The sequence below is a fragment of the Aquila chrysaetos genome, chromosome 5, assembly GCF_900496995.4.
Source record: "Aquila chrysaetos chrysaetos chromosome 5, bAquChr1.4, whole genome shotgun sequence".
NCBI classification, from domain to species: Eukaryota; Metazoa; Chordata; class Aves; order Accipitriformes; family Accipitridae; genus Aquila; species Aquila chrysaetos.
Window position 1 is genome coordinate 14,914,896 of NC_044008.1, and position 488,380 is coordinate 15,403,275.

The following is a 488,380-nucleotide window of genomic DNA, read 5'->3' on the forward strand; positions in this document are numbered from 1 at the left end:
TTGGAAAACATACATTTTTTCACTTCCGCCCCATCAGTATATTGAAATAAAAAAAATCCAGAAAGAGTATTTGCCAAGCTTCCGAGCCTACCCAGACCTGTGTGACAAGTTCATTTCCCTACAAACCTCAGAAAGACATGGGGCATCTTCACAGTATTTGCATACCATAGTTTTCATTTGCACCAAGTGTATGCTCAAGTCCCCGTGTTAAAGATGCAGGCCATCCATGGCCTAACTTTGTAATACATGCCACATTACCCCACAGAAAAGCTGCTCAACTCCTACAACAGGATCCGACAACATACAAATTAAAGAATATTGATCCGTTTTTCCATAACGAAGTTCTGTTCAAATAAAATAAAGTCATTAATACCTTGCAGATTTTTCCTGAGGCCCCCCACCCTGTACCCCCGGCAAAGCAACACTGGAAATGAGACGACCTCCTCGTCAGATGGACAACTCCGCATAGCCTGTACATTTTCCTCAGCTCTTTTAATGAGGTCATTTAAACATCGCTTAAACCAACTCTTTCAGTAAGTTACTCAGCAAGTACCATTCTATGATTCCGGGGAACCTAACTTACAGATACAAGTGCTCTCGTACACGAGAAGGGGAAGCCGAGCGAGAGCGGGCGGCATTTACGTGAGTACACCCGGCGGCTGGAAGGCCCAGTGCAGCAGCCGCTCACCGCCTGCCCCCACACTCGGGCGGAGCGAGTAGGCGCCGAGGGGTAACTTTCCCTTGCGGTGGGTAAAGCCTTACGCAGAGAGGGGGCGAAAAGGAAAGCTTCCCCCGAGAGCAGTTACACCCTGGAGATGGGTGGAGAGTACGGAGAAAAGCGAGAACCTTCCTCGGCGGCAGCTACACCCTCGTGCATAAGGTTAATGGGGGAAGGGAAATGGGAACCAACGCGGCACCGACGGCATTGTGCGGGGCGGGGGAGGGAAGCACGGACTCTCCCGGGCAGCCGCCGCCGCCTCAGCCAGCTTGGTCTGCAGCCAAACCCCACAAGAATGCAACGCGGTCACATGACCTCCGGCGGACGTGCAACTCCCTTCCCTCTCCAGGGAGACCCTGCGCCATCTTGTACTGACGCAGTTACAAAAGCAGGCACGAACTGCTCCTCTCCCGCTCTTCCCCCGCTCCTCTCCTCACAGCCCCGGCACTGTTTGGGAACGAGAAGCCAAGGCCTGGTCCTGCTTTCCTTTTCACCAGCTCTTCGGGTATCCCCCGCCCGTGAAGTCCTCCCTCGCGCTGGGATCATGGCGCCCGTTTTCTCCCTTTGCACCAGCCTCCCCCGGCAGCTCCCCAACCCTGCCCAGCTGCGGCTACCCCTGCTGCAGGATGATGTCAGCGCCAGCCAATCGAGGCGCGCCGGGCTAGCCCAGCCAGCCTCGTTATTGGCTCCCGCGCAGCTCCCTCCCCCCTCCTGACTCAGTCTCCGCCGCGGTTCGCTGCGGAGCCGCAGCCAAGGCACAAGTGGGGGGAGGGGAATAGGAGGGGAAGGGAAGAAAAAAAAAAAAACCCCTACACAAAAAACCGAGAACCAAACCCACCAAGACGCCAGCCGCCATTTCGCGCAACAACAGGCAGAACCCGAGCGAGCAGCCCCAGCCAAGCGCCCTAAGGAGAGAGAGAAAGAGAGAAACAAGAGACACACGCACAGAAGAGTTAGACAGGAAAAAATACCCATAGACTCCGCCGTGATCACAAGACGTTTAATCGCCCCCCTCCTCCCTCAGGCTCAATGCCCCATTACAGCCGCCTCCTCTGCGTCCAACCAGCTAGCAGATCCCTTCACCTCGGCTCCCTCCTGCCGCAGCAGCAGCTGTTTAGAGCCCCAAACTCTCTCTGCCCAAGGTGTGGGGGGACGCTAGTCTATGGCGCTGCTGCTAACTGCTTCTCCAGTCACCCGATTGTGGCGGCTCCATCGAGGCAGGGTAAGAGCTGCCAGCCCAGCTTTTATCTGGTGCCCCGAGTTTGCGCACTGAAGGAGGCTCGCTCAGCCCCTGGTGGGCGTCGAATGAAACCCCAGCCACCGCCTCCCCTCCCTCAATCAGCCGTATCGCTGGAGGGGCTGAAGCCGGGCAGGGGAGGCAGGGCGGTGTGCGGGCAGAACAGGAGCTGGGAGGGGATGTGGTGGAAGGGAGAGGAGTTCCGTGCAAACGGCAGAAGCTGCGTCTTCCCTGAGAGGCTGGTGACCCTCTCGCTTTGCCAGCTCCCGCTGGTCCGGATAAAAGCAGACCGTACCTGCTCCCCAAGTGCCGTTCCCTAAAGGGGAAACGAGGCTCGTTCACTGCTCGTCTCGTTCCCTGCAGAAAAGAAACGCCTTCAGCTAGTGCTGTCCCACTCCCTTTAAGAACCGAAGCTCTCTCCCACTTGCCTTATATATGAGCCTTAAAACGCTTCGGGGAAGACTCTCAGCCTCAACTGTCTTCTTGACAGGAGAGATTCGGTCAAAACCTCCACATCGCCCTGAACGGGTCTCGGTCAAAGCTCCCGCTCCTTCCCCTTTCTCGCCCCCCTCTTCCCCGCCCCTCAAGTAAGTTCCTCTGCGTGTGTGAGATCCGGCGGGTCTGCCCGGCTTTTCGCGTACTTTGTGGCGAAAATTTACTCCTCAGGTTGAGATTCATAAAGAATAGGTACGCTGAGAGTAACGACGTTCGTGAGGAGGAAGCCGGACGCGGGGGGGAGAGCAGCTGAGGAGGGAGTTTTGGCGTTTCTGCCTCAGAGGATGCAGTTGTGAGTCAGACATCCTCCCGCCCGCGTTCGGTCCCACAACAGCTTGGGACGGAGCCCCTGCCCCTCCCCCGCGGTCTGCGCCTCCGGGGCTGCGGATCGCCCCCGGCACCAGCCCCAGCTGCCGCGCCGCCCCTCCTCCGCTGCCCTACTTCCCTCCACACCCCCTCACAGCCCCCCTGCCCAGCCCCTGCCGCAGTCTGGTGTCTCGGCCGCGCCCAGACCCGAGCCGTTCAGCGTAACGTGCAAAGCGCTGTTGTAAAATGGACACTGAGGGCTCGGCGGGCGCAGACTGCACTCCCAGCCCATAAGCAAAATGGCGGCTGTTTGGCTTCGCCTTGGTAACCCTGCCCCTGCCAGGCGGGGCGGGTAAGCCCCGTGCAGTGGGAGGGAGGGGAGAGCGGACGCCATTTTCCCAGAGAGAGGCAGTGACATAGAAGGGAGCGTAGGAGGCTGAAAGGAGGGAGACACGGGAGCAGCGGCGGCAGCGGGGTTTGTACACAGGTCCCAAGGCAAAGGCGCTTCCGAGCTCGTCCCTGTAGGGTTCTGCGCACTGAGCTAGGTTTGGGGGGAGGGGGGGTCTCCTCTTTCCTTTCTTTCTCTTTTCTTTCTTTTACCAGAGCCTGCTGAGGGTTCCTGCCTAGGGTAGGGATATCCGCAGTGGGGCTGTTGCATTGTTTTGGTTGGGATAGAGAAGGGGCTCAGCTGAGGGGTCCTGCTGCCTGGCCTGTGACCATTACAGGTGAGTCTTCGGTTATTACCAGGGTATTCTGCTGTGGGTGCTTTGGGGAGGGGGGGTGGCAAAAAGGGAGTGAAATGCGATGGGAACGTCTCATTACCCTCGGTGCGGGTATAACTCCTTCCCACCCTGAAACGCGTTTAAATTCTGTTTAAGTTGCCTTGAATTTGTTTTTGCTTTTGTGGGGTTTGGTTAAAAAATGGCAGGCTGTCGCTATATCTTGTGAATATGGCGGGTTACTGTAACTGGAGGAGCTGAGGAGAATTTTTTGGCAGTTACGCCAGATTTATGCATTAGGCTTGGAAAAAGAGCCAGAAGGGGCTATTATGTGACAACATACACTTCCTTAGACTGGTGGTTTTCAGAACGGGTTTGTGTGTTATTGGGACTGCGTATTGAGTTTTATGAAGCTTGGGAAAACCTATTCTCTTCCTCCATCCTGTATATTTTTGCTTTGTGGTACTAAAATGGCTCGTTATAGGCCTAATCTCTCTGCCTTCCACACCCCCGCCTCTTTTCCTCCCTCCCTGCTAATATCTCCGCTTCGTGGTGTAACCTGGACAAACGGAAAGCAGTCCTCAAGAGTTTCTGTGCCAATTTAAAAGGGGATCATTCTCTCCACCCCCTTTCTTGAGGGTGTAAGTAGTTATATTGGTGCATACCTTTCTTGCTTTAGTTTCTGCAGCCAGTGTTGGTGTTCCTTGGATGGCATATTTCAGTCTCTTTCTTAAATAAGTATTGGTGGGGTAGACCCCATTGCTGCAGACATAGGGGAGGAGAAACAAACGGTTCACTGTGTAGTACTAAACAGGGTAGAGAAACATAATATAGCCTGATTATAAAGGTCCTGTATTCCCCCATACTCAGCCATTAGGGAATGTGCAGTGGCTAAAAGCCCTGAGGTCCCTAAAATGGTACATACTACGTGTCGTTAAAAGCAGAAGTTTAGTGCTGCATCTAGATTTAGGAATGTTTTAGTCTGTTTATTTACAGTACCTTAAAGGAATAATAACGAAACGTTTTTGTTATCCAGGGCTCAGGTCAGAGAAGAGAAAGAGATATCCATGCCTGTACTTACAATGCATGATTAATTGATTATAATCACTATACTTTCAAAGTTACTTTTCAAAAAATGTGGAGCAAATTTTTTAATTTCCCTCTTTTGTCCTTTAGAGATTCTAAAAATGGCGGCCTCAGGCTGATGTTGTGGTAATCTAATCAGCTCGGGTCCTCCACACCCCATGCAGTGCATTTGTCTGCAGCATATTAGAGTCTTACTATGTTTAAATGAAAAGACTGTTCCCTTCAAATAACGTACAAAACATCTCTTGACTTTACTGCGATTTAAAAATGCTGTGTTCCAGCTGATTAATTTTATTGGTTATGTGTGTGAAAGGCAAGTGAACGAGACCACTCTTGTCGGGGAAAAGGGGGGTGGAAAGAGGCAACAGACTCAAGCAGCTTTTTTGAGGGGTGTGTATAGGTTACTATAAGGTAATATGTCTGTCGGTTTAATAATTTGGAAAAGCTTCTGCGTTTGTGATGGATACTGTACATCTGTCCATCCTATTAACGACATAAAAGCAGTGATACTTACCAAAATAAGTAGTGGATTAAGATCACTAAAACAGTCAGCCAAATTCTTTGTGGAATCGCGTTTGTGAACGTCATGTTCACCTTCCAGGAAATACCTTTGCTGGACATTAGGGTAGTAATTCAATGTATTCATAGTTTGAGAATACTAAAAGAACTTAATACTTACGGAAATAATACATGTGAGATTATAATCTGTTACTTTATTAAGATGTGGAATTTCTTCTGCTAGCATGTAATCTTGGTGTTACATTTCTTTCTTAAATCTATTTTGTATATCGCTGTATAAATTTTATGTGTGGTAATACACATACAAATACTGAGGCAAAGTCTAGTTCCTAACCTCTAAATTTCTTCCTAAATGAAATATGAACCTTTTAGTATCACCACTATAAATATGTTTGGGTGGGGGGAAGGGAGGTCACAAGGATTTATTATTTGGTAGTTGGTGTAGTGTACTCTGATACAAACTATGGAGGCTGCGAACTGTACGTTTTAAGCAACAAAAAAAGAAATTTTTCACTTTTTTCTTTTTGTATGCCTGTCTTTAATCTTGTTCTTGGTTTAATGAGGTATGAATTCCTATTCTAGTATAGCTTTGGAACCTTCTGGATTTAAACAATCAAAAGTGAGGTATTGAAATGGCAAAATCATCTTCAATCTCTGAAGAATTTTAATTTAGATACTGTTTAGAAGCACTGATGTGTGGTTTAAGGTATATCTGAAGTTGAACAATAAGATAATAAGACTTTTAGAGTGTTGTTAATGCATGTCTTTCATGTGTTTTGAGGCCAAAGGCTGAGTGATTTCAACCACCAAGTGGTGTGTTAATAGTCCGGTAATGCATACTCCCATTATACCTTCCTTATTTATATAGATTTGATTTTTTTTAATAAACCATGCCTTACTCTGTTTATTTAAAAGTACATGAATAAGATTCTAAGCAGTGTATGTATGGGCCTTTTTGGAAACCTTCTTCTTTCCTCTCCCTAGGATTAAAGCTACTGTTCTTGTGAATAATTTTTTTAGCATTATGACTTAGAGGGCTACACGGCTCTGTGGTCTAACTTCATGGCCTCAGTCATGTTCTCGAGCAGACATCTGATTCAAGATTAAAATGAAAAGAAAATAATTTTGTACACTTTACAAAAAGTGTTCAAGGGGGGAGATGAAATAAACCCAAAGATTGGAATAATCATACTCAAATTTTACAGCTTATCTTATAGACTGCAAATTTCATGCACTAAGAACCTCTTGGGAATTTTCAGATCTTCCAGAGTTTCCCTGCATGAGTTTTAGTGAGTCAGTTTGCCTTTGTGACTCAGTTTCTCCATTTGTAAAAAGAGATCTGTGTTTTGTTTTAAGAAGACAATATTACAAAGGAAGTTCTACTTTTATTTTTTAACTCCATTGATGTTGATATGTTGAAGTATATTCATAAAAAATTAAATACACCCCACCCCCAACGCAACTAATAAAAACGTCTTGAAAGAAGGAAGGTTTGAAATCTAAACTACTTTTTTTTCAGGAGACAGTTCTGATTTACAAACATGGTGTTAAAAATGCAATAATACGGACTGTAGTTCTAAAACCGTTTATGTATCTTCAAGCTTTTCATATCTGAAGGAAAAATCTGCTTAACTGTCACTTAGCCTTTTGGGTGAGTTTTTTTGCCATCTGGGAAATTCCAGAGGGGAAATAATACTGGCTTTTTACGCTATATCTAGGAAAAGTTTCTCTTAGCACTAAAATTCAGATTACTTTTAGGAGTTGCATTACCTCATATCTTTGGTACAGTTTCAGCACACACAACTGTTAATATTCTGTTGGAAAGCAACAGAAATACAGAAATCGGTGTCACACTGAAGGCTGTAGTGTCTCACTAGTCCTGATCTCAGTTTGATTTAAGGACAGTCTTAATTTTGCTTGCATGTTAATACTAATTTTAGTAAGGACTATTTGTGGGACTTAGTTAAGGAGTTGTGTACGTAATTGTAGAATCGTGGCATTGTTTTAAATAGATTAATGTAAATGAAGGTTTAATGAAGGTATTTTGCTGTGTTCATGTAACATTCTAACAAAATTGGGGTTTTGGGGGTGGTGTAGATTGGTGAAGATATAAAATAAAACTCAATTCAGACTTCTGGAGAGATCCCAAAGAAGTCCATCTATGTTACTGGCCTTGTGACTTCCATACAAATGAGCATTTGTGAATCTCTCAAAAGCAAATTTTGTTGGACAGTGTTTTTGGAACAGGTACAGTGTTTGAATGTTTCCACTGTGCAAATACTAGTTTTGATTTATTACTAAGAATGAAACTTAAGGCATCTCTGAATAAAAAAAAAGTTTCGGCTTAGTAGAATGTTAAGGAAGAAAAAAACCCTTTTTATTCTTCTGAATTCTGGATTATTTAAAATATTCGTTGTAGTGGGCTTTCGAATGGTGCAAGATGAGTATTTCTAACTACATCAGTGTTCACATTTTCTTACTAACCAAGAATCGTACCCACAAAAGTTGAGGATCCAAAGTTCTGCTGGTGACCTTCAAAACTATAGCAGGGTTGTTTTTTTTGGGTTTTTTTTTTTTGTAGTATGTTCAAAGACAAAAACTGTTGTTTGTTATGCCTTAAAGGTAACAAGTTATTTAAAAGAAACGTTGTCAAGGTTTCATATACTTACTTGCTAGGAGATACTGAGATTGTTTTTGCTCCCTCTTACAAATCTGAATGTGGTATTAATGAAACAGGCAAGATTTTAAGCTCTGCTGGTTATTAGAAAAATTTAATAATTAAATCTGTAAGATTCTGAAGACAGTTTTGTTGTACAAAGTATATTTTTTTAACATGCCTGGCTTAAGTCCTTTCTTATCTTTATTTTTCTAAATTAAAATATTTGTCAAGAATACGGTAAATCACAGTGTCCATTCAAGTTATGTGTTTCAAAAGTACAAATGAAGAATATATTGAAGTAGCACAGATGTTGAATCCTGTGCAGGTAAAATGAGTTTGTTAGTTTTGCATATTTTATTGAAAGAGTGTTGTCTCTCCTTTTATGTGATAATTCATACATTGCTTAGATGGAGATGCAGTGTTGTAAAACTTAGCTGAGCCTTGGAAGGGACCTGCAGTTTTGCAAATCAGACAAGGTATGGGAAAGCCAAAATAGTATTGATCTCATTTTAGAATTTAGTTTAAAGTTAACATTTTCAATATGTGTAGATATTAAAATGTCGTAGTGCGGGCTCAGGTTTAGACAAGTTATTCTTATTTGTAGTTGTGTTTTGTGTATTTTGTGCCATCATGGTATAGGTAATCATTCACTTTTATATCTTTATCTCAAAACTAAATTACCGTCAAGTTCAAAGACAAGATGATAAAACTAGATTTTAATGACATTATTGTACTTTACATTACAACCTTAGAAGGAGGACCTGTAATCTATTGTCGGTTATTTCATCAGTCATAGAAAGTGATGAAATTAATAGCCTGTATTTACAAAGTGAGAATTTAAAATGTATACAGGAAGGTAGGTTTGGATCTTTTACCCTGAGGAGCTCTGTATATTTAAATTGGTTCAGTGTTCATTACTCTTTAACTCTTCTAACTTGACTAGGTCTAAAGATACTTTTTTCTTTAACAGTGAGTGATGCACTTGCCTTGAGTAGACAAAAGGAGCTAACTCCTAATTAGTATGGTTATAATGGGGCTGTGTTTAAAACCGTATCACAAGACAGATGATATTCGAAGTCTAGACAGTTAATCCTGTCTTAACTGTTGGTTTAAAGAAACTTTTCTAATGAGGAATGTTTTTAGTACGTTCTACTTAAACTGAAGGTGAAGACCTGAGAATTACAGCAACTTATAGCTTCTGGAGAAGGTATAGAGAGATTACACCTCTCATTTGGTAGAAACGTGAATATTTTTACATATAACTGATAAACAATACAGTAGTTATTTTACTGGTTATAAGGATAAGGTTCCTTCCTCAGATGCTTTACTAAGCAATACAGCCAATTGCTCTTTTTTAGGGTAGAAATACTTGATGAGAATCTTACTCTTTAATATCATTATGCAGGATTTTTATGAATGACTGTAGTGATTTTTTTTTTTTAATAATGTTCATTCTCTACTGTCTCTTTGCAATCACATCTTCTGTACTGGAAGACAAATAAAAGACAAACTCTGCATCTTTTTTCCCCTCCTGTGTGGCAGTAATACTGACAGTTAAAAGCTGTGTTTTGTGCTTCCTTTGCTGGGCAGAATTTCTTTGTTGTGTTTTTTCTAAGATGACATATTTCATATCTTTGTTACTACAATTAAAAATACACACTGAAACCTTTGAAAACACAAAGGTATAAAGTTACAAATGCAGGGAATCTAAGTTTCTTAACCAAATCAGTCAATATAGTTTTGCAAGGTAATTGCAATTGAAAATGAAATGGTTTTTGTTGTCTTGAAAGTAGGAAAGATCTTTAGATCTTAAACTTCTGTATTTTTTTGGCTGTCCTTGAACATGATAGTCTCCTTCATCTGTTCCCTCACCCTTTCTTGCCCTCTTTCTCCCAAAATCTGGGATTGAAATATTGAGCATTGAAATATTGCCAAGTTGTTACCAAGAAATATAGTCCAGGTTGGAACTGTGGTTAAAATTACATAAAAGAGTTCTTTTAACTGCTAGAAAGAATTAAGGTTTTTATTTGAAAGAGTGCAGCTTTCTGACTTGCTTGTGTTTAGATTCCTAGGCATAAGCGTAACAATTAAGTGAATGTCTACAAACTGCTTCCACAAGTAAAAGTAGAAGCACTGTTGTGTTATTCATGTAAGTCAAATGCCACTGATGAAGCAGGGGAACTAGTTTTTGGAATCTTAGTGAAAACATGTCAAAATAGAAATTTGCTTAGCTGAAATGTCAGACTTCAAATAAGTCAAAAAAATACTTCTTGTGTAGTAGATATCTAATAGTTACAGTAGACTCCAAAGTCTTAACTAAGCAGCAGAGAAAAAGATAACTTAAACGAATTGTTTTATTTGATGTCATGAAGCCAGCAAAATACTTAAGATTGTTGAAGGCAATACCAATATGTGTTTGTAGCCACATGTTTTCTCCCCCCAAAAGCCTTGCTTTTTGGGGGGAGGAATATTGGGCCTTTAGCATTTAGACCTTCCAGTGAGTGAATCACCATACCATAAGGTATACTGTTACATTTAATAAAAAAGAAATATACTTAGCCCTTACAGTTGTAGACATGATTTACAGAGTATTCTTCCAGAATGTGGACTGTATATACTTGCAGAAACCCTTTATATTTTGAAATGTTTGTCAAGAATAATAACTTAAGGTGACAGGTGTAAATAACATTTGTTTGGAGAATAATTGGTAAGTCACAGGCATTTTGTGTAAGTTTAATCAACAGTTATTTAGCATTTTGTGGTAGGTGGAGAAGAATGCAGTAAAACAGTTGATAGAAAGAATGACTTAAAGCCAAGATCTTTTTACTGGAAAACTATTTGTTTTCTTAACCTTTGAATTTCTATTTAAAAGGAATTTCACATCTCGCAATGATACAGTATAACGCACTAATGTTAGGTAGCTAGTATATATTTCTCTAAGCAATAAGCAATATTGTTATCAAAAAGTAATTTTTTCTCTTACTCTTCTTCATTTGCTGTACTTGTCTTGTATTTTACAATTCCTTGACTCTCCAGCTCAATTGATAGTTTTTGAATGGCTAGGCCTTTTTGTGTGTGGTTTATTTTATTAAGTATGGCAGGTGTTTAGTAAACTTAGAGACATCAAGTGATTGGCAGTTAATTTTCAATTCTGGGGGTTGATTTCTGTAAATACAAAACCTAAAATCTGTAAGCATTGTATTTTTCTGTATAGCTCTGCTTACTGCTTCTTGGATAGATTTCTGTTCAATAAACTAATTCTTACTCTTTCTGTAACTGCATTTACCTTTATTTCCCCTCTACCACTCATTCTTTTTCTCTTCCTAGTCCCATATTTTGTCTAACTTCCACTGAGAGAAGAAAAGGAGGAGTGAAGAGAGAGAAGAGGTAAGGGGAAGTCTTCCATGTTTTAATGGACTGGCATAAATATTTGAGAAAGAGAGATCTCTTTCCATCACTTTTTCAGGAATACACGAGAAAAGCACTCTTGAACCAGATAGTAAAGGGAAGATAGCCTATGGCCAGTGGAAACTAGCTCTTCTGTATGGCAGAAATTTTGCTAACTGACAGACTGATTCTAGGTTTATTCTTAAAAGGGCAGCTTGCTTTCCACTCACTAGAGTTGGTGTAATGCATGTAATGACCTGTATACTGAAGAATTGATACTTACATGATGGAAACTCAAGTTTTTTATGCATGAATCTTGGATGCCATGGAGGAGGCAGGGTTTTTTTTCTTCTTTGTTCAAGATCACCAGCTCAAGACCAATTCATGAAGTTTGGCTGTCATTCCAAACATGACTGAGGTCTTGGTTGAATGTGAAGTCCTATATTTATTGTATCAGGATGTTCATAAGTATGCTAATGAACTCTTTACTTTGCCATGCTTGTTCTTACTCTGTATTGGCACTGGATTAAAAGCAAAGTAGGAGGAGCCTTACCCTGTAGTAGTGTGGCTGTAATAGCCATGTTTATTAAATAAGTTGGTCTAATGATCACTAGATCTCTGTCAGTACAGCAAATAACTTAAAAAAACAAAATTTGATAGTTAGGAACATAGTACCCTTGAGAGCTCTGAAGCTTAATGAAAATGCAAAAAGGGATGGAAAGGGGCAGCTATGAGCAATGTCCTGGAAGAAGCAGGGAGAGGAAGCATAATGGTTTTAGCCATTATCTGTCATGTGTGTAACTCCAAACCAGCCATAGCAGGTACTTCCCCCCCCCCCCCCCCCCCCCCCCCCCTTTTTTTGGCTGGCTGACAGGGCACATGAGAAGGAGGTGAGGTGGACCGGACTACTGACAATGTGTGGGTCAGTGTGGATGGCAGGGAGGTTATTGAGGGGCTTGTGTGTCAGGCCAGGACCAGTTAATACTGTGATGAGGAAGATGGGGAGGAAGATACAGCTATGAGAGGGATATAGAGACTATTAGGTCAGTGGGAATGTTTGGGCACAAGCTATAAATACATAGGAAACCAGATTTCTTTTAGAACAAGTTTTTTCTTCCATGTGATTTGCAGAAATTGGTCATTAATGGGTCCTAATTTGTATATTGTATTTGAGCGTGCCTACTGTGTCTTATTTTTATCTACTACTCTTTTTTTGTCTCAGCACAAATTTGAAGTAGACTGCTAACTTATCTGTTAGGTTACCATAGAGAGCAGCAAACAGTAGCAAAGGTCTGAATTTGGACTTGTAGCTGTTTCTAAGCCTGCATACTTCATACTGCAACTGCAGTGGTGTAATATTTGGAAGTTGGATATCCCTCCTAATCTCTTAGCAAAATCTGTACCATGGTGGAGTATGTCGGGGGAAACAGAGAAGGAACTTCCTTGTGGGTAAGATTAGTCATTTATTCATGTATTCTGCTTCTAGGTCTGATTAAAGATGTGTTATCTCCTTAGAAACAGCCAGCAATAAATAAATGTTCAGATTACCTTGATATATGTATTTATGCTGAGCATATATATGCTGCATGTATTTTTTCCAGATTTGTGTGTAGATACATAGGTACACTTATATATACACACATGCACACAGAGTAGTTCACTATTTGAAGGATATCTAGAGTATACCATTAAAATGTCAGTTTCTATCACTAGTTTTCCAAATAACCTAACTATTGTATAGAGAAAATGCAAGTGTTCAGAGCAGTGGTAGAAAGCAGAAGTTTAAAAAAAACATACAATTTTTTTTAGTAAAATCTTAATGTTTTATTCTCTGTAAACCCCCCCAATTGGAGAAAAAAAAAAAAAATCTAAAAAGTTGGGGGAAAAAAAAAAAAAAAGATTGTAGGCAGGGAAGCCAAATAGGAAAGCTCAGTTTGTTGGCTCTGTGACAGTTCAGGGTAGTAGTTTTCACCCTGGATTTGTGGACTGTATGACACATTGTATTGATAGGTGCATTTTTACTTAGAAATTTCTCCTGTATAGGTTGTGCTAGGGTATAGGTGTATCACCTTTTCTTAGTTCTGTTCTTGTGGATTTCTTTGTGGGAAGGGTGGTTCCCATGACCACAGGTTAAAACTGTTGGCCTGTAAATCTCAAGGAAGGAATGACAAGAATTGCTTTTGCTAATGATTGCAAAACATGTGTACACATATGATGTAATCGGGGGGAGGGAAGAGGAAAAAGTTTAGATTGCATGCTCAATAAAAGGCAACTTATGCATAGAAGATGTTTAAGTGTTTGTCCTCTAAATTCTGTTTTTGCCTTTTTCCAGGGTATGTAGTAGGCTTGATTTGGTGTGTCTCAATTTTAAGGTACATAACTGTGTTCCTGTGTGCTATATTGAGTACCAGGGCTTCAAATATTTTTTTTATCCATCTCCCCTTATAAAGAAAGCATTTTTAAGGGGAAGGAGGGCACCAGCACACCTTGTGGACTATTTTTCCTGGCGTGCTAAGAAAAACAAACAGAATACTACCTTTTGGTCATCTATATCTATTACCTGAGATGACTTGTATAAACAATTAATACCAAGATCAGCAGGAGTCAGCAGAGGTCTGAAAGCAGTAGTACAATTTTGGAAGTCTGTGGATCTTGCCCAAAAGACCCTGTTGAGATGGGAAACTGTAGTTAGTTTCAGAGTGATCCTGTGTGATTCTGGAGCCAACCTGGACCCCCAGTAACATGAATTTTCTACTGGGAGCAAATGGAAGTTGGAGTTTTGGTTTGGGCTTAGTGCTGTATTAGTACAGGTAGATTGCTTTTACATTCAAATAGACTTGAAGTTACAACCAAGTTAGCATCATGTGCTGGTTGAACTGAAAGGTCTTGCTTGACTCGAGACTCCTGCAACGAGTTCGTGTATTTTACATCTGAATTGTTTTTATCTGTAAATCTGATAACTCTTCTATACCCTTCCTCTTCTTCCTTGGCCCATGCATGAGTGGTAAATTGACTGTACAGATCACTTTGTTTCAACGATTTGATCTGTTTGTTCCAGTAAGCCTCAAGTTAATTCCCTTAGATTTGTACACATCTCTTAAAAATGAATCTTTATGTATACTGTGTGTATTCTGATACTTAAATACTGCTCCAGGAAATTGTTACTAATATTTTGCCTGTATTTAAAGGGTATGAGGCAATGGATTTACCAGTACTCTTAGTTTAGAAAAAGAGAGCCTCTTCTGTACTTGTGATCAGGAAATAAGCTCTGCTTAAACATGGGGTGAACTGCCCATTTCCCCGTAGGTTGGTGAACACAGGCTATAACTTTTCATATGTTCAGGAGTGATAATTATTCTCAGACATTTCAGTTATTCAATTCACTAAATATGGGTAAATTATCACTTTCACCGTCTACATATTTTGTAATATGTATTTAAAGTTACATAATTTTGCTTCTAAGGAAAGACAGTTGGCATATGTAGATAGGTTAGAAGGTTTTGATTAAATTTTTTTTCCCTCTAGTTATGTATGTTCTGTATATAGACCTTGTGGAGATGCAGAGCAGACGCAGTATAGAGATGGGAATTTGGTTGGTATACTAATCTTTCTGCACTGACATTAGTTAAGGACTTTGAGGTAAAGGTGCATGCATCAGTATATGTATTGGGTTTGTGTGGCAAGGTTTTGGTAGTGGGGGAGTTACAGGGGCGGCTTCTGTGAGAAGTTGCTAGAAGCTTCCCCTGTGTCCCATGGAGCCAAGGCCAGCCAGCTCCAAGATGGACCCGCTGCTGGCCGAGGCTGAGCCCATCAGTGATGGTGATAGCGCCTCTGGGATAATGTATTTAAGAAGGGAAAAAAGTTGCGGCAAGCACGGAAACTGCAGCTGGAGAGAGGAGTAAGGCCATGTAAGAGAAACAGCCCTGTAGTCACCAAGGTTGGTGAAGAAGGAGGGGGAGGAGGTGCTCCAGGCACTGGAGCAGAGATTCCCCTGCAGCCCATGGGGAACACCATGATGAGGCAGGCTGTCCCCCTGCAGCCCATGGAGGACCCATGCTGGAGCAGGTGGATGCCCGAAGGAGGCTGTGACCCCGTGGGAAGCCCGTGCTGGAGCAGGCTCCTGGCAGGACCTGTAGCCCCGTGGAAAGAGGAGCCCATGCTGGGGCAGGTTTGCTGGCAGGACTTGGGACCCCATGAGGGACCCACGCTGGAGCAGTCTGTGCTTGAAGGACTGCAGCCCATGGAAGGGACCCATACTGGAGCAGTTCGTGAAGAACTGCAGCCCGTGGGAAGGACTCATGCTGGAGAAATTCATGGAGGACTGTTCCATGTGGGAAGGACCCCACGCTGGAGCAGGGAAAGAGCGTGATGAGTCCTGCCCCTGAAGAGGATGAAGCGGCAGAAACAATGTGTGATGATCTTAACCTCCGTTCCCCATCCCCCTGCGCCACTGAGGGGGGGTAGGTAGAGAATCTGGGAGTGAAGCTGTGCCTGGGAAGAAGGGAGGGGTGGGGGGAAGGTGTTCTGAGATTTGGTTTTATTTCTCATTACCCTACTGTGGTTGATAGGGAAAATTAACTTAATTTGTTGTCAAAGTTGAGTCTGTTTTGCCTGTGATGGTAATTGGTTGGGTGATCTCTCCCTGTCCTTACCTTGACCCATGAGCCCTTTGTTATATTTTCTCTCCCCTGTCCAGCTGAGGAGGGGAGTGATAGAACGGCTTTGGTGGGCACCTGGCCTCCAGCAAGGGTCAACCCACCACAGTATAAAATCTAAATAATTACTTATCTAAAACCAGCACTGATTCATCTCATGAAATACTCCGCCTAATTATAGGCTAATCTAATCATAGTTAGATTTTTCTCCCTTAAACTTCTGCTCTGCATTTAGGGAAGCCCTAGTAATTTTCTGCGGAGGCATTCTGTGATGAAATCCCCAAGTCTTGAAACATCTAAACTGTGTAACTACTTTTTTTTTTTTTTTTTTAATCTTGTAATTGTGGAGGGGTGTTGACTGATAGAGGCAATTGCTAGAAAAAATTACTGAAGAACTTCAGGTGTATATTGAAGTCATAAAAACAGGAACAAAAGACTCTATTTTTGTAGTGCCTAGTGATGTGAGAAACTTGAACTGATGTAGCGATCAACTTGCTAAAATTAGTGTAGTGTTTTGTGTACATGGAAGATTCTTAGATTTGACCTAAGAAATAATTTATTTGTAAGATTAATTCATGATTTCACTGATGTCCCTTTATAAATTAGGAAACAAATGTTGTATTGCGCCTTGCTTTGAATTCTATTCCTAACTTTTATAGTGCATTTTTTTTTTTTCACTTTTAAATGCTTTTTGTCTTTAGTATCTATCATGTGACAATAAAAACTGGAAATTGATTTATGGGGAAAGAAAGGCAAGGAACAGTGACATTGTCTGTGTAAAAAGCTGTCAGATGTACTAAGAAGAATAACAAAACCAGATTTCATTAATTTTTTTTCTTTTTTGGTTTTTGTAGTGTTAGGGTAAATGTGGATTAAAAATAAACCCAAACCAAAAGAAAAAAAACACATTGTTACGATAAGTGTGGGATATTAACTTGATATATTAATTTCTCTTCAGGATTTTTTATCATAAAGGCAAAAAAGTTGTTACTGGTGCTGCCACTACCTCTTGCCTTTGATTTTTATGAAAAGTTTTGCATCTGTGAACCCAGATGGGAGCTTTAGTATTCTTACACATACAGCGTATGTTCTAGCAGGCTTCTTAGTCCTATCCCTCTTCCCTCTCCCTTCTTAAAAAAGGTTAAATGTCTTGCAGAGGTGAGCTACCAATGTAGCATATAACCATGTGAGTTATACCCTTCCCAGTACAGCAAGTACTGTTTGGTTTCTTCTGGCTTGAAGAATATGCTTCATGATTAGCAAAAGTAAAGGTAAAACAGAGTTTTCTGATCAGATTTTTATTGTTACTTTCTGTTTGAATGTAAGTACTGGGAACTCAGTTTCTGAATTTATAAAAGAACATGCAAGTAAAAGTAGTTAAATGTTTTTAAAAAAATACTTTTCCTACCTTCTTAGGAAAAAAAACAGAGAAAAGAAACAAAAGGAAACTTATATGGAAAATGCCATGGAAGAATTTTTCTGGACTCTTGACACTTAGAGGATGATTGATAGCTGGGATTATGAAACCTTGTTGGAGTCATCTGGACAGTTTGGCTAGACTTCAAGTTCTTATTTTTCAAGTGTACTTTCTGTCTAGGTGATCTATCATCTGCTTGTTTCCTGAAACTGTTCTATAGAGCTTTTGATGGTCCTACAAGAAGCAAGTGCAAGGAGGGAAAAAAGACATGCTGATAAAGTGGGCCTGGAGTTCCTTTCTGCCAACATCTGATCATAGCAACTGGATTTTGTTTTGAATGTTTGGACCCTGTAGGATTAGGTTTAAAAATACTGATGTAATGTCAAGAGATTACCCATTTACCTTCTGATTCAAGAGTTGAGCCCTCTATATTTGTGGTTTTTTCCTCCTTTGTGTACCAGTGGAAAAGCTAAGTTTTTTCTTCTGCTGTCACATGCTTGATCTTAGAAGGACATGGCAGAAAGGAAACATGTGGTCTTCGTTAGACCACAGAATAATGTTGTGTAAGTGGAATACCTCAGGGATAATATGTAAGTTATTTTCTGTTGTTTAATGCATAAATGATGTTCTCTGTACAAAGCCACACAGATTAATAATTTGGGATGTATTGTGCTGTTATACTTATGTTGTTAGAGCACAATTCATTTAAAAAAAAATAGTTCTGGTATCATAAACAAAGTGGATCATGAGAAGTATGGTGAGGCCTCAAATATTTTAGACTTGATATGGCTGTTAAGTCAAAAAGCTCCTGTGTATTCTCTAGAGAGAAAAAGAACTGCCATAGAAAATGTAAACCAATGTGGTCGAATGGTAAAGTGTGAGAAGTTTCTTGCAGGAGGTTGATCTTGTGCAAGATAAATATTTTAACCAGATTGAACAAAAAGTTTTTTGTTTTTTTAAGATGAAAATTGTATTATTAGGGCAAGGTAAACTTCTTAACTGCAATTAAATTAAAGCAAAATTTCTTCAAATAAGGAATGTGTTTTCATATAATAAAGCTGTGGTGGTGGGGTGATAATGAAGAAAATCCGATGAATCTAAGAAATGGCCAAAACTCTTTCAAAGCTTTTACAGTGTGTTATCACTAGAAGAATAGAGTGGGCCCTAACAAAATTGCAGGTCTTCTGCTGTTGAGATGTAGGTATGGTAGATGAGCTACTTTGCCAATAAAGAGCTGATCATTGAACTTTAGACCAGCAGTTTTTATATAGTGCCTTTTAACTATAAGACCCTGAAATTAACTGGACAATTAACAGTGTGGTCTTTCTAACTTTCAAATTCATGTACTGCTTGAAGAAAGATTTTTCTTAAACAGTAAGTTGTGTATAATCTGCTTGGATTGTAGGAAGGCTTCTTCTCTAGCACCCTTCTTTCCACTTTTCCTGGCCAGTTATTTAAATGAAATGCACCTATGAAAACAGTTTCTTTAGAAGGCCGTGGGTGACAGATTGTCAGAGTTCTGAAAGAATAATGATTTGAAATAGATGGGTACTTGAAGAAATTGGAAGGTTCCATGTTATGATAGCAGATAGTATTTTATGACTCATCTAAAATATCAAGCTTCAAAGGATAAGCAATCACTTTTAAGATGGATAGGGAAGAAAGTTCCCCAGTGGTTACATTATTTTCTGTTCTGAACTTTCCAATTTTTGTAGTATAATCCAATAAAAATACTGGAAATATTTTAGTGTGTCATGACAATACTTCTGATTATGACATGACAGAAAATACTTGCCTTCATCCCAAATCTGACATCACTGTAATGTTCATCACTGGATGGCCTGTAAGGTCACAGTTCTGTTAATAAGTGGGCACATAGTGAATTTATCCTCGGTCTCCCCCAGCCCCTGTCACAGGAATTTATTGAGGATGGCTACTCATAAATAATGAGCTATGTTTGTTTGAATTAACTTGGCTGTGTAGGTATTGTGAGCCAGTGACTGCCTCCATTCTTCCATGCTTAACTATAGGCAGAGGAAAAGCATTGGAGGGTTCTGTGCGTGTGTGCGTGGTGAAGACCTGAAATCTTAAGGTGGTAAAAAAATAATGAGGTAGTATTACAATCATATTCTGCTTCCTTTTAGATGAAACAACTTCTGTTTAATGCTGTTTGGCAAAATAAATATGAGTTCCTCAAGTCTGTGATTTTATTCAGTATAGATTAATCTCTTTTTGAGTGAATTCTGACTAAGGCTTAAAGACGTATTTCAATAGCTTGCAGTAGGGTAAGAAGTTCTATCTTGGCTCTGTTTCCTCCCCACCTTTTTTTTTTTTCTTACAAGAGTCATGATGTATTTGCTTGGTCAGAGATGATGGCATTAATTGGGCCATGCGTTAGCAAATCAGTTTTCTCTATATACATAGCTCTAAAAACATATACATAGCTCCCTTCTTTTTCTGCATTGTTTTAAAAAAAAAAAAAGGCCCAAATTTCACTTGATTCTCAGATTTGGTAACCACATCTTTTCTTCCTGTGTTCACAATGAAGGTCACTTGAATATATGATAATTGGTTAACCTCAGTTCTATGTAAGTTTGCAGATGTTATAGCCTGTGAGGCTGCTAAGGCAGGTTCTTCACTTCCATTAGTGTCCCGCCCATTTTTTCTACCTGGTCAGAAGTGTTTAAAGAAAATTCAGTTAAGAAAAACCATACCACCACCAAAAGCAATTTTAAGTGCGAGAAACTTCTGTCTAAGTGAGGACCTTGTTCCCAGGCAGTTGTGTCCAGTATGTCTTTTAGACCTACTTTGAAACACAGTAAAACTGTTCTTTAGAATTATCTAGTAACAAGCATAAAATAAAATCTCTATTATGCTAATGATTTGTTAGCATAGGTGGTGGTTGCTAGTGGAAGAACCCTTTAACCTGTGATAGCTGATTTACTTGGACTAAAAAAGTTGATGGTTTCTTTTCAGTTATTGGGTAGAAATTAATACAAATTTTTTACTTTTTCAGAAGAGGAGAACTAAATGGTAAGCTGATGTTTCCTGTAAGTTGTAGATGAGGCCATTCAAGGTTCTACCCTATGAGTAAACTATATGGTGGCAGAATGAGTGCTCACTTAAACTGTAAGAGGGGCTTGGGGTTTCTCCTGTGCCATCTACTAAAAATATTCTATACCTGCTTTTGGTTTAACAGGTTTTTCTTGCTGTTTATTCTTGAAAACATTGTGTTTTCCTTAATTTTATGCACAGCTAGTGATACAGTTTGACGTTTGTGGTATGTGATAAGAAAATGCTCAGTGTTTAAATGAGGAAAACAAGATATCCCAACAGCTAGTTGGCCTGATTGCTTTCCAGTGCATTGTATTTTGTGCCTCGTGTAATGTGACCAAAACACAACTTCTGCTGTCTAGTGGGAAAATGAACTGTAGAAGGTTTAGGCGCTTAAGAGCATGCCAAGATGTTTGATGTTAATTGCCAGACTTCAGTAGTGAGAGAAAATTGAAGAAGTTAGATGAAGACTTGGTGCCAGTTCATACCTTAGAGAAGCCCCATAGATGCCACTTCCTCATCCTGAAGATACCAACTTTATCAATAAAAGGAGCAAATTCAGATTTAAGTCCACAATGCTTTTTCTGAAGTCCTTTTTATAAGTACACCATTTTTCACTGGAGGCTTTTTAGTTGTTTCTTGGCAATCTAGTGTTTGGCAAGGATGAGCGTGTTTAAAATACGTTGATCTCAAAACTGTTGGGCTTTTGTAGACTTCAAGTAAGATACTACATTTTGTCAGATGGGAGAAGTGTATTTATTTGGCACTGTATGTGCTTCATTGCAAAGTGGTCTATGTCCTTGCAATTTTGACATTTTGGAAGGAGTTTGCAATTACTGATTATGCAAGCATTGAAGATGGGGGCATTTTGCTTCAATTACCTAGTCACTTGTGGAAAACCTTGTCTATATCAGGCTATAAAAATGCATTAGTTTACTAATCTGTGAATAGAGATAGCTGAGGTGCTATGTACATCTCCTCTCATGTACTTGGTTGGGTGTTCTGCCCTACTTGGTAAGAGGAGTGGGAGACTAGTAGTAACTGGCATACAGATAGGATTGTTGTATTCACTTGTGCGAGTCAAGCAGATTGTAGCTTTTCTCTACAATTAAAAACTACTACTGACTCTTTTTAGTTTACTACTTTAAAAAAATCACTTCGGAAAGTGACACCTGATGGGTATAATATCTTCTGATGGTGATCTATTACAATGAGATGGAAATTGTTTCATATCATTATTGTGAATCATTAGAATGATTTTGGTTTAAAAAAAATACTGAATGGAAGTTATGACATTGTTTCTTTTGACATCCTTAGTTTGTATAGTGGACATTGAAAGTTGGTTGTTTTTTTTTTTTTAAAGTGCAAAGCAGAAGTGAACAATGCTCTCTAAGAAATACTTGAAAAATTCTGTAACCAGGTTTCTATTGAAAGATACAGCAGCTGGGCTCTGACAACGCAGAGCAGTAAGCAGATGTACTTCACATTCAGTAAGTTTGCCATAAAGTGATTCTTTGTCACTTCACTGAATGTGATGAGTTTTTTTTTTTTAATCATCAATTTCAATGGTAATATTTTTGTGGGTTTGTAATATTTTTAAGTTCAGGCCTTAAGATCATCACAGTCTTAAAATAAGTGTATTTGAAGTTAACAACTTCTTTAAAGAAGATTGTTTTCCTTTTGCTTGTGTAAAATAAAAAAATGAAATCATTGTGACAGATAAAAGTGGTTTGGTGTTTTGTTTTTTTTTAAATACATGATGTAAAATTGCCTGGTTTTAAAATGAATTGACTCTGTCTTCTGCTTTTTCTTGTTTTGTTTGTTGTTTTTTTTTTTTAACAGGGTTTGTGGATGCACTTAGATGTTTGCAATGAGCACTGTGGCTGGCATGCCCCAGTGTTTTGGATACCAATGCATAGGACTCCGTAGTAATCGAATTTATCAGAAACGAACGTCATGAGCATAGTGATCCCATTGGGGGTTGACACAGCAGATACTTCTTATTTGGAAATGGCTGCAGGCTCAGAGTAAGTATGTGAACATAATTTGTAAGTTTTCTTATCTTTTTGTTTTTATTATTTTTTCCCTAGTGAGTACTTTTTGAATTCAGTTGGAGAGGACTTGGGAGTCTCCTTAGTTTTATTGAATTTTTAATTAATATTAATTTAATTGAAATTAATAACTGTCACTTTATTCTTAAGTGAGTTTTTTCATCTTCAGGGAGAGCAAAGGAGAGAAGCTAAACTGTTCTACAGATGCATATTTTTCTTGCTTATCAGACTGAGAAATACAGATGCTGCCTGGTTTGCTTTTCATGCTTAAAATATTTTGTCATTTCTGTTTCCTTTTAACTATATGTAAAAAAATAGTTTTGATTTCCCATTTTAGGTAAATTCATTTGGTGTGGTAAATTGCAAGAAAGTGGCACTAATTAGATAAGGGTGTGCCTTTATGAAAGTTGAAGGCCTGTCTTAATTGTCTCATACCATGTCTTCACAAAGTTATTTTGTATTGAAAAGCTAGTAGAAATTCACTTGTTAATTATTCATTTCAGTTAGTAACTGTGTATAAAGGATTACAAAGAGCCAGTGAAATCCTGAATTCAAGAAACTCTTCCTTTGCATGAAATAAGCATAGTGAATTTCTGGGGTTTGGGGCAGGGGCTTGCTTTGGGGTTTTTTGGGGGGGGGGGGGTGTGTGTTTGTGGGGTTTTGGGGGGGCCGTGGGCGTGTTTTGGTGTGTGGTTTTGTGTTTGGTGTTTTGTTTGGTGCCTTTTTTTTTTTTTTTTTTTTTTTTTTTTCCCTTTAGTGGTGTCTGAATCTGTAGAGTATCAATAGGCTAGAGTACAGGTCTTGTTGATCTCTGACTGGAGATTTTTGCTGTCAAACTAACATCTTTCCATGTGTGTAGTATCGACCTGGCTATTGAATGTTATGAGAGGAGAAATAGCGTTTTGGACAACTTGGTTCTTTGAGAGGTGAAAGACCAAGGTGGTCTTTCAACTTTTACCAGTGTACATAGGTATATCATCCTGTTGAGCTCTGTATATTTCAGAATAGTATCTGGATTTTTTTTTTTCCTCTGGTTTTTTTCTGTTGCTTTTGCATTAGTAGAATACATGACGGGTGAGTTTTTTGGGAAGAGATGGGTGTCAAAAGGTACTAAACTTTAAAGATCAAGAGAGTTTGTATAAGCCACAGTGAATCTTGTATACTTCTTTGCATATACATATGGAAAAAAACCCCAGTTAATTTCTTAGATCTAACAAAAAATGTTAAATTCATCATTTATATCAAATTGGGTTTTGGTTTGTTTTTTTAACCACTTGAGGTGCTGTTACTCTTTGCCTTCCTCTGAGCCTTTCTGTAGCAACGTTAAAGACTTTCCCTATCTTTGGTTACCACAAAAATCCATTTGCTTGTTTTAGATATTGAAACAATGGATTAGACTTACTTTACATATATGCTTGAAATCTTTCATAAATCAAAAATAAATTTCATAAAGTGGTCCTTCATTTAACAGGTGCATTGAATAAATAACATGAATTTAAATAGCTTACACGCAGTCTTTGCTTGAGAGTGTGTGCTAAGTAATGTTACTCTGTTTAAGAAGCAAGTGGCTTTCCTTCCAAACATTGAAAATGTTACACACTGTGAGCAGAACTCTTGAACAGCTTTTTAAAGGGAAGTTTATTTTCTGTGCTTTCAGTTATATATGAGGGTATTCTAACTCTGCACCATTTATCTGAAGAAAACCAAGAATTTGCAATTTGAAGCTTTTTGTCACATTAAATTTTTAAAGTTGTTTTGTTAAACTCTCATATCATGAACACTAGTTTCCTTGGTGCAGAAAATTTTTTAACTTGAGTGACCCACTCACAGCTCTTTTCATTATATTTTCCTGTGGTTTTCTTTTATGTTTAGAGATGGTCATGGTTCCCAAGGTTGCTGACATTCCTTGCAGATGCAGCATGCCATGCTGAAATTAAAATAAATATATACAGTTGTCAATATAAACAAGATAGAGTTCACAGTGTGTTATTTGCTTGATACTGTGGCACAGCGACCCAGTTAGGAACTGCTTTTCTTCGGATGTTAAGTGACTGTTACCAATTAGATTAATTCTTGTCATCCCTGCCATACTTAGGCTGAAAAACGTGTAGCTACATGATTGGCTTAAGCTTATTTAAAAGCCATGCCACTGTCAAAAGAAGTGTGACACAAAGGTGTGTCCCTAACCTACCTGCTTATACAGTTGTAAACCTTTTCTGTCACCATCTATGTGATTTACATGGGTTTTGTACATTTTCTTCCAGAGAATAGCGTGTTGGATATAGATTGTATTGATAGCGGTCATAGATTGTCTTTGACCAAGTTCTGGGGTTTTCCTGAAAGGGAGGAGTTGGAATTTCTTCACTGTGACTGACAGGTCTGGTATTGCTTCATCAGTTGCTGAAGTGTGAACAAACACAAGAATGGGGGAATGGCAAACTTAATTACGTAGAAGGAGCCCAGGAAAAAACTTCTAGCTTAGTGCAATCTCTTAGTTCTGAGAGATTTTTCCCTATGTGTCAAACTAAGGGATAAGCCTATCAAAAAGATGGATAGTTCACGTGATTACATAGTTTCACATAGTATTTTAGTAATTGTAGCGAATAGCTATGTGGAGAATAACTCTTACTAAAAGGTTTGAACGTCTTAAAAATTGGGTGAAATAGTCTGTCTCTTATCTTACTTGTACCTAAGTGGGCTCTCCAGTGGTGGATTGATCTTCATAGTGCCATAGTAGTCAGAACACATATAGTTTGCCTTTGTTTGTAAAAGGCTTACTAAAGATGAGTATGTATGACTTCTTACTGTTAAAGACCTTGTAATAGTAAGCAGAGCCAGCCGCTTTTGAAGGTTTAGAATGCGCTTCCTGACTTAAGGGACCATTAGTCTAGGTTAGAGCATGAGCATAAGCTACACATTGGGAAATGCCATGGATGGTACTGCTCACCTGTTTTTTTTTTTAATACCTGTCTGTGTTTTTTAGAGTGAAGGCCTATATAATGAACCTAACAACCACAGTATATGGATCATTGTATTGAGTTCAATACCCAGGAGAAAAGATTATGAACATTGTTGTAGTCTTAAATAAATGAAAACCTACCCTTCTATAACTGTTGTTGAAATAGGGATTTTTTAAATTTTTTTTTTTTTTTTCTTAAAGTATTTTAGGACAATGGGAAGCTTGCTGTTTCCCTACAGATGGTATCGGGCCAGCCTATACTTGTAGGGCCTGCTATGAGATGCTTACGTAGCAGAACCTACCCTGTGGTAGGGAAGTAGTACTCAGTTCTTTGTTGTCTAGGTAGTGAAGCCCATCAGATGTGTTTGGTTAGATGAAGTGTTTTGAAATAGAAAATACTGTTTTTCATAAAAAATATTTTACGTTTCTTTGTCTGAGCTGACGTTCAGCCAGATACTGCTGAGGTGTGCTGGTGCAAAGGGAAGACAGACCTGAACTCTTGAAAATTAGACCTATCAAACTGGTATATGGCAGATTGATGCTGCTGAAGCATGCTTGGAAGCAAGAGGTTTCATTTGGAGTTTTGACAAATGTTTTCAGGAAGGTACTATTAGCTAGAGTTTTCATAGCCTAAAGCTTGGATACCCACCTGCCTTTGAAAATTTTATTTTTAGTGAGATTTTCTTTCCCATTCGAATAGCTACATTTTTATAGAAGTGATTGGTAGCCCTAAATTCTGAGACTGATTGTATATTGGGTGTTAGTCAAAAAACACTCCCCCCCTTTTCTTAATTACAGGGTCAGAAACAAAACAGTATTTAAAAGGGTTGGGGTGGGGGAGGTGGGATTTCTTAAAGATGAATTGGCTATTGCTTAGAATGGTTGATAATTGATTCCCTTAATACAGGTTAACTATAAGCTTGTAGGGATTGAGTTTTTGTGATCTGATCTTGTGTGTTGCTTATTTAATTTCTCACTAATGCCATCTGCTGGCAACATGCAGAATTTTTCAGTTTGCATTGTACTTTTGAATATGAATAGTAGGAAATGACCCAGAATATGAGAGTTGTTTCACTTGCAGAATGAAAAATATTTGACGGGTTTTAAAAATATGGGTATCTTTGCTTTTTTTATTCATTTGAGAAAAAACTATGTTCTTGTTTTCAAGTTACAGGAGTGTCTTAAATCATTGCAGACCAAGAGCATGGGGGAAGCTTTTTTTGTGGTGCTTTTTATTTTGTTCCTTGTGAATATTTTGCACAGTTTTGAATTGCTAACTGCAACACTTAACAAATATATATGACAATTTAGCAAAATGTCATGGTCAGTTTATTGTGGTAATATTTGTTTATTTTAGGGCATAATATCAGGATTTTGGTCTAACTTCAAATATACTATATTGTAATACAAGCATTTCAGTTTTGATGAAAACTAAAAATACCATGAATACCTCCCTTAGACACTAAGGCTGTAATAGTTTGAGGTGAAGCTGGAAAATATGGTATGCTTACAAGACTGACAAGTTTAGTACCTCAATCTGTTACAGAACTGGCTTATGTTCAAAAACACAAGCAAGGAAAACCTCACAGTGTTCTTTCAGATCTGAATGCTTACCCCTTTTCTTCCTGAAAACTTGATTTTTGGGATGCCCATAAGAATGCCAATGGTGAGATAAGGGTGGGTGTCTGTAATACAGTAGTTAGTGCCTTGCTACTTGAGCAAAAAAAAATTTTTTTAAATTGATTTTTAAATTAAGTGGTACCGCATGCTTTAGTTGGCTGTACAACTACATATTTTACCAAGAGGCATTCCTTCACAAAACTCTCAAATTCCAAGATGCCTATTTGAGAAGAAGGCCTTGACCTTTGGACAAATGATAGTATAGAGGGTGTGTTTTCTGTTTAAGGTCAGGGTCATGCACGTGGTGGACAGAATAGTGGCAACAAGGAATTTGGTGAAGGGCATATTAAAGTGTTGGTAGACCTGTCTGCCAAAGTTAGAAGGTAGTATGTAGTTCTGTGGAGAGATGATACTCATTCTGTACTGTTTATGGGGTGAATATCACTTTTCTATTGACTGTAAAGGAAACCTATGATGATTAATTTCTAGCTTCAGTTGAGTGCTCCACCACTTCCTTTCCATATTTCCTAGTCTCCTCCACACTGTTGCCCACCCCAGTCTATTTGAATGGATAAATGGAACAGTAAGAGTTACATTCAAAGTTCTGGTGAGCATCTGTTATAATTTAAAGAAATATCTGTGGCCCCCCTGATGGATAAGCATTTGAAAAAAGCTTTGCTGAAAGCTGATTCTGCTCTAACTTTGCATTAAAACTTTTTTAATACGGAGATTTAATTGCTTTTGTGTCTCACTGAATTTTCTCCCACCCTTTTTCTGGCTTTCCTTGCTCACGTAAAGCTGTGCTTTTTCCTTTTTAAGCCTGTACTCTGAATCTGTTTTGAGTATTAAAACAGTTGGGGATAAATGCATTTGTTTTCTGTATTTTGTTTTTGGAAACTTAGTGCTTTTGCTTCCCACAACTGTTACACCTCTAAATATTAAACTTGGTTCTCTTAAGTGGTTTATAAATTGCTAGAGTAGGTAGAAATGGATTTAGGGAGTAGCCTGTATTGTCTTGCCTCGTACTTTGCAAGAGATTTAGAATACCTTTTTAATTCTTGTAGTCAGTTGATTAAATACGCATGACCGCTCTTTTTAGGACATTGCCATTCTGGTATCTTTCACTGAATGCTCCCATGTTGAAGTAGCTGGTATTTAGGTCATGGTAATATTTATTTTTAATGAAGGAAACTTTCCTAAATTAATTGTGGCATTGCTGAAGGATGGGTTGTACCTGAATTTCCCACCCCCCATATCAGTGAGTCTTCCGGCTCTGAAAACTTGAGTATTTTCCATATACTGAAGCAAACAAGACCTAGGTTGAGCATTGAACGCATAGTGGCTAAGAGTAACTGTGCTACTGCTTGTCCCATTCAGTAAGTCTTGCAGAATAGCAGTAGAAGCAATACAGTTGTCAAGGCCCTCTTGAACTGGAGAAAGGTAAGTTAATTTCTGTCCTAGCCATGATGGATGGATAGTGAATGCCTCATTCATTGACATTTTGATTGGCTAGATCATTAGAAGAGTTAACTGGATGACATTAATGGTATATGATTACTGCACAAATGCATTATGTCAGTAAATAGGTAAAGGCAAATCTGTTGAAAAGGCACAGCTTTTCCAAGTTTTGTCTGATTTTTTCATGGCTTTGATGAACCTGGCAAATTCTGAGCTGCTTCTAGAAGATGATTCCAAGAAACTCTGAACAACGTTTTCAAGTTCAGAAGTGGTGTAAGAGAGTAAATGAGGTTTTTTCTGGGTTTATGCGGTAATGAAGGGCAAGTGTTGTCAGAATTGTTTTTTGTCTCATGCTAGTCAGAAGTTGTATTTCTGATGTTAGTACTTCCAATGATTTGTGCACACATATGTTTGCTCACCCTAAAAAAATGCAGCTGGTGACTGTTACAGACATAAATGTTTAAAAAAGGATGTGTTCGTCTTTGGACTCTAGAAGCTAAAGTCTTCACCCAGTAGTGTTTTTAACTAATGTTCCTTTTTAAACAATTTCATTGTGTAGTAACCTCACATGGGGAAAAGCTAATAAGAAGAAATGGGCCACCAAAAACATTAGTAGGACACTTTCAAGTAGACTTAAAAATACTGCATGTTGTTTTCAGAAAGCTAATGATTAATTATGTTCTTAGAAAAATGTTGCCAACAAATCTAAGTTGCTGGTGTCCTTTTAAATCAAACTAGTATCACTTCATGGTATAACAAAAGAGCCTCTATTTAATATCTTACTGTCTAAGAAAAAACACTGATACCTTTTAACTTAAGATTCAGAAATACCAACTTTATTTAAAAAAATCAGTTCAAGGAATTAAGATACTTGTGATGGGAAATAGACTTCACACATAATAAAACTGAAGTTAGAAAAGTGAACGAGGCTTGATTTGTGATGCAAGTCAAAAGCCACTTCAGTTTTAGATACTGATATTTTGCCTGTCCTTTCAATGCAAAAAAAACCCCAACAAAACAAAAAACCTTAAAACTTCAGGTAACTCTGGGTTTGTTTGAAGTTTGTCCTAGTGTGATTGAATCATGGTGCAACAAAAAAGCTACATGAGAGTGTATATATAATACTTGCGTGCACACATGAATGTAAATTCTGAGGAAAGGTAAAGAAGGTATTTCTCGTGCTCAAAAAGATCTTCCTATTTTAGTATTCCTTTATCTATCTTTCTCCTTCATGTTGTGGTTTAGTGTGTATAAACCATAGTTTGTATATTAAAGAAGGCACTGCCTTTCACTACAGAACCTTCTCTCGCAAATTTCTGTAATTTTTTTTTCTATTTAAAGATAAATCGATAAACTGCCTTTTTTAGATAGATTTGCCCTACTTAGAATTCCTGTTTGTAGAAACAGTGCTCTGCTGCCTTGAGTACCGGTTCGTATGGATGGTTGCAGGTGGTGCACTAATGCCACCACTAGATGTCATTGCAGAATTGAGTAGGATTGGTGGTAGTGCAGGGCTTTATCGGTTTGCAACTCTCTGAATTACTGCTTCTGTCTTCTGCCATAATTAAGCGGAAGTCCTTTCTGAAGCTTCTATTACAGCTCTATGGACTTGGGCATACAGACTGATGCCTCCCTGACAAAGTCTGTAACATGCTTTTCTGTCCCAGATTTGCAGGTTATGTCATGTGATTCAGCATGCACTTTTTTGGGGAAAAATTTTGTAACCCTACAGTAGAGGCATAAATTCTCTGCCACTCTGGAAGCTTCATTTTAAATGAAAGACGGTTGGGTTTCCTTTTGGTTTTTTTCGGGGGGGGGTGGGGGGGATTTGTCCCCCGTCCGTCCCCCCCACTTCTTTAAACAGGATCAGCAGACAGTTAATTAGAAGGTGTGCAACAAGTACCTGTAACTTATTAATATAAATTACATATTAATTGCCTTTATTCTTCTTCTGTCTTTTGCCTTGCAGACCAGAATCTGTAGAAGCTAGCCCTGTGGTAGTTGAAAAATCGAACAGTTATCCGCACCAGTTGTATACCAGCAGCTCGCATTCACACAGTTACATTGGTTTGCCCTATGCAGTAAGTTTCATGCTAAGTATTCTGTATAAAATAGATTTTATATCATCTGCTGTTCTTAACTGGAAAAACTCTTGATTCATGCTTACGTTTTTATATCTTACTGGGAGTTGGGTAAGTTGACTAAAGATGGTTGATTAGAAGCAGAATACTGAACATAGTGCACTTATATGTAAAACATATTTGAGAAGGGAGAAAAGAATGTGCAGTGACAGAAACAAAATTTTAAACTATTACTAAAAAATATGAAGTTTCTGAAGTTCTTTACAAAGTGAATTCTTTGGCTTAAATAACCATCAGTGTATGAATATTTAAGAGCTATAACTTGTCTTTCAACAAAAATCTAGGACCATAACTATGGTGCTCGGCCTCCTCCAACACCTCCAGCTTCTCCTCCTCCATCAGTGCTTATAAGCAAGAATGAAGTAGGCATATTTACCACTCCCAACTTCGATGAAACCTCCAGTGCTACTACCATCAGTACGTCAGAGGATGGAAGCTATGGAACTGATATTACCAGATGCATTTGTGGCTTTACACATGATGATGGATATATGATCTGTTGTGACAAATGCAGGTAATGAATATTAAAATAATTAAAAAGGTAAAAATTGCTTAAAGTGGCACTGAAAGTAAGTGTAACTAAATGGTGTTTTAATTAGGTTGTGTCATAGGAAATTTCCTTCCATGAAAACAGTGTTTGAAGGTTGTATGGCTTTCTAATAGGCAAGGTGGTTGGTTAAGGCCAGTGAGAATTTTATACTTTATTCCAGTCTGTCTTGACTACTTATATTATTTTGTTCATGCCTTTACTTGTGCGTTGTTGCTTAATTAGGGTATATCTTTTTCCCTTCTAAAAAGGTATTTTGGTATTTTGTCCAAGTTATTTGTTAGTATGGTGAAATAAAGACCTAGGGATTGGTTCTTAATCTGCATGTACTGAGTAATAAAGCATCTTGGTAAATTATGTATATGTAAATCAGGTAGCTTGCAGGATGCCAAATAATCTGAAAGAAACTTCTTGAATATTGGTTTCTTTGTGCATGATCTTTCTGAAAAGAACTCTTACTGGAGTAACTTACTTAATGGAGAAGCTGAAGTTAAATGTTTAAACTTCTGTGTTCATGCTTAAGCCACCTACTTGACCATAGTAAGATCAGCGGGTGCTATTAAATACTTGGGCTTGGAAAAACAAGCTTAGAAATTTTTAGAGGTGATACACTTAACAAGAGAAGACAAATCTCATGTTTCTGGATTTACTCAGTATTGGCCTGTATTTTTTACATTCAGTACACTTAATGAACGGTGCTGAATTTATTAGATCATTTTGTATTTCTAAAATGATTGTTATGGCTAATTAAAACATTGAGTTGAGCTCCACTCTTCTGTCTGCTTATGTAACAAGCTTGTTGTTAATTTTTTATGATCCTTGATTCTGACAACCTTTTCCCTTACTTTGAAATGTATTTAGATGTTCTTTCAGCAGTGGAGCTGTAGGCAGTCACCAGTTAGGTAGAGTCTGCTTCTTTTGAAGAAGAGATTCTCTGTGAGAAGTTGGAGAGACTTGTGATAGATCTATAAGTGGGAAGATGATAATGATTTTTGTGTCCCAGTTCCTTATAGCAATGTGTATGTGAGCATAAACTACTGTCCTAGGTTAGCCTTCAGTCTAGCAAGCTGCCTCTCTTCCCTGACTGGGAAGCAGTTGAAGCTCTTCCTATGCTGCACAACAGTGCTACCAGTCGTGGGGTGTGTGTATAAAAACATGTATTTATATGTTCTATTAAAACATATAAGTAAATGAAAACATATATACATATATATTTATATAGAAAAATAAAAATATTATATATATTTCTAAAAGGAAATTGAATCCTTTTGTTTAAAAACAAAACTCTTGTTACTACGTAAACCATAAGTCTTATTGCTGAGGGTATTTGTCTCTATCTTGTTCTCTGTTGTGATAATTTACCATTTTTTATTTCCAGTGTTAGAGAAAAATTTCCAAGAGGGAAAATGAGTCTAAAGAAGCAGAGAGACACCGGGAGACAGCCACAAGATTGGAATTACAGTGATCAGTGGAATAGAAAATCAGCTAGCAGAGTGGTGGCGAAGACAGTGATTGAGCTCTAGTTTTAGGCAGTATTCAATCTGAGTAAAGATCATGATGGAAAAAAAAAAAGGCTCTGTCTCTCTCTCTGTGTACATATTATGCACACAATTTTAAGAATTGTACTTTAAAAGGTGTTTTTTTGTTGTTTTTTTTTTTTTTTAAGTGTCTGGCAGCACATTGACTGCATGGGGATTGATAGGCAGCATATTCCTGACATATACCTGTGTGAACGTTGTCAACCAAGGTGAGTAGTTCAATTTGAACTCTAAATAACTAGAATGAGTAGAGAATATAAAATGAGGAGGTACTGGCACAGCCAACAGATAAAACACAGACTATGTAGCATAATCTTGACTATTCTAGTTAAAGGAGCTACATTTCTGATGCAGATGATCTTAGCAGTCTCCATTCCCTTATTCACAGTAGTCACTGTTTCACCTCACTAGGCGGCAGGGATAAACCCTTGAAACACTTATCAAAATAGCAGTTATTCCTGGATCCTTTCTCAGGCTGTCTGATACATAGACAGTCCATTCCATATTTCATTTCATGGCTGTCCTATGTTGAGAACCCTTAACAGCAGTGTTTTCAGGTCAATTGCCCCACCAGTATTTCTCAGTGGCTTTTGTTTTTATGGCCCCATTCCAATACGCTGCAGTGCTCACTTTGAGGATTTAATGCTCTGGAATGAGTATTTGTATGCCCCTCCTCAAACTCGGAAGTCATATGACATGACAAGGAGGGCGTTTTGTTCTGACTGTGTGGTAGGTACATTATACCTGACTGTCATCAGAGTTGTCTGTGATGTAGAGTATAAAATGCTACCTGTTACTTAACGTTGCAGATTTGTTAATTAAGCAGTGAATAAAAGACATGCGTGTTCAGAACATTTTAATTACCAATAAATGATTCTTTTATTTCTGAGAAATATTTGGACCTTCTTGTCGCAGAATATTTTGTTTTGTATTGTATTGTGACAATTGTTTTGAAGAATCTGCAGAAAAATTGTTTAATGCCTGCTTACCTGTAATCCGTGGACGAGCTGTCAATCTTCTGAGCTATCAAGTTTCATTATGTTTTCAAGTGATTTGGATACTTAAATGTGCTTTGCCTTTCAGTGGAATGGAACAGTGCACAACTGATGCTTTTCTAAGTACCCAAACATTCAGCTAGTCTACTGTTTGTTCTGTAATAGTGAATGGAAGATGGTAACTGTGAAAAGGTCTGTTTTAATACTTCGATGTATTGATGCATAAGTGTGAAGAATGGAATAAAATTTATTTTTTAATTTCAGGAGTTTAGATAAAGAAAGGGCAGTGCTGTTGCAACGAAGGAAAAGGGAAAATATGTCAGGTGAGTAAAGCTTAAAAGATTTTTTCTTTACTAAAGGTTGTAAAACAAGTATATATCAACTGTATAGACTTAAGAGTGTATACATAGTTCCTGCAATTTTGATAGCTACCCTTCAGCATCTGAGGTTTGATAAATCAATGCCTTTTACTTGACTTTATCGTTACTAAGATAACATTATATCAGAAGTGTTGTGGTTCCGCATGTTTTATTAAAGGTTGTCACCTCTGTCTTTTTTCTTATCGTGGAGTAATTCAGTCTGTTTTGAACATTGTTAAAGTTTTATAATAATGAATGTAGCTTTTATAGTAACTAGACTACTTTGAGTAAGCTCCTGAAGACAAGATGGAAAAGGTTCAGGTTTCTTCTGTGATGAGAGGGTTACTAAGTCGACTTTCTTTTTGGAAATATTATTTCACAGCTCTGTCTTTTTTTCCTTCATAGTATAGACCACTCGCATCCTCATACTAATCTCTTAAAACTGTTCTGTTGCAGGTGATATTCCTGTCTCTAAGAATTACATAATTGAGATTTAAAACAGTGTGGCATGGTTTTGAGAGGGAGACCTTATTCTGATTTGTTGGCTGTAGATTTGGATTTGTGTATTGGTATGTTATTGGGTTTGTTTTGACAACAAGAAAAACTGCTAAACTTAGGTAATGCAATTATACGGTGTTTTGGGTTGGTTTTTTTTTTTGGTTTTTGTTTTTTTTTTTTTACTTTGATAACTAAATGAGGATTGTAGTGCAAGTACCTATTTCAGTCTCTGTATTTTATAAAATGAGGTGTCCTACCACTTACAGAATTGCAAAACGCAGCTGGCCTAACTTGTCAGGAGTTTTGTCTAGCCATTACCAAAATGTGTCGTGGGTTTCTTGATTGACAGGTGATACTTCCAAGCTCTATTACAAAAGTCATAATTTGGGAGGAAGTCATCCTCCTAAACATAACATGTTTTACTTTCAAATCATGTCTCTGAAGTACTGGGGTTATGTGGAAGTGTGTGTGTGTGTGAAGATTTCTTCAGAAAATACCATGTAGATAAGGTCCTGCTGCCTATTTCATATGCCTTCAGAAAATTCTGGAGTGTGGCTTAACAGTGCTTCTTGGTGCGGTTGATACTTCCTGCTGTCCAGTGCTAAGCTGCCTTAAGTCCCTTAAAGGCATTAATGACTTAAAAAAAATACAATCATTTTTTGTTTTGTCTGTTTTCATTTTAACAGAACCAAACTTACTTTGTAAAGTTTCAGTTGATCTGCTAGATAGTACAATTTTTTTTTTTAGAATTTAAAATTAATTTTTGCTGATTCTATTAAAATAATAGAACAAGTATGTTTATAATTCATTTGGAGTTGAGTTCACTAAACGTTATGATGATACTGTGAGGATGAATTTGAATTTACATACAGGATAGGGGATGTTGATGGTCTGAGCTATTTACGTCATCTCTTAGGATTTGTAGCCACACTATCTCATCATTTATAGTAAACTTAAGGGAGGAGAGAGTCAAAATCTTAGCAGAAGCTGAAGCAATTTTTGCCTTTGAAGTTGGTGTTCAGCCCTCCTTAATCCTGATGATCAGTCTTTTAAAATCTGTTCTATGCATTCAGTAGGAAAAGATACTAAATGGTAAATCTTAAGTATCAAAACAGAGTAAAAAGATGAATTCCAATTCACCAAAGATGAATTCTAATCCTGTTTAGTCCAAGACTCAGTTGAAGTGCAATATTAATTACTGCAATTTATAATACATAACTTGAAATGAATGTATGCTTTCATCTCTAGTTAATTTTCATTTAGCCAATACATTTGCTTGGCTAAATGCACTTTTTGTATGTTGACTGATATTACATGGTTCAGTCAGACTCAAAGTAATTCTGGGTATGAACTGTCTACCATGAGACATTAGTAAAAATAGCCAATTTTCATAGATGTTTCCAAGTAGGAAAAGCAAAAGTGGCATCAATTTGAATGTATCCATTCAATGTTTTAAGTCTTCAACAGCAGCAGAATGTTACTTCTGACTTACTTATTACTAAGTCACGGGTGTTTGATTAAAGGTAAAATTGCATTATTTGGATGTTCTTTGATGACTACACATATATATAGGGCTTTTTTCTTTAGGCTTATGTATAATAGGGCTTTTCATTTAGATATGAGAATACAGTATAATGGGATTTATTGTGAAGATTTCTAAAGAGTTGCTGGTTTAGCCATGTTGCATCCAAAGCTAAAGAGTGGGGAGCAAGTAGTAGATCAGTTGGTTTGCCTCAAGGAAAGAGCTTTTAAGTGAACATTTCACATGATAAGAAATTTGGTGAGAGTCTTAAACTTTTATGCATAACAACATCACCTTTTTCCTGGCAACATTTATAGCCCATTTTTCTGGGGCCTGTGGTTGTATGTGGTGGTGTTGGTTTTGTTGTTCTGGTATAAAAGTGTAGTTCTGGTGCGGCCTACCATGCGTTGGATTGCTTACTATGATTCGGTGGAGCGAGAACCTTTGTTAAGCCCCTACTCAGTTGTATCCTGGATGTTTGGGTTTGGTTTTTTGTTGTTGGGGTGTGGGGTGTGTGTGTTTTGGTTTGGTTTTTGGTTGGTTTGTTTGTTTTTAGAGATACAGTATCTAGATGTGTAGCTTGTTCAAGGATATTGCTTCAAGCTGTCTGGTCTTGAAACTGGTGCTGGTGAAATCACTTGCTGCTTACGGGGAAATGAGTCTGGGCCCCTGACTTCTTGTGAAATTTGGAGAGTTTGTATCTTGCCTTCCAAGATGCAAAATCTTCCCTTAGTATGCTTTACTAAGGCTCTTCAAAGTGAAAGCAGGTTATGTAGGTTAGGAAGGAGTGTCTCGAAACAACTTGGTGTAATTATATGTTCTGTTGAGGTAATTATTCTTTACAGTAAGTTAGGGCACAGTGTAGACAACAATGCTGAAATGTTACTTCCCTAAGGAAGACGGTGTTATGTGGGGGTTTGGGGGGATGAGGAGAGGTGTTTGACTGTGATATAATGATTCTGTAGGCACTAGTGTATGGACTACAAACATTGACAATTTCAAGAGGGCCTTGGGTTTTAATTTCTCAACCATTGGTTATTCTGCTATTCATTCTTTGATTAGACATTTCTATGTGGTTTTTTTAATGCTAGTTCAGAAAATAGTCCCAGCAGAGATGTAAACAAATTCAGAAAACATCATCAGTTCCTAATATATAAAGTATAATTATGTGCCTAATAAATTGTTCAAAAGGAAACTCAGATGGTAAAATTGGATTGCTTACTATACACAGAAGAATCCTGTTAAGGAATGTTGTGAGCAAGAAAAATCCGGAGTAACCACTAGCTGGAGTTCTTTATTTAGTAAAGAAGGTTTCAAGAATTAGGACTGCTGAGTGCACTGATGAAGGCAACGTCCTTCTGAGCTCAGAAGGAATGTTTTCTTTGCTCTCATATTAAGTATTTCTAAAGCCTGCTTCTATGCAGTTTCAGAAAAAGTCTTGCTTAGTGTGAAGTTTATTTACTGAAGGCAGAGTATTTGGAAAAGCTGCTAAGATCTGAGAAGTCCGTACTGGAGTGCATGTGAACAGCAGTCTCCTATCTATATGCATCATCTCTCTTCCCAGTTCTCCCCATACTTCACAGCCTTTCATCTTGACAGAACTAGGGTAATCCTGTTTCAGGTCAGGAAATTTATTTGTCTGACATAAATGCTGATGTATGCTAAATTTCAGGCTTTGGCTTTTAGGTCTGTGGGTACACAGCACAGAGAAAAAATATCTGTCAGTTTGTGTGTGATCTTGTTTTAATGAGTAAAATAGACTTCACTTTTCCCTGAGTAGCAGAATGTTATTGTTAGGCGATTTTGTGGAGAGAAGGCTTTTGGCTAAATTGACATATTTAGCCGAAAAAGGTACTTGACACTGCAAATTGCAGCTGAAATAGTTGATTATGACTTACACGTGACTGATTAATAGGGCTTCACAAGAAATGCTGAGCAGTCATTAATTTTAATCCCCTCTAGAATACAGTCATCTGAGAGAATCCTAAAGCCATATTACAAGTAAAAGATACATATAAGTAAATGAGTTAACAAATTTTTTTACCATTTTTGTTCTGATTCTAATTTTGCTTATAGTGGAATATGATAATACAATTCCATTCTCTGAATGGAATTAATCTGGTATCTTTTTCTTAGCTGGCATTACAAACATCTGTTAATTACCATCTTCTCATTGGTCATTCATTCTCATGCTGTTGCAACTGTTCGTGAATTTTACATTTGAGTGCTTGAAGCATTTGTCAGTATGTATTTTTGTTTTTTAAAAGCAGGTGTAAAGTAACTAGTGAATGTTCTTTCTACGGTATTTGATTGTTTATGGGGTGTTCTTTGTTTTAAAGATGGGGATACCAGCGCAACAGAGAGTGGTGATGAGGTTCCTGTGGAACTGTATACTGCTTTTCAACATGCACCAACTGCAATTACTGTAAATCCTACAAGAGTTACAAAAGTCAATGATAAGAAAAGGAAAAAAAGTGGAGAGAAAGAACAGAACATAGCAAAATGTAAAAAAGTAAGTTAATGTAATTTCTCTTTTTATAACTGTGTTGTCACATAGCTGTAATTTATATCTCTTACAAAGAGATACTGGTTTTAATCAGGCTACTGTTACTAATAATATTTTACTAGCTGGGTTTAGCTTGAAATGTAGTACTCTGTAGTAAATGGTACAGTCCTCCCTGCTTCTCCCCGCCCCCTTGAAGTTAATATGTACTAGCCATGAAAGTTCAATTTTACAATTGAGGCAGAATTTGTAAGGAGGAATTGCATTTACTGGACCACTTGATACAATTAGCAGTGGGGCAGAGCAAGCTTTGGATACCCAAAGAAGAATTCTGTGTCTGAAAGTCTTCAGTTGTGGTTGTTTAAAGTTCAGAAATGTTTGCTGTCAGTTGTCCTGGTGTGACTTCATGTCCATTTATTTGAGTTGAAATTGTGTGGAAGTATGCTGTCAAAGTTAGCCACTAAACTACTTTGGTAAACAGGAAATTGACATTATACTGTTTTGCTACAGGTGTAAACAATATAATACATGTGAAGATAAATAAAATATATGGGAAGAAGTAAAGTACATGGAATTTCCTAAACTAATGAGTTCCTTTCTGCAGTTCAGTTTCACTGGCTTGGATGAGAATTTTGTCCTTTAAAACTTGAAGTCAGAATTAGTTATCAGTATCTCTTAGGAAATCTTGAATAAAATGTTTCCTTTGAATGAATGGTTCTGAATATAAATTTACTACCAGAAATTCGTCTGTTACTTCCCAACGTTGTGTGAGAAGATTTAAAGAATGAGATCTTTTTGTAGAATGGCAAACTTCTTTCAAAAGTTAACGTTATAGGACATCTGTGACACCTGCTTCTCCCTCCCCTCCTTCCACAAATAGTGTAGTGAAGGATGTGGGCAATTTACAAGTTTACCTGATAAGCATGGAGTGTTCTATAAGTAACTTTTCAGTTACTTTGTCTTGAATTCTGAAATTCTGGAGTTGTCATGTAATATAGGAAAAAGGTAGGGGTACCCGGACTACTAGGTCTGACATCCAGTTTGCACTTCGCTTAGAATGCTGAATTGGTTTTTAAAATAAGTTTTGTGAGATGTAACCTGTTGCCTTCTTGATATTTCAGTGTAGTTTGTTCTGTTGTCATCATGTTGCATGTTTTACTGAGAATGGCCCACATTGAAAAGCTGTTAATTTATTAATAGATTTTGAATTCCTTAGGAGATTTTGTATTTCCTCCAAAGAATATAAATACCTAATTTTATTTCAGGCATTTCGAGAAGGATCCAGGAAATCTTCACGAGTAAAGGTAATGTGATTTTGTTTGGGTTTTGTTTTAAACCTTAACTGTGCATTACTTAAATAACATGAAGCATTAAGAATGCAATAGGGCCTATACATTAAGCACTAAAATACTCTTGATAACTAATGTACTACGTACGCATCATAGTAATTTTAAATTAAGGTATGAGCCCTACATCTTTATGTCCTGCAAAGTTAACTGAAATAATATAGTGTAAATTTTTATTCTGAGAATACTTGGCTTTCAAGAGCCAGTGGAGGAATTAAGGCCCGTTTGTGCTATGCACGGGAGTGAAGTTGAGTGCGCGCCTCATTTGAAGTTAGTAGCTCCAGCTTTTCATAGCTCTAAGCAGCAAAAGAATGAAATGGCTATATTGCATTTGAAAGCTAAACTAGTGGTTCTGCTCTGTCATACCTCCATGTATTTATCTGGTGGGACTCTACTCACTAGTGCTGGCATAGTTTAAGGAATTGTGTTGGTATGTCTGCTTTGTAAGATTTAAGTGTTACAGCAGTCTAAATTTTCTGTGAGATAAAAATATGCATGGTGTGAAAATTAGGTATTTCCTGTAGTTTATTCATCCTTGGGATATATAAAAACAAGTGGGACACAATTTACATTTCAAATGTATAAGATGTGACTTGTGATTAGTGAAGACAGATTTGGGGAAGAGAATGTGTGTTTTGTGCTTTTTGAATATGGTGTTTGTTAGGTTCTGTTGTGTTTTTTCATGGTTTTCTTAGCATCAAACCTTTTTTAATGCTGTTTGTGTGTATGGTTCTCTTGAGGCACAAAAGAAATGTAAACAGGTAAATTGAATTGCTGAACTACTTGCTGTTTTATTAATGTTTAATAGAGTCTCTGCTCAGGTGGATAGAAAAGGGAGCGTTGGTTGGCTGCTGCTGTCCTTAAGGAGTATTGGTTGGCTGCAGCCTGGCTGCTGCTTCTGAGGTCTGGAGGTACAATGGCACTTTTAAAGAAAGTGAAAGGATCTGAAGCACCACAAAAGAAAATTGTTTAGTAAGGAACAGATGAGGGGAGGAAAACTATCTGTGCAAAGCCTGTAATGTTAAAGTTACAACCTTAATGTAGTAGGTGTAGGATTAATAAAGTTTAGTAAAAGATACAGCATGACCCTTGAACTTGAAAGGGGAAAATCAAATCTGTGTGTTATAGGATGGAAGCTGGAGTTCTTCATCTTTGCGTATGTTCACAAAAGTTGAATAGGCAGGGAGATCTGACCCTCCAACTCCTGCATTTGTAGATTTCTGATGCAATGCAGTTGTGGGAGGAAACAATGTCAATCTCCATTCTTGTCCCACTAAAACCTAGCATCCCTGTTGAAGGGGGAATGTATTCCTGAATTTGGGTGATATTTATGAAATTATACAATTCCTAAAAGGACAAATGTAATGCTACTGAATTCAACACAATGCTTTTAAGTAATACAGAATTTTATACCGGACTTCCTAAAAAAACAAACTGTAAATCAATGGCATACCTTTGCCCTTCAATTTGTGTCTTGTTGTAGGCTTATTTTTTTTATTTTATTATCTTTTTCTTACCTTGTAATGTCTGGTCACTTACTTCAATTTTTAGGGCTCAGCTCCAGAGATTGATCCTACTGACAGTTCGAACTTTGGATGGGAAACTAAAATCAAGGCATGGATGGATCGTTATGAAGAGGCAAACAACAACCAGTACAGTGAGGGTGTCCAGAGGGAGGCACAAAAAATAGCTCTGAGATTAGGCAATGGAAATGACAAAAAGGAAGTCAGCACCAGCAATCTGATTTTCAAACCTCCAGTAGAGGTAATGAACTGTGCCACGTTGTGTTACTGCATGCTGGGTTTGTGCCATAACAAAGATATCCATTTAGATGCCTTTAAAAAAGGTGGTGGGGGGCGAACTTCGCATTCATTTTCTGTATCTTGTCTCACCAGATCTAAGCATCAGAGCTTTTTCGGAATTTGTAATTGATTTTTATACATCCTGTATCACCCCTGGTTATGTTTACACTTGCATATCATAAAAATGGCTAAGGTGTTAGTCTGAGCCTGAACGTTGGATTGTCCTTAGACTGTCTTTTGTGGTGGACACAGTAAACCTTGCTGCTGTTTCTCTGCTCTGTGAGGAATATCAGGAGTGGTTAGAGTAGATAGAAGCATTGAAGTTGGAATCTTTTTTTTCTGCTGTGTGTATCAACATGTTAATTGTCCACATTTTTCTTAAGGTATGATAAGTGTTCTGGATGTTTAGGTACTCAGAATAGAAATTAATTTACTAAGTCATGAAGGATGTTTCTGATGGTAGGTAATACTCTGATACTGATTTTCTTTTTTTTTTTTTTTTTTTTTTTACTCTTGTGATCCTGTAATTTCTAGTTTATGCAGAAATTGTGCGATGTCTTTTTCTATCCTTAACATCAGTTACTTACCAGCTTAAAATGAGAGCCATGTAACAGACCTTAGCATTTTGTAGCAGAAATCTCCAGAAGTAGTTACTGTAGCAGAGTAATAGAAGCATCTTTGCTTCTTTTCCTCAAAGACCATCATGGCATATGGGACACCCTCCTTAGAGGAATATCCCTGCTTACAGAGCCTTTTGCCTACATAGAGGCTACTTCCTTTTTGATTGGCGATGACAGTTACGAAAGGTGTGAGTTCACTAATTGTCAGGGTATGTATTGGTTTTTAATTAAAAGCCATCCTTCCATCTAAAGATATGAAAATAAATTTGGAAACTCTCTCAGGATTCTCTTTTTTTATTATTATTTTGTTATTTTCCTGTTCTGTTTTTCCTTGAATGAATCATGAACGTCCTTTTATGTCTGCATGTTTTGTTTTGTTTGAAGGAATAGAAGCCTTTTGAAAGTGTTATGCAAAACAATGCAGCAATTCATCCTAGTAGCGGTGAGAGTTAAGTGCACTAAGGGATATAGTACTTGAATCGTGAGAACATGAATATGTTGGTTTTCAGGCATGTACTGGAGAACTAGGGCTAAAGCATTCCTTAAATCTAAATTCATAACTAGTTGCATTGGTAGGGGAACAGGACAGTTTGATCAAATCAGTCCGGAGGTTTATTTACAAAAAGGAGGGGTTTTTAGGTCATACAGAATTGTTTAGTAGTTGTGAAAGTATAATCTGCTGTTAATAATAATGGAAAAATGGTAGAAAATGATACTTCATAGACTAACTTATGTCTTTATAGAGCTACGTGCAAAAAAACAAGAAAATTTTAAAAGCTGCCAAAGACTTGCCTCCTGATGCACTTATTATTGAATACAGAGGAAAGTTCATGCTGAGAGAACAATTTGAAGCTAATGGATATTTCTTTAAAAGGTTTGTTTATTCCATATGTTTTAATAAGGTAACTGTTAAAATGCTGTTTTGCCAAACTCTTGCCTCAAGTACAAGTGGGTCTTAGTTACCAGCAATGTCCTGCATTTTACTGTTGTCTGATTAAAAATAATTGTAGCTGGAATCCGGTCTCCCCCTTCTTTTCCAGATATCCTTACAGATCTGTTCAGGAGTTAGTTTCCTCTTCTTTGTTCTTGCCTGGTTACAGGATTCCTGCATTCTCAGTTAGGTAGTTGTGCACCTTAAACCAAAGATTGGCAGGTTCTACCATCCTAAACTAATTCAGAAGGTAGTGGCAAAGATGTTCTCTTTTGTGAGAGAAATAGATTTTAAGTCCATCAGGCTGAGAATGGAATTGGTCACAGGTTAACTTGGGACTATTTTGCTGCCAGAGTTCTGTAGTTGGGTTAAGTTACTGAACAATGTGTGGCTGCTTCCTTCCTCCTGTGGATCATTTTCAGTGCTGCCATTAACTGCACAGACAGAACTACCTGGGAAGTTGCAAGAGGCCTGTTGGAGGAGAGAGAACATAGAGCTTTTGCTCAGTAAAGGTGGAATGGTTCCCTGGCAATTGTAATAGCAGAACTTAAATACTTTGCCAAGACGAGCTTTAGATGCCCCCTTTCTTCAGGAGGGTTGGGTGCTAGTGATACTGCAGGTGTTAGGCAGAGATGAGGAGGTGTTATTTTATTCTATTTTTTCAGATGATTCTACAAGGCACCCAGATTTCTACCTGAGTTTCATTTTAGGATCTGCCATAAGAAAAGTTTAAGATGAAGAATCTTAACCTCGTGTCGTCCGTGTCTAGAGCTTGCCCTGTTACTGTTCCTCCCTTTAGATCCTGTGCAGTAGAATTACATTCAGAGCTGTATCTCAGACTTTTGGTTTTCTGAGAATACATTTGGAGAATGTACCAGTTAGAATCATGAAGCTTAAATACAAACGTGTTATTCTCAGATTAACCCACAAATTTGGTGTATCGTGCCAAACATCATGTTACAAAGCTAACTAATGTGAAGAATAAGTGGTATTTAGCATCTTTAAATATGATAAAACTCTGGTTTTCTGATATCTTTTTCAGGCCATACCCATTTGTTTTGTTTTATTCCAAATTCCATGGGCTAGAAATGTGTGTTGATGCAAGGACTTTTGGAAATGAAGCTCGATTCATCAGGCGGTCATGTACACCAAATGCGGAGGTAAGCATATACATAAAGTTAAATTAGGTTTTATTTACTAAGAAGTCCCCTTTTCCTTGAGTTTCCCAACTGATAATTTGAGCGATCCCTACAATTTCTTTATAGGTAATTTAAAAATTAAAAAAGGGAAACCAAAGTAATTAATGATAATATAATAATGTTCTCTTGAATATAGGTGAGGCATGTCATTGAAGATGGAACAATTCATCTTTATATTTACTCCATCCATAACATTCCAAAGGGAGCAGAGATTACTATAGCATTTGATTTTGATTATGGAAATTGGTAAGTATTTGAGCATGCTGTTCTAAAATACATCTGATGCTTTTTAAGTTATGTTGCAATTCAGAGTGCCTTTGTTTTTATATCACTTACTTTCTTGCATGCTTTAATAGCACCAGGGCTCTTTAAGCACACTGTATTTACGATGAACAGTGTGTGTGTGGGCGGGGTTTCCTCTGTATTTTTATTACTGCATATCTGTTCCTAATTTCAGCAATGTTGCAGTTACTTATAAATGATGTGGAAAAGATACAAACTTACATGAATATGAATAAAGATGTACTTTGAAAATTTATTGTATACAGGTGTCCCGTAGTGTGAGGAGGGTAGAGGGAAGAAAATCTAGAAATAGGTAATGCCCTATTTATTTCAGAGTGCCTCTGTAGCATAATTTCAGGAAGATGGTGTCTGTGGAATTTAGTTATAAATGGCATTTGTTTAATGCGTGATTAAGAGTGTTCAAATACACTGAATGCTTAGTGCCTCAGATTCTATAACCTGTTACAGATTTTCCTGAATATAATTGCTGTTCCTTTGATGAATTGGGGAAAGCTCTAATAAACTGTTGCCATTATCTGTAAGCATTGTTTTGAAATGGTAAAGGAAGTAATTGGTTAAGTTCCATTCACACACGTAGGAATTGTTATTCAAACACCTCTTTGAAATCTGATGGCAAAATAAGGCCTTTGAGTGATATAATCTAGTAATGATTTCTCTTGGCTAGTAGGAAATGTTCTAGGGTATAGGTACACTGTGCAGGAACACCTAGGCTAATACTAACCTTGGAAACTGAAGTATTGAAGAGCCTATTTATGTGCACTTGATGGGATCCAGAAACAGTCCAACTGTTTCATGTTTTGCTACACCAAGGTAATAACACTTTTCAGTGGTCGACTCGTAAGTCAGCTTGGGTGTGGTGTGGTGCAGACATGCCTTCACTACTTCTGGACCTGAGCTAGTTACGTCCATAGAGTACTACCTGTATTAATCAACTTGGGTTCAGACTAGCTGTCACGGTTTAAGCTCAGCCAGCAGCTAGGCACTACACAGCCACTCACTCACTCCCCACACTCCCAGTGGGATGGGGAGGAGAATCTGGGAAAGAAGTAAACCTTGGGGTTGAGGTAAGAACAATTTGATAACTAAAGTAAAATAAAATATACTAACAATAATAAAATACAATAATAATAATAGGAATTAAAAGGAATAAAACTAATAATAATTTTAAAAAATCCCAAACCCAAGAAAAGACAAGTGATGCACAATGCAATTGCTTATCACCCACTGACTGATGCCTGAGCAGCGATCCACCCCACCCAGCCAACTCCCCCCAGTTCATATACTGAGCATGACGTCCTATGGTATGGACTGTCCCTTTGGGTAGTTCAGGTCAGCTGTCCTGGCCATGCTTCCTCCCAGCTTCTTGTGGACCTGTTTGCTGGCAGAGCATGGGAAACTGAAAAATCCTTAACTTAAAATTACCAACAACTAAAACATAAGTTTATCAACATAATTCTCCCTAAAGCCAAAACACACTGTACCAGTTACTAAGAAGAAAATTAACTCTATCCCAACCAAAACCAGGACACTAGCTAAAGATACTTTGCACTGTTAAGTGTTGTAGACATATTCTTATGTCCCTCACATTAAGACAACCTGAGAAATTGCCTGGTTGATGGGGTTTTTGGGTTTTGTTATTTATCCTTTTAGAAGTATGTAGTAGTTGTGTTCAGTACCTACAGCTGACAGCCTGTGCAAGTTGAATGTGTTTCAGTAACAGTTCCTGTACATCCAAGTGGAACTTAAAATTGTACGAAGTGACTCCGAGTTCTTTCCAGTGTGCTTGTTCTGTAAATTGTGTCTACTGTCTTTGTATAAAGCAAGAACTCTCTGCATTCCATGCATCTGTTAATTTCCTTAATGTTGTGGTTATATTTCTACCCGGGATATACTTGTCTTCCACCTTTTAAGCAAATTCTAACCTTGACTTTAAGGGAATTCCATGTGGCAAAAAGCCACAAATTGTTAACAGGTAGATGAGATTTGAATTACAGCAATATTGTATATCTTGGTGAAAACTTGAGTCAACTGCTTTTAATATGGTTGGTGTGCGTCATAGCAGATGTTTATTGTGAAATATATTAGCTTGTGTAATTCAGTATTGAAAAGTCTTATTGCTGTACAGCCTAATCAAAATATGCCTTCATGCATTTAATTTTAGTAAATACAAAGTGGATTGTGCTTGCCTCAAAGAAAATCCTGAATGTCCAGTTCTCAGACGTTCTGAGCCTACAGAAAACATCAATACTGGATATGAAACCAGAAGGAAAAAGGGAAAGAAAGAGAAAGATGTTTCAAGAGAAAAGGAGACTCAAAATCAGAACATCACATTGGACTGTGAAGGAGCAGCCACCAAAATGAAAATTGCAGATAATAAACAGAGGAAGCTCTCTCCCCTCAGGCTGTCCATTTCTAATAATCAGGTATTGACATAAAGTTGATAAGAAAGAAAAGCTTTTAAACCAAATATTCTCTTCTTGTAGTTACTAAAGGAATTTTAACAAGTCACTGAAAAGAGGTAGGGAGATTTATCAAAAATCATAATGATGGATAAGCTGTTTAGAATTTTTTATACTATTCTCAGTTTTCCTTAATATTTGATTGTATTTAAAGATATGTTGGTTCCCATACCAGTTTTAACTATACATTTTTCCTCTGAATTTTTTTATGGATCTCTAATGTGAAAGCCTCATGTCATGCTTTCAGGAGCTCCCAGTCCTTCCTGAAGTGTCGTTCAGTTAGTTGGATGTGTTACTCAGGAGCATAGTATTTTAAACATACAATGACTAGCCGGGCTTCTATAACAAATAAACCTTCAACCCAGAATACTAAGTGTTGACTGCAGCTCTGTGTTTAATAGAGCTCTGCAGCCCTTTTCTATAGAGTTTGGGGACTCAGGAGGAGGAAGGAATGTTTTGAAGCTAAATACTGGATAATAGGTGGATAGTATGGCAAAGCTACCTGGTAATATACCACGGTAGTCAATTTTAAATTAGTCTTTCTTTTAATATGTCAGTTTAAAGAACTAGTGGGAATGATCTGTGAGACTAGTTATTAACTTAATTTTGCAGAGTAGCTCTTAAAGGTAAATATTTAACATGAGCAGGTGGTTACCTTAGTAACTGTCCATCTTTTCTTTCTTTGGGGAGTTGGGGTTTGTTTTTGTTTGTTTGTTGTTTTTCTTTTTTTCCTGATACGATGGTGTTGTGGTTTAACCCCAGCTGGCAACTTAAGCACTGCACAGCTGCTTGCTCACTCCCTGCCCCGGTGGGATGGGTGAGAGAATCAGAAGGGTAGAAGTGAGAAAAACTCGTGGGTTGAGATAAAGACAGTTTAGTAGGTAAAGCAAAAGCCACGCACACAAGCAAAGCAAAACAAGGAATTCATTCCCCACTTTTGTTTGGCAGGCAGGTGTTCAGCCATCTCCAGGAAAGCAGGGCTCCATCCCATGTAATGGTTACTTGGGAAGACAAATGCCATTACTCTGAATGTCCCCTGTTTCCTCCTTCTTCCCCCAGCTTTATATGCTGAGCATGGCGTCATATGGTCTGGAATACCCCTTTGGCCAGTTTGGGTCAGCTGTCCTGGCTGTGTCCCCTCCCAACTTCTTATATTATGCTGCTGCCGCCCCCCCCCCCCCCCCCACTGGTGGGGGGGGGTGAGAAGCAGAAAAGCCCTTGGCTCTGGGTAAGCACTGCTCAGCACTAAGGGAAACATCCCTGTGTTATCAATGCTGTTTTCAACACAAATTCAAAATATAGTCCCATACTAGCTACTATGAAGAAAATTAACTCTATCCCAGCCAAAACCAGTACAGATGGTTTTTGATGATGATTTAGGGGCAGAGAAAAAGGAGTTAGTCTGGGAGGGAGCCATTTCCTAGTTCTTTTAACATCACTTAGGAGTGAAGGAATAAGGTAAAAATGAGCGTACTGACCCCAGTTTTCATAAAATGATCAAATTGTTCTGGGGCTTTAGTAGCTAAATAGCTTAAAACTGCTTGGAAGTCCAGAAGGCGTGACATGTGACTGTTACAAATTATGATCTCCAGAGAGGCAACATTTAGACTTTCTCATCTTAAGTGATTTTTTTTGTTTTGTTTTGTGTTTTGTTTTTTTTTTGTTTTGGTTTTGTATTTTGGTTTTAACAAGTGATAACTGGTATTTGGAACCTTCTCCTGACCTTTTAATGTAATATACAGTGCTTATATAGAACAGTCACAGGAGAACTAGTATTGTTTTTCAAAACTGAACTTAAAACAGTAGGAGTTGTGAGAATAAAGCTGTTAAAACATGTATATAAACATAGAAGCCAGTCAATTAATAGCTTTTTTTCCTGGGGTGAGATATATAATGCTAAGGTAAAGAAAACATACGGGAAAATGTAAATGTACTTTTAAGACAAATGTTAAAAACCCCTTTGTCTAGTCCTTTATGTAAAAGTGAAATTGCATATAGGACTACTGAACACTTAACTCTTTTCAAGGTTACTGTTTCATGGTTGGGGGTTTTTGTTTGGCAGGGGGGTGTTGTGTGGTGGGGGTTCTTTTTGTTTGTTTGTTTTCTCAAAACAGAAAACCATTACTAGTTAGCTAACTCTAGTGTTTCCTTATGGGATGGCACTGTCATTAGATTCTATAGTGAGAGTTTAAATGGAAAATGTGACTTTAATAGAATACACTTTTGAGCTGAGAAGAACATCTATGTAACTGTTAACATCTCCTTTGACACTAATTCTATTTCACTAAAACTAATGCTTTTTTGTTGTTGTTGTTTGGGTTTTTTTTAATGGGTGTGTAATATAAAGCTGCTAATTCTTTAACTGATTATAAAGAGTGGCTAGATCAGTGGTCAGTGTTAGTGCCTAAAAGTTTCTGGTGGTTTGGAGGTTTAATTCTGAATTTTTTTTTTTTTTTTTTTTTTTTTTTTTTGGTTGGTGGGGTGGGGGAGTGTGGATGGAACCCCAGAATTTCAATAAGAATAGAAAAGATCTAGTCCATTGATTATATTTACAGGTTTGTACAAAGGTACAAGTGGATATTAGGATTTTTGTCTTGATTTATTGGCTTGGTTACTTTTGGTGTAGTGATCTGAGGATTCTTAGTTCTGTGTAACTTTTCCCTAGTTTGGAAGAGTAGTAGAGTTTCTGTAAAGCAGTCGTTTCCATCTTTCAGGAGCCAGATTTTATTGATGATATAGAAGAAAAAACTCCCATTAGCAATGAAGTAGAAATGGAATCAGAGGAGCAGATTGCAGAAAGGAAAAGGAAGATGGTAAGTTGTGAAGCAAGTAGCTGCCTGAAGTTGTCACTAAGGCTTAGTGATGTCTGTTCTTCACATGCTAATTGCTGCCTTTTTGTAGACTTGTAGACTCTAAGTACATGTGATGTCAGATCCTTACATGAGCTTCAACTTAAAATGCAAGGCTTGCTATTTGAGAGCATTTCATCTAGCTTGATCATTGCTTTCTCACAAAAACCTGCTTTTATCTTCAAATGTATATAATTTTTTATTGTCTTCAAAAACAGACATTGTAGAAATCATCAGGATTTTACTTTCTTCACTCTTTATTATTGCTTGTTATTTGTAATGGCCATTTTTATAGATAGTGTTAGGAGTCAGGATTTTTGCCTGACTAATTATTTTTTTGAGTTCCCAACTTGTAAAGGCTCAGAAATCCTAATTTTTAGAGGTTGGTAGAACAGTGTTACGAAAACTGGCATTTTAAAATGTGCTTTTTTTGTTAGGCATTCAAAATGTGAGATACTTGAAATTACTAGTTAAATCAAAATCTTGTCCAAGTTGTATAATGAAATACTAATATTTGGAACTTTCATTTTATTGTTTGTGCTCACAGAACTTCTGATAAGTGGAGTTCAAGGTGGGACCAAAACTGTCTGCATTTGCCCAGACCTTTAAAAAAAAACAAAACCAAAACCAAACAAACAAAAAAACCCCAAGGGGGATGGGGTATACATTCCTTTTGGTCAGTGTTTCCTACAACTCTGTCAGTAGCGAAATTGATGAAACTTGTGTTTATTGGACATCAGAAAGCAAAATCTGCTCAAGTAAAATGTATATTTTAATATGAAATCTGAAGAATGACAGCGTGAGTTCTAATATTAACATACAACAGTGTCTTGTGATGCTTTTGAGGAATGATTCTCATCAAACACTGTTAGATGTACTGGTAGAGGATGTACTGGCTTTTGGGGGGGGGGGGGCATTTTAGATTTATATTCTTCCTAAAGCAATGCTCTCTGTGAAACTTAGTTACAGCAGAGTTGCTATGGTAGTTAAAGATGTAATTATTACTCTAGCTCCATTCTGAGGATTGCAAATAACTGCAAGTTGGTCTGTATTTTACCAAGCAGGGGCAAGTTAAGTGGCAAAACAGAATTGGGTTCCTCATTCGCTCATATGAGCAATATATTTGCAGGTATTCTTTCTTTGATATAAACACATCGTTGCTATCAATGCGCTGTTGAGCTGCAGGCATTTATTTAAAAAAAAAAAAAAAGTAATAGAAGCCCTCAATTCTGCCACCTCTATATTGTCTTAAGCAGAGTTCTGTCCAGATGAAGGGATCTGCCTCTGTACAGTACTAGGACCTGAATTATGGATAGACAGAAAATTTAGCTTCTGTGTGACCTAATGTTACCTTATTTTGAAATAGTGATTCTTTGATGTTGATTGTATGTTTTGATATAGTTTGTGACACTTGGAAAATTGGGTCAGAGGCTAATGGAGCTTTCTGGTTTTGTTTCATACATGTATTAGTTTTTTATATCTTTCTGGTCATTAGTGTTTCATTGGTTTTAAATACTATGCAAGTAAGTGGGTCAGAGCTATGTATTCTTTTTATGCTTATAGGCCAGTGATTTACTAGTAAATCACTATTTTTAGCAAGTTCTTAAATCCAAAGCAGGACTCTCTTCTTGTTTGTCAGGGTTGGTATGAATGCAAGCCTTTCTTCAGAAGTCTGTAATAATTGCAGTCATTGTAAAATCCCCCTTTCCTGTGAGCTTCTGCTGAAATTGATCTCCATGTCAACATACACTGAACATGTTCTGAAGTACTTGGGAAAAAAAAAAGTATTTACTTAAGTATTTACATATGCGAAAGATTGTGACTGAAACTTGATCATGATTATTATTAAATCCATCAGACAAGAGAAGAACGGAAAATGGAAGCTATCCTGCAAGCTTTTGCCAGACTAGAAAAAAGAGAAAAAAGAAGAGAACAGGCTTTGGAAAGGATCAGCACAGCAAAAACTGAGGTTAAATCAGAATGCAAGGAAGCACAGATTCTCAATGACGCTGAATTTATTCAGGTAGTTAACCTGGAACTTTATTTTAAAGCTGGCTTTTAACATGGCATATTTTATCGATTTGGATGTCAAGCTGCACTTTAAGATGTATGAACATTTTTTTTTTTTCTCTGAACTGAAATATATTTGACCAAAATCCTTATTGTTCTTTGACATTATATTATGTTAGTTCCTGATTTTTTTTTCTCAAGAAAATATGTATAGAATTTGTTTATGAGGAATTTCAGTTACATTAGTTTATGCAAATGTGCGAACACACACCAGCTGTATTTTTCAGTCTCTCTTCAAAGTTCAGGATAGGAGGTGTTTACCAATGCTGACTTCAGCCACAGGAGGTGGCTTTTCTTAGGCAGCCTCTATAACAAGTGGAGAACAACTTGCTGCTTCAGTGGGTTATTCAGGAAAAGATTATAATGCCTTCTTTTCTTTTAAAGTAAAGGAATTATTAAGGCATAGTTTGTTCTGAGTTCTTGCAGATGATACTTAATATTTCATAAACAATTTTTTACTCTATTGTTGCTGGATGCTAATATGCTTCTTGCCTTGCAAATACTCCTACAGATTCTCAGTTCAGGTTGTTTCCCTGGATAATTTTTGTTAGCACGCTGTTAAGTACCTTTTGTGACAATGCTAAACACTTAGTAAACTATACATTATAAAAAGAATATTGGACTGAAAGGCATCATGATGTAAGCAGCTGATTTCTAGCTTATGTATGAATGAATGTAGCATGGCAGTTCTTACACAAATCTGTGGTGATCTGACCAGTGACTGGTGTGTGTAAATACTCTGCCAATGATATAGCAGGTGCTTGGGAGGAGAATACAGGAAATCTTGTAGTTTGCCTTGACGAAGGATAGAAATATTATCTCTGAAGTATTTTAGTTTTAACAACAAAAATGAGATAGAGGCTTTTTGAAACTGTAAAGGAAGGGGGAACTGACATTTTGTTCTAAGAAAGATACGTGTGTGGGGGATCTGTTTACTAGACTTTTCTTTTGTACCAGGAACCAGCAAAAGAAGAAACTGCCACCAAGCCTACCCCAGCCAAAGTTAATAGAGCTAAACAGAGAAAAAGCTTCTCACGGAGTAGAACTCACATTGGACAGCAACGTAGACGACACAGAACTGTCAGCATGTGTTCAGACATCCAGCCATCTTCTCCTGACGTGGAAGTAACTTCACAGCATAATGAAACTGAGAATGCTGCACTGGTAGCTGAGCCAGAAACAGAAACTGTTGTTACAGAAATGGTTACTGAAACAGAAGCTCCAGCACTTAATAAATGCCCTACTAAGTATCCTAAAACAAAGAAGGTATGTCTGTTAAGGGATGGGGAGAAGAGTATGGCCTTTAACTGAGTCTAAAAAAAAAAAAAAAAAAAAAACAAAACAAACATAGACTGCTGCATCAGTATACAACTATATAGAGAGTTTAAAGAAATGAGTCAACATTTTTTAAAAAAATCACCATTATATAGCCACTCGTTGGTAATAAATTAAGAGATTAAAAAAGGTGCGTATAATATTCATTGGTAGAAGTTATTTTGGATTTTAAGAGACTATCTTTCAGAACAATTTTGGAACAAATGTTTTCTCAGGAAAGTACTTTCTAAGTAGGCTGAAATAATAACCAAAACATAAAGCTGTTAATTTAAAAGGAAAAAAGGAAATAAAAGTTGCCTTTCCTTCCTTTGTTCATCATATGCTTTAGAAGGTATTTTGATGGTAGCAAACAGAATACCTGAAAGGAAATCATTAACTTCTAGTATTTTTGAGATGTCTGTTCTGAAGTGAGTGGATTTAAGACTCAAACTTTATGTGTGTGTTTGGAGGGGAGATGCTTTACTTCCTTTAGTACTTTGTTTTTAAATTTTTTATTGGACTCCATTGGAAAAGGCTTGAAGAAATGCCACAATATTTAAAGACACTTGAAAAAAATCTTAAATCTGCAAGTGTGAGTAAATCAGTAAAATTTTCTGCTTTAAAATTCTACAGATTGCGTTAAAAAGTGACTTTTTTCAGCATGCTTTACAAGTTCTGAAAATTTTATGTAGTGGAGGGGAAGGGGGAGGAAGTTACAGGTTGAAACTTTTGTCAAATTGAACAATAACAATTTCAAGGTGGTTTTATCTTAAACCCCCTATCATGGTTTAACCCCAGCCACCAACTAAGCACCATGTAGCTGCTCGCTCACTCCCCTGCCCCTCAGTGGGGTGGGAGAGAGAATCGGGGCAGGGGGAAGTAAAACTCGTGGCTTGAGATAAGAACAGTTTAATAGGACAGAAAGGAAGAAAATAGTGATAATAATAACAATAATAAAATGACAATAATAATAAAAGAATTGGAATGTACAAAACAAGTGATGCACAGTGCAGTTGCTCACCACTCGCTGACAGATGCCCACTTAGTTCCCAAGCAGTGATCTGCCCCAGCCTAAGTCCCCCCCAGTTTATATACTGGACATGACATCACATGGTATGGAGTACCCTTTTGGCCAGTTTGGGTCAGCTGTCCTAGCTGTGTCCCCTCCCAACTTATTGTGCCCCTTGTTGTGGTTTAACCCCAGCCAGCAACTAAGCACCGTGCAGGCGCTCACTAACTTCACCCCCCCACCCAGTGGGATGGCAGACAAAATTGGGAAAAGTAAAACTTGTAGGTTGAGATAAGAATGGTTTAATAGAACAGAAAAAAAGAACCTAATGATAACACTAATAAAATGACAGGAGTAATAATAAAAGGATTGGATTTTACAAATGATGTATGATGCAGTTGCTCACCACCTGCAGACCGATGCCCAGTTAGTCCCTGAGAGGCGATCCCCCCTGCACCTGCTCTCCCCAGTTTATATACTAGATGTGATGTCACATGGTATGGAATATCCCTTCGGCCAGTTTGGGTCAGCTGTCCTGGCTGTGTCCCCTCCTAACTGCTTGTGCCCCTCCAGCCTTGTTGGCTGGGCATCAGAAGCTGAAAAATCCTTGACTTTAGTCTAAACATTACTTAGCAACAACTGACAACATCAGTGTTATCAACATTCTTCACATACCTAACTCAAAAACATAGCACTATAGCAGCTACTAAGAAGACAATTAACTCTTATCCCCGCTGAAACCAGGACACCCATCCAGCCTTCATGCTGGCTGGACATGAGAAGCTGAAAAATCCTTGACTTAGTATAAACACTGCTTAGCAATAACTGAAAATATAAGTGTGTTATCAACATTCTTCTCATACTAAATCCAAAACATAACACTATACCAGCTACTTGTCATGGTTTAACCCCAGTCGGCAACTAAGCATCATGTAGCCGCTCACTCACTTCCCCCCCACGCAGTGGGATGGGGGAGGGAATCGGAGAAAAAAAGTAAAACTCATGGGTTGAGATAAGAACAATTTAATAGAACAGAAAAGAAGAAACTAATAATGATAATAGTAACACTAATAAAATGACAATAGTAATAATAAAAGGATTGGAATATGCTAGTGATGCACAGTGCAATTGCTCACCACCTGCTGACTGACACCCAGTTAGTCCCCGAGCGGTGATCCCCCCCACACTCACTCCCCCCAGTTTATATATACTAGATGTGAAGTCACGTGGTATGGAATACCCTGTTGGCCAGTTTGGGTCAGCTGCCCTGGCTGTGTCTCCTCCCAACTGCTTGTGCCCCTCCAGCTTTCTTGGTGGCTGGGCATGAGAAGCTGAAAAAATCCTTGACTTTAGACTAAACATTACTTAGCAACAACTGAAAACATCAGTGTATTATCAACACTCTTGTCATATCAAACTCAAAGACATAGCACTGTACCAGCTATTAGGAATACAATTAACTCTATCCAGCTGAAACCAGGGCAGTACTAGAAAGAAAATTAACTCTATCCCAGCCAAAACAAGGACACCCCCAAACATACTTAACTTTTTTTTCCCCCAAAAGGCACCCGAGTCATCCTGAAAAACTGCTTATTGCATCATTATTAAATTCTTATCAGAGGGTAGACTAGAATCTGTCTTCCTTTTTTGCATGTTGTATAGCAAAAAGAAGGAAGATGTCTGAGAAGTCTGAATTTTACTGCACTTTTTTGCTGTTTCATAGTCTTAAGGATAAATATCTGTGAAATGTCTCACTGTGTTGTACCCAGTGTACCCTACATGAGGAGAAGGTCCTGCTTTAAAAATGAATTGATAAATATAAATAGGTTTGTAAAAAAACAAGCAGTTTAAAAGTAAATCTGTTATTATAATCTATGTTAAAGCCTTAATATCATATTAATAATATTTAATGTGTTAATTTGGATGTCCTTAACTTTGTTGAACCATTGTAAAATTTAGGAGGTTAGTTTATTTGTTAATAGAAACTAAAATCTCCTGGCACGTTTTTCAAAAACACTGAACTAGCTCGGAAAGAATACCCTTTTTTGACAAGTGTGCCTCAGTAAAGGTGTTGTAATTTAATAAACTACAATAGTGAAGAATTTTCAAGACGTCTGCCTGACACATTGACAGAAGTGCAGTCCTGACAGTATGGAAATCTGATGAGGAATTTACTTAATTTTGTTCTATTAATGTTATACTGTTTCCCCTCAGTTTAGGCGCTCAGGCACAAGTTTAAAATTTGTCTTGAAATTCTGTTTGTAAATTCACATAATAAGTACAGGTTATCTGGGCACTTTTATAGCATGTTCAGTGAGAATTAAATAAAAAAGAACTAAATGTTAGTTACAAAAGAAAACCCAACCCCAAAAAGCAAAACCCCCAAAACTTTCTTATATATAGAGCAAATCTATACTGATTGATTCTGCTGTCCCCATTATTTCACTAAAACTGTCCTCATTCTTGCCCTGTGTATTCTTAAACTTGCAGCCTGGAAACTAGCTGTTTTCTGGTTTGTGTAACAGTTGACTAGGTGGATAATTAGACTAAAAAAATTCTAAAAGCCACTGATAAAAACACTCATAAAACACTAATTTTTTTCTCTCTCTCTGTTTAGCACTTGGTCAGTGAATGGTTAAGTGAAAAGAGTGATAAAACAGGGAAGCCTACAGACAGTCTGTCAGAAAGGCCTCTACGCATAACTACCGACCCTGAAGTTCTGGCTACTCAACTGAATTCTTTACCAGGTCTCACTTACAGTCCACATGTATATTCAACTCCAAAGCACTATATTCGTTTTACTTCACCATTCCTTTCAGAAAAGAGGAGGAAAAAAGAACCTGTGGAAAACATTACTGGCTCTTGTAAGAAGGTAATGCTTCCCTTCATTATGGTTCCCCATCCTGTATTAATTAAAAATAAGTCTTTATTTGCTAGCACGAATTCAGGCAGAAAAAAGCTGGTTGGCAAACTAGTTCTGTCATGTGTAACATGTTTTGAAATGTTTATCATTAAACTGTGAAGTCACTGATTTGAACTTGGTTTATTACAGCGATGGCTGAAGCAGGCTTTGGAAGAAGAAAATTCAACAATGATTGATAGATTTAATTCACCATCGCAAGAAAGATCTAGAAGTCCAGCCATCAATGGTGAAAATAAAAGTCCTTTATTACTGAATGACAGCTGTTCCTTAACAGGTGAAGCTTTTACTAATAACAGTACAGAAGAGCTATGTCAAAGTAGTTTAAATGTGGAGGACCGTGTTTTTTGAAGTGATCAGTTAATGAAAATTCCAGGGGTATTTCCACTGTTTCCTGGTACTTTCTTCGAAAGAAATGCTTAGTTGCATAGTGGTTGGGATTTTTTTCCCCCTTTAATGTATAATTGATACTAGATAAGTAACCACTATATCTCATAGAGTTTAACAGTCAACAAAGGACTAATGTTTTTGACTATTAGTATTAAGAGGTTAGATTATAAATTCATTTTCTATGCTATTCTATATATTCAGAACTCCTTTTAAATTCAGTGGGCCTCTGTTGCACACAGGGGAAAAGCTCTGTAATCTTGTAGGCATAATACAGAATGGGAACATGCTAAAAACTAAACACACTTCCGTAAGGATATGTTGCGTATCAGATGATTCGTGTGTACAGTCCTGAACTTGGAATTTCCACTTTAGCTGAACAGTTTTAAAAATGCATAGAAGTTGACTTTCCCTTTTCTGGAAACACAGACAGTTCTTCCCATCATGGGAGCACACAAATTTCAGTTACTGATGCATCTGTAGGCTGTTAAGAGTTCATTTTTCGGAAAGCCTGGCCTTAAGAGATTTTTGTAATCTTACTGATTTTTTTTAATGTGGAGTTCATAATTTCAATACATCAAGTACTTAAACAACTGTAAGTGATTACTATATCTAGATCTCTTATAGCTTTTTTCTAATTTTAACACATAGATCTAACCACACCACTAAAAAAACGAAGACTGTATCAGCTGTTGGAGTCTGCATTCTCAGAAACCTCTACACCTACTCCTTCTCCATATGCCACACCAACTCATGCTGACATCACTGCCTCCGAGCCATCATTGTTTGCTACTCCTCCTAGGGTAAAAACAGAAGATGAAGCTTGTAGAAATGGTTACAAACCCATATATTCGCCAGTTACTCCTGTAACTCCATGTATACATGGAAGTACCATGCACTTTGAGGTGAGATTTACAGTGAATTTCAGTGTGTTCAGAGAATGTGTTTAGACATTCTGGTGTAAATCGGTATTTGTACTCCTGCTACAAGGGGGTGTTTTATATTTCTCCAGGCTAAAAAAGAAATTGACTTGCAATTTCTTCTTCTTTATTTAGAATATTTCCTCACCTGACAGTTCCCCAGAAGTCAAAAGGCGAGCTTACAGTCAAGAGGTAAGGATATTTGCCAAAAACTGTAAATGGTATCTTGATTTCACCTGTATGGCTGCATGGTTCTTAGTAAAGGCTTTTCACCTGCCATTGCAAGTTTCCTGGAATGTAAAGGGTAACTTCCCTACAGGTTTTATTTGCTTATTACTGTATATTTCTACTTTACCTATTTCCTTTTCCACTTTAAACTGGTTTCTTTCTCTTCTTTTTCTGTATCACTTAAAAATCCTTCCTGATGGCTGTCATGGAAAGGAGTAACTACTGCAATTTATAGATAAGAACAGAAAAACAACGCTTGTGCTTTTCAGGCTGTAGTTAGATTTAAATTAACATTTCTCCTTGTTACTAGCATCTCTTAATTGTTCTTGTTGAGCCTAATTATGCTCAGAGTGAGAGAGCAGAGCAGAAGGGCAATAAATGGGTTTGGGTGGATTAGGTTGGGAGCAGCAGGTGCCATTGGATCATGCCGGCTGCTCCCTGCCGGGGGGATGAAGTGTCCGGCTGCGGGGCTGAGGCAGCAGTTGGGCTGCTGGCGGGCAGCCCGGCTCTGAAACGCGAGAACTTCCGCAGGGACCCTCTGCCCTGCACTGGGCAGTGAGGAAATGTTCCACAGTGAGGCGGGGCTCGAATTCCACTGGTAACTACAAGGTTTGTGCGAAGGTGTTGAACTGTAGACTTACTGGCACCTAAAAGGATCAGTAGAAATAAGTAACAATAAAAAGACTTACCGGGTTGTACTTACTAATGGAGACTTTCACTTCTGGCGAGTCATGCAAATGAATGATCCAAATACTCTCCCCTGGGAGTTGAACACATACATGTGTATGTTTTCAGGTCAACATCTTAACAAATGTTGAAACACACAAAATTTTTCATACAATCATAGCTGTGAACTGAATTTAACAGTTACTTCTAAACTATTGTAATTTAATAATTTAATGTTTACCTGACTCGAAAAGAGGGGTTTACTTGGGAACTTTAGCTTTTTAATACAAATAATTTTTAAAAGGATTCATGAAAACGTTAAAACACATTGGTTTAGAAAAGCTACTTCCAGCCATGTATACATGCTAGGTTTTTCATGGTTAATACGGTTTTAAGACATACAAAAGAAGTTTATATAACTTACGAATTTTTTTTCCCCCCTCTACAGAATACTGGTTTTAATACTGTTTCAAAATTCGAAAGTGTCTCAGAAAAGCTTCTCCCCCCCCCCCACCCCCCGCCTCCTTGAAATAAATATTTTGACACTGAGGATCCCTTTTATGTTGAATTGAAGCAAGTGCTTTGTAACTTCCTGGGCAGGGACTTGCTCTCATTGAAGCTCCTCCCCTTCCTCTGCCAGTCATAAATAAAAATGGGTATTTAAAGTTTATTTTTACTTTCGTTAATGTGCATTTTATTAAAATGCTTTTACCTAACACATAGCAATAGTAGAAATCAGTGTCTGGCTGTAGAACTGGTTCTTAAAAATAGATAAATTCATCATAGTGGAAGGCCTTTAATGCCACTTAAAGGCACAACTGAATGTCAGAACAGCTGCAGTTTTGTTGGAGTGTGGAAAAAGAGTTGACATGCTTTTTCTTCATGCAGGGATATGACAGAGCATCGATTCTAGCACTGAATTCTTTCAGAAATTCCAACCTGACAGAAATGGGCCTGCAAGAAATAAAGACTATTGGATATTCCAGTCCAAGGAATAGGACTGATGTCACACGGCAGTGCACTGGAGAAATGGAATCTGTGTCAGACCTCCAGCTGGGACTCGAAGTAATTGAGCAAAGTGCACTGCATAAAAACCTGGAAGCCCCCACACATGATAGGACTGATTCAAACAGCCAATTAGAAACTGCTCATTGTGGACGGGGCACAATTTATTCTTCCTGGGTAAAAAGTCCCGACAGGACAGGTGTAAATTTCTCAATGAATTCTAATTTGAGGGACTTGACCCCTTCACATCAGTTGGAGGTAGGAGGTGGATTCAGAATAAGCGAGTCAAAGTGCCTGATTCAAGACGATGCTAGAGGCATGTTCATGGAAGCATCTGTTTTTTGTACTTCAGAAGATGGAATTGCATCTGGCTTTGGAAGGACTGTCAATAACGACAACTTGATGGATGGAAATTGCACACCCCAGAATCCTCCACAAAAGAAAAAGGTTATAATTTTAAGAATCATTTGGTCTGTCTTACATAGTCTGCTAATGATATTTCTATAACAGAAAGAACCATAATATAATAAAAAACAACTGATGGCTCATCTTCAGATACTACAATGTAGTAGAGATTATTCAGGGGAAATAATGAAGACCAAAGAGTAAAGCTGCATACACCCATTAGTGAATTTATTTTTTTCGAAGTAATAGATACAAATTCACTTGTATTTCATATGAGTCTTAAATTAATTGCTCTATAAATAATTGTTTTTCAGGTTTGAAAATGGTTGCTTATGCCACCAATTATTACAATATTCTGTTACATTACTAGCATAGAGATAATATACTGTGAACATTTGTTATGAATTACTGTAAGAAGTTGCACTTACAGATTTATGATACTGAGACTTTAAAATTCAGATTTTTATATACTTAAGGTATCTTGGTTTCACTGTTAGAACTACACAGAAATCCTTAGTTCCAAGAAATCTTTTTCTTGGCTTAATTTCTTTCTTTATAAAACACTGTGTTTGAAAAACAAGCACAATCTAAATTTGCTACTCTCATGAAACAGTTCTTGTAGGTAAGTTGTGTGGTCATGGGCAACTTGAACCAGAATTGGAAGTTCTTCTGCATAACTATCTTTGCACTTTACTGTCAGGTTAGACTCCATTTGCTCCTTGCAGAAAGGCTGACAAACATGGAAGGCAGTAGTCTCCAATGCAACAGCTTGTCAGTTCTGTCTCATAACAGACTAGTAATCTTTCTTGTTTGAAAGATGTGATTTATTTTCTTTATGGAAGTAACGATCGGGGGGGGGGGGGGGATATTCTGTGTATGTACATGCATGCACAATGGGGTTTTGGTTTTTTGGTCCCATTACACCCCCCTGTATGTGCCTCCTCCCCTGTGTTCTTGGGGCATGCTGCTAGGGAGCACTCATGATTTTTCCTTCAGAAGTTCTCCATCAGAACTGGATTTTTGTTTACTTTGCTTCAAACAGAGGCATAACTGAAGCAAGTTGGTAGGATCTCTGTTCTTATCTGGTCCTGACCCTGAAAATTTTGTGGATCCCATGTGTGTTGCTGTAGCCCTGCTGTTTTGGCAAAGCCAAAAAAACGTAAAAGAAGCCAAAATTTCTGTAGCTTCACATTCTTTGAAGGTTAAATTAATTTCTTTTCAAATCCCAGCAACACTTAGTGCTTCAGTAACCCTCCCCCTTTCTGTTGTTGACAAGGATTCTTCAAGGTTGTTACTGCTGAGGGCTTATGCCTCATTAATCCCCAAATGAAAAAAGGTGTGGCTTCCTCCTGACCTCCTGCCCAGGATTCCTGTCTAAAAGTCTCAGTTTGAAGAAACAGCCAAAGAAAATTGTATCTGTACCCCTGCAAGAATGGGGTTTAGGCTTTCTAAATGCAACTTTTTACAGTGTAAAAAGGGGAGGGGGGCAGGGAAATCTCACCTAAGGAGAACGTGAGAATTCAGGAACTTTGTAGGAGAATAATAGAAGCCTTTCCCTAGGATCACATAAGACATGGATGTCCTTATGCAGTTGTTAAGGAGGTTTTTCCATATTTCCACATTTCTGTAGGCATTTGCTCCTCTACTTTTTGTCACCATTGTACAAGTTCATCCCATTTCAATACAGTCCTGTACATAGTGGCCACACTGCATAGATTTCATCCATTCTTAACATTTAAGATTTCTTTAAAGCAATATTCTTGAAGGGATCCCAGTCATGTGATGTGGAAATAATACAAATTCTTTTGAAGGCAAGTTCTTAACCTAAACTTTCTTTTATGAAAAATATTTTTAATTGTTCTTACCCTGACACACAGATGAGTCTTTAATGGATAGATCTGTTCGAAAGCAAACAAAAAAAACCCCAACCCCAGGACTGCAAACAAAGCAAGCTGCCTTGGTTTTTCACTCTGTGTAGAAATGGATGTCTGCTTTTATTGAGGACTAAGCCAGTTAAATGTGAATTTTTTTTCACTATTGCACTTTAGTTTCTTATTTTGGATACTGTATGGTTCAGAGTAGGTTGTTGATAACTAGAATAAAAAAGATTTAAAGATATTAAATGTTATTTCCACCAAACTATTGTCATTACTGAATAAAGTAGGTCTGAAGATCAATACTTCAGCTTTCTGCTCCAAATCCTGAAGATACATAGTAGAACATGTGAAAATTTATTTTTCCTCACTGATGGTAACTTACTAAACATTTAAACTGTTTTCTATTCTATGGAAGCTTCTGTGTAGTGATTATATTGAGTATATATATATAAAGTAGCAAACCACGTTTCCCTTCATGTGTAATTGGTTTTGGTGATAAACTTTACTTGAAATTTAGCTTTAAAATATGTTCTTAATCAGTCAGAGTGCAGTAAAGACAAAAATTCAAAATAAACTGGGAAAAGAATGAAAGTTGAAGTTGGAAATTCTGTATGTTAAGAAAAATGTATGAAGAGCTTAGAGAATCCTTCGATATATGCAGTAGAGTTGAAGCAGAAGCATGGTGGGTTTTTCATGTGAGTCTGAGAGCAGGATGTGACAACTCTTAAAATTAGCTTTACTGTATCAGTATAGTCTTACTAATGCTGCAGTTCCAGGAGAAACTGTGAAGTCCCTTGCAGCTTCAACCAACAGTATGACTTGAGCAGCGAACCTTTTGCTGACCTGCATCATATTCTGCTTCTTCCCTGAGGAAGAAAGCATACTTCCTTCTCTTGGCAGAAGCTTTTTTTTTTTTTAACATAATCATCCTCACAGTCATTAGTAGCTCAGTACTCTCTAAATTCACTGCAGATATGGTGAAACATCTTCAATTAATCTACCCCAATTTTCTTTTAGAACCAAGTAAATGGTATGTTGTACTGAAAGAATACTTTTAATTGAAACTGTGAGAAAGGAAACAAGTAAACTTCCCTTCTAATGTTTTGTGTGGGTTTTTTGTTTCTTTTTTTGTTCCATAGGTATCCTTACTAGAATACCGTAAGAGACAACGAGAAGCTAGAAAAAGTGGCTCAAAGACAGAAAACTTCCCCCTGGTTACTGTATCTCCTCACGCTGCTGGTGGAGGAAATACAAGTAGTAACAATGGTGCTAATGATGGGTATAACAACAGTGGTGAAAATGGGGAGCAAACTGATAACGCTGCAAGCCTGCCTTTACCACTGCCAACTACTGTTTATAATGCAGCTCCAGAAGACGTTGGCAACAACTGTGCAATTAAGGAATCTTCTTCCAGTGAGAAGAATGAACCTGAAGTTCAGTGGTAAGCCACAAAACTAGAGGACTAAAGTGCTGAAGAATTATTTACTTAATTCTAAGTCTTTTCTATTTGAAATCTAGTTTTCATTGATAAGGGTGCAGTTGCAGATTACTGATTGGAAGCCATTCTTTCACAATAGTGAAGAGCTGTTTTACCACTTTCCTCAGAAATATAGCAGATACCTCATAAAGATTAGAATATTTATCTGTAAGATACTGGTTAATTTATTTTCATTCTGCTTTGCTTTGTTATTTTCTAAGAGCAAACCAGGTATTGGTTTGAGCAGAACAAGTTGCCTAGTTCTGTAGATTATAAAAGTGTGTAGCTAAAGCACAGTTGTAAGTCTGTAGAAAATGGCATTTGCTCCCTCCACCATTGCACAGGTTGGGCTGTGTGTGTTTGCCAAGGTGTGTGGAGGAGAGAGCAGCAGTACAAGGGAGAGGATGCTGTAATGGCTGTGAGAGATTTGAGTCTGATTCTCAGCATGGCCTTGACTCTGCACTCATGTCCTTGTAGCAGCCCACTGCTTCATCTGTGGGTGCAAGAGAGTATTTTCCATCTTAAATCTCAAAACCTTTTCAAAAGTACCGTAGGGAAGAAGTGTGGAACAGAATAATCTGTATTGATCAACAGAAGCTTCTAGAAGGCTTTAGGAAAGTCTGTTTTTCAGTGATCTGGCTGCAATGTGTGGTGTTTGCTGTTGCTTAAGTGCAGTTTGCAGGGCTGCATGCAGTCTCCCTTAACAGTTCCTTCTGCTCAGGTAGAGAGCATGTGGTGATACTCACATCGTTGTTTATGATCATTAAATGGTTCCCCTGTGTGCAGACCATATGCTCTGTTAGATGCCATGCCAGATAATCCCAACAACCAAAAATCCTGGGGGTGGATGAGATAGAATGACTTCAGTCTATATAAATGTTGCACAACATTTTCCACTGCAGTTTTGGTAGCCTTCGGGTAGATGGTCAACTGTGGTGACGCTGTCTCCAAAACATTACTAGCACAAAATAAACCCGGCAGCTGTGTTTTATGCTGTAGTGAAGGCCTAACAGTGTTGGGGATGAACATGGGCTGAGGAGTTGAACATCCTTCTGCTCAGATGCCCCAGCTGTTCCAGAATAGTAGGATTTTGTAGAGCCAATTGAAGGGAGAATGTAAGTGCAGTCTTCAGAGTTTCACTGAAAAGGGGCTGTAAGTTCACTATACAGAAACCAGTTATTGTATTGTAAGCCAAGAATGTGGAAACAGGCTAAACAGGGAAGAATTTATTAGTTGGTTTTTGCAGTAATCCTGGAGACAGTACCAAAATTTCTTTTAATACAACGGTACTGTAGAATAATACTGTATATTCTTGCCTGAATGAAAAATTGAGTTTTGTACAGTGCTGTCATTTACGTTGTTCTTGATCAGGTTGTGATTATCAGATGTAATTGATTATAAGAGAGAAGATATGACTGTGGCTTCATACCCACTATCTGGCAAGTTAAATGTAGAAGCTTAAACAGAGATAGAGTTGTAGTTGTGCAGTACTTAAAACTATGGATCCACTATGAAAGAGCAAATTCTTTAAAAAAAAAAAAGGCTATTTCCAGCTTTGGAAGAAAACAGTTTTCTACAGATGGAGAATATGAAGCAGCACCTGCAACCTTTATTTTTTGAAGTGTAGTTTTTGACTTTTCAACTGTTTAGAAAAAGAAAAAAAACCCCACAGAACTACAGATGTTTCCACATTAAGAGGAATTGTTAGTTCTTGTAATATAACAAGGTTGCAGGAAATTGGTATATTTAAAGTGAGAGAAAATAGATACAAAATACTTAACAAGTCCCATTCTTTATGTGCAACCAGTTATTTGGCTCTTGCACGCAGTCAACACGGTAAAAGTTCTGTGACCCAGTATTTGCATATACATTGTCCTAAATTTGGGGGAGTACATCCTCTTAAATTTAAATTGTGCTTCTCTCATGCAGGACTGCATCAACTTCTGTGGAACAAGTGAGAGAACGAAGTTATCAGAGAGCTTTACTTCTCAGTGATCATAGGAAAGACAAGGACAGTGGTGAGTTGATCTATCGTGTTGAAGGTAGATAAATCTAACCAGTTCCCCCATGGTAGTCCGTAATTATTCTAATATTATGTTTGGGTCTGCTTCATCTGTAGGGGGAGAATCACCTTGTAGCCCATGCTCACCGTCTCATGTTCAGTCTCCACCTTCATCTCATTCAAATCTCATTTCCCAGTTGCAGCTTAAGGTCCCTTTCACTGAATTTATGGAAGGTCAGTAAGCAGATGACCTTGTATGACACTTGACGTAGTCTCTTACAACAACTTTAATAGCTCTTTTAAAGTCAAATATAAAGTGCTTAGCAATCTTTGCAAAAGACTTGATTTTCCCACTTTTATATTTGTTTCTGCTTTATGTTTGTAGAACCTGATCCTGAAAATCCAGAGCCTACTTCTGAATGTCCGTCCCCAGATCCTTCACAAAAGACTTGCAAGAGTCCGTCAAAAGCAAGCAAGGTAATGCACAGTGTATGCAGGTGCATATGTTTGCACGCGTGTGTGTTGTATAATATGCATATGAACATGTACATATATCTCTGATTCATCTTAAAAAAATGTTAATCTCATGATTTACTACTTAGGTTACATACATACATGTTCATCTATCTGTGTAATAATTCAACATAGGTAAACATTTGTAAGAATATTTGTGGTAGTCCATACAGACTAAAAAGTTGGTTTATGTTCTGTTCTCTCAGTAGCTGTACCTATTTATATATTATCTCACATTCTCTAGACACAGAAGAGATTGTATCAGTGGATTCAGTATCACCGCAGTTCTGCAGGGTGAATGCTGAAGAACTGGCATGCCAGGGTTTGGCACTGTTTGTCAGTAGAGGCACTGATAGGGAGAAGGACGTTGAACAGCTGCCTGTACAGTATTAAATGAAGTAATTTAGGGTGTAATGTTCAGTCTGCTGGCACTATGCCAGTTTTAAAACGTTAAATCACTCTGAAAACTGCTTTGTTTTTGTAAATGGTCTTGTCTGAAATTATTTCTTTCAGACTCAGAAATCTAAAACTTCAACGAATAACAGATTCTGACCAACCTGATGGATCATATTTCTGTTACTACTTTAAAATACACTTGCTCATCTTTGACTTTGAAGAGTGAGTGATAAATACTTGCTAAAAATAGTGTCTTCCTAAGTTTAAGCTTTCTGTTGTCGCTGTTTTTCTTATACCAAATATATATCCTGTGACTCAACACTTTTTTTCACCGTCGGGGGAGAGAACAATATTCTGAGGAGTTCTTTTCATTCTAATGCACGCGTAGTCGAGTATTTCGAAAGTTTTGCACTGACTGACTACCTTTTCATTCTAGCCCTCTTCACCGAGTCCTGTAGCTTCAACGCAGTTGCTTGGGAAAACACCCACAAAACCAGATTCGCACTGGGAAACTGCAGCTAGTGCACCTGAGGCCGAATGCACGAATCATCCAAAATCTGAGCTGCAACAAAAACAGCTGACAAACAACATCCAAGCACTTTCAAAAAATCATCCATCTCAATCACATCTGCGCAGTTCTGCTGAGCAACTTTCACAGAAGTTGCCTTCCGCACCTTTGAAGCTGCATTGCCCCCCTTCGCCTCACGTAGAAAATCCTCCCAAGTCCTCCACGCCTCACGCGCCTGTGCAGCACGGTTACCTTTCACCAAAGCCTCACTCGCAGCAGCTGGGATCTCCATACAGACCTCATCATCCACAGTCACCTCAAGTTGGAACGCCCCAGAGGGAAACGCACCGAAACTTCTATCCGGCAGCACCGACCCTTCAGCCTGGTAATCAGCAGCAGGCCAGCGGACCCCTGTTCACTCAGACAACTTCAGGACAATCTTCAGCTTCTTACAGCCAGTTTAACCAACAAAATTTGAACAGCAATGCACCACCTCCCCCGCCCCCCCCCCCCACCCCCTTCTTCTACTTACTATCAAAGCCAGCAGCCCTCTGGAAACTTTCAGAGTTACAGTCAGCTGAAGGGCAGCATACCCCAACAGACTGTGTTTTCATCTGGACCAAACCAAGCACTTCCTGGCACCGCGGGTCAGCCAACGGTGCCGGGACACCACGTAACTGCAGGGCATTTTTTGCCGTCTCAGAACCCCAGTATTCATCACCAGGCGTCGGCGTCTGCTGCTCCACCTCCTCCTCCCCCACCACCTGCTCCGGGACCTCACCTTGTACAGCAGCAAAGTACTCATCAGCAGCACTCTGTAGCACACGTCGTCGGTCCGGTTCACGCCGTGGCGGTAGCTCCTGGATCGCACATTCATTCTCAAGCTGCTGGTCACCATTTGCCACCGCCGCCTCCGCCACCGGGTCCTCTACCGCACCACCAACCTCCCCATCCTTCAACCGGACACCAAGGTTTGCAAGCACAACACCAGCACGTTGTAAACTCGGCACCTCCCCCGCCTCCACCCCCACCCGCCAATGTTATCGGCTCGGGCCATCACCCAGCATCAGCACAAGGGTTACACCACCCCTCTCATCAAGGACCTCCCCATTTTCCTTCGAACGCTCACACGAGCGTGTCCTCCTATTCCCCGCAAGCCCCGCATCACACGACGCTAGGACCTGGACCTCAACATCAGCCTGCTGGAACAGGACCTCATTGCCCACTCCCTGGTCAGGGTCCTCACATCCAACCTCAAGGACCAAACAGTATCGCAACACCCACCGCGTCAGGGTTCTGCCCTCACCCTGGCTCTGTCACCCTTCCCCACGGAGTGCAAGGGCCGCAGCAGGCGTCACCGGTGCCTGGACAGATCCCCATTCACAGAGCACAGGTGCCACCCACTTTTCAGAACAATTACCATGGTTCAGGGTGGCATTAAAATGGATCCCTTTAATTCTAAACATTTTTAAAATGTTCTGTAATATAAACTGTGTATATTTCATATGTACCTGTTCAAGGTACTTTTTAAAGCTTGTACATGATACTTTGTATAAAAGCGAACACCAGTGCTCTTTCATTGTATTCTTTCCATTTTTTTGCTTTTTAAAATTCCTGAAAATGTGCTGTTAAGCCAGTATTAGGTATTTCTTTTTATTTGTAAGTGAACATTCCAACTGTTTTTTCTGGCAGTAGGTTTGATGCTGCATAATCTTTAAAATTTTATTGTTGCAGTTAAATTCATTTAGTGAATGTTTTCTATATTACTTTTATACATATGTAATTAAGTAAGTACACAGGCTAAGTGATGGCACTAACAATTTTTTTTTTTCATTTTCTTCTGTCAACAGTTCTTTGTGTGCATAGAGATAGAAAACAATGCAATACAAATTTTTATAGTTTTGGTGTGGACATGGCATTTTGTTTCATCAGTTATTTGCAGAAATTGTAATTTAATGTATAGACTGTTTCTAATGTCTCTGACAAGTGCTGTAAATACTGTATTTCTTTTGCTTGTAAAATTGCTTAAAGCTTCTTTCATTTGATATAGTATTGTATATAATAAGTCTCTTTTGCAAAAAAAAAAAGTGTGATCTTTGTGAAAGTAGTACAGTATATGATCTTTAATTTTTTTTTTTTAATATACTGTCACATTGCAGCACTGGTTGGGCATTTTAATTCATGTTAATAAATCACAATTATGTCAGTTTTAACTACTTGTCCTGAAACGGTGGTATGTCATCAGGGAAATGGCCTCAAGCATGTACACCGAACACCCTGCCCCCGTCAGCGTGAGGCTGTTCACATCCCCGCAGGTTCCAGCTGCGGGTCCACTGCTGTAGCACAGAGAAGTGGAACTGGCTGTAGGAGGGGGGGTGTTTCCCCTGCTGGGTCTAGAGGTGAGGAAAGCTCGCTCCAAGCACAGCAGGATCTGGCGTCAGTTTACGGATAGGTTAAGGGGGTAGTGATGCATTACGCAGTACTAGCATACCAGCAACGCTGTGTGCCAAAGCTGTTACCAGACCCATTATTCTGACCTTGGTTACAGACCACCTACCCACCTGCACACTGTAGCAAATTCCCCTTTTCCCCCTCTAGCAGATCTGCAGGGCCTGGGGACCAAAGCCTTGTCACGCTTGAAAATAAGCTAAACTACTTCTAATGCAGCCTTTCTCATCACTGCCGACCCTGCCCTGCAGCACTTCCTGTTCGTCAGAGGTGACCCAAGTGAGTGGTGCTACAACAGGGTATGGAACATTACCAATTGTGTAGCTTCTTTTTTTTTAAAGGAGGTCGTTTATTCCTGCTGCTGAACAGCAGCAGCTGTAACAGTGCTGTGTTGCACTTGCCAGGGGCAGAGTTACTCCATAACTTACACCTCAGCAGTGACTGCTCTAAATTCTGCTCCCGAGCAGGCCTGTGCCCCATGGCTCCACCTCAGAACCAGAGAAGAAAAGCAGTGTGCAAGGAAACCTGACATGGAATAGGATGGGAAGCAGCTGTTCCTACTCACTGAGAAAAGGCTATAACTCTTTTTAACATGTAGAGAAAAACTGGCACTACTTAAAAGTCTAATTTGCCTCTAATTATTGAAAGATTTTATTAGTAAGAATAGTACTTTCCTGAACAGCTGCTGGCTATGGAAAACACACCTTGTATGGAGTACACTAGGTTTTGCACTAGCATGAAGTAGAACCATGGGATTAGGCCATCAACAACAGCAAGAAAACCCAACCCACGCTATGTGGCTGCTCAGACACTGATTTTGAAAAAATCTGCATCACCCTCTACAGCCCAAAGTTCAAATCTGGTTGTCCTGACCCCCTTCCATCCCTCCATGAAGTAGGTCATTACATCATCTCAAGTACAAGAGAGCATAAAATACACACTGTAGGGGGTGAGGTCTCGGAGCAGCCTAAGGAGCTGAGACGCTGGGTTGCACAACAGGACCGGGACCGTGCGAGGCTCCCCCTGTTCCCTTGTATCGCCACGGCCAAGCAACAGGTGCTGTACAGTTACTCACCTCCCTAGGTCTGCACTTGAACCAGAGTTTCGTTCAAGTGCTAGTCTCCTCTATGTACTCAAGAACAAGCTTCCAATTAGTTGAAGCAATTAGGCTCTACGACTGGTTAGGCCAGGTGTGAAGCCGAACATAATTTTTACCTCTAGCTCTGGAGTCCATTGTGGCATCGTCCTTCTCACCAGCCTCGTCCATGGGGCCGTGAAAAGCTGTTCCCGCGTGAGGTGCTCGGGGCCTGGAGGGTGAAGGCTGACACCCACAGCAGGGGGTGAGTGTGTGTCACGCTCTGGTGGCTTTGCAGTTTCTTTTTGGAGGAATGGCTGCACCAGCCTATTGGGGACGGGGTAATCACTTGCTTGTTCATAGTAGTTAAACACCTTGCACAAAATCCTCTTTTTTTTTTTGTTTTGTCATGTTTCACCTAGCAACCACTTACACACAGCCTCCCATGCCACATTACCCTTCAGGATGCTCTGATTTACACCAGCTGACAATACTTTATAAATTAACACAGAAAGCTGCCTGTCCCTTTGGCCAGGCTAAACCAGCCCCCCCGCCCACCACCATGGCACGGACCTCTAGCAAACAAACAGTTAGAGTCATGGCTAGCAAAGATTCCAATGACCAGCACACTGTCTGAAAAAACAAAACACTTTAATTAGACAACTGCAAGCACCTCAAACAACTGGTTATTGTTACAGCATGGGGCTATCTTCTCACAATCTAGTTATTGCAAAGGCATGTGAATAAATTTCATATGGACAAAGTCAAGAAAAAAGTGGCACCGTAGTTACATGAAGATCAGAAGTAAGCTTACATTCATCCCACTGACTTCTAAAAGAGGCCAAAACACACCTCTGTACTGTACATTCTAAAATCTGTATTGCCTATAAGCTTCAGCCTATGCAGCTTTTTTTTTTTCCTAGGAAACACGTAATTGTTGCGTGCAACTTACAACAGGTAATCGTATGTCTAGTTATGGGAAAGAATAAAGCTAGTGCAATTTGTTTTAGAAACATGTAAAGCTATGAATGGAATGAGCATGATCTTGCTTCTTGGATTATTTGACCCACTGCACTGTAAATATCTGCAGCTATATCCTTCCTTAACTGATGCCAAGCACACACTTTTATTATAAAAGATCAGTAATGCTACACAGAGAGTGGTTCTCATGCTCGACTTTTAATTTTTTTTTTTTTCTTAAGGTATAGTACAACTTACAGTGCTTATAAAAAGGCAACACCATATGGTACCATGTCTTCACTATCACATTGTAAGGGAAATTGCTATTTTTCTTCTCTTAAAAGCACTTAAAATAGGCAAAAGTTCTAAAAGGGAGTGCTAAATGATAATGCATACTTTATTAGAAAGAAGTCTAGCCTTCCTTTAAAGTGCCGTTTGGGGAATGAAATCCTGTAAACCAGAGCCACTTTGTTTAAAATCCAATGAACGGGAACTGCTACAGAATAGAAAGTTTACACAATTCCTTAAAGCAGTTTAAAGTCCACTACATGCAATTGGTTTGCTATAAAGCTCTCTAAAACTTAGTCGCTTTACTCTGAAGTTGAGTCCCCAGTCCCATATTTAAATGGCAATAAACATTTACAGGGTGCATTTACATACACTATAATACAAGAATGACGTCCCTTTGCCGGAAGATAAAATTGTACAATTCCTCGCCGTAACTCAGTTCTGACTTGATAGATTTCTTACGCTTGTAAATTATATAATATGCATCAGCTAAAATATTTTTTTTTTTCATAAATAGTTACAAAACTTGCCAAAACACATGGGGGGAAGTTTCCTTTGTTCAAAAATCTGACATCTGAATGCCACACAACACAAGAAACAATGCTTAAAGACACGTTAAGTGTTTTCTGAAGAAAGTGGGTGAGTAAACTACTAGCCGAAGACAAAAAGACTACCCTTCCCCAAGAACACAGTGCACAAAAAGCAAAATGTCAAACAGTACCTCAAGCAAAATAAAGGTCTGAGGATTGAAGCCAGCTCACGTGTGATCCTGCTAAAGAATTTGTGACAGTCACCATTTAGGTCCAATGCATTGGAAAGTGGTTGCTGGCTTTTTTTACAGCTGGGAGATTCTGCTAAGAATTCAGCCACGGATGCCTAAGGCATTCTCCAGCTGAAGCACGTTTCTCTGGGACCATTTCTAGCATGGGGATCAGGAAATCTGTAAACTGTGCAGCATCTTCATGAGGCCAACCATACTTCTCCACAAGCACATCAAAAAGACTCCAAGGTTTCAGCTTGGTAATGTGTCGGAGTTCTCCTGCAAACAGAAATATTACTAGCATTAGAAAAATACCTCGTTACCCCTGTTAGCGACTAATCCCTGTTTCGTTTTTCTCCCACTCTGCATTCACAGCACCTTGACCAGGCTGAGAATCACTATTTAGGAAGGGCAGCACATTGCAAGCTTGCTTGAGGTCCTCAAAGGAGACGAGTATGTCCGATGTCAAAACCAAGAAATCATACCTACAGCAAACTGTATGTCACACCTGGACTCCACTGTATGCATAATTTCTGATTTTTCCTGCTGCCTTCATTCTGCCTCCTCCACACCAAGGCACTCATTCACACGCATGCTCATGCCGTGGGCAAAGAACACCACAGGCCTTTCCTTCTTATCAGCCAACGAACCCAAATTTTACAAAAACTGCTCCAATCCTAAGATGGAGGTCTCGGCAACACAGGTCAGTGCCTCACTGTGGCATTTGCGACAACGCAGCAGAGCAGTGATTCATTCCCACCCAAGCCAAGCACAGAGGTTTGGCACTCGGAGATTCTGCTCCATCTCCCAACACCCCCAAGAGGCTTGGTCTGAATCCTTCCTGAGAAGGCAGCACCTGCTGCAGCCAACATCTCCTTCAACCAACCACCAACACAAACGGTAGCAGCAGCTGCAAGATTTGAGTTCCATCAAAGAAGGGGCATACGGCCAACCTGGCAACGCGTTTCAGACCAAAACAAACGAAGGAGGCGAGAGCCCTTCTGCCATTCAAACCAGCAATATTATCCAGATCTATCCACAGGTCATCAGGCATGATAGGGAAGAAAAGACTTTTCTGGCTGTTCCCTCCCTCCTCCGTTGCCATCTCCCTTCTTCCCAGGCAAGTATCTGAGCCAGACAGTCTCCATGTGACACTACAAAAAGCACTTGAGAGGCCCCTGTGGTGATTCTGCGATGACCCCAAGCTGCTGAGGAAGATGATGGGTTCTCACCCAACACTGGAAGCTGAACATGACTCACCCATAGCTTCACAAGCACACTACACCCACCCTCCAGTATGGCAGCATACAGGCCACACTATTTTTAAGCAAAGTAGCTTGGCACCTTGATTATCGTCCCTGGCTGTAATCTACTGCTGATAAAATGCCATCAGACATCAGCGTGCAGGTCTGAGTTTCTGTACACCCCTGTGGCTACAGAGTTCCAGGGCAGAAGAAACCCGTGTCTTCAGAGTGCCCTGAGAGTCTGAGCATCTGAATGCAACAGATTAGAACCGCCACAGGCCCAGCAGGACACGCTCCTGCTGCCTGAGGCAGCAGAAGGTTCTAGGCAGGGTGCAACACTTGAAAAAGCAGCTCTCCAAGTGCTACCAGAAAGACCCCAAAAGAGCAAGTCTGCAAATGGTCGATCACTTGCAAAAGAAAGAGAAGAGACCTGCTGGTAATAGGAAGTCAAGATGTACTGCCCACAGGTGGCCCACTGTCCTCCTTCCATCTCACAGGGTAGGAGGAGTACTGAGACAGAGACGAATGAAAGCAGAGGGTGTATCCTGCCGGCTTATGTCTGCACATTTACAGTACAAGCATGTCTCATCAGTACCGACAAATCAAACAAAAAAGGGCTCTGCTTTGGGCCCATACTGTCTGTATGAATGTACAGAAAGGACAGCACATCTTGGAGAAGTGTATTCATTTCCAGGCTTACTCTCAGCCCTTTAAAATCTTTGTGCAACTCTGAAATTTAACTGCTGAAACATCTTACCCTTTTGAAGGTTTCCAAAAGTGTGTATTGGTGACTACTAATAAGAACAGGTAGCAAACTATCTAATAGGAACACATAAACTCAAATATTGCCAAACAGTGATAGAAAATAGTGACTTGTTATTGACTGCAAGCAAAAAAAGGCTAAAAAAAAAAAAAAAAAAAAAAAAAAAAAAAGCAGGCCATGTCCTTAGCTTCTCCAGCTTATAGCATTCACTGTAAGAACTGCCACAATAATTTGACCAAACTAGACTAGCTTTGGGAGAGTCTGTGTTTCCATACAGCACTGTCTTCACCTTTGTATTCAAATTAAATCGTTTTAGGCATCTTTTCTCCCTCAAATTGTATAAAGTAACATTGTAAGATGAGTCTCCTGGTGCCACTGTGGAAGGCGAGTTCATACTGTTTGAATACTCCTTATTTTGTAAAGTGGAGGCTAAACTTGAAATACCCAAGCGAAGACCAGCACACCCTGTGCAGCACAATATTTTGTGGTGTTTTTCTGCTAAGGAACAAACTCTTTTAGCACTAAGGGCTTAAGTTTTCCACAAGAAATTCCGTGAAGATTGTAAAAGCATTTAAGAAGATGGGATACAGTAAAAATTATCGGGCGGGGGGGGCCCAAGAATTAAACTAGGGCTTCGGTTTTCAATAAAGATCATAACGCTGACCATGGTATCGAAGTAGGTTAAGTAAAAGGCAACTGAGGTGGACAAAAAACTCAAAGAATTTATTTTAATGTGGTGGGTCCATCTCATTTCCATCCTAAAGCACTGGAGAGCAGCACAGGAAACCGAGGTGTCCAGCAACATGTATTTTCATCTAGTTCATGAGGTTTGTACCATGTAGTTGGAGGACAGGAAGGCAGTACCTGTAAGTTAGGGAGAAATGAAAAGCACAGGCCCACCGGTTTGACAGCATCAGTACTCAGGGCGTTAACATGAATTTTCAAAGAAATGCTAAAAATGTAATAGTAAGTGAAAACTTCCTAACAGCAGCTCTTTATTTAGATTTTTGATAGTGAAGCACACAGGAAATATCCAGAGAGGACAACAGAGTTGTCAGAACTGCAAAACCCCTGTGGCCAAAGCGGAGGCAGTAACAGACCCTTTGAAAAATGGAATGTTGAGTCAGAAGGAAGAAATTTCTGAAGGACCTGTGGCGGGGGGAAGATGCTATTTAAAGCTTTCTCTGCTGACCGTAATACAAAAAAACAGAGCTAGTCTATGAAATTTGTCAGAGACAAATTTAAGATGTGTCACCAGGGAAGAGGAGGATGGATTATTGAACAGTAAGAAACAGATGACGTGAAGGACTGGGGAAGCAGCAGTGGGATATAATCTGCTACTACGTATTTTGAGGACATGCTCCCGAGAACTAATACAAGAACTGCTGGTGAGGCCCCATGGTACAGCACATGGAAGCGAGGGAGGTGGAGGAGAGCCCTCTGCTTTCTTCCAGGATGGTAAACAAGCAGCAGTGCTTTTCCTTGTTACAACTTCCAACAGGCAAAGCCAGTACCTAGCCAGCATCTTGCACAGGTTTAGCTCACAAGTAAAGGGGGCTAGCAAATACCAGAAGAAAAATAAAAGGGACCACGGTCTAGAAAAAAAAAACAAAAGGGTTTTAAGTTTTAGTGCTAAAACATATTAATCATTTTTACAGGCAAAATAGCTTCCATGAAGGCACTGGAGAAAAGGACTCAGTGGAGTTATTACTGGGCTCAATCAAGATGAGACCGTATAAAAAAGTATGTGAGCATTTGTGTTATAGTGACTAAGAAGTAACTTATAAATTCTTTCCCTTTTTTAAAATGCACCCTCCTATTTGAATGTCACAAACTGCTTCAGGCAATTACTAAGAAGGAACACATACCTGTAAACTCGTTAGTTGACAACACCTTTCTTTTTGTGCCTGTGACTTCAGTGGAACAATTCAAATGTTTAAAGCTTCTCTCTGAGGTTGAACTTGCTTATGGACATGAGCAACACCCAAATAGTGATTTCCTGATTTTCACCCAAGGCTGATGTTTTCAAAATAGAAGCCTACAGTCAGACTTCTAAGCCCACCTTTACACCACAGCGTGAAATTTTCAGAAGAGCCTCAGGCCTGTACTACATGGCCTCTGATCTCAGGTGCTCAGGCCACACACAAGCAGATGAGTACAAAATGCAGCAGCTTGCTGGCCAACTATTTAGCCTATCCATTTCCTGCCAGCCCATCAAATGCAAATACCTCCTGGGGGCTCCAGAGAGGATGGCAGTACTGGGGTGGCCAGGAAAAAGGTATCTGGTGCCCAATACAATGAAAAAAAAAATCTCAAATAAGTGAGCAGGAAACTCACCACCTCCATTTTTCCTCCACAAAGCAATCCAGTTTTCCTGACTTGCATACCAGAGTAACTGGTATGATCTGAAAACACAGCTTGGGCTATTACTCCCTCATCTTGCACTTGAGATTTTCTGTTTTGAGTAGAACAGGTGGGATCCAGTCTACTTAAGCTTCCACAGCAAATGTGCGCTTACATTTTGTGTGGTGGGTGAACCAAGTCTTTTAAAGTGCTTAAATCCCACCCAGAGCCACAGCAGATGGTGCCTCTGAGGAATGTCACTGAAGTTCAGGCCCTAGAGCACAACAGTGACACTTTGCAGTGGAAGATGCTCATGGAAGCACGTGAAACTCTCACTTTGTGGGAATTTTACAAACTGCCCTCTTCTCTGCGCCACAAACGCTGTGGTTATTGTAAAACTGTTAGGTCATCTTAAGGTTCTATGACATCACTAGAAAATGCCATCCCATCTGGTGTAAAGTGAAAATTAGGAACATGAGATATGCTTTAAGGGGGGTCTGGCTGAGGGGTCTTTCTAATTCACTACCTGCCTCTCACAGTGGCCACAGGAAGGGGTACAGGAGGCGGGCAGAGGAGCCCTTCTGCAGGCCCTGCGCTCACTCCAGAGCTGCAATCCCTGTTGGGGGGTGCCGGAGGGCCCCCTTTCACTGCTTTATACATTTACAACATGTCAGCCCTCAGTTTGTTCATCTCAGTTAACACAAGATTGTTTTTGAGCCTGCTGATACAGCCTCTCTCTATGAGCCCCGTGGCAGCAGGCTCCTGAAGCTCACTGCCTGCTGTGTAGGAAAGCACTTGTTTTAAAGCCACCCCCTGCAAGTTTCACTGGGTGTCCCCCAGCTCTCATATGGCGGGTGCTGGCAAACAGCAGCTCTGTTTTCAGCTTATCCACTCACTTCCCAATTTTGTAAACCTTTATTATTCCTCCAGCACCCTTCTCCCCTCCACACCAAAAAGCCCCAGGCGTTTTAGACTCCCCGAAATGGCATTTGCTCTATCTCCTTGATCATCACTGTTGCCCTTCTTCGCACCGCGTTGGACGCCATTACATCCTCCTTGAGGCAACGAAGGCATGCAGAGGTCCCTGCCGTACCAGAAATATCCACGCACAGAACAGGCGGCTCTCATGCAAGGGGGGATGAATCACTGGATTGTCTCCTGCCTCATGACCCCAACCTCTGACAGCACAGCGCCGCCGCCTCAGCCCCCCCGGCACCCCACGTGCCCGATGCAGCTGGTCGGCTGGCCGGCGCTGGCCCTGCCGACAAGCTGTGCGCTCAGGCATGTGGAGTCACGGGCAAGAGGGAAGCCGCGGCGCTGTTCAGCAGGGAAGCGCGCTTGCCAGCTGCGGTCGATGGCCCCAGATGTTCCCCCACCATGTAACGGGACGCTCCTGACATACCCTGTCCCTCGATACAACACAGTGCTGTCTCATACACTGAGGGGACAAAAGACACTTCAAGCATGACCGCATTCCCTCACGTGTCAAAAGCCTGTCTTAAAGAGCAGCCTCAGCAAAGACAAAGTACAAAAAGATAAAAGAACTGTAAGGCCCAGTGCGTTTGCTCAGATTAATTACTTTCTTACAGCAATTGACAAGGGTTTTATTTTTAGAGGGGTTGCACTTCTGAACAACGCCAAACACAGCTAAGTCATCGCCTATGGCTGTGGCACTCAGGCATTACGGTAATTCAGAGCGTTTGAAGTGAGACAGCACAGTGCACGGCAGAGCGGCTTTCTCCACCGCTCTGTCACAGAGCGATGTTTCCTGCACGCTCTCTCTTCAGTGAGGTTACGAGTGTGAGGACTGACTGCACGCAGCTGTGTATCTATTGCCCAGGTATTCCCTTCCCACTCCAGTTATTCCTTATCAGTAGCATTTGCTGGACCACTATACATGATCAAAAGCAGCTAACAGATGATTTTCCATCACGTTACAAGCTATGCATCACTTGATTCCATACATTTACATGAACATTGGACAACAGATTCACACAGACATTTGTTAACATCCACACTTTGTTGAGTACATCCCAAAATGAATTTTAAATGAAATATTGAAATGAATACTGCAAATTGTGGCTTTTCTCAGAAAGTCAAGTTTACACCAAAATTCTTCTTTAGTAAGAACTCTCCATTTAAATGGATGTATTTCTTCAGTACCCATAAATGAACATATTCTCCTTTTGGATAGCATTATGCTTTAAATTAGTGTTGCATAAATACCGTTACCTTTTTTGGTGAAAAACTCCTTGGAATATTTCCCCAACATAGCGTATTTTCGAGGGATTTTTCCCAGCAGTTCAATGATCAATGCTATGTGGTCTGCATTGGAGAACATTGCCAGCAAAACAGAAACATACAACAGTTTAATCAGTACATTGCATGCACACACTAACACTGGCCCGGTACAGACAGAAATAGATCGATCCTGGCAAAAAAGACACGTGCACACTGCTCAGTGGCTAATTTGGAAAGATACTTTCAGCAAAACTTCCTTCTCAAAACATTTGAGTATCAGCTGCTACAAACAAGTTTTGCTATGTAATTTAAAATGTATCAATAGTTATTTTTCAGAACATTTAGCTTAAAAAAAAAAATTGCCACAGATTCCTGTGTATTTTGTTTTTCAAAAAGAAATCTGTTGTGCGATTTCAGTAAATGCTCCTCAGTGGGACATGCTACAACCAGCAACAGCAATTCCACTTCTGTCTGCATCACGGCACCTTTCAAAAAGAAGAGGTACTACCTCTGCGATTGAAGAATTCCCGAGAATATTTTCCAGATAGAGCAAAGTGCCTTGGGATATTGCCTAGCAGCTCTATGATGTGTGCTATGTGGTCTATGAGGGAGAGAAAAAAAGGATACGGGAGTGGAAGGGGCAGGGAAAGGATGGGATAAAAAAGAAGAGGAAAGAAACTGGAATTAGTAAAAAATCAGAAATAGTTTCAAATCAACAATGTTTGCAGCAAATCCATGCAGAGGTTTCCAGGATCAGGAGAGCTCTGGCATCATTAGTAGCATTTAGGAACAATGAATGATGCCCACATTACCACTGCAAAGAGCATTTACAAGCAAACAAGCATGAAAATGGACAGGTATACAGATGGAAGCAGGAGTTAATTCTGATTTAAAAAAAAATTAGTAATTGCCTAATTCAAATAAAAATACATAATGTAAACATTATTCCAGTGTCACTCTTATAAAGAGAAAATACTATAAAGTTCAAATCTGTCATTTCTCTTCTAAACTAAAATGTTGTTATTCTCAACCAGGTTTCCACACATATGCAATCTTACAAGAAGGGCAGTTTAATTCCTTCAGGCAGTTGTTAAGTGGATGAGTATCTGCAGAAGGGAGTTTTTGCCCACCCATTGCTAGTGATGGAACTTAAAACTAAAAAGAAAAAAATCATATTTATATTCTGAAAACAATGTGTACGAACAGTTCACTCAAATACAAAACTTAACCCCACTGTGCGCTCACTAGAAATTTAAAAGGAGTGCGAAAATATAAAAAACCTCATATATCTCAAAAGATTCATACCTTCATCCCTGGAATAGTCTTCACCAGAGTGTGGTTCAAACAAATAATCTCCAGTCGCAAGCTCAAAAGCCTATAACATAACAGACATATTTATAGGTATTTCAGAAATAATGTTTTTAATCTTAAGATGTCAGCAAAACATCACAACTGTCTCAGAACCAAGAGCAAATTACCATTCAAAGCTCAAGGCCTACAACTGGATCCGAGACTGAGGAGAGGCCACTTACCTGGGGACCATCATTCCTGCACCGCAACGATAGCATAAACCCAGGCTCTGGAGAGAGCCCCACGTTCAGCCCCCAGCACACCCCGTCAGTACGAGAGGCCGGAGGTTTGGCAACAGGCAGCACGCCCAAAACCCAGGAATTTCTGCCTGCTCAACCAGGACGAACAAAGGAGATGGACAAGGACTGTGGAACTGCGGTCCCTCCCCAGCAACCCCTAGGGCTCCACCCGCTGACCAGGGAATATTTCGGTCATGCTGTGAAGGAAGCGATTCTGAACAGACTGGCTGCACGGGGGCGTGAAGGGAACATCAGTGTAAGCTGACGTTAAACATGTTTTTACATACTAATGTGTTGTCTCTTGATCACGTTAAATATGTGTAAGTTAATGAAGCTGAGAAAGAGGTATTTCTAAATATGTAATAAAGAGCTACGCTTGTATCTGAAGGCCAATTATGTCAGAGTGCATGATGGGGACCAAAATAAAGAAGTCTGAATCAGAAATAAAATCCATTTGTAACTATAATTAATCACTTGAAATCAGCAAACAGGTAGAGCTTCCTTGATGACTCTAAATCTAGAACAGTTTTTAAAAAGGTATTTTTGTTGAATCAGAAGTCAAGAAAGTAAATACTGCAATCACGGGGTAAAATACTGAGACTGACATTGATGAAGGAATCCAGAACAGACACCACGATGACTGATCCTTTCAGGCCATCGCAAGGCTTCAATGGGATGCTAACCCTGTGTTAGGTCAGGACAAAGCTGAGTGTCTCTTTATGGGTGTAATGCATATTAAAAGCCGCAAAGCGCTGAAATAACTAGGAGAGCCCATACGTGTGTACAAACATGGATTCATCTAGCCTAATTTGTTAAACTATTCTCTTTCTGCTCTGGATCACCAATTACCCCAGCAGCCGCAGGAATCTCATTCTTTCCAGGTAGTTTAAGCATCAAACTATTTTCTATCTCCAAGACCATGGAAAACATCTGATCCACGAAATCATTCCAAAAATCAGGCAGACTTCCTGGCATAGTTCTAGGATGGGATTTCACTCCACTAGAACACTTACTACAAAATATTTATCTCCTGAAAATAGACACTTTTCTGTTCCAATTCATAACCTGGAGTTGTTAAATCACCTGTAAATTTAGCCTATTTATGGACACTTGGCTTTTTCAAGCTGTGAACTGCAGTGTCATCCAAGTGGGCTACAGCCAAAATAATTCATTGCAATCACAAACAACAGCCAAGAAAGCAAGAATGCCCCTTGTTGACGTTTCTGTTGATCCTATGAACGGGCCTTTAATTTCTAAAGTCACTAGCACTAATAAACAGTCATTCACTTTTTTCTTATTCTACTCTTAGCTCAAGATTGAGGGTTTTCATTTTACAGCTTGAAAAAAATCTGAAGGACTTCATAAATTACCAGGTATTTAAACTGAAGAAATTTTTAGACCAGCTAGAAGAGATCACTGGTAGAGATCTCTAAACACAACATTGAGAATATTGTTATTCTCTTGAGATGAGACTGAGAAGCCCCAAGTGTCCCCTCTATCTCATGGGAATACACTTACTAGAACAGCTGGACCAGCCTTCCTAGGAGAACACACACTGATGGGGCTGATTTCTGAGGACATCAAGAAACTCATTGCTATTTAACACAGATTTCTGGAGAACAATGAAAATGTAGTTGAATTTAGCCACAAAGATAGACTCCAAAAGAATACAGCTTCTGTCCCAAAAAATGAAGTATTAATAGCTCAATATGTCTGCGTGGGACTAAGAAGATTAAATTTGAAAAACCGTAAAACTGTTCATAGAGAAGCACAAGAAGTAAGCATACCACTGTGATACAGTGAATTTTAGATCAGTTTGTATAAAAAAAGAGCTGCAAGCTCTCACAGATTTGGGTGCTTACACCACCCTTTTGCTGAAGAGAAACCAAGCTTTTCAAAATTGTGCTGCTGCTTCTTTTTTCCTTTTTGTATAGCTTTGACTCCACACCCAGCATGGGCTGGAGGCGCAGCATCTTGGACATTTGATTTCCTGACTCTCCTTAAAGGACTCTGCACCAAGAACAAAGAAACTTCTGACTCAGATGCACACAGGGACAGCCCAGAGACAGCCTTGCCTTTTGGGTGCTGCGATAAATATGTGTAATAATACTTCTTAGCGTTCATGCAGGACAATGTCTCACAGGTTCATCTGTAGCAACCTGGTAATAGGTTCCTAGACATCTGTAGGATGGACTGGCTACATAGTGCAAGATAAATGAGATTAATTAGGCCTTATTTATAAAAGAATAAATCCTTGACCTAGGTTTTTACCATAAAGTAAAAGAATCAGCGTTAAAAATACAGTAATAAGCACATAAATAGCCATAAGAAGGACAATGACACCTCTGGATTGTATCAGAGTTCTTCTGCTCCTTCAACTGATGTCCAAAGTTGTGGTGCACCAGAACGCACCTGCAGTCCTGTCACTGAGTCAGTGCCACCAAAAGAGGAGGTCTCTGCTGCTAGTACTCAGAACTAGTTTTGGCAATGCACTGCTGCTTTGGACTTCCTGAGCACTTTTCGGTTACTTATCGACACTTTGCACCCAACTGTAGGTACACAAAACCACCCAGTGTCCAATTCCTACGTTGCTGACACTGTCATAAAATCAGGAGGTGGAGACCCTGACGGACAGCAAGTTGAACACAGGTCAGCAGTGCACTCTCGTGGTAATGCAGGCTAACCACGTACTGGGCTGTACATAACAAGCATGTTACCAGCCCTCGGTGGAACGTGACTTCCCCTCTCCTCAGCAACCACATTGCATCTGCAGACCTGTGACCAGTTTGGGGCCACCAGTATGAGAGACACCCTGCCAAACTGGAGAAAGACCAGGAAAGACCTCTAAGAAACTAGGGGGCTGAGCAGAGGACGCAGGAGGAGAGGCTGGTGGGGCTGTGTTTGTTCAGGTTGGAGAAGGGGAAGAGATGGGGGGATTTAATTGCTGTGCTCCACTGCCTGAAAGGCAGTAACAAAGAACGCCGAGATACACTCTTCTCAATAAAAGGACAACAGAGAACAGACAAGAGCAGCAAGATGGGAAATTCCAGATACAAGGAAAAAAATTCTTCAGCAAGATTGGCTGAGCACTGGGACAGGCTGCTCAGAAAGGCTGTGGAAATGCCATCTTGATAGATATGTACACCTCAGTTGGATGAGGCTCTGAGTAACTTCATCTAACCTTGACATTAACCCTGGTTCAAGCAGGAGGAGGACTACTAGAGATCTCTTTCAACCTAAACTTGGCTATTATTTCTATGATGCTACAAATACAGATTAATCATACTTACTTTTCCTTTTAAAGTATTCATTTATAAAAACTAGTTTCTTGACAGAAACTCCCGACCTTGAAATACCATGATCTTTTTTACTTAATGTTGACATTTACCTCATCAGAAATCAGCATTTTGATTATTATATGGAGATAACAAATGAGATGCAGCACACTCAACATATGGCACAAAAGCCCAAGGCAATCATCCCTCCTTACTGACTGTACTGGCAATTGCTACTTATCGCTTTCCTAAGGTTATCACAGAAAAACACTCCAGACTGCTTTTCTCCATCTGCAGATTGAGAACCTTTCATATAAATGGTCACACTGCTGCTTTTGTAGGCTCTGGAGAAGCTATGATTCCTTTTCTGCCATGCAACTCTATATGAACCTACCACGCAATTGCATACAAACCTACCACAATACTGAACTGTTGGAATCTCTATCGTGTATTATGGATCCATGTCTAATCACACAATTGGAAACAGCTCCATTTTCACTGTGTGACAGCTGTGTACTCAATCTGGTGACTGAAAATGGATGCATGCCTAGGGAAAGCTGTCTGGGAGAGGACTGGAAGAACAATTCAGTTGGACTGCATCAGCCTCCCTGAATTCCTCTTATGAAGCCCCAGCTGAAAAAGGACAACAAGCTATAGGCCAGAATTATTATTCTGACAGACGAGATCCGGCTCTTGGCCAGAATTTCTCCGCCCCAGCTGAAATTAAGAGCTGTGAATGAGAAGATTGTAACTGCTTTAAAAATAGACTTAGTTTTAAGAACACTGTTCCACAGGTAAGTGGGAGCATGGAAAGAAGAGCAAAAACCTTTTTGAGATACACACACCAGCTGACAGTTTGTTCTCCCATGGACATTTCCCTCTGAAGAGCCAGGCAATGGAAAGACTGTAAAAGGCATTTTGCATGGTTAGTGCTTGGTAAGAAGGGCCAGATATACAAAACACTGACATGCATGGGATGCCTGAAAAGGAAACAGGTTTCTACTATTTGCTGTACTCCAATCTCGGAATCACGCACATGCTGAGCGGTTGCTTTGGAAAGTAATTTTCTTTGGAAAATAATTTTCTTTTGAATGTTTCAGGTTGTCCACCCACCACCTTCAAAAAGGGTGTACAGTGATTAATAACAGCATTTTGTACTGTATCTGCCTACTGAAAAATATGTGCATAGTGACTTGAAGTTTTTCTCTTCTCTCAATCAGGTTTTTAATTTTCCATTTTTCCTCAAAATACTGCTTCTGTGCAGACTAAGGCTTGTCACCACACCTTTGGTGTTTGCCACTCGCACATACTAGCATAATGATACCCATGATCCCATGGAGACATGATCATTTCTTCCCTGCTTACAACACAGGAAGAGTAGTTAAGGACAGTTACCTCTCCACCCCATGTTAGAGAACTTCATACAAAGAAGTAAACTGGGGGCTGAACTACAAGCACTTACATGTAAGCTTAATTTTAACACCATAAGTTACTATATTCTGCTTATTCTTCATTCTGTCCCTCAGAGTTCTCTCACATGAATAGAAATGTTCATAATAAAAAGCACCCCTGTAAGCTCGCTTGCCTTGTAGTAGCATCTCCCTCATTTTGAAAGCTGTTTGCCTGCCCGCTTTCCCTGTCACCCTGGTAGTACTTCGTTTCATCATTTGTATTCTCTTTGGGTAGATAAACCACCAACTGCAATTTTCTTCTTCTCTGACTTCCTGCTGATCTACAGCTATGATCTATTTGCTAGTTCTTATTATAAAAAGAAGATATTTCAGGAATCACAACTCGCCACAAAAGTCACCTCGGATAAGTGTTAGAAACATAGTCTTGTCAATGTCCTAGCTTGTGACATAGCCATCTCCTCCCTGCAGCTCAAACAAGACTGTACATAATGAACAACACAAGTCAGATGATGAGACTCATCATTTCAGGTGCTTTTCCTGCCTCCAATCCAAAGAGCATAAACAAGGAAAAGCAGTGGAATCATGATGCTTGCAGTCATTTCCAGGAGCAATACAAAGGGATGCCCTCTGCCAGTACTAACGCCCTTATCTTGCCAGGATTTCTTGGCAGCAGCAGAGTACTGTGTTCCATGCTTTTTGAGATTTAGTAAATGCTAAACCATGCAGTGCCTGTTCAGTTTCTGCTCCACAGAAAGCAACCCTCTCAATACTGCAAATGTTGAAATTCAGCCTGATAAAACTGATTGATCAAGGGTGGTTTCAATCCTGTCAGAAGCACTGCTGGCTCCAAATCTGTTTCTTTTTTGGGGGTGAAAAGGAGAGATGCACCTCCCTGTTGGTAGAATTAAAATAGGTTAGTACTGCAAGGGAACATAGAATTTTCTAGAATTTAATAAATGTGGAGAGAGATTCCCAGTGTCTAACTTTCCATGAGAGCAGCTGAGTATCCCACTTAAATAGGTCACACTGTTAAAAGAAAAATAAAGGGTGCTGTGCAATTTCCTTAGCAAAACTTATAAATGTCCAGCAAATGATAGCAACAACCACTCAGACCTAGGTCACCAAAGTCTGGGGAAAAAAAATTTAAGTTACACTTTGTTGCATTCTTTGCTGAGCACGGAACAAGCAAACAACTTTGTCATAGTCTGGAAAAGCCCACTGACATGTAACTTCTTTCATGAGCTTCACAGCACATTGTGCGTGCACCGATTATAAGCCTCCAAAGATATGCATCATCTTCTTTTCCCCCCGACTTTTTCTTTTTTCTTTTTCTTAAAGACTCTGAGACTCACGTCACCTGAGCAGAGGACTGGTACTGGCCTGAGGATACTCACTCTCATCCTTTAAATCTGATTCAAAGAGGTTTGGGGCACAAGAACTGGGCCATGCCAAATCATCTAAAATTAGAAGATTCAACTCACAGGCTGCTGGCTTACAATGCTACTTATTCACTGACATAACATCAAAAGAAACAGAATTGTAAGGTTATTAGCACTGAGATATTTCTCCTCCTTTTGCTATTTGGGTAGAGTCCTTACATGGCTCTGTTTATGTACACTTCCAGCACAAGTAACCCTGACCAGAATTTCTGGCTACTCCCATAGTAAAGACAATACAAATAAAACAGGACTATTATTTACTGGAAGCTGCATCAAAGCCATGGAGTTTATGGCTAGATGAAGCCAACCCATACTAGCAGAGCCCAGGTGAGGAGAGCACTCCATGTAGACACAACATACCATGTCCTAAAAGCCAGATTCGTAACGGGTATTCTGAAAGTTGCTGTGCACACATGAACACAGATGCTTTGCACGCTCAGGGCACCGTTATCAGAGACTTTTGTTTAAAAACGTCACCATCATCTCCTCCACCCTCATTACCAAAGACTAATTAAAATTGATGAGCAAATGGTATGATGAAAAAAGACAGTCTGCTGCTGTTATGATAAAACACAACCTCTGTGCTTGACAACACTTTATGCCATAAATGCAAGCCAATACAAGAACTAGCAGCTCTGCTACTCTCACAGGCAATGCTGTTCCCAGTGAGCAAGATTATTTCACTAGCAAGCAAAAGGCAGTGAAAAACCTTAGGCTCAAATGGAGATCCGTAAAGCACAAGACCAAGATCCCAGGTGAATCCTGGTCCCAAATATTCCAAGTGGTCCTTCATAAAATCCAAGAGATGTGAAAAGGTTGATACATTTTATGTACACACAAACCTCGGACATGGAAACCCTATGGACCCTAAATTAATTCAAAGAAAGGCCTGTTTTTATTGTCATTTTTTTAGTGGAGACATGATCTAGAATACCTGACACAGTAGTGGATACATAACACATGAAGAATCTCTTCTACTATGCAAGCTAAGCAGTCTTCATGTGTGCTGTTTACTACCAAGCAGAGTGTTCTGGACTACTTGTGAGCAAGCCGTTTTAGGAGAGTTTGGCAGCCATGTTGTGTAACTTAATGCCCATTGAGATGAAGAACGTGACCATGACTTTGAAGCAGCAGGTCTTCTGTCAGCAAGAGCTACACAGAGGAGTGAAAAGCACATCTGCATCAGTCTCTGTGAGAATACTGGTCAGAAATCTCTGATTTGAAAGTCATGAGTACCCACAGATCTACAAGATGTATTTGCATACAATTCCATCCAAATGAGGTCAAAATATTTTTTACCCTCCTTCAGTGCCAGTTCAGAGAACTAGCTCAGTGACGCAGTTGTGAGCAAGGGTTTTAAAAGTGTAACATCTCATCTTTGCTTTGATACTACCTTACCATACTTTGCATTCACATTAATTCACATCATTCATATTAGGCACACACTTTTGCAATATGTGCTTTATCATTCAGTAGAGAAAGTGAGACAAGAAAGCTCACCCAAAGTCAAAATCATGATCGGATAATCAGAATGAAGGACAGGATCTGTAATTGTGTAACACGGCTCCCGCTGCAAAGCAGTGGCACCTCACCCATTTACAAATGTAGTATTTCTGGCAGGTGAATATGATCAGAGCAATTACTTACCTAACCTGAACACAACCTCAAATTTAGGTCACTTAACATATAGCTACCCCTTAACTGACAAACTTCTTCAGTTTTAAAAAAGGAGGAAATGAGAAATACTGTATGCAGTCAAAACAGAGTCAGCTGGTAGGATACCACTTCACATGTGCTTGGTACTGTCACACTGGGCCAAGTATGGAAGGATGGAAACTTGCCAAGAAAAAAAGTCATGGCAATACTGCTGGACCATTCATTTTGCACAGTACTACTTCCAAAAATGTACTTAATGACTTTGGACTTGTACAAGCAAAGCAACATGACAAAGAAGTCGCCTTGCTCTCCTTTGAAAGCCTTGGACAACATGGCTAACGGGGTATCTGAGCTGTATTTTGGCTGAAAGTAAACAACACCTCCACCTCCTGCTCCAGCAGACAACCCTTTTCAAAACACAAGCACCAGGAAACATTACAGAATAAAGTGAATTAAATGAGAAACAAGAGCAAGGTAACCTAGAAGGCCATTTTCTGAACCACACCTAGGTACAACAAGGAATCCAAACCTGAGAAAGCAAGTGGGACTACAATGGCCTTAAAACACTTTGGTACTTTACAGTTCATGGCTGCTTTAGAGATTGGAGAGAATCAAATAATAATTTCCAAAGACAGCCTAAGTAAGTTAATTGGGAGTTTGCAGTTCCACATCAGCAACATTGCCCTGGCAGTTAATCTTTGTTACAGGTCCTCTGCAGAAAGAGCTGTTAAGGTCTTCAAGTCAATCCCTACCTCAGAGCTGTTTTCCATACAATAGAGGATCAGCACTCACAGTGCTCTGACCCATTTTTCTCAACCACACTGGAATGAAAGCAGATCCTGAGGGGTTTTGAAACTATTAATTTTTGGGGTGAGCTTCAGAGACTGATCTCTATTTTTTACATGACTATACAAAGATGACAGTGACATACAATTGTTGAATTCAGTTGTTGTAGGAGTATAAAATCTCTACAGCATTTTTTAAGGGCAAAAAACCAAAGTCTGTGGCAAAGACAGAATTCCAGTGTTTCTGCCTCAAATGCTTTAATACCTTTAAAGCTTACACAACAAAAAAAGCAGAAGTATAATTTTCCTCATTAAAATACTGAAATTTCATAACTAATTGTGAATCTGAATTAAGACAGCCCTAGTGGCAGAGCTGCTTCAGGCCTTTTTTTTTTTCCTCTTGAGTTTGAGAAAGGTCTCACATGAAGAAAGCAGTAACACTTATATAACATGGAAAAGAATTAAAGTGTAAGGGGCTGGACGACCCCAATTATTCTAAGAATATTATATTCCCTAGCTGTTGATATTGCTATTAAGTACCCCACTTTCTTTAAACCCAATCATAGACAGACTTCAGCATTTTTTATGTGGCTTTAGCTACGCGACTGTATTTAAAATTAGTAGGGCGTACGTACACCCTTAAAGGAAGGTGAATATAGGGTATTCAATACCATAAAAAGATATCAAGCTCAACTGAGGTTTACAAAATATCAGGTGAAAGGAACGAGAAGTCTCTATAGTAATTTTGTAGTTAGTTAAGAGAAGAATCATTCAATGAATTGGGGATCAAAACTGTGGAATATTTTCTACACTTTGTTTTCAATGTAATATAAAAATTCTACATTTTGCCCCCAAATGGAAAAGAAATTTGGAAATAGATGTTCTTTTCTGTGTACTAAAGCAAAAGCTAGTATTAAACTTTAGAGAAAACATACTTGCAATTTTACTTATGGGTTAGTTACTTCCAACACATGGCTTGCTGAGCTTATAATATCTGCAGGATTTTATGTTCCTTTCAATCCTCCTCCTCTCCCTCTGAGCTCTGCAATTCTTCTCATCACCCACGCCTCCAAACTGTGTCTAGTATTTGAGTCTTCTCCTCCTCCTCACACACTTATTCTTTTCAGACGTTTATTTGTAAAATATAAAGATTTGAATAGGTTTTCACTTTTAAAATAGACAGATATTTCTAAATGTATTTCCAAAACTATCTTTAATGAGATCATTGTAGCTTATTTGTCCTCAAAGAGTTATTACAGAATAAGTGTTTCAGAAAGCTGAATGATTAAGTTTTTACTTTTTCTATTCTTTAAAGATTTTTAAAAATCTATAATTTCAATTTTACTGTGTTAAAACTAATTCAACAGAATGTTACCACAGATTTTACTAATAAACTAACTCCTCCTCTTCAAAGTTTAGAACCTAAAGCTGTGATTTGGAAGCCTAATCTGATGTTTTCACTGCACTTGGCAAGAATTTGAAGTATTTCACTTTTTTGCTACTTTATGCAAGAAAAAGGAATGGAAACATAGCAAACAGTTGCATAGATTCTAAGATGAGAAGGAAACATGCAGTTGTACTATTTCAGTTAGACTTTGTAATTTAAAATATACATATATTTCCCTCCAAACTTGCATGTTTTTGACTGCAAGTTTAAAATGCATCAAATGAAAATTAGAAAAGTTCTCCAAAGTACTTCCTTTTGATTAAGAATGCTTGAGAAATTGAAATAAAGGGAAAAAATGATCAGTAGTTATCTGATATGACATAATTCATGATAATGTATTTGTGTCAAAATGTCAGAACCATCCTCATCAGGTTTCCTCACTAAACAAACAATTGGTTTTAGGAGGCTTATTCTTGTAAAATACACATTGTATTGTTCTTACCATACATGCTGTACTCCAGATATCAGCAGGTGTACTGTAACCTGCTCCTATTAAAACCTCTATGGATCTATATTGTCTTGTCTGGATGTCTTCTGTGAAGTGTTTATGCTAAAATAGAAAGAACCACATTAATAGAAAAAATAAACAACAAAAAGGCCTGCTTTAAATAGTGAAGGCTAAATAGCTAAAATGATGTAGTTCTACTTACCACCCAACAGGCATTCCCCAGGTCAGCAATTTTAACTCTAATTTTATCTGCATTTCTTGGATCCAGTGGATTCACCAGTAAGTCAGCAGCACGAGTTTTTGCTAACACAAGCAAAATACAGAATAGTTAGTATTTTGAGCGTACTGTTCATTATCTCTAAGCAGTTTTGACTTGACACTTTGTCTAGTTTTGTACTACATTGAAGACATCAAAATCATTTGCTGAATGTTACGAGAAATTAAAGCAACATAAATAGGATTTCTTACCTTGATTTCTAAGTATCCTTACACATTTCAAGTGCAAATTTTTTGTGTTCTTTAACTGCCAAATAACTATTATTAGAATATCCAGAGGAGCTTCTAAGCAAAAACAGTGCATATGTTTCCAAGAACAGATTCAGAAAGAAAATGTTAAAACTCAAACTCCAAGAACTCCACATGAAAGACATGTTCTTGGAACAGTTTCGTTGAGAAAATAAATTCTGCACTTCCATTCTTGGCTAAGGTAAATAAGATTTGGCTGGATTTTTTTCCTTTCTTTCTTTCTTTTTTTTTTTTTTTTTTTGTACCTGTCCGAAGGGGAAAAAGAGTCACCAAAACCTGGCTAATTTGAGAGCCTAGGGGACTGTCACCCATTTCACAGATAATTCAGTGTTGAATCAAAGTTCACTGAAGGTCCTATTTGCATTGAGTATGATCTGGACTAAAAAGGCAGAACTTTAATCTAATTAATCCTGCAATCTTTAGAGGCTTTTGGGACACTGATAACCCTAACATATGACAGTGGAGGACTGCTGCTTTTCTTTGTTTGGACATACCACCTGCTAGCTCCTAAACTGCATTGGAAAGAAAGCAGATTGACTTGAACATGGAAGACAGAACCCGGTATCACAAATCACATAGCAGCAGAGGATTGATCTCAGTCCTTGTCCCAAAGCTAAGAAGACTAAATTGGAAACTGGTGGTAAGAAAGAGGTACTAGATCCAAAAGCCACCTGGGACTCCAATGGGGATATAATGATCTGTTAAACTGGTGTAAGAATTGGAAGAGGAAAATACACCAGACATGGGACAAGGAGAAAAAATACAGGATGTCTAATGGTGAGTTAGGAGTGACTGAAATCAGATGAAGATCTTCAACTGCTGGTACAGCAAGCCTGAAGAGACCATCAAGGCACTGAAATACTGGCTAACCAGAAAAGAAAGTAGCAAGATCCACCAGGGGAGAGAAGGAAAGAAAAGACAGGACTGAACAGCAGAAGACAGGAAGGGCAGTGACCTCAACAAAACAGTCCTCTAAAAAAGCTGGAATGGAGTCCAAGACTCAAGTTTTTAAAAAGCACCAATATAATAGGCAAGTGCCTAAACTTTTGTGTTTTTCTCAGGAACTCATGAAGTTTATGTCCCGTATTTTCCGAGAGATGAATATAAGACCTTGGATTCTGAATTTGAGAAACACGGATCATTCACAACTGAAAGTGAAGTCCAAAGGAGATTACTTTTTAGTAAGTACTCTCAAATAAGTATCCAAAGGAGCTCAACCTCAGCATAAAATTAGTAAGCATTTCTGATTTTCACTTTTGTGTGTCCTAGTTCCATAAAACTGAGAAATATCACCTCCTCTTCTCACAGTCTCAGCACGATAGTATACTTAGTAAACATTCAAACACTAGAATGAGGAGGAGAGTCATGAGGAAATTAATAGATCTATCTTAAGGGCATTTGGTCATGCAGTTAAAACTTTTTAAGACAAAACTTAATAGCTGCTCATCCACTGAACACAAACTGGTCTGTGCACTGAATGAGGCAAGTATCCTGAAAAAATAAGATGAGACCATGTTACTTAATGATGTATAGCAATGCCTAGACAGAAGGGAACAAATAAAGCCTATTTCTACAGAAAAGGGCACTAAAGTTATACTGAGAAAGTAGCACCATTTAAAAATATTGACTAGCCTGCATCTGTTGTATCTTTCTTCTTTCTAAATACCTTAATCTGTTTTATTACTGCTTAACCCAACATTATTATTGATGCCATTAATATTAATAATGTTCAGCTTCTCCTCTTTCTGCAGAAGGGAGCTGTGACTGAATTTACTATCTGGCTTTACTCTCTGGAGGCATGAGGATTTTACACATCACCCCAGGAAACCAGAGGCTTCCTGCCTATATACTGCCAGCAGCACAAAGGAAGAGGCTACCAGGCATCTAGGAACCTCCTACACATTGTTTCAGGGACTACAGAGTGCAAGGAGATGGACTGGAAGACTTACTTGCCTGGATCTTGACATCTTCCAGAAATACAGCTCTGCTCTGCTGTATTTTATTTCACATTTCTTGCCTACCTGCAGATTACCTTACCTGTCAGACTCTGTAACTGTGTGAATTGCTCTTCTAAAGTCTTAAACCAAGAAATACACTCGATCATATTTTTCGATACATCTCTATTTAAATTTAGTAACTTTATCTGCGACAATGTTGATGTAGGTTTGGTGATCTTCTCCATAAGCTATCTCATTTTCTTCTATCCGCTTACAGATTTAGTCTCTCAGTATTTTCTTTATTAAAGCTGAAACCCATATATTTATCATTTAGCCACTGGCACTATAAATAAAACCTATGTGTACTACCCTGGAGCTATTTAATTCAATGGCAAAAATCCAGCTCTTTGCAATGACACCAAGATTTCACTTTCCATGTCTTCAAAAATCACGATTTACAGGCTAAAGTTTGGGATCTGAGCAGTTCTAGTGGCCAGAATTTAAATGTCCAAAACCATGCTGAATACAGAAAAAACATAATGAGTTGAGGGTTGGCAACATGCCTTACAAAGACGTCGTCTTGTTTAGTTTTAATAAAAGGTTGAGGGGAACTGTTTGAAACAGAAAAGAACCATTAATGAATGAAAACACAGCATATTACAGAATTTTTTAAGGACTGAGAAAAGATATAACAAGAAGTAATAGCTAGAAGCTGCAGCCAGACAAATCCAAAACTGCGACATTCTTCTGGAACAATTCTGAGTACTGACCAGTGGAACACACTTCAACCACACTAGATTTTTTATCATTTCATTTGTCCAAATCAAGAGCAGGTATCTTTTTGGAAAATATGTTTTAAGCCAAACAAAGGTTACTGGGCTTAATAGATGGTGTATTACTGGCTTGTTATAAAAGGAAGTCAGGTTACATGATCTCATGATCACCTTCTGCTCTTAAACTATGGGAATAATGCTTACTTGCAACTACAACCTTCCTTTTCTCTTTCCTGTATAGACTGACCTGTCAATGACAATATTGCATCTACAATAACTTATCCAATACCCTTAAAAACAAAGTTCTACAGCAGAAAAAAAAAAAAAACATAGCTCTGCTTTCCTCTTAAAATTTAAGATGGTAGATTTGAATTTAACAAGAATACCTTTGCATTGTGTTCCAAGCTGCATCTATCACACAGTTTTGAATGCAAGAAAAATCACCCAATTTACTTAAAGTAAGCTCAGCTAAGCTACTGCCTTTGACTACCACAATTTTTTCTTAACCTAACTACTGCCTTTCTATTCCACTTACTTGCCTCTTTTTTTTTTTACTGTAATACACAATCATGCTACAAGACAAAAGTCTTCCATCAACTCAAATCAAAAGTGGTTTCCCCCCCTCCCATTTCTAAAAGCCATTCAAAACTAATACATTTGCTTTTCCTTGAAACCTGGTCCTAGGAGGTCAAAATTCACCACGATGCTTTGGGACCAAACTAACTTAAAGGCCTCCCCTTCATTTCTAGATATCTGTTCTGCCTTTTTGCCAAAAGTCTTCTAACATGAAATACTAAATTTAAAATAATCATAATCGAGATTTTTGCATTCACACGATGTATGATTCAATGAGCAAAATGTTCAGTGTAGATGAAACCAAGAAGATGAAATCAGCCAGCAATGGAAAAAGGGTTCCCTAGTGGGCTGCAGCTGTAACCCAACCCTAGCTATGGTTAATCTGACCCCATATCCCACTTCCCTCCCCAAGTTTGGGCGGTACCTAGGGAAGAGAGCATTTGGGGACAGTCTGCACAAATTTCTCTGACTGCAGAGGCTGGCACATAGGCACCATCTTTTCAGTGGGCACTCTTCAGACTCAAGCATGAAGGAGGCCAGGACATTAGTAGGTTTGGCACCAACCCAGAAACTAAACACATTTAAAACACTTCACTTGTAGGTAGAGAGACGTCAACATCACTAAGAAGTGCTAGACTTCATGTTCAAAGTCAGGGAAATGGTGTGATACAGTTCTTTTCTGTTATAGAAAAGTCCTTTTATGTTACTGAAATAATTGTGTGACAGCCTACCCATAAGGCTTTATACTGAATTTTCACCAAAAATACCCAAAACAAGTTAAAAGTAGTATCTGCATACATGTGTCACTGAACACAGATAAAACATATACATAAGGTTTATCCCCACTATTCATTCTACATAAGACATCCCCTACAGCTCCAAGAGACTTCAAGCATGGCATATGCCACTAGGAGGAATACTTACTTTTTGGCAAATCCCCAGTGCTTGAAGCTGAAACTGTTCTGCTCCTGTCATGAGATGGGCTGCTCTCCTCTCTTTCGGTTACAGTTGATCCTTCAGAAACAGCAGAACCACAAGCTACAGACTCTAGAGCCCCAGAGAACACTGAAGCTGAAAATTCAGAGAACTGTGACTCAGGAATTTTATGACGTCCATTTGGCAATTCACCATTAAACTGTTCATAGGAGCTGCTATAAGAGTAATCGCTTTTTGCATTTGGCTCATCAAGATTATACTCCTCTTGATTTGGACATTCTTCCTCTTCCTCGTCTTCATCTTCAATCTGTTGTTCCAATAGGAATGGCCCGTTCACAATATGGCCATTTGTTTTGGGGGATTCTATCCACTTAGGGTCTGTAGGGTCAGTGTTGACAAGTTCCTGCTCAACATCGTCATCTTTTTCAGTGTTTTCTTTCTCTGTGTCTTCTTTTTCGTCCTGATCTTCTGCTTCACCTGAAAAATTTCAATGAGCAACACATTAGATCATAAATCAATATAGCATTTTGAAATTAGGCATTAATAATTTTTAACTCTTCAGTAACTACTTGACTTCCAACATAGCACACACTGAGATCACTGCAAAAGACCTTAAAATCTAAATTAAAGGCAAAAGAAAGAACTAATAAGGCTGCTGGAAAAAAATAAACAACGGGAAGTGGTTCAGGAGGGAACAATTCAGAAGAGAAGAACGTTATGAAGGGACGATACATGAGGTCTTGAAAGCAAGCTTTACAGATCTGTAACTCAATCTGTGTCAAACAGTGAGTCATCATAGAAGTAGGAAAATTCAGAGTAAGAGCAGAACAAAACTAAACCAAATCAAAAGACAGTTACATTTTTATCAGAATTGGAAACAGTTGACAAGAAAACCAGGGAAGCCAGAATGGAGATGGACCATAACAATTATGCTCCAAATCACCAGGACTAAACAAGAATTTTAACAAGACATCTTAAAAATTTTAGTGAGGAAGCTGCAATCATTATTACCTGATAGACCATTACAACAAATACTGTAAGAAAAGGGGAAAGCAATGATGCTTAACTACATTAATATTACAGAATAGGAATTAATCTTATTTTTCTTCTATTTCACCAAGATACTCAGTTACGCCACATAATGTGGTATGACAACTGACTGTTCTGTTGAATTTTCTGTGTGCTCTTTTACGGGATTTGATAGCTAGATTGCTATTGATGTTCTTCACTTCTATAGTAGGTCTGACTTTACTTTTCCTTTTTAGACTTTATAGTTATGATTTTACCTACAGGAGAAAATGAAACTTAATGATCTAGGACAGTTTGGAGATTTTGTTCATTGCACGAGATGCAATGCTGCAATTACTTTCTCCTCTGAAACAGTAAATTCAGGGTCAATAAAAGCAGGTAATACTAACCATCATCATTTCCAGGTTCTTCATCTACTACCTCTTCTATATCAGCTGTTTTTAGTTTCACCTCTGGGTGGTACTCATCTTCTTGTTCATTTGATGGTACAGCTGAGGTTACATTTTCTTCTATTTTTTTCCTTTCAGCTTCTCGCTCTAGTTCTTCTATTTCCTGCAGGCGTTTTTCTAACAGCTCAGCTTGTCTCTTCTGTTTTTTCTTCAGTTTCTTCTTTTTGTTTTTGGATATTTTTCCAACCTGAAATATTAATACAAACAAAAGGAAACAAAAAACCCTTAAACAATTATTCTCAAGGCATCTCACAGCAAATTCACTTACAGTATGTTTACTTTTTATTTGAAAATACTGAATGACAATTAAAACAGCAAATACATTGCTTTTTCCATTTTACTTCACATCAAGAATGGTGTAGGGTTATATGAAGCAAAAAAGTAATCAAAATTTTATATAGTTATACATGTTTTTACATGGTTGTTCATTAGATACAAGAGCAAAACACGTCTAAGATGCCACAGTAAAATTCCTATGATCCTATAATCTCGACTAGCCAAAATAAACTTCAATCTAGATTAACAGATTATATTGTATGTGGAAGATAGTCTGCTATCATATCTAGTTATTTACATATAAATTTTATACATTATTTCTCTCTCTGTACAATGCAGGTAATGACCTGCAAAAGAATGCTGAGAAAAATGCTACAAGAAAGCCAAAAGAGATAGAAAACAGTAAAGAATTTTAAATAAATCCTGTGTTGTTCAGCTATTTCCCAGTGAAAGGAAGGCATTTTTATTATTCACTTCTGGCCCAAAACATATGAATCACAAACAACAGATGGCCATTACAGAAAGTTTCACTTTTTATATAACATAAGGATTGAAAAACTCAGGTACAATAACAAGGAAAAGAAAAATTGACACATCTGAGCTAGGATTGAAACACGTTCTTATATTTTAACTGAATTCTGACTTCTATTTTTACTATCTGATAAATGAAATCTATCCAGTTTTCATTCATTGTTTAGCTATCCCAGTAAGAAATCCTCATATAATTCAAAAATAAAGTACAAGGAACAAAAGTAAATGTTATTTTCTCAAAGGCTTATCTGTAAATCCTGTTATCTTCAAAAGAAGCTATGGTACAGTCAAAACAAGACAGTTAATTTGACAATCCTATTGATTTTCATCCATGTTGTATGCCCATTGAAATTATATACGTTCTGTACACACAGACATAGAAAGCAGGTTTGACCTTAGATATTTCTAAGCAGCGGTATTATCAGTGGTTATTTGTTGTATGTATACGGCAAAAAGATCTTCCAAACCTCCTAAAAAAACCCTCTCCTTTAAGGCCTTGATGATTAAGGCCTTAAAGTCCTTAAGCTATCTGCAATGCGTGATATTTAGTGCAGGCACCCATTTTTGTCAGGATTTGAACAGAATGGATTATTCCTCAAGAGATGAAAATAGCAATACTTAACTTTCTTTGACATCGCTATAGAATTGTAAGTCTATGAGAGTTTCCATCAGAGAAATACTGTGCTTAAAACTGGTAAGGCCAAAGACATTAAAAGTGTTCTTTGAAAGATAAAAGCTTTATTCAACGGAAGCTTTTGAAAAGGGTAGAGACTACCAACAGTCTGATAGCTACTAATACCTACAGAAACACAGAAAATAAGATAGTTAACTTGAATTATATAACAATACTTACAGGCTTTTGTTGTGGAGCTGTACTCACTAAAAAGAAAAAAATAAAATTTTAAAGATATATTTTTACAAAAACAACTCCATAAAAGCAGAAAATAGTAGAAATCATGTAAAAATATTCTTAACTAAATATAAGGCAGTGAATTTTTTTTTAGCTGGATTTTTTTACTCTTTACAAGTACCTGCTGCTGTCTCCATTATAGCATCTAGAATTGGAAGGAGCTAGCATCAATATCTGTTCACTCTACTGTGGTTGGTGGAGAGTTAATGAAAGTCAGAAAGGAAGGTCTGAATCAGTGAAGAGTGAAGTTGTCACAGATTAAACGTATGTAGTTAGCTGACTGAGCAGATACAGACATATTCTAAATAGTTCAGGGAATATCAACAAAGAAAACTACTGTGTTGCACTCAACAGAAAAGTCAAACGTGGTTTGATTGCTAGGACTGGAGGCATGAAGAAGTGCCTATGGCAAAAAGCACATCGCCACAAAAAAAGCATCTCCAGCATGGACCTCTTCCTAAGCATCTCTCAGAAGGATACCGTCAATGACTAGGTCTGATGAGATTACAAACTAACTGTGATAATGCACAGAACAGCAATACAAGCCACACACCCACCCCACCTCCCAAAATAATCAAAACCAATAGAAATAACCAAATATGGGAGACAGAGGCAAAGTGGAAGTGAGAAAGAGGAACTGAACGGGGGAAGAGAACCTCTCATGACCTTCTTCAGACATACAGGCATATGGCAATTAACAAATGCAAAATAAAAAACAGAACAGAGACAGTTGAGAATTCAAAGCTCTTTTATAGCTTCAGCTCCTGCTGGTAAGGTCAGGGTTGAAACTGCTTGTATGCCACTGAAAGGGCAAGGTTTTCAAAAAGATTCTTAAACTTGAGTACCATTGCTGCTCTAAAAAGGGTAATTATGCAGAACCTGTTCTTGAAATGCTGTAAAGAAAACACATCTTCAGCTTCTGTGTGGAAAGCCATGGATTTAATTACAATTTGCTAAGAACAAAGTGTGATAAGAACTCCATCAATATATTCCTTAAAGTAGTATTTATTTTAATGTCAGGAAGCAATATGAAGGCTGCATGAACAAAATCAAGTTACTTCCCACACAAATAACATACAGTCTTTAGCTATGTGATTACATATTACGTAAAGTTCAATACAATATATTCACAGTTTATAAGATTTTGCATCTTAACTTATACAATACTGTGAAATATTTATGGATTTTGACCACAGTATTTGTCCCTGATATAGCAGGTATTTTTACTATACTTCAGAGATTTTAATCTGTGATATATTTTCTGACAATATTACAAAGGTATTTAAACATTATTTCTCTACTGCCTGTAGCTGATGAGCTCAACTGGCAAATAAATAGCAACCATAGTACTAAAGATCACTGGAAAAGCCACACTTCCTCTTTGCTTGTCTTTACTGATTGCTGTGAATATCCTTTACCTTGCTTTCTCCTAGCTGAACATAATGTACAGTTCCTATCTAAACTCTTGGCAAGTTTAACATAAAACATTTCACATACAGTGCTAGGTAGAAGGGCTTATCACGAATTCAGTTAGGTACATAAGTTCCATTTTCAAGCGTGAAAAAACTATGGATTCTAAGACTTTTCATTGCATTCTGAGAATAAGTTATGACTGACGAGAAAGCAGATAATTTCACAAGGATGCTGAATAACTTGTAATAGAACTAGACATATAATTTAGGTAAGTTTATTAATTATTGTCAATTCTAGAGATGCAAGGCCCCAGTGCAGCTAAAACCCAGCTATTAAAGCTTGTGGGGTGGGGGAAGAGTAAGTTTATACCATGAATCTTTTTCTGTCTCTGGGGACCCCAAAAATTTGAATGTGCAAAACTGAGAAGAAAGCATTTCCCTGATAGTTTCCAGAGCATAAGAATTAACTAGAACATGCATTTTTCACACACAGTTATTTAAAATGATCATTTTCATTAAACAAAATATTGTTAGCATTAATACACTGATGGAACTTTACTACATTGCATTTAAATATACTATCATACCTGCTGAGCCAGAGGGGGGAGGAGCACCAGCTTTCTGCCACTCAGTAGCTTCAGCAGCCATTCTACGAACATAGGCATCATCCACACACATCAATATGTTTTCTGGCTTTATATCCGTATGAATGATCTTGCACTTGCTGTGTAGATAATCTAGACCTTGAAGTACCTAATTACAAAAGGATTTTTTAAGAGTTTATTTTAATTACCCAGACCAAGATAAAAGTATTTATTAGTAGTACAGAAATGTTCAACCGACTGCCTGCAGTCCATATGTGGCCTGACAGGGTAATTTAATTAGCTCATAAATCCAGTTATTGAGACTTTCATGAGTAAGACGATGGCTGGCTGAACTGTCTTGATGACAGCACCCTACTCTCTAGAATTCCATTTCCCAAGTGCTCTTCAGCTGATGTGCACATGTGTAAAAAACCTTGATACAACTTCCTTTGAAAAAGGAATTTGGCTGCTCAGTCAGAAAGACTAATCCTTACTGGTTGATTGTTTAAAAGACAGTTATTTGAAAAAACCCACTGCAAGTACTACATACTGTAACTGAAGTTTTGTGGTTTGTGAATAACCATCTTACAACTGAGTAGAAAAAAAGCAAAAAGGGGAATGCGTTGTTGAGAATGCTAACTACAGTTTTCCTTAGAATACCAATAGTAATTCAGCTTTTAATGTGACCAAGATGTCACATAAGGATTTGTCTACCTTTGTCACATATATTTTTCCACTAGTCTTTCACACTCTCTGCAGGCTAAATTCTGCTAGCTCCTATCAAACCTGCATATCCTAAATCTTAAAAATGCATTCTGGAATAAAAATTAAACCATGATTTTTACACAATGAAAAAATTTCTCAAATTCTGACTGGAACAGAAATACAATAGTTTGTGTGATTTTACAAGTATTTCAGGTAAGACCTAGGTATGAGAAAGTGTGGGAGTCAATTATTGCAATTATTCAATACAGAATAATGTAACAGTGTAAATCAAGTTATTGCTATGATAATCTACAAAAAAGCAGAAACCTCACTGACCCCACTTAAAAAAACTTCTTTCACTTTTTTTCTACAGCAGCAAACAGACCTCCAGACGCATGAGCTCCAGCTACAAGAACATCCTGCCATTCTAGGTACTTTATAAATTAATTAGCAAGCTCCTTGCTCTCAGGATCATTTAAGACATAACTAGCTAGGGTGAACTTTAAAAACAAAACATGTTGGTTCAAAAAACCAGTAATAGACTACAAAGACATTAGTCTACCACCCAGTCCTTAGCTAGTACCAGAGCTGGTACATCCATCCAGCACACAAGGCAGCTCAAGAGAAGAAAAGCAGCAGCATGCATATGATATTTACGCTCAGGCTAATGTATCCTAGAAATATCTCAAGTGCAGGGCTCTTCTTTCTCCAGTTCGGGAGCTAGACTAGAACAGCAACCACCTGAAAAGCTTTCTTTATATGCCTATATAAAAACTGTATGTTCACTTGAGCAGGACTCAGTGTCAGTGCCAATGGTACACCTAAAAACTGATGCGTTCTTGATAATCTGGATTTTTTCCCCTGCAGATCCAAAATATGCTTGACTACTTGCCAGAGCAACTGAAAGAACATACAGTATGTCTCAAAGTAAGAAATGTTGAAGAAAGATTGGTTTATACTGGGAAGGTAGTTAGTGGTTAAGTGACTTCAAATTTGAAGAGAGGCATTAAAAGCAATAGCAACATGAAGATGGATTATAAAAGTCTCTTCCCTCCCCCACTACACTACAGACTATCTTAAAAATCACCACTGAATGTCTGTGAGACCAAGAAAAAAAAGATTCCAGAGTACAATGAAAGCCATAAACATTCAGAAGAAAAAATATCTGTTCCACTGTGATATGTAGAAGTGGAATTCATGTGAAACTAGACTTGATTATCTCCCACTTTTAAAAGGACAGCCTTTCCCCCTCTTAAGTAACAGTGTTAGGGTGACAGCTCTATCTTTAATTTGGCTGAAGTGTCTTTTTTGGGGGAAGGAAAAAAAAAAGAAAACAGAATATTTTTTAGAATCCCCATCAGTTCCATGACTTACCATGAGGATCATTCTGCTAGAATTTTATAGTTAGAAAGAATGTTCTTAGCTCTCTTAAAATGTGGATCAGACTTCTTCACCCTAAAAACTGGAAGTACATTTGTACCACTAAACCAGTACGGAAACATGTACTACATGGACATGCTTTGCACTGTGCTCCGAGACAATGGAGAACAGGGAAAACACTCCCAGTTTTTATTTATTTGTCTACTGGAAAAGGAAAAAAGATGAAATGGGTAATGTCTTGTGAGTCTGAAAAATTACGACAGACCCTGTTACTACGATAAAAAAATGTAAATTAGAAGGCTGTATTTTTTCCCTTGTAAAGGTCACAAGGTTAGGTTCACATTAAGTAAGCTCATAATTTGCAGTTTCCAATTAATATTAACTTATTTTTCTTTCTTTTTCATACAAGGAGCCACACCATATTAACCCATTAAACAGATTATTTACTATACTGTCCATCAAGGCAAAAGTGAAAATTTTCATTGATGAAACACACAATGCTCGTTTCAGCATCAGTTTCAGAACATGATCCTCTCAAAAGGGACTGATGCTATACATTTTACAACCCAAAGTAAGGATTCCAGAAGTAAATAAATGGGACAGTCCGAATTATCTCCACTGCAAAAAAGGAACTACAGCAACTGGCCTTTTTTTCAGTTCTGCAAGGTCTTCTCTTGCATGACAGTTCATCTAACTCTACCCCAGTGGAAAAAACCTGCTTGAAACTGAACTGAAATTTCTTATTAAGAAACTCAACTCTCAGCTGCATTTTAAAATAAACCTAATTTTGTCCCAATGTCCAAAAGTACTCAAAAATGGAAATAATAGTCCAAATCATAGCATTAAAAATTCCTTTTCAATTGTAGCATGGAATTATAGTACTTTCTGAAACAAAATGGTTTGCTGTACAGTAACAGCAGTGCAATAATTGAATTTTCATATTCAAGTTTTATAAATAAGTTTTTAGAGCATGTGTAGCACAAGTTTTGTCTGAGTAGAAAAAAGAATAAGGATCTGCGTTATCTTTAATGAGATGAACCACCTGGAAGTCTTAACAGTCAATGCCACTCTCCCTAGTCCAAACAGTTCATTCCAACCTCACAAAAATTAAACGTTTTTAATCTTTCAGGATTAACCCACTCCTCTTTTTTCAGGTATCAAGTGTTTGAATTACTTGGAATTTTTACCTTTGCTTACATGCAAAGAGTAATTTAGGTTGGAAGATTCTGTGATGCAAACCCTCCCTGCCTAAGTCACACCAGCTTCAAAGTTGTATCTTGCCTCAAAATCAGAGCAGCCTGCTCAGAGCCTTTATCCAGTTCATTTCTGACTATTTCCTAAGATGCAGACTGCATAACACTGTGTAACACTGTAGATAAACTGTTCCAGTGCCTGACCACCCTCATTACAAAGAATTTCTTCCTAATATGTAACTAGAATGTCTCTTTTTGTAACTCTGCTTCTTGTCCTATCTCTGTGTATTGACAAGAGAAGTCTGGCTCCATTTTCTGTATCTGTCCTGAAGAGATCAAAAGTTTCTTTATTAGCCTTTTCTTCTTAAAACTGAACAAACCAGTTCTTCCAAGACCTCTCATACATCATATGCTGCAGCTCCCCGATACTCTTCGTGGCCTTTCACTGGACTCAATTCAGTAAGCCAATGTCTTGCACTTGGAGCCCAAAACTGTAGTGTCCTGAAGTACTAAAACAGAGCCCTCATTCTGCTGCCTACACTCTTGCTAATGTGGCCTACTACACGGTTAGCTTTCATTATCACAGGAGCCCACCACTGACTCACATTCAGCTTGTCTACCAGGACCCCTCATGCAAAGCCTGCCATCAGTCTTCCCATTTTCAACTAGTTCTTCCTTATTCATAACCAGTCCAGCAAGGTGCATCTCCAACTTGTCTCCTTGCTGAGACACAGCTCACCCCATGCTGAGAAATTGTCCTCAATACACTCCAGAAATTTCCTTGACTGCATGTGCCCCACCAGAGTAGGTATTAAGGCGGTTAAAAGCCCCTGTAAGAACCAGGTTATTCCAGCTTTCTAAAGAAGGTGCTTCTCATCTACTTCTGAAATTGGCAGCCTGTAGCAGATACATACCATGATGTCACCCTTGTTGGTCTTCCCTCTCACCCTGACCCATTCTATGGCAAAGATTCACATATTTAAGCTCAACTCCTCTTCCCTGGCCATCCTTCCTAAAGTGCCTTTATCAGGCTACTGCTACTCTCCAGGGATCTAAGCTATCACACCGCACCTTTGTGCTCACAATGAGGTCATAGCTCTGCAACCGCATATGGATTTCTAACCCTTGCCCTTTGTTCCCCATGCTGTATGCATTTGTATATGCCACTTGAGTCAGATCCCCCAGTCATGATGATCAGAGAAAGCACTGAGAGCCTCCACCATAATTCTGTCCCTCAGGCTCCTGTCCTTGCTGACCCCACTTCTCACTGGGTTGTGGTCACCATCCCTGAAGATCCCACCTGAAAGTCCTCCTCTGCTAGGTTACAGGAGCCTGTTGGCAAAGATGCTGTGAAGATGGGTTCAGAAGTTCTCACCTTCCTTCCAAAACAGGGTTGTTTTCAGCTTGGATCCATTCAGCGGTCTGGCTTACAGCCCGTTTCTACAAACAGGCAGTGTAACTGAGGTAAGAGTAAACTGCAGCAGGGAGCTCCTAAACCTGGCTTTGCTGCTAAACCCAATGTATCAAGAAATTACATAGTAATTTCTCAGGTTTTGGCCAAACTCCAGGACAATGGTGCAACCAAAGTGAAAATGTTCCAAACAACAACAAAAAAGAATGTTTACTGAAAACAGTGGGTATTTACATGCACATATAACACAAACTCACATATTCCCATTTCTTAGCAGACAGCTCAGTTCAGCTGGAGCACTGCATTACTACAGCTCCTTATTTCTAGTATCTGAGCCTCTTAGTTGTACAGAAATTCATGGACCTAAAATTTCAACGGTGTACTAACAACTGCATTGATCAGGTTATTTAGCTAATTCTGATTAAAGAGCTGATAGGTTGATATTCGCCAGTTGACATACAATAATAATTACAAAGAAAGTAACTACTTTAACAGATCACTTAAAATACAGGTAATGTTGATGAAAGGCAATACAAGTTACGTAAGTGCCAAAATACTTCATTTGTCATTTGTAGGTATTAACTGCACATAGATTCATAGTATATACAAAATCACAGAGAAAGAACATATTTTGAAAAAACATGTCCCAGTGAAACGTTCAACTGTTTCATGTAGTTAACCCTCTGACTTTACAAAAACTTTAATACAGATAGACAACAATTTTTCGAAGAACAGTTTTTTCCTTTAGAACCTGCTTTTCAGAGAGATACAATTTTTGTTCAGTTTTGTCATGGTTCAACCCCAGCCAGCAACTAAGCACCATGCAGCCACTCACTCACTTCCCCCCCACCCAGTGGGATGGGGGAGAAAATCAGGAAAAAAAGTAGAACTCGTGGATTGAGATAAGAACAGTTTAATAGAACAGAAAGGAAGAAAATAATAATGATGATAATAATAATAAAAGAATTGGAATATACAGAACAAGTGATGCAAATGCAATTGACTGATGCCCAGTTAGTTCCCAAGCAGCGATCCATACCCCCAGGCCAACTCCCCCCAGTTTATATACTGGGCATGACATCACATGGTATGGAATACCCCTTTGGCCAGTTTGGGTCAGCTGTCCTGGCTGTGTCCCCTCCCAGCTTCTTGTGCCCCTCCAGCTTTCTCGCTGCCTGGGCATGAGAAGCTGAAAAATCCTTGACTTTAGACTGAACACTACTTAGCAACAACTCAAAACATCAATGTGTTATCAACATTCTTCTCACACCAAATCCAAAACGTAACACTATACCAGCTCCTAGAATGAAAATTCACTCTATCCCAGATGAAACCAGGACAACAATAATAATAATAGTAATTATTATTATTATTCCCACTGTTCTGCTGTGCTGATGTTTTATCTTCCAGAAGATCTTATATTAAGAAGCATGACATGTCAACCAAAACTGCAACTGAATATTAATATCCTTACATCTATAAAAAAGACTCATTGCTTCAACTTTTTATTTTCTAAAGCAGCTCAGGAAACTCCCTTATCAGGGCAAAACCTTGATTAAAAAAAACAAACAAAAAAAACAAACAAAAAAAAACAAAAACAAAAACCAAACAACCAAAAAACAAAAACCAACCAACCCCACTCCAGCATGCAGAAATGCAGGCTATCCAAAAAGAAGCTTTTGCAAATCCCCCTGGAATTACCAATAACATTGTCTTAAATATTCATTAGTAAGAGTTCAGTTGAAATATCATCATTCTAATTTTCAAACTGTTAACAATGGTGGAAAAACCTTATTAAAACATTAACAAATCTTACCTGTCGAATTATACTTTTTACACAACGAATGGGAAGGCCTTGATAATTGGACTTGATAATCCATTTTAGGAGATGATGTCCAAGTACTTCGAAGACCATACAGACATCTGGGATTTAATTAAGGATAATTTCCAAATAAACTTGTTGATGACATCAACACAAATGTTTGTTTGCATACTGGCTAAAGCAATCATCACCCTGTTTAGAGGAAAAACAGTTCCCCCTAAAATGAGCAGAATGTGGTATATGCTTTGGTACTACATTTCAATTATATATAAACATATACAAGAACAGTGCCCAAACATAGAACAATTTAAAATAAAACATGTTAATTATGCAAATCTTGTCAGTTATTTCTACATGTTAACAACAGCATTAGGGTGAACAATGAAATAGGTATTTGTAAAGAAAAAAAAACAACCCAAAAAAAACCCCAACAAACCAAAAACCTAATTCATTTTTGTTTTCTTTGAAACAGTTAAAAGTACTGACTTGGCTTATTATCTCTAGTTTCTAATAAATTTTAAATGATATGAATAGAAGGTTTTAACAACAAAAGCCTGCAGGAACAGTGTTTTAGAAAGAGAACCGTACTAAACATCTTTTTGATTAGGCTCAATTAAGAATCACTTGACAACAAAGACTAAAGTAGTAAGAGAATGGATCTCTTACCACCTACAGTTTTAACTGCAGAGAATAATGGCAATCACCAAAGAACTCAGGAACAAAGAAAATGTGGAACTTGGAAGGAACATGCAAGAAACACAATGCCAAAAAGTTTAATTTGACCCAGCATCTACTATTGGCCACCAACAGAGGCCAACAGTAGATGATCAGGGAGGAGTATTAGGAAAAAACAAGATGTAGAACTTCCAGTGATTTGTGGTTCAAGGGCTTCCTAAATTAGAGATTCTACACTTAATACACCTGGGTAGGTTACCTTTCTATTGAAAAAATATTCAGATATTCAAGCTAATTGTAATTTTTATCAGCTACAACATTCCAGCAAGAAATTATACAATCTGACTATACTGTGTTAATCCTCAGACATGACCTGGGAATGACTTTTATGTCCCTGGAAATTGGAAAGAATGTTAAAACCTGAACTACATGATACAATAACCTTGCAAAGTTTAATGTAATACAAATAACAGAAAATGTATTAATTGATGGATACTGAAAGAAAATATCAATGGATTAAGTTAGACTGTATCTCAGACACCATTCATAGGGAACTGCACTGTTCGGGGAGAAGTCTTACCTAACTTCTCCAAGTTCTTTTAACTAGAGTCTTGGCAATGACCTTAGAGTAACTGTCTTAACTTGTGTCAAAATGAGACTTACCTTGTCTATCAGTCTGTCATTTACATTCTTCTCCAGTACCTACCTATATGCATAAAGCTAACTGAAGTTTTAAAATCTACATCACCTATGCTGGAAGAGTTAGGTCAAAGCTAAGAGGTCTCAAGGCTGGTCAAAGCTAAGAGGTCTCAAGGCTGGTCAAAGCTAAGAGGTCTCAAGGCTGGTCAAAGCATATTGTGACATTTTGTAACATTTTGCTTGCTACTACTTGTTCATCTCACTTCATGTTCCTTAATTCCTGTATTAGAGGAGACAGTGAACAGTCATTTCCCAATTGTATCAATCTACTCAGAATATCATAAAACTCTGTTACATTCAGAAGAAGAAACAGTCCTGGTTACTAGTCACTAGTAAAGCACACAGCCATCAAAAAGGATGAGTAGAGCACATTAGCTCTGCAGGGCTTATTAACTTAGCCCACGCAGTGAAGTTGCAATGCTACAGCAACACAGATTTCAGAAAGGCAAGACACTGCAGCATTCAGAAACGAAATTTAGGGCACCCGCCCACAGTCCTTCAGACCACTGCTGCTGCAGACTCTCCAATGCACATTCCTGCCATTCCTTGCACTTACAGAAGTGCTAAGCCTTCCCAGTAACCAGAAGAGAAAGGGGTGTAGGGAAGTGAATAGCTGAGAGGCAAGGGGAGGGCACTAAGAAGGAAGATCCAAGGAGGAATGGCAGAGGCAGACAAGGAGAGGGAGGGCCATAAGAAAGAGAAGTGAAGCCTACCTGAAAAAAAAATTACAATGTTTTGCTGGGAGGACTCTGACAAACTCAAGGCATGCTCAGTACTGGGGAGGCAACTGGGATGGGGAGAAGACATATAGGAGGCTCAGTGTTTGGAGCAGGTATGCAAAAATGTGACTGTTACCTGATTTACTATCCTGACCTGAAAAACATTAACTGTAGGCCAGACTGCCCACAACAAAGAGTTTGAGAAAAGCTGTGCATTAACTATTAAGAAACCAGCCTTGCAAGCCCCAGGATCTTCCTACAGCACTAACATCCTGACAGAAGGGTACATCCAAAAAGTCCTCCAGCAAAAATAAACCCGAAGCCCAGCCAACAGACACGCCTTTTATGAAATGCTCTTTGAAGCAGTTTGGGGAACGTCTGAATGGGGGAAACTGAGCAGAGCAGCAGAAGTGACAGCAAACATAACATTAATCAGCTGACAGGCTTAAGTACTTAAAACTGTTCTTTCTTGACTAAAATCCTACCTGTAACTATCTATCTATCTACAGACACACATTACAGGAGCATTTAGAAATCTGATGAGGGTTAAAGACTAGTTAAGCTAAATGAAATAAGGCTCTGGTACCAACACAGAACACTTCTGGATATGTCACAGTTGCTTCTGGATTGGCAGCATTTAGGCTCTATGGCATTTAATTAATGCTGTATATTCTTTGGAGAACAATTTATTACAATTGTTATAACGTCTGATTGTGTCAGGAATGTTTCCTTCTTTCTTTTTTCACTTGTCTCTCCAAGCACTTGTTTCATTATGTAATTAACTGACTCTTTTATTAAAAAAATGCTACACTGAAATAAAGTGCCATTTATTAAGGCTCTAATAAATATCCAGTGCAGACAAACATAATAATTTACACTTACTGAAAACACCAACATGCCCAAGTTCAAGAATTGTTATCTCCTGAAAAAAATCCTAATTTCAATCTTTTTAAAATGTAAAAGTAGTTAAAAAATTACCAGTCTAGTATAGCATAACACACATTATTAAAACTCCTCTGTATATAAACACTTATTACAGCTCCTAGGAGAAAGATGACTGTTTTTACAGACACAGTGCAGGCCAATGGCTCTGCACGTTCCCAGCTCTGTGCTACACCGTTCTTAACAAGCTTCCCTGTTTGGAAGCTCCACAACATTTTGTGATATTAGCCGTCCAAAGGATTCACCCACTTCTCTTCTGTCTTGCTTTAACTTTTCAATGTATTCCATAACGAATAATCAAGCCCCTATGAAGCGTATGTTGTTTTAATTTACAGTCAAGGCGTAGATATTTAGTGACTTGCCCAAAGGAAGCTGGAAACAGCAGAGCATGGAGAAACTCTCAAATTACTGTATTTCTCTCAACCTGTTCAACTCGGTAACACTAACATAGCACTAATATAGCATTTTTAAAACTGAAACAAGTAGCAGCAAAACTTTAAAATCAGTTACCTGCTCCCTCCCAAAAGAACCTGCACCAAAGATTACTTTCCCTAGAAGACAAAAAGGAGTTATCAAATAATCAATGCAACCAACTGCTGCTCAAATAAGCAATGCAACTCAGAATGCACAAGCTGTTCACCAGAAAACTCAAAGTATAAGATACTTGATATCATATTTTCACTGGTGGTTAGGGCTGACAGACTTCCAGTTGTAACTTAAATTTTAGTCCAGTATTAGCCCATCTTGTCCACTGTACCTTTCTGAAAAACGTACTTCTCAGTAAGGCAGTAATTTGCCTTCCACATAAAACAACTTCTGTACTGCCAGAGTTTTCAACAGGAGGGTAAAACTGAAACAGAATAAATCAGTATCAGCTGTCCAGTTTTCACCTGCTAACGCAAAGCTATCTGAACCCTTATTTTTCCCTAGTACATGGTCTCTTTTGGCTTTGTCAACTTAAGTGCTATATTTCAAGAAGATAAAGTTTGGGTATGCTTTCAAAATATTATCACTAGCAAAATTTACTCTTCACACTTAGAAATGGCTCTCACCTTTAATACAGATGTATACATACATGTGAATCTTAGCAATAATTTAAGAACGTTATTGGGAAGCTGCTCTGTTAAGCTGATAAGAATTATTTCTATGTATAGTTACGAATGCATTTTCTTATTCCCCATTTCATATTAGTGTTTTACAGTGAAAACAGTAAGTCAAAATTTCTGATTTCTAAAAATAACTTTAATTATTCTTCAATTGTACAGCTGTCAGCTGAAGACCTGAAATGCTTTGGTCGCATTATTTTTTTTTGAACATAGTTAGACGATAGAGGTATTTATAAAATACATCTTAATAAGCATCTCAAATTAAAACGTATTTTTTGTAGCATAATAGCAGCACCAAGAAACCCTAACCAGGGTTCTTTGCCTCACTGTGTTATGCAATTTCCTTGATCACAAACCACTTACATTCAGGTTGAAACTACTACTGGCAACTGTATTGTTTATTTTAATTCATTTTAATTTGATTATAAAACCTAGGAAAAAAACAGACTATACTAACTTCACCTACATGTAAGCAGCTTTCTACCATGGTAGATGACCACTGAAGCAACCAGGAAACAAATCAAAATGGGACAAAGGGAAAACAGTTAAGACACCATTCTGTAACTGAGAATACTTGTCCCTGCACTCTCATTCTCACTTATCACAAACCCAAAGGCTTCATAACTAATGTCAAGAGACAGATGGATGGGATGACAACTGCTTGCACACTTCTCCCTGAAAGGACGCTTTCTAGTGGGCATTCAGATTTACTGACAGTCACCTCCTAGATTCCTCTCCTAGAGGATGAGAGTTGGTGAAGAGCATCTTAACCTGATCTGCTGAAAACTGAAGGCACATCACCAAAATAAACTTAGTGTTAAGCTCTCTAGAGCAGGAACTGTCTCTTTGTCTGGTAGTACAACACCACGAACAATGAGGTCTGTTATTAGGGCTCCAAGACACAACAAGCATACACATAAATACCAGCTATAACAATAAATGAAAGCACAATAATATAATAAGCTGCTAAAATATCTAATATAATTAGCATGGATAACTCACTTTAGCTCAACTCTAAAATCAAATATATTCATAGACCCAAAATTTTCCCCAAGAACAATATTGTCATATTTTACTGTCTCTCTCATCTTTTTTTTTTCTTTTTTTTTTTTTCTTAAAGGAAGCATTTGAAGGTAAAGCTTTTTAAAACCTTGGCCAAAAAAGAGATTAACACCTGGCCAAAAGAGGATCACATAAACAAGAGAAGAATCTCCATGCCCTCACACTTCACACATGAAAACAGAAACCAGCTTCTTCATGACACTGACACCTTCTTTCTCTTTATTCATCTAGAGCAAAACATATTTCCTATAAGCCTCAGTGATTACAAATCTTTTCGGTAGAACTCCAGTTTTTAAGTGAATTAACTACCTCTAGTTCTAGCAGACCTTAACAGGATTCATGGGAATTTTTTTTATTTTGCATTGTATTTAGAAAAGCTAAGCTACTTTCACTCCAGTAAGTGCATTACACACTGGTCTACCCTTTGTATCTCCATATATTTCAGTGTTTCTACGTTACATGTTCAAAGTAAGACTAAATAGAAAAAAGCCAGAACTAAATGCTTACTTATCTCAGTAGATAATTTTAAATGAAGATGCCATGTTTTCAAAAGGATACGAATTCCATTCATTCCAGAAATTTTGAAGTCATCAATTAGCTGTACAACCATATCCTTGTTAGGATCATTAGGGTCACTTTCACGAACCTAAACCAAGATGTAAACACTGACATTTTAGCAAAAAATTCACTTTAAAATACAAATTAGTTAGCTTTCCACATGATGTTAATATTTCAGAGCTTCAAAAATCATGGTAACACGTAATAAGCCGGCTATTTAGAAAAAAAATCTATGCAAAAAAAATTTAAAAAACAATATTCTGCTACATTTTTAAAACTCATTATTACTATTATTTTTTGTATTGAAAACTGTATTACATGAGTCATACTTACACATTTGAGCAACTTTATTTCATCCAAGGCTGTCTCTGTATAATGCTGGGCACTTTTTACAACTTTCATTGCAACAAACCTTTTCCCCCTTGAAAAGAACAAAAACATTTTCAACACATGCTCTGAGCTGAAGGTTGGGAAATTTTAAATAGAATATACCTAATGTATTCTGACAGAAAACACTGAAATTGCACTTAAAAACAACTTTTAACAATACTCTGTTAACAGTCTGATTTATTGAACATTTTGTCCCCTTGATGCTAATGTTTTTAGAAGAGGAATTTGGTTACAAGTTTTATCATTCAGTCAAGGTATAATTGTATTTTTTCATTAAAGATACAACAGAAATAAAAACATTAGCTTACTCTTGCATGTTCAAGACAACATGCAAATTCAATATAACCAAAGCTAATTTGTCAAAGAAAACAGAATTGTACTTATTTCTGAGAGCTTTTATAAACTACACCCTTAACCAAGAGCAAAATAAGACTGCAGACATCTTTCTGCATAAAAAGATAGCAAACATTTACTTAACTTTATCATGCATGTAAAATGAAAGTTACTGCAAACAAAATTAAGTAACATATTAAGAAAAAAGTGAATGGAAATAAATAGTTTTCTTACTGCATATCCCAGCATAGCCAGACTGTAGAGAAGTGTCCCCATCCTAACTTTCTAATAACATGATACCGGCCATTGAAAAGATCACCAATTTTCACTGGATGATAGCCTCCTTTCATGAAAAAACGAGTAAAGAAAAAATATTCAGAAAACAAACAATAATTCCCATGTTTTTAAGTAATTCTTGTAGTATAAATTTTCCTCTTCAAATTGTCCTGTACTAGAAATAGGAAATCTAAAGAAAATTTTAATCTAATGTTAAAAAATCTGCCTTACTAGGCCTGGAGGGGAAAAACTCATGTCCTGTAACTACTGTAGAGTTTATTTACCCTCCTCTCTTATGGCTTTTATTTGTGGTAATATTACCATCTGTTCTCTATTTCCCTAGGCTTATCTTCCACTTCACAGAGTACAGAAAAGATCTACATTATTTCTTTATCATATTTGAAGCTTCTCCAGTCAAGATATTTTGCATGATTGCAGAAACAGTGACTTGTTTTAATTCCCATTTGCTTTCTACTAATAAAGGCAGCAATAAAATAATTCCTGAGAAAATGTTAAGAACAACGCAGACTTTATTGATGCTCTTCTGCTTGGCTCCTGACCCATAGCAGCAATGCATTTTTCTTATGTCTGGGGTTTTTACAGTGAGGAAGAAGAGAGAGCAGGCAGCTACGGGCTTTGTCTGAACTGCTTTTTAATTACCAAAGTCTGCAGTCCTAACTTACACCACTACACAGCTCCTCAAAAGCCCCTTTAGGCAGAAAGGCGAAGAGGACAAAGCAGGCTGGAGCTCAGCTTTCTAGGCAGTGTGAAGAGGTGTAATGAAGCTTTTTATTTCCTTCATATTTAAAGAGGCATTCTTCCTCCCGGTCAAAGACAGGGAAGACAGTGATCACACAAGATTATTATTCAGACCTTAACACACTAATAACAACATCCACTAACTGGATTGACTAAATTGCAAACAAATAATGCAGCTGCACCGTGCAACCCTCTAGGACATCACCAGCATCAGACTCAGAGCAGCTGTCAAGTAATCAATTCTTCGGCTCTTTCTGGTCCTTCACAATGTCATGCCCAACTGTCCTTTGGCAGGATCATCAGTTACTGACTATTCCACTTAAAATTAGGAAAACCTCAGACTACTTTCTCTAAGTTTCTATATTTGTTTTGAAATCCCCTGAAAATCTTGTTAGAACTGGTGCCCAGGTGAGACAACAACGTGAATTTATCACTTAATTCCTTGGATTTACAACAGGGACTTCTCTCTTACCTCCTTTTTATCTGTGGAACAGCAACATCCAATCTGGCTATATTTATATCCTTTCTTTGCCAATAACATCATTTGCCTTACAAGAAGTTCAAGAGTTTATTTGTGAATTTTTCTCAAAAGCTTCCAGAGCAGATTAATAAATTTAACACAACTGTACAATAGCACTATAAAGATTATATATTCAACAGAATGAAAAAGCCTAAATAATGTATTGCTTTAGATGTTGGTATGTCTAAACTGAAACTCTAAAACACACACAGCTTTGATATTCGTATCGTGAGGTGTAACTTCAAACTTAGCAGACAGTCGGTGGTTTGCTCACAGCCTCAACCAAAAGCTGACCCATCCGACACGGCTGCAGCTGCCCAGGCTCCCGCACGTCATACCGCTGGCAGAGACTCAAACAGCTCAGGCCAGAGCATCAGGGAAGCAGCACTCACAAGTATCCGTCTCAGCAGGGGCCGGTCTGAACCAAGTGACAGCAACAAACAACTTCAGATGGGCAGAGCAAGTCTCGGCTATATACAGCACTGACTTCATGCACCTCCCTGCCCACCTGCCTGGCAGTTTATACCACCGCAGAGGGTCAAGCATGTTCACAGGCACAGAAATGAGTCTGATGTGCATAGGTAGCACGGACAGACACAGAGAGTGCAGTCTCAGCAACCCCAGCCTAGCAGTAAGGTGTTGAAGTTTCATCTTTTCCATGAAAATTTTGCACAAATCTATGAAGACCCAGATATGAGAACAACCTTTAGACTTTTAACCTGTGAGAATTATATACTTACTATCACACACAGTATTGCACTTCACAACTTTAGGTATACAGACACCAACATTTTCAGTTAAAAAAGGGCAAAGGAAAACAAAGGCCCTAGTTCAGGAGCAGTACAGGGCATTGCAGGAGGACCAAGACATATGGACCCAGACTAGGACTAAGTCCCAGGACTCCCCCTTGCGGGAAGACCTACCCTCCCCTCCATCACTGGGGAGAAAATGTTCATGAAAAGCTGCCAGAACAACTCACCTAGCAACCTAAAAAGCTACCTTCATTTCTACTGCAGAATTGTGTCAACCTCAGTAAGAATGCACAGCTCTGCCAACCAGGAACTTCTTACTTTCCAACAAAAAAGAATTAACTTTTGGAACACCAGACTAGATTTACACTCCAGAAAAGGATGGGGGACACAGACCTACTAAGTGTTGACTATTATGCTGTCCACTTTATTTGCAAAAAGAAACAGTATCAGCCACATATGAAGCCCAAGTCTATTGAAGCTTCATTATTATATAAATTTTGCTGAATAAACTAACATATACAAATCCATACTGATAAAAACATTAAAAACAAAACTAAACTTTAATTGGATTGTCTATTTAACCATCCTTGCAGTAACAGCTGATGAAAATATTTTAAAATCTGAATAATATTATCATATTTTAAGACAGCTATTGACTGGTTTAAAAAATAAAATTATTACTCTTTGGTCAGTTCTTTCCATAAAACTCTATCCAGGATGATGAAGTGATAGATGTGAGTGGAAGATTAAAAGAACATACAGCAATTCTACCTTTCCATTACTGAAAGGGTTTGCATTTGTGAAGTGAATCAAGTCTGCTGACCTGACAGCAAGAATTACATAAAACATACATTACATAAAACATTTTACAACTTTCCTAAATATCTAGTCCTATTAAATCATTCCTTAACAGTTATATGGCTTCAGATGTATATGAAAACACTCACAATTTATGCAGCTTTTTGTACTGCCAGAAGGGTGTTAGTGAGCCTTCAGATATATAAAACAATGTCCAGAAGTAATTTTTTTGCACTAAACAAAATATTTGTTTTTTTTAACATGTTAACAGCATAACACTCAGTGATGAAGGATTTAAATACAGGTAAACATGTTTCTAAGAATAGTTCAGGTAAACAAGTGCCTTGTAAGTCTGCCTCTCTGCAGATAGCTTTTGGCGTACTTCTGCTTCAAAGGGTCCAAAGGGTCAAAAACAATCAAAAACTTGGGATAGTTTCTTCCCATCACAGACAGGAGAGAGAACACCCTACACAGGAAATCAGTCAAAGACACTGAAGTCAAGTTAATAAACTGGGGGTTGGTAAGTTGTTTTAGTAAAATCTACATATTGCAAGAATAACAATACTATATATGTAAAAGCCGCGTTATTTTGGTCCCTACAGCACTGTCATAACTAATTATAGCAATACACCAGCATATGCTACAGATACCAATAGCGGTAGCATATTCTCTGAGTATATATACTTCACAAGATACTTTCTACTGTCCTAAGCCAGAACAGGAGCAGTTTTGGAAATAATCGATCACCGTTCCTGTACATGTTACTCCCTGATTATTCATGTCAGCAACATACCCATTTACAGGTTGTGGACAACCAGGTAACAACACGCTTAGTTAAATGCATTTTAAAAACTTGTGTCATCCTATGATGAATGTAATTATTTAAGTTCTTCATGATACAGAAAATATTTCTATATAGTAGTAACAAGAAAGCATCTATGCAAAATTAATGGGTTGAAAATAATGATGTACTTTTGGAAAAACAATATTGGTCTTTGAAAATATACAATGTATAAGTGGCACTGCTGATAATGTAATAACAACAAAAAAAAATTGTTGTGCTATTCACTGCAGCACAAAAAAAAAAGTCTCTCTCACAGATAGATAGCTAGCTACATGCACTCAAGAAAGAGGGTCAGAAAAATGAGATCATTATTCCTAAACGTCTCCTGAATGTATTGGTAATTGTAGTTGGCTAGTTCTATGCTTGTATAGGGAATTATTCCCTTTGTGAACTGGATGAATGGGAGACATCTCCAGGGGGCAAAGCAGATGATCAGAGAAGCAAAGAATTCCAATTACATCCATGACACAACAGGCTCTTGAAAAAAGTCTCCAAGTGTTTCAAGGCTTTTCAGAAATTTCGAAAAACTAGCTTCAGTGTCTAAGTACCCCTTGAAAATACACATAGTTGGACTTTTGATATTTCCATTCCTTAAAGATTTGAAAAGCATTTAATGTAAATTCAGTGACACCAACAGAAGTCATTTCACAGATTTAAACAGGCCCTGGAGGAAGCCCCTGGGGAAGAGAGGTTAGTCTGCTTTACACCTATGGCTGTTAGTTGTCTCTTTCACATCAGGTGCTAATTCAAACTAATGCAATTTCCTGATTAAAAACACTATTATGACTACTTACTAACCACCATGTAATGTGGCTAAGATGTGAGCCCAGAATATACTAACATATCCTTAAAAAAAAATAAAAATCAGTAACAAAAATAACTGTACTTCCCATTGCCAGGGTAACAGGTGAAAAGTTGAACTCATTTAAAAAATTAATGATATACACCCTCATGAAAATTGCCCTCCTGTGAAACTTCAGACTGGGGTGGAGAACAGATGAAGTATGCTCTGTGCCTCACTCAAGAATCCTGGGAGATTGCCATTTTGCATATAAAATTAGGAAGAAGAGAGACAATCCAGTAATAAATGATAATTTCCAAATATTTATCTTCCACTCTGTAAATACAGGTAAGATTACCCAAACCAGAAAAACATATTCAAACTAATGAAACACCTCTCAAAAAAAATGGAAATAATGTTTCTAAGAGCTATCCCTGGAATTCTTTCCCAAATAACTTATTCATTCCCCATACTGAATATAAAATAAACAAACAGAAAGTCTGTATGGCCCCAGATCATCCCAATCCGGCCATTCAGTTCAGATTCTTATGGTGACCTTCCCTTTACTTCAACTCCAGCAGACTAAAAGAAGGAAACGTACCCATCAGTCTTACAGGAAATTACGGTCAGAAAATGGGTAAATCATCTACTGGAGCAACAAAAGCACTGTTCTCGCAGAAACAAATAATGATTATGACATCCAAATTAACCAAAGCTTGAACCATCTTTAATATACTTCCATTAATTCAGAACTTCAAGACCAGAAGAATTCAGAAGAACCTTTAAGTGTACAGAAGTTCCCTTTAATTTTTCAGGAAAGCTGCAAGTATTCTTAGTGTAACATGTAGTTCATTTTAAAAGCATACAAATCTCACTACTGACCTGCTATAGTCACAGAGACTTTAGTTAAACAGGTAACTCATAAGGAGGCTGGTAAACTTATTTTTCGACCATTTTTGTTTGTTTGTTTTGTGATCTAGCTTCTCCAGATGGTGACATTTTGCAAGAGATACTGGAACACAGACAACAATGGATTGTTTGAAATTAAATGCAGCCCTTACTTCAGGGAAGAATTAAGTGGGGGCCTTGAAACACTTAATCTCAAGGAAATACAGATGTTTATAAGTAAACAGATGTTTAAACAACAAATCCTTACTCACTGATGGAAGATGTTACAGATACCAAAAGAGTTATCTTAAGGAACAAAAGTGCTGCAACAGAAATAATTTTTTAAAAAATACAAACATGCTTTAGCAATATGTTTTTCTTTTCCCTGTTGCAGACTTCAACATTTAGTTTGAGTTTACTGTTTGGTTTTCACTATTGGTATCTGTAAGCCACTTAAACATTTGAAGTATCACATATTAATAAAACTTCTTACACCAAAATGAAATAGTGACTTTCACTTGTTAAATATGAAAATACAAACCAACTTGTTCCAGGCTGGGAGAGGGGATTCTTAAAATGGCGCATCTCTAGGCTTACATAGAAACTTCTGATTAAGAAGACATCATCATATTTGACACAAAAAGTGTTTCTTGATATGAGGAATACAGAATATCAGACATAGTCAATGTGTATACAGTGCTTTTTGGCTGTTCAAAAACATTAATCTGAAGTGATAAAACTTTGATGTTTCCTAAAGTACACTTATATCCTTGAAATCTACTATGATAGATAACCCAAAGTTGACAGACCTGTTATTTATGATTTTTCATATAAGAACACTATACATTTTACCCTAATGGGAACAGACTTGCAACTGTAGCAGTGACATTAAAACAAACTTGAGTATTGACGCTGTTGTACTGACGCTGTTGTACTGCAGTCACATGTTTTTATGCATTTAACGCTACTTAAAAAATTAATATAAGCAACTACAAATATTAAGGAAATCAAGAGCTAAAATGAAGATGTAGAGAGCCTCAGACAATGCTGAGGGCTCTAAAAGACAACATGCGAAAAAGCAGCATGTAACTTCTTGGGCTGGTGCAGGTGAGAGAAGAACAGGAAAAAAAAGATCTAGATTAAAAACTAAATGTAGTTAATGTTGTTAAAGGCATTAAGGCATTTTAGAACCTTTCGGAGTGTGTAAGGGGTTGCTTATTTTGGTGTGGGTAGTTTTGTTTCTCCTACAACTAACATCAATCAAGAAAAGTTTCTTCTCCATTCTTATAACTAGGACATCAGGAAGAAAACAAGGAGGCAATATTCATATTTTATTGCAAAATGTATAAATAAGCTAAGTGAAAAAGTAAAGCTGAAGACAGTTGTGCATCTGGACCTGTAATGAGCAGTTGTTTGTAATTCTTGTATAAGCAAATTCTGTAATTAAAGATCAGGTCTTTAAAAACCTCTGTAGAACCAGTGTTAAGACTTGCATGACAAAGTTTACCCTCATCGACACTGCTGAATGCACACACCTTTACAGTAATCTGCAGGATCCTCTTGCTCCTCATCATCGGACCCTAAAATCTCCTCCTCTGGCTCTGGCGGGGTGGGCTCTGGCAGGGGCGGAGGTGGGGGGGGGGGTGGAGGTGGAGGTGCAGAGGGAGCTTTCTGTTGAGGCTCTGGCCTGGAAATGAAAGAGAGAGCACACTTAGTAAAGAGCTTCCTCACAGGGGTAACCCAACCCTTCAGAGGGGAGGAAAAAAATGCCTTGGGAAATACCAGTGAAGCTTGTCTCACTTATGTTCTCACTGTGATCTTTCGTATCACCTGTGGGACCCTAGGGAGGCATGGACAGAGATGCACCTGACCAGACCAAAAGCAGGTCTCGAGTCAATTTGGACTTACTCGCTGGAACAGTTTGCAAAAAGATATATAAAGAATATAACCAGATACAGACAAGCTTTTAGGATTCCTAATGAGCAAACGAGATGTTAGACCTATCTTCTTGAGCATGATTGAGAAGAAGTATTTTTTAGAGAATATCAGGTTACTCAAAAGCTCCTGCCTGCTAGTTAAAGGAAGAAAGATCTCATTAATACACAGCAAGAAACAATCTTCTAGTGACACTGACCCAAACCAGATGACTTAATGCACTTCTCATCTGTAGCTGCTGCCAAGACTATGGAAAGCTGTATCAGTATACAGAATACTGAAAACAGCTATCAGGAAGTAAGAGAGAAAAATTAATCTTCCTAGGTAGCCTACGATGCACTCCCAGAACACACAGAGCATGCTTTAATATGCATTAATTGGGGAAAAAAAAAAAAAGAAACAACCCAAAACAAAACAAAAATACACCCAAAACAACCAAAACCCAACACCACCAACCAAGAAACGTTTTTCTGACTGTCTTGCATCTCCAGTTTGGGGGGGGGGGAGAAATAAGTTTTATATCATATTCGGAGAAAGGCTGTACTTGGTATTTCTGAACACCTACAAATTACTCACATTTCAAAATTCTGAGTATTTTCAACACACATAAAAAATGAAATCCAGGGTTGAGGCACACCTGTTGGACAAATAGTTAAGAAAGTGTTCTCCAAACAGGTTGACGCTGTTATTTTTTTGTATTCGTACTTCATACAAATTAAAAAAAAAATATATATATTTGCCAAATAACATACTTGCAAAATACATTTGCAAAGTAACTTAAAGCATTTGTTCCATCAAAAGCTGCTATAATTTGCATTTATATCTACTTCAAATGTAAGCCATCTGAAAAACACCATATTAACAGTACTTTGGCATTCATACAATTAAGAAAACAGAAATCTGTAATTTACTAGTTTTTCAGCTCCTAAAATTTAGATTCTAATACTTGCTAGATCATTAGTAAAAACTGTATTTATGTTTATCCTACTCCTATAGTCCTCCTCCTTATAATTCCCCCAACACTTTTTCTTTTTACACACTGCAATTCTTCAATACAGACAGAGCATTTAGAGTCAAAGAGTACACAGTTAGTCAGAAATAAATTCCACTGGCAACATGCACTGCCTGCACAACAGCTGCTATTACGCCTTTGCTTTAAAGGACATCACTGGAAGTTGCATGCATACCAAATTTCTCTGCCTGCTACTCCTTTCAGATAACAACATTCTTCTATTCGTTCAGTAAATGGTCAGATTTAAAAAGGAATAATGGTTCAAGCTATGATAAGAAATCTACCCAAATAAATACATTTATGTAATTTTTAACCACATAAAGCTTAGCACAGAATGGAAGAGAGAGAAGGGATCCATTTGTAGGATAAACATTAAATACGTTTGCATGTGCTCCTACTTACATAAATTATGCGCTTTTTGCCTTTATCTTTCCTCTTTTGTTCTCAACAGATGTCTCTATATTGTACACTGCGAGGAAAGTAAATTGATACAGCAAATGGAAGGTACAGTACATTCTCTGACCAGTTAATCTTACTACACGTTTAGATTAATGGCCCTCCAACAGCCAGGTTTCCTGGTGTTGTTGCAAATATTCTGGTAAAGAAATCAAAATTTAATCACATAAAAGAGTTTGGTTTGATTAAGAAGTAGAAAATTGTGAAGCATAGGTATGGGAGTGTTAAGTTTGAAATGTAGTCATAGGAACTTAGGAACTTTAGAAAATGTACTATGTGTAACCATAAGAATTCAAGTATTGTCTAAAATCAGTTAACCACAGAAACTTTGACAAAGATTTGTTGATTTGTAGCATCTTCTTTTAGGAAACTAAGGAAACCTTTATGGACAGCAGTTTGCTGCTTGGAAACCCCTTACCCTTCCCACCTCGATCTAATTATCGAGGATTCTAATCAGTAGAGTTAAGTGATATTAACCAATGATTGTTTTAACATAAGAATATTAATAAGATGGTGTGACTGAAGGACCAATTATTAGAAAAGTTACATTTAAGAATAGACATAGTACGCATTTTTATGTAAACTAATATAGATGATGGTGAGAATCGTACTGCACAGAATCACCTGAGAGGTCAAGAAGCGGACAAGTGAGGAAGACTATGGAAGACCACCAGAGACCTTCACTGCGCCTGCGTGAAGAGACATTTACATATGCTAATGATTTATCAGAAAGTTAATGATTATGTATAACATTTTCCAGAAATTCAGTGAATATGTATAACAGGTGTGTATTTAACCTGCACAGATAGACTAGACAGGTGCACACAGGTGGAGCGATCCCCCGTGTGCCCAGCGCTGCAATAAAGGAGTGCCTGCTTCTTAACTTCTCATTGCTGTTAAGGAGTTTTATTCTGGATTTCGGTAACAGTGTCAGCAAGCTGACGGCCCCCATGCCCACTCTGTTGTTGGCAGAAAGCTTTAATCAAACAAATCATAGTATAAGGATCTGCATTAAAAACCTTGTAACCTCATCTGCTGGGCACAAGACCATTCTGGATACACAGATCAAAAATCATAGAATGGTTTGGCTTGGAAGGGACCTTAAAGGTCATCGAGTTCCAACCCCCCTGCCATGGGCAGGGACACCTTCCACTAGACCAGGTTGCTCAAAGCCCCATCCAACCTGGCCTTGAACACTTCCAGGGATGGGGCATCCACAGCCTCTCTGGGCAACCTCTGCCAGTGCCTCAACACCCTCACAGTGAAGAACTTCTTCCTTACATCTAATCTAAATTCACCCTCTTTCACTTTAAAGCCATTACCCCTTGTCCTATCACTACAGGCCCTGATAAAGAGTCCCTCCTCATCTTTCTTGTAGGCCCCCTTTAAGTACTGGAAGGCTGCTAGAAGGTCTCCCTGGAACCTTCTCTTCTCCAGGCTGAACAACCTCAACTCTCTCAGCCTGTCTTCATAGGGGAGGTGCTCCTGCCCTCGGATCATCTTTGTGGCCCTCCTCTGCACCCGCTCCAACTGGTCCATGTCCTTCTGATGTTGGGGGCCCCAGAGCTGAATGCAGTACTCCAGGTGGGGTCTCACCAGAGTGGAGTAGGGGGGAAGAATCATCTCCCTTGACCTGCTGGTTATGCTTCTTTTGATGCAGCCCAGGATACGGTTGGCTTTCTGGGCTGCAAAGGCACATTGGTGGGTCATGTTGAGCTTCTCGTCAACCAACAGCCCCAAGTCCTTCTCTGCAGGGCTGCTCTCAATCCATTGATTGCCCAGCCTGTATTTGTGCTTGGGATTGGCCTGACCAATGTGCAGGACCTTGTGCTTGGCCTTGTTGAACTTCAGGAGGTTCACATGAGCCCACCTCTCAAGCCTGTCAAGGTCCCTCTGGATGGCATCCCTTCCCCCCAGCGTGTCGACCGCACCACACAGCTTGGTGTTCTCAGCAAACTTGCTGAGGGTGCACGCAATCCCACTGTGAACACTTAAAAACTAATAATGCTAATGATGAGCACGAAAAATAAAAGCATAGTAAAACAGCCTGCACTTCATCAATGTATCTGAAAGCAGCGTGCCAGGTAACACAGTGACTACCAGTGACTGAAGTCCTTATTTTGGACGGTACTATCATTTTACTTTGTTCTGACCACAAGTTTCCATGTTACTATTTTGGTCATGTAAGACAGTACAAATATATCAAAACCTAGGGTAGGCTAGGGCAATACAAGGGTCGTAAGTTCAAAAACCCACTGAAGTTGTGCCAATTTTGTCTTTTAAGATAACAACTACTTGCTGTATTTCTTTACATGATAAAGATAATACTTTAAAGAGAATTGAAAGCATTTCTGGCATTGAATTTCACACATTTTGTCGCTCATTTTGAAATAAACATCAAGGTAAACCAAGAATCTCCCTCCAAGAGAGTGAGGAAGTGTACAACCCAAGATTTCAAAAAAGCCAGTATTTGAATTTATTCCTAGGGAAACAGATTAAGAAAATAGAGCTGCTTCTGAGTCTCTCTCAAGCTACTATATTTGATTTTGTTTTGAAAAGGGTTATTTTTTTCCTGTTTCCAATCCTAGTTGTATTTGGTATTCAGGAGTGTTTTCTTACTGTCCTTTGTGGACATCAGGAAGGAAGGAAAGATACTACTTTATTTCCTTCTGGAGTTATTTATGATTTTATCTGCAAATAACAAAACACTGATTTAAACTGAGGAAGATCTTTGATTTGTCCTTTTAGCTTTGCTTGCACCTTTTGAAGCAATCAAATAATAGTACATGAAGAAGGGTGAAGGAAAGAAATGCTGCTGAGTTACATCAGTCTGACTGCTAATTCTGCATTATTGGCTTATTTTGCCATTTTTTGCTTCAGTTTAGGATTCTTGGCAAGGGATTCTTAGCATTGTTCTTTGGTTTTGTTCACTTTTACATTTCTGGGACATACATAAAGATCAAGTCTTCATCACTTGACTTGGCGGCTTAAATTCTGCCTAGAACTTGAATAACTCATCCTGGCATCACCAATGCTTGCTCGTCTGCCAATACACAATTTCAGTGTTAGGTAGGACATCAGTCAATGAGAGAACTCCAGTTTTGCTATTTCTTAGTAGTTCTTTTATTGAATTGGAAAGATAAGCTATGATGAATGTTTCAACAATACCTTCCTTTGCAATGTATGGCATGAATATATACTTTATTCAACTTATATTTCATTTTTCCAGTATTGAGTTTGTTAAACTGTGAATTATTTTTTCTTCAAAGTGGACTTTAAAACATCTTTGGCATTAAAAATTCAGCCATTAAGCAAGCTATGAGTAATAAATATGTATGCTAACCTCCATTTCCTTTTCAGAAACATAATTGTCAAAAACTATCATAACATAACAAGCTATTCAACAGCTGCATTATATCAAGTTGTTACTCTTATTTCCTAAAATGTTGTATGTAGTGACATTCATTAGGTAACACATGCATGCAGAGGCGTACAGTAAACCTCTTTTTCTTTTTTCTGAAGTAATCACTTCGTACCCTGTGGTCTACCACTACTATGTTATTCATCACCATCCAAGCATGAACACTTAATTAATAGAGGAAGATGACACACCATTTCTAGACTGACATTATTCTGTCAGTAGGTATGCAGAGAACTGACCATCTCCACAGGCTACAATGACAAACCTTGTAATTGTATTGAAAGAAGCATTACAAACAATTAACAAACACTAGCCAGGATGTTTTAATTACTCTCTCTTAAATGGGCAAAAATAAATTTACAGCAGAGTCCAGTCAAAATACAATTACATCCTATTTTCAACCTGCTCTTAGAGGGAATACTTTAGCAAAAGACAAAAGAAAAGCTGAAGCATTTCTCTTCTACAGTGAACCTGAAGCAAAGTATGCCAAAACCCTGTATGGAGTCTTACAGAAAATAAATTGCCCACTTTTAAGAAATGTAAAATTACTGACAAATTTACTGTTCTCCATCATAGACACGTCGCTCCACATTCCAGCTGGGGAGAAGCCAACAGTAAAAGCAATCTCCATAACATTAAAACCTGAAAATGCTTGGAAAATTATACCATGAGAAATTCAGCAAGAACCATTTAGGTTTTTGGCTGTTGATGTTGTTGGGTTGTGGTTGTTTCCTATTCTTCTGTTCTAGAAAGGGTAAAACAAGACCAGCGAGGGTAATTAAAAACACAAAATGCCTTCCATATGGGAAGCATCTGAACATACCAGAACTCTTCAGCCAGGAAAACAGACAGCGGAGATCTATAAAATCTTGAGAGGCACAGAGAAAAAGAATAGGAAATGACTGTTCACTGCCTCTCCCCACACAAATTGAGCCAAGTTGACAAAAAATCTAAAGAAAAAGAAATTACTCATGCAACATGATGTTAAAAACTAAACCCACCTTTTTTCCTCGGATATCATGGATAGGAGAAATTATCTAAGTTCAAACAGGGCTCAGAAAAACTCATGGAAGGAAAATCAACCGATAGAGAATACAAAACTGCCTTTGACTCATGAAGCCCAGCAGCCTGAGATCGGTGGAGTTGGGAAAGTACTCAGCACATCGGGGTGCAACCCAGCGCTCTTCCCGAGGCAATTGCTCCTGGCCAGAGGAAACATAGCTGCACCTTGGGTCTGACCTCATGCTGTCACTTCATTGTCAGACATTCCTTCCTCTTCCTCAACAAATTAATGACTTCCATTACTAAAAAACAAAACCCTCATAGACAAAAAAGTGGTTTTATTGTTATTATCAAGTAACGGACAATAATGCATTGCAAGCAAGACTGCTATACAACAAGATTACTCGAAGAAAGCCTCATGCTGTTTTCCATGGGTAACAGGCATATAACAGGAGTCCTTGTTCTCTATGAACACTGTACTGTAGGCATGGTGAACTACTGAATTTATTAACTTAAAGACTACTTTTAGGTAAACAGAACTTTACCTTGAATGCGGCTAAAACCTGCACTCGATTCTCCTACTTTTAGGAGAGCATTATCTCAGAAGGAAAACAGAGTGAATCAAATGAAAAAAAATTCGGGAGGGAGGCAGAAATTGGTGTGGTTAAGCTAAGAACTGCCTCAATCTGAGGGGAAAACAAAATTCTTAAAATTTTCAGATTAACACACCCATAGAAGTTTTTTGCTAATAGAAAATGCTATTAAAAGGAAGTTGAATGACTCCATATATTTAATAAAATGAAATTTTGAATAAACTGTATTCCAACAATGTTACAAACCTCCTGACATGTTCACAAAGGCTCTTTGGGGAAATTTCAAATTGAAGAGAAAGAAAAAAAAGGAGGCAGGGGGAGGGTAAACATCAGAAGAAGTGTGCTGTAAACCTCCTAAGAGATGTGAGCTTTAAGAAATCTATGAGTAGGTGTGGGTCCATCTGGAATGAGCTCCAGCTATGCTCCCCTCCAGCTTCAGAAGGCAAAATCTTTCATGCTCCCAGGCAAGGCTCTCAGGTGCTGTAGAGCTTAAAGTCTGAAATCTCTTACAGCTGTTATTAACTGCTTAAGGACTCAGTTATTTGGATCTCTTTCTCATTTGCTCAAATGGTGTCTGCTTTAGTAGTGGAACTCTTGCTTGTTCTTTCTCCCAAATGCAGATTTAGCTTAATTAGACAGGTACCTTCTAACAGTGAGCTCTTTGAACCAAAGGCAGCCTTAAATGAAGGCTTTCTAAATAAATCCACACACATACAACAAGCAACAAAAACACAAGAAAGATCAAAACAACCCCAAAGTTCTTGCTCAAGGAACAAAATGATATTGCATATTTCACGTAAGACTTTAAATTGGTTATAATTCCAAATAATTTTACATTTTAATAGTTATGATAAATTATTTGTAATTTAATATTATAATTATTTTAATTATGCCAGAGGTCATCTTACTGTTTTTAGGAACAAAGTCTACAAATCCAGAAGGAAACAGAGCATAAGGAGACATGTTTTTAACTAACTACAAAAAATTGTTAATGCTTTACATGAAAAGCGCTATTTGTATTCTTATACAAGTGCAAAACTACACTACAATTTCCGATTCTAGAAAATCCATGCATAAAAAGAGAGACTGCTGGCATGTCACAAGCATGAAACAGTTTCTACATCTGGTCATTATCAAACAAAATTATCATTCCTCCTGGTACTGCTAGCATTCCTTTGAAAAATACCGTCATACTGTCAAACATCAATCAAAGCACCAGTGGAAAACCCTCCTGGAACAGAGCAGGCTGAGACACAGTAACTTCTGTAACCTCAAACAAACAACAAGACAGAGAATGCATTTTTCATTGCCATCTTGCTTACTAGCCTTTTGGAGGCAACCTTGGGTTTCAATGTATGCCCAAAGTCAAGGTAAAATGCCAAGGAACTCTGCCTTCTTCCATTCAAAATAACGGGTACTACAAATAAATACCATTTCAAGCAGCTAGTACTGCAGCCTTATCATGCCACCACCCCAGCCTAGCAGCAGAGTGCTGGTGCAAAGAGAGATCCTTCTTGTTTTCCACTCACCATAGAGCCTCTCCCTTGCCTCAGTGCTGGATCTAGCGATTACACAGCCACGATGGATAACGAACCCATGAAGTGGGCTCCCTCCTCTGCAGCCACATCGGAGGCAAGGCGAGCAGGAGGAGCACCTCGCCAAGGATAGAGCTGAGGGGAACCAGCAGCAGCCTACCATTATATCAAATCACACTAACATGAAGCAGTAAGGTCTGCCATGTTTGTAGACATTACAGGAGGTAGCTCTTTGGGGCTTTCTCTGACACAGAGTTACACCAAGTTCCCAGAAGTAACTGATTTCAAGCTCTGAAAGTCAGTCCCAAAGGAAATTTTGTTCTCAAACACATGCAGTTCCGTTAAAATGTTCTTAAGATGGCAAAGCAGAAGCCAAATCTACCCAGGAAGCCTCAATCTTAACTGAACTTGCCAAGGTATTATGTTTTCTTCCTCAAATACTGTTTTTCTTGCACAGTTCTACTTTCTAGACCAGTCATCCATTACAGACTTGCAGAGGAAAAGTCAACAGTTAAAAAAGAAAAAACAGACCCAGCTGGTGACACAGAAAGAAGATACCTAGAGGTACTCTCAGCAGCTTGCACTTTACCCATATTTGTAGTCACCGGTAAAGTGTTGTAAAGACTGACAAAGTTATTAAAAAAAATAAAATTAAAAATGCACAAATTCCTAAAAGTCAAAGAGGAGAAACACAGCTGTCATAACTCTGTGGAATATGTACTGATCAATGGAGAATACAGAGTTTCTTATATATGCATCCTAACATGCCAAAATGAAGTCTCTACCTGAAGTCACATAAGGAATATCACTTCAATGCAATGATAAAAACCTAGTTAAAAACCAAGCCAGTCTCATAAACCACATATGAATCTTCACCTTTTCCAAATCCTCTTGGAACAAGAGCCCTTTCTCACACTGCACAGCTCCTTCCTCCATCTCCCTGCATATGCACCTCCACTTCTGAACAATCAGAAGACGTGACAGGAAACACTGGCACGTGGTAACAGAAGTAGCCACTATTTGCCTTGACTTCTTTTTCCTCTTACTATGGTTAAGCTGTGTGACTGATCCCTTTTAACAGAATGACTCACAAGTGTATAAATGGAAATTAATTATTTACTTTCTTTTTGGCATGTTACGTTGTAGTATTAATTTCTGACTTTCTCTTTGGCATGTTAAATTATAGTGTTTCTAGTCTTTCTATTAATAAGATAATCAGAAAACATGCTTTGTTGCTTCAGTATCTTACAGTTGCCACTACCAACAAATTTGCAAGTTTTGAAGGGGAGGGGGAAGAAGTACCCTCTGCTCTCCAATGGCCCTAGCCGCCCCTGGAAAAGTTAGTAGATTTAACTTAATTTGGGATCAAAACTCCTTAAGTCAACAACCCTTTGAAGTCAAAGATGGACTCAAATATGAATTCATAACTAAATTATGAAACATGGGATTTAGTCTTTGCTTATCAGTACAAGCCAACAACTTCGTTAGAGTTAATATAAACATACATACAGTACAAGGAACTATATATTCCATTTATATGTGTTAGAAACCAGAGGAAGACAACTGTGATACTCTTAAGCAAAATGAGGAGGAGTAAATCAACAAATGCAGTGTTTCACACCCCTTTTTACCTATTTAACAGCCTAGTAGAAAAGATTTCATAGGAACAGTGGAATTCTAACCCTTCACTTAGTATCAAACGCAGTCAGCAGCAGAGTACCTCTTGCTCCCAAACTTCCAAATGCTAGTAACATCTCCTCCAGGTAACTTTACAAGAATTTTAACAAATCCCTTCACAATTCCTACTAGCATTTTATGAAGGTACCTATGCTTGCACTGCAGTATTAGTAAATAACAAAAACAAGCTAAACCAGAGCAATTTAGAACTTTTTACCTTAAATATTAGACTTAAGTTGCAAATATGCCTATCATTCAAAAACTTTTTGCCAGTGTTCAAAAGTTACTAAAATTCTTCCATTTTGGGTATATATGGCCGTAAGTACAATATATGAAATGCCTTCTTTGAGTTTCTCTCTATATATTGCTTGTTCATGTTAATTTAAGCATCCGTTTTCATAACAGAAATACATAAAAGCAGCAAAGAAACTGCAAAGTCCAGCAGCAGTCAAAAGCAAGAAAATGGCAAAATTACAGACTCGTTTTTCACAAAAACCCATTCTCACCCAAATACAGATAAATAATGAGCAGCTGGTTTTAAATATGCCATATTTTAAAATATGGCCTCAAATACTTTGAGGGCTGCACCTATACCTGGAGGCAAACAAAATTTGAGCATCCATTCTTCTATATCTAGTATTATCATAAGCAAGAACATAATTCTGAAACCTGGACACTGACCATGGCTAAGCCAGGACCAAGAAATGAGCTGCCAGTAAGCACAAACATGGCACATTTTTGCTGGTCTGCTTAGATCTGCACAGTGGCTTTGCTGAGCTTTCCTGCCTCTGGGAGACAGTTTTTGGAGCAGCAGTTTCATAGAGATTAAAAGAAAAGGAATCAAGAACATGGTCACTCTTTAGCTCCGAATTACAGTCCAGAAGAGACTGGCTTTTCATCTCCAGTATGAGGACTTTCACATGGTAATAAGGCTGACTCAATGAGGCCTTCTTCATTTTCTTCTCAGGTAATACACTATGCAATTCATGACCCTTGATCCTTCTGTCTTCTTGTTTTCATAGAAGCGGTAGCAATTATTACTGTTCAGACACATGGAAACACTTTTTGTTTGGATAACTGTTTGATAAATTGATCTAGAAGAAAACATTAACTTCAGTTCCTGAGGAAAAAAAAAAGTATCTTTCTTAAAGTGCCTAGACCTGAATATTTTTTTCGCTTTACTTTGCATACTCTTTAATGCAAAATTTACAGCTGATCTCTTACCCAACCACCTTATGGAACATGGCATCTTTTATTTATTTTATGCAAATTTCACAACATAGGTTTCCAAAAGCCACCGCATTCAGTGTCCTCTCCTGTCACATGTTACCTCAGTGCAGAGGTCATTATCCCTCAGTCCGTAAGATTCCTCCATGTGCCTTGTTGCCTATTCAACATTCCCAGGCAAATGCCTTTCAATCCCTTATTCCCATCAACCATTTGTCTTGTGGGTTGTAAAGCCCATTTTAGAGCTCTCCATTTTTTTTTGAAGCTTGCAAGTGAAAGTCCTTTCATTTGACTGGATCTTCAACAAGCAGCAGCCATTTCAGGAGAGTTAGCGAACACACTTCAGTATTTTAGAGTCCTGTCCAGCTGGTTCAGCTGGCTTGGATGAGGCAGTTTTGGATAACAAATACTGTTACAATTCCTGATGAGGTTTTCAGAATCTCTTTTGTGTCAGCAAGTCTGAGAATAAGGGTTATCAGACCATCTGACTCATCCCAGCCTTGGCACGCTTTACCTCACAGCATGGATGCTGGATGACTCACTTACTGGAATATTCCTATTTCTAACAGCAAGAGTCTCATCCATGGTGGAAAAAGCACTCAAGGAATCCCAGCTGTCATGGTATCCCAGATGAACGTTCTCACTTGTAGAGAAGATGAAACTGCAAAGATGCATCTGCCTCCTAGAGTGAGATCTTTCCATATCCTACGCCCTGATACCAGAACGCTGTGACTGAAGTTTCCCCTACCAGGTAAGTAAACTGTACGCCTCAGGAAAGGAAGCTCCTCTTGTAAAGGTAAATTCTGAACCCAGTTTACAACAGGAAGTGGATAGCAACTATTACTACTGGGAGGCTATCACCTCCAGTTCACCTCTTACCCATGAGTAACCCCATCTCAGGGTTTCTCAGGGAAGGAAAGTGGTGTCTGCACGTGATCACTACACAGAGCTGTTTGCAAAACTGAAGAACTTTGCAATTCCAGGTTTCAAAAGTCAAATGCCCAGGATTATTGGCATGGCACAGTAAACATCAGAAACACTCTGGTGCTAAGTCCTAATGACAGTAAAGGATGGTGACATCATGACTTCAAACCCATGACATACTACAAGCAGAGACTGAGGTCCAAGAAACACTAAGTTTACTGCTGCTCAAAATGGAAACATTAAGGTGTTATGGTGGTGGCAAAGCTTCTGATCTGACTGGTGCTAAAACTAAGACACACTACGTATGTTTGCAATGTATTGCCTTGACTTCACTAAGCTGAGTCAGTGCCAAAGCCAGCTAAACTCTACTCCAACATTGGCTCAGTTATCTGACACGCCTCAGAGAAGTCTTCAAGAAGCTACATAGACTATCGGCAATGATGGATGGAAAAGAGCTGAAGGAAACTCAGAGCTGAACCACTGTGTTTCAAGAGATGAAGCTAAGAGGAACTAAAAGCCTACCAGGCTCATCTCACCTTATGTAACTATAGTTACTGCAGAGGCAAAGTTGTTTTTCTACTCAGTGAAAATATGTACATGCAGTCAGTGCCACTGCACACACAGGCTATCGCTTAGAGCTTTGATTTGCTAAACCTCTGAAAAAATGATAGCTGAAACACATGCTGATTGCAGGATGGGATGGAGACATTCCACTATAAAGTGAGACATCTTTAAATCATCAGCATGACAAGGCAGCCAAGCCTTGGACAGCTGTAAAATGCCTTTGAGCTTAATCCTGATTGATAGTGTGGGTGCCAGACATAGGGAAGAGGCTAATATTCCTCTGTGAACATTTTATCTACTTGGATTTCTACAAGAGTCCCAGTTAGGATAAATCAGTTCCCCTTAGACATTTGATGAATTCCTGCTAGGCAACACCAGATACAGACTAACTGTATAGTGCTAGGGTTGGTAAAGAGAGATGATGATTCATTGAGATGAACAGAGCCCTTCACACTTCTGAAGAATACTGGTCCCATCTGGGTTCATCTTCTCAGAAGGTTCTGACTTCTCAGAAGATCCTACTTCACCGAGGTGGAGAAAGTACTTTGCAGTGTTGGACACATAGAGAAACGCAGAGAGATAAGCAAAGCTTCACGCTAGTCCCATCAAAGATAAAAGAGAAACTACAGGCTTTAGAAATCCTTTCCCTTAGTGACTTCCAGTACCCAAAAGAAAACATAGCATTTCTAGAAAGCTCCCCTGTACCTTTAAATCATGCCTTCCTCACTCCTAACTTTTTCATTAATAAAAAAGGAAAATAACTACGTGAAGATCTCAATGTAGATTTAATTCTCCAGAAATATAACTTCTAGGGGAAGTATAAGAAGCAGCCTTTTGTTTATCTTAAACACAACCTTCACTTTCTTCACCTCACCATGCATCATCTGATGTCCCAGTCTATCCCTACCAGCAATCTTCACAAACACATGGAAGAGTTTGTAAAACAATGTCCATAATTCTTCCAATTTCATCTGAATTCCCCTTAGGTACAACCATTTCTTGAAGAAATAATGATGACACCTAATAACACAAATGGCAAGCAAAAATACACAGGGAGAAGCAATTGTGCAGAACTACTGGACAGTCTTCAGCAAGTAAGGGGCATGGCTTCCTCACCATTCTCAGTGACAGAGAGGGGGAAAATAAAAATACAGGAGTCAGTGTCAGAGCTCTCCCCTTCCCTGTGATCATGCAAAAAGTAGAAAAAGGTATACTAAGTACCACTGAAAGATAACAGAGGGTTGAAAGAACAAACAAGCGAGGATGATCTTTTGAAAACCCAGAGAAAACAAAGAAAATCAGAGGGATAAAATTGCCATTAAAAAAAATAAATTTCTGGAAGTCCTCAAAGACCTTTGGAAAATGATTCTAAGAGTTCAGAAGGTGAAAACTAGACTGAAAAGGCTAGGAGACTAAGCCAAAACTCAGTCTATTTTGTCTCTGTTTTGCCCCAGTACAAAACTTCCTTTGTCATCAGCACAGAAGACTCCTTGCTATTTCCATGCAAATATAGCAGCAATAATTGTGTATATATTTAATAGTGCTGTTCTGTAATGTTAGATAAAAATAAAAATTAATTTTCTATTGCAAACAGCAAACAATAGGTTTCAATTTCCATTGTTATACAGATCTACTTTTTCAACGTATTTATAAAAAATATTAAATATTTTTGTGCCTTGAAATACATTTCCTATCTAAAAATGTAGGTCTGCATCTCTTCCCTTGCATAAAAATACCAACCACAGCACAGCATCAGCCTTTCTCCCAGTGCCGCTGTGCTGCCATGGAAACTGGCCCTGATTCCTACTGCCAATATAGGTTCCATGTAAGCAGGAAAAGACCTTAAGTAATATTTATATAATATGCAACAGAGAACATATATACAACATTTATGATTTCATTGAAGGCCTGCAGACTGGCTGAAGTGGCTTAAAGAATTCTCAGACTGTTTCCATCAGACATTCAAAGTATATTTATATTACTAGCCTCAAAATCATAGCATAGGAAACACATACATATGTGGAATTCAGCATATTCTTTTCCCCCTGTTGTTTTCAATCAAAAAGACAGACAAGCTCCATACTTCGTAAGTAAATAAAATCATGTGCTCTTGAATTGTACTGTGAAAGAACTAGAATTTAATTTATTCTTTTAAGAGTGAGACAACCCCTTTGCCTTATTCTCAAAAAGCCATGATAGAGGACTATAAAGGCTTTTTTGTAACAGGTTTTGAAACAAAGGAAAGCCAACCTAACTTCAGTATTCCCATTCTTTTAAAAGGATGGCATGTCTGTCTTCTCTTCCCCCCCGCCCTCTTCAAACAAATTTCCTGTAAAAATATTGCTGTAAAAAGACTGCCCCACAATTCTGGTGGTTTTGGTTGTTGGGGTTTTTTGTGAATACAAGCTGTCTACGCCTGCACAGTTAGCCTTCACTGAATCGCAGAAGGGTTGAGGTTGGAAGGGACCTATGGAGGTCATCTGGTCCAACCTCCTCACTGCTCCAGCAGGGCCAGTTAGAGCCAGTTGCCCAGGACCGTGTCCACATGGCTTATTCTGAGTATCTCCAAGAATGGAGACTCCACCACCTCTCTTGCTCAGCTTTCAACACCAGACATGAGATCAGGAGACACATTCAAACTTCTAAAGGGCCAACAACCCACTGGTTAATGCTCCCAAAATGTTTTCAGTACAAAACCAACTTTATTAGACAGCTTACTGTAAAATGACAGAATGGAAAATACCTTTTGAGTCTACTTAAAGGGTTGGTCAATGCTGCAGAGACTCTTACACATAGAAGAAAAAAAATGAAGTCTAATTTCCCTCACCTCTGTTAAGACTTTCTCAGAACACTTTTTCAAAGGTAACATGTTTTGAAAAGAACTACTGGTCTTAAGGTTGTTTTTTTTTGGTCTGGAAGAATTTCTGACTAGAAATATGAGAGTGGGAGAACACACACACACACACACTCTCTACATGTAAACAGCCTGAGAAAGACTCTCAAAGCCAGGTTCAAATCCCTGATCTCCATGATCTGAGACGTAATTTTTACTTCAAGTATCTGTAGTTCTTTCCTATGCCATAAGCCAATAACCAAGATGTATTACTGAAGTATTACTCTCTCACCTATACAGCCTTTCTTCCAATGTTTTAAGTTACAAACATTAGAACAAATTATCTTTCTTGAGACAGAAATCCCATGGAAAAGGAGCAGACCCAAGAATTTGAGTGCAATGATATTAGAAGGGCTCTTCTGGGACAGATCAAAGATCCACACAGGCCAGTAGCCTATATTTAGAAAAACAGCCATGTGCAGATGTCCAAGTAAACCCATAAGAGCAAGCTAAGCACACAGGGATCCTTCCTCCCCCAAGCAGTCCCTTGTCTCCAACAAATGGCAGCTCAGAGGCTACCAGATGGGATTCCTGTGTATTTAGTAACTCCCACCTGATATTTATTCCACAGATCTATGCAGTTCCCCCTTGAGCATATGGAAACTTCCAACATCCACATACTATGGCATGAAATTCCAGAATATACTGACACCTTTTCCAAAGGATCATCTTCTTGTGTTTGTTCTGCATCTGCCATCTCATCACTTCAACTGACATCCTTTGATTCTTGTACTGGAAGTGCCTGCGAACAGTCATTCTGCAGTCACCCTCTCCCTGGCATACAATTTAATAGACATCTACTGTATCCCCCTCTGCCATCTGTTTTTCAGCCTTGAAGAGCCCTACTCAATTTTGTCTTTCCTCACAGGAAAGCGGCTCCATAATTCAAGAGCTTCCCCTTCACTCTTCCCCGAACCCTGTCATGCTGTACCCTTTGTACCTCACATTCCATAGATCACACGTGACGGGCTTATATTTTGGCATAATGATATTTTCTGCTGTGTTGTCCCCTTCTTTGTTCCTAATCATGTATTTGCCTTTTTTAATCACTACTGAACACAAAGCTGATGCTTTTATGAAACACCTATTTCAATGGTAGTTCCCTAAATAATGATTCTCACCTCAGAATCCATTATTTTTGTCGTGGTTTAACCCCAGCCAGCAACTAAGCACCACGCAGCCGCTCACTCACTCCCCCCCCACCCAGTGGGATGGGGGAGAAAATTGGGAAAAGAAGCAAATCCACGGGTTGAGATAAGAACAGTTTAATAGAACAGAAAAGAAGAAACGAATAATGATAATGATAACACTAATAAAATGACAACAGCAATAATGAAAGGATTGGAATGTACAAATGATGCGCAGTGTAATTGCTCACCACCCACCGACCGGCACCCAGCTAGTCCCCGAGCGGCGATTCCCCGCCCCCACTTCCCAGTTCCTATACTGGATGGGACGTCACATGGTATGGAATACCCTGTTGGCCAGTTTGGGTCAGGTGCTCTGGCTGTGTCCTGTGCCAACTTCTTGTGCCCCTCCAGCTTTCTCGCTGGCTGGGCATGAGAAGCTGAAAAATCCTTGACATTAGTCTAAACACTACTAGCAGCAACTGAAAACATCGGTGTTATCAACATTCTTCTCATACTGAACTCAAAACATAGCACCGTACCAGCTACTAGGAAGACAGTTAACTCTATTCCAGCTGAAACTAGGACATTTTATATGAAAAGTTATGATTATTTTTCAATGTGTATCACTAACATTTATCTAGGCTGAATCTCATTTGCCGTTTTGACATCCAAAGTGCCGGTATGAACATAGTGAACTAGGCTTGATGTAGTTTTTTGACCAAGAACCACCAAGACAAAAAGGAAAAGAAATGCATACACTTCCACCAGACAATATAACCAAAATAAGCTTCTTAGTATCTTCTGGAAAACAAAGAACTAGTTTTGATTGCAGGTTTTTTCTTGTTTTTTTTTACATCCTAGGTCTATGACTAGCTCATATAACTGCAACTCCCCAGAACTGCCTAATTATTTTCTAATGAGAGTGTGATTATGGTATGAGTTATTACATCTTTGAATAGAAGTAGATTAATCAGTAGCTCTAAAAGGAAATGACATTTCCTTTTAAAATATCATTTTACATAAAAATAATTATCTATCTCATGAAATTTAAGCAAATGAGATTTTAGAATTGTAAAGAGATCTGAAATTAAAAATATTTACCAAAGTCATACACAAAGACTCTTGCTCTGCTTTAGTTAACATCAGACAGCCCCATAAAACATATACTTTACAAAATAATGCAGAGAAGACATGTTCTTTAAGATAATTTTATCTTTGGCTCAAAGATACTACCCAGGTGTCATCTCTCGAAAAGAACATACACAATTTATCAATACAACCTGTGACTTTAAAACAGTTACCACATCCATAAAAATTCAAGTTTAAAGTAGTAGTAATTGTCATTGACAGGAAGAAAGTATCAACATGAAAATACTAGACACTACAGACTAAACTAAAAGACAAGAATACTGTTCATCACTACAATTCTGAAGCCATATGCCAGGACCATAAAATGTACCTACCTAATTTAGAAAGGTGAGGAGACTATTAGAAACCTAGTTGACTTCAACTCCCTCTACAACAACAGCAGAAAAAAAAAAGGGCAATTTACGCATTAGGTAAGTAGCAAAAACAGGTATTTAATTTCAAATGAATGATGAGTGCTATATTAATAAATGAACAAACTTTATTAAAGTAATTTTGCTTTTTATCAGTAGGGGAGAAGATTGCAATTGAGAGATGGGGCTATTTAAATTTCAGTAATAACTAAATGTTTACACTCCCAGAACATGAATAAAATGAACTGAACATGTTACAAAATTAAGTCCTGATCAGAAAAACAATGCTTCTCTGGAAAGAGCTGCACTAAAAATATCGTAGTGACAATAGGTAAAGGTAAATGAGAATAATTATAAAATCAATCGCAGGGGCTTCATTGTTATCTATTTGCAAAAGCCTAGAATCAGCTCAGCCAGTACAGACCAGACAGCTCCAAGCTTAAAGCAGATTTTGTCCAAGCAGCCTAGAGAAGATAGTAGTTGCTTCAGGCAATTTATAAATTGGTAGAAATCTTCCATATGTTTGTAGCAGGACAATATATTGAAACGTTTATTAAATTTTATAGTGTAGTACGTTTCATTTTCATTTCATTATGATGATTGCATAGGAGACCTAGCCTTTGTAATGTTATTTATTTATTTATTATTTTTCAACTGTTAAGAATATATTCAAATAAAGACCCCTACGAAATAGTAGCAGGCTGCAACTTAATCCAGTAATATTAAAAAAAAAAAAAAAAAAAAATCATTTTCCCTTCAGCTATTTCTATACAGACAAATTGCTATTCTCAGAGATGCCTGTTATTTACCTATGTCTGTCATTAAATAAAAAGTAGAATATCTTTATGAATCATTAAGATCTATAAAAATGAATAATAAAACAATTCTAGTTTGAAAGCAGCTGCTCATTTGAGCAAATGAGAACTCTAGTGCTAGCATGATCTTTGTTCAGATAGTCTGACATTCAGCAGGATTCTCAACTGTATCTTCTACAAAAGGCGGATCTTCCACTGCACATGGACAACGCATACATTTTTCAACAGTATTAAGAATTTTAAGATCAACTGGGCAAAAGACTGTAATAAATACATAAATACGACAAAATGAACAGGAATGAATCCATAAGTGAAAACTGCTTTTTAAATATAAAATATTAGTTTGCCATAAAATTTCATGGTAAACCTCAGGCAGTTTGCTCTGACTTTGCTTTAAAGTTATTTTTCTTATTGTCAGGTCCCACTGGCAATAGCGCCACACTATCTTATATGCTAACATACGCTCAATTACGTGTAGTTGAAATGGTTTCCAAAGATATTGCCTAATAATCAGATCTTCAATGACCAGAAACAAAATTATTATTATAAAGTGGGTTTTAAGCTCTTGTAGGTTTTTTGTTTGGTGTTTTGGTTGGTTTGTTCATTTTTTTAAAATCAATCTGCAGAGTAAAATACAAATCTAAGCTAGGAGAAAGATAGTTGAGGAGAAAACTTCCCTGTTCATCTTCAGGGCTTTGCTTACTGACAACTCCAGCCTCTCTGCACACAGCCTTCAGTTGACCTATCCCAGTAAGAGCAGAAAACAGTCATAAAATATAAACAGGAAGATAAATGAATGTATTTCCTGTATATTTTCTGACTCTGCTAAGAAAAGTATTTAGATCAATTAAAGGAAAACAGAGACGTCAGAAATGTGACTTAGCTCATGTTTTCTTGCCAAGTTTTGAACTGTGACTGAGAACTGCAGCTACCACAGCCTCCGCCCAAAGAAAGGCTTTTGGTTCAAGAGTAGAGATCACAGCAAAAGGAGTAAGTCATCCAAAGATTTTTGCCTCAGTTGAGGCAAAAAACCCCTTCCATCGTCTTGCCCCTTCAGCCTCTGCCCCTCCTTTTTTGCCATTTATTTCAGGCATTTATCTATGGCAAGCGTTTAATACTCAGTTATGCAATACATTATCCCTATGAAAGTAAACCACAATCTTCCTAGCAAAGGAAGTGTCAGGAGTAAACAAAAATTAAGCACTCCCTCCCGCTTTGCAAGGTATAGGCTGGTTAAGTTACATAAATATTTGGTTTGCTGAATGGTGTTATATTACATAAAAAATTATTCTTACAGAATTAAATGCAACTGTGAATTTGACATTAAATCATCCACGTCGTAGTTACTCCAAGTGCAGACAGTGAAACAACAGAAGCGAGAGAGCAAGGGCTGGGCTGTGACTAGGACCACATGAGAGCACCCAATGCCACTGTCACCAGAAGCTGAGGTTCTCCTTTGGCATCCTCTACAGCACTATGGATTCTCTAAGTACCTTTTACTGTGAAGCTGCCATTTAATAGCTGAGAACAGACTTACTGGTTCCCAAGACAGCCAAGGCACCTTCCCCTTGCAGTATTCCATCTCCTACTTCTCTTTTTGCTCAGGTTAATGCTTGTGTCTGCCTATGTGACCTTACCAGAGACACTCCTAGCATTTGCATCAAAGCATGCGACTCAAAAAGAAATCAAAGTAGTAAGTGGAACATACTAGGTTCAACATTCTTCAAATTAGAAGTTAGTAAACTCTAAACAGGGATAAAATATTTCAGGAAACATTTCCTGAACTTTTCCAATATTCATTGCATTCAACACAATGACTGCATAGGAGACCTGGCCTTTATTGTTTTATTTATTTATTATTTCTCAACAATGGCCTATGGAAGAGTAATTTGCAAAACATGATTCTTAAAAGCTTCATCAACAATGTATAAAGGAAGGATCAGAATACAGTATCACTCTGGGTACTGTAATGAAACGAAAATGTCAGAATACACACATACACAAGCAATGGAGCATGCACACACACGACACCAACACAGATGCTTCAAAAGATACATAATGTGGAGTGGGTTTTTTTCCTTTTCAAAAAACAGATTTGATACACAGCCACCACACAATTTCTAGGCTCAAGATGAGTTTTAGCACAGTTCTGTCAGATATAATGAAAGCAAAAGATAATCACACTCATTTTGTAGATGACATGAGCACCCTTAAATTTTGCAACAGAATTTTATTCAGGTTAAGGGAATTCTCAGGAACCAGAAACACATGAGCAAAACTGCTGCTACAATTTTAAAGAAATATGGCAGTAATTTGCATTGCAATTAATGCACAATGCAAAAGATACGTGGACAGACTCCACATTGAAATAAAAAAAATATTATTTGCTCCTTACAAAACAAATCTAGGATTTTAGGGCCACACAAATGCTGGAGAAGAGGGCTTTAAGAATTGTAGTTTGAGACTATTCCAGATGCCCTCTAAGAAACACAGAAAAACACCTGAAAACAGGTCTGAGGGAAATGCGAAGCTTTCAATTTTCTTCAGCTTACTTGTTATTTGTATATACATATCTAGCTTAGGAAGGATTTTTTTTAAATTTAAAACACAAATGCAGCAGTCAGGCTGCATATTTGTACAGGAATGGTTCTTTTGGAAAAACTCGAAATACTGGAAAACATAACTTGCTTTTACACTGTATTACTTCCCATGCTCTACTTACTGTAGTTTTATTAATCCTTTTAGAGTGTTTTTTTTATTAATTCTTTAGAGAAAATCTGAACTTGGCTGCATGTACAGTGCTACATTTGACTACACCCCAGAGCGAACTCAAACTATAGCATTCTCCTACTCATGCATGCATTGTAAACTGAGTTATGACCTGAACGGCAGGTGCAGACTGCCCCCTGTCTCCATTCCCAAGGGTGGAGGAGCCACGACAGACACAAGGGAAGGGTTAAGGCCTGCAAAGCCATACTTGTTTTTAATGCAGAAGAGAATATTGCCATAGCAACATACATGAAATGAGTTTCTAAATTTTTTTATTTTTTTCTCAGCTTGTGACAATTCTGCAAGGTTAAATAATTGAGCATATGAGTCCATGCCTAAAAAACGTTTAGGGATATAGACTTAAGAGAAATCCCTACAATGCCTGCAATGCTCTGACATTTTGGTTTTGGTTGGTTTGGGTTTTTGCAGGTTTGGGGTTTTTTTTAACTTAAATTACTCTGCTCCTCGAAAGAGACTGGAAGAAATTCACTCACGGGAAGTAATTCACTCATGGGAAGGAACAATTCTAAAAATGAACAGACTGCCTAAACTGTTAATACCCTTGCTAAAAATCCCCAGATTTACCAAGCAACCTACCTAAAAAGCGCAGGTACTAGAAACACAGTAGTTTTATTTAGCCTATGGCTGAATATAAAATAACAGTTCTTCTGTCTGCTTCCTCCTTCTACCTAGGATCAAATAATGATTAGGAACTACACCTAAATAACCCACATAAATTTGCTAAATTTAAAACTTCACAGAATTTTTATTGCGTTTTTTTCTTTACTGTACACTTGCATGAGCTTAAGTAAAACTAATAATTTCATCTTCTACAAGCTAAAAATCATTCTAATGGAAATGAAAAGGACACTTGATTGTGTCATTAAGTACACTGCTGCATAACTGACTACAAAAACTGGACAAACTCCTCTGCAAGAACTTAAATACTTAAGGTCAAAAAGAGAGAATGTGGCTATGAACAAAGTGTTCTTCCATATTTCCCTCTAAATCAAAATACTGAAAATAGATCTGGAATGTAGGTCTTTGGAGGAATATAAAAAAATAAAATAAAATTGAAAATAGCAACTTACTTAAAAAAAAAAAATCTTTTCTTAAAAATACACTCTGCAGATCCCATTTTTACAGCTCAATAACCAGTCCAAACCAAAGGAGGTCATGATTTGCAGAACTAGACTCCTAAAATAAGCATGCAAAAAGGACAGCAAATTTTAAAAACTACTGCTGCACGAGTGTATGAATAGAACAGCAAGTGACAGTTTTGCAAGTCTGCTTTCAAATCAGTAGAATGTGCCCTCAATCCTTCCAGGATAGGGACTGTAGTTAAATCAAAACATGTCTGAGTACAGGATCTAATCCACACCAAAAGCTTATAGATGTGGACACACTCTTCTGCCAACTTAACTTCAAAGGCCATGGTAGGCCATGCTTCAAAAAGACTTAAATCTAAATTGTAATACAAACAGCTCTTAACCTTTTATCTCCTTAACTTTTTCCACCTGATCTACAACTACAACATTGCAAATAATTAGATAGCTAAAACAGGACAAGTTATCCTGAGTGGCAGGATGAAGAATCATTTTATGAAAACTTTAAATGAATACTCAAAATGCAAAATGCAAAACAAAGTCACACGGCATTTATTAGAGGACTCAGCCTTCACTGGCAAGTGCTCCATGGTGGTGTTAAAGCTGTAAAGGCCTAAAGATATAAGGAAATAAGGCTTACCAAAACCAGCAACAATCTGTTAATAAACAGTTCTTGATATTAGGAATGAAAAGCAGACAAGACTTGGAGTTTTTCATCAAGATTGACAGTAAGTTGGTTCCTGTTAGAGCCGAGAAAAAAAGTTCTGAGCTCAAACACACGTTCACTTTTTCTAACTAATTTGGTCTAATAAAAGCATAAGGTATTCAGTAATGTGGTTTGCATAGCAAAGTTGATTCAGAAAATCACCCTCTTGATAACACTCTATCCACCCAGATGATGGACTGAGCAGTTAGGTGTAGCTCTACCAATGATCCTTCTGCACACACACAATGCAGAAATCTTCAGATAAAGGCTCACAGGTTTGACTTCATCTCTGTTTCTCCATTAGGTGCCCTGCAGCACTTCCTTGGGGACAACCACCCCAGAACAATACCACCATGTTCACTACAGGAAGCAGGCTGGCTGCCACGCTTCTGTCGCTGCCCTTGGGCTCAGCTCCATTCCCTGCTCATCAGTACATCCACCAGCTTTCTGCAGGGTGAGACCTCCACACTCCTCTCCAGCACTGGGTCCCAGGAATTTTGGAGGAGCATGGTATGTGTGAAAGTGCCTGAGCAGGTACACGCTTATGAGTACAGCCAGCTCTAGGCACAGCTATCCCCAGGTACAATGGCACAGCTGCCAGGGCTACACACCGAAAGCGCAGTAAGGGGTGCTCACCTCACGGCACTCTCAAGTCCCCCTAAAGTCTTGTGATTGTACCTCTCTACCCATGCAGTAAGGTCAAACCATTACAGATATCGGCAGCCTTGTCAGCTCAACGAGGGAGGCTTTAGCAGAGAAGCAGAGATGCTACCTTTGAACATAAAAAGCTGAGGGCTTTTGAAGGACCTTCTGCTTGTATTGTGGATTCTTTCCCTTCTTAAATTAAGAAATGAGAGGAAAGAAACTACTGTAGCAAAGAAAATGACTCAAATATAATGTGAAGCCATCCAATTTAGACTCTCATTTTGTACTTAGATAAAAAAAAGCGTTCTCGTAAGAAAGAGGACCATTGCATCTTCTGGACATGCATAGGGTTACTGAATGTCTGTATGCTAATATCCAACAAAGCCTGGAGCTTAAGTCACTTGCCAATATACTGTACTCTCTCCAAAATCAAAAGAGTTCTTGTTAAAATAGAGCATCACTTGCAAGGGCCTGACAGTCAACGGGCTGACTTAGAGAGGAAGCTCTTTGTAACAACACTGTAGAACACTCTGTGTAAAAACCGAGCTAAAAATAACCTTGAATTTTGTGAGAAAGAGAGTCTAATGAAACACAATTAATTAAACTGTACTTTTATGAGCATTTTTTTTCTGCCTTCTGGCAGCAGGAAGAAACTGCAGTCCAGAGTTACACAACTTCTACAGCACCCTAAATCCAAGGTTACACCACCTACCTTCAAAATTGCAAATTGGTCTGGCTGAGTACAATCTTACTCCTAAGAACTGCTCATGAACTGTCATTCAGATTTTAAAAAATTTTAAAAAATAGACTGACAAGCGGGTGTAATATTCAAGCAGCATGTGCTGCACATACCTAATGGTGAAAGGGAACTCTAATTCTTAACAGACTATAAGGAACTATTAACACCTATAACAAAACAGACTTGAGAAAAATGGAAGTGACATGCAAGGCAAAGATCTGCTTAATATTTCTTTCTAATTTCCAATTAAAACTGATTTTTACACTTTTACTATACTTCGACTTCCCTTTCCAAGAGAGAAGGAAAAAAAGGAAGCACATAATCTATGTATCTATTAAGCATGGAGAAAAAGTGCAAGAGGCACAGCTGGCATTCACACAATTCCCAAAGTCAGGGACATGCCAAATAGCGAAGCTTTGCATGGTAGTTTCTACACAGTCTCACAGATGCCTTCTTTTAGTTAGCTATGCTACATCTCATTTATACATCTTTTAAACCCAGAATCCCAAACAAGCCTGGGTTCAAGGAAGCATTAATAAAGTTACAACTTCATAATTTTTTGAGATGCTGGTTTTGCCTTTACAGACCCTAAAATGGGTTGCATTAATACCATATTTTTTTAAGAAAGGAAATATCAAGAGTATTAAAAACTTGTGAAGAAGATTTTAAGGAATGTTTTATTTCCTTCAGTTTACAGCAATCATGTCTGTTGTTTTTTTTTTTAAAGAAACTTTTTGAGGAGTTCCAAAAAAGATGAGCAAGTAGAACAAACCAGCATTTTCCATGGAAAATATAATTAGATTGTCACTAATCTGAACAATGTCAAAATTTCATGACTAACCTTATAAAAATGCCTTCTCATTTTGCTACAAAAAAGGGAGAGGTGTAACTTATTTTTATGCAAGAGTGATTTTCAGCATTTTAAAATATTGCTAAAGCTCTGGATAAACACAGTATCACTGAACATAGCTCGTAGCTTTCAGTAAATAAATTAGTGTGTGGGTGCAACCAAAGATTTATGGCAGTACTATGGCAAATGAAGACTGAAGTTAACTTGCAAGACTCTAGTCAAATTGCTGTGAGAGAGGTGGAAACTAAGCTAGGAAATCATCAGAGAGATCTGAAGCACACACAAATGACAAGGTGGGTGCGATGCCAGCTACCATATGTAAGCACCGGAGAACGGAATTTACACACCACTTAAGAAAACAGGAAAGCAACAGCTGAATCTGTTTAAATTAAAAATGGAGCCCATTTATCTGTAGGAACAGGCTATATGGTAGCTTGTAACTTCTCCACTGTAACAGAAGCAAGACTGAATAAAGACAAGAAGAGAACTGCTAAACTTTTAAAGTTTTTAATTTTTAAAACAACTCAAAATCTGGATTGCAACCTAAAGCCATTAACATTAAGCCCTGAGGTTAATTCAGTAACTGTTCAAATTAGGAAGACAACAGAAATGAAATTTTCCAAGAACTAATATTCTTCTCACAACAAAAAGTTCTGGCTTTTGTTCTCTACACATTAAAGGAGGACTTAAAAACACTGTCATACTTCCAGTCCTTCTATGTCTATAAAAATACATATGAAATGTATACCACACATACATAAAGCAACCACAAAAGCAGTTAAGTACCAAAAAGGTTTGTCCAGTTTTGTGTGAAGCCCATGACCTTGCATCTATTTCATGTATACTGTAATTACCTCGCTACCATCACCAAAAATTGTCTTGCACCTGCTTACCAGTCTATTGCCTAAAAAACAAACAAAACAAAACAACATCAAAAAAGCAAAAAGCCCCCTTTAAAAACAGGAAGATGTAGAATTACATGCCCTCCTTTTACAAGTTCTTTACGAAGTTTGAAAACTTGTAAATTTTCATTTTGGAATTTAAATATTTTTCTTGCTAGTTCTTACTATAGACATTACCACCTATGTTAGAAGATTCTGTAGGTGGTTAAAAATTACGTGATGATGACTTTAGAGACACTCTGGATGATTAAACTAAGAATCAAGATGAGATGTGAGGTTTTATTCTGTTTTGTCCCCTCCACCCCAGTCTGCCTTGATAGGGATTCAACAACTCTGCCATTTTAATTAAAACAGTGAGAACTACTAGTGCACATCTGACTCATGCAAAAAAAAAACCTCCAGCAAAACAAGAAGATACCAGACTAGAAATTCTATTTAAAAGCTGTAAAAAGCTAGATCAGAGTATCAAAAACATTTTGGAGAGTAGGAGGGTAACAGTCCAGAACACCTTCATAACTTCTGTATACATTTCAAAAATAAGGTACAAGTTCACTTCTTTATTCTGTACATGGCATGTTCAAAATAGTAATAATTAGGGAGAAAATAGTTACGGCCTTTTGCTTAGCTTCAACAACTTCCTATTCACCATTTCAAAACGGTCTTCACAATAAAGGACTGTTACAGAACTGTTTTCTAGAAAAAGAACACTGAGTTTGTGATTTTTACTATATACTACTGATGACTTCCAAACCCACACACATTCATTTTTTCTTCTCTACAGACCTGAGACTTTATTCAGATCTACATTGACCAAGTTCTTTGAAAACTTCCCATGAAATTGCAACATTCAGTACTTTTATATGTGATTTAACCAAAGTTCTACAATTTCAATATAAAACAGCACAACTGTTATTCTACCTGTAGAGAAACAATAATCAATAGCTGCATATTTTTATCTTCAAAAAAATATTTTTCTTACCTGAACAGTTCAAAAATATTCAGATCAGTGCCAAATATGGTCCACTAGCGCTCAGTAAGAAAAAGTCTAGATGTACTTGGGCCATTTTCACATTACAACTCAATCTTCTCAAAAATAAAACTTATCTTGACAATACATGTAGCTACTTTGAGTTCTGCTCGCAGAAGAACGGCCATACCGAGTCAGATCAAAGTTGCATCTAGTCCATTATCCTATTCCTGATAGTGGCTGAAAGTGGACATCTTGGGAAAAGTACAGGAACGATCAAACATGGGACAACAGCCAAACACTGGCCCAGTCTGCAACAATTTGCCATAGGGACTTCTTGGGCCACAAATGGGATCTTTGTATTTAACAGTCTTCAGTGAAATATTTTTCTATAAACTTGTTCAGTCACCTCTTGAGCTGATGAAAATTTAACATTAACATCCTGTGACAAGTACTTCCACACACTTAACTACCCACATCTGAAGAATAATTTCCTTTTGTTTGTTCAGAAACTGCCTGCAAGCTTCCTGTATTGGAAGAAACAGTGAAAAAATATTTCTTATTTACTCTTTTCATGTCACTCACAATTTTATAAATTCCATGTCACTTCTCTCAAACATTTATTATATTCTTTCTGAGATGGCAAGCAGGCACTGAGTGCCATATTTAAGGCACTAGACACTGCTTATTTATCCACTGATCACGATTCCTTTCCTGATAGTCCCTAACCTCCTACTTACAATCCTACTACAGCACTGAGCTGTGACTTCCGTGGATCCAGTACTCCTCCAATACTGATGATAACTGCACTAGATCCCATCACTAGATGTAAAGGTTTTTCCCCCATGAGCTTCATTTTACATTTATTACACTTCTATGTATATTATCTCCGTCTTGTAGAGTTTTATCTTTTTTTTTTTTCAGGAATCTCTCAATTTTACTATCCAGAACAAATCCATATTATCAGTACTAACATTACAACAGCAGAAGGTCACGCTTCCTGCTCCAGTTTTTTTCACCTGCCTGCCGCTGTACACTCCTCTCCTGCTAAATCTGGGGAAAAAAAAAACCCAAAGCAAATCAAAGTGATACAGCTCATGCAAGATAGGGCACAAAATAAACAGCAGCAGAAGAATACGCACAGCAGAAGGAGGAATAAATCACCTTCCCTTCCTTACTTTTTTGTGGTGGCAGGAAGCTACCCTGCTTCTTCCTTTCCTGGGGCTGAGTGGATCTGTGGTTCAGTCATATGTACAGAGTCAACCTGATAGCCCGCTGTGGCTGTGGAAAGACTATCTTGCTCCTCTCTCTCATAGTCATGGTCATGCAGTCCTGCCCTCTCCTTTCCACCAGCTCTAGCACTTGTTTATTCACTTCTTTTGTAGGTTGCTCTAACAAGCTGAAGCATAACGGGCAAGTTGCTAAGTGAGTGCAAATGCAGGGATAAGATGATGTGGACAAGACTGCACAGAAGATGGATTGGTTATTTCAATGGTAATGAGGTCTTGGATTTGCTGTTATTTGATGTATCTTCTGAGTGGTATTTATTAGAATTATCTCTTTAAAAACTATCAGAGTGAAGCTTCACAATTCACTTAGACTGATCCAAGATGATGCTTCCAGTGAGAGGAACTGTCCTGCCTTCTGTTTATTTCCAGGCATTTATTCTGCCTGCATTGGTGCTCAAGCCGCTACGCTATGTGGCTCCCTAATCTAGATGAAAACTTCCTCCCACCCCCTGTGGCAATTTTCAGGCTGATCAAACCTTGATCCAACTGACTGCATCAAAAGCACCAGTGCCAGCACCAGAGAAGAACGGAAGGAGAAAGTGCTGGGGATAAGGTAAGACTTTAAATGTAGGCCTAAGCCAACTGCAAAACAGTGCTGTTCATGTGTATTTTCAATATGAAGTATCTCCTCCATGAAATTTTACACAGAACCTTAAAAACTACGCAGTAACACATACAGTACACATGGCTTAAAGGGTAAATACACGGGGTTCTTTATGGACTTCTTACAAAGAACAAAACTCTGAGGTGACAATAAGCCTGGGTGATTCACCCCAACATTTCTCCTGTAACAACACTGAAACAAATATATATATATATGCACACACGTACACACACCACACAAACCTTCTTACACTCTCAGTCTGTGCAGTATGGATGGCCTTGTATTGAAAAACCATCAGCATTCTGTCTAGGTTTCAGCATCATCTTAACTAAGCCTTACTGACTTGATTAATTTGACATTCTGTACTGTAAATTATGATAAAGAAGAAACAAAGCATTTAATAATGTAGAGAATCTATAAATGAGTGAAAATTTTATAAGGATGGGTATTATCTCCATTTTGAGCTGAGATAGTTTGCCAGAGGTAAAAAGCTCTTACGTTTTACTGTATTAACAGGGTTCCTTTGCCAGGTGTTGCCTTTCTTCTCAGAATGAAACTGAATCGTGCAATATTTTTAGTCACTGATATTTGAACTATAATTTCTCTGGTCCCTCCTTCTTCTAAACTGTTCCAGAGAGAGCAAATGCCATCACCCTCCCTAAGTCACCTTGTCAAAGGCTCGGTGAATTGCAAATATTCTTTTCCTACCTCCAAACAGGACTATCAACAAGGCAGCCCTGTCTCCTGGTGTTACTAAGCCTTAGATCAAATGTCTTTTCATACTAGCATGATCTAGCTATGCACTGTTCTAACTTTAAAGCTTAAATAGCTTTCCTGCAAGAAAAACTTAACACGTTTTGGGCACAGTGAACTTGAAACAGTTGTTATGGTCTATAATGGGTGCTTTCATGTTTCAAATGAGTCTTTGATGGCATTTAAATCTCCAGCTCCTGGCTGATGTACCCAGATGACAGATATGGGCAAACACAGACATAAGATAATTTTATAGCTTTTATAGCTTTTTTCTTTGGGGGTGGTGGTGGGGGTGGTGGTGTGGTGTGTCCCTTTCAATTCAGAAAACTTTTCTTAAAGTGTTACTGTTGAACTAGGGTTAGTATTTAGAAGAATGTTCCGCTCCAAGACTCGTCTAAAAAAGCTATAGTATTGATTACAGATGAGAACACCTTTTCTCATTCCACAAATAACTATTTGTGCCATGCATGATACACACTAAGGAGGATGTTATACTGTGAACACACCATTACCTGATATGAATTCTAATAGGACTGCCAATGCCTTGCCTTAGCAATATTTTCATTTTTAGAAATACAGAGGCAATGCATCACAGAAGGTATGCTGTACATGCAGTCTTCATAGGTGAAAATGCTATGCTAGTAACTAACCTACAGCTAAACTAAACTACCAATGGAAATCTCACTTGACTTCCACAGACAACATGGGACCATAGATGTTAACATCAGCCTTCCTCCCCACTTCCCTTTTCAATAGTGAAGTCCCTGTTCTGGAGGATTATAATTTTTGTTCCCCAAATATGTCATGTGTCCCTGAACTGCGATGGCACTGTTGCACCTTATACAGTTTTTTAAAGTATCAACGCCTATATTCTCAAAACTTTGTCAAACAGAACCAGAATACTTTAAAAGCCTAACAGTTCCACTGCTGTTAGTAAAAACTCCTGAGACAAGAAATTAAATGCCTTATACCACACACATTAATTGTTGCTGTTGATTTGTGAGATAGAAGATAAGATAGATGCTGGATTAATTAATGCTGAAGAGAGATGGTAAAAATAGAAACTGTTAAAATGCAAGGATAGCCAGCTATCCTAGCCACTTTTGGAGAGAGATGATAAAATGTCATGCTCATGATGTTCCTATCAGACACCTAGGATCCAGCAAAAAAAACCCAAATGTCTCAACTTTCATCCCCCCAAACTGGAAGGAGTTGGGTGCTAAGGCTCTACAAGAGCAAATGAGCCTGTGCTTTGTAGGTGAGCTCTTTTTCCACATCAACCTTCAAGTAGTGGCTGACTGTAATTTCTGAGTGGGAACCACATACCCAAGAATACTTGATGATTTCTCTTACTATTGTTTCATTTTAATATACATAAAGCCCAAAATACCCAAGCAATATGCTAGTCTGAAAATCTCACTATCTGATCATTAAGATGAAAGAAATGTCTCCCTACATAGCAGGTAGACAGTAGAAGGATTACTAAACTCAGTTATGTGGAATTATGCACAAACTCTATTAGGCATTTAATTACAAAATACACTGAAAGACATGCCATATTCTTACTGTATAAAACAAATATGCATTCATCTAGATCAACATATTCTTTTTTGTCAGAATTTCTGTTAAATCCTAAAATTTTAATTGCAACATTTTCTTTTAGCTAATGCTTTAATGTTTGCAAACTGCAACTACAATAGTGGGGACTACAATAAAAAAAAGTCCACAAAACAATGCTTAAGTGTTAAGGCTGACTTAGAACAAGCACAAGAGAATCCTAGGTGAAGTTTTAAAACCTGAACTTTAGTGTTACGCTAAGAAAAAAAGAAAAAAAACCACCTTGATAGCTCGTGGTACATGCAATTACTGTCCTGCCCACATGTTCTCTGCTCCCATCCAGCACACACGCTCTGGCACTTACCTGATGCGCCAGTGAACTAACTCAGCTCACTGAAGTGGAAAACTTGTCCGGGGGGGGGGAGGAGCAGAGGGAAGAGGAAGACTGGCACAAGTGGAAAAGCTGTGGCAGGACCACTCATTTCAGTTGCAAAACTGTTAGGCTGAGGTGAGCCTTTCACACGGAACCATACACAGGAAGTATATATCCCTTGTAGTTCGCTGCGAAGCATAAGGAATCTGGGTAAGCTTGTCATGTCACCAATAGCAAAATCCTGTTACAGAATTTGCCAACCAGAAATCCAGGAAATATCCACCTAGGAGACAGCTGGGACAGTGTAAGATATCACTAGCTCTCTAGATACTTGTTTCTGTGCCAGAAATCAGCCTTCCTGTAGGAAAGTGAACAGAAAAGGAATGTCCTCAACTAATACTATAACCAGAATTAATCCATCTTTAATCCAGGTACTACCAGAGACTGATTCCCTAATAAGCCTACGTAGACCCAAGCAGGGCAGCAGCACTGCCACATTAACTGAGCAGTCCACACACTCACCTGCTCAGCTCATTATGGGCGTGCAGACACACACAGCAAGCACCAGCTAAAAGCTTGAGAACAACTGCTATTTCCCATTGTAACATCAAAAAACTCCAAGAAAGCACAAGCTACATCAAAAGGTAAATCAAAGCACGTTAAAAATAGTAAAGAATCATCACAACCATGCCTTAGTTCCTCTCTGATCTGTAACCTCATACACAACATGGAGAAACAAAAATGAAACTGGTTGCAAGAATGAACAAAATGGCCTAGAAGTTAAAGCAGTATGAATACAACAGCGTTCGATAATCAAACACAGGCCTTTTGCTTTGACTGTCACAGGCTGGCATCATTTCAGACACAGCACAACAGATCCTGAGGGAGAGTAATGACTTCTGGTGCTCTGCCTAAAACCCTAAGGACAATTCAAATACAGTTATTGATGAGTCCTGGAGGGAGATATATCAAGGTTTCCTCAGGCAAAGATGTTATAAACATCAACCAAGGTAAAAGTAAGCTAGAAACAGGAATGCAAGATGGAGATATGTACTTACAGGCAATGTGGGTACAAATTAATACAGCTGATTGAAATCAGAGTTTTACCAGCCTCAGTCAGTATCTGTTTCTTTTAGCTAATGCTTTAATGTTTGCAAACTGCAGGAATAACAGTGGGGACTACGATAAAAAAAGTCAACAGAACAACGCTGAAGTGTTAAGACTGACTTAAAACAAGTGCAAGAGAAGCCCAGGTGAATTTTTAAATTCAGCACCTTTTGTTAAAAAAAGGCAAGAAATACTCAAGTAAGTTAAATATGTAACAAATTTTTAAAGATATATTGCATTTATACGTGCCTTTATACTTATGCTTTACAGGAAACCATTAAACACAATTTCTCAAAACTGAAGTTTCATTCCTTCTAAAAAGCAAAAAACTGAGAAAACAAATCCTTCTCTTCAGAGCGTGTACATATCATGTCTTTCCACTAGTCATCTTTGTTTGGAAGAAACACATATATGCATTTTTCACACTAAGAATCCCTGTCTTTAAGAAAAATCAAATTATTTGAAAGAAAACTTTTAAATAGACAAATCACAATCATACAATCAAAGAGATGTTAGCATCTCCTGTGAAAAAAAAATTTCACTTTTGTGTTTATGTCTTTAACAAACCTAATCACATCTTAACACCACCATCACCTTAATTATGTTTACAGATTCCAGTTCAACATGAGCTTGGACTGTTCTGAAATATGCCAATACAACAGTGTACAATCGACTAAAACTGGTTTTTTTAAAAAAAAAAAAAAAAAAAAAAAAGAAACCCTTAAGCAAAACACAGTATATTCAACAGATTTTGGAAAAATTAAACTAGTCATGTCAGCAACACTGGAACAGTAATTAGCAGTATCTGGACATATTTGCCAAACTTAACTAGCATGAAGTCCATAAAACTAAGAAGAAAGATATTGACAAAGAACTCTTCCCTATATTTCATAATATTTTTGCCCCCCAAGTTTAATACAAATACTGCATTTCATGATTTCTAGTAACTGCCTCTTCTCAAGATTCGAATTTTGAAGTCAAATCAATATACAAAATAAAGGCTGACTTACAAACTCTCAAGTTTTCACCCTCGTATCAAGTTAGTGATTCACTCAGAACGAATCACCTCCACTGACACTGTCAGCATCACCCACACCTCTACACAACAGCAATTTACATCCTCCAATCTGGCACAAGGAAACCAGTCTGTATTTCACTGAAGTTCTAGCAATTTCTATTGCATGAAGTGAAATTACATTGTAATTGAAAGCAGACTTTTGCATTACTATGAAATTACAGATTGAATGCTAACAGCAGCAACAAACCTGCAAAAAAAAAAAAAAAAAAAAAAAAAAGAAAAGAAAACCTAGAAAGAAACTTTAAGACTTTCAATCTTCACTTACATTTTAAATTACAAAACTTTGATTTCCAACTCAGGAAGACTTGGTTAAAAAAGGACTAGATTATTTGTGGAAAAAAATTTTTTTAATTAGATATATCCATACCTTCCCTCCTCTAATCAATTAAACCACTCACCGTGATCCATTTACATATGGCTTTAAAAAAAAACCTTAGTGCAAAGCCACGCTACAGAACATAATTTTTAGTTTATCATCAATGCTATCTTTAAACAATATAATTTTATTACAGTCAAAATAAGAAATACTTTTCATAATCCCCCAAAGCAGCCTATGACTGAACTTTGCAGACAGACTGAATATGAAAATCCTGTCATTATCTTTCTCTAAGTATTCCGCATAATCCTGCTTCCCCCCACCCCAAAAAAAAAAAAAAAAAAAAAAAAAAAAAAATCAGTTTTACCTAGCAAGAATTATTTTCTTTCTTGATTGCCTACTGATTCTTCAATACCTAGGTCATACAGCAGGCTACCAGCACTACCTGAAAAGCTACAACATAAGTTGATTAACTGTAGCCTGTGATCCTCCTATCCAATCAAGGCAAGAAACAAATCAACAGCAGACATAAAATACATGCAGGTGGGGCTAAAAAGGAAGGATGCAACATTCCAGTTGATAGTACCAAATGCTTGCAGTATGCAAAATATAAATCACTGAGGTTTACATTTGTATAAAAATAGCTGTAGCCCACTAATTATCATAATGTGCCTATCCTAACAAAAAAGCAATGCAATGTATTTTACAAGTAAATCTTTGTGCACCAATATCCATGCTGACATTTAACTGCATTACACTCAGAATTAGTTTCTACCCATCTCTATTTACATTAAAAGTTCTCATTTCATTTAAAGATAGAACACTTCAAGTATTTATTCCATATCCTCCTCTGTTTTTATTAAAAAGTTTCATTGCCAAACTCCTATCAATGAGCTACTCAATGAGCTGAGTGTTCCATTTTTTCCTGTAATTTTGAGTATCTGCAGTTTCCATTCTATTACTTAGAATGGGTTGGTACCAACTTAAAAGATACAAGTCACAGCTAAAAATAATTTTCTAGGTGTTTAATTATGAAGAAATTGTTACAGTTTACCCAGTTATTACCTCACAGCAGTTTCCACAGAAACCAAAATGATGGTTTTGTTACCAGTGAATAAAGATGAGATTGCCCAAGAAAAGGGAAAGTTTCTGTATTACTTGGCATATGGCAAGTATATTAGTCGCGTGTGTTGAAGGAGTTAAATTATCAGTTCATTAATATAATTTGGTAAAAAGCTTTCTCCGCCACAATCAAGGCTATGAATTTATCATAAATAAATAAGTAAACCCCCCTCCCAACCCAAATCTTATCTTAGAATCTGCTGAATGTTTAATAGGTGAAAAGCATAATTAACTATGAATAACTCAGAGCATCAGAAATTAAGATGCAGGAATAGCATATGCTTCTGAAATATCCAGGACAGATGATAAACAACAATCAAATACCCCCCTTATTGATTACCTTTAAGTCCACTGTAAAACATCTGCCTATAGATCTGAGACCCAATCCCTTCCCCAGATGCAAAACAGCTAAATACCCAATTCCAAAGTGAATTTTAGAAAGAGCTAGAGAAAAAAGACAAAGAATTAGTATTGTAAAGCTAGTGAGGCCCCAGTTACTGTAGAAGGGGAAACAAATAGCCAGAGAGATAGAACTGGACCAGAGAGATGTCTTTTGGACAGGCTTTTTTTTTTTTTTTTTTTACAGGGTTTGACTTTATGACAAATAAACAAGAATATATAGAACAATATCAAAGAAAAGCTATGTGCCTTCATGTGAATTATTTGACTACAGAAAAAGGCGCTTTCATCAGAAAAAGATGACCAACTAAAAAAGCAACTAGTCTTAGGATTATAGTTGAAGTATGGAAGTCAGAACAAATTCCTGATGTAAGAAGGCTTTATTTAAAAAAAAAAAAAAAAAAAAAAAGTAATAGCTTTTAAGAACTCTAGTATGTGTCTTTCCTGTTATAGTTTTAGCTGAATTTCAGAAAGCAAGCTTTGTCCAAATACTCTGTTTCCACACAGTCACAGAACAGTTGAGGCTGGAAGGGACCTCTGGAGGTCACCTGGTTCCACCTGACTGCTCAAAGCAGGGTCACCTTGAGCAGGTTGCTCAGGGTCATGTCCAGTTTGGTTTTGAGTATCTCCAAAGATGGAGATTCCACAACCCCTTTGGGCAACTGGTGCCAGTGTTCAACTACCCTCACAATAAAAAGTTTTTCTTACGTCTGAATGGAGTTTACTGTATTTCAGTCTGTGCCTTCTGCCTCTTCTCTGGTCACTGGGCACCACCGAGAAGTCTGTCTTCTTTACATGCATCCTCAGGTATTTGCTTAGGCACACTGGTGAGATCCCCCAGAACGTTCTCTTCTCGAGGCTGAACAACCCCAGCTCTGTCAGCCTCTCCTTGTATGATACAGGCTCCAAGGCCTTCACCATCTTTGTGGCCCTTCAGTGGACCTGCTCCAGCATGTGCCTCTAGAGCTCTCTTGTACTGGGGAGCCCAGCACTGGACACAGCATTCCAGTGTGTCTCATCAGGGCTGAGGGGAAGGATCACCTCCCTTGACTTGCTGGCAATGCTCTGCCTCATGCTTTGCTGGCATATGTTCAACCTACTGTCTACCAGATCCTTTCCTGCAAAGCCGCTTTCCAGCTGGTTGGCACCCAGCCTGCACTGGTGCATGGGTTATTCCCATCCCGGTGCAGGACTTGGCATTTCCCTGTGCTTCAGGGAAAACTTCAGGAGGTTTGTGTCAGCCCATTTCTCCAGCCAGTATTGGCCCCAGTAAAGGATGACTGCTGGAGTACGCCACTAGTGACTGGCCTCCTGCTGGACTTTGTGCCACTGACCACAGCCCTTTAGGTCCAACAGTTCAGCCAGATTTCAATCCACTTCACTGTCTACTTATCTAGCCCAGAATTCCTCAGTTTGCCAACTGAGATGTTATGGCAGACAGTGCCAAAAGTCTTGCTAAAGTCAAGATAAACAACAGACACTGCTATTGTTTAATCAGCGTTAAATGTATCTTAAGCCTCTACCATTTTTGTCCTTCGGTATATACTTGGATTATTTTTTGCTACATCACAAAGTTCTGTTATTTCTCTTGCGAACTCTAGCCATTACAAACTGATAACTGAATTATTATAAAACCTTCATCAAACACATACATACACGCAGAAGCAAGTGAAGTACTACCATGTTTTCATATCTCTAACTTTCACGTCACATAATCCGTATCTCTTTCAATGCACCAGTACTTTAAAATAAATTTTCACATAGCCAGCATAAAATCAAAGGCTGGGCATAACAAAGCAAACAGATGACAGAGGACTGTTAGCAGATGGTACCTAAACGCAAAGAGGGACAAGAATGAGGATTGGGGTGGGGAGTAAAGGGAAAGCTCTGGGATAAACCTCCAGTTGTATTATTAGCATATAAAACTCCACTGCAATTGAATGATGGATTACTTTTTGCAGGCAACAGTACACACATGAACTGCTAGTTGTGGACAAAACAACGAGGTCTTAGAAGAATTTTAGAGAGCCAAGAAGCTGTGAGTCTCGGAAGCTTTCAGGAGTTAAGGAAGACAATGTGTATGTCAGTTCCAGCTGACTCATACAGGCTTAGACCAATAGAGCAGGGTGATGAAGCATCATGTGATTAACCTAGAGACAGGCTTTCTAGAGAAAAGCAATCATTTAGAAGGAAAAAAAGACACCAAAACCCAACACCCAGAATAGACTAAATCTAAACACTCTTGCCCTAGAGAAGTCCAGTGAAGACCTGGCAGAAACCTGGGAAGACAGATCCTAAAGCAGCTCACACCTGTCCATGGGAAAGGCCCGACTAGAGCTACTTGCAGTAAAGGGCAGGAGTCTTCAGATGCCATGCAATGTGACTTGGGAACAAACTGTAGAGTCCAGAAAGTGAATAAAAGTATTACAGCACGCATAAAGACTTTTTTTGAAAGTTATATTTTAGGTATGTCATTGTTATCCTAAAAAAAAAAAAGTCTGTGATCAAGCAGAAAGAAAGATTTTCTAAAGAAAATTGTTATTTGGCTGCAATCAAGGCTGATGGTTGGGCTGAATACCCTCCTTTTAGCCTAAATAAAAAAGGAACATTAGGTCTTTTACAAAACGGGGGGGGGGGGGGGGGGGGGGGGGGGGGGAGAAAATCACTGTCCAAAGCACTTACACATCAAATCCAGTCTGACTGTAAGGTATGTGAAGAATTAAGAATTTTATAAATAATAATTATGAAATTAAAGGAGCTGGGGGAAACTTGCAGTTATATATGCCTCTGTGCTTTAAGCAGAAAAAAAACAGTAAAACATGCTGTGCCTGTAAGCCCAGGAGAGAGTTGTGTGGGGGTTTTTGGGTGGTGTTTGTTGGAGTTTGGGGGGTGGGTTAGTACAGTACTTGCTAGACAGGTAGACTTGAAAACATCAGCAAAATAGCTGCATGTTGCACTTTATTTACAAAGCATGTACACAGAGCTCTGTTTGCTTGAGCAGAGTAGAAACAAACAGGACTACACATACACACACACAAAAAAATCTCACAACCCTCAAATCACAATCTATTTCTCTTCCTGAGAGAAGCAACTTGGCAAAGCCTCAAGTGTTAGCTAGCTCTTGGGCTCTTATAATAGAAACACTACATGCCAGGTTCTCTGAATACAGATGTCAGATAGCCAAATATTGGCTTATACACATTATGGGTCTGTGTTTTTCGCCTGCTCAGCTACCTTGCAAAGGAATTGAGCAATCTCTTGATGCTTGCAAGGTCAAATTAATGACTGGCCTTCCTGTTCACCTTGGAGACATTACTCCCCTTCTAAACAAGGATATATGATTGCTTTTCGCCCTTTTTAAACTAACCCAAGAAATACTTTTTGACTGCTATTATCAGACAGCTCTTTTCTGGACCAGACCACATAGAAGCAGGATGTCTAGTCTGAGTTGGTTTATGCTTCAGAACTCCTTACTATTACTATGCATCGCTGTGCTATCTTATCTCGCATGGGTTTTGCAATAAGCACAGAAGACAAGTTCAGCACAGTAAGCAGCACTAGTTGGCTGCAGTCATTGCTGAGTTTTGCCTTCGTTAGATGTATGAGCCTAACATCTCCAGCAGGCCTAAGTCTGAGGCATAGAGTATATATTCAAGACATTGAAAGAAGATACCTCACTTTTCCTTTGTAGAAATACACGTGTGTAAACTGAATAGGAGTTAAGTAGCAGACAAAACTCTGCAACAGTAAATTTCCATGAGACTGAGAAGTAGTAGCAAAGGAATGGTGCATTTTTTTAGCCTCAGCTGATCTCAGTCTTTTGGATGCCCATGTCAGATGGCCAAAAATCCAAACAGACCTAGATCCAGTTTTGACAGGTGCTACTAGGGCCCTGGGAGACCAGTGTTAGGTTATCTGATTAAAGGCTAATCGTAATAGAAACAGATCCAGCAAGCATAGGTAGAGAAACCCTAACAACCTAATCAGTGAAAATGGAGCACCTGAATCAGCTACTCCCAAGACCATCAATTAGACCATATTCCCCCAGTGTGAAACCCACCAAGATGAGTCAAGGAGGAAACTCTCCCCAGAAACACCTTGAAAGCTAAAGGTTATTGCCTAAAGGGGTACAGAACTTATTATGGGATGCAGGGAGGAAAAACATTTTGAGATTGTATAAAACTTACCGTGGGACTGTGAGAACATGCAAAACACTATGCAATGTTTAGGGGAAGGCACCAGAGGCAGAAAAAGACAGGGATAAAGGTAGACAAGGGAGAAGGTATGGGAAAACAGCAGGGAAAACACATAAATAGGGCACCCAGTGCAAATGGGTGGCTGGCCAGTGCACTTGCCTGACTGACCCCTGCCCTTGATCACAACTGTCTATCCTATATCGCCATTAAACGCTATTTCTGTCGTCTTTGTGGATGCACTTTCTGTTATGAGTGTGTATGTGTGAACTCAAGCCAACTTCAAGCCAGACTGGCCAGCAAGTAGAGGTGCTCATGCATCTAGGTGCCAACAACTGGGGGACACCAATGGGTCAAGACTTCAGCAACTACACAGACCATTTAAAACAGGCTACTCGGGGGACCCGTATAGCATGTGTGTGAGTTTCCATGAAAATTCCACTAGTGGGCTTCCATTCTGAGGATCTGGAAAGGAGGAACAGGACTGGGCTGTCCGTGCAGTTCTTGCTTGAGTGCTCTGTGTATGTTTACGTGGGTGCCAATAAAAGCACTGGTTTGAGTATCTGTTGATCTGTGTGGCCAGCTGCATACACATTTTCTGTATGTGAGTGTGGGTGCATGCACACACACCTATTGGGAATAAGCACTCAGTCTCATTACTGGCTGGCCCTGGGGACACAGAAGTGCAGCAGTCTTGCACTTACCTATTTAGCTGGGGCAGGAGGTATGCCCCTGGGACCCAAAGCCCTCCACATTTGGCTACCTCTAACAACTGGCATGGCTAAAAAGGACACACACCTTTAGCTAGTTTCTTAGCAAAGCTATCCATAACCTTTGAAGGTGAAGTGTATAAATCTGCCTAAGATTCGAGTTCGGGGTAGTCTATACCTGCTAAAGCAGTCCTCGCATCTACTGGACACACTCCATGGAGTTTTGCTAAGGCATTTTGTAAATTACTGAGTATTTAAATAATAGTAAAAAAAAAATGTATTAACATTCTCAGGCACCATTATACTTCAACTGGATGTCCTCTGGTTCTTTTAATAGCCCTTGAAATTCCTATGTGCTAAACATGTCTGAAAGGAATCTTGACCAGGTCTTTCCTATGTGTTTTTTTCCCAAGGCAGGACTCTATTGTACACCATTGTAACAGAAGAGCAACACAAATAACGCAAAAATACAGATGAAACAAAGTAGATATAAATTAAATTACCGGAACATATTTAATAAGTTTGCCTTGGAGAAACTTGTAAACAGATCTCCATAAAGAGAAACAGCACCTTTAAATAATAGTGGTCTGCACAAAAAATCACGCTTCTCCAGCAGCATACTACAGCTGAGGTACCCAAGGAATAGGGTCTATGCTAATCTGTCATCTCAGTAATCCACCTACAGATATCAAGAGTACTTGTGAGAAAGGACTTTTTTCCTTGATCACCAATAATTTCTTTTTAGGTTCTGCATTCTTTCACTTCTGTTGTGAAACATAAGCATTCTGAGGAAGGCAGTATCTTTTTTTATTTGGCTTGCTCGACTAATACTCTGAAACATTAATTACCTGGGAAGGAGCCAAGTGAGACTTCAGACTAAGTATATAAAGACTGTTTGTACTCTATTTATATTATATTAGAATGAAACATTTTATTTGATAAAAATGTACTTCAGAATCACTATGGTTGATCACCCTTTTCATATCTCTTAGGGAAGTCTTGGTCCAAAGCTCTATTACAGTCTTCTCATCGCTAAGACACCAAGCAGCAGTGGAAATTCCTGATTCTTGTCACATACGCAACAAGAGCTGTCAGAAGGCTTTACGCTGTCGTACTGAGGATGACAAAGCACCACTCTGAGGAAACCACCGCACGTGGTCTCCTATGCGTAAGGTAATCCTTTTATAGGAGGATTCATAAAGAGCAGAGCTAATTCCAAACATCTTCCATTCTAGTTCATGGCATGGAATAAACAGAGATTGATACATCTGTTTGGTATGTGGGCATGGCAGGAACTGAATGGTTCTGCGGACAGTGGCCACAGCAGCTGAAAATGACAGACAACGAGAATCTGCGGGTCCTGGTGTTGGATTCAGAAAAACAAAAGAGCTGTTCACTGAAACCTGTAGGAATTTCAGACCCCTTTTCCAACTACACAGAAAAATCACTGCTGGATACTCTGATATAGTGGTTACAAAAGAAAATAATACTCTTTATAGTAGTATTAATGACAGAAACAGTTCTCCCAGTTTCTGCCAGAACTACTGCTAATATTTAAGCTTTGACAACACAGAACAAACACATAGCTTAACAGTTTCTGTACTAATATGGCCTTCCTTGCCCCCAAAAAAGATATACACTACTCTAACCCCATGCATAGTAGTACTGAGCAACAGAAGAGAGGACAAGTCCTTGCCGCCTTAGGAAGGCTGTGAACATCCCAGTAGATTTGGGGCATAGGAAGTTGTTTCATGAAAACAAAGCACTGAATTCTTAAAACGTTTCATGTTACTCCAATGACACTTTGCCAAATAAGAAGTAGCTTTAAGAAATTCTCCTCCCTTCCACAGAATTACGCTGCTCCAGGTTTTGGAAAAAAAGTCTTCAAGATTCACTAGCACAACATTAAAATGCAGATGTTTCACAAGCTTTCAAGAGAAGAAAATGCTATCTTTCAGTAAATGAGGGTATCACCAATTTACAGTCATTTGTTGTTTTAGCAGACAACAAGATAAAGTTAGAATTAGGACACATCAGTACAGAGGGGTTATTTAAAGTGCCTTCTGAATATCTTATTAAACAGAATAGCCAAAATTTCATACAAACAGAACATCTATGTGGGATGTGGTTCTGGTCTGGAACATTGTCCAGTCATGGAAGAAAAGCAATCAACCAGCCTGACTGACCTAAAGCTATAATCAGATGAGGAAAGCTGTGTAGACAGCCTTGGTAAAGAACTGGCGCTCCTTCATTTGTAGCATATATAACAGGCAGAGCTTGGACCTTTAAAGAATAAAAAAAAGAGAAGAGTGAAGCAAAAGAAAGGGAAATAGCAATTCACTATCTGTCTAGTCACAATCAGCAGCATGAGTTTGGTAGGCGTCCTAGGTGAGATGACTTTAATACTTGTTTTTAAGGCAACAGTGACTGGATTTTGTCAGAGAGTTTACCCAAGCCTAAGGGTGAGTCTTGAAGAAAATACAGAAGCACCTGGGGCAGATACTTGCTCAGGAGCGTGAAACTCCTGAAGACAGAACTAGTAAAAGACCTTCTGGTCACAACATCCTTTGGAGAGAAAAGGTATTTTTCAATCAAACTGAAAGACTGGTGCATATCGTCTGAACTGTATGGCAGGATTCACAGCAACTCACAAGCTGAGAGATGCCACAGTTTCCTGATAATATGCTTATAATACACGAAATATGCAACAAAATGGAATGCTTAAATTGGCATACATTCCCTTAATCTGTTGCTTAGCATCTCTTGGTAACTACATCAATTGCGGATCAATGAAAATACACATATCACATCACAGTAAATTTACTGAATTGTATTAACATTTAAGTATTTTATTATTCATTTGTAAGTATATAATGTGAAGATGCAGAAAACCACAATTTATCTTGTAACACAGCACAGTGACAACAGAAATGCAGTCATCTGGCATAGGTACACATTGTTTTATGCAATCTATCAGGTAACGTTCCCTCACCATCTGTCTATGGGCCTGGCATGGACATTTTAGTGAAGTCATGATTAAGACTGTGATTAGGCAAAAAGTTTCAAATCCTGAAACAAACTGAATTTGTAATAAAAAGCTTTGCTTAAAATGACCTGTTACTTTTTTGCCGACATTCTACCCTGAAGTGGAACTGGAGTACCTATGTTTACCTTAGAAAGTATATTGTTCAAGTCATAGTTTTACAATTTTTTTTACATACATGGTTTTTAAGCCATTAACTAACTGTGTTCTAATCATCACTGGATTGCTTGAATTAGTTTCCAGTGAAAGTTCTCTTAAAGGAAAATCTCATACAACCCCCCAGCACCTTCAATCTCTCCCTTTCCCAAAGTTGTCTCATTTTAGTTCCAACAGTAAGTGCCAAAACCTGAGATCTGTGTTTTCAGAAGGTATATTAGAAACCTCCCTGTAGTAAGTATCTCACAAATAACTGCATGATGAAAAGCTCTTAAAGATAAAAAAGAAAAAAATAAATAATAAAAAAATAAAGTAGTGCACAGAAGATCACCTGAATAGTAGGGATACTAATGATACATCTCAGTAATGATTAAACATCAAAGTACATGATTTTCTTACATATAGCAGAAATTCCAGACAGACACAGGAATAAACAAAGTCTACCACTAAAAAATAAAACACACTTCAAATTCTAAGTATTTTCAAAACCTACTGATGAACTGATACAGGTGCTATCAGCTCTAAAAAGAGTGCAGTGTCCCCTAAAAATACCACCTTGAGTGAAAAAGCTGCTCCACAAGCGGCTGCTTCTACATAGGCTATTTCCAGCTATTTCTTTCCTACACAAGCACAACAGCATGTTGCAGCATTCCTTGTCTCTACACCTCTTTCAAACTTCACTTAAAAGCCTTGCATGCTAAAACAATGAGTCTGTGAAACCTTTAATATGAAAAATACACAAAACACAGGATTTATTTTGGTCCATTTTAGTAATCTATAATTATCTAGTCTGAGAGATCTATACAGGCACACTGTCACCAGAGTTTGGTGGTGGAATGAAGTGCCTCCCTGGACAAATGGCTTAGGGCCCACATTAAGATAGGATGATTTCCTCCTTATTTCTGAGATAAAATACAACAAATAGCAGTATTAGCTTGCAATTTTGAAAAAAGGGGAAAAAAATATACACTGTTCATTGTTATCATATATTATTTAAAGAAAACTGAAAAATTGAAGTTGTATGACTACTAAAATAAATCTGAACTGTCCTGAAATGAAAGTTAGGCAAAATTTCTTTTACACTCTAAAAAAAAAAAAAAAAAAAAAAAAGTAAATTGGGAAGACAGCTAAAGAAAAGATGGTATTTTAAAAACGTGTTTAAAAGTTAGTGGAACTGATGAAATAGTTGCATTATTCTGATAATTATTTTTTGTTTCAATGTTACTTACATAAATAACAATAATTATCTTATAATGCCCTATTATCTAATAATTACTCCAAAACATTCATGTGACACAGCAACGTCAGCTCACACTGAATGTTGAGCTGATGGTTCTTCTACTTTTAAACATGTGTTTTATTCCTGTACTTCATTACAAGTGACACTTCTGCCTTAGGAGAAGTAGTGCATCCATGATTAAATTAAATTAAAAAAAAGAAAAAAGACACAACAACAACAAAAAAACCCAGAACAAAAAATTTCCACATGTTCCTAAACCTGCAGGAATCCTTCAGGATCATAAATTGTTTCACAATGCCTCTTATATCAACATTAGGTCTCTTAGAAAAGGAAGCAGACAGTACTCAGCCTCCCTCTTTTTTCTTCCTCCTCATTAATTTAAGATTTCTTCCTCCTTCACTTTATCCCTGACTGCATTCTTGGCATGACCTGATGAACAAACCACGTAAAAGCATTGAGAAATACATTAACTTGCTCTGCAAAGATAAATTACAAAGAGTGAGGGGTATACAGAGCACAAGGCTAAAAAAAAAAAAATTCCAACAAAAAAAACCCTAACCAGAACAAAACTAAAACCAGTTGTCCTTAAACCTTGCCTGCACCACCCCAGTGTAAATACTTCTACACATTGAACAACACAAACTTTGCTGTCCTACTGTCATTTGGAAGTATCTTCCCTTTACTGCTATTTATAAAACCCCTCAAAATCATTAAAATTGAATTATATACACACCTGTTATCTACTTTAAGACTGCTCATGAGTGGCTGCTATTAAATTTTTTTTTAAAAACACTGAAGCAGAAATTCATTTCAAAGAAACATGCATATGCAGAAAGACGGGAAAAGAGTAGGTCAAATACTTCAGACTTACCAGCCTTGGTAATAACCTTTACCAGTAAATACCCTGTGGTCAAACTGCATTGCTAAGATGACATAAATTTAGAATCCAAAATCAGAGCTAAAAAAACACCCAATTCTTTGTCCTAGAGTATGAAAAATACTATATACATTAAGTTTGCAGTCTAAAGAGCAGAAAGTGATCCAGGTGGAAGAAATTACTTTTCTCAAAATGAAACAGAAACTTACAAGGAATTCCACAAAGCCCTTAAAAAGGCAAAAAAGAAAATCTGTACAGCTCAAAAGGGTTGAGTATACTGTACAGGAGAAGAGTCCTTAACTCATACAACAGAAATGAAAGTTTTTGCTTTCTTGGAGGGTTCTTGAAAGACCATCCTCCTCTGTTTGGCTGCTGCTACTTGCTTTCTAATGACATTTGCAAGGCTTGGACAAGTAACCTCATGCAGCCTCCACTGAAACATAAAGAACATGGGGGTACATGGTAGTTAAATTACTACTTATTAGATAAAGAAACCAGGAGTGTGTCACATGGTAAGCATGCTGTGAGAAAACATTTCCATGCTATACTTAAAGCTCAGACATCCAAACAAATCAATTCAGTGTGACAAGCTACAGTAGGTTACCTGATCCACTGTAACTGTCCATGTGCACAAACACATCTGTAGTTACCCGGGTTACCTTATCAACAAGGAAGGAGGACTTTGTCACAGGCTGCTAACACATACATGGGCAGCATTAACTACTCAGAAATTTAGGACTTGAAGATGCTGTCTGATTGTGTCTGCTTAATGAAATATCCCGTAACACACCAAAAGACAGATATCTTATCCCCCCCATCTGCAATTACATTTTTTTGGGGGGGGGGGGGGGGAAGAAAAGATGAATTTCACTGTGAAAAATGTGTCAGGTTTGTATTAATTTACTTTCAAGACTGCAATGTCTTTAACATCTCAGAGGATCCTCAATAAAAGGGTTCATCTCACTCTCTTGCTAATGTCTCCTAAAAGCTTCTTAAAAACAAAACAACGAACTATCCTAAGAGAATGCTGCAGGATTTTCTAACATGTTGAGCTTCCACGACAGCCAAACCATCCATTATATTCCAGCTTCCTTCTCATCATTTTTTTTCTCTAGGAGAGGATAACATGTTCAACTTGCCAAGCGAGCAGGAAAACCTACAAACACTAAACTGCCTTGTAAAAATAAAGACCAACCAAAGAAAGAGGCAAGTAAAGGGCTTCTCTCTCATTCCTTCCCTATTCCCATTTCATCATTTCTGTAAATGCACAGAGCACCTCCTCTCCCCTCCCCTCCTGCTATGCAAGCACTGTCTAGCAGCCTCTGCTAGTGTGGAAAACAAGAAACAAGCCATGGACTCTTTCAGATCTTCCACCCAGCATTTCCACCCGGAGAACTCAAGCTTCTCAAAAAGTCCAACCACTAGGAGCAAGGGTAAAAACTGATAATAAAAAAACATGCAAGTATGAATTACCTTTCTGTGTTTGTCAAAAAAAACAACTCCGCATATTTTCATGTCTGTATGGTATGAACACACACTGCAATTTTGTTATACAGCAGACTGAGGACAGTTTAGCAGTTCAGACACTCAATGCTATAAATTTTTTTTTCCTTAAAAACATACAGTAATTTTGAAAAGGCCTTGAAAGGAACTGGCAGCTAATAGGATAGACAGCACTGTTTCATAACAGCTTGCAAAAAAATTCAGTCTATTTTTAGATAGGTGAAAAGAATGTGGTTATTAAAAAAACAAAACCTCAGATATAGTAAGTTGTTTTCATTTATAATTGACTACATAAATTGTGCAGCTGATGTGTCAAATCAATCTCCAGGTGAACAGTACCAAATATTTAAATCCTCAAAAGAAATCTATGTGCATATACAACATTCACATTTTAATCTTATTGCAAGACAATGCATCATGCTGTTACAAAATCTTACTTTTTAATGAATGGCATTTAAATGGATCTCAGACAAATGCATCTTTTTCTAATTATGTGTTATAATCCTTTACAGGGACCTATTCATCTAGGAACACCATTAGTTCAACTATGAGCATGTTTGCTCAAAAACAGACAGATGACTTTTAGGGTGCTGCATAACATTCATATTAATAAATATCTACATTATATACCGAATTCCCCCCCCCCCAGCAATGCCAACAAAAGCCTTTCCAAAAAATCAAGTTAACACCTGTTTCCTTTACTATTTTCACCCCATCATCCCCTCTGTTATCACCACCATTTTATTAGTCTTGTATTTAAAAATTTTAGGCATCAGGTTGGGATAGAGGTAAACAAACAAAAATTAACATTTTCTTTCATGAGCCTTAATTTTGAATAAATAAATAAATAAAATACCTCTCAAAGCTCCTCTTATATTTCTCCATTTTGGAAAGGTGACTTAACAACCCATTCCCCCCCACCATTTTCTGTATCTCTCATTGCTGATATTTTGTTACACTACAGCTAGTGAAAGGCAATGCAGTTTGCTTCTACGTATCTTACACAAATATACTCACAAATTAAATTAAACTGCTCATTTTGTTTTTTAAAACCATGCATGCCACACAGCACTTGAGCATTTTGAAAGATGGTCTTTTAGCCTGTTTCCTTAAGATAGCTTTCAGTGCATTATGTCCTTCTATGCTAAGCCATTCAATAAAATGTACTTTAGATAATAATTTCAGCTAAACATACAGTCTGAGTCCTTAAAATTAATAATTTTTTTTTGCCAACGTCCAATATTAAAACAGCAAACCAGAACATTTGGATGGTCTTCTGCATACAGCCAAAATGATTACTGTAAATAATCTGGGGGAAAAAAAAAATGTTGCTCTGTATTTAAGCAATTTTGAAAATAAAAATATCTCCTAAAATTCAGTCACAAGCAAAATAGAAGTGAGCAGGGCTGGATCATTTAAAATCAACAAAATAATCACCAGGAGGTTATTTCACATCAGAAAACTTAATGTGCATTTAGTACCTCGAAATATTTCTTTAAAATGAAACAGCTACTTGAAATTGTAATAATCTGATTGACAGATAAAATAATTGCTTTAAAAACACTTCTGAGTCATTTTGTCCTTACCTGCAGGCATGAACCATTACTGCATGCAGCGACTGCTCCATTTCCTAGCACAGACTTGAACAAGGATCACATCTATCTTACAGAATGTGACTAATTGGAGGATTTGCGATTCCTGAGCTACTTTGCAAAGGACACTCCCTTTCCACATAACAGGACATGAAACGCTTCACCAAGTTACATTTCCTACGCATCTAAATTGAAAGGAACCCTTTGGAACCGTGGAACGGTTTCCTGCAACACAACAAAAACGCGAGGTCTTTGAAAACGAATTTAGAAATCGAGATGCTGCTTGCATGACAGTGAAAAGGAGCAAGGTCTGCAACACCAGCACACACAAACCAGCAGCCTGCTGTAGTATGATTTGCATGCTGCAGCCCAGTAGGCTTCATTAAAAAAATAAATCAATAAATCTCTGCAAGAACGCACAAAGCTTAACCAAAAAGAGGCTCAACGGATACGGTACAATAACCAGCATGCAATACGTAAACAATGCTAGCAAACTTGCCGAGGAAAAGAAAAAAGCCCTGCGCCGCTGCTTGGCAATGCTACACCATGAATCGTTCATGCAAGAGATGCAGCTGTACCTTTCTGAAGAGGACGACTTCTCAGAGTTAACTGACATCAGCAGCTCAATCTTCTGCTTGATTTCTGGAAAAATCAGAAAATATTCACAACCGAGACCGCCTGCCCTCGCTTTCCAAAGTCTTATTAACCAAACAATTTTATTTCCCTAAGCCCTTTTGTTCGGAAGGAGGCCGCAGGAGCCACGGTGCTTGTGCGAGGGCCGGCCCAGCCGCGCTCTGAGGGGACGAGGCGGGAGGCGGCGGGCCGGGTCGGCCCGCGCACATGACTGGGCACGGCGGCGGGCGGAACCATTCCGCGGGCGGGGGGGGGGGGGGGGTCGCCTCTGCTGCGCGGGAGCCGGCACGGTTACCGGGCCAGGCTTACCGCCACCGCTGCCAGCGGGTGCGCGGAGGCGAGTTTCTGAGGGAGAAAAGACGAAACAAAGGATTTACGGCACGGATTATCTTCCCGGTTAGTTGTCTAAGCTGTATTGGCCACCCTCGAAAACCTTCAGATCAAAAGCCCTGAAAAATATGGCTCTTTGAATCATTTTTGTCACAAAGAATGAAGTATTAAATCACTACTTTCATGCACGGGTTCGAAGTCAGACATGGAAAATGCTACGCATACCTGGATTTTATTTTTTAGTGCCCTGTCCCTAAGTATATATACGATAAATTACAAAAGAGACTCCAAATATACTTTGAAAAGTAGTATTCCATTTTCCTTCGGTTTAGGAATATCTATTAATTTCTAAGCGGAAACACCCACCCGGCTAACCTGGGCTGACACCTCATTGCTGCCGCAAGAGAAGGCGCCTGGCAGCGCAGCCCCGCGCGGACACCCGGACCAACTGTCACTCGGGGAGATGCACCCTTGTGCCGTCTGTCACTTGTTTCACAAGAGCCTGTCGAAGCACGACAGAGACAGCCGAAAAATGAATTCACCAGGAGCTCTGGCGTCAGGAGGCCTGTGACCCAAAAAAAACCCAAAGAATAATGTCACGGATGCCAGCATCGTTTTAAGATCCTGTCCTCACCGGAGACCGTAGTGCCACCTATGGAAATACTGGTAAGACCTGTGCAACATTAAGACTATGTCCACTTGTCTACAACCCAAGTAAACTTCAGCAATTAGGGATTAACCGTTCTATGACAGGAGAGCTTCAACCTGACTTTTTTTTTCTTTCTTTACATATATTTCACATACAAAGCCTCAGAAATTTCTGAAAACAGGAGAAAGAAGATAAACTAGATTTTTTTCTTCCTTTTTTTACCAAAGTTAAAGAATTGTTACTGCTACTTGAACGAGTTTATCACCCTCGTGCTCTGGTGGAGGCGTGCGAGTCAGCAGCGATCATCACCTGGTTAAGTGTATGCCACTTGTTCTCCCCAAAACATACAGACTGGAGAAGCTTCCAAGAAGAATCTCAGTTCTTGCACCCAAAGTAGTTGTTTCTCAGAGCTTTCAAGACACGTCTATGAAACGTCCATGTGTCCACAACCGGCTCCGCTGCGTGACTGCAAGGACCGTGCAAAACTTCCTTTACCATTGCCCATCCCAGGCAGCTGGTGCTTCCCCGGTCACAGCTACCAGATGACTTCTCTGCCCACCCAGACTCATGTCCCAACACAGGCAAAAGTTCAGCTGCCGCAGGAATGTCCAGGCTGGTGGCTGGGAAATTTGTGTTTAAACTGTATGAGAGCAGCACAAAAGATCAAACAGACCAAAGAACAGTGGCATGGTGTGATCAAAAACATCTACTGCAGGACTCAACCAGGTATTCAGAACACTGCAAAAATATTTCTGTGAAAGAGACTGCCTTTAAGAAAATTCAGGGGAAAAAATTACTTTGACAGGTCTCTGAATAGAGACTACTTGATATTACACAGGTTAAAAGAAAGTATGTACTTTTTTTTCCCTTAAAGACCAGCACACCTGCATTTCCTTACGGATTCTCTCTTCATACTCTGACCCAATATGGTTCAATATGAACAGGATGCTTTGTTACACATTGTGATAACACATTTGTGCTGTCAGTACTAAAAGCGAAAAGCTACACCACAGAAATTTTTGTGGTATGGAGGAGACTAAAGCTCTGGACAGCTTTGTAGAGAAAGCTTATCCCTTTAGTACTCCACTTCTTCCCCCCACCCCTCCTCTGTATGAAAGAATGTTAGAAGGCAGCTCTCTCAGTTGCTTACCCTCACTTTTGGACAGAGATAAAATTGACAATTTGGAGGTGCAAACTAAAGATAATTTCCCCTACCACAGATCCTTGACACTGACTGACTAAATATGGTCCTCAATCTCCTAATCCAACAATTTTTTTAATTACTTCTGAAAATGCTTAACCCTGTTAAAACTTAAAATGGATTACATAAACAGGTATTGACAAGGCAGGATTTTATGGCAAAACGAAATCCACAGAGCTTGGAATAAAGTGATCAACTGACCCATTCCATAAGCAAGCCTCCAGACAGGCTTCTCAATGGATGACTAGAGATTATTACACTTATACTTTATTGCTAACAACACACTACAAGATATTAAAAATAAAATCCAAGATATAAGTTACTTCACTGCAAACTTTAAGTCCCTGGATGCTCTAAGATATGCACAAAGGCATTTTCTTCTGATGGTATTCCACCACATAATTTAGTTTTACTATTTGCAACAAAGTGGCAACAAAGATTTTTTTAATATAGCAAAAAGAATTTAAATAAAATGAGACTTCACAGAAAAAAAAAAAATCTAGCATCATTAATGAGTGTTCCATTCCACAAGTTGATAAACCTTCCATCACAAGGTTTTGGGGTTTTTCTTTCTTTCTCCTCTCTGCTTCTCTCCTGTCAATTTGAAATATTTTATTTGGGATTTACCTATCTTTGTCTCCGCTATCTGAGATTTTTGCAAGTGGACCCATTTCGTTCATTTTTAAAAGCAAATCTGTACCTTTACACGTCCATACTGCACCCCCAAGGTCAGGCTGATACCACCATTATCACTCCTCATACAAAACTTATCATGGAAATAATATCACAAAAATAAGACAGATGAGTTTTACACTAAGAGCCTTTTAGGCCAGAAGAGAAAAATGGCTGCAGAAACAGCAATGTTATCCCTTATTTATTTTGATTATTTATAAATTACATATCCAGAAATGTGGGCTCATTTACAGAATTTATTAGAACATTCGAGTTGCATCCCAAGTCCAAATAAAAAAAGAAAAACCCTCCAAATTGTGGTTACCCTACCACCCACTCAGCCAGCCTTCGCAGCCCTGAAGAATGCAAATTACAGTAATATTTGTTAAAGTCCAAGTTAAAAAAAAAAAAGGAGGGGGGGGGGGGGGGGAGAAGAAAAAGAAAAGTTTTACAACCAAGCAGCTCTTCCTGAAGGTCTCTTGGTTCAAGCCCCTCCAACCTGACACAGAGAGCTAACAATTCAACTTTTCGTTGACCTCAAGTGCTGCAGCACAGAGGTAAACGCTTGGCTGTTCAGGACCAACACCCATTACAGATTCAAAGAAAACCACCTTTAATGGCTTTTATGAGTTAATTAGATAACTATATTGATCAGCGCACAGACATACAGTGAACCTCTACTTAGCAAGCAAGCACTTATGTTCTCACTGAAGATTTTTGGACTGTCCTAATTTCAGAAGCAACAAAAAGATGGCACTGTAAGTAGAACCACATCCCGAAGAATAGATCATAACACTGTGGCTGAAAAAAGATGAAAATGAATGAAAATTAGTGCCTGCAAATCCCAAAGCAGCAGGTAATACAATATATTTACCAAGCTACAAAATAACAATAAATTCAGTTATGGGCAGCAGTATCGTCACCAGCCCCCCAGTTGTTCCATGCACTTTATCAGCCCACTTTGAATAATTTTACGTTGTGTACAGATCAAGTGGCAGACAATTGGCTCTCATCCAAGACCTGAGTGAAGCAGATACACTAAGTCTCTAAAGCCATACTATTCAAGCTGTGATTGAATGAAAACAAAAAACAAGCTCAGAAAGGCTCTGCACTGCCCAAAATGGCTTCATAATCACATAATCATCATGATTTTTTTTTTTTTTTAAACAAAGCAGAGACTAACCATTTAGAGGAATCTGTGCTCAGACTATTTTTTTTAGCTCAGTTGTTTGCCTCCTCTGAGATGTTCAGGTGTAGGTTGTGGGTTATATTAGAGAAAAAGGCATCTGATAAAGTTAAAACAGGAAGGGATCTCCATTTAGAGAGAGATCACTTGTACCACCAAAAAAAGGGGAGACCAGAGGCTTGGAAAAAATGGAGAGGAGAGCCCTACAAAGAGATGCTGGCAGTTTCTAAACTCAAAGGGGATTTGTAGGAGAGCATCATGCCAAAGGCTCCAAGAAATGTAAAGTTTCCACAACAAATCTAGAACAAACTACCTCAGAAAGGATAAAGGAAGAAACTCTCCAGACAAACCAAAGAGAAGCTATTTTATTTCAGTAATATGAAAGAAGAAGAAAAATAATGTGATATGGGAATTGGGAACCTCTGACGAATATATACATCATCTGGAAAAAAGAACAGGGGAGCAGGTCTAGTCTGAAGTTTTGTTTATTTGTTTTTACCAATAAGAAAAAAACCCAAGAGTTCTCCACAACAAAAGAAAAAAAGAACCCTAGTTGCTGCTTAAGCACAGATGGAAAAGCGTGGACAAGGTATACAACACTGCACAAACTGTTCCTTATGACATATGGGTAGATATCAAAGTCACCACTATTTCAAAGTCAACTGACAGAAGTCACTGTTTCACTAAAAACTTAATCATGTCTATTGCAAACAGATTATCTTGATGGCCTACAACATGTTCATCAGTCAAGATTAAAATATCTTACTGACAGTGCACGTATTAAATTTATCCAGGGCAGAGAACCACTGTTGCAGAACTCAACTAGTACAGCTTTTATTTTTTCCTTTCGGGAGCAAGGGAAGAGACAGAGTGGCAAGCTAAACACACTACCTTCGATTTGTTGTGATGTAAAGCCCTGCCATGCAAAATTCCATACATCCCTTTTAAAATAAACATTATACTAAACAGATGCAAGAAAAATATACTTAATTTTTAATTAGTAAGTAGGCTTATCCACATGTTTTGTTAATCTAACCTGATCATAAACTAGCAGATTCAGTGCTTTTCTTCCATTTTCTGTGCAGCTTATACATTAGCACATGAGCTCAAGATGCTTTTAGCCTTTGTTCTACAACATCTTTAAACATCTCCTTCCCTATCAATATCCATCCTAGTCTATTCCCCATTGTCTTTTCCTTCTTTACGTCACATTAGTGGTACAGCTGCTTGGATCTTACATTTTACCTATTAAAACTCTCATCTTGCGGTAAGTTGACTGTACTTCCAGTGTTACTGTTAAAATAAATAATTCTGCTTCCCAAATCCTATAAAAACAGACCTGAGAATAGTATGCAAAACAAATTAACCAAACAACCCATTCCAAGTAAATTTTCAGCCTTGAAACCATGAAATGCATTAGGAACTTCAGTATTACTAACGTGATTTTATGTGGACAGATCTATGTTTTAAGCTGTGAATAGTTGTTGCACAAGTGACATACTACACAGCACAAAAGAACGCAATAAATTAAAATTCTCCTGATGAGGTACAGGGTATCACAGGACAAAATTAGGCAGATTTACACAAAACTTGAGAGGTTCGCTCCTTGATCTCTTTTAGATAATGTACTTTTAAAATAAGAAATAGTTCTACAAAGTGAACTGCTGAAACCGCAGGCCCTGGCACCAAGGGTTTCAAAATGGCACAAACACAAAGCCTAAATTCGATCAACATGTGAGTATTAAATGGGGTAGTATGGAAGCACAAAGAGTATAATTACCCTAAAATAAATAATTCTTCCACATGTTACTAAGCTTTTGAAGTAAGAAAAAAAAAAAATAGTAGCTTTATGGACTTCTTCAGGTCTCTTATGCACATCAACAGCAATGCTGATACACAAGCCAGTGACTGGCTCACTGAAGAATGAGGGACAGAAAAACAGCTGTTTGCAATCTCCTGTTGCAGAGATTACATTAATATTTTTAGTATTATTCTTCTTCAGTATCCTAAATAATATTTCTGCTCAGGGCATGAGGAAATTACAATAGAACTTTTAAGGTCATGCAATACTTGAAATACTAAAATCACCATTTTAAAAAACTGTTTACTTCAAATTGATAAAACTACCCCCTCTCCTTTCCTTAAGGGGTGTATAAAAAAGTTAGTAGTATCAAAATGCACAGCATTTTAAACATTTACGTAAGAGCCATGTTTTAGTGACTGCTCCGAATATAAAAGTATATTTTATATATACTTTTATATATAATATATATGTATATATATTATATATACATATATATTTTTATATATAATATATATGTATATTATATATACATGCAAGTAATAGGGACTAGATGAAAGACACAAAGGGGAAGCACAGATCCTTTATTTGTATACACTGCACAAGTCCACATCATAAGCACCAACTAAAGCTGGGTCCCACTCATGCTCAGCTCAGCAGGCATACATAATAGGAGTCCATATTTGCCCAGAAAACAAACAAAAAAAAAAACCACAAAACAAAACCTTACAGAAATCAAGAGAAAAATCTGATTAAAAGTAGTATTTCATCTTCCCTTGCATAAAGGGGGAGATGGATTTACTCAGTATTTACAGGAAAACATTAAGTGGACTTAATGTTAACAATACTGAGTCTTTTTTTTTTTTTAAGAAACTATAGGTTGCATCTGATCATCTCCTAGTGATCTCAGAGATACAGAAACACTGATTTTTCACATTTCTGCTATACTTAAAACTCTGCTGGAATCATCTGCTTAGGTACTTTTAAAAAAATATATTCATAGTAATATCACTGTTATCCTTCCAAACTGAATTTTTCATACCTGAGCTGAGGTTGAAAAATAATACTTTTACAAAATATTCTGAGGAAAATCTGCCTTCCTTCAAAATGGTTGCCACCCCCATTAGTACCCAAGAGATAAGTCTACCTTAAAGACAGGTATCTTTCATGCAGATGACACAGCCAGCTGTTCAGCGCTGTTCTCATTAACACAAGTGGGGGCCAAAGCCAATATGAAAGACAGTATATACCTTTAATGGTAGCCGTTGCCTTGTTTTTGCAGAGGAAAATGGAAGACCATCCATTGAGAACTTACTGAACAACGGTATTTTAATCAAGAAAAATAGCAACACTAGTACTATTGTTTTAAAACAACTCCATTTCACTGAATCTTCACCATAAGGAGTACATGGAAAAGCACGGGATTCAGAGAGGAATGAAACATGGTAGGAAGAAAACATGCACTGCAGGAAATCTCAGGGTGGAAACCAGAAGCTTGAGAATATCCACCATACAGTCAAGTTTGTTTCTGCTTCTCCAAAAGGGAAAAAAGCATACAAAATACACAGATGAGTTTGCCTTTTACTTGTTTAAATATTTAGTTTCCAAATATATAAATATACAGCCTAAGTCACCTACTTAACACCTCTGAAGAATTTTTAATACAGTCAAATTCTTGAGTTTCTTGTTTATGTTTATATATGGACATTTTTAAAGGAAGTTTGTAGATAAACTTGAGGAAGCATTAGGTATTTAAGAAGAAAAGCATTAAGGTATGCTACAATTACTCTAAAAATGGTCCATTATAAACCCAGGGAAACAGAATTACAGTTAAACCTAACTATCCATTTGAATTTCTTTTAAGTCACCCACGTAAATTTAACTAAGCCTTGTTGACATAATCTGGCATTTGATCTTTTGCCAGGCTGTAGTATTCATTAATAAAGTGCTTACTGAAACACAAAGATGACATTAAGAGGAATTCTTCATTTTGGTAGTTCTCCTGGGTCTGGCAGCATTTGCTGTACCAGATGCATGCCCAGCACCAAGTTGCTGCTTTTCCCTCCCTCCTCCCATCTCAGCCCAATTGTTAGTTTGAAAATCTGTGGTTGTACAAAAAGCCATTCTTCAAAGAAAAACAAAATTCAAAGAAAAAAATATAAGATTTAAACTTCTTTTTCCATAACTACTTGTCAGATTAAATACCAATAAAGCACACCAAAGAAAGCATTATTAAACCCAAATATGACTGTGCTTGTTATTTTCTAATTATTTGCCTTTAACTTTATTATTGATATGTATTAACATAATTTATACTATAGTTTATATTATTTGCAATAATGTATTAGCTTTATTATTTATATGTATTTAACCTTCATGAGAAAGGTTTTGTTTGGAGGGGACAAGGGCAGAGTTGAGAACATTTCTTAGAGTTGCTGGAAAACAGAAAGCTTATTCCTACAAGTTTATCCATTCTGGGAAGAAAAAACCAAAACAACAAAATATTCACTAAGTATTTTAAAATGTATTCTCCTGTCCTTTAAAATCAGCTGCCAACTGCTTCCTATTACTAGGCAAAAAAAATCTTCATATGAGAACAGTTGTATACAAGGTAGCTAGAGACAGAGTGATTTAAGAAATTATTACTCTGTTAGTTAAAACAATAAATTATTAGCTTTATTTTCCAAACCTTGTCTAGAGTGAGGCAAATGGTTTGCTGAGCATACATGGTCAGCTTTTCTGCCAAAGCTCAAAGAAATTGAACCTCTGGCATAATAACAGAGTGTTAGTATTTTCACACCCTCAAACTACATCACTTCTAGCATCTTCACTGTCTTAACTCACTAGACAGAATGGATAATTTCTGATTTCTAGTCTGAAGTATTTCTAACTTATTCCTTTTACAATCTAGTGTACAATTGTTACTGTGTTAGGATCCTTTCGATAATAGCATTTTCTTTCAGGTCTACAATTTGCCTAAATGCCTGAAGTGCTATTCAAATTTTCAAATACTATTATTTTTCCACTCATTTGTTATGTGCTTTTTCTTCGAAATTCAAGAAAAAAATAAATTGCTCTAATGTTGCAGAATGACAAATTAAATTCCAGTCTTAAGAAAAAACAGGTTTCTATTCATCCAAACTGAGTCAAGCATATGTTACCTTCTAAAGTCTAAAGCAATGACTCATAAAATCTTGCACACACTCTGATTCCTGCCTCTCCTAGGAGATGAAGCTACATGATTTACCCAGAAGGATTAAACTGGGTCACAATTATTGAATACATGCTATAACCTTAAACTCCAGGTTAGAATTTCTCCTCAGCCTTACTTTTTATTATCATTCACTGTTCTAAAAAGCTTTACGTTTTTACTTTTTGTTACAAATCCTACAGTTAGAAATCCTTATAGTAGAAATATTTTTAAATTGAGGTATTTTGACAGGATATTCACAGGATGTTTTTCAGTATGTTCTGTCACAATTTTTATATTGTGATCACCACCACAGTATCTACATAACTGGCTTTTCCAAATAGTCTTGCAAGGTTTTCAACATTCCTTATCCAGCAGATCATCAGGTTCTTATACTCCTTGAATTCTCAGCTGTAAAGAGGACATTGTCAGCTCTGTTCCTCTAGAACAACTGACAGGACTTGTTTCACTTTTCCCAGCCTTGTAAGAGGACAAACAGTTCTCAGAAAAAGCTCCATCAAAAAAGTGCGTGTCATCCTGAGCACAAAGCAAGCCAAAAACCTCTCCACTTTAGCAGTGAGTTGTGCCGCACTGGGACGTGGGTCCACCTGGTGATCATCTTACGCAAAGCATAACTCTTCACGAACACTGGGGAGGTTACAGAATTGTCTCTGTCAAACTTCAATTAAGATGTTCCTTGTTGTTTACAAGGAAGGAGATAAGGGGAAGAGAGAAACAAAAAAGTGTTTTTACATGAAGAAGGAAAGAGAGCGTCTGTCAAAGACAGCAGGAGGAGCATCCTCAGCAGACATTAAAATTGCCAAAACCAAGATACCAATGTCAGCTGTACTATGCCACACTTGCCAAATAACATCCAATACTCCTTTTGGTTTTACCTATCGTTCCTTCATTTGGACACTGTACAACTGCTGTGTAAATAAGCCTGTCCATGTCCACTGTATAGTCTACGCTCTGGAAATCACTGGCACCAATGAATGAAATATTAAGGCTTTGTCTCACAGCAACCTTCCCCATATTATAACAAGCCTCGAAATTCCATACCCGATCAGTTAGCCATCCTTCAGCATGCTCTTTGCAGCTTGTTTCTTGTTGAAAAGACAACTGAAGGGCCAATACAAACTCTTGAAGGACACTGAAATCCTCTGTTAGAGCCTCTCAGACCAACATAAATTACTGCAAGAAAAAGGCTTTGGATCATAGCACCTGCACACACCACCTTTGCTATCTCTGAGGTGAAGCACACAGCTGGCAGAAAAAAATTAAGGTGAAACCATCACCACTTTCCAGTCATCCAAAATGCACATGCGCTGTGATCATACCTGCTTCTCACATGTGGATGTGCCTTCCCACTACCGTTACTATTGCCAACAAAAGCAGAGAAGGAAATCATTGTCTGTTGTAACAGACAACTAGTAGCAACAATGAAGCCATAACAATTGTACCTGAGCACAAATATGATTCTCCTGTAATATAGCATCTTTTTATTATTTTAAAATATTATTTTAGCTAACTAAATAGATCTACCTATTCTTAAATTACATCTTGATAAAGTTTAAGCTTTTAGAAACAGTATTTTTAGTAAAGCTATAATACAGAAAAATTAAATTTGAAAATTATTACTGGAGATAAAATTGTACTGATGACAAATTTTAAACATGCATGCAGTGCCCACGAAAGGAGGAACCTTCTAATTATATTTCAAGTGTGTTTCTCATGTATACCATTTTCACTCTTTAATTGCCAGTGCCCTGGATTTACATAGCAATATGAAAAGACACTGGGGATTTTTTCATAGGGCTTCTCCCTAGGCTAAGAGTGGACATAGTGGTAATACAGGAAAGTATTTATTTAAACTGATACAGATGTTAAAACACTGCAACACTGACAACTTGGCAAAATCTTCAAGTAAAGGACATTCTTTTATTTACACTTTCTTTTTTGCAAGGAACAGAAATACCTTTAATTCTTCAGATGCCTGTCTTTGTAAAGTCTGAATGTAATTACCATATAATACATAGGTGTATTGAATATCTATCATTGAATATATAGGAAAAGAATATATTATACTCACAAAAGCAGAAAGAAAAAATATGAGGTGCTTCCAGATAAGGGAGTGCTATGAAAGCCTTTTAATCCTGAAGAACTTCCATCAGGAGTATTTTTAATTTTATAGATAAAACATACAACACACACATGCAAATACATGTCAAAATATCCCCTTGCTTTGCTTTTGCACTATTCTTCGAAGAAATGGGATGTTGATTTTTCATTTTTCTTTTAAAAGCAACATTATACATATGTAACAACAATAAATGACTGGAAAGGAGTCTACAGAAACATCTACAAACTTTTACTGCAAGATTTAAGAAAAAGGAATAAGTATAAGAAACTTAAAAAAATCTTATCAGAAAAAAATTCTGGCTGCTAGAGACAAAATATTTCCATAGGAAAGAAGGAAGTTAGAAGTAACCACAATCATGGAGGTATTTATATAAAGCAGAGGTCTGTCCAGACATGAGATCTGATCTTGCAATCGGTAAAGCTACTTATATCTCCGCTGCTTTTTTTTTTCCTCATTGATGTCTCATCTAAATTATATCATCATCAGCTATTGCTGATGATGAATTCAGAGTGTGCTTTGCTGGTCTGCAAGCCCACCTCTTGAACATTAAGACTTTCAAGATATTTTTTTTTTTTAGCTCTACCTTTTTTCTTTTCACACCCTCGGCCCTTCTCCATCTGACTTCCCTGTCACTTATTCAGCAATCACATGAGAAACCTGGTATTGCGTTATCTAAAAGCTGGCTACAAATAGTTTCTTCTGCGATGAAGACACAGTGATGTAGGTGGCAAGTCATCACCATCCACTCTGCAAATGTGTGGTGACATCATTCAGTAGCTAGTCACCGTCCTTCATTACCTCCCATCTCCTCCTACATTGTATGAAGCAGATTTTGTTGAGCAATGCTGCTAAAAGTGTAGAAGTACGTCACTCAGCCTTCTCCTCCCCTGCAACCCTACCAGCTCCTCTCCAGGTCTCAGCCCTGGTGGCTAGCATCTAACGAGTCAGCAAACGATGTCATTTACACATGTCCACATGTCTTCTTCAAACCGTAAAGTTAGAACTCCTATACATTTCAGTCTTTTTCTGCATACATGAGCAGAGCAAAACACCTTGACTTCACTGTTGGCAAGAAGCATCTATAAATTTAGGTTTTCAACAACACGGTCCTAATTTTGGCAGCTGTTAGAACAACACTGAAACAATATACAATGTTGAACAGAGCGCCAACAGTGTCAGTTATGTCTTTCATAAAAATAAAACCCTACTGAAACTACAAGAAACTTTGTTTTAAAAATAGACCAAAGTCATAAAGACATCAAAAGGAAAAAGAAAATGGGAAGAAAAAACAGATTGGCAAGTAATATTCTACCTACTACTTTAGGTTTCACTGAGGGCTCAGAGAAAGGGTCCATCCTTAGAGCACTTCCCTTTTTATAAACACGGGGAAAAATGGAAACCTATGTTAAATAAAATAAAAAGCCTCATGAAAGAGCACTGGAAGTTAAGTTATCTGAATTCTCTTCCAGTTTCACTATCCTATTCACCATTCCCTAAAGTATCTAAGTTTACAGTCATAGAAGATACGTGCTTGAAAATCAGATCATTCAAGTTTCAACAGGACAGGCAAGTCTAGCCCAGACAAAGCCTACCAATGATCATCCTGGCTCCCTTACAGTGAAGGAAACACGCTTCAAAGACTGTATTTTTAAATGCCACTACTACTTCACCCTACTTATAGGAAACCTAGAATATAAATAGATTTACATAATCTTTATTTGCTCCTCATATTTAATACCCGTAATGAGATCATTTTTCCTTTCCTTTTTATGCATATATAAAAAGTAAGCAATAAGCCAACCTTACAAGTCGATTCTAAACAATATCATTTTGTTAAGTCATAAGAATCACCAATTTACCTTCAAATGTTAACTAAGAACTAGATGAAGGAAAAGAGATGAGAAACAGTACAGAGACTGTTGAGAGACACAGGGAGCAAAATAAAATCAGCAGAAATCACTGAGAGCAGAGAAAAATTGAGGAGAAAAATAAAGCAAAAATTCTGGGAGAAGGAGAAGGGAAGAACATTGAGAGGGAGAAAAGGTATGTTGCCACACCGAAAACAGATAGCTGAAGACAGTAGACAAAGAAGGATGAGAAAGCTCAGGAGAGTGTAGGAAGAAAAGCAAACTAAAAAAAGACGAGGACTAAATCTTGCAAGGGAAAACATTGAATGTAGCAAATGTACTCAAATGAGCTGATGTGTGGTTGTTTAGGAGATGGAAGGCAAGAGCACTTTGAATATATTAAGGAAGGTCAACTTGTGCTCTTCTATGCACTGTCTACATGATACACCAGAATATGTACTGGAAAATAACACATCCTTCCTTCCCCCCCCAAAAAGGGAAATGACAGTAACCAGGTTACTACTCCCTCCACCCCTGCACTGCTCCTTCTACTCCAACAAGCAACTAAGCAATGACAAGAGCAGCTGAGGAAGTGGCAGGTCCATGAGTTGTACCCAGCACCTTACATTTAAACCATGTTTTGGAGGTCCCTATATACTGGAAAATATATTAAGTACAATTTAGACCTATTTTAGGAGAGTCCAAGTATATTTAGAGAACCTGTAGCATTTGCTTTTTTACATTTGAAATACAGCTTTTGCCCATAAAAAACTTGTGAATAAGGCAGTAGACTGACATCATGGACACAAAGTAAAAAGTGCATTTAAAAATAGGATCTTTTCCAGACTTTTATTTTTGCTGTTGTTTTTCATCCTTATTTTACTAGAAGACTGAGGAGAAGAGCTTGCTTTTTTTATTTTTTTTTTAAATATGCAACAACCTCAATTGCTGTGTTAAAATTGGAAGAACTCCCAATCAACATGAGTCATCAAACCACTCCTCCAACAAGAATAAAAAGACAGCAAGACATTGCCCTGATTTATTTTCACTTAGAAATATCAACAGGAAAAGTGACTGAAAGTGATAAAATATTCAGACTTGCTTTATTCCCCAAGGACAATTACTGCAATTATTTTGTTCCTTTGTTAATCTGCTTGAGAAAGCACGTAAGGTGACTAGATAAAGGCGATCCAGAAGTATGTAAGAAAGTGTAAATTAAATTATTTTACATTACACTTGGCTATGTCCAAACGTCCTCTTAAAAATCTAGCTGGAACAGTTTCAAAAGCTACCAAACCCAGCATTTGTAGTGTATAAATCCCTAGTGTACTATGGACATCATTGAGGATATCAGCATTATTTTTAAAGAAAGAAGGAACTGCCTTCCTACAGTAACTTGTTCCACTGACTGAAGAGGCATGATGACAATTTTCAACCACTAACTTTTAGACAGCTACCTGTTAGTGTCTACCTCTGAGTTATAGCAGGCTCCTTTTGCTGTAGACGGGGAAATGGGAAGTTCAGGATAGAGTCATCTCATTAGTTGGTTTATCTAATCCCAAACAAGATGAATCACCCCAAGTGCCAGTGTCTCTCCACCAATAATAAAGAAGTCTGGGTAACCAGATAGGATGTAGATGCCTACACTGCAGACATCCACATGAGGTCAGGTAAATCCCATCCTTGCTGTATGGATTCAGGTAGCTTTATCAATTGCATATAATCTTCACCTATTTAGTTACCAATTCCTGTTGTGATTTAACATGGGATTAAGGTATCATTTAACATCACCCTTCTTTCTGTATTAATTACACCAACTCACTTTCCTTCCATAAGGTATAAACAGGGAAGGAAGGCTAAGGCTTTGATGTTTTTTTTTGTTTTACAGTGGAGTCACTCAGATGTCCAAAAATGTTTTTTAAATTGCAATTATTCATTGCAATCCACATATGATAAAGTCCAGGAACAGGTGCTAATATAGCTACATTAGCACATAAATTCCCCCATATTGATGGCTTACCTCTGTCATAATAGTAACATTTATTCTTCCTTGAAAAAGAAAAGAACAAGGATATGACAAAGTTTGAAGACAGGAAAGGCACAACAAATCAGGGATAGTACCAGTGGAGAAAAAGTGAAGCACTTGTAAAACAAAAAAAATATTGAAAGAAGAGTGCACAGGCATGTTAGCTGAGAAAAAGAATTTTAAAAAGACTAGACAGGGAAAAAAAACCAGAAATTTCTGCTGTATTTCCTTCACACGTTCTCATTCTTATACTCGTATTTGTGTAAAGTAACACAGAGGCTGAAAAAAAATTTTTTTAAAGTATTATGGCAAGGTAAACAATGAAGTACACAGCAGCACAGGGAAATTTGAGTAGTGATGTAACTCCACTCAGGCTGATAAATTTACATGGGATAAGTCTGAGTGGATATATTTGTGGATTGAGATACATACAAGACTGTACAAACACTTTCAGCCTTATATTGCTTCAAATCTCTATACATATGAAAGTTCTGGTTATCAAACCAAACTCTTAAAAACTGGAATAAATACACACACTAAAGGCCATTGCAGAATCAGTATTTTTATTTACTGCCCTAGAGAATTTAAAATTTCAGTGGGGATAAATACATCGTTATTGTCATCAGCACAAAAAAAGAGCTATCAATGTAGGCACTATATTGTTCCTGGAGTGCAAGTCTGCGCGGGATCTGTGTTCTGCATCCAGGGCCAGGCTCTGAAAGAATCTGGATATTGCCACAGTTACAGCAACCATTATTGACCCTTTTCAACTCAGCTGTGCATTTTATATTCTTTTTTTTAAACTTTGAAGCTAATACCATATTATGAGTTAACGTATGAATGGGTGAACTAATGTCAGAAGACAAGATTTTAGACACACAGCTGGTTCAAGAAACAGAATCCTCAAATTGCTACTCATAGCAAAGACTTAAGTATCTTATAGTAGGGCACATTTTAGCAAAGAGCAATTGAAAAGTGACTGAACAGAACAGTTAAACAATAGAAGACTTAGTCCTGTAACCATTCATTGAACCAAGGTTTTAACTGAAGTCTACTATGAGGTGGCTGAATGATAGAATAAAAATGAATCTTCCAAAATCCAAGCAACAGGCAAAACCGAAATAGGCCAATGAACAAAGATAGCACCTTTTGCTGTGTAGCAAAATCTATCCCAGAGTGCTGACATACAGTGTCTTTCAGTTCAGACTTATCACTTTTATTATAAACATTTATATTAAAATCAAGTATGCAGACAGTTTAAAATATAGATAATATACAGTTAAAATTTAAGCCAAAAATATGATCATTAAAGTGAAAATACTATCTAAATTGTAGCTAGCTTTTATTATTAAATCATGTCACAAAGTATCAATTATTTTATTCTGCCAGTTAACCTCCAGTGCCAGAACACCTTAATATCTTTAAAGCAGCTAAGCAGAGGCCATCTAGTGATGGCACCAGGGAGGGCAGGCTCATGTCTTGCATACTGCCATGCATACAGTTTGGTACCAAAGCAAGCTTAAATATCTCTACGTTACACTCCTGACAACAGTATATGCATATTGAGTGTCCAAGCAAGTATAGTTGTATGAGATACTGTTAATCAGATTTTAAAAACAAATAAATACATGAAATACAACCATACTCCAACTACTTTCCGTGCATTTCTGGCACAGCACCCACAAAAACCAGTCAGCTGGAGGATGATTTGTTTCCCTCCACTTTTTTTTTTTTTTTCTTTTTTTTTCTTTTAACTTCTCCTCTGAGATGGGGACATCAGTGTTTTGCAAAACAGCCTGAAATAGCAGAGGGCTCACACAGGTTTGGGATTCTTAGTCATTACAAGGTTACAAAATACCAGAAGTACCTAACTATTAGGTATTAGCGTTGACCATTTCGCCCTACTTGCACAATCTCGGTGTACAAGCAACTAGAGCAGAGCCCATTTTTGCCTCTGTTAGGAAGGTTTCCTTTATTGATTACTTTGTTTGAAAGCCAGGACAATAATGGTATGTTTTCTGTAACTGCTTAGTTGTATTTCTTTGTTCTTAAAGTCTCTCCTCGAGCAAGAGCTTTTGGCTTAAACTGGTTTTTCAATACTGCTTGTCACACAAAGCTCTTGCTTTCATTGGTATGCTTTGAAGAGGACCTTCCTTCACCCTCTTGTCCTTGGAACACCCATCACAAACATTCCAGATTGCCACTAATTTCACAAATTTTGCCTTAAACGGTTGAAAGTTTACAGCCAAGATTTGGCACTCCTTGCCAGTTAAAGGGTTTTTGGTGAGGCTGAAACTGACACAAGTACGAGACTATAAAATGTAACCACACGTAGGCCATACGAGGACAGATAAAACCCTGTGTGTGCATCCTTAGCTGCTAACATATCCCAAAAGCAAACCTGTGATCTGTATGTATTACTCACATGTGGTGTTATTAGCCAGAATCCCCATTTAAGCCCTCTGGCAGGCCTTTACTCATCTTTCCTTACTCAATTGTGAGTACATGTTCTTAAATCATGTCAAGGATTCCTTTTTTCTTTTTGCCTTGTCCTTAGACTATTTTTATACACCAGATAGACTATCTATACATTTTAAGCTGCATGTTAACCTTTTGAGATCCACTCAGAAAGAACATGCTTGGAGAAAACATCTTTTAGACTACTAGTCTCCTTTATGTTGTGTGGGAACATTAATAAGAGAATTTTTTTAAAGGATGTTTTCTTTCCTCAAAGACGGTACAGACTACAAAGCAACAGCAGTATAAAATTAGAGATACACTTCTGCCAAACTTTGAATATGAACACTGGAGATGAAGATCAACCCTTTAGTAAAGTCTGGAGAAAAATCATAAATATGGATTAAGAACAAAGCAATTTTTTTTTTTTTTCAGATGGCAGCTTCTATCAGGCTGAGTTAATTTTCTCAAACAGCTTTGTTACACTGTGAACCATTTCAGCCTTGCTACACCAATAGAGCTAGACCTCCGCTCTGAAAGAGGACATGTTTATCACTGACCCAAGTTCTTCCCTGTAAGACTCACTTTGACAAAGTACACGTTAACTCTTCATGAAAACTTTCAGTAGTATGGTGGAGTAGAAAAAGAGTTGAAATCAATATTCTATTGCAGTCCATGTTTAACACTAAATCCCTCTAGTAATCCCTGTTACTTAACAGTTTGCTTTACTATTTAAAAAAAAAAAAAATCATTAGTCATCTTTCTCATTCGGCATTCCTCAAGGCAGACTGATTATAATACTGCCTTCTCTCTCTTTGTAAGCAAAATGCTGTAGAGGTCACTTGGCACTGATGACGCAGTTGAAGCACTGCTTTTCTCTCAGCTCACAGACGGCTGTACTGTATGCGGTTCCTCAAAAAACTATGACCATGGCCAATAAGTACCAGGATACATTTGTGTTTCATTGACATAGCATTGTAGCAAAAGTCCATTCAAAATACAAAATGTGGAGAGCACCAACTGTCAGGGAGATACCCAGGAGACAAGTCTCCCTTTTGAGGACTGTTACATTGCCTTCCAATTAAAATCACGTAGGTTTTTTCCTTTGCACATTTGTAAGTATTTTTTTGTACATTTACAAAGAAAGGCTAGGATAAGTGTGCTCCAAATACATACCCACGTTATGGTACTAAAGCTGTTTTAATATACACTTTCATGCTAAGCCCTTATTTTTATCTCTTCCAGCATTATAGCCATGGAGCACTTCTGACAGATGTCAAAACCTCCTAAGACTCCAGTTTTCCATATTCTAGCTCCAACACTGCCATCAGACACAGAGTTCACAGCAAACGCTGAGGCTCCTGTTAACACCAGCCAGAATATCTTACATAATAACAATGTATTCTTATACAGTGTTTACATTATATTAGCCTCAGTTACGGTTAGAACATACTCTTCCATATAAAAACACACAGACAAGACTGCTTCCCTGAATGAAGAGTTTACAGACTAAGAACACAAGGAGTATACTGTGGGGGAAGAGAAGGCAGGCATGGAGAGATAAAAGCATTTATAAATGCATCTGCACAGACAATGTTTAATAATTAGAGTAATGCAATTGCCAACCATATCCATCATCCCCTCAACTCCTTATTGCGTATAATGGTAGAAATGGCTAAGGAGGTTGAAAAAGAAGAGTGCAGCAGCTACAAATGTTGGTGATGAAGGGTATTTATAGGAAAAGGAACACCACGGGAGGAAGAACGGAGCATTTACAGGAGATAAGGAATGAGTGGGCAAGGCTTACAATGTTGACATATGAAGAGACAGACGATGCAATCAGATTTGCACACGAGGGAGGAACACAGTGGGCAAGTGCAGATAATAAGAAAAAAAAAAAGTTGCATCAGCTTAACAGCGAATGTTGATGAAGAAATTTTAAAAGGATACTTTGGTCAAAATAAGAAATAGAATACATTTCACATGCTTCTTGGAAGGACTCGAAGGGATGAGCCTGCAGTAATCAAGTTGGTGGATACAGCATACACATTTTCTTTCTTGCATAAATTGGTTCCACCCACTTGAGAAGCTGCCTTTTAGCATACAAATATATTTTATTGCTTCCAGCCTCAATTAAGATGCTCTTCTGCATTTTGCATCTTAAGTGATAGCAAAACATTGAGCACTCTAGCCTTTTTTTCTTTTAAAAGAGCTTTCATGATTCCATATTAAACTTCACATGAAACGAACTAGTAGTCTAACACAATTTCATCTGCAAGATGGTATCTTTAGCAGCACAGTATTCTTTAATATATGGGCTTAATATTATGCAAAATACAGAATCTTGAAGGAGAAGGGATTGGTAATCTCCTTGCTGCAATGCCTCAGAGTAGGAATAAGACAATATTATGAATTATGTGTTTGTGTTTTCTAGAACTATATACTTTAAAAGTACCTTTGTCTTAGTTGTTGTATGATGTCATTAGGATGACAAAACTACATCAATCTCAAATAAATGTATATTTCTTCTAAATCCCAACTGAATTCTGTATTTACTGAGTTATATGCCTGAATGGTAGGTTACTAGTGATATCTCAGTAATACTGTTCAACCTTTAAAACACTGGTGCATACATTTAACACTACCTGTATCTGCTTTTTGCTGCTAAGTATGCAGCAATACGGAGAAACTGCTACAGTATGTTTATATACTAATGTCTTTCTTGATTCACACATTTCTGTTTCACAAAATGGGTAACTGCATAGTGTCACTGACTGCTAGTAATTATCAACATCACACAACCAGCCAACATTTCCTTTCTACAGTTGACCCCAAACCGCAAAAGATACTAAATTACTCAACTAGCTCTCCAAAAGATGGTCACAGGTCCCTTCTCTCATTTCTTTGATGACACTAGAGAAATCAAAGTAGGCTTTGCCCACTACAGCTTTCACTCTGAATCTACTCTCAACATCCAATATTACAATAAACTTCTCCACCTAAGAGAAGAGGGCTCTACGCACCACTTCAAGGACAAACTTAGCTTGCAGAATTTCTAACTGCATGTGGCTTGCCAATTCATGCAACAGAAAGGTTAAACAGCTTTACGTATATAAAAAAAAAAATAAAAAAATCAAAGAGCATACACCTAATGATTTTCTATAAACAAATACCAGCTAATAAACAACAAAGATCAAAACCTTTTTTGTCTATCAATTGCATCTCTTCTCATTCTTGAGCAGAAAGCCCTATTTAAGTCAAATTACATTAATTGAGTGTCATGATCTTGTAGTATTATCACTGTCATAAGCACTACCTGCTCACTAAGAAGGGTCTCTGAAGACTTCAAATTGTAATAGTCATCAACACACAGATGAGACAGCTCCAACTCTCCTTATCATGAGGACGTTACAGTTCAAGTTCCTTGCTTTTCTAGCATCAAGGCAATCAATTAAAAGAAGTTCCATGAAACTAAATCTAGAAGCGAGAAAAATAATGTGGAATGAAATTACTCAAACCACTGAGTTCTAAGTCTTGCTGTCAGAGATACCCAAGTTTTTAGGGACATCTGCAATATTTATTTCAAAATGTTTATGTAGATTCTGCTGGCTTTATATTCACGTGTAGTCTGCATACAAGCCTGACTCTTAGAATGTCTTACCTCTTCAATGAGCTCTTTAAGAGAACTATGTATTTAATCTATATTGCATTAAAAATAAAGAAGGTATCTAAAAAGGCAGAAATATAACTTCTGAAACCTAATGGGACAGGTTTTCACAGAATAATGCTTTAATATTTGTAGATCACTAATCAAAACATGCAGGGCCACACTTAAGAGCGTTCATTTTCAAAGCAATACCTATTACAATTACTTAAAAATAAGTAGACTATTCTACATTTAATCATTAAAATCAAAGAATACAATAATGTAAAATAATAATTCTATCTGAAGACAGACATCACAAGCAATCCCAAGACTTGGGTTTGTGCTTGAGGTATTTTTCCAAATGGGAAAGACACATCTCAAAATTCAGAGCCGCTGTTAACTGATGAGGGAGTTCAAGAGTTAGCCTGAGTAAGGAATGTCCAACAGGGCCTCCAGAGCCCTCAGCTTGAAATTGCTTTCTAGGAGGCGGCAAATGAAAGAATATAGAACATACTACAAGGCTAATTTAAGAGAATGCAAAGTACTTTTCTCTGTTGGAGAGCTGACAGATGGTGAGCTATGACAATGTTCAGTATTATTTACAGAAAACAATTACAAAGCTTATCATGATCTAAAAGATAAGTCACTACACCAGGTTTAAACAGCAAAATGAAATACATGTATAGGAAGAAAAATGAAACAAAAAAAAGACATCATCCTCAAAGCTAAAACAAAGAACATATATACAATATACACTAAAATAGCTTAATGCATCTCAACTGGCAACATGCTTTTTTTTTTTTCTTCTTGTTTTTTTTAAGATGACAATATAGATTTTTGACAAAGCTATAAAAAAGCCAGGATTGAAGCAGAAAGAAAGGTCCCTGGACAAGACACTGAGTCTCAAATGTTCCCTGGCCAAATCACTAGAACTGTGCTTAGGAAGTACCCAGTCAATACTGATCTGCAGATGCCATTCAGTAGTGTCACAATGTGAACAATTTATAATTCAGCCACAAATAGGATGAAGAATTTCTAACAGTGCACGTGACTTTGCATTGCTAACTGCTGATTCAGTTAAGAGTTTCTTTTGGTTTTGGTTTTCGTATTTTTTTGCCTTTGCAGAGTAATAATAAGGGGCAGGAGGAAGCTAAGAGCAGATAGAAGTGCAGCTGCTCTAAAACATATCATAACCGTTTGCCAAAGGAATTTCAGATGCACATGTAACACCACACAATCCTTGCACAACTGAGTCTTCCTTACACTAGTGGCCTGTGTTCTGAAAGCTGAAATCAATGCCAACAGGGAAATCTTCCAGATAAAAACTTGGAAGTAATGAGGCTCAAGACGAATTTTTTTCTCTTGGAAGGCAGACTAAGAATCAAATACTCCTCCTAATTTAAAGATTTTGAGAACATTTATAGGAATTTATCTTTTCCCTTTATTTATAGGTTATTAGTTAGCTAATTATTTTCTTACCAAAGCACTGGAAAAGCTTGCTTTCACCCATGATGTATTAGGGCTCCAGGTTTATAACTATACAGTTAAGATAAAGATACTGCTATGTAGAAGAACTTCTAACATCTTCAGTGATCTCTAACACAAATATCAAGAGTACGCAAAAATCAGCAAATAATTTCTAAAACACATATAGTAAAAGATACAAAAAAGATTTGTCAGTCCACAAATGAGTCTGACAATTCTACTTTTGGAAATTCTGTAGTACATAGATATGTCATTTGAAGGGATTAAAAAAAAAAAAGTATTTGTCCTGTTTAAAACATCAAAAGTGTTAAACCCAGCTCTTAATTTTGATCTGCTTTAGATCCGACAATTCCTACTCTGATGGAGAATCTGACTGTACAATAAGTGACCTCTGACATGTCACTTAAATTGAAAGTAGAAGCCTAAAGCTTTCGTGAATCTGAGGTTATATTCCTATGTGGCCTTTGCTAAAGGCTTTGAATTTACCTAGCACAAGTTATTACAAAAAAACAGTTTGTTCAATTTAAAGTATCAATGTGCTAAAAGTAACATCAAAAATGAGCAGCATGAAGTGTCCAAAACAAAATTAAATGTAGGTCTCACGCAAAAGAAAACACTCTCATTTACTGATGTCTTTAAAATATTGATTCAAGAACACTTGATTCAAATATATGCATTGCTGCAAGTACCTAAAAATCAGTACAACAACACTGAGATTATAAATCTAATCATACTCATCTCCTTATACTGGATTTATTAAATTACCAAACGTCTTGATTTCAGTTCATCACCAGCAGCCTCACAATCAAATAATGAAGCAAATTGAGAAGTAGGCTCATTCTGGAATAATCCACCGTGACTTAATATTTTAATTATGCATGTTTCAGCCCGCTATAAGCTACTGTAAGGTTTTCCTTTACAAGTCAGATTCACCCCCCCCCCCCCCATCATTGCCTAAATAAGTAGCTAACATTCCTAGTTGCTTCAGTTTTTTATCTCCATGGAAGTCTTCACAAATAATATGAATAAATGCCCTAATGCCGGGTTTAAAACTTCATTCCCCAAATCTGACCCAGAAAAATTTAATATGCCAATTTCTATTATTACTTTTTTAAAATAATTCCCAAGCAGCCTCCTCAGTGATCTAATTTATTTAAAGTAAAATTAGCTTTCTCTCCCTGTTCTTCTGGTATTAAAATTACGCTGTCCCCCATTATATTTTTTGGTATTTTAATTTGATATAGTAAGACTAGCACTTTGATCGCTCTTCTCACACCACTGAATATGAGCCTTTCAACCACTCCTGCCTACTCCATCCTTTTCACCTCAGTGCAAGCAATGACACCATCCTGGTATTCAAAAATTTAAATAACACAATATTAGCTTCACTCACACTAGTCATTTCTCTATGTATTATTAAATAATACTGCAAAAGCTAAAGAACAGTATAAAATTGATACCTATGTTTCTCTCTTTGAAATTATAAGCCCAGCAGACCAAAACGTACATATTGCAGTCCTGAAACACCACGTCTATAAAGCCAAATCCACACTCCTGATCATTGCCGTTAAGATATTCAGATAGATTCATATTCTAAAGCCAAAAATAAAGCAGTATAGGAATAACTAATACTTGCTTTAAGTTTTGGTTTTAAAAACACAGTGATGAGAAAGTTTACAGAAGCTTTGCTTTCTACAGCCATCCCACCACAGCCCAGCAGTGAGTCACAAATGCAGCCAGAAGTCACAAATCCGTGTTAGACAGAAGTTCCAGGCTTGCAGAACACAAAAGCACATTTTCCAAAGCAGCACATCTGAAGTACAGCATATGAATAACCTTCACAGCAGCACAGCTCCCTCTCAAGCACAAGGCAAATCTACAGCACAGTTGGGTCAAAGCTGTACTGCAACCAGACAGCAAAACTCTAGGTCAAAAATTCACGAAGTGGGCACTGCAACAAACAGATCCACTGGTATTGATCAAAATTAGCTCTTTTCCAGGGTTTTGCAGGAGTTAAATTAAAATTCTCCATTAAAAAACTGAATATTAGCATACATGTATTACTAAAAAATGCTTCCATTTATGAAATGGCAAACGCAAATGCAAACCAAATGGTGACATCTCAAGTCTGACAAGTCAGCCCTAATTTTGGCACAAGTCTTGCAGCCTAATGGAGCCACCACCTAAATTCCCTTTAGATTGAAAACTGAAGGAAAAAAGCCTGAGAATTTCTCCAAACAAAATTAACTGAAGCTAAGCACAAAGCAGTTCTCAAGCGAAAACCAGGCACAACTGCCTTCATGCTTAGAGAAACATGTAAACCATAAAAATCCCATATTCCAAGAAAACTCAGTCAAATACTCGAGCTACATATTTATATTATGCAACAGCTTCCACACCTCCCCACTGAGATGTAAAAATTCAACACCAGGACTATAAAGAGCATTGTAATACAGGGAACTTACTCTTGCTATGAAACATAATTCCACAATTTTCCTCATTCCTTTGGAAGTACAAGAAAGCACAACACGTTATGCACAAAGCGCACTTTCAGCAGGAAAAGTGATGGCAAGGTCATCCAGGAGTACTTTTTTCTTAATGACAATTCTGGTTAGTATTTATGCTGATTTTAGGAAAAATTTTTATTTAACCATGTCCACAATTTAAATAAGGAGACAGAAGTACCCTTTTCCCTTTCCTTCCCACACTATTTTTCACAGTTAATAGTATTTATTAAGATAATGTAATTGGTACCAATTAAATTTTAAAATTATTCTGTATTAAGATTTCAAGTATGTTCACAAAATAAATTATATTGAAATGGGTAGAAATGCTTGCAAAAATAAGTAATCACAAAACAGTTGTCATAAGTGAATTGCATAATTAACAGATCCTGATTTCCTATGATTTGAACCTTTTTTCCCCCCACCGCTTTCTTACTCCAGTACTGCAAGCTTCTCCAATACTCCTCTGATACCCCTTCCTGACACAGGAGGGCAAAACTCGGCCACCTGCCCAAAGGAGGGGTGTGCAGTCCAACACTCCCTGCCCAGCAGGCAATCCCCACGCATTTTCATGAAGGTTTGTCTTTGAGACCCCTTTCTCTTTCTTATTCAGTTCAAGGACTAGCCTAAAAAAGGTAGCTGCTTGCAAAGCCTGTTAGGTCCCTGGAAGAGCTTGAAGCTCTCTTGACTTCTCTAGAATACTACCTGTATTTAGTAGTTAGAAAAATATATATTTTAGTGCTCACTACTATTTTTAGTCTATGCCTGATTCATATGCACATCAAGGGATTTATTAACACGTAAAGCTCATCTTAGCCCCTCAACATGCTAACATGGAGATTAGTTTCATTAGCTGATACAGTTTTAGCAAATTAGAACAGAATTTTAAACATACCACAGCATGAAGAAAGGAGACCTCTTCTACTTGACAATTTTAGACAAAAACATAAGCCAGTGTGCTCTCAGCTCTTAAATCTACCAAAACAAAATATAATTCCTATACTGCAGAATAAAAAGTTTTGTTCAAAGAAAACCTCACTGTAGAAGAGGACAGCAGTCACAGAAAATCTGAACAGGACAATAGTTGGGATCCTTCACCCAACTCACAGTAGGATATTACTTAAGTTTCTCATTCTTCAAGTGAGAAAAATCACACTGGGTACAATATCATGACAGTTACAAGGACAGCTGCATTTTTTTTACATACTCCCCATGATCCTAATAACAAACATCTACTTCTGTGAAGCATTTTAAATACTGCATTTTTGACTGATTTTATTGATCATGCAATACAAACAGAAGTAGGGGAAAAAAGTCAACCCAAGCATGCAGCTGAGTTGTAATACTGACTGATGAGCAATGTGCCACTTGCTCCCACGGGACTCCCAAACCTTTGTGGAAATATTAAACAGCAAAAAAAAATTATAATTTAAAAAGTGTACTGAAGACTACTAAAAAAAGAAGCTTTCTTTTTGGTAGTGAAACTGAGTCCCCTTTACTACTTGAGTTTGTCTTTATGTTCAAATTATTCATAGCACACAGATAACTGGCTGTTTTGCCAGCTAAAATTTCAATTTTAACCCTGTAGACATTGCCTATCAAGCTCTTTATATTTCAAACTTCAGTCACATTTGACAGAGTAGTTGCCTTTTATTGCAGTAGAAATGACATAAAATTCAACGTGTACCCTGCAAACAAACAAATACTTGAACAGAAATTGAAAGAAATTTTAATTTAATGGGATCACCTACATTTTGTAGCATATAACTTAGTTATCTTTCAGAACACCATCCTGGGTCTAGGCCACTTGTATAATTTCCCTATTAAAATCTGAGACAACAGAAACATACAGCAGAAAACTGCAATACAATAGAAACACTATTTCTCTTTGTATTCACTATTTACTAAATGAGTCATATAATTCCCTGCAGCCAAACTGCATTGCATTTACTCTTCTTTTTCAAAGAAAAAAGTAGTAAGGAAAATAGCTCTACTACACACAAAGGAATATTTTTGTATTGCAGCTACCAAAAATAGATCCGGGCTTTGCTGATCCCGTTTCTCAAAGGCATGCAGTACTGAAGAAGAATGAAAATCCACACAAGCAGCAGATGGACTCAGGAGATTTTGGAGCCAGGACCACCGCCATCCCTCAAATTTTCTCAGACCACCATCAACACTTACTGCCAACTTTGTGTTTCTTGTAGTTCTGCAAAGTCACTGCAAATTGTTTTTCCCTGCCTGTCAGGTCACACTTAAGGAGCCACTGGAACACAGATGAACCACAGAGACTTTTTATTTACAAGGGTCTACAAATACACACATACTGGTAGCACCTCCTGAGCACAAATAAAAAGGTACAGGAAGCAGCAGGAAACTATTTTAAGCACTTCTGGTGATTTTAAAGGAACAATGGATCAATTAGCTTGGATACTGAGTGTTCAACCTCTACTGCTTTAGAGGATCTTCTCCATAAGGTCTTCTCTTCAGAAGCCCCCATCTCCCTTACCATAGAAGTAGCCTGCAGTCCCTGCTCCCCAGGGCTGCATTGCTGCTAGACACGAAACGAGGTACTGTTTTGCAGGATCACTGGGAGACATAAACCAAGTGCATACCAACAGAATTTACTCTACCTTCAAGAAGCAAAAGGGAAAAGAACAAAATTGTTATTTGCATGGAAAAAAAAATATTGAAAGCCTGTAAACTGGAAAGCACTGGGGGAAAAAAAAAAAAAAAAGAAAATCAGATTAAATGGAAGGAGTTAACAGAGCCAACATTTGCAGCATGTGAGGCAGACAAAAAAAACCCAGACATCCCACGAAACCTCCCACTTTCTGATGTGCTTTGGACAAAAATGCAGGGCTATCTACAGAGCACCAATCCTGATAGGATACTTGCTGAGGCAGGTAGTTCACGCAGTCCATCTGTTGGTTTCTTGTTGTGGGTTTTTTTTTTTAACCTATTCAAGGATTCTTGTCTCCAAAGAAAAAAATGCTCTCCCAGACATGAATGTGATCAGGGACCTGCTTAGTGACTAACCCAGCTGAATTCAGTAACAGAAGACCCAGCTTTTACAGGAACAATGGCATTCAGGACTCATTCTTAATGGGATCCCTCTGAAGAAAAAAAAAAAAATTCTAATGAAGGACCATTCAAACATTAGAAAAAAGTCAGAACACGCAAAGTACAATAGACACTGAATCACAAGGTATGTTCAGTTTGTGTCACGTCTGTCCTGGTCCCCATAGAACCAGAAGCTGCCTGAAGAGGCAAGGGAGCAACAGCAAGGTGGAAATTACAGAAAAGTGTTAAAGGAGAAATATTTGGAAAGGCTCAGACACAGTAAGCCCGTGGTAACACAGACACCATGCTATCACAGAAAGCAAAGCATTCAGAACTAGAATGCCACGAGGGCATGGACACCCACTGTGCAAAGTACATGCCACACCTGGAAGAAAAGCTGTTAAGCAGAAATGACACAGTATTACTTCTGGCTACAATACACCCTGAGAAAAAAGGATGGCTAAGAGAATTGCAGGTGTTTCTTTATAATAGAAGAAGAAATACCACCAGGATTCAAAATTGACACAATGACAGAAAATATATCTTAATATATAACACAGGCAAGTTTCTGCCTTGCACTAACATAGACCACCTCAAACATGAGCAGGATACCTCACCTACAGGAACATGCAACAATGAATACCAGTAAGAGGAAAAACATAGCAAGAAAGTCAGCACTGGACTCTCGATCAGAGTCTAAAAACCTTTAACAGCATTTCCCAACTCATTTCACCTCATGTCCCCCTCCTAAGTGAATTTTAGTGTTTATATTCCCTGCTCAATTATCCCAGATACAGTATTGATGTGGCTCTATTGCTCCTTATGCCTAAGATAGCCCATACTTGTGAAGCACTTTCTACACATCCTCTGATGGTATAGTACATAAACTATGAATTATTTAACTTAATAAAAATCTTGATAGCAGCAGACTCTACAGACATAGGTCTCACCATAGAATAAAGTTTTGGAAATTTTTTCCTTTTGTCCCAGTGGTGTTTAAATGTCTACTGTAATATGGCAAGATTAAACTATCTACACTTACAAAGGAAGTGCATGCACAGAATCAAGTTACAGTGACAATACCACCATGTATGATGTACTTATCTTTAAAAAAACATGGAGAAGGAGTTGAAGTTAAATCAAACCTGTAAAAAAACAAACAAAAAAAACCAAAACAAGCATGATCCTTATTTGCCTAGACCTCACGTACGGAGACATAGCAACTTACAGGAACTTTACCACTTATTTTAAGAAGGACCACTCACAACCTCTCTAACGAGCAGTCCAGTCTCGTCTGTGACAGAGTCAACTGGGCACAAAGACCATCACATTGAACATTTTCAACTCCACTTGAAAAATAATACTTCAAGGGAATGCTTCTGCTGTGTCATCCACACCAGAAATAGTTTAGGAGAAATTGTGTGACACAAGGACTGAGAAGCAAAGTCACTGCAACACCCTAATACACAGCAGACAAAAAGAACAGAGAAAGGCAAAATATAAATCACTCCAAGATAAATTAGGTCCTCTAGCCACTGCCTGATAAAATTATTATAAAACCTGACAAAGTAAAGACCAAGAGTTAAAGCAAGAGAAAGCACTACCTTCTCAAAAATATCCAAGAACCATAGCAGGGTTAGCGACTTACCCATTAGTGACAGCACAAAGCACTGGGAATAAACCGCAAAGAACTAAAGCTCCCAGGAAGAGGGATAGGCTATCACACTCCAATTACATCTAACGAGAGAACAGCATACTACATAGATGTTTCAAAAATGCATGTGAAGTGGTGGAGCAGGCAGACAGGAGCTCCAGTAAAACCACACTCAAGTAGAAACGCCACTGTTACTGCATGCCAGCAATTTCATTATATGTATCCCCAAAGTAAAAACCCAAACAGGACTGTGATATAAACTTAAACAGTTCCTCAGCAGGAACATTAGCAACAGCATCTTCAATAAATGTGCTGAAAAAGAAAAAGGATGTACATATCTAAATAAAAGGACAAGATACCTCTGGATAAGACAAGTCCTGTGACGTAAGGATATGCTAAGCTGTGCAGGAAGCAGACTGCGTTCACAAGCTATTTTATGACAAGTCTCTTCAGTCTTCTACCTCACGTACAAATCCAGCCTGTGTGCTGTGCAGCAGCACCGACACCGAAGCAGGTATAATTAGCACACCCATTAACAAGTGTCTGTTTGTAACAGACACATTCGATGTTTCAAAAATTCATCCACAGCCATAAGTAAATTCATACTGATTTTACATTAACTAGTTTAAAATGTTTTACATTCACACCAGTGAGGATTTGTTTCTCAAGTAGCGCTGACTGATACAACCCCAATTAATTCTTTCTAATGGGCAGGCTAAAACAAGTTTCATCATGAAGTAGTATGACAATACTTCACCTTTTCAAATATATATATATATATATATATTGCAATATATATTACACATGAAAGTGAAAATGTTTCCTCTCTATCCAAGCAAATACACCTAGCTGGACTCAGTCACCAATCACCCACACCAAGTGCTTTTGCAGAACACCTCCTCTCTAGATCAGAACAATTTTACATACAGAAAGTTTAATGTTTTCACTTTAATCAAACCTACTGTTTAGTGTCCCATTTTAGATGACAACTTTAATTGCACTTCTTGAAATCTTTTTAATTGATATTGCCACCTAGTGGTTTGTTTCAACAATATTAAATAATTGTAAAAGCCAGCATGAGAACATCAACATCTACAGTAAGTTTGAGAAAACCCATCGCTATTTTTTTCACCAATATAGAAAAATCTAATACTGCTTTCCACCCAAAACAAAGGAAATGGCCAAGGACCACTTAGAGAATTAAGCCCAAGGTAGTACATCCTCTTCAAAATAAAACTATTTCTATGGCAGAATAAAACAGTATCATCAAAAAATTTGGTTTACGTTATGTAATAACCCAATATTGAATAATTCTCCAAACACATAATTTCAGAGAAAAAGTACCATTACTAAAAATCTATTTTTAAAGCTTATTTCTTTCACTTTCTTGAATACAAAATAAAGAGGAACACATTTCCCATCTGTCTGGTCTTTGGTTTACTGTAGGTTTGCTGTTACATGCTTAATGGCAAGATGATCTAAGTACCCTAAATACAGGAAATAAAATGCAGAACAAGTCCTAGTTTACCTAATATAAGAGAAAACAACTTTCAAAACATTTCTCCTAGCAAGTTCAGCATAGTTATACAAGAAGAGAAAAACTAGACAAGAAGTTCTTAGTATTTACACAGCTTTTCCATTGCTATTTCATTCTGATCCAAACCAACATACACACAAGAGAGTCCTACAGTTACAGATAGTCCTGTTCTTTGTTCAGATTACAGCCATCTTCAGTATCTTGTGGAAACCCAGATGCTTATTATGCAGCACTAGTAATAGCTGATTGACAAGAGTGTATGTCACTTTAATCCTTTCTGCTTCTATGTCCCTATTTCTAATAGACAAAAAACCATATCAATTACATTTTAATGAAAAAATAAAATTTTCAAACAGTTGGCAATATTGTTTCCAAACAGTTCAGCGGTAGTGGTTTTAGTATTCTTGGAAATAAAACATGCATGCAAAAAACTGATCAAATTTGAACAAACACAATTATTTTCAACCAGTAATTTGCTTTTAAATCCATTTTTCTTCTAGTAAACAAATATAACTCACATCTTTCTTTTTACCTTGCTGCTTGAAAAATGGAGCTTATGTAACTTTGTGTCTATCCAACTTTTTTTTTTAAATCATATTTGCTAGTTCTAACATTTGAAAAAGTGGATGGAGACCTCTGAGCCATTAAGTTTCTACAAGTTTTGTGGCAGCTGGGAAGAAAAAAAACCAACCCTATTAGTACCTCACAGAGGGAAAGTCAGGGTATTCCACCTCTCACATTTTCCACCTGGATTGTCTAGCTGTTGACGGTCTGTTGCTAGCTGATCAACCAGTCCAGACTGAACTCCACACCAGTCACCACAAGCACTACACTTCTTGCCCAGCTAGCCCATCACACAAAGATGGGTAGTAGCTACAGGAGAAGCTCAGATCCTCGTGCAGGTGGCCGTTGATCACAGCAAGGGAGGTTCAGTACAGCACTAGGTAGACTTAAGAGGCAAGGAACAGCTATGTCTATTGAAGAGGGCCCACTGAAGAGTGGGAGAGAACAAAGGCACTGAGACTCCGCTTGTTGGGCATGGGAAGGGAAGTGAACACATTTGGGACTTGTGGTGGAGAGCAGAGAGGAGTATCCACAGCACACGCAAAAGAGAGCCAAGGCTATTGTGGTGGTGAGATACAGTTGATGTTCAATATAAATGCACATGGAACCAAAATTTTTAATACAGTTTCTCTAACTTATGCAGCACACTGAAATATGTAACAGCACTGAATTAGCCACTTTACATTCACTTTCCTTTATCTGTATTACCTGCTTTAACCTTTACCTAATTGGTATTATTATAGCACATCTCAAATATATATATATATACACACACATATATATAACATAGAGATTGGTTATTATTACTGCACTTTTTTTTTTTTTTTTACACATTTCATATAAAAATGCTACTGATGTCATAGTCAGAAAAAAACAATTATTTTTTCTCAACCTTGAAGAGATGTATAGTCTAGAAGGGCTTTTGCTTATAACATCATTCTCTGAAACACTCAAAAGATCTCTCCATTATCTCCTGGCACATTTTTAATCTACTTTAGAACACAGACGCTATTTGTATAATGAAGGAAGATCATACCTTGAAAATGCATTCAGGCCCTTTCAACTATTTAGCTAAAATGTCTGTTCAACACACAATGCTACATAGCTTTGTCCACTTACATGTAAAAAGCCCCTAGAGCTTCTTTCATGATGGCAGGTGCAAAGGTTCTTCTGAGAGAAGAATTAACAGTTTTCTAACGACGTGTTGAATAACTACATGTTAAATGTAAATAAAACCAAAAGCTACTCTGCAAACCACCAGTATTTAAGACACTACTTTAACAAGTTCAAACTTCAGAGGTCTTTTCAAAGCCAATTTGCAAATGAGAACTTTCCCACTAGCCAGGATTGCCCCACTGTCTACTACTGCAGTTCCCAGCAAGGACATAATTTTTAAATGTTAATAAAATAGTTAAAGACCATATAGACTTTCCGTAAAAACAAAGCAGATTGTATTTGAATTTTAACTCAGAGCTAATCCCCTTAATTTTTTTCAAATATACAGAAAGAGCCCCTTTCTCTGATACGGTTTCTGCTTATAGTAGGAGAGCTACTTGCAAATATTCCCTCAGATGTGCTGATCTAAATACCATCTTTTGAATTCCAAGGTAATCTATTTTCCTGGAAAACAGTCCAGAATGCCACTTCACTTAGGCATCACCAGATCAGCACTAAATTTATGCCCTGTCACTTCCTAGCTGCCTCTTGCAAGCTTTGAAATCACCTGAGCAGCAGCAGCAAGGTTCAGAGCATAGCAGCAATTTTACAAATTCAGCGTATTTGCATCCAGGTTGCCTGAACGAAGAGCAGTGACTGCTCCTCACCACAGATCATGCAAAGCAAGACCGTGTAGCCCATAAATATGGTGCTGCCATTGTTTGTAATGGGCCACAGGGTTTGTGATAAGCCTTGGGACTTACCAGGCTCTGTCTGAACATGCCTTGGCCTGCCTGGAGATTTGTTTTAGCATTGAACAGCAACAGTCTACTGATCAAATGACTATTACCTACTTTGTTTTAGCTATCACTTAGCTTTGTTCAGTTGTGAGGTGTAGCACCTATTGTTAAACATATATCTGGAACTGACATAGCAATAATAATTATTCTGTCTAAAGTGAACTATTTAATATGCTGGAATAAAAAGCAGCATAAGGGGGTAAAGACACGGAACAACTGTAGAGGACTAGAAAGTCATAGGATGATACAGAGGCCCAGGGCTACAAACACCTCACCAATGGTTGCTGGCCACAGGACTGCAACCTGGGAGCTGGCCAAAGCCACTCACAGAGGGAACGAAGAACAAGTATCAAACATGTTTAAAATACACCATTATATAGTAAATCTGGATGGACTGACATGGATCGTAACATGAATTTACAAGGCAGCACAAAAAGAACAACTTGTAGAAACATTTAAGAGCGACCCAAGTGGATTTCACAAAGAGGAGGAAGAAGTTACCAACATCAACCTCATAGACCTCCCCGTGGGGGTTCAAGAGGCTGATGACTGGCCATATCCCTCCCTCCTCCCAAATGAAACCATCCACCTTTGATGCTATGCCCACCCTTCCAACAAAGAGCAGATACTACAAAGTCTGTGCATTTATCATTTTGACTGTATGCAATTTGAAACAAATACTAGTACCACCGTAACTCAACTATCAATAATTCTTCGATTGGACCATTAAGACTTTCACTAGACTAACTGCAAATTCTGGACTCTGCGAACAGTGATCATTCCTTTTGCTGATAACAAAATTTTGAGCGTAACAAATTCGAGCAACCTATCTGAAACCTGGATGCAACAAAGCAGGGAGAAGAGACTCTAAGATCTGGAAGGAGAGCAGGTACAGGTGGATCCATTAGTAGCTATTTAGCCTGAGGAGAAACACACAGATCCAAGCTGCATTAGTACAATACCTCAGCAGCTGATGGGTGAGGATCATGCTGCAAACAGGGGAGATAAGCAGTGCAGAACTTCAGGCTGACAAAGCATACAGCCAGAATAGTCACTGGATTCCCTCCCTCCCAGCCTCCATAAAGAAAACAGTGAGTTCAGAATGAAGGTAATTTATCATCCTCTAAATAAGACAAACAATGTGTTACTAGGAAGGGAAATAGCAAGCAATTTTATTTATATATACATACACACACACAGAGACATGCTTGCTTCACCTCACTAAGTAAGTCCCAGTTTCCAACTTTCACAGGCTTATTTGAGCATTTTCGGTGTTTGCTCACACCAACTGGAGTGCATACACATTTTTTTTCCCCATCAGTGAAATTCTACATTGTAAATCAGACTTTCACTTTTCTGCTAAAGTAATGGTCCCCTTACTCAGCCTCTGCCCTGTCTTCTTTTTCCTTCCTCCAAATACCCCCCACCATATTAACGTATATCTCCTTAGATAAGGAAATGTCATTATACACTCACTCACTTTTCATTCTGATATTCTAGGTATACATTTATTGGCAGCAAATCTGGGCTTTGCTGCTTTCCATTGCTGTTGATAAAAGCAAAAATTAAATTCTATGCTGGGAAATGGGGTGAAGATGCTTTTAATTTCACATTATCTATGGTAATTCAGCTTGAAGGAAACCATATCATCTTAAAACAGAAACAAGGCAGCTTGCTCCTTTTTATTTCACTTGCTTATAACATTGTCATGCTTTGATAAGAACACCACAAAAGCAAATCCATGAAGAAAGGTGGTATTACTAGGCAAAGAAGTGAGAGGGGACCAATTTTTCTACTTTGCTGTTTTCAGCCTCTTCTGAAACACTAAGAGATTACACACTTCATCCCTGCTATTAGACTATTACCTTTGTAGAGTGTTAAGAAACTTTATGTACTGAGTTTAAATGCCATTTAAAGACTCCCAAATTAAGTTTCTTATGTAAAGGTGGTATTTTATCTACATACACCTACATAACCATTATTTATTACCTATACCAATGCACTGGTTTTGGCTGGGATGGAGTTAATTTTCTTCACAGTAGCTAGTACGGGGCTATGTTTTGGATTTGTGCTGAAAACAGTGTTGATAACACAGGGATGTTTTCGTTACTGCTGAGCAGTGCTTACCCAGAGCCAAGGGCTTTTCCGCTTCTCACCCCACCCCACCAGCAAGGAGGCTGGGGGGGCACAAGCAGTTGGGAGGGGACACAGCCGGGACAGCTGACCCCAACCAACCCAAGGGATATTCCAGACCATAGGACGTCATGCTCAGCGTATAAAGCTGGGGGAAGAAGAAGGAAGGGGGGGACGTTTAGAGTGATGGCGTTTGTCTTCCCAAGTCACCGTTACTTAACGTGATGGAACCCTGCTTTCCTGGAGATGGCTGAACACCTGCCTGCCCATGGGAAGCGGCAAATGAATTCCTTGCTTTGCTTTGTTTGCATGCGCGGCTTTTGCTTTACCCATTAAACTATCTCAGCCCATGAGTTTTTCTCACTTTTACCCTTCTGATTCTCACCCCCATCCCACCGTGAGGGAGGTGAGTGAGCGGCTCCATGGTGCTTAGTTGCTAGCTGGGGTTAAACCATGACAACCAATCAACTACAAAATATCAAGTATAGGATATGCATTTTCTCAAAAATAAGTCAGCAACATCTGGGGATTGTGACACTGAAAAAGTAGCAGAAGAGAAGCGGCAAAGCCCACAAGTCAGATGTGCAACTGCTGGTCAAACCTTCCAACAGACTAGCAGGGAAAGAGAACATCTAATTTACCAGAATGAATGAAGGATCAAATTACCAACCAAAATTTCTCTATCAAATTCACCTAGTAGTTTCAAACCATACTGAGTTTACAGCTTGTCACATTCAGCCATAATGGTCAGCAATGTGTGTGTTAAAACTAGACTTACCATTGATCTGATTAGTCTTAGATTCTCACGTTCTCTCCCATGAATCCTCCTGAGATAGATGAAGCTTTCCATAAAAGGGTGTTTATTTCAAATAACAAATGGAAATTAAAACAAAGCATTTGGTTGAATGAAATATTATCCCCAAAATAAATTTAATCCATTGATCTTTCCCAATTCTACTATCTAAACTACATTCTCAGATAATCACCAGTGATCTATAATATGAATTCTGGACATCAGGCACTGACGTATGGGAAAAACTGTAATGAAAACAGCGGAAGTCTCAGAATAAATCTGTAAGCGTTTTTGCTCCAATATACATATTCAGTTGTGGTTTATTTTAACGTTCCTTTTAGTTGCAGCTATTAAAACTACTGTTTTCACCAGCCTGGCAAAGCACAGAGCAAGGGTTAAGACCAGTAGCTATCACAGAGAAGGTACAAGTGGAGGAGAAAGGAGTCTGGTCTACTTACACTGTATGTTAAGTTTTCATAATGCTACAATCAGGGCAAGATATGGCACCCTGTGAGACACAAGCTAGTGAAAGTCATTTTGGAAACACAAAATTAGATCCAAATGATCACTTTAAAAGAGTAACATCTTTATTCCCAAGACAAATATTCTCATTACACAAAACTGATTTTTCTGGCTTCAGAAATAAACATTAGAGAATACAGTTATTCTATTACTCAATAATAAGAACAGGAGAAATAAGTTGATTTTCTGCACCATGTTTCCTATAGAATATGCAGAAAGTTTGCCAGCTTTGTTGCAACATTTTTCGATAAACTAATCAATTCTCAACAATACTTGTTTTAGACAACTGGGGAAAAATAGGTATTGTCTATTGAATAAATAGTTTTAACCTAGTTTCTAGATGCTGGATTTACTAAACAACTTGGATTAGCAGTGAGAATGCAATACTTAAAAGTAACTGGTCCATACTAAAGATCAAAGTAGTTACCTAACAGGTATCTGGTGAGCTGAAATACAGTGGTAGCCTCAGCCTAGCTCTTTATAGCTCTGTCTCACATTTTAAGTCAACTTGAGATTCACACATTGTGTTTTCACATCCAGCTTCTCCAAGAGCCTTGAGTGGCAGGCGTGCCCAGATTATGTCTGCCCACAACAACAATACAGAGTTCATCACAAAGCTCCCAGTTCCTAGGACTGCTTGTCCCTCCCTGATTAAAGAGCGACTCTGTAAAATGCATAGTGCTGGAAGCAACTACAAAAATTGCTGTGGGTCATCTTTTCAACATTGTTGACACAGTCCGAGACTTAAAAGTTGCTATATAGCAAACATTTCTGGGAAACAAACAAAAAAAATTAAAATCTCAAATTGACATTAAAAAAATAGAGGCAATGCTCTAATAGCATTTGAGTAGAATTTGATTAAATGTCTAGGACCAGTATCATGGACTTGGACACCAACATGTGCTGGAACACTGTGTTACTAATATACAAAACAGGTCACCCCAAGCAACAGACTACCAAAAAAAAAAAAAAAAAAAAAAAGAAAACAAAACAAAAGTAAAATTTGTTTTTCAGATACTATTATCTGTAAAGATGATTCCTATTCTTTTGAGCTAGAACTCATAACAGTATCATGAAGCTCCTGGCCTTTTCCAAGTTTCCCTGACACTGCTAAAACTTTAAAACATTCACCTGGGAACAGATTCTGGCAACAAGGATCTGTCATACTGTGCTTTGTGACACCAGGAAAGGGAACTTGAAAGAAAGTTTAAGCCTTTGATCTCCTCAGGGCCCCCTCTTTCATAAAAATGCTGAATTGTGACTGCTATGCTAAAAAGCAAAATCATTTAGTAACCCAAATAGCCTCATTCTGACCAAATCACCACGTGTTTGCTTTGTAACTCAGAGTTACTTGGCCACAGTCAACCAGCATGCTGATACCTGTGTATTAGTGAAACTTGATAGCAACACTTCCCTTTTGATCACCTGTCTTCCAACACCATCAGTCTGTTGCTCTTGATTATTCCGCAGAAGAGATGTAAGGCTACTGGCTGTCCCTTACACACCAAAGCCTGGCACGGCCTATAATCCTGTGATTGACACTTGTACATGGCAGGTTGAAATAATAAGCTTGAAATTCCTCAGGCATCTAACTCTTATTTCACAGGTGAGTGAATTATTGAGCTACTACATAAGCATGAGAACTAAAACTTTGAAACAAAGCTAGTTGTTCACATGAACAGAGAAAATGACCCAAATTCTTAGATTCACGACTTTAAATCCCAGGCTCATTTTGGCATCAAACTCAGACCTGCAGATGGCATCAAAGTCTACAGGAAAAGTAGCATTTCAGGCATGCCCATTCCTTCAGTATTTTGCACTCCTGGCATGCCTCCTCACCCCTTCGTCATTACCTTACTGTTCTTGGGTTTATGAAAGCTCTTCTCAAACACACACCTCTGCTGATTCACTGTAGAGTTTCACAGCTCCTTCCTGAGCCAGGTATAGGAGTGCCACACATTACATCACTCAAGCCCCATTTGGATCTAGCCTCACAGATACTGTCAGGCTTACGCATACTATCAGATGTTGCAAGTGATCTACTGAGGTGGCCTTAAAAATTTAAGAGCTGCCACACTAATTTAGATCAAATACATACCTAGGCCAGTATTATACCACTAGGTGCCAGAAACACACATTTAAAGATGAGTATACAAGTGGATCACTCTATATGAGGACAAACTTACATGACAGGGCTTCAGCAGATACTGGCTTGGTAAGTCAAATTGCACTGACAGTAGTATACTTAAAAACTACTGATGGTTCTAGTGTCCAGTCTTATCCTTCTTAAACCCATCTATAATTTGGCCTCTACAACTTATTGCAAAGCCACATTCTGCCGTTTGTACTGTACAAAAAAAAGTATCCTCTTTTGCATTAAAGTCACTCTTTTCAACCATTGTTTTGTAATGAAAAAAGGTTGCTATTCATTCTTCCCTTTCAATACCAGTAATGATTTTTCAGGCATGCCAAAATGCTCCTTAACCACCTTTACATATCTGAAAAGGACTAGTCATAAATGAAGCTGTCCAATATCCTCAATCACCTTTACCACCTCCTTCTTTGAGAAATTTCTAGTTCTACATCATCTTTTTTGAGATGGTAAGATGTGAACCATGTAATGTGAGCACGAATATAAACCACAATTTATACAGAAGCACAATTTATTTTAAAATATTTTTAATTAGCTTTCAAACATTAAAATAGCCATTTAAAAGATCTGGTTTAAATAAAGTTATCTTGCTATGTACCTTACTTAACTACAGCCTTAGCTGCACTTAACTGGGATTCTTTTAATTACTTTCTACTTGGATTTTAATAACTTATGCCTTATTTTCTTCTAGGATTCATTGTTTTACTGTTTTGTTTCTACAGCATACATGATCTCAAACCGCCCAACTGTCCCTCACCAAAGGTGATAAGTGACCACTGGGTACTCAGACTCTGGCAGGAGAAAGGAATAAAACCAGCTGCCTTAACGCCTTCTGCAGTCAGTCCCACATAGCACAACAGAGCGGGCCCAGCCCGCCTAACTGCCCACCGCTCAGCAGAACAAGCCCCAACCAAAGCCTAACCTTCTGAAGGTCCTGGAAAGGAATTCGGAGTTGTTTCTTTCCTAAGCACTCTGGAAGAGGGAGGAGTCACTCTGCTCTACTGACTGTACCTTCTCTCCTGAAAATACAGCTCAGTCATGCGTTTGCTCCCCTCACAGCAACCTTTCAGGCAACCTGTCACAGAAACAGCACTTCCATCATACCCATCTCCAGGCTCCATGCAACTACCTGAGAACCTCTTCTATAATGGTTTTATACAGACATATATGTCTCAGTCTATGAAGGAGTAACATCACATATAGGTGAGCAACAGCAGGAGGGTAGCCAGTGGGAGACAAGTACAACTATTAAACAGAGAAATCACTGGGGTGAGAGGGGAGACTAGAAGAAACAGATCAATGCAAAGAAAAAAAGAGATGTCCCAAGAGAGAATTTTCTTTAGAACCATGAATATAAGAACAATATAATTTTAGTACAGTTTGAAAATTAGTAAATAATTGATTTTAATATCAGAATTTAAGATACAGATATTGTACCTAGACAGCTCTGACCTTTATTGCTGCAACAAGAACAATACAGATACTAAATTTTTTCCTCAGGGATAGGAAAATATAATTGACCTCTAACTACAGAATTCTCCCTTCCATTTTAGAAAACTGCAAACTAAGCATTGACAATAGCTCAAGGCAACTGAAGCCCTGGACTCTTTTACTCTCCTACATTCAAATTATTGACTTTTAATTGACTTGTGTCTGCTCCTCAACAGGACCAGCAGTCATCCTCCAAATGAGGAAATAGAGAGAGTTTAATCTGATACAATGTTCTGATATAATGTTCTCATTGTCTGACATTTCTATTTCTTTAATGGAATTTCTAGCTTAGCTAGACACATTTACTTCTACAACTCCTACTGCTCCAGAAAATGCTTGAGACTGATCACAAATTTTACCTGAGAAGATTCATGCTGTAAGGCAGGAATCAAAAAGTTGAGTATTTAGCATAGCCATGAGAACAGGCTTCTCTCCAGGTTTTACTTTTGCCCTAAGTCTAGATAACCTGTGGCCATCAAGAAGGATTGTGTGCATAACTTCCAATCTTTTTTTCACACACACTAAATCATTGAAATGGTCACCAAGCATATTTAGGACACCATCAAGAAGCCAAGTAATAAAGGAATTCTTTCCTTCATGTTAACATATGCAAATTCAATGAAGTTGTCCAAAACTAAAAATAATTTTATTTGGTCCAGTCTTTATCAAACTGGAAAAATATCAAAACTATTTATGCAGTAAAGATTGTCATATACACCTTCAAATTATAGTTTAAAAAAAAAAAGTCGATAGCTTCTACAGTCTGTCATCTTCTTGAGAACAAAAGGAAGAGATGTGTATATTTCAAAACCCATGTCCAAGCCTTGTCCACAAAATTTATTACCATCCTACCCTGTAGTTACAGTAAATAAAAGAGTTAAAAAAATAAAAACGCACTGCAGAACAAGGGCCCCATCATCATGAACATTACACCCCAACAGCTCATCTCACTATGATCTGAAACACGAAATGCAGTCATTTTCCCTCCCCCACTAACGCACTCTTGTTTAATGTAACTGTGCCAAACCAGGGTATTTTCCTTAATAAAACCACCATTATACTAAACCCAATGTTATTTCATAAAATAAAATTATTACAAATGAAATTAAGGTCCCAGGACGGCATCTCTATTCATTGCCTGTTCAAAACCTGACATAACCAAGGAGACCAGTACAGGCGAGGATGTGCATGGCTGGGGACCAGCCTTGCTGACAGGGACCTGGAGGATCCTGGTGGACAACAAAGCTGAACACAAGTCAGCACTACACCACAGCAATGAAGGCAAATCAAATCCTGGGCTGCATCCACAGGGGCATTACTCGCAGAGGTAGAGATGTAATCATCCCACTCTACTTGGCACTTCTCAGGTCACACCTGGAGTACTGTGTCCAGTTCTGGTCCCCACAGTTCAAAAAATACATGGACAGACTGGAGAGGGTCCAAAGGAGGGCCATGAAGATGATCAAAGGGCTGGAGACCACCCCCCTCGGGGGGACCTTATCACAGTATTCCAGTACTTAAGTGGTGGCTATAAAGAAGATGAGTCTCTTTTCACAAGGAGCCACACAGAAAGGACAAGGGGCAACGGGTACAAGTTGCACTGGGAAAGGTTTCATCTTGATACAAGAAAGTAATTTTTTACAGTGAGAACAATCAATCACAAGAACAACATCCCCAGGGACATGGTGGAGTCCCCACAGTAGAGGTTTTCAAGACACGGCTGGACAAGGTGCTAGACAATCTCATCTAGGCTCCCTTTCCCACAAAAGGTTGGACCAGATGATCTTTCAAGGTCACTTCCAACCTGGGCCGTTCTATGATTCTGTTCTATGAAAAAGACATGAACCTTGGCAAATTTGTATGAGCGGATAATTCTTTGATAATAGATGTCCTGACACTTACATGACAATAACTACTTTCATTATACAAATCTGCAAGTAGACCTCTACAGAGTATTAGAAATTCTGGAGCCATTCCCATTTCAGAAATTAAGTTTTTTAGAGCTGCAGGATGTTTTCTTACTACATGACACAGGGTACTAAACAGAAAGATGAACACACTTTGTAATACATGTGCTACTTTACACTGAAATTTACTCTAGATTCCACTGGATCCCTCAAAAAGTCTTTGATGTGTGTTTTATTATCACATTACAAAGGTGAACACTGGACTGAGTCAGGCATTCAAGATCAAACATGTCACAACACCTTCTTTAAATTTCTGTAATCTCAATACATGCAATTATTTACTTCTTTACAAAAGAATTATTAGTATTATACCGAGACAACTAAAATCAACTTTGTTTTCTTTCAGTTGAATCTTTCAGTATATTGTACTCTTAAAGGCGGCACAATGTTAAGCACCTGAAGTCTACACACACTAAGTGGGCAAATAACCAAGATAGGAAGTTACAGCCCTGTAGTATAGGTAGCTTAATGAAATCTTAAAATTTGACAGGAACAGGAAGATAGAGCTCCAACTAAAATATTCTTAGCAATAAGATGAAAGGCTATTAAGAAAGAAGGCAAGAGTAGCAATTCCCATCAACATCACAGTTTGAGTAAATACCCGAAACAACACTGAGTGGACTTCCTAAGCTGATCCACCCTAGGATATATATCCACCCTAGGATTTATATCCACTCTGGGATATCCATCCCATTGTGGCCTCAGATCACTGGTGGTCAAAAAAAAGCCCATTTCACATATACACACTTCTACCCTTACCCTCTCACCCTTGCAAAAAAACTAATGAAAAAGCTTGGGGAGGGTTTGCAAAACTTTTGCAAGCAAAAAAATAAATTAAGCTAATGAAAGCCACTGTAACACTGTGCAAGATGGGTATTTTTATTCTCCTCAAAGAGTTACTGAAAGAGGCTGAAAAACACTGTGGTAGAAAAACAGTGACAAACAAAACCAGTGAATGATTTTCAGACATTTAAGATTCCATAGTAATGTCATATATTCAGAACCTTGATAGCTGTACAATACCTGTGGGTCCAAGAAGTTAGTCATCTGGAAGTGCACAGTATAGAAATCTGGCACTTCCCCTGTTATCTAACATACATACTCTTCACCACTATAAAGCAGTACCGCATGGTCTCTATCACCTGTTCTAAAGTATTGCTTAAAGATAAAACCAAAAAACCTATGCTACAAGAGAACTTAATTTTGAAAAGTCAATCTTGATATCTGGATTTATGCATTTGTATTGAAGTATTCAACACACAATCCTCTCTCCATACATCCACACATCATCATCTGGATGTTTTAACATACAAAACTCTTATCCTTCAACTTTGGATGAAGATGACATATCTCTGATTGGGTATTCGCTTGTTTTTTGTCATATTCACTTAGAAATACAGTCAAGATAGGATTTCCATAGAATCATTTAGGTTGGAAAAGACCTTCAAGATCATCGAGTCCAACCATCCATTTTGTTCCAGTTGAAGCCAGTACTAGTCTGAATATGAAGAAGAGCCTACCATTCTGCTGAATGCAAGAGGTAGACATACCTGAGGCTCTCTTACATAACTGGGTTCTGTTAGCGCTAAGTAAAGGACAGCAAACAGGCTTGTCTATCTGTAAGCAAGTTGATCTCAGAACACAGACTTGGGCATCTGTTGAAAACGCTATTTCACAGACTTCTCTCAAAATGCAGATCTCCATTCTAAGACAAAATAATTCACAGAGGAGCTGAATTAACCATTTTGATTAATCTTTTGCCCAACTCAAAAAATACATAAGCAGTTTGTACACACTGCATGCAGGTCCAACTATTATAACCAAAATCAAGTGCTGTTATCTTAAAATAGTGAGATATTATTCTTTTTCAGTAGCCTGGATGACTGAATTCAAAGTAAGGCCCCACCAAGCAGATTTTACTATTACATGCAATTTTAGATATAGTCTTGATTCAAGACAAAGTGCTTTCTCTTCAGAACATGAGCCACTTAACTTCTACTTTCTTATCTTTCCACCCTATTACACAAAAAATATGGATTCACCTCCACCAGTTCTCATCATTGACTTAAGGGGTCAACACTGAGCAGTTACAGAACCAACCTCACAGACTCCTACAGCAATTAAGGTCTTAACAGACAAAAAGCTATTCAGCGTTAAAGAGCACTGTAATTTTTATTTCTTCTTGTGTCATCATCTTAATACTCTTCAAACAAAAGCCTGCAAGTAAGCTACAATGCGATATAACTCTCCTAGCCAATTCTAGAAGAGGAATCCTGCAGTTCCTTTGAAGCACATTGTTACCAGCAACAATGCAAGTTGCTCCATAAAGCTATGAACCAGCAGAGAAGAGTCTTCCTAAGAACCACAGTTTAAAAAAACAAACAAATAATAAAAAAAAAAAAAACCAAACCACCAAACAGCTTTGGATTCAAAACCAAGCCATGGTTTTCATGTAGTGAAAAAGTTCACTACAGGGAACTTATGGTATAGAATTTCCACCCCTCAAATCAACATTTTCATTTGCAGCTACTGCGCATTTGATGTGCATCACAGACACTGTATGACTCTAATACACTAGTACATGCTGTAGCAGTTTAATTTAAACCAAGGCTAGGAACAGGACAAAACAGATACTTTTGTTGAGATTGTCTTCTGAAATAATGTCCAATGCTGGTTTTACTTTGGCGGCCTAAACTATTTAGCCATTTGCAAGGAGACCCAAAAACTTGAAAGGAGTTTCCCTTTCACAAAGAAGCATAAAACAGACTAGGAGGTCTCCATAGCATAACAGTGCTTTGAAAAGAAAAGAAAACATAAATAGAAAAGAAATGATGGCTCTGTTGTCTACCACAGCAAAACCACTGTTTCCTGAGGCAAGTGAACAGATTCTGCCATTGCATCTGGAAATGCCAACTCAGTATGGCAAATGGCCAGCTACTGACTGTGCACCCTGACTTAACAGTAGCCAGTTTCTTCAGCAACCATAAGTACCAGTTCTGCACTTACCGAGTGTCTGTGAAAGCAAACTTTTGACAAACTCATTCAGCAAGACATCCCAAGGCAGCCCCGCTAAGAAGTGTATTAAACGCTGTATCATCTAAGTAGAACAGAAGTTTATTAATAACCTTGTGGTTAACAGACTTAACTGAAAGCTACAAAAACAATTCTGAACCTAGAGTGACAATAAAACGTAACCTATTTCTGTTTTCAAAGTGGCACAACAAATCCATGTAATTTTACAAACTGACTTCCAAAAGGATTTTGGAAACAAGGGAACAAATCCAATCAGACCACATACCTTGCACATAAAATTTGTTTCCATTGCAATAACTCCAAATTCACACAACTGAAAGCACAATGCAGCTTTCATACAATGCTGGAGGAAACAGCAGTACCAGAACAGGTTGTGAACAAAAGTTAACCGTTAAAACCTGATGACCAATACACCAGCATTTCATCCTACATTATTTTTATGCATCTCAAAGGGGAAAAAAAGCCCATTTGTTGTGAAGCCTGAGCCTGATGGAAAACCACCTGACTACTGAGTTCTGATTTTGGCTTTTCACGGCATCATTTGTAACTAAAAAAACCCAAAACTCCAGGGTCAGGGATATATTATTTCTTTCTATAGAAATCAGAAAGGAAAAGACCTTGCCTCTTGAATCATTTGCCATAGCACATAGCAATATCTTTACCCCATCACATATATATCCATCCATCCAACATACCCTGCTTTCCAGTTCTAAAGACTGGCCAACTAGAAGAAGAAGGGGATGAGGAACATCAGGACATATGCTTCCCCGTCTCAAAGCAGGTAGACTGGATCCCCAAGCAACAAAAACAAAGACAAGAGTCTATTGGTGACATAATGAGTCACCAATAAAGTCTCACTGAACAAAATACAGTAAAAGTTAGTGAGAGAACCACATAATCCTACGAGGAGAAAAAATAAAATAGGGACGAGTCCAAAGCCGCGTTATCCTAGGAAAGAGAAAGTGGGAACACTATAGAGATGGCAGAATGTTCCTACATGGTTCAGTGAAAACAGGTACTGTGAGAATGAGAAAATATGAACTGGACAGCGACAAGAACGTGAAGGGTTAGCAGAAGACAGGGGGGGAAACACCAGACCATGACTTCTGTCCATTTCTGCAAGATCAACAGAGATTTAAACAACAACAACAACAAAAAATACTGGTATCTGCGTTGCTGACAATTAGACACATCTGGGAACGGGAATTAGTCTGACACTACCGAGCAGGAAGCAGAGAGCAGGATGAGAGTACCAGGCTGTTAGCAGGACAAGAAAAGGACTGCCTACAGATAGGACAATGCTGCCAGAAAGAAATCTCAGAACAGAAAGCACAAGGACAGAAGGAAGACCGTGAAGATGAGAGAGAACTGGAGGGTGATTCGAAACGGACACGGGGGCTGTGCAGATCCCCGACAAACAGGGATTTCTCAGAGACGAGTGCCGCAGCGATCCCCAGGGCGAGGCCGGAGTGCCCGGCGCGGGTTTCCACAGAGGAGGAAGGCCAGCCCGGGCGGCACGGGGAGGGCCTGCCCGAAGGAGGCTGAGCCCGGGGCCAGGGCTAGGGACACCCCCCGTGGGAGGGACCGACCCCGGCGCGGTGGGAGCGGAGTGGGGAGGGCGGGGGGGGGGGGACGACGACGTGCTCTGCGGGGGGGAGCTGCCGTCTGTCCCGGCGGCGGGAGCGGGGGAGCAGCTGCCCCGTGAAAGCAAGCAGCGGGGCCGGGACTGCGCGGGAGCAGAGGGGCCGGACCGCGGGACTGTCCCGACAGACATTACGGGCCGGCGGGGGCACAGCGTGAGGGAAGGACGGACAACGAAGCTGTCCCGGGGGGGGAGAGGCTCCGTCCCGGCGGGTCGGGGGTCCCCGTACTTACTTTTTGTGGGGCGGCGGGTGCTTGTCCCTCCTGCCGGCCGCCGCGGACTGCTTGGGCCGCCGCCTGCGGGCCTGCAGGGCCAGCACTGCCGGGGAGAAGAGAACAGCCGGGAGCCGGCGTGAGCGGCGGCGGCCGCGCAGCCCCCCCCGCCCCCGCTCCCACCCCACCGCCCGGCACAGTACGGTACGGTACGGTACCTTTGCGCGAGTTCATCGCCCCGCGCCGCACGCTCCTGGGCGGCCGCGCCGCTCCCCGGCTCTCCCGGCCCCGGCCCCGGCCCCGCCGCCGCCCGCCAGTCGCGACCGCGCGCCGGGCACCGGCCGGCAGCAGCGGCACCCCCGCCCCGCGCCGCCGCCAACTGCGCAGGCGCGGCCCTGCCGGCGGGGCCGCGGCCGGAAAGGCGGGGGCGGGGCGGCGGCAGGTGGCGGCGCGGGCCCGGCGGGAGCGCACCTGAGGCGGGGAGCGGGCCCTCGGCGCCCGGCCCGGCCCGGGCCCTGAGCGCCGGGCCGTACAGCTGGCAGAGGGGGCAGCTTCGCTCTCTGACCAGCCGCTGCCTCTTTCACGGGTCCGTATGTGTTACGGGGCTGCCGCCGAGGTGGGCTTTGTCGGGTCGTTGAGCCAACTGGAAATTAGTTTTGCTGAACACCACTTCCCTCCCCAGACGTCTCGGTTTGTGGTCAGAGTAGCGAAGCGATCCGCCCTGTTGCCGCGAAGTGCTGGGAGCTGTGAGAAGAAAAGGAGAGCAAACGGGAGGGGGTGGAGGTGGCGATCTGCCTCCTTGGCAGCAGCCAGGGCGAGATCAGCTTTAGCTTGTCCCAAGACCTGTGTGGGGTTAGATGCCAGGACCAATTAACCTCATGACACAAATCCAGGGAAATCAGATTTCCTTAATTCTGATTCACACAAAGTTTTTGATTGTCATGATGGACAACTCTTGGCAATTGTTTTTCTCCTCCCGACGACATCTTGTTGCCCATGATACCGGGCTCTATTCAAATTTGGCCTAGCAGTGACCTGTTGAAAACTGTCTCTTCTTACTTGTGCTGTGCATAGCATGGCTCACTTTTTGACAGCATTATGACTGAAATTTTGTGTCGTCTATAACTTAGGCCTGGTGCAGAAGATGATCTGTGTCATATCAAAAACTTCAGTATGAGTGTGAGGCTTGTCTGGCTCATCTCCGCGTGGGACTGGAGTTCAAAAGCATAGTAACTGAAAGATAACGGGACACTAATTCAATTTTGAGGCAGAACTGCCTCCCTAAATGGCAAGACAAAAGAATTCATAACGATGAAGATCTAAAAGCAGCTGCGGTCAAGGTATTACGAGAGTGAAGGGAGCTAGCAGTAATCACTGGTCTTAAGTAATTGGATCATGGAGATTTCAAATAGAGAGAAAATTGAATCCCTAGTTACGGTTAGTTCAGCCTAGGAGCTGGACAGGAACAGAAAGATAAAGCTAGACAACTCAAAAGAGGAGGTACCACAATGTATAGTACTTTCTTGTCTGACTATAGAGCCTGATGAACAGAAAAGAATAGGACCATGAAGTTCCTAAACTACAGCTCTTGTGAGGCACCGCAGCTGCATTTCTAAATCAAAACATTTTCTGTGTCCCATCCTCCATCATAAAAGAACACAGGAAAAAAACATTTCCAGTGTAAGCTACTACTTGGGTAACGTGCAATGTTGGTATGTTACATGTCTCCCTTGTGGTTAGTCTTTTAGTGATAGTTCAGTGTGATAGGTCAGGCAACAGAAAACTGTACTGAAATTTTGAAGGCTTTCTGCTGAGAAAGTTTAGATGCATGAAAATTAATAATAGTTGAATGTTAAAAAGCAGATTACTTATTTACCCTTTGTTTCCAGGCTAATTTTAACTTCATTGGTTAAATTGTGCTGCTGGATGAATTCTTCTACCTGTACAGAGAACTGTAGAGACAAGCAGCTGATGATGGAGAAAACGGTGAGACTGCTTTTTTCTTTGTCAGGGCAGTGCTGGCATAAGTTACCTTATAGCTATGGCTATAGAGCAGAAACCATATCAGGGTCCCAGTCATCTTTTTGGCTACTCATGTGCAATTCTATTTACTTCAACAGGAGGTTTATATGTAGAATTGATTGGACAATTGGGTCTTATCTAAGTACAGTGAGCCTTGTTTACATCAACAGGATTATAAATTCACCAAATCTGGAGTCAGGAAGGAATTTCATTCACAAGCATAATGTCAGCAACATAATCAGGGCAAGGGAACAATCTGCTAGCGCACAGAGAAGGAATTATGTTAAGACCAGGTGGGTGTATACTACACAGTCAATTTCTTTCAGTTCTAATGGACACATATTTGGGGACTATATTCTTCCTGGTTTTTGTTGTTTTATTCCTCGCCCTGCCATGCCCCTAAGAGCCACTCAGAGGGTGCTTATGCAGAACTGCAAAAAAATCACTGAGCCTCTATATGTATGTATAGAGGATTAACATGTACAATTAACTAACTGGAGAGTAAATTAAGGTCAGTAGAGGCTAGATGTATTTCAGAAACAAAAAAAACAAAAAAAAAAAAACCACCTTATTTCTCAGATTCTTGCGAGTGTAACTCCCTTCCTGAGAACACAAACAGAAAGTGAAAATTCAAAAAATTACAGAAATATGTGAAGGTATGTGGTTGTTAAGAATGGATCTACCCTGTATTATGTTTATTTGAATCCACTCATTTCAGTGAAATTCTCCATCCTTATTTCAATATATGTCTTACTGTGTGTAACTTTGCTTTTTCAAAAACAAATGATGAGTCAAGAGAGAAGACAGACTAAATAGCAAAAGAAGGCATTTGTAAAATCAGTATACAACATAAATAAAGAACAGTGAACTGGGTCAGAATGTATCTATTTCCGGCTGTCTCTCTTTGAACATAATATGGGAACAGGTGTCTGTTTTATTACAAGGATTACCATAGAGCTCATTTGCGCTGGGGAAGGGCACTATGAGATTTAGGTGATATGACCTGTGCAGAAAGGAGGGACAACAGCAGATTTAGGTGATCTTAGGTGCAAACATCAGGGGAGAAGAAGGAGAAAATATCAATTTATGGAATGATATTTTTACCTGTTTATAATATAGTTTGGACCGGTCACCTGACACCACACAGATGTTTGATTTGTTTGCTTTTCACCTGGCTTTGAAATATCCCACTTACACAAGAAGACATTAACTTTTCAGATGTGAATGGAATACGTTTGTACAGAATAAAAAGTTACCTAGCAGCAATCCTGTAAACATGATATTTTCATCTTTCTGAGAATAATTCAAAATTCTTCCTTCAGCAGAGGGACGTTAGAAGCTTTTGCCCTGATTGCTGTACCAGTTCCTTTCAGCACTGCTTTTCCCACTGTGTGGTAGCATGCTCTCTGAACTGCACTTTCTCAGAAATCAGGATATGAGCCAACTTCATGCTGCTCTTGCACAGAGTGAAGAAACGAGAAATAACACGTAAGGCAGAGGAAGAAAAAAAAAAGATGGGTGGTGGAAAAAAGGAAAAAGAACAACGTAGTGAAAGGAAATTCCCAATTAAAGGAGAGTTCTTATTAATATGCAAGTCCACCCTTCTCATCCTCTCGCCTTTCATGGTTGTCTCTTGTTCCTTCAGTTCCCACACCCATTTCGCATTTTGTTAAGTATGATACACTTGTATAGGCATACAAACAATGAGTCTGTCCTTCTCTTGTTCACTTAAAGAATTTTCTGGCTACCAACGTGCTTCCCCCCTCCCCCCCCCCCAGTATGTAAACAAAGCAGAGAGGACAATTCTCAGCTTGGTTTTGAGCCACACAGACAACAAACTTACCAATGGGAAGTGTTAAGCAACAGCAAGTAATAAGCTGGGTTCGTTTTTAAAGTCAGGAGGACTGTTGGTGCATTACTGCTTGAGTATAAACAGTTAACATTAATAGGAGCAATGCACGCGTTAAACAAGAAAAGTAGGATTGTTATGTCCATAGTGTAATGAGAAAAAATAGCAGGAACCATGAGTTGGGATTTCCAGAAAAAAACAGGAGGTCAGAAATACCCGAATTTAGATTCCTGGCTCATTCACTGATTCATTGTGCTCTTCCTAAAGCAAATTACATGACTCACCTGACTCATTTTCTTCATCTTTAAAATGGTATAGTGTATGCCGGTTGCACAGTTAACATTGGTGGAGAATTCTTGTTTATCAAGTTAATTGGGAGTACTAATAAAAGAAGAAATAAATAAGGGCAAAGCAGACCAGTTTAATACCAATTTTACATGAAATTAAGGACTTACCTATGCCCAGAAATAGCTGCATCAACCCAGATATGTATTGTACGTAGTCTAAAATAGGGCATGAACTGGCATGACTTAACTCAGATCTGAAATAGGATTAAAACAGAATGTGGCAATATTTTTATGATAATACTTCTTCTAGTGTTGAATTACCCAGATTTCCAGAATGACTCATTCTAGCTTCCCCTATTACTTCCAGCAGGCTCCCAAACACTGCTTCAGTTAAACTTCCTCCACTTTCCTGGGTCCTTGTCTTAAATGTCTTCATTAGCCCCCTCTACTACTGTTTCCCAGCTCTTTACCCAGCTTGCCCTTCTCATCTCAAGCTCCCTTATACCCTTGTTCCAATCTATTGCCTTTTTTTCCTCTATTTAAGTTGGTTGATTTCTTCCTTCATGCTGATTAAAGGTCAGCAAGAGAAGAGAGGATCACTGAAAGATTAGTGACTGCTCTCAGTTTCCTACTCAAATACAACACAAGCAATTATAGGGAAAGGTCTTCAGTAGTGATGCAGCAGTTGTTTGGACTCATGCCTACTATTTCTCTCTGAATGGCAGCTATGCAGTCTGGTCATGTGCTTGAGAGATTTATCTCCTAAGTGAGCATGGAATATTTTGAGACTTAAGTATTAAACTCTCACATGTCTCTGTGCAACATGTGCACAATGCTGTTTTACAAAGTCTCATAATTTGGCCAAACTTGAGAAGATTTTCATAGGGATTGCAAAGGCACATCTTTGATACTAAGGCCTCTTTCTATGAAATCTCGGCTTCCTACTCAAAAGTAGGGATTGCCAACCAATTATGAGAATCCATTAGAAATCAGATGCAGGGCTTACCCAGTTTCCTTTTCTCTAGGCTTGGACTACACAAACAATAGTCACAATGAAAACAACAAGGGACAAACTGTAAGCTCAAGCTTAATGTAAGAGGAAGCAATTGACTCATTTTCTCTTGAAGAATAAAGCCTCTTTCTTCTCCACAGCCTCCCCTGTACTTTTACTTGATACAAGATGTTTTCACAGCCTTCAGAAAAATCAGACACCAGCTGACTAGTAGGATGATGCCATGTTATGTCAGTAGTGCCCCACATGTCCTTTCTTCACACATCCTCCAGTGCGATATTGCTATAACGCCCTCACCAATACCTTTCTGGGAAATTAACAGCCATTACCTTAACCGCATCTCAGCAAGGACCAGTGTTCCTTTACAAACCTACTGGTTACAATGCATTCTGAAATAAACTTCTGTTAGTGGAATGGCCAGTAAAGAAGCACTGGTCAAACTGGTTTGTCTGGGTACAGTTCCAGAACTTAATCTTGAGAGCAAAGTAAGCTGTCCTGTTTTGTAGGAAGTAACTGTTTGGTAAAGGATGGCTCAGTTACACAGGCAACATGCATTAGCAGCTGCAGTTATCAGTACACTATTGTTTACCATTAAGGCACAGAACAGTGCCACTTTTGCTCTACTTAGTCTTGACTACATACTGGATCCAAAGAACTACTGTGCTAGAGGGGCATTTCCAAGAAGTATCTATCTCAGGATTCTTTTAATATGATCAACATTCTTTAAAAAGTATGAATATTTCATTACTCAGCATGGGATATTTCATCCCATATGATTAAAATTTTACAAATTTAACAGTAACTGGATCTTAGAAAGTGAAATATCAACCAGCTTCAATAGTCATAGGCATTACCAGCCTGGTTCATAACATGTGTGAACTAGCCATTCAGTTTCATTCTATCTGGTTATGTCTTTACCATATCTACACCATGTAAAACAGCAAAATGAATTTTTTAAAAGCAGAAATTGTTATAGGTAATTGTTAAAAACAAAAGCAGAACTGGCTTGGCTTGTTAGCCAACTAGTATTTCTTTCCAGCTTTCACAAAGAACACTCATAAATGAACTTTGTTACTTTCAGAGAACTGAATAAAGACTGATTATCCACCTCTAGGCACGTGAAATTCCCTGTGCTCCTACTATAAAATGCGTGACATCAAATAACTGTGAAAATATTATAAACAGTCAGCTATGTTCATTCAAAGCACAAAGAATTAATCCACTGCAATTTGGCCTTGTGCATTGTTTCTTAGAAATGAATTCAGTGGGCTTGATTTTTCGGGTTTGATTTATTCATGTTTTACACCCACTTTGCCATTCATTGTAGTAACACAAATGACTGTGGTAGGAAATATTCACATGCTTTTGCCTTCAGAGCTGCAAAATATAATAAACATTAAGAATGTAAATATTGTCACCAAAAACTATGTCTTCATTGCAGTATTTACTGAAGCCAGGCCTTCAAAATCTCTACACTGTAAAACTGCATTCACACAATATGCCCATCTCACCTCTGTGCCTGGCAAGGTCATGGAGCAGATCCTCCTGGAAACTATGCTAAGACACATGGAAAATAAGGAGGTGATTGGTGACAGTCAGCATGGCTTCACTAAGGGCAAATCGTGCCTGACTAATTTGGTGGCCTTCTATGACAGGGTTACAGTGTTGGTGGATAGGGGAAGAGAAACTCACATCATCTACCTGGACTAGTGCAAAGCATTTGACGCTGTCACGCATGATATCCTTGGCTCTAAATTGGAGTGAGATGGATTTGATGGATGGACCTCTCGGTGGATAAGGAATTGGCTGGATGGTCGCACTCAAACAGTTGCGGACAATGGCTCGATGTCCAAGTGGAGACCAGTGATGAGTGGCATTCCTCAGGGGTTTGTATTGGGACTGGTGCTGTTTAACATCTTTGTCGGTGACATGGACAGTGGGATTGAGTACACGCTCAGCAAGTTTGCTGATGACACCAAGCTGTGTGGTGCAGTCGACACACTGGGGGGAAGGGATGCCATCCAGAGGGACCTTGACAGGCTTGAGAGGTGGGCCCATGTGAACCTCCTGAAGTTCAACAAGGCCAAGCGCAAGGTCCTGCACATGGGTCAGGCCAATCCCAAGCACAAATACAGGCTGGGCGATCAGTGGATTGAGAGCAGCCCTGCAGAGAAGGACTTGGGGCTGTTTGTTGACAAGAAGCTCAACATGACCCACCAATGTGCCTTTGCAGCCCAGAAAGCCAACCATATCCTGGGCTGCATCAAAAGAAGCATAACTAGCAGGTCAAGGGAGATGATTCTTCCCCCCTACTCCACTCTGGTGAGACCCCACCTGGAGTACTGCATTCAGCTCTGGGGCCCCCAACATCAGAAGGACGTGGACCAGTTGGAGTGGGTCCAGAGGAGGGCCACAAAGATGATCCGAGGGCAGGAGCACCTCCCCTATGAAGACAGGCTGAGAGAGTTGAGGTTGTTTAGCCTGGAGAAGAGAAGGTTCCAGGGAGACCTTCTAGCAGCCTTCCAGTACTTAAAGGGGGCCTACAGGAAAGATGGGGAAGGACTTTTTACAAGGGCCTGTAGTGATAGGACAAGGGGTAATGGCTTTAAAGTGAAAGAGGGTAGATTTAGATTAGATGTAAGGAAGAAGTTCTTCACTGTGAGGGTGTTGAGGCACTGGCAGAGGTTGCCCAGAGAGGCTGTGGATGCCCCATCCCTGGAAGTGTTCAAGGCCAGGTTGGATGGGGCTTTGAGCAACCTGGTCTAGTGGAAGGTGTCCCTGCCCATGGCAGGGGGGTTGGAACTAGATGACCTTTAAGGTCCCTTCCAATCCAAACCATTCTATGATTCTATGACTATGATCTATTTACAGTAACTTCTAAGTATCAAGACTTTTACCCACCTTCCAGAGCACTCAGTACTTGACTAGCTGGGCTGCCCTGATACAGAGAGGTATAAAGCACAAAATTAAAAGATTATGGCTATTTCAATTCCTAGTGAGGAAGAAATCCATTGTAGGACGATTTATTCTTTGTCCAGATACCTGACTTTAACCTGTTGTGAAAATAACAGCTTTTATTCCCTTCAAACACTAGTTACAGTAGGCATATAAGTCCATTTCCTAAAATCTCCTCCTCCGTCCTACGTTATGCGTTATTCTTAAAGTAAGAACACAGTTGCAGAAAACAGTCGTAAAAGCAGAATGGCAAGAATCAATTGCAAAATAGTAACAGAATGCACATCTGATTAGTTGATGGTAGAGTACATCCAAATCTATTTGTTTACCAATATGCTCGGTGCTATTTGCATTCAGTGGAACAATGCACTGTACCATTTCTGAATGCACTGTACCATTTTTATGGGGACAGAAGCAAGAAATGATACTGTGAACTCAATACACTGCTAAATCCAGTGGTTACACTCACAGCATGCCTCTTATCACTGACAATCCAGGAGAACAGAGTGTGCCTTTTCTCTCTCTTCCTTTGAATTGTAGTTGAAATCCATGTGGAAATGTGATCTTGTCAACAGTTTTGTCCACATCCCAATTCATCTAATACTGTTCTGGTTATAGCATCTTTGTCTGCCCTGTTCAAAACTTTGAAAAAGGCTCTCTGTCTCTTCTTTCCTTCCCCAAATTAATACATAGTTCAAGATCAAGAATTCTGTTACAAACTAAAGTACCGAATGAAATAGTACTGGAAATCTAACTGCAAATAAGAAAAATATGCAAAAATCTTATTTGCGGTGAAATTAACAATAATCTCAATTGTAATGGAAATCTGCACTGCCAGCATACTGTTCTCCTTTTCTCTAGAGCCAGCCTGGTCCTCACATAAAAGAAGTATGTCTGCCCAGGTGGTCTTCCATTTCAGGAGTTTATGGTTGGCTATTACCCTTTAAGATGTGGAATTGCTTAGACAGCTGAAGGAAGAACCTGATGATGTGAAGTATGTGTCCCCTGTATATCACATACAGCCTGGTAAAGATGTGGGGACTGAAGCTTATTGGACATGAGGGGAAAGAGCAACTCAGGAAACTATACTTGATTTTGTAACTTGTGTATTCTAACCTTCCAGTTGTTCTCTAAACTATTGTCAACCACTTTTTCATTCTTCCCAGCTCCTTTTTCAGTAGAACTCAAGATGCACATTAGGCCTGTGTCCAAGGCTTATTTGCAGCAGGTTATCCTTGAATCTTTGTTGGTTTTGTTTTGGTTTTGTTGGGTTTTTTTAATCTTTGCTGGATCAGGGTCCTTTTCACGAAATACGATTTTGCCCACAGAGAGAAAAGAAAGAAAGTAGCACCCCTGTAACACTTTGTATCATACTAAGCCTTAAATTAATATTTTATGTGCTTACTATGCTTTCATTTCATCTCTCTCTTCTGTTTAGAAACAGTTATATCCCATGCTGCCAGTCTACAGAGCCTATAGTATTTCATATTAATGCATTCTTACACAGAAATTTTGATGGTTAGGAGGCCCTTGCTGAGGGACGGGGACTGTCAGATAAAAGGGATGTTTACCAGTTAAGGTTTCAAACAGCAGTGCCATGAGGATATATTAATCAGTTGGAGGTCCCAGATTGCAAGAAGAAAACAATTTTTCCTGGCAACTGATAGAAGACTATTATAATCTGGTGACCAATTAGCAAACCACTGAATGGAGAGAGCCAATAATCTGTAGAACAGATACAGGAAGTTAGGTCTCTCCAGCAATTTCACTGACCACTGTGATTTTCTCATATTTCAATCACTTATAAGACTCATCAAGCAGGAACAGAGAAAATATACAGCTGAACATTAAAAGGACACTGAATTAGGATGCCAAGGCTAGCTACAAATAAATCTGATTCTTATTTTTTTGGCTGGAAAGCATAGTGTGAACTAAAAGTCACAGAAGGCCAAACACTGCAAGCACAAAATTATTTCTTCACTTAATACAAGTGGGACTTACCATGGACACTCCCCGAACAGCACTTTAATGCTAGTACCTGTATGACACTCACAGAATTCAGCAGGTATAGATAAAAGGATAGGCACTTGATTCTCGCTAAGCATCTAATCCCAGCTTTGAATAAGTTTGATAGTTACCAGTTAAACCATGGCTAGAGTAAATCATTAATTGCATAGGTAAATTTTCCCCAGCTGGAATTTATGTGCACATACCCACATCCCACATGGATCATATATGCACATACATACTAGAATAAGGGGTGTAAGGGGGAAAAGGAGACAGGGGAGTGATACAACTCCTGTCCTTGACCAAAGGAAGGGACATACTATGCCGTCTGCTGTCCCCCACCTGCATAGGTTATACTGCAGTGATGCTGTAATTCTATCCATAACAAAGAACAGACCTTTTACCTGGTGGCTCTGTTATCAGTTCTGTTCCTGCGTGAGTCTGTCCTTTGATAAATCCATGGTCTCTGTCCATTTGGTTGTTTTTGAGGTCTGCTCCATATCTAGGTTACCACTTCACTACCTTTGCTGCAGGAATTTCCTACAGTACAGCCCTTTTTGCCCCAGTTTAAGATCTGAGACAAACTGTTCTGCCTCAGAAGCTGTCCAGTGTGAATGTGCCAGTAGATGCATTTTATTTTCTTTTTCTGGCATTGAATTACTCCCTGCTTGATCCTTTCCTCCTCAAACTTACAAAAAATAATTGTTGTGGTTTAACCCCAGCCAGCAACTAAGCACCACGCAGCCACTCACTCACTCCCCCACACCCAGTGGGATGGGAGAGAGAATTGGGAAAAAAAGTAAAACTCATGGATTGAGATAAGAACAGTTTAATAGAACAGAAAGGAAGAAAATAATAACAATAATAATAACAATAATAAAATGACAATAAAAATAATAAAAGAATTGGAATATACAAAACAAGGGATGCAAAATGCAATTGCTCACCACTCACCAACCGATGCCCAGTTAGTTCCCGAGCAGTGATCCACCTCCCCTGGCCAACTCCCCCAATTTATATACTAGGCATGACATCACATGGTATGGAATATCCCTTCGGCCAGTTTGGGTCAGCTGTCCTGGCTGTGTCCCCTCCCAACTTCTTGTGCCCCTCCAGCCTTCTCGCTGCCTGGGCATGAGAAGCTGAAAAATCCTTGACTTAGTATAAACACTACTTAGCAACAACTGACAACATCAGTGTATTACCAACATTATTCTCATACCAAATCCAAAACATAACACTGTACCAGCTACTAAAAAGAAAATTAACTCTATCCCAGCCAAAACCAGGGCAATAATAATCTGTAGGAGTGTGCCCTCCAGAATTATCTTTTGGCTGTGCTCACCCTAGAGGAACACTTGTTCCTTGCACAACTGCAAGTCTCCAGCTAGCTCACAGCGTGCTGGAACACAGCTGTCCCAGAGGTCTCTTTTTGCATTGCTTGAATGAAATAGCTGTACAGAAATGGAAAAAGTCATGTGAAAACAGGGGCTTAAACTGCTGTATGGTCCCTCATACTCAGGAGGTAAATGGAAAATTAATAAATAGACGAAAATAGAAGTTGTACTGACTTGTGCAGAATAGCATCACAGTGCACATGCTGTGATTCATGTTCACACTGCAAAATAGGTGGGATGGATACCAAGTAAACAAAACATGACTAATTTATCCCCTTAGCTATGCAGATAAGACTAGACTCAGAGGACTTCAAGAACATTTCCTAATATGACTTTCAGGAAGAGATCGCAAGGTGTAAAAGTATAAGCTATGTTTCCTCTCCCATCCTGTTTTTGGACATCAGTGGCCTTGTGTAACTCCTAAGTTTTCCTCTCTCTGAGAAGAAATGGCTCAGCTTTTCATCATAGCCTAATAATTTTACTTTTTTATTGTCAGGATGAAACATCCCTTCCTGAAATTTTTTTAAACCCCCACTGCAGACAAAGATACAGGTGTAACTTGCATATGCAGGTCTGCATTATCTTTAAATGAGCCAGCTTGGGTACTATAGCAGCAGCCTGCTATTGGTGACCTGTGGTTACTCTGTGCTAAATTACTGAATTAATGAATTAGTAACCTAGAAAATTAGCAGGCTACACTGCTGGATAAACGCAAGCTAACTAGTTAAAGTTAGCTTAAATTTTTTAATACAAGCTGTAGTTATACAGGATCTGCAAAGCTGAGAACTATTTCTGTGATCCTAGACCCTAAATTACATTCTGTCATGTAGCAACACATTTCAGTCTCATTGGCCAGTAGATCACTGAGTTGATTTGAAATTCAGGACCCAGAAGCCCCAGCTATTTCTCAGCCTTACATTTAAATGAAATCCAGCCACACTTGACCTTCTCCACCACCTGGTTTTGATGGGTGGAATAAGAATTGGGCATGAGGCAAGAAAGCAGCTGTACTGTGCTCTGGTCTGGTCTCCAGTCTGGAGGAACTAAGGAACCAGAGTTAGGGTATATTGTGCAGCACAACACTTCTGGAGTTTAGGCGGGACTTGAGAAAGTTTAGACCATTTTAGATTAATAATGAGTTTCTTGAATACTGTGTGGATGAGAATTCTTTTTTTCTGAATTTAATCACTGCTTAATCATGCCTTCCCAGCAGACAGTAAAAGAGAACAGATATTTCAGATTCTTTCCCTGTTTTTCTGAAAGTAGCATTATCATTAACTTCCTGTTTCTTAAGAGTTACTTATGTGGGGGCTTTCTAGGCTTGACCTCTGGCTAAAGGAATAATCCCTATTTGTATATAGCAACAATTCACCCAGTATATTTAAGCACTTGGAATTTAAAAACATCTCTATTTTTACTACTTCCATCCTTTAAGGAGGGTTTAATTTAATTAATGAGGTCATGGTACCCTACCTCTCACCTTCTGTTTGCAATGTCTGAAAACTTTGCAGAACAGCTATATCTCAAAAGTTTCATGTTTGTTATCATGCTGCATTTCTGTTTGTTTTCTTAGCAATAAAACAAAGACATCTATTAATGAAGAGCAGACACTTAGTTAACCACAGAGTTTTTTATTGAAGCAGTATTTAATTAAATTGGAAAATCATCCTTTTGTAGGGCCAAAAGTGTTGAATCTGAAGACTATCTATAGAAAAACTATATCTATATATTTCTATTTATAGAAATGTATGTCAAATTTCTATCCCTTGCATAAGTATTACAGCTCGCAACACAGTCATTTTAAAATGCCAAGAAATGCTAGCACCAGCACATTTGCAAATGTCAGAAATTTTTAGTCAGGTTCTTAAAGTTTTAACTCCAAATATTATTAATCTCATAACTCATTTAACCTCTTTCTAAATTATAATCTTAAGTTTATTTTTATGAAGTGGAAAATTATTTATTTGTACTGAGTGCAAGCAATCTAATACTCTAAACTAATTAAAATATCTAAGTGAATAATCCCTAAAGCTACTTTAATTGCTATTTTACTCATGTTTTAATTTTTTATAGTATTTGTATTAATATTTTCTTTGCAAATTTTCTAAGAAAACAGGTTTTGTATAAAGGGTTGGTCCCCATCTGATATTTTTTTCATTCATTGTCCAATTTCAAATGAAGCTGGCAGAAGGTTAGAAGTGTCAAAGTTACTATGAGGACACTAAGGATAGACACTATTAATGTCTCCATTGACAGCAAGGGAAGGAGAACTCAGGAGCCTTCTACTCTATTTTGCTGCATCCTAACCAGTGAGTCAACCCATTCTCCTACTGTAGTCCAGGCAATAAGCTGGAAAAGGGCAAGCAGAGGGCAAAGGTGGCATCTAGAACAATGTACAAATGAACTAGAAATATCACAAGGTGGGGGAAGGCATTTGAGATATAGAAGGGAGCTGAGGGCATTGGAAGGAAGTGCAGGAGACAAAGAGAAATACTGGGAGAATATTTTGATGGCATCATTGTGGGAAGATGTAGGGAACACATGATACAAATTTGTAAAAAAATGACCTTCAGTGGTTTTACTACTCATGAAACAAAGTAGTGGTTTCATAGGCCAGCATCTTAGTACTTTTTAATGGAACCTATCTGCATCTTAATTGCCAAAGTTGTTTGAAAATGGAACTTCTGGCTGGGGTTTCTACATCTTTTCTTTAAAATTTACCTGTTGAACTTAGAATCATAGAATATCTCAAGTTGGAAGAGACCCTTAAGGATCATTGAGTCCAACTCCCTGCTCCTCGCAGGACTACCTAAAACTAAACCATATGACTAAGAGCATCGTCCAGACTCTCCTTGAACTCTGACAGGCTTGGTGCCGTGACCATTTCCCTGGGGACCCTATTCCAGTGACTGACCACCCTCTCAGTGAAGAACCTTTTCCAGTCTGAATTTGAATCAGTGTTTAAAATTAGAAGAAATTGGTACAAATGATTGTGTAATTTGGACGCTGTCTTGGGATTTTCAAACTTGAGAAAACATGGCTTGAAAATCAGAGAGTTCTGGCTTTACAAATTTGATAAGTTGAGTGATCAGAAATTGGTTCAATTGTTGTCACATTTATTTTAAGCTAATGAACATATTGTGATTTATAAGTAAGAAAGGTTTTAAAATGGGCATTGAACCCTATTACACCTTGATTCTGATTGAGGGATGCAAGAGAAATTGCAGGGTTGTGATTCTAGAATAATACTTTCTTGTTTGCACCAAGTTCAAATCTTCTCATTTATTCTTTTGTGGACTAGTTGAACTGCATTCTTCCCAATGTCTGAATTCTGTTCACATTTTTACCAGTGTGTCTCAAATATATTTGAAGTCAAATAAATACAGATCTTTTGTGGGTATTCTTAGCTCAGAAAGTACAACCGTCTCTATGTCAGTTGTGTGAACTGTCTAGCGTTACAATAGAAAATCAGAATTTGGCATCTTGTTCTTTAAAGCAAATCAAGGATTTGTTAGTCTGAGCTGCAACTTTGCTTAAGGCGCATTGTTTCAATTGCAGCCGTGCAGTCAGTCAAGCTGCCTGCTTGTTGACTGTGTATTTATATGGCAAGTCTTGCTGAGAAAAACTGAGCATGCCTTTATCAATAAGCAGTTATTGAGCAGGGTGGTATTAATGAGACTTGCCCTTGTCATGTCTGCAGTTTTTGTAAAAGTTATGAAAAATCCTGAACCTAAATTTTTTTAACTTGGGTACAGAACTGTGAGCTGGTTACCTTGAACTACCTGGAGCCAATTCAGTTTTCCTCAACCTACCTGGAGCAGAACCCTTCTAAAAATCTGTCTGCAGTGTGTTGTAGGGCATTTTTTCTCAGTATCGTATCATTGGCAAATACTGTACACTGCTAGAGGATGCAGCTGCTGCCCACACACTACATAAATGCATTTCGTAGAAATACACACTTACTATGGATTTTTTTTGAAGGGATCTCTTCTGATTGTATCCTAAGTGAGTATGTGATTGAGCAGCTGTGTAGAGGGCTGCTTCAAGATGCAGGAAGAAGCTTTGGTGGTTTATTAGGCTATGTGGTTGGTCAGCAAGAGAGAAAGCATTGGAAATACGGTGCATTTGTACAAGATAATCCATGTTGTAATTGCCACTCTATCCACAACTGTATTTCTGTAGCAGGAAAATGAACACCAAGAAGATGAGTGGAATTATTATTTGTAGACCAGCGATGACTAACAGTGGCATGAAAACTTAATGGACCTATGCAAAGAATAGTCTATCCACAGAGGAGTGTGTTGTGCCCAGGAAAGTTGCTGTATAGAAATTGGCCACCTATGGCTGCTGTGTGATGTTGCAGTGCAGCAGTGAGCCACAGTGTTTCTGTGAAGGTTGTTTACTTAGCATGGCTGTCATGATTTTCAAATGGGACTTTCATACTGCACTGGAGAGAGCTTTTCACACTTTCTCAGTTTCTAAAGGGCAGTTCCAGACCCTATTGTAGGGAGGAGTGTAGAGCCAAATAACTGCTGATTAATGGCTTCTGTTTTGCGCCTGATGAATTTTATGGATTACAGTGAATAAAAGGCTAATTTGTCTCCTGAAGTATATATTGATATAAATGTGATCACTTTTCTGCACTACCTAACTTGGGTTAATGGAGTGTTGCTTCAATGTATTTTCTGGCATGTTCTGACTGTATCAATAATGTCTTTGTGTGGGCTGAACTTCCTATTCAGTACAAATGGGTGAACAGCAATAAGCACTTCAACAAACAGGTATTTCTTAAGCTGTCAAACTTACAGCCTGAATAACCTAAAGAGCAATGCAATCAGATCTGCCAACTGTGAACAATGAACACTTTTCTAAAATGTAGAATGGCTTACAATTCAAATAAAACTCAAAAGTTAGGTTGAACTGCAACTCAGTTGTAGTTTATGAAAACATTAATACACAAAAGAATGAAGGCAGCACCAGTGTCTGATACCAACTGCCTGCTTTGCTTTTTTCTCTTTTCCCTTCCTGCTTCTTTCATGCACAGCACAACACACTACAGGCATACAAGGGGAAAGGGCTGCAGGATTCCCTGAATTGTTCCAGTTAACTCTCTTCATGTTTGACTGCTAACTCCCGTGCATAGAGATTAGAGAGAGACTTGAAGAGATTTTAGTGTCTTACTAAGAACCTGTAGAAGCAGCAGAGCAAGAAGTAGGTGTTCATTGCTCCATGCAGAGGCCTGACCATGCACAGCTACTGTCCCTGTGAGTTTGGCCCTTCCCTTTAGCTTCTACCTGTAAGAAATTCTTCCAAAATTCTTGGGTCTGTGCACACTTATGCCTGAATTTGAAAAGATAATGTCATTTCCTTAGTTACATTTTCCCTGTAATCTCCATTCTTGCAAGCTGCTTTTTCTGTTCCTTCCTCTTTTCCTGCAGTAATTCAGAATTTCTCTACTGAACTTTGGACATAATGTTACACGCAGCACATTTCCATTTGGTCTTCTGTGACAGTATGTGCATACTGAGGCTAGAGAGGAAAATGCACAGGCTCTCCAACCTGGAGCCTCAGACTGCAATGACAGTCCGGTCATTTTCTGTGTGTGTGTGTGATAGAAACAGACCCACACACACACCTTCTACAGAATAAGGCCATCAATCACAACTGTTATCATGTTAGAATTTTCACCCTGACCCACACCGACAGGTAACAGGCAAATATTGATTAAAAACAGAAAAAATTCACAATATATTCTTTTGTTAATTTAGATATTATTTTAAGAAAGTTGTCTTACTCTAGGAGAAAGCAATATGACTGTCAGTGAAACAGTATCAGGGAACAGAAAATAAACAGCTGAGTTTATTAGTCAAGACTGTCCTGTCTTTCATAGCAATTTGTCAAAAACATGCATATTTTGGAAGCCCCAGAATGATAAAAAGGTGTCTTTTCAGTCTTGGAGGAGGAGAGTGTCCTTTCAAGGATACAATGGTGCTTTTCAGAGGACCAGTGAGTGTGCAACATGTCTGTCAATGGAAGGCTCATTTCAGAGCAAACCTTGCTCTACCACTTTAGGTAGCTATTGACTAACATTACTGATTGACTAAAATTCTCGTTGCATTAAAAAATCTCTAAGTATCACCTCTTTAATATGAGTAAAAATCAGGGAAAAACCCAGATAAATTGCTTGAGCAACCACTTTCTGAATGGTTTCTGCTGAACCAGACTCCTCCCTCGCTGCAAGTTAAGGGGAGGAGGGAAGAAAACTGTCTGGACTTCAAGCATTGACAGCTTGCTTGTCTGAGTTACCCCAGCTGAAACTGTGACTGGCCAACTGGACTTCAGCCAAAACCACTTCACCTCTCCTTCTCTCCTCCCCGTTTTTCCTATTCCACTCCAACAGACAGTTTCCACAGAAACAGAGTAGCACGAATAGTACAGGTTTTGGGTGCCTTTCTGCAGAAGTAAATGGTTTTTTAACAAAAGAGTCTGCATATAGTGTTGACTAATTAACATGTCATTTTGGTGAAAAGCTTTATTAGAGTTTAGATTCAGAGGTTATCTGGATACTAAAAATCATATTTGGAATTTCTCTCTCAACATTTTAAACCCTGTGTACTAACTCCATGGATTGCCTGACTATCTGGCAGCAGAAACATGAAACTAATATTCTATTTTATCACTCAGTTTAGGGTTTTTTCAGATTTCTTTTCCCCCTACTATTCATTAGCAACATTGGCAAGTGTCTGACACAAGAAACAGACTCAAGCCAACCACTGTATCAGCCCACTATACGACTTCCACTGTGCCCCACAGCCAAGCTTAGTCTCAGAGCAGAATCCTCCCTAATAGTGAACTTATTTCATAATTAAAAGGTAATTTTGTACACTGAAAAATACAGTGAAGGTGGTTTCTCTAACAACATACTCCATCTTCCCAACTGACCACCAAGCAGGTACCTGAGAGACCAGGTTCACTGAAAGGCATACTCTAAGTTTCCCACTGAGACAGCCTCCTGACCTCCTTACAGACCTTCCAAGTGCCTGTAAATAATTTCCTTGACAAAAAAATGATGTCATGCCAGTCACTAAGCTCAATGATTAAAAACTGGCAAGTACCTCTCGCTCCATATAACAGGCAAACTTTGCTGGGATATTTCAGGATTCTGGTCCTCATCCTCAACTGCATAGGAGAGCTTATTTGTGTGGTCCCAATACTGATGCACTGGCCCAGTGTAAATGCCCAGCTAAACAAGCTGTTGTGAAATGACACTGTGGTGGAATATGTTCCTGTTACCTATTTCCTATTTGAAATCATGAGCGTTTACTGTACTCCTCCTAGACAGTAACATAAAGTCAGCTGTGCTCCTTTTGTCAAGTAGCCAGGCGGACCCAGGGATTACTTTTGCCAATGCTAATCAGTTTGGACAACTCCGTAAGTGAATGAAGTATCAATAGTATCTCCAGGCAGCAGGAAAGAGAAGGGTGATAGAAAAGTGGAGGATTGCTTGTGTTCTGGATTTTATCATCCACAAACTATGTGAAGAATTAGGCATGTAAAGAGGGAATACTACTACGTGGCTACAGCCTAGAAGTTAACCAAACGCGGGTATCAGGATTTTCTGTATGGATGATGGGGAATGAGATTTTTAAAGTCATTCACCGTTATGAGTAAAAAATACCACAGGTATTGCCATAATCCATTTTAGTTTCACGTCTGTCAATCTTTGACATGAATGCTGTGACTTCTCAAGTGCTTTTAGTGACCAGATCCAGTCGTCCTGAGGACAACAGCATTTTACCAGGAGCTTAATAGGGGACGAAATTTCACACCAGTAACAGTGATCCAAGGCAGCCAAAAAAAAATCCTGGAAAACGCAGTGTGACAGCAAGCACAGGCAAGGCAGGCAGGCACACAGAGAGCAGCACACTCTGCTACCCTGCAGGCCGGCGCTTGAGCAGCATGAGCTGCCGGGATAGCTCGTTTTCTCCCTCCACCTTCGCAGCCTTCCCTTCTCCCTCCTACGTGCGCAGCAGCAGCTTGGCGGCAGGAGGCGGGGGGTCCGGCGGGTCCGGGGCGTCCCCGCCCGCCCGCTCGGCAGCCGGGCTCCGCCGCGGGAGCAGCCGGCCCTGCTGGCCGGTCGCTCGTCAGGCTCTGCGTCCTGTCTCCGCTGCTGGCCTCCTCCCAAATACATGGAAAGGTCTTTCAGCCCGTGGAGGTGAAAGGCCTTCCCGGGGAACTGCGGGTGGGGGCAGAAATACATAATTATTCCCCCCAGCTCAGATTCCTGTTTCTTGTAATACTTGCTCTTTACTGCCTGTCCTTGCAAAAAATTGAACGCTGCCACTCAAAGATACTCGATCTGGGGGGGATAACATCCTGTTTTGCCTACACTGCTGCAAAGCTTTACAACATCCCTGAATCAAACTTCTAACAGTGAAACAAAGGTACAAAAAGCAAATACCTTTCACGGTTACCTCCCAATCCTATGGTTAAGGTTTTACTTGATCTTCTATAGTCACATACACTCTTAATTTAAAATTACCATGTACAGCACAGTACCTGATGACTTATTTACAGCTACCTTTATATCATTCATTTTTTAGAGAGGAACAAACTTGGTCAAAAAAATCCCAGTCCTCTCTGCCTAAAATTCTCATTGTCTGTCTAGATAAGATGCTTTTCCACCTTTCTCCTATTGCAGACTAATTGACCAAGGGATTTGGAGAGATGAATTTGAAAAATAAGCAGCTTTTCATTTAAAAAAAAGAATGGGGGAAGGGAAAAGTCGAAGAATCAACTTAGAGGTGATAGCCTATTAAAGCACTATAGACCTTGATAATTTGTGTTCTCTGAAAACCATTTTTTGTCATTATTTTGGAAATTTGTATGATTCTTTTTGGACTGTTTTCAACATTCTTCAAAGAACCTCCTCACTGAAATTACTTACCTTGTGCATTAAGTTCTCTATCTCCAAAAAACCCCTGTTTTTTTTCATAATATTGTACTTTCAGATTTTGCATGGTAATGAATTATCACCTCCACTTTTCACTTCATGCAAGGCTTCAAAATAAGCATTAGAAATGCAAACAACCTACATATGAAAAATACATTAGGCTTTTAATAGTTCTTTCATTTGAATTCTCTGTGGTGCTATTAGTGACAGGTAAAAATGAGACCAGTTAAGTGCAGCTGGTGCAAAGAGGTGTAAAATTACAACTTATCTTCCTGATTGTCTGTGCCCCTGAGAGGCATAAAACTGAAGAAGAGTAAGTGCAGTTATTGCTGCTCTGTTTTACTATTTTTTCATTCTATGGAGTGGGAACAGCTCAACTTTGTACTTTGGGTTTTTGAGGAGCATCTTCGGGGGAGACTGACTCAACATGCTTCTCACTTGTGTTCTCTTCCTAGCCAGATTTATGCTCCCATCTGCCAGTATGTGCTATCCTGACTGCCCCTCCTGGGGAGCCTAAGACTGGGAAGACATTATAAGCTTATTACAGCCATAACTATGGTCGCTCATAGTTTTTTTCCACAAAACAAACTTCCTTTAGGTTGCATTAAATGAAGTTTCTATGGGAACATACTGATACTCACATTTTAATTGAGATGAAAAAAATGTTTTAATGATACCACCTGACGGGTATGTTAGACCATTTATCACAGAGTATTTTTAATTGTTAAACCAACCAGAGGAAAAAAATCAAGCTGAAGTTGCAGCCATATCATTATTTTCTTACATTTTACACTATACTTCTGTATGTAAAAGGAGCACTTGACTAATGGAAAGAGAAAGCGGTGATCCAACTGCGTGCCCTTTGCCAGCCTGCACTTGGAAACCATGTTAGGGGTAGACCATAACAGAGGATGACTGAGCATGCCATCTTTTAAGTACTGATGGTCTCTACGTGCCAGAATGGCTCAGTTTTATCTCAGAAGCAGAACTAGAGAGTCCCTCCTTCCAAACCCTGAATCATAGGAAGGATGGTCTCAAAGATTTTGTTTGTACATTCTCAGACATAGGCAAATAGTCACTTAATATGTCAGAGATTGCTTACTGGTATTGAGAAAGGAGTAATAAACTTTGCTGAATATATTAGAAAACTTGAGAAATGCATAGTAATGATATTATTAGCTATTTTCCTTGTGGTAGCACCTGCAGGTCCTTCAAAATGCTGGTTCTTCACTGCATGAGGCACTTCATACCACTCCAAATTCTATTCAATCCAAGCTAATCATAATGGATGATAGATGAACATAGTCAACAGGGAGACCTAACTGTAGGGTAATTATCATACCAAGCACAGGTTGTAACATACAAGCTACTTAATGACTGACAAGGATGTTGTAGACAGGGATGTACTTAATGTAGGAATTTGGAGGAGGAAAAATAAGTATTTTAGGGAAATTCTCCCACGCAAGATGAAAGAAGCAAAAAGTTACATGAGAAAAAAAGTCGGACCGATGCGTAGAAGTCTTGCTGAAGGATCCCCCAGCCAGATAATATGTGTTTGCCTGGGAGAGGTGGAGGAACTAGTTTTCAACATCTACATACCGCGGCTATAGTAATTGGTCAGATGACAGCAATGTTCAAAGGACGCATAGGTCTTTTTGTATTTCTCCTACCACCGAGACAGGTGGGAGTTGGACAACAGTAGTCCTAGCTCTGGATTCCTCAGTGATGCTACAGTCTTCAGAGGTACCATACTCTGCCTTGTGGATCGCTAATGTCTATTGCTGTTTCCAGTCCACTGTTGACCTGTTCACAGGAGCACATGAAACCCATTCCTGATACCCCTACTGGTTTCTAGTAGGTTATTTAAATTCCAAGTGTGAAGGGTGGATGGGGGTAAACTAAAGCTCTGTGATAAAGACAAAGCTTTGATCCCCTAGTACTTGATAAAATAAATCTCTGTGGATCCATCTCCACTCAGAACTAAGGATAGCCACAAATCGGTGCTCCTTCCTTTCTAACTGCAACATGCATTTCCTTGATGTGGTCTTTTATAAGCCAGCCATAGAGCAATCCACGCGTACCTGGGATTTTTAAAATCCAAACCAAAGTACTCCATTGTGTTACCTCCCCTCTTGGAGTAGAACAAGAAAGTAAGTACAAGGGATGAGAAAATAAGTCACCCATATATGCATAGCAGTTGTAAGTGTCATCATATACGAGTGTGATGAATAGAATACAACTAGAGAATGAGAAGTATGAGAAGTTAAAGAGCTGTGTTAATAGCTTGGCAAAGAGAAAGTCTGAGGCTGGCTAGGATTAAGATATGACACAAAGGGTCTTAAAAGTAACGACAAATAATACGTGTTGAAGTTAACAAAAAGATCTTCTTTGCACCACTGCTTAAAATAGAAAGGAGGGTAGAAGATGACATTCTGACAATGTCAGGAACGACTCATAGTACAGATCCGTCCTGGTTTTATTTAGTTTTAAAAAGGTAGTATGATTTGCACAGATAGGGTGTAGGTTTTGAAATGGTACTCAAACATCCCAGTGTCCTGGGACTAATGTACAATTAGCGCAATCCGTTTCGTACGTTAGGGGAGCTCAGGAAGGCCACCTTCTCAGGCACATGACTCCCTGCTTTGGCTATGGCTGTATTTTGGAAATTCAACTTTTTCTGTAAAGTTGCCGCTCTTTTGTAAATTCTTGTCTGCTTCCCCTAGATGTCTCAAACTGGTTTTTACTGTCAAAGGAAGCCTCAGCAGGCCAGAGCTGACAGAAGCGTGGGCAAGAGCAGCCCCTCGGTGGGTACCACCTCCACCCCCCCCGCACCCACCTCGCCCTCGCTGGAAGCAGCCGGGGCCGCCGCTCCCCGACAGCCACCCGTGCGGGTGGCCCCGCCTGGAAACCCTTTAATTAAACACGATTAAGCTGTGGCAAGGCGTCCTGCTAATGGCACCTCGCCGCGAGGCCACCTGCCTCCTTCCGCGTTAGCACCCGGACCGGCGGCCAGCGCCGGGGCTTTTCTCTCCGGGAGGCGCGGCCGAGCCCCGTACCGCAAAGCGGCGGCTCTGCGGGAGTCGGCCGGGGCGCGGAGGCGCCGCCGGCGGCAAATGGCCGCGGCGGGTGGGAGCGCTCCCCGCCGGCTGGGCCGGGCCGGGCCGGGCCGGGCCGGGCCGCTGCGGCGGCGGGGCCGGCCGGGGGCGGGCGCAGGCAGGAGGCCGCCTCCGCACACGCGGAGCTGGGGCGGGCCCGCGCCGCTCGCTCTCGCCGCCGCCGCCGCCTCCTTCCCCGCGGCGCTGGCGCCTGGCCCGTCCTCCCGTGCCGGCGTGCGGGTAAGTGGCACCCCCTCCCCGGCTCCTGCCTGGCGGCGGGCGGAGGCGCGCCCTCCCCCGGCAGCCGCGGCCGCACGGGGCTCCGCGGCAGGCGGCAGCCGCGGCCTCCGCGACGGGGCCGGCTCCTAGCCCCCGCTCCCGGCCCCCCGCTCCCAGCCTGGGCGCGGGGCCGAGGCGGCGGGCGGGGGAGTCCAGCCTCGGGGCAACTTCCCCCCCCCCCGGCTTGCGGCGGGCTTTCCCCGGCCCGCGCCGGGGCTCCCGCGGCGGGAGGGCGGGCGGGCGAGCGAGCGAGCGAGCGGGCGGCTGCCGCGTGGTGCCGTGACCCCAGCGGCTGCCGCCCTTTGCTGCCGCCCTTCGCTCCCGCCTCCTCGCCGTCCTCCCGCCTGCCCCAGCCCCTTCGCTCGTTCTCGCCCTGCCCCGGCAGCCTCGGGGCTGGCAGCGGCGGCGCCGAGCCGCGGGACCTGCCGCCGCTCTTCCGGCCCGTCCCTCTGCCTGCTGCGGCTGCCCGACCCGCTCCCCCTGCACGACGTCTCCGCGTAGGTGCCGAGCCTCTGCTGGCTTCCCAGCCCCCACGGCTGCGAGACGCTTCTTGCACCCGGGCGGGTTCCCCGCTGCCCCCTGCGCCCGCCTGAAGGGGTTGCTTTCGGGCGCTGCTGTATCATCGCGCCCTCCTCCCTCATCGGTCGCCTTTTCATCCGATCTGCCTCGTCTCGTGAGAAACCAGCTTCGCACCCAGCGCTGGCGTGCTCCTGCTCTTTTATTTATTAAGTGGGAGGTACCCCGTAGCCCCCCCCCCCGCTCCCCCAGCGTGTGTGTCTGCCTGACAGGTACCGCACCAGAAGTAATCGCTCAGCGTTTCTTGCTGGGGAGAATCAAGCCCTTTATTTGTAGTAGTAAATTCAGTCTCAGCTGAAACATGGTCTCTGTTGAAATTGCTGCGGAGTTGCTGTTAATGCAAATTCTGGCTTTTATGGAAACACCTGTTTGCTAGGAAAAGGACCGAGATGGTTGAGCAGCTGTCAAAAAATGATAGGTGCCTCTCACTAGCAATCTGCACAAGTGACAGAGTGTGTGCCCCGCTCACTTCAACTTGCTCCTTCAAGTAATTATCCTGCAGAAATTTTCCCAGATGATGGCCACCATTTGGCGCAGGATAGTACTTTGTTGTATGTGAGTCATTCCTCTGCTGTGAGCATAGGCCGTATCTGATAGCTTTGGGGTATTAGTGGCCAATGTTGAATTCTTCAAACAGTTTGTATTGTTCAATAACTAGGTATAATTTTATTTTAGAAACGTGAGATTTGTCTTGTTACCTCCTTTGGCAGGTGTCTCAGAGGATTTCAGTGTGCCAAGTGGTGTTTTATTTGCCATGCAAAGACATAAGCCATTTAGAAGCCTTTTCCACATCAGTGCTTTATAACCGAGGCTCCATAAATTTGGGAACATAGGAGAAGAATCTGGAAATGCTGGTGAATCGCTTCTCTTGGGTACAATTTTTTTCTTATTTTTAAAGAAGGATATTATGTACCTTGTTTTTATTAACAAGGTATTTCACAAACTGAAATTGGTGCTTCCTGCTTAGAAGGTACATTGATTTGCTAATTGTTCCGCTTTCTTCTGCGTGTGTTTTGTCACTCCTCTCTTCAGGCATCATATACACTTTTTTATAAGTTTCTCCTTATTTCCCTTTTGTCCATTCTTTTTTCTAGTATCCATTTTCAGTTCTTCATTTGAGCAGAACATTTCAGGTGTTTCTAAAACAGTTGTTCCTGCCTCTTCACCCTAAGTTTGTGACCTACAATGGAATGTCCAGACAATGAAATCAGCAGTGGCTAACAGCTAACTAGTAACAGTTAGTTAACAACCCAGCAAGTGATGATTATCAAGTTAGTAATGAGTCTTCCTTTAAAAACATACCCTTTAAAATTAAATAGAATATGCTGTCCAGTGACTGGAGAGCTAATACAGGATGATGTGTGTAGCTCTCAAATACTGCTCTGTGCCTAAATTCATTTCTTAGTAGCAGTTGAATCCTATTAATTCAGAAACTTGCCTGTTGTTGTGGGCAAAACTGTCTTGACTCGGGGAATTTAATTTGATTTATTGCCAGTTAACATAAACTTTTAATTACTGATTTGGCTAGTGAGATACAAAGAAGACAACCAGTTAAACAAACTCTTGGGGAAGACTCCTTTCCTCTCCCTTCCCTTCACTCCAGATACCTCCCCTCCCCTGCTTTCCTCCCCTCCCCTCCCCTGGTTGTCCCCACAGGTTCCACTCTGTCCCTGGGGTGAGGCAGCACTGGTGCAGGAGCTTGGGGTTGGTGCATGGAGGTTTCTTTCTGCTGCTCCTTCTTCCTCATTTCTTCTGCTCCCACGTGGGCCCCTCAAGGGTGCGCCTGCCCTGGCGTGAGCACCTCCGCAGGCCGCAGTCACCTGAGGGGTGTCCCTGCCCCAGTGTGGGCACCTTCAGAGGCTGCAGTCCTCTCAGGGGTGTCCCTGCTCTGGTGTGGAGAGCCTCCTTCCACGAGTGCATCTCCAGCCGCGTCCCCAGCAATGCCCCCTTCCTCGTGCCTCCCGCTGTGTCTTTTTTAGCGTGCTGTCACACGCCTCCTCTTGTGCTTCCCGTTGTGCTTTCTGCCACCGGCAGCTCCCCCCTTTCTTAAATAAGTGGGAGCAGAGGCACTGTGTGCTCATCTGATGAGTTGGAGTTTTGGCAGGCGGTGGGTTTTGTCCATTACAGAGCCAGCTGGAACTGGCCATGACCATCACAGGGCAGTTGATGACCTCCTCCCATGCAGTCACCCACTACCAAAACCTACGGTTTATCCCCAACACACCTGTGTGCCAGTTGGGTGATGCTGGGAGAAAGGTCCTGTCGTTGCCTAATTATAGGAACTCTGGTCTCCTTTCACAAATGTAGAAATAAACCCAAACTTCTCTGCTGTAGGGGGCTAAATAGCAATATTGTGTTATGTCACTAGGTTGGTAACACTTTTACAATTCTATTTCTTAGTAACTTGTCTGTCTGAGTAGTGTCTGCTCCTGTGTAACTACTGATACCTGGGTTCAGAGGCGGCTGGTTTCTGTAATGATCACATTCATACATGTTTTCATCGTTGGGGTTTTTTGCCTAAAATTTCCTCAAAGAGTTAGTTTTCCTCTGTTTTTCAGATCTGAAGGTACTAGTTCTGCTGATGCAAAGGTGGCAGCTCAAGTTGCCAGGGAAGAGTCCAGAGCTCTGCTCCACCAGCGTGAGTAGTCATGTTCTTCTCGGAGATCATTTCACTTTGTTGTTTTGTTTGCCCCACTCATTCAATGATTTTGTTATCTCATCCCTCTTACCTTTTGGTCTGAAATGCTGCCACCTTGACTTCCGTGTGGGATTGTGTGTGTTAGAAGAGATGAGATTTCAAGTTTGGGGGAACTGAGCCATCCTCTCTCAATCCTTGCAAGGTGGAATCTTGGTAGAACAAGGAATAATCGAGAGTAGTGATGTTTAACAGAAGGCTTGGGAACAAAAAGTTTCTTAGGCACTAAATTGCTGTTGACAGCAGAGCCTGTGTGCACAGGGCTGGATGCAGCTGTGGTAAGAGTTGGCAAGAGTGACAATGGTGGTAAATGGTCAGTGTAGTATTGAATCCTGCTCTTCCGTAGCCTAACGTGCATGCTGCCTTGGGTGGGTATAAGTCCCTGTAACATCTCCCTTCTCTCTTCCCAAGTACATATTGTTTCTAGCTGTACAAAATCTTTACTTGATGTTTAACTTAAAAATGCAGAAAGTTATGTGGTTTTCCTGAACTGTTGCAGGGTGCAGAGTCCTTGGAGTGAAGAGACTGTGTATTGATAATTGCTCTTAAACAGACAGGAAATAAGCCATTCTTCTTGCTCCTCAGGGCTTTCTATCCTACACTGTGCCTTAAACATGGAAACTGTAGAAATGAATAGTGTATCCTTGAAACGTCCTCACTCTGAGGATGATGTGACTAATGCAGATGAAATTAAAAGACAGAAGATCTCAGAGAAGTCTGAGACAGGGAACGACTCTGGGCAGAGCGTTGAGACTGTAACAGGACAACCTGACAAATCTCTGCTTGAGGACACGAAAAATGAAATAATCCCCAATGAGGAAAGTGAGGAGCAGGAAGATGAGGAACTAGAGGACAGTGATGAAGATGGAGATCCAGAGAGCTTTGCAGACATGATGAAGCATGGCCTGACAGAAAGTGACGTTGGCATAACTAAATTTGTTAGCTCTCATAAAGGGTTTTCTGGAATCTTAAAAGAGAGGTAACTCTTTGTCTTGTTATGTATGTTAATTCCTTGTGTTAAGCAGCTGTTCTCCATTTTCCTTTTATGAGTCACAGGATCCAACTGGATTATGTGCAGCCTCTTGGGAGGTTCATCACTTTCTTCTCCTAGTGCTGAGACTGAAAGAAAGGTTTAATTTGAGACTTTTCTAAATTTTTTTTTTTCCTTCTTTCCTGTCAAATGGAGCTCTGAAAAAGGAAACTGTGTATGGATAGAAACACATGATTACACTGACCTTTGCTATTTCTCTTGCTCTCTGGCAGTAGCATACAGCATAAAACCTTATGCAGTACGCCCACCTTTTGTACCACCGTTCAGTGCTGATACAAGATGCACTGCAGAACGGTGTTGCAACCATCGCTCTTTGGTTTTTCTCTGCCTTTTTTTGTGCTAATGTCTTTAAACACGTGTATTGTCAGATGGTCCGTTAGGCTTTAAATTATAGTCTGGTCAGTTGTAATGTCATTTACAAAACATAAGAAGGAATTTTATAACTCAGGGTGTGGAATTTTACATTATATACTTAATAAGGTATTTGGGTTTTAGTAGCTTTTTTTAATGAAACTTCCAGTTTTTTTTAAATTAAATAACCTCTTTGAATAAAACAGAATGCAAATACAAAAACTCACTGAAGTGAGAATCATTGTTGCCCTGACTTAGCAAAGCAGTTAAGGATGCTTTGTTTACACACCAAGAAGTCCCTGTTTTTAAATACTGGCTTCATATATAGATCATTTTACATAATAAAGTGATATGTACATATATAATATGTACTTAATCTTTATATGCAGCATTAAGCAGCTAGCATAATCCTTCACTGGGGAACACAGTCTGTGCTGAACCTCCTTCTGGGAAATCTGCCAGTTTTGAACCAAGGAGGCCAAAGGTAGCTGGATGGTAGAAACGTTCGTTGGCTCATGGTTTTTCTTTGATACTAGTTTATAATATCTATCATTAATTTAGTTCTGGCGTTTTTATGGTACCAGTCACTAGCATGTCTAGACAGCTACAGATAATAGGAGAGAGGACATATAACACTCCTGAGGAAGGAATTCTACCAATATGATGTATGGCTGCACCAAGGTATGGCAAACGGGGCTTGGGGGAGATACAGTAGAAACATTCCCATGGTGAAGTTTTATTCGTCTTTCAACATTCATAGACTAAGAATTTTTTCTTTTTCTTTTTTTTTTCCTTTACAAGCAAATGCTACTTAAAAATCATTTAGCCATTGCAACATAAACTCTCTGTGCTCTGTTAAAGTCAGGGTGTTTTTGTTATTGGACATAGTGACTTGATTGAAAATGTCACAGTCAAATTCTCTGTTGTTGTCATAGAGTATGCAGAGCAACTGTTTATTTGAAAGATGTTCTTTATAATTGAATGCATGTAACAGAGCTGAATTTGTCCTGCTTTCCTTAGGTTGGCTAACATGCACTTTATTCTATAGCTTATTTGAAGTGACAGAATTAATGCATGTGTGTTCACATTGTAGCAGTGCGGTAGAGTCTTAATTGCTAGTAATGACTGGTATTAAGGATATGCATTACTGATCTCTGCAAGCTAGTGAGAAAATGACTCAGAATAACTACAGCAGGTGTTTGGTTATCTGCAAAGAAGTCTGCTGTGTTTAGATATGCCAGACCTTCTGTGCTCTCATGGTATCCTTCTGAGGGATGGGAATAGGTACAGCCTTCTCACGGTTGAATTTTCTTTTATGTGAATTGAATTATGTGAATTTGGAATTCTTGAGTGAATTCTGCCAACAAAAAGCTTCTTGGGAAAGGACTTTATGTGATGTGGGATTTTTATTTTTTTTTATTACAAATTTAATGCATGTTTCTTCCTATCAGATATTCGGACTTTGTTGTCCATGAAATAGGCAAAGATGGACGTGTGAGCCATTTAGATGACTTTTCTGTTCCAGTGGATGATGAGGTAAATTTTGAGGTAAAGATTTGGTAATGGCTATGCTCCTTAAGCAAAAACATTAAAAGGCTGAAAGATGTTCTGTGAGGGTTATCGAATGTTTGTTTTTCCACCCCCAAATATGTATTAGGACCCATCAGAAGAAACATTTACAGTTTTGTCAGATGAAGACAAGCAGCGTTTAGAGGAGCTCCAGCTTCTTAAGAATAAGGAAACTAGTGTGGCCATAGAGGTAAAATTAATAAATTATATGAAGGGGTGGGGTGGGATGAGAGAGTGAGTGAGTGGAAGGTACGTGACGTACTTTCTAATGCATCTAAGGTATAAAAGCAGTTTGAACATGATGCAACAGGTAATAACTGAATGTTTCCAGTTTAGGGTTTAATTCTGTGAAGCCTTACAGATACACTCAAATTCATACACGAGTTGTCGTTTTGATTTCAGTGGGACTGTACATGTGAACTCAAATACATGTCTTAATTTCTGTGGCGTTAAAATTTTCTTGCAGTATTTTTGTTTTTTGTCTAGTAGTATTTTATAGAATAATTATGCAAGAAGGATTAAATAAAACATCTGTCCTGATGAAAGACTATTTCAAGGTCAGTGTTTAGTGATTTAATAGAAAAGAAGATAAATATGCTCTTCTGTAACAAGCAAAATAAGAAGGTACAAAAGGAAATGAAAACTTTGTATTTTTAAACATCCAAATATTCCATATACTTGAAGAATAACTGTTGAGCTAAACTTGGGACACAGAGATGAGTGGGATTAAATTTGGTATTTTCAAATATGCATTCACACATTAAATAATCTTATCTAGCCATTTTTTTTTTCTTTATTGTATATAGAAAAACTTTGTTTTGCCAGAGTTTTTATTAGAAGAGGGATTTTTATTAAGCACAGAAGAAGGGAATAAATCTTGAGAATTTTCTTTTGTGAATATTGAGGCTGGGGTTTGTAGCAGAGTTGTTCATTATTTTTCAGACTAATTTTAATAAGTAGGCCAGACTTTTGAAAGTATACCTATTCAGTACTTTAGTGTGATTTGGTAGGTTTTCTTTAAGCATGCAAATTTAACTCTTAAGAGAATCCCTCCCATTTTGTATTACTTTATGTGGTTTCTGCATGTGTGTGTATTAACACAGGTAATTGAAGACACCAAAGAAAAAAGAACAGTTATCCATCAGGCTGTGAAGTCCTTGTTTCCTGGACTGGAGACTAAAACTGAAGATCGAGATGGAAAAAAATACATTATTGCTTATCATGCTGCTGGGAAAAAAGCACTGGCAAGTGAGTTTCAGTATCACAGCAGTTGGGTAAAGTAAATGCTAAAATTATCCCCAAACCAAAAATCGTTAGTAAATACTTCAAGTGGGTGGAGTGTACTTTGTAATGTAGTCTGCCTTTGCCTTTTCCTCTTTGAAACTGATGCTGTGCATCTAAAATGACTAGGAACAGAAGGAGTGTCTCAAGTTTAAATTTCTACTTGTTTTTCTTTCCAAATCATTTGTCAAATAAAACCATGTTAGAAGCGAGAGGATTTTTTGCTATTTCAGTGGGAATAGGCAAAATAGGGGCTTTATTTTCAGTATTGGAACTTAGCTTTCATGAACTTAGCTGGACATGTAAGAGTGCATTGTGGAAGTAAGAGGTTGTAGTTGAAATGCATACATTACACTGTCAGTCAGTGTAATCTTGACTGTCTTGAAAATCCATTACAAAATTCTCAATGACGTGAATAGAGACAAGCACCTATTTGTTTTCTCAGAGTTATATTTTTTTATGAACATAATATATTTACCATGATCTTTAAGGCTACTTCTGCTTCCAGGGCTAATTACATTTGCAGAAAATTGTCTTTATTCATTATAAATCACAGTTACTATTTTGGAATAATCAAAGTAATGAAGGATTTTCAAAATGAAGTGTTATCCACCTTAACCTTGCCAAATACTGTTTTGGTTACTGGGGATAAATTCATGTGTTCTATGTCTTTTAATGTTACTACAAATTTGTTGCTACTAAGTGAGAGGATTGTCTACATGCAGAAGGTTGCACGTTTAACGCAAGGTATTAATGTTTTATTTAAACTGATTGCATTCCTATGTCATTTCAACCTACTACAAGTGACAGTATGTAAACCTAGCCCTTTCATTTTGAAGATGAAGGAGATGGAGAAAGGATAAGGAGATAATTTAAAATTGGAAATAACACCATCTCCACATTCAATTTAGTTACTATTTTTTAAGGCTTGTTCTAAGCAAATATGGCAATGTTGTACTTTAATTGGTACAATTATAATATGTTTATGTATCTTGTTTAACCATGTTTAGAAAATTTGTATGTTTGCATGCTTTTTGCATGGAGTATGTATACTTAACACCACAAAATTCTCCTCAGACAGTTTTGTTCTCTGTTGGTTCGTACTGGTTTTACCTCCACCTTTTCCTTCTGCTGCTTCTATTCTTTAACCATTGTTACAGTGAAGTGATTGTTATTGAGCTGACCAATCTGATTTAAGAGATACTGTATAAAAGAATTTAAGTATTGGAAATATGCTGAAAAGAATTTAGTGATGTGTCTCTAGGATTAAAACATTATCTGGAGCACCATCTTGTGATGCAGAGAAGCATCATCCATTCAAACTTGGATTCCTAAGCTGTGATGGTACAAACACCTGTGCATGTTGGTGGAGATGTGTGCAGTTTCAGTGAGTGTGTGTAAATGCTTATGAATGTAGGATTTAAGAGTGCAAGTTCTTTTTAGTCAGGATTATATTTATCTTTTGTGTTTATATAGCCACTAATGCATCTTAGTCCTGAGTGGGTTCCCCAGGCAAGAAACATTTCAGAAGTGTAGAATATTCGAAGATTAGCTGAAATACCTGATTACTTTTGTTGATAATGTAAAAGGCTACCAAACATCCTTTGCCTAAAATTTAAAATTAGAAGCTGCTTTGTGTCTATAGTAAGTTTACACCCAAAATACTTAAAATACTGCCTTACTAAATTGTCAGTAAACTGTTTCATCATTGTCCACAAATGAAGTTTGTTGCATCTCCAATTGAAGCTTTCCATATGTTCACTGTTTGCCTCTGCACGATTCCATTGCATAACTGTCTAAATTGCTGTCATCCACCACCTAACTGTTGGATGCTCCCTAAAGCATAAACAATCCCATAACCATAAACCTGCATGTTCACCTCTAAAAACCCTTTGACAGTCTAAAAATTAAATGCTACTCTCTTGTGCTCTTTATGCTATGCATTGGGACAGAGGTCAGAACTGCAACAGGTAAGAGATGTTGACATTTCATGCTAACAAAATGAAATGCCAACCATTATGACCTCCTAAATAGCAACAAGACTGGCCAAACTAGTAACAATTAATTCATCAACATACACACACACCCCCACACACCCCCAATAAGTTATGCTTAAAATTCCCTGCAACAGCCAAAAATTGGGCTTGTGCTACCTCTTTTTCCTAGTGCAGTACAGGCAGTAGTCATTCAGTGCAGAGAACGTCTGCCAGTAATAAGTGACGTGAATTACCAGTTTTGACAATACTGTTTGACATCCATGGTAAATTTTCTATTGACTTCATTAAGCTGAGCCTTTGCCCTTCAGCCTTGTATTTCAGACACTACTATCTGTATTTATACAACCTTAAAAGTATATATCATACATTCCAATATTACAAAAAGAGCTTCCAGCCCTCGAGTTGCAGCAAAAGGTTTGGAAAAAGGGCTTAGAAATATGATTTTACTCTCAAAAATGTAACGACTCTGAAACGTAGCAATAGGGAGTGCAAACTGTCCTTCTGGTCCGTCTACCCAGTTGAATACTTTGAAGTAGTGGTTGAGGAATGGTTAAATATCAGGACTGTAACTGCAGCCTCCCAGTACACAGCATGACGGGCAGTGTGGTGGATAGGCACGTGGCTGTGACGCCGAAAGTATGAGGAGCCCATTGGTAGGTATAGTATCTATAGAGTCCTTTTAGTCTAGCCCAGATTATGGCTCACTTTTTGAAGGGTGTTGAAATGACCGCGTGTAAGATGGATTAAATTTAAAGAATGATTCCAGCTGGAGAAGACTTTCCTTGTGAATCACGCTCTGTCTTCCTCTCTTCCCTTCTAATTACCAAGTTCTTCATGGAGAACCTTGCTCTTCAAGCTGAATGCAGTGTTTCATTGACTGTGTTTAAGAGCAGTGGTGGCTAAGAAGGGAGACCAGCAGGAGCGTGAGGTCTCTTAACAGGCTTTGGACCATGCTGCTCAGTTTAGGCCCTAGGAAACTCCATTGGGGGGGCTTTGCTTAGAAACTGATGGTACAAGGCAAGTGTTGCAATAATTTTTAAGTGATTAAAAACTATGTGTATAGTATTTTATACTGTAGCATCCAAAACTGTTTTTGCAGAAGTGTGTGTATGGATGGCAGCTTCTCAAAAAAGCAAGAATTATCTTTTACCAGAAAGTTTCCTGAAAATTAAACATATTCACTGGCTGTGTGGGATATCTGGCTTTATTAAACTAACAGGAGCAAAAAGAGCAAAATTTCCCAAGAACTTCTTTCCTGCATTGGTGTTTATATACTGGAACAGGACTGGCTTTTTTCAGTTAGCTTTTGCTGTTAACGAAATACACTTAAGCCCTTTTTGTACAAAACCAGGAATGTCTGCTTGGTGGCTATCAAGAGATAACGGACTTCTGATTTAAAACAAAACCAAATCCTTAGTTTTCTTCTTACAAAACAAGAATTGGTAAACAAAGCACCTCAAAATTGATTGCTAAACTTGTGTAGAATCAGTCCGCCTTCCCAGTAATGTCATCAACAGTGGATGATTGTAAAAGGAAAGTTTTATCTCTGGAGGCTTTTATGTGCAACAAAAGCTTGACAAATACATTGACAGTTTTCTTCCCTCTCCAGAAAACGCCTAATTGTACAGAATTGTAAATCAGTTGTAAGTCTGCCGGAGCTGAAGTTATTTCGCCCTCTGGCCTTCCCTAAACACTGCACAGTATCTGGCTTGAATTATTTGTTAATGTCTCTATTATGCCAGATATCTCTCTTCCACAGGATTTAAAAAAAAATTCACCTTAAAATAATTTCTTATATTTTTTTTTTAGTCTTTTGTAGAGATACAACCCATGCTTTTGCATGACACACAAAAAATCCTACAGAAGTAAAGAATATGTTAGTACTATAAGTAATAATTGTAGTCTTCCCACAAACAGGCCTCCAGTGGTCCTCATCTGTTAATTATAGAAGGTCCTAGATGAAATGTGGAGTGGCTTTTATTGTTGAAAGTCAGTGTAATTATAATGTTTTTGAGAAATTCAATCAGGCAATATGGCAGTTAAATGATTAGGGTATATTTTTAATAATTTCGTGATGAAGGAACTGTCACCATTTCGTTCAAGATTTTCTAGGTGACAGAATTGATTAAAGAAAAGCATACAGCCCAGTGGAAGGGGAGAAGGTCTTTTTCAAGGGGAGAAGGTCTTTTTCAATGTGCTTTGCAGCTTTTTTTTTTTTCTTTTTTTTTTTTTTAAAGCAGATGGAAATTAGCAGAAATCGACTCTTGCACATTTGTTTTAAATGTAGCTGCAATGGCAAAGATTCTAATTAAATTTAAAAAAATTGACACTTTACAAATTTTCACCTTTCTTTTTTAAAGATCCAAGAAAACACTCTTGGCCAAAATCTAGGGGAAGCTACTGCCACTTTGTACTGTACAAGGAGAACAAGGATACTATGGATGCCATTAATGTCCTATCCAAATTTTTAAGGTAAGGCTGTTGTTTCTGCCAGCCTGGATAGCATGCAGTCCTCCCCCTTGTCCTGGTTTCGGCTAGGATAGAGTTAATTTTCTTCCTAGTAGCTTGTATAGTGTTGTGTTTTGGATTTAGTATGAGAAGAATGTTGATAACACACTGATGTTTTCAGTTGTTGCTAAGTAGTGTTTAGTCTAAAGTCAAGGATTTTTCAGCTTCTCATGCCCAGGCAGCGAGAAAGCTGGAGGGGCACAAGAAGCTGGGAGGGGACACAGCCAGGACAGCTGACCCAAACTGGCCAAAGGGGTATTCCACACCATGTGACATCATGCCCAGTGTATAAACTGGGGGGAGTGGGGGCTGGGGGGGCAGGGACAGATTGCTGCTTGGGAACTAACTGGGCATCAGTCAGTGAGTGGTGAGCAGTTGCATTGTGCATCACTTGTTTTGTATATTCCAATTCTTTTATTTATATTGTCATTTTATTATTAATATTATCATTATTATTTTCTTCCTTTCTATCCTATTAAACTGTCTTTATCTCAACCCACAAGTTTTACTTTTTTTTTTTTTTTTCTCTCCCAATTCTCTCCCCCATCCCACTGGGTGGGGGGGAGTGAGTGAGCGGCTGCGTGGTGCTTAGTTGTTGGCTGGGGTTAAACCCCTGTATATTTCATGTTACTGTGAATGTTATGCTTCAGAATTGTGTAAGAGCAACACAAGTGATTACTATTGCCTAATTTGTAGCCAGTGTTTAAAAAAAAAAAGTTATTTTAGAATATCAAATTTGAAACTTGTAAGTTTTGGAAGGAGGTGAGAATGGAACAGAATGATCCCAAGAAATTTAAAAGACTGTACTCTACTACTTCAACGGAAAAAGGTCCACAATTGAAGTTGGCTGATGTGAGAAAGGCTTGGCAGCTCAAAGCCTTAATGTGCGTAACCTGAATTAAAAGCCATTTTTTTCCCCAGTGTGTGAATATATGCAAGTATGTTATGAACCTGTCGGATATTGTTGTGATAATATGCTGATCAGTTCCTAAGCAGTTACAGTTGATAAACTGTTGTTCCATGTATTAATTTCTCCATGGCAACACAGTCTTAGTTTCTTTCACCCCATCAAGTGCAGCAACAAAAAGATTTGCCAAAGGCGTGATGTGAACACAGTGAATTGCAGGGGAAGGACTACTTTAAAATTGGGTCAATTCAGTGATCTACTTATAGGGAAACTTCGCTACTTCCCTTCTTTTCCCTTCGCCCTTCCTGTCCAAAAAGAAATGTATGTAATCTAGACTCTTAACCAGTATACTACTAGTGTATGTATTTGAGAACAGAATGGTAGGAGCATAGTTTGGTGGAAGAATTTATGTAATGGCAATCCTGCTACCCCCTGGTGCCCATAGCTGGAATAACTGGAAATATTCCCTGTGTAACACAGGCTGTAAAGTACAAAGTGGAAAAAGGAAATTTTCCACTCAAGGAAAGAAATGGATCAAATTTTAAATTAACTTCTCATATTCTCACATAATGTGTGTGCATGGTATTCAAACAGACATGTAATTTGAAGTTTAAGGAAGAAATGAACATGTTTAGTTGTTTGGGGTTTTTTTGTTTTTTTTTTTTTTTTTTTAGTGGAATTAGTGGTGGCTGCATGTTTGTGCATTGAGTGGATGTATATAAAGAAGTACTTCAAAGCTTATATTCTGAAAGCACAGGTGTGGCAAAAGCGAATCTGTCTACGTATATTTTTTTTCTGTGTTTTATGTACTTATTGATGCGATTAGAAAATGTCACATGTCAAATTGTAGCCAGTTCTGGGGAATATATGTATATTTTCTATTTTTAATACTGAAGATTAATAATTCTAGGTACTTATAGTGAAAATTATGTTCTATCTGTGGCTATTTTAATATACATAATATCTGTTACTGTTGCTTTTAAGAGTGAAGCCAAACATATTTTCCTACATGGGAACTAAAGATAAAAGGGCTATAACAGTTCAAGAGATCGCTGTTCTTAGGTAAGTGAAAGTACACTGGAGTATTTGCACTTGTGCCATGATAGCTTGAATATCTTGCTAAATACCTTGAAGACTCAGTATGCATGTGATGCAAATGGCAGATTCAGGTCCTGATCTTGTAAAGCACATGTATTAATGAAGATGCTATAATCCTCTTTTATTCCATGGTAATTGCTAGTATTTTCAGTCAGTGGTGCTCCGAGTCATAGGCTGGATACATGTATTTGGCTGAAGCAGTGGGCCCAATTGCCTACGTGCTCTTACTTTGCATGGCTCCCATGCAACAGCAGAAAAACAGAATGACACAGTGAAAATTATGTCCTGTTTCCTTCCTGACTTTTGTTTCCCCCTTCCTCCAGCTGGAATCCTATTTTCTTTCTCACTGAACACTCTGAACAGCTCCAGAGAAGGCTAACCACTGTCTTTGCTCATCTGTGAGTAGCCAGAAGAGGCAAAAATTTATGAGGAATTTTTCCTGCCTTAACCTACTCGCATAAGTCATCTACTAAGAGAAAATAAATTTTGTTTTCCATATATTCCAAGATAATTATATTGTTTCCGGGCACTTGAAATTAGTGTTACATCCATAACCAAGAATGATGGATGCCTCGCAGTCATATATTACAATATCTGTTTAGCTAGCTGGAATATTCTGCCTGGACTACTATTTACAACTCTTTGAAAACCACACTCCTCAGGTGAGGAATTCCAAGGTTTGAAAGCCAGAAATTTGATCAAATCCTTGTTAAAAGGGGGGCATTCACTACTTAACTGTTCATATTTTTTCTCCCAGTGGTTTGCATGTGCATACGTTGGCACACATAAAAGGAATTACTGATTTATGAATTGTGAGAAGCCCCAGATTCTTGTTGCTGCAAGGCAAGTTTGCAAAGTGATGACAATTAACCAAACTTGTGGTGTAGCCATCTCAGGTGCTGTTCCTTTACTTTTAACATGATCACATTTAATGTTGTGTCCAAGAGCTTCAGTGTTTTGTAAGCATTGCCTGCGGAGGAGAGTACTGATTTGTGGTGTCTGTTCAGTAGTGCCACAGTACCCGACTCTCCTGCGCAGCCTTGGAGAAGGATGGTGCAGGAGAGGAGACATTACCATTTATCAGCCTGGTCTGAGCTGGGTACGCTGGCCATGCTAGTTGATAAACTTGTCTATCCTGGTATAAATTTTAGTGGAAGTGTCAAAGAGCAGTTTGGTGATGCAAAGAACAGGGTATGCTTCCACAAGTACTAGCAACAAAAATGGCAGATACCAGTGACAGACTGGATTTCATATTTCTTCATCTGCACTAAGCTTACACAGTGGCTAATTACTTAAGTCCGTGGTTATGACTGCTAACTGGAGTGTATTCATCGTGTCCTTACTCAAATAAAGCAGAGTTCAGCTTGTGGGGTACGGTATACATCAATATTGCAACGTACTTTTTGTTGAGTGCATACTGTAACATAGATCTGAAAAGACAGTACTAACAGCCTTTGTCACAGTATACATTTTCTCTTGATAAGTAGCCTTAAGAATTACCTGTTCTTTTCTTTTAGGTATTTCATTAAAATACTTCAAAAAGGCAACAATAGAAAATGGGGGAAACTGGACTTGCTGCTTTTTGTTCTGAAATGATGGCATTTCTATATTTATTTAACTGTGTTTTTCTAGGCATAGGTTTGGTCACCGTTGTCTGTTTCTTTTTAGAATCACTGCACAAAGACTTGCTCATTTGAATAAATGTTTGATGAACTTCAAATTAGGAAATTTCAGTTACAAGAACCATCCACTGAAATTAGGAGAACTGCAAGGGAACCATTTCACTGTTGTTCTCAGGTAGTATGTTAGTATGTATTTAGACAGTTCTGTTAGAATTTTTTTTTTTTCTCTTTAAATAGTTAAGGGATATGGGTGCATCTTGTGTTACAAAAAAGAAGAAAAGTCCTTCTATTGACAGGAGTCCGTTGAATTTGATAAGTGCTATATAATGTTGATGTTGAGCTTTAGTATTATGGGGATCACAAAATACAGTAAGCCCTTAAGCTGTCTGTAACCCTTTTTTTTTTTTTTTTTTTTTTTAATACTAGAAACATAACAGGAACTGATGACCAGATAGAGCAAGCAATGCACTCTCTCAGGGAAATTGGATTCATTAATTACTATGGAATGCAAAGATTTGGAACCACAGCTGTTCCTACATATCAAATTGGCAGGTACGTGTTGTTTTCATCCTTTTTTTTTTTTTTAGATTTTATTTTTATCTCTGTATAATTTCTAATGTATTTTGGGGAATGTTTTTCTAGCATATTGCATGTGACAGTTTTAATTTTAGACTTAAGAAAGAACTTGTTTCTGAACTTGCTTCAGCACGTATCTTGCATAATACCACTACTTTTAATATTCCATAAATCTAAACACTAATACTTCTTTTTTTGCATAAGTTGGCTAAATCTCCTTAAAATATATTTAGTCAGTTCTTAATAAACTTTACTGTTTGAATCTTAGAGCTATTCTACAGAACAATTGGAATGAAGTAATGGATTTGATATTAAAACCACGACCAGGAGGTAAGGACTGAAAAATGATACATCAAGTGTTTCTGCCTCTCCTCTTCCAAGAACTCTAAGTTCAGGAAAAACACTTTTAGATTTTGATTCTTTTAATTTGAAAGGACATTTGTGAGGACAGCTTTGCACATGCTAAACTTCAGCCAGTTTAGCAATGCAGAAGCAATCTTCAGACTCTCTGCTTCTCTTTCCTTGCTGTGCGGTTTCTTGCATTGGGGGTGAAAAGGGACCTGAATACTTACACACAGAGTCTGCTCAGACTTCATGTGAAGCCTTCCAGCCTCAACTATTCTGTGATTCTGTTAATCTGTGTAATTATTGTGACTGAAACTTTAATTTTTCAGTAGTTTTAACAAAAGGCGTGATGGATGCTGTTTTGGTGTGTAGTTAAAATATTTTTGTTTTACATCCTTGTTCTAGCTGAAAAGGGATACTTGGTAAAATGCAGAGAAGAATGGGCAAAGACTAAAGATCCAGCAGCAGCCCTCAAGAAACTACCCGTAAAAAGGTGCGTGGAAGGACAGCTTCTACGTGGACTCTTAAAGTATGGAATGAAGAACATAATCTCTGCATTTGGCATAGTGAGTGTAAAAGTGCTGTGGGGTATTTACTTGAATAAACATTGTTTTGATGGTATCATGATGAATTTGAAATAGACTCATAGATGCTTGATGAATAGAAGGTTAAGTGTAAAATCTTTACATTTATCCTTTTTGCTTGAAGTATTGCCGCATGGTAACTGATGACATCTGTAATTAATGTATGCATAATGAGCTTTCCAATTTATACAACAAACTCTGGTATGTTGGAAGCAATACAGTTATACTTAGTAACCATGTATAATACAGATCTGAGAATTGTGCAAAGGTTCAGTATCAGAGTTCTTCTTTTGCTTTAAAAGTATAAATCAAACTGATAGTGTGCTATTGAATCAGCTTGGCATAGAGGTGGTGGATTCACTGTCATTTTCGAGTACTGTAATCAAGATCAAGTCTTTGGAGAAAATACCTCATCACCAGCAAACTACTGGCCCATCGTAGGAGCCGAGGAATAATTTCTTGTTTATGAAGAAGATAATTAGAGTAACACTGTGCTTTCACATCTGCAAAGTTTACTTAAGATTTCAGGAGGTTGAGTATGAATTCAGTGTTTTGTAATAGCCCCAGGTGTTTGATGAGCTGTTGAATAAAAAAAAAAGCTTTTTTTTTTTTTTTTTTTTTCTTAATTTAAGTACAGGGGGTTTTTTGTGTGGATTTCAAATGTATAAAAGCATTATTTCTTCACATACCTTTTTCCCAAATAATGAACAAAAATCAAATCTGTATATGAAGAAATTGTGTTAGTCTTGTTGCTGGAGAAGGTAACATTTCAAATATATGCCTTTTTGGTTATGATTGAGAAAAAAACCTAAAAATACATCTTTCTGATGTTTCACTTCTTTTTTCTTTACCTCTAGATACCAAGAAATAATCGTTTAATGTATATTCATAGCTACCAGAGTTATGTGTGGAATAATATGGTGAGCAAGAGAATAGAAGAATATGGGCTTAGAGCTGTACCAGGAGATCTCACACTTAAAGGAGGTAAAATCAGACAAACAAAAAGTTTTGCGGTGTAGTTCAAATTCCTAGGAAAACAAGGCACATATCTGTTTATGTGATACTGCATACATATTTTCTTTTTCCCTCTCACCCATTTTGGTCCAGTGATTTTTGAATCCATTGGCCAGTTTTAGTTAAATTTTGCAAGGAATTGTAAGTTAGGTATTACACATCCATGCGCTGTTGGTTTGCTTGTTTTCCCAAATAGCTGGATAGGGAAGAGAGACAATGAAGGACTGATTGTTCTCAAGAATGAACTCAAACCTAGTTGAGCTATGGAGAACTATGGAAGGATGTTAGGAATGTTTTAACCACAAAAGTTTTTGTTTGCGTTAGTGTCTTGTAAAGCAGAAGCTCCACTCAGTTAAAACTTTCTTCACTTGGATTTGCTCTGGCATTTCCCTGGGGTGAGAATATCCGCAGTATTTCTCCTTCATGTATGCCTGGTAAGGGGATTATTCATCTAGCAGTCCTTATTTCATTCAACTTTAAAAAGTCACTGGAAACCAGGCTGTGATTCTGCTGGCAACTGTGACAGCCTTGAGGACTGTTACTTCTTTTCTTGGAAATGTTGTCTATTAAGTGGACTTAAAACACCGTAGTTATCCCTCTCAAAGTAGGCTTTGTTTCAATCAAATGGTTCATTTTAAATTTAGCTAATGTTAACTGTCACAGGCATCCATACTGGTAACTCTTCATTTTTCTGTCCTGATTGTAGCCACAGCTGTTCATATCGAAGAAGAAGATGTTGATAACTACACTATCCATGATGTAGTGATGCCGTTACCTGGATTTGATGTTATTTATCCAAAGCATAAAAGTAAGTCTGACTGTTAACTTATGTACTTACTCTGAAAATGTAAGTCTGCTTTAAGATTGTTCTTAAAAGGAAGATTAGATCTACCCAACCTTGGTGACCATTAAAACAATACACTATTTCAGATCTCTGATACATTACTGTCAGCCTCTCCCATTTTGATAATAATAGTCTACATTGTAACTTGTTTCACTTAACATCAGTCTGTTTCATATTTCTTTTTAGCTCATAGCTTTTCCAAAGAAAGAGATTTTTTACTGAGGCAAAATTATTTATCTCAGCACAAATGGAAAAAAATGGTGAAATGTTAATTGAAAAGTGTATGCATTTGATTTTTAAATTAGAAAACAAACCAAACTTCTAGAATTTGTAACCCAAGCAAACGCTTGGAAGTTAGAAAGAAGAAACAGATCTGTTTAATTAAATATTAACCAACATGAATGTTTAAAAAAAAATACTTAAAAAAGCATATCTTTCATCTCCTGTTTATACAGTGTCTTGGATCTAAATTGTTTTTAATGGAATAGGTTGAGTGATCTATAATTAATTGCATGGAGCATGATGTTACTATTAAGGGATAGAGTTGTAGAAGCATTTCAGTTGGAAAGGACCTCAGGAGGCCATCTGGTCCAACCTTTTGGTCAAAGCAAGGTCATTGCTGTATTTGGGCCAGCTTGCTCAGGGCTTTGTCTGAAACTTTCAAGAACAAATAGTCTCTAAGTCTTCTCTTCTCTAAGCTAAAGAAGCCCTGTTCTCTTGGACTGTCCTTACAGCACATGGGCTACAACCCCTGGCCATTGAGGTTGTCCTCCATTGGACTCATTCAAGTTTATCAGCATCAACTTTGTAGTGGGCGCACTATTCTAAGCGCAGTCTCATTAGTGCCCAGTAAAGGGCAGTAATTGTTTTTCTTTGTGTGGCTACTGGCTAAGCTCCTGATGCTATTAGCTTTTGTTGCTGCCAGGGCGCTCTGTTAAGTCTTCTTTCCACTGGGAGTCCCAGGTGACTGTCGGCAGAGTTGCTCCCTAGCCTGGACCATTGCAAGGAGTTAATCACTCTCAGGTACAGGACTTTGTCCTTGCTGAATTTCATGAGGTTTCTCTTGGCCCATTCCTCTAGCCTGCCTAAGTCCCTCTGAATGGCAGTCCTGCCTTGAGTGTATCGACTGCCACCCCAGCTTGATTTGTCCACAAACTTGTTGGGGGGAATTCCAGCTCCTCCTCCACATATGCTGATAAAGGTAACAGGACACATCCCAGTTCCTTGAGGAACTCTGCTTGTAACGAGCTTCTAGGTAGAGCTCAAACCAGTAGTGATTATCCTTTGAGACAATGAGCTAGAGAGTTCTTTACCCATCTAGCAGTCCACCCACTGTAATGTTCTAATCTTGGATACAAGGATGCTGTGGGAACATGTCAACAGCCTTGCTAAAGGCAAGGTAGGCAACAGTCACTGCTCTCCCCTCATCTACAGGTGTAATAATTTCATCATAGAAGGCAGTAGGGTTGGTCGGTTTTTTCGTTTTTCTTTTCCTTTTTCCCTCTTTGGTAAAACCATGCTCACCACTATTCTCATTGTGTGCCCAGAAACATGTTCCAAGAGGATTAGCTCCATTATTTTTCCTAGGGACCAAAGTGAGTCTGACTGGTCTGTAATTCCCTAGATCATACTTCTTGCCCTTTCTGAAGGTGGGTGCAACGCTTGGTTTTCTGCAGTCGCCTGGGACCTCCCCAGATCAACATGATCTTTCAGAGATGATAGAGAAAAGCTTTACCATGATGTGAGCCCGCTCTCTCAGCCTGTATCTTCTTCCAGTACTGGTAGTCCCTCTCTTTCCTGAACCTTGCCTCTAGGAAGAGAGGCCTGGGAGAGCTTGCTGGTCAAGACTGAGGCAAAGAAGGCGCTGAGACCGCCAGCCTTATGTCTGTCACTAGACCAGCTGCCCCATTTAGCAGCAGGCCAACATTTTCCTTGTTGTATTCTTTCATTCCTGATGTTGCAGCTTAACTCTGTTGCTCTTGATGTCTATTGCTGATTTCAACTCCAGCTGAGCTTTGGCTTTCCGAACACCATCCGTACGTGCCTGGACAATGTTTGTATAATCCTTCTTTGTCGCTGGCCCTAGCTTTCACCTACTGTATGTGTCCTTACATATGAGCTTAGTCATGAGTTCCCTACTTAGCCAAACCAGACTCCCAATACATATGCTTGTTTTCCTCAACATTGGGTTGAACTGCTCTTGTACTTAGTTGTCCTTAAAAGACCAGTTAAGTCTCTTGAGACTGTGTGCCTGTCAGAGCTAAGTCCCAGAGCTAGGATCCCATTTATCACCCACCTCTGAGACACTTGGAAGGTAAAGATCTTTGTGATGAGGTGTGGCTCTGAACCACACTGAGTTAAAAGATTGGAAAGAAAAGCTGCAATTTTTTACATTCGATATATTTATACTGGGGTTTGCCCACAGTAAGCCTAACTTATTCCTGTTTAAAATTCCCAACTGCATGAAGTAATGCTGGCAATTGCACTGCAGATGAAAGGCACCAGACAGCATTTTAGCTGCAGTATATTCTTGCATTTCCATTGTCTTCCCTGTCTTCCCCAGGTATGCATGCACAAGCCCTTACTTAAGGATACAAGACTTACACTGCCAACAGGAGTAATTCTGTACTTAAAGGTCCCTACCGGCTAATTTCTTCAGAGGGCGCTCTTAACTCATTTCACTCTGCTGTTGTTTCAAAGAGAACAATGGGTAGTCTGGTCCCTTTTATTTTTTTTTTTCTCTGTATACCTGAGACTAGTCTTGTGAAGTTTAGATAATTGGAAAGCATGTATGAGGTGTCAATAAAATATTTTGTAAATTTTGTTTTCAGCTGAAATTTTGATTTGCTAAGATTATTTCTTTGTTACTGGCCTCTACTAATCAGGTTGTGGAAGCAAACAATGTAGGTAATAAGATTTGCAGTAAGTAAGTTTAAACTTGTGTAACATTTACCCCATATATGCTGAAACTACTAAATATAAGGGAAGGAATGATCCATGAAAAGGGGCTGTTTCAATCAGCCTCTCATATTTAATATATTTTCCTCTCTTGCAGTTGGTGAGGCCTACAAGGAAATGCTAGTAGCTGACAATCTTGATATCAACAACATGAGGCATAAAATCAGAGATTATTCACTTTCTGGAGCCTACAGAAAGATTATCATTCGACCTCAGAATGTCAACTGGTAAGTAGGAGAATAAAGGAAATTACACTTGAATTGGCAACATTGAGTATATGTGGGATGACTAAGTACAAGAACCAGTAGATTGACCCGTGGGACATACATGTAGACTGAAGCATGGATAGGGAGGAACCTCTGTGCATTTCCCTCGTGTTTTTTATGTAGTTGAAGTTGAACCTTAACCTTATTTCTTCCTTGGCTGTCTGGTTCTGTGATACATGAGTGTCAAGACATCTATCTAGTTGTTGGACTCCTTGCAAGGACTTGCCTGAACACTTCATAGATAATTATTTATGTTGAAACCATGATAGATAATATTCAAAACAGGGTTTTTTGTAGTCTTGCTGTGAGAAACTTGGTTTCCAATTATCTGTCTGTCAATCAGAAAGATTTGTATCACTTTAAACCTACTAAATCACTGTTGTTAGAGATACAACCTAGTTGTCATAGGGCAACTGAATAAATACCTTTTAAACAGGTGACTGTACAAATGTGCAGAAAGACTTGATCACTGATGCATAGGAAAAAACTATAGCGGGTTTAGGAGGGAGACAAAAGAAACAAATGTTTACACTTTATTTTAATTAGTGCTGATGTTTAAAGCTTATCTACTTCCCATTACTTTTTCAGCCTCATCATTACATACAGAATTTCTGTTAAATGAATGGCAGAAAGAGTAGAATATGTATTTAAGCCCTTTCAAAGAAGTTTAGATGGCTTTCTTCAAAATGAAGGCTTCCCCTACCCCCCTGCCCAAGTATTCTTAGAGTTGACACCATTCTTCCCATGATTTCATAAACTATACTTCTTGTCTTGCTCGAAATCCTGACAGCCTGCGAGGGAAAACAGATGAGTTGTGCACAGAAGGTTCTCACTAGTTTGTTTTTTTTTTTTTTATAATCTTCATCAAACAGAGACAAGTCTTGTACATAAAGCTTTACCAGTTATTGCACCGTAAATGCTGCCTTACCTTATTTTATTAGAAAATAAATTCAATTTCAGTTGTAACTGCCAAATTATAATAATAAATATTATTATAATAAATATAAATTTATATAAAACAATAAACCACAATTTTTATTCTAAATTATTTAAAAAAATAATTTAAAAATCTTATGTATATTACAAAGGGAGGTTGTTGCATATGATGATCCCAGAATCCCGTTATTTACTACGGATTTGGATAAGCTGGAAGGAAAACCATTACCAGTTCTTCCTACAGGTAAGTTGATTTTTCTGCTGATGTTTGCAAAATAGAAGTTTGATCTGGCTGTTGCTTTGAACTGCTACATATTGAAAGCTCTTTTAAGGAAGAGCTTTAATTTACCTAGACTGTTACGCAATGGTATTAAAGATATCCAAAGTTAGGTGTCTAAATAAGTACCCTTATTTCTCAAGAGTGGAAGCAATTCTTCCAGCAGTCTGTATTGACTGTTAGATTTTCTTAGAAGCATCTGTAAAATTGTGTAAATGCTTAGAAATAAATGTCTGTGAAATGCATGAAGGTGAAATTAAGCCACAAATTGTCTATATGCTTGAGCATGTGTTATTTGCACTGAACACAAGAGACTACTCAAATACTTAACAGAATTCAATAGAAAATTTTTTATGTAACTCTGGTCACAATGTCTTTTGACACTGCTTTCCAGAAAAAGTAAAGAGAGGCTAGCAGTTCAGTTTTGAAAGAACAAAAGTTTATTTTGCTTTTAAAAGGAAGAAGGCCCCCAAAACACCACCTCCTGCTGAGAGAAAAATGTTAAAAAGAAGTTGTTTTATGAAAGTCTGCAGTGGATTGTAAAATTGGAGTATAGTGGTGGCAGTTGCTTTGCTTTATGGGTTGGGGGGGTTGGTCATGGGAAATTTTAGTCGAGTTTAGATGGCATCCAGAATAAGCATTACTTATGCCCTTAACAACTTTTTCTTACTTTGTGTCTCCTCTTACCCCTTATGATAGATGGTAAATTCAGGGCACTAAAGATGGAGTTCTCCCTTCCCCCATCCACTTACGCTACCATGGCGATTCGAGAAGTTTTGAAAATGGACACAAGCATAAAAAACCAGACACAACTGAATACTACCTGGTTACGCTGAGTAAACTGCAAAAAAGACTTAAATTTTAACATATATAAAGTGTTTTCCTATTTACATGTTCTGTACAAATCTTTAAAGATTGCTAGTAAGAGATTTGTATTTTTTTAAGTTTTTATTAGTGCTAGCATTTAACTTCAGTAGTCATTTTCAAGATGATGGCTGTATTATAGATCTTAGTGACTGGTGCTTTTTAATGAATGAGTGAGTTGCTTGAGCTGTAACATGGGTGCATCTTTAAGAAACAGGCTTATAATGGTTTTGGAGCTGGAGGAATGTTTAGCTTGCTTTTTTTTTTTTTTTTGGCAAGCACTGAATGTTTTCATGAGTTCAGCACACCTTGAAGTCTCTTCAAATACATTCAATCACAGCTTAGGAAAATGAGTTACAGCAAAATTGATGTATCGATGAACATTTATGTCGCAGGAGTTTTTGCTGGTAGCATTTGCACCGATGCGGTAGAGGACTCTGCTAGCAAGGCTTTTTAAGTGCTGTACAGATGCACAGCTGTTTTAATTAGTTGGTCTTTTCATCGAGAAAATACTTGTGTGTATTTTCCAGCATTACTGATACCTGTACCAAAGAACAGGTACCGAAAATAAATGAACCTAAAAGGCGAAGCGTGTATCAGCAACGACTTCCTTCACACATCTCGTCTGTCCGTTGCCGGCAGGGGCTGAGCCCGGCTTGTGGTAGAAAACAAAATACTACAAAGCTGTTCTAAAAAGGGGTTGCATTTTCAGGAAATAAAAAGCGTGTGTTGCTTAAAATCGCGTACAAAGGAGCCGGCCGCCACTGCTGCAGGCCGCGCGGGCTGGGAGGCCCTTGGTGCCCGTCGTCAGGTACCTCAGGCGAGGAGCAGCACGAAGCGGCGGCGGCTCCTGAACGGGCGGGAACAAGTGCCGACGCCGGCCCAGCCTTACGCTCCGCCCGCCTGCCGCGTCGCGCATGCGCGCTGCCGGCGGAGGGCGGCCGGCGCGGACCGTCCGGGCGATAGGAGGCGGGGGGGGGGCGTGGCAGTGCGCTTGCGCGCTGCCCTTTGCCGGCGGCCCCGCCCGCGGGCGGCGCTGCGCGCGCGCTCCGCCGCCCGCGGGTGTGGGGGCTGCCGACGCGGCAGGGGCGGGGCTGCGGCGGGGGCGGGGGCCGCGCTCCTCTCGGCGGCGCCGCGGCGCTCCTCTCGGCGCGGCCGGCCGGGCGGCCGGCGGCTTCCCGGGGCCGCGGGCGCGTCCCCCGGAGCGGGGAGGGCAGGGCAGGGCGCCGAGGGGACCCGGCCCAGCGGCCGTCCCTCCGGCGCGCGGAAGCCCAGCGGGTAGCGGCCGGCGGGCCCGGCCGAGCTGCGCTGCCCGCGCCCGGTGGCGGGGCCCCCGCTGGGCGCCGTCCGGCCTGCGAAGGAACGCGCCGCCTCGGGGGCAGAGCCCGGCGTGGGGGAAGAAGGGCCCGCCGAGGCGTCGAGGGGCTGCTGGGTGGTGGCCTGTCCCGGGCGGTGGGCGGCAGGGGCCCTCGCCCCGAGGCTCCCCGGGGCCCGCAGAGCCTTCTGACGCTCCCTGAAGCGGCCTGGCCCTCTGGCGAAGGTGGGTGCAGAGCTGCTGCCCGCTTGAGCGGGGAGGTAGTTGGAGGATGCTGCCCGGTGTCCTGTTCCTCTCTCCGCCTGCGTCCTGGTCCTGAAAAGAGCACCCCTTGGTTAGCAGTCTTCTGCGGCGTTATTTGTTTCCCTTGCTGCCGACATCACGGTGCTTTTTACTGCTCTGTTTTCTTTATTCACTTCTTCCTCAGCAACACCCTTGGTCTCCCAGTTTGTTACTCCTGGTGCTCTCTAATGCTTCGCCAGCTTCGGCTCATCAGCTGCACCGTTTTCTCGCTCTTTCCTGTTGTCTGTTAATAGGGTTTTTCGCTTAATTAAAGCTTGTAGCAGATAAAGTGCAAGTGTATAAATTTCCTTTTTAAATACTGTTTTGAAAGCGACAGTAAAAAGTTGAGAATTGAACTAGCCAAACGCTCGTCATTGTTGCCTTTTTTTTGTTTCACCGTACGTGATCATCCTCTCAATTTCAGGTCTGGTTTTCTCTGGATGCTGCCAAATGTGTGGATCAGCAAGTGCCTCCTCTGTTAACACTGTGTGGGTTTTTTTATAAATATTTCAGTGGCGCATTTGCTTCACAAATCATTGCAAGACCTGAGTGGATACTTTGCCAGTAATACGTCAGTCATCAGTTGATATCTCTGGAACATCCTAAACTGTATGAAAAGGTAAAGAGGAACGTTGTTATCTTCCTTTGTATTTTACAGAAGTATTTTTCCAGTATTTTTCATTAGGTTTTCTGTATTACATACATAGAAACTATGTAAATATTGAACTATTTTTAATAAAATTCACACTGTTGAGGAAGGAAGAAATTAAAAAGATGTATTTCTCTTCAGTAATTAAAGTATGATAAATCACCAGTTGGATGTGTAAGCAAGATTTTATCATATCCCAGCTAAGACTGAGGCCAGCAAATTGTCTCACTTAAAGCAGTATATTTCTTGAATGTCTTATTTAAGTTTCAATTTAAATTGAACTGCCTAGCTTTTCACGGAGTTTTGTGTCCTCAATAGATCAATAGTTCTGCTGTGTTAGCGGTGACTAATTAGAAATTGTATAATCAGTATTGCAGAGAAAGAAAACATGGCAACCGTTGCTGTTGGAAAGAAAGAAGTCGCTAAAGATCTAGATCATTGTGATATCCCATACTATGTTTCTGAATTTGTGGAAAGAGAAGTTGGAAATGACTATGATTCTCTGAGGAAGCTAGACAACCTTATTGATAAGCTATCTGAAAATAAAAAGCAGTTAGAAGAACAGGTAAGTGTGTTTTTTCTTTTGAATATGCTGTATGACTGATTAAGTATATTTAACTAAATTAAAGCAATGTATTAATATCTCAAATGATACTAGTCTACATAGTGCAGTGTTTTTATGTCAGACTTAATACTTCTCTGTGAATGTAGGTACTTACAGTTTCATCAGAAGTCCCTAAAAGAATTCAGAATGCCTTAAAGAATGCAGAAGATTCTAAAAAGTCTCTGAGTAGGCTTCTAGAGGAAGAAACTCGTCTATCTGATTCAATCAATAGCCACTTACTGAAAGCTCAGCCATGGATGGAGGATCTCGATGTACTGATTAGTCAAGTAGAAGAGATTGAACGACACCTGGCCTATCTTAAATGGATTTCACGAATAGAAGAGCTAAGGTAAAGCTTCTGAGTACTACATACATGTTCTGAGACTGGTAACCTAGTTTGTCCCATCATTAAAACGTTTTAGATTTGAGAAAGTTTTATCTTCATTTTTCAATACACAAGTGATTCTTTTCTGTTATCTTCAATGAATTTTTGGCCTTGACTTTTCTTGTGCTCTACAGTGATAGAATTCAGCAGTATCTGATGACCAACAATGTTCCAGAGGCAGCCAGTACTCTAGCATTCATGGCAGAACTGGATATTAAACTTCAGGAGTCATCTTGTTCTCATCTTCTTGCTTTTGTGAGATCCACTGTTAAATTCTGGCATAAAATTCTTAAGGACAAATTGTCGAGGTAAGGAATGTGCTGTCACTCCCTCGTCTTTGTGTTGTACTGTTAAGTTTGTGTTACAGTGCTTGTTTTGCCTTGCAGTGACTTTGAAGAGGTACTAACCCAGCTCCGCTGGCCATTTGTGGGGCCACCACAGTCTCAGGCACTTGGCCTTGCTGCACCAGCCAGTGCTCCTGACGTATACAACAATTTGGAGATGTTGTTTTCTCAGCTTCTGAAATTGCAAACCTCGTATCCTTTTAAATAGTTGTGGTGTATTTTAGTAAGAATAATAAATGTCAGAGGTGCATGTGCACAAGGAGAATTATTTAAAATTTTGTTCTCCCTAAAGACAGAAGATAATTGAGTTTATGTTACTTTGTATTAATGTTGGAATGTATTTTTTTTGTTTAGAAAATGCCAGGTGCCAAAGTTGTCCTTTTGGCAGTAGCAACTTTGTAACTCCCAAGTCATCAGATCCCGTGATTTCATGGTAGCTGACAGTTCAACTTTCGTGAGCATCAGGCCTTATATACTTCAGCAAGATTATCAATGTTAATTAAAAAAAGGTGATGTATGTTTTATTTTACACAGTTAATGCTTTTCTTTTCATAGCTTTATTTGAAATCAGCTTTAATCATTTTAATATGTCCTGTCCCAGAAGGAAAAGAGGGAAAGCTAAAGATACTTGTCTCAGGAGGAGACTGCAAAATGGGGAGACACAGAAGGATTTTCATTGTGCAGTGATAGTAGCCTGCCTTTGAGGTTAATCAGAAGGCACTATTGCTCATCCTGTTCCATTTTTTTGTGAATTAAATAAAGCACAGCTAAAGCTCAATCAAGCAATCCTTCCTGGAGTGATTGTGGCCACCTTTTTTGTTTGTTTGGGTTTTGGGTTGGTTGGTTTGTTTGTTTATCGAAGTTGGATTGGGAAGATAAAAGTCATTCTACACAACCCTGAGTTGGTAACAATTTTGGTCTGGCAGACTGGGTCACTTAAATCAGTTACATGAAAATGGGAAATCATGTATTTATTGCATTTATTAATCTCATGAGTCTTTTGTCCTCCTTTAACAAATGTGAATAAGCGTGTATCTTGGACAGCCACTGTGTTTGGTACTGATAATGGTGGTTTTCTGTGTTCTTTTTTTACTTATACTGAGTTTCCTAAATCAAACTGACTTAAGTGACTTGTATTGTCATTGAATAAATAATCCTTAGGAGCCTGAGTTGTATTAAATATTTTATAAACTGAAATATTTTGAGTATCCCTCATATTTGAGGAATTGTATTGATTGCATAATACTGCCTTCAAGCCAATGAGGTAGAACTAAGAAATGTTCATTTTTATAAACCCATTCTATTGAAATGATGATGTTGGAAGAATTCAACACTTAAATTCGTCCTTAACTATCAAACTTAGGGATGAACTGTTAACCAAACCTAAACAATTGCCAGAAAAGTACTCTTTACCCCCATCGCCACCCATTATCCTTCCGATACAGATCATGCTGAATCCTCTTCAGAAAAGATTCAAGTATCATTTCACTGGAAATAAACAAACCAATGTTTTAAACAAGGTATGGGAGAAAGCAGTTTGATTTTTTTTTTTTTTTTTAATGGCCTTTTAAAGTAACAGATATATTGCTGTATTTAAATTGTATAGCTTTAACGCTTTTCTGTCTGAAATTTAAGATTCTTCAAAACTGTGCAGTTCTTGTGCCTACCTAAGTGTGGACAGACATCAAGATAGCACTTGGAGACCTTTCAGAGGCACAAGCATTTTCTCTGGGCCAGGCAATATTTCTCCCTTGCCCAGATCCTTTATAAAGCATTACTGCAGTCTTAGACTGACTCCCATCATTTCAAAAGTTTTGATTAATTTTCTCTGTCTCCTTGCGAACGGTTTTGCACTGTTCCTTATTGCTTGAGCTCAAAGACTGTACAGAGCTGTGACTGATTTTTGGCACTGTGTGCCAATGTAACTGAAAATGTTGTTTTTTGCTGTTAGTATATAAAATGTGATTAGTGTAAGGGCACTGTTATAGAATTAGTTTTCTGGGTTAAAGTTTTTAACTGACATACAACAAGAGAAGTCCAGTTTACCAGTTGGAACCTGACTCACTTTTTGTATGAATTATCTTCAAAGACTGAGGATTTTTTTATCTGAGAATTATCACTGGAACAGGTTTCAATGCGTTAATGCTGCTGTAATATATCTGGAGCAGAGTTTGAGAGCTGTTTGGTAACAGTTTAGTTGCAAAAGTCTGTGTGCTTGTGTCAACAATTGGGTAACTGTAAATATATTTGCAATCTTGACAGGTGCTACTACAGTGCTTGTTAAAATAATGTTATGTGTATTAGTGGGGAGGAGGGTTTTTTAGACACGAACAAAATTATTTCATAAGCAAACAGGAAAATTATGTTCAAGAGATGAAATTTTTGAACAACAATAGGTGAACAACTATTTTTCTGAAAAACTTGTGAAGAAACGTTTACAGGTAATCTAGTGTCAGATCAGAAAGATATTCCAACAGGTTCTTGCTCAAATTTGGGTTGGATTTTTTGTTTTGGTTTGGTTTTTTTATAGTAACTTGGTAATGGAATAAAGAAAATACCCACGTAAAATATTTGAAAGACATCAACCTGGAAGGGATTACAAGTATTTCAGAGGACAGGCTTGGAGTTCACAATGATCTTGGCAAGTTGGGGAGGCAGTGTCAAAAAAACCCAAACCAAATGTGATGAAATTCAGTAGCCAGGTGAAAATTAATATAGAAATGAGAAACAGACATGTAAAGTGTGGAGAATGTGATTGCAGTTCAACAGAAGGTTCTTTGGCTATTGGGAGTGAGGAGGACAGGAACTACTTCTGCTTGCACTAACATTGAAAGAAGTGTTCATCAAAAACTACAGACCATATTTTTAGGTGTGGAAACTGAAAAAGCTTAAAGGCATTAAAACGTTAAATGAGAAGGTGACAGATTCCCCACTTCCAGGGGGGAAAGTGGGGTTGAGGTTGGGTACAATGGCAGTAAGAATGGAGCTACTGTGAAGAGTTTTCTCAGGATTGCATCCTTTTTGCTGTACCAAGAAATAAAGACCACACAGAAGAACAGGAGGAAGTATATGAAGCAGAAAAGAGGACCTCAAAAGTGAGAAGGCGGTAGAGAGGGTGGAGATAAAAAATGGAGCTTTTGCTTGAGAAGAAACAGAATAATTGGTGCATTTAAGACAATTCAAATCCAGAAATACTTCTCTGATACTGCTTTTATGAAAATCAAAGTTAAGTAAAACACAGTGAAAGACTTGTGTGATCTGAGATCAAGTGAAGGCAGGGGAAGAGACCAGTATTTTTATAAGTTTGTCTTAAAATATTAGTAGCACTTGAATAGATGTTATTTGGATGCATTTAATATTTTCTTTTCTTTTTTAAATAAGCCTGAGTGGTATTTAACACAAGTACTTATGTGGATTGGAAATCATGCAAAGTTCCTTGATGACAAAATCCAGCCAATACTGGACAAGGCAGGATCTTCAGTGAATGCTGGGGTAAGTACTTGGATGGTTTTATACATATATGAACACGTAAGTTAACTTCTGATAGATATTTGTGTAAGCCTACTTCCACTGATTTCACTAAGTATGTGGTGAGACTTAACTGGTACATAACAAACTGCTACTAGACCATGTTTGGACATATTAATACTTCCTATCTCTGACATTTTATTCACTGTTTTCTTTCAAAAGCTTGAATTCTCTCGTGCTCTAGTAATGCTGATTTTGGAGAAGCTGGCTGCTGATATTCCATGCCTGTTGTATGATGATGCACTCTTTTGTCACCTTGTGGATGAGGTACTTCTATTTGAGAGAGAGTTATACAGCGTTCATGGTTATCTCAGCAGCTTTCCCAGTTGCATGCATATTCTTTCAGAAGAATCCTGCTTCCAAAGGTGGCTAACAGTGGAAAAAAAATGTAAGAATTCCGGTGGATTTTGTTGGCCTTTATATTGCACAATCAGAAAGTATGTGTATACTTACACAAATAGCCTTCTCAAACAGGATAAGTCACTTGGACAGGGCTACTACATAAGACACACATGTATTTTTATACTCTGTGATTATTTTGACTAAGAATTGGTTAGACTCTAATAGTGCTGCTGTAGTTTGTAGGACTCTTGCCCCTAAGCTGTGGGGAGTCCAGTAGGCTTATTTTTAGACAAATGTTACATCTATGTGTGTGCAGACAAGGATGGACTTTAAATTGAAATAGGGGAAGGGTATTAACTTTTGAGAAATGAAGAGGAAGTATATTGGAAAGGAGCAAGCCAACTATTAAAACAAAACCCCCAATTAACTCTGGCATAGTTGTTAACAGCATTGCAAATGCAGTATATTGAAGCTGTTTTTGTATGAAGCCAGTCATCAGTAGTTTTTATAACCTTGAAAATGTAAAATTTAACTTACTAGAGATAAGGCTTTTATGTTTATATATTTTAGAGGGGTTTTTGTTGTTGGGTTTTTTTGGTTTTTTTTTAATTAAAAACTTGCACAAAATTTGTAAATTGTTTTATCTCAGTTGCTCTCCAGAAAATGGACTCAATGCTTTCATCAGAGGCTGCATGGATATCACAATACAAAGATATCACTGATGTAGATGAAATGAAAGTCCCAGACTGTGCTGAAACTTTTATGACTCTGTTGTTAGTTATAACAGGTAATTATTAATCTACAGGCATTGCTCTTGTTTGTAATGAATAGTGAAAAAACTTCAGCTAACAGATTTCTTTACTAAATATCCATTGTCAGCAGTAGTCACCAAATGATGTTGCAAAGTTGTGATGTTTGCAATTTAATAAAATCTTTCCTGTTCGTTTTGTATTTTGGACACTAACTCAAGAACGAATAATCTTGAGCTAGTGACATGTTTACAAAACAATAATTAAAAAAATACATTTGATATTCAGCATGTTAAAACTCGTTCATACTTAGAGAATATGATTTGTGACAATGCAGTAATAAAAAAATCCTACTATTCCTTTTGAATCTGTGACAATTTAGAAGCTATTAAGTAACGTCTGCTTTCTTGGAACAGAATATAAGAGCAGGTAAGTTTTCAGGAGACACTTAATTGCATATTCAATGGCTTTATCTTACTCTGAGTATGCTTTAGGGGCCACACTGGATAGTATGGTATAATCACATATTGCTTAAAGTATTAGAATAGAAAATGCTAGTGGAATCAGGAGGGGGAAGAATGTTGGTTTTTTACATGTTTAGCTTTTGCATTGAGTATTTTCCCTGAGATCGTTAATGTCAGCTGTTTTAAATACCGTATGATGTCCTCACAGGTGTAAGGTTGTGTAGTAAGATGACTGTAATGTTTCTTTTTAAAAAGCTTTTATTCAGTGTTGCAAAACCTAAAAACATTTTATTAATGTCTTTCCAGACAGGTATAAGAATCTTCCAACAGCTTCCAGAAAACTACAGTTCCTGGGCCTACAGAAGGAGTTAGTTGATGATTTCAGGATACGATTAACTCAAGTAATGAAGGAAGAGACTAGAGCTTCCTTAGGCTTCCGATACTGTGCAATCCTTAATGCTGTGAACTATATAGCAACAGTGTTGGCAGACTGGGCTGACAATGTAGTAAGTAATTATTTTATTTAAAAAAAAAAATTTACAAATGGACTTTGGATGTTTCTTTCATAACAAACACTTTATTTTCAGCAGTATTTATCTAAATGTATTCAGAAGAATTACCGAAAAAGTAGAATGAGATGTAAATTCAGATTTTTTAAAAGATGTATAAGGACAGATTATTGTTTGAGATCTAAGCTGTATTGATTATAATGCAAAGAGAGCCTGAGGAATGGAATAATCTGAACAGACAAAAAAGTAGTCTGCTTTACATGTTTGGTATTGTAAAAAAATAGTGAGTTCATTTTGGAGATCTCTGAGCCAGTGTTAACAGCATTGATGTTGAAGTGCATGCAGCAGCCTATGCACGATGCTTGAACTACTCCCATGGCAGGTTAGGTTAAATGGATTCAGCATGGCTATCTGCGTTGCCACACGGTTTAGGTGTTGCTCAGAAAAGCCACTCGCTGATAACTGGGAATTAATTATTTTGCTATATAATAGCCTGGTGGCAGCGTGGCTGTTCTGTAGCATTTCAGCTTTTCTATGGTTATTGGTATAAAAGGTCAAAAAACCTGTTACATGTAAAGTGTGTAGAAACAGGTATTGTGTGCGAGACGAGCAGCCTCCAAATTCTTTTTGTCTTCACAGGAAACTGTGGCTCTAGCAAAGGATAATCTTGACTTGATAGGACAGTAGCCTTCATGTTGTATAGCTGCGTCTACCTAAGCGGCTCAATCTGCTTAAAAGCAAAACCAACAAGTTGTTACCACTATGTCACATTAAACTCGATCCATTTTCTTGCTGTTGTCAGCCCAGCAAACTTATGATTTAATGAACGATTATTTCTAAAAGGAATTACAATTAAAGACTAGTTTACTTTTGTAAACATTAAAAAGGTCAAAATTAGGGTGTTTTCTTTTTAAGCATTCTGGTGTCAATCTTAAAATATCTTTTTAGTATTTCTCTAGATCTATTCCCATTACCTATCTATTGTTGTATCTGAAACCTGTATCAGTTCCATCACTAGGATTATAAACCACCGTGTTTTGTTTTTCACTAAATTAGGACTATGGGGAAAGATAAAGTGGTTTTAAAATCTTAAAATTTTAAGTTTATAAATTTGTTAGGAGAGTGTTTTCTAGAACCGTGCCTATTAAAGTACCAATGCAAAGTTCAAATGGTAAGATTATTTTTTGTAGTATTCATATCTGGTTTTGTTTCTCTAGTTCTTCTTGCAGCTACAGCAGGCCGAACTGGAGGTTCGTGCAGAAAGTAACGCTGTCAGTAAACTACAGCTAGGGCAGCTGGCTTCAATGGAGAGTTCTGTCTTTGATGAAATGATTAACCTCCTGGAACGCCTGAAACATGACATGCTGACTCGTCAGGTAGATCATGTCTTCAGAGAGGTCAAAGATGCTGCAAAGCTGTACAAAAAAGAGAGGTGAGTTTGTTTACTCTCTTCCCGTATTACAACATTATTTCCTGTTAAAAATACTGAGGTAAAGGCAGGAACAGCTAATAGGCAAAATTATTTTCCTGAATAGGGAATGGCACAGGGTAGTAAGTTTTGGAAAATTCTCTTAACACCTATTCAAGACTATTTTAATGCTATGTTTTCTAAAGTAGTTCCACGATTAGTGGGCGTGTTATGTTAAAAACCCTAGGAAAAATTCTGGATCACTCTAGTTTGGACAAGAATAATATTCTTCGTAGTAGTATTAAAAGAGTTAATATGAAATGGTCTGTAATGACTGTTCTCTCTTCGCAGACTCATAGGGCTTCTTGAATGTTTGCTCCTGAGTAGTTTCTGAAGTACTTCATAAAAGGAATGCAACTACTCGATGATTTTCTAGATTAGATGGCGTTTCTCTGAACAGCACGTTCAGAGATTGATAACTAAAGCTTGAGTTTAACATTAAATGAAGTTTAAACATAGCATTAGACTGTGATTACTTTTAGATTTGAAATGGGAAAGAACTCTCTGAACCGTTGTAAATGGGTAAGATTTTTTTTAAAGGATAATTTTAACTTCAGTTGTAATATGAATAATTTCACTATAATGACTTCAATGTGATAATTTCTTTCAGGTGGTTATCTTTACCATCTCAAGCAGAGCAAGCAGTAATGTCTTTATCAAGCACAGCTTGCCCAATGTTGTTGACCCTACGAGACCGCTTGCTACAACTAGAACAGCAGCTCTGTCACTCACTGTTCAAAATTTTCTGGCAAATGCTTGCAGAGAAAGTGGATATATACATATATCAGGAAGTAGGTATCAGCAAAATGTGACCTATGCAATACAACATAGGTGTGACTGGCTTAAACAGTGGATGCACCTCTTTGTGTTTGCAGATAATTATGGCAAATCATTTCAACGAAGGAGGAGCAGCACAACTCCAGTTTGACATGAGTAGAAATCTGTTCCCTTTATTTTCACACTACTGCAAGAGGCCAGAGAACTACTTCAAGCAGTAAGTAGGCAAACTTCTGATCTGTTGGTATTTCTAAAGTGAATGTCCAGATGAATACACGTGTTTTATGTGTCACCAAGGTTTTTTTCACAGTTAGTTTTGATCCACACTTAAAATATGTGGATCATTTATGCTTCCGATTTTTACAACTAGGAAAGTTTTGATTCTGTAGCACGTACTCAGCAACGGACTGTGGCATGTGTTCTGGAGTATTTTGTGCAGTCAGGATGTCTAGATAAATTAACTTATGGAAGGAATGTAAGTAGCACAGACTTCCAAAACTGGGGCCAAAGAAAATACTCAAAGATATAGTTAAAACACAATAAACTTTATTTATTGTTAGAAGAAAGACTACTTTAAGCTATGTTCCCGCTCAGAATTGCCTTGCATAGCAGTCTAGTTGCTTTCATTGATGAAAAGAAACTACCTTCTTTGTGGTTAGTCTTTTTTTAAATAGCCCAGTCTTGTAAAGAGTCCAGTGCTAACCTCCTAGGTTAATTGGGGCAGAAATCTTAATATTTTAAAATCAATATGGAGCATGGCATTCAGTTTTGAACACTTGAAGGCAAAGATTAAAAATGCCAATATATGAAGTGGAATATCCACATAGCATGTTCAGGTTTAAGGTTTTTTTTTTTTTAGCACATCACCTTCGTAAAGGTAATTGATACATACGTATTATTCCCAGAGTAAGAGGACACAGATGTACAAAGGAACTATAAAAAATAATGCATAATGGGTACATGGCTATGTATCATATTTAGACTAGAAACAGTGTGACAAAGACAGGGTATCTGTTTGCTCCCTAATGATACTGATAATTTTCAGATTCTAGCAACTGTCAAACTGTGCTCTTAAAATATACTGAATAAGAAGTTTCTAATTATCTTAGGGGAAAATGTAGTTAGGGAAAGCCAGACAGATTAAGTGGTAAATTCTATTCTGTATTTTTAATAATGGTGGAAAAACTTCAGCAGCGAAAGCCATGCCGAGCACCAAGAGGCAAAGTATTGATGCTTATGAAATGCACATATGTAACAGAAAAGACTTAGACAGTAAGAACAAGTATACTGTATACCATTTGCCTTGATCTAAGCAGTACTTTCCACTTCAGTACTTCTGATCCTTTTCAGCATTCCGTGGAGGTTTTTTTGTTAATCACTGTGTGCACAAAATTAAGTGTCTCTCATGGGTGCTTCTCGTATTAATCCATGTAACTTTTCCCTCTAGCATAAAAGAAGCCTGCATTATCCTGAACCTGAATATTGGCTCTGCCTTACTTCTGAAGGATGTACTGCAGTCAGCTTCAGAAAATGAAACAACATTAAAGCCAAACCAGCCATCTGCAACAGCAGCACTAAATGAACTTGGAGTTTATAAATTAGCTCAAAAGGATGTTGAGATTCTTCTCAATTTGAGAGCTAGTTGGCCAAATACAGGAAAATAAAGACTTCTTCAGAAATGGTTAATAACTTGGTCTAGATTACTTATTTCAAACAAAAGCAAAGCAAATATGTTGTAATATACTTAGTTGTTTTTTTCAATGCTGAATGACTGGTTTAATCTAATCTTATGCCTTATTGTATACAGTTTTTAAAAAAAATTCAAAATGCTGCTGACTTGGTTTTGAACTGCGCAGATCTTATTTTCCATAGCCACCTTGCCATTGCATTTAGAAGCTAAAACTGTCTTCATCTCTAATGAATATGTCTGCCTTGTCAATCTTGTGTGCTGTAACATCATTCCAAGCAATACAGAGTAAATACACCTGTGTACAATATGGACAACTACTCCTTATGCAGTGGTCCACCTTCACTTAAACACAGATGTTTTACATCTCTAAATGGCAGGTAATGGATGTTCTGTATTAAAATGTGTATATACAGAACACAGAAGGAAGGAATATGTCATTTCATTTTCTTTATTCGTACTAATTCAATTTTTTTTCCTTTGCTGTACCAGAGTCTCTCCTATTTTTTTTTTTTTAAAAGTCTCTCCTTAAAATTGCATAAATACTGTGTTAAAAGTTTGAAAGTAGCATTTTACTTGAAATTGCTACCTTTCTTCAACTGTGGACATTTCCTTTAAAAAAACCAAGCCCAAAAAACAACTTAGGAAACAGCTTAACTCTTAATTTTATTCAATGGTAATGAGCCAACAAGTAACAACCCCTTACTGTAAGCTACAAAATGAAGGAGGGAGCTCCAAATCACTGTTTCAGTTGCGTAAGAGATCTCTACCTTTTTTTAACCATCTAATTGTATTAAGAAAAGCAATTCTCAAAAGATAGACCTCCAGTGCCTGGTAAACATGAACAAGTTCTTGTCATTTTCTAGCTGATTGCTCAAATAAATAGGGCAGGGAGGGGAATGAGAAAAAGAGAGTACTGCTTAAAATCAGCTATCCACAGCTGACAAACCAGAAGCATTGAGCAAGGTGCCTATTTTTAATATATATAGCAGACCACCGCTCAAACTAGTACACAGCCCAGCTCTCCAGCATCTTTTTCTTCCTAAGACAGAAAAAAAAGAATTCTAGTTAGATAACAATGAGGATAATTAGTTCCAGTTACCTTTCAGTGATTGCAACAGTTAACAAAAAATTGCCCCTAGAACCATACCTTGACTATGAGAAATTATTATAACTCTGAGCTTGTTTCACCTACAGCTGTGGTACCACCTCTGGCAAAGAGGCCAACACTGCTTTGCTGTTTCACATTTCTGGATCAGTATTCGAACCCCTGGGCTACCTGATGATCATCTGTCTGACCTGAGGAGTAGGAGATCTGAGAGGTCTGCTTCAAGAGCATCCTGGAACTGAGATGGTGGAGGAAAATGCCGAGTTTGGTTCAGGTTACGGCAAGCCAAACAAGGTCAGGCAGTAACTGACCTTTTAAAATTTTGCAATGCGAAGTAAAGGGGTTAAGCTTAAACCAGCAAGTCCTTTAATTATATGCTTTTGTAAATAAAAAATAAATCTCAGTATAATATCGCCTGTGCATATCTGCCCCCCTCCCCAAAAGAAAAAAACCCCTTTCAATTAAACTTACACTTCTTCCTTGAATACATCCAGCGTGATATTCACATCATCTCCAAACTGCAGATCCTCAGTGCTCAGTCCCAAAGTTTTAAGAGCTAAAGTTAAGGAAAGAGAATTTCCCATGCAAGTCTTGGGAAGATTAATTTAACATCTTAAACTGGCCTAGGTCTAATAAGAAGTAAACATATGTAATTTTTTTAACTTTCCAAGTTCCAGGTTGTGTATTGGCAGCTGGGCAGATGCTTTTCAAGCGTACATATGCGTAGCTTTGAAACTATTTTGATAATTCTGTGCAAACACACACACACACACAAACGAACACTTCAGTATGACCTGCTGTTCGGGTGAGACGCACCTTCTCTGTACTGCGCTGGCGTTATGTGGCCTTGGCCTACGACATCCAGCAAGCCGAACATGGCGGCCAGGTTGGCCTCGTCCATGAGGTACGGGTACTCCCCCTCGGCTCGTTTCCCAGCCTTCACCCTTTCCAGCATCCGGATCAGGAACTCGCGTGGTCTTTCTGCAACAAAGTAAGATTGCCCACAGAGGCGGGGCCCTCAGCTAGCGACCGAGGGCCTCGCAATCCCTTCCGCCCACCCCGCTTTTCAGGGTGGCGGGCGGGGAGACGCGGCGGCTCTACAGCTCCCCGGGCTGAGGCGGGGGGGGGGGTGCCCTGCCCCGGCCCCGGGGCGCGGTGCCGCACCGGGGCGGTGGTAGAGCAGCAGCGCGCCGAGGCGGTGGAGCAGCTCGGGGATCCGGTGGCGCCGCAGGTAGTCGCGGGCCTCCTGCTCGCCCGCCGCCATCCCGCGTTGCTGGGAGACCGCGCGCGCCGCCGGCCGTTAACCGTCCCCGCCCCGCCGCGAGGCAGCGTGAGGTGAGGCCGGCGGGGAGAGCGGAGGTGGGCGGGAAGGGCCGGAGCAGGAGCCGTTCGCAGGCGGCGGAGGAGAGGAGTCCTCCAGGAGGACAAAGCGACCAGAAAACGGCCGGGGACGGGGGGAAGCGCAGCTGCTCGCCAGAGCTGGCGGGGCGCCCCTTCAGTCAGCTCAGGGCGCCAGGCGGAGTAAATCGGATTACTGAGACTTGACTGACTGCGCAGCCCCTGCTTCAATGGGTAGGAAGTGGGAAGCAAAAATTAATTTGCCTAGATGTCATCACGTTAGCACTAGAACAGAGAATCGCCGCTTCCAGCCAAGTTACTAGTGTGTACGGCAGTTGCATTAGTTCATGGGGAAAGCAAATTGGTTTTGACACGCTATTGTTTTTAAGATTTATGCAAGTCTTCTCAATGTCAGCCACGTTTCCTTCCATATGCGGTAATGCGGTCTACACCTTTTGCTTTTCCCCATATACCGTCCACTACCTGGACTGGACTCCCTTGCTAGAGGTGGTCTTGGCTAACCCTCGTCAATGCGGGAGGACAGCAACACGTTCAGCTGCCACCTAGTGGAACGTGGTCATGTGTGCTCAATAATGGTACGATAAGCAAAATCGATGATGAGCAGCTAAGAGTAAGAAAGGTTACATTTTCAAATCATTACTGTGGTTTGCAGCGTAGCCTGTGCAAACAAAGAACCTTTTTATTGTACTACCCAATGTGAGTAGGAGAAAGATAATCAAGTGTCCCACTAAAAAAAAAATTCAAGCAAATCTACAACGACATAACCATCTGCCACCAAATAAAAATAGACAATGATAAATGAGCATATAGTAAAAGAAAAATGGTATTCCTCGGAAAAGTCTAGCACTATATATATTTAACTATTTGCCAAAACTAAAATATCACAAGACATTAATAGAATTCACCTTTTTTTCTTAGAGTGGGAGAAAGGCAGCATCCAAAACGGCAGAGATATTGTACAGCCATGCTCTGCCTGTATTCTTTAGCATTTTAAACTGACTGTGCTACCTGCTTCAAGTCTTAATTAGGGCTAGAGGACTTGTAGGTTTGTAACAGTTACCTCCCTTGACAGCTATCTGGCAGTGATGGAAACCACCTTTTCCTAATGAATACAACTCATAGTTACTGAACTCATTCCTGCATTTGATTTTTCCAAGCTTTTCAACAGACTTTGCAAAGTACTACTGAATTTTTTTTACTAAAAAGGAATGATAGGAGAAAGTGTAGCTTGAAGCATGGAGAAGTACAAACGGGAGACTGAGCTGGCCAGCAGTGGAGAAATAAAGACATGGAAAATATTTTTGTGAAAATGAGAACCTAAGGACAGGAAGATTGACAGGAAAGGAAGGAGCAAGTGAAAGACTGGAGAGAAAAGTAGGTAAGTCAGTCAGTCAGTCAGTGGTTGGGACAGAGAAAACAGATTTGGCAAATGAATTTTCTCCTTTAGTGGTCAACAAAGATAACCAGTATGAAAAATGTATGTTGAAGGCTGACATTTTAACAATAAACACAGGAATTACAGATTGAAGTGTGTTTCTCTGAGGAATGGTTCAAAAACATCACTAAGCAGAGCAAATCCAGATTTGATTTACAACTAGGAATAATTTTTTTTTTAAATTCTATTTCACTGTTAAGAAAGCACAATTTATTTCCTTGAAAAAATTTTCTGATATGAAACATGTATTTATTATTTAAATAATTATTATCCTCAGTTCATATGATGATAGTAGCAGCTATATATATACAAGCCCTAAAAGGATGATAGTTTAGGACAATTTGTGAGAAGCTCACATGGACTATTTTAAGAGAAGCTGAACTTCTGGTGACTGAGAAAAACAGGATTTGCCAAACATCTGAAAGTAAGTTTTATGGTTCTGTTATAAAGATACTGCTAATTGAGTTTTAATCAAGAACTAAAGAATCAAATCTGTTTTCATGTGTTTAAAGTGGTTAGGTTATATAAATTGAATTTGGTTGAAAGACTTAATACCTGTTGTGACAGGAGCTGAGCCTTTGCAGAATATCGTTAGTAACTTAAGCCTTTTATCTAATTACGTAGGACTAAATACACTACCAGGAGTCTTAAGGGTTGTCATGAAGAGGAACAGGGACTGCAGGTCAGATATGAAGCTGGTTGCAGAACAAGCATTTGTCTTGCTGAAGAAAACAGGCAGATGGACATGTTCTTCCAAATGGGAGTGTTAGAAGACTGAAGTCTTGGGCTGTGGGAAGAGACAGGAGCAATAAGGGCTGGGAAAGATGCCTAGGTCTGCCATATGCTTACAGTGAACATGCTGAGTAGCAGCTACTTTAATGCTTTACCCGCCTCTGCTCCTTCTCAACATGGACATTAGAGAGCACTCGGTGTTAGGGAGCATAGCGTAGGGCTGTAGGGACTGGGTCCTGCCATTTCTGTAGCTGCTGTGGAAGAGCTCCACTGCACCCTTCCATTGTGTATCTTCAAGGACTTCCAAGATACAGGCGAGTTCCTTGCCAGGGAATTTTACACTATACATTTGTAAGGGAAAGTGCTTAACAGCAGAAATATTAAGTTTCTGGGTATTAATTATCTCAGCAGCCAGAACCTTTTTGTTTGTTTGTTTGTTTCATTTTGGTTTTTTGTTTTTACTGTATAGAACGACAGAATAATTTAGGTTGGAATGGACCTCTGGAGATCATGTGGCCAAGCCCCCTCCCTCCTCAAACTGGGCTAATTTCAAAGTTGAGATCAGGTTGTTCATAGCCTTGCCCAGCCCAGTTTTTACTGTCTCCAAGATGGAGATTCCACAACATTGCTTGGTCCCTATTCCAGTGCTCAACTACATTGCAAAGAATTTTTGCCTTCTGTCTAATCAGAATTCTCCTTGTGCTACCTTATGTCTATTGCTTCTTGCCATTTTGTTGTGCACCACCAGGAAGAGTCTGGCTTAATCTTTTCTACAATCACCCACCTTGTAGCTGAAGACAGCACTCAGACCCCTCTCCACTCTTGTCTTAAAACTGAACAAAACATTTTTTTAAGAGTATCCTTATACATCATTTGCTTCAGCTACTAATCATCTTGGTAGCGCTCCACTGGACTCACTTCAGTATGCATGCTGCGTCTTGTACCGTGGAGGCCCAAACTGGACACGGTTCTGCAGACACAGTGTCACAAGTGCCAAAACAGAGGGTGACAATCAGTTCCCTCTGACTGCTGTCTACATTCTTACTGCTGCGGCTCAGGCTGTGGTTAGCTTTCAGCACCCCAGGGGTCCCTTACTGGCTCACATTCAGCTTGTCCACCATCCCCTTTTCCTGCAAAGTTGCTTTCTTGCCAGTCAGCACCCAGCTTGTTCAATAACATGGGGTTATGCCTCCCTCGGAGTTGTAGGACTCTGCATTTGTCTTTGATGAACCTAATGAGGTTCCTGTGAGCCCAATTTTCTAGCCTGTTGAGCTTCCTCTGAAGGACAACCCTGCCCCTACTGTATCAATCCCCTCCCTACCGCTAATTTGTTGTTATCCATGAATCTGCAACCCATCCCAACATCCAGGATGGTAATGAAACCCTTCAGCATTATTTGGCTCAGTATTAACCCCTGAGGCATGTTACTAGTAACAACCAACCAACCGGACTTCAAACGGCTGACCTCAGCCCTCCGAGCCCTGCTGTCGAGATGATTTTCCACCCACCTCATAGTCCACACCTTGAATCTGTATCTCTCCAATTTATTGTAAGAATACAAAAGCAGATGGTTTCAAAAGCCTTGCTAAGGTCAAAGCAAACAACATTCACTGCTCTCTGATCAGTACCTGAAGGCAGTCGTTTCATCACAGAAGGCAAGCAGGTTGGTCAGGCGTAGTTTCCCCTTGGTAAATCCATGTTGTCTGGACACAGCTTCTAGGAGAATTTGTTCCATCATCTGCCTGGGATTGCAGTTGGGGTGAGCAGCCTATAGTTCCCTGGGTCTTTCTTGAAAATGGGCATTGCGTTTGCCTTTTCCAGTCCTTAGAAACCCTGTACCCTGTTCACCAGGATCTTTCAAGGATAGCAGCCTTGTAATGATACCAGCCTGCATCCTTGAATGGAGCCCAGCTTTTCCCATAGACTGGTATAGGTCCAGGGTAAGTAGTCCTTAACTCGGGCTTCCTCTGATGTGGGTAGTACCTCACTCCCCAGACCCTGCCCAAAGATCTAAGCATGGATGTCTCCAGTTAAAACCTGAAGCAAAGGCAGCACCGAATGTACCTCAGTTGTTTCCATGTCCTTTGCCACTAGGTTACTCACCTCACGTAGTGGGGCGCACATTTTACTTAAGCCTTCCTTCCATGTTAATATACAGAAAGTGTCCTTCACATCCCTCACTAATTCCAACTCCAGGTAAGCTTTGGCTTTCCTAGTTCTGCTTCAGCATGCCTAGGCAGCATTTCTATATGTCTCCAGGGTAGCCCACCTCTGCTTCCACAGTCTGTGTACTCACCTTTTGGATTTGAGTTCAGTCAGGAGTTCCCCATTCAGCCATGGTGGCCTTCTCCCATGTCTGCTCAACTTCCCGCATATCAGAATGGACTGTTCTTGTGCTTCTTCAGCTAGCTCCCCTGGGCCCTTCAGGGCAGTCTTCTGTGCAATTCTGCCAACAAAACGCATGCAGGAGACAATGTCTGCTCTCCTACATGCCAGGGTTGCAATTCAACTGTTTATCTTTCTTCCTTGCTTCCCTCAGAATCTTAAGCTTTGCTATCTTGTAGTCACTGCTGCCAAGGCTGCCACCAATGTCAATGTTCCCAGCCAGCCCTTCCTTATGTGTGAGTAGCATGTCTAGCATAGCCAGACTTGGCTTGTTGAGCACTTCTGTCAAGAAATTGTCCTTGATGTACTACAGAAGTAGCCTGGATCACTTGTGCCTCCACCATGTTGCCATCCCAGTCCCCTCCACGAGAACAAGAGTGACTGTAAGGCTAAGCTGTTAATGTTGTTTTTCTCAGTCAACTGCAAAACAAAGACTAAACCTGCCATCAAAAATCATATACTGGGAAAAATTAAATATCAGGAATTAGAAAAATACTTCCAGTTACTGTTTCTTAGTCAAAGAGAAGTTAAAAATATGTCACAAAAAGGCTGGTTTAATATCAGGAGATCTAGCTCTCTTACAGAACCGGCTGCTTCCCAGCTGACTGAAAACCCACAAAACTGACTTCCTAGAACTACAGTGGGACTCTTGCTAAAGGCAAAACAAAAAAAGAAGTTACTTAGCAGGAGCCTTCATTCTTTGAGATATGTAGTATATTTGTCTGTTTAAGTGTGGCTCTGAGCCCATAGCTCTTAAGGCCACAGATGCTTTTATTCTAGCAGTATCTGTAGAGCAAGTTCACACTACACAGGGTGGCGGAGATCAGAGATCCATCTCCATCGCCTTAGTTTCTCTGACACCCACAGTCCAAAGAGAGACATTTTGAACAACAGAAAGGCTGGGCACGCAGTTAGGAAGCAAAACTAAGTGTGAATTATGCATCTACAAAGACTCGTGTTACTGATTGAGTAACCTGGTTTTTTTTCCTGTATTTGACCATTAAGTCCACATGTCTACTCTAACAGTAGTCACTTCAGTCAGTACCCTGTAAAAGCACGGTTACCAGGAAGAGGTCTTGGAGCACTTCCTAATGTCAGCATTGCTCTACCAAATCCAACACTTCTGGATGCATCAACATTTGGTGAAGGTGAATGTCAATGTAGGTGGTTTCCCACAGGTGTCAAGAATAGACATGCTCTTCATATAAGCTGCAGTACTGCACATGCTATAATAGAGAATGCGCTGATTACTGGGTATAGTAGATTTAGAAAATAATGCCATCTAGTCTGTTACACAGATAGCCATCCTTAGTGTAAAGATGTTCACAATTCCTCAAAAGGAAAGATTAGCATTCTTGGAGAACATGTTAAGTGCTTGGTTCTGTGAATGTAAAAAGACAAGACTTAGAGTGGACAGTAAGTTTTCTGCCTCATCCTATGCTGTCTTAGAAACAAAGCAGGTAAATTGATTCAAAGGAAACTCTGTAGTATATCTCAGGGAGAGATTTGGAAAAAAAATCCAGTGAAATATCTCTCTAGGACAGACATTGTAGAGTGAGAAACGCCAGACATTGTAGAGTGAGAAACGCCAATGACAAGGTCTTGGGTGTCGCCAGTTCTGAGTGAGAATTACAGCTACCAAAAAAGCTGGTTAATGAATAACATAAAGACTGAGCAATGAAGAGGGCTCGGTATTAGGAAAATACCTTAAGAAGGCCCTAGGGAGCATTTCTGAGAAAATGACCCTACAAGATGAGTCCTTGAGAGAGGAGTTAGAGCATCATTATTGCTTTCTTCACATTTGGATCATAGGACAGGAGGTCTGTAGTCCAGCTTCCTGCTCAAAGCAGGGTCAGCTCTGAGGTCACACCAGGTTGCTCAGAGCTTTATCCAGTTTGGGTTTGAAAACCTCGAAAGTTGGAGTTTGCACCCACCTCTCTTAAGCAACTTGTGCTAACACTTGACTGTCTCCATGGCAGGAAGGTTTTACCTTGTTTGTATCCAGTCTGAACCTCCCTTTTATCAACATGTCGATTGTTTCTCATCTTCCCACCGTGCAGCACTGCAGAGCCTGGCTCTGAAATCCTAGTGACTTCCTCAAAGGTATTGGCAGGCTGCTATTATATCCCCTTAAGTCAGAGCAAGTGGTGAGTTGGAGCCAGAGGTTCATATCAGTGCTGACCCACTTGCTTCGTGCTTCAATTTCCTTTTCCCTTTTCTTTTCCTTTCTTGGCAACCTCATAAGGGATTTTGAAGGCCAGTCTGGGCCCAAAGGCCCTGGACAGAAGCTTGAGATGGAGAAGCTGGTATCTTTCAGGCTTCACTGACATTTAACTGCAGATGAAAGGAGTTCAGGATTGGAAGATCAGCAGTGGAAGTCATGGGAGTGAGTGGTCCAATAATATGCTAGGGGCAAAGTAAAACAGGCATTAGAGAATTGTCTGTTAGCAATGAAAGGCCCAACATGGAGTCTGTTATGTACTCCAGGAGCAAACATGCACTTGGCTTGTTCTAGGTTAAAGAGCACAAATGGAGCATTTCCCTTTGAATGTTTTTTTTTCTTTGGAAGCATCCACGCTCAGGGTGTGAAGCCGTAGGCCTTGGAAGCACTCTGCAAAATAACACAAGTGAAAACCAGCTTTCTGCACCTTCTTGGTGTCTCCTTGATAATGAAGCAGCAAGCCCAGTGTGTTGGTATTACTGTTCAGGCTTCGTAGTCCAAACACAGATCCTAAAGAGAATTAACAAGGAAGGAGTAACTCAAGGCAAGATTAAAACAAACAAAAAAATCCCAACAAAACAAAACAAACCCCAAAACACACCACAAAACCCCCCAACTGATTATGGGTCAAAATAAGACAGAACTAAAGAAAAAGGAAAGCAAATAGTTGCAAATTAAGAATAGAGCTGCCCAGAAGGGAAGTTTCTTGCATAGGCTGTTGAGAGTATCTGCAGAACTAAGTTGACAGGCCTATATATGCTGCATCTCTGGTGGGAAAGACTAAAGGGTTGAGCCCAAGTAATCCTTTTCCAATGACCTGTCTACTCACCTGTGACACAGCTCTCCAAATCAGCATTGAGTAAATTTGCCACTGGGAAGGGATGATGGTTTCTTTTCTGCAGTGATGCTTACTCTGTCTCCTCCTCTGCCTCCATAGCAGCCAGGCTGGAAATAGCTGACACAGACACAGGACTCACAGGGTTGCACTCATGAGTTCCTCAGGCCATTCACTGTAGTTACACCAACAGGCCTTTATACCTGTAGCATTCTGTAAATATACTCTGTTCATGCTAGACAACTTTCTGAAAAACTGGTCTCTTGTGCTGTCATATCAACCATGTTAGTAACTGCTCCAAGTAAATCAAACCCAGATTCAATTTCAGAGCTAAATCTTTCAGGTTTGGGAAGTCTGCCAAGGTGCAGCTGAATGTTGTGCACCATCTCGAATTGCTACTGGTGTCCTTACCCTCAAATCAAGTTCTCCTGGGTCCTGATTGTTATTTCTGGCAAGGTTCCCTTTGCCCTTCTGTAAGGAGAGCAGATTACAGACTAGATCTAAATATTTCTGCACATCAGCCATAAACAACAAAAAAACACACACAAAAGAATCCTGCCCATGTAATTTGTGATGCATTACAAAATGAGAACAAGAGTATACATACCATCTACCATGGATTCTCCAGTCGAAGGGCAAACAGGGACCTGCTGCTGAATTATCAGCTTTATCTTTCTTCTACTTAGGAAAGTATGTTTTAGAAGAGGTCTGCACTTGTTTTGAGTAGTAGCTTTCAAGAGGTACTCAAGGTGCAAAACAGCATAGAAATTTGCATGAAATAAACATTCTTGTGTTCTGAAGTCTGAATCTGTTGTATGAATCTCCTCCAAATATTTCTGGAATCAGTATTTGGCATTTCTTCCAACTGGGAATCCTGACAGATTTGGAAGAGTAAAACAGATACTGGTTGCACACAGCAATGACTTTCTTCTAAAATAAATAGTTCTGTGGTAAAAACAGAAGCGTAAAAACTAGAATGCAATGAATAAAAAAGTTACAGTGTGATCTGCTGCCCTCTGAAACTGGTGGTATTTAGAGCATGTTAGATAATAGAAGCAAAAGAGTACTCCTACAAGCAAAATACTTGTATAACCAAAAAAAGGGTGGGGGAAACCAACTCCAAATAGACAACAGCTTGTAAATCAGTCTAATGAACCTGCAAGGGCTAAAAAATTACTCGGACTCATATTTGGAAAATAAATTCAGTGGTCTTTGCCCTTTGCTGGCCATGGGCAATGATGGCAAGCAACTAATAACTCATGGCTGCAATATTCCATTTTCTTGGCTGCATCTTTGATTCCTAATGGCTGCTAGAAATAGCAAAGCATCTTACAAACACAGTTGTCACTCTTCAGCCATACATGAGGACCACTCTGTCAGATGAAACTTCGCTATCTACTGTTACTTCATGATATTTGGTTTTTCTATACTGGAAAAGATAAAACTCAAGATTAAAAAAAAAAAAAAGTTTTCAAAATATAAGCAACTCAGACCAAGGCACAAATTGGACAGTAAAGAGGCAGTTCAGGATTAGCTTTTGTGACAGGTATCAGAACACGCAAGACACTATACAAAAAGATGTTTACCTAGAAGGTAAAATGTTCCTCCTTCGATTACTGTTTCCTGTAATGCAGGCCAGCTGTCTATCTCCTCTGCCAGTTCTGAATGTATGCATACAAAAATGCAGTTTGCAGTCCAAATTTCTTGCTTTCAAAAAAGATCATACTGCAATTGTGAGCATCTTCCCTACAGTATCTCCAAGACTGAGTTTCCAGATACTTCATAAAAGGAGCATAAAAATGTACATTTTCCCCAGATTTGCAGAAGAGGTTTGCTGTGAGAGAAAAAAACTGCAATCTTCTCTGCAGAGCTGACAAGGCAATGAACAATTTAAGTCTCACTTGATCTGTAAGTGGAACAGGCTTTACATAGAACAAGAATCTTAATGCCTAGATAAAAGTTGCACTTTTACTATTAACAATGATAAAGAGACTGGTTATAAATTTGTACTGCCCATTGCACTGAGAATTCCTAAATCTAGCAGCTGTAGCAAAGTTAATTCTTACGCTGATAAGGAATGAGAAAATGCATTCAGCTAAGCAAAGGAATTTAAAAATGATTTATCAGTGCAAAAACCTCAGTAGCTGATTGTCATGTGTCCTGACATGTAAGTACAGAAATATTTTAGACACAAATGCCAAAAATAATCCCAGAGCAATTCAGCCCTATACAGAGAGCTGGGCAGATCTTTTGAACTACCAATGGAATTTTGAGTGCTGGCTATCTGCACAGTGTATTTCAGCCTCTGGGAAGGAAAAGGGCAGTCTTGCAATACATACTATTTTTGCTTTGCAAAGATAAATAATGACAAAACCAATCTGTTTCTTACAAACATATAAATTATTTTATTTACAAAGCCATGTTACAAAAAAAAAAAAAAAAAAAAAAAAAAAAAAAAAAAAAGCAAAAAACAAAAAATACAATCGCTCACTAGAGAATATCTCCAGGCCCGGTGTTGAACCATGGCAGTATCAATCAGATACAAGTTTGTTCTGTTTTTCCTTTTTTAAACTGTAAGCCATAGAATTTACTATTTACACCTACTTTAGACATTTATTCTGCTTACAATTATCACAAGCATGGAATGAATTCTATTTGATACTGCTAATACATAAAGGTGCAGGACAAAGAATGAAAATACTTAGTGTTACAAAATATGGATTGTAGAAAAGAAATTGGCTGTACAAGTATGGCATTTTTTTTTTTCTTAGAATGATTGGACATGCTTTCGTCAAAAGTCTTCTGGAAAAGGTTCTAAAATCTGTAGTAGGAAAGCACAATATAGCAGGTGCAAATTCATTTCTGTGCAACAACAGTTATTTAATATATCCCATGACTGACCAGCTATGCAAAACCCACAGAGTTTTGTTAAAGTGCCATGGGTCAACAGCATAACAAAATATAAGGTGTAAATAGAAAAATTTCTTTTTTTCTTCTTTTTTTTAAAACAATAGTTCACTGAGAATCAGCAATAATAGAATATGCTGTATAAACTATTCTCTACAAAGGTCGATCAGCACTATTTACAATTGTTACATCAATACAAAAGAAGGCATACAAGTTATCCAAGTCGCTTTTTATGGCTGACGGGCCTATGCATTGCGTATGTGTAACAACCAAAGCTTCTGAGCCTCTATTGCTGGAAACAAATCACAAGATTTTCAGGCAAATGGGGAAGAAAAAGAACTACCAAGTGAATGCTACACTAATAATGCATTATAGGCTGGTCCAGTTTGTATCTGTTTTTTCCAAATGTTTACTTCCATGTCACTTTTCAGGCTGAAATTTTTGATACATATAATTAAATAATGATTCTTTGATGATGAAAGAACACTGTGGGATTTTACTTCGTGCTTAACTTTCCTGAAATGCTGTCAAGTGTAAGCCAGTTGAAAAAAAATTTAAGCAGCATTCGAAGGACGGGCTCCATATTCCAGCTTTCCAATTAAAAGATGCATGGAAAAAGCTAAAGCTTCCTAAAACTACAAAATTGCTCCTTCAGTCATTGATTAGCATTATTTCTCAGAAGCAACCACTGAATCTCACAACCACTGTTTTCCCTCAACAACTAGAAATAGCAGTTCATTGATTACAGAGGATGACTTTGTTACTGAGATTTTTAAACTCCTGCAGTTTTTAAACTCAAAATAAATTAAAAAAATCAACATAGTACTGCTCCTAAAACTGAACAAGACAAAAATTGTGCAAAAATAACAAAGATATGTACACATTTTTCAGTCTGAAGAAATGTACAATAAAAACATAATTCAAAGAACATTTTAAAAATATAAACATTGCTTAAACTTTCCTAAGTTTCATACTGTTTCTGAAACTATACCAGTCAGTTAGCTCTGAAGTATAGCAAAACATAAATTATTACAAAATTAACACTATAAAAATTTATTTTAAGAATATTTCTAAACTTTTTTCAAAGGGTCTAGCCTTGTTTATAATTGCTTAAACATTTTTTAGTCTTAAAATTTGCCGTAAGCCTTCTTTTTTTAAAAAAGAAAGTAGTAATAATCTCCCTATTTGCAGTCTCTCGCCTTTCCCCAAGATGTAAATAAACCAGCATATAAGTGCACTTTTAACACTGTAGAAATAAAAATTAACTCCTCTGTACTATTGTTCCAGTACCTAGTATTGGCTTCCTGATTATAAAATCTATATTTTATTAAAAAATTATTCAGTAATCCTATAAGAAACACTGTCAGTGCAATTCTATTAATGCAAGCCAATCTGCTCAACTCCTGTCCTCACAAACCCAAACTGTTTACTGAAGTTATCAAGTGCTATGATCTTAAGGGTCTAGAAATCCACCAAGATACGGGGATTTTACATGTTGAGCCCCCTGATAACATTAATTACAGTTTGGTGCAAAAATCCACTATGCATTGATTGAAGTATAGATTCCTTAAGAGCCTGATCCTGGAAGAGGCTGAACACTCAGAACTCCCACTGAAATTATTAAATGCTGTAGGTACAGAGCACCAGTCAGGATTAGTCCCTAAAGTTGCAGTGCCCCAGCTGTTTGCAAATTACTAAGAAATGCACTCAATTTTTATCCATAGGACAAGCTTAAATACAGAATTACTGTAATTTTTATTTAATGAAAAAATCTGGAGATCCTTTAAATAAATTCAAATCATGATCTGGATTTTTTTTGGAATGTCCACTGCGTTCTGGTAAGGAAACAAAGGGAGCATTGCAACGCTAACAGCTTTAAAAGGCATGAAACATAACCAAGCAGAATGCACAGATCAGTGGCAAATACAAGTGAAAAACTAAACAAATCACTATTACAGTTTTCTGTAAATTTAATTCTCTTTAAAACCACAAATTCATAAAAGGTTAAATCCATCTGCAGGACATAGAAAAGAAAAACCCTGTGGAGTAGGGCTGCTGAGAGCTAGAGATTATAGGCTGGTTCCTTTTCCTTGTTATGGAAGAGTCCTTATTCTACCAGTCCGGTTTGATGTCTTCTAAAAGAGAAACCAGAGCCAGGTTCAAAATCACAAAATGTCTTTCAGTATGTAATACTTTAATAACATCTGTGTCTGACAGAACTCAAAGCAGGAATTTATTTCAAGTCCCTGAACTAAATTCCCTCCCTGTTCACTGATTACATTAGACCTTTAAGAAAAGGAACTGCTTTGAATAAACTGTATTTCCTTTTGGGACCGTCTGATTTTAGTAAGCTTCGGTAAATCTCATGTTCATTAACTTGGTGTATCATTACAAGTAAAAAGCAGCAATTAGACAACAACTCTGAAGTATCTTTTCCTCTACACAGCATGTTTTCATGCACAAGGAATCCCCACACAGCATACATGTTGTCACCTTCCCTTAATAAAATGATCTAGTTACTCAGTATTTAAAAACCACCGCATACTGAGGTCTTGGAAGTGTTAACACATTCAGGCACCTAAAAGCACTATGAAGACAAAAACACTTGATTAGTTATAAGCCTAGAACAAGGATAAAATATGGAGAAAACAAGCTTTTGCTATGTAATTTGTGTTAACGGGCACAAATAATTTGACTGTAAAACTACCATTCCATTAATGTTTGTTAAAAACCAAGTAGTTTTTATACGGAAAAGTAGTATTTTTTTTATTACAGCAACAATGGTTGGAAAAACAGGCATGCTTTTACATATACAAGCCCCTTTTCAGGTCTCAAATAGATGCAGCAACATTAAAATTAAACATGAATTGAGAACAATTCGTCTGAGTTTAACCTGAGTTTAATGCGATGGGAGACAGCAGACGGGCCCACAACAGTTACCCTTACAATCCACCGGTCCCCCACAGGAGTAGCTGAGAGTACAGTGTACTTCAACAACTATCGCAAATGACCAAAAGAGACTACTTGTGTGAAATCAAAACAACCACGGGGCACCTTCATCTCACAACTCAATAATGAGAAACACCCAGTTACTGGTGGCAGGCGACTTTCACAGCACTGCCGCTTGTCCTCTCAGCTCGACTGGACACCTTCGGAAGGTGAGCAGGGAAGCTAGCTTTCTCAGTAGGACTGCACACTGGTGATGGCAGCTTTAAACAAGACTGGGCTTACAGCCTACTGCAATTTCCAGAATGCCTCATACTCAACCAGTCACTCAACCCTGTGTTGAGTTAAGGACCCCTCTCCCCTCTCTTGAGAAACAACATCTCCTCCCTTCTAACTCCCCCTCTGCCCCAGCAGACAACCCCAACAGGTTGCCTGACCAGGTAACACAGTGGAGGCAGTCAAGAGTAACTGCTCTATACTTACATTTAGCTTGACGGCTGCAATTCTACTTCAAACTGCATTGTTAAAAGTCTGTTGCTCTGACTTGTATTCGTGAAAACTTGCCTGATTTTTCCAACTACAAACCCCAGTGTATAGCAGAGATTGTCTCTGCCTACAGACCTTGCTTCGCTTGGACTCCCTGTTTATCATGGTTGTAACACCACTAACATTAAAAACAAGAGAGCTCAGGTTCCCCCAGCAGTATCTTTACTGACACAGCATATACTTGCAGATCCGCTTACTGTTACCTAATTAATAACACCTTAACAAAGAAATACTATAGCACAGTTTAAGACTAAAATTTTAGTTAGAGACTATTGAATTACTAGATTGGAGATGAAAGTTGTCAACAAAGCAGCTCAGATTTATTTTGACAGTGAAAAGCATTTATTAGATAGGTAACCATTATTCATGGTTCCAAATTCTAAAATCCTGTGTTACAGTTTAAAAAAAAAATAAATTTAATAAAACTTAATACATCTTGATTTTATTTTGTATTTGTATTCTGAGCTCCATATTCAACTACCAAACTGACAGAAACATATTTTTAACAATAAAGAGTTTGTGGGGCTTAAAACAAGCAAAAACTTATATTTTTGATAAAGTTACGGAAACAGGCAGCTGAAAAGCTCAGCAATAGCCTGTTTACATAGGGCTGCCACAGAATTAATGTTTTGCACTGTTAGGTTTTCCCCATGGGATCTAGGCAACAGAACCCAACAAGCTCTGCTCCCTGGTAGTGTGTATTTTATACTAACACAGGAGCAGGAGGTTAAAGCAAAACCAGTTTTGCAGTTCACAACAGCTTTATCCCATGTTTGTTACTGGCAGTTGGATGACAGTGTCTCACACAGAAAAAGTGCCAGTCCCTAGAAGTATGAAGAAACTTTCCACTTTTTTCCCTTCAGAGTAGTTCTTCCATACATATACTGCTCTGCATTCAGCACCAACAGAAAAAAAAAAAAAAAAAAAAAAAAAAATTACTGTTTGGCTGTTCATCTCAAGATGTGAGTGATTCAGAATATTTTTAATGGGGATACAGTTGTGGGTTATCATTACTACAATCATTACTATTCTTTTGCTGTGTCTACACAGCAGAAACTAAGCAGCACAGCCATTTGGAATAACTACTCCTGTATAATTTAGCCAGAATATGTAACAGAATTCTAAAATACTGACTGGTTTTACAGAAAAATCCTCTGGAATTTTTGTTTACTTGTGACTACACCTTGCTGAGGTGGGAAACCTTTTCATACCAAGGAACTTGACAATGAGTTCTTGATAAACTACTCAACTTGGAGAGTCAAACAGTAGGGGCTGTATTAAAAAAATAAACTAGTCTATCAGTCCTCCAGACAGATGAGGGCTGGATCACAGGTCAAGCAGCTGTCCTCACAAAAAAGCTGAGTTACAGAATTTATCATAATTATCTGACTAGTAGTCTGTGTGATAAACAGGTATGGTGGGAGCGCTAAGGACTTCTCACAGTCTAAGAGGAACTCGGATTATACTTAGCTTAGTTATGCTTTCAGATTAGTTTCTCTGAACAGTCAAATGCCCTGTCTTCACTGTCCTGTTTCTGTCCTCCCTTTGCTGCTTTCACTTTGGGCCTATTTTTAAATGCTGTCCTTCCTGTGCCAATTTGGGGACTCTGCTGTGCCATCTCGCTCAGCAGGGGAAGTTGGATAGAAAAACCACATCAGCTTAGATGATCCTGCACTGACAGTTTCTGCTGCTGCTGAGTTTGTATCACCAAAGCAACAGCCAGTGAGCAGCACATAAGCCAACCTGAGGTGTATTACAGGTGGTGAAAAAAAGCAGAAAACTTGTTATTCATAAACCTTGGAGGGTAAAATAGCTGGAAAAGAAATTAAGTGAGAGGAGAAATCTAATATTAGTTCACCAAAAGACAGCTTCTATAAAGAATTCTATTCATAAAGAAATCGTATTTTAAGGTTTTACAGTATAAAATATTTCAAAACCGCTTACAAACTACTTAAGTACACTTTTTTTTAAAGCAACTTACTTGTCTGTTGTGTACTGGGTTTGATGTACTCGAAGGACTCGATTGTGACAAAGCTACACTGCTATTTTTTCCAATCTGAAAGACATTAATTGAGCAGTATTGAGAGGCATATTTCTCAGTTGAATGCAGATGCTGGTAATGGCCTTCCCTTTCCTGTGTAAAGTGGCACTAATTGCTTTGCATTTGGAACACAGGTATTTTGCTGTTGCAAAAGATACACTTCAGATAGAATCATAATTATCTCTCAGGGCTTGGATACTTCAAATAAATTCTTAAAAGGCACATAAATACTATTACAGGTCAGAAAACAACGTAAGAAACAGTTACTGAGGGAATATAGATTGTAACCCCCCACTTCTCTAGACCAAAATACTAGTTTCTGTAGTTACTGGAGTCACCTAGTGCAGCTAGTCAGCAACTGAGAGCACAGAGTGCTCAAGGTGACAGACTCCTGCCCAGGGGACTTGCCCGACTCCTGGGGAGTTTAAAGCAAGGCCCAAGCACCATAGCATGCCCTAAGTTATTCCATTTTCTTCCATGTTTTTTATTGCTCAATAAAGCAAATATTAACCAGAAGAATCAAACTCCAGAGGTTTAAATTTGCAATTGTATCAATTTACTGCATCACAGAATTTCTTTGGGAATGAGCGCAAATTGATAGTACACATACTACATACATCTTAAAGTACTTAGTTAAAATATTTCAATATTCAATCTGCATGTTTCAATGCTTGAGAGATTACAGCACTCTGCAAGAGCAGTCTGTCTTCCGTTTTTCTACAATGACCCATAACCATAGTGTAGGTATTTCTGTTGCGATACAAAAGGGGTGACAGCTGTTGAGTCAGAGGAGTAGTTTCTCAGGGGTTACAAGGCTGATAAAAATTAACCATGGGCACCTGCCTACAAATGGCAGATGACTGGAGTTTGAATAGTTATTCACAAGGTCAATGGACTTCAAGTAATGTCAGCTTTAATAATTTGATGGAGAGGTAGCAAGGACCTGTCTTCTGAACAGTGAGAAATGCAGTTGCAAGTTTCTTACTGAATAGATGGCACTGTGGCATTGGCTGGCAGGGCTTTCACTAATACCAGTTTTCTCCTTCCCTTCTGCAACATCATTTGTTGTTTTGCCATTGCATGTATACAGTCAAAGGTAGCCTTTGTCTCCCTTTCCATATCTGCCCTTCCTCACACAGTGACTGTTTAAAACAGTGTTCTCTGTTCACATTCTATCCAAAAGAAATATTTAAGATTTTTATTTACAGCCAATTCTGAAGGCAGCTCCCGTGGTGCCCAAAGATTAAAAGGGTAGGCCTCTGCCTATCCTGTTCCCTTACTTGTTGTTTCACATGCCACAGCTGTTCTCTAGGTAGTAACATGCAAATCTTGACTAAAGATGCACGACCTTGTAAAATCTTTCCTAGCTTTTCAGAACATCGTAACACACCTGCAAACCTTTCTTCTCTACATCCACCCTTATAACATTCATAAAACCCTTCCACAATAAAATACATGTCCATCTTTTAAATGGAAAAATAGCCACTAGGAAATCGACTTGCTGAGATCCTAGAATGATGAGAGGCAATATTACACCTCTTTAGGCTTTCATTCATTCAGTGCTCCTACGACTAACACAAAGCAAGCAGCAACACAGCTTGCAGCACTGTGGTCGGCTTGGAGCTGCTCTACCATCCTGTCATCATTCAGAGCTGGAAGGGCAGTGTTCCAGGCCAGAAGGGTAATAATTCAGATAGACTGAACAGCACTCAGTGAAAATAAGAAAGAAATATTCCCAGTTGTGTTGGGTCTTTAAAGATGGGAACACTATTTCAAAAGGATTAGGATGAGGCCAAGACTCAAACCCCCCCTTCCCCCCCCCCCCCCCCCTTTAAAAATAAAGTATACGTCAAAACCCCATGGTTAAGACTTTCAGTTACTATCTATCCAGGCCAGACTTGAATTAAATTAGAAAAAAAAAAAACCAAACCCTGAGCCTATCACCAGTCACTTGAACTGTTTTCTGTGTTCTTAGTTTCTTAATTTAATTTGCCCTATTACATCAGGGAACAGGAGCAAAATTTTAAGTAATACTGATTTTTTTTTTTGTGGAATTTTTACTGTGATTGCATTTCTAGAACACAGCAAGTCAAAACAGCACAGCTTAAAAGTCATTTCAAGTATTGTATTCTCCAGAGCTTTAATATTCACATGTAGAGTATGTAATATTCTTTGACCCATATGCTTAAGTGGGTACAAATTTCATTTATTTATAGCACAAATAAACAGTAGGAAATGTCTATTTTGTATTGCATACAATGTGGTATCCTTGTCACAAAGACAATTAGCTGCCAGCCAGACATCTGAAATACAATCAACTCCACTTCACCTCCTATTTTTGATTACTAGTGTAGCTCCAAAGACCAGCAATATAAGAGGAAAGTGTGACCAACTTTTACATATATACACACACATAGAAGCATGTATACATCTATATATGTATGCACCTGTACATGTATATAAAAACATTATGTTTAAAAATCTGTATATCATTACAGTCATTACATATATTTAACCTTTTACTTAAGGAAAAAAATATTAGTGTGAATTACATATTTACAAATATTCAGAAAAGACCTCTGATTGATTCTTTGTGGTTTATTTACTTCCATTACTGTGCAACATGCTGAAATACATCACAAACTGGAATAGGAATGTCCCACAGGAACAGATTTAATAACTAGGGGAGTCAGAATTTGAACTCAGAACCTCCTGCGTATATCTGTAAGACTTCCTCAGACTGCACTAGCTACAGATACAGTCTATGTACTGTGGAAAGACGATACAATCCATTTCCTACTACTGATGTTTGTACCAAAGTAACAATTTGTACTTACTTTTCCCTCCCATTTGAGATTGTGTATCTCAGGGCAATTTAATCTTTTTGGGTACACACATATTTCAAAAATCAGATGTGTGACAGAATGAAGAATTTACAGCATCCTTCACTGACTTCAGTGACTTAAAGATTAGTTCTGATTGCAGGACAATTTTAAAAGGCTTAAAATAGAAGGACGATACCACTATCCATTTTTAAAAGCCAAACAAGTCATGTCAGTTGCACCTCTGCTGGAAGTAGGAAAGAGAAAATATACCTGCTAAGCCATTCTTTGAGACCTTCATTCTGTCTGCTATACCAGTTTTAGAACTCATTTATTCCTTTCTTCCACTCTCATTTCTGTCTGCTACTACCTATGGATTGCCTTGCCCAAGACCTGACCCTCTCCATTTCCAAATTCCATTTTATGTGCAATATCCTTAGGAAATGAGGGTTTTTGCCTAAGCTACCTTCTCTGGATTTTCTGTGGTATTCTATTTTCTCTGGTTTTGTCTTCCAGATGCCAGGGCCAAGCTTTGTTTTCTGTGTACTGCACAGCACTGGACACGGTAGCAGAATGAAATAGTATATCATTATAAAGATTGTATTGGTAGTTTTTCCACCAAATTTTACTTCACACATACTTTTTTCAGTGATGCTATATAAGGACAGAGAAGTCTAGTGACAATTAAGTAAGCGTGTGTAACCTTATCTGTTGCACTGACTTCAATATTCTGAACACATGCACACTATAAAAGATAACCAAATGTCCACTAAAGGTCATCTGGTTAAGATCTTAATCTCTTAACTTTTACAGTTTCAAACAGGAAACAGCATCTGAGGTCAGGCATCTCAGACTCTCCCCAGGGGAAAGGTAGATGTAAGTGTTTTACATAAGAGAAATGAGGAGACTTGCATAACATTAAGAAATGAATCAGCAACAAGTTTGGGGAAAGAAACAAACAGAAATGCTGACTCTTTTCTTCCTGTTTTAATGACACAATTTATTTCAGAGAGATGAGAATTAAGATAAAAAATTAATTTCTAAAAATTATTTATCCATTATGGACATTCAGTTTTACTTTCAGAGATACAAGTGGCTACTTTATTAATTGAATAAAAAAAAATCTCATAAAAATATTTTACGAAAGTTTTTTTTTTTAATTCTGAAAACATCTTTCTATGATTGCTACAAAACAAATACAAATTTGTTTTTGTATTAACCTAGAAAGTAAGTTGTGTGATGAAAAACAATCTGAAGCAAACATAGTATTTCTTTTCAGAATGCATGAAATATTTCAAGTAAGTCAGACATGACCTGCAAAAAAATAACTGGAAGAGTCCCTTACCTGCCGAGAGATGGAGCTGCTTGTAGGATCTGGCACCGCAGAAATAAGGTTGGCAGTGCTCTTTCTATGAACACTATTCATACCAGGCATTTTAGTGATTTTACAGGCTTTGCTACTAGAACTAGAGTTTTTACGTTTTTTTCCTTCTGATTTGTCAAAAGAAAGGGGTAGAGAAGACACTGCATTATGTGCTCCCAGGGAGTGGTCCCCTGAGTGGTGCACAAGAGAAGATACAGACAGATTAGAAGAGTCAATACTGCTTACTACCATGCTCATATGTTTCACTGAGTCTGCTGAACTACTTGATAATGAAGTCCGTCCTGAGGGCTCCGATTTGGCACTGAGTGGGCTTGTTCCGTTATTTGTATTGTGCACAGACATACTGTTATAGGAAGATGTAGCCTGATAGGAGTTCAAAGTGGAACTGGGGTTCAGGACACAGTTCTTTTTGTGGGACCCTGAAAATGAAGATGAGGAAGTTGTCTGTAAAGATAACGAGGACGATGACGACGATGATGATGACGACTGCGGCTTTTTCTTTTTGTTACTTGAAGACTCATCACTTCGAGATGACAGGTCTTTCACTTTTGAGGATTTGCTGGTTTTTGTTTTGGATGGCTTGTGGGATGGGGAAGGGATGACTGCTGGCACTGGTGACACAGCTGATGGCGCCTTAAAAGTTGAGTCCATGATACTTAGGCTTGCAGCCACATGAGGAAAAGCTGTAGTGTGTGACATAATGGAATTCGTATCTGATGTCGTCACAAAGGCTGCATTTGATAACATGGCTGATGTCATTATGTAAGAAGAAGAAGTGATTCTTGAACTGATAGGTGTTGAAGGAATATACACCGCACTGGGGTTGCTGAAAGGCTGTAAGACCGATGCTGGAAAAGGAGTGGAGACATGCGCTGCTGGAGAAGGCATGGGACTATCTGCCGCAGGAGGAATTTTCCTAAACAGAGAAGAAAGAAAAAAAAAAAAAAAAAAAAAAAAAAAGCAGCAGAGAGTTAGATACATAAAAAAATTCCATCTGAACAATGCAGATAGGAAACAATTTCTGGGAAGGACCAACTTATTAAAAAGGCAAACCTAATTCACTGTAATTTTGATTCCTATTCTACCAATCACATATATTTTAATATTAGGAGTTCAAAATCAGCTCTGCACTCTACAACAGCTTAAAAATGCTTTTACTTGTGATTTTTTTTTCCCTCTTTTTAAACTTGCAATTCCATTCTGATGTTCTTTAGGATTTAATACAAACAGCAAAATGCAAACCACATGTGTTTTAATATTGTAAAGATTCAGGAAAGCTGGATTATGAAGTAATATTCCTAAAAATTAATTCTGAAATAAGGCACATTAAATCTGTGAAGGCATTGGAGATCTAACAGAAGATGATTAGGTAAAGAACTATGCAGCATAATTTTCTCTATAAAATTCTGTTATGGCACATGAGCCCTAAACTGTGCAACTCAGTTAAACCAGAACTGAGCTCCACTTCAGCACAAGTGCCCCATGTAGCAACTAAGTACAGCGTTACAATTTAATCACTTTATTACAAATTTAATTTCCATTATTCCTCTCCTATTTTACCAAACACTTAAAAAATGCAAATTAAATGCCTGATGGTGGAATCTACAAACATTCTAATCACTATGTTTCATTCATTGCGTATGTTTTGCTTGAAAGTTCAAGTTGTGGAACAGTTTCAATATCAACCTAAACTCACAGGTTAGATTTGATGAGGGTAGTAAATGAGCCAGTTTGGGGGGTTGTGAAGCACTTAATCACTGAGCTTAAAGAGGAAAGGAGGAAAGATCATCCCTTTCCAAATGCAGTGCTATTCCCAACAGCTCATTTGGGAGCTGGTTAGACGGGATTAACTAGGTAAGTTACTGATTAATTTCACTGATATTGAAAAATTGACAAAATATTAAACAGTGCTTGATAAGCTTTATAACTAGTTGAATAGTATTCTGAGAATATGATCTAGTAATATTACCTGTGAAATTAATAGAATGCATTCAAATTCCTTTCTATTCAGCCATCATCTTCTATTATTTTATCTAGTCCAGTGTTAACAAAGAACCAGACTTCCATAATGTCTCTTGGAAAATTATCATGTGAGCTTTTCTCATTATTTAGACTAAAATTTAATTCACAGTTTAATCCTATTTCTCTTTGTTAAGCAGCTGTACATCACCATAACTCTGCCCTTGTTATCCTCACTACTGACACCTTTTCAGCTTTTAAAGGCTTACTCTTGCCCTCAAAGAAATATGATAAAAGAGCAGCACTGGCTCTGCTGTTTTATCATAAATGAATCCTAATTACAAGTGTTCTCTCCTGGTATTCTTCCTATGGAGACTCTCAGACAGAACACTGTTTATGGTACAATTACATAAGGGATTACATACAGTCCATGCCGCCAGAAGTGAGGAAGTCCTACTGCCTGTGACTTGCTACGCAAACAAAGCTGCTTCTCAGACCCATTCCTCAGGGTTTTTTTAAAGAAGGGCCAATAATTCTTACCCACCTTTGTAAGGTACTTTGAGAACAAGGGATAAAAAGTACTTTGTAAATGTTATTATCGTTCTCAACATATGGCCTTGCATCCCTTTATCCTTTATCTCAACTGGATGAGCCACAGCTACAGAGCTGCACTAGTGCTGGTTATAAAAGAACAGCTTTAGGCATACCCCTGCTTGGGGAAGACAGGAAAAGATCAGTCCAGAGGAGGGTTGAGGACAGTAGAAGAATACAATAGGGGTTAAGCACTGTGAGCTTCCTGTGTTATACAGATAAGTAAGTACGGATGGAATTTATTAAAATATTAGAGATTACAGAAAACAGCCAGAATTTGGGAAAACATTTACAATTGGATTTAGTGGGAGCAGGATGAGGCCTGTTTATTTCTTGTATCATATAGCTACTACAGAGGTTATTTTTGTTTTTCATGATAGTAGTGATACTAGTGACACATTTTCTTAGATGCCTGAGTATCTTTTCTCCTGACAAACAAAGTCAATAGATAACAAGTTTTAATCTTCCTATTTAAGGAAACCAAATTAGTTTTATTTGTGGAAGGCAAGAAACACTAGTTAACAGCCAAATTGACAAAGCAGAAGAGAGGAACCCCTTGCAGATCAAACATGATCTGCCTCTAAACAGACATGAAACTGGCCCTTTTACGGCAAACCCAACCATTTCCAAACTATGTCTCCCAGCACAGTAGCACTGTTACCATCAAGTTACCAGGTTAGTCAGACAAGCCAAGCTTTAGTGTTTCAAAAAAATATTTAAATAAAAATCAAACCTTGTTTATCTAATGGCTGGCATCCAATGAATATAACACAGTCCTGATAATAAACAGTGACATGAAACACTGCACTTTAGTGTCATTACATTGGAAGAAGAATGCATACTCTGTAGCAGAATACCCCCCAAAAAATGAATCCTATCTGCACATGCCATGAGCTGTTCAAGTATTTTTTTTTTTTTTTTAAAGAATTAGCATCTTTTTTAAGAGTGCAGTCTATTTTAATGTAGCTATGCAGCCAAAGTGTATAGTGCTTGGAACTTGCTTACGTGATATAGAGGTGCTTCAAGAGTGAGTAATAATCAGAATTTTAAGACCCCAAAGCCAGTAAGGGCATTATAGACTAAAAAACTATCATATTCCATCTTACGCACAGGCAACGTATACCAAGTTCCTTATCTTACAACACATGAGTCTTAAAGAGCCAAGACTGAATGGGCCATACGGGTACATGATACAGGTATAAAAATCTAGGTAAAATCTAACCTGTGTGTTATAAAATGATATGATACCAAAACACATCTCCAAACCCAGAAAACACTGAGCTTTAATGCTTTTAAGTAATGTTAACAGAACTACTGAATTATTCCTCCCCAGATTCAGAGGGACTAAAAAAAAAAAAGTCCAAAATCTGGAAGAAGTTTACATCAGAATAGGAGATTGTCCTGTTGTGCTGCATATTCCTTAACAGAAAAGAGAAAATTTGTACTCGTATTACTGCTATGCCTTAATACAGAGGAAATTTTACAAACGCTTCCCATGGAGTGTTTAATTTAGAAGTTTCACAGAACTAAAAATGTTAAAGTACCCACCAAGTGTAAAAATCCCACTTACTTCCACATCTGTGAGTTCAAGTGTTTTTCTACCATGGAGTTTAGTGCGAATCGAAAATGGTCCCATCTTCGGTCAAAGACGTAGTACCCTCTTCCCATTAAGCGACTGCCATATGAGCAAAACTGAAAGAAAAGATATTTCAACATTGTTTATAAAAAAATGTTTCTACATTATAAAATAATTATAATTTATATATCAAGGAACCTTTGTAATTTGTATCATGCATATAAAACACCTTTAAAAAGGTGTTTTTCGCTATCTGCAGCATAAATACTTTTTGCATGATATATGAAATATGTGCATAATGTTTCATTTTAGTTTAAAGTATACTTCATACTTCACTAACAAGTCAGTTTACTACCAGGTACCTATGTCTGACAGGGAAAGAATATAAATGCTGAGGTACTGCTAAGGAAGCAATTCTGGCTAATAATACTGCCTCAGAAAGGCAGTTACACCGTTCTGTGCACATTAAATCGCGTAATCGTGTAACAGGAATAAAAATAACTGAAGAGGAAAAAGGTGCAATGGGAGCACCTTTAGTATCTATTTAATAAACAAACAAACCAGTGACATTTTAGTAAAAAAAAAAAATTATTGTCCATGGCACCTGCGCTACAACAGAACACTGGATACACTCTTCACAGTGTATGAAAATCATCTAGAGGAGTAGTAAATATTTTGAGAATTCTGCAGAGCTCAGGAGTATTTGCACCGCTTCCTCTGGAACACATCCTGAAAAGTCCTACTACACTGAAATGGTATGATCAGGAATCTACCCTTTCTTCAGTTCAGTCTTACTGATCTCACATTACGTGGAGAACTGCCGCAACACCTAGTTGTGGGAGAGAAACCTGTTATAAATCATCCTCAGAAAACAAGACAACTCTTCATCATGCAGGGACCAAGTCACACAAATTCTGGCTGAGAGCAGAAGCTACTGATGCAGTAGAAAAGCATCTGTTTAAAATCCTTTTCAGCTTAATGGACAGCGAGTGGTGACTGTAACTGTTCATCTTAAGTCTGTTTCATGACAAGGTTAAACAGGTTAATTAAAACCACACCTAAGTTGATAAACTAGCCTCACCTCCCAGTGACACAGATCAGTTACCACTAAGAGGTAGTTTAAGAAGCTGCTGCCTTTTCCCCATCAACTACTAAGGCCTAGCTGGGAAAGGGACTTTGTAAGAAAAACAGTCTACTTCAATATGAAATTTAGCAAGTTAGCATGAACTGTGCTGAAGGCAATTTAAACCATTTTTTCTGACTTCACGTTGATACGGACTAAGAACAGTTGCACTATCAGTAACTGCTTCAGCTGAGAGATGCTAAGATTTCAAAGAACAGATGAGTCGGTGGGATTTGCCTTGGTACAAAACTAGGATCCCAAAACAAAATGGCTACTGACAGCCATGCCTCACTCATGATGCCTGTACAAGAACTGGCTGCACTTAGATTATTTTTTAAACTGTGTGGAGGCACATGCAGTGAGCCTTTAGTTTTTAATTCACAGAGAAGCAGTCAGCAAAAACAAAGTAGAATACAAGAGTACCAATGAAGCAGGAGGTTCCTGCATTTCATAGTATTATATGGACTATAATAATTCTTATTCTCTGTGTAAGAACCAAATACAGAATTTCATCTGACAGTCGTTTTGTGTTCAGCTCATACGTCTTCCTGATGTCTGACAATAACAAGTTCTCCCTTGCTCTAGGGAACATAAACAATGCTACAGTTATCACAGTGTTCGTTTTATCCTGCCTATCATATGGAAAACACACAAGCAAAGTCTTCATTAATTTTATTCCTTGGCTCAATTTTGATGAGAACCAACAAGTTCAAGAGTTCTCCCATTGCTTCTTGGTTTGTACAGTGTAAACAAATTCACACTGCAGAGATAACACCACAAGGCAGCTCTTACTACTTACAGTGAAATTTCTCAGTAACATGGGAGAAAGACAAAAACAGCTGCCAGAGAAGCACATACTTAAGCCACCACCAGAGCAGATGGGCTATGCCGTGCTCTAGACTTTCCATTTTTAGATGAATGAAGCAAGTCCATATACACTCACATAAATGATATTTAATTACTGCTTCAAACCAGACTACAAAAATCAACACAGCACTGTAATAGCCCTTTGCTGCCATATGATTTTCAGAGCTATAACCAATTGCAAGGTACAGTTTCCTAAGAATTATGACAACAAAGAGATTATCTGTTCATGTCACATTTAAAACAATACAACTTTCCTCAGTTTAGCAGAATTACACCCGAGCTTGCAGTCTACTGAGAGGAAAATCTAAAACTAGAACTTCTGATTTTCTGCTGCTCATCTTGTCCTGCAACCTGTTTGTCACATGCACTGACCAGTCTTCTCCTCCTACCTTATCTCACCCATGCCATTTTCTGTTAAATGTATTTGTTCTCTTTAGAATACAGTTTTCAGAATGTAAGGTACTTATTCCTTACATTTTTACTAAATTACTTCTTTTTTTTCTCCCCTCTCCAATTACATAAGAATAATGGCAAGGCATGCCAGAGACAGACACATACCCCAAGAGGTCTGGGATGGTGTCCAGAAAAATGACAGTCTAATTTCTCAGATTCTTCAGCTCCATCCGCTTCTCCTTCATCACTGGACAATCTGCTCGTTAAATCTCCTCCCATGGAAGGCAGTGGCAGTTCTGGTACGTACCCACTGTGGTTTGAAGAACTGTTGCTGTTTATGCTATTTGCAGATGACGGTCTAGAAGGAGAATATACATTTAAATTCATCAGTGTTCAAAGGCTCTGTAAACCTACCTGCCGGAGTCAAGCATCAAAGTAAATTATACCAGAAATGATCACATAATGAAGGACAGTAAAAGATACAGAACAGCTGACATTTGGTCTTGTCAGAAATATATCACAGGTTATCATCATGTTAATGTTAGCAGAAGTGCCTTTGTATTGCCTGAAATTTTAAATTTGCCATGAAGTTGCATTTCAGATCTTGAGAGAGGCAAAGTATATTAAAAATGCAAACAAAAATCAGATGTGTAAAATCTTCTTACATTGCGCCATTACTCTACTCGCTTAATCCCAAAGGTCCAGTTATGAAATTTTATTTCATACCACAACCCTACTCAAATTAGTGTACTAAATATAGTAAGTGTTTAGCTGACACCCTCTACAGCTAGATTAGTAAGGGAAGTAACTGGGACGACCTCTTACAGCATGTAGGTTTTCTTTACCTTTGTCTAAAATCCAATAAAACAAAGTGGGAATGCCTTTGCACCACACGGCGTGATGGTGCCTTGCCTTTCAAAAGTAGCTTGGAAACAAATTAGATTAGAAGTGGGGGTGGAAAAGGATTCTTAATTACAGTCTGTGCAACCAAGTACGCATGTGGACCACTGAGGTTGGAGGAGATGTCCACGTTGAGCAAAATCTGAAGAAGATCTTCTTCAATCTCACGAATTTATGCCATCAGGACAGAGCAGTCACTAAGACTGTGGATAGGTGCCCTCTTCTGAACTGAGCAGGGATTGCTCACCGATGTCTATCAGCTAGAAATAACTGCTGCAGTTGCTGTTGCAAGGGATACATTGTGCGAGTGCTCCTTAGCCCTCAGGAAAAGTCAGCCAGGTCAAGCCAAGTCAGCACCAGTGAAACCAGCAAGCTTTGCCTCAGCAGAGCAGGGAGCACTCAACCTCTTGAAGCAGCAGAGCTGGAGGCTTGCTGGCTCCCTGCGGAGAGGTAGCAAGGCTTTCCTCTGGCACGGCTGCTTGCAAAAACAGACAGGATGACAGAACAGAGGCACTGCAGCAGAAACAGAAGTGTAGATTGTACAAACACCATGTACGACTGCTAAAATCATCCTCCTCATGTACCACTACCTTTGCAACTTCTTTAGCTGACTGTCACTGAATCGCATTCCAGTTTTGCTTCTTTGACTATAATACCTACCGAACCCAATGTCTGCCTGTCCCTCTGTGCTTCTCTCTATGTAAGGACTGTGTAAGGTCACTCCTTTTACAAGAATTATGCAGACTTGTCACCAATTTATCTATCGGTATTCTTTTGTTGTCCTTCCACTCAAACCCTGTAAGGCCCACCTCTACCACTGTATGAATAAAATTTCATTATGGCTTGATGAACACACAGAAAACATTGGAAATGGCTGTCTCTGTAAGACTTGAGATAGCAAATACAAGTATCTCTTTGCAATAGGGACTGTCAGTACAAAAGCCCCCAAATGGGCACCGAATCCTGAGCAACCCTTCTGCAAAGAAAAGAAATATGAAACAATATGAACAAAACCCACTAGTTCAGTTCTATCTACTCCAGCCAAAAGTAGTACCAAAAAAAACCCCAAACAAACAAAACATATGGGAACTTTACCAGAGGACAATTAGAATTCAGCAGGATCCAATACCTCATACTAGTTTTTCTAAAGGGGTGTCTTTAGATGTTTGCATTGTCTTTCTGAAGACTGTTTTTGTCCTTTCTAAGAAACATCTTCAAAATGAGAAAAAGACATGCTATGGATAGTTGCAAATCAATAGTTTTAAGAACTAGTTGCTTACATTGTCATTTACACTAAATTACACCTTTTTTTACAAGACATTCCAGTGATGTAATTGGTGAAGTATTTGCAAAGAAAAATTCTACATAAATGTGCAGAATTTCACCACTGATACCTACCCTGATCCATGCAGACTTTTATTCCCAAATGTGCCAGAATTACTTGAATGTAAACTTTCCTAATTATTACTGACCATTTTAGCCAAAAAATGCAGTTATTCTGCGATTCTGAGCTGAGGGTGGACACCACTCCTTACCTCATTCCCAATCAGACCACAGGCTACCATGGACAGATTTAGGTTAATATAAGCATAGTCCATCTTCTACTGCTAGCAGAAACTCTTATATTAATATGTTTTATCATGCAATAGCCTAAAGAAGTACCGAATGCTTATAAAATAAGCTGTATGAAAGACTACGACATTTCTTACAGCACCTTCAGAATGCAACATTCCACACTGGAGAATCGCTTACCTTGGAAGTACAGAATTTGGTGGTCTAGATTTTGCAGGAGATGTTACTTTAGATTCTTGCCCAGAGTTCACTGAAGATCCTGACAGAGAGTCTTGTGCTGGTGTGGGCTGGCTCTGATAGCTTTCTCTTGCAGATGGTGGATGCTCTTTGTCTTTTGCAACTTCTTTTTCCCTGGATCGAGCTTTGTGTTCAGCTAGAAGGATGTCAAACTGTTTTTTACGGCCTGGAACTGCTCGTCGATGATTAAGTGAATGAGTCTAAAAATAGGGTGGTTAAAAAGCATTTGTGTGTGCATGACATTGTTTATGAGTCCTCTATACTTCCGATACACCACAACTCTAAAAGATACAATCTACTTCAAACAACTTAAGCCACAGTTATGGAAATAAAGCTGTTATTCCATATTATCTTTGATAATTTATGAAGTCATTCTTAAGAAATGCCAACATCAAGGCTAAAATTACTTTTTGCAACAATTTTCATATAATAGCCTATTGACTTACCTTTTCCAAGACAGAAAATATAATTCTAATAATTTTAAAATATTAAGTAACATCATTGTAGCTCTTAACTTACAATGAAAAATTGATTTCATTGGATTGAAAAATGTGAATACATTTTAAAGTGAATTTAACTGATTATCTCTACTGACAGGCAGCACATACACATACAATGTTCATTATAAATGTTTTACATTGCTGCTACTTTTTGACATAAGACTTATTAGTATCACAAGGGCAGCGTCCAAGTAATTTATTATACAAAAATCATCTTAATTTTTTTACTAAGAAATGACGATACTTCAACATTGTTGCACACATGAACCAAAAAAGGAGCATTTAAAGTAACACTTGTGCTTCTAAATGGAACGTTAATGCTTTTTGCATAACAAAATGGCAAGGAAAAAAAAATCTTTTTAGAAATATCAGTGGAATAATGCAGATGCTCTGATTCAAAGAAACAGAATTACTCAAAAGAATTACCTGAAGACAGCGTCTGAATACCATACCCATTGTCTGTAAGACAGGAGCAGGTATGACCTCTCAAACTACTGTGGTAGGATTTAAACTATAACAAAGCATCTGATATTTTATCTTCTAAGAAAAATACCTTGCAGGTGAGCGATCTTGTGCAAGGTTTCTTTGTTTCAGGATCCAGTACTCCACAGTGTTTATTTGGGTCAAATTCTCTTTCTGTTTGATGGGGGTAGAAAAAGGAGAAAAAATAGATTATTACAGAAATTTTAACCAGAGTAGCTGTAATTTTTGCTTGATAGAACTTAATTCAACCAAGCTCAGCCTGAACCACTGATCCCAACCCCAGCACCCCATAATAGTGCCACGTGCATCACTCGTACAGTTGTGCATTTTTTTTTGTCCTTACATGTTTCAAACTATTTAGAGCAGGATTTCAGTCACAGACTTCATAGAAATAAGTCTGCTTACAGAGCTGCACTCAGCCAAGTGGCCCAAACAGAGGACCAAGCCAGATACCCACAAGTTCAATTCCCTCTCTTACGCTGGCTGCCTCTGAGGCCGTGAAATTCAGCATTTGCAAATCTAGCTTCTGAGTTTGGCTAAGACACATATAGACTAAATATTACAAGTGCTTTGAACACCATTTCTTTGACATACTTGGAAACTCTGAAAAACAACTTGTGGTGTCTCAAAAGTAAATACAAGATTACTAGTGGCATTTTAAAAACAAAATTCATCTAAATCTGTCCCCTAAATCTGTGTAAAAATAACGTGCATGTTAGTTCTTATTTCCCTAAGTGAAGGGAGGCATGGAGTTTAAAGTTTGCAGAGATTATTAAAAAAAGGCATTTACATGAGTTCTACTAATGATTAACATTAAAAGTGCATTAATATTTAATATGCTGTATTTGCATATTTCACTTTCATTAATATTTTAGTATTTATGTACCAGATAGCATCACCTCCTTTAGGTTACGTTAATATAATTTCAGGGTTTGCACTACAGAGCTGTATCAAAACTATGGACATACTCTTTTTAGTTTATGCCACCAAAAAAATCTACCATTATCTTTATATACCTTGACATTGTATGTTTTAATTGGCAGACTGGTTTGCTTTTGTTTGATAGTGGAATATAAACTATTTGCCAAAGCCTATTTTAACTATACAGTGGTGTTACACTCAGATATAATAAACATCCTGTACTCAAATACAACATTTAATCTGAGGATCTAAAAATTCTTTATAAACAAACAAATCAGAGCTAAGATGAAGACAGCAGTTCACAGCTATATTACAATGTTATGACAGCATCACAGCAAGAACAGCTTTATGTTCTTCTATGGAAGAAGAAACATGATGCCAAGTAGCCTACATCAGACGAGAACTGTCATCCAGATATCACAATTATTAGCAGTTTTATGTATTCTGCTATATGGACTTAAAAATGATAAAGGAAACATTAAATGGTTATGTTATTGACCTATTAGCAGAGAAATACCAAAAAGTGAGCTTGGAAAAAACAGCTGGCACTTATTTTTGGTGACATCTACAAAGGGATTGAAATCTGTCACAAGTAGTTATAGTTTCTGTGGCCTTTACAGCACAACATAACCAGAAAAGTAGCTGTGTATGACTAAATATAATAAACATTTTTTTCTACTTAATGGATCAAAACGCATGTTCATGAACTAAAGGAGTTAATTACTCCTGGGTTTTGAGTGTATGATGTTCCTATCATAGTTTCCTGAATCACCCGTCTAAAAACCTTCAATGCAAATTAAAAACCAAACTAAATAGACTATATGGATTTATAAATATGCCTTCAAATGAAAAATCCCGAGGGTAATTACAAGGCTGTGGAGCATGTTCTGAAAGTCACCAAGCGAGGACTGTTTTAGACCAACAGGGAAACATACTTCAAAAATCAAAAGTGCTCCCTTTGGAAGCATCCAGATTGCTACTAGTCAGTAAGAGCGTCCCAACCAAGCAAGACTTGCAGGACTGAAAATAGCAAAGCCAGTTATTAGGAAAACATATAGAGGTAAAAATCAACATCGAGAATTATAGTCAGAAAAAGTGGAAGCCTCTGCCAAATACCAAAGAACAAAATAACATGTTTAGTATTTTCTGTTTCTCAAGGAAAGCAAATAGGGAACCACTTCTCCTGGCTGAAGCATGCATGGCTGTTCCAGAGAAATCATGAACATCTAATTGCCAGCTACAGATGTGCCTGGTTTGGGCAACACATCAAATGAAGATATCACCTTCTTATCAATAATGACATGCAGCTTCTGACTACCTCTGTATTAGGAAATGTGTAGCATGAGAATCCCTGGACTCCTGTGCACAGGCACAGCTTCAGAAAGCTATTTCTCCAGAATGGATTCCACTTCTTCACGTTCACTGGACGAAGTAAAGAGCATTCATTTTAACCTCACCGAAAGAACAGGAAAGGCCAAGACTGAATTGTCTCAAACTCCTGTTTGCAACACAAGAGAGATTCTTGGTGTAACCGGGCATCTGCATTCTTTAACTTGACCCCAAAGAGAACAAGAACTAAGGAAGATTTAGGAAAAAAAGTTGGGTTTTTTTTTCCAGTTTGCTACTAGGGAACACTGATCCACTTATGCTGGGCAGCTACAGACTGTCTTTTGTGGTTCCACAAGCTGCTTCCTCTCTCTCACCAATGACAGCACTCCTGAAAAGAGGGCAGGTTCATTCATCACCCAAACAACCACCAGCTCTCAGCAAAGAAAAAAAAACAAACTTCAGCCACAGTCAGGGAAATGGTGTGAGAGAGTGGAGGTTGCTAAAAAGGAAAGAACATGTATGTAAACTGGCCAGACCTATTTAAGGAGCTTCAAAAATTAACAGCTGTACAGTTCCACAGCAGTGGACTGAGGGAAACCTAAATCCCCTAGCCACCGTCTCATTCTTTTAATGTGAAATGAATGAAATTTATGGGATATCTAAAATAATCATCTCATTGACCTTCCAAGATCTTTTTCTCAGCCTTTGCACAGTCCTGTATAGTAATGGAGAGGAATCCATCATAGTGACACACAATCTACAGGCAATTCATCTCAGGAGTACTCTCAGGACTTCTCCTATTTGCATCTTCGCTAAATTACTGTGTTGCTGCATCAATACATGAAGCAGTAGAAGCAAGACTGAACAGATTCTAAATCTGATAATGACAGAGAAGCTTTAAAAAAAAGTATCAGTTCTGTGGATTTGTTAACCATATAAAAATAAACTAATGCCTATTGGAGTACTCAAACAGTCCTGTGCAGAAATTTCCACCAGTGAAACATTCCCTAGCCTAGAAGACACGGGAAGTGACAGCTTAGAGACAGAATAGTGATGGAGTCACCTCCACAGAAAAAGCAAGCAAGTCGAAGGAAGGCCCTGCAGAAATGATTCTCCTTTATGAACACGTTTCAGCAAGCACTTGTACAAAAAAGGTACGAGTATCACCTACAGCCCTGCGGTGGTATGTGGTGACACGAGGAAAACAAGTATCTCAGAAAGTATCAGTTTCAATTGCCCAAGTAGGAATTCAGAATTGATTAGCTAAATTAAGCCATCTAAACCATTGAAGGAAATAATAGGTTAAAAGAAACCAATATTTTAAATTAACTGCTAAATATAGAGAGCTTTTATTAGAATAACAAATTGGATCTTAGCACGTGAAATGTAAGGTTTAAAAGCCTAATCAGCTACTTTCTCGTAATATTTTTTCATTTTGTGGAAGGCTATAAATGAACAATGGTTCTGTTTTCTTATATGCCACCTTCAACTAGTTAAGAAAGCAATCAGTGTACTGAATCCTTTAAGGCAATGGCGTTGTTCCATACCCCACACAGCCCTAGCAAACACCTCGCACTGGTCTGGAATCAAGCCAAGGTAGCAGTACCACAGGCTAACTGCCAAATTTGAGAAATTGAAAAAAAAAAACCCAACCCTGATATTCAGTCAAAAAGTGGGGCACACTCTTTAACTGCAAATGAAAGCATTTATCTTGTACAACTTACACTTGGTTCATAACTAGTGCACATTTAGAAATCATGTGAACTATCTTTCTGCCAAACTGACGATCTAATGAGGATCATGCTGCCATTAGCAAAATTAGCCTTTCAGTACACACAAGAAGTTCCTGCCCAAATCACAAAGTACTGCCAGCTGATGAATAGACCCTGCACAGCTTCTGAAGCCGTAAACTTGACTCAGTTACTTTTGCTTAAAAAAAAAAAAAAAAAAAAAAAAAAAAAAAAATCCCTCAAAACACTTTCTTTCCTTTCATTCAGAACAAAAACACGTTTTCAGCTTTAGGGGGCAAAGTCTCTACTCGCTGCCCAACAGCTGGCATGGGTCACTTCTGGGGAACTCCATGGAAAATAATTCCTCCTCCCAATGGATGGCAACCTTTCTAATGAAGCCTCTGCCCTCCCACGATGGGGCGTTCTGTGCTTCGGTGGCAGATTTGCACGGGGACCTACACCCTCAATACTGCCCTGCCTAAGGCCATCCAGGGCATTTCCACATTTAATGTCGCTCCCTCAACCCCACCATCTTGTGTTCCCGAGAAAGATCAAGATCCCCACACTACAAACTTCTTCACTCATGTGTGAATTGCAGGGGGAGAGGGGTAGAAGGGAATTGTGACTTTTAAGATTTCTCCAGCATTTCCCGTACCTTCTTAGAATTTTCTAGTATTTAAAACCAAGAAAGAAGATTCTTTGAAGAAATCGTGACTTGGTGGATAATCCAATGTCTTAAACCTCAACTGTTCCAACTTGATCATGACTATAAAAAGTCACCCAACCAAGGCACATTTTCTTTTGTTGTGAATAGACCCCAATTACATAATGGATTGAGGAAGCCGCCTGCCTTTCTGTTTTAATGAATTTACTTCCTTAAAAATTTATATTTGGCCTCTTGACCAGTTGAGAAACGCATTAAACACTAATTTCAAGCTAAACAGAATGTGTACTTTGAAAATATTTTACACATGCTAGGAGTGTGAAAGCTTTCTTTTTCATATATGCAAAGTGGCATCTTGCAGTAAAAAAATTAAACCAAAACCAGGCTACAGCATTTTATTAGTACATTATTTCTGAGCTATAGAAATATTAATGAAGAAAGGCAGACTACCTCAAAAGATGCACTACAACATCACTCACCTGAAAGTCTTTTGTAAGGCTTGTTACTGCTTTTAGTGCCATTTTGGTGTTTCTTGTCTATTGATGGAGCTACAATTCCTTTGCCGTTCAGAATCTTCTCTGGTGATGGTGGCACTGACTTGGATGTCAAACCAGATTTAACCAAAGTTGGAGCAGGTATGGTGGATGAAGAGGCTGAGGAGGAGGTGATGGTGGTAGTGGTTGCAGAATTCATTTTAACGTTGGCACCATCTGCCTTCACTAGGTTAGGAATTTTCTCTAGACTGACTACTGGAACAGGAACGCTGCAAAACCAAAGAAAAATCTTCAAGTTGTATTTTCTGTACCAAAGATTTACAGTCACTTAATCCCCTTCCACAGATACAAAAATTTCGATGCAAGTGACACAGTATCTTCAGACCAGACTAAAATGAAATAGTTAGTACCATTATTGACTATTTTTGTTCAATCAAATGTTTACAAAACCAGACATCTGTAAAGCCTGGCTATGTAGAGGATTATGAAAACGAACCTTTGTATTTTTTTTAAGATCCAGTCCCCTACTATTCATAAACAAAGTAAGTCTTTGGTACTAAGTAAAACATATCCCCTTACATATGGCCTCATGCCTTTAACACAAGCACATATCAGATATGTGTATGCTGTACTAAACTCCCTATGATAACAAAGTAGTTTACTAACAATATTAATGTTTTTAAACAAACACAAAAATAATTCATTTGCCTAGATGTGTCTGAGTGGCATACAAGTTCTGGAAACAAGGAGAAAAGAGATTTCAAGCATAGAGATATTAATAGCAGTCCCTTTAAAAGTATTAAAATCCTTGATGAATTGAGCATTACTAAAATGTATTTTTAATAAAATCTTATGAACTTAAAAATAAAAATTCCCAATATAATTATTAGCTTAGTTGGCCCTTTTCAGACTAAAGTTTGCAATAACTAACTTCTCCTATTTGTGACACTAGCAAATGTTACCTTCTCAATTTGGCAGCAAAAAAGATAGAGACAAGTGATTTTCAGTTCCAACATTATTTTAACATTTCTGGCTCCTGTGTGCATGAGGAAATATCCAACAACAAGAGCTGCTTTGGTAAAAAGCAACCCAACAACTCCAAAATTGGATGTCTTGTGACTACCAATTGGTATATAATATATAAATTATACATCCCTCCTTACTGCAACAAACGCAGAGAAAAAATATTAATTTAAAAAACTAAAATTCTCAGAGCTTTAGGCCCAGGTTTCACTGGAGGCTGCAAATGAAAACATCTCACTTACTCTGTTCTTCCCATACAGTGCCTGAAGAGTTGCTTTTGCCAGATAGTTGACTATCTGCCTTGTAAGCAAATTCACACACAGATCATGCAAAAATGACAATTTTCAGACTATTATTCCACACTGAGCAAACAAAAGAAATATAAGTTTTCTTAAATACAAATGCAATGATGATGTTTAAAAGGTAAACCAAATTCCTCATCTAGAAGCATGAGAGTCTCCTTAACAGTATTACTATCTTTTCCTTTCTGAATTGCACAGAACTAAGCTAACCTCTGTAATTTTAATCCCCAGCATAAAGGTGACAGTTGAGAAGGCTGTCCCACACAGGAAAAACTTCTTAAAACACAGACATTCTTTAATCTATTATTATCTTAAAGGTTTAACTTGATGTACACGCTTAAAGGTAAAATGAAATGTATTTATAAAGAGTGCAAAATTACCCCTTAGCAAACTGTACTCAAAGAACATTCTGTTTCTTGCACATCACTGCAGTAGTTCTGCATGGTAGTGCAGAGCTTCTACAAGTGCATTACTCATGTGACTCTTGTTAAACACACAACCGCTGTTAAATCAGTATATATTCTGAAGTATGCTGGCATATTGCAATTCAGGTAAGAAGAGTTTCTTGCCAGAGACCACACTGTTGTCAGTATCCCAAGACAGGCAACATTTGCCTGTCTGCACATTGCTGTACGGTTTGGGGCTTCCTCCCATTCAGAAGTCTCACATAATTTCAGTCTTCCGTGTCTGAAAAATGGCACCTTTGCTGCATTCTTCCTACAGAAGGAATGGTTAATAGGTGTGGAGTTTCTACAATCGGAAAAAGATGACTTTGAGATGATGTTGTCCATGGGACATCCTTCGGAAACACCGGAAGGAGGGTCCAAAATAACTCAAGTCTTGACCTTCCTGGGCTACTTACTACAAAACCTCTGTTTCTCCGTAGCTGCTGAAGATGTTAAGCAGAAAGTACAGCTGGTGTGGCTGGAGTGGACTCTCCCATACTGGAAAGTTGTTAATCTTTGTTCTAAGGGTATTTTAACATAGAAAAATGTACGAACCATGATATAAACAATATGCATATAAAACTAAAAAGAAGATTTAGACACCAAGACATATTCTGGAGCTGGAATTAAACTATATGAGACTTCCATATCCTGTGGTACCACAAATACAGCAGTCAGCTAGTCAGAATACAGATCCAACTGCAGTAAATGTAGAGTGCTGGCCAGTAACTAAGCAAAAAAATGTAACTTATTCACAAACCCAGAATTGCATTAAGTAATTCAATGAAGGCAAACATGGAGCTATGAAAGAGAGGATTTGAGCATCTACTTTTTTTAAACTGCTCTGAATTAATTAAGTTAAATGACAGACAAAAATTACAGTATCTCAGAGTAGGAATTAATTTTTTTTTGCTTTTAAGCAGATGGCAATTACATTTTCTGAAAAGAGAAGAATTTTTTTACTCTATATCATGTAGTTTTACTAGATAAAAACTATGTAAAAACATATGAACAAATCTTCATGCCCAGGTTCTAAGATCTATATTAATTCAAAATACTGATACACAGTGAGAGGGTCAAGTGTATTATCTGGTCTAGTAGTAAAATACTGATAAAAAAATATGAAAAAAGTTTCTCTGTTTTGCAGTGCTCAGAACCTCAAATCCTAGGGCACATACAGATGGATCACTGTGATCATAAGGATGAAAAAAGCCCGGGGGAGGGAACATTTTCACTTAGTTTTGTTACAGATCAACAAGTCAACCTTCATTATGCATTTCATTGCAATGCAGAAGAAAAAAGAAAAACACTCCAGTATTTGAAGACAAACATTCTATGGGACTCCTGGAAGTCTACAGTAAATTATTTGAGATTTTAGAAGCTACAGATGATAATTTCACTTTTTTTTTTTTTTTTTAAAGTAAGTGGGTACTGCATTCAACATTAAGGAGCTCTAGTTTCATCTTAGCATAATGCATAAAGATGAGTCAATAACCAAATGGCAAACTGGAAGCTCCACAGGACCAGTGACCATGGTCAACTACTAAGGACTAAAAAGGTAAATAAATCACAAATGTTTATATTTATATTTGATGTTTAAAGAAAGTTCTTTTCCCAAACTGACTTTTTTGAGTGAAAATTGAGGATTTCTTTAAAAAGTTTCTTAGAAAAATAAAAAATAAGATTTTAAATCTTATTTACTATATTTAAAAAATAATTTTTGAATGAAGAGCCTGTTTAGACTTATTAAAGACAACTGCTGAACGGGACAGTTAGAAAAACACATGCAACAAACATAAAAAACAAGGAAGGGCACACGACAACCAGTAAAAATGAGAAAAATGGGAGTACAGACAATTGCCAAAGATAGGTGAGAAAAATCAGTATTCAGTAAAGACAAGTTTACTTCTTTTTACAAAAGAAATTCTAATAATAATAGCAGCATCTACCTAAAGGACAGTAGAATAGTTATTAGCGATGGAAAAGTGACAGAAACGTTCAGTATTTCTTCTATACTAAGAAGGAAGCATGAGAATGGACTCCAATCAGATAAAAATGTTTTTTTGATTCCCTCAGTAAGTGTAAAGTGCCAGCTGAAAAATCATTTCTGTTACATAAGCAAATCTGGATAATGTGGCCATGAGTTCCAAAAAAGTCGGAGAGATATTGGGCCTCAGCATATTAATTTCTAATTGAATCTTGGAATATTTGGCAACTTAGAGAAGCTAGCTGAGTGCTGCTGTTGCATCCACACTGAAAACCCAAACCAGAATGTCTTGGAAGAAATAATGAAAAAGCTAATAAAAATAAACTGATAAACAATTAGTTCACATGGTTTTGCTGAACATCAGATCTTGGCAAAGAAATCTGGTTTCACTTTTTGATGAAGTTACCAGTTAAGCTGACAAAGATAAATGTGAAAATGTTCCAACTTTTGAAAGGCATTATAAAACAAAAATAAGAACAGTTTAAAAGCAAATGTTAAACAACATAAAATTAAGACCTAGTTTTTCAGAGATTTATGATTCAAAAAGGGTGCTTGCTAGGGGAACTTTTTAGCCATCATTACCAAGTCTGACATTACTGAAAACTTCACTGATCTTTAGAAATAAATATAAGATTACTGGTGATAACATTTGCTGATGGAATCAGGATCGAGGGAAACTAAATAATGAAGAGACAAAGGCAGTTATAAAAAGTAGCATGGAGTGTTTGGTAAAGCTCATTAATTCAAAAAGATATTTTAATACAAGCAAATGTAAAGTTACACATGAAATAACAAGCTATTCAGTCTGCAGTGAAATATGGGGAAACAACATACTGGAAAATAGTGACAAAAATATTTAGTGGTTACAGTGGGTAAGCAATATGAGCTTTTACTGTATTGTTATGCTTATATTAAAAAAGGGATATGGCAAGTAAGATTAAGAAGCAAATTTAGTTTTCACACATCCCTGGTTATACTGATACTGGAATATGGCTTCCAGTGTTGCTGACCAGTGGTTCAATACCAATGTTGATGAATTAGAAGGGAACCAGAAAAAAGCTACAAAAATAACTGAGGGCTACACAAAGTGCTTGATCATGACAGGCTTCAAAAGCTCATTCTCTTTTTCAGATAAGATTAATTATTTCCTTCTGTTTTCTCATGTTCTTGGTCAGGCAGTTGGACTAGATGATCATCGTAGGTCCCTTCCAACTGAAATTATTCTGTCTTGTTCTATTCTGTTCTAACCACTCATTCAGCAGAACCTGTGACAAACTCCCAATACAAGAGTGAATTTCCCTTCTAAGTATCTTGTGGCAATTTTTTTTAGTTCCAAGCTATTGCTTGTCACTGTCATTCCCAAGCAAGAAGAATAACTGTAGTATGTAATACTCCTTGTACCTGGAGCTCCTTATTACCTCTGTTTTCCTTTCTTCAGGCTTTTAAAAATTATTTTTCCCAGCTGTTAAGTAATTTTGCTGGGGGTTTTTTTGGTCATTCATAACTATATTCATTCTAAAATCTCAGCCACTCATTCAACTCTCTTCAAGTTTGTGAGAAAAGAAATTCACAAACATTTAAAAACATAAAACATTGCTCTATTCTACATTGCTGGGGTTGCCTCTATAGTGTAATTAAGTATTTGTGATTTAGTGTTAGAATATGTGGTCCAAGTTTACTCTGCTGAATTTTGTTTCCAAGTCCGTGCTGCATTAGGAATACCCTTAAATCTTGACTAGCTTCACTTTCTCAACCTCAGTATGAGTAATGGTATTTCCTAACACAAAGAAATAAAGACTAAGAGATGATTAAAAAAAAAATCCTTTGAAAAGTGACATTATAAATTTTAAATTATTACCCATAGGTATACCTTTGTGATCCTATTTCTGTTTACAGAAAGAGTGTCAGTTTTCTACATGTTGATAAAACCCACATAAGTTTCATCTCATCTTCTTAATTTTCAGAACTTCTGGCAGGCAATGGCTAATCCTCATGGAGAGAGATCAAGGAGACTTGCTGCAGCTGGTGTCTCAGGGCTAGCTTACTTTATCGCTCTACCCCAATTTTACACTGCCTCAGGATCACGGATGGGTGCAAATGAACGCCCTGTAGCATCACAGCACCAAAATCCTCCATGGCAGCACTCAGAAGCTGCGCTGGGGCATGGCAAGCAAAGTGCCATCCTTTGGGCAGGTCAGCAGTGAGGGAGAGAGTTCCTGGCCACAGGAATGCCTTTTATGAAGGGTGTCTGGGCTAGTCTTATTAATTATGATTGCTTGTTCATTATTATTGTTATTACCACCAATCATCTTATTCTTTGCCTTTTTCTCTCTGTTTTCTAGCCTTTTGCTATACCTCTTACCACCTCAGCTGCAAGCTTCAGAAAATGATGGTTTGCATTTATCTTGTGCACACCATAGTGGTGCTCCAGCACCGCTCCAGTCTCTAAGCACTGCTGTATTAATAGCAACGACGTTAGAGAGATACAGGGGAAAAAAATCAGAGCTCACAGATATTTCTGGATGATGTATTCACAATAATCCTTCATATTCCAACTACAAGAAGGGAAGTATTAAAACAGTGGCTACAAAAATGAAACAGTTCCAGATCTCTTTCATCTGATCATTCTGATCATGCTTTTTAAAGCATTAGGCGAGGGGCAACCTGAGCATCTGCAGCACATCTTACAACAACACAGGATGTGAAGAAGAGAAAGAGCTACTCGGTCAGTGTTTAAGATGATGACTCAACCAAAACTATATTGACTTAACAGAAGAGTTGGGTCTACATGCAGGCAGGCATGACAACAGACAGATCTACTGGGCCATGCTGTTGCAGAGGCCATTGCTGAAATAGTACTACTAATTGTAACAGCTAAAATTTAAAAGAGATGCTGTATAAAAGAATCAGGCAAGCACAACAAAGGTTATTCCAGGTCTGGGAAGCAATCATTAAAAGTGATACAATTCCTGAATTAAGCTAATTTGATAACTGTCCAGAAGAACCTATATCAAGTAAGTATTTGTGGTATGAGACTACAATGTAACAGACAAAAGCACTGAATAACTGGAAGCTTTTGAGGATGATAAACCACAACATGCTTGGATACATGATGAATTTTATCTGCATTTTTGAGACAAATGTATTTGTGTCAACTGAGTATTTCTTTCTAAAAGGTAAGTGGATGAAATTCTATGGCTTGTACAGACAGCTGAATGGAAGATATAATCTTAAAAAAGAATAAATTTTATGAATAATTTCTCCTTTAAGAAAATCAGACCTGCTGAATATTTTCTAAAATTCTAAATAAAAATTATAATCCACTAATGGAATAGGAACAAACATTTTCTTCTGTAACAGCTGTCAGTTCTCTATAACCTGTGATGATTATCAGACTGATTTTATTCTTTAACAGGTCATGTAATCTAAGGCACTTAACACTAAATTTTGAAAGACAGTTTCATTGATCTCCACTTTAGACTGTTTGTGATTTGTTATGTGATAATTAAAATATCTTTAACTACTGTATGCCCTATTTTTCACCACTGGCAAACAAAACCACAGTATTATCTCCCAGGAAAGCTGCAAGAATCGGTTAATTCACAGGTACAACTACTGACATATTCACTGCCAAAGTATTAACAGAGCAGTACAACAGTTTTGAACAGCTAAATCTACCTTGCTAATCATCAGTAAATGTTTGGGATGTTCCCAATAAAGGGAAAAGGGATTGGTTGAAATGCTCAGTTATTTTGTTCCCTTCCAGCTTTTGCTGACTGACGGAATGCCATCTGTTGCCAGAATGGAAGATATTGTTTATAGATTCAGTTACTATGCTGAAATGTGGATATGTAAATTGCTGTCTGTAACACTAGGATGAGAAACAGGTTTATAGTCTAATACTCTAAAGTCCTTTCCGATTTTCTTTTAATTAGACTTAAAAAAAAAAAAAAAAAAATCCTCTCTCGTATAAAATTCCTCTCCAACATTCAGAAGAAAAGGTCACTATTCAGTCAATAATATTTTTTTTACATAGTAAATGAGGCGTTTACACCTTAACTAGAATAGCCTCTTTCTCATCTGTGTGTGTAACCTAAACATCTAGATTTTCTATTTTCAGAATTATATACCACAATTGTCCACAATGCTCATCATGCTTATAGAGATGGTGGGTTCAGATTTATAGGAAGATTAGATATTGATCATTTGTTCCAGTGCAAGATAAATTCTACAGCTAGGCAGAAGCTGCTCTCTTTAAAATCATACCAACTACTGCATGTTTCAGGCAGAAAACATGAGCTATCACTTTAAAATAATTTGAGTTTATGCTTTGTCTCATGAGCAAATGGTTTGCATTAGATTATTTACTGCTTTAAGGCAGTTGCATCCAGAAACGCTACCCAATATCATGACCTTATTATGCTAGGTATTACATATAAAAGGGAAGGATCTTTACACAATAAGTAGCTAAAACTTAAGAAAAAGGAAGTCCTACTATCTCAAGTTTACAGACACAGAACTGAGGCCGAGGAGACTAAGTCGTAACAGTAGCCTGTGCAGAACCAGGAACTGAACCCAGATCTCTTGAGTCACCAACCTAGTGACCTAATCACAAAGCATCTTTTCTGTAGATAACTAAAGACAAAACAGTTTCTTATGGGATAAAATAGTGACCTAGTTCTGCTCTCATTTACATTTTTGCAACTCTGTTGCTATCATCACAGTCAGGGGAGGATGGGCCTGGCAGTCTCAAAGCCTCTATGTGTATATATATCACAGTACATGATGTAAGACTCCCCCAAAATAGTGATTTTTGCAGCCAGAATTTTCTTCTGTCTTCTTATAAGGCATCAAACATTATCAAAATACACAATGAGCCCCAAGAGCAGCTGCTGTTGAAGATAAATTACTAAAACCAGTAAGTTTTCATGAACATCAGTTAAGCCAATATTAAGAACTCTTCCAAAATTATCCTACAGTTTAAAAGCATCATTTCTAAGGGCTGATACTGTAATGGAAGATGGACCTTAAAGATAGCAAACTGGGTCAATATCTAACTTCCTATGTGCATCTTAGAAAAACAGACATTTGATGGAACTTCACAAAAGTAATCCAGTCTTTTTTCCTCTTCATATATATATATATATACGTATATATGTATATTTTTAATTTAAAAACATCCCAGTTTCCTCCCTTAGGAAATGTAGAAGCTTCAGCTGTAAACTTAGGTAAGAGGAGAATACAGATTTTTTTGATGACTCTGAAATAGATACTCTTATTTTTTGAACACCAAAATCTTCAGTAACTATTATTTTAGTACTTACCATGGTTTATCCCGTGATACTTTTGAAGGAAAGACTGTGTGCTGTTTGCTACTGGAGGTAAGTAGATTGTCTTTGGGCGTTTTGAATGGCTTTGAGTTGCTGCTGACAGGGTTATGGCCGCTGATACAGGATTTCGGTTTCATCTGTACTAGGGATGCCCTGGAATTGCAGGCTGGAGAAGCTGGAGAAGGGGAAGGTTTACACATTGAACCGTGTCTTCGTTCTGTAATGGAAAAATAATAAACTTTACAGCATTTCATAGGCTCAAAGAGAAAAATAAAAAAAGAAGTCAGGGAAGAGGAAATTGTTCCTCACTATGCTAGTTACAAAGATTTCATCACTCCCAAAGAACACCAGTTCATTACTGTTGTGAATGTAATCAAGCCAAATGATAATTAAACAAAATCAACTCTGTGAAGTGCTCTGAAAAATGTAAAAAATAGTAAAATAAATGCTAATAATATACCAGAAAATTTAACCAAGAAATGTCAAACCATTTTTTAAGCAATAAGCAACCACCAGCATCTGTGTGAGGCACACCAGGTGTCCCAGCTCTTTCACATAAAGAAGGAAGAGGAGAGTATGTAACAACAGCTCAGAAGACTCCGCGAAATACTCTGTGACAGACATGAGATTGTTTCTGTAAAGGTTTATGAAGAATTCATGTGACCCGGTTATTGGGCAGTTTACTTTATGACTATCTTGTTTCAGGTTTAATGGGAAGCTATAAGGAAAACAACCAGAAGACTGAGAAGTAGCTATAATAAGGTCTACCGCTTCCAGCCCTTCCAGAGAGGCAGGCTCTGCCTGGTTCGTAGCTTGGAGGTTATCTCCAAGCACCAGTCAAGGTAAAAGCTTATTTTTTTCCACACAGAGCAAATGGCAAGTGCAAAAAAGCAGGAAGTTTATATATCAGTTACAAACATTGCATCTAGAGGTCAGGCCCTTGTGTAAGCACTGTTCACGCTCACACAGGAGCCCTCTTAAGTACTGCAAAAAGCAAGGCCTTGCTGACCCCGCAACAGGGGAATAGGCTTCAGGACAGACAGACTTCAGTAAATTGATTGGGGCTGGTTATTATTAAAATTTTTTAAAAGCGACATGTCCTAGCCCTGATATTGTTAAATAAAAAAGATTGCTTTAAGAAGGTATTTGACCATTCTTTACAAATTATATACTTCTCCAGGGGAGAAGTGCTAGTGCTTGGCCAGCCAGCTGGATCACAGCGTGCTGCAAGCAATGGGCTTGGTGCTGTGAACTTAACCACAACTACAAAATATTACAAGAGACAGGAGTTGTTTTTTGCTGACAGGTGCTATAAATCCTTAACAGCCCTGTCGCCCCATCTGCGGGAACACCCTTTCCCCAACCCCTTCACCCTGCAGCGAGCCAGCCCCAGTGCTCCCCAGCCAGAAGCAGTGGGCAGCACAGGCGGGCTGGGGGAAGAGGAATTTTCCAGTCAGCTGCAGCTGACTCCGGCTTGCTGGCACTCCGGCACCAAAATCCTCCACGGCAGGGATGAGCCAGGTACCCCTGTTATTGACACAGTAATCAAATGCAGCAAGCGTAATGTAATTATAGACAGAAAACTTCGGACAAGCTGGAGTTTCTCCTTCAGTACGCAGCAAACTTCCCTTGTCTAAAGCCTTCAGCACTTAACTTGAAGAGTCCAAGTGGCTGCTACTCTGAGCTTGCACATCATCGTCCCATCAGCCAGAAGCAGGTTAAGGAAGCAACAGCGACCTGCTGCCGCAAGGGAAGGTTTTGTATTTACATCATGAACCTTGCGCTCGCTAGTTTGATATTTCAAGGATAACTAAGAAAAATTTTCCCACAGAGAATCAAAACATGACAATTTGTCTGGCATCCTCACAAGTAAAAACTTGCCAGTAGCCGAAGGATTCATCCATGATTAATTTGAAATAGAAGAATACCTCAAGAACAGAGAGAAATGCTTAAAAAAAATTTGAAGAATATTCTGAACTGTTTCTATTAGATCTCCAATGACTAAATAAAGGCATTTTCTATTAAAGATCAAGCACTTCCATATCTTCACAGCTTTAATTACAAATGCTGAAATTCTCTCCAGATTCTCCTACAACTGAAGAACGAAACAGTCTTAAATTTTTTGAAATACAAAAAGTACGTTCCCTCACCCCCCCAAATGCCAACCAGCATTTGCCAGTTTTCACCCCACCACACATCTCAGCGTGCAGCCTCTGCCTTTAAAAGTCCTTTGCAGGATGCAGTTAATTTACATTCATTTCACCTCACATTTGTGGCAACAACTGTGTAAGCTACGCACCTGCCTCTGAAATGCAGAGTTGCATTCACAGAGTATTTATTTCATTAAGTAATAGTAATTGTTTCAAGATTCACCAACCTTCTCAGCAACTACTTAATTTAAATTAGCTTAATAAACAGTTGCAACTTTCCCATTAATTACTTGAGGACTGATGAAAAGGAACTGCTATGTAACCAACAAAACCAAGCTGTATATAAAGTGAAATTTGGGAAAACCCCCACATTTTCCATACACAAATTACATAAATTCAGGATTAATTACTCCAATCTTCACCACAGCTACAGGTTTTCTCAAGACTGACTGACTGCCACTGTAAACTGAGTCTTCAATATCACCCCTATGGATATATTTGGAAGTAAAATATACTACTCTGTTATTAAAATTAATCTTCCGGAAAGACGGACATTCAAGATACTAACCACCTAAAATTATATGTTAAAATCATCTAAGTATCACATGCCATAGCAAGTTATTTTTTAACAGTCTCTTTACACTGGATTTTTATTCAAGCTAAATATTTGGTGCTTTTTCCTAGACAACTCAATTTCTCAATTTATTGATTTCCAAAAGCAAACCAGTACATTAACTTTGGATTTTTTATTGTAACATAGAAAATGGTGGAAGAGGCACTGTTGTGACATGACAATGTAAAAAGTGCATCCCACTATTTTAAGTAAATGTTTACTTAAAAGATAGGGAAGGAAAAGATTACAGATTACTTATTTTACCTGAGTGTGTCAGATTGGTGGGCAGTCTTGTGATCAGAACCAACTCCTATATTTGGTCTTTCCTTTTATCTCCTCAAACTCCCCTCTTCCCCCAAAACATGGCTACAGAAAGTCTTCCATGTTTTAAACAGACTCTGATACGTATTTGAGAATTAGAAGCATTACTCAGCTTCTCTTGAAATTTCCTAGAAGCAAAATGGGAATTACGACCACTGTAAAGCCATACAGGAGGAAGAACGTAAATAGCCAGTGCCACACAACCATCAGTGTTCTCAGACACTTCTTGGACGGGTAAAATCTGCACATTTACTCACAAAAGCGAACGTCACTTTAGTGTCAGCAGGAGAAGATGGCAGCAAGACCTTGCAGGTAGGGCCACAGTGGAAAGCGGGAAGAGTAACTCCTTCCAAGGGGTCAGAAAACTACTTTTTTTTTTTTGAGCTGGGCAAGCAGGGCTGCAGGAGGCTGGACTTGCCAAAGGCGTGAAACCTCATAGACAAAACTCAATGGTGGGGGCATAAATCATAACTAAATGTTGATATATTCTCAAGAACTATTAGGTTGCCTCTCGCTTCCTTCTTCCTTACTACGTCTACGGTAGCGAATTAGACTTAGACATTGGTAATAAGTTTCAAAGAGAAATAATGGGAATACATGACAAAGCAAGCAGGCTGTCAGCTCTCAAAATCAACTGCTTAAACCAGGGTGGTGGTGCTCCTCTATCAAACTGAGTTTCCTGCTCACATCTGTTTTTTAAAAATTTCTACTAATTTGTCTATTCATATTTTACATATCTACAAGGAATTACACACAATATAGGAATCTGTTATTATACAGCCTATGTAATAAATTAGTATGTGAATAAAAGACATTTGCACATCAAATAGTTGTTATAAAATCAGATATTCACATACTAACACATTCAGGAGACAACCAGCCATCTGTGTAAAAATTTCTACACTCATTTGCAGTTCATGTGTAGACAGATTAGATCTAGCAGGGCAGGTGAACTTGTACACGCACAGCTGTGGACGTGGCTGTCCCTGTTTACATACAGAAGTGGCATAGTCACTGGACGTAAATGAACCTAAAGTAGAATGAAAATTTTTGCCCCTAAAAATGAAAAAAAATCCTGCAAGGCAACTAGAAAGCCAGTTATCACTCATGAGATACTAACCTAAATTCTACATGCGTTTCAGTTTGTGCAGAAGCCTGCAATGCTATGAACGTGTGCTCAAGTTTAAAACACGAAAGAGAACTTTTCTGATTCATTTAAATACTTCCAAATGGATATTTACACTCCACATAAATAACAACACATATTCTGTTTTGTTTCTAAATACCAGTTGCTGTCAAATCCAAGAGCAGAGAGAACACAATCAAAGTTACAATCCTCTTTACCACATTAATCCTTCTGCAACCTCTCAGCTGTCTCAGCGCAGCCACTGCAGCAAGTGACAAGCAGCATGTGACTTCTGCTGTCAAACAGTTAATGTATTAATGACATTAATCTCAGAGGAAAGTTTAACACTCTCTCACTGAATGAACTGCACTGTCTAAATAATCAATTTCAGATCAATACCTGTTATTTTTTCTAGTTAGTGGCAAGAGTCTAAAAGCCCAATGCTACATATCGTCCTAATGTGCATTGCAAACTCTGCATCAGTAGCATTGCAAACGATCTTAAACTATTCCAGGAGATTCTCCACGTCCTATGGAAACATGGATATAGTCCAACTTTCTCAGCCAAATCTGAATTGTTTGTAGATGTGAAGTCCTTATGTTGTTGGAGACTTAACAGTCCCTGAATCTCCAGAGCTTCTCTCCCATGCCCTTGTACTCCATTTCTAATCCTCCTTCCTGCATCCTACACAATGCAGCCCCCTACCTTTCCCCAAAACCTCTGCTGCAGCTGCCAAAGTCCTCTAGGTCTGCCTTTGAATCTGTAATTCCACTGGATCCTCTCTGACGGGTCACCAGGGAATACTAGCAGCTGTTTTGCAGGAAACGCCACATCTCCTTCTAATCATAAGCAAAAAAGCAAAGCAATAGAGAGGCAACATGAGCTCCAGAGCCACAAGCACAGCGTGTGGGAAAGAGGCAAAACCACATTCTGAGTACAAAGTCTCTTCTCGAATTTTTGCCTCGACTCTCACACAAGATCAAGCAGTCGCTTAGCTCACAGCAAACTTTACAGACAGCGACACAACAGTCAATATGTTGCCAGTAAAATATGTCAACCATATGTTTCCAGGTGGACTGCAGTAGTTTTGGACCCCCAAAGATCTTTTAATATATATCCTGAAACTGCAGATATCTCTAATTTGGACTACAAACAAAAAACATTTCTTAGTATATCCCACCTACATCCATCCTTACCCAACATGCGCTGCTCAAAATTGATCAAATCAAGTGAACAGTTTTTGCCCACAGTTAGTGACTTCTCCATCGGTAAGACGCAGAAGATTGCAAAGGAAAAAAGTCACGATACAGCTAGAGCGTAGAGGAAGATATGCTTTTGGTCTTTTGAGTATTTTTTTGCAGGTAGTTGAAACAAAACAAAACAAAAAAATCCCTCTAACGCTGTCAGAAGAGAGACACTAGAACTTTGTCAGCACCAGTCATTTTGAAACATTACTCTCATTTAGCACAATCCGACTTCCTGCGTACAAGAGGCCTAAAGCAAAAATCAATTTTAGGTTGACCCACGAATAACTCAGAGACCCAGTGTTATGGATTCTGGCTTGGTATTACACTTGGTAAAAACAAACAAAATATAATTGCTAAAACCCAGAAAGAAAGTTATTTACTGTTAGTAAACATTTACAGAATAATAAAACTCTTTTTAAGCTTGTATTCATCACAACCCTTGAGTTCATAGCCCTTTTACTTAAAATAGCATAAAGTAACTGATCTGACTGCCCTTAACACAATATGAATACTGTTTGTTATTCCCCATTTACAGTATTTAAGCAGATGGTAATGAAGTTCAGTATCTCATCCACAACGTGACTCTCTTCCAGTAACGTATCACAGTCTTGTTGATGAAGATGTTACTTATGGTAACTCCATACACCACCTATGCACAAATTACAGTTTTTCTATTTTCTAGTATAACCTGAGGTGTTTTGTTGCACAGTCCTTCACTATGCAAAGTTGAGCAATGGATACTTACAATTTCAGTAAATAGTAAGTGAAACCTGCCACCTTGTACTGATCCCGGTTCAAAGTTTGCAAATGTACTTGGTATTAATTCTAATAAAACCAAAACAGAAGAAAAACACACATGCCCGAAAAGCGACAGCCAGCGACCAGAAAACTGAACAACTAGACTGCTTGCAGAAATGTGTCATCCTGCAGTAACTGGCAGCTGGTTCATAACAAGAGTTCATAAACACCTTGTAAGCACTTTCATTTTGCAGCCACAGTCTGAAAAAACCTAACAAAACCCAGTACGTGAGGTTAAGCAAAAATAAACTTGGATTTGATGCTAGCAAACTACAGCATAACGTTGCAAGACCGAAGGATAACTTTACCAGCTTTTTTGACAAAACACTATTCCAAGTCCAGCTGAAAAAGTTTGGAAATAATATCCACAAACCGTTCCACCCTTCTTGCGCTGCGCACTGGAAAGGAAACAGCACAGTCGGTTTCATTTTGATACTTCTTGTAAACTGACAAAGGAAATAAACTGCCAGCTCAAACCCCCGGACTGATCCACTGCATAAAATGCAGCTCGACAATCGCAAGCTTCATTCCAGGTCAAATGACATAATTGGGAAATTATCAAGTGCTAAAATAACCACCGTTCTGCTGGTGTTTATTTACAATAAACACAAGCTTCGCTTTCTGACATAAACCCACCAAAACGATTCTCCATTTCACAAAGTCTACCAGTGAGTAGGATCAGCAAAATTATGCAAAACATCTTGCTAGAAGAAGAAATGTAAACTGAGCCACTTACAGAGAGGAGCAGGCTGCCAACTTAATCTGATTCTACGACGACTGTAAACATGTACTTTTGGAACGTGAAACGATTCAGATTGCCACAGATGCCGTCAGAGAAACACAGCAACGTGATTAGGTATTCTGCACACGGTAAAAAATCAGGCAGATGACCTGCCGCAGCAAATACCAGATCAGCACTTGCACACACCAACTGTTTTGACTACAGGCACTTGTTAAGCACCAAGTTTCAGGTCCTACCAGTTGGACACCAGAACTGATCCTGTGCCAAGAACAACAAGCGCTGAAAACGGCTGCGGGGTTTTTTTTCTTCTTTTGTAATTGTTGATACAACTCAAGTAACTGCAGAAATGAACCAAAGTGAAAATTAAAAGCAGCAAAAAAAAAAAAAAAAAAAAAAAAAAGTGTGTATTTAGAGGAAGACACTGCATTTCTTCTTTCTTGATTCAGGAAAGGAGGGTGTTTGTGTTTAACACAATAGGATGAATCTGCTGTTTTCCTGAAAATCTTTTATTTATGGGATAACTTGGGATTTGCCAGGGTAATTATAAGAGAGAGGAGGAATAATCCCTAGAATATCACTAAATTACATGTAAGTGGCCAAATCTCTTAAAAATGGCCAAATCCCATAAAAAGCCACACAGTCAGCATTTCCCAGAACACTTCCATTCCTCTTTGATAGAAAGCATTTAAAAAAAAACCCAAACAAACACCCCCCCCCGCCAAAACGTTCAAATGGAACCCCAGCAGGGAAAAAAAAAAATGCTTCAAATAGTGCGATTAATTACACTAAATGTAAAATTAAGCTGCTGGGTACTTGTCTGCTTCTCTTGCAAGGACTTTGAGATCTAAAGACAAAGCTCCAACGTATCACTGACATATCAGAGAGACAGGAAAACAATGCAAGAGTGAATACCTTGCCCTGGTGACAATGTTAGTCTTCACATCGCTGGAAGACCTAGATTTAACTCCGGTGTCAAGGCCTGTTTCTTCAGCTATAAAAGGGGATATTAATGATTTATGGTATTAACTTGATTTTAAAGAGAGTTGGAGATTTAAGTAGGAATTCATCACTTCTTCTAAGGACACAATTCCACACGTGTAATCAGCATTTGCCACCTGACACTGCTATTGCAGAAAACCCGACAATCTTCAACTATAAGTCATACGTATTTCTCAGCTCAGCAAGGCAAATCTCCGGGCAAAAAAATAAAAACAGAGCAAGTGGATCCCAGGTACACACTTTTTTGAGTGACACTCTAGCAAAGAAAAGCAAGGAGAGTTTATGCACAGAAATTTCCCGTTCTGCTGGAAGAGATGCTCTGGTAGTCCAACATGAATCTAGTGAGACATCCTGATGTGTCTGGGAGTGTCTGACGTAAATACCATCTCACACCTCATGCCTGGTGCTTATACCACAAGGACCAGCCCTCACCATCCTTTTGCACCAGGTTCCTCTGCACTGGTATGTTATTACCCGCTGACCAGTGGTAATGGTATTTCCACCATTTTTGTTCTCAGAGCAAGGAAATGTATTATCAGCCCTAAACTTAGGGCGGGTACATCAGGTGAAGTGCTAAAATATTTCTAGCAATCAAGCAATGGTACTTTCCTTCAAGCAAAGGTAAGCACCGCTGACAAATCAGAATTTTGTGGGTGATTTTATAAGTAAAATCTTTTATTTGGCTATTTGTTGGATATAAGAAAAAAGTGTCTTTACATTTAACACTGAAATATAACAAGAGGAGCAGCACTCTAGTTTACTAAATGCACAAATTTAAAGTCACCTATTCATTCCTCCGAACACCTGACTTAAATAATTTTACTCCAGACACACTGTTGCAAATAGAGGAAAATTTAGTATTGCCATCCTCTCACACCTCGTATTGTGTAACAGACCTGTTTCCTCAGGCAGATCTTTCACATTCAAGGTCATCTGATGATACAGATTTTTATTTATTTACTTACCAGGTAAAATATTTCACTGTTTCTCTATCTCCATCTTCAATGATATTCACAAAACAATAACAAAAAAAGTAATTTATGTACATTATTATTTTAGGAAATCATCGGATGTTTCCCCTCATCTATCATAAAACTGTTACAGAAAACTGGTACTTCTTTATTGCTTTACTTAATCCAAACAGCTATAACAGCATTTCTTTTCACAGATAAGAAAATATAAGCCATAGAAGAGTGAGATGGGCCTATTGAGGTGATTTGGCAAAAAACTATGCTGTATTACGCCTCTGAGAAAACAAGCTATCGTTTTTAGAAGACTTATGTTCTTGATGTGTTTTTGTGCATAATATCATGTCAGATTTTATTCAATATCAAGATGACACATCACCAGCTCATTTTATCATTCCTTAGAAGAAACTTGTATAAAAACTGTAACTTTACTGAAATTAGCCCAGAATAATAGCTTTGCAGGACTTTTATATAATCTATTGTTTAAATCTCCTGGCTTTTTCAGCTCTAACTGTTATTTGGAATCCAAAACCAGCATCTGGTGAAACAATATATTTCTTAACACGCTGTTTTATAAGCAGAGAAATAATGAAAAACATTTTTCTAAAAATCCGTGGGTCTGATCCCTAAATTTGCTCCATCTCTGTTACCCTGAGCTTCTCCGTCCCCCAGCACCCTCATTGTTTCATCCCCTATCCACAGTCCTTTGACACCCTGCAAAAGAGACAGGATAAGCTCTGTCTGGTCTGTAAGTACACGTGACAACTGTCAGTACAAGTGTGCTACTGCCACATGAAATACTGTTCTCTGGGAGCACATTAAGGTGTCTCTTCACAGTTTCTGATTTTCACAAGATTGCTGAAACTTTGTATTTTTGAACCAAATTAGCAAAGAGTTAAAAATCCTTTGACAAAATTGGTATAATCACATAAAACTTATCGCTATTACTATTATTACTACTACTATCATTATTACAATAATTATCATCTTTTAGGAAACTCAAGTTAAAATTTATATATGAAATTTTTTTACATGCTTTTCTGTGTTTGCCACTCCTCATGGATATTCCCAGGCATCAAATTAATTCCCTTGGAACATTCTGACATCTTTTGAAAATCCAGGTAACCAAACAGATCTGCCCAACTAAGGACACTGTTTTGCTTTGAAAATTGAATGAGCTTATTTTTAGTTTCAATTCACTTTATCAAACCCTGCTACAAAAGCAGCGTAACTGTCAGTGCAGAGTATTTCCTCATTCCAGACGTTTTAAATAAATCAGCTCACACATCTTTCAGGCACATTATTTGCCATAGGTAATAAAATCTATTATTTCGAATGCTGCAGGAACACCCACAAGTGATAACCCCCTAATACAGAGCCTCCAAAGTGAATGTGCAAAATAATTCCTGAAGAGGTCACTTGTTCATGTTTCCCTCACTACATACAATAGCTCTTACAAACAAGAAACCAAACTCTCAACCTTCTACGGAACAAAACTGAGCAGACAACACTGAAAGACATACCCAAATACAAAAGTGGGTTTGTAGGACATTTTTTATCTGTTCCTCTCCCTTAAAAATCTCTTTAGTTCTATATTTACGTGCAACTTAAGATCTAAAAAGACGGTTTCTACTTTAACTTGCATCATTTATGACTTCTAACTGTGCAAACTAAAGAAGCTCAGACCTAACCGCACATGAATGAAATAGATGCAAATCAACCTCTGAGAGTCCAAGTGACAACTACTTTGTATTCTGCCTCTGAATGCACCTCTTAACCATTCTTCACTGCAATGAACTTCACATGCTACAAATTACTTGTCCTGGATAAACTATTTACCTGTTCATAATACTAACAGCTTTCCCATTGTTGCCCTGAATGGGAGAGAATGTTGTATGTCTACAATTTTAAATGTCTGTTCTACCTATAGAAAAGATATCTTTCAAATGGGCCTTTACTCAGTTTTTTCCAAGCTTCTACATCATCAATAACAAATGGAGACTTCCAAAATTTGCTGAAGCATGGTCAGTTGGTCAGTGTTTCAGATGCTGTGTGAAGAAAGGCATTTTCCAAGGCCGCATAGCAATTAGAGTGCAGATCTGAATTTAAGGCATTCCAAGTTTATTCGCCCACTGATGTTGCCTCTGTCATGTATTAATGTGTCAGGAATGGTACAGGGAAAAGAGACAGATGATTTCCATGACAACTACCTACCAAGGTGCATGAACTGCACAATGTGTCACAGCTGTGAAAGCACAGCTGTGCAAATTCAGCTTTTCCTCCTACCACTTCCAATGTCTTGAACAACCTGTCATCCAGTGCAGGTGGTTCCAACTTTCTACACATCTTCTCAGAAGCACACACATACTACATTTTAGAAAAACTTTTAGGAAAAAAGAAACGTGTAGACACTCACCAGCTGAAGACATGGGATATTTTTCCTAGGAGGCGCTCTAATTACTTTCTATAATTACTTACATCAGCTCATGGAGGAAAAAAAAAAAAAAAAAAAATCACTTCTCATTAAAACAAGGCATAGCTCAACTCAGAAAAATTCTTGTGAGTTTTAATATGGACAGTAAGCAAACAAACCAAGATCAATTGAAGTCCAACTTGCAAGCAAGTACACATGGAGGAATCAGTTTTACCTGAAGACATTTAATTACAAGATATGCAACAGGAGGTCTCTGAGAACAAGCATGCAATAAACATCTTTCCAAGGTATCAAATGTTTGACATGTATCAGTCGTTTTTGATTTAAACCACCCAAGTCAATGGAGCGTAAGTAAAACATATTAGGATGATTATTTCCTACCAGGGCTTAGCTGGCTTTTTATAGTGCTAGAACCTGGCTTCACCCATGCTTGGTGTAACATGTCACTTCAGGTGGGAACACTGAATAGTACATATGTTTGTCAAGAGATGAGAGTAGCCTTTGGTCAGCCAAGAAATGATTACAGGAGGAGTAAGTTTGGAAGCTAACAGGAAGAAGAGAAAACAATTTTAAGACAAGGATTTCAAAGTGGGTTATTTATAGAATCAACACTCAATTATCCATGGTCAGATTATCTGTACCAGAGATGCAGAAACAAATCAGCTCCAGCTGGGCTCATTAGGCTAGGTACAGCTCAGTGCAAACGTTCCTATACTTCTAGGGAAGTCCAGAAATTATGCAACAACTTTTTTCAGCATAAGACTGAAGTCCTTTTTTTATCTAAAGTGAGGCACTTCCGTTGTCTCTGTATGGCATTTCCAAAGGCAAGACCATTGGGGAAAATGGCAAAGACTCCAGATAAAGCCACTGCCTTGCAGCATTACCCCTGTGCTCTGGGTCCCAAGAAGTTTTGTTAACTCAGGCACAGTGTCAAGCCCCAGCTGGCTACATGCATTCCTGCCATGCTGCGTCAGGGCTGCATCCTCCGCCTGGACGCCAGGGAGCTGGGGAGCTCGGTGCAGACAAGCACAAGATACTTGTGACAGCGCAGGAGTCAGGCACCAGCCAGCATGGCAAACGCTAATAAACCCAAATACAGCTGGGATGGCCTCCGTGCAGAGGGACTAAGCTGTGAGATCACTTGAGATTATGATTTACAGTCATTTAAACCAGATACTCTAAATAAGGGAAAACTTAAAACACAAATGCTTTCCTAACTGTAAGAAAAACACAGCAACAGACAATACCAACCCAGCTTGAAGCTCTTTTCCTGGCCACAATGCCAAAAGTGTAATTGACAGTGAAATAAAAAGGTAGACAGGGAAGGAAATGGAAAAAATCCAACATTATATTTCCTACCTGCCAATTGCTTCCTCTGAATCAGACTATCTGTGTTCATGCTGAAGGGCTGAAACCTTTCTCCATCTGTCAGGAGATAGCAAACTCCAGAAGAGACTTTATGCTCTTTAGACTCTTCTGGGAGTTGTCCCTCCTCATCAAATTGATGCTGGTATAGTTGAAAGAAATCCTACTGTTTAGAGATAACAAGAGATACTTCTAAATTGGAGGAGTTTGAGATTCAGTTTATTTTTTTCCAGCAATGGGAGTCACTTGACCAAAGAGGCAGGCAAAGGACAACACGCAGGATACTGGCATGAAAAATCTCAGCTATAATCAGCTGACTCCAGCTTGATTACAGAGGAGGAACTAAACTCTGTATTTGGCAAATGGATCACAGAGCAAGTCTTTTCTAAAGCTTTTTGCTGAGTCTGCCAATTGGTAGCTAGACAGTACAGCAGATTTAACCAGCAATGGCTAACAAGTGAACCAAAACTAACCACGCCTGAGCTATCAACCCTGGGATTTGCCTACTGTATCTAAATACTAAGAGAAAAAGGTTTATTTACACTGAAGAGCACAATGTGTGGCAGAGAACTGCTCAAGTAGTTTCAAATGATAGCAAGAAACAGAGTCTCACAGAGTATAGGATGAGATAGAGGAAGAGGGTTACCTATCCCACCAGAACATCATTGTAACACTTGAGGAAACCTGCAGGTCCTAAATCTACAACCTTATTATCCCTCCTTTCCTTCTGCCCAGTCCCAAATGCCTTGACTTTCAAGGTTGTTTTTCAGACCCTGAGCAAGTAATTAATGAAAAATAATAGTTCAAAACCAAAATTAACTATGACAGATATTACTTATCAGAGAACTCTGGCAGTTTTAGTTGTTATTATTTCTCCTTACATTTCAGATCCCTAAATGCCTACTGCCTAAAAGGTGATAGCAGTGGAAATTACAGAAGGTTTATCATCTTTCTTTGCTGTTTTACCTTAGGACACGAAGTTTATTCTCGGTATTAGGGACTAATGTATTTTGGAAGGTGTAACATTCAGCAAACAAAACTGGAAAATGTATCTTCTGCTGTACAGTATTTGCAGGTCTTGTGTATGGTATTTATCTTGGAATACATACTAATGAGGACAGCAGCACAAGCACTACAAGGGAAAGGACTCAATTACTGTAAACAACCGGGAGCAAAAGAGTGTTAAACATTCAACAATTCACATCAACGGAAGGTTTAAAAGTTTTCACATCTTATTTACTGTAACAAGATTGTTTCAACACTCCCCTCCTCCCCCGCTAAGTCCCATCAAACTAGGAAAGACCATAAACCCAAAACCACTGCACAAAAACAATTGCTGTAAGGTTTGAGGAAAGACACTGAAGATATTTCCCCTTCCTGGGGGCTACTGCCACATCAAATTTCAGCCTGTAACTTCCAGGTAAATTGGCTGCGTATCTGTCAAGCACATACATGCAAACAAAACTTACATAAACTTTCTGCTCCATTACTGCTCCCCCCACCCCAAGATATCAATTCGAGCCAGGAACGTGACTAGCAACTGACTGTGAAACACTTCCAGAGAACTTCAGATGTGGTACTTACAAAAGGACAGTGAAATTTTATGGCCTGAAGGCCCCAGAGCAAAGCTTGGTGACTGGCATTCGGCCTTGTGTGTTACGGCTGCAGTCATACTGCAGATCAAACAGAGATGCAACTTCTATTTCTGCTCTTCCTCCCTTTAAAAACGTTCCTGGCTCACCTTTGGCTTCAATCTGGTAGTAATACATGGCTGAATTATGGTGTAGGAATAGAGACACAGCACATTGTATAACATAACCTTGAGTCTTTCAGCAACTGCTTCCTAGAATAGGCTGCTCTTGTCCTGCAAGTACAGCGTGTATTGCTATCCCCAGATGTAGCCTTGCAGATTCAGTATATTGAAATAGGCTTGCTGAACCCACTTTCAGAAGCAATCTTGATTCATCCTGTATCAGGGACTTCTCTATTTTAATAATTTTATGCCAATTTACCAGTCACAAATCTTACATGCTTCCCCTCTCCCCTTCCTGTTTAACTCTAAAATTATTAAATCCTGTAGTGATACAGACTACTTTTGTAAGACTTTTGTCTTCCTTTTCATAATTACCTGTCAAAATCTGTTACATAGCAAGTTTAAAACAAATTATTCTATGCTGGTTTTGTATTTTAATTAAATATAAAGCAATACTGGTCAGATACCTCAGGTCATTTCTAACTTTACAGAAGTCAGAGCTCATTTAACAGTCATAGTGTTTCACAGATTTAGACAGATACCACCTCCATCAGATAACACTGGTTTCAGGTAAACAAGTAGGTTTTCTTTCTTCCCCTGATAACTATAATAAAGTTTTCTAGTGTCACTTAGATTGCATAGTTATAACCATTTAAAAAAATAATGTAATGAAGATACAGAACTTTAAGTTTTTCTCCTTCTAAGTTCATTCGTACAAATAGAGGGAGGCTGTAATCCATGCACACAGCCAGTACTTCAGCTGTAATTCAAACTAGAGCATAGCAGAGGTAAAGCGGTAATGCCGACATTAAACCTGATACTACACAGCCCTTAAGGCTTGCAGGTAATCCCTCTCTTTCCAAGAACTCCACACTGAGAGAAATCAGATATATTTAAAGAATAATTCAGTATCATGAAAGTACTCACTTCCTTTAAATTTAAACTTACACATCTAGAACCACAGCAAAGCTTCCAAAAGCAAACGCTCAGCAATTGCCTTGTTCTTTATTTAAAAAGCTCTATGGAATATACATAAAAGAGTCCATAAAAAAGTTGACAGCTGCTAATTCAAGAGTCAGCAGTTTCTCATTATAATGGCACATTGTGTTTAAACTGCTTTGGTACCACTGTCATGTTATTAATCAAATACCACCCCACTCCACCCCCCTGAATTACATATTTCTAAAACAGTACCCTTTACCAATGTAATCAGACACAGTTCACACTATTTTTTTTAACCACATTGTCACATGTGAAATATATGTGGCAGAGCAAAACACAGAACATACAAATACATACTATGCATAAGGGAGAAATCACGGTAACTTCTTTGCACATATGGGTCCAGCTAAGTTTCTGGTTACCTGCCTCTGTTTTGCTTTAACCTTTCCAAAGCAGCTGCAAATGGAGCTTAGCGTCTGCTCACAAGTTAAAAATCTTTGCAGTAATTTGTGTAGATTTGTGCAGATAAAAAGCATAGGCTACATTAAATTCCAAGACTGTAAGCAACACGAGCTATCGTATTTGCACAACAGCACGCTGATATGTTTGGGAAAAAAAAATAACCACAGTACAGATAAGCAAGGGTCAAAGTTCTGGTTATGCTTGAAGTTTCACTATTGGCACTTCCTGTTCTGAGTCTAAAATACTCTTAATTACATCTACTTTGCCCTTCTATGCTGAAGTAATGAAGTACTATTCTCCCCCTCCCCCCCCCCCCCCCATATATCTACTTCTGATTTGCTCACTTACATTATTATAAACCATTAGGCCAGTTTTAAAAGGTCTGCAGTCCACAGGAGGCACTGCCCCAATCAGTCACACAGGCCAGAGCTGCCCTTAGCCTTGCTGTGCCAAGCTCAGCCCAGGAGAAACCTCCCGGAGCGGGGCGGGAGCTGTAAAGGTACCCTCGCACCACTTAACGTCTCAGCTACTTTGGAGACCGTAAGAGCTGCTGACAACCCTTAGATACATGCCACCTCCCTCCACGTTACACAGGTATCCAAAACTACAGATGTTTCTCTCCAGCAACAGCTGTGTCCCATAACCTCGTGCGGCTCCCGCAACAGGTTTCTCAGGCCGCTCGTCCTCAGTGGCAACAAACCAACCCAGGGCCTTTGGCGACCCAGACTCACGTTCAGACCCCGCTGAAAAAAACCCATCAGCGGCACCTTCCCCTGGTGTGCCGAGAGGTTCACCTACGGAGGCTCCGGAGCCCACCTCCGGCGGCGGCTGCCGGGCCGCCCGCCGCGCTTCCCGGCGGGGAGGCTGCCGGGAGAGGGCCGGCAGCTCCCCCTCCCGGGCCCGCCGCCCGCCGGCAGCGCCGAGCAGCGCTCCGTAAACAAGAGACGTACTTACTGACGCAGGATCCCGGGGGGGAGCGTTAATCTTTCTTTTTTTTTTTTTTTTTTTTTTTTCCACCCTCCCTGTTCAACGCGACGAGCAAGAAAAGCCCGAGCAGCGAAAAGCTCAGGACTGGCACCCTAAACGCAAAAATCTTCATCCTGAAAACCCTGCTTCATTTATCATTTGATTCCTCTCCTGAAAAGTTGTCAAACTCCTAGTTTAGTTTAGGAAGGCTTACAGAAAGCAAGTCCTTCAAGCAGACAGCGAGCCAGCAGTGCCTCAGCTTCAGCCACCTCCAGTAAGGTTACACGTGCTCTGCCCCCCTCTCAGACTCCAGCACTTGCTAAACTCCACAGAATAACGCACGGTAACCAGGAATTAAAAACGAAGCTTCTGAGGATCTGATTATATTTGATTTTTTACACAGTGGTATCCAAGTGGACCCAGAATTAAGATCCTGTTACAGTCAGCTGCTGGATAAACACTTAAGTTCTTTATCACCTATTTTTCTTCTTACAAGCACTCCGTACCCACAAGTACACAGATATCAGAGCTATGGTGTCACCACCCAAAATAAAAAGCTACATCAACAAGCTGAGCTTTGCTGCAGCACAGCTCCGTGTGTTAAAGCATCCCCCAGCCAAACTCTCACCCAGCCCACTGCTGCTGGCAACAGCGGGTTCCCCGTTAACCTGAAATACTTCCTTCGGCGTAACTGGCAAGATTCAGAATGGAAGTATGTTTAACGCTTACCCGATGCTATTACAAGTGATTTGTTTCAACCATATTTAAAAGGGCAGCCCCTTGGCTCTCCCCACACACCTGCAACTCCTCTTGCAGCCGAGTAGTTGTTGGCCTGTCCACTAAAACCAGCCAAAAACATCAACTTGCAGCAGACCAGCATGGGACCCCAGTTTAAATGCAAATTTATTCTCACAGCTGTGTCCAATGTGAAACACACTGGCAAATGCAAGCTCACATGATAAGGTACTTACAAATGTTTTAGGATTAAATTCTATATATTTGCACATGTGCCTGGAGCAGTGCTCTCCAGGAAATTAAGCTGGGAGATGTTCTCTGGAGTGGTGCATTCCCCAGCCGCGCACCCTCCCTGACTCTGCAGGGATCCCAGTGGGGCAGGAGCGGGAATGGCCCCAATTTATTCAAGTTTCTTTCTTAATCACAGAATCCTCTGCCTGAGGCCTTGGAAGAAGAGAGAAAGCGGACGGGGAGCGTGAAAACACAGAACCAGCACTCTCGAAGATTAGTTACGGTAAGTAAGCTCTTCAGCGGGCACTGTGGGTCCTTCTGGAAGCAGCTTCAATACGGTAGAAGACAGGACTGGACTCAAGACATCCTGACCCACTGGACCCAAAATGGAGCCCAGAAATTTAGCCAACAGATCTTTGAAGGTGCATAACCTGCTGGTTTGTGGTGGTTTGTTTTTTTGGTTTTTTTTTAACTGAATTTGAACATGGGGCTTGAAGTCAAAAATAAAACAGATTATATGTTTGGGGCATAAGCCTACCTAAGCAAAATAATCCTGAATGCTTCTGGGATTTCTGTGTAGGAAAGCATTCACTGCAGGTATACACGCCTCACAGAAGAGGTAATCACTGAAGCCAAGGAATAATGAAACAAAAAATATTGAAGGAGAAATAAGCAGAAGAGAAACAAGTGATAGGTATAGAAATAATAGGTAGGTAATATCAACATGTAATAAATAATAAGACAAATAGTTAAGTAAAAAGTTTAAAACTGACTGGAAAAAAATCCAGCAAAAATATACGCTCATAAAAAGCTCCAGCAAAGCTGAGACATTGAAGGCTGAAAGAGACTATGGGTTGTGTTGCATACCTCCATCATTTTATGGCTAGGATGTTAGACACTGCTAATACCTATTTGTACGTCTCGGGTTCATGCCTGTGGAACAGCTGTCAAAGCATGCTGTAACACATAATCCTGGGGATCCATGGGACTGCAAGGCTGCTGCAAAGTGAGTGGTGATTGCTGCCTGATGTGAGTGTGTGATAAAGGTCACATCACAGATCTTGAATGGCCAGTAAGTCATTGCGCTATGTTGAATGTTTAAAATATAACACAGGGTAATGTTAAGGAAGGGTTAACTTCCACACAGGAACAAAACAACAGCAGAATTTGGGGGGTTGGGGGGGAAAATCCATAGTAACCATGCAAATGACCTAGCAGAAGTAAATTCAAAATGATGCTTTTGCTATCTGAAAATAAAAATCCATCTTCTGAAAAGCAAGGCTGATGTTGGCTTTTGTTTAAGATACAATCAGGATGTTGACAATTTTCTGTATCTTAATATTGGGCATCTCAAGTTATCCATCAATAGATAGCCTGAATCAAATGTTTCAGGAAGTGATAACCAATGCTTTCATTTTCAATCTAAAAAGGGGACTTTATCAACAATATCAAGATGCTTATTTAAGTATAAAAAGACTTCTACAGTTGAGATGAAGACCACAGACATTTACCTTATAGACTAACATCTTGTAAATGGTTTCTTTATACAATGTGATACTAACAGAGACAGTTTGTGCTAATGACAGACAAGTCCTGCACTCAATCATACAGAGAAAATATTGCACAGTAAATAATTATTTTCTAACTCTAGAATCTTAATACAGAACTTTTAGCTACAGAACCCACAATCTGTAAAAAGGTTGAGAACAAAACAAGCCAATAGTTAGAAGTACAATTAATTGTCGGTAATATGGGGAGAAAAAAAAAAAGGGTTTTTTTGTAAAGGATTACTCTCTTTGCTCATCTCACAGGCTTTAATTAGGTGGCTAAGAAATAAGGAGCAGCTAAGCGTGATTCCTTCGTAACCTGCTTTTTTCAGGCTATAAATGTGGCTCTAGTAATAGCAGTAATACATAAAAAACATTGAGGAGACTGCCTATTTACCAATGCCTGGATATAGACATAATTTGCCTGATGTCAGTATGAAGTTAGGATATCAGGGTGTTTTTAAGACTATCTTGAAAAGAAAACATCTAACCTCTGTAGCTAGTTTCAGACTGATGGAGCTGGGTTTGTCCCTATTGAGAAAAAAACAAAAAAAAAAGCAATATGCCAGCGGTACTTAATAGCAATTTTTTTGTGCTGTGCATCAGAAGAATATTCCCACAGAATTTTCAACAGGAGACCGCAAATTTAAATATTAAGTACTTTCCTGATGGACACTGGCACTATCAGACAGCTTGCACATTTAAGCTACTTGAACCTAGGAACATTTCTTAGTACCCAGTACACTAAGACTGCCTAGTCTGGAATGTGTTCTGGGACTAAAACTTTAAAATGCAGAAACAAGAGTCCAATCTGTTGGGTGCATACATGTTTCTTGCTAAAGCTGTGCAGGCCTAAAATAGTGCCAAAATTAATTTTGTTTCCTTGTACTGCTAGGTAGGTCAACACGCAGGGTTTTTTCCCCACCTAGAAACAAGCAATTCAGCACCAGCAAAAACAACGGAACAGACTTCAGGCAAAAAAACCCAAAACCTCAACAGAAACAAAACACCAGCACATATATTTGAGTGGCAGCTGTATGAAGTGTTTTGTTTTTTTCTGTAATTGTACATTAATCTCACTCTGAGCCCCAAATCAGGTTTCTTATATGGAATTTCAGCACCAAAGGACAGAAGAGGGGTGTTGGAGAGAGAGGTGCAAGTCAGAACACTTGGGAAAGCCAAAATTGTGCTGATTTTGCCTGCAGAGATTATTTCAGAAGAACTTCTAAAACTCTAGCTGATAGTTTCTGCAGACAGCTGGTAAAAACTACCAACAGCTATCTTATCTAAACCATACTTAGCAGAAAACAGGAGAGGAGACCCAGATTTCTATGAATTCCAAGTATCCTGACTCAACAACTCCCAACAGAGCAAGCATCTGATCCATTTTCAGAAACACCCTCTATGAAGCTGTGTTTGTGGCCTATAAAACACTCCTGCTACTCTTAAAGCATCATAGACCTTTATAAACAAATCAAACAACTCTTATTGTACTGAGGAAAAGTACAAAGCCCCAACTTACAAGTGGTGCTTGACAGACATTCAGTTATGCTTACGTTACCCTACAGATCATACTGATGCCTCAGCAGTCCCGAATTTTCAAGGCAGCTCCTACAGAAAGGCCATGGCATTCTGGCTTCACGTTTAACCTCTTGGAAATGAAAACTGATTAACGCAGGTTTAACTGAGGAGTGCCTTTGTCCTGCACAGTTCACTCCTAAATCCATAAATTAGACTACTATTTTTTAGAAATCCTAGAAGGCCTGAGATATATCCATACCCTGAGATATTCCTTTTTTTTCTGCTTGTCCTATCCATGTATCTGAGATTTGTCCGTATTTCAGGCAAGGAACAGCCACTCCAGTCCCTTTCACTTGATTGCAGTCAGTCCTTGCATGAGGTTTGCCCCATCCTTCCCATACGGAGATGTATGACAAACAGAGTTCTCTCCCTTTTCATTCTTCATCCAGGCCAGGAAGGTGTTGCCCATTTAGATGTCAATATGCATATACGTGACATTTTAAAAACAGCTTCAAATACTGTAGCAGCATAAGAAAAGACAACCTACCATCTGCTTTCATCTTTTCAGAAACATCACCTTTTCAGGAAGTGCTTATTTAATGTCTAGCACAGGGTTTCTCTTCCTTGGTCATAATCCCTACGGGTTCCTTATCTCTAAGTTTCTCTTATTAAAAATATAGTAACAACAAAATTAAGAACAAAAGTTTGTTTCAAGTTGAACATAGTTTTCTTGCTGTAAAACTTCTAACCTAAACTGTCTAAGCAAGTTTAAGTACCAAGAAGTGAGCACACCATCTTTCCAAAACGTAGCTAGAGTTAATATTATACAAAGACATAAAAATCAGTCCTTGTTCTCAATTGCTTATAAACGATGGTATCAAACACTTGGATACCTCACCAGCACCATGGAGTTCAGCAGTACTGCTATAGGTGCAGCATCGTGCTTATGTGCTTCTAGGATAACTAATGAAACTAACCCAACAAGGAACAAACATTCCTCCTCCAACACTTAAACCTGCAATTCTTCAAGCAAGCTCATGGAGACAACAAATCTTTCAGTATTTCTCTCATACAACTTTTTTCACTGCTCTAGGGCTCTGAAAGCTTTTGAATATTTTTAAAGAATATCTACATGTTAAATGATACATAAAGAGCTAATGAATGCAGAAGTAAAATATGCAAAAATAGCATTTCTTATAGAAGCAATGCACTACACTGTACATTGCATGTACATTGTAGTGGTTTCCTAAGTCTATTACTTTTGTCCTCATACACACATTGCTTCCTTAAGATGTTATATGGAAAAGGCCTCAAAGGTATCCTTTAACCATTTAGAGCAAACAAGAGAAAGTTCGTTGCTTGATGTGTGCAATGCTGCACACACCTTCATGAGCACCCCAACGTTATATTTCTTAGCTGTGAGATTCCACAATCCCACGTACGAGTTGGTATCTCTTACTGACTTAATTCAACTAATAATAAAGGTTTTATTTCAGTTAGTCTCTTAGTCTTGCATTAGAATCAAGTGATTTAGATTTAAATTAAATTCACGTAATTTTCACGTCCTGTGGGTATGCACATTTTGACAGTACTGCAAAAATGTACTGCAAGTTGCATAGAAGTTGATTGAAATGATCAAACCAGTATTTAATTGCTTCCTGACATGTACCTCAACACTGACTAACATAAAATAGTCCAGAGTGGATTTATCTGAACATACAAAAGTACATTCAGAAAACATGTTTTAAAGTCACCTGCATGCATGGAAAGAATACAGGTTTTATTACTACATTTTTAATTCCTGAATCACACATCACAGCTTTTTCCCATTATTTGCTCTGCAACTACGTATACCACCTCAGACTGCCAGAAATTTTTTTCCACATAATAGATATTATAAAATTCTACTTTTGATTCAAAAATATAAAGAAAAAAAGTTTTAAACAAAAATTTCTTTACTTCTTTTCTTCTGAACCCCCTGCCTTTGAAAAACTGTAACATCCGTGCAGTCTCATTAAATACATTTGCTCAGATACTGTACAATAAAAACAATCTGTAAGTAAAATTCACGATTTTTTTTGCAGAAACCTGCATTCAATCTGTTATCTCTTCCCTCCTGAATTCAATGCTGCAGAAGGCAATATTCTGGATATGCAGTCCAGCAGTCCTCACCATTTTTTCCCCATTTAATTCTCATTTTCTATAATTTACAACTTTTACTTTAATCTTATTTAGTCAGAATATGTGGAGTTTTAAAGTTGTCCTTCTAGACTTTCCATGTCTTCTGACAATATTAACAGGCTTACTCCACACATTACAACTTACTCCCTACCACATCCCCCTTTAGGGCTGTGAATTCCTGTTAGAGATGAGCATGCCTTTTGTGGAAAAAAATAGCACGCCACCACCAATTCTTAGATATATCAACATTCTGTAGATACCAACTACCAAAAAAATGCTCAAATCCGAACAGGCATAGCCCAGAAAAATACCACTTTAAGATTAATTCAAACAGTAAATCTTTCATCTTCAAGGTCAGGTGTCCTTTTCAAAAGATATGCTTTTAAGATTGTAGTTTAGATAAAGACAGGCAGAGCTGATTTAATAATTAATTGCTGCTGCTGTTCCCTCTGTTAAGTGCTACTCTGAACCATGCATTCTCCCTGCTTTTTCCTTGCACCATCTCTGGCATTCAGCTGCCACCCTGATGGGCAAGCTTAGCTTGCTAAACCAGCAGAAAACTAACCAAAGAAAGGGGGAAAAGGTGCGAATCCACATATAAATCGAAGTGAATAGGTTTCTCCTATTACTCGATAGCAAGTTGAATAGTGTCACTATGGGGTAAGGTGAGCAGCAGAAGCACTGCAGGTAAGGAAGAGGATCCCAGGAGTGGGTAGGAAGGGCGAGATGAGAGGAGCGGGCTCTGCCCTCTCTGCAGCAGTGTGCCATTAGATCCATTCAGGTGTCCATTAGATGCCCAACAAGCCACAATCTGGCACAGTGATAGCCGACAGAGCTGTCAAAAAGGCACCGATGTCACCAACAAAGAAAACATCCTGAAGAGATGATTAATGTTTTAAAGCTGCTGAAGGTTTTGCTGCTGTTGAAACAGGTTCTGGCTTATTTCACAAGGACTGTGGCTGTCACTCAGTGATCGATCCTCTCTGGGAAAGAGCACCACTGCACCTCATGACCTGGGGCTGCTCTCACAGCTGAGCCTCCAACCTCTATTGTCTTCTTCCAATCTATCAATATTTACCATTGAGGCTCAACAGTTTATTCCCACAAAACATCAGTGACCGCTGTCCCATTTATAACCATGTTATTTTGGGAAACAATGACAAGCGTTAACAACCTGGCATCAATCGCCTGATACTTGTACTACGCTGGCTGGTCTTAGTTAACCTAGCTGCCTTCAGTTATGGCTTTCATATAGTAGAGAGGACATGACAAATGTGGTAAAAATGAGTAAGTAACTCTTCATACAACAGTATTTGAGAAATGTAATCAGCAGTCTGTAAAGAACTGAATACAAAAGGAGTAAAATTCTTCATTCACTATCTCTGTACATCACCAAGAAACAGCTTGCTTTGTTTTCAGGTACGAAACACTAGAATAACCCAGAGCTGCCGAGCCTACTGGATACTACAGACCTACTTTATCAGTGACTTTTACATATCTAAGAAAAGACTATCAGAGAAGTAATGCAGAGGCACAGGGAATTTCTTATAACACTTCCATACCAAGTGCACCTTGCCAGAATTGGGACTCAATGCTATCATAATATTAGTACCTTACTTGTGAGACTAATACGTTTCATTACAAAAAAACCTAATCCTACCACTGAAAATTCTCTAGAATCTAAACTTTAAAATAAAAACATTTTGCATTTTTTATTTGCCCCAATGTTTTCAAATAAAAGATGAACTGGAAATACAGCTGCACTGTTTAATTTCTCTCTTAGTTAATAAAACCCCATTTTTTTAGTTGAGAAATAAAAAAAAAACCTCACTACATGAAAACTAAGTTCTACATGAAAACAAAGTTTCACTATACTGAAATCAGTAAGTCAGCATGGAATAAATAAAACATAGGCTGCCCGTCAAAAGAAAAAACAGTATGAAAGACAGTGTAACACTGTTAGGCATGAAAATGTAAATGTTCATCTGCACCACAAGCAAAGTACTAACTGCATTTCTTGCAACACTATATGAATATTCCACACATTAAGGAAAGAGAGATCACTAAAGAAACAGACATCAGGAAGCTTTTCGATAATGTAAGGATAGGTGGACTGCGATCAAAGTTAAAAAAGCAAACTGCTACCATATGAGAACTTTTCTGTAAATGGCTAATCCACATTAATAAAAACACTACCAAACATCACTGCAGTTAGTCTTTTACTTTAGATTAATATCGACTAAGATGAAACATATTTTAATGTAACAGTATGGGTTACATTTTAAAATTGTTTAGTCATTTTTGCCATCAGTACAATCTAATGTTTCTAGGAATGCAAGTTATTTTTATTAGGCAGCCAGCTGCAGACATTGCTGGAAGTTAACTACGTTGAGTTCCAGAAAAACTGGGAAAATTAACATTCATATGCTTTCAAAAGCTTCCCAAACACGTGAATGGAAGCTGTGTTTGAATGCAAAATGTTTGAATGGCAAAAGTCAAACCATTTTGAAACTACATTAAAGCAAATAAGTAGTGATTTATTTGCAAAGTATCTTTTTATTCCATATAAAACTGCTTGTGCTTAGTGACCAAGATTTGGTCCATGCTTACAAGAAGGTACTACTACAATGGTGTATTATGAAATAATCTTTAAAAAATGAACTATGAGCAACTGCTTTAAAGAATTACTTTCATGCACACAGTGCTAGGGAAGGCAATGATGACTAATGGGGAGAGGCGCTGCGTGGCCAGCTGAGTCCCACAGCGTGGGGGAGGCTCTACATACCAAGGAACACTTGCAGGGAAGGAAAAGCAGACACACTTACATTGTGGTGAAAATATAAGGCAATAAAACAAATAACCTGCTCAGCCTTTCCTCATGTAGTATTTTTTTTTATAATTAAAATAAGCTGCTAAACGTCAGTGTAATTACATGAAAATTCCCTTTGCTATCACTTAAGTAAAGCTAATACTCAATGACTACCTCACATATAGAAGTCTATACTATCTCCACCTAAAGAGAGGTAAGCCTAAATCTCCATGTCCATACCACATGATAATATGTGCAAAGTCCACATGATAAAATCTTGCTTTCTATAGTAATATTGATTCTTGAAATTTCAACATTCTTCCATCTTACAGATAAAACAACAGACAAAAGGTATTTCAAGCCATAGCACAGCTTCCTATACAATACTCAGCATAGTCATCACTCTTCAATTTAAACAAGTTATTAATTACCTCAGCTTCACCCAGCAACACTTCTTATGCATATTTCTAGATGATCTAATTAAACTTCTTGTTCTTAGTAAAAAAAGCAGTTTAGTTTTTGCAAATAGGTATACTTTTTTTTTTTAAACAACAAAAATAGACAATGTTTCAAAATTTCCAGAAGTATCTTTAGGTGATCTGAATCAGACACTTAGTACATTCACTGCAGTCTCTAAGGGTGTAAAAAGTAGCATGAGCTAATATTACGTTGACCACACTTTATCCTCTGAGCACGCAAGGAATGGTACTAGCTCAGCACTGTGGCCATTCAACTTTATCAAATCTTAGAAAACTTACATGGAAGTTCTTGGCAGAAATTTTGCAGACTCAGAGCCCGAAAACCATTTCTCCCAAACAAGACCAGTACACATCTTGCTAACCAATGGGATCTCAAAGAAGCCAGCTATACCTGCATAACGTAACATGCCTGTGCTGCATCTGTGGTCCTCCTTCAACTTGGAAGGTTGAATTATTTAAGAACAAGCTAACCTCCCCCAAACTAACTGTTAAATGGAACATTTTGAAAAACAATTGGGACTGATCTGTGTGGTTCAGCTGAAGCTGAGCTTTAAAGGGAAGCACATCCGAAAAATGAGAATGGCAAAGCTTAACCAGTAAAACCAGCTTAGGTCAATACTGATACTGTGTCATCCAGTGTAAACATCTTACATGAACTGCACTAAGAAAAAGAATCGTAGTTTAAATGGGGCGGGGGGGGGGGGACGGGGACGGGGGGGACTGGACGACGACGACAGGGCCAGGCAGGGTGAAATAGAGCCTTTAAAAGTCCAGCACAATTTGCAACACAAACACTGAGAAGTAAGCAGCTTCCTCTTTGAATGAAGCAAGGGTCTAACCCCTTCCTGTGTCACAACTCCCCGCACTTACTTAACACATTTTCTACAGGCAGTAAACCAAACATCAATTCTATCAGCTTCAGAGACACGTGTGTAGCAAAAAAGACACCATACTGACATTACATTCAGTTTTAGAGAAGATAGAAGATGCATTTGAATGAGGACCTTCAGGTCTTTGCTGTCTGGACTGCCCAGTAAGATTACTTGTGATGAAATAGTTTATAACTTATAATTTATAAATTATAACATTAAGTTTTTTAAGCAGATGCTGTACAGCCACATAAGAACACAAAATGATTGCTCTAAAATTTACAAGAAAAACACAAGAAGACCATAAAGAAAATGCTGCCTGTAACTCCAAAGGTATGCTTTACAAAGCTGAGTTAAGCCATGCTTTATGCATTCACTTCCTTCACTGACATAAAATGCCCAGGTCAGATCTTCAGTTAGCTGACTTACACAGACACACGCACAAGTTTCAGGTGATTATGTTAACTGAAACTGAGAAGGCTGTAATACTTTTTCATGAAGATTTTCTCATAAAAGAGGTTTCAAAAAAAGGAAGTAGTAGTGGACTCCTCAAAATTCTGTTTGGGTAGATCTGAGTGGAGTAGTACAGTTTGTATTTGCCAAAGCTAAAGAAGGGAACGCTGCAAAGTAAAGGTGTGATATGATGCAGCAGCAGAGATGAGTTTTGTTAGATCATAAAACACGTAAAAGCATCACTTGTTTTACTTGCTTAACAGTTGATATTATGCAAGTCTGACTGCAGAGAGTCAGTTGGCATACATATATTCTCCTGCCATTAATCAGAACTTTCCAATAGATATTCTAACTTTCCTTAAGCATTAAAGAAAATAATTACACTGTTTTCTTTTTTGTGTGTGTGTTGTATGTATGTTTTGGAAAAAAATCAAATTAAAAAAATCAATCCAAGCCTACGTTAAATGTCAAACTTTAAAAAACCAAAACCAAGACACAAGGCAATTCTACTAAAATGACATTAAACTAAGATAGTTTAGAAACTGAAAATCTTTCGTTTTATAAAATGGAACTATGGAGCAAAAAACCTCAGTGAACAACTAACGGTTGGAAGTCTTACATGAAGCTGGCCGAACTTTTCAGTGTTCAGTGGAATATATTTGTTTCTAGCTCTCTTTTGAAACCATGATACTTGAAGCTCTATGTATCATTTATTTGAACTTTGTTTCATCTCAGTGATACTATCTAGCTAGAATTGCCACATTCATACCTGTGCCTTAAAAAGCAAAACCAAACCAAAGTTGCCTGCTTAAACAGTGCTTCTGGTGCAAATGCTGGCAACAACTTTGTAATTCCTTCATATAACTGCATCACATGATAAGCAACTGGAAATAAAACTGTCCCAGCACAGGAACTACTGAGTAATTTGAATCCCTCTCTGCGGACAAAAGCAAAGCAGAATAGACTGAAGCCAACTTTGCCAGGTTTCACTGCCACTGATCTCAGAAATGCAAGGGAGAAAGACACTTCACCTTTTCCTGCCTGCATTTCCAAAATCTGCCTTTGTATTTTGACTTTTCATCCCATGAAGAGTGAACAGGCCACTTACAGGCTCAGGATGACTGGGCATCCTCAAATTAGGGCAGAAGCAACAATTCAGCTTTGTTCCCTTATGCCTCTCTACAACCGTTTGCTGCAAGCGCTAAGGCAGAACTGCAATGGGAAGGCAGGAAAGCACGTGGATAAACCTGGCACAAAGTGTCGATGAGGAACCACCTCAGAGCATGCACAGGCAGGATCTTCACTTGACCCATGCTAACTGCAAGATAAAATCTTTTCAACTGTCTGTTTCCAAGAAGTCAAAAATTTGGGAATGACTGAATAGGTATCATAGTGATCTCAAAACTACTAATGTCTGTGAGACATGGTAGTCCAGTATTTGTGGTTTTGTTTCTCTAGCTTATAAAAATAAACTGGAGTGAAAACTGTGAACATAACAAGGACTGGAGATGAAAATATCCTGACCTGCCTCTCCTCCTAGTTCCCTTAAAAAAAAACCCCAAACCCTGCTAAGTGTGTTCCTCGCTGCAGCACTGCTGTTGACCTTTCATTCTTGCCGCTTCTCAAATGCAAAGGCAAGCTAATTTCGATTTGATTTAATCCCAGTCTGCCAGATAAGGCTTAAAGAGCAGTAAGGATCTGGGCCATGGAAGAGAAGAAACCCCAAAATACTCCAGTTCTTCCCAAGTCTGACAAACAGACACTAGATGAAGTTTTCATGACTCCCAGGACTCCAAGCTGGGAAACGTGAACTGTGGCACTGGGGTTGCGGGTAATGTCCTTGTGCATGTCCTTCCTCTGCTCTTGAGGGAAAATATAAAGGGTTGTTTTCCTGGTTTGGGGTGGGGGTGTCCTCTTTTTTCCCCCCTTTTACCTCTTTGCAAGAAAAAAAACCACCCTGACCTCAATAGGGCAAATGTTACAGGCCACCTGGGGTATTATCATGCCATGTGTCAGGGAATATTTAACTTGGTGCACATATAGCCCATAGCTCTCCACAGCTGCCAGATCGACTGGACATGAGCTGTGCCGAGATGAGACAGACGAATCATAAGGGAATGCTCAGGCTTTGTCAACCAACCCACTGCTGGTAACTGCTGTCTGAGCATCCTGACTGTCCTCAAAATTATTTTATATTCAGGACACATCAGTAGTTACCATTGATCCAACAAACACAGGAGCTGATATTATTATGGCTTTTTTCCCCCCAAATACCAATTTACGATTCTCTGACAATTCTGTGACTGGCTTTATTTCTCTTTTATGACCAGCTACTTTGGCTTGGTTCAGAGAGTGGATTTGTTTTTAAAATTCTGACTGATAAAATACTAAATATTTCTAAGTATTTTGTTATTAAAAAGCCATTTAAGTGTTAAGTCTCTAAACAAGAGAAAGGTGGTGAACCCCAGTTAGATGACTACTTCCCTGATTAAAGTACTCACCTTTCTGTAATCAGTCTGAACCCAAATCTTCCCTTCTGCAGAAGAGGGCTCTGACTATGAGAACCAAGTATTGTGAAGGGTGTTGAGGGGCTTTGCTCTCCCCACGTCCTGCTGAAATTATTTCAACCTTTTATAAACACATTTCCTGAACCACAGGCTGGATCCCAGGTGAGTATCTTACTTGTCAAAGTTAGGGATTAACTCACTCTCCTACTCTGTTCAACAGCTATTTAATTATTTTATGCAAAATAAAAACATCAACAGGAGAGAAGAAATCAATGTGGACTTGAGCTTAAGTCTTCCAGTAGCAAAAGCACCCAGTCCCTCAGCCTGCAGGTAATTCTGAGCCTCTCTCAATCCTTTCCATTCCTTTTCCATATAAAACACTCAACTGGAGAAGCAGGCAAAGCCTCACAAGCAGAGTTGTTCTACCACTCCCTGACAGATGAGATACCCCAGCTCCCACTAGCATTTCTTTATGGAAAGGAGAACACAGTCCACGTCAGAGATTACAAACACCCACTGACACCGGGTAGCCTGCTCAAGGTGCTTTTGATTCAACTCTCCCCAGATTAGGGAGAAAAGGATAAATAGGATGTCCCACATTGCACATTAACTGTTCTAATCTCCACACTAGTGGCTAAAGGATCAGAAATTGTTTTGCAGACCTAGACTTTCATGTCCTTTGTTTTTTCTTCGGTCTCCTAAAAGAAAGATTTTTACCTCAGGCCAAGTGCAACACTTCACCTCTACGGGTACGATTTTATTTTGTTAAGAAAATGAGAAGAAAAAATAGTTATACTCAAGCCGTTTCTTTAACGTGAAAAACCTGTAGGTTTTCTTCTTCAGAACGCTATAGAAAAAAATCCCGTTTTTTTCCAAATGCGTCTACCCAGGAAGTGGCAATAAACCACCCCCTAGTAGTTATTTTAGAATTAAGGCTACAACTGCATTTGGGGTGCAATGGATTGATCAGCCAATATATATACATACATACAGAAATGCACGTGCACTCAAACACATATGCATAAATAAAACTTTGCTTCTTTTCTAGTCCTGACAAAAATGACCTTCATGATCCAGAAGCTCCAAAGGACTTGGAGATCCTGTCTCCAACTGAGGCAGTCACAGAGGAGGCTGCAAAGTGGCTTGACAGAGCTGGACCATCTGTATTCATCCAGGAGCTCCCCAGAAGCCACAGATGCAGTTATTGAGCTATTAACAAGTAAGCAAAACCTCTCACTGAAAACCACCTTGTACCTGAAGATCAGAAGGCAACATCGACATCTGGGGGACTGCAAAGAAACAGAGCAGAAAGTCTGCAATGTATCCAAGCCAGAGGGGTAGAAGCTCTAAAAAGGAACCAAGTTAGTGTATGTACAGGTAAGTAAAACGTACTGGGGACATGTCGGTGTAGTTTTGTAAAGACTGTTATGAGTCACAAGTGTCCTGGAAGGCATAAAGGGACACATGGACAAGGGAAATCCAATTGACACAGTCTACTTAAATTTCCAATTGAAACGAGGCCACGTATTCACATTTCTTGAAGGAAAGATAACTGCTGTGAGACAGGAAGGAGGGTTCCAACCCCCACCCAAAGGCTAAGAAACTACTTACAGGACAAGGAAAAGAGGGTAAAAATGGTCCTCAATGAAAGAATTTCAGCAGCGGCATGCAGCGAAAGTCTTCATTAGGGCCTGAACTATTCAACATATTCAGAAATAATCCGAAAAAGAAGGTGGTTAGTGACAGAACAAGATCTTTGATATATAATTACTCAGAGTACTAAGGACGAAAATCAACAGATTGCAGAAAGACCTAACATTACTGAACAGTATAATAAAATAGTAAATGAAATTCAATGTAGAGACATGTAAAGTGACAGACATGGAAGAACATAACTATCTTAACCTTATATACAAAATGATGGTCTCTGAATTATTATTACACAGTAATGAGATACTGGTCTTGTAACAGTTCTATGAAATTATCATCTCAATGATCTGTAGTGGTCACAAAGGCAAACCAAATGTTAGGCAAGGAATATAGCGCATCATACCACTGCTTCCCTCCTTTCAAAAATGGTTTAGAAGAGTTGGGCAAGATACAAAAACACATAGCAAAGATATGGAGAGTCTCTACAAGAGTGACAATTAGACAGACTTGGACTTGTCAAACTGGATAAATGACAACAGAGGAGGGTTATGATGCACATTTATTATGAAGGTAGACAGGAAATGTTCATTGCTGGTTCAAAAACAAACCAAGAGGGAGGTATTTCTTCACACAGTGTACAACTAAGTTTTGAGAATCCTTTCCATGGGACCCCATAGCTCTCAAGCTTTCATTAAGTTCAAAAAAAACCACTGGGTCAACAAAATTGTTTAGCAGCACAAACACCAGACTTTTCTTTTCAAGGTTCAATTTTTTGCTGCACCATTTCTATACTCATCTTAGTAAACATGCAGTTCTGCACTGTGCTCTTCTCCACACCCTTAACTCTCTGGTCCTGACTATGCCTTTCCTGCCCATGAAAGCTCTACTGCTTTACTGAAAAGCTTTACTGCTCATTTCCCACTAAAAGCATCTGGCATTAGACAGTGACAAAAAGATTTATTTAAACAGTAAACTAATCCTTTGTTGTCTTAGCCAAATTCAAAAGCATTATTTTTACTGATATCTTACAGTTTTCATCTACCTGGAGTCACAGAATCAGGAAACACTTGTCTTCAGACTCATTTGGACATGTACAATACTACCACAAGTTTGAGAAAGCTTAAAGTACACATGACGATGCACTGGTCTCCACAGTTCATGCAATCTGATCACCAACAAATAGACACTAAAGCAATCTGAAACACCTATAATCAATGTAGACCTTTTCAGTATTGTTGGCCAATTACTGGTCCATGTTTCAGCTTGCACAGGTGTTTTCCTGCTTCAATATTTTGAGGTAAAAGCAGCACCAAAAATGAGACTCCTCCCTGCCAATCCTTCTCCTAACAAACTGAATTAAAAAAAAGAAACAATTTTTCAATCACCAATCTCAAACCTAAAACCAGATTTAAAAAAAAAAAAATAAATTTCTTTAGTTACACAATCACAATATTGATGATATACTCATGAAAAGACTACCTTATACAACACAGGGAATAAATTGAAAGCAGGTGTATCAAATAACAATACATTAATGCTTGCCTTGAACACATTGCTCATATGCAATGTTTGATATTTTATGTCAGTATGGTATTACTTATACTTCACTAGTTGCAGAGCAGATGCTAGGCATGATAAAAAGATTATTTTGCAGAAACAAGAAGCCTACCCAAAAATGGGGGGGGGGGGGGGGGGGGCGGAATCTGTTATTTCCCGGAACACTAGTGAAAGAAAATGTTACTGGTTAACAGCATCACTAGTCTCACAAACATAAATAGCTAATGAGGCAAGTTTCCTAAATTTTATTTAGGTATCTTAACAATAGGTAGGTTTTGGTGCAGGAAGCTAAATCAAGTATTTGAAATTGAATCAAAATCAAAATATACACGTAGTGAGGTGAATGAGTTGCCTGTCATCGTTTGCCTAATACATTTTAAACAGTTCTTTCATTACATCTTGTAGAATATAATTTCATTAATCTATCTAGATGAATGCAAAACATTTTATTTTGAAAACAGAAGCCTACAGTGTGTCTAACCTACCTGTAATAATAAAATGTATTTTAGAACAAGGCTTAATTCAGTATTTTAGATTTTAATATGACAATTATTACATTAATATCACCAGTTAAATAGAATAGCAATAAGCTATTAAGATAATTATATGAATCACTACAGGACTGTGAATTGGGAAACACACGGAGCTTCAGTTGTATTTGTAATGATGAGAATTTTAAGTACAGTATTTCATGCATGCAAATAAAATGTTTTGAATAGATTTGGCACTAGTCAGGTACCAAGAGGTTGTGTACTACTATTACAATGAAATAAACAGAACTCACTAGATTTTAAACATGGAGCTGTGACAAACATGCTTAGATACTAGAGGAAAAAAATAATATTAAAATGAAGAAGAAGAAATATTTTTTAAATTAAGAAGGTATACATAATCTAGGATCAATATTATTACTGAAAATTGTGGGAAAAGTATCTAAAGTAGATTTGCAAGCCTTGTACTAGCTAGTTTATCACAACTGAGATTTCACTCTACTAAAAAATAAGGGCTTTTTTAAACACCAAATTAAAAAATTATTTCTTCATGAAAGACATTTAACGTAACTACTTCCAGCCTGAAAAAACCATAAAGGTCTTGAACTACAGCTCGGTATTTATTTCAATAGCTCTCCATTGTGCCTCTATGAAAAAGGACATATGACTATCCTATCATTCTCCTGCATGTCAAGGGACTTTCGTCTTCCCCACTGCACCCCAAGTGGCCTGTAGATGTTAGAAAAGGCAACAGAAACATCATTGGAAAGCAGTGTTTCAGACTATCAGAAGCAGTACTTCTGGAAAGTAACACACTGCCATTACAGTTTTCTTTCCACTCACCATTGTACATAACAAGGTAGTCTAATCCTGGCAGCTGTGAGGGCCAGAGCTATATTCTGGGATCATCCAACCTCCTCCCAGGCTCGGTTCTCCAGCTCTGAACGCACAACATGAGTTGCACCTCCAGCCCCACCTGCTACCTCACATGCAGACTCAGCAACCACAACTCATGGCACGGGAGATGTTCAGCTGCTAGAGAAGACACTACCCAAAAATTGCTGCTTTGGGAAAAGCCAATAGTCAATGGACAAGAATCAACTTTATGAGCCAGCTTATAGTAAAAACTTTAGTACAAGGAGAGTAAGAAGTTCCTAAACTTATAATATGCTTTGCAAGAAATTGCTAAACGATAACATAGTAGAAATTGCAACAGTTAGAAAATTAACTTAACCCAAAACATTTAGACAACTGCTAAAAGTCATGGTCAATGGTCAGGGCTACATGCAGACAGGACTTCTACAGACTTGAAATGGAACTTATAATATTTGGTAGTGACTAATCCAAATGTTAATTATCTTCTATAACACACGTAGAGTGAAACACTGTACTACCAAAAAAACCCACACCCCACCCTCAAAAACCCCACCACATCTTCCCTGTCTGATCACGTGCAGCATAGACAAAGAGATAACACAGAGAAGAGACTTGGTCTTAGCACTTCTATACTTTTGAATACAGTGAAGAAACAATGACTTCTTGTTTGGGCCTTTGGCAAATTCAGATTCCACTTCAAATTTCCTTTCTTTACACTGCATCACAGTATGATATAAAAAAGGATTTGTTCTTGCTTATCTTTTACTCACCAAAACACTTCCAAACAGTGAATTCAAAAAGCTGTTAATTCTGTTTTGGACTTTATCTAGGAATAGGACCATGAACTCTTTTTAAAATATTATTTTTAAAAACATTCCTTCTCTAAGATGGAAGACTTCCACCTTATTCAGACCAAGTAAGACAGGCTATGGAAAACTTCAAGCCAAATTTTTAATTTTGCCAGATTTTTACAGGTTATGATAGAAAATTTTCACTATACCTTTCCCCCCTCCTCCACTATCACAACCCCCATCCCTCCACCAGTGAAGCAGCTGGAAGAATGATGCACTAAATGCAGCCCTGTAAATTATAGTATGTAGGAGATTAAACTTAAGCCTAATGCTACAGTCAACCTTCAACAGCTGAGTTCTATTAATGGACACTCCTTAAAAGAAATCCTTATTGGTTACTATTTAAAACTACATCTCTATTAAAATCTTGACTGAAAGAAATTACAAGTGATATGTATCTCCCATCAATGCCATGACAACACCACCCAGTTCAAGTAAGTACTGCATCGTTTACCACAATTTATATGAAGTAAAAAAAAAATACAAAAGGGTTCACTAATCGAATACTATCAATGAATACACTATGCAAAAGAAATAAGCTAATTTATAATGATAGGAATTATGTGTGAACTCGAACAATACACTTCCATTGCACTGAAAAGCCCAGTGTCATTATTGCTCTTTCAATCTACTTCCTATGTCGATTTAAGATGAGCATTGTAAAATTACAGCACAGTCAAGGCACTGTGAAGGCACAACTTAACAGAAAAAATTAGGGAAAAGACAACCAATGTTTTACTTCCAGATTTTTCAATTTCATACACACATCCAGAAATAGGGAAGGGGCGGGGGGGGCAAGGCTACTGTCCTTAATAGCAACTGCATACATGTGTAGCATTCTGTTCACTGCTGAACATTTTCTTCTGTTGAATACTAACTGCTCCCCAACGCACAATCCTTTGAGATTCAACGCTGCCAAAATGTTCCTGCTTTCTCATTCAAAGAATCTTCTGAATGAAGAAATTTTCAATTATTGACACATCAACCTAGGGCAAATTTTTGAAGTGCAGAAGTTATCTATGGGAAGTTGTCAGCTTCCTACTTACACTACTCATTGACCTTGTAAATCCCTCCATATCATATCTATTTCTATATCTGAATTTCTCTGTTTTAGACCCTGTCACTGATGGTGAATTAGTAACAACAAAGAAGAAAGCAGTTTAAGCAGTGGGATGATAGTAGAAAATACAAAAAAAGCCAACTCTATCAAATATTGTGCTACTTGTTTCTAAGCAAGCAGGTCAGCAGGTCTGAACACAGCTCCACTTTTAATTCACATGCTAGACTAAGAAAAGAAAACACAACAAATTCCTTCCAGCTTCGAGCAGATCTCAGCAACCTGCAAGGTGAAGACACGTTACGTTTGCTGTTGCTCTTGAGCATCAGATGCACTTTTTTCAGTCCTGTCACAGTCCATCCCTTGGATCTGGGTGTTACTCTCTACATTCAGGTTTACTTTGTCTGATACATCTCCAATGCAAAAACCACGCGCTAGTTTTGTTTTAGCCTGGGTTATGGTGTGCCTGCTGGTTAGGATATTTTCCTCTCCTAGGAGGTGGAAGATGACAGAATAGCTCCTAGGTGGTAAGGCTACTAAATCCAAATCTCTTGCTTCCTGGGCAAGTAATTACAGAGAAGGTAGGACTTTTTTTGTTTTGTTTCTTGAATGAACATGGCCTTGTCAATGTATCTTTCATTGAGCTCTCTGCAGGACACACATGAAAAAACTAAGCTGTTTGCAGTCCTGGATGAGCACAGTAGCCAAGACTGAGGTGACCAACACTCTCATGCATATGAGCAGCTAAGAAGGATTTTTATTTATTGCTTCATTTGAATCAAGTATTAAAATGTCCATTGATTATCTATTATGCATCTAAGTGCTTTTCTGAATCTGGCCAGAGTCTATCAGCAGTTAGGATATAGAGCTGTTCTCTCCAAGGAGTAAACAAAGACAAATTTTGTGTTTCTGTACCTATTCAGAGTCTCAAGAATTGCTGACTTCTAAAAATATGGCACTCCAAGAATATGTAGGGAAAAAGATGAATTCAAAGGAGCACTGTTTTAGTTTTTCCTCTTCAAGCATAATATTTGCTCTACCTGGATTGTCCATCCAGCAATGTACTATGTAAGTTCTACAGGAATGGCGCAAAAGATGGCTTGTGAGCACAGTTTCACAGTGAATGCCATTACGCTGGGCTTTGAGAACTTGCAATGACACGGACATGACAGACCCACATAACCTGCATGTACCATTGCAGGAACTACAGCTTAGATTTTCATCGCAGACAGTAGACAGAGGTTTATGCCACTGGCTGTACTTTGGTCTCCAGAACAAGATTTCTGATAGAAAGACTGTAAAACTAAAGGGAATTTTTCATATGCTTTCAGCTACTAGGGGTTTCCAATTTAAAGTAATGGAAATGAAAGTTATAGACAAATCAGTGTATCCTAGTCAATTGCACAAGTAAAAATGTACAAATAAGGTACACACAAAACATTCAATTCCTTCTCCCCCCACCCCCATCAAAAGAAAAAGAAAACTGGGGTCCTTGTCAGTCTAGCTGCTGCTGTTTCCATATTTAACAAAAAGCAGGAGGGATGAGAGTAATTTTCATTATTTTAATTCTTTTATGCAGTGAAACCTAACCATGTGACAACCAGAAAGTTATTCAATCAATAATGATATCATATAACAAGTTTTGACAAGGTTGTGGAATAAAAAAAAAATAAAAAAATCACAGTGACAGGAGAATCACTCAAAATATCATTGTCCTTGAAGGGTACAAGAGCACTGCCCTGATAAAAGGTCAGCTTCAATGGATAAAATATCAACAATTACAAAACCCCAAATAGCTGTATTTAAGAAAAAAACCAAGGCATTGAATAATTGAAAATAATACAAAAACTGAGAATAATCCATCAAATATGACAGTGATAGTTGTTATCAAAATCCTTATGCAAAAAAGATGCCAGCTAGTAATGTTACAGCTAGTGTGAAGAAAGCAAATCATTCTTATTCATACTGTAAGCTCAGCCTTCTTGTCTTTAATCATGGTTCATTAAATTGTAACATGCAACTAGTACAATGTAAAATAGCTAGTCTGAGTAATTAAAAATATATAATCTCTGTTAGGAAAATAATTATGATATGGAAGGGAAAATAATTTATTTGTATTCTTCACTACTCCGTCACTTTCTAGTTTGTTTTTCTTTTAAATGATGCTTATACAGCCAAAAAGAAGGACAAAAAGGAAATATAATTTTCCAACTTTCATGAGGACATGAGGATGTCAACCCAAGGATTTATAACTCAGAAGTAATGAAAATCAAAGGTAGGTTTTTTCTTTTTTAAGGAATAAGAATTTCTACTTCTTAATTAGAAGCCTGTTAGAATAACATTAGAGACAGGCAGGATAGATAGCAATGAGCCTCCAATTAGCAAAAGAAGAGATCTTCATGGTCATTTCTCCTTGACGAAGCAAAATTGTTCTCTGTATGTTACGACTTCATCAAATGGGGATCTTAACTATTCAGTTCATTAAGATACCCTCTACAGTTTTGTAAACTGTTCCAGAATATGTTTGGAAACTTTCTTTGATGGTTATACTACAGTTATTGTTTAATCAAGCTGCATTATTTAGCTTGGCTAATTCACCTCTTCCCCCGTACTTTACTTTTAACACTTTCCCATCATTAATTTATTTCCTCACATTAAAAGAAAAAGTCAAGATGTTTTGACAAGCTCTCTATATGTACACTGCTTGTTCTTCACTGTGCCAGAGCTACCTTTTATGAGAGATTTTCCTTTCAACAGGAAAAGACCAAAGTTAACAAGCCTACTATTGTATGGAACATTTAAAAAAAAATAACCAGAACTGTATCTGACGCTCTTCAGTCTAGTAAAGGACAATGCAGTATAAGAATATGAATCTTTACTCTCTCTGGGGCCAAAGGAAAACAGAAACATCTCCTGGGAAATGGTACAGGTCCCATCTTAACAAGTAACAGACAGACTGTCACAGAATTGGAGTTCATGGTAGTCATATGGACAGCGCTCAGCACAGACTGCCACCCTAAAAAATCTCCTGGGAAAAAAAAAATATTGGAGAAAAAAACCCCAAGCAAACAGCAAGAACATTATGGTACTTCAGAGATACTAAAACACTACATTTTTGGTGTCCCAAGAAGTGCTCTGTATCTTCATTGAGGTTGGCATTTGAGAACAAAGTCTCAAAACTAAAATTCCTCACATGCCAAGTACACTTAGAAATGCTACAAGCTGCATAACTAGACCGACTTCTTATTTCAAACTACTTTATGGAGAAATAAATACAACTACGTGTTCACACATTAAAAAAAAAGATCTAAGATATTGTACCACCGCAACAAGTTACTCAAAAGAACTGGCTTCAGAAGCAAACAACCCTATTGCTGATGACATTATGATATAGTATTTTCTAAGTGCACAATAATACTGAATGACCTCAAGAAATTCTTTGATTTATATGGTTTATTCAACAGCCTATAACAGCAAGTCTCTCTTTCAGTTGGGCTCACACCATATGTACATGAATGATTTAATCCTTACAAATGGATATAAATGTTTAACCCACAGATACAAGGACGTGAAACTGCTCTTAAAAATAATTCAGTATTTCTCTGACTTAGAGGCTAGAACAGATCTACTGATTCACAACATTGAGCTTTACGCTGTGTTTATTACAAAGACTCAAGTCCAGCAAGCTAGTCCTCTAATTAGCCAGATCTCTTCTTTTACCTTCCTGATCTCTACAGGTCGAAGATTGTATGATGCACCGCCTCCCATTAAAAAAGCCTGAAACACAAGCAGATTTTTCTCTTTTTCTGCTTGATATTCCAGGAATCGAACCCTTAAAAGTTAAATAACAACATCTGCCTCTATAATCTTCACAACTTCCCAGAGGCATCAAGGATGGCTGCCACATGTCTGAAATTAAAGAAACAGTGGGTCTCTTTACGCTCTGGAGAAAGGCAATGCCAGCAAGGGCTCAAGAGAAGCGTTACAAAAGTGTTGGCCAAACTAAGCATTCCAGTGCTGCTCCAAAGCCAAGACCTTCAAGTTACAATGCAGGGAACCTAGAAACATAAAGCACGTGTCTGGCACGGACCTAAATCCTTACTGAGAGAATATGGACTGGATCTTACCAGGGATATTAGTAACAAAACACACTTTGTGGGAGATTCTGGGATAGATCTCTACAAGTCCTTGTCAGTAGCAATAAAGACTCCCCATGACGCAGCCTTCAAGAGCCAAAAAACCAGTAGTGGCTTCTAATGCTTTCTCATTCCATTGTCTTTGTTGCAACTTTAAAGCTGCAATTCAAGACATGTAAAATAATGCATTTTATGGCAAATACGATAGTCAAAAATACCTCAAAGTCTACTGACAGCTGTGTTCAGCATCACTGAATTTACAGGTATAGTGCTGCATGGCCTAACTAATTAATCAAAATCTGATCCACCAAATTGATTGCGTCCAACGGGTGATAAAACTCTAAACAAAACTGAAAATTAAATATTCCTGCTTCACAGAAGAGCCTAGTGCAGCCAGAATCAATGTCTCAAACGAAGCCTTCTCCAGACCTTTCTCAATGTACTACTGATATCATAACATATCCAGTGAGAGATTATTCAGCCACAAGCAGCTTATGGTTGATCTGTTTTCTAATGCAGGATTTTTATCATTTTCTCACCAGACAATGCAACTACAGATCAGTTAATAAGATCCATGTGTAGCTCTTCTTTAGATCTTACTCATTTGTTACGAAAACAACTATACGTTAGTAGATGCATGTCACTTACACAACATGTAGTACTTTTAACAGATTAATTTTTTGAAAATAAATTATTAGTTGTTTTACAATAATTCTCAAGACCTCCAAGAAATCTTCTCTCTTCTAAAACTTCTTTTATATGATTTTAGTACATCACCTTTACTGTTTCTTCTTTAAAACAAAAGATTTTGTGTATACATTTAAAGCTCTTCCACAGGCCTTTCAGCAATATTCCAGCACACCTTTCCTGAAAAAAGTCTGACTAGATTAAGTACAATCTTCAAGAGGTAACACCTTTGGTCAATTATTTTCAGTATTCTCCGTTTCTTTTAATACAGTCTACTTTTTTTTTTTTTAAGTCTTTATTGACCTTAGGCTCTTAAATCAGGCAATTCAGAATTTAACACTCAATTGTTCAGTGTACCAGGATTGCTCTAATGAAGATGAAGTAAAAGAAATTGTATAAATAATGGAGTAATGGAGAAGGGAGAAAAAGAAAAAAGGGCAGCGACTCACAGGATCTTTGCAGTTTACAGGCAACATGCTAACACCGATGGTAACTCGTTACTTTCAAAGAGCTCAACAAGTTCCTCCTAACATGGATTACTTCACTCTCATCTAGAAGAAACATCATTCTATATGCTTCCTACATGAAAACAGGACCAACTTTCATACAGCTCCCCAAACCAGAAGGTCATATCCAGGAAACAACACAACCACAGAAGGCTACAGCAAGGTGTTACACAGGTTCTTCTGTTCTGTAGCAGATCTTTTATTAATACACCAGTTCAACGTTTATGGTACCCGTGACCATATGCAGAGAAGCTTTTCTGTCACTGAGAGAATCATAAGATACCTGAAGCTGGGCAGGAAGAAACCACATACAACTAAGGGCAAGAAACAATTTTTGAAAAAATAGCAGGATGGCTTGTTAAAACACTGAAATTAACACCTGCCCCCACCATTAAATTAGTAAGTCCTTTTCTCACTATACTAATACTTTCAGATCTTTCCTTACTGGCTGGATATAAATGCTGTATTTCACTATTACCATTTTTTCACAATTATTTCAGTCTAGGCCAAAGGTAGTGGCGAGTCATACAACTGCCTTTCAACATGAATGCTGTTGCTCCTGGTTGGTCGTTAACAGTCCACCCACACAAACCCAAGATAATATTTTGGTAATATCTCTTTAAAAGTAAATAAACTTTTTTATTTTCTCTTCATCCCACTTACATTTTCCCCTTACTGAGTTGCTTTCCTGTCAAGAAGACTGAAAGGGGCACAGGATTTGTGAAGTTTATTTGTTGTATGCAGGCAAGGAAAATCTTGCTAGGTTTTTTTTCTTAATGTTTTTAATTGATTCCATCCTCAGTACTAGCTGCCTTTCATTATTATGCAATCACCTTCAAATTAACTTGATTAAACTGAATTTGATTAAACCTCATGCAAAGCTAGCCATTCCAGTCACATTTTGCAATCCTTTAAAAAAAAAAACAAACAAAAAAAACCAACACCCCCCCCACCGCAAAAAACAAACCAAAAAACACCACAGAAACAAACCACTAGACAAATATTAAATGAACCACTAGATAACTGATAAATAAACCAGACCTTGGGATGAAGTTTTTCAGGAATATTTGAAAGTAGTTTGTTAATCAATAGCAAAAATTTCTAACTAAAGTAGTTCTGCTTACAAATAATCAACATAAAAATTGTTATCTTGCTGTTGTCATACTAATTGAGAAATAAATATCTGCACATTTCTGCAGCTTCTCAAATGAACATTTTTCAAGAAAATCTTAAAAATGTGACTCGACATGCCAATTATGTAAAAAATTAATCCCTATGATAAATATAAAAATAAACCCTATATATACCTATGCATAAATCCCATCAGAAAACAATCCATAACATCCAACTTCGATCAGTATCACAGCCCTCACTTGGCAGCTTTGATAAGACAACCCAATATTACATCATAATAATTTTAGCCTAGCCAGTATCTAACTAACAGGATTTATTTGTTGTAATAGGTTAATTTAGTATAACAAGTTCAACTTGAAAAGCCCAGCTTCTAGAACAACTAATTTAACTTCCTGTACAGGAAATATGCTAATTGGAAGGCATTGCTGGTATTTTCTGTGGAAAGAACACAAGATAACCAAAAAAATGTATCTGCAATGCCTCTTTCATGACCGTATGCAATGATTCTTAAGAGAACCATACGCCAGTTCGGCACTGTAATTCAGGAAAGAAAACATTCACTTACCGCAGTGTGACTGGAAAACCTGTGGCTTGACTACCTGATTGCAGATATTGCACACTACAAGATAGAAATCATCATGAGCTGGATAATGGCCAAATAAGTGCATATCTGTGGGAAAGTTAAAAATATATACAAGAATTAGAAATTATGCTTTAAATATATATTAAGAAAAAAAAATTGAAAATACTCTAGGGCCACTACTGTTATATTAATTTATACAATGCAAATTTATATACTGCTCTGTAAGAGCTAGTTACTATGCTAAAGAGATATATTTTTTTCCTCTTCTGGGTTTCAAGGTCCTATACTAATGCTGCAGTCTCATCCCTCAGTCTGAGTCAGAACACAGGCAGCAACACCTTTGTCTTAACACTCACTGCCAAGAAGGGGAATAAGCATTTCTGTACTGGTCAACTGTTGAAACAGTAAAAGAATATGTCTTTTAAAATGTCTGCCTAAAGATCCGTTTAGAAAACATGGTGCACAGGTTATGCTCCATGTTACAATATTCCAAGCTTGACTACAGATTGCTAGAGAAAGTCTCCTGCTTAAAAGCTAGTTATAGTAACCAAGGTCAAGGATGCTACAGCTTAAAATACAGTCAGGAATGTCACCCCTGTTTTGAACCAGATGTCACGACATGACATTTCTGATTCTGTGCGAATGTCCCTCCTAGTTCAAATGCCCTGCTCTTTGTTTTCCCAACAAAAAACTCTGGGAAGAGACAAAGTTGGCTAATAAGGTATTTCTCAGTGACGGCATGAGGAATTTCATGAAATCAAAAGGTGGGTACAGTCAGATGATGACAGGCACTTGTCCCTCTCAGCTGAAACACATAATGCTACACACACATTCTTAAGCCATTACAAACACAGAGTAAAATGGGCTTAAATTACTACTGAAGGCCTCAGAGCTCTAACATTACAAGCGAGGTAACTTGTTTCACTCTGCATTGCTATAACAAGAACAAGCACACATACTCATCTACCACAGCTCAGCTTAGAGGGCAGAAACTCCAGTCACTTTTAGGCACTTTGGTGTGATCATGTCACCACGCCCAGTGTTGTTAACGAAGGTGTTGCTGCACTAGTAACTCTGTGCTGAGTATCGGCCGCACAGATCATGCTACCTCTCAGAACAGGACAGTGACATCTTTATTTAAACATGTCGTAAAATCGCATTCCAGTGTTACTCAGCAGCATCCAAAATCTATTACAGACCTTGCAAATGTGGCTTCTGACTCAGACTGAAGTATCAACCTGGCACCTTTTAAACAGGAGGAAAAATGAGAAGACCCTCAGCAAAGACAAACATGTACAACAGCAGCTATGCTTGATAAACATCAACAACTAAATCCTACTTCTCCAATAAGTCGTATTTTTCTTTAAAAATAGTGATTTCTTTCAAAAAGTGACTCAAGCTGGTACCTTATTTCATTAGTTCTTAACCAAAGCAAATATTTTGGCCCTAGAACTACTTTTATAAGTAATTCCGCACTGGCCTGTACTGCTGCATAAGTACCATCACTGCTTATAATGGCAGTACTTGGCATGATGAAGTGCAAAGTGACTTCAGTCCCCGAAAACCTCACAGAGGAACAGGGCACCCCTCTCACAGTAATTCAGGCAGCATCACAAGTACATCAGTACAAACAGGCTCATTCAAGCATCCTTGGGCACAAACCAGAACCACCAACCTGCAGGTATTTCATAGTCTGATACAACGTGACTTATTCCTTTATCCTCTGAAAACCAAACGCCTCTCTCTGTGTTACTGCTTGTACCAGGCTATGAAATCCAGTTGAAAAGTTAACCTATCATGACCCCTTTGCAGTGCTAGTCTTGGACTAACAAAGCCTTTAAATGTATTACAGCCAGATGAATGCAATCAACACATTCAACTTAAATTTAAAAGAACGGCAGTGGTGAGGTATAAACTCCTTTGGTAATTTCTTGGTATAGTTAGTGTTAGTACTGATGAAGCCAAAACTGCACAGTTAGATTAAATCAAATCCTCCCTACTGGTAAGACAAACAAACAAACCCCTAAGCAGGCACTACGTCTGGCCTGCTTATTTTATTTCTTGTTTTAATGTGGTAAGTCAGTGATCTTAAAAATCAGTTTACATTGGCAATTCTTAGCCAAGGATATTTTTGATCAGAACCTACAGATTTCCACTAATAGCACTGTAAACTCCACAGAAAGGAGTATTTCTTCCAGGTATAATTTGACACAAAGTCTCAGCTTGAAAACATGCATTTAATTAGTTATGAAATATTTCAAAAATGGTTAAGACATCTCAACAACTTCAAACATTTTTTTCTGTTGTTTGAATGGTCCAGTGACAATCTTCTTATGAAAACATGCATACTTTGCCCTTTACAAACACTTACTTAACAAAAAGTTACAACTTTTTTCCATTTTGAATTCCTTAAGTCCTTTTAACCTTCACAGCTTTGTATACTAGCCTTTAAAATATGCCCAGCTCTCAGGTGTATGAAGTTTGGCTGGGTCTGAGTTTTTATGAAGTCTGGCTGCAGGGAGTGACTTATAAAAACACATAAGGTATTAATACTGGAGAAACCTATCCAAGGACATAGATGGAACAGGAAATCAGGTTAGTTCACAGATCACAAAATCATCTACATTTTCACCAGGCACTGTCAAGGAGACAGAGCAGTGAAGGAAAAGTCCTGGTACCTGCAAGCTCGCTGCACAACCCTGGCCAACAGCACTGCACCTAACAGGTAAAGAGCACCATTCGAATTTTTATGACACTGAGGTGGCAGAAGTTGATATGCAAAGAAACTGCACAAACATATAGGAGAATGCACCAAAATGCTGCCATGAGAAACACAGCATCCAAACGATGCACAGATGCAGAGTAAGTGACATCCTGAAGCAGTGCTTTGGAAATTTTTTCATTTTGCAGATGCCTAGAAATAGCCAGCCCAGTGGAGGTGCAATCGCTTATCGTAAATGTGAGTCTTCTAATATAAATTGAAGTTACTAGCTACCTATCAAAAGTCCACTTAAATTAATCCAAGAATCTCAAGAACACAAGACCACAGGTTGGAAATCAGAAATAAGAATCACACTACACATATAAATTGTTGTTACTGAAATAGAATAGCTAAAAAGCTTAAACTAAACACTATCAGACTGAATTCCTTAAAAACCTCACTATGCAGGAGTTTGTAAAGGAGGAAAATTCATCAACTCCAAACAGGTTCAACTAACTCTGTTAGTTCATTGATGTTAACAAGATTGGCACAAATCACATTTTCACGATTAAACTCATGATTTGTAAGCACACACACAGTATATATAAATTACTTTTTAATTAAAACTGTATGAAGCATTAATACTGTCTCACTAGAAATTCCAACTGGGGACACATCTTACTAGGCGTAATAATATTAAAAATGCACTCCAGATCAGAGAATTTACAATGAAGAAAGCAAGGAAAGTTTGAAATGAGAAAGCAAGCAGAAAATATAAACAACTATATACCTTTTTATACATGTTTTCTTGTTTTTAGTAAGAATAGTTCAATGCTACCATGTCCTACTCAAAGTGACCAGGACTGAAGGGTTATTCTGGACACTTGTATCATTCTTAGATCAGATTACAGCCCTTTGACAATCTCGGCCCTGTATGTGCAGCAGGAAAGGCAATGGCCTCTCCAAACAAAAAATTATCTTCTAAAGGCAACACACCTCCCTGCCTGCTTAGTCGGAAGCAATGGTGATAAGGTTTTCAGGAAAGGTTAATTTTGGAGAAGAAAACAGGTGTCTCCAAAGTTAGCTCAGGAAAGACTTCTTCATGGAAAAAGGTAAGACCACTGAAGAAGACAGCAGGTAATCAGTGAACAAGGTGAGCAACTATCAAATAGCACTGAAATAATTATCAAAGTACAAAAAGAACAGGGAAGGACAGAAGAGCAACTGCGAAGAGTATTTATTTTCTACCAAAACTTGGGTCCCCCCTAAAAGGGAGACAAAGTGACCAAGGTCTGCATGACTCACCCCAGACCAGCGTGGTGATCTCTACCAGAGCCTGTGATCTGCTTGCTCCCTATGTGCAAATACAGATAGCTACAAGTCTGAGACAGAAAGAGCTGCCCGGCCCATCTGGTAAGTAAAAGCAGTCCACAGTCCCCATCACAGTTACCTCATTTTACTGGAAGATTCTTTCAGTAGACTCTTGATGGCAAGAAAGAACAGATAACTTATTTTCTAGTACCCACATGCTTTGCGGAAGTGCTATCTATACATACCCCACTCCTTGCAGTACTGAATCGTCATCCCCTTAAAATGAAATCTTTTGGCCAGCCGTGTCTGTTGATACTGTGCAGCAACAAAAGCCTTGCTTGAAAATAAGCTATTCGACTAACAGGATGCGAGAGTGTCCCATATCATGTGAAAAATACGCAAGATAGGTGGAAATTGGAGACAGGGAATGCTGACTGTAGGAAATATGACTTTCCTAGATTAAAATCTTAAACCAAATGTTACTTTGTGTATACTTTGCTATGGCACTTGGAAAAGAAATATAACTTCTGCTTATAGTTTTTATATTACTAACATTTGCAAATAAAAAGACAGCTGTAGCCATATGACATAGTTTTGTAAGACATCAGCTTGGTAAAATGTGCATTAAAAACACAAATACCATAGAAGCAAAAGAAAATGTTGCTTCTGCAAATTGTGGCACAAACACAAAAATGCAGGTGTCAGATACAACTTTTTATCTTGTCCAATAACACACACAAAGGAATTATTTTTAGCAACAAAGTCAGATGACTTACATGAAGTTTCTTCTCTATTATTATATAATTCATAATCATCTACAAACAACTGTATAATAAAACAGAAGCTAGAAATAATCTAAAACCTTCTTCCACTGCAGAATTGAGGTTGTCAAACAGTAAGACCTCACAATATTGCGTAGGAAATTAAATTTTTAACAACAAGCTTTTGCTATAAATTATACACACTTTAAACATTCTCTTATATATCTGTTGCTCCGCTAAATATACACACAAAGTCTGCTTTGAAAAATATTAGTGATGTTTATGTGTAAAGAGAGAGAAGGACAGGGAGGAGGGGAGAGAGAAAGACTATTCAAGACACACTGGTTTAAAACTAACAAAGAAAAGCAAAAAAAAAAAAAAAGGCAATGGCAAAAATGGCAATAGACAAAACCAAATCCATGTGGTTTCTCCACCTCCTGGAAATACAGATTTTTAAATTCTGTGTCTAGAAATGTGCTCAGTACTTCCCTCTTGTTCCACAGAAGTGACAAATCCATCCATCATTCAAAAATGGAGGAAGGCACAAAATCTTTCAGTGCATTAGATTACTTTCACATTTGAGATTACTTAAAAAACTAAGTAATTTGGTGAATTGAAACTTGAAACTGAAACAAAAAAAGACATCTTCAGGGTATTACTTGGACAGCAGTTAAATATGCTTGCATAGACAGGATAGTCTTATCTTAGAAATAAATGCCACACTTTAACATCAGCTTTATTCTCCCCCAAGTATGGTTTTCCTTTAGTTTTCCTTTTTTACGCAAAAAACAGTAAGTTGCTTCAGTAATTAGTTAGCCAGTATAAATTGCATTTTACCCCTGAAAATGCCAGAGTCACAGTTGCAATTAATCACAGAACAATTTAAGCTGAAAGAGATCACTGGATGTCATTTACTCCGAGCCCCTGCTCAAATCATGGCTAACTTCAGGGTCAGAACCACAAAGTAATGTTCAAGCTCATTTCTCTTCTGATGGAAGAATGCAGGTCATGGCTGAAGTAACCATGAAATTGAGGAAAAAGTAAAATTAAAATATTCAGGACAGAACTAACAAAGGGTCAAACACAATTGTCCTGAGTCCTGACTGATGTCCTTTGGGTGTTAATACAAAGAACCGAAGATTCTGCATGCTAAAAAAATCAAGTGATTAATGAGAAGAAAACAGAAATACTGACCTTTTCAACAACAGCAATAATAAATGAAACACAACAGTGACAAAGGAAAAAAAAAAAAAACGCAGGGAAAAACCAGCAAATAGACTTAACAAGAGTCAGTGTGGCAGAGTCAAGGTGACGACACCTTTAAACCAGGCCAGTAACTTTGAATGGTATGCTGCCTCCCAGGTTAGAGCAATCATGAGGATGCTGGCAATGCTAAAGAATGTTGGGTATTTTTCATTAATTATAGTTTATACAGGAAATACTACCCCCAATGATTTGGAAAGATTTTGTACTACACTGCATTATCTATGCATTTTGAAACTGTATTGAAGATGGAAGTGGTGCCTTCCGTTCCCAAAGACCCGTAACAAAAGAAAAAACAAAGAAGTTCATAATCGGGAATTAGTGATCTAAACAAATATTGTGGATTAACAGTGTCTGCATACCTTTTGTAACAACAATCTGTTTGGAAGGGATTATAAAGTAAGCTACACACCACTGACATTGCTATTTTGCAAAAGACATTATATATTTATATTAAAAAACAAACCAAAACAAACAAACATGGGAAAACATCACAAAGCTTTTCTTCCACAATTCTGAAGACTTTTATGAAATTTATGTAGGCTATTTGCTATCCCAGTCTAAAATAATTTCGCAACACAGGACCAGAATTGCCTGGGCTACCAGATTAACACATCACAAGAATACTGGAAGAGAAAACCCAAAACTCACAGGTCTAGAAAGTATGCTGTGTACCTGTGACACCAAGAAATCTCAGCTTTTCACATCTTAAGATATCTAGAGGATAAGACAGTAGCTAATGTAAGTTTCTCCTCCTTGAAAAACCTACTTCTTGAGACTTACTTATATGGAGGCACACAGCCCCTTACCTCCTGGAACAGGCAGAAGACAGCTCATCTGCCTGTGGAGTCTTTATTTCACTCTCCATACACAACTAGATAAAGTACAGCCTCCAAAACTGAATAACTAGTGAAGTGCTCAGCTACCTTTTTGTGTTTGCAAAGGCATTTAATAGCTTCTGTAACAATCTTCTTTCTGTAACACCGTACAACACTGAAAATAAACGTTGTTTTGCAATTTTCTGCAATTCCACAAGAATTTAAACTGATCAATGTTAGGCACTGGTATGGTCCTTTTTGATTCCAAGCTTCATATTCCTGCCCCTCCCTTGTGCTTGTACCATCAGTTAACTGATTACACAAGGAGCCAAATTCAAGACAACTCTGAACCAGGAGCAAAGTAATGAGAGGAAGGACAAAACAAAACAGGAAAAGGTTTTCTGACACTTTAATTCCATGAGCTGCTCCACTGCAGAACCTGATGAACGCTACTGCTTGCATAAGTGAGGGGAAGGAAATGCAGAGCCCAGAACTGGAGAGCAGGAGGACTAACAGCACCAAGACCAATTAAAACCACTGTGGTGCAGCAGTGCCTTTCTAGCTCATGCTGAAATCTTGTCACACGGCTATCTGTGCAATATTAAAGGAAGACACTTGGCTCCAAAAGAAGCTTTGTAAAAATAAGGCTACTTGTCTCTCAGTTAAAGATAGCAGTAAACAAATTTATTAATTTGTACTGTATAAAAACATTCAGAAGCATATAATCTCCTTTTACATAATTCTTTATGTTTCTAACACTTGATATTACTGAACTAATCTTTAAAACCAGGCTCCCACTCCACCATTTAACTTTTCAGTTATATTGTGCAATGTAACCAGACAGGTTAACTTTTATCTTTTCAGTTCCTAAACACACCGACTTTCCTACCTGTCCTTCATTTAAAGAGCCTCCTCATTTCTGATGTGAAGGGTGTAGGTAATACAACTAAGAAACCACTGCACATTAAGAGAGGGTCATAAACCACTGAGGTCTGTTCGGATGGTTATGAGAATTTTGGTTAACACTTTCTTTTTAGTTTATCATCAGAGTTTAAACTACAGGGCAAATACAAACATTAAAGCTGCTAAAATATATTAATTAAGTTTAGTGAACATTTGCATTTGGCCCCTGCAGCCCAGGGCTGGAGTGACAGGGGATGGTCCTGGAAAGGACCAGCTAGAACAAAGACAGACCGTTCACTGCCTTGGCCATGCTCTGCACTGTCCCTTCTCTTGCAAGTCCCCATGGAAGAATTTGGAGAGTGCAACAAGGCTAAAAGGCAAGGCAAAGTACAGTTTAGCAGGGTGACAGGCAATAAAACCCATGCTTGTAATTGAAATGGACATCATTCAATTACACAATATTTAGTTTTAAGTAGGTAAGTGTAATCATAACGTATGAACATGAGGCAATTGTAACAACTCTGGTAACATCAAACTATTGCCTACAAAATTATAACTGTTCTTACATTTCTCTTTAATTATCAGATTACACTTCAGGGAAATTATCTCAAGGAGCATCCTCCTCATGAACCTGGATTTTGAGCTGCCTCCGATTTTACATATAACAACATATTCCAGAAACTAGAGCAACTGTTTACAAAGTCTACTATTACAGAACTGCACAAAGCCAATACCCAGAAGAAAATCCTGTTATGTGGTAAAATAGGTACCAGTTAAGCATATTAAGGTCCAAAGACAGAAACAAAAGAAAAAAACCCCAAACCTTCCACACATCAAATAACTTGCCTCAAAAATCAAGGTGAGCAAAATACAAGGAAGAAATAGGCTTTCATGTGTTTAAAAGCAAGCTAGATGAGTCATGTAAATGTAGACAGTATCTTCAATTAGACCAACAGGTAAATAGTTAGATCTGGCTTTTGGGCTTTAAGGGGATGTGTGCCCCAAAATGTCTCTATTTTCCCTACCCAGCTACAGTGAGTCTAGCTAGAGATATCACCTCCAGCTCCAAATTTCATCTTGCATATGTCTGGAAATCTTCAGGACAGCAACAGTATTATTAAGTGACAGCAAAATTAAATTACTGAGGGCAAGGAAACGTTAAAAGATACATTATTTATAAGGATCCAGACTACGCACTCTGTATCCAGAAGCAGAAGTGACATCCCATTTGTAGAACATATAGCATAACTGTCCCCAGACTCCTAAGTATGGAGAGCACGGCAAAGAAGTCCTGATAAGGAGATTTTCTCACCCTGCAGAAACAGTGAATTTCTCTTAGGTGTGAGTGTGGCTGCACACAGGTGTGCATACAAAGGACAGAGAATGTGTAGGAGGATATTAAGCCTCTGCATTAGACTTCTGATTTCTCAACTTCCCACAGGCAGGCATAAGGGGAAGAATGGCTGGAAATCATCTTCCTTTCCCTCATAATTCAAAGCGAACACCATGCACCTTGACTAGAAAGTCTCCGTGAACCACTATATAGCAACAGAACAATTCTTTCTTCCTTGAACATGTATCAAGAGAAGTCTTGCTACAAATGAGACTTGTCAGCACAAGTAGTATCCTTCATGGATGATGGGACTAAATTTCAGCTCAGACTGATGTATGGCTCTCCTGAATTAGATGTTTGACCTTTAGCAACTGTTAGAGGGTTGCACCGCATACTGTCCCAGAGACTTCTACAGGTGGTGGACTCTGCCAGCTTCTCTGCTGGGAGAGCATACCTTGACACAGGAAGAGATGTCAGGTCTGCAAGTTAACTACAGTAACTCACAGAAATACGCAGTGTTTCAGCTTTTGATTTTCTGCCATAAGATGGTTAAGCTTTCTGATGCCTATCCAAATAAACTAAAGAGGCAAGGAAACAACATGAACATACTAGTCCTGCAAAAGTAGTAAGGTGAAGATCTGGAGATATCAAATGCTGGTTGAAATATATGGGGTCTTTTTATTTTTTTTCCCCAGTATTTCATATATTTCTAAGCTACAGAAGTACTCAGGCTATGCAGAGGGTACCTGGGACCCCTTCTCAGCTTTCACCTTTGGCATTACAACAGCTGATGATTGCCACAGGGCAATAGCTTGGTATTGCTGTTCTTCATTAGTGGAGTGAGCCATCCTTGTTGGAGCCTGAGACATTAATGGGTTTCAGAAAAGCATACTGGACTTCTGCAAGTCATTAGAGTCCTGAAAATCCAATTATATTAGTCTGTTTAGAGCCAAAGATGAAAACACAGTATCAGTGACAATTAGGGAATCTTTTGCTGGAAAGATGGGCCATTCAAATACTCCTGCCACAGATTTAACTTTCTGATAGTCTGGCACCAAGGGTTTGGCTAAGGATGCTAACGGGGAAGGAGACTTCTTCCCTTTTATCTGTGATGAAGACCATCGTCTTTATACCTCTACAGCTGTACTGGTATCCATCCAAACACAGGTGATTTTCAAGACTGCCAAGACTGGCACCAATTCAGCCAACAAGGCAAACAGCATTTGAAGGAGTGGAAAAAAGGATTTTCAAGTCCTTCAGAGCAAAACCTGCAGAATTTGAAGGAGACAGCTCTGCTTGACAGATGGGAAAACGTACCTACTTTATGGTAACAGAGAACAATTATTCTTTCAGGAAGTTGTCTATATACAAGGTATTGTGGTTTATTACACAGCCTGCATTAATGCAGGTTATAGGCTGGTACCAGTGGACCTGGATCTGCCTAAATCTTGCTCTCTGAGGGCAGATTTAGTTGGAAGAACACTGCTAACACTTGCACCCTGCATAGCAGTCTGCTGCTTCTCTTCACATCTGGATTGTTACAAGGCTTCCCTGTCCCTTTTGTAATGAGGTTGATCTTTCTTTCTGAGCTTCTTGCTCAGCACTTGGTTTGATCCCATTTGGTGCTAGACTTACATAAGCAACAAAACTGAGTCCAGAGGATGGTGATCAGATCACAGCAGTTACAACAAAAGATAAAGAAAAAAGGTTGAGAATAGGTATGTTTAACTTCAGCTTAGTAGTAACATAAGATATTCACCAAGTACAATCTTGCTGTCATGAAATGAAACTAGGGGAGAGCTGCAACTGTTATCACCCCCCTCCTGACTTTGTACAGGGAAGACTTCAGCTTTCCAAGCCTGTGAAAATACTTGGTCTCACATATGAGAGTGGCATGCACTACTGCACTGGGACCAGCAGCAACATCTACTCCCCAGAACCTGTTCCATGTACACAAGACATTTCTTCCTTACAGGACACCAATTAAGCCTTTTTAAATTAAGTAAGAATGCAAGAATTTTCATTCTGAAGAAAATGCAGGTCTCTCTCTAGTCCAAAGCAAATCTTGCAAATATCTTTTAATGTTCAAATTTAGTTGACAAATTGCTAGCCAACTACCTCAGAGAACAAAATGAGCTCTTGTGAGGTTATTAGAATAGCTGAGGAACAGCCACAGTGACCAGAGAAATTTATTTAGTTCTCAGTTCACCATAAATGTCACTTCTGATTGTGGCTGGCTGAAGAGGTGAGAAGATAGCATAAACTATTGTCAATTTGTCTTCTGTATCACAGCACCATAACCTTAAGAGTTCACTTCAATCAATCATCGTCAATAAATATTTACTAATGATGTAGGTATGCTATTACTTGATTTCAGACCAGCAGGGTTTCTACATGGACTTAGTGCAAAGACTTGAAGCTTTTCCGTTGTGCAAGTCAACATAAATACTTGAAATCAAAATAAATTAATAACCCATCTGCAAACTACACAATGGTACATCTGTACTACAGATCATCTTTACACTGGGTCAGGGTGAGTACTAAAGTGTTTCTTCCTTATTTTTCCCCATTTGCTAAAACCATAGCTTCAATGATCTTATGTTAAGCGATCAAATGTTAAGAGATCTAAAAAATAAAGTTTGAAAGGAAAATAACTTTTCTGATTTTTTTTTAGTTTTTTTTGAAGGAAATGTTGAATAAAACTGTATTAGGGACTACTGAATGTGGAGCAAAAAAACCAAGAAATCTTTTAAATACAATTGATTTGTAATACTTTATTTTAGTAAATCCATCATTTGGAGTGCTAGTAATGAAATACTACAAGGATTGAAGGTTTTCTTCTTTCATTTTCCTGTCAATGCACACTAACAAAAAGATATTATCTATGGGGTAAAACAGTCCTCAGGAGAAAAACCTCTCAACTGAAAAACCCCTTCACTCCTATTTCTTCTGTGCAGACTGCCATGAAACAGACTTTAATCCTCCAACTGGTGTTTTCTTCATAAACACGCAGCAAGATACAACTGGCACTCACACGCTAGCCTGCAAAGCTGTTATTATCTTCTGCAGAACGACGACTCCGGTTTAAGGCAGTAAAACTGGACTGAAGGAGAGAGCTGGCTTAATTCCTGGCTCCCAAACAACATTCTTGCATGACCCTGATTAGATTTTTCTGTGCCTCAATATCCCATCTCTAAAATCAGGATAATATGCTCTTTGTCTGCCCTGCCTGTTTAGATTGCAGCCTTTCAGTATTCTCTTACTATTTGTCCATACACTGCAGCCACAATGGGGCCCTTCATTTTGGCTGGGACCTCACTATGACTATAGAATAAGCAATGAATAAGATAACTTTCAGTATGTTTTAGAAGCAGAGTGTGACAATTGGGATGCTATCACAAAGATTTATTAAAGAAGTCTTAATAATGTTTAAAGGACCATTTTCATATCCAAGTGGCATATATATAACTGCAGCAAATATTCTTTGTTGACATTTTCAAATAAAACTTTTGTTATGCATTCTTTACAGAAATCCTACTTTTTTGAGTAAGAATATCAGTTATTAAGGGTTAAAAGAAGTCCTATAAAAATGAAATTTTCACACCTTTCTAGCCCAGCTTTTTAGTAACAAGATTATTATTGTTATTATAATAAAAAATTAATAATAAAGATAGCATCATCAGGAAAATATTTCTCAGACAATGACTAATGAGTATACCCTTCTAATTTTTCTAGCAGGGAAAATGATGAGTAAACGAGCAAAAAACATTGAGAAAAATAAAACCCCTAATCTCATCTATGTCATTTTACAAAATGCTAAGTATCTCATTGCTTGTCCATGTACAGGAAGAATGGACCTATATGCTGTTCCCATTTCATCAAGTGTTGTTATGGGTGCCTTTACTGCTGTCGGAGTATCCATTACTGCTGAGGAGAGTCAGTATTTCTTTAGACTCCACAACTCTGCCATCAGAAAACTCACAGAAAACTGAAATCTAGTTCCTCTTCTCCCAAACTGCTCTGTACAATTTTACAATCAAGTTACTATTTCTTTATGACAAATAAGAAAAAACCCTGTTGTTTCAGTCGACCTAAGAAAAAGATGCTATGTCCAGTAAAAGTGCAAGTTTGGTGTATATCATCTTTCACTACTAGGTTGCTACTTTAAAGCAGATCGCTAATGATTAGTACTGTCCATTAAATATTTGGTGACCACTGTGTACCTAAATTTGTTAAGAATAAGTTTGCCAACAGACAAAATCACAGCTAGATCCAGGACATCACTGGTACCCTATAACAGAAATGGAGCTCATCTTTAGCAAATCACATCATAAGATACTATGAGGGAATTTGCTGTTTACCTGCTCTACAGCCAATTTCAACTTCTGGGTCTGTCAGCTCTTCAAAAGCATAGCTAAAATAAAGTCAAACATAACTAAATATCTAAATACTTTGCATCTCAAAGCAATCAGAAGCACCCTCTGAAACTAATGAGTCATAACATTTAGAACACATATGTACTTTACAAGCAAAACAATCTGCAGCATTCAAAAGCTGACTAAACAAATTAAAGAGGGCGCTTTCTACACAGCCATGTATATCAATTTCTATTTTTTTCCCAATAATTGCCTGGCTTTTTCCAATCCCCAAGTCCATCGCCAAAGGTACTTCTGTTTTGTTAGTTCACTTCCCTGTTCGACAAAAGCCAAGGGCAAGAACATCTTTTAAGAACTCTCTTCTCACCCAAGATGGAAGGTGTCTGCTCATTCTTAATCAACAGCTGGATATTGAAATGAAAATGAAAACGTATTGTCTAAAAGGACACAATTCTTGTGCCAATTCTCTGTGCTTTTTCTGTATTGCCTCTTACACCTATAACAGCACCTTTCTTCAGGAATACTGCCTCTCATGTAACTTGTCTCTCCTAGAAGTTACTTTCAGATAGACTTTCAATAAGATCATCTTTTTCCTTCACACAATTCCAAATGAAATGGATTTCGTTCTCTTTCTTGCTGGTGTGCAGATCAAGGTACTGCTTTAAGTGCTCAACTGCACTTTTTTTCAGTTAGAGGACTTTATGCCAAAGAAAAATATATGAGAAAAAGTTCATTAATGGATAACAGGATATGGAAATATGAATGAGAAACTTTTTAAGCAAAGTCCAAACATACAAAAACTCTACCCCATGGCCACTTAGACAAAACAGTTAAAACAGGCAATAATACCTCCTGCAGATTGAAGAGCAGTCTTTAGTTCCACTAACATACAACTCTAGAAAATAGCTTTCTTGTTTTAAGAATTCTGCTCTCAAGGGAATAATTATCCTTGCAAGTACAATCAGTCAAATATTTTTACTGTCTGAAGAAGCATACATACCTCATCAGCTCTTACACTGAGATTTATGTAGTACACTTACATGCACACCACAAATATTTTCCAGGATAGCAATATGCTCCTACTGGTTAAACATGTTAAGTATAGACAAACTAGTCTGGCAATGCAGCACTTTGTATCGGTACAGTAGTCTCTTCCCTATTCCAGAGGATAAAAGCACAGTTTTGCTAGACTAACCAAGTCCATGCCAAGAGCCTGCTGCACACCTCAGGGAGCGTTCTTACCTCCAAGAGACACAACCCTTACAGAAGAACACGGTCATGAAGGGCTTGGGACAGTACAAGTCTATATGCCACTGAAGTGTCCATCAAATCTTCAATCTGAACTTCCTGAAGCATATGTACACGCCGCATTCAGAGGTATTCCCTTCCTTCCCGCTCCCTCCTTCTTCCTGCGGTGCTACTAACAAAGTTACAGTTTGTCACAGGTACAGGATCAACCACAATTTAAAGCCTCAAAGTAAAGCTCTGCAGTTAAAGCGATCACCCTATGAAGGCGCAAACTCCGCTACCAAGACACACTCATGAGATTTGCTGCCATTAGATGAAAGAAAAATGAAAATTTTTGTTGTTGTTGCTACATCAGGCAAAAAAGGCCTTAAGAAACTTGAGGAGCTTTTACCAACTAAAGAATGAGCTAAAGAAACTGTAAGTATTTCCCCTCTGAAATATCAGGATATTTCAGTTCTGAAGACTTCCAAAAAACTTACAGAGTGAGTCTAAAGAAACCTGCCCATCTAGTAGTACTGAAGCAGCAAAAGAAAGAAATGAAAAAGCAATGGAAGACACATGTGTTACTTTTATCTGTCAACAACAACAACAAAAAAGATCTGCACTTGTTATGCTGCACAGTACCTACTCCTAATACAAATCATCGATTTAATATTGTCACTCAAAGGCATAAACACTAATATGATAAAGGTATTAATGGGGCTCTCTCCTTTTAATGAAAGAAAGCAGCAGTTTATTAGTTCAATCACGTTATTGTTCTATTTCAATTTCTGCCACACCAAATACTGCACAAGTCATATTCTGACCTGCACCTATGTAATTCTCACTATTAAACAAACAAAAAATTACGCAACAACTTCATTTTCACATTCTCAAACAGAGACTTGAAAAGCTTCAGTTGCCTTTGGAGCTGTTTTGTTTCTCCTGGAGAGGAGAAAAAGGTGGCTTTTGGGGAATGAACTACTCAAAATACAGGAAGATAACTGTTTTTCCTAATTTTAATCTTAAGTATATGACTACTACAAGGATTGTGATGGGTTGACCCTGGCTGGTTGCCAGGTGCCCACCAAAGCCGTTCTATCACTCCCCCTCCTCAGCTGGACAGGGGAGAGAAAATATAACAAAGAGCTTGTGGGTCGAGATAAGGACAGGAGAGAGATCACTCACCACTTACCGTCACGGGCAAAACAGACTCAACTTGGGGAAAATTAACTCACTTTATTACAAATCAAACAGAGCAGAGTAATGAGAAAGAAAATCAAATCTCAGAACACCTTCCCTCCACCCCTCCTTTCTTCCCGGGCACAACTTTACTCCTGGATTCTCTACCAACCCCCCCCAGCGGCACAGGGGGACGGGGAATGGGGTTTACGGTCAGTTCATCACACGTTGTTTTCTGCCGCTTCATCCTCCTCAGGGGGAGGACTCATCACACTCTTCCCCTGCTCCAGCGTGGGGTCCCTCCCATGGGAGACAGTCCTCCACGAACTTCTCCAACGTGGGCCCTTCCCACGGGCTGCAGTTCTTCACGAACTGCTCCAGCATGGGTCCTTTCCACGGTGTGCAGTCCTTCAGGAGCACACTGCTCCAGCGTGGGTCCCCCGTGGGGTCACAAGTCCTGCCAGAAAACCTGCTCCGTGGGCTCCTCTCTCCACAGATCCGCAGGTCCTGCCAGGAGCCTGCTCCAGCACGGGGTTCCCACGGGGTCACAGTCTCCTTCGGGAACCCACCTGCTCCGGCGTGGGGTCCTCCACGGGCTGCAGGTGGATATCTGCTCCACCGTGGACCTCCATGGACTGCAGGGGGACAGCCTGCCTCACCATGGTCTTCACCACGGGCTGCAGGGGAATCTCTGCTCCGGCGCCTGGAGCATCTCCTCCCCCTCCTTCTTCACTGACCTTGGTGTCCGCAGGGTTGTTTCTCTTACATGTTCTCACTCCTCTCTCCGGCTGCCGTTTACTGCCTGTCCCAACTTTTTCCTTCTTAAAAATGTTATCACAGAGGCGTTACCACTATCGCTGATTGGCTCAGCCTTGGCCGGCGGCGGGTCCGTCTTAGAGCCGGCTGGTATTGGCTCTCTCTCCAACACAGGGGAAGCTTCCAGCAGCTTCTTACAGAAGCCACCCCTGTAACACCCCGCCCGCTACCAAAACCTTGCCACACAAAACCAATACATTAAAAAGTCTGATGGAGGGTGGAGGTTAACAGTAGATTATCGCGGCCTGAATGAAGTGACACCGCCACTGAGTGCTGCTGTACCAGACAAGGATCTTTCCAGCTGACTCTTCTTCACAACAGTACCTCACTTTCCACTATCTGACAGCAGCAATGACTTACTAGTACTTGGTTTGTACTTCAGGGGGGTAACTCAAATACCACAAGGTAGCACTTCTGAGGCTCAAGAAGTCTTTCTTTTTAAAGGAGGACCACTGGATGTAATCAAGAATCAGCAGGCTGATTCAGATCTTGAGATGGGCTACACTGACCAAAAAAGTAAGAATGTTTTAGAGCCATTTGACTATGGAGGTAGCGAGCCTGCTTCTCAACGCAGCCCCTTGAGTCCCATTTCCTTGCAGTGGGTATGCTGCAGCTTCATTGCCATTGACACTTGACTGAGATTAGGATACGAAGGGCTCAGCCATTTTTACTGAGGAGCTAAAAACATCCTAGGAACCCGCACAAAGAAAACTGCACCGAGATTAAAGCAAGCTGCTGAAAATGGGTCTGCTCAGTGACTGTCTCAGGTTCTCAGCATGAACGTGTGAAAGGTCAGCAACAACATTTGCTGACACAAACTGGTCCCAGAAGTGATGCTTTCACCAGCACCCAGCTTCCCAGATTAATGTCATCCACCTAACAGCTCACTGACATGAGCAGACCACTTAACACTTCTTATGCTGCAGCCTGATGCCTGTCAACTTTGCTTAGAAGGAATCTCCCTTCCAGCATTATAGTATTCTGAGGATTTGGGTGTAGCGAAGCAGTTATTAATTTATTTCATTCAGTATTTCAGTGTTGTGCTAGCTCTGCATCAGTTTAAAAAAAAAAAAAAAAAAAATCAGCAAAACTGTTCTGTTTAAAGACTGATTCTTCACGTGTTTAGAATCCACATTTTTTCAGCTTTTCTTCAAGTCTGCTGTGCTTCCTAGTACTCCATGATTTACCTAATTGTAGGGTCATTGGAACAAGAGGTTTCCTAGATAGAGTCCAAGACACATCTTTTCAGAGATACTCTCAATTCTCTGGCACACACTTGACTTCAGCAGTGATAGTGCCTTGAATAGACAGAAGAAAAAGGAGATAGAGAAGCAAAAATGCACTGCCTTGTGTCATGCATTTAAGGTACAGTCCAGCATCATAAAGCAATAAAAAGTCATCAAGATTCATTGAAAGAGACCACTTAAGAGATCTTTTCACCAACCCCATTAAACAAAAATATCCTCCACACTATTACAAGGAACAAACCTTACCCCCATTTACTGTAACAGTATGGGTCCTTGGAGGGCTGTTACTAATTACTGCACAATCCGACAGGACAGTGGACAAAGGAGGAGTCAAACCCTGCATTCCTTCATTGCCTACTGGGAAAACTTTTAGCCAAATTTCTTGAATTCTTAGTGTCTTTCCCTGTGCATCAGGAGGAATTATGTACATTGTAACTCCTAATTAAACACTTTCAAATTTACTGCTGAAAAGAATCACACAAGAAAATAAGTATATCCATTATTATGCATATCTTAATATATGTTAACGCCTCATCTGCAAGTTTATGTGATAATTACAATGGCATAAGTGACAGATAATTCCTATCACAACATTTCATCTGGAAAAAACCCACTGCTATTACTACCTTTCCAAAAGAATGAGTTCAACAAAATTCAGCTTCTGAAAAAAACCCACAGAAAATAGCCTAAATATGGTACAGCAGTCATGCGAGTGAACATCTGTCCACTGAGAATTGTTTGCATGTTTGCCAAGTGGAACTACATCAAGGATCAAAACCAAACTCTGGAACTGCTTGTGTGAGCTGAATCTGCTTCAGTGTGAAAGAGGTACATACGTATCTTGAGGGATGCAATGCAGAACTGCACTGTGTACGCTGTTGCAGCACCAGACCTGTGGAGGGTACTTGTCTTGGGGATCTTGGCAGCAGTTGGGTGAGAGATTAATGTGGTGCATGGATTTAATGAAGGGTAAATGAATATAACATCAGACAGAATCACTATTTTAGCCAAAAGAGGCTGTGAAAGTCTTTGTTAAGGAGGCTAATACCTGAGTATAGAAAAAACGCAGTATGCACTAACACCCCACTCAGCACAGTACAAGGAATGACCATATACATCTGTGCATATTTTAAGTATCACTCACAAAACTTCCAAGTTAGTGATGTGCACCTTCCTTCTCAATCTCTTGTTTGATGGACATGAGCTCTGTTGAACTCTGTATCTGAATGGCATGAGACACTACCTGCTAATGTAAGCTCCCTATTAATGAAGCTTCTGTAAACGATCTATCCAACTACTCTGCAATTAAATACTGTCCTGTTTCTGAGATTATTGCAAATAGTTTTTCCAACAACTTTTCAACAGAAAGGGTGTTCTGTAGTTATCAGAGCAGAAAGGTTGAACAGTCCCTTTTTTTTTTTTTTTTTGGAGCATTCATTATAGAAAGCCCCTGCCTAAGGAAAACTCTTAAGCCCAGAATACATTTCTTCCACAATGCTAAAATATAAAGCATCTTCAAGGCTTCTGTCATAGGCAGAGGATTTCTAAACCAGTTTCATACCTCAAAGTGCATTTGTTCTTTTAAGTCTCCAAGTTCAAGTGCAGTACATCACTTGATACCTAAACAGAGTCAAATGGCCACACTTTAAAACTCGTCTCTCAATTGTGAGCATTAAAGAGTCAAGAATCTTTGTAGTTTATAAAACTGAACTCTTTTTATTTTGATTAGAACAACATGTTTCTGCAATGTAAAAAGCCTCCAAGAGCTGTTAAAAAAAAAAAAAAAATCACTAACTATGGGGAAGCACATACTCTGACTAAATTACTAGGATGCATAGTTACTGCATGACTATACAATAGAGTTAAGGCAGTCTGGATACCTTACCTATAAATTTCTTCACTGATTTAATGAGTTTCTTTAAAGTCTGAGATATGACTTTATAACTTTATCACTCGTTACCTATATTGCAATACTTGAAGGATACTTGCAACATCACTTTAACTTTTAAAAATCTTGTAATATTACCACATTTTCTCCACATAGTTTTATGGCAGTGAAAAACAAAAAAGAGATTTTTTTTTCTTCCTGACTGTATCATCCTAAACTCTTCATAAACACAAATCAGAACTTGCTAATTACAATTCTACTTCTTTATCACTTAAGTGGAAGCAGTTTCCATTTCATGCACCAGCTGAATTTTACAGCTAACACTATCAAAGTCATCAGCTATTAAATTCAACATCAATACACTAACAATTTCAATGGAAAACACGGGCATAACTAAGATCCAACCCTGGATTAAAAAAATCTTAGTCTATAACTGCGTGTACATGAAGTGGGAAGATTTAGTTTCATCTAAGAGTTATATTTTACAGCAAGAATAATGCTGCAACTATCTACCACTTACAGTTCAGAAGCTGGCCATTTGGCCATTCACAATTAATTTATTTCAGTTCAGTATCACAAGGGTAGCTACCACAAATTAACAGATGACAACTCCCCATGTCATAGAAAGGAAAAAAGAAAGGGGGGGGGCAGGGGGAGCAATCATGAAAAAGAAATTATAATAGAATAAAAATCACTAGTAATCATTCATGCCCAGTTAATTATCAAAATATGCCCCAATTCTTATTTTAATAACATACTCATAGCTAGCTCACAATCACTGTTTACATTCCAAGATAATTTACAAGTGCTTTACAACTGCATGTTTCAATAACCTTACAAGGACTTTTATTCCTCTGTGGAATCAGAGCATTACAAAATGTCAAACTTGTTGCAAAACTGCTGATGAAATTGTGAATAAAATCATCTCTGCTAAATTCCACCAAAAAGATACACTATACAAAAAAGAATTAAAGCATTCCTCCCACATGAATATTTACTCTTTGCAAAAAAATATTTTAAAATTTATTTAAAATAATACGGGACTATTTTTTCCAGTTCTATTGTCAACTGTTATTTCACACACTGGAAATGTATTTCACTTTAATAAAGTTACAGAACAAACATACCAAGGCCTAAACTTACATTTTAATGACTGGATTACTATATTATCATCATGACATCTGCATACAAGGATATAGGGATCTCCTTAAGTGACATGCACTGATTTGACTGCGTAGCTTTCAATTACATTCAGAAGACTTCTAGATTTTACAGCCTCCAAACATAAATGAAAAAGAAGTGTCCTCATTTTCAAAAGTCAGTATTCTGAACTTTTAAGAAAGATTTTGGAGATGTAAGGTGAGCAACATCATTCATAATGGGAGCTATCCCGCTGTTAATGAAATCTTTGCCCCCTATTTTGCTGTGCAGAGTGCTGAACACACATACCAAAGGAACTGTAAGCCACCAGTAGCCCAGACACCATCAAAACTCAGGACACTCTAAGCAAACAAAAACTTAATCATTTACCACAGTTCTTGATTCCTTCAAACAGATTCTGGCAATTTGCAATCTCCCAGAGTATTCCCATTAGGCATTTCTGAAACACTTACACATAAAGCAAATTAGGCAAGAGGGCACGCTACTAGCCAGGATGCACTCTCTGCAACTTCAGAAGAATTCTACTACGGTGTGAAATCCCCCCCTGCTCCTCTACCCTATCCTTCTTCTCCAGGGTAATTTTCTCTCACCTCTAACCCTCTGTGCCCTTTCAACTGTCCAAACCTCTGTAATTAAAAACAAACCTATGGCAGAAAATGCCAAGAGCAACTCAAAACCAGGTAAAAGAAGATATCACATACAACAGCAAGTTCCTTGCTGCAAATGTCTCTCTGAATGAACCAACTCCATAGGAGCACTCTGAGTCAATTTGCTCTCATAAAAAGAAAATAATGAACTGATACCTGCTAAAGTAAAGGAAAGCCTCCTTCAAGCTACGGAATATGTACAGAAGCGTGAAACTGCTACTCTGTCAGCTGCTTGGATTTAAGCACAAATTCTGAGGAAAAAAACCCCACGATTCAAAGCTATTTGAGGCTTCAATACACAGTTAGTAGAGTGCAGTCCACAGATATTCTGTAAATAATACAGACCTGTGTAAATAATACATTCCAAGGCAAGGTTTGCCAATGCTGTCTGGACAGAGACCTGGATTTTGCTACCTAACTTTGTTTGACTGCAAGTACAGCAAAATTTTAAACACAACAAAAGAAAACAGAAAGAAAAAAAAAAAAAAAAAGTCCAACTATTTCAATGACAAAATCTCTTCCGTAAAATAGCCCAATAAGACTGGCACTTTCTGGAGAGATAGAGAAAACCAGTTTTTCTCTCCTCAAACACAGGAGGAATTAAAACTTTACTTGCCAGCAGCAGTGTAAAGCCATGGCTAGTCTCAGTCTCCAAGTTCCCTCATAGATGCCTGGTCTTCCATTACTCTGCTCTTCATAAAAATATCAATGGTTACTCAAAGTGAGGCAAAGGGGGACATAGCCTCTGTACAGGTGCAACTAGCTATACTGTGTAAATAACACGATATAGGTCTTTATGGAATGTTGTTGAAAATGTGCCATGCGCTGCAACTACATGCAACAATATATATATATATTTTTTTTACTCACCTCAGCCTCATACAATCTCCAAATGAAGGTGCAGCTAACCAAAGCACTCTAGCAACACAACTGCAGGTTTATCTTATATGCTTGGAGCAAGTCACTTGGCCTCTCCATGTTTCTGTTTCTCCATCTGTAACACTTCAAAGAAAGCTTGAGAGGCTTAGTTTATTAAGCAGCCTGCCAAGTCCTTTAGACAGGTGTGTTACTAAAGCATTAAAACCATGTTCATTGGTTCTGAAAGGGTAAACCGTTAGTCAAACCAAAATAAAACCAACAATATCCTTAAAAGAAGGCTACACTTTTTAAATGAGAAGTATCATGTTTACCTTATTTTCCTTTACAGAAAAAGAATCTCCAGACTTCAGATATTTTATTACAGTAAGACATCAGAGATCTGACTTTCTTCTGAACCCCCTTTCCCTCCATTTACTGTTACACTCCTGAAGGAGTGATAAGCAGAGAGAAACAAACCAGTAACACCAAATGAGTGACATGCGTCCAGCCAGACTCACTGTCCCCAGGCCACAGGGGAAGACCTCTACACACCAAGGCCTGTCAGCACTCTTTAACTGACAGCTGATGTCAACTACAGGTTGCCTGATGAGGGCAGAAAACAGTCTGGATGCTAATACAGACAAGGACAAACTGTTCCCAACACCTGCAAAAGACAATATATTAGATACTGGCAGTGAACACTAAGCACTAGACTTCTTTCAAAGCAGTATCCACGTGGAAGTTTTGTATCTATACAAACCCAAGGTTCAGGCTCTTGTTCTTTTGTAAATGTTGCTTTTGCTGCAGTATCAGTGAGAGAATTCTCACAAAGCCATTCCTAGCAAGAGAAAGAGTCCACCTAAAATACTGACAATGGACAAGGATCATCTAAAAGTACCAGCTATATAATACAGACACATATTGACCAACTCCCAAACACTAGTTCCACTTAAGAGTACATACTTTTTATAGCTAAAACCAGTTGCTACACAGATGAAACAAAATAAAAACTCAAAAGAGAGACTGATAAATAAGAGTACCGATTTCTTATAATTTTTCAAAGTATTAAAACTTGAATAGCCAAATAAGACAAATATTCTCCAACATATCACAGATTAAAACCAGATTTCATTTAGGCAAAAGACCTCCAGCACACTGTATAAAAGTTGAAACATCAGATGAGGGGAACGTAACTGATGCCTTGAAAGACAGTCATTTTGAATCACCAGATACTTAAGAAAAATCTTGGAACCCAAAAGCAAACATGATTACAGAGAATTTTCTAAATATACATGTATACACATAAACATATATATTTAGGATATCTGCCTGTAGATTTTCAGCATATAAATATGGTAATGCTGCAGTGCCACCCTTCATCTTGCTCCTGCTAACCTTTTTGTGTGCTTTGTATCTTTTTCGGACTGCAAATGTGTATCTGTACTACATTTTGCTGCTAGTTTATCCAGCACACATAAAAGATGGCCTGATATAACTGTCAGGATTGTGCACTAGCTCTCTGAATCCTTAAGCTCCCACATCAGCACGGAGTATTTCAGTCCCACACTTCCAAGTCCACACTGCAGAGCCTACCCTGCCTAGAGCATCCTGAAGAGTCACTATAGTAAAAGTAACACATTTTCCTCCTGACAGGTCAGTGTGGCTCTCTCTCAGCAAGTGACCAGCAGTAAAGAAAGTAGAGTTTCAGTTCAATCAGACACACAGAAATGGAAGTACTCCTCTCCTGGAGCTGGCATCTGACCTATATGCCGTATCAAGTATATACTGTTTAGCAAGAGCTAATGGGCTTCTTCACATTGCTGCCAATCAGGACATGAACTCTTCTGCTGCGAGTGACTGCTGTCATTTGTCTCCTGCAGAAGCACACCTTGACATTTTGGTAAGGGGAGTTGGGAAGAGAGGAAGGGCTTCTTCGTAATCAATAGGCATTAGATAGAAATACATGGTTCAAGATGCCTTTTGATGGGCAGGACACTGACATAAAAAGCCAAGGAAATACTCAGAATGGTCTGGTGCCACCAGGGTGCCTCATATAGCATGAGGTTCTGAAGTTCTGCAGCTTGTTTCTCCTGAAGCAAGCACAACTTTTGGAAGATGACGGTCCTGATCCGTTTAGACTTTGAAACTGTGGCATGACCATCTAGAGCATGATTTTTTTCAATATGTACCTTGTTCCTGTAGAAAGCAAATGACAAATAAGAACTTTGGTGCTGTTAACTTCCAGCTTGAGTAACAGCCATGAGGAACACTACCTCACAGGAAGGTGAAGGCTTGAACTTTCTACAGTACAATGGAGTTTCCATACATTTTAACGATCTTTATCTGACAGCAATAGTGAGATATACAGCCCATCAAACTACTGCCGTGGCTGGTCACACTGTGCAGGTAAAATAACTTTATCTGACTGCTTCCTCCAGGTTTTAAGTAATCTGTCCCTGCTGCAGGGTATCAGTCTTCTTCTTGAACTCCTGCTTCCAGATTAGAAATTACCCTTTGTAGAGCTTTATGTCAAAGCAGATATCATCTTCTGTTGTGGTATTTGCCATAGTCTCAAATATAATCTACCTGAATGCAGGTATGGATTAAATGATGCCGGGAAGGTTAAGTAGACCAGTCATCTTGATCTTAGCAGGACTGTTAGTATTCTGGAGAGAATATTGGCCTAACAGCAGATCCTGGCTTAATGCAACATTTGTGAAATCATGGACAGAGGGATGTACGTAGTGAGGGGACTATGACAGGGACACCCAGTCCAAACATTCAGTCCAGCTCAGTACACAAGTAACATACTAAAGGCAACTCAAGAGTGTAAACTTCTAAATATTTTGTAACTACTCAGCTATGAACTGATGGATCAGATACCTGTCAAGCTATGCTACCTTGTCACAGGCAGCAACAAGGAACTGAGGAAGATTCAGATTCCCTGGACCTTTAGGACCCCCTCATGGTACTACTACAAGGTAGCACAGGACATGTGTGACCCTGTACATTCCCAACCAGAAACAGCCTGAGCTCAGGCACAGAGAATTCACATGGCTCTAGAACAGAACACACACCGACGCAGATTTGGAGCAAACCTCACCTTCCCATTTACAGTTTGTTTTAGCCTTTCCAATTGCAGGAAAACAAACAAACAAAAAAACCCCCATTTATTCTGCAGTCCTGAAATTCTTTAGTTTTTGTTGGGTGTGTAAGCCCAAAAACCTAACATTTCATAAAAAGAAATCCAATGTTGCATATTTTCTTTTTTAGAACCTCAATTCATGCTGCCTTCTTTTACAAATTTTTGGAGGCAGCAATACTGGTAAGGGGATGAGGGAGGAGGATTTATAAACTTGAGATGCAGCACATTTGTTTTCCACTTATTTTGTATAGAGTGCTTACAGGAGTTACAGGACCACCAACACTGGGGGAAACCACTGGAAGTGTGTCTTCACTGAAAGTAGGTTAGGTGCTCCCTTTAAGCCCACATACACAACACCTCTCATCTAAGTTGAGAGGTACCTTATATCAGCATTGACTAGCCTTGCTGTGGTCATAACCAAGAGAAAAGGTGACACTTTCACTCATACTGGTGATGATTTTACAACACAGAGGCAATACTGAATGATTCAAGTGCTAATGTCCTTCAAAAGATTCTTTTGCAAAACCAGGACAAAAAGAGTTCTCACACAATTCATTAGAAATTACAGAGCCTCTTACTTTACCACAAAGATTGACCTGCTATGTCCTCATAAATCCACAGACAAGAAGGTAGCACCACGAAAAACATGTTAACAAAGGTTGCTTTGCTTTGCAAACAAAGTAAAGCCAAAGGTGGCATTTGGGCCCAGCTGTCAGTTACATGAACTTACAGTGAGAAGGCACAAACTATCTGCAAAGCTTCTGAGAAGGCTAACAATTATATTGGTAAATGATTAAGTTATGCTTAGAATTAATGACTGGAGGGATATATGTGGGTTTGATTACCAGGAAAATATAAAGGGAGAATGGAAAGCATTAATTCCTCTTTTACCTGCTATTAAGGGATGGTCCCTTCCCACCCATCCCGCTAGAAAGCTGCCTTTCTGCTTTGATCACCTCATCTTTCACATGAACTTCTTTTTAAACAAAATAAGCATTTAAAATGTATGAAATTTTAGGGAGGAGAGGAACTGCATTGGGTTTGTGCGGTGGAGGGGGCCGCAGGGGTGGCTCCTGTGAGAAGCTGCTCGAAGCTTCAAAGTCGGACCCGCCTCTGGCCCAGGCCGAGGAGAGCGGATTCCAGAGGGGGAACCCACAGCGAGTAGGGGATTGGGATGTGAGAGGAACCCCTCTGCGGGTACCGAGGTCAGGGAGGAAGGCGGGCAGGAGGGGCTGCCCCCGCAGCCCGCGGGGAGACCAGACGGCAGGCTGTCCCCCCCAGCCCACGGAGGGGAGCGGGGGAGCAGATGCCCACCTGCAGCCCGGGGAGAGAGGAGCCCACGCCGGAGCAGGGGGCGGATGCTCCCCAAGATGGCCGCGGCTCCGTGGGGAAGCCCGCGCTGGGGTCTGTGACTGAAGGTCGGCCCGCGGGAAGGACCCACGCTGGAGCAGTTTGTGAGGAACTGCAGCCCGTGGGAAGGAGTCACCTTGGAGAAGTTCACGGAGGACTGTGTCCCGTGGGAGGGACCCTGCGCTGGAGCAGGGGAGGAGTGAGGAGTCCTCCCCCTGAGGAGGACGGAGCGGCAGAGACAAGGTGTGAGGAACCGACCCCAACCCCCATTCCCCGTCCCCCTGCGCCGCTGGAGGGGAGGAGGGAGAGAGAACCGGGAGTGGAGTTGAGCCGGGAAGGAGGGAGGAGTGGGGGAAGGTGTTTTAAGGTTTGGTTTTACTTCTTTTTATCCTGTTCTGATTTGATTGGTAACAAATTAAAATGATTTTGTTTTTTAACCCAAGTTGAGTCTATTTTTTGCCCATGACCATAACTGGCGAGTGATCCCTCCCTGTCCTTGTCTCGACCCACAAGCTTTTCGTTATATTTTCTCCTCTCCATCCCACTGGGGCAGGGGAGCGAGCGAGCAGCCGCGTGGTGTTTTCTTGCCAGCTGGGCTTAAACCATGACAGGAATTAAGAACAAAAATCTTCCTTATGATCTGTACTGAATTTCTATGTTAAAACAGGCTGTAGAATTTCATCACATTTTTCTAGCTGCAAACACAAGCTTTCTGGCTGCCTAAAGCACCAGGTGCTTCCTGGGAAAGCATCAGGGCCTTACGCGAGGATTTTGTGCAACAGAGTCTACTACATCCCTTGATAAGCTGTGCCTATTTAATTGTATCGTTAGAAAACTGTACCTTATTTCTAGTCTGAACTGATCTAGCTTCAGCTTTCAGCCATGAGAATCCCCTTAATCTAGCTGACAAAGAACCATCTAACTGTCAGATACCTTCACCCTGTCTAAGTACTTATAGACTTATCAGGTAGCCTCTACTGTCTGTTGATAAATAGATTGAGCTTCTTAAATCTTCCATTCTAAAGCTGATTATCCAGACCTCAAATTAATGTAGATTTTTTCTGAACTCCTTCCAGTTCTTCCAACACTTGATTGCACATCAGAACTGGGATACAGTATTTCAGTAAACCCATATAAAAAGCAGTAGTATTCACCTCCCTCCTACTCTCCCAGTCATGCACTTTCAGTCTTCTTCAAGACTGCTTTGAACAGGGAGTAATACTTCAATTAATCAACCCTCTAAGGTAATTCTTCCATCCCTACTTATATTCTAGATAGAAATTCTTCCTAACACAACAAATTCAGAACGGACAATGACCAAATTTACTTCCATTTGTTATAAAGAAAAATATATATGCTTTTTTTTTAACCCCAACTGCATAAGCTTTATGTATGATGGAATGTATGAATTCAGTGCCTGTATTTTACAAGTGAAAAACTGCAGAGAAAAAGATTATGTTGCAATCATGTAATAGTTACCCAATTTAAAGCCACCTCTTTAAACTACTATTTCATTCAATAAACTCACCACTCCCAGCCTATTTTGCACTATGGTGTTTGGATGCTCACTTGTATATTCACCTCGAGGTGCTGGGTGGCCACAGCAGATTTTATTTTCAGCAAAATCCAGTGGGCACAACGAAAGATTGCTTCAGGCTAGAGGCAGTATTCTACCAGACAAAAGGCAGAGCTGCAGGCTAGTCATGGAGGATTTGCTAATGTTGTAAATCTACCCATGTAGTGAAAATTAATTGCCAGTTATAATCTACAATTATTACTGTATCACTAGCTAGTTTCCCTTCCTATCTTGGATGAAAAAGAAACCAAGTAAAATCATGAAATATCTAGGATAAGCATTTCCACAAACAGGGAAAAAAAGCAAACTGACAAAAAAAAAAAATCAGAACAGAGATTGTAAGATCATATCCGATCATATCTGGTAAAATATACATGGTCTTCGCTGGCAGAGCAGGTGCAGAAAAGAAGATGATGCTAGTGATGTTTGCACAGGAAAGGGGCAAGCAATCTAGCTTTTGGAGCACTAACATAAAATTCTACTTTCAAGTAATTTTAAAACGATAGAAAAGCACCATACTAGTATTTGTGGTAACTTGCTAAAATATAGTGAAGTACTGTGGTTTTTTGGTACAAGAACTGGCCTATTCTCATAAGCTTGGTTTGGGTAACTGTTCTTTGATAGAACGATTAACGCCAACAATGTATTTTGAAAGATGGCAGTCTTTGATCAGTGCTTAATTTTAATGACCAAAATTTGGTGCCAATGGGAGTATCACCTTTTGGAAACCAGTAAACAGAGTGCTAGTCAGTAAAGCCTGCCATGACCTCTCACAGGCAAAGGTAACAAGCTTTGATCATTTTGCCTTTTTTTTTTTTTTTGGTAAATAAATACATTCTATGTACCTGTATTCTCTTTGTAATCTAGAAACAAGGTATTGCTCCTTTCCTTTCCACATCATTATGCAATAACATATTTCAGTGAAGACTGGATTACACCCTGTCAGTACACAGCAGGCTTTCAGCGTTCTTTCATTTAATTCCAGCGCAGGTAGGATTAGGCTTTCAGCAGCAGCCATATTTGTGTTCAGAGATGCCCCTGCCCCCTTTCAGTGACAAATGGATTAATTTCTGCACATAGCTAGTAGAACACTTTGGGCGTTTTTCCAATGAAAGGTGATCTATAAACATTATCAGTAGTCAACTTGTTTATTCTCATTATTTCTTCCCATTCACTCACTCCCTCTGCCGTTCCTCACACTGATAGGTGGGCTGTATGCATGAATCACATTTCATACCCTTCCTCTGGATATACACACACTGCCTTGATTATTACTCAAAGCAGCTTTAATACATGATTTTGAACACAGGGAAAGTCTCTCTCTCACAACCTCACAGTACTAAAATGAACAAGCTTTTAAAAGCACTTGTTCTGTGTATTTTTTTCATAGCATTCTATGCTTGCACATGGTATGTCAGAAATCTGCCATGAAAAGCCCACATTCAAGGGGTTCTCCTGAAATAAATTCAAACTTCAGAGGCATTTGGACACAACAGACTCACTCTAAGGTGGAAAGTCCATAAAAAGAGTCAAAGCTGCTTAGAATTTCCCATGTCATTTATCCTCTGATCCTGTAATATACAAACAAAGGGGCGTAAAAGAACTAATACAGAAGAAGAAGGAGTGTGAAAGAATGACAAATGTTATTGCACACACAGTGTGTTAGTTTCTCTTCACTTTTTGCCTAGTATCAAAACTAGGGCACCATTCAAGAGAACAGATGAGGTTGAAGCCTAACAAGAAAGGGAATGTTTAAGTTATTTGGAGAACACAGGGCATGTTTAGGGAACAGAGTTAAGGAAGATTAAGATTTATCTTCCAATATTTATGTTATTTTTGTCGTTTGGCAATTACAATTAGTTTCGCTTTCCAGCTCCGAGACAGTATTAACAAAACAAGGAGAGTTTATTTTTTACAAATAAACTGCTTTCACTAGAAATCTGTTCTGTACATTACTTTCCTGTGTGCTATACTATCAGCTTTGATGCCTACTTCTTCCACATCAATAATTATCCTCTACCTCCTTCAAATTCCTCCTTAAAATAGCTGCTTGCATGAAATTTTTTGACATTCATAGACTGATTTTTGTCTTCACAACATACACTGCTTATGGCTTTGTCTGAACTGCATTGTAAGCTCTCTGAAATACAGACCATATCTTACTGTTTTTTAAAGCTACCACTTTTATACGTTACATCATTTGAACATTACACATCTCTAGAACCTTCCCAAATATATACTTAATAACAAGGAATTAAAAAAAAAAAAAAAAACAACCCCAAAACCAACCCCAAAACCTCATATTCAGGATAAATTCACACTTCCAGGAAAGCAATAAAGGTTTACAATAGCTTTGATATGCCAAAGAGCTTGGATAACAAACAGTCAGAATAGTGACAAGTATCTTGAAAAGCTGGAAACAATAATAAATGCTGCAAAATAAAACTTGTAGCATTCCCTCCTTCAGTGATGCAGTCAAGAATATGTTTTTCTGATAAACAAGAAACCCAAAAATATGTAAAGCTGCATTACCTCTTTCAAAATCTAAATACCTACAAGACTTGGTAACTTTCACACCCAGTGTGTTGTGAATTATGAGAGTAGCTGAAGAAAACTTACACCAAGCACAGAATGTACAAAGACTATTAAAAGCGCTATACACACAGCTCACCATAATTTCAAGAGCTGAAACATTTTTTCTCCCATTTCTCCTTATATTTTTCCATTGCCATGCATTCAGTTTCTTAGTATATTTGCCCAATGTTCTCCAAGTCTTCTAAAAAGCCAAAAATAAAACAAAAGCATGAATACTGGTTAGAAGCACAAACCCTCATGATATTGCACAAAAAGCCCTGAGAGACCCTGAAGAGAAAATCTGAAGACTTTTTTTTGTTTTCTTTTTTTCTCAGTCACTCTGCAAGACAGTATGTATAAGCTGTTGGGATGACTGAACATTGATAACATACAGGGACAGGCAGAATGTTGCTCGAGAAAGGCAAGGTAATGGATAAAACCTTCCAAGTCAAAGGATCAGCTCAATCCTCTGTGCGTGAGTGAACAACTCTTTCCTGCAGCATTGTCCTCTTCCCATCTCTTTCCTTCCAGAGATGTTTACATCTACTAAAGAGACGTTAAAATCTGATATTAACTTCTTAAACACCAAGAAGCCTGCATCATGAATAACAGCCATTCCATGTAACACCTCAAAAATCATTAAAAAAAAAAAAAAGGCTGTATCATAAAGCATGCCTGCCTGTAGCACGTAGACAGCAACAAGCTTGCTTTGCCCTGCAAGACAAGCAAAAGCCATACAACCATGTTTACTGCAGCACCGCGCCCAAGCTCTGATGATACACCCTGCGCACTATGACATTAGCCAGGGCCCAGTCCATGATAATGTAATCCTATGGCCTTGTCTCGGCTCTGGAAGCAGGAAGCACAAGTCAGTATCAGTATGTGATAGATCATGTAGACGTATTATCTACTTACGATGCACTGCAAAGAACAGAACTACTGAGCAAGAAACCAGCAAGCAAACTACTTTCACGTCCATCATGTGATGTGATAGATATGACCAGTCACCAAAGCATGGAAGCATTCTGCTTTGAGCCATGGTCTACACTCTCTTCTCTCTCCTTGGAGACAAGGCAGTATTCTCTGGATTTCTCCAAAATGCTGCTGCTCTTTAAGGCTTTGAACTTTCTCAAAGGCACATTATGGATTCAAGCATAGGGCTGTCAGATAGCACAAACTGCCATCAGTCTTCTCTCCAGTCATCTCCAAAAGAAACTTTCATCTGTGAACCTGACTCAAAGGCTGACCTGGCATATACTGAATGGCATCAACTTCCTCTCTCAGGACTGCTCATTATTCCCATCCCATTATTTCTGATACCCAGGACTCCACCCTCTTTCACACTGACACAATATTTTATGCCCTTTTTGTTTCCACCCTTGATGTTTTTTTGCTTTTCCTTCCCACAACTAGGTCCAACTCCACCAATCCTGAACCCATGATCATCTTAACTATCCATTTCCTTCGCTTTATTCTTGCCTGTCCTAGAATTTGCAGTAGAAAAGGAAACCAGTCTGGAAATGAGGTTATTGCACATTTTCTCTCTCTCTCCTGCTGCTTAGTAAGCTGTACCATTCCTCCAGTTGAGCTGAACCCACACCTGCAATTTCAGCCTTTTTTCCTCCTACTTTTGACTCACTCCTCAAACCTTTTCTCTTGTATCCATTTCTTTCTCCACAATAGAATGGAAATATTTATTCCAAGAGAAAGCCAGAAAACATAATAATAATTTCACGTTTTCCCTTCCCACTCTCTTTCTCTTCCTTACAGCTCTCCCTTCTTCCTCGTACCATAGATATGAAACACATCTGTCCCACTCTCCACTTGCCTCACTCACAATCACCCCATACCTCACATCTCCTTTCTCCTCTTGCTCTGACAGAACAGTGGGACAGCCAGTCTTTCCTATGTTTGGAAATCTACTTCCGACCCCGTGCTTCTCTATACTACTTCTCTTTCTATCCTTTCACCTCTAAGCTCACTATGAACTGTTTGATAAGAAATTACACTTTTGTCTCTAACTTCATCCTGAACTCCCTTCAGCTGTCTCTTGCACTACACTGAAACTATTTTCACTAAAATGTCTAAAAACCTTTTACTATTGCAATGTCAAAATAAGTTGTTAATTTCCATCCTCCATAACCCTTGTGCATTCTTCATAAAAATTAAATACATTTCTCTTTTTGAAGCATTCATTCTCCTTTTCTGACTTCCATGACTCTACCCTCTCCTGCTTCCTTTCCTCTCTGTATCAACCCCTTCACAGGTCACTGGGAGGCTCCTTTGTCTTCTAGTAGGGCTCCACTGAGCTACATCTTTTCCCCTTCCCTTATGTCTGGGAATTTCATCCACAAATTCACCTCCTAAGGAGGAGATAGGTCTCAAATAGAGTAGATTTATGTCTAAACAAAAAAAACCTCAGTCTATCTTTCTGACACCTCTTGTCACTGAGTAGCTGTCAGCTTCGGCTCAATACAGCTAGAACAGAACTTAGATCTCAGCTCTCCCACCCTCTTTTCTCTACCTCCTCTCTTGATCACTGTGGACAGCATTATCATCTTGCCCATCACTCAGATATGAAATACTATGTCATCTTTGACAATGACTTCTCTCTTGATCCGTTCATTCAGGCTACGTCTAAATCTAAACGATTCTTCCTGTCTTGCATCCTTAGGACAAAGTCTTGTCTAAACATCTTCAGAGCTAAAGGTTTGCCTGGGCCTTCACCTCACATTAGTTACTAAAATTTTCTTCTTTTTCGTCTTGACAAACATTATCCTGCTTGTTCACACTGTTCCAAAAGTTCTTTCTTCTATATTGTCATACTGATCTACCATTACTCTCTCTGCATCCTTCTATGCACAATTCTCCATTCCAACTTTAAACACTGGAAACAACTCATCTTTGCTTTCCAGGCTCCTCTGTCTTACCTACACTATACTGTCCACATCCTACTTGCTGTCACACCATTTGCTCACATTTCTAGTTGGCCCATGAAGTCAGTATCCATTTACTAAGCTTTTAACAACCAGTCTGTATTTTCATTCAGGCCAACTTCCACACCTGAGTAAGGATACCTTCCAAGCTCTTGCAAAGCTACTTCACTGCCCTCTGAACATCACCTTAAAGCTTTCCTTGCCACGGTTTTAAGCAAGCCACTTTAGGCTAAAGCCTACCACCTATCATGTTGAGCAACTAAGTGCTTTTGTTTGTCAATATCAAAACTCCTGCTTTGTCATATATTAAAAAATTATTTCTCTGCAGCACAACGATTTCACAACACGCACATGCACACACCCTTCCTCCCTGAGCTGGTACCCTGCACAGTAGTATCTAGTCTCTGATGGGGCTGCTAGGCATTAAGATCATGCAAATAATAATACTGCCTCCCTCATCATGGCCGTAACAGATGAATTACTTATATTAATCCAGATCATTGTTCTCTGACTGTCTCCATTAGCAGCCCCAAACAAACAAGGTTTTGGCTCTGTCAGTAGCTGCTGTGGTGGCGTGGGTCCAACAAACTTTTCAGATTTAAATCATCAGTAGCATCCTGTCTCAATGAGACATAACTAAGAGCACCTTAAAAAATAACTGGATATGCTAACTACCACCTGATAATCTATCTAATCTGGACAATCACAAGTGGTCAGCCCAAAGGCCACCTGAGGACAGAATACTTATCAGAGATTCAAAGATGAACACACATGATGATTTACAGCTCTGTAAACCTCTGCTTCCATTCTGACCATTTCAGCTCAGAACAACGACAAGGTGAAGTCACCTTATTCTGCCACTGGAGAGGTCCAGTCCCATCCTGTTTTGTCTTGCTAGAGAAGACGCTTTTGATCCAACAAACTTGTCAACGACTATTACTTGTATGATGTTAGCAGTCCAAACATAACTTCAAATCCCAGTCTCTGCCCACCTCCTACATCTAGCCCCCTGCAGTAGGAAAAGGAAAAGAATGACTGAACAGAAAACATCAAACACTGTATATTAGAAAAAAATTAAAACAAACAAAAAGCACAGAAAAGATCACCACACAGAATCAAACCCCATGAACTCTTGCCCTTTGCCAGTCATTCTTACATCTTGATGTTACTTCATCAGTCACCCTTCTGTCTCTTGTGCTGAACACCTGCTCCAAGGGAACGGAAAGGGAAGCAAGCCTAAACCCCTTGTGTACTGTGCACAGCTCTGTCACAATACAACTGCTTCCGTTTTACAGATGATTCAGGAGGGGCCTGAGGATTAAGTGAAACTGCACTAGACGTGCATTGGTACCAGAAGTTGTGCAGAACCTAGAACTTTTGTCTTCAAGTTCTTTGCTACTTCTGGCTGATGCTCCTTCTGATCCGGGAAAACTCCACTTGTTTTTTGCCAAACACCACACGTTTTATAAATACATGCACACACAGAAACCAGAAAGCAGGAAGACCACATAATTCCAAATTCTAACTGCTGTCAAGAATACAGATAAATAGGAAGATGTGTTGGGCTTAAGGGCTGTATGATTAATATAACTTAGTAAAATATGAAAGGAAATTGTTGAATAAACACAACATTTCAGAACTAAGGAAGATATCTCTGTTTCTATTGAGTACAAGGCCAAGAGCAATCAGAAAGCCCACTCCTCCAGCAACTTCAGCGGCCTTCAAGCATAACTTTTATTAAGCCATACAACAAGTTATGACAAACCCACTCCCTTAAAATCATCAACATTCAACCATAGAAAGGGACAAAAAAAAGAAAAAGAGAGAAATGATGCATGCAATAGTTGGTTTTCCTCTGCACCACATCGGTCTTAAGTAACTGCACTGGATTCCATCTCCAGTTCGAGTCAGCTTAGACAGCTGCACAGCACTACGATAAAAAATTGCATCAGTTTACCCACATAGCATCTTTCTTTCTCATCCAGCAAGAGTACCATCAAAGACTTCTTGTTATAGACTTGCTGAGACACCTCTGTCACCCTTACTGCGTCACGACAGCAATCACCACAAGTTTTTTGGCATATAAATCACCTAAAGACACTAGCTTCACCTGGCATCCTGCACCATTAACTCCTGAATCAGCTTTTTCAAGGACTAGCTGAAGAACTTCTGCACCAAGTTGAACTTGGAAGACAGAAAGATTCAGTAACTTAATCCAGGACCATACAAACTGAAAATCTTTCTTGCTAGTTATTCCAAAATTACTCTTAATAACAAGTTGTCATGGCACTCATGTAACCTTATGGTGGAGTTAACTCTTTAAGAAATACTCATATTGATATACTATTTTTGCTGAAGGTGATCCTTCTTAGTAATGCATGCAGTGTTATAAATCTAAACTAGGACCACCAGAAACTTACGCTTTCTGCCTACAAGACTCCTGTGATCCACACAAAATGTGATTTGAAACATGTTTTCTACAGGATTTTCCACTGCTTCCATCTCATATACCTCAGCCTTGGTTAAACGGCTAACATTTTTTGCCCCAAAGGTAAAACAGAACCTGATAATGACCTAATTTTTAATTAACTAGAATAAAAGGCCCATTTCAAGGAAATTACTCCATTTCACAGTGGAAATGGTTCAACTCTTGTGTAGTCTTTTTTTATACATGGAAACCTGTATTTCATCTATAAACTATTAACCACATGCAGTGGAAGATCAACAAGAAAACACACACGTGTTTTTAGATCTCAATCAAAATTAGATACAAGAAGTCATTTCACTTTCTGCAGTGACAACAGGGCTTGGGGTACACTCTAGTAAACGCATAATTTCCCTCTTTCTCAAGTCTGGTTATAAATTACAGCAAGTAGAAGGAATGCCAGGATACACATCTTTAGTGACAGTGCTGTCAGTTGACAGAAAATCACACATGGTTTCCCCGCCCAGTGATCAAAAGAGGTACCTTAAACTACAGGAGAATAACTGTTGCACAAATACTGGGAGAAATATCACCTGAACTCCATCAAGATATGTGCCACCTAACAAACCCAGAATTTTTAAAGAACTCATTTATAACACAACAGGTTTAGATACATATTGAATAACATCAAAATCCTGATTCAAAACACAGAATGTCTGATCAGAGAACCTTATCATTATGCCACTCTTTTTATCCAGTGTGAGGGATGACAAACAAAACCATAGGTTTCAGAAAACAACTGTGTAACTATGAGGATAAACTACAATTCTGACTACATTTCTGGGCACTATCATACATAATGTTTCATTCTTCCTCTGTCACCATTCCTTGGGACACTTTAAATGAGGTGACAGCCACAACCAGGATCCACGCCACCCCCCTGCAGAAGGTGTCCATGGGGGGGTGGAGGGGTGGAAATAATATTGGAGTCAGATATCATATACTGAACTGATCAGGCATTTAAACACCAGAATGCACACCAGAATTCAATTCCACTGTCATTTCTCATCCTAAAGAAAACCCCCATGGGGACCTTTGCTCACTGTTCTTATTCCCAGCATAAAGATAAGAATGGTAAGAAAAAGTTTCTCTTGACAACAGCCACAGTTTTTTACCCTGCCAATTCTCAGTTCTTTCACTCATCAAGCTCCACCTGAATATTACATCTGTTTAAGAACCAGTATCTCTGGAAGACCTTATTAGCTTATAGGGAAGAGAAAGAAAATTAAACAACATTCACCCCTCTCCTTTGCCCACTGCAAAACCAAAACCAAAACCAACCACAAATTAACCAACTAAGGTGGTCTAAATTCAATAACCTCACCTCCTTCTTTTGGGGTATGTGTTTAAAACTTTGTTATAATTTTCTTTCCCTCTCAGACCATTCCAACATTCCCTACCACCACAAAAAGGTAAAAGATGAAGGCGGCTAAGAAAAACAAGAATGTTTTATTCTTAAGTTTTTGTTTGATATGTTTTTAAAGGAGACAAACAGCATCATTGGCAAACCACTAGTAAAGAACAAAATAAATAATAATTAAAAAAAAAAAAAAAATCAACTCCAATCCCTGTGCTTACATTAACCAGCTGGTTTTGTCTTGTCTTCTTTCACAATCTCCTCACAAATAATTTTGGTTCTCTTCCTCTTGCTTTTCATAATGTAGAATGTTGTATGCTACATCCTTTTTTTCCTATACAAGTGTTCCCTACCATCGCCCAACCTCCTTAACTTCTTATTTTTCCATGAAGAATGATAAAATCATCAAGATAATATTCTGAAAAATAAGAAAATACCAAAAGCAAAACTAATCAGTATCCCTTTAATTTTGTTCTGATGTTGCCAAAGGATTTACCAAAAAGCTTTCCATCAGATATTTATGTGGGAAGTCAAAATAGAAAAAATATATTGTAAACAACTATCCAATAGATCTAAAACTCCAGTTTGCATGTGTAATCATCAAGTAAAACAGTCAAGTTTGGGGCTGAGCAATAATAATAGAAAATCTGTAATTTTAACACAACATCAGAAAAACAGAACAGAGTTTTTTACGTAACATCCTTAATGTTAAACAATGAGTCAGTATGGTTAGTGAAAAGATTATCTAAGACAAAACACACACATTATCAGATTGAAACCTCAATAATACAAACCCACTGAACTGAGAAACTGAAGTTGACTATGACACCAAGCACCCAGATATAGATCTAAATCCCATAGGTCATATTTAACCCTGCTGTAGTTCACGAAGATACACAGGATATATTTTGCTCCTTTACAGCCTGTGCCTACCTAGAAATACTCACAGAACTTAATGCTTGCACATTTACTAAACTGGTATTAATAAGAGTTCTGTACATAAAACCGAAAAAATGACATCCTTCTATTATTTTCTTAAATACTGTATAAAGTAAAACATACGCCTCCAAAATTAATCTAAAATCAGTTAGAGGTTATGACTGATAATAAAAGATCACTGCATCTATCTCAGGCATACAGTTACTGTGACTTTTTACAGGACACAAATTGTCAAACCAATATAGACTCCTTTTACTATGCATGCTATCTACAAGAAAATCTTCAATTCTTCATATACACCATTCAACTTTTAAAAATTCAATATAAATTCTAAATGCTGCTCCAATTCTGATAACCCCTCTTTCAGCTAAGCCAGTTGGTTGGTAGTGATTTGTCAGATAAGTTACACAATACTGTTTCTGTTCCCTGATTAGATAAGCAGATAAGTTGGGGTTTTTTCCGGCCCAAACATTTATGCATAAAATTTTTCACTTTCTGTGAACACCTGCAACTTTGTAATGCCCTCTCCACAAATCTACATGCCAGTAAAAGTCAACCATGGACATACTGTATTTGCTAAAGGAAAACATAAAGTGAGTATTAGCATGCAAAAGGCAATTCCATCTACAAAACTGAACAAACCTTCAGGAAATTTCTCTCCCTCTGTGCTGCCTACATAGACACTGTAGAATAAACGAAAGCAGCGAGCAATATTTCTTCATCTTTACTTCTGCCCTAAAGATGGGGCACATGGCCTCGGTGCATCTCTTGCATTATGGAAATGAACAGCATAGCCAGACTGCGACCCCTTTGCCCAGGGATGTGCTAAGTAGCATCAACCACTTCGGCAGCAGAGATTTGGCAGTGTTTCTCCCCACTACCACTGGGGAATGCTGCCTCCCAGGTCCCTGCCTGGGTCAAGAGGAGGAGGAAGAGAGCCCATCACTCTAAACACATATAGTACACAACCAGAAAGGAGGCAACGATGCAGGGACGAAGCTAGCTGGAAGCACTTTTTGACATCTGACATAATTTTTCTACAAAACCAAGAGAAACGCCTTGTCGTGATCTGGAGGACACCACCGTCTTCCCACCCCTTCCCCCCACCATGTTTTCCACACACAGTTTCACTAGTCTAAAAAGGCTTCTTGCTTAACTGCTTACAAGGGAATGGCCATGTAAACCTGGTCACATCGACTAAAGTTGACAAAACGCAGACAAATATTATAAAAAGTAAATGTGGCGAGATCAGATTTATCTTTATCTAGCAGGTCATGATACTTAAAGTCTTGTCTGTCCATCATTCCCCAGTTACCTTATAGAAGTAAAGTCTGATTTTTCTAAGACACCGCTTATGATCTCCTGGCACCACAAATGCCATGAGGCAGCCTGCTCAAGTAGGTAAGATTGCAAAGAAAAATGAGTTGGGTTTGGGATTAAGACCTACCACGACCATGACCCTTTGTCTATGAACAAAGCAGACAAAAAAAGTCATCACGTCACGCAACAGACATGTGCAAGATGAAAATAAATGCACAAGCATTTCTGCACGTATAGCAGAGGTGTTTTCTGCAGACCAATCTAACTCTTCAAATTTTTCCCCACATTTATTAATAAGGATAGTGAGGCTTAAGGAAGATTTACAGTGGGTGTTCAGACACACAGATGGGTGTGGTGAAAACACCTGTATTAACAGACTGCTTAAGTGAATACAGTAGAAATATTTCAACACATACTAATTTATTCAAACTTCATGAAAGCTCTTGCTAAGTGATCCAAAGCAAGTTACTACTTGGAAGTGATAAAATTCCTAAAGCTTTTTATTTTCTAAATATAGCAGTCAGTTTTGTTTTTTTAAACTGTATTACAATGCAAGTACTATAAAAGCTAATAAGTGCTTCACACCTGTCACTATCATAACGTCAGCAATGACATTATACTTTGTTTGGAAATAATTTTTCTGGATAGTGAGTTTAAATAGAGCTCCTTTGATGGAGTCTCTAACCCCACAAGAAACAAACAATGAGAGACTAGAGCTGATAATCTAAACTGACTCGTTCTAGGAAACAATTTGCATATTATGTATGACTAAGGAATACGGATGTGCTTTGAACTTTATGTCTCAAATAAGCTTATAATAAGAATTTGTGTTCAAGGACTTCTAGGCGCAAAAAATTTTATCTCAACAAATTGAACTCCTTATGAAGGCCAAGCTCCAGTAGCACGATTTTTGTTTGATTACTTTTGAATCAAATGTATGCTCAACATTACTGATAGACATACAAACTGTTTGAGCCTTGAACCTTTTACCTACAAATATACTACATGAAAATCCCAGTTCTGCCTCTAACTTATTTTTGGGCTCACAAAATAGAGAGGTTCAGGCACCTAATAATCAAGACAGGAACACAATCAAGGTTGGCATCGCTATAAAGGTCTTTCAAAAGGGAGGTTTTATGGTATTTTAAATAATTTTATTTAATGTGTCCTCCATGTAATTTTATAGTTTATCACACAAGTCTACATTACTGATTAATTCATTCTTTCTTCAAGAGCTTGTTTAGAAAACACAAGATTCCTTTAAGCTGCCAAGACGCTCAAAATTGAACGCACGTGTAATGAAAACTATAATATAACGAGAAACTTAACATTAATTTCAGAATATATATGATGACATTACAGGTAACAGCGGGATTTCTCTCAGCATCAGTAAGTCACACCAAAGTTTCACTACGATGGGATCATTCATTATGAACTGACTTCACAAGACATGTTTCTCACGGCAGAAGGGTTGTATATGTATACCGCTTTCTTAACAGAACAGAAACAAACAGAAAGCTATACGAAAATAAGTCTCAAACCATTTCACTAGTTGCACTAGGTGTTACCCCAGCATGACGTTAAGGACGCACGTCACAAACGAAATGTGTAAATTTGATTTGCCTACACTCACCACTGAAGTTTCTCCTCCCGCAACTGACAGAACTGTGTCAGACATGGCATATTAGCAAATACCATTAGCCTGGAATTTGCCTGTTCATACTTATGGTACCAGAAAACCTTATGGCCAAAACGATCTATTATATTTTGTTTTGCATAATATGCATGGCTTAGCCTCACGTTAAGATAATATTAGACGTTGGTCCCTCAGCTGACTGCAAGTCACGCTCAGCAGTGAGAATAAAAGAATAAGATGTGACTTGAGCTAAAGCGAATGAACTCAAAGATTGTAACAGACCATTTCTCTCCACGAGTGAAAATGTTTTTCCGCTACAGTCGCTAATGATAATATAACGTTTAAAGTCGATGCACGGGTTTATATGCTTATCTTCACACAGAAGAAAGTGAAACACTGCACCAAGGCACGGGGTCCTTGAAAAAAATCCAATATGGCCACTGATGTGTAGTTGTCTTTTGACTTAAAATTGCCTTATCTTTTACCAAGTCTGTCAGTCGCACGCATACACCTGTTATCCTCGTACTTCAGGAGAAGTTGACACAGCGACAGTCACCTGCGCGTATCCAACCCCGAAACATTCTTCGCGGCAGAGAGATCCATATGCTATTAGACTACCCTGTCAAGGCCAAACCACAGTCACCCACAGCCACCAAGAGACAGACAGGTAGAGAGGTGTGCCAGCACTATCCACTTACCTTCTTTATTAAGCCTCATAACCTCCCTGCTTTTTCCACCCTCCTTTCCAGTCTCTTCTAGATCTACACCTGCAGAAGAGAAGCAGAGTCAGGAAGCGCCGAGGGCCCAGAGGTGTGCATTTATTGTTTGGCGGGGGGAGGAGGAGAGGTGAGGAGGTGAGCAGTGTTTCTATTTGCGACAGCAAAAGCACAATGGTCGGAGCATCTGCCAGGGAGCGGAACCGCCGGGCCCCCCGCGGCAGCACGCTCCGGCCCCCCCCCCCGCAGCATCCTCCGGCCCCTCCGCGCCGCGCATCCTCCCCCTCGCCCCCTTCCCCCACCGCGGCGCCGGCCCAGCGGCGGAGCCCGCGCCGCGGGGCAGCGGCGCGGCACGGCACGGCGCGGCGCGGCGTGCGCCAGCGCCTCCCGCACACATGGCACCGGGGGCTCGGCGCGTCAGCTGAGCGCCCGGGGGGGCGGCACCTCCCGCCGCGCGGCGCGGCCCCGGGGAGGGCGGAGGGGGGGGGGGGGTGGCCCGGCCCGGCCGGGCCCCCGGCCCCCGGCCCCGCCGCCGTTGCGTGCGCTCCGAGGGAGGGGAGCGGCGTGCCGAGCCGCGGGCCGGTCCCTGCCCTTACTGTGCGGGGGGGCGGCGCCGTGCGCGTGCGGGGGGGGCGGCCTCCCGCACCCAGGCGGCCCAGGGCTGGCCCAGGAACGCCTCGGGACTGGGCACGGGCCGCTCCAGGGCCGCCATGGCGCCGCGCCTGCTCCTGCCTCCTTGTTGCTTTTCCCGTTTCCTTCGGCGGCGGCGGCGGCGAGCGAGCGAGCGAGACACGGGATTCGAGAACGCCGCACGTCATCCTCGGGACGTTCCGCCGCCCACACGGGGGTAGTGTCAGCCCCTGCTCCCTATCAGATCGGGCTCCCCGCCGCCCAGCGCGCATGCCCGCGCCCCCCGCGCCTGCGCGCCGCGCCCCGCGACGCCGCCGGCAGCCGGGCCTGCCGCCCGCCCCGAGGGGGGCGCCGGACCCGCGCTGCCCTTCCGCGCCCCCGCGCAGCGTCGCGGCCCGGCCCGGCGCGGCCCGGCCCGGCGGAGCCGCCGCCTCGCCTCGCCTCGCCTCGCCTAGCCGAGGGGAGCGGGGCCGGCGGCCGAAGAGCCTCGCCGGGAAGGCAGCCGCTGGCGTTGCGCGCCCCGGGGTTGCGCGCCCCGCGTCTCGCCGCGCCCCGCAGTAAGTCCCTGGGACGCGCTTTCGGTAATTGCGGCACGGCCCCCGCGGCCCGGAAAGGGCCCCGGATTGCGGTGTTGGGGCTCCCCCCACCCCCCGACTTCTTCCAGCTTCGCTCCTGTGGATCACCTATAACCACAACCACAGCCATTTTGTTGTCCAAATGCTACCTAATCTGTGTTTGGCTACAGGCTTTCATCTGTTTGCAAATGGGTTTTTTCTTGTTCTGGTGTTTTAGGCTATGGTGCCACAGCTCTGAACTCAGAGGTCCCGCTCCTCTCAAATAATACCCAGGTTTTCATCTCGCTATACATAACCAGTGGGATGTACATGCTTTTCATTTACTTTTAGGACTCTGTCATTCTTGGTTTATTTCACCATCGAGGTAAGAATAGAAAATAACACTCCTGTGAACATTTTTGCACGCAGTATACCTAATTTGGGTAAGGAGTTACAGCATAAGCCTATTGCTCCAGCTCACGCCTATTAAGCCAAACAAACACCGCTGGTGAAGGACTTGGTTTCATTTAAGCAGCCTCACTGACTCCACATGCAGCATCTTTCATACAGCTGTACAGCCCCAGCAGAGTACTGACGACTGAAGTTTACGGTTCAACACACACTTCTCGGAGTGGTGGTGCGGGCTTTACGTGGTCCCTTCCCCGTCCTACCTCTCTTCCCAGCCACTCGTTTAAGACCCTTTGTCACCATTCACTTTTTGCTGGTTCAAACTGTTGTGGGACAATGCTGAAGCAGAGCATGGAATTAATCTAGACTCAAGAAAAAAGAATAGCGTTTAGGGCCTGCTCAGGAGTTGGAGCAGTGGCCAGAGCGGCAGGACAGGAGTTGCTGAAGTCAGCACTGCTGCCTGCAGAAAGGTACATGGTACTACAGTCTACAATGCATTTAAGTAAATTTCGTACAGTTTCATTAAGACTGGGCTTTTTACAGTGCTAAAATGGATAAACGTTTGGGGTAAAGGACAAACAGCCTTTGCTTTTTGTACACTGTCAACAGATGCAGTATTAAATACAGACAGCATTCACACTCCACTTCTTCCAAAAAGTAGCTGGAATATGCAAGTCCCATCCTTAATACCCGGAGGCAAGCCTAAAGGCTTTCATACCGTATGGCCTGGCCAGAGTGCCTCCAGTCATCTAACATTAGCTACAAGAAATGACAGGAATACAATTAAAACAAGTCAAAGAAGGAGAAAGCTCACCAAAGTGTGCCTCAAAAGAGAACCAGTCAATTGCAGCAGGCTTATTAGCAGCTAACATGAAGCAGCCATAAGATGTGTGACCTTAATTCCATGTATTATACATGGAATTTCCAGAAGCAGGAAAGGTAGTTGTGGTATAATACAAAGCCCTGGCAAGACCTATTCTGGAATATTAAGTACAGATCTAGCCACCAGTTTAAATTAATCTTCCTACAAAAAAGAGTGGTTATCGGAATGATCAGAGGAATTAAGAGTCTATCATATGAGAAGAGCTTGACTTGGTCTAGCAAAATTCAGCTGGGAATGGATATGATTGATGTTTTTAATTATAAGGAGACATAATCATCAATGAGGAAAAAAAATAAAGAATAGACAGAAACTGCTTATGTTGAGGTTGAAAACTCTGCACACTACACATAAAACTGGTCAGGAATAGCAAGATGGAATTCCTTAGGAAGAATGATAAATGTCATGAAATTAATAGTCAACCATGTTTGGCACTTGTGCTCAAATTCACTGCAAGATAGCTGAGCAAAAGTCTTGATAGCGGCCAGATAGTCCCATAATTAAAGAAGTTACACTGCACAGCTTATACCGTAACACTTCTGTGATTACCCAAGACATGTATCTGCAGAGAAGATGCAAAAAAAAAGGGTATGTGAGCACCCAGGAAATCCCCATCAATGAAAACTGACGTAAGATGTCAGGGAAGTATGTATGGCCAAACGTCGTAACTAATATTAAACACTGCCACACGATACACAAGCAATAAAGCAATTCCTAACCACACAACTGAGAAAAAAGGGGAGGGGGAAACTATTTAATACAAGCTGCCACAAACCAAGCAAAAAAAGTGAAGAAACTTTCCAACTTTAACACATGGCACTAATCTACATGCTGCTTACCGTGACACACTGCAGAGCTACAGTCTAGGCTCTAACAGGAACAGACCATATGAAGGAAAATTAGCATAAAATCAAAGATGCAAGATGCACCAATTCCTTCCTAAAAAGAAACAATCCAGTGACTTACAGTTCGAGAGAAAGGTTTCCAAAGCCTTCCTAAAGGAATTCCTCATCCTCCCTACCATATGTATTCAAGAGCAACATCATCATTAAACCAATGGTTCCACAATCGACAGATATACCTGCTATCCAATAAGCAGCATCTTTTGTTTGAAAAGTGCAAGTTCTGCTTTGATTACATCTATGCTACCTCTAGGATCTGCACCGAGGAATGAACCCCGTCCATGAGCAAACTATAGATATGTTTGTCTCTGTTGGCTTGTAGGGTGCAATTCCTGAAGCTGCAGAAAAGTAGCCTCCGTTTTGCACCAGGGCTCCTCCCCAAGAACACTTCTTAACTTCACTCCAGATTGGAGCCAAATGAAACTAGTGTATGTAGCATGGACAACTGTGTGTTATGCTCTGGAGCCCTATAGCGAAATAGGAAGAGAGCTGATCTGACATTATAGAAGATTTTCCCATGGCTGGGGATGTGTGTAGTTCTGTCTTGTGAATGTGAACTCAGGCTGCAGCTTTACTGTAGCAAGGGCATTCGGATCGTTTCTTCCTCCCTTTTCCTGGCATGTGCTTTCACAAAATTTGTAGAAAGACAATTCTATTTAAGACTTTTACTCCTCTTTCAAATTTGCTTTTATTAAACAATGGTTGCAAAAGTTATGAGTGGAGAGGAAAAAAGGGAGGGAAAGGCACAAACATCATCACAGAAGACTTATTTCCATAGGAAATAATTGGTAAAAAAACTGCACATGAAAGTCCAGATTAAACATCCTCTGGTTTTTTTCCACCTGCTCACCAATACAGAAATTTAATTCTTCTGTGACCTTGAACAAGTCACTCCACCATAGAAAAATAATTAAGTCAGTCAGGAAAGGTACTTCTTTCCCTCCTCAGTCCCTGTGGATCTTGTTTTATTTCAACTGCCAAGTAGAGGCTTCCTTTTACTATGTGGTTTTTCAGAATTTAATATAATGCAGCCTTGATCTTGGTTGCAGCTTCTAAATACTACAGTGATCCAATCGTAACATGGAATTAAAAAAGTAAACTGTAAGCAAATTAAGGCCTTTAATTAATAAGCAGCAAATATGGATGAAACCTTACCTCTAATCTTTAATCCATGTATCACTGGTCTTTTAATAAGATGATCTCCAAATGCAAGCTTTCCACTAAGTAACCAGGAGATAAAAATGGTATGTTCCTATATCTACTTACTAGAATTATAGTTAAAGACTTGGGTTTTATAAAAGCACAGGAAAAGTTACAACATTTAGAAGAGATCCAAAGCTGTGTATCAATCTTTGGCTTATGCGGACATCAGTCCAACATTTATATAATTTTCAGGATCTAAATGTTAAGAGATAACAAACTAAAACAGCAATTCTCACATGTGGCTATCATATGTCGTCACCATGTACAGATAAATAATGACATGATTCCATTTCAACTCCACTGTCGTACACTGAGAACACATCATGAGTTTGCTGAAGGCGCATGTGTAGTCGCAGCAACAACAACAAAAATTTGTGACCCTCAGCTTTAAATCATGTATACCTGGCAATAAGCGCACCAGATGACTTTAAACTGGCTACAAAAGTATTACAAAAAACCAGCTGTATAAGGCTTCAGTATCATAACAAGATTATAAACATATGATGTTCTTGAGACAAAGTCGTCATGATTTAAGCGGTTTGGCAAGAGATTCATTAGTACTTCTCAGGATCCTATTTTGCAATGGATTTACCACAGTAGTGATTCTGTCTTATATAGCAGAAATTATTACATAGCAGACAGTTTTATAAACCTAGGTATCTACTTTGGTGGGTATGGAACAGTAAACGAATCACGGGACTTCCTTAAAGATGGTCAGTGATGGAGTTTGCATAAGAAGAGCACCAGCAAACTAGCTGGCTGTCAGTCACAGAAGTACAGAAACTTCAATCCTCCTCCAGGATTTTGAGAAGTGTAAAACTAACTTATTGTTGACTTGTGTGCAAATTATTTTTATAGTGGATTTTTACACTCTTGCTAATTTTAACCTGTAGATTATCTATCTGTAGTCTCTCTTTCCACAGTGGATGAATGAAGTTTCTATTTAATACTATAGCTGCACCTCAGGGGAAAAGATACCAGAGAAGTTTGTATTGAGAAGGCGCAAAACCCAGATAGATAGTCCTGCCTTTCTCTGGTGAAACTGATTGTGAAACTTTTTTTTTTTTTTAATGCAGTGTAGCATCCCAGTCTGCTATGTGATAATTAGAGTAGCTAAATTCATTAAATTAAACAGATACTTAAAAAGTCCTGTATCTAGGTTTCTGCAAAAAGATGCATACAGGATGGCCATTAAAACAACTTGGCACTTAACAAGCCAAATGTAAAAGCCACTATGAGCCAGTCTCTCTAGAGTCACTCTGGCAAGAAGTTCAGTCCCTGTACTATTTCTGATCTCCGTAATTTCAGAAGGTGTCTCAAACACCATGTGAGTGCCATCATAGAAGACTTGAGCTAGAAAACTGTATTAAATAGGCACTTATAGCAGAGAAACCTATTTTACTGTCCTCTGAACTAACACAAGAAAAAAAAATCTAAATTAAGCTTTTGGTTCCGTCTTAGCCAAAGAAGCCAGCACTTAAAAAAGAAACAGTCAGAAAAATGGAGAACTGAAAAAAAAATTCTAAGTGAGATACTCTTGTATCCCAACAAAAACATATTTCTCGAACAAGTGTTGCGAATTGCTTCACCCAGAACAAAACAATGCTTGAAACACTAAGCAGCACTAATCAGATGAAATGGGAAATCTGAAGAGAGGTATACTGCACAGATCTATGAACAAAAAATGCACAGTAAGATAATTTATTACAGTGAACTCTGGGAATTTTAAAGAAAAAATGCTACCAAAAAAAGGCCATGAGCTAGAGGTGGAAATTAACAGTTACTACACATTTCAAACCCAAAATAGTTATGCATGCAAGCAGTGTGAAAAAATAAATTGTGCGTCCTTCAGTTCCAGCGTCTAAAAGCTTGTTCTAAACAATTTTGCTCAGGCGTTGGTTATAGTCTAAATGCATTAACATAGCACTGTACTACAGCTAATTTATCCTGCTTTTCAAGAGGATAATTTATCTTATCTACTGTTTTACCATAGCTGGAGTGTTTCTGATACCAAAGCTAGTAATGGTTACTAACAGTGTATCATAGGACTGCTTTGTACAGTGCAGACATGCATCGTCACTGGACATGGGGACTTACCAATTGCTTGTAAGAAGCAAAGCACTTTCATTTTTTTCTGCAAGAGTTTCAGGTTTCAGCTAGGAGTCTGAGACTTCAGTTCAGACCCATCTTCCTTTCCAATATTTTCTCTCCCGCAAGAATGTTCCCCATGTCCTGGCCTCCACTAAACACCTGAACATCCAGTCTCAGCAATATCGTACAACCTGTATGAAACATGGATCTCAAATTCACTTCTTAAAACACACTACCCAAGGTCTGTGGTCTAACACTTCCATCAGGTGGACTTATGGCAAGAAACTGAGGATTAGACCGGGTCAGGGGAGTGCATTCACTGCAGAAGACTGAGAGGTAGATTCTCAACTGTGTGGCTGTTTGGGAAGATGGGAGACATGAATGACAGGTCAAAGAGCACTTGACAGGCTAAAATTCAATTTCCCTGTATTGATGGGTACTTGGGAAAGATCACAGGGGAATTGTTTTAAAACACTGTCAGTGCATGTTTCGTACTGCTTCTTAAAATTAGCATATCTAGCACTGGTGCAGCGAATCACTTGTATTTTACTTATTAAATATTTATCTGTTTTGTTTTATTTGAAACAGTTGCTAGGTAAATAACAGCAACAATAATATTTTTGAAGGCCATATCCAGACTGTAGAGGAAGGCTCTTAACCATCCAGTTAGGACAGAAAAGAAGAAACTTGTAGGAGTTCCCTGCATTTTTGAAAGATATGGCAAAGTTCTTTAGATTTTGAGATACAAAACCACTTGGGGATGGAGAAAGTTACCTTGCCTCAGTATTAAGTCTGCATTCAAACAGCATGCTACATTCCTAAGCTTTGCTCTCTCACAGTGCCCATGTGAATAACGAAAACCACAAAACATGGGTCCCCAAAGATCTTCACACATTTCTCATGAGGTAGGCATAGAAATATACTTTCATTAAAAATTAAGTTTGCCCTGCTGAATAATGTATATTATAACTTTCCATTCACCAGCCATGTTTGTGTGTTTTGGCAGCACACAACAGCAACTTACTGCGTCTCCTTTACTGCATCATAATCAATTTTCTTCTGTTCCTTCTCAACGTAGATGCCATATTTTCCTGTTCATAGCCCTCTTTCTCCCAAACCCTTCCCTTTTCTGAATTGTGTTCTCTCTTTTCTGTCACTTTTACCCTAACACTGCAGGGAGGGTTTTCATCTCCCACCAGGTCGCTCCGCTGAAGCACCATCTTGGAGCCTGTTTTTCACTCCTAGCCTCTCACTCACCGCCCTCCCACTTGGGCCTAGCTGCCTCACCAAACACTATCATGTCTTTTAATATGCCCTGCCTTGCTGTTTATCCTAACTGCTTTGCACTTAGGAGCCTCTCTTCTCCCCTGCGTCCCTCAGTGGAGAACAGGTCTTTCCCATACAGATGTATCTCTCCCAGCCCTGAGTTGTCTCCCCACCTCTCATCAGTGACCTGCCTCTCTCCTCACAAAGCTGTTTGGAGTTGCCCTCTTCTCCTCTCTAAATGCTTCCTCACCTGCTTGGGGAAAGCCCCCTTTCCTTCTCCCCTCCCTTCAGCAGCCAGCTCTCCTCTGCCTCTCCCTGGGAAGCCAGCAGTCCTTCCCAGCCTTGCCCTGGCCCTGGCTGGAGGCCCCTTTCCCTTAGCGCAGAGGCCTGCCTCCCCTCCCGCCATTTTCCACAAGTGCAGGCGCACAGGCTGTCCCCCTCTCCCAGCAGCTCGCTGATCCCCGCTGTAAATGGGGACTCATCCCTGGCAGGGCCAGGTGGTGTGCCTGAGTGGGCTGAGGGGAGGCACCCCAAGGGCTGCCAGAACAGAAGAATAAAGATTTCAGCCTGGACGGACTGTCCCTTGGCATTTGGGAGCCACTCGAGTTTACTTCAGCCCAGCTCTGAAAGTTTGGGGCCACTCAGACAAGAGGTTTGAGTGAGGGTCACGCTGCGATGCCTTTGGTGGAGGTCATGTTTGGGCCCTAAATCGGCCTGCTCGCGTGGCTCCCCAAGGCCTCGCTGCTTCCAGAAGCCGGCTCCAATCACACCTTGCTTGAGGTTCTGAAATATTTTGACAGTTGTTATGGTATGTCCTATTTCCAGCCCGTACAGGAAGCAGACATGTTGAAATCACAGAAGAAAGCAAGCCTGTTCGTCTTGTATTTCTGGCTGAGGCTGGAAGTGGAGTGCCAGAAATCAATTGTGTCTCATCTATTGTACAGGGAAGTCTCTTGTAGCTCCTCACGTCGATGTGCTCGCTTTGCGAGGAGCTTTGTTCTAATAAGATTCCCATCCCAACCTGGAAGAGTCAAAGATAGTATCTTCTGATAAGCACTGCAAATTCTGTACTCAGTCCAAATGGATCTCAAAGGCCCTAGCAGGTGTTTGGGTATAGTGAGTGACATGCCTGACAACTAAAGGCAACTGAAGTAAAGAATATGTTTGATATTTAAGCATTGGCTTACATGCAATGAGTTGTTTCACAGACATTTTGATGTGACATTCAAAATGTTTCACAGGCCACCCTACACTTCTGTCATCAAACTCTTCACCGGACGTTTTACAAAGGCAATATGGTTGCAGAGGCCTGATGTGGATGGACCTCAGTTACGGTCTTACAGATCTAATGAATTTTTGAATTAAATCCTCCTCTTAATGATATAAATATGTTGTCCTTTGATAGTCTATTTGTTGGAAACCTATGGTTCGATGACTGTTCCTCAGGCACTATTTCCTTCAAGCAGACAAAGTATAAGCACACAGTACTAATGATACTCTGGGGTTAAATAGCAAAACATAGCTAGTCAAGAAGACCAAATAAAAGTTGAGACAACATTAAAAATATCCCATGTTGCCTATGAAGGGTGCACAGTACTGAAATGCTTAGGAGCTAAAATTGCAACTTTGCAGGTTCACATTAAGAAAATATTTGTACATCTATGGCCATCAAACATTTTAGCTGCCTGATAACCTCCAGTGATGCAGCTCTGTGCATTGAATCAAGTCTCATTTTGTAGATACTCAACATGTGACATCTGCAAAAGTTACAAGACTGACAAAAAGCGAACAATACTGATTTACGAAAAAAAATTAACTAAAAATCATGACGAAATTAACATTTGAGTATTTTGTAGTTCACTTTCGGATACCGGTTCACTGCAAGATTATAGCCAGAACTAACTGTTGTTTTCCAAATCTTTTAATTGACAGATAAAAAAAAAAGCTTTTTCTTTAAGAGACAGCAGGCATCTGTGGGTTCCCTCTGTCTGTGTTTAATTCTGCTGATTGATATATAATAATAATAATAATGATAATAATAATGATAATAATAGATCAATTAAAAATATTCAAATTCAAACCCGTTACTAAACACAAACTCCTCTTCCTCCTTGTGTGGAATTGGGGTCTTATTCTGCATATACTAAATCTGAGCTCTCACATTTCTACTTGCATTCATATTTACATTCAGGGACTCTATAATAATCTGATAATACAATACCTGTTTTTCCATCTGCGCTAAGAACATTATTTTTCTCTTGGCATTGCAGCTACTAGTAACTTTAAAATACTATTACAATTGTAGCCGTGATATAGGAAAGCTACCAAAATCAGAATGCTTTATGTATAGTGGGCTGAAAAATCTCATGGAAGATTATGTGTCTAAGCATATTTTGACTGTCGGTTCTCTATGGCAAGAGCTGTCTACTCTTCTGTTTACAAGAACAGTGGAGCCTTTTTTTCTGTGCCCTCATGCATCACCATAATTAGCACAATTATTACAACTCAGTCAAATCTCTTAGTAGCATAACCAGTGGCATTTTATTGAATTATGTGTTCATGTCACAGTAGAGTTGGGCACTTTTAAATATTTCTAAAGTTGTTCTTAACTGATGGAGCAGAAGTTATGTTATGCTGTTATAAACAAATACAAATATGAAGTTAGAGGCCATATGTAAACAGAGCGAGTTATGGTGGTGAAAAGACCTAACAGCAGTCCCTTGATAAACACAACATTTAATAGCACTACAATATGAATTCCTTGAAATAGAGAGATAAGTCTACATTGGAGGGGTTAGAAATGGTCTTGTCTGGAGAACTTAAGGGTGCACGGACCCATGAACATGTGTCTTTTGGATTTGTAGAGGGAAAACTTGAAGGGCATCTCTAGGTCCTGAAAGTGCTTATATGTGGATTAATTCCTCCGTTTATTCAGGGTTTAATATTTTTGCCTATGGAAATTTTTACATCAGCTGACAAAACCCCCTCAGTCTGTCTTTGTCAATCTGAATCTTAATGTGGCCAACTGTTCTGTTCAGTTCTCACGCTACATTTGTGGTGTAAGAGTCTAAGAGCATGCTGTGTCAGCCATGGGATTATTGGTCCTAGATTTTGCAAAATTTCCCATGCACACTTTTAAAACAGCAGCAGATAATTATGAGAGTTGGCAGATACGACAGGCATAATTGTTTTCAGCAGTTACAATAGATGTTTTAAAAACATTTCCGTATTCAAACCTTTAGTTAGTTCAGGGCTGGTGAAATACAATCCTTCCTATTGTCTCCTGCCCTCAGTGTATCCTCTGGGTACAGCAGCCAGCAGTACCTCCCTCTTTCTTACTCCTTCTTGCTCTTCACCTGCCTGTCTCACCTTTTAGATCACTGCTGCAGGTAGTTTGCTGGGCTGCCTCTCTAATCTGCTGCCCCTACAGCTATCCAGCCTTTGCAAAGGCTTCAGAAGAATCATACATCAAAATAACTATTCCATTGAAACTGAACCACATCTGGAAAGATGGTTGAACTCATCAGCATTTTATTTCAAAAGGGAACATGGGTAAGAAGTTCCACTGATATCAAAATGTCATGTGTTAATATTTAGGGAATTATGATGATGTCACTGTCATTTTACTTTCCTTTTCTTCTGTCCTTCTCTCAAACTTGACCTGACCTGGGAATAAACAGTCAGAAATCTTGTCACCATAATTGCTTCTCATGCTAAAAGAGCACAAATAGGCTGACCTCAGCACACAACAGAAATGGTTGGAGTGGCAAAAAGTAAACAATAATACACATGTGATCTTGACCAATTCATTTATACCCATGCCCTGCATGCAGCACAAGTGGCCACACGTCAGTGAGATGATAGAAGTTTTCCTTTCTTTTCTATCCATTCACTTCCCTACTCGGTTCACCTAAGCAGCAGGAGTCATCTTAACAATTGTTAGTGAGATAAGGTACAGAATCTAATACATAGCCATGTCCCTCAGGAAAGACTTTTGGTAATTTTGGAATGAATGTCTTATTCTCTCCAGGCTACTCTGAATGTAAATTTGGAAAGAACAATTTCTCCAAATAATTATAGTTTAAATGCTGAATTCCAAGTATATTTATTTTCTTTGCTTTTTTGTTGGCGCATACTGCATACATGCTTTAAGAGATTTCTTTTTTGTGGTTGCTATGGTAAAAAGCAGTCCCCAGTCCTTTTACTTAAAACGCATGAACTGCAATTAACTGTTTAATGTTGTAACATACAACAGCTCTAGTAACACCTTAACAGCTTTGAGCATGATACTGCATCATCTCAGCAGATGGTGATTTTTGGCATTCTGTGTTTTCAGTTTATTCTCCTCCTTTATAATCCTTGCCATTATATCTTTTGACAAATGCTTCTGGACTAACTTAACTGCAATTTGATTATACTGAGGCATTCCTCAGATCTTTTTGTATTTCTGTTAAATATGACCAATACATGAAAAAAATATTTGTACATGTATCCCTGGCAGCAATTATAAAAGCAGATTTTGAAGTACCTTAAGAATCCGTTTTCTCTCATCTGTAACCATAAAAGTACAGTTTTGAAATACCCTTAGTATACTTTAGGATCCCTACACCTCAGCAGAGAAGGAGACATAATTGATTCTTTTGTGAAGAAAGAGCAACCCTGAATGATTGTCAAGAGTCTGAATTAAATAAGAGTTACCAAATTCAACTTGTTTTACCAAAGGGAGTTGCCCTTTATTATTATTTCTATAGAGCTGGAGACTGCATTCCCCATGAATTTTGCTCATTGTTTTAAAGATTTATGACTCATATAAATCCTTTTTATCATGGAGTTTCAGTCATATTTAGAAAAAAGTTGACTTTGTCCAGACATTATCTTTCTTCGGATTTAAAATCAGCACTGTTCTTCATTTTGCTCCTTGAAGGGATTTTACGTATTAAGCAGGCAGGACACTTCAGATGTGTAATTCTGTAATACAGGACCAAGTAAACTTTTTTTCTCACCTTCAGCAGTAGCATTAGCATTTCTTCTTCTTTAGGAAAAGAAAACAACAGGGGAAAAGGAAAAGAACAGTTTGCCCAGAATCATAACAAGATAATTTTGCAGTTTCGAGTTTTAAAATCTGAATGTCTCATTCACAGCTATTTCCCAGCTGACTCCAGGTTTTTATGATTATTATTTATTCAGTGCTGATAGTGTGCTTGACATTGTGCAAATATAGAAAGAGATATTCATGTGGACTATCTGCCAGGATTTCCTAGCTGTTAGTGGCAGTGTTAGCCTCTTTAAGGAAAAGCTTGAGGCTGTCTTTAAAACGGAGATGCTTATCCATCCTGCCAACATGCTGCTTCATACAGATGACCGTGGGAAACACTGCTCAAATGCACCCAGCAAGGCTTTGGAAGGATGGACCCAGTGGAGTTTAATTTAATTAGGACAGCAGCAGCTTGTGGTAGCTCTGACTGATCAAACCTTTAAGACCAGTCATAATAATTTCAAAAACTGGAAATTTTTTAGGGAAGGGTAACTGGGAAGAATCAATCCTCTTGATTTGACACCTAAAGAATCAAAGAAAGACTATTTGCCTGAATGCTACATGCTTTTAAAATCTTGTGTCTTCTGTGAAGTCCATGAACTCTTCTGTAACTTCTCTGTAGGACCTACTGACAGCCCATGTGCTTAATTCACCTAGACAGTGTTGTTGGTATCCCTCAAGTTCTTGCTGCCATTGGCAGACTGTCCATTGCCAGTGACATCTGCCACTGGCTTTGTCAGAAACAGTATCTTCCAAATGGTAGCAGTGAAGGCCTTTGTCAAGGACTAATTTCTCAGGTTAGTGGCATTTGACCAAAAAACACCCATAAAAAATCTTAGTCTAAATGAGCAGATTGTTTGTCTCTTTATTAGGGAAGAGTTACCATCTTTGGATTTCCTCTCCAGTGGAGCCACAGCAAAATCATTCTAATAGGTGGGATCTTTAGTGACTGTTTCTTGACTTTATACATGAAAGAGCAGAAGGTTTGCTGTTTCATAAATGAAAAATATTTTCCTCACGATGACTTAAAAAAATAACACCCCCCCCCCCCCAAATCCCACAAAAAACCCAACTTGCAGTGAGGGAAAAGGTGGAATGCAAATACTGATCCTTGTTTTCTCCCTGGCTAGGATGAGCATTTCATTATCCGGTCCTTTCAGATATCCCAGTAGAATGAATGGATGATGACAGTAAGCTTATCTCTTTGTCTGAGATGGTGATACCACCCATGCAGACTAACACTCAAAGGCCTTCGTTAAAGCAACACAAGTCATATATGGGAGTCAGTATCAAAAAGCCCCAAGTCCGGAAGTGAACAAATCTGCCACATATTGTACAGAAGCAGCCAAACCAAAAAGACTCGTAGAAAAATAAACAAACCTCTGTGGGATCTGAAAGCTGAAGTCAAACATATTGAGCCCAGTGCAGAACTGTGAAGAAAGTTAAAAAGGGATATATCAAATCTAATGTATAAATTACAATTCCTGTATTAGTCATAGTTACTATATCCCAAATTTTGTTTGGAAAAGGAAAGGGAGTGCTCAGATTTCCTTGCCTTTCCACACCCCCCCCCCCAAAAAAAAAAAAAAAGAATTCCCTTTGCTTGCAAGCAGTTTTTTACACTGAGCAAAATGCCTGGTTTACACTCAGAGGAAAAGTTTAATTAATTCTCATTTTACAAATCCTCTACAATATTTATTCAAAAGATTGGCAAATTCCAGGAAGTTCACCCATCCCTGAAAAAGAAGTTTTGTAAACAAATCTGGCAACAAATTTATTTTAACAGCAGCAACCCTGCTAATCTGTCAAGATGTAGTTTGTTTCTGACACTTGATTAAATTCTTTTTGCTTCAGAATAGAAAGTAATTTGCTACAAACAAACCATTTAGCTGGGACATGGTGACTGCCCCTCTGATACTTCACAGAGCATTTAATTCAACAGAAAAAAGCTAATAGTATAATGTTTAGCACTTTTTTTTTAAACAGAAGCAAGGCTAAATTTCTGTATTCACAAAACAGCAACAACATTAGAGGTTTCAGGGTCTGTAAAACCCATTTATGGTGTATCCCGCAACCTGGACCAGCATTACTCCACATCCCCTGGACACAAATGAAGGGAGTGTTATAGGCTGTGGTTTCACAGGCACTTTCTTGCTGAGACCCCCTATTTCCTGGCCATTCGTTCCTGGCCGTGTCATCCACTCGCTCAGTTCTTATCCAGCATCAATTCATGGATCCAGTTCCCTGTGTGGCAACACCAGCAGTTGTGCAGGCACATGAGCCTGGGGTAGCCCAGGCTGAGATGAAACAACTGAGTGGACTGTACAGCTTAGGCTGGTTTTGTCAAGAAAATGCCTTTCTCCAGAAAAATGGTTTATGCAAGGAAACAGTCTCAGAGGTTTGCAAGTATCAGTAAAGCAAAATGGCTAAAACCCACTGTCTGCCATTAATGTCAATTGAAACAAAAGATACATCGGTGCTGTTGTTAAACATGTATGGACATTACCTTTCTTTGCATTAAGACTGTCCATCCAACTGGACTGCTGGGTGTGTGAACATTTTGGGGTGTCCACCTCTTGATTCTTAAAGAGATTTGGCATGTTATCTCACTGCTGCCCCTTAGCATAGGAGAACAATTTGTGAATTTATTTTATGTCATAGCTTCATAAAGCTGTGCTGTTCCTAGGGTAAAGGCTCGGTTGGTGCAAATGTCAGTAAAGCCATGACAGTTTGTACCAGCAGGGAAGATGCCCATCCTTCCTGCCACTTCCCCAGCTTCTTTAAACCTAAGAGGCTGATCCAGATCTCAGTGAAGTCTGAGAGAGCTTTCTCTCTGTGCTGGATCCAGCTGTAGGCAAGTATGCAGCCACTTAAGTACAGCAATTAAGATATTGAGCTAATGTTAGTAATGCTTTCCTGCCTAGAACACCCAAACTGTCTGAGCTAGCCTTCATCTCAGGCAAAAGCCTGAGGAAATCAGCTGGATTTATGTTGCATCTGAAAGGTCAGTTTGTGTCCCCATGGACTGAGAGGTATGGGGGAATTCCAGAATTTGCTGCCAGCTTCTTGGTATTTATTTCTGGAAGCTGTTAGCTTAGATTTTTTTAGCTAATCTTAGTTATGGGGAACTGAGATGATAAGAGTGAGGGTTTTAGAAAGTCAAATTTCTAGGTGCTTTAAAATGTGTTTATAAATCTACCATCCTTGCTTTTCAGCTTCCTTTTGAGATGGAATTTTAATTCAACATTATTTATGGACATTTAGGACAATGCACATATTCTACTTCTTTTCTAATACCACATATAAGGACTTTGCTAAGTGAACCTCCCTCTAAAGCAAAGAAAATATCCCTAAAAAATCCTGGCATAGTTTGACATCAGTAACTTTATAACACTACTATTATTGTGAGACATTTTATTACCTAAATAACTCATTTGGGGGAACTTGTGATACACATTTTTTTCAGCATATTTAAATCAGCACAGAAAAGGAGAAAAACCCCTGTAAGGATTTATATTTGATGATGTGAAATAATGAATTTTAAAAATATAAGCAAATGAATTTAGCAGCCTCTTGCTTAATTCATGCTATTTAAAAGAAAATGGAGTGGTGGGTTTCTCAAATATTCTAACCCTTCTCAGGCTGAAAAATAATATTCTTTTACATTATTGCCTCTGATTCTCTCTGTGATTTAATCATTTTCTTTACATGGTTAGTGGGTAGAAATAGTGGGAAAGTCACAACCACAAGCAATAACATGGCAATTAACTCAGAGATACTGGTGGGACATTCAAGTAATTTTAAGTCAACAGATATGAACATTACGTTCCTGGCTTGAAAATCTGGACATTGTTTGCAGCTGGAATATTTGATGGCTTAATTGATTTTGATTTTCAAATTGCTTTTAAAAATCAACCACTGGTTTGAATCTGCTCCAGATGGGCAATGACTGAAAATTGTTATAATCTGGCACGTATTTGGTAGCATAGATAAGCGAGTTGATGGCCTCATTAAAAGTATCTCAAACATATGCACTGATTAAAAAACCCTCATCTCTGGCTCAGCAGGATCTTGGCTGAGGGAAACCAAACTGCTCTGTCACCCCTAAAGGCTCCTTCTGGCATGACAAGGGGAGGAAGTTCATAATGCTGTTGCACACAGAGGTGAATATAAAATATGTTATGGTCCAGCGTGCCTGCCTATCAGCGAATGAAATATGGTATAGGCCAGTGCTTGTTTCCACTGTGGTCAGTGGGAACTCTTGTGTAAGCACCTGTGTCCGCCCACCTGAATGAGAATCACGCAACTGAGATCATGGGGTTTCGAAGTCTGAAAGTGGTATTTATTTTTCCACCAATAGGTCATCAAAATTATTGCCTTCCTGGTAAAAAAATGGTACAGAGACAGGCACTAGGGGTTGGCGGGATCTGAACATCAGAGCTGGCCATCCCAAACCCCCTTTATTGTCACAGCAGAGAAACAGATGTTTCAAAAGTACAGCACTTCCCATCCTAAAGGCAATGGCTAAAGTTGGTTACACCAGTTGTGACCTAGTGGTGCTGTTTTGTTTCGAAAAGAAGCCGAGGGTGACTATATAACGTTAACATATGCAGGTCTGTATTTTACTTATTTCAAGGTAGGTAAGAAAAATCCTATCCTCAACAGCATCCCATCATTCTGACTGCTACTTGCTAAAGCACTATGTGAGAGTACTGTTGCACTTCTTTCACAACTGCTGAACAACTGTGAATGAGGTCTCCTCTCCAAAGCATTATGACTCAGTTCCCACAACACACTGACATTTTTTTAAAGGAGAAAATGTACTATTTTCAATAACAAGCTTGGCAAAGACACTGACCAAAATGATGTGTCTGGCACATAATGTCCCTGCTTTTTAGCATGCTTTGTAACCATTGCCTACGTGAATTAAATGACTCTTTTCTGTTTAGACAGCTGGATTTCTGTGTGGCACTAGATGGCAATATTCCCTCAGCTCCAGCAATGGTCAGGGGAGCCATATACAGCAAAGGGACATATTCTGACCTTGCTTCCTTGTTATCACCCATGTAGCTCATATTGTAACAGCCGGGTTTTATGTGACTGAGGTCAATGTGGGCTGCAGAGGTTTTTTTTCTCTCTGTGCATTCACCTGCCTACCTTTACAGCTTAACAGATCTCTGTCAAAACATTTGCGGGTCAATACGCTTACTGTGTGGGGTCTTCCGTGGTCTCAGGCTGTTCCATGATGTTGATGCTCAAATCCACAGGCAAGAAATATCTACATCTGAAGTATTGCACTGCTTTCCTGCTGCCTTTTGCATATTAATGTGGTGGCAGACTCAGTCAAGTTATTACTCAGATGTAACTTTGCCTCATGTCACTTGTAAGTGGCGTATTTTTTTCACTCGTGTTTGCTCTCATATAAAATAAGCATAATCTAAACTCATGAACTGTAAAAAAGTGATTCTCTGTCTGTACCCAGATGAGTTTGGCCCTATCCCTGTGGGATATTTCTAAAGGTTTTCTCTAGTCACAGAGCTTACAGGCAGCAAGGAACAGCACCAGTGATGAATACTGCATCTGTCTCCTTTGCGTAATTAAGATTTTGTTTGCCTTTGGAGCATTTTATTCAGGCCCAGGTCTAGTGAAATTGCTCCTTTCAAAACCAGGTTTGTCATTGATCTTTGTGAGACTAGGATTATTATAATTATTTTCCAATAGCCTAGATGAAATAGTAGTGCTACCCAAATGTAGAAAGATTGCAAGGATGGCTTTAGATAATGTATGTCCCAGGCAATATATTGAGGTAGGAACTGAAATTATTGTGGAAAAGTTGTTTGTTTCTGCTCTCCTACTGTCATAGGACCACCCAAGCCTCCTCTTCAAGCTGATGCCTGCCACTCCCATTAACCCCACCACACAACCTTTTTTCCAACTTATAAACCTGTGCTGCCACAGCTGTTCTGCCACATGCTTCTTAGAGCAAAGATCCCAAAACCATATCCACTGCCTCCCTCATCCTCTTATTGCACATGTCCATGTCCTCAGATCAGGACCCCAGCTTCGCATGCCCCATCTTTTTCTGTCTTCCCCGCCTCAACTTTCCCAGCAGAGATCCAGCTTTTTCACTGTCTCATACTTCACAGCCACAGCCTCAGTCCTCTGCTTCACAAGTCTCTGTCCTCATGTCCTCATGTAGCTGAGTAAATCATGGTACTACTGCATTGGGTATTGCTAAGCATGAGAATGGAGCAGAAACAAAAATGATACACCAAATCCTCAGGCGGTATCAGGCTGCTGCATGCTGTCTGATCCATTGTAATTGTAGGACTGAGGCTGTATGCACGCTGCAGTTACCACCAGGCAGCTGATGAGTAGTCATTTGATGGGGACAGAAGCTCACAGGCACACCAGAAGCAGAGAGCCCTGAACAGTCACCTTGCAGTTATTTAAGGTCCCGCATAAAAGAGTATTGTCCTCTTTCAGACACTTCAGTCCAACAGCCAGACTGCAGCTTATACTGTGAAACAAATGGGGAAGAGAGTGAAACGTCCCTCCTTACCCCTTGCACACATCTTCTAGTTGCCAGATACAGCCACAGAGGAGGTTAGAAGCCACATTTTCCCCAGAGGAAGCCAATGCTAGGAGGTATATGCAGTACTTATCTTTTCCTCGCTGGCTTTGCCATGCCACTACCTGGAGGAGAACGTCCTCTCCCAGCTATGGGCTGCTGTTGGGCTACAAGCTGCTGAGGAGAAATGGGTCAATTCAGCACCCTTTGGAGCTTGAGGCAAGGCCCATTGGAGCCCTGGAGCAATGAGACAGAAAATGATGAGGATCAGGGAAAAGCAGAATCAAGTATAAAGCAAGCAGCTGAGGCAGAGATTTGCTGTTGTTTTGTGCTACATCTGATTAAAAAATTAACGAAGCCCATAGGAGAATACAGAGCTACTTCTGACCAGTGTCTCTGGGGAAGCAGCCATTGAGAGGGGCTGGAAGTGAACAAAGATGGCTATAATATGCCGTGGCACCTCAGGGCCCTGGCACAGGTCAGTCCCCACCACAGCCTTGGCACCCCAAGCAAAATGGCAGTGTATCCAGGGCTACATGCCCTTGTCTCATCACATGCCCCTCCTCTGCTCCCCTGGAGAGCTACAGAGCTCAGTTGAAGATCTCAAAGTTCTTGAAACCATAAACAAACAAAATTTCACACTGTTAGGAAGTAGTGAATTATTCTCACTCTTCCTGTTCAAAGGATGGAGAAAGTTAGGTGTAAAAAAACTGTCCACCTTCGAGTGAAACTCCACCACCTGAGCTCTCACCCTGTGCCCAGCCATGCTCTTTTCTGTTAATCAGCCATGCTCTTTTCTGTTAATTGCATACTCTTTTGTTTTGTTTGGTTTTTTTCCAAAACCAACAGAAAATATTTTGTTTGTGCTAAAATTCAAGGTTGCTTTTGCAAAATATAATAAAATCCCTTTCACTGCTAAAATAGATCAGATGCAGTATGTTTCATGATGCAAAGGCCTGTTTAAGTAATTCTTGGTGATATATTAAATACTTGACTAAGTGAAGTGCATCATGTTGTGTACATAGAAACCTCAGAGTTTCTGTATCCATATTTGCCCAGAGCATTCTTTCTTGTTGCATTTGCACCATTTGCTACTTCACATCCTTGTTTATATATTTACCAATCAGCTCAGGTGGCCAAGCAATTACAATAGCAGACAAACTTGTAATATGCAGTAAATACTGTATCATGAGGTACAAAGTATTGCCACATGGGTTCAGGCCCTGATCCAACATCTAGAAAACTCAGAAAGAAGGCTTCATTGGCCTTGACACTTTTTTTACTGAATCTTTACTTGCACTAGAACTTTTTTGGGGAGACAAATCACACAATTAAAATTCAAGTGACATACATGACTGGTATGGACAACATAATTTCTCACAGGTATTGAATGTTCTACATCACCACACATTTTTGATCTTGAACCACAAAACACAAAGTAGTTGCTGGTTACATCTACTTTTGCTCAGGTGAATGAATATTGAAGCTTGTGTTTCATTGACTCCATGTTGTGTTAACGCAGGAGTAAATGTAATATTTTTAAGCAGCACAAGAACTTAAAGAGAAAAACTTTTGGCAACAGTGTGCTTTTTACAGTCATGGTGTCTTACAGTTATCATCACTGAGATTGGGAGTGTGACCAAGAACTTTGGCTTTCCTGGACTTTCTGTGTGGCCTTGGAGAAGTCACTTGACCTCATTGTAGGGAGGATTCAAGTACATCTGGAGCTTTCTTGAACTTATGTCCTTGTAATCATCTGTCTGCCTCAGTCCACATTTGTCAAGATGGAGCGGAAGCAATGGGAAGGATCAGAACAATCTCCCCTATCTTAATGTCTTACATGCTCCCAGTCATCCTAAAATAAGTGCTCAAATTCTTGTGGCAAAAGACAGACTCCTGGGATTCCTTCTTCTCTGGCAAACACTTTCATCCCTCGGGTGTGTAGCTGCTGGAGCAATGGGAGAACGTGTTTCAGCACTGACAACAGCAACGGTTTGGGGCTTCTATGTGTACTCACCCAGATTTTATGCTGTTCTTTACTTAAACCTGGATCCCCAAAAAAGCTCTTGGTGTGGTGGAATCACTTCATATTAACAGACACCTCAAGTTAATTATCAAGGAGATGACTAGTGGGTTTATGTGTCTACAAGTCAATGCTAGAAAATAGATGGCCCAGATATCTACTTGGGACTTTTTTGCATAATTGCATAGGTTACTAACCTTGCTAAACTGGGATCGCTTTAGGTGAGATTAAGGTAGCCTGGGTAGTACTCATGACTTTTAGTTTGCTGTTGTCACTCACAAATGGTACAGAGGAAGCTTTTAGCTGAGAAATCAAATGAAATGGTGCATAAGTTTTTGGTGTAGGATGCTAAGGTACTGTTTTAATATTTTAGGAAAGGTTACCAAGGCAGTGGATGGAGAAGCTGTACTGTTTAAAGAGAAAGGAGGTGAAAATAAAACCTGACAGTTTAGGTAATTTGATTCATGAAATAACAATAATAAATACTCTTGAACTGAGGTTGAATCAGGTGTGTGAAAATTCTCCTTAGGCTGCTCAATTTTTGGTGAGTAATTACCACAGTAAGAGCAAAATGTCTCCTTTCCTGTGAGTTGGCTAAGCAGAAGAGAGCCACTACTCTGGCTGAAATAACCATTAATGGGAAAATTATGTCTTGAACCTCTGATGCATTTGAAAAGTGAGAGAACATTTCTTTCCTGTTGACAGACTGGAAATCAATTGAGAATTAAACACATAGAAAAAAGACTAATGTCCTGAACCTGCACATTTTGTTATGCAAGTAGACTACTTCTCTGAAGCTGTCCTCTGTTAAAATCCCTCACTTTCCTGAGGACAGGCAATTGAAAGCTTGCACATCAAGTTCTGCTCTTTCCCACCCAACATCCCTCACTTCCCTTGTTCTTTCTCTCTGCATCCCAACCTAAGACCAGTGCAGTCTTTTGCACTCCGATCTGTTGATCTTTCCCCTGGAACCAAGATTCTTTAATTTCTTGAAAGATGTACCATCTTCCTCACGTTCTCCATCTTAACTGATAATCCAGAAGACATTTTTTCAGAAGTGCATTTTTTCTGCACTGCTCTAAAATGCCCAGATTTCAAATCATCTTGAAAACCAAGGGATTATTAAAAACCTGGTTTGTTTCTTGACATTTTCATTTGCTCCAATTAATTTTTCTTCCCTTTATTTTGCCTGCAGACTCCCTGGTTGTATTCTTGCTTGTGCTGCCTTGACCTCTCTTCATCTAGCTGCTTTATATTCCCAGGAATCTCATTCCTGACCTTCCTGCAGTGGCAGAGCTACTGTTGCCAGCCTCGCCAGGGAACTTCTGCCTTCCTCTCCTTTTCCTAACTCATCTGTTCCTAACCAGCTCTATATTTGATGGCACGCATATACTTATTTCTACTTGATTTTCAACCGGTTCGGGGCTCTCTCTTAACTCTGGCTGCTTTTTCACTTTATTCCTCACAGCCTGGCAGGATGAATCAGAGAACCATAGAAATCCACTCAGCAGAGGAATATAAGAAAAGAGGGATCTAAGGGAGGTACTGAGAGATACTGGCAGTGACTGAAGGAAGAAAAAGAAGGAGCCAGAGCCCTTTCTGCTCATACTCACTCCACCCGTATGAGCTGCCCTCCACACTCTCCTCCCTCACTGTGTGCTACACTTGGCTCTCCCCCTGTCTCCCTGGTCACCTCTATGGTCTCTTCTCACAACATGCTTGAACCATGAGGCTTAACAGGGACTACTTGAAAGCCCTGGAGACATATTCAGAGAGAAAACAGAAATTAACTGCTCCATGGGTATTCACATAGCACCTGAAACAATTACCTATTGCACTTCCAGGTGAAGCAGAGGAAAGGCATGCATTTTCAAATGCATGTGTATTCCAAATGTCCTTGCCATCCATGTCTCCCATATCCCTCTATGGTGTCTCTATCACCATACGTGCAGAGGAAAGTCTGATTTATGTATATGGACACTGAACTCTTGCTGAAAGTAGATCTGTGTAGGTTCTCAGATGAAGGAAGGACAAAACAAAGAAGTTGGAAAATGTATTTATAGGAAAAAAAACCCCACACCAAAACCAAACCCCCCAAAAACCCAGCCTAAGAAGTAAGAGAAAAAAAAATAAAGGACAAAAATTGTGACCTCTGAGTTCTGGAGAAGGCTCGGCTATTCAGAGCATAGAATGGAAACTCAGGCTAGATACTAAACAAATTTAAACATGTATCTGAAAGACTGGCTACTTTAAAACTTAGCCCAGATATTTCTATAGTTCTTTCAAGATTAAAAGAAACAGCTGTATAATGGGATAGATTATAAATTGCAACTAAAAGGAGGGAATAAAGCTAGCAGCAGTTTTACAGTGTTCTGATAATTAGTAAAAGATCACAAGCTTATTGTATTAAGTCTGGTTCATGCCTATGCACACAGACTTCATCTTTGTGAGATATCCAGTCAGATCAAAAGCTTCTTTGTGTACCCAGGAAATGCAACTGAAGGGATAGGCAATGATCTGGTAGGTAAAGGGACAGGCTAGACTTTTTGCCAATAGAAATACATTTACATTAATATCTTATCAACATAACTAGGTCATTTGAGGGTGAGGTTTTCCATATATTTTTTTACTAACATAAAGTCTAGGCACACGTCTCTTGGGGCAGTGGAAGATTAGCTTCCTCAGTGCTACAGGTTGATGCAGTGTGTGCTCCCAGATGATATGGTGTGGCCACATTCACTTTAAACCCAGGCTGCATCTGGACTTGGCAAGGCCCTAGAAGCACTTTAAAATAGATGCAGATCAGCCATCAAATGAATGTTTCTTATGATTCTCCAAACCAGTATCAGATATGAAGGTATGGCTCCGTTGCAATCAGTAGGCTTTACTGATGCATCTTTTCCAGTTTCATTATATCAGCAGAATCTTCCAGGGCACATATGTACGACAGTTTAAGGTGTGCATGCAGCAAGCATAGGCAATGCCTGCCCCAGCGTTAAACTAGCTGTTCCTGTTCAGCATGTTCAATTAATATGCTCATACTACACAAAACACAGGAGCACGGGACAGAGATTTCTGAACTACTGTCAGCTTTCACTGGGACAGCCACGGAGTGTCATGCAGAACCATCTAGAGATGCTAGCTTAGCTCACAAATCAGTGTGGTTTCTCCAGAACTGTGTTAAACCTGAATCTAAATTCTGCCTCTTAGTGCAGCTGTTAAGTTTGTGTGGAGGTGTTTGAGAATCAACTAGATGAATCCCCAAGGAACCTGATCTAATTAAGCCTGCTTTGAGCAGGGTGTTTGACTAGATGACCTCCAGAGGTCCCTTCCAACCTAAATTATTCTATGAGTCAATGCTGATGCACCTATATTGCATCCAGTTCCAGTATTAGTGTCACCTCTATACTATGCTCCATGAAAAAATGCTAGGACTGCCCTTAGATTAAAAAAACCACAAATGTTGCATGGGTGTATTGTGGGCTCACTAGCTAAATGCCTAACCTAAGGGAGCCAGTGCACTTAGCACAGTGGTCCATGCTGTTCCTAAGATGGCTACAGCAAAGCTAACTTCATCATGTTCATATGCTGCAATCTCACCTCCACGTGTGCATTGTGTGTGGTCTGAGTAATTCTCTGGTAGCTAGAGAAATGAGAAAACTTCAGGTTCTTGGTTTAAGTAAAAAAGCATGAATATTTGATTCTGGTGTGTGAAGGGAGCATCTCATTTGCCAGAGCGATGAAAGCAGTATGGTATTTCCAGATTTAGAACATACTAGATTCTTTTCATAATGCTTCAATAAATAAGGTGATTGCAGTGAAAGGACTATTAATGATTGTTTTCTCAAGTGTGGCCCAGGTCTGTGGATGGAGTGTCAGCAAGGAGCAGTACTCTGACAAGCAAACAAGCTAACAGTGTTTAGAAACTCCCTTAGAGACATGGGTCCTTTGTTTTGTTTCTCACTCCACAACATGACAAAGAGGAAGAATTTAGGTGGAGCTGATGTGAACTAGGGAAAACATGCCATGATCTTCCTTCAGTTTGCATCCTGGAAACATGAAGGACAGCATCGTAAAGATGATGAAGAGCATGCTCCTTCTCATTTTGCTGGGAGTAGTATCTGGTAAGAACATGATTTCATTACGCTGCTAAAATTAGAACACTGTTGGCTGTTATACTTTCTCTTGGGAGCTTTATAATACATATTTAGGGATCAGACACGGATGGAAAAAATCAAGTAACAATTATTTTCCTACTGAAATAGATTGAGCTCTGTGGTTATAGCAGTATAATGAAGAAGAGAATGACTTCTTGCTAAGACACTTTGGTGGATGAGACACTTCATGTGCAATAGCCACTGCTCAGTGTGACAGTGTTGGAGTGGGAAAGGATGTCAGCTCTCCAAGAAACAATATCTAGTATTAATATTCCAGTATTCTCCTTTCAAATATTGATAACATTTCTTTTGATGAAGTAAAACAAGCAACCAAACAGGACCAAACAGGAAAACACTTGTGGAGAATATTAGTAGGGTAATATCACTATCTTTGCCCAGTGTAAAAACATGGGAGATTTGCCCATATGAATATGTGCGTGTTAGCAACTTAAAGTAGATCTTCAAACTGCAGTCTTTGTGGCTCATAGAGCACTTGGTGTTGCTTGTAGTAAGCTAGCTGCTCAGTTAGGGTCACTTTGCTCTTGAGGAACTGAAAGAGTTCTGCCAGCCCTCAGGAACCTGTCAGTATATGGTGGTTTTCCTGATGTCCCCCAAACTGTGATCAGGACACTGCATGTGAATCTCAGCTTTCCTTGAAAAACAGCATTTTTCTAACCTGCATGGTTGTGAAGAGAGTAAAGCTTGAAGGTGTGACTCAAGCACACTGTGAAGACTAACAAATCACAGATAAATGAGACTTAAATATACATGTACTTCTCAAAGCCAGCCTCATGATTGCTTTGTCTTAGACTCAGCATTTGTCAATGTTTGGGGTTGGTAGTTCTGATAAATAATGTATTAAATTGCTTCAGGCATGTTTTGTTCCCCGAAGTAAGGAGGTAGGCAAGGACTTGTGAATATGGAAGGAGGGCTTTTGTAAAAGCAGTTGGAAGAAGAAGAAGCCATTTAGATGCAGTACCAAAAATTTCAGTTAAAAATAAAGAGCAAGAAGTAAGAACTTGTGATTTAGAAAGACAAATCCTGAATAAACAGCCAAGGAAATCTTTAGAGATAATATAAAAATAGCAACTCTTTTCTTTCTACATTTCTGAGTGTTATAAATGATTTCATTGATTTTATGAACGGTTTCCATTAATGAACTGTGGCTTGCTGAGGGAACTGGATTCATCAGGTGCTGTCCACAGGAGATTCTAGTCAAAGTTGTCGTGGTTTAACCCCAGCCAGCAACTAAGCACCACGCAGCTGCTCACTCACTCACTCCCCCCACCCAGTGGGATGGAGGAGAAAATTGGGAAAAGAAGTAAAACTCGTGGGTTGAGATAAGAACCGTTTAATAGAACAGAAAAGAAGAAACTAATAATGATAATGATAACACTAATAAAATGACAACAGCAATAATAAAAGATTGGAATGTACAAATGATGCACAGTGCAATTGCTCACCACCCGCCGATCGACACCCAGTTAGTCCCCGAGCGGCGATCCCCCACCCCCCCTCCTCCCAGTTCCTCTACTAGATGGGACGTCCCATGGTATGGAATATCCCTTGGCCAGTTTGGGTCAGCTGCCCTGGCTCTGTCCTGTGCCAACTTCTTGTGCCCCTCCAGCTTTCTCGCTGGCTGGGCGTGAGAAGCTGAAAAATCCTTGACTTTAGCCTAAACACTACTTAGCAACAACTGAAAACATCAGTGTTATCAACATTCTTCTCATACTGAACTCAAAACATAGCACTGTACCAGCTACTAGGAAGACAATTAACTCTATCCCAGCTGAAACCAGGACAAAAGTTCAGCTCCACTTATTGAAATGTATCCCCAGAAGCCCCTCTCAGCCCAGTCTCATTTGCATGGGTGACTTTTGTTGATGATGTTTGCCAGGAACTATAAGAACATTGATAAAACCTCAGTCCTTCTCGGGGTCCTGCTTCCACTGACATAGATCAGTAACAGCTCAGCTGAACTCTATCTTACTGGAGTGTCAGTGTGACCTGTTCAGATTAACTCCTACAGGCAGTTCCCACCTCACAGTCTCCCACATCCCAGCCTGTACCTCACCCACCTGCAGAGCATCTCCAAGGCCTTTTTTTTCCCTAAATGCCGGAGTAATCCCAGCCAGATCAGTGATCCATGAACCTGCTGTATCTGGAGTGTGGGAGCATAGGAACCTCCATGCAGCTGTGGAGAAGCTCTGGGGAAGTACCTCAGCTCTGCCTCTTACCAGTGAGGCCCTGTGCTCAGAAGAGGTCTTCCCAGAGGCAAACTGTCCCACACAGCCTAGTGTGGCTGGTTACATGAACAACACCCCCCATGCTCCCTCCTTCTCCTCCCCACAATGCAGTGAGTCTTGCAGGCTGCAAGAGGAAGAGCTGGAGGTGTCTGATGGAGTCATGCTGCTCTAAGAAGTGCTCCAGGAAACACCGCAAGGACAAGTGCCTCCTGGGTTGGGATGCAGGAAGAAGGGAGACCGTGGGACTCCATGCTTTGTCTTGCAGACTCATCTACTGCTATTAGTTTTGCTTCTCATGTAGCAAAGGCACTGGGATCCTAAGTCTTCTCTGATCCTATGGGGAACAGTTATTTGAGAGGCCGGTAAAACGAGCAAAGTCTATCACACAAAGGCCATATGTGAGCTATCCCTAAAATGCTCCAAATTTTTTCTAGGGATATAGGAAAACAAGATTTTTTGATAGTTTGGGGGAAAAGTCATTAAGGCTTCTTCTTATGCCACTGGAAAGCATTGGAGCTGAACTCTCCCCCTCCAGATTAAAAAGCCTGCTGCCGTTGGAGGAATGGCAATTAGAGTGCCTCTTTGGTAGCTGATGTGGGCCATCCTTCCCCAGCCACATGAGAAGGGGCAAAGAGAGATGGCTCTGTCCCACACTGCAGAGGTGTTGCAAAGCAGCACATTTGCCCTTGGCATTACGTTCTCAAGCTGCAGGCTGAGCCTGAGCATCCAAGCAGAAACATGCTACAGCCCTAATGGCCTCAGACTAGTTCCCGTAGCAGCTTTTTACCTTGCAGCTGCCCAGCAAGAATAAAGACTTCATGGAGCTTTTGCTACAGTAATTGCTGATGTATGAACAGCCTGGCCAGTTGAGTGAGCAATATCTGCCTCCCTCTTGGCACACAGTATGTAGGAAGTTTGACTGAACACAGCCAGCTTTCTTGGCAAGCGTTCTGGACAAGCCAGCAAAGCCACCCCAAACAACTCAGCCCTGCCATAGCCTCATCTTGAGGTATGTTGCCAGTTTAGGGATTTGAGGTTACTGAGATGTTTCAGGACATGCCCCAAAAGCTGTCCTGATTTATGTTTTCTAGACTTTCTTCATGAGATAAAGCACAACGGGCCTTTGTTAAAGTAACAAAAGCCAGAAGCTAAATGATGGAGCAAGCAAAGATTTTGGTTTGGGGAGTCCAGAGGTCTGACTGAGAAGCAAGGAGCTCATGCAAAGCTGTTGGATGCCACAGCAGTCTGTGCTGCTTCCAGGCAGTTTTGAACCACAGGGTGCTTTTGTGGGCCTGCATCTCCTCCAAGGACTGGAGGTTGCTCTTCCGTGCTCAAAGCAGAAGACAACAGCAGCACACAACCCCCAAAGCTGTTGCTAACTCACACGACTCATGAGCCAGGTGTATGCATAGCTATCCTAGAAAGAATAAGCACAGGGAAAATGGAGGAAATGGGTGCTGCAGATGGCGTAATTCACAAAAAAGATTGCTTCTTTAACAGCCAGGTCAGTGTGATTCAAGATGCTTTTTGATGTGATTAGTGCACAGAGGCAGCAATTAGCACAGGGGGTGAAATGAAATAATAGAAACATGTTTGGTTCCTTTGCTTCTATATAAAGGCATATACGAAGGCAAATGATGCAGTAACAATACTACTTTAACAACAGCCACTCTAGATGACAACAGTATAGTACTGAATTAGAGAAAAGATTGATTCTTTTGCCATTAGCACTGGTTTTATTACCGTGCAATGCCACCATTCATAAGCAAAAAGAGAATCAGGCCATTTTGTGCTCATTAATGGCAGCTCTTGGCACAAGCTCTGTATTCCTGCTAGCCTAAGATTCCCAGAAGTAATTTTACATTCATTTTCATCTTGCAGGAAGAAGAACCCAGTTGCTTAAGGGCTTACCTGCAACAAGCACTGTTGAAGAAAATGCAGCAGCTGGTGTTTCAGTTTATACCTTTAATATAACTGTTTCTCCATTGTCTTCTGAAGGTGTTGCAATACTTCCTACCATAGTAAATTCAAATCCACTTACAGAGGCTTTTGCTATCGAATCAAAAGGAGATCTCGAATACAGGGTGAGTTTTGTGTTTAGTTTGAGCAATGTTCAGTCATGTAGGCTGATGTTTCTTGGATTACTGAGCACTGACACCACACTGTCTCATCTTTTAATCAGATAAGAGTTGCAAATGCAGACTGTGGTAGTATTTGGACATGCTGTAATAGATATGACAAATGAATAGCAATAGTGATTATAATTTTTAATTGCATCTAGGCAAAAACCACCTATCACAATAGTTCCATTTATTCTGTGATAGAAAAAATGTGATTTTTGGAAAATAAGAAGTGAAGAAGAACATACAGGACCTGCTTGTCTTTTGAGGATTTGTCCATAGTTTTTCAACTTAATTTATATGAAGTCACTGGGAATTTAAAGTGGCTTAGTTAAACCACATGCAGCTTCTGTTTGGCCACTCTCACCTAAAATTAAAATGAATTTGAGTCGTGTCCAAAATAAAGTAAGCTGAGTCAGATGAAAGTCATACCTAACTCTGAACGAAGGCTGTGGCACATGAGGAAGTTATCTTGAGGTAAGAAGTTATCGCACTTCCACACATCTGTGATCTATTTCTACCTATTGTGTGCTCTTATCCTATGGCAAATGCAAAGCAATTTCTATTACTTCAGGCTAATTTTCATTGCTGGATAAATTAGCAAGTATTAACTCACATTTGTCACTGGCAATGAGCATTCAGATGCATGATAACTTGACATCCTATTGTAACTCGCTTGTATATCTGAGCCTGAACAGTGACACTGAAAAGTGTCTTTAAAAGTTATGGAGAGACACTGGCTAGAGTCTTAAAAAGTTAATTTGAATGCATTTTTCTGGGTGTTTCCAAGGAAGTTCAGGTTTTCACAGAACTGATACAAGGGCTTTGCTCGTGCTTCTGGGAGAAATTTTGGGGAAAGACTGTGACCCCAGGAGGTTGCGGCTCATTGATTTGACCTGCCTGTGGGGAGCTGCTGCTGTTCCCGTGCTCCCACCTCCCAGCAGAGTACAAAGCTCAGTTGTGCCAGCTCTTCTGGTTCTTTAGCCTCTCCCCAGCCAGATCAATGAAATGGTCAAAAAACTCTCAAAAAAGCCCCCTTTCACCTGTGAAGCATAGGATGTGGCTCCACAAACAGCTGAACTGTGTCAGCTGAGGGGTTGTAACAGGCAGAAGGAAATGGATACGTCCCTTAAGCTGGCTTGGCTGACAGAGAATTCATAATGTGGGACTCCCTTCGTAGGCTGTTTTTTGGCATTTTGAAATAAAGCTATTCCTTCTGCTGCAAAACGTAGCCCTTTTTTATACCTGCTTGCTCCTGTCCCATGCCATCTTTCAGCTGTGCAGCAGAAACATTTTATGTTGCTGCTTGTTGAGTGGGACTGAGAAACTAATCTGGAGGAAAAATAACCCTGCAAATAGATAAAAAGTCTCTTCTTGATTTTTTTTCATGGCAGGGATGATGGAGAAATTCTTATTTTAGCACAATGCAGAGAGTGACACAAGGATGAAAATGAATGGCCAAGAAAGGTGTAGGCTGGAGACTGCTTCTTCCAAAATGCCAGTTTATATTCATTTCATACCAGAGCCCATTGCCAGAACGGCCTGTAAGCCTTGTATGTCTTGCTTGAACTGTAGCTGTTTTCAGGGTTTCATAACTCACTCGAGGGACTGGAACAAAGAGGTTGGGCCAGTGAATATCAGTCATGAGAAAATCATAAAGCAAGCTACATACGAATTCTGTAAATTAGCAGTTGAGTGCTGATTACAACTCATAAGGCAAGGATAAATACATGAGTGTTCTTAGTTAATTTATTTGATGAGCATTGCTACTTTTATTTATGCTCCGTTGTAGCAGACCTGTACAGTATTTTGCAAAAGTGATGTGATCCAAAATGAGATACCTCAGCTCTACCTACTGCCATTAAATCTTTGCTAAGATATAGAAAAAGGCAGTATTTCATGTATGAATTACAGGGTTTGCAGATTAGCTAAGTACCTGTTAGTACAGGCTCTTCTGTATTTATGAAGCACATTTACTCCTGTTGCAGCAAGCCAAGGCAATATCACATTTCTTGATATGTTTTGAGATTTCTGAGAAAGTCACAGTTTCTGAGATCTGCACCCTGCCCATTCCTCCTCGCCTTACTCTTGTTTGAAGAATCCCATGGATGAAGAATCACATGGAAGATGTGTTGAATGCATGAAAACATACGGCTGCCTGAAACTACCTTGATGCTGTTAGTGATGCTGACTCTGCATCCCAGGAGTGAAGGGGGGAGCAGGGAGTAGTGAAATTCTCAGGTGGAACAAGGGGTAGACAGTTATGGGGTGACTCTAGCCCCCCTTTCACAAAGTCTGCAGCTGCTTCAAGTGTGTACAGTGCTGCCTTTATCAGTAAGCATTGCTCCTACCTGGAGGAGGGGTGAACTGTGGCTCGCAGCCTACGCCAGTGGCAAGCTGTTCTCAAAAGCAACCTAGAAAGAGACCATCTAGATTTACATCTTCATTTGCAGGATCTCTATAAAGGAGGGTGGAAGATGTGTATTTAGGCAGTCTGGCTGTAGCTACACCACCAATGAAAATATTCGGCTGTGAACTGGAGGGGTAGTCCCCAGAGCACATAATTTCTGCTTAGAATTGGGCAGTTTCTCATTTTGAGTTCACTGCATCTGTTTACTGTATTGTATCCAGCAAACATTCATTTTGGAAAGCAACCTTCCCACTGGTGTTACAAGCTTTTGTAGAATGTTTTTTCTGAGTTAGCATCACTTTTATGGGAAGCTTCTATTTGTACAATATAGGAGAGAGGGAGACTGTCCAGTACACAGTTGTTTTCTCCTGCAGTATTGTAACAAAAAGATCCGCAAGGTTCCAGAGAGCAGCTGTTTTACATACCAGAAGGCATAAAACATTTGTGCTTCTGTTCACTCTCCTCCAACTGTCTTTGTTAATTGGCTCTATTTTGGCTTCTGTCTTCTAATTGTGCTGACATCACTTTTGTATTTGTCCTCTGGCTATGGCATCTCATCTAAAATCAAGGATTTATTTCATCGTTCTCCTCCTGCACCCTCTCCAGGCTCCTCCATTCTGCAGTATTGTGAATACAGTGACAAGCTCCTTGTCACACACACTTGTGAGCCCCAACTCTTCTCCTCCTCTAGTTCCACAGCACCCCGTTACTCTGTTCAAGCTTCACAGTTTTTTAGTTTTTACACAGCAAATTTAAGTGTCACCTTCAGTGAAGATTGAGGCATACAACTTTCAGCATCTTGCTGTTGCTCTGGAATCATCCTAAATCAAAATGAATGTATTTAGTGTTTTTTCATGGAATGTCAGTCTTGTGATTGTACATATTCTGTGTTAAGAGGCAGTATGCAGAGCTGGAAGCTTTTAAAAAAAAACCCAAAGCAAATGTTTGCCTTATCAATCTTGCAAAACTTAAGGCCTGTGATTTTTTTAATTACTTCAACATTTTCACCAAACAGTTCTGGTCCCTCTCTCATACAGTGTGCTCGTGCAGCTCCCTTCTTCCTGTGGTTTCCTGCAAGTCTTCTCCCAGACACAGCTTATAGAAGGAAGGGGCTGGTACCTGCTAGACTACACCGTCTCCTGGCCCCACACTCTTTATTGCAAGTAAAAGGTCTTCCTCCTTGTGCTCCTGACTCACAGAAAGAGTGAAGCTGCCCTTGTGTCCTGCAGGGCTTCCTCCCAGTTTTCAGTCTCGTCACACCTCGACTGCTCCTGGAGCTTGGTGTGGAAAGGTGAAGACTTGGCACAGACAAGTACTTGCAAGATGTAGTCCTGACCTTGAAGGCAAAGCATTGCCTGTGAGGCAGGACAGCTCCTTCCAGGCATTCTCCTCCTCAAACTGTCCCTCACACAAGAGGTCCTTGAGTTGCTCCAGGAAGCCACAACATTTTGGTCTTTCCACTCTGTTTTTGTCACATTTCTGTCACTGACAAATGTGCCAGCAAGTAGATGATCTAAAATACTCACTGCTTACTGATGCAAAGTGTCCCTTTACTTGTATTCACTTGTATAGACTATAACTTATATCTCTTGCATGATGTGCTAATATTAATTTTTTCTTTTCAGGTTGTTACTACTGGAAACCCTGTCCTAGATTATGAAACTATGCCAAAGAGCTTTGATTTACAGATTTTTGTTGAAGATACAACTGGGAGATCTGACCTTAATATACTGACTGTCCAAGTAACAGATAAAAATGAACGTCCTGTATTTCGAGGAAATATGGCAATTCAAAGTAAGATAATGGTGGTATTCGAAAAGAACAATACTTGAAAAGATGACATCAGATTAAAAAAACCCCTATAGCTGCATACAGTGCCTGTAACTAAAGTGGTCTAAGCATTTTCCTTTAGGAAAACAAGGGAGGAACAGGATACTGTTTTTCTCAGAGCTTTATTTTACAAGTATTTGGTATGCTTCATTTCTGGAAGTGCCCTTTTAGTTTTCTTGAAGTGTGACCAGAAATGATTTAAACATTTTGAAGCACCTGAAGAATTAGAAGAAAAAAAAAAGTTTTTTATATCAATAAAGATATATGTTCTTTTTTTGATGAGATGAATACCTACCTGGGGTATGTATTAGAAACTTGAAGTTTGGTGGGTTTATAACCATTGAGTATGAGTACATGTTTCAGTAGTTTGTTGACAACTGGACTGATTTGGAGAAGCCAGATAAATTTAAATAAGTGTATAATGTGTATGTGCAAGAATTTCTGAGGGAAAATGATAAAAACATTGCTCTGCCAGTGTTTTACACCTGTATATTGTATTTGCACCTGCACATGAGAAATTAAGTGGAAAATCAGTTTGAAGAGTGAGATCTCAGAGATTGTGATCTATGGTGCTGCAAATGGAAAGAGGCAGAGTTCTGTCTCCTGCATGGGGCAGATGGTGTTACCAAGGTTTACTTTCAGACCACGGGCAAAGGTGCAACAGGGAGGAGTGTGCAGTAGCATTAGGAATGAGGCTGGAGTGCCTGGAGCCCAGCTGTTGTCAGTGCAGGCTTTGCATGCCATGCAGTACTTAATAACGAGTGACAATGCCATCAATAAAAAGGATAGGAAATAATTGTCATACTCTCTGAGCAATCTTATCTTGTTCATTTACTAATGAGAGGGACCTGGAAAAATTGTACCATGAGGCAACAGAGCACAGTGATGTATTTATTATGTGTTCACACACAGACAGAACAGTTCAGGTAGTGAGTAAAAATATGCTCTTATTATTTCATGAGGTACTGGGAGCCTGTTTGAAGTCTTGATATTCTAACAGCAATTTAGCAATTAGCAATTAGCAAATAATTAGCAATTTTCTGTATGGAAAAGCATTCAATAATTCAAAATTCAATTTTTTAAAATCTGAAAATATCAAACTGTCATCCATTTGTGGCAGGTATTTGGAGCTGGCTGCTGAACCCCCCAGACGTGGACTAGCAGCAGTATTATGTAGGCTGCGACTCGCAGCCCTCGGAGTGGTCAGCAGTGCAGCGTGGCTGCAGTCTTGACTTCTGCCTGCTGCAGAGGGCAGGGTTTGTCTGCCTGGACGGGTTCAGACCAGGTCCGCTCCAATTCAGCCCGCTTCACTAATGCCTCCTAAGCACATTAACATTCCTGCTTCCATACAATACTGAGTTTGTAAAGCAAATTAGCTTCCCCTAGGGAAGAGGCTGTGTCATCTTCTCAGTATAGCTGGTGTCTTGCATATCATGGGTGCTGCTGGAATCTAATAATAATTAAATGCGACACTTCAGGGGATCGGCACAGCATGAAACACACTACGTGGGAGCTTGTTACAAATAAGTGCATCAGCTTAACTCTCAGCTAGAGCTGCCATAAATTGGTGAGCACAGATGTCTGATCTGTCTAACTGTGTGGCTTTAGTTAACAGTACCAGCTACAATTAGACACTAATTGCGCATTCGCTGGTTATGAAAAAGCATCTCCCTCTCATTAAACTTTATATTCATATTGTTGTCCTCTGGGAACAACTCATTACGCTGCTCTGGGATTCCCACTGCTCTGATGAGAAGCAGCAGTCAGCAGGGGTCACAGTGGAAATTAATAGTCCAGAAACAGCAGGTCCAGCAGACACAAAAGGACATAAAGCAAATAACGTGATCTAAAGATCTGTTGTTCTGTTAATTGCTCTACCCAAGGAGAGAGAAGACTCTTGCCAGTGGCCTAGTATGGGATAGCCCAGCTGTGAGAATTCCTGTCATGGAAAGAAATACACCTTGCACTGCATTAGCACCCTTAATAAGGCAAAAATTTAAGTCAGTGCAGACAATCCACTATTTATTTACCTCGCAGGTGTAAAGGAAAAGCAGAAATGAAGAGGAAAGGCTCTGAGCTCTCCTGGCAGGGGACGGGGTGGACAGGGAGGGGATGGTGATGAGGACATAGCACAGGGCTACGTTCTCCCCATCTGCATAGTAAAGTAAGACACAGGTGTAGCCCAAATGCATCATTTTACTCCATACCCTGTGAGCAGCTCAAGATAGGCTATATGTAAAGATCAGTTTTTCTCCTGAAGGCACCGTTTGTATTGCAACTCGCAGTGATGGTTGCCTGTTTACAGATATGCAATTGATTTCTTTTTATCTTTTGAGTATTTGTGCTCTTTGTGATGATTTTGGAATTACACTTGTGAAGTGAGAAGACGCAGCAGGCAGTAATAAGTCTGGACAGCTTTAGTGTATCAGTATGTTTGCTGCTGTGTCCTTTATTCTTACCTAATTAACATTGAGTACACTTATATCCATGCAGCTGTAACGATCTATGTCTTGGAAGGAACACCTCCGGAATGCATTTACCAAGTTGATGCAGCTGATCCTGAAAATGCTGAACTCAAAGTAAGTTGTATTAAAGAAAAAAAACCCAGAGATGATATAATCCACTGTATTTGAAATGGTAATTGCCAGCATCTTTCAACAACCTCCTTCCTTATCAGGAACACAGGAAAAGGTTTAGTCAGGAAAAAAGAAGCATTTTCAATAATAACTAAGAAAACCCAGCCTCAATGTTTGGACACAAATTGTATTTTGAGTTCGTAGCCCTCCAAAATTAAGGGATATTGAAGGCAGAGGTACAGTAGAAATTGTGTCACCTTTTTTTAAAAAAAAATGGCTTGCAAAACATTTCTTGTAGATGAGAATGACTAAAAGTAAATAAAATTTTTAACCTTCTGTATCACAATGTAAATTCTTTTAAGTGAGAGAGTGAGGAAATCACTTACAAGGCAACTGAATCTCAGCTTTTTGACAATCCCAGGGCAAACTGTGACCTTCAGTTAAGAAAATGTGTTATCTGAAAATACTCTTGGCATCAGCAAAAAAATCTGGAAAGTGATAAGTTTGTTTGCAGACAGGGGAAAAGTAACTTACCTAAGAATTGTGTTGTAGCTTTGCTTTATTGGCTTTGGCTGTATTAAAGACAGCACATTCAAGAACTGAACCTGAAGATGCTGCTTCAATGTATAGCATTATTCAAGAGAGCGATTGGCTTGAAGTATGTCCTCAAGCTTTGCCCCGTCAAACCACCACACCTGAGCTGGTGAGGAGGGAAGCAGAGGCCTGGGGGTTTAGCTCTGCTTTGTTTCTGAAAGCCATGGCAGTGACTTCCACACACCTTCTAACCCCTGATGAATCTCAGGCATAATAAGAAGCTGCAAATATAGAAATGCTGGGCAACAGGTAAAATAATAATCCAGAGGGGGAACTTAGAAAGGTCAACTGGCAAAAGATTGTTAAAAGAATTGTGATCACCTAGCTGCTTTTTTAAAATCAATTTCAATTAAATCTGTCATTGCAGGAGGCAAGTTGTTTCACTCAGCTCTCTGTACCTTCTGTTTTTTTCCCAGAAGGTAACACTAGAGCAGTAGCATCCCCTGGAAGATCTGCTCAGTGGATTTTGCAGATTACTTGTCTAGTGCATGACCCTCTGATGTTGCATACTTCAGAGTTTATGGGTATTATTAGCACCTGCACTAGCAAAGGAAATGTCCTCGAGGGCTTATTGGTGATGGCTTGGCATGTGGAAGATAGCAGGGAGGACGTGGTGGGTACGTAGTAGCTACTTCGTGGCCACAGGGAGCAGGGTGCTGCCTTTCTCCCTGCTGTGTACAGTGGTGGGGTGCTCAGCTCCCCCTCCCACACCCGTGCACTGCTGTGGTACCCATTTGTGTCGTGCAATGCACAAAGTGGCTGCTGCTACATGTGGCCGCTCAGCACCCATGTTAACACTGGGCTGTTGTGAACACCCTTCAGCCTCACACCCTCATGTACTCCATGAAAGTCCACTCTCCCCTCCTTGCCCTCTCCCATCATCTGGACCCTCCAACTTCTTTGCCTCCTCCACAGCTCTTATGTCCCCCAAATCCAGCCTCACCCCTTCTCTCTCTTCTCCTTTGTGCATGTACTCCGCTGCTGCCACAAAGCTGATTTTTTGCCTATGGCGCTGTGGCTCATTTTGCCGATGGCTGTCTGGCCTCTATGTTAAATACTCATTGCAGACCTGGAGTTCACAGAGGTGGAGAATAGCGTGGGCTTTAATGTAGTTCAGTGTCTGTGACTCTCCACTGGCTGGCACGCAAAGCATGTATGACCAAGTTTGAGCTGCTTCAGCTCAGATGATCAGGGCTAGTGCTGGCATCTGTATGTCAGCATGTTTCATTACGCAAAGTTTGAGGCAAATGCTGTACTATAACTTTGCCCTTCTACAAGGCAAGGAATGAATGGAGGGATGTTTAAAGATACAAAGACTAATTCCTTGCTCTCTTCATTTCAGTATTCACTGCTCCCTGCACCAGTGCCATTCTTGGTCTTGGAAAACGGAGCCATTTTTACCACAAAAGAATTTGATTATGAGAAAGATCCACACTGGTGAGAATGTATTTTATTCACGTGGTCTATTTGCTTACAGTAAGGAGAGAAATATTTTCCTACATAGCCACAGAATGATTCTTGTTTTGTTTTCTTATTTTACAGCTACTTTTTAAATATAACAGTGACAGATCCAGATGGACTCAACTCGACAAAAACAGTGAATATAAATATAATTAACATCAACGATGAAAGACCTTACTTTACCACGTGAGTGAAAAACTTCCATTGTACTCAAAATGTAGATATTTTCCCAGCTTTACTGCTTTGGCACAAATGGGAGGGTGTAACATAAGGGCAAGTAAATATAACAACAAAATACTACTGAAACCAGTATTTTAATTTTGTTATGATTCCTGTTCTTTTACTGGAAAGCTTTGCCCTCATTTCCCTCTTTTATTCTTATTTATATTCTTAATAGTTTCAAGTTTTCCAGGCTCTGTCTTCATGCTAAGATCTGCCCAACAAGCTTGTTGTACTTGTTAGCATTTAGAGAGGTTCAAGTTATGCAAAGACCTTTGGACAAGTTCAGACACGGAGATGAACTTTACCCTGTGTGAATAGAATCATATAGCATTTACCCCTCATGCAGATGTGCATTTCACCATAATGATGTTTATTCATGCAGAAATGTCTAGACGTAAAAAGGTCTCACTTTTGATCTGTCTTCCTCTTCTTCCCAGACGCACTTGTAAACAATCCTGGTGATCTTTGACACATTGTCTCTCTTATTGTCTCATAAGCAGGAAATTGTGTCATAACACACAAGTCAGAAATAGTTTTTGAAGACTAATGGAGTTTTAGTTGGAATCAGGAATATTGTTGAAAATTTGAAAAAAATGGGAAAGAATATACATGTGCCACCAGCGGGCTGTTTTGCAGTGGAAAGCACGATGGAGATTGTTTCTGAAGCAGGAGCTTGACAATTATTTCAGTTGATCTGATTCTGTTGTTGATTTATCTTTGTCACTTGCATGAGACACTGATAGGCCTCAAGACACTCTCTTTATGTCTTCTCATCCTGAGGCTTTACAAAGTCCGTGCTGAGAATATTTATGATGGCTGCTCTCCTGCCATCTATGCCAAGGAGAAGACAGTGTAGCACCTGGGCCATGCCAAGAGGTTTCCAGCCACTTGTTTGGAGCAATCTTCTAGGTGTTTTGTGGAGCCAGAGCAGTTCATGGCTCCTGGGCTGAGGCCAAGGATCTGGACCTTGCTGAGTAAAGGGGTGGAGAATCTGAAGAAACAGAAGAATGAAATGTTAGAAACAGACATGGATTTTTTGTTGTTGTTGCTACTTATTTAATACTTGAACCTCATGTCTGCAATAATCAATAAGGTTAACAGCTCGCTCCACATTACTGTACTGCTACAAGCGTGAGGAATCCTCTTCCCAGTGCCAATTGTTGCACATCATTGTGTTCTAGACTGATTATTTCCTCCAAATGTTGCCATTTCTGTTTATTTATCCTTATGTTTGGAATGCTAAAGGAGCTCTTTTAAATATTTATCTGTTGTTTGAATTAGTGAAAGCTGCAGTGACTTGAGCATCCATAACACCTGAAGTCTAAGACTCAGTTCTCATATGGCACAAATAAGGCCTGGTATTTGTTTGAATCTTGTCCCTTTTAGGTTGACACTACAGACCAAAAAGAGCAGCTCAGTTTGCAAAGAACTTTAGATTAAGTTACACTTCACGATCTGTCCTCAGTATGCACATGTATGGCCTCTCTCCTGCTAAAATATGAGCTGTATTCTGGGGTTACGTACTTTCTGACACTATAATAATTAGTGCTGGGATGGGAGCTGGGGAAACTTGACGAGTTAGCAAACCTTCTTTATTTTCTCCCGATCAAAGCTGTCAAGAACAGAGTTTCAAAGGGTCTTTTTAATTGTTCCCGTAGTATATGCAAGCACATCTGGTTTTGGTGTTCATAACACTACATTGGCATTCAGCCTTTTGAAATTCTGGCTGTTAAAATCAATAGAAAACTTGTGGAGTCAGGAAAACAAAGGAGGAGACAAGAAAACAAACATATGCTTCCTTCGCAGTTACATTGCAGTGTCTAAAAGGTCTGCTTGAACCATCCTGTAAGAAGCCACTGGCAGGTGGCAAACAGATGGACGAGAGGACACAGCCCAGATGTAGCTGCGTAGGAAGCGTCCCTCAACTCCTCCCCAGCTGTACTAGTACTCGGTGCTACGAGGATGTGCTCGATAACATCCCGCTTCTTCCAGAGAGATCTGGTGGGGACAGGACAATGGCCCGAGCAGGGTGCAGGAGAGCTGGTAGGGCTGTGAAAGTGGAGCGGTGGTGAGTTTGCTGTCCACAGAGAGGTCAGAGTTGTGGTCCCTGTGGGCGTAGGGATTTCCCTACTTTGAGCCAAAACCAGTTAGAGCTGTCCCTCCCATATTCCCCAGTGATCAGAAAGGCATTTTAGGGTGGCATTTTTGGTAGCAGTGAAGGAGATCTGTTGCTATTTGTTTTGTTTCTGAGTGACTCTGGAAGCAACAGGAGAACAAGGAAGGAAGAGATCCAATGCCAAGAGTGAGATAGAAACTTAATAAATACAGTGATTCAGCAGCCTTCACAAACTCCTTGTTTACTTCTGGCTGTAAGTTAGGTGTTTTTACTGGGAAGACCCTATGTGATTTCTCTCCTGTATGCTTTCCTCTTTTCATATGAGCTGACAAAACAGTTGGAGATACTGTGTCTTCTTAACCATTTTTAAAATTGCGAGTGGAGACCTGGAGGCATGAGATCTTCTGTTCTGTCTCTGCAATTCTCTGCTCCAATTGCTAAGTGCCCCATGATGTTGGTTTTCAGAGGACAACGAAGGGCTCATGCTTTTCTATACTGGGAACTATAGACTAGGCAGTTAGCTAAGTGGCGGCATAGAAGGTTTAAAATGTGCAAAAACCATTCAGTCTTGAAATATACTCCTGCTTTTCTGGACTCTGGAGCATCTTCAGCTCCCTTTGATTTCTAGAAGCAGGAGATGTTTGTGCGTGTTTCAGTAATATAAATCACCCTTCATAAATTCCTTGCACAATTTTTGTGTGCCTGCCCATGCCTGCTGTTGCATGTTGTTCAAGTACCATAATTGCATACCTGAGTACCCATGTGAACATGCAACTGCAACCATTATAAGCAATCCTGCACAATTGCCTGCCAGACTATATCTGGGCTATAAAACTCAATTAATGGGAAATTTGGGAGCACTGGCATACCAAACAGCAGCAGTAAAGAACCATTTTCTCTATGTAAAATGAATCAGACAGATGTTGCTGGGAGTGTGGAGCATGTCCATCTGTTGGGCACCCACAGGAGTGCTCCTCCCTGCCTCCACATACTGCAGGGTCAACTCAGCTTTTTAGTAATACTGTTGTCCCCCAAAAGCCTCCACCATTCATTCCAAAAGATGATTAATTACATTACTGCTTCTATTTTTGTTCTTCTCTTGCACAATGAAGGAACTAAAGCAAGCGGCTTTACAAGCTGGTGGCTCTGTAGGGAGATGGACTGCATGACTTAACAGTCCCTTCCATCTTCAGCTTCCATGATTCTATGAAAGTCAAATTGGTTTTATTGTGAAAAAGTTGCAGGGGAATGACAGTTATTTGTGTGGCTGTCATGCTTTATGACCACGTACCAGTTCAGCTGTTGCTACATGTCCAGCTGGCAGAACCAGTGACTGGGATATTTACCCTGACATGCAAATAGCCGTCTCTCAGTCCAGCGTGGCCATGGCTCTGCTGCTACAATTGGCTGCTCAGCTAAGTCTGTAATCAGCTGCCCTTGCAAACACAGATGTGTACTTTGCTGAATTTTGTTTTATCTTGTAGAAAACAAAGAATCTACAGGATTCCAGAGGAGCAAAGCCCAGGCACTGTTGTTGCCAATATAACAGCTAAAGATCCTGATGATGAAGACTCTCCCAGCAGACTTTTCTACAGTATCCAGTCTTCTGACAGATATTTCTCCATAAATCCATGTAAGACAAACAAAAATGTGCCTTCTGACACCCCAAAAAAGAGAACAGAGTGGCTACTTTGAAAAAAATGTTTTTGCCTTAGTTTTAAATTGACTGACTTTATTCTGTGGCTACCCCTAGAAATAAGAAATGCTCAGTGCATTATTAGGGTCAAATTCTTTGGTCAGCTGAAGATACCTTGATATCCTGAAGAAACTGGACCAAAGGTGACTTCTTGACAAATACTGACTTACGGCTGGAGGGTGACGGTCCCTTGGGTGGAAGTAAGATTAGCTGCCTTCTTTTTAATCTCTGAGGACTGCAGTGAGCCTTCTGGGGCTCTTGAAACAGCTGCACATAGACCATAATGTCCTCTCTCCTGCCTGAAATCTCCTCTAGCATTGAGGTGCGCAGCAAATCTGCACCTCAGCTTCATTGCTCAGTTCATGACCCTCCTCAGGCAAGGCCATCCAAAAGAGTCCTCTCTCCCATGCTGATTCTACCTCCTCATGCTCTCTGGGGTGCATACATCAGTGCCCTGAGGTTTTTGCTCCAGGGCTGTCATTCAGTGACTGCTTTGCTTCTCCTCTGCTATTGTTTTAGAACTGCTTATCATCACAGCTGTAAGAGGTGCCACACAACACAGTGCTGTGGGGGATCAGGATGACCCTTAAGTGCTTTGGATTCCCTATGCCCTTTGGCCGTGTGTTGCCACCCTGCCCCTCAATTACACTCCAAAAGGCAGAGGATGTATACACTGTTCCTTTACCTCTTTGGTGCTCTGGGAATAGTATTTTGCTGTGCCATGAAAACCTTCTGTTTTTGAACAGAAGCTAACAGAAGTGAAAAAAAAATATTAAGTGAATGGCTGACCAGAACACTTGGCGCGCTAAGAGCAGCTCTGTTGATGTGTGAGTAGATTTAGAGGTGCTGAAGGAAGCTTGAACGATAACAGTAGAAAGTGAAGCGGCCTTACTAGCTAGAGGGCAAGGACAGCACAGGCATTAGCAGCTCATTGTCCTTGATGCTCTGTGAGTGCACTCAACTCTGAACTTGCACTAGCTCTTCGAGAGCGTAAAGGAAATCTAACCACTTTCCAAGCCCTCTGCTGAGGCCACCCTATGGTGTATTTTTGAGCAATGGGTGTCTATTCATTAAAGTCTTATGCAGAACTTTCAGAACCATTTCGTATCATTTTAAAAATAACTAAATCAGCCATGATTTGCATGGAATAGAAGACTTTTTATTCTGCTACCTCTCTGCTGATCTGCCCTGTCCTCTTGCATGTACACAATGAGTGTTTTTTACTTCCCCCCATGGTGAACATCTAACTTCTGGCTGCTTTCTGCCCAGCGACTGGAGTGCTGCAGGTGACTGGGAAAATCAATCGAGATGCCCTTCCACTGCGGCTCCATCCTAACATCTCATTGATAGTCCGGGTGGAGGACAGTCCCAGCAGTAGTCACGCCAGCGAAATGGAGATCACAATCATTGTTGATGATATCAATGACAACCCACCAGAATGCAATCCTTCTACCTTCAGGTACTGAGGCTCTTCACTGCATTAGCTCTGCCTTGTTGCCCCAGACCAATGTGCAGCCTAGGGCACATCAGTTAGGGTCCCCAGACCTACAGCTAGAGGTTCAAATGGACATTTATCATTAGCTGTTAAAGGTTAGTGTTCACTCTAAGTGTCTTAAGGCATGAAACTCAATTTCCTGGCATGTTCAAACTGGAAATTTGGACTAAAAATATCTGTGTATAGTCAGATAATTTATTTATCTTCCTTTCAGATACTGAAATGCTTAGGATATCAGAGCCATGTGTTATAGAGTTACTTTTCTGACCTATACAGATCCAGGATCCTCCTTTCTTTATGCTAAACTGTGGGGAATCATTCACCAGGGAAAGCTTGCCAGTCAGTTCTGGAGTTTTATTTTAAACTTCCTGATCTTCTCTTCTAAATCTCTCCCTGGTGGCCTGCATGGTTTTTGTCTAATGCAATCTGTAAGGTCTTCAGAGCCCAGATCACCTCTTGTTATAGGTGTCCTCTGTGCGTAGTAACTTAGTCATGGACTTTGCTATGGCTATGAATGCTCTGAGGCCTGTGTGATGAATAGGTAGTTTATATTTGCAGATGAGGACATAACATCAACTCCATTTTACATATGAAGTGTGTCATAGAAAGACTGAGGTCAAAATTGTTCATCTGAATTGTTTGATGTGCCTGGGCTCTGATCTTTCAGGGTATATGGCATTGCATAGTGCAGTTCTTCAGGTGCACTTATGGTAGTTTGACAGTCCTGCAGATAAAAATCCAGCATCTCAGCTGAAGAACCTATGCAATGAGGAATTCCCAGTTAGTGGGTATCTTTAAATTGCTTCCTCACTATCTAATAGAAATGTCTCGCATTGAAATCACATACTTTTACATACTGGACAGAAGAGAATCCAATTCTTCAGAGTGCTGCTTAGTTACAACATCCATGACAATAACACAACAGTCTCTTTGTTATCTAGTGAGCTTAAATTTTGATCTGAAGGAGGCAAAAATCTTCAGGGAAAAAATGCAATCAAATAAAGAACTAGTCTTATAGGGATTGCACAAGAGAACAAAATCAGGGCTTAATGGTATTTCAGTTGGTTCTTCATTTTCTTGTATTTAATTCTCTTGATTAAAAAAAATTAAATCAACACCCCCGCAGTTCCATCACATGCATCACAGGGACCCTCACTATCAACAGCAGGGCCAGAAATGCTAGTTTCACAAAACAGGAGAATGGTCCAGCTATTAGTTAAGGAGAAAAGAACGAGCTTCTCATGAGGAGAACATTATAACATACTGAATAAATGAGTGTTGTAAAGATGGTTTAAAATACTAATTATTAATTGAACTAAACTTGAAAATTAAGATCTTGTGGCAGCTTCTGAAGTTTAGCTGTGTTCAGGTTTATGGTTTGGAACTGGCTAAATGTTTATATCCTGCCCTTTGTAGAGGGCTATTTTCCACCACAGTGTATGGATCAGATTCCAGGTTGCTTCATCAACTGTTGCCTATTTAGATCTAGGATTTCACTTAGAAAATAAATGGAAGTCAATGTTTTGGCATGTAATATATGAAAAGTTCAAGAGAAGAAATAAGTTTCTCTGATGGGAAATGTGTTTGTTTTAAACAGGATAGAGGCAAATGAAAATACGATTGCTGGGACGTTTCTTCTTGATCTTAGAAATTACTGTAAAGATATTGATGTTGATCCACCAAACAATCAATTTAATTTCACTGGATTATCTGGTTTTAGAAGCAATAACTTCGCTCTGGAGTCCACTGTGTCTGGAAGACTTGTGGTCAGTTGTTTGTGGCTTTATGTTAGATTGTCCTATTTCAGAAGTCAGCTTACAAGACATTGTCTGTATAAGAAAAAAAGAATTACTGTAATTCATGTCACAGTGGGTATGATGTGGAGAATGACCGTTTTGACTGGATGTGAACTACATATCCTTTGATAGGATGCTTTCTATGGATTCTACAGAATTTGGTGAACAGAGAACTGTTTTAAATAAATGTGCTAGATATGTCTGAAAAAAACCCCAACTTTTTAAGGGACTGTGAAGCACCAACTTTGATATGGATAAACAGAGCAAATTGGTGCCATTTCATACCCATTTATTCATGACAGACTGTGGAAGATCCTTGCTATTCAGCATGAAGGATTGAAATACTTGAGAAATCCCACACTCAGTAACTACTTCCCAGCTTCATTGGTCAGAGTTGTAAAACCACTTGGAGTGGTAAATTTTCACAAAAGTGTGGTGGGATTTGCACTGGTGTGATTTTGCATGACAAAATATGAGTTCCTTATCCTGATAGCAGCTGGCATATTTGCATTGGCCAGAACCCCCACCAGTTGCTGGACATGTGCAATGGTGCTTGTTTTGTTGCTGTAAAAAGAACCGTGGACAACTACAGAAAAAGGGAAACATAACAAAAAATAGGCATTCTGTCTAAAAGACAAGAGTACTACAGGAGCAGTAAAATGATTTTGTATGGCTTACTTTAATTTTTGATCTGACGTATGCATGCCAATAAGCACTGCCCTTAGCTGCTTAATCTGCCAACATGAAAAGCATATTCATTGCTGCACAGTGTATGATTGTTGTCAGCCCTTTGATCACTGTGTATGTATAATGTAACAGGCTATCTGAAGTGTCCTGTTCCTCCAGGAATTTCCCTGTAGATGATCAACAGTGGATGCCTGTACTTTAGTCCTGCTGCCCCAAAGTTTATGAGGCTCCTACAGAAAGATGGAGACTTCAGGAGATTAGGATTTAAATCTGTGTGAGCCACTGTTTAGTAACAACTTGGTTCCTGGATAAACACTCATGGCTGAACCTGATACCTTTAATACACGTCTGTAGGCGTGAACCCAAGGAGTAACTATTACTATTTAGCAATAGCAGATTCTTGTTGAGCCAACAAAGGGCAGAGTAAATAGCCAGCTCATTACATGAGCTTTGAATTAACTAGGTAAAAGGCCAAGACCTTATGATCCAAATGATAAAACTTCCTGCACTTAAGGGGAAGAAATTTTGTTGGCAGAGGAAGGAGTTTTGAATTTCTAAGAGACGCCAGAGCGTGAACATGTAGAAAAAGCCTGGAATTCAATCCTGTAATTGATTAATAATCTATATTACTCCTACAGACCAATTTGATATATCCAAGGGGGAAACCACACTTACAGAATGCTGAAAAGAGTAATTGCCGTCATGTGTATTGTGACTTTATGTAAGGAAGTGTAAATACAATTGTGTTTCTTTTTAATTTAGATGACTGAAAGTATTGATTTAGAAAACCCAGCTAATCTAGGAGCTGAAGTTTATTCTTTGACTGTCAGGGTGCAAGATATTGCCTGTCCTAACTACTCAAGCAAGTATCCCTTTTACACTTCTTTTGATATTTTCCTGTGCTGTAACAGCATGGAGAGAGGAATACCATATGTATTTTGAATATATGCATGAGAAAATTTCACAGCCATACTTAACTATGATTTAATCTTCTGTTATATTTCCAGATATCATCTACATTTACATCAGGATAAAGCCAGTGAATGAATTTTTTCCAGTCTTCAGTAATTCATCATATGAATTTAATGTTCCAGAAATTACTAAAGGTACAGTAAGTAGCACCTACATGATAAAAATAATGCTATCATGTTGATAAGTATCTTTTTGCTCTAAATGGATTTTCATATATTTGAATGAGGAGAATGGCTCAAAGCTCCAGTTCAACCAGGGTCTTGCCATACAACCACCTACTACCCTTAAATAGACAAAACTGGCAACAACTCCAATTGTACAGATGGAAGCTAAGACACAGACAAATTCAGCAATTGCACAAGAAATCTGTGACAGAGCCAGGAACTGAACTCAGATGTCTTGTTTTAGACCGTCTTTCTGCTCTTGCTAAATTAGTCTTTTGGAGGGATTGCGACGGTGCTAAGAAACCGTTATAGATTGACACAGACGAGTGAGGACTCCCTTGGCCCAGGCGTGGTGCAGGATGGCCACCCCACTGTCCCCTTAGACCCAGCTCACCTTGGGTGCAGTGGGTGCCCTGAAGATGGGGTGGGATGGGAATGCTCGGATGGGGTGGCTGCGCTCAGCCAGACGGCAATAGAGCAGCTCCTCGTGCCTGGAGCTAGGGTCCTTCCCATTCCTGCAACAGCCCAGGACCAGCGGCTGCAAACGCGGCCTTAAAACAGAATTTGTTGAAACTGTTCACCTGCTTGACTCCCATCTCAGCACCCTTCCTGTCCCCTGGTGAGTCCTGCATCTCATGTGTTTGCACAGCAGTGCCACGGCATCGTACCTCCTTGGAAATCCTTGTGTGCGAGGTGTGACCGCCAGCCAGCTCTGTGCTGTGCTGCTCAGTGCCCAGAGGAGTCGGCACGGGAATGGCATCTTTCCTAGCTTCAGCTTCACCCTCGTATGAACCTGATGTACCAAACACAGGCCTTCTGCCCCAGGACCTCACTTATTGGCTTTATTCTCTTGGCTGAGAAAAAATTGAGAGGTACGTTAGACATATGCTGGATAAATCTTGACCTTCATTCTGAACTTCCTAGGGTCACAGAAAAATTGAAGGTGTAAGGGACCTCTGGGGGTCTCAAGTCCAACTCTTGCTCAAAGTGAGGCTAGTTTCAAGGCTAGATCAGGTTGCTCGGGGCCTCATCCACTTGCATTTTGAAAATCTCCAAGGATGGAGACTCCACAGCCTCTCTGAGCCCCTGTTCCAGCTGAGCAACCTTCATTCCAGATAATTTTACCTAGTACCCAGCTGGAATTTTCTATGTCGTGGCTTGTGTCTGTTCTCTATTGTCCTTTCACTGTCACCTTCTGAGAAGAGTGTATCTTGGTCTTCTGCATCATTGCCCTTTAGGTAGTGGAGCACAGCAATTAAATCCCCCCTTCACCTTCCCCTCTCCACCCTGAACAAACCCAGTCCCACCAACCTCTCTTCCTGCATCATCTGCTAAACCCTACCCAGCCTTTCTCTAGTTTTTAGTAACTCTCTTGTACTTGGACCCCCAAACTGGTCACAGGTAGCTTTACTGCATTCTGCTCTGGAGCCCCTAACATAAGGACATGGACCTGTTGGAGCGGGTCCAGAGGAAGGCCACAGAAAGGATCAGAGGGCTGGAGCACCTCTCCTAGGAAGACAGGCTGATAGAGTTGGGGTTGTTTAGCCTGGAGAAGAGAAGGCTCTGGGGAGACCTTATAGCAGCCTTCCAGTACTTAAAGGGGGCCTACAGGAAAGCTGGAGAGGGACTTTTTACAAGGGCATGTAGTGATAGGACAAGGGGTAATGGCTTTAAACTGAAATAGGGTAGATTTGGGTTAGATATAAGGAAGAAATTCTTCACTGTGAGGGTCGTGAGGTGCTGGCACAGGTTGCCCAGAGAGGCTGTGGATGCTCCATCCCTGGAAGTGTTCAAGGCCAGGTTGGATGGGGCTTTGAGCAACCTGGTCCAGTGGAAGGTGTCCCCTGCCCATGGCAGAGGGGTTGGAACTAGATGACCTTTAAGGTCCCTTCCAACCCAACCCATTCGGTGATTCTATGAGTGCTGAGCAGAGTGGATTAGTCACTTCCCAGCATATGCTGGTAACACACTTGTTAATACAGCCCAGTATGCGGTTGCCGTTCCCCCAAGAGTGCCCTGGTGGCTCATGTGTAACTAGTCCACCAGGGCCTGGGATCCCTCCCTGCAGAGCTGCTGCCTGCTCAGTCAGTCTCAGCCTGCGCTGGTGCATAGGCTTGTTCTGGCGCCGGTGCAGGCTTTGCATTTGTCTGTGCTGAGGTCCACGAGTCCTGTTGGCCTGTAGCTCCAGCCTGCTGGGCCCCTCTGAACGGCAGCCCTGTCCTTCAGCACATCCAACACTGCCCCAGGCTGCTGTTACTCACAAACCTGCCCCAAAGGCCATGTCACCAAGGAGGACATCCAACTGCATCTCTGCATCTGAGTGGGACATAGCGAAGCTGCCCATGAAACTCCAGGAGATTTAGCAGCCAGATAATCCAGTATCTTCTTGAATTCATCAAATTATTATGGCCAGAGCACACTTAAAGCACAGGAAAAGGCAGCTGTGGCTATGGTCAGCAGACCTGTAGGCTCGATGGTGCTTCTCTGTCCATTTGCCTAAGCCAGAAGGCAGGGTGTGGTCGGGAGGAAAAGGCATGCTTCAGGCAGCCCCACCATCCTGCCCACAACCTCCTCTCCCTTGCCATGGGCAAACAAGCAAGCCCAAATTTCCAGCCCTCAGCCCTCTGTTTTCTTCATTCTCTGGTCAGAAGGATCCTGCCAACGTCCACAGCTCTGCAAAAATCACTCCTGCCTGCCCTGTGGAGAAGCCGTAACTGGCCACTGCTGAGTACAGCAAAGCTCCAGCTGGCGTGGGGATGCACGGCCTGGAAGGGAGCTGGAGGGACTGCGGAAGCTGGGGTGATGGGACTGGCTCCCAGGGGGGTCTGCCTGGCAGAGAAACCCTGGCAGCCCTGGCTCCTGCAGGAGCCAAACTGCCAGGAAAGCAAGGAAGGCTAACGGGGGATGAGGAGGCACAGGACGGCCACTCAGCAATCAGAGGACCCTGACCTTCAGGTGTTCATACCAGCATCTCGCATTGCTCGGCAGCCTGTTCTTGCTCAACTTTCATTTCTATGGTGCGTGGATGGAGCTTGGCTTTCTATGCTGTTTCCTAGTGGGCATGATATGATGAATTTTGTAGCAGTTCCTGTTCTGTGTGTGTATCCTCATACCACTGATGTGTATCTTAGCAATATAACACTTGAAACCCGTCTGTGACATGGATATGTCTGTAAAGCTCTCTGTGTGTCAGCCACAGAACTTTGCTGGATACTGAGACTATCAAGAGAAATAATATGTTTTTTCCGACTCAGACTGCCTTTTGCTTTGGGCTGAGTTGACATTAACAGGGTGCTTGCTATTGCTGAACCAAACAGCAGCCAACAGTTTGTGGTAGGGCTGGAGTTCACAGGGTCAGGAAAGAAAAAAATATGCCAACCCTTCATTTACATCTTCCTTCTTTCTTATTCTGTGCATGTGGACTACTCATCCTGTATATCCCCAGGTCATGTGGATCCACTTAGCGTTGAATCAGTGTCTGCAGAGATGGGCGTGCACAGTCCCATCTTCTTTCTCACAGTTTACAGCACTGCCATTTGTATTTTGCTTCATAAGTGCTTGGTACAAAGGTAATTCAAACTGCTTTTCAAACACCTCGCAAGGAACGGCAGCAATTGCTTTTCAAGGCAGACAAAGAGCCTTGTTCCTCCAACCAAGCCAGTGCTCTGGCTGCCACAAGGTGGGAGTTCATGCGTGTCAGTGCAGGGCTCGGGGTGGCCCTCACCGCCAGAGCACTTCTGTTGTAGTTCTCTACAGACTCCAAGCATTTTGGTATTTATTGCTAGCAGGCAAGCCCATACACTGGGGAGCCATAACACAGCATGGTGAACTAGTATTTCTCACACCTTTGCTTCACTTTTGGGGGGGTGAAAAACTCTAAAACAAATCTTTAGTTCAGTTTCATCAAGTTTTGGTTGGAACAAGTACTCTGTACATCCTTTTCCTTAAAATGTTAATGGAATATGTATTTTCTGTCTCTCAGTGGGATCCAGCATTGGAAGAGTGAATGCCAGAGACAAGGACTGGTCACCCAGTGTCATCACTTACTCCATTGTAGCTGGAGGAGGCACCAAGGATTACACAAATATCTTCTGGATCAGCCCAACCAAAGGAGATGTGAAGATTTTAGCTAGATTAGACTATGAAACAACTCAGAAACACATTCTCACAGTACAGGCCTCAGACCAAGAGAAGACTGCAACAGCATCTGTGAGTAAATCCACTCTACTTCTCCCCCTTTATCTACATTTTTCTCTCTTCTTCCTGGCAAGAACGGTAAGACATTGGGCAAAGCACTTTGGTCTGTAAAAGGCAAGTCCACCCCTGCACAGAGTCATGTATTAGTCAGATGAAAGAGGTGGTGTTCACTCAGTCTTGTTTTATTTCTTACAAAAAGGATTAAAGTAATATTTTTATAGTTTAACTCTGTGGTTTTTGTTTCTCAGTCTTTTTTTCTTATTTTACCTGGGCAGTGAAATTGTTTTCAGTGCCCTAGACAGTTTAAGATATTCTTTATGGCTACATATGTACCGGAAAATAGAAAAAGGACAGGGTCTTGAGTCCAGGTAGCACAACCTAATTGTAGCCATGTTTAGTGCCAAGTTGTTTTTGGACCCCGTGTAGTGCCCCTTGGTACTCAAACATATTTTTGATTTTGTATGTGACATTTTTTCACTGCAAAGTGCCCAAAGTAATGCAAGAATCATGTTGCAGCCCATCAGAAAACACAAATATGTGTTTTCATGGGTTGGGACATAGGGGATGTGCTGCGTACCTTGGGGATGGGATGAAGGCTTGAACAGCCTCTTGGGACAATGTCAGAGGGCCCAGCCCAGTACAGCTGTGTCCACATGGCCTACTGGAGATGAAACCCTACATGTGCCTTCCCCTGATCGTGATCTAGTTTTGTCCTCAATGGTGCTATCTGGCAGGAGCCAAGAGCATGACAGGGACCATGATAACATTAAACAGTAGGGTTGTGCTCAAGTTTGCTGCCCAGACCTATTATATTCAGAAGAAAAAATAGATGGTATGTCCACAAAGGTACTTTATATTCACTTCTTTCAAAGAATACCGGTGTCCTTCACATACAGACTCCTTTTTACTCCTTTTCACATCTTCTCCCTCATGACTGCCTTACATTTGACTTTTGCACAACTGTTGGGGGGGATACAGGTACTAGGCTTGCTTTCTATTCCAGGCAAGCACCACCCATAGAGATGCTAGGTGAGAGGTACTTAATCTCTTTATCACCTGCTATATTTCAAGGTGACGATTAGGAGTTTTAATGATGACAAGTCTATCTGTTGCCTGTTAAAGACCAACAGGCATTAGAGGAAAGAGCTTTGAGAAGGGTAACCTTTTTCTCTCAGCCAGCTAATCCCAGCTGACATTAAGCACATCTGGTGCTACCTGGGGTGCTCCCAGTCATGCAGAAGGCCATTGCCAGCATTTCTCTCTCACTGGGAACAGTCTATAAGGAGTCTTCCTTCCTTCCATGGCTCATGCTCTGCATTATTATTAAATATGCTAAGAAGCCTAATTAATGACTGTGAAGCAATTTGAGAGGTTTGAAAGGAAGTTTAATGAATACGTGGTACTATTATTATTTCTCATTCTAACTATGACCCAATTCAGGTGATTCAAGTAGTCAGACACATCAGCTTGAAAACCCCCGTGGTCTTGGAAGATGGTTCAGGTTAAGGAACCTGTTCCCAGAAGAGTGCTGATCACAGGAAGAATTGAGGGTCAAATGTTCACAGACATTTTCTGGTAGAAACTAGATTGGAAGGGAGATTCATTGCTCTTCAACTGCTGTTGATCAAAAGAGCAAAACGGGCAAAGCCAAACAGTTTCTGAAGTTAATAAAATTCTGGCTCAGTACAGTGGAGGAGCTTCAGCTTGCTATTGCTCTTTTCTTTCAGGTAACTGTCAATGTTTTGGAAGTAAATGATGAAGAACCAGTTTGTTCACCCAATTTCTATTCATTTCAAATCCCAGTCAGCTTAGCTGTTGGGACCAATATTAATGGCTTCAGGATTGAATGTCAAGATCGTGATTCTGATCCCAGGTCTTTCCGTTACATCATTAATGAAGGTACTGTGTCATGGTCTGTGAGCTGGGAGCAGTGCAAAAATTACTGTATGTATGTTGATGGTTCACTTTGATTTGTAAATAAAAATCTAGCCATGGTGAGCTAGTTGTGATCCACAAGTTCTGCACATCATTACTTTGCTGCTTACCAAAAGAGATGTTGCTCCACAAGTTGGCTACTGGTGCTACCACCTAGAACCATTCCTTTGCAAGACTGGATTGCCCACCATGTTAAATAATTAGCAATTAATTACACAGTTGACAAGGACTTCAGAAGAATGAGCTGGAATGATATGCAGGGTCAAATTTCCCTTCCAATTACAGCTGAGTAAATCTTGTGAAACAATGGCGGGTTCTGTTTGCATACCTCACCTTTAGATGCTGGTACACAGTTCAAAACATTTGAGCAAACCTGCATGTTCTCCGCCCATGCTGTGTGCATTAAAGCCCCATTTTAAGAATGTGTGTTTGAACCTAGTAATCAGCTGTATCCACTTGGAGAACTGCAATGGTATGGGATGACACTCCACTTCACAAAAAAGGGAATGCACACTTTTGGGACAGTTCCTTTTTTTGTTGCTGAGGTGACTGCTGAGAAGGAGGGAGCAGATTGTCCAGGTGCCAGTAAAAAGCTGTGAGCGTAAAAAGAGAGAACCTCTGTCATATTGCAGCCCCTTAACGCCACAGAGGAGCTCTGCAGCAGTGGTATTTACACATGAACCTATACAAAGGCTGTGTTTGTACTAGTAAATCAGGGTCTGACCACAGGTCCACTTTTGGCTGCACAGATTTGAGCTGTGCCATGCAGTTGGCCTCCAAGCCACAGAGCAGCCCAGGGCCCATTTTGTGTTATACAATAGACATGGGCTTCAAGGTCACTTCAACTCTGGAGCGCTATGGGGCAACAAGAGCAAAACCAAAGCACATTTGGTGCCTTTTCATAGCTCCGATCTCTTGTATGTGTGGTCTGTCCGGACCCTAACCGCTGGCCTACCTGCAGCCCAGGCTGCTAGCAGCTCTCCACCTATATGGACAGAAAACGAGGGCTGGGGAGCCAGCATCACTGAACTCCCCTCTCTGCCCTCACGGTGCAGACAAAGCCCTCAAGGCAATTAATGTCCCTGAGTCATCAGCTCTCTTCTGGGGGACCTGTTCAAAGGCGTCTGCATCTGGGCAGAGGGAGAAGCCATAGAGGGGGCTGGAGGGGCCTCTGAAGACACTGGTGGTGTCCCTGTGGCCTAGGGGCCAGTCCAGGGACACCCCAGCAGCAGAATGAGCCCTGCAACCGCGTAGGGTCCTCGCCCCGGCTGGGTGCTGCTGCTGCTGGGTGCTCTCCAGGCTGTAAGGACAGGTCATTCAGGAGACCTCTTGTGCGCCCCATGGCTCTGAAGTGTTTCCACAGCTTCATCTCAGCTGTGTCCCCATAGAGGGTCTTATTCTATATTTTAATGCTTTTATGACTGTACTGTTTTAAATTATTTTATATGGTATCAGGAAGATCGAGGAGCCATTCTTGTCAACGATATTTCACCATACAGGTGTATAGTGATCCGTAACAAGCTGTCAACAGAAACTGATCTGTTTGCTTCTTCCATGCATTTACTTTAATGTGGGATTAAAGTAAATTTTTTTGCGTTTTTGGTGTTGGCTTTTTGCAGGCAACGTGAACAATCATTTCACCTTTTCACCAAGTGCCGGCTCCAACACATCTCGCCTGATTCTTGCATCAAGGTTTGACTATGACAGCGGACTTGATACAAACTGGATTTACAGACTGCATGTCTATATAACAGACGACAATTTACTCTCTGCCAGGGACAAAACTACAGACCTAATTAAAACTGGAACGGTGACTTTAAGCATCAGAGTTATCCCAAACCCAACTACTGTCATTACCACAACAGTAAGTTCACTGAAATTTATGTCCAGTTCTGCATTTCTTTTATGGACTAATCTCCATAGGAGTGAAGAAAAGAGGGTAGATGTATGCAAAAGGAAAGCAAAAACCCACAGTGGGTCCAGTCCTGGGAAGTGCTGAGCCCCGTGCTCTTACATTGAAGCCAAGGTGGTTGATGTGCTTAGTGTCATGAAGGATTGGTCCCAGGTACAGAGTCGTAACATATGTTTTGTATTTTAGTTTCTAAAACAAAAAGGGCAAGTAGTCAAAGGACCGGGCACGCTGCCATTACCATGCAACTGGAAAGTTAAAGATTTTGGCAGCTTGCTTAATAAGGAAAGAGCAGAGGTTAATCTTTGCCTGGAACCTTAAAATTACCTCATGCATTTTGCACTGCCTCTTTTTTTATTCATAGCTAGTCACTCCCCCAGCTCCCTTTCACTTCTATGTGCTGCTTTAGCAGTGGGACACATTAATCTGCGGCTACCAAAGTTGAAATAGGCAACAACAACAACAATAACAAATCCTCATCACTTGGAAGGGGCTTTTTTCCATCCCTGAGGTCACCATCATGTAAAACTTCGAGCTGCCTGTCAGGAACTGAAGCAGTTGTGCAGAGCCTCAGCGTGTTGCTGAGGTTTCACACAGCAAATCCAGAGGGGTGGGATGGGTCTTTCCTGAGCTCCCTGCCCACATGGTGGTCCACAGCTGAGCTGGGGAAGCCTGCACAGCTTTTGGCAGCCAGGGTGGGATCTGGCCTTGCACAGCCTGTGGAGCTGTGGGCCTGTGTCCCAGCAATACAGTCTACTCCTCCGCACAGCCATGCCAGGCGAGCTCTGGCTCACCAGTTTAATTTTGGAGCTGATTTCCATCAGGCTGGTGCAGAGCATGAGGAGAGTGTGCTTTCGTCCTGTCTGCAGAAGCAGCACAGCCTGAGAGTACGGACCACTCTGTCCCCATCCTTATGCCGGTCACTGCCCTCACACCTTGTTGCATCATTTATCCGTCATCCAGAATCCGTCCATTTTCCACCTGCCTGCAGATGGCATTACTCTTTTTTCTCTTGCATGCAGGAATGAAAATATGAGTATGCTGGTGAAGGAGTAAAAGAGCTATTCACTGTAAAATGGTCTGGATGTTCTAGGGGCTACTGGTAACTGAGGCAGAATCAGAGGATCTGCAAACAGCACATGCAAATCTGGATGGTTTGCTATGAAAATGCTTAAATCCAAACTTGCAGACTGATTAATAACCCTGTTATTATCTAATGCTCTGTTGGGAAGGAATAAATGGTTTTCTCACAGCTGTCTCCTCCCCCTACTTGATGTGGAAATGAAAAGTTAAGCTGAATAACAAAACTTATTCTGTATTTCTTTCTCACGCTTTACCACGAACACAAACAGTCTAGACCACATACCACAGTGTTAAATCTGCCCCCTCCAGAGATATCAGCCTTCCACTTTCAGTCTATTTTCCAGAAGAGCACTTCCATTACAGCAGCTTCTCCCATCACTGCTCCTTACATGTGTTCGTTCAGTGCAGCAACTTGATGAATCAGATGCTGGAAGGCTGGTAGTGTAGAAAAGAAGCCCTGTCACAAAAAGTCACTTGTGACTTCAGTCCCAGTAAGGATGGAGTGGTGGTGGTGATCTTGAGATTATCTGAGCATTTCTGTAAGGATTGGATGTACCTTTTCTTGCAAGGCTAAATAGGTTATTTTAAAGGTATCCTTTAAAAGGAAAGAAATAGATACCCTACTAAATTTCATACACAATGTGATTACAAATGTCTTACAGAAAATTAAATAAAAACTTCAGTAGATGATCAAAACTAATAGTACCACACTAGGTGATGACCCAGGTAGAGCAAAAGAGTAATTTCTGGTCTGTGTGAGGATAGTTTCATGACGGGACCTTAATGAATGAGTTGCTAGCACCAAGTGAAGTGCCAGCTCAGAGACGTGTCTCCTGGCGCTCAGGAAGACGTGGAAGATAGGAACTGCTCAGGAAGTGTGGTTTTCCCTTCTGGAACAAGTCACAGGGAAAAAAAAAAGGAGTTTCATTTCTTTTTATACAATAACTCAGTTCCTTGGGGTTCAACTCCTCTTACAAAGCGGGCCGAATGATCACTGCAGTGAAGATGACCTAATTCCAGTTTTGCCTTAGGTAACAAGAAACCATTATCTCGGTAATGGCAGTATTCCCTGAACTTGCTCACCCTCCAACAGTGTGCTTGCAGCTTCTCAGGCAACCTGAGGTTTTTAAACCCCACCGTGGCATGTTTATTTTAATATAAGACATTGAAACATGATCTGGAACCTCCTTTTTGCATCGTGGGTGGGCTTCATTTCACCTGCCTTTGGTTGCCCCAGGAGCTCCGTAGTCCATCTCAGTCATCTGAGCTGCCTTGGCAGTTGGCAGGCAGGTACGTGGGATGAATCACTGTCTCCAGCAGACACTATCTCCCTCTGCCCATCATCTGCAGAGCCCCGGGGCAAGCTTGGGCCAGGTGCTTCAGTGCAGAAGTTCAACCAGATGAAAGGTGTCAGTAACCTTACAAGTATGCAGCCTTGAGGAACTTTTCCTATCTTGTTTTAAAAGCCTGGCTTCACTGTTGTGACAAAAATGGAAAACCTCTACTCTGAATCGGCGTGGTACGTGCCGTTTGTCATCACCCTCGGCAGTTTGCTGCTCCTCGGGCTGCTGGGGTACCTGGGGTTCCTGCTGGCGACGTGGGTCCGCACCTGCTGCCCTCCGGCAGGCAAAGCAGGCGACGTGCTTCTGTGAGTCCTCCCAAATGTCACGCTGGGGAAGTACCCAGCAGCACCTGGCGATGACAGAGATAACTCAGGCCTTTCAGCCGTAATGAAATCTATGCTTTGAATATTTTATAGCGGTATGCCCTTAGCTGTAGTAAAAGCTATTACCGGCTACAGTGATATTTGGTGTTAATGATATGAAATCAAGGAAAAATGTCCTTGGCTTTTTCTTTTCGTGGATTTACTAACATTAGCATTAGGTGAAGGTAATAGTGGAATTAACAGTTATGACCTCTAAAGGCAGCTATGCTCGTGAGATGCAGTCAGAGTCTGTGCCTGACTGTGCTGACCAAAAATACAAATGTTTTTGGTTTGTATTTGGCTCCCACTCCGAGGGAGCTCACATCTAGGTAGTTAGTTACTGGATGCATTTTCCTCCCTCTCGGCTACAGATCCCAGAGACCTTTCCAAACCTTGGTGCTCATGCCAAATTCTTTGTTCTGGCAAAACTTCTGCAGATTTCCTGGAGTTTTACCCAAGCCTGTTGCAAGGCTCTGACCCATAAAGCTTTGCGGTACCTCTAAGTGCTCGTGCTTGGCAAAAGCCACGGAAGCACCTGGGAGCAGCTCTGGTTCGTTGTGGGAAGCAGCAGAGATCCCTGCGGGCTGCCTTCTCAGAGGGCTGGAGCCAGACTGCCTCTAAATTGACTTTTTACTTCACAAAACAATGATAAGCAGCTCTTTAAGTGGACTGGGATTAAAAAGAAAAGGATTTCTATAAGTATTCTCAGGATTTGGACCTAAATTTAGAAATTATAGTAAAGGTAAAGATGTAATATATAACTGTGATTATAGTTCAAATGGTGTGTGCAAGGAATTTAGCAATTTGTGATAAAAATGACAGATGAACCTAGCAGCGCATAGCTTGGCTATTGTTATTATTTATTAATAGGGCAAGTGATTCATTGGGAGCCAGGCTCTCCCATTAAAAAGCAATTTCTGTATTTTCAAAAACATTTACAACCTTTCAAATGTTTTAAAAGGTATTATCTGAGCACATTAGATCCAAAAAATTGACCTTCCTCCAAGGATGGAACAAGATGACAATATTTTAAAATGTATTTTTCGAGATTATATAAATCCATAACGCTATCATCAATAAGACTTTATTTTTTTAATACCATCCATTCTTGGAGAGGTGTTAGAGCAATGCTCAGGGCTGTTTTTCTGTTTGAGAGCAGCATTAAATGATGCAGGCCTTCAGTGAAAGCAAAACCAGAAACCAAACAAATCAAGCAAACCCCAGAACTCAAGGAAACACATCCTTCTTGCCAAATGAAAGAGAACAAAGCGTGATATTTTTATGTAGGCAAAAGTATGACGTTTGTTAACTACACTCTTAATCTTTTTTTCATTACAGGATAAATGCTGCAGGTGTGTACCTCTTTTTTATATTTTAATACTTTACAACAAGATCTTGTTTACAATTGAGTGTACAATTTGTAAATCCATTTCTAGACAAATAAATTTGACCCAGTACAAGAGTACTGAGATTAAATAACCCTGGCTGATTGTGGGAGGCCTGCATAAGTGATTTCATGGTCCTTTTGGTCTTCAAATCTATTAACTATTCAGAGTAGCCTGGTATTCCGGCACGAACGCTAAAGAATTACTGTATTTTTCACATGCAATTCATATGCTATCTGTTAAAAAAAAAATCTCATCCCTCTATAGCACCTTCAGGAGTCATCTCCACTCCAATTCCCTGTTCTCTGATCCCTTCATTTGCTCCTTTGACACCATTACTTCATGTAGCTGAAGATTTACTTTAAAGTATTGGTGCTTTTAAAGGGGTTTGTATAACTTACGAGGGGTATAAGTTGCACATTAAAAAAAAGTGGTTTTTTTAAGCAGTCTTGTTCCTTTTAGTCCCATTAGCTTTCTGTTAGCAAGCATGGCTCATATAGGCTCAGTAAGACCTTGCTTTTATAACTCCCTCTCCTCAATCAGTATCTCCTAAACACATGACTAACAAAAACCGACAAAATTAGCTGTTCTTTTGGTTGCCCAATTTGAGACATATCAGCATTGGCTGGTTTCCAAAAAATGGATGCTTGGTGCTTTCTGAAAAACTGGTTCCCAAATGCTGGGCCGCAAAGGCCAGACAGAACAGGTTTCCCGTCAGTGCTCAGGTTGAGACCCATCTGCAGCACTTCAGAGTATTGCACACCTGGCTGTAAAGCCTGTTGGTGGCCAGGCATTCAGTTCTCCAAAGAAAGGCCATTAAACAAATTGGCAAGGAGCAAGCAAGAAGAAATCATAGCAACTAGTTGGGTGTCATCCACAAATCCATGCTGTCAAGATGTCTATGGCACTGCTGCTGTATTTGTTTGCATGTGGGATGGGTTAATAGTGTGGTAAATTCACACATAACCAAACTGTTCAATCTGAATTTTACTTGACTGGATCTGCAGCACTTCCCTGTTTTGTCTCCAAGTGCATATTTGAGTGCACAAGCTTTGCAACTACAAACATTCATGGAAAAACATAATCTACATTTGTAGTTCAAATATCCCCAAAGGTGAATTTCTGTATCTGTTCATGTTATTTAAAAAGGGAAATATGTTAAAGAAACCATTGTTATTTACTCATTACTGAAAGAATAAGACTTTTCGAGGGTAAGCTTTTGATTAGTCATTGGCAACTGTGGATTCTCACTCCAAAATACTATGAAGGAATTCACTTTTCAAATCATATGAGGGATCAGCCTTTGAAAATAAATAAGGCTCATTTGAGAGGTCGCAGAAGTTGAGTACCAAGAATCTCTATTTGTTTGAGGAAATCTTGTCCTTAGTGTCTATAGTGACTGTCAGAAAAATCTGATTCTTTACAATGTGCATTTTCCTTTCTGTAGAAAAGAAGAAACCTAAGAAAGATGTGATTGTGGTAAGTACTGCCAGCCTCAAAACAAAACCTGGTTTTGCCCGGCCCTGTCATGCAATACGATCGTAGGATCCTTTCTATGAAAGGTGTCCATTTTCCAAAGAGAATATAAAAATGACAGGCAAGGAAAAAAGGATTGTCCCCAAATGCAAAATGCTTCAGTGCCCCAACTGGCCTCTGTATTTGGAGGCAACACTGGGGGTGAGGGGTGCTCACCCGCACTGTGGCTCCTTTGCTTTCAAGTGCCGAATTCTCCATCCTCTCTGGCAGCCCCAGTACGTGTGAGGCCAGAGAGGTTGTGCCCAGAGCAGTCACAAGGAAATTCGCTGCAGCCGCAGAGGCAGGATGACAAGTGCCCCAGCTTGGCAGTGTTGTGCTGCTGGGACACCACTGACCCGTGCAGCTAACCCTAACTCACCTGAGTGCAACCAGTAAGGTACACAAGTGTACTCAATCTGTAAGGAATTTGGTCTTGATAAGCTGTTTGCAGCAAAACACCATAGTTATTTCCACTGTAATAGACGTTTCTTTGCTTGTAGATCTTGGGGCTCCTTCCTTTTTCGTAGCCATAATAGCATAAAGGCTGCAACGGACTTTCATTAGTGTACTCTCCCTCCCCAAGTTCTTTAGAATGGGGATTCCCAAGCCTCCTCTGGGTGGAGGTGACCCTCTTGTGGTTACACACATGGAGGCATTTAGCATGTCAGACCTTATTAATTCTTCTTTGAACATCTAGTGGCAACACCCTACACCACAAATGGCTTTTGTTGCCAGTTTTGATTAAACCCAGCCTACAGGAATGCCATATGCAGGTCATACAAATCCGCCTCCATCCATGTAGGTCACTGTTTCCAAGTCACTGCTCCTCCTTCTTACTCAGTTAATTCACAGGATTAATTTCACATTTTGTCTCTCTTCACAGACAATGACAAAGCTAAACACTGTCTTTGATGGAGAAGCCAGAGACCCAGGTAATAAAAAGCAATTAACAGTGGATATGAATATTTGGCTGGAAACAAACTGGAGTAGTTGATTTAAATATCGTTCAACATTTGCTTTTCATATTTCAGGTTTGCTGTTTCCAAGGAGAATGGGAGCTATATTTCACAGATAGTGAAAATCAAGACAGTGCCCTAGTAACATTTCTAGTGGTAGAATGTACTTATGGCCCTTGAAATCACACATCTGATGGCCAGATTTTTCACTACTCCTCTGCTAAAACTGAATGTATGGATCTGGTATAGGAAGGTGGGAGGGGAGGAGGAATTTGCTGCAAGCCTCCTGCTCTGGTGCTGTCATGGCTACATGGTTTCACCCTTCCCATGTCTGGGAAATGGCCAGCAGATTAATGTAGCTGCAGATGTACTGACTTCGTCTCTTAAATCTCTCCTTGGATGCAGAGTGGGTGGGTGAGTTACTCACTCCCGCACAAATCTCCTCCTTGCAGCAACAGTGCACTGCTGCTCTTTATCTAAGGCTCGAGCACCGCTTGTTGGGGAGGAAAGGGAAGACCATTTGCTTTTAGATGCAGTTGTGGTGGCATCAGCTACTGAGTGTGTCACTGGGCTCCAGCTATGCTAACTCTGAGCATATCTGATTAACCAGCTGGGAAAAGTGAAATTAAGGCAGAAGCTAGGAAAACCAGGATGACCCAGCACGTGTAGTGCTTATCCCTTTCCCCAAGTGACAGCCACTGTGCTCTGCAGCAGGGTTCATTACAGAAAAATATTTTTTTCCTAAGGGTTGATCCATCTCACCCCATCCCCCTGAACCACAGCCCATGCCTGAGTCCTGCACTGCGATGCTTGCCCTGGCATTAGGGTCCCCAGCCCTGTGTCTAATGGCTGAGGGCCCTAGCATGGGGCGGGGGGGGCAGGGGGTGCACTGCTAAAATGTGACAGTCAGTCAAAATAGGTCTTTAACAAATAGATCCGAAAATAGGTCTGAAAAAATAGGTCTAAAAATTATCCAGAAGAAGGCAGGCTTGTTTCAAGGCTTGGATTCATCTGCCCAAATTTCCACCCAAGTGCCTGTACCTTGTGTTTCATATTAGCTGGCTCAGAGCTGTCGGATGCTGTGAGCTAATGGGAAACACTAGGCATTGGGGCTTCAGTAGAATTTGGGCAAACAAATGGGACCCTACTGTGCAATTAAGCCCATCCACAAGGCTGCTCAAGGCCAGTTTGGTCAAGGTCCAAGCCCACCTGCTATTTATAAAGAGATCCGGAGGGATGGGCTCCAAAGTCCCTGCTTTTTCGCTGTGTAACTGCATTTATAATATATTAAACATGGATGTTCTCGGCTGCTGCAAGAGCTGCTTCCCGGTGTTTTTGCAGGCCAGCTGGTGGCTCCCTTCCTCAGCAAACCTGACCACACCAGACAAGGATATCTGAGCCCATCCAAACTGCCCTCCAGAGCCGTAGCGTTTGTGTCATGCCCGACACAAACATTAAGCTATAACACAGCTTTGTGGTGTCAGCAGAGAAATGTGTGTTCCCCACTCCTCCCCTCTCCCTTCCATGGCTCATCCCAAACTCCAGAGCATCAAGTGTTGGTGGTTTGGTAATGAGGTTTAATAATTCCCAAGACATCATCTGTGGAATATGATTAGGAGGGATGGTCAGGAGCTGCTTCCTGATCTGGGCTGCTTTAACATGCCCGCCTTGTATGCAGTCAGGAAAAATAACACGTAAAAAGATCCAGTTTCATCCTTAATTGCTCAGAGTGTGTTAATGTGTCAGAAACCATTAATTCTGATACAAACTGTAACATGTAGTAACACGTAACCATTTCTTTCCAGGCCTTAATGGTCTTTTGTTTGTCTCATATTAATAATGTTTAATTACAAGAAGTGCCACTATAGCTCCTGATTCTGTGTTGGTTTAGCAAGAGACAGTGATTTAGACTGTGAGGCAATCATCACACTAGATGCATGGCAATTTTTCCACCTATCTCTAGGTAGTAAAAGAACTGAAGGAGAAGATACTTGCTTTTAATGTTCAAGTAGAAGTTACCCATAAAATCTGAGGAGGGCCAAAAATTTTTCTAACAAGGAAAGGTAGCCATGTGTGCTAAACAACCCAAATTTAACAGTATTTTATATATATGAAGGAAGCATGTACTTGCACAGACAGAAAATACATAGTATTTCACTCTATTAATGACAATGTACACAGCAAGCCTGGGGGAAAGCATTTTGTGCAAATGGAGAAGAAATGCATATGGCCAAAACTCACTGGGGATCCCAGATGTCCAAATCCTGGGTGAACCTAGAAAACCTGACATGGTCTGGAAGATGTATGTAGGATATTGTGCTCCTAGCAGGTTTTGCTACCTCCGGTAGGCAACTCTACTTGAAAAAATAGACACAGACATATACCATGGCCTTGGTTATCATAGCCAAAGGCAAAATTTTTGGGAGAATTAGTCCTAACAGCTAAGGACTATGAATGTGTTTGTTACGCTGCCCATGTTAACTCATGGTAGCTGTAGCTTGGATAGAGGTATAGGATGATAACAAGGTCGGGGTTTTTGGAATAGGAATGTTTCGAATATTTCTATTCCCCGAACTGCAGAGCCAGTTTTTATACTGATAGAATAGCATCTCCCCTGAGTGGCCACCACGATGCCCAGGTCCCCACACTCGCTTGCGGAAATGAGGCTTTCCCTCTCAGGGCTACCTCCCCAACTCAGCTGATTTTCCAGGTGCTTCATATTTCTCATTTCAACCCCATCCTGGGGAGACTGTCGTGTCTTAACCTGCTAAAGCAGGAATGATTTTAATTGATTGTCTTTTCTCCCTTGCAAGTTACTGGCAAAATCTATGAATTTAATACACGTTCGGGGGCCCGGAGGTGGAAGAAGAGCAACGAGCCCCTTCAGCCAGCGCCGGCCATGCAGGTAACATCCAGTGCCACAGACGATAGTGGCCAAGGGGCAGACAGAGCAGGTGCACCAAGCAAAAAAGAGCCTTCAGAGAAGAGGAAAGAGCTGACTGCAGAGACAAAACCAGCTGCTAAGCCCTAGGCAGGGCTGAGATTACAAAAGCAGAAAGAGGAGTCTGAGGACAGGGGGTTCTCCTCACCAGCCCCCTAAGGCAGATACTGACCTTCTCTCCCAAAATGAACACTGTGTTGCCATTAAGCCAGCCTTAAAGTGGAGTGCCTGAGACTCCAAGGCGCCTCCCAAACAAACCCTGCTCTGAACAGCCAAAGAACCAGATGTGATTTTCTTTCTATATATCTCAGCTACAAAACGTAAGGTGGCCATCGCTGCAACTGGACTCAAATGCAGGGCGAAGCTGGACTTACCTTTGGTGGGTGCAGGTAAGAGTGGGAGAGAAGGGGAGGATGTGAAAGGGGGAGAAGAGGAAACGAAAGCAGAGTGGCAGACAGAAGCATCTGCTGCCCACGGCCACTGGCAGTTTCCTCCTGGAAGAGCTTTACCCCCCCAGACCGACACAGCCACATCTTCTGACTGCCTCTGCGGACAGCAGCGTACACTCAGACGTGCTTTCTCACCAGTGAATGGGGTCTCCCGTCCCTGCCGAGCAGCAGAATGGGTGAAAAGCACATCAGGGTTGAAAGTTTGCTGGTAAAAGCTAAAAATACTTTCTTTTCATTCAGTATTTTATTTCAGCCCTTCCTTGCCCTCCCATCTTGCTGTAGAAAAGACCATGTCTTGAAATCAGTTTTGGAGTGGAGAAAACCCACAGCTTGTTATGGTATCTCAGGCCATCATGTCAACGCTTTCAGCTTATGTATCTTTTGTAACACTAGCAGCATTCAATATCTTCACCTTTGGTATTTCCTCTGGCATATTTAATGTTTTACAGAATCAAGTCAAACACACTCAAAAGAATAATGACAGTAAACACATGGGGTGAAATAATCTTTTCTGAGTGTGTGCATGTATAATGTAAGTGCTATCTAAGAAGCTGATATAAAACAAGCAAACCCTACAAGATTTCAGAAAACTATTTTAATCTGAAGAAAATTAATTATAAATGATGACTTAATACTCCGTGTCTTGGCTTCTTTTCTTCCCTGATAACAAAAAGTTTTTTTGGTGGCAAGGTACTGATATCAGGTGGCAAAAGAAAATACTCAGTTTAAGTTGAGCAGGGACAGTCAATTAAGATTTTATCCAATCCATCACATATATTCATTTTTGTCATGCAATGGAGGACCTGGATGGAGAGACCCAGGGTAATTTCATCGAGGATCCTATGCTTTACAAAACCACCCATCACAGTGCTGTGAGTCTTTGCTGTGCTCCACAGGAGTGGTTTGGCTCAGGAACAATTTCCCTTGCAAACACCAAACATCTTCAGTCAAATGCCATTTCTTTGCACAATCAGAAACCCAGGGTGTCACGAACACCACAATGATAGAGATAGGAAAGAGTGATTTATACTCTCTGAGCATGTTATCAGTTTACTGTGTCCGCGGCAGTTGTAGTGCTGTTTGACCCTCCAGCACCACCAGGGCTAGCCACACGTTCAGAGCTCCAACCCACCATTGTTTGCATTTGTTTGCTGTAAATACGATATATTCAATTTCTATGCAGGTGGTTTTCCAGTGACATAGAGAAATTCTGTGGTATCTGGTAGCACTGCTGTAACTCTGATTTTTCTATCACTCTGACACCAAGCTACCCACAGGCACTCCTGGCACGTAGCAATGTTAAATCTTTGTTACCCGAAGAACTTAACTGCATTGTTTTCATGACAGGAAGATACACAGGCTTTTGTATGTATTTTCCTGGGCATTCGTCTAGGGCAGCCACTCTGCTTCCTTGATTCCTCTCATTCTACTTTTGTGATTAAGAGATAATTACCTTTTTTTAAGGGGAGGCAGAGACAGGCTGTAGTTTCAGCCAGGAAACCTGGAAAGAGATTGATGAAAATTCATCTTTCTTTACTACTGTTCCCACTGCTGAACTACACAAACTACTTTCCTTCCTTCTCAGGGAAAAAAAAAAAAACCAAAACCAACAGCAGCAGCATAACACGGTATCACAGCATGCTCTGAACATCCATATATGCAAACGTATTGTCAGGGCCAACGCTGCTGGTGCTGTAATCTCCCACAGCTGGCCAACAGCTGGGTGAAAAGCAACTACCCTCGTAGTGATGCTCATATACTCTAACCTCTGAACAACTGACAGCTCTACAAAGAGGCACCATGGATCTAAGAGCTGCCAGATCTAAGAGCTAACACTGCCCAGGATGCCTCAGTCCAGATGAGGTGAGTTTAGCTGGTGTACTCAGCCTTTTGGGGGGCAGGTTCGGGCAAGATAAGGCATCTTGTGAGTCCCGTGCTACTTGCTGCATGGAGAAACAAGTGTGCTGACCATAAAGCACAGCTACGTCCTTCCTCACTCACACTGTTGCTTCAATATGTGCAATGCTGATCTCCAGCTGCAACTAATTCATCCTGATCTTCACTGTAAGACCTTATTTTGGCCATGCACAAAACTACACTCCTTGCTTTGGATCTACAAAATCAGGGAATAACAAGGCTTTATTGGAGCATCATCTTTATACAAAAGCAGCACAATTTTCCTACCAGCTGCCCCTACTACTATTGACTTTCCTCCCCATGAAGGAATCAAGAATGAATTCAGGTCTCACTGAGCTGAAGCACAGCCATTCATTTCTTTGGCCTGTCTTTGGTAGAGCAAAAGTAGAGAAAACAGAACTGACTGACCTACATGTACATTTATTGCATATTGTATGGAACAATATATGAAAAGATACTTTGCATATATGTAAAAGAAGCATATGTTATTTCATAAAATACAGATTATACTACTTACGCAGTGCAGCTTTAAATGTGTAATTTAACTTAGATGAGGTTAGAAACCTCATCTAATTGCTAGACCAGCTTTTGTGCTTTTTTCATTCAGAAGTGTCTTTGAGAACACAGATTCAGTGTCAAAAACTGCCACTAGATGGACTGAGAGCAAGGATTAAGTGCAGGCTCTAGACAAGAAAAGCATTTAATTATTGGAACAATTAACTGAGACTGTGAGGCCTTTCCATCATTTGAAGGCTTCAGAAGTCAAGAGCGGCTGCTGTGTGCTGTAAAGGGTTAGACTAGATGATGGGAACAGCCTCCCTAGTCTTCCAACAGCTCTGTTAGTCTCTGTGCATATAGTTATAAGGTGTGAACTTTGGTGCCATTTATTTTAGAGCGATGACACCAATGAGCTGAGACTTGAAGAGGAAGAAAGGCACCCGGTGGTTCAAGCAGAGCGGCTGGGGGCAACGGTTCCTGACCTCCAGCTGCCTGTTACACATTACACATTAATGTTATCCAAAGTCTACAAAAATCAGCATGAGTTCTGCCACAGCTTTTGATTGCTGTGTCTCCACCTATTACACATCTCTGAAGTGCTTTGAGACCTTTGGATTAACATTGCTCTCAAAGTTTCAAGAGTGATTACAAAAGAGCACGGGTCACTTTTCCTGACTGGGTCTAGCTCCCCCAGTAGTTCCTGTGTGACCATATTACTGGTTTTTTGGTGCTTTTCTCCAAAGTGAATGTACTTCTAATGCATAAGTGCTCTGCTCTCATGTTCGTATTACAAATAGCACTTGCAATAAACATTATAAGTCTCAGCTTCTGGCCATGTAACTTCATGTATATATCAAGGAATGCAAAAGTGCTGATACTGTATTTGTTCATGGTCTCTAAAAGACCTACACAAGAGAACTGTTTCAGCTGCAGAGATGGAGAATGTCTGCCCAGGAGGCTGCCACTTCATGACTGCTCACTAGGAGCAGGAGATGGGGCTTGGACCCCCTCAGAGAAGGGGGGGGTCAGACAAGGGGACCAATCCTCCTTCTCCTGAGCAAAGAATCTAGCTGCTAGGTTATTTTGAGGCCCAGACTGCAACACCATAATGGAGATAACATTTCGACAGCAAGCAGCCACAACTGCATATTGCATATGCCTTGGTTGATCAGTTGTCCGAGACCCCCAACCACAACAGGCCCGTTGCAAGGCTCCAGCTGAAAGGCTGAACACAGGCTCAGTGCCTGCTGGGCTTCACCCGCACATGCCTTGTCTGAGCTAGTTGCTGCAAGGTCCCCGCGTACTCACTGGGGAGAAAGAGACTTATTGCAAAGCAGACGTGTCTAGAATGGATCAGATGAACTGTGCCCTAAAAGCAGCTCTTCCTGGCTGACTAGATCACATATCAATACCTACACAACACACAGACAAAGGTAGATCAGCGGAGTCTCAGCCCAGGTTGTTCAGGCGAGGGCAGGTCTGTGCTGCTGCACCAGTGCCTCAGGAAGCTGAAAATCAGCGGGAAGCCGAGCATGGAGGTCAGCCTGGCTCTGCTGCCGCCTGCTCAGATCCCAGGAGAATATGGGGCAACACGCATGCTTTGTTAGCGCTCTGAGGTCTGCAGGCTGCTTTCTGGGACCTGCCTTTAGGGTCACTCTGCATCTGGAAGCATGTTATAAGATGTGCTTCAAAGCAGCCAAGTAGAAAAGCATGGCCCTGGCCAGGAGATTGAAGAAGACAAATACAAGCTTCAGCAGCAAGCTCCATAATATTGAGCGAAAGACACACTTGAAAACAAAATAGATGAATAGATCTTACTCTGAATGTTATTTCAAGGATGCCGCCGCTGCTCTGCAGTTCTCTTGTAACAAACTCTAGCTGCTGCAGGTCAATAGACCCCCTGCGATTTGATTTTGAGGCAAGGTCCTTGCTTAGCTTCCAGAGCTTGAAAAAAGCAGTTGGTAAATGACACATGCAAGGCAAGGCTCGGTGCAGCCATGCAGTCGTGTCTGATTTTCAATTCCTTCCTGCGGATACTAGCTGGGGCCACGCAGACAGGAGCAGCAGCGCCGTGTTTGTGCAGGACCTGCCTGGATTAGTCCCTCCGGGCCCAGCACAGCCTGCCCTGCCCAGATGTCTGCACTGAGCTCACCCCGCGACGCCTTGCCTGCTGGTGAGCCGTGACGGCCGACTGTTTCCAGAGGGGCTGTGCATATCCCGGTACAAACGGACCTCAGGGAGGGTTTGCGGGCCGGTGCCCGTCCACGTAGGCAGCAGAGCTGGCAGGCCCGCAAGCTGCCAGATCCGCACGCTTGGCAGAGCTCTAGGCACGGCATCCGACAAGGGCCAGGCAGGCTGCCGGGACAACACGTGCACGTCTGGTCACGCAGGCCGCGGGTAAGGAGAAGCATCAGCATCCCCTTTGCTGGCCTGATCCCAGCTTGCTCTAGCCATCTCTCCTCTCCTATGGTTACTAAAAGCCATAGCCAGGCATCTCTGCCGCCTGGTCAGCGACTCGTCAGCTGAAGACTCTCACCGGGGCCTCTGGGCGCTGCTGACAAGGAAGAGGGAGGCGGTGAGGCGCTGCATTTCAGGCAGGGAAACCGAGGCAGGGGGTTCCCCTACAGAAGCACGACTGCGGCGTGTCGGAACGTCCCGGGCTGAGCCCTGCTCCTGCCAGCTCGCACTGCTGCCAGCAGAGCCGCGGTGGCAGAGGACCCCCCCGCCCCCGCCGCGGGCAGCCGCAGCCCCGGGCCCCCACCGCCGGCCCGGGGCAGTCCCGGGGAGCGGGGACCCGCCGCCGCTTTAGCGGAGCAACACTGACCCCCAGCGGCTGGGCCGGCGGGAGGCCGGGCCGAGAGGCTCCTAATGCCGGGTGCCAAATCGGCGGCCTCTCCACACCCCCGGCCGCGGGGAGCGGAGGAGGCGGCGTGCGCCGGGGCCCGGGAAAGAGGCAGCGAGAACAAGCATCTCTGAGAAAAACGGGGAAAAAAGAGCCCGAGCGTAAGGCACCGAAACCGCGCAGCCATACCCAGAAAGAGATGGTCCCGTTGTAGGATTAATTTTCTTGCGGAGCACACCGGGTCACTTCTGGAATCATCAAGCGCCCTATTTTCTGTTTTCTTTGAGCTTCTCCCTTCGCCACACTGAGCTGAACCCATTCCTTACTGTTTATGTAAGCCACAGGATGGATGCTCCCGCACTTCATCAACTACTCTTTTACATCCGTGCAGATTGGGTGTAACTAGCAGGCAGGGAAGGATGCTCCGGCATTTCTCTGCATGGCCATGGACAGCAAAGCAATAATGAATCATACTCAATCCATTTTCACACTGAATTAATTACCTGAATGCTCCTCCCTGCAATATCCAGCCTGATCACATCTTCCCACTTCATGCGAGCAGTATAACCACACTGACATCTACAGAGGCTGAGCTTTCCCCGTTAACTGCCAGCAGCCAGGGCTAACTATCTAATGTATTTGCTCTGGAATGGCCTTACAGATATGAGAGCATGCAGCCTGTGGCAGAAGCACCTATGAGATCAGACACCCCCAAAATTCCAGGGGAAAAAAAAGCAGTTCTGAAGTTCAGAAAAGTGACAGTATTCAAAGAGATCAAAATGGACACCAGTGACCTTCTGTCAGAAGGTATTTCCTATTCCCTACACATAGAAACAGCAGTTTTTACTTGCTGTCAAAGATTAAAAGGCAAGGACTAAAATCCAGATATGTAGCCTCACCTATCCAGCTGCTACCCAGCTCTGAAAGTGTCTGAAAAAGTTGGACACCTTGGTCTGTCAATCACCACCCCAAAAGCCTCCCCAGGTGCCTGAGCATGCACTTCTGAGCCTGCTCAGAGAAACCAGAGTACCAACAATGTCCAACAGCAACATATCAAGCTCAGTGACATATCAGCCTCAGTGAGGAATTTCCCCAACTACTTCACCTCATGTCAGGGTATGTTTTGAGGTCCTACCTACCCCACCGACCCTGGAGGGGACGAAAGGGAAGGGGGACACGAGTAGAGCATCGGTGTAACTCTCCCTGGCTGGCTGCACTGTGTGGATAGTCTCTGTGGGACAGCTGACAGCTAATGTGCGCTTTTGGTACCCTCCAAGACCAGAAAAGCTGCAGCTCGTACCTTATACACTTTTGTCCCCTCTCCCCATCACTGTTGTGCTTGGTGTGAGGGAGCCAACTCAGATGATCAATGAAGAACTAAAGTAACAGACATTTCAGGCCAGTATTTCAGTGCTGTTCTGACAGGCAAGTCAGGACAAAGGCGGATACTCCCAGGATTTCCTCATGCACAGCCAGGGCTGAATCAATACCATACTCCTACATGCTTCTGAAGAGATCCTGCCCCCTCACTGAACCAGAAGCTTTTTCCACAAGTTAAAAGAGCATGAACTTACCCACTTAGCAAAATAAAGCAGCAGCCAGCCCCAGGGTGCCTCTAGCCAGAACTTAGCTGTAATCACTCTGCTAGCTCTTCTCACATGGAAGATTCATTGTCCTTTCGGCTTTGCTAGCTGTAGGTCATGACACGTGGTTGCAACTGAATGGTACCCCAAGGGATTAATCCTGAAGGAACTGATCCTTCACAGTCCTGCCCATTTTGGGGCACTAGCACTGATGCATGGCAGGTAAAACTCTGTCACTCCGGACTGAAGCCCTATTGCACTTGCTGTAGACACATCCAAATAACTGCCCAGCACATGGAAGAACAGGTTCATAGTCTCTTGAAGAAGAGAGCAGAGACATTCCAAGTTTCCAGCAGTCCTGCTCTATTTCCAGCAAGGTTGAAAGCTCTGAAGTACCCACATTGGCCTCATGTAAACCCAGACAATCAGTAAAGTTCAAAATTAAATTACTTCCTTGATTAAGAGCTTTCAGGGCCTCAGGACAAAATGGGAATATGGGCCCTTTAGCTTTTTTGCTTTAGC

The 488,380-nt window shown here is 39.5% G+C and overlaps 9 protein-coding genes and 3 long non-coding RNA genes across 46 annotated transcripts; 6 read left to right on the top strand and 6 right to left on the bottom strand.

Moving 5' to 3' along the window:
• Positions 1–1,704: 1,704 nt before the first annotated feature.
• LOC121233364 lies at positions 1,705–3,150 on the bottom strand. Its single transcript, XM_041123982.1, has 3 exons — positions 2,934–3,150; positions 2,384–2,616; positions 1,705–2,312 (listed from the first exon to the last, which is right to left on the bottom strand). The coding sequence occupies exons 1-3, from the start codon at positions 3,148–3,150 to the stop codon at positions 1,893–1,895; spliced, it is 870 nt and encodes a 289-aa protein (XP_040979916.1). The 3' UTR covers positions 1,705–1,892.
• KMT2E (lysine methyltransferase 2E (inactive)) lies at positions 3,122–69,862 on the top strand. The gene is given in 28 exon segments (XM_030013303.2): positions 3,122–3,481; positions 11,067–11,126; positions 22,095–22,279; positions 30,310–30,421; positions 30,766–30,995; positions 32,695–32,775; positions 33,826–33,884; positions 38,280–38,452; positions 39,709–39,747; positions 41,341–41,553; positions 42,955–43,085; positions 44,185–44,302; positions 44,478–44,587; positions 46,806–47,067; positions 49,818–49,916; positions 51,811–51,975; positions 52,980–53,288; positions 56,963–57,217; positions 57,398–57,542; positions 58,304–58,557; positions 58,708–58,764; positions 60,355–60,918; positions 63,893–64,194; positions 66,160–66,248; positions 66,350–66,466; positions 66,618–66,709; positions 67,578–68,147; positions 68,149–69,862. Coding segments are annotated over 26 exon segments (5,559 nt in total). The 5' UTR covers positions 3,122–3,481; positions 11,067–11,126; positions 22,095–22,208; the 3' UTR covers positions 69,091–69,862.
• A 1,944-nt stretch (positions 69,863–71,806) lies between these two features.
• On the bottom strand, positions 71,807–220,507 carry SRPK2 (SRSF protein kinase 2). Of its 5 annotated transcripts, none has more exons than XM_030013305.2 (17): positions 220,359–220,507; positions 220,162–220,246; positions 121,909–122,060; positions 114,990–115,098; positions 114,366–114,453; positions 114,033–114,120; positions 108,266–108,372; positions 101,764–101,929; positions 99,708–99,733; positions 97,988–98,234; positions 96,558–97,046; positions 92,025–92,125; positions 91,817–91,924; positions 81,077–81,146; positions 80,280–80,372; positions 79,763–79,855; positions 71,807–73,459 (listed from the first exon to the last, which is right to left on the bottom strand). In XM_030013305.2, exons 1-17 carry the CDS (start codon positions 220,372–220,374, stop codon positions 73,275–73,277), a joined length of 2,223 nt encoding a protein of 740 aa, XP_029869165.1. In that variant the 5' UTR covers positions 220,375–220,507; the 3' UTR covers positions 71,807–73,274. The 5 variants fall into 5 exon arrangements, with proteins under 5 accessions (XP_029869165.1, XP_029869164.1, XP_029869168.1 ...); XM_030013304.2 differs by lacking the exons at positions 220,162–220,246; positions 220,359–220,507 and adding exons at positions 172,231–172,294; positions 184,770–184,835; XM_030013308.2 differs by lacking the exons at positions 80,280–80,372; positions 220,162–220,246; positions 220,359–220,507 and adding exons at positions 172,231–172,294; positions 184,770–184,835.
• LOC121233283 lies at positions 75,908–81,302 on the top strand. Its single transcript, XR_005932312.1, has 3 exons — positions 75,908–76,930; positions 80,189–80,272; positions 81,204–81,302. It is a non-coding gene; the product is annotated as an uncharacterized LOC121233283 (long non-coding RNA).
• A 104-nt stretch (positions 220,508–220,611) lies between the features above and the next one.
• PUS7 (pseudouridine synthase 7) lies at positions 220,612–268,904 on the top strand. 12 transcript variants are annotated; one of them, XM_030013310.2, is made up of 21 exons: positions 220,612–220,726; positions 222,030–222,126; positions 245,283–245,444; positions 247,131–247,210; positions 247,767–248,246; positions 250,121–250,217; positions 250,327–250,428; positions 251,342–251,486; positions 253,472–253,489; positions 255,877–255,988; positions 257,916–257,993; positions 258,353–258,427; positions 259,698–259,826; positions 260,078–260,203; positions 260,496–260,557; positions 260,978–261,138; positions 262,014–262,140; positions 262,877–262,978; positions 266,070–266,199; positions 267,327–267,418; positions 268,151–268,904. In XM_030013310.2, exons 5-21 carry the CDS (start codon positions 247,882–247,884, stop codon positions 268,285–268,287), a joined length of 2,058 nt encoding a protein of 685 aa, XP_029869170.1. In that variant the 5' UTR covers positions 220,612–220,726; positions 222,030–222,126; positions 245,283–245,444; positions 247,131–247,210; positions 247,767–247,881; the 3' UTR covers positions 268,288–268,904. The 12 variants fall into 12 exon arrangements, with proteins under 12 accessions (XP_029869170.1, XP_040979172.1, XP_040979174.1 ...); XM_041123238.1 differs by having other exon boundaries at positions 250,121–250,205; XM_041123240.1 differs by lacking the exon at positions 258,353–258,427.
• A 100-nt stretch (positions 268,905–269,004) lies between these two features.
• Positions 269,005–270,287, bottom strand: LOC115342309 (basic proline-rich protein-like). The gene is made up of 2 exons (XM_030016422.1): positions 270,233–270,287; positions 269,005–269,945 (listed from the first exon to the last, which is right to left on the bottom strand). Exons 1-2 carry the CDS (start codon positions 270,285–270,287, stop codon positions 269,005–269,007), a joined length of 996 nt encoding a protein of 331 aa, XP_029872282.1.
• Positions 269,748–282,932, top strand: RINT1 (RAD50 interactor 1). Of its 4 annotated transcripts, none has more exons than XM_030015959.2 (15): positions 269,748–269,855; positions 270,426–270,531; positions 270,931–271,126; positions 271,273–271,514; positions 271,685–271,858; positions 271,937–272,086; positions 273,258–273,414; positions 275,276–275,386; positions 275,585–275,810; positions 276,414–276,551; positions 277,284–277,483; positions 278,704–278,918; positions 279,565–279,745; positions 279,830–279,948; positions 281,179–281,417. In XM_030015959.2, the coding sequence occupies exons 2-15, from the start codon at positions 270,524–270,526 to the stop codon at positions 281,393–281,395; spliced, it is 2,334 nt and encodes a 777-aa protein (XP_029871819.1). In that variant the 5' UTR covers positions 269,748–269,855; positions 270,426–270,523; the 3' UTR covers positions 281,396–281,417. The 4 variants fall into 4 exon arrangements, with proteins under 4 accessions (XP_029871819.1, XP_029871818.1, XP_040979194.1 ...); XM_030015958.2 differs by having other exon boundaries at positions 269,797–269,964; positions 270,337–270,531; XM_041123260.1 differs by lacking the exon at positions 269,748–269,855 and adding an exon at positions 282,616–282,932 and having other exon boundaries at positions 270,331–270,531; positions 281,179–281,412.
• On the top strand, positions 272,093–272,672 carry LOC121233285. Its single transcript, XR_005932323.1, has 2 exons — positions 272,093–272,403; positions 272,496–272,672. It is a non-coding gene; the product is annotated as an uncharacterized LOC121233285 (long non-coding RNA).
• Positions 281,936–285,252, bottom strand: EFCAB10 (EF-hand calcium binding domain 10). Its single transcript, XM_030015960.2, has 4 exons — positions 283,691–285,252; positions 283,343–283,507; positions 282,998–283,082; positions 281,936–282,460 (listed from the first exon to the last, which is right to left on the bottom strand). The coding sequence occupies exons 1-4, from the start codon at positions 283,788–283,790 to the stop codon at positions 282,424–282,426; spliced, it is 387 nt and encodes a 128-aa protein (XP_029871820.1). The 5' UTR covers positions 283,791–285,252; the 3' UTR covers positions 281,936–282,423.
• On the bottom strand, positions 283,471–415,676 carry ATXN7L1 (ataxin 7 like 1). 12 transcript variants are annotated; one of them, XR_005932321.1, is made up of 13 exons: positions 414,821–414,889; positions 372,295–372,399; positions 328,561–328,783; positions 319,464–319,747; positions 314,411–314,493; positions 313,301–313,557; positions 310,814–311,006; positions 308,260–308,381; positions 304,101–305,055; positions 299,874–299,948; positions 291,488–291,613; positions 288,349–290,843; positions 283,471–283,507 (listed from the first exon to the last, which is right to left on the bottom strand). XR_005932321.1 is itself a non-coding variant. In XM_030015952.2 (13 exons), exons 2-13 carry the CDS (start codon positions 414,837–414,839, stop codon positions 290,751–290,753), a joined length of 2,535 nt encoding a protein of 844 aa, XP_029871812.1. In that variant the 5' UTR covers positions 414,840–414,889; positions 415,435–415,676; the 3' UTR covers positions 288,349–290,750. The 12 variants fall into 12 exon arrangements, 10 of the variants coding, with proteins under 10 accessions (XP_029871812.1, XP_029871806.1, XP_029871811.1 ...); XM_030015952.2 differs by lacking the exon at positions 283,471–283,507 and adding an exon at positions 415,435–415,676; XR_005932322.1 differs by lacking the exon at positions 283,471–283,507 and adding an exon at positions 291,086–291,168 and having other exon boundaries at positions 290,829–290,843.
• Positions 415,677–415,904: 228 nt separating this feature from the next.
• On the top strand, positions 415,905–482,604 carry CDHR3 (cadherin related family member 3). 6 transcript variants are annotated; one of them, XM_030015954.1, is made up of 21 exons: positions 415,905–416,025; positions 416,261–416,407; positions 440,251–440,525; positions 444,686–444,888; positions 448,960–449,128; positions 451,658–451,743; positions 453,677–453,771; positions 453,877–453,981; positions 457,618–457,766; positions 459,099–459,288; positions 460,922–461,090; positions 462,570–462,669; positions 462,815–462,913; positions 466,926–467,152; positions 468,868–469,039; positions 470,695–470,939; positions 473,534–473,715; positions 475,111–475,124; positions 476,605–476,636; positions 477,556–477,604; positions 480,442–482,604. In XM_030015954.1, the coding sequence occupies exons 3-21, from the start codon at positions 440,459–440,461 to the stop codon at positions 480,657–480,659; spliced, it is 2,571 nt and encodes an 856-aa protein (XP_029871814.1). In that variant the 5' UTR covers positions 415,905–416,025; positions 416,261–416,407; positions 440,251–440,458; the 3' UTR covers positions 480,660–482,604. The 6 variants fall into 6 exon arrangements, 4 of the variants coding, with proteins under 4 accessions (XP_029871814.1, XP_040979652.1, XP_029871816.1 ...); XM_030015955.2 differs by lacking the exons at positions 415,905–416,025; positions 416,261–416,407; positions 480,442–482,604 and adding an exon at positions 477,704–480,425 and having other exon boundaries at positions 437,513–440,525; XR_005932464.1 differs by lacking the exons at positions 415,905–416,025; positions 416,261–416,407; positions 475,111–475,124 and having other exon boundaries at positions 437,513–440,525; positions 480,442–480,604.
• Positions 453,765–486,748, bottom strand: LOC115342107. The gene is made up of 2 exons (XR_003923639.1): positions 486,465–486,748; positions 453,765–455,008 (listed from the first exon to the last, which is right to left on the bottom strand). It is a non-coding gene; the product is annotated as an uncharacterized LOC115342107 (long non-coding RNA).
• Positions 486,749–488,380: the final 1,632 nt, after the last annotated feature.

Bases quoted from the DNA above. Each gene is read 5' to 3' on its own strand.
- EFCAB10 (XM_030015960.2), bottom strand. From the start codon at position 283,790: ATGGCGGCGGGCGAGCAGGAGGCCCGCGACTACCTGCGGCGCCACCGG. The intron at 283,508-283,690 runs GTGCGGCACCGC...ACTTTGTTGCAG, and splicing joins GCTGCTCTACCACCGCCCCG to AAAGACCACGCGAGTTCCTG. The intron at 282,461-282,997 runs GTAAGTTTAATT...TTTCTGTCTTAG, and splicing joins GATGTATTCAAGGAAGAAGT to GAAGAAAAAGATGCTGGAGA.
- ATXN7L1 (XM_030015952.2), bottom strand. The intron at 313,558-314,410 runs GTATTTTTCTTA...CCCTATTTTTAG, and splicing joins CAAGATCGCTCACCTGCAAG to ACTCATTCACTTAATCATCG. The intron at 290,844-291,487 runs GTGAGTAGACAG...CTTTGCCCCTAG, and splicing joins TTTGGAGAGCTGTGTCACAG to CATATTATTGGACCACTCAC.
- LOC115342309 (XM_030016422.1), bottom strand. From the start codon at position 270,287: ATGACGAGCGTTTGGCTAGTTCAATTCTCAACTTTTTACTGTCGCTTT. The intron at 269,946-270,232 runs GTATTTAAAAAG...TGCTCTTTTCAG, and splicing joins TTACTGTCGCTTTCAAAACA to GACCAGGACGCAGGCGGAGA.
- CDHR3 (XM_030015954.1), top strand. From the start codon at position 440,459: ATGAAGGACAGCATCGTAAAGATGATGAAGAGCATGCTCCTTCTCATT. The intron at 451,744-453,676 runs GTAAGTTGTATT...TCTTCATTTCAG, and splicing joins CTGAAAATGCTGAACTCAAA to TATTCACTGCTCCCTGCACC. The intron at 459,289-460,921 runs GTACTGAGGCTC...TGTTTTAAACAG, and splicing joins TGCAATCCTTCTACCTTCAG to GATAGAGGCAAATGAAAATA.
- PUS7 (XM_030013310.2), top strand. From the start codon at position 247,882: ATGGAAACTGTAGAAATGAATAGTGTATCCTTGAAACGTCCTCACTCT. The intron at 248,247-250,120 runs GTAACTCTTTGT...TCTTCCTATCAG, and splicing joins TCTGGAATCTTAAAAGAGAG to ATATTCGGACTTTGTTGTCC. The intron at 260,204-260,495 runs GTACGTGTTGTT...TTTGAATCTTAG, and splicing joins CCTACATATCAAATTGGCAG to AGCTATTCTACAGAACAATT.
- RINT1 (XM_030015959.2), top strand. The intron at 271,515-271,684 runs GTAAAGCTTCTG...TGTGCTCTACAG, and splicing joins TCACGAATAGAAGAGCTAAG to TGATAGAATTCAGCAGTATC. The intron at 279,949-281,178 runs GTAAGTAGGCAA...TTTTCCCTCTAG, and splicing joins CCAGAGAACTACTTCAAGCA to CATAAAAGAAGCCTGCATTA.
- LOC121233364 (XM_041123982.1), bottom strand. From the start codon at position 3,150: ATGGCGTCCGCTCTCCCCTCCCTCCCACTGCACGGGGCTTACCCGCCC. The intron at 2,617-2,933 runs GCAGGGGCTGGG...TCTCAACCTGAG, and splicing joins GGCCGAGACACCAGACTGCG to GAGTAAATTTTCGCCACAAA. The intron at 2,313-2,383 runs GCAAGTGGGAGA...TCTTTTCTGCAG, and splicing joins TTTTAAGGCTCATATATAAG to GGAACGAGACGAGCAGTGAA.
- SRPK2 (XM_030013304.2), bottom strand. From the start codon at position 184,812: ATGGACCCTTTCTCTGAGCCCTCAGTGAAACCTAAAGTAGTAG. The intron at 115,099-121,908 runs GTGTGTGCATTC...TTTTCATGAAAG, and splicing joins TCCTGCAGATTACTGTAAAG to GAGGCTATCATCCAGTGAAA. The intron at 99,734-101,763 runs GTATGATAGTAT...TTTTCTTTTTAG, and splicing joins TCCCCCCTCTGGCTCAGCAG to TGAGTACAGCTCCACAACAA.